The sequence below is a fragment of the Peromyscus californicus genome, unplaced genomic scaffold (genome assembly GCF_007827085.1).
Source record: "Peromyscus californicus insignis strain IS unplaced genomic scaffold, ASM782708v3 Scaffold_11__1_contigs__length_118956290, whole genome shotgun sequence".
In the NCBI taxonomy this organism is placed as follows: domain Eukaryota; kingdom Metazoa; phylum Chordata; class Mammalia; order Rodentia; family Cricetidae; genus Peromyscus; species Peromyscus californicus.
The window spans coordinates 115,488,523-116,065,238 of NW_026294402.1; the positions used below are offsets into that span (position 1 = coordinate 115,488,523).

The window sequence follows — 576,716 nt, forward strand, 5'->3', positions numbered from 1 at the left end:
TGCTGGAGGCCTGCGTTTCACTCCCTGCACCAGATACAGTGGTGCAGCCTGTGGTCCCAGCACTGGGAGCTAGAGGCTTCTAGCTCTTCCTAGATCAGAAGTTCAAGTCCTCCTTAGCTACACATCAGTGAGACTGTGCACTACACATCAAGTTCAAAGCCAGCCTGTGCTAAATGAGACTGTACCTCAAAAAGATCTGTAAGGATAGCGGAAGCCCACAGAAGCAAACTTCGCCCAGGTTCTGTTTGTGCTTTTTGACACCTGCACCTAGTCACAGGTAAAGCTTGCTGCCCCTTTGAGGTGCCTGTCATGAGGTTCATCATGGAGTGACTCAAGAGAAGAGGACTGTTAACAATAAATTAGAGGAAAAATCCTATAACAGTTTCATTGAGAGCCAAGTGTGGTGACACACACCTTTAACTCTAACACTTGGGAGGCAGAGGCAGGAGCATCTCTGTGAGTTCCAAGCCGGTCTGGTCTACATAAAATGTCCCAGGCCAGCTATAGCTATATATAGAGACCCTGTCTCAAAAATAAAAATAAATAAAAATAAATAAATACAAACAAAAAACACAACTTCACTGAGGCAGTTCATTTACTCCGTGAGTCTCCTTTTAGAGCCTGCAGCTCAGTGGATGTCTATTCACCACGTTGTTTTTAGTGTGGAACCTTCCTGTCCTGCCAAACAGAAATCCCTCATCAGCAGGCCTTCCTCATTTCCCCACAGAGTCTGGCTTCTAAACAACACTAGATAAGGATGGGAGCCTTCCTTCTTATTCCTCTTACAAGAGCCTTCCAGAAAGTCTTCTGGAAGGCCTGCTGGAAGGCCTGCTGTGATCCACCACACTGGGAGTATCTCTGCCTTTCTGACTGCAAGGCTTCAGTAATAACCACGTGATGCAGAAAGGGAAGGGAAAGGCTGATGATTCAGTCTTGGGTGCAGGCCTAGGGGAATTCCACAGTCACGTTAGCACCTGAGGCAAGACTGTGGCTTTATTTCCTCTCAGGATACCAGGGAATAATGCCAGGTGTCTTCCTGCTGAGGGCCACATCCCCACAGTCAAGGTGGAAAAATGGGGCATTCTTGACACAGGAGTTGACAGGGCGGTGGAGTCCTGAGTGAGCCGAGTTTACTTCTCCATCAGAGCTACTTCGGAAGGACTGAGCTGGGGAGGCACGTCTCTTGCCGATGTAAGGATGTGAGATCAATACCCTGAACTCAGGCCAAAGAGGGCCAGCATGGCAGCTTGTACTTGCAATCCTGGCTAGGGAAAGGTAGAGACAGACAGATTCCTGGGGCTCCATATCCAGAAAGCTTAGCCTACTTGGTGCTCCAGGCCGGTGAGAGACCCTGTCTCAATAAACAAGGTGGACAGTTCCTGAGGAACATCCCCTGAAGTTGACCTCTGATCTACACATGCATGTACATATACACATACATGCATGTTCCCTCTCTCCCTCTCTCTCTCTAGAAGATCCCTACCTCTTAGGAGAAGAGAGTACAAGAGGCACTCTGCATTCTGGAAATCCTTTAGCGATGAATTGACAATAGTTCTGGGAGATCTTTATTCTTTCAACTGAAGCAGAGAGGCCAGAAAACCTTATCCACGAAACTCAAGGCAATTAAGTCAATCAAGTGTAATCACCCTGTGCATAGCTCCATTGTGTAAGAGACTTGGCTAGCCTGTGGTCTTACCGAGTTGGATGCATTCAGTAAACAAGCATCCGAGCACCTATGTCTCCTGGAGCATAAGAACAAGGCATTTCCTGACCATGGCATTAGGAGCCACATTAGGAGCCTCTGTGATGGCGTTATCTCATGCCTCATCTTCAAATAGACTCCCATCTTTTTCACCCATAAGCAAGAAAAGCCCTCTGTGTGCTCATTAGCAGCCAGGCAAGCCCGGTCCCTCTGATGTGCCTCCCTCCCTCACTTTGCAGGCCCACTTCCTGGAGATCTGTCACTGCCACCTTTATTATAATGACTGACTTACGATCCCATCCCGAAGCCTGGGACACTGGGGAGAAGTATTCTGATGAGCGGGTGGGCGGTGACGATACAAGTTTCCCCAGAGACCAGAAACTTGTAGAGGGATTAGGGGCTGGGCATTTTGCCGCCGGGTTTTCCTTTCCTGGTTTCATAGAAGAAAAAGCCATGAAGGTTGCTAACTACCCAGGGAGGCAGAATCTGCAGCTATGTGGTCCTAACAGGCAGAAATGTTATTGTATCAGTCACTTTTCTTGTTGCAGTGACAAAACACTTGACAAAACCGGATTAAGGAAGGGAAGAGTGATTTTTGGCTCGTAGGCGCAGTCCGCTGTGATGGGGAGGCATGGCTGCAGGAACGCGAGGCAGCCAGTCACATGACACCCAGTCAGGAAGCAGATTGCTGCTCAGCTCACTTCCTCTTTCTTAGTCAGCACCCCAGTCCATGGAATAGTGTTGTCCACATTTCGGGGTGGGTCTTTGTACCTCAATTAACGCAATCTAGAAACTCCCTCACAGACCTGCTCAGAGGCTTGTCTCTTGGTTAGGTCTGGATCCCATCAAGTTGGTGGAATCAGCCATCACAATTTGCTCCCAGTTAAGGTGAGCAGAGATAGACGCACGGAGTGTCAGAGTGTCTGCGTACTGTTCAAGACAATGCAGATGGAGCTTCAAGCATCCGTGAGAGTGAGAACTTGGGTTGCCCCGCTTTGCTCACATTCAAGGGTAAGGCAGCTAACCAGATCCACAGAATGAGGAGGCTTTGCTCATTTGTTCTGAGAGAAGACTCTGCTTCTTTGGAGAAGGCCAAAGACCGTCAAGTGTCCTTTGCTAAAGAATGATTTTCTCAGGTGTGATCTGGATGAGATCAACAGCAGAGTGGGCTTGGGGTAGCATAAAAAAGTACAGAGTGCCTGAGAAACGTTCTTAGATGGTGTGGTGGTTTGAAAGAAAATGGCTCCCAAAGGGAGTGGCACTATTAGGAGATGTGGCCTTGATGGAGGAAGTGTGTCACTGTGAGAGTGGGCTTTGAGGTTTCCTATGCTCAAGCTACTACCAGTGAGACAGTTCACTTCCTGTTGCCTTCTAATCAAGATGTAGCTAACACCATGTCTGCTTGCACACTGCCATGCTCCACACCATGATGATAATGGTCTGAACTGTAAGGGAGCCACCCCAATTCAATGTTTTCCTTAAGAGTTGCCATGGTCATGGTGTGTCTTCACAGCAACAGAAATCCTACCTAAGACTGGTCACACAGATAGCTAGCAATCAATATTTAAAAGTTGGTTCATCTAGTTTGGTGAAAACAATTAAGTTTAATCAAGTTCAAGGGTATTTTACAACAGCTAAGAGGTAAGTGAAAGCCACGCCTTCCTTCCTCCCTCCCTCTTTCCCTCCCTCCCTCCTCTTCTCTGCCCTTCTCTTTTTCTGAGTGAACAATTATTAAGACAAAATAGATCTAAAATGTAAACAATAGTGTGATGAGCCATAGAAATCAGATTTTTGAGAACTATTAAATTAGGAGCCCTCTCAATGTGTTTTATTAGTTTTTAGCTTGAAATAAAAAAAGAACACCACTATATTAAGAGCGATAATGTCCAAAGACCCAGGGAAAGAGCACACAGCATTGCTCTGCTCAGAACAAAACAGAGAGAACTAGGGGCTATGTGAACCTGAGAAAGTCAAATGATTCCTAGAGGCTACTGTAGGTAGACATGCTGCGGAAATGTCTCTGCCACAGGGGAAGTAGAGGCTGAGTAAGGAGGAAAGCCAAAAGACTCACAGTCATTTGCAAGAAGAAACAGGAAGTAGGTTTAGGTGGCCAGTTGTAACATCAGACACAATTAATCCAAGGATAATTTCCTGGAAGAGATCATAGGCCAGACTCCTATAGTAAATGGGGGTTTGAGAACCTCTCATAAGCTAAATTCCTAATAAAGATAAAAAATTTTAAATACACATGGTATTCTAAAACACTGAATCCTTTTTATTACTTAAATTTTTGCTTGGTAGGTGGATGTGCACATGCCAAGGCATGTATGTAAAGGTCAGAGGGCATCCTGGAGGCATCCGTTCTCTTCTTCCACCACGTAGGTCCCAGGGATCCAATTCAGGTTGTCAGATTTGGCAGCAAGCACCTTCACCTGCTGAGCCAGCTTGCCAGCCCTGTAACATGCTTCTGATTATAATGTAAAATACAGAAGAGATGAAGAGAAAGGCTCATTAATTTGTATGCATAAAAATAAAATCTTGGACTAGGAATGTAGTTGCCTAGTATGTATGAGGCCCTGGGTTCAATAGTCAGAACCAACTAACTAAACAAATAATAAATAAATGAACAAATATAAAATCTCCCAAATGTCCAGAAAAGGGGGGAGGGGAAATAAGAAAAAGTAAAGAAAACAAAGCCAAATAAGTTACAAACAAACCCCCCAAACTGGAAAAAAAAATCATATTTATTACAGACATAGACCAAATATTACAGAATAAACCAAATATTACAGACATAGACCAAATATTTCTAATGTAGAGATTCTGTAGAAATTGAAGGGAACAAGGGGCAAAATATACAGCTAAGGAAGCACAGTGAAAAACATTCAGATGTGTGAAAAAATACTCAGCTTTATTCAAGAGAGGAGTGCAAATTCAAATTGCAAAATATCACTTATGAAACTGTAAAAGTTTGATGACATATTGTCCCATTGGTCCTCCCTGATTGAAGGAAACCAGTAGAGGAATAAAGAGCAAAGGAAAAGAAGTGAAGACAGGCTAAGTTACCCGCCAGCGCCCATCACGAGCTTGTAGAGCTCAGATATGGAACTGAGGGAGACAGTGTGGGGTGCATTTCAGAATTTTGCAAGTAAGAAAACAATGGCACTCACCCACCAAGTCCCTTCCCATCCCTGGTTGGTGGCACTTGTAGGGAATTAACTCTCAGGCACTTCTGTCTACCCATCTCCCCTCACCCATACACACAAGCCAAGCCTGCTTCTTGATGTTAGAAGAAAGCTCTGGGCAGTCACGCCCAGTTATAGTAGAGTGTGATTGTCTAGGGAGTGGATGGGACACAGCAGTGTCTTTCACATACCTTCCCTTGATGGAACTATCAGAAACTAGACACTCAGGTATTGCTAATGGAAATGGAAACTGTTACAACACCTGAGTTAACTGTGAGTACCTAGTATGCACTGACCATTTGACAGCCTCATTCGGAGTCTTCTCTACTGAGGTCTGTGGTTTCTGTTGCATGTAACTGAATCCGTGGCCTTGTACATGTTAAACATGTGTTCTGTCACAAAGCTGCATCCCCAGCCCTATATAGAAACTTTCGGAAAATTCTCCACATACTTGGATAGATAGATATGTAGGCAGGTAGGTGGGTAGGTAGAGAGATGATAGATGGGTAGAAGGATGGATAGATAGATGATAGACAGATAGGTCTTCTTTAGGAACATGACTTAGACCTCACTAACCAGGCTAGGCTGGTTGTGAGCCCCACAGATCTCCCCAGAGAGTTCCCTCTCTTCAATACTGGGGTTAGAAGTGTGTTTACCACGCCTGCCTATGTTATGTGGGTTCTAGAGATTGAACCCATGTCCTCATGCTTGTATGGCAAACACTTTACCAACTGAGTTATCTTTCCAACTACCAAAGGCAAACAGACTTCTTTTAAAAATGTGCATGCCTGTTGGTTTGTGCACGTAAGTGTTGTACCCACAGAGGCCAAAAGAGGGCACTGAATACCCTGGAGCTTGAGTTACAGGCACTTGTGAGCCCCCTGCCAGCCCCCTGCGACAGGTGTTAAGCACTAAACTCTAGACCTCAGAAAGAACTGCAAATGCTTTTAACCATTGTACCACCTCTCCAGCCCCCAAAGGCAACTATTCTTAAATGAGATATTTTAGAATCTTTTGTTGTTAAAAAACATCCTTTATCCTCATTGCTCACTTTCTTTAAAAACAGTAGTAAGGATGAAAAAGACACAGGATATTTACAGATACACACAAAGGAGTTAAATATATCAAGAAAAATTGGTGATGCAAGAGACTGTGTATATTGTTTACATTGGGTGTATAGTGTATATTCTGGTTACATTGGAAAGCATGAGTGGGACTCTATATCAATAGAGGTGCTTTTGAATCTGCCAGTAGAAAGGATAAGGTGGGAGTTTCTAAAAGACTCACAAAGTTCATCAATGACAATAAATCAAGCTACAAATTACACAGGTTGTGATGAGTAAAAAGTTGGTTTAACAGATTATGTAAATGACTTCAGAGTTCTAGAACAATGGGTGAGTGGAGCAAACAGAATCCAAAACATGCACACAAGTAGCTGGGAAATATGTCGATAAAATATAACACTTGTATTTATAGTTTTAATTTTTTTTTTGGGGGGGGGGGTTTCGAGACAGGGTTTCTCTGTGTAGCTTTGCGCCTTTCCTGGAACTCGCTTTGGAGACCAGGCTGGCCTCGAACTCACAGAGATCCGCCTGGCTCTGCCTCCCGAGTGCTGGGATTAAAGGCGTGCGCCACCACCGCCCAGCCTTATAGTTTTAATTTTAAATGAGGTAAGCTTCATTCATATTTAGTCTAAGTATTGACAGCAGTAAATTGAAGCAGTTTAAATAAATATATATCCAAGGGCTACATATATAAGATTACTAAGTACATTGTAAAATTAAAAATATTTAGATATTTTAATCACACTCAGGAGAAAGCTGCAGTGTGGTGTGACTGTCACAGTCAAGCCAACGCTTGAACCATCCTAGTAGCTCTGTTTGCTTTTCCCATGTAACAACCCACCCGGAAACAAATTGACTTAGAGTAGCCATCATTTTAGAAACATTGTTTCAAACCTGTGCAGAGTCACCTCGAGACTACAGTTCTGAAAAGGACTGCTGAAGAGGAAGGGGTGCTGGAGCTGGATTTGGACGGTTGTAAAGGAGAGAGTGAGTAGCAAGCACTGACCGCGTCCGCTTCATTTCTCAAGGAACTCAGAGGGGACGGAGAAATGTTTACTGTGGGCAATTCCTGTCCACAACAGAAATGAAAGCGCTTTTGTGTTTCCCCACATAGATTTCATAATCAGACCACTTCCATGGTTCCAGATTCTCATCCTGGATTGGCGTAGGCTAGAAATCCCAGGGAAATCCCAGCAGTTGTGGGCACTTTCATACCTGTCAACTTTTCTTTTATCTCCAAAGAATTGGCCATTTTCCTCTCCTTTAAAAAGAGAAAACCACCATGGTCTTTGTTGGGTTTTTTTTTTTGTTGTTGTTGTTTTCTCTCTCCCATTCTCTAATACAAATTATAGATTTGTAAATTCGAAATATTTGAGTAGTCTACTTCTGAGTAGACTGGAACAGAGATTGTGAAGAAAAAGGCTTGGATTAAAACAAAGGAAAGAATGGGGTGTGTGTCTGAGGACGGCACGGTAAACACTCAACACCCCTGTGTAGGAGGCAGGGCGGCTCAGATCGAGCATTAGAACCAAGACAGACTTTAAAGAAATAATGTACTAATGCAGTGCCCCTTATGTGTGTATGTGGAATAGTGTTTGAATAATTTTAAATCTTTTAGAGCTAACATTTCTGCAAAAGTGTACTAAAGTATTAAAATGTATGGATTCTATAAGAAACCAACTTATTCCACTGAAGGCTTATAGTTCATGGTAAAAGTCAGCCAGGAGTGTAAAACTTAATGAATAAAAACCTTCAAAATTTGACCTTGATTTTGTGTGTTGCTTTCTAACAAACAGAATTAAGATTGCCATGCGAACTGTAGCATTACTGGGAGAAAAATAAGAAATGACTATATCTTTAAGTAAATTTTTTTAGCCAAGTAGTTAAAAAAAAATCAATCACTATTACGCCCCTCTGTGTCTCCATGCCCAAACTTATTTTTTTGCTGAATGATATAAAACAGAAAGCAAACACTTGCTTGTGGCATCATGACCTTCTCTAGGTCCCTGCTGGTGCTACCCGGATATGAAGTGCTTCTGCAATATGCTCCTTGTCTAGCCAGCAAAAGCTTTCCCTGAAACACTCACCTTGATGGCAGGTGAGGTTCACATCAGTGGAGAGGGTCACCCTGTTACTATGTCTCCTCTATGGCAGGTGAGTGTCACAGTCTTTAAAAAGTGTTACTTCAGATAAAGAACTACTTAATGCTTATTTTCCTCTCAGCTACACATAATTTTTGTTGTTAAACTAATGGAGCTCTTAAATATGACAGTTTGTCTTTAATTAAAAAAAAAACATAAACTATGGCTGGTCCATATGTTTTCTAACCGAGACAGCATAAAACCTCCATATGTTTAAACATGCCATACTCTGGACTGTGGTACACACACACGTACACATAGATACACACACACACACACACACACACACACACACCCCCACAGAACACTATATTCACTGTAACTAAACCATTGGGTGGAGTTGGGGAGGATTTTTTTCTTTTCTTTTTTTTTTAAATAATAGCCACATTTGTCAAACAGGGTGTTTTTGCTCTGCATTTTGTTGTAGTGGTGGGGATGGCCGTTGTTTTTAGACTTTATATGGCCTGGGTTACCCAGCTCACAACAGAAACACCTGCACCAAATTAATTTGTTGTAGCACATTAATTATCTCATAGCTTCTATTTAGGCTGCAGCTGTTGCTATTATGTTAATAATAATTTTTATCACCACTGTATACAACAGGTTATGGAGAGAGTAGAAATCTCTCTTTTTGGGGGGGCTCACCCCTTTTCGTTTCCATTTTTCAATGTCAGAAGGGAAGCCTGAGAAGAAATCAGGCAAATTAAGCCCCCAAAGCGCACTGTAATTTTCTATTTCTGAACGGATTTGTAAGAGAATGGCTGGGTGAAGTTAGCAGAGCATCACCCCCACACAAAGATGGCGCGTGCAGAATTTGTGAAAGCGGAAGGGAAGAGGAAGGACAAGCCAGAGAGGGTCGGCACACTGCTGCTGGGTGGTGAGTGTTTGCAGGGGGGCGGGGAGATGCTGCAGTTTCATGAAATAATAAGGTGGGGGAAGAAAAGCAATACAAAGAGTGGGTTTCCCATTGTTTGTAAAATATAAACACAGATGAATTCTGTCTTTGGTTGGTTCATGCTTTTCATTCAGCACAGCAGGGATGTTCTTAAGAAGTTGCCCTCTGCGAAATTTCACTAAATGGGAACCGTGGACCCTGCATGATGGGATTATAATCACACCAGCCACTCCTTTTACATAATTTTTTGTTTAAGATCCAGTAAGACCCCCTGTTTTTAATATATATAAAGCAATAGACATGTATATGTCGATAAACTGAGGGTTCGCGTCACCCCCCCCATAGCCTGGTGCAAGCTGAACAAACACCAGTGTGCTAGCCCCTTCTGCAGATCTCAACGGATTCAAAAACAATATGAAATTTTTTAGCTGACAAGAACATGTCTGCTGCCTGCAGTCCCTGCAATAGCTCACCATGTTGCCTACTAACCGAAAGATCAAAAATTATCGATTTCATGGCGCTGCGAGCTCTGGAGAAGAAAAGCCACTTTAAAATTTGCATTGTTTAAGACATCTTTTAAAAGAAAAGACTCGCCCCCACCCCACCCCAAACACTTTGGGATGTGAAAATGGCTTGTTTTCATCTCCTTCATGATTTGCTATAATTCTATTATTTTTAGCAGCTGGAGTCCAGAAATGATTTTTTTCGACGAATTTAGGATTTTGCCGCAGTGTACATCTGCAGTCCCAGAATCCTCCGGTAAGTTAATCCCTCTTTCGATGGGAAACGCCTTTAACCTTCTTGTGAATGAAATACCTGCAACCATTTTGAAATTTTTAATAGAGGGACTGTGTGTGTGAGTGCATGTGTGTGTGTGTATTTTTGCACGCGTGTGGGCATTGGGGGGTAGGTGTGTCAAAGCATGCTTTCTTAGTATCGTAACGGTATCTGTTAGTTCTGAGAAATGCTAAGAAACATATACCTCCATATCCTTTGCCTGTCACGACGAGTCTCCATTGCTTCCTCATCACACTGTCTAAGGTAGCCGTGAAAACACTTCTTTAGAACGGTAAACCAAGGAAGGCCTGGAGAACACGCAACTTCAAGCGTGAAGGATGGTGCCAGCGTAACTAAAGGACCAGGCCACAGCCACCTCCATGGCCATCACCTCCTGCCACCTTCGCGATCCCTCCTCTGCCCTGCAGTTGTACGCACGCTGCGAGCTTTCCACCGTGGCTCTGTGCGGAATCTGCCCAGTGGGTTACTAGACGGCTTCTGTGTGGGAGAATAATCGACAGATAGACTGACAAGAGGTATTTACAACTGCTTAGCCTGTTCATCTGGAAATTAACAAAACGATGACACACCCCGACACGATGTTTTACAAATCAAAAGTCTGGGTCCATAAATAGTCCACTTGACAAATGTAGAAGGAAAAGCCGATTGTGAGGTTTTTGCCTGGTGTTTCCTCGGTATCATAAAGAAATTATTTTTTAACAGGTCTTCTTAGAGAATCAGTATTGGCTGTTTCTGAATGCATGGAATGTTGCTTGGTGCTACATTTCTGCTTGGAAAGGATCCTTCCTTCCCGGGGGGAATTGGGATGGAATCCAACATGGACCACACCCTGATTTCAGTTTGTTTTCCCATCATTTCTGCCTATTGTCAAGTAGAGTTGACTCACAATTACAGTTTTACTTTAAATGAAGGCACTAATCAAAAGAAGCAATCATCGGCTGTCCTCAAAGGGAGGCTCATTGTTTTAGGTGTGCAGTAAATGTTTAAATAATGGATTTGATAGAGCTAAGTATCCAAAAATGCAGAAGGACCAATGCTGGCTTATTAATATTTCTGCCCAAAGTGCAAATACAAACCGTGTGTGTGTGTGTGTGTGTGTGTGTGTGTGTGTGTGTGTGTGTGTGTGTTTTAGTGAGTATGCTCTAGGCTCATGGTCTATTTAGCCAAAGCTTGATCTGCCCGTGGCCGGTCGCAAGACAATCTATCCTGAGTCTCTGTTAAACCAGCCAGAGACAGGTATTTGTCTGCCCCCATTTCTTGAAATGAATTACTTGATGTGAAACCCATTGGGTTGACTCTTGGGAGAAAGGGTGTAAGAGAGAAACCAAGCATTTTTGTGAAATGTGTTATCTAGGGTCAACTGTTTTAGCAATTAATTTTATAAAACCACTTCACTTCTTAACTACTTATTTTATTTTCAAATTAGCTCACAGAGGAGCAGGTTTCCTTATTCACTAGGTATTTTGATGACATGTTTCTTTTTGGTGTAATGACAGTATTTGTCTTAATTTCACAGAAGTTATTCATCTTTTTTTGGTATAAAATATGGAGCAGTTTTGTTTTATGAGAGAAGTGAACAAAAATCCCGAGAAATTTTCAAACTCAGCTAACTGGTTTCAAGGTTAGTCAGCTGGTTGTTTCTCTACAGAATCACACTCGGAGAGAAAGGCAGCTCTGCATTGCCGTGCAGTCTACCTTGTCTCTGAAACACGCTTTCTGTGAATTATCAATGGGAACTGGGACTTTAAACTCTAAATTGGGACTGAAATACCCCCACTATATGCTTCATTTTAGCATCTGGCTAGAGAAATACAAATATAAGGGTGTCTTTATCTTTTAGGTCTTTCAATGGTGCAGACATTTCTTAACCGGTTTTAATAGTGTGCCTTTTTTTTTTTAATAGCAAAAATGGAACACAGAAAAAGCAAGTGTCTAAAAAGAAGAAAAGAGGAAAATCCTCTGACAGTGGTGAAGACAATTATCTAATTTTAAAAGCAGGATTTTAATAGAGTCGACCAAATGCCTTAGTTCTGCATCTGACGATTAAAATTGGGGGTTGGTAGTGGCAACCAGCACCGCTGCTCTGATGAGGTTACCTCTTCCTGTCCGTCTGTCTGAGTTCTGGCAGGCCAAGGCAGCCGAAGCCTGCAGCAGCCTTTATCCTCCGGAAATCCTAGCAGAGATGTGGAGGGGAAAGGTCTAGACAATGGTCCTCACAGAGCGGTTCCTTAGCGGTGGTGGTTCACAGGGCTTTGGCGATATATCTTTAAGATAGAAAAATGAGTCATTTAAAAAATAAGCTGGCCCTACAGCATCAGTCCTGGCTCAGAGGATGGGCAGGCTTCCTGCCAGTACCTGTACAGAAGGGCCTATTGTTTACTCGCGTTAATTACAGTGCTGGGATGAAAGAAGGCAGGGGGCAACTTTCACTGTTGCCATTGTTTGGGAAGACACGTAAGCACACAATAATAGACTGCAGACAGCCAACCCACCCCAACTGCTCCAGTTTTGACAAGTGCCAGTCCGGCAGGGCAACAATGGGGCCATTTCCAAGACCCAACTTCAGCCTATTGTAATGATTCAGAAAACATGCTCTTGAAGGATACAAAATTAGTTTCGAAAAATTTGAGGTTGCTCATAGGTCCTATCAGCAACACACTCGAGTTTCTCAAACAATAGAATAAAATTGCAGCCCCTGGAAAAAGTCCCCACGGTCCAGTGGGTCCAGGTAAGATGGGATTTCTAGGAATCATGCTGGTGAACAGTGCCTTGGCGCTGAACCACTTGTTCTAGTCAGATGCTGTCAACAGGCACTCATGGGGACTCCATGTCCTCCAGGGGTGGAGAGGGATGGTGGCTGGTCCCTGGGATCCCCTGTCGGGGTTCAGAGGCACAGCAGGAAAGGGGGGTCGGACACTCCTGCAGGCAATGGATTGTGGTGGGGTCGAGTTGCAGTTCGGGGACGTGGCGTCCGGAACACCGGGGGAGAGCTGGGCTCGGGTCTCGAACTCGCATCCTACATGGACGCGCTCCACCTGGCCCGCAACGGCGGCCCACACTCATCCCTTCGGCTTTCCCTGGCGCGGCGTCGGGACGCCACGCCCCGGCCCGGCCCCTCCCGGCGGCGCACGCGCAGAGCGGCTCGGGCCGGCGGGGACTACTTTCCGCGCCCCGCCCGCGCCCCGCCCCTCGTCCTCGCGCGGCGGAACGCTCCGCGCGGGGCGGCGGCGGCAGGATACACGGCGTGCGCCGCTTATAAGTCGCTCCTTGTGCGGCGCCATCTTAAGCCCTCGCTCGGTGGCGGCCGCGTCAGCTCGTGTCCTGCGCAGCCCGCGGCCCGGGGAGGCGGAGACGGAGCACGGTGGGCGCCGAGCCGTCAGCTCAGGAGGCCGAGGGCGAGCGAGCGGACGGCCGCAGGGGAGCAGCGCGCGGCCCTGAGGTGCGGCGCCGCGGCGGGCCGGCTCGCGCCGCGCCAGCGGGAAACTTCGCGGGCCGGGTGGCGGCGGGAGGCCGCGGGGGCGCGGGGGCGCGCGGGCTGGGGCCGGGGCCGGCCGGGCGGGCGCGCGCCGGGAGCCCGGATGGACGGCTGGCCGCCGTGGGGGTGGGGACCGCGGTTCGCGTCCCGGCTGGGGCTGCAGCGGGGGCGGGGTGGGCGGGGGCTCCGCCTCCGTGGCCCGCGGAGACGGGGGTGCGGGCGCCCCCGCGCACAGGGGACGCCGGACTGGCGCGCGTCGCCTCCTTCCGTCGTGGGGAACGTATAGATAATTTTTTTTTCCCCTTGCAACGACCTGACTGTGTGAGTTTGAATCCAAACAACTTTAAACCGTGGAGTCGCCAAACTCTTGGGTGCAGCGGGCGGGATGCGTCAGGAGCGTGTCCTCGCAGGGTGGCGTCTTGGACTCGCGTGGGGTCGGTGGCAGCGGGGCCGAGACCCTGGCGGGAATCTGGGATCGTGGGCGAGCGGCGGCCACTCCTGGGGGGGGGGTGCGCAGGATTCCGAAGCCTGGGCTAGGGGGAGGGGGCTCGTCCTTAGCCAGCCAGGCGAGCCACTTAGTGTGGGGTCCGCTTCAAGTGTGTTTTCCCTCAGCGCGTTTGCGCTCTGGGCGAGCTGGAGTGGCCGGAGCGCGGACCGCAGGCCGTGCGAGCGTGGCGCCCCGTTCCGAGTGTGGTGTTTGGGGACCGGACCTGGAACCGGCGCTCCCAAGTTGGGCGCCCCAGCCCCGCTCCGCTGCGCCGCCGGGCTGCGGGGCAGCTTTGTCTCGGGCTCGGGTCTCCAGACATCTGTGGGCTCCCCTCCCCCCGGCCTGAGCGCTGAATGGAGAGTGGCTGGGCTGCTGGTATGCGGAGGTCGGCGAGAGGAAACCGAGGAGTGGTTTTAGTGAAACGAGAGCTTTGTGCCGTGAATAATGGTGGCTTAGACCAGACAGCAAGCTCAAGAGACGGCAGCTTTGCCTTTGATAAAGTCTGCCTCATGTTTTTCACATGGCCAAGTTGTGAAGCGTTTTGTCTGGGATTTAGGAAGCCATTTCGCTATTTACTTGTGACTTGCAGACGTCTCTGTTCAGACTCTCCTCGTCCCAGCAAAGAGGGACTACAGCTTGCTCTGTTGGTTTCTCATTTAATGTTGCTTAAGCTTGTGGCTTTTGTATTTCGATGTGTCGGGCAAAAAACTTTATTTGAATTAAGGCCGCTGTTACATTTAGTTCACTTTACCTTTAAATATTCAGAAATTTCCGAATTAAAAAGAAGTGCCTCCAAGGTTTGAGAACGCCCTTTCGCAGCAGCAGTGTTGATGACCGGGCTGGCGGTAGTCGTTCTGTGACCTAACCTTTGTCCTGAAGACCAGTCTGGACAAGTGGTGGCGGGGGAAGTTGGAAACTTGCAGACCTCTTTCTCTACGAGTAGCTAGCGCCAGACCCTCCCAGGCAGAGTCCTTGAGGAAGCAGGATATCTGGACAGCTTGGCTTGCTTGAGACAGCGTCCTAGACCTCACAGTCGCAGGAAGACCAGCCTCAAATAGGGAAGCGTTTAATCGTGCGCAGGTGTCAAGAAATACGGTCTAGAGCAGTGGTTCTGAACCTTCCTAACGCTGCGGTACTTTCATACAGTTCCTCATGTCATGGTGACTCTCAACCATAAAATTATTTTCGTTGCTACTTCATAACTGTAATTTTGCTACTGTTATGAATCGTAATGTAAATAAATATCCGATTTTTTCCGATTGTCTTAGGCGATCCCTGTGAAAGGGTTGTTCGACCCCCCAGGTTGAGAACCACTGGTCTAGAGACTATATTGGATATTAAATGTCTGCAGCTTGAAGGGGGAGTATCTACTTCCGTAGTGATGATGGGAATAGAAATTGTTGTGAATGAAGCTTTAGCACTAGTTTCAGAATGCCACCGCCAAGGTGGGAGACAAGGAGACAAGTTTCTTGGAGTGTATTTTGAAATGTGTGCTCAGGAATACTGGTGGAGCCCTTTTACAAATGAATGCGGGGTAGAGACAAGAGCCTGTGCACCCTGAGGGTGGAAGTTTGGATCATCAGACTTCTAAGCAGTAAAGTGGACAGCGCAAGTAGATCAAAGTCAAATTAAATCTCAGTGTTTAAGTGAGGTAGTGGTCTGGGCCCATCACCTGGAGGTGTAGGTGGTAAATTTTCAGTGTGCTTTGGGCTTGGTCAGAAGCCTACCTGTGGGATAAACGCCTGATAAACTGTTCACAACTTGTTTGTAGAAAACGTTACAAATGTTAGCTTTTTTTGTGGCTCCTTTCTGTCAACTCATATTTACTATTTAAAACAATCTAACAGACAAGCAGCTGCTTGGGTGTAAGGCCTGTGGAGGCAGCCTCTGTCCTGAGAGGACACAGCTTGCGGACTAGACAGCCCTTGGGATGCTGCTGTTCAACAGCTGCAGAGCGTGTGACCCACAGGTCAGCTAGCAAGGTGAAATGAGTACCAGCTTGTGGTTTCACAAAACGAAAAATGATTTGTGTCGATTGAAAGTGAATCAGAAGTTTTTCACACTCCAGAGAAAGGTCTTTATTTTCTTGTTTACTTAAGAAAGTTTCCTTTGCATTTACGGTGAGCTTCACTTGACTCGGAACCTCGTATGTCTGCTGGTGTAGAACTCTGGAAGAATGCAGTCTTTCTTCCTTGGGGAGAAAAGCTTTTAAAAGAGGAGTAGACTTAGCCACCGCAGACACATTTCCCAGTTTGCAGTTGAGACAGCATTGCTGTGGTCGTGTTGAGCGCCCTCCAGTGGACAGAATACAGGTCACTTTTCCTCTTACTCCAGCAAGTTGAATGTATCCTGGATGATTCTGTGGTGAGGGCAGTTGTGCGGTACTCCCAGTTAAAAGGCTGGCGTGAGGTTAACTGCCCCTCTGCAAGCGAACAGGCAGTCAAATTAGGGGAGTGTTTAGGGCACTTCTGCTTACAGTGTGAGAAACCAAATGCTCAGGTGCCTCAAGAGAGGAAAGGCCGCATTGTGATTTAGAGGTGACTTAGTCTAAGAAGTCGCTAATGAGGATTTGTGTGCTGTAAAGTGAGTGTGGTTCCTGCCTGTGAACTGAGAACAGTATTGGTGGCAGGAAGGTGGTCTGCACTGCCAGGCTCACAGCACTTGGCCCTTTAGACAGACCTTCCTTTCCACTCAGTTCAGCCACTTCTCTTTGTAGCTTTATTTTCTGAAAATACTGTTTCAAATCAGTCTGGTTAATTACAAGAGTGAAGCCTATTCCAAATTAGTTTTTGAAGCGAAATGGTCAGTTTATGAAGGATTCTTGAGTTTAGATTTTGGTTTTGGATTCTGCTTCCCAGAACCTGGCTGAAATGAAATAGAACCAATTGGTGATCAAGTTAGCCTTCAGAGCTGTGTGTCTTGCTTTAAGGGAGCATTGTCACATTTGAGTGTGACCTTTTTTTAATTGCTTTTTATTTTTGAAGTAATTATATTATTTCCCCTTCCTTTTCCTTCCTCTATATCCCTCTCACTCTCATTGAAATTCATGTCCTATTTTTTCATTGATTGTTGTTAGACACCCCCACACACAAACTACAACCTGCTCAGTCTGTATGTCTTCAGTGCTGACCATTTGGTATTGGATAACTAACTAACTTGGTGTGCTCTTCTCTTCTCTAGGGAGACTTTCTCCCACTCTCAGCACTCCTAGGTTGCTTATAGTTCCTTGACTAGAGTCAAGGCTTCATGGTCTGCCGCCTCCCCCCACTTTAGCATGTTCATGCGCTATTAACTGTCTACCTAAAAAAAAAAAACAACTATAATACACATAAGTATAAGTATTCATACATAGTTTAAATGCAATTTTCTCATCTGGACTGTAGTGCTTTCAAAAACCAAAGACTTATCTAACAAAACCCCAATACCAGGCATGAGAAGCCTCTTTTGAGTTGTTGGCCAGATCTCTCCAGTAGACTCCCAAACATACACCTATTGCTATTACCCTTGGCTGCCCCCAAAAGGTGGAAGGTAAGTTCTTATTGCTAAGGGTGCCATGCACTTTAGACCAGAGCCCAGAGGCCCCTGAGCTGTAACTGACCTGGATGCCTTCTACCTGAGGACTAGCTTTCATGGAACCAGAAGATAAAGTACAAACTTACAAAGGAGGGAGGCAACCAGCAGTCCTACCTTGCTGTGATGCCTTCGAACAACAACAATGATCGGCATGGCTTGATAAAACCTAAGGGTGCAGTAGTGGAACTGCACACTTTGGGGTAACCAGCAGCTCTCTGCTCTCTAGTGGACTTAAGACCAGTTCAACAAAAAGAGAAACGCCTGGTACTGGAAACCTGACCAACTATCCAGGCTAATGAAGTCATGGATCTTAGAGAAGTAGTTTGGGTCCAGCTCTTTATGGTAGTCTTAAGTCTCCAAACTCAATGTGTTAGGCACCTAAATTCTGGGCAAACCCCACAGATGCTGTGTGCATAGTCTGTCAGCCCCATTCAACTTACTTAAATCTTTTTCTAGTTTAACTAGAAGCCTGAATCTCTAAGCTCAGTGTAGTATTAGGCTAATTTCAGACTTAGAAACAGTGTTGAGCTGGAGGTCAGCTGAGTGTGCTTTATTTTAGCAGTACATTACTCTTGGTCGGTTTGGTTTGGGTGGGCAAGTTAATTGCATTGGTTCAGTCTTTTACTGCTAGCCCTTTTTTCACTCCCAGTTAGTAAAGTGGTCTTTGTTTAAATGGTAGATTCTGGCTGGACTGAAAAAAATTGAGCTGATGTCCAAGAGCATCATCTATCTGAGCCTGGTGTGGCTCATCCAAAATCCAACACAAACAAAAGGCTGAGGCAGGAGGATTCTTGTGAGTCTTAAGACTAGCCTGCAGTACAGACTCAGACCATCTCAAAACAAATAGCAAAAGTGCCATCTGAATACAGTGCTGTAGCTGTGATTTTAATACATGGGTCTGTGCATCTTTCCTAGAACACGTAACTTGAGGCATCTAACCCATCCCATAGTCCCATGTTCTTCATGGAGCTGCTGGAAAGGGTTGCTTGCTTTCCTGGACAGGGTCCCTGTGTGGTTCAGGTTGGCCTGGAACAGGTTCTGGAGTGCTAGGATTGTGTGTACCACCACACCTGGCTAGTGTCATGTGGTATTCCAGAAGTTCTTCTAATTCTAGTGTATCAGCATTGGTTCGGAAGGCTGCTGTTCTGTTCCATGTCTTATCACAACAGTAATTTTGCTACGGTTGTGAATTGTAATGTAAATATCTGTTTTCCGATGGTCTTAAAAGCATCAGTCGACCCAAAGGGTTGTGACCCTCAGGTCAAGACACCTATCTGGATTCTGTGGGAAGCTGCCACAAGCACTTCCCATTTTTTTTCTTCTGATTTTTCTTGAGATTTAACTCAAATTTCTGGATTGATTTTCTTTTTTAAAGCAGATCTCTAACAGATATGTGTAACAGTTTTTAAAACCTGTGATTTATAACCAACCCTTGAGTAAGTACTTAAATCTTCCTATCATAGAGACCTTATCTGTGGTCAGCAGATTTGATTGCTCATTGGTGGACTGAAGGGGGAGGAAGAGCATGAAAGCTGGAGTGAGTATCATCCGGCTTGCTTTCCAGTAGCTGAAGGGGTGGGTGGTGTGTACCTGTAAGTGTATATATGCTTATGGGCACCAGCTGCATAAAATGTAAGGAACAGAATTCACTGCAGGATTTCTTGGGAGTGCAGTTTGAAGATCTTAAATTTGGGTTGGAGTAAGAATTGGTTAGGTTGCTGGGTGGTGACTGCAAACTGTTTCCTATATTTCCTTAATACAGAATAAGCAGGTGAAGAGCCATGCCCACTTTCAGAATAGACAAGGGCATAGGGATGAGTTTGCTTTCAGATTTTGAATGTGCTGTTGTAAACAAACAGCACATCACAGGGTTTCTTGAACTTTTTTTAATGCTGTGTGAAAAAAGCTTTCTTTTTATGCCAGTGAAAAGACTGCATAACATCAAATACCATATTAAATGCCGTACAATTCATTTAGATGGAGAAATAGAAACAAGTATTAGAGGACAGTGTGCTGACTTATCTTTTTAAATAGATTATAAGTTTAATGTCTTATTACTTTAATTTAGGATGTTAGCCCAGCCATTTTGTGATTCCATGTCTGATAATTATCTGCTAGAGACCTTTATTACCTACTTTTAACTGTGCTGTTATATTTCTTGGGTCCTACAGCAGAGCTCCAGACGTTGTTTGATACTGTTCTCATCCAGGAAGTTGCAATTGAAAGTCTAGGAATACCAGAAGAGCAGCAGACACTCTGGAGGGCAAATCATGACTGTTAAAATGGTGGTGGTGTTGCACAATAAAGCCCCGACATCCACTGCCAAAAGTTATATTTAAGAAAATGGTGGAAGCAGATTTTGCCTAGAGTGGTGGTTCACTTTTGTACTCCTAGCACTGTGGAGGCTGAGAGAGTAGGGATGCTGAAATCTCGTAGCAGAAGAAAGTTGGTCTTCTGAAGGGGAACTTGGAAAACGCTCTGCCTGTGTGCTGAAGGGCCTAAAGGGCCCCTCTACCCCAGCACACACTTCTCTAGGAAATGAAAAGACTGTTCGACCCCTGCTCTTTTTCTCCCCAACTAGAAGCGCAGCTGGAACCCATGACCTCTTCAGTTGCATCAAGGGTCCATTTTGACAGTGAGCGCCATAGAGTAGCAGCCACCTTACACCTTGCTTCACTCTGCTTGGGGCTGGGTAATCGGCTTCCTTTTGCAATTCCTGACTGGATTTGGTCACTAGTAAGCTTGTCACTGTGTTTATAGCAGTTTCCTCCTGGCTGCCCGGTGCTTGAGGCGTACTCTCTTTTTACATACTTTGTGCCACTGGACCCAAGGGTCTTATTCCTTGGGATCATTCTGTGTCAGACTCTAGACTTCCTCCCCCTCTTGGTAGTCTGTATTTCAGATGTCTTGGATTGCTTCCTTGTGTGGAGCACTTTATCAGCACCTGTCTCACTGTCTTCGTCTCCTTTAGGCCTGTCATAATTCCTGGTGATGCCAGGACCCATTTAGAACTGCCAACTCAAGTGTGGTCTGCCCTATGAATTGTTCCCTAGCAGTATGAATTCCGTTGGGTAACTTGAATGTACACAACTTTATGTCATTACTCTTTACTGTGTAGTTCAGCCACTCCTAACCCCAGGAAGACTTTGTGATATATTTTGGTTTGTGTTCTGACAAAAACTTCTTTATGGTGTTGTGTTTGAGCATTTTCAATCTCTCAGTTCTGTACTTGATATCTTCTAGTAAACTTGTTTTCTACCTCAGTTCAGCCACACATTCCCATTGTCACATACTCAACTTTGCCCTCCCCATCTCAAGCACTGCAGCCCCTCAATCCTCAGCTTAACAGCCTCATCTCTGGGCTCCACAGCCACCTCTGTGTGACTTGATGACCAACACTGCCTTCGTTCCTTTACCTTCCTTATCATGCTTTACTCTTCCATGCTGACCCAAGCTACTTCATCCTCACTCACCAGTGTTCTTGCTTTTTCCTTGCTAAGAATAATGAATAATTGGAAGAACCTTCCATGGACTCCCCTCCCTGTGGCTGTTCTTTCTCCTTCTTCTTTAGATGAACTCTGAAAATTGTTCTGGATGTGGCCAGAACAAGCACACAAGGCTCACTATTGTCCTGCACTTTAGTGCTTCCTGGAGGCCTGCCTGCTCTTACTGTCTACATACAGACATGCTGTGGTTTATACCATTAATGATTTTTCAAATGTCCCCTTCCTTTTTCATGTCCCGCCAGTGACCACCTTGTTGCACATGTATGGCCTCCTTCAGTTATTGTAGCATTAGCCCAGTTACTGCAGTTGCTTGGAGGTTTTTCATTTGACTTGTAGGTCACCACACCTGGGCAGGCTTTCTACATCCTTGACTGGCAGCTCCTTGGCTCTTGCCCTCACCTCTGACCTGTGTTGGAGTGGCTGAGCTGAAAGGTTAGTCCTTGAACCTCCCTATTTGGTTCATACTCACTATCCAGCTTTAAATAGATACTGTGTGCAAATGTATGCCTTAGTTTCTCTCCTCACTATAAATTCTTGGTTTCCCACCATGGTGCATTTATAAGAAGCAACCCAAGCAGTGTATTGGAAATTGACCCCAACTGTTCCCATTCCCAACTTACTGGGCTGTAACTGCGGCTCTTCACTCTTCTTTCGTAGTTGTGTCTAAATTCTCTGTAAGTCTCATCCACTTTTTTCTGAAGTATACCCAGCATTGAATCATTTCTTGCTGTAACCATGCCACCTTAGTCTTGGCTTTCACATTGCAAAGGCCTTTTAACTGCCCCTGCTGGTTATACCCTTGTTCCCCTTCGGTGCACTCAGCGCTGTAGCAAGAGGTAGTTTAACTCAGTTCACCAGTAGCATAAGCTCCTGTGTTGATCATGCTGTCTACCTAGAGTCTCCTTCAGACTGAAGCACTGTGTGCTTCATATTCCTTCCCATTGTTTACCCTGTTTTGAACATTACCATACCATCCTCCCTCCTTTGGTTTGATAATGGCCTGTAAGGCAGTACTTACTGCTGCCTTTCCCCCTTACAGGTCCTTCTGTTTGTGTGGGTTTGAAACGGACAAGTACTTGTGGATTTGTTTCCCCTCTGTTTGCTTTCAGCTAATGCATCGCTCACACCGTTCAGCCCCCTTTCAGTTCGTCCTGCCTCAGCTCTTGCTCAGACCAATCCATGGCCATGCTTTAGTTTTGGTCTTGTTGGTCACTCAGCATTTGGTGTATTTTGTTCTTTCTTGCTTCTAGGCTAACACTGTAGAATGTGGTCTGTGGTGCTGGGAACAGTGTGTGTGCTGTCGTATCAACTGCAGCTTTAGCTACCTGTGGCTAGTAGGCGCTTAGAGTGTGGCTGCATGACTGAAAAACTAAAATCTTAAATTTAAGCTTAAATGTCCATAGCCACAGGTAGCACAGCTTTAGGTGGGCACCATTTTCATGCCAGACCTCATTGCTCAAGCTCTGGTTCTCACCTTGCATTCCTCTTACACATTTCTCTTCCTGATAGCTTTGTTTGACTCCAAAGCACTGCCTGTCATGCTGCTGTAGTGTCTCTTGTTGCCTCCTGCCCTGGCCTGGAGTCACTGGTCTGCTGCTGTACCTGCTTGGCTGGTGTCCCTTTTTTCTTACAGTGTTTTTAGTCATATCAAGAATAAGCTATCCTGTCACCATGCTGAGGCAGGCCAGACCACATAAGCAAGCTCTAGGTTACACTAGAGACCCTGTCTAAAAGAAGAAAAACAAGAAACCATTTATTCAGCAAACAAATCCGCAATTTCCTACTGAAGGCTGGAGAACTTCCTATGTATGATTGGGCTATTTTCAGCCTCATTTTGTTGCATTCCACCCTCTTTTCAAATTAACCCACTGAGCTCAAAATGTGGTTCTTAAAGAATGATGGATCCCTGAATGTGTCAGGCCTTTGCACAAGTTACTGAGTTTTCCTGAGTCCTTCTGGTTTCAGCTTGAAGGCTACCCTTCAGAAAGCCTTTGGCAGCTCTTTGGTGGGACCAACCCCAGAACATTCTGGCATGTGGTGGATGCTGAAATGTTTAATGAACAAATGAAGGGAGTCTATATGCTAAATTTATGATGTTTGTGTCTTGAAACTGTTGTTCCTTTTATATAACAACTTGGCAAATTGAGAAAATAAAACACTAGTGGAGTATTCAGGTGTAGCTCCAGGTAATGACTCATTCATTTACTGATGTGTTTTGGGACTCATAATAGAACAGAGATGAGGGACTATTCCTTGAAGTTCTTTGTATTGAAATAACAAAATGCAGTTGCATTCTCAGTAAAATCTTGGCTCTCTGTAATACTCTGAATATCAGGGAACTTCAGAGCTGTAAGGCTTGCTGTTCTAGAAGCCTACCAAACAGTGAAATGTCAACTTGACTTGAGACTGCTGGGGCAGGGGAGCAGCTGCTGCCTGGGATCTACTGCTAGGATCCTTGTGTGTTCCTTTCTTGAGTTCTTTGTGTGCTTTTTAACCTCGTCTATTGCTACCTGATGTTATTATTGAAGTTTGGACTCCAGTGGTTTGTGTTTACTGCTCCTGAAGGCTTGTTATGTCAGTGTTCCGTGTGACACTTCACGCCAGTGCGCTGTGTCAGCTCCTCCAGGCTATGGCAGTTCTTGGGTTAGCAAGCATGAGAAGGATCCACTAGCGTGTGTGGGGACATCGGAACACACTTGCAGGTCCTTATGGTCTTTAAAGAGTTTAAAAATCTTACATATATTGAACCTCAATTCTGATTTATTATGTACTGGTGTTGGTGGCCTGAAATATTTTTTTTTCCCAAATAGAACTGTGGCTTTCATAGGTCATTTTGTTCCCTTGTTCATACAACCTATTGTGAAAGTTCACATGAAAACAACTAAGAGATGATGACCTTTTTAGTAACCTATTAACCAACTTAAAATTAAAAACCCTTTTGTTCATTTCTTCATGTTTTGGCTTAGTCTACTTAATCAAAAGATAATTCACTTGCTGTTGTCCTTGATTCTCGAGAGTGTGAAGCAGTGAAGGGTTGGCAAACTCCTGCTTTGTGAGGCAGGAGTTGAAGAACAGTTGACTGGAAGAGACCAGAGATAGTGTCTTGTGACATGGAAAGTGTGAAGGTGAGAAGTAAAGTGTTTTGAGTGCAGGGCCACCTCCTTAGTGTGGTGTTGTCTGTAGTGTCTTTCACAGAGTAGCAGGCTTGTGTAGTGAGAGTGCAACATTTTATTTTTTGGTAAGTCCATCAAATATTTGAGCTTAATATATGCTGAGCACTTTGCAGACTTAGGTTAGGAACTGATGGTGAGGTTTCAGTGCTCCCTGAGTTCATACCTTGAAGTTTTGAAAGCCAGAGTTCTGATTTGTTTGATGGGGAAGAGAGACTTGTAATGAGTACAGGTGAGGAAGATTTTTCTTAAGGGAGGGAAAGTAAACCATGAAATTACTTGTGGAGTGCTGCCGCTAACTCTGAGTGTGGAGGCCAACTTGAAGTACAGCATCCCCTTTCTTGGGCATGTTTAGAGCCTCATAGTAGAGTATAGAGTGATTCACCACTGAGAAACATTGGACCATAGATACTAGCTGGAGTTACTGTCAAGGAAACTGAGTGTTACTTAGGATTCTTTATCTGAAGTTCTGACCCTTATATTTATCTGCAGCATTGACTTAACCAGAGGTAACCCCGGAGAAGCAAAAAATAAGATTGAATTGACAAGGCTGAGCACTTGACTCAGGCTACAGACAGACCAGGATTTGAACAGACAGGAGTAGTTCATTAGTTGGGAAGCTCAGAGTTCAAGGCCATTCTTGGTTATATCAATAAGATGATCCCCCCCCCCCATCCCCAAGAGAGAATACAGTTTGTACTTCATTTTTAGCAGTTTTGCCTTTTGAAGCAAGATAGTAGAATTGTTTCCTCATCTGCATAGGGCCCATTTGATTAGTTTTTAGGCTTTTAATGCCGTATCTCAGTATTTGGCTAACAAGAATTTATTCTTAGACAAGTACCATTTTATTCTGTGTATCTGTGTGCACACATGTATGACACTGTCTTAAATTTGTCTATTGGTTCTGCAAGTTATATGCAAAACATTTGCATGCTTGATAATGTTGAAAAGATTGGGAGATAGTCTCTTACTCTTTAATGACTGTAAGTTGTATGAGAAATCCAGTCTTGACTGGCCACAATAACCACTTTCCTGGTCTACCTACTTTCTTTTCTATCTTACAGCCCCTCCCACTATGTGAACCCTGAGGTGGAGGGAGTGGCTGGCTTAGGCCTGAGACATGCTCTGCAAAGGCTTCCATACTCTCAGCCCCTAGGCACTTGGGAAGTTCTGCCTCACAACTCAACACTACTTGCTCAGAGGTTCCTGGTTCACTTTGAATTTTATTCTGCATCTTTATTGATCCCCGGGCTGCTCACGGTTTCCTGCCTGTGTTAAGTTGGTCACCATTTAGTACCTTTTTCATACCGAGTGTACTCCTCTTAAGAAGTGCCTGTTCTCTTCTGGAGTGCTCTGCCCTGCCTTGGAGAGCCTCCCTGACACCACACTGTAATGGCACTGCTCAGTTCTCCCTTCTCTTGTTGGGTGGGGAGGAAAGTTGGGGGAGGGGAGAAATATGGTCAAAATTGTTGTCTGAAAGCATCCCTTTAATAAAGAAATAGAGGCATTACTGGCTGTATGACTTTGACTTACTTCCAAGACTCTTTGATAATGTAACATCAGTAACAAAAGGTACTTAAAATTTGTTGGGTGGTTGAATATCTAGTCCATTTAACATATAGATTATTATTTATTCAGTTTAGTTAATGCAGTTTACAGCTTTTATGTTTCACTTCACAGGTGGAAGGCCTCTGATAAGTCCTTTAGCATTAACAAATGAGGTTTTAACTTACAAGGTGTTAAATGATAGTGTGAGCTATATGCTTCTAGTGAGTTTAATGAGCCCTCTCAGGTGTGGTTGTCATCCACCTTTCTGACTGGTCCTCTGAGACAGGCAAAAGGCTTTAGCTGTGGGGCTCACTGTTGTTACTGCTCACTCCACTTTTCCTGTTCTTTGTGTGCTGTGGATATTTGCCTTTAATCATGTTTTCAGTATGCTGTTTTAAAATTACCATGTAGGTAGTGGTACACTGCCTAGAATTTTAACTAGAATGCGTATATGTATGAGGGTGTGCATATATCCCTTGTGCTTTCTATTAGGACTTCAGTTTTAACAAATACTTTTATAACTGCTTTAGTTTGATTTTTACTTTTTAGTGGTGTTTGATGGAATGGTTTTCATGCTGTAAGGTGCAGGTGACAAGCCAGTTTTTCTAATATCTATCTTGTCGAGGTATCCAGCTCTTTTTGAGTGGTTGGAAGACCTGCTTTCCATTCCTGTCTAGGCATTGTTTGCTTTTGCTAGTCTTGTCCATAGGAAAATGAGAATAAATTGTTAGTGCTACAGAGATGTAAGCATGTAAAGCCTAAGGACGTCCCAGTTTCATGAACGACGGCCATGCCAGCTGCCCCACTGGGTGCTCAGTGAGGCTCATAGAGCAGGGCGGGGCAGGCGCTGAAGTGGCTTCCCTAAATCAGCTCAGGAGTTAGTGATTTTATTTAATAAAGAACTCAGACGAGGATTTGTTTTGAGTACATTGAATCAACCAGATTAGAGAGAGCTGGCATGCACTTTTTCTAATTCGGAAACAGACCTCTGTGTACTCATCAGCACTGTTTCTTTCTCTTGATGCTGTCGTGCATGGATTCACAATTGCATTTTTTTCTGTTCTGAAGCAAAATAATTTTTGCTTATAATTGTAATGTCCACTTTTTATTTCATTGCAGCTGAATTTTCTGTTCAGTCTTATTAGATTATAAAACCTATTTAATGGGCATAAAAGTGCCTCTGGAGTGTAGACAGGTGTTCTCAAGTTTAAACATGCAGTCAGTCACTCATGAAGTTGAGAGAATTGGATTTTTTTCATTTAGGTTGGCTTCATTTTAAGAATTCTAAAAGTTTAAAAGCACGGAGATTTTTTAAGTTTCAAAATAACATTGGGCTATAATTTTTATTTATTTAGTTCTATGTAAGGTATAGAGAATACTGTAACAAAACACACCCATATACTCACCACTCGGATTAATAAGCATTTTGTAGTTGACACAGTTTTACTGTACCTGATTTTTAAAATGAAACCTAAAACCTGCTGAAGAGTTGGTGCTGTCCTATCTCGCCGAGGCAGCTGTGTGCAGCGTTCACACATTCTGCACAAGCCCTGGAAGCATGACATGGAGTCATAACTGTGCACGTGTGGTGGGTGAAGCCTGCTTCGTTAGTCTGCGTGTGATGACTGCTTATGCTAGTAAGCACTGATGAGCTGGAGGGAAAGGATGCTTAACTTAGGTATGTCAGTTGAGAATTTTATCAATGTGTATAATGTACTTTGATCATATTTGCCCCACAGTTCTTCCTGTCATTCCTCCCAGGCCTACCCACCACCACTACCCCAGAGCCGTCCACACTTTATGTCCTTTCTTTTTGTTAATATCCCACAGGTTCCAGTTTATGCCGCCCTTAAGCTCATGGGTGTGGGGCCATCCACAGTTGACCTACTACTGGAGTCCCTGTCCTTCAAGAAAACGGACTTTCCTACCCTAGCGCTCACCAACTGCTCCTTAGCTCTGGGCTGGGGGCCTCATTTGCCCCCCATGCTAGAATGCTCACTGGCTTCATCTTGTGCTAGTGTCTGTTTTTGAAAGAATGCTTTTTTTTTTCTGCATTTTTTTCTTTCTTGTGTGTCTGTGTGTGCCTGCACACATATGGTGGGCCTCAGGGGACCGCTTAGGGAAGTTGGTGTTTTCCTTCACCGTGTGAGTCCTGGAGATGGGGCTTGGCAGCAAGTGTCTTTACCCACTGAGCCATCTTGCTAGCCCATACCTACTTTTTTATAATAACATGTTCTTGGTGATGTCTGTGAAAGACCATTTTAACATTTTTATGGTCTGAAGGGTTAGTACTATATTGTACTCATTGGTGAGACTGACAGTAAATGCAAAGTTATAATTGTAAAATTGAAGAATGTGAACAGTTGTCCAAAATTTGCATATTCAAAGTATTTCTTAGGTATAGTGCATATGTGTGTTCCATAAAAATAAAGTGCCACATTAAAAAACCTGACAACTCAGACTTGTAGCACAGACAAGACAGAACAAGAGTTTAGGTTCCAACCAAATAGACTACACTACACCCTGTAGCAGCACTACAGGTGGGGATGGGTAGGCAGGGATAACTGCTAAAAGCAGGCTGGGATCACAGTTGATCATAACAAGTCCTTGATAAGTGGACAGTTTGTATGGTGCCTTCTGTGAACTTGGTATTAACTCACATTCTGTCAGTTTTTGGAGCCATGTTGATTGATAATCAGTCAATCAATGGTATTAATCAAAGGCATAGATGTTCTTTTATCCTTTAAAACCCATGGTGTCTAGAGTTCTGTCATTAGAATTAGAGAATTTCTTCTATGCTAAGATGTTTATTGTGTCCTGGTATTACAAGCAAGCGAGGAAGGACTAAATATTCAAGAATTGGAGGCAGGATTCAGTTCTTCTATGATTAGTCACTGCAGTACAGGTGTTCATAGTTTTATAAGGGTTGACGTGTGGGATTTTTATTTGAAACATACTTAGCAGTAATTTTATATACTACCAAAATGTTATAGAACTGGCCAAAGATAAACGTACTCAGCACTGTGTAGAAAAACGTATGAGCCTGTGGCTTGGGGTGAGGGATGTACAGTCATTAGTGATAGTCTGATCTCCTTGCCGGGCTACTTTTTTGTTTCTCAGCCATCTGTGTGTCTGTAATTCAGGACGTTTCATTCCAGGTCAGAATATACAGCTGAAGAGGACAAGCGGAAAGGGAACTAGAATGGTGGCTGAAATGCAGGGACCTCTGCTTTCAGATGGACACAGTTTACTAAAGAATTCTTTAAAACCTGAAGATGAACCCCAAAGGTTATGACATTCTAGAATTAGAGCAGCATTTTCTTCAGTTAACTGGATTTGTTCTAGTACACAGTTTGTGAAAAGTGAATTGTTGGCATGAACTGTCAGTGTTAAAACTGGTTTTATAATGTATATGCTTTATGCAATGACATCCACAGTTACTAATAATTTATTACAAGGTAAATAATTAATTTTATCCTGATGGGAACTTGGAGAATAATTTTAGTGTAAATCTATACTATTTCTACAAGAGGCATTTATAGATAGATCAAATCATATCTTTGCACTCACAGATAATTAGAAAAGTAAAAGACACATTGAAAGAAAGAGCAAGAAGAAACAAATCCAAAGATAGATGTATATATACAGACTCCTTAGACTGGGTGAGGAGATGCAAGAGAGGCTGTGAGCCCTGTGCACCTTGTCAGAGGTCACAGACGTTGTGTGTAGCACCTTGATGGGTGCTTAGGCAGGTTCTCCTGACACTTCTTGTGATTCTTACTGAAATGCCTGGGTTCCTGGATCTATAACCCTTTTCTTTTTTTATGTTTGAGGTCTTTCCATGCAGTGTTTCAGGAGTGTTTTGCAACTTTGGTTAATATTTAACTTGCATTTTTTTTGTTTCAAGTTTCATGGGGATACTAGGTTAAAATATTTGTGGCATCAATTTACCCCATTTAAAAAACACTGTCTGTTTCTGCTGAGTTTGCTTTCTTGGGCTTTTCCTTTGATGTTAAAGAGTATCCCACTGTGGCAGATAGAAAGCATTGATTACCGGGAACTTGAGATTGGTCCCTTAATAATTGGCAGGGAGTGTTGGAAGAGAGCTAGCCCTTGGCCTGAAGTCTATGATGAGGAGAAGTTTCCTTTGGGACAAGACTCTGCTCCACTTTACTCCTTTCAGAGCAGGGTGGACTCATCAGTTTCTTTGGGTGGATAATGCTAAGAAGTCCTATATTTTTGTAGAAAATGCTTTGGCCTGCATGTTGCTACTTACCCTGACAGCTCCATTTCCTCCTGTTTTTGCTCTACTAGTTGGTTAACGTTTGTTCTCCTCTACCCCACAGGGTTGTTGTAAGGGGGAAGGGTGGTTTTCATGAATACTGCATGGTTTTTTAGGTGCTGGCACTATATGCTGAATGTATGTTGTGTTCAGGACGTCAACATGTGCAGATATTGTGAGTTTAGAACATGAACTTTTCCCCCATAAAATTATTATAAATCATGCTCCAAATCAGCAGGTCAGCTATCTACACAGGTTTTACCCAGGAAAAGGGTGTTTGGGCTGTATACCATAAGGAGGAAACAGGCAGGTGCACAGCCTGCAGGAGTGGCACTGCTGGTCTCCAGGCCTGTTGGTGTTAGCCAGATGAGGAGCTCAGTCATAGACGAGGGTCAGGTCTCCCTCTGAGAAGCTGCAGTGGGGCTGCACCTTCGTGAGGGCTGGGGTGCCAGCACTACCTAAGGTGAGCACAGCAAGGCCACAGCTGTCCCTCCATGAGGAGTGGACTTCTCTGTTGATTAGAGGGGGAACGTTGTGATGCCCCACCAGTGACTGTGCCTCTCATCTTAGGTACAAGATTCTTTTTTTATTCCCCTTTGGTTTTTCAAGACAGGGTTTCTCTGTGTAGCCCTGGCTATCCTGGAACTCACTGTGTAGACCAGGCTGGCCTCAAACTCAGATCCATCTGCCTCTGCCTCCTGAATGCTAGGATTAAAGGTGTGTGTTACCATTGTCTGGCAGGGTACAAGATTCTTGAGGGAGAGGTCCCTCTCAGTTGACACCTTTAAGTGTCAGTTTGTGTACTGTGGAGCCTTAAGCAAGGGTCCAACTTGAGTTTACTTGCTTTAGCCTCAGAGGAGTGAGTGATGAACTCCAGATGTGATCCCAACACTCAGGAGGCCAATGCAGAAGGAATGCCAGCCTGGGCTTCACAGTAAAACAGTTTCTCAGAAAACAAAGGAAAAAGTCAACATGGCTCCCTCTATCTACTTAGAGAAAAAAAATTGTCATTATTGTGAGGTTTCCAACTTCCTTAAACATTCAAAATCACCTTTGCATGAATTGAAAATGCAATCATACCTAAGGGTCCTTCCTGTGTCTTTATACACCCAGTGTTAATTTGTAAGTATTCTTATGTTAGCTGTAGTACAAGATGAACCTGCTTGGGACAGACATAAAAAATGGAAATCTGTTCATAGAGTACCTAGAGGCCATGAACCTTTAGCTTCCATTTTTGGTGATTTGGTATTTTCCTTGAATATTGTACAGCAAAACCAAAATGCAGACCTAATTTAGACTAAAATTTACCTGTGGGAAATGTTATACTCTTGATCACAGGGGCCTCTCCATACCAGTTGCCGTGGTGTGTACATCATTGCTTGAACTTAGACAAATCTTACTGATAAGTGTATTTCTATTTGTGCTTCAAACTTTGACTTGAAAATTAACTTTGTTTTTTAAATTGCATAAATCACCATTCTGATCAGTATGTTATCAGGAATAACAACTGATTTGTTTCATAAAAATTGGTGTTTTTTAAGACTCTACTGCCTCCATGCCCAGCCTGAGTATCTTTAGCTTTCAGGAATTCATAGAGCAGTTGGGTTTTGAATAGTGGTCCCTTTGCTGGCTTTCATCGGAGAGTGAACATTTCATTCTCCATCAGCACCTTCTGTGTCTGCAGTGTGTTTCTGCTGAGGTATATAACCTTCGCTCAGAAGGTCAGTGGTGGTGGAGCTATGGTTTTTAGGGTCTGTGTTTTCAGTGTGTCCCATAGTGAACTGGCTTTTGGTTTGTGCTGGTAGGGCATAGCCTAACACGTGTAGCAGGCATCTCAGTGATCTGAATTAAAATCAAGCTTAAATTTTAATGACTTGATTGATTTCCCCCCAGGGTATCTGAAGCTTAGTGTACAACTGCTGTGACACTCCTGTGTGGACAATGGCTACTCAAGGTTTGTGATGCGAATCAAGCTGAGGCTGCTGCACTGGGGAGCTGCTTTGTGGCTTCTGCACGGGTCTGCCTTAGAGTCCCTGTCCCTCTTCCTTTGCCAGCCCACCTTTTGCTCTTTCCACTTACTACTACTGGCTCGGTGAGATAATCAACAAGCCACCCTTGGGAATATAGTTTGATTGGATGATTCTGGAACCTGAGTGCCATTAGGTCGCCCCCTGTTCCATCATGGAACACATACTGGCTATCATTCTGCTCTCCTTGGCGGCCTTTCTAAAAGTGTTTCAATGATGGGTCATTGTCCCAGATGTTTTATTCAGATAGTGTTTTCAGTGCACTGACATGTTTTGTTTTTACAGCTGATCTGATGGAGTTGGACATGGCCATGGAGCCAGACAGAAAAGCTGCTGTCAGTCACTGGCAGCAGCAGTCTTACTTGGATTCTGGAATCCATTCTGGTGCCACCACCACAGCTCCTTCCCTGAGTGGCAAGGGCAATCCTGAGGAAGAAGATGTGGACACCTCCCAAGTCCTATATGAATGGGAGCAAGGCTTTTCCCAGTCCTTCACGCAGGAGCAAGTAGCTGGTAAAAAGCATTGTGTGTTTAAAAGCTATAATTAAATTTCTTAGCAAGGATGTGTGATGGCTTAGACACAGATCACAAGTGAGAAGTAGAGGAAAGGTGGAGTGTAGCGTCACTTTTCGCACTCAGGACAGTAAAGTCTCACATGGATTTACCTTTCCCAGATATTGATGGGCAGTATGCCATGACTCGGGCTCAGAGGGTACGAGCTGCCATGTTCCCTGAGACACTAGATGAAGGCATGCAGATCCCTTCTACACAGTTTGATGCTGCTCATCCCACTAATGTCCAGCGCTTGGCTGAACCATCACAGATGCTGAAGCATGCCGTTGTTAATTTGATTAACTATCAGGATGACGCGGAACTTGCCACACGTGCAATTCCTGAGCTGACAAAACTGCTAAATGATGAGGACCAGGTAAGCACTCAACACAGCTTTCTTTTTAGTCTACTTTGAAGGAAACTGTCAAGGGGATGACAATGGCTGCCCCACATCAGTATTTGGAAACTAATGGTGCTTCTTCATTCCCTGTACTCTAGGTGGTAGTTAATAAAGCTGCTGTTATGGTTCATCAGCTTTCCAAAAAGGAAGCTTCCAGACATGCCATCATGCGCTCTCCTCAGATGGTGTCTGCTATTGTACGCACCATGCAGAATACAAATGATGTAGAGACGGCTCGTTGTACTGCTGGCACTTTACACAACCTTTCTCACCACCGTGAGGGCTTGTTGGCCATCTTTAAATCTGGAGGCATTCCTGCTCTGGTGAAGATGCTTGGGTACGAAAGTGTGGTCATGGGACTAGAAGGGTAGGAAGTGGAAGGTGCCACTGTGGCTGACAGAGGTTCTCTTCTTTGTTCTCAGGTCACCAGTGGATTCCGTACTGTTCTACGCCATCACGACGCTGCACAACCTCCTGCTCCATCAGGAAGGAGCTAAAATGGCAGTGCGCCTCGCCGGCGGGCTGCAAAAAATGGTTGCTCTGCTCAACAAAACAAATGTGAAATTCTTGGCTATTACAACCGACTGCCTGCAGATCTTAGCTTATGGCAATCAAGAGAGCAAGGTAAAGTAATGAAAGCTGTTTCCCGGGGCCACTGGTCATCACAGGCTCTCAGACTTGTGTGCCTTACCATTTGTGTGCTTCCTAGAGCAGCTGCACACCCGTTTCTTTAAACATTCAATCTCTGTACAGTGCTGTGCTGTGTGCTGAAGGGGCAGCAAGCAGGCCTCCCGAGTCTGTACACTTGGGCAGAAGGTAGCCTTGAAATAATTACCAGTGTGAGAGGAGGAAGAGGGGCTGGGTGCATGGAAGAAACACTGTTTGAGGGCCTCGTGGAGATCTTTGCGAGGAAGTGAGGTGCCCCTAGGTGGAGGCAGATGAGAGGATGACATCTACGAAAGTCCTGAAGAGGAAGGTGTGGTGGGGGGTTAAGAAACACAGTGTTTGGTAACCTTTTGGGGGAAGGCTATATATAGATGGCTGGGTAGATCTTGTGAGGCTTTGTTGGGCATACCAAAGTCCAGGAGCTGTGACTTTTGAGTATAGGTATGAAATGAGATGTGCTTAAGGAGAGGTTCAAGGGACTTGAAGGATGAGGGAGTGGTCATCATGCAGTGTCAGAAGGTACACAACATGGAAGATCATGGTCAGAGGCTATGGGGTCTTAGTGCCCATTTTCAACTGGCTGTTCTGACAGAAAGAACTTTCACTGCTACTACAGCAAACATGGTTGCTTTTCATGGTCTTTTCCTTTATGTTCAGTGTGGGGAGGTGGCCAGAGTTGATGTATTTCTTTTTCTAATGATTTATTTCTTTTTATTCTATGTGCATTGGTGTTTTGCCTGCATGTATGGGGGTGGGGGGAGGCAGGTGTCAGATCCATTGGAACTGGACTTACAGATAGTTGTGGGTGCTGGGAATTGAACCCAGGTCCTCTGGAAGAGCATCCAGTGCTCTTAACTACTGAGCCATCTCTCTAGCCCGAGGTGATGTATTCTTGAAAGGGTTGGTGTGCTTGGACTTGAGCAGAACACTGTAGCATAGTAGTCACATAACTAGGACCCCAGTTTGAGGCCGTGGATCAGAGGGGTCCAGAGATGCCGTGATACAGTAACTTGGTATCATGATGGGGCTCCACTCCATCACTTTGGAGCTTTATGACTAACATTTTACATCTTTCTAGCTGATCATTCTGGCCAGTGGTGGACCCCAAGCCTTAGTAAATATAATGAGGACCTATACTTATGAGAAGCTTCTGTGGACCACTAGCAGAGTGCTGAAGGTGCTGTCTGTCTGCTCCAGCAATAAGCCAGCCATTGTGGAAGCTGGTGAGTACACATATGCTTGGATTGTTCCCTAGGGAACACCCGAGTCCATGCTTTACAGTATGCATTTGCTTATCCCTGGATTACTGGATTTTTTTGTGACTTGTTGTTCTCAGTGAGCAGAGGTTCTAAGATTAAAAAAAAAAAAGATCTTTGCTATTCCCTGCTTTTTTCCCCCTTAATGGGACAACTTGTATATGATAATTTATATTGTGTCCCTGGTAATAATAGAAAAGACAATATATGGTTTGTGCTTGAGCCTCTTATTTCAGCCCAAGAAAGTAGTTTGCACTCTCGGGCTTCCTTTCAGTAAGTGCCTAAGAGCATCTGCCCAGGCTGCTGAACAGCTTCAAACCCTGAGTGGAAGGGTGAATGATGGCAGCACTGTGCTGAGGATTCATCATACAGTGTTGCAGTGCCCGCCCACTTTCCTGCTTGTTGGGAATACTTCAGAATTTAGGGTGTGGCGGGGTTACTGAGGTAGTTGTAACAATGAGACCATGGGCCTGGGAAGACAAGTACGCCTGTGTTCCTGTGGAATAAGGGGATATCAGTTCTGCTGGGTTTTCTAGAAATACTCTAAGACTTGATTAAACATACGTTTTTAGATTGATAAAGTCTACAGTGGTTGGAAACGTGTATAGAAGCCTTAAAGACACCCCCCCCACACACACACCAGTCATCTGATGTGTTTATCTTGAGTATACCATGCATCTTGTAGAGCGGTAGAGAGCTGGCTCATGTGCTTAGTCTTGTGGAGATGAGAACAATATACGAAGGTAGACACTGAGCTTGGTGGCATAGGCCTGTAGTCCCAGCACTCAGCTGGAGGGTCAAGAGTTCTAGGACTGCCTGGGATATTTAGCAAGGCCTTGTCTCAGAATAGAACAGAGATGTGTGTTCTGACAGAAGTACATAGCAATGACAGTCACTGAGGAGGGGCTGGACCAACTCAGTGGGGAAGGAGGAGGCCTCCTTAAGAAAGGAATGCTACATGCACTGCAGGAGAAGCAGCAACCTTGTTCTTTTCCCTGTGAGACATGGGCGGGGTTAGATGCTCTCCAGGTAGGAAAAAGGAGTTTGTGTGGGCTGTGTCTCAGTTAGAGGGGAGAGCGTGTTGGTATAAATGCAGTGTGAGCAGGCAGCTCGAAGGATGGGTTACAATAACAGGGAAAGCCAGGCTGAGTTAGAAGTTGCTTGAGTTTATGACAGGAAGGGAGAGGGGTGTCTCAGAGTAGCCTGATGGGATTTTTACCACTCAGACCTGCTGAGTCAGAATGCTTGTGTCTCTTAAGTCTCCTAAGCTATTCTGATGAACATCTGGGGCAGGATGCACTTTCTGAGTTAATAGTTGTATAAATGGAAAGAGAGAAGTGGGAAGTCTTGGGGAAAGTGGCCAGCCATTTAACAAAGGCAGAGCCTCAGCCTCAACCAAGGTCAGTGCCTGCAGCTAGAGGTGAGCTGTGAGGAAGGAATCTTTGGGAGACCATCTTCATGATGACAGGAAGGTAGGCTAAGTGCAAGTGTAATTAGCCAGATTGGAGGAGACAAATAAGTGTAAAGGATGGACAAGGAGGTAAGAGCCTGTCTCTTATTGTTCAGTTGAAGATGGTGGGTGTGAAATGTTACTATGCAGGGTTGTCAGAATAAAGACCAAAACAGGAAATGTGGACCTTGGGTTGTGTTTCAAGTGCCTTTTTATATGGGCTGTCGCTGGTTGCCCAGGCTATCCTGGAACTCAGCCTTAAGCATACTAACTGACTGGAGCTACCGCTTGTCTGACTCCCAAGTCCCAGAGTGTCTTTACTCTTCAGTTTACATTTGTGCTTCAAGACTTGGTGGTCATCACATGACTTGATGACTGTTGAGGGCTGCACTGCTTTCCTCTGTAGCATACTGTTTGTGACTTCCAGCCATGGCCTCTGCACTGCTGTGTCTCCAGCTCAGAACAGAGCCTGGGGCTGACGGTGATTCTGGAAGTGGTAGAATGAATGAAAGGACTTGGTGGGAAGGTTCCCTCCAGGTGACAGAGATGGTGAAACTTTCCCTAAAAGATGGAAGGAAACAGCAGCTGTGTGACAGAAGTTGTCACTGGCAAGCTAGATTGGAAAAGCTGTGTGACATTCTAGAAAACAGAAGGAAATAAAGTCCTTAGGGAGGAGGGTTTACAGTCGGGACACTTTCTGTAAGGGCTGACAGGCACGTCTAGCTAAGAGCCATTTCCTTGTCTAACTTTGTAGGTGGGATGCAGGCACTAGGACTTCATCTGACAGATCCGAGTCAGCGACTTGTTCAGAACTGTCTTTGGACTCTTAGAAATCTCTCAGATGCTGCAACTAAACAGGTACTGTCTGCAGACGCTGCTGTCTTGGTGCTGGGGTCTCCGTGAGCCCTGAACTCAGCGTGTTTTTTTCTCCACAGGAAGGGATGGAAGGTCTCCTTGGGACTCTCGTGCAGCTTCTGGGTTCAGATGATATAAATGTGGTCACCTGTGCAGCCGGAATTCTTTCTAACCTCACTTGCAATAATTACAAGAACAAGATGATGGTGTGCCAAGTAGGTGGTATCGAGGCTCTCGTGCGCACTGTCCTTCGTGCTGGTGACAGGGAGGACATTACTGAGCCTGCCATCTGTGCTCTCCGCCATCTGACCAGCCGGCATCAAGAAGCTGAGATGGCACAGAATGCCGTTCGCCTTCACTATGGACTACCTGTTGTGGTTAAACTCCTGCACCCACCGTCCCACTGGCCTCTGATAAAGGTGAACTGTCAGAGCAGGGTGGGAAGCATGGGAAGTGAGTGGACTGCTGGGCATTTGTAACTTGGGATTGTCTGTTGGCACAGATGGCTAGGAGGAGGTGGCGGGATTCCCAAGTGTTTGTGTACTCAGTGCTGCCTGTGATTTGGTTGTGTTGTATACCAATTCTTCCTCTGTGTAGGCGACTGTTGGACTGATTCGAAACCTTGCCCTTTGCCCAGCAAATCATGCACCTTTGCGGGAGCAGGGTGCTATTCCACGACTAGTTCAGCTGCTTGTTCGAGCCCATCAGGACACCCAGCGGCGCACCTCCATGGGTGGAACACAGCAGCAGTTTGTGGTAGGTGAACCTTTGGTACTTGCCTATTTGGAGGTGTGTGAGAGTGAATGCATAATCTACATATGCTGTCTCCACCCCCACCCCCACCCCTTTCTGAAGGGCTACTAATGACTGAAAAAAACTGACCATTTCTGGTTTCCAGAGAAGAGGGGTGTGACATAAGCTCTGGTGGTGTTTCCCTGGTCAGCCTTAAAACGGAAACATGGAGTATAATGTGCTGCTGTGGGATTAGGCCTTGAATGCATGTGCTCACGGAGGAATAGCCATATTTGAATCCAACTCTGTCGCATTCTTCCCCCACATGAGAACACAGAGAGGACGAACCCTGCCACATTGCTGCTGGTAGTTGTGTGGGTTTGATTTCTCCAGTGCCTGTCACTGGCCCTTCTCCATAGGATGGCTTCATAGTTAAGGTGCCACCTACAGCCTAAGAAGGAAATTTATGTGTCTTCACAGAATCAAAGTAGCAGAGTCATAATGCTGTCCTAGATTAGAAAGTAAATAGTACTTAACACAGAGTCTCAGGAGAGACAAGCAGTGGGCACTCTCCTGGCAGCTCTTTGGGATTTTAGCAGTAGGAATAAAGCTGAGTAAAGTTTTCACCAGACACATGTAAAAAAATAGAGGGACATGTGGGAAGAGCCATCAGAATGACCTGTGTTCACTTGCGGCTTACCCAGAGTGGGTGGTGCTCTTCTGTGCAGTGAGAAAGCCGGCTTTGGGATTGGAAGCGTGGGAAAGCTGAACCCACACCATCCCTCAGTGTCCGTGGGTTTGTATCTGCAGAAACTCAAGTCTCTTACACAAAACTTTTCGGTATTTACATTGTACCTATGTTTGCCCTCGGGTCACACTAACCCTGTAGGGTGCAGGAATGAAGCGAGAATGAGTCGCTGAGGATTAATGGACCGGGCAGGTTGCTCTGGGCACAGTGTAGGCCTTTCTGCGGCTGCATTTGATCCATGGTTGATTGAACCTGCAGATACGGAAGCCATAGAGCACAGGAGGGCTGCTGGCTCTGTGCAGGGAAAAGGCCTGCTACCAGGAGCCCTCGTGATATTCAGAGTGTAGGAGCCCTCCATTCCTTCCTGAGCACTGGGCGAGCTGTGAGGACCTTTGGAGACAGTGGGAATAGTAGCACCTGCTGCTTAGAGCTCAGGAACTAGAGGAAGAGAGTACCAGCTTGTTAATTGCCTTTCTCCTTCCAGGAGGGTGTCCGCATGGAGGAGATAGTGGAAGGCTGTACCGGAGCTCTTCACATCCTCGCTCGGGATGTTCACAACCGGATTGTAATCCGAGGACTCAATACCATTCCACTGTTTGTGCAGGTGCGTTGACTTCAGATGGGGGCCTTCTAGACTTTAGGCCCCTAAAAACTGAGAGGATTACAGACCAGAAGTCCTTAGGAGCATTGGGCCTAGAGCCTCAGGAAGAGCCGGAGCATAGCCCTCCTCCCGCCCCCTGCCCCACCCCCAAAGAAAAGGTTCCTGGCTGAGAACAATCCTGGGAGTCCTTTACTGCAGAGTAGCCTTCTCCTGTGAACACAGACATGGAACACAGCTGAGTAGGTGCTGCTGACACTCCACATTGGGCGAGTTTGTACCACATTTGGGTCCATGCCTTGCTTTATTTCGGGTTTGAGTCTTGTTCCTGTGTTTTCTCTGTAGTTGCTTTATTCCCCCATTGAAAACATCCAAAGAGTAGCTGCGGGGGTCCTCTGTGAACTTGCTCAGGACAAGGAGGCTGCAGAGGCCATTGAAGCTGAGGGAGCCACAGCTCCCCTGACAGAATTACTCCACTCCAGGAATGAAGGCGTGGGTAAGTAGAGGAGCCACCCAGCTCTGTTACTGCCATGTGCACTGGTGCTGGACCTGTCCTGAAGGGCACTCTGTCTTCGTTTCCCAGCAACCTATGCAGCTGCTGTTTTATTCCGAATGTCTGAGGACAAGCCACAGGATTACAAGAAACGGCTTTCAGTTGAGCTGACCAGTTCCCTCTTCAGGACAGAGCCGATGGCTTGGAATGAGGTAAGCAATCAGTGCTTGTTCCTGTGCATTCATTTGGCTCTGCAGGGCTTGTAAACAAGTCCTGTCCTCACAACTCACAGGAACATAGGTGAGAAGGGCCTATAGAAGTCTTCAAGGGTGGGAGGAAAGTAGTCTGCTGAGCAGGTGGTTGGGAGTCGGTTTTAACAGTCTGCTTTCCATATACTTTCTCCTTGGTTTTGTTTTTAATCATCCTCTATAGAGTTATTCTTTGAATCATGGTTTCTGGTAAACTTCCCTAGAAGTACATTTTAGACACTCCGTAGTTCCTAACTAGGGTACATACATAGTCTCAATAAGTGGTGCTTGCTGAATGCAATCTCAGGTTCCAAACAGTAATGTGAGAGCTGGGTGTTGAGTAGGCATTTGTAAGCATCTTAACATGTTCTGACCTGAGCCCTTGACTTTCCCCACCCACCCCGTCCGAAACCTGCTCCCATTGATTCCTTTGTCTGGATAATGGCAGCTTTGCTGTGCTAGTCCAACCACTTCCCACTGTCCACTGTGTCGGAGCAGTCTGCCTGTTGGGTGTTTATTGCTGTACCCCTGCCTCTGGAACAGCATTGTAGGTGTCCTTTTAGAATCAATTAGTGGACATTTTAATGCTATGTGCAGTTTGAGCTCTTTTGTCTTTTGATGTTACTTTTATAAACACTCAAGTGTGGTTTTGAAAATTTATATTCTGTCCTGTACCCATGCAGACGGCTGATCTTGGACTGGACATTGGTGCCCAGGGAGAAGCACTTGGATATCGCCAGGATGGTATGTTGTAAAGCTTTTATCCACAGGGCTGGTCCCCTCATCTGGGAGGGAGCCTGGGTTGGAGGAAGTGGTAGCTGCACTTAGGTGGTCCCTGAATTCCAGAGTTAGCAGCAGTGTCTTTAGTAGAGCATGTGGAGCTTGGCTGTGGCATGCTGCCAGCCCTTGCTGTCCCCTGGCTTTTCTTCTTTGGTTACACAGCCCATCATCATACCTTTGTCTTGGAGAAGGGAGGGTCTAGGAAGGGTGATTCATAGCTGGTCCATCAGAGCCTTCTGGAAAGTGATCCAGATTGAGCAGGGTTAATTGAGCTACTGCCATCACCCCGTCCCAGAGGCTTTATCCAAGGAACTGCGGAGTTCTCTGGCTTCTCACCTGAACTGTGATAGGCAGTTTGCCTGCCAGGTAGGCCTCCTCAGTCTCCTGAGACTGCCACGCTCAGGAAGTGAAGCTCAGTTAACAACTGCCTCATGCTCTGTGAGGGTAAATATGTTGAAGGCAGACTGCTGTTGGTGTGTAGTAGTCTGGAGCTGCTGAGGCCCGGTGTTGTGTAATTGCTTGGAAGAGGAGACTAGAAAGCAGCGTTCTGGGCATCCTGACCGTGGTTAACTTGTCTCTCCTTTGCCTGTCTTGTGGACACCCTGACTCTTCCAGATCCCAGCTACCGCTCTTTTCACTCTGGTGGATATGGCCAGGATGCCTTGGGGATGGACCCTATGATGGAGCATGAGATGGGTGGCCACCACCCTGGTGCTGACTATCCAGTTGATGGGCTGCCAGATCTGGGACATGCCCAGGACCTCATGGATGGGCTGCCCCCAGGTGACAGCAATCAGCTGGCCTGGTTTGATACTGACCTGTAAATCGTCCTTTAGGTAAGCAGCTTATAAAGCCAGTGTGGGTGAAATCCTTTACTCTGCCTACAGAACTCCAGAAAGACTTGGTGGGGTGGGAATGGTTTTAGGCCTGTTTGTAAATCTGCCACAAAACAGATACATACCTTGGAAGGAGATGTTCATGTGTGAAAGTTTCTCACTTTGATGTTTTTGCCACGGCTTTTGCAGCGTTCTACTCAGACGAGTAACATTTGCTGTTTTCAACATTAATAGCAGCCTTTCTCTCTATACAGCTGTGTTGTCTGACCTTGCATTGGGATTGGCCTGTAGAGTTGCTGAGAGGGCTCGAGGGGTGGGCTGGTATCTCAGAAAGTGCCTGACACGCTAACCAAGCTCAGTTTCCTGTGGGAACAGTCGAAGTAAACTTTTTGTTCTGGTCCTTTTTGGTCGAGGAGTAACAATACAAATGGATTTGGGGAGTGACTCACGCAGTGAAGAATGCACAAGAATGGATCACAAGATGGCGTTATCAAACCCTAGCCTTGCTTGGTTTTTTGTTTTGTTTTTTTTTTTTTTTAAATATCTGTAATGGTACTGACTTTGCTTGCTTTGAAGTAGCTTTTATTTTTTGCAGTAACTGTTAGTTTTAAGTCTCGTAGTGTTATGTTCTAGTGAACCTGCTACAGCAATTTCTGATTTCTAAGAACTGAGTAATGGTGTAGAACACTAATTCATAATCACGCTAATCGTAATCTGGAGACGTGTAACATTGTGTAGCCTTTTGTATAAATAGACAGATAGAAATGGTCCGATTAGTTTCCTTTTTAATATGCTTAAAATAAGCAGGTGGATCTATTTCATGTTTTTGAACAAAAACTTTATTGGGGATACGTGCGGTAGGGTAAATCAGTAAGAGGTGTTATTTGAGCCTTGTTTTGGACAGTTTACCAGTTGCCTTTTATCCCAAAGTTGTTGTAACCTGCTGTGATACAATGCTTCAAGAGAAAATGGTTATAAAAATGGTTCAGAATTAAACTTTTAATTCATTCGCTTGTGTCACTTTGATTTGTTTGTCACGAGATGGTTGGTGAGGGTAATGAAGGCACCCAGCTTGCCCTGAGGAAGTGGTGTCATCGGGGTGCCCAGGTTGTCCGGGTAGAGAAGGCCTGAGTCTGCACGGGAGCATCCCTTGGCAGCGCCACACCCAAACCCGGCACACTAGAGGAAGGAAGTGCGTGTGTCAGCCTGGAAGGACTGCTGTGGAGCCTGTACTCCTTCAGCTCACCCTCTTGCCCAGATACCTAAGTGTGCTGCCCGCGATAGTCTCTGTGTTACACTGAGCAGTGACTAAAGCTGGAAGGCAAAGAAGCCCCTCCTTTGGACAGGGTCATCCCACTGAGCGGTAACGAAGCAATGCCTGGATTTGCGAGTGTGGCTCACTTGGACTTGGAGAGGGCAATCCTGCCACTCCTTTGAACCAGTAATTATGTTTAAATGCTAATGTTTATCTAAACATAATCAGAACTAGAATGGGCTGCCTTCCATGTAGCCTGCCAGATCTGTCCTGGTGGTGGGTCTGACAAGCAGGCTTTGTACGTTTCTTACACAGACCTGTTAAGACTCGTGTTTGAGTCCTCTACAAAGAATGTTTCGTGCCTGAGAGCTGTTTGGTTTCCTGGGTTTTAAGGTTGTGCCTGTTAGCCAGCATTCTAAGCCACAGGAGGTCCCTGTGAGGAAGTCCTTCTTCACAGAGATGCCAGTTGGGGTCTGTAGAGTCCATATGGGTTAAGGTAACAAGGTGGAAGGCAAGAACTGATTCCAGAAAGTAGTGGCCTGGTCTCCACGTGTGCACTGGGAAGGGCATGCGTGGTTTTTCAAAAGGAGAGGCACAGACAACTTAGGCTGGAACAGCACCGTTTGTATCCAAAGAGGAGATCTGCATGAGCAGTGGAAACCCTACCTGCCCCTGCCCTGTGTCTGTGTGGGGCAGGGCCCAGAGCCGGCAGAGCCCTGAACCACAGCAGCTAAGCAAGCCGTTGAGGAGAGAGTCCAGCATGGAGCAGAGGACAAGGCATTCATGGCTGGTGGCCTTGGGGTGTATGGGGTCTCGAACATGCGCACCTGCAGAAACAAATGACAGTAGGGACTGGGGAGTGTGGCCCTCGGGAGGCACTTGAGCTAGTCCTGTCTGCTGCACCCATGGCGGGTTAGCAGGGAGATTGATTGGCACACTGTGTTTCAGTGCCTGGGGAAGGTGGTAAAGGGCGTCTTGTGAGCTGTCCGGTGTCAGCAGCCACAGCCACCCGAGCCCCTCTTTTCTGGACTAGAGTATAGGAAAATGTTAGCCCAATATCCTGTGAGTTCATGCAGGAAACAAAGACGGACACCCATAGGCGGGCCACCACGGCTGTCTAGGTATCCTCCAGGCTGGCTGTGGCCATTTTTACCCACTAGCGTTTCCTGAGGGACAGTACAACCAGCACCTACTCTCTGGCTGTGTGTTAAGGCTTGAGCTGGGGGCTGTTGGTAGAGGGGGAGAAGGTTAGGCCTAGACAGCCACCTCCCTGTGACTGATGTGTGCCTAGTGGCTGCTGAAGTTAGGGTATGAGACTCCCTGGGAGGTGCAGGCAGAAACCTAGGTCTGGACCACTTGCCACCACCAGAATCCTAGTGCTCACGGGAAAGGCCAACTATGTCTGCTCTCTTGAAGGGGAGCTCATAGGAGCAGTTGTATTTGCTCTCTCCCCCAACCAGCCTGCTCATGGTCTCCAACATGAATTTGTAAGTGTGTGTGTGGTGGCGGAGGGGCAAGCCCTGGCAGGCCTAGCCTCTAGCAAGACAGCAGCCCTGCTTCGCACCACCAGGCCCCTTGCCTGTAAGCCAGCCACTCAACAGAATGTTCTGGAGTGTTAAAGCCTTCCTGTTTTAGATTGCTCTGTGTTCTGGTGAAAAGGGCAGAGGAGGAGGAATAACCCATCGCTTTGAAGCAGTTCCCTGCAAGATTCCAGAGCTCAGGCACCGAACAAAGGGACGGGGAGAGATGACCTGGGCCTACTCTCTCAGAGCGCCCAGCCACTTGAGTCCATAATGCAGCCAGGCCAGGACCGCTTGGCCCACAGCCTGGTGACACTACAGCCTGGCGACACACCACCTCTGGCTGTATGAAGTCCTTGGTGCTTCCGTGTCTGTCACCCCAGCCAAGGCCTGCTTGGGGATGCTCAGGACAGTGGAGTCAACCCTGAATCCAGCTATGCCATGGATCCTTGTAGGCAAGAGGAGGGTCTGGCTGAGGAAGCTGAGGCCTTTGCAGGTGGCTGTGGAGACTAAAGGTAATTGGCATGGCTGCCTTTGATGTGGTAGGGGACGGCTGGTGTTTTCATCACGAGGCTAGATGGAGCTGGCAGGCTACCCAGATCACGTCACAGCAGGGCTGCTGGCCACTGACTGTAGGACCCCTGGGCTAACTGCTGTTGGGGATGGTCCCGCTGTGTACACCTCCCCCAGAGAAGCAGCCTGGAGCAGCAAATGGGCCAGAAACCTGGTCCAAAGCTGTTCCAGAGGCCTCAGCCAGCTCATCTGCTTGGAACTGCCCAAGCCCCACCCTACCTTCCGGTGCTGACTCAGGCCCACCCCACACAGCAACCCCTCCTCCCTCAGCGTCCACCAGACTTGACTCTGAGCACTTGGCAGAAATGGTAAAGTCTGAGGTTAGGGGGTGGGGGTTGGGGGTGGGGACAGCAAATCTGCCTTGACACTGCCGTCCCCTCTAGCTGGGTGGACTCCCGTGTTCCGCACTCCGGCCTGCACACTGAACTGCTGCATGTGTCTCACCCAGGCCTCCCTAGAGTTCTTGGGATCGTGTCCCTGGAAAGGAAAGGAAGTGGCCATAGAGCACCAGGGGGTGGCGAGGCCTACAGAAGGCTGCTCAGGAGCTGCTGCAGAGGTCTGGCTCACCCGAGGGAAGACGAGGGTAGTCACCCAGTCAGAGAGGGCTGAGGCACCAGGTCCTGGCCCAACGATTTTATTGGCTCCACTTGAGGCTGGTGGGAAGGGATGTGTGGGATCTGACCTCTCAGTGCAACCAACGGGAGCCACTGGGTGGCCTTGTCAGTGCCCAGCAGCTTGGAGGAGCTCTAGGGCCAAGGAAGCCACGGCACTGTCAACAGGCGAGCTGTGGAAGAGCAGAGAGGTCATGTTTAACAGGCACATATGGGTCAAAGGCCCCTTTAACAGGGCGGGCCTCTTGAGCTCACCTACCTCAAAGACCAGCTGGTTCTCAGAAAAGCCCATATCGAGAGCCTCAGTGCCACAGTCCCAGCTGATCAGTGCCTCAGCTGTGCCTCCGCCTCAGGCCCTGGGCACCACCTGCCAGCCTGGACGGACAGAGCCAGCCTGCCTCCCAAGCCCAAGCCTCTCCACACCCACTCTGCCCCTTCCCGCTCTGCAGTGCTCGCTCTTGGCCGCTGTGGGCCTTGTCCACCAGGAACTGTGGGATACTGCTTAGGAATAGCAAGTGGACAATTAGGAGCTTAAAAGAGAAACCGTTGGGGTTGAGACCCATGTAAACCAGGCTGTGAGCAAAGAAAAGCGTCGGGGCAGCCCCTTGAGGGGGGGGCAGCCCCTTGAAGGGGGAGGTGAGGCTGTGGGTGGCTCTCCAAGGCAAGGAAACAGAGCTGTTAGCAAGTGAACGGTGGGTGGGGTGCCGCATGAAAGCTGCAGGCCAGTGGGACAGTGCCCTGCATTCCTGCTCTGCGCATCAAAGGCCCTGAGGGGGGTGGAATGTCTTTGAACTTGGCCTGCTTCTGGCAGAGTCCAGGCCAGTCCTGTGGGGCCACGCTGCCCACCAAAGCCCCAGAGGGGCTGGCATGGATGGAAGGCCAGCCTCCCAGGAGGGATAGATCTACACAAAGCAGTGCCACCCACCCACTTATCCAGCCCTTGCAGGTGGGGACATCTGAACTAACCCAGACAGACATGGCCACACTGCCTGCATCCGGGTGTGGGTGGAGAGGGCACAAGCCTTGAACACTAAGCCTCCTTTGGACTCATTTGATCCAAATTGAAGTCCAGCACAAAAATAAGCTACCTTTAGTCTCTTGGGCAAACAGCCTCAGCAGGTGTGGAGGCCCACATGGCTGGCAGGAAGGAGGAAGGACCTCCTGGTTTACTGGTCTGGCCACCCTGAGCACTGAGTGGTGTTCCTGGCCTGTACCTCACACAATGGGTCCCAGCAGATGAGGAGGGCCCTACCATCCAAGCCAGCTTCTCTAATCTTTCAGGACTGGAGTGTGAGCTGCTGTATGGCATCACCCTTGCAGGGCCTCAGCCAGTTTCCTTCAAGTGGATCCCAAATCCCAGACACACTATTTCTGAAACAAACCACGGGAAATGCCAGATACCATGAAGGTTGGTCTCCCCTTAGGAGGTGGTTCGTCCCCAGGGTAGGGAATGCAGGGACCAGAGCTATCTCCCTGGTCTGGGGCACTGGGCCTTATCCTGGCCAGGCTGCAGCACTGAACTGATGGGTGGAACTGTAAACCATAGCCCTGCTTTCTAAGTTGGGTTCCTGTCACTCTTGGCTATCAGTCCAGCAAGTGCCATCCTGTTGGGATACCATATCTGTCTTCAGTGTATGTGACATACTCCTTGGCTGATAGGCCAACCCTTAGTCAGTGGGCCTCACTCCCCAGATGTTCTCAACAAACTGCCCAGTGAGGCCTAGGAGGCAGGGCAGCCCCACACTGCCACTGCTGGGGGTAGTTCCCCCAAAGATGGGCTGAGGAAAGCAGCCTGGTGCTTCGGTCAGGGCCAAGACTCCTGCTGACTACCATGCTCTCCCGCCAGCAGGCTTGTGTTCTTACAGTGGAGAAGCTGGTGGCCCTTGATAACAGGAGGACATGGGGGACAAAAACGGTTGAGTGTTTGCCGACATGAGCAGTCACTTGACTCCGCATACCTGTGAGCTGGAGCCAGGTGCTCCAGGGCCCGCAGGAGGCTGCCAGTGTTCTTGAGGCTTTCCAGGTGCTTCTCATTGGAGGTGAGCTGCGAGGGGAGGAGAAGACAACAGTCAGCTGCTCCCTCCCTGACTGTGCCTGCTGGATGAATCACACATGCCCCATAGTCAGCGTGCAAGGTCGGCATACTGCCTGTGTTCCAACGTCATCGGGTTAGTGAACTCAAGACGGCCTTGCTCCCATCTCCATGGAGCTGATGCTGGCTGGCCTCAGGTCAGCCCCACTGCTCAAGAATTCATAGCGACTAAGGCAGGATTAGCATCCCTCATTCTCGGGAAGAAATCGAATGAACAGGTCACGGGGGCAGTTAGGTCTAAACATGGGTGTGCCAGAAACAAGCTGTCAGTTCAACTGCCATTAACTGGTTCCTGCAAAGACCTGAGACTTACAGGGACAGCACATAAAGACAGCTGTCTGAAAGTGGCAGCTGTGGCCCCCCGAGTGCTGGAGTAAGCACAAACTTACAGGCTGCATCAGATATATCTAGGGCCATTCCCTCCTCTCCCCAGCCCCTCAAAGGGGCATGCAGACATGGTGCACACAGGGATGCATGCAGAGGCAGTACTTCTGGGCAATCACCCCATAAACTGCAGCGAGATGACTGCTTAGGAGGCAAATGGGAACTTAACTACAGGGACAATTAAGTGGCCAAGGGAATGGGCCACGGTAACACCCATAGTCGCTCCATGAGCACAGGCATAAAGAAAGCTGAAGGTGGACTGGATCCGACCCAGACACGAGAAGTCACCTTGGTCAGAGGAACTGCTTTCCGATGTGTGCAGCCATCACTGAAGAGATAACTGATCCATGCACTGAGAACAAGAGCCTGGGTGCTCCAATCTAAATGTGACATCTTTATCGGTGCCCACTTTCATCTCCAAACACACACTGAAGGTTCAGGGAAGAGGAGGGCTGGGAAGTGCTGTCATCTGGACATAGGGCCTCTTGTGCTGGGGGGGCGAGGGGGGTTTGGGGGTCTCTCAGGGCTCCATCTCTTAATGAGCTGTTGGCAGGTGACAGCTGCTGGGGGAGGGAGAATCATTGTGTCCCCACTGGTCGGTTTCCCATGACCCAGTGGATGATCTTGCACATGGGCAGCACTAACTGGACCTAATGGGTTTTTTAAAAGGACAGAGTTGGGCAAGGAGACATGTTGGGGGATGTGGGAGAAGCTGGAGGGAAGTGGGAGAAATACCACAATTTTTAAAGCAAGCTAAAAGAACTCATTGAAAACAGATTTGAGGCACTCCTGAACTTTAATAGCAGTTGCTGTCTTATAAGGATGAGTACATTAAATGTTAGAGCTATGGAAAGTTCCAGAGCTGCTGGGTGAGATAGAGAACCAACATGCCACCCATTCTGTCTCCCTGAGCATAGTTGCCAAGCCCAAGCAGGATATGTGGCCAGCCCTCAAGCGGGCTGTCCAGTCAAGAACAGCAGGCCAGCATGGGAAGAAGGCCATACATGCCCGAGCTGAGGTGCACCTGCTTTTGCTGGGCATGGCCACTTTGAACTCCACAAGCCTCATCTCCAGAAGTCCACAGAGAAGTGGACAGAGAGCTCCAGGAGATTCTCAACCAGGGACATGGGAAGGAGAGCTTGCTCAAACTCCCAGGGTGTACGGGTTCCACTCCTTAGCTTCCGTTCTGGTGTGTCCTAAGCGGCAGGCGATCCTGTGGCCCCTCAGTGGCTGTAAGAGCAGCTGGTAACTGGAGTCTGCACCCGAAACCTTCCTCTGCTCTAACAACACTAGCTTCTGATGTGACACAGGCAGCTTCACAGCAGACAAAGTGAAAGACCCTGGGGTGATATCATCTGGGAGGGGCCCGGGAATGCAAGCCCACAGCACGGTGGACAAATGCCTAAGCTCCCTGTACCCCACCTGACTGTGCAGACATGGGATGATCCGACACAGCATACCAGACACCTCCACACCTTACATCCCAGCCTGAGCGCAGGGGCAGGGACACAAGATACAGTCACACAGCACTTGGAAACCTTTCGGCCCAGGTCTAAAGCAGGAGTCTCAACTTGTGGTTGAATCTACAGAGCAATTTCTGCTGCCAAGACAAAAACAGTATTGCCGGTGGGTTTCCAACCAGACAGAACTGCATAACATGACATTTTAAATGACCAGGATGCAATTTGAAATTAGCATGCAAGCATCTAGGAAAATCTAAACTTGCTTTGGAGTAAATAATCATGGCTGGGCATGGTGGATACACCTTTTATGCCAGCACTTGGAAGGCAGAAGCAGGTGAAACTCAGGCCAGCCTGGGCGGTGTAGCAAGTTCCAAGGCTAGCCAGAGCTCTGTGGTGAGACACTGTCTCAAACAAGAAGACACAGTGGTGAAACACAGGGTTACAGTGACACAAGCCTTCAGCTCATCTAAGTCTGAACTGGCAACCACTTAACACTTTAGAAACAGGTAAGATATAAGAAGGAGCCAAATGGTAGCAGAAAACAGGTTCCCACCACCACCACACACACACACACACACACACACACACACACACACACACACACACACATTTTTTAGCACTAAAGGAAAGAGCCAACCAACATGCCCGCACAGGACTGGCTCAGGAGTAAAATGGGATGTCAGTGATGACGTGAGCAGAGACCCATCAGTTCTTCAAACAGAAAAGAGATGTTCATGTGAGCAGTCTTGGAGATGGAGCAGTGAAGAGTCTGTGCTGCTGGAGCTGCAGAACAGGAGGATGGAGAAAGAATGTGTGAAAACAGCTGCAGATGTTCCAGCTGTGGCAAAAACAGAGGTGATGCCCACCTCGACAATCCCGCACTTCACACCCAGGTATCCCATAACCCAGCCAGGCATGTGACACAGGCCTGTAGCACACCACTTATGAGGTACAGAGTTCAAGGTTAGCCTAGGCTACCTGAGGCCCTTTCTCAAAACAAGCAGGTTTGTGTTCATGGGTGCTGGTGCCTGCAGAGATGGCCCTTGGTCTCCTGGAACTGGCATTTCAGGTGGCTGTTCAGCCGTCCACCATAGGTGCTGTGAACTGGATGCCAGTCCTCTGGAAGAGTATGGAGAGCTCTTAACTCCTCAGCCATCTCTCCAACCTCCTGTGAAAGTATTTTATGATCCCGGTACTACCACTGAAGCTGGCAGAGACATAGGAAAGGGCAGAAGACATTCAGAGATACAACGTAACACATGTTTGAGTAGACTAAAGAAAGCTGGACAGGAGACCAGCACCGCGAGTCACCAAATCAAATAAGAAGGACCCCACAGAGTAGACAACTTACACACAGCAAGAGAGTTTCTAAATGAGGTTTAAAATGGCCCAGCAACATACCACACCACCAGCCTCCAAACTGTTTAACCAAATTATGATGGGAATCCCGGGAAGAATTTCTTCAGATAGAAATAACTAACTGGAAAGGAACCTTGGGGGAACAGAATAGTTTGAAGAGCCATGCTGCCCAGTTTAAGATCCCCTCAGGAGCTGGAGTGACCTTGCAATACCGTAAGGAGGGGGTGGGTGAAGAAGTCAAGGACACTTAGGTGTGAGTTGTGGCTCCTTGGTCCCCTGGAATGGAAATGAGCCTGAGGACAAACCTTTTGGAGAAGAAAAGGTTTGTTCTCTTTTGACTGTCTGCTTTCTCAATACTTCAGTTTCACCAAAACCCAAACTGGGTCTCTTCACAGTCACTCATTTTTGGAGCTGGGTCTGTTCTGTGCAAACAGACCTGGAAAAACATGCTGCCCTTCTGGATGGGGAGGTGAGCTGACACTTGTTCACTGGGAGGCTGACAAAGACTTTGGGAAGAGCCCTTCAGAGGGAGCTGGTGGAGATGCCCGGCAGTAAGCACTCCACCTGCAGTCGCCAAGTCTCACATACCCAGAGGCATTCAGTATTCACAACGTCACATGGCAGGAGCCCATTTCTCAGGTTTATTTTCATCTTGATCCATCAGCCAGGTCCAGCGTGCCAGTCAGGACTTCATGCTGGCAAGGTGACTGGTAGTATTTGGTACCATCACATCAAAACAGAAACAGAAATTCCACTGAATACACGAAGCTCACCCATTCATTAGAGTTGGGGAATTTGAGCTCAGTATTAGACCAGTTTTATCCAGTTTCATTTCTGTGGCTGTGATAAAACTGACAAAAAGCAGTTCTGGGGAGAAGCGGGGATATTTCAGCTTACAATTCAAGGCTACGGTCCATCACTGTGTGAAGGCAAAGCAGGAACTTCAAACATCAAGTCATATCACATCCATGGTCAAGAGCAGAAAAAAAAGATGCATAATTGCTTGCTTGACAGCTAGTGCCTAGCTCAAGGTACCTGTTCCTAAACAGTGGAGAATGCCCTGCTTAGGAAATGGTACTGCCACAGTGGGTGGGGTTTTCCGTATCAGCTGACTTAATTAAGACAATTCCCACAGACAAGCTCACAAGTCAAGCAAATGTAGACAGTCCCTCACTGAGACTCTCCGAGGTGACTCTAGGTGGTGTCAAGTTGACAACTAAAATTAACCAAGAGTTCAGAAGTAATTCTGGGGCTATGGTTTAGTGTGTGTGTGTGTGTGTGTGTGTGTGTGTGTGTGTGTGTGTGTGTGTACACATGCATATAAATATATGTTTATGTGTATGTACATACACACATATACATAGGTATACATACACAGTCTATATAAACACATAAGACCTGGAAACATGCTTTGGGTAACACCCAGCCTGACTCCTCAGCCTTCCACTATGGCTCCCTGAGTCAGCATCCATCAAACCAGCATGCACAAACCACTTGAAATAACCCAATGTTGGTGAGAGACATCGCTGTCCTATAGAGTAGCCCTCAGGTCCCAGTCTCACAACTGCCAGCTAGTGTGTCTGTACAGACTACCCTTCAGGAGATTCTGCTTCTCTGATCTAGACTCCAACTTCCCACCATAGCAGCCCAGCATGAGAAGCCATCCTAGGCATCCAGTAATGGCAGGACCTTGAAGATGGCCAGCCTTTTCAGCATGCAGCCAAGGCTGTGAGAGCGGAGGACTGGTTTGCTGATCAGAGACAGATCCAAGCCTGCATATCACAATGGACTATGCTGTAACAGTCTCGCGTGGACAGGCCCTGGCCCTAGTGTTTGTTTATGATTGCTAATATCTTTGGGGATCTTGTGTGACAAAAACAAAGCCAAGGTACTTGAGCCTCTCTAACAGGCCCGGGCAGCGCTGACAGGCAGGACGCACCGGGCCGCCCAGGTGCTCCACAGCACTTATTCCAGATGCATGCATCACGCGAGGAGGATTATTTTTAATTCTGTGGCTTCAGATCCCACAGGTACAAGCAAAAACAAGCAGGTAACTATGACAACTCTACTTCACAGAGTTAAATTTCAAAAACAAATCTCTCCATTCAGCCCTCACACCGGCCTCTTTACGTATCCTTTGCCTTCTCTGCTGCATTTTCGTATTTCTTCAAAGCCATTTCTCTAGACTGCTTCTCAAGACACATTCGTCTTCCTTCTGCCATCTGATGCCAGGCCAGATCTGAGGAGAGCCAGCTGGTGTGATGGCATGGACCAGTCCCGCTCCTGCCCATCATGTGTCATGGGGTACATGGACCAGTTCCTCTCCTGCCCCCCATCATGTGTTGTGGGGTACATTCTGGGTCTTTCCAGAAGCTTCTCTCTCTGGCAGCTGCTAAGGTCTCACCCTGTGTTCACCCACACTGCTGGGTGAAGGCTCTTGAGTTCTCCTGAATCACTGGGTGCTGACTGAGCGCATCCCAGATGGATGGATGGAGAATTTTCACAGTCTTCAGCAGCTAACCTGCATCAGAGGTAGTAGTGGGGGTTCTCCAGTGTCCCTGTAGAGTTTTATCTTTCTCACAAAAGCATGTTGGGTTCCTAAACAGGGGGATATGCTGAAAGAAGTCCAGAGATGTCTCAAAAGGCAAATCGACTGTCTTAGTCAGTGTTCTGTTGCTGTGAAGAGACCCCAGGACCACAGTGACTCTTAGAAAGGAAAACATGGAATTGAGGCTGGCTTACAGTTTCAGAGGTTCAGTCCAGTATCATCATGGCAGGAAGCATGGCTGCACACAGGCAGACATGGTGCTGGAGAAGTAGCTGAGAGTTCTTCATCCAGATCCACAGGTAGCAGGAAGAGAGAGAGCCACTGGGCCTGGCTTGAGCATTTGAAAGAAACCTCAAAGCCCACCCCTAGTGACACATTTCCTCCAACAAGGCCACACCTCCTAGTGTCACTCCCTAAGCATTCAAGTACAGGAGCCTGTGGGGCCATTCTTATTCAACCCCCACAACCTGATCAGTAAGTAGACAGAAGAATGAACAGGCAGTTCTCAAAAGGAGAAATATAAACAGCCAGTACGATTGGGGACAGTCTGCACGCCTCAGCCAGCAGAGATAAGAAAGTCAGACTGCACTGGAATTCCATCTTCCCCCAATCAGAATGTCGAGCATCAAGAAAACAAGCAACGGTTCTGTAATCAAGAGCGCTGGCTGCCTTTCCAGAGGACCCAGGTTCAATTCTCAGCCCACACAGCAGTTCAAAACCACCTGTAACTCTAGTTCCAGGGGATCTGGTGCCCACTTCTGGCCTTTATGGGGACTGCACGTAGAAGGTCCACATATATACATACAGGCAAAAAACCCATATACATAAATTAAAATAAAAAAAAGAAAACAAAAAGGTGTGGAAAGAGGAAACTTCAGCTCTGTTAGTGGGAATGTAAACTGGGACAGCCATTGTGGGAATTAGTGCAGAGTTCCTCATGAACCTGAAATGAAAATCACCACATGACCCACAAACCACCCCAGGTGCAGCACCCACCGGAGTCCTAGTCAGCACACCACAAGAACTGCATGGCCATGTTTACTGCTGCTGTTCACAACAGCCAGGAAATGGACCAGCGCAGATGGCTGAGAGGAAGAGGGATGATGTCCTCTGCAGAGAATGGATGGGGAGCTCATCATGTCGAGTGAAGTAACTTGGCCTCAGAAAGACAGCTGTGGTGTTTTTTTCTCCCATGTGTGAGATCTGACTTGAAGGCAGAAGTGGGGTCATAGAGAGGGGGAGGGTTAAGGGGTCTGTGGAGTTCAAGACAGTAGCTGCTGGCACTGGGGTCAAAAGGGACACAGCGCACAGCCCATCCCCGCACATCCTTCCAGTTGTGGGAAGGTATCCAGATGTGGGAAGGGATCATGCAGAGGGGTGCAGGTGGAGAGCCTGCACCTAGGAGAGCCGGCCTCAGCTAGGCACTGATGCTGGTGGCCTTCACTCCTTCTCTTCAACCTGCCCTTCCTCCTCCTGGCTTGTCCACGCCTCGGCCTAACTGGTCACCTGCTCTTCCCTCACACCTACACTGAACCTGCCCAGCCAGAGGCCATGGTGGCAAGATGAGGGTTTCAGTGTTTTTCTTTCTCACCCCATAAGACACAATTATTTTCTAGATGAAATTTATCCATAGTTGCTTCCTCTCTCACTTGAGTCCTGCCAGTTCTCTCAGCTCCCCACAGGGCAGGTAAAAATGCCCTCATTGCTTAGAAACTCTTCATAATTACATCCATTTCCAGCCATTGAATCCAATATGTTTAAAGTGTTGAATGTAAGAGAGCTGGTTGGGGAAACCTTTTAGGCCTGATTGAACTACCTACCTACACCAGCCAGCCCAAACATAAGTGAGAGGAAGAAACAGGTTTAATTGGCAAGAAATGAATGCGAGATGTGAACCTCTTGTGGGATTAGGCATGAACTAGAGCCTACCCAGACACAGTTCTAGTGAAGTGTACAGTCAGGGTGCACATTTGCCAAGAGACCTAAAGTAAGCACTTAGAAACAAAAGCGGGCGTCTCCAAGGCAACAGCAGGTGGCAGGGGATGTGGCTGGAGTGATTCCTCACTAGAGAGAACATTCCAGGTAGTAGCCATCATGTGACTTGGCAAGTGTGAGGGCCTGGGTCAGAAGAAGCGAGGTGCCACTGAGTAGACACTGTATGCTCGAGTCGTAGCATCATAGCAAGCTGGCCCTACGACAGTGAAGGTACTGACTTTGTGCTCGGAGTCAGGGGGATATGTGTGAAAGTATGTATGTATATGTCTGTCTACTTGTCTGTGCATGTGTGCATGTGTGTAATGTGTGTATGCATATGTATGTATATGTATGTGTGTGTATGTATATGTGGGGAGGGCAAGAGGGAGAAGACTTGGAGGGGGAAAGTAAAATGACTACCATCTTCTGGCATTTCTCTGGACTTACCTGTGGAGGGAGGAAAGCTAAGTGGAGCTATGTCAGGTTGACAGACTAAGTTAATGTCATAGCCTCCTTCACCTCTTTACAAAGGGAACATGTGGTGATATATGTGTACTCTGATAAAATTTGCCTGAAGATCAGAGAGACAAAGGAACAAGCCCTGCCATGTCTTACCTCTAGGACTCCTCAGCCTGAAAAGCTTTCCTCAGCTGAAAGACTTCTAGTTCCTGTCTCACGCCTTATGTACCTTTCTCCGACCAGCCAATAAAGGCGTGTGTGCTTCCCAAGTGCTGGGATTAAAGGTGTGTGCCACCACTGCCTGGCTCTGTTTCTCTCCTAGACTGAGTCAATCTCATGTAGTTCAGGGTGGCTTTGAACCCACAGAGATCCAGATGGATCTCTGCCTCCCGAGTGATAGGATTAAGGGTGTGTGCCACCACTGCCTGACCTCTACGTCTAATCTAGTGGCTGGCTCTGTCCTCTGATCCTCAGGCAAGCTTTATTAGAGTACACAATATATTACCACATTTCTCCTTTTTTGTCTAAAATAACAAAAGAAGGTTATAACTAACATTTACAATAAGTATATACAATATATACAGTCAAGAATCACATTAACAATGCCCAGTCTATTAACATTTGACATATTTAGAGAAAATACTACATTATTTATCCTATTTTGGTGAGTCCAAAATGTTGTACCTAATTCACGTTCTATCCTAACTTGTATTATCAACCCAAAACTGTCTTTTGATATCTTACAAACTTATACACTTTACACCTCTTTAGTGAGTTTCTTTTCTGAATTTCTTAACAAGGAAAACTATAACTATAACTATCTAATCTTCAACTCCCTCAAAGACCTGAGAAGGAAATACTATTTACTGAGTAACCAGGAAGTGTGAACAAGTGACTTCCAAAAAAATGTGAGAAATGACAGAAACAGCTGGCTGCCTGGACAGTCACTCAAGGTTCCTCCGAAACATTGGGGCATCCATCTTCAGCCTACGGGCTTAGCATATCTGACAGACTTTTCTGTGAAGCAGGATTTTCTGAAGGGCTGTCCTACTTTGTCTTGGCAAAGTTCAGCAGTCCTTTTGTGTCCTGCTTGTCCATTTTGGGCAGTATACTGTCAACAGTTGAGGCAAGGGCGTTTCTTGCCCAGTGGCTAACTTGCCACAAAGAAAGTAAACTGCTCATGGAGTTTCTTCAATGCCCATCATCTTCTCTGAAATAGATTGGTGCTGCCAGGAACAGACATGTCTCATTGTCAAAAAAAAAATCTGTTATTAAAACATCTTAAATGCCATATTCTATAGATTTCTGAAGTGTTTGAAGATGACCTGTCAGCTAAAATATATCTCTGACCTTGAAAACATACCTAACATGACTACAAGTTTGATTGTAACAACTAACTGCTAACTTTCATTTCTTTATATCCTAATTGGTTGGTAATAATAACATTCAAGTACTAGAAAATTGCATTACATTGTTAAATGAGTTGTATAGGTACAATACCTTGAACAAGATTAAAATATATGTACAGTATTTTCTAACAAAATTAATCTCAAATTTGTATCAATATACACAATTTGTATACAAATGAGATTGACTCAGTCTAGGAGAGAAACAGAGCCAGGCAGTGGTGGCACACACCTTTAATCCCAGCACTTGGGAAGCACACACGCCTTTAATGGCTGGGCAGAGAAAGGTACATAAGGCGTGAGGAGACAGGAACTAAAGTCTTCTGGCTGAGGAAAGCTTTTCAGTCCTAGAGGTAAGAGGTGGCTTGTTCCTTTGTCTCTCTGATCTTCAGGCAAATTTTTTTTAAGGTTTTTTAAAAATTTATTTATTTATTATGTGTACAGCATATATGACTGCAGGCCAGAAGGGGGCATCAGATCTCATTACAGATGGCTGTGAGCCACCATGTGGTTGCTGGGAATTGAACTCAGGACCTTTGGAAGAACAGTCCATGCTCTTAATCTCTGAGTTTCAAGCAAATTTTATTGGAGTACACAATATATCACCACAGAAGACATTAAGAAATGTTGGCCACTTAGCGGTTCTGTGCTGTTCAGCCACTGCTCACAAGGGCCAGGAGAAAATCTGTACGAAGTCGTGTGTGTGTGTGTGTGTGTGTGTGTGTGTGTGTGTGTGTGTGTCCCCGGTCACAATGTGAGTCCCCACGAGCATTTGCAGCAAGTATGGAGACTCCAAGCTCAGGCCCTCAGTGTATCAGAAATGGGCACATAGCATGTGAGCTGAGCACATGTGAACAGCTCTTCAGGTGATCTTTAAGGGTCCTGCAGATGTCAACAGGACTGAGATCAGAGTGCCTCTGTGCAGATATGGGATGTGGCCTGGTTGGGTGAAGTCACCAAACATCTTACAGCTCTTTCTCTTGTGGGGTTAAACATCTAAACAGTCCTTGGGTAGGGGAAAGAAACCTGACTCCTTTGCAGTCTATAAGCCAGAACACTCCATTTCCATGAGAACTGAAGTAGCTCTGTACTCTCCAGATGAGGCCAGGGTGGGCCATGGAGCATGCACTTGAAGATTGGAAGTGTGGAGTGAAGGGTTCACAACACGTCCCCACGGTCGGGGTGTTTGTATATGCCCAGCGGACACTTCCACCAATCCAGGTCCAGGTCAGGATAGCCATTTCTGGGTCAGGGCATCTCGCGTGACCAGGATGCCCAGTGGACCTGGACACTTCCGCCAAGCCAGTTCCAGGTCAAGATAGCCATTTGGGTCAAGGCGTCTCACGTGACCAGGATCTGTGACGTTGCATGGCTACGTAAGAGCGCACAACGTAACCATGTGATCTACGCGCTTTCGTGGAGTAGTGCCTTTAAAATCCGGCGCCATGTTCCTAGGTTCTCCTTTTCTACACACGTGTTTCCTACAGGCCTGTGCACTCTCTGTCCCTTTATCTTTAATAAAACTCTTACTAGCGGATTCTGTCGTGTTTCATGACATTTCCTTGCAGGGTAAGGGCACAACACCGCCAACTAACTAACATGGAGCATAGGGGACATCAGCTAACTGACAATTTTCATAATATTCTCAATAGACTTACTACATGGACATTTTGGTAGGTGATCACTTCTTAATACGTCACAAAATTGTTACATCAGTGAGTTATGAACCTTCCGAACCACATTACAATGGGTGACAGGATAGACGATATGACCAGCTGTGGGGTTTGCTCCTAATTTGAGCAGAAACACCTTTGCTACAGGAATGCATGACACCCACAGGTAAGGAAGGAGGACAGAGACGGACATTACAGGGTGGCCTGGTCCCCAAACTTCTTTGAGGAGTCTACGCGCACAAAACTCTGAACATAGTTGGGATTTTAATGTAAAACAGGAGGTCTTGGGGTCAGAGGAATAGGAGAGGAGGCCACAGTGGCCAAGCTGGTGGCTGAGGCCATGTCCTGCCCTTCTCAGTGTGGGCCAGGCCTGAGTCTCTACTCAGGGAGGCCAGTGAGGTGCTGCTCCAGGCCAGTGGGCAGGTACACAGCCAAGGAAGCCGGAGGCAGAGATGCATGGGCCCAGGGAGTGGCCTGCCTGCTTCCTGGGTGCAGTGGCAGGCAGGCAGGCACCTCCTTGAGGCCCGCCCTCATCTCAGGGACCTGCTCAGAAACCAGCTGGAGCCTGGGCAGCCACCCAAGCCCACAGCGACTCAGGCCCTCTTGGGCCTTCCTCTGTCCTCCAGACTTCACCTGAACGTCTTTCTCTAAGGGGCACTGAGATTCTTTCCCATTAGCAAAACTGGCAGGAAAAGAAAACAACAAGGAAAACTGGAATCAAAGTATATTTTGGCTTCATGATTAAAGTCGTCAGGCATCGATTAGTTAGAATTTAAGCCTGGCCCTGAGTGCTGGATCGCAGGAATTCCCACACTCCTGTGATTTTGGTCACGGGTCTTGATCAAATGCTGACGGCCTCTTTAGAAAGATTACCCCAGTGAGCAGCCCCTGTGGCTCACCCTCCCTCCCTCCACCAGGGTCACACTCTGAGGACTTTCTTTGGTGGTGCCTTGACGGAGGTTGTTTGCAAGAGAGCAGACACATGGCTGAGGGAGATAAGGAACTATGGTGGGTGGGGGTGGGGTGGGGCTTGGGAAACCCCAAGCTGACCCATGGGAAAGGACTTCCTGGCCAAGGGTTAAATTGGCCTCCACATATACATTATTAACTAAAGCAAGGCCCAGAGCCTCTGGGCCTCTCAGCCTCCTCAGTGATAGGCAGAAGCTGAGCTGACCTTTGGCCTTTGGCTGCTGGGTCCTCCAGGGGACCTAGCTGAAGGGAAGTGTTGGGGAGAGGTGAGAGCACTGATGTCCCTGTCATGACAGGGTTTAGGATCTGCACTCAGGGGACCTGTGAACACCGGGTGGTCTGCCACTCACATGTCCTCCTGGAAAGCACAGGACACTTTAGCAGAAACACACAAGCTGCCCTGGGCTGAGTCTCCTCCAGTGGGTGGAGTCACGAGGATGTGACAGAGACCAGTCCCGCCTGGAGTTCTGAGAGGAAGAAGGGCTCTGTCTTGATCTCCCTGGGACACCTGTGGAGGTGACTGCAGCGCGATGTGGGGAATCCCAGGGACAGGCTGACTGTCCTGTCCGTGGTTCCTACACATTTCTCACTAGCCTAAGGTTAAAGGTCAGCCTTCTTGAGAGCCTCAGAATGGAATCCAAAAGAAAAGCCTTCAGGTTCTGTCCACAGCCCCCATCCCCAGTCCAAATGCAAAAGCTTTCTGAGGAGCTCCCTCCAAAGGAGGCAGGGAAGAAGTAGAAGAGGGGAGGAGAGAAGAGGACACACTCCTTTTCCCCCTCCCGCTGCTCCCCCTCCCCACAGCCTTTCACCCCAGTTGCTGCACACTGTGCACACACCAAAATCACACTGTACCCAATAACACCTACAGTCATCATGCACAAACCAAAAATAAGGCCACTCTGGTGCCCACCCACAGAGAACCACCAAGGCCATGCCCACAGATGGGCGTGGCTGCTCTTCTAATCTCACTCCATTTTGTGGGGCCAGGAGAGAGACTTTGCACATGCACTGGGTACTAACTTATCCGCCCATTTTGAAGGATGAGTCGGCTCTGGATTGGTTTTCCTCTTCTCCACACCTCTAACAATGACTTGTATTATGTGTTTGCAGTGCAGCTGTGATTCTCTGAGGTCTTGCTTCTCCGCATTGCTCGGGCTCTGTCCAGGGCTAACATTTCCCCTCCAGAGGCAAGAAGTGCTGTATGTTCTACTTGACACCCAGTATGTTTTCCAGGTACTACAATACCGACCTGGCCCTGGGTGAGCACTCTGACACAGTTCCCTGGGAATCCTTCCCACACAGGTGCTCATGAGTTCTACTCAATACCCAGTGGGGTACATAGGATCCCAGGCTTCCTGTCCAGAGCTGTGTCCTGGGAATACAGCTGCCTTGGCCTCCCTCTACCCTCTGCTCTGTGCGTTCTGCTCAGGGACTCTGCTGCAGTCCGTGCCAGTTTTCTACAAGCTGTGGCTACAGATGCTCCCGGTATTCAGCTGGGTCCTTTGCCTGCTTGCATGCCACCTCTTAGGGACCACTAACTGTCACTGCCAGTGTATAGTGTCATATTAATTCCTCTTCCACCCACCCATTCCTCCTTTTAACTACTTTTAACAGGAGGGTAAATCTGATCTGTATAACTCCATGTTGACCAGAAGCAGAAATCCTAATATTAATTTATAACAGTCTACCTCCCCAAGCCCACCTAATGTCTCCCCTGTTTCTGGCCACAGGAGTTTCCAGTTCTTTGGTTTGTGAGCACTTCTCAGCTTAGGGTATATTTTAATGTTACCCAGAAACACAGGCAGACAACAGCCCACAACTCCGTGACGGTGGTTGTGTTCTTCTTCCAGAGATAAAGATTAATTAACTTCCCTAAAACCCTAAGGACTGACTCTTGAAAACTGGTGGCATCCTCAGAATCCCAATTTAAATTATTCATGAGATCTTTGCCACTGACAAATCCAAATTAATGTCAAGTCTTGGCCTAGAACCCACGGCTATAACAACAGTGGCCCAGAATAAAAATGTCCATGGATCCAAGTGACTAGTTTTCATGGATTGCCAGGATTTCTAATGAGCAGTGTGGTCCTTTCCACCCTAGGAAGCTGGGTTCCAGTTTGGTACCGCTCCGGTTCTCTGGGTCTCACGTGTATTGGATGTAGGAGCCTAGAGCTTCTAATTGTGTGATGGCAAAGATGAGAAAGGTTTATATGACAAGCTGCTGCCGCCACAGCTACACAACTTAGATACCCTGGACTCAGGGTTTTGCCTGCTAGGAATTCTGGGTAAGATTACATGAATTTTTAGTAGGCTATGGTTGCTCCCTGGGCTGCCCTTCAACCTGGCTCAGAGGTCTGCATTCCAGGGGAGCCAGAGCAGAGAAGTGGGTTACCTAGCAGAGAGAGTACAGAGGGAGAGGGAGAGAGAGGTAGGAGGGAGGGAGACAGAATGAATGAATGAATGAATGAATGAATGAATGAGTGAGTGAGTGAGTTCCTTGTAGCCCACAGCGGGTGGCACATACCCTGGAAAGGCTCCTTATTATTCTCTATAAAGACCAAGAGGACAGTGATGGAGCAGGGTGAGTGGTGAGGGGTCACCTGGACTCTGGGGGCATCTGGGTCATGATCACAATCAGAGGAGAGCAGATGTCCTGCACTCAAACCCCCCACCAGTTTTCAAGGGTGACTTATGGCACCTGGTTAGGGACTCTGTGGCAACGTTTGCACATGGATTTTGCTTTAGAAAGTGTTTGTCTTACCTGACATGCCACTCAGGCAATTCCGAGGCAAGCCATTAAGAACAGAGAAACAAAACCTTAGATCAAAAGATCAAACTTTAAAGAACGCCCACAGGATCAAAGTCCCTGCTCATCCCTGGCTGCAGGAGTGTCTGGCAGAGCAGAAAGTTTGTCTTTTGAGAAATACCCTTTTCAAAGAAAGATGAGAACCCACCCTGAAGGGTGGCTGAAGGCTGGGGAGAAAGCTTCTGGAAACTTGTCCTGACAAGTGGAGGCATGGGTCAGATGTTAGGGAACATGGTCAGACTCTTCCCACACACTTCAAGGGGCCAAGGTGACAACAAAAACATGCTGCCATGCCCCTCAACTAAGACTGGCCCAGCTCCCACTTCCAGGAGGAGCAGGTGACTCATCCAGGGTCCCGACTGGACCTGGACATCACACGAGACTGAATGGGGCATCAACACAAAGGAAGGGGGTCAGCGCCCTCACCAGGGTCAGGTTCTAGACAGTGAACTGTATGACAGGGAGACACCTGCTGATCCGCATGGGCCTGACTTGGTAGTACCTCAGAAGAGAGAATGTGCTGGAAATGCCCTGAACACAGGCCCTGCCACACGGCTGGCCCCGGGCAGTGGTTTCTCCGGCCAGGTTTTCTTGCTTTCATAGTTGCCTGGTAGTTCTAGTGTACACTAGCCTTGTAACCCACACCCAGCTTAACCAACGACTCCTTTCCCGGAGCATCAGGAGTTCAGACTTAGTTCCCTTTGGAGGAAGCTCTTCACTTCAAACTGGCCTACGGCTGCTGTTGCTTCCGTGGTCATCTCTTGCTGTTGTGTCTTTCATTTGGCTCAGGGTTATGTGAGTCAGAGGATGACAGTGGGTGGTCACAAGTGACCGAAGTGGGAAAGGTCAAGACGAGCTGGTCTGAGGGTGACCTCAGAGCTCAGCCGCTCTTCTTCAAAATCAGACAGAAACCCAACACCATAAAATCAAATTCTACACAGAAACAGTCAGTGTGAACAGAACCAAAGGCTGGCAGGACAGCTACAATGACTGTCACAAAGGTCTCCTTCCTGCACAAAGGGATGACAGAAATCTGTGAGCATGAGGTCAGCTCAACAAAACGGAAACATCCAGAGGACAGGACAGGATGGAGGCTGTTCATGTCTTAGTCTCACTATTGACAGAAACTTGAGAAGTTGACTTAAAGCTAGAATCCTGTCAGAATCCTGAGAGAATATCCTTGCTGGGGCCTTGCTTTGACGGACGTGTTGACAGGCCTGACTGAATGAGGGACTCTTTCCATCGTCAGAGATAAATTCCTATGATGTCCTATAGGTTGATGAGGGTACATTATGGCCTGTGAAGGTCCTCCGGACATTATTGCCTTGTATCCCTGTGAGACCCGTGTGAGGTTGGTGTTCTTGGGTCTTTGCTTTTCAGAAGTGGGGTGAGTAAGGTCACAAAGTGAAATCCCACGAATGAGTAGCTGAGTGTGAGCAAGGCTCGATTTTTAGATCTACCAAGACTGGGACTCCGAGGCTACAAACCTGCTGTCAGCTTAAGTAGGGCCCCCCAAGTCCACCTGGGAGCAGACAGGGAGGAGGAAGCAGGGAACACCAAGGGTCAAGATAGGGAGGATGCTTCTCTAGGGCCCAGGAGCACCCAAGGGTGCAGCCATAGCCACGGCGTTGGAGAAGGGAAGGCTGGGGCAAGTGACCAAAGGTGGAGTGGGGCTCAGGAAGGAAATTGGGGACATGGCTTCCTGTTGAAAACACAGGTTATCTTCCTTCTATTCCATGCTCCTGTATTCCTACATGAAGCCTCCTCACCCTGCTTCTTGCTTTCTCTCTGCAAGACTTCCCCGTAACAGTGACAGGTATTTAGGAGTCAGATGTCTGCCATTTCCCCACAACTGGTCTTTAAGGGTCACAAGCCACACCCTCCTGGTGGTGGGATGCTGCACTGTGCATGCAAACTTCTCACTGAGCGTGGCAGAGGAAATGGTGCAGAAGGCTTTCAAAGATGCCCCAGCAATCCTGAACCTCAGAGAGCCTGGCAGCAACCGATAGAGCTGAGAGTTGAAACACACACACACACACACACACACACACACACACACACACACACACACACACACACACACAGATAGGGACTGTTACCCAGCAGGCAAGACCTGGGTTGTGTGAAGGCTGAACAAGCACAAGATTTAGGGACTTTTTTTTTTTCTTCTAACAAGCAGGAAGAAATAATTTCTGTTGAATTTGGTAGAAGGAAGAAAAACAGGACTCAGGGCAGACAGAGGGATACGGTTTCCTGCTGGCTAGAGAACTGAGGTGATGTGAGGGTGCAAACTTCCCCTGTTACACCCCTGGGGTATGGACTTCAGCTGTGAATGGAACAGGATGCTTATCTTTATATTGATTTTTCTTGGTCCAAAATCCAGAAATAAAATCAGATCAAACAGAACCTCCAAGGGGTGAAATTTGGTTGTGACTTTGATCTACAGAGAGCCAGGGCCAATGAGGGTAGCCTCGGTTCTCCTTTTGCCCCAGGGCACAGACACTCTAGGGCACCTTAGCTCATTTGATGTTGCTAAAACAGAACACAGGACAGAGGTGAGTTACAGAGAACCAAGATTTATGTCTCTCTGGAATCGGAAGCTCCAAGGCCGAGGTCCTGCCACAATGCAACAGCCTTTCTGCTGTCACTGAGGGTGAAAGATGGAAGGAAAGAGGAAAACTGAGAGAAGGAGGAAGGAGAGAGGGAGGGGGAGAGGGAAGGAGGAGGGAGGGGGAGAGGGAAGGAGGGCAAAAAGAAGGGAGGGAGGGCAAGGGAGGGGAAGGGGGAGGGAGGGCGAGAAGGAGGGAGGGAGGCAGGAACACTTCACCATGCATCAGGAGCCCACTCCGTGGTTACTTCTCAAGGACAGAGTCTTCATGAACAAACCACCACTCAAAGGTACCAGCCCCTAACATCGTTGCACTGAGGATTAAATATCTTCTGATTTCTGGGAACAAGGTCCAAGCCTCGCCTCCTCCTAAGATGACGGTCTCACTTTCCAGAGTCCTTGGTACAGGTGAGCAAGTGAGGCACTCAAGGGGAAGTCACATTGAGTCACCAGTGTTTACTCCTGTGAGTCTTATTTACCAAGGTTACACACAGGGACGTGTGAGGACAGGGTACACATGTCTGTTTTCTTAAGCTTGGCCAAAAAGCCTTTTGGACCTTGATCCCGTGAGCCTGTGTAAATACAGTCAGAGGATTAAATGTCTTTGGAGTTAACTTTCAAGCTGCCAGTGTCTATGAGGTGGGTGAGAATTGAGTTATGGGGAACACAGTGACTTCTTTGATGAGAACTGTTAAATTTCAGTATGAGTCTGGTGTCTGCCCAGCAGGCAGTGAACAGCACATGATTGTAAAATCCAGCTCCTGCCTCCTTTCCTTCCAAACACAATTTTGTCCAAGTATTCCTCTCCACACAGCTTGTCCCAGAGGAAAGGAGCCCCAAAGTAGTACCTGGGCAGCCTGAGCTAACCCTGACAAATTGATTTCTAGAATAGCACCTCAGCCTGAGGTCAGTAGGGCCTCAGCAGGAGTGGGTGGAGGCCTCAGGAGAAGGTTTCCTTCTTTAAGGTTTTCTTGTGTCTCAGAAAACCCTCAAAAAGCAGGTACAAGCCGGGCGGTGGTGGCGCACGCCTTTAATCCCAGCACTCGGGAGGCAGAGCCAGGCGGATCTCTGTGAGTTCGAGACCAGCCTGGGCTACCAAGTGAGTTCCAGGAGAGGCGCAAAGCTACACAGAGAAACCCTGTCTCGAAAAACCAAAAAAAAAAAAAAAAAAAAAAAGCAGGTACATACCCTCTGGTGGGGCTCTCTGTGCTGGGGTATATGCTCGATCTATCTCCACCAATCTGACATGGAAGATCTAGTTCCTGCTGATAATGTAAGTAATTCCTAATACAGGGCCCTTGGAATACTGTGAGGAGCCTCAGTTCCCAGAGCCCTGATGGGCCCAACACTTGGTACTTAGGGAAAAAGTGTATCTAGTGTACTTCTGGAGCAATTGGGGCTGTATTCCAGAGAAGAACACCTCTTTGAATGGCCAGGGTACCCGGCTAGCACAGATTGGTCAAAGACAGTGAGCCACAGGGTCCCACCGTGTTCTGGTTCCCAGGAGAATAGGTACCTCCACACAGAGCTCTCCATCTGTTTGTGCCACAGTGCTGGGGGTGGGCAGCAGAAGCGGGTGTCCACTCCCGGACATCTCATTTATTTTTCTGTTTAAAACCTTTTAGATAACCTCTTGGTTTGGTCGGGACAATCCTGGGGCATCATAAACTGCATACCTAGTGTGTCCCTAATTTGGTAATAACATGTCATTGTCTGAGCGCTCTGAACTCCTCAGTTATGGCCAGCGCTTGCCAGGCTCACTGCGTCAGATGTTAGTTGAGGGGCCACAGGACAGCAACAGGACTAGAGTAACCTCCAAGGGCAATTCCACACGCTCCAAGTTTTCTCTTAGATGTTACAATCATGACTTCTCCATAGTCATCATAAACACAGCTCTGAGTTCACCATGCTAGAGTCGCCTGAACATATGTTATGCTGAGAAGGTGGAGGTTAAGGCGGTTCTTACAGTGAGAGCCTTGAGTTCCTCCCCTCAGGCATCTGTCCAGTCTCAGATGCCACACAGAGGGGGTCTCCGAGGTATTTCCACCTAACTTCTCCTCAGTACAAGAAACTCAGCTCAGGGCTCAAAGGGGCAGAGGAAGCCATAGGAGGCGTGAGCCAGCCTGGGGCCTGCCTCCCATTACACCAGAAGACGTGACAGTGTGAGATGATGGAGCTGGCTCTGGAAGGCCTGCTGTGTATGGGGTTTTACATCTACACCCACAAGCCTGGAGCAGGCAGGTTCAGAAAGCACTACCATTTACACAGAGGCAAACAATACAGAGGTGAGTCACTTCAATCCAGCTGTAAAGTCAAGGATCTGGGAAGCCAGGACTCCCAGGCTGCTTCCAAAGCCCAGGCCAGTGCTAGGCTGGGTCTATTGCCTGTCCATATGTTTATAATGAGTCTGTTGGCATCTGCAAAATAACTTGCCGAGACCTTTACTAGATTGCTTTGAATCTGAAGAGCTGCTGACTGGAACAGTGGTGGCTCTAAGGGGCTGATGCCATCAAGCAATAACAAGGGTGTGGGCGTCGGGAACTTGGTTCCTTGCTGCTGGAAATGCAAAAATGAGCAGCTGCTTTGGAAGATTCTTCGAGCGTTTCTTATGAACTGCGTCAATGCTTCCGATGTGCTCCTGGGACCACACTCTGGGTACCCAGAGGAGTGGAAACAGATTCACACAGAAACCTGCTCACAGAAGCTTACAGCAAATTGATAAAATCTGGAAGCAACCAAACCCAGCACCTTCCAGAAGGCAAAAGGATGAGTAATGTGTGGTGTATCCAGATGAGGAATATTGGTCCATTTTGACAGAAATGAGCTGCCGAGCAGTGACAAGACATGGAGGAAATGTCAACGCAATGTTATGAGGGACAGGAGTCAATCCGAAAGGGGTCTGTGACACTGTAGAGAAAGAACTAACTACTGGGCAGTAAAAATGACCACAGGATGGCAAGGTCTGGGGACAAGAAAGGAACAACACGGTAGGGCAGGACAGATGTCCGGGGCAGTGTGAGGCTCTGCATTATACCAACTGACGTGTGCCATTGCACATTTGTCCAAACCCACAGGATGTCCAAACCCCACACTAAGTGTGAACCCTAGTGAGAATTGTGGACTACACAGAGTCAGGGAGGTTCATCAGCTATAAACAACCTCCAGGCCAAGGGTTACAGGCCCAAGTAAGCCGCCAAGATGTTCAGAGCTGGAATCAAGAGGTCGCGGAGAGGGCCATGTTCTCCCCCAGACTGGGAAGCCACACGTGGACGGGTGTTGAAAAATCTCTGCACCTTCCTTTGAATGTTGCCATGAATATAAAATGGATCTAAAAATGGTCTCTTGTAAAAATGGAAGAGGAGCCACATAACTCAGTGTGGAAGAAAAGGCCCCAGGAGGGTGCAACGGCAGTCGGAACTGAACCTTCCGGCTCTCCACCATCCAGCTACAAGGGTGGGTGAGACTGTGTGTGTGTGACTGTGTGCGTGTGACTCTGTGTGTGTGTGTGTGTGTGTGTGTGTGTGTGTGTGTGTGTGTGTGTGAGAGAGAGACTGTGTGTGTGTGACTCTGTGTGTGTGTGTGTGTGTGTGTGTGTGTGTGTGAGAGAGAGAGAGAGAGAGAGAGAGAGAGAGAGAGAGAGACTCTGTGTGTGTGTGACTCTGTGTGTGTGTGTGATTCCTGAGACACCAGAGGTCTTTGGAAGGGGCTCTCTGATGACTAAGGGCCAGAGGAAGCAGCTAAGGCTCCCTGGGAGTGGTAAGGAGACAAGGGGACTGCACAGGCCTTGGGGTGAGGGAATACGAGACTAAGAATAAACAGAATGGATAAATGAAGTGGGGGTGGGGTGAGAAAACAGAGAGGACGGGTGGGAGGGAGTGAATACAGAAGCCGAGAGAGGACAAGAGGGTGGGGGTGCCGGGAAGAACCACGTGAGCAAACATGCGAGGCCATGGCGCCTTGGCCTTCAGGAGGGTGGCCTGAGCCAGCGAGGACTGTACTGCTACACCCCCTCCCCAGCAGGGGGTCATCCTCTCCTGCCTCATCCATCTCCAGACTTTGCTCTACGTCCTGCCAGCTCCACAGATGCTGGCTGAGCCTCAGCACAATGGGGTCAGCTCATGGAGAGCTTCATGACTTTGGACTCCTTCAGGAGCCCGGGTGGCCACTGAGGTGGGATTGGGTGTGGCTTCTTCCTGCTGTGAACTCTGAAGGCAGAATAGAGGGTGAGCCTTAGCTACTTGAGTTTGAGGTGGATCCCACCACATGAGCATCCCAAGAAGGTTCTAGCACATTGTCCTGGCAGAGCAGGAGTGGAGGGATACTGTCCTCAGCCCCTCTGCACAGTGGGAAACCCTCGGACACTGGCAGCTTTTCAGAGTTCTAGACCCAGCAGGTCAGAGTCAGGGATAGGGCCTGAGCTTCCCTCAGCTTCTCTCTACAGGACAGAAGCTCCCTGAGATCTCTGCCTTGTGTCTCCTTAACCTGAGGAGTTTCCTGCTGCCTTTCTACTGATGTCTGCACAACTGAGCTCTGCACCGGAGGCTGAGGCCATCACAAGTCCCCCATGCTAATGCATGTTCGCATGGCAGAGGAACACAGGCACACAGAGCATCCTAGAGATGTGAGTGAATACTGCTTTGACCTTCTAGAACATTCACATATCTCTAAGTTGGCGAAGTTCGAGGTTTTTTGTTTTTCTGGTGAGCTTTGTAAGGAGGGGCTCTCAGCGCCAGAGACATTCTTAATACCTGTGTGCATGTAACTTACAGCTTAATGTATGTCTAGACCAAGGACCTAGCTAACCACCCAAAGGAGAGCAAACCCTGTTCCCAGGACACTACAGTAAGCCCTCACTAGTGTTGGTGTGCAATGACCACACGTGGGTGACCCTTCATCACTGCACATGCTGGTGAGGCCTGGAACCCTCTGAAGCACAACAGCTCATTATGCAAAAGCAGGGAATCAGGGCTGGGAGCATGGCTCAGTAGCTAAGTACTTCTCGCACAAGATGGGGACCTCAGTTTTAACCCCCCAGAACCCATGTAAAAGCCAGATGTGGTGAGGCGGGAGGTACAGACAGGAGGAGCCCCTGAAGCTTCCGGCCAGCTAGCCTGTGGCAAACGAGGTGGAAGGTGAGAAGCCAAGGTTTTCCTCTGACCTCACATGCTCACACTTGCTACCACACACTCCCACACTCACAGGTGCATGTATGTGAACACACTGATGGGTCTAGCAAGGAGAGCACCATGGACAAAATTTGTGGCTGAGGCCAGTTCAAGCCTTTAAGTTGATAAGGGACCCTTATCTTTTATTTATTATAACTAAAGCTTGACCATGTCACGTGTTTCTGGCTCAGTCAGATCTACAATAGCCGGGACCTGAAGCCACGGGGGCGAAGTAGTTAAACCCAGAAGGCAAAGAGCTCAAGTATGGTCATCTGGTTCAGCTGAATCCCTCAGACTTGGATTTACCCAAGACTGTGCAGCCCGTATGGACGGAGCAGGACCAGGCTCAAGGGGTTTCAGGAGACTGCTGCATTTCATGACACCAGAAAAGACACGATTCGGGGTCATTACTGCCTGTGGGCCATGCAGGCTGCCCGCTGCCTCTATTAGCAAGAACAGAGCCCCGCAGATGGAGAGCAACCAACACACTGAGGTGGGTGTGCCTGGGGGAGAACACTAGACTAGCTTAACCAGCCAGCATTTATTTCAATTTTAAGTGAAATACTGTTCCGTCTTTTAAGATCAGGGAAGATGTGCATTTCAGTGCAATGACAGACCAGAAGTGACCAGAATGCTACTGGGCTCAAGGTCCCCCTAATTAGCTCTAGGCCGCACACCAGGAGTGGATGTGACAGGTCAGCACTGACTTACTTCAAGTGTGTAGGTGGCTGAAAAGAGTTCACACCATCCTGATTTATTTAAATTTCAACCAGACGGCAGGATGGCATCCACACCGTGGAGTGAGTGACTGACTCATCAATGCTTCCCACAGAAACGGTTCTGGTGAGACGTGAGTACATGCATTTACTTTAAGTGAGGCAATCAAAGCGTCTTTACTTAAAATCCAGTCAATACAAACGAAGAAGCAGGAGAAAGCATCAACATGAACATAAGTCAGGGAGGGACGGTCATTCCTTGCACCCCGCCAGATGTGCCCCCACTGCAGAACTCCGAGGTGCAGATGCTAACAGCGACAAGATCTGCCCAGGAAAAAGACGTCAGATTGAATCCATCACGTCTGCGGCACTGAGTTCTACAGTACTGACCATGGTCACTGCAGGAAAACTTAGTTTAAGGTTCTCAAATAGGATTGGGCATCTTGACTCCCAAATATTTCTGTGATTTGTTTGACACTTTCTGGCAACAGAGAAGCTGAGCACAGCTTTTCTCCCCACCCCCGAAAAAGTCAGTAAAATGAATGAGAAAAACAATGGAATGGAAATTTAGCAAGGAAACAGATTCCTGAATATCAAATACCAAGGTTGGAAATGAAAAATTCAGTGAACCAAATAAAAGTCCAAGGATGGCACTGCCAGTGATCCAGCCAAGCAGAAGCACATGAGAGACAGAGGTCAAGGTGAAAAAACGTGCATTTGAACACCAACAAGGACATCAATGGACATGGCCACAATGCCCCCAAACTCTGGGATACAGTCCAGAGACCAAACTGCAGAATCCATGGGACAGGAGGGCTTGGGGACACTCAGGGTGCAGAGTCCATGGGACAGGAGGGCTTAGGGACACTCAGGGTGCAGAGTCCATGGGACAGGAGGGCTTGGGGACACTCAGGGTGCAGAGTCCATGGGACAGGAGGGACTTGGGGACACTCAGGGTGCAGAGTCCATGGGACAGGAGGGCTTGGGGACACTCAGGATGCAGAGTCCATGGGACAGGAGGGCTTGGGGACACTCAGGGTGCAGAGTCCATGGGGTAGGAGGGACTTGGGGGACACTCAGGGTGCAGAGACTTTATTTAGTGAAACCATGGGCACAGAATTTCCCAGGTTGAGAACACAAGTGTATTCAGAACACAAGTGGTATTCAGAACCTCAATAGACATTGACCTAGAGGCCCTGCTCACAACACAGAGCCAAGAGACAATATGAAACACCGTGGGGGGACCTCAAGTCACCTACAAAGTCAGAAATATCAGAACAGCAGCAGATCCCTAAAAGCATTTAGAATGATGTATTTCAAGCCCTGAAAATAAATGTTAACCAAGAGTCCTTAAAAAATTGATGGAGGGGTAAGGACATTTCAAGACAAGCACAGACCAAGGCAGGTCATGACCACTGACCCAGCCATGCAGAAGACATCTGTTTGAGTTTCATTCTGTTGCTGTGATAAAAACAAGACAAAACACCCACTCTGACCAAAATCAGCTTAGGGGATAAAAGGATTTATCTGGCTCACAATTCCCGGTCAGAGTCCATCATGGAGGGAAGTCAGGGCAGGAACTCAAGCAGGAGCTTGAAGCAGAGACCATGGAGGAACCTAGCTTGCTGGTTTCCTCTCAGGCTCATGCTGACCACCTGCCTAGAGGACAGTGTTGCCCGCAGTGAGCTGGGCCCTCCTGCATAAATTAAGATTCACAAGAAACACCACAGAGAAGCCCCCAGGCCATCGGATCTGGGCAATCCCTCAGTGGGACCCTTTTCAGGGGACTCTAGGCTGAATCACGTTGACAGAGCTAACTAGGGCAGAAAACAGCTGCTTTGTGGATTTTTTTAAGGTCAGCATGTAGCTAGAGTTTTCCTGCCTTGCTCAGTCAGGACAAATCTCTGTTACTCGCCAGTCCCACAGTGGCTCAGACCCAACCAAGTAAACACAGAGACTTATATTGGTTACAAACTGTATGGCTGTGGCAGGCTTCTTGCTAACTGTTCTTACAGCTTAAATTAATCCATTTCCATAAATCTATACCTTGCCATGTGGCTAGTGGCTTACCAGCATCTTCACATGCTGCTTGTCGTGGTGGCAGCTGGCAGTGACTCCCTCCGCCTTCCTGTTTTCTCTGTTCTCCTCTCTGTTAGTCCCGCCTATACTTCCTGCCTGGCCACTGGCCAATCAGTGTTTTATTTATTGACCAATCAGAGCAATTTGACATACAGCCCATCCCACAGCATCAGCATGTTGTAATGAACCACTGAAGTAGCTATTTGCAAAGTACTTGAATATTTAGAACAGTGTCCGGTTTCAGCACACATTTATTCTCTTCTCAATCATTCTCCCAAAAGTTCAGATTCCAAGTTGCAAACAGCACTGATCAAAGCAAAGGGACAATCTTTAAATGAAGGCAACAAAAAGTTTTAATTCCACTAAAAAGTTTATACTGAGCATCTGCTGGGGGATTAGGGAAAATTAAGGTCCATGTTAGCAAGCATCTGCCCATGGATCTGTGTATGTCAAATTTTAGGTAAACAAACTTAAAAATTCAAAAATCTTAATAATCTAAGCCTAACTAATTCAATGCAGGCAAAGGGGAATGTTTTAATATTTAAAGAATGAGTGAACTTTTTATAAAGATGGAATATGCTGAAAGAGTCGACAGCTAGAGACCAGAAGATACAACTGTGCATTTATGTCAGAACATAATCAGCATCATATTCAAACACAATGAGATGCCAAACACCCAACTACAAATGAGCAGGCAGTATTTTTAAGGCAAGTCACAGCTTTGCTTCTATTAGCAAGCTGGCTCTTAAATGATTTTGACATACTTCTCAGAGTTCAAAAGTCTGCCTTATTTTTAATAACATTTAGAGCTTCCAGCTCATGAGCTGATCAGGGATAGTGTATTCTGCCTAAATTAAGATTAAATCATTAGAAGAGTCAGTGCGAGAAGAGAGGCTCTGGGAGGCAGGGGGCCGCCAACTACTTAGCATTTCCAGCCTGTGCTTGAGTGCTAATTCCACTTTCCAGAGAACACAGGAGAAGTGGTGCTCATTCAAATTAAGATCTTGTGGCCACATGACATGTACATGCAGGCATGCCAGGAATAACACACAAATGTCCCCAGGGACCCAGTCAGGTTATTGAGGCCTCAGCTTGGTTCCTCTGTCTGTCTCCATACAGTAAAATACAGACAGCGAACTGTCAATCATGCACAATGGAAGTGGGCTTCTGCATGCTTGGCTGCAAGGTCCTGAGATAAGGGGCTTCCTGGGCCAGGACAAGCAGGGCTTGAGGGTCACGGCTACACATCCCCTTCTGCACAGAGCTTCCTTCTGACCTCCATAACTCAGGCTCCTCTGGGAGCAAGTCTTGGGAGTACACCTGTGCATGGACTGAGCTGTGTGGGAAGATGGGAGCCTAAAAGAATGACTGGGGTTGAAACTGAGAACAGCAAGCTACAGAGTGAGAGGTGACAACCAGGAGGGACTCCAGGCCCCCACAGGCTCCTCACGTGATGACCAGACAAGTGGCAGGAGTCTCCTCCCTCCACCCAGCCCCTGCTCAGGGAGTGGGGGCTCGGATGGCCCTCATCTCAGCTTATTCTCAAAGCATGGCTGCATTATGGATGAGGCACACTAGCAAGGCCAGAGGTTCCTACTCTACCTCACTCTTGAGGCAGGAATGTCACTCTCAAGGGACCACGATGTCTTCCCACAGTTTCTGAGTCGAAGCACACAGATTTTGTGCAGGGGAAGGGGAAGCCCCAGAGAATAAGAACTGCAAAGCAGGTAAGGTAGTCCATGCCTATAATCCTGAGGCAGAAGAGTCACCTATGTATTCAGGGACAGCCAGTCTGGGCTACAGAGTGAGACCTTATTTTTTTTTTTTTTTTTTTTGGTTTTTCGAGACAGGGTTTCTCTGTGTAGCTTTGCGCCTTTCCTGGGACTCACTTGGTAGCCCAGGCTGGCCTCGAACTCACAGAGATCCGCCTGGCTCTGCCTCCCGAGTGCTGGGATTAAAGGCGTGCGCCACCACCGCCCGGCGAGACCTTATTTTAAAGGAAGAATCAGAACCCCATAGGCCCTGCCCTCCCTCAAACAGGCTTAAGAGCTTCAAGACTAAGGATGCTCTACAGACAGAAGTTTGGTACCAGCAAAACCGTAGCCCAGTTTCTTTGCCAGCAAGAACTAAAGAGACGGCTCAGAGGGGTCTTTCTTACCCCAGGAAACCCGTCAGGTTAGCAGGGCCGGGGACAGCTGGCTCGGAGGCAGGACGCTCACCTCGCTATTGCCAGGTTACGCTCCAACCCATCCAGCAGCCACACACTGGTTTATGCCCAGGAAAATGAAACATGCACAGATATTCCCAGAGCTTATTCACGGCAGCACAAATGATGGGCATGTGTGCTGGGATCCTGGGCTAGTACAGCTACAGCTAGTGCCACCGACCCCTGCTGCTGCCAGTGGCGTTGTATTGACCCTGTAGCTAATGGGTCCAGCCAACACTTCTGCACCAGGAGGAAGGTGAATTATTAATGAGGTAAAAGGCAGACGTGGCTCTTAACTTTTTAATACTATCTCTCGAGAAAACCCAAGGGGGTAAATGTGGGGAGAAAAGGCACGCACAGAGAAAATGTCTTTTTAAGTGCTTCCTTTCCCACGGTGTGTGTGACAGACAGTAACAGGTGGGGCCTTTTCAGGGACAGAAATGGCATTTACATCGCTGTTTTCAAGCCAGCCTCACACTCCAGTATCCTTCTGCTTTGAACCAAGCTGTCAAATTAGCTTTTAAAAATTGTGTATTTTAATAAAAACAGGATTTGCTTTGAATTCAGTGGATTGGCAGTCATATCTGGGGTTTTGCTCTACACTTTAATTTTCTTAAACTGTAATGATAGCACCAAGATAAAGATCTGGAAGAAATGTCACAGTCAAGTTTTATGTTTGGGATTCTGGCTGCTACTATCCTAAAACGGACACAGAACATTTTCTCTGGAGTTAGAATACCATGTGGGACTGTGTGTATGTGTATGTGTGTGAGAGAGAGAAAGAGAGAGAGAGCTGGGGCCTATGGCCAAGGGAAATACTGAGGGCAGGGGCCAGCCCCAGGGATCACTCCTGAAGAAGAGACAATCATTAATATATTTCCTGAGGTCAACGCCAGTGAACAGCCAGGGCATTGTGCAGCCCACTATGGCTAGGCAAGCAAATGGGCTGTCCTCTCAGTGCTGAGGTCTGAACAGTAATGCTCTCACACACACCCTGTAGAAGATGGCAGATGCATCTGCAAACTCATAGTGCTCAAGGAATGCTAATCCAGATTTAAAAGGACACTGCCGTAGTGATGGCTGTACCATGAGTTATGTCAGGATGGATTATGGTGGTATTTTATTTGTACTGAAATGTGATTTTAATTGTATGTTAATAAATAAAGTTGCCTGGGGGTCAGAGCTATTAGAGCCATAGCAAGAGTGTGGCAGTGGTGGCACATGCCTTTAATCCCAGCACTTGGTAGACAGAGCTAGGTAGATCTCTGTGTGTTCAAGTATATAGCCAGCATTTGGAGACACACGCCTTTAATCTCAATCCCAACCATAGAAGACCTGGAAGTCTCTACAGACAGGCAGTGAGGAGGCAGTCATGTGTTTGGGTTTACAACCAATGAGAAGGCAGAACAGCTAGACTATATAAAGACATATACACAGGAAGTAGGCCCTTTTCGGAGAGCTCTCTTGGCTGAAGCAGGAAGGGTAAGGCTCTTAGTTCTGACCTCTTGGCTTTCTTCTCTGAATCGGCTCTGTGTTTCTTATTTAATAAGACCGTTGGTTACGTCTACATTTGGTGCCCAACGTGACAAGAATCCATTAAAAACCACTTAACTTGACTTGGCAGCAGGTCCGGCTTCCCGCCTGGGTGGCCGGCTCCCTAGCCCAGGCGGCCAGCTCCCTAGCCCGGGCCCAGATCGGCTTGGCCTCAGGTCGGACTGACTGTAGCCCCAAATGGTTAGCTTAAAGCCGGTGCTACAAACAACTCAGGCCTGCCCTGCCGAACAGGGCCCCTGTCTGTAAAGCCAACACACGTGGTTGGAGCTTAAGGAAGCTAGAGCCAAGCCTTGACTAGGCTCAAGTGGGAACACATGGCTGGATTCAAGCTCTTAGGCAGAACTTGTGGCTACACTTATTTTCTCTCTCTCTCTCTCTCTCTCTCTCTCTCTCTCTCTCTCTCTCTCTCTCTCTCTGGATTCACACCTCGGACACTAAGTGGCTGTTTTGAAATTACCTCGGATTTCTACTGTTCTACACAGACTTGGTAAGTCACTTAACATATCAGATATTTTAAAGGAAACTAGTTAAAAGAGAAATTTTTTCCACTTTTAAAAAAAATGTTTTTTTTAAAACAGTGGAAGAAAATTGGGCTTTGTTTGCAATTTTAGGCAGTCTGACAATGAAACAACTATATGAGAAGATTAATGTTGATCAAATTATGCAGTTTATTACTATGCTTATCCTCATTTTACTATTTAAAAAGATAGTCAATTTAAGTGCCAGGATGACAGCTTTAGAAAAACTTGTTAAACCTGTAAAAATTCAGACAGAAGAAATTAACAGTGAAGTTGCTTCAAGATTGGATCATAAGGTTACAGAAAGAAAGCCTGTTTTCACACAGTCACCCTTAATTTGTCCAGTAATCATACAGCAGTTGCCTAATCAAATGACTACACAAAATATTTGGGTTCCAATTGAAATGTTAGATTTACGAAGGTTTAAGGAGGCAATAGTATCTTATGGCATGCATTACCCATATGTAAAGCAAATGTTAAACTCTTGGTCAACATATAATAGGATTGTACCACAGGACTGGCAGGAGCTGGCACAAGCTGTTCTGGAACCCAGTCAAAGGCTTCAGTGGCTAACTTGGTTCAAGGATGAAGTTAAAAACATAGAAAAACAATGGAGGGATAGCGGAATACAAGTCTGCCAGGATCAGCTTATTGGAGAAGGTCAATATGCTTCAGCACAAACACAATGTTTATATGATGTCCAAACCCTAATTTTATGTCGAACAGCAGCCTTGAATGCATGGGACAGAGTTGAGGAACCAGGACAAAAAACTGAGTCATTTACAAAGGTTATACAAGGCCCAAAAGAATCTTTCACAGATTTTTTACAAAGACTGGCTTCAGCAGTAAAGAGAATGGTCCCGTATTCAGAAGCTAGTCAGATAATAATTGAATCTTTGGCCTTTGAGAATGCGAATGCAGCATGCAAAAGAATAATCAGGCCGTTAAAGGCAAGATCTGCACCTTTGGAAGACTGGATTAGAGACACGGTTAATGTTGAAGCTCATGAGCATGATGATATGTGGGTAGGAGAAGCAATTTCAAAAGGTTTGAGGAATGTTAGATGTTTTGGATGTGGAAAGCAAGGACATTTGAAAAGGGACTGTAAACAGGTCATTCCTAGAAACAATGTTTCTTCAAGGAAAAATGGCAACAGAATGCCCCTTCCTTCTGGAGTATGCAGAAGGTGTGGTAAGGGAAAACACTGGACCAACGAATGTAGATCAACAAGGGACAGACAGGGTAATCCTTTGCCTCAGTCTTTGGGAAACTCCTAGAGGGGCCTCATGCAGGCCCCAATAGCAAATCCAGTTCAAACCTTTCCTGTAGTCGTAGAGGAGACTCCTACTCAGAGCAATTAAATAACCAAATGCCTATTGGAATACATCATGTTGCTCAGGATGATGAAACAGAGAGAATAGAAAATTCAGAAGAAAACATAAAGAAAATTTTTTGGCAAACTTCTATTAATGAACAAAGACCAAAATTAACGATAAAAATAAATGGTGTTTTGTTGTCTGGTCTGGTAGACACAGGTGCAGACGTTACCATAATTGCACCAGAATTTTGGCATCCAACTTGGCTTCTTCAGGAGGTAAATGTTCAACTGTTAGAAATTGGGACATTATCTCAGGTGAAACAGAGTGCAAGATGGCTCGAATGTATAGGTCCAGAAGGACAGAGAGGAAAATTAAAACCATATGTGGCTAACATAGCTATGAACCTGTGGGGTCGAGACTTGTTGCAACAATGGAATACTCAGATTAACATCCCTCCAATCTCAGAAACAAATCATAAACTAGCACGTTTCTAAGAGAAATATTAGAAGGCATTATTCTGAGTGGTCACCAGCCATCCATATTATACAAGAACAGGGCACAACAACTGATGATCTCCCAAAGACACCAACAGCTCTACCTTTAAAATGGTTAACAGACAAGCCTGTACGGGTCCAGCAATGGCCTTTAACAACAGAGAAACTACAGGCTTTAGAAGAGCTGGTAGAAGAACAGTTAAATGGTCAGCATATTGAAGAATCAACCAGCCCTTGGAATTCTCCTGTATTTGTTATTAAAAAGAAATCTGGTAAATGGAGAATGGTAACAGACCGTAGAGCAATGAACAAAGTAATTCAGCCAATGGGCTCTCTACAATCTGGAATTCCTTTGCCTACTCTGTTACCAAAAGGATGGCCTCTCATAGTTATTGATTTAAAAGACTGTTTCTTTTCAATACCCTTAAAGAAAAAGACAAAGAAAGATTTGCTTTCACAATGCCTACTTATAATAATTCTCAAACGGTTAAAAGATTTCAATGGAGGGTCCTCTCACAAGGAATGTTGAATAGCCCAACTCTGTGCCAATATTTTGTACAACAGCCATTGGAAGTGATATGTAAAAAATTTCCTAAATCTATAATTTATCATTATATGGATGATATTTTACTAGCCGACTCAAATGCAGATACTTTAGAAAGAATGTTGGAAGAAGTAAAGAAAATTTTGCCTTGCTCCTGAAAAGATACAAAGAGGAGATTCTATTAATTATTTAGGATATAAAATAGAGCTACAAAAAATTAGACCCCAAAAGGTGCAAATTGGGAGAGATAGACTACAGACTCTTAATGACTTTCAAAGATTATTTGGAGATATTTCTCATCTATGAACTATTGTTGGGGTAAAAAATGATGAACTGCATAATTTGTTCAAAACCTTAGAAGGTGACAAGGACTTAAATAGTCCAAAAGAATTATCACCTGAAGCTGAGAAAGAATTGGCCTTGGTAGAAAAGAAAGTACATGAAGGGCACGTGGATCGTATTGATCCAAAGCTGGATTGCATTTTGGTTATTTTACCTTCTAGGCATTCTCCTACAGGAATATTAATGCAAAGGGAAGATATTATATTGGAATGGATATTTTTACCAAATAAACCAAATAAAAAATTAAAAACTTATGTGGAAAAAAATCTCTGACTTGATTTGGAAAGGAAAATTGAGACTTCGTCAATTAGCAGGAATAGACCCAGCAGAAATTGTCATACCTTTAACTAAGGAGGACATTGAAAAATTATGGACAGAAAGTGAACCTTGGCAAAGAGCTTGCAGTAACTATTTGGGAGAAATTAACAGCAAATATCCCAAAAGTGATAGAATTGATCTTATAAAGAGAGCTGATTGGATCTTGCCTTAAATTGTACAGGAAAAACCCATATCTGGAGTTCGTACATTTTATACAGATGCCAACAAACAAGGAAAGGCAGGTTACAAATCAGAAAATTTAAGTAAAGTGGTTCAAAGTCCTTATAATTCAGTTCAAAAATCAGAATTGTATGCTATTCTGTTGGTATTAATGGATTTTTCAGAAACTCTCAACATAGTTACTGACTCTCAGTATGCTGAAAGAGTAGTATTACATATTGAGACTGCAGAATTTATCCCTGATGCTTCAGAATTAACTTCACTATTTATTCAATTACAAGATACAATCAGGAAAAGGAGTCATCCTTTATATATAACTCACAGCCGATCCCATACTGGTCTGCCAGGCCCTCTAGTACAAGGCAATGATGAGATTGATAAATTATTGATAGGAAATGTGCCGGAGGCCTCAGAATTTCATAAAAAACATCATGTCAATAGTAAAGGTTTAAAAAAGGATTTTTCTATAACCTGGCAACAAGCCAAAGAAATAGTAAAGAAATGTCCTACTTGTTCCTTCTACAATCAAACACCATTACTAGCAGGATGTAACCCAAAGGGTACTCAAAGGAATGAAATCTGGCAGATGGACGTGTTTCACTTTGCAGAATTTGGAAAATTGAAATATGTACACCATACCATTGATACTTATTCAGGATTTCAATGGGCAACTGCTTTGAGTTCTGAAAAAGCTGATTCTGTAATCACTCATTTGCCAGAAGTTATGGCCATCATGGGTATACCTACACAAGTCAAAACTGACAATGCTCCATCATATGTCTCTGTTAAAATGAAACAGATTTTGCTTATTACAATATAAAGCATATTACAAGCATACCACATAATTCTACAGGTCAAGCAGTTATAGAAAGATCAAACAGAACTCTAAAGGATATGCTAAATAAACAAAAAGGGGTAACAAAAACCCCCAGAAGTAGACTGCATAATGCTCTATTAACTTTGAAATTTCTTAATGTCAATGAGAAAGGAACAAGAGCTGCAGAGAGACATTGGATAATAGAAAAAACTACAGAATTAAATCAGCCTATATACTTTAAGGATATGCTGACCTCAGAATGGAAACCAGGGTATGTGTTACATTGGGGACGAGGTTTTGCTTTTGTTTCTACAGGAGAAGATAAGTTGTGGGTACCATCAAAATTGATAAAGGTTCGATTTGAACAAGAGAAACCTCTTAATTAGAGGAGTTGAAAGTTCATCAACCAGCATGAACATCCAATTTAAACTAACTTATACCAGTAACACATGCCTTTTCATTTAATCAGATAATAACTTGCCAAAAAGGAACATCCCCAAAATTAGTCTTGGGGAAAGGTTTTTGTTTTTGTCTTTTAGGAGAATGAAGGTTAAGGAATCTGAAGAACACTGGACAAATGAGACAACTGAAGAAAAGGGACAAATCATCTACCCCAGGAAACAGAGTGAAACGGCGTATGGGTATATATTATCTAAAAAATTTTATGTCTTCCTAAATGTTTGTTTCTGCTTTTCTCTAAAGATTTAACACTATTGGTCTTCTAATAGTCCCAGCTCAATTAAAATTTAAAGCTGACTTTGGAGTTGGAGAATGGCTCTCTCCTTCTTTAAACTCAAGCATGTTGTTAAAAGGAAAATGCAAACTCCCTGTATCATGCCAGAATAAAAGAGCCATCTTCTGCTATGGGACAGGAGAAAAGCCAAATTAATTAAGGGACTATTCTATTACTAATCTCAACTCTTTGATTCTATTCTGATTCTTTAAATTTTTCTTAAAGTATACATTTTATATCAAATTTTACAAGATTAATATATATATAGATATATGTACATTTTAAACTTTGTTAAGATATGAATGGTCATATAGAGTATTAACTAATTCTAGAAAAAAGGTTTCAATTAGCTGCATATATATGTCTTTGTGTTCGAGTCTCTTATCAGTTTTCTGCAGGAAATCACAGCCAGGCGTAACATCAACTGAAGTCTCCAGGAAGAAGATGGGGCCCCACAACAACAACAATTCCACGTGGACAATAATAATATCACTAAGCTGACAAACATCATCTACAGATCAGCTTTGAACTACAAGGTGCTCAGAGCAATTTTGAGATGACTAGCTGAGATGATCCAGTCTCAAAGACTACTTGAATAAGGACTTGAGATAAACCCTGAACTTTGGCTTTATACACAGACTGGATAATGAAGGATATAGTTACCTTTCCTAGAATTTGACAATTAACCTAAATTTTTTCTTTCAGGATAAAGATAACTTCGCCCATACCCATCAGGAAGCAATTTTAAGAATACGACGCCCACATTCTCAAAGAGGTGGTGTGGGGCGAGTGGTTTTTTGGTCTTTTTAATGGGTTTTGGGTCTGGGATAATTTTCATTGTTTAGGGGCATTGGTTACAAGTTGTTGTCAAGGATTAGGAAAAAGGCTAAGCAGAGATTAGGTTTAAGGTTCTTGTTTAAAAAAAAGAGAGAGAAAAAAAAGAGAAAGAAAGAAAAGAAAAGAAAAGAAAAGAAAAAGACAATTACTAGTTTTAAATACTTTACATTGGATTGGATTGTTTTATATTGTATACAAATTATATATATTGAAATTGATATTGTTAAAAAATGCTATATGTATATTTCTAATTGTACTTATACCGTTCATTTAACAATGCAATTTTCTGATCCTTGAATGCTATTATTACCAACTATTAGGATATAAAGAAATGAAAGTTAGTAGTCAGACATTATAATAGAACTTGTAGTTATATTAGATATGTTTTAAAAATTGAGCAGATATATTTTAGACAGGTCATCTTCAAACCCTTCAGAGATCTACAGAATATGGCATTTAAAATGTTTTAATAACTTAGAAAATTTTTCTTTTTTGAGACATGTCGGCTCCTGGCAGTACCAATCTACTTCAGAGAAAATATGGGCATTGAAGAAACTGCGTATGGAGTTAACTTTCATTGTGGCAAAAGTTAGCCACTGGACAACAAAATATCCTCGAATCAACTGCTGACAAAATGGACAGACAGGACATGAAACAAAGGACTACTGATTCTTGCCAAAACAAGTGTGGTTATGGCTTTATCAAAAGGCATCTTCTGAGGCCAGGACAATATGGCACCATCCCTGAAGTGGCCTTCGCAATTCGGAAAAGGTACAGTGCCCTATTCTTCGAAGGCAGCTGAACAGGCAGTAGGCCGATGGCTTCTGATGTGCTATGGAACAGTAGCTGAAACAGTTATTCTTGAAGAGTAACTAAGCTCATGCTTCTCAATAGTAGACTGGCATTTGATAGAGGGATGTGGAAAAGAACGGGATGTTGAGATAAAGCCATATATACACAGCCAAGAAGAATGGACAGCTGAATTAAAAAACCATCAACAATTTCCAGAATTTAAAATCCTGAATCATGCCGGGCGGTGGTGGCGCACGCCTTTAATCCCAGCACTCGGGAGGCAGAGGCAGGCGGATCTCTGTGAGTTCGAGGCCAGCCTGGTCTACAGAGCGAGATCCAGGAAAGGTGCAAAGCTACACAGAGAAACCCTGTCTCGAAAAACCAAATAAATAAATAAATAAATAAAATAAAATCCTGAATTATGACATGACACTAGTGGATTTCAGGTGTTTCTGGTACATGGACTGCTCTCACCCAATGTGAGGTTGAACTGTTGACCTTGTGTACATCCTACTTCACAAATGAGTCTGTCAGATACGCTAAGCCTATAGGCTGAAGATGATGCCCCAGCACTGCGGAGAAACCTCAGGTGACTGTCCAGGCAGCTGGCTGTTTCTGTCAACTCACAAATTTTTTGGAAATTGCTTGCATGCACTTCCTGTTTTTATTTTTGTTAGCTAATATTATTTCCTTCTTGGGTCTCTGAGGGAGTTGAAGATTAGTTAGTTATAATTGAAGGTTAGTTAGTTTTAGTTGAAGACTAGTTAGGATAGAAAGTGAATTAGGTACATTTTTGACTTACCAAAATAGGTTAGATAATGGAATTATTTTCTCTGAATTTGTCAAATACAAATGGACTAGACATTGTTTAGGTATTTATTACTTGTATATATTGTATATAGTTATTGTACTTTTGTATATAGTTTTTCTTTTGTTAGTTACAATCTTTTTCTTTTTATTAAAATAGAAAAGGGGAAATATGGTGGTATTTTATTTGTACTGAAATGTGATTTTAATTGTATGTTAATAAATAAAGTTGCCTGGGGGTCAGAGCTATTAGAGCCATAGCAAGAGCGTGGCGGCGGTGGTGCACACCTTTAATCCCAGCACTTGGTAGACAGAGCTAGGTAGATCTCTGTGTGTTCAAGTATATAGCCAGCATTTGGAGACACACGCCTTTAATCTCAATCCCAACCATAGAAGACCTGGAAGTCTCTACAGAAAGGCAGTGAGGAGGCAGTCATGTGTTTGGGTTTACAACCAATGAGAAGGCAGAACAGCTAGACTATATAAAGACATACACACAGGAAGTAGGCCCTTTTCGGAGAGCTCTCTTGGCTGAAGCAGGAAGGGTAAGGCTCTTAGTTCTGACCTCTTGGCTTTCTTCTCTGAATCGGCTCTGTGTTTCTTATTTATTAAGATGGTTGGTTACATCTACAGTGGATTCTGAGCGTGGAAATCTCAAAGGTTCCGAGTTATTGCAATAGGTCCATGAAAATGAAGGATGGAGCTGAGATCAGCATGGAATCACAGGCAGCAACTGTGGATGCAGGCCGAGTTATTCTCCCAGGTTACCTGTGCACCACCTCTGGGAGTAGGCCTCCGCAGCTGAGTGTAGGACAGGCTTGGGACTGCAGTTCCTACTGGTTTTAGGTGCACGGTCAAAGCAAGACATCACTGTCTCCAACTGGCTAGGGTGAAGGCCACTATGCCACCATATTTGTTTACTAACACCTGACCTCTGTTCATGTCTGCTGCCTTCCTAAACACTGTGTATCATGTCAGGTAACACAAAAACCATATTGTCATTAGAACAGGCTCTCAGACTGGCTCCAGATTCATATTTCACGGCATAGATGTAAGAAATTCTGAAAAATAAAAATTAATAACAACTAAAACCAACCCACCTGAGGGCAGCCACACACATGTGACCCAGCAATGTTGGGGATGGGGACATGAGCATCATGGGGGCTTGCTGGCCACCAGTCTAGCTCAAGGGAATAAGATCGAGAATGATAGAGTAGGCTCTGGCCTCTAGGTACATACACACACACACACACACACACACACACACACACACACACACACACACGAGGGTGGGGTCAGATTTCTTAGGAAGATTAAGGGAATGTACTTGAAGCACGTACTTGCTCCTGGGTACTGACTGAAGGAGCCATCATTATGACATCATCTGGAGAGCCCTGTGATTCCCTACAGAAATCCTAAAGACACCATTGTGAGCATGGTCACTCATGGTTGTCAGATCACAACACTTTTCATTCTTCCCGGAGATGGAGTCTCACTGTGTAGGCAGGCTAGTCTTAGACTCATTGTTCTCGATTTTACCTCCCAAGTGCTGGGGTTACGGGCTGGGTCCCTGTGACCCCAGATGTAACATCTTCTCCAGTGGCAGAGACGATGGCAGGATCCCTGGAGTCTGGCCAACTTGCATCACCTCCTCCAGAGTCTGTGGAACCGAGAAGCCATGGCCCTGCCTGGTCCAGAACCTAGGCTGGGCACTGTGAACAAGTCTGGCTGCTTCACTGATCCTGGACAAGAATCCTCAGCTGGGAACATCCTCCTGAAATGACCCTGGAGACACCATCCTTGAAGTAAAGTCCAGGCCGCCCTGGGACAAGTCTTAAAATTCATCAAATTAATGCACTTATGTCTTACTGCCACCTTTGAAGCCTGGAAACTAACTGCCAGGTCTCTCTGGCTCTTACTTCTCTTTATAATACAACAAACCCCGGGAAGATGCTTTCTTCCCAGATCACACATGTCCAATACCACACTTCATGGTGTTCCTATAAAAGAGGAATATTAATTAGGGTGCAATGCCCCAGAAACCATAGCTAGTTCTCAGAAGATTCGGTGCTTCTGGAAGCTGAATGTGAATGTGAGAAGACCCAGGGGGTTAAAATATCCAACCAGTGTTGTGGAGTATTCCTTTTACTGTGTGAAGATGTCCCTGTGATTGGTTTAATGAAAAGCTAAGCTGGGCAATGGTAACACACACCTTTAATCCCAGTACTCAGGAGGCAAAGGCAGGCCGATCTCTGTGAGTTCAAGGCCAGCCTGGTCTAGAGAGTGACTTCCAGTATAGCCAGGGTTGTTACACAGAAAAACCAAAAACCAAATCCGCCCCTCCCCCAAAAAACTAAATGGCCAATAGCCAGGCAGGATTTTCAAGGCAGAGAGGATGCTGGGAAGAAGGCAACAGAGTCCCTGGCTGGTGAAGAGGAAGCAGGAAAGCAGCATGGGTAGTACAGTAATGGTTATAAAGCCACAAGGCAGAAAGTGAATTAATAGAAATGAGTTAATAAAGAGCTAGTTAGAAACAAGCCTAAGCTATTGGCTGAGCTTTCATAAGTAATACTAAGTCTCCATGTCGTTATTTGGGAGTAGCAGGTGGGACAGAAAAATCTGCCTACAAACCAGATCTACCACAGTACTCAGGACTGAACTTGAATTGCAGGTCAGTCTTCCATGACACTTCCTTTGTGAAAGGGCTGGCTACCGAGACCTGCACCAGAGGAAAACAGTCCCCAGCTCCGTGTTAGAGCCAAGGAGCCAGAACTCCACATGAGACCAAGAATCTGCACTTTTACAGAGCTCCCCATGGTCTCTGTGGACCCATAAGGCTCCCTGTGGACCCATAAGGCTCCTTGTAGTCCCTGTGGACTCATAAGGCTCCTTGTGGACCCATAAGGCTCCCCATGGTCCCTGTGGACTTATAAGGCTCCCTGTGGTCCCCGTGGACTCATAAGGCTCCCTGTGGACCCATAAGGCTCCTTGTAGTCCCTGTGGACTCATAAGGCTCCTTGTGGACCCATAAGGCTCCCCATGGTCCCTGTGGACTTATAAGGCTCCCTGTGGACCCATAAGGCTCCCTGTGGACCCATAAGGCTCCCTGTGGTCCCCGTGGACTCATAAGGCTCCCTGTGGACCCATAAGGCTCCCTGTGGACCCATAAGGCTCCCTGTGGTCCCCGTGGACTCATAAGGCTCCCTGTGGACCCATAAGGCTCCCTGTGGACTCAGAAGGCTCCCTGTGGGCCCCATGAACACCAGAGCTACAGAGCCACTGGCACAGAAGTGATGCCTGGTCAAGTGGCCAATCACTCAGAGTGCACTGTTTATCAAATAGTCTCAGACATATTAAAAATGTATTGGAAGCGACTGCTTCCCTCAAATTAGACAAAACCAGAACTAGTTGGAAGTCAAGGGTCTGCAATGCCAAACCTGAGGCGAAAACAACAACATGGCCGGAGGTTGTCCTTGTGATCAGGGGTCAGGGAGACTGCTCAGCCAGGTTCTAAAGTAGAAGTGAGAAACCCAGAGTTGAGATTTTTCTTGTGAATGAAGGACAATGTGGGTAAAGCGAACACACACATTCATCATCAAAGTGATGCCTGCCATTTTGGATCGGCATAAATATCTATAAAACAGAAGCGATGCCTGTCCATCAAGCAGGAGCAGACAGAACGCCAACGGAAAGATCAGAGGAGACGCAGAGAAAACTCCAGAGTTTTCTCTGTTATTTGCATTCATTACAATGGATACAAATGCCTGGGCGTGATGGGCCCACCGTGGAGACTTTAAGCTGGTGGAAGTCCTCAGTGAAACAGTCCCAGGGGAACAGAGGAAGCACGCCCCTGCCCTGAGGCCCAGCAAGCCCGCACAGCATGGATTTCTGCTCTAGAGGCAGAGGTAGCTGAGGTACAGCAACAGGGCAGAGTGCTGAAGTGCAGCGTCTGGTTAGAACAGAGTCAAAAAGAGGAGGCTATCGACAAGACAGGTTACAAACACAAACATTTAAAGAGGTGTGTTTCCTCTCGGGATTCCACAAGGGCACACGCGCGAGAGCTGTGTACACATCCCTTTAAACTCCACTCAAGTTGCAATATGTACAGACACACACATTCACACACTTGAACCTGTGCACACTGAGAATGAGTAGCCCACATACATTAACTACATTCGCTTGGGAGGAGACACTGAAAAGAAATTTAAAACCTCATCTCTGGCTGAGCGGTAGAACAGAAAACCACGAGAGCAAGGTGGGTCTATCTAGAGAAAGGAATTTAAATGCAGCTCAAGGACAAAGGAGAATTTTCTAAGTAAATGCGTATTCCTGACTACGTATCAGTGGCCCCACCACTCCGAGACCGTCCTGTATGTACACTGCCATATTATATAATACCATGATACTATATATATCGTAGCATATGGCCAGAGCTGACAACCAGGCATGCTGCAGCCATATACATGGCCTTACTAGTGTTCAGCAGTTAGTGCTGGCTGTAAACACACCTAAAAGTTCACTGATTACCCACCAGCCCTTCCACATCCCACTCCCTCCCACGAGCACCTGTACGTGGGATCAGGGGCAAACGAGGTAGAAGAAGGCTACATCAGGGTGTCTCTACTGAGTCAACAGCAGGTGACTTCACAAAACCTGCAATTTGTAGGACCATGGAACTGAGAGACTTCAGGATAGGGAAACACAAAAATAGAAGACATGGGTTTGAAATATCTCCTGTGTGAGCTATACAGTAAAATCAGTTTCCTGGGTTCACATGACAGGGAGCTGGCAAAGCTTGCCCCTGGCACCTTGAGCTGTTCTTGGATCCGGCAGCATTACCATGGTTTTGTTCTGAGGGATGGCTGTCATTGTAGTGTGAGCCCCGGCCCAGGATTCCCACCTCAGAGCTACTTCGGCTGGGACCTTAGCTTAAGCAGGCAGCCCTTCCTCTTTCTTCAATTCAACAGGAAGGTTCTGGGACTCTCTGGTGAACTCAAAGTATACAGAGACCACAAAGACACAGGCCTTGGCCTCAGAGAGAACACCCGGCTGTGTAGACCACACTTGCTCCTCGGTGGCCATTAGTCAGCTGTCTGTAGAGTAAGGATACTGAATCCGCTGAGAGGGGATGCTGGACACTCGCTTCCTTGAATTTGGTCTTTTCCAAATTCAGTGCATTTATGGAGTATCTGCTCTGTGCACAGAGACTCACACCTCAGAGCTATAGAAAGACATCCTAAAGAAAGGACCTGAGCCTTGTTTTGGCAGAGAGGGAAAAGTTCAGCAAAAAGGCAACTATCCAAACACAAGGCATAGAGAACCTCCAGCAGGCAAAGGGTCCAATCAGGGAGCAGCCGCACAGCACACACAGCAGAGCAGGGCTGACTCAGCACGCCAGGAGGTGGCTGCTGTCTGTGCATTTCCCTCCACTGCTTTCCTCCACCGTGGTCTCCGGAAAAATCTCATTTGGCTTTTTCTTGTTTCCACCCATCATCTGACGACACACTGTTGGGGGTGGAAGGGGAGTGAGACACTCAAATATCTCCTCAGAAAACCATTGAGATTTGAGACCTCAGGTACATGGCAGTGTCTCCAAGACAGATGTCCACCCAGCCCCACATCTGCAGCAGCAGAGCACTGAGTGAGGGACAATGTGGGTTTGTTCTGGCTGCGAGAACACCCTGGGGTCCTCAAGTATCACCTACAATGACCTGATGATTGAAAAGACCTGTTTTTCATTAAGTCCAGCTTGACCTCATACATTCAGGGTCTAGAGATAAGATGAGAATGAGGAGAACATCCTCTGGGAATTTCCAAGGCAAAGCTGTCCTCTCAACAAATGGTGATACCAATTTGGTCACTCAGAAAAGTGAGGCCACTGAGAGCAGCCCTGAAGGTGGGGTTGATGTAGGATGTCCTATATGTAAATAAATAAAACACTGATTGGCCAGTAGCCAGGCAGGAAGTATAGGCGGGACTAGCAGAGAGGAGAATTGGGGGAATAGGAAGGCAGAGAGGTGAAGACACCAGCTTGCCCAGGGAGCAACATGTAAAGACAACAGGTAAAGCCACAAAACATGTGGCGACATATAGATTAACAGAAATGGGCTGAGTATAAGTGTAAGAGCTAGACAAGGGTAGGCCTGAGCTAATGGTTGAGCAATTTAAATAATATAAGCGTCTGTGTATTTATTTTATAAGTGGGCTAAGGAACTGCCAGGGATGGGCAGGACCTGGAGAGAAAACTCTCCAGCTACAAATGGCGCCCGACGTAGGGCAAGAGTTTCCACCTAAAACCTGAGAAAAAAGATCCTAAAACGGAGCTAAAAACAGTTCCTAGTTGTCTCTCTCAAGTTAGCGGCAGCCTGTGGGTTTGAGCTACTATGGTGGGTTCCTGGTGTGAGCGTTTGACCAGCAGTATGGTGGGAATGAGGCCTCTACAAGGGCACATTAAACTGCGTGGTGGATTTAGCCTTTGCTAGTACAAAAAAAAAAGAGGTTTCTGGGCTACACGCTGCTTTGATAGAAGCATAGACTCACTATTTCTGAGAGTTGATGGCTCCCAGAGCTGCCAGAAAACATACCACCACCATGTTGGGAAGCTGAGGTGGGCAGAGCCACCAGCCAAAGCTGCTATTTTAGCCCTAGTAATGCTGCAGTTTAAAACAACAGATTCACAATAAGACAGATTCAGATGGAACAAGACTTTAAATGCTTTACAATGTGTGTAAAAATGTATGTAGGCTTGGAAGAGAGAGAAAAAGGAATATATAGTTATATAAAGAAATAGTTTTTAAAAATAAAGTCTTTAAAGAGACAGTAAAGTTAGTATAAAAATAAGCCATGTAAAGATGGATATTACACAAAGAATCTGGATTGTGTTGTCTTTGGGATTCTTAACTGCAGAAAAACATTTGATTGTAAAAGCTGTTGAGTTAAGCCAATATGTATATTTTAAAGATACCTTGACTTCAAAATTTGGATGTTAAGGATATGTTGCTCTGGAAAGGAGGCTCTGCTTTTGTTTCCACAGAAAGCAAGAGGCTATGGATTTGTTCCAGATTAAGATACATCAGGTTTGACCAGCCAAGACCCCCTGAAAGGTCTCTGATGACACCATGGCCCAGATGATCCAACATCCAGAACGGTTTCAAGGCAACTGGCTCAGACGATACACCCTCACGGACTATTCCATGATCCTAAAATTTTCTTTGTGTCCCCATAAGATACAGTGCCCCCCTCCAGCAGGAAGTAGTAAGAGAAGCTATGCCCAAATTTGCAAATATACCAAGCTGGTTTTGGAGATGGAATTGGCTCACTTCTTCTCTAAACCCAACCATATTGCTAAAAAAAAAAAAAAAAAAAAAAAGGTTGAGAGATTCTTTTGTCCCATATCAGAAGATCCTTCTGGACAGAAAAAAACAATATTTTTATTTAAATCAGGCTGATTATAAATGCGATCTCTTTCTAAAGAAAAGAAGGGGATATGATACAGATATGATAGGATGAAAGGGTAGATTAATGAACCTACTTTTAAAGAGCAACAACTTGTTTGAAATGTTTTACATTGGTATAGATTTTAGTTTATTGATACAAATTTAAAGTTAATTTTGTTATACTGTGTGTATATTTCTACTCTTGTTTAAGGTATTATGTTTGTACAGCTCATTTAAAATTGTAATGGATAATTAAGAAATAGATTAATAATTAGTCATCTATGATAGTCAAACTTGTAGCCATGCTAGTTAAGTCTTCTAGGTATACATAGACATATCTCAGGTAGATAGGTAATCTTCAAACACTTCAAAGACCTACAGAATATGGCATTTAAAATGTTTTAAAAATTTAGACTTTCTGGACAGTGAGACGTGTCTGCTCCTGGCAGCACCGATTTACTTCAGAGAGGAGGATGGGCATTGAAGACACTCCACATGGAGTTTATCTTCACCTTGACAAAAATAGCCATTTGGGCAAGAAACTGTTCTTGCCTGGACTGCTTGATCGACTGCACATGCAGAACCCATAGGAAGGTGACCACTGAACTTTGCTTGACAAAGTGGTCCTTCAGGTTCCTGCTTTGAAGAGGAAACTACCAGACATTCTACAGGACACAGAGAAAAGTGACTGAGAGACTCTAGGCCTGTGGACTGAAGACAGATGCCCCAACTTTACAGAGGAACTCTGGATGACTGTCCAGGCTGCCAGCTGTCTACTCTTGCAAGACTCCCGAAAGTTGCTTGCATCCATCTTCTATTTCTCAGGTATTATATTGACATATTATATATATTATATCCTTCTGAGGTCTTTGATGTAGTTGAAGACTAGATAGTTATAATTTCCTTAGTTATGATAAGAGATAAGTTAGATATGAAACCTTAGACTCACAAATATAAGATAGATACGATACCTTCTTTAATTTTGCCAAATACAAATAGACCAGATATTGTAACTGTAATTCTTGCTAGATAACTGTTTTGTTATATGTAATTTTACTATGTTAAAGTTAAAATCTTCCTTTAAAAAAAAAACAGAAAAGGGGAAGTGCTGTGGGATGTCCTGTATGTTGTAAATAAATAAGACACTGATTGGCCAGTAGCCAGGCAGGAAGTATAGGTGGGACTAACAGAGAGGAGAATTGGGGGAACAGGAAGGCGAAGAGGAGGAGACACCAGCCTGCCGTCCAGGGAGCAACATGTAAAGACAACAGGTAAAGCCACAAAACATGTGGCAACATATAGATTAACAGAAATGGGCTGAGTATAAGAGTAAGAGCTAGACAATGGTAGGCCTGAGCTAATGGCCGAGCAGTTTAAATAGTATAAGCATCTGTGTGTTTATTTTATAAGTGGGCTACGGGACTGCCGGGGCTTGGCGGAACCTGGAGAGAAAAACTCTAGCTACAGTGGGGTGTCACGGGAAGCTGAGGCACCAATGTGAGCCATGGGTAGGCTTATAGGAGGAGCAACAGAAATTCTTTACTGTTCTCTTCAATGAAAGACAAGTTAAACTCTAAACTGGAAAGGCGGGCTGGTGAGCTGGGTCAGCGGGTAAAGGTGCATCTTGTGCAAGTCTGATAACATGCTTACCTCCCTAGGTCCCATAGTGGGAGGAAGAAAACCAACTCCCCAAAGCTGTCCTGTGACATCCATGTGTGTGCCATAACACATGCACACCCACGCACATATGTGTGCAGACACAGAAATAAAGACAAGGAGGAATGCTTTTAAAAAGTGAAAATGAAAGAGGATTTCATGTTGTTCTGTAAGGAACAGTTTTAATACAGATGCTTACCCATTTAGTAAATTCTAGAACAGGTGTCACTGTCCTGGTTGGAGCTGGGGTTGTAGTGCAGAGTTTGCCTAGCTCGCACCAAGCCCTGCCTTGATCCCCAGTACTGCATAAAAGAACATGCCTGAAATCCCAGAACTCGGGAGCTAGAGGCAGGAGGATCAGGAGTTCAAGGCCACCCTAGGCTACAAAGGGAGCTTGAAGCTAGTCTCTACATGAACCTCTGCCTCCAACAAACAAATCTAGATGCTGCAATTGCAGGTGGGATGTTCTTAGTTCTGAAGAAGGCATTTTCAAGTAAAAGAGGGGTTTTTATTCTTATATACAAATGCTTACACTATGAATGAATTATATGCACAGATTCATGCATGTATACTTATGAATTAACTACACATTTGCATGATGCATGTACACGGATGTGACAGAACGAAAAAGGTCTTTGGGATCTGGGAAGAGCCACTGCTCTGGGAGCAATGGTGCCACTGCTCCCACCAGCTGGCACTCCAGCCTCGGCACGTGTGTGCCGGGAGTGTGGGGGTGTCTGCAGCTGGGGCTCTCCAACAGAGATGCTCTGTGCAATTCTTTCTTCTCTGCAGGCAGTGAATACAGCACTCCAGTTTTGAGGAGCAGCATCACACCTCACAAATCAATATGGACAACTCTTCACATCTGACTCCCAAATACACATTTGCAGTTAATTCCTGTAAGAGTTTCATTATCAACTAAAGTGCAATTTAGCAGCACTGATGGAGCTACTGAGTGACAATTCCCAGCTCTCTGCTGCAACTCCATCACCCTATATCGGGTTGGCCAAGGACTGACCCTGAGAAAGACGTTTACCGTGCTACCCTCTCTGTTAAGAGTCAAAGGAAACACACTGGGTGGACGCTTGTCTCAAGGCAAAGGCAGCTGACAGGACACAACATAGATGCTTCCAAGGCAAAGGAAAACCACCCTGGTGGGTGGACAGTTTGTTTCAAGGCTATTTGGAAAGGCCTCTGGGGGAGCAAATGATGCTTTGAGTTGACGTGGACACAGCAAAAGGCCCAGAAGACAAGGATACCATAGGCAGACAGCACTCAGTGAGAGCAGGCACAGTTCCTTTCTGCCTCCTGAGGGAGGGTGGCAGGGCACTGGTAGGTTCTGTAGGTAAGAGGAGCTCTAACATCTAACAGAAGGGCTGGAGGTCAACAATGTAAAATAGATCTGCTCTGCTAACACTGTAGGTACCAGGGTGTCTGCCTGCCATTTCCAAGTTTTCACGAGGTAGACTGGCACAGAATTTTAGCTTTAAGGGTGATTTGGTTTATTTCCTTTGGGGAAATGAACAGAAAATGAAGGAGGAGGAGGAAGAGGAAGAGGAGGAGGAAGGGGAGGAGGGGAATGGGGAGGAGGAGGAAGGGGAGGAGGGGAATGGGGAGGAGGAAGAGGGGGAGGAGGAGGAGCAGCAGCAGCAGCTGGGAAGAAAGTAAGAGCTTGGCTTCTGAGAGGGGAAGACAAGGACATCTTGGCAGCCTCCATTTACCTTCATGCTCTGTGGCATCCTAGGAAACGTGTCCTGCTGGAGAAAGCCCCCAGGGCACTTTGTTCAAGAGCAAATTACAGCAAATCCCCAACCTGTTGAGTTTACCTCATTATACCAAATGCATTTCAGTCACAGCAGACTGCCCCATGACCACTTTGGATGCCGTTTCCCCACTTTCCTTGGCAGAGTCTCCACATCCTCTGCATCCTCCTCCCCACGATGGTCCCCTCACTGGTCCCTGCCTTCTCTGTGGTCTCCTGAAGCCACACACCCCCACCATGGACAGCAGCAGCCTAGGATCCCTGTTAGTGTAATTAACACCTTCGCCTTCTAGACCAGGCCCCACTGACACCACCTTTCAAGTACAGACATTATGGAAATCAGAATCCAGATGTGCGGTGGTTGCATCATAACTACACACCCATTCTGTGCCGGAGGCAGCCCCGGGTTTCCAGCCTGTGTAAATACGTGGCGGTGCTAATTACCATGATAACTTGTGTTTATGTGGCGCCATCCTGCCCCAGCCACCTACATGAGCACCAAGGCGGCATGCAATTAACCACGGAGTCTAAAGAGCTACAGCTCAGAGTGCAGAGTAGTTCTCAGAAAGGAATCAGAGCAGAGCTCAGCGCAGGCGGCCCTTCCTCCCTTGGGGAACAGGCTGGTCCAGTGAGTCAGAGGTGAGGGGAAACTGAGATCTGAGCACCTCCTTTCCTCAAGTCTTCTGTAAAGACAGAGCACACTGCCAACTTGAGTAAAGACTCAGCACGTCTGAGCTTGAGCTGGAAGAGCAAGGCATGCCCGATGTCAGAACCCTGAAGTTGTTGGGGCATCTGGACAGCCTGGGCTGGCCAACCCTAGGAAGACATAAGGAACAAGGATGGAGCACTCCATGATGAAAAGGAAGAACTCCCCTCCCATGAGCACGGGGAAGATGAGATGCTACAGGGCATACGTGACCACACTATCTGCATGCCTGGCATCCGGAGGATGTGGTTCTTAGGGGTGGCGTGTTATCCTCAACAGAAAGCCTGTGTCAGGGCCACAGAAGAGCAGCCCTGTGCCCTGGAGCAGAACTTCACAGAGAATCAGGCACATCTGGACAGTGCACTTTCAGAGGGATGCTGACAAAGAGGCAGGGGCAAGAGCAGAGCAGGGGAAGGTGTGGACCAGGATGGACTAGGATGAGAAGAGAGAGGCAGGGATGGAGGGCGTGTCAGCAAGCGTCCCACCACTGCAGCCCAGGCCTGAGACAATCAACTGTGGGAGAGAAGGAGTTTACTTTGTCTCTCGATTTCAGAGTTCTCACAGTCCATGGCTGGCAGCCCGCATTGCTCTTAGGGCTGGGGTAGGACAAGAGGCGGAACAGAACAGTCTAATCATAGTGGGGAGTGAAAAGACAGAGGAAGGAAGGCACACCCCCGGTGGACCTAAGGCCTCCCACCAGTGTCTAAAGAACTATGTCACATCTCAGCCGGGCGATGGTGGCGCACGCCTTTAATCCCAGCACACGGGAGGCAGAGGCAGGCGGATCTCTGTGAGTTCGAGGCCAGCCTGGTCTACAGAGCGAGATCCAGGTAAAAGGCGCAAAGCTACACAGAGAAACCCTGTCTCGAAAAACCAAAAAAAAAAGAACTATGTCACATCTCAATAGCAGCACATGGGCCTTTAGGGGCCATTTCAGATCAAGTGATAGAGCTGTGACAGAAGAGGGGTTGATGCTATGTGATGTCACTGAGCAAAATGAGATCCCTTGGGTGGAAGCTGAGCCTCCATAAAAGGCATGCATGTAAATCCAACATCAAATTTTAAAACTTGCAGGGTTTCCTGATTCAGGTTTTGTTTGCAACTGTTAATTTCACCTGTCCACTCAATTGGATAGAGAGACATCTTGGGCATTAATGAGATGCACCGTTGATGTGTCTGTGCTGACTTTTGCACACTGGTCTAATGAGAGAAGACCCACCCTGAATGTGGGAGGACCATTCCATGGTTGGGAGCTGAGGACTGAGTGAAAAGTGGAAAGGGAGGGAGCTAGGGGAACAAGAACATCCCTGTAGCAGGAATCTTAAAAGTTCTTGCCAGTTCCTCAGCTGGTCCTGTTTCCTCAGACTGGAAGCCTCTGAGTCCTCATATCCAAATGGCTCTCAGCTGAACTGCTGCTCCAAAGCCCGAAAGCTTAACCAGCCAAATGCTTCTAGTTTCTGGTCCTCATGCCTTATATACCTTTCTGCTTTCTGCCATCACTCCCTGGGATTAAAGGCTCACTTCTTGGGATTAAAGGTGTGAGTCACCATGCCTGGCTGTATCCTTAAACACATGGATTTCTGCCTCTGGAATGCTAGGATTAAAGGTGTGTGCTACCACTGCCTATCCTCTATGTTTAATATTGTGGCTGTTCTGTCTCCGACCCCAGATAAGTTTACTAGGGTGCACAATATTTTGGGGAACACAATACCACCACACATCCCCTTTTCTCTTGGCCCACTGAGACACACAGAATCTTAGTCACACCTTCCTGCCATCATACACTGTGCCGTGTCTTCCTCACCAAGATGGACTGTACACTTCAAACCATGAGTGTGTGTCCTTAAATGGTTCCCAGCAGGTACTGGTCACAGCACCAAGAAAGGTCGTGAACACCTAGAGAAACTGGACAATGACGTACAGTTCTCCAGGGAGGAAATAAGGCACTGGACAGGTGAGGCTGAGGTGGTTCCTGGGACTCAGCATGGGGTGGACATCTGCTCCTGGAAAACCACAGCCTTGTTCAGACATGTGACTTCAGATAGGTGATCTTCCTTGGCTCGTTGTGTCTTCCATTGTTTTTTCTTTTTAAAAGTTGTTACTGTTTTAAATTAGCTTGCAATGAGCTGACCTTTCCTGTGTACAAATCATGATTTTAATACGGTGATCTCTTTCACCACCAGTCAGGGCTCAGGTCTTCATCACCGAGACCTTGTGCAGCTCCCCATGGACGTGTGGGTTTAAGAATGTCAGATACAGGGAACCATGTCCTAGGCCACCTTTGGCATACTCTTTGGCATACCTTCCATACTCTGAAATCCCCTGTCCCAGTGGCTCAATCTGAGAGTTCAGGATCTAATTTCAGGGAGTTAGGGAATCTATTGTCTTCTCTGTCTTTCGTCTGGTATTTAATTTTAATTCTAGAAAAAAAAAATCCATGGCTACTGAAAACCCAGATGTTTAAGGACACAGACTCAGGGTTGAGGGGGATACAGTCTTTCATGGTGGAAGGTGGAGACTCGGGCAAATGGGTACAAACCAGGCAGTGTGATTGCTAAACTGCTCCAACGTTTGAGGATCACAAAGTGCAGCTGCAGAATAAAATATCACTGAGACTAATTCGTGTATGTGGGTCTCAGGGGGAAATGAAACTTCACTCCCATCACACCTGTGACCTGAGAAGGCCAGGCAAGTACCATGACAGGCTCCTGATAACTCAGTTAAGAACTAGGCCTCAATTCCTGCACATACTAGGCCTGGGTCAAACCCCTCCCCCATCACAGGTAATAACCAAAGGACAAAGCCTGGGACTTGTCCAGACTTGCCCAAGAATGGAAAGCTGTAGCCTTAGCCCGCCCCTGCTGTTCTAACCAATAAGAAATGTACTAATATGATTGCCACTTGGGTAAGCCAATCCAAGGTAGGATGGTCACACTGCTTTTAGAATTCCTTTAGTTGTCTATAAAAGAGCCTGCGAGCTTCTCTTGGGGTTGCCATTCTGCCACTTTGCTGGAGGGTTAGACCCCAACATGTTGGTCATAAACGCTCTTGTTGATTGCATCATGACTGGTCTTTTATGGGACTTCTCTCAGACACTAACATGACCAAAGTGTCACAGTGTCATGAGGCCACCTGAGGTCCTCAGGTGTTTACTTTTTCTGTTTGTTTATACATTTTTCTTGAATCCTGCACAGGCTCAGGATAGATAAGGAACTTCCTCTCTCTGCACTCTACCTCTCTGCCACACCCTCAACAGTGCACACCAGAGCTGTTCACAGCAGCTGGAGTGGGGCCACATGTGTAACCTCAGCATCTGGGAGGCTAAGATAGGTAGGGAGATTGGTTCAAATTCAAGGTGGCCAGCCTGGGCTATGGTATGAGATGCTCTCTTGGATTTCTTACCATACTGACTTACACCATCCACCCATCAGAAACTGTCAGGCATCTTTGTCCAGCAAACCATATCTAAAGCTGTTTTAAGGTAACTTCTCAGCTGTTTTATCCCTTTGAGTGATTCAACTGATCTCTTGTCTGGCTGTCAAGAACATGTATTCTATCTTGGTGCCTTTTAGAAGACAATTATCAATGTATGTTAACAGGGAATGAGTAGACAGAGAATTAGAAGAAAATGGCCAGGTGTGGTGGTCCACGCCTATAGACCAAGCATTCAGGAGGCAGAAGCAGGTGCATCTCTATGAGTCCAAGGCCAGATCTATCTACATAAGGAGACCCTGGCTCAAGGCAACAGCAAGGAAATATGCCACAATTGTAACTGATATGTCACCTGGATTTCTGGGTAATTTTTCTTCCTAACCAATTCTTTCCAAGCTAAGAAATAACTGCTAAAAATAAAATGTGCAAGACTTGGGCTGGAGAGATGGCTCAGATGTTAAGAGCACCGACTACTCTTCCAGAGGTCCTGAGTTCAATTCCCAGCAACCACATGGTGGCTCACAACCATCTGTAATGAGATCTGGCACTCTCTTCTGTATACATAATAAATAAATAAATCTTTTAAAAAAATGTGCAAGACTTAACACTATGCCAACACAAAATCACTGTTACATGGAGATCTTGGGATGTAGGATCATAAAAGTTCCCAAGTCTTTTTTTTAGAACCCATCGGACTATTTAAATTGTTTATCTGGTCTTGATTTAACTTTGGTATGTGGTGCCTATCTAGAAAATTGTCCATTTCTTTTACATTTTCCAATTTTGTGGACTGTAGGTGTTTGAAGTATGACCTGATGATTCTCTGGATTTCCTCATTGTCTATTGTTACGTCTCCCTTTTCATTTCTGATTTTGTTAATTTGGATGCTCCCTCTCTGCCTTTTGGTTAGTTTGGATAAGGGCTTGTCTATCTTGTTGATTTTCTCAAAGAACCAACTCTTTGTTTCATTGATTCTTTGTATTGTTCTCTTTGTTTCTATTTTATTGATTTCAGCTCTCAACTTGAAACTAAGAAGCTTCTATAAGGCAAAGGACACAGTAAATAAGACAAAATGACAGCCTACAGAATGGGAAAGGATTTTCACCAACCCCATATCTGACAGAGGGCTGATCTCCAAAATATATAAAGAACTCAAGAAACTAGACATCAAAATAATGAACAATCCAATCAAAAAATAGGCTATAGAGCTAAACAGAGAATTCTCGAAGAATTTCGAATGGCTGAAAGACATTTAAGGAACTGCTCAGCATCCTTAGTCATCAGGGAGATGCAAATCAAAATGACTCTGAGATGCCATCTTACACCTGTCAGAGTGGCTAAGATCAAAAGCACTGCAGATAGTTTATGTTGGAGAGGATGTGGAGCAAGGGGAACACTCCTCCACTGTTGGTGGGAGTGCAAACTTGTACAGCTACTTTCAAAATTAGTATGGCGGTTTCTCAGAAAATTGGGAATCAATCTTTCTAAAGACCCAGCTATACCACTCTTGGGCATATACCCAAGGAATGCTCAATCATACCACAGGGACATATGCTCAACTATGTTCATAGCAGCATTATTCATAATAGCCAGAAACTGGAAACAACCTAGATGCTCATCAACTGAAGAATGGATTAAGAAAATGTGGTACATATATACAATGGAGTACAACTAAGCACAGAAAAACAATGACATCATGAAATTTGAAGGCAAATAGATGAAACTAGAAAATATCATCCTGAGTGAGGTAACCCAGACTCAGAAGGACAAACATGGTATGTACCCACTCATAAGTGGATACTAGATGTAAAGCAAAGGATAACCAGACAATAACCCACAACTCCAGAGAAGCTAACTAACAAGGAGGACCCGAAGAGGGACACATGGATTGCTCTGGGAGGGGGAAATAGATGAGATCTCCATGAGTAAACTGGGGATGAGAGGTGGGCAATGGAGGGTAGGGAATGGGGGATGAGAACATAAGGGAATAGGATGGTCGAGCTGGAACAGGAATGGAGTGGGAAAGCAATGAAAGAGATACCATGATAGAGGGAGACATCATGGAGGAGAGAGAGAAATCCAGTGCTAGAGAAGTTGCCAGGAATCCCCAAGGATGATTCCAGCTTGGACTACTAGAAATAGTGGAGAGGGTGCCTGAACTGAACTGGCTTACCCCAGTGATCAGACCAGTGAATACCCTAACTGTCATCACAGAGCTTTCTCCAATGACTGATGGAAACAGATGCAGAGATCCACAGCCAATCACTAGACAGAGCTCCAGGAGTCCAGTCAAAGAGAGAGAAGAGGGATTCTATGAGCAAGTGCATCAGGATCATGATGGGGAAATATGCAGGGATGACCAAACCAAACTAGTGGGAACTCATGAAAGTTGGATCGATGGCTGTGGAGTCTGCATGGAACTGGACTAGGCCCTCTGCATGGTGAGACAATTGTGTAGCTTTATCTGCTTGGGGGTCCCCCGGTGGTAGAATCAGAATCCATCCCTGGTACATGATGGGGCTTTTTGGAGCCCACTACCTATGATGGGACACCTCGTGCAGCCTTGAGGCAGGGGGAAGGGCTTGGACTTGCCTCTACTGGATGTGCCTTCCCATGGGAGGCCTAGCTTTCTTGTGGGAGGAAGTAGGGGATGGGTTGTGAGGGGGAGGCTGGGTGGGGCGGGAGGAGGGAAGAGGAGGATCTTTGATTGGTATGTAAATGAATGAAAAAATTTTCTAAAAAAAAAAAAAGCAGGACCTTGTGGCTTAATAGTAGTGTATCTGACTCCAGAACCCACTGGAAAGTTCATGGCACTGTGTGGTCCACGGGGTGGGGCAAGTTCCTCCAATAAGCAGAGATTTTTCCAGAAGGAAAATCAGAAATCAACATACCTATATCTCCAAAGCTTATATGCTCCCAAACCAGTATTTAGGAAGCAGATCTGCGGCCACTTCACCTCTGCTCTAGGAATTCCATCAAGTCATCAGCTGTGCTGATTCCATCACGGTTCCTACTGAAGGACACAACCCCCACCTCCCCACCTGTCCTGGAGCAGATGAGGTGGGAGACAGAGATCCAGTGGCACAGTAGGCAAGGTCTGTATAGACTGCACTGCCTGCGAACTGATCATGCAGCTGATGGTGCAGCTGACAGACAGAAAAGTGCCTCAAGATGCTTTCCTCAAAGGCTGCGGTGGTGCACGACTTTAATCCCAGCACTCAGGAGGTGGAGGCAGGCGGATCTCTGTGAGTTTGAGGCCAGCCTGGTCTACAGAGTGAGTTCCAGGACAGCCAGAGCTACATAGAAAGAAAAGAGAAGAGAAGAGAAAAGAAAAATCCTTTCTTTAGGAGCTAGTACCATCCTTTAGTATCTATGACAACCTTAGCCAGATTTTTAAAAATGCTTTCCAGTTTCTCATCTGGAATCCCTGACACATTCTCCCAAAGCACAGCATGATAGACTGGGAGTCAGATGGGGCAGGTGACAGCTACTTCACATCATGAGAAGAGACCTTTCCCAAAATCTTTTCTGGTGCTATCAGAGGCAGAATTAACCACGGAGACATCCTGAATTAGTTACTCTACATGGGGTCACTGGACTGAACCTGAACAGCACATGCTGCCAACTGTGAGGTCACTGCTGTGAGAACAAAATCTGTCCAGGGACCGGGCTCTGTGGGCCCCACTTGTTTCTGTTTGTGACGGGGACCCGTTGTGCCTTCCTTTCTGGGAAGATGCATGGAGAGCTGTGGACTCCGTGCTGAGAACCGGACTGAGAACCAGAAGCAGAGGCCCACTGCTGGACAGCCATGCCCTCGGCGGGAACTAGAGCTCATGGTGTCCCCAGCCCACACTGGCCCCCGGGGCGCCTCAACCTTGATGTCTAGAACTGCATTCTGAAGCTCCAAGTCTCTGTGAGGGTGACCAAGTGTGGTGCCACCTTCAGGAGGTCTTCCACTTTCTCGTGTGGATGTTTTCCTGAGGTTTTCCTCTGGGGACATAGGTGAGTTATTTTGCTGTCTGCGTTTGTGCAGGGTGGTGAGGCGGGTGGCTGTTTGGGAAGGGAGCAGAAAATAAGCCCTGACCGTCCAAACCTGCAGTGACAGGCAGTGTCAGGACTAGGCATGGTCGTTCAGCCTGGCCACAGGTGGGTGCCACACAGTTGACACCCACCTACTTAATGGTCAGGTGTCATGTGCTGCATCAAGATCTGGAGAGGAAGACAATGTTCCCATGACAGCATGACCAAGAAAAGCATGTGGTGACAGATCTAGGGGCAGGCGGAGGTCCTCTACAACTTCCTCCTCAATTGTTTATCATGAAATCTGTGTTGCTATAGTGACAGGAAGAGGACAGGAGCCAGGGAGTTTGGAAAAGGGGGTTGCAAGCTGAAGAGGGCTTAGCCCACAGAAAGCATTGTTAGGATTTCCACAAATTAGGTGAAGAGGCTGCCTCTCTGCCAGTGGGAGGACTCAATTCTGTCCCCATCAGAGGGCGGCCTCAACTCTGTCCCTATCAGTGGGAGGATTTAATTCTGTCCCCGTCAATGGAATGACTCAGTCTATCTTCAGCTGTGGGGGCCTATTGAGTCATTTGTGGTTCTAGTAGCCGCTCAGGTTTTTGCCAATTGCTATGCTTGGGGGACTCCAGCACTGGCTGCAGAAAGGCCACCCCACCCTGATGTCCTACATTCTTTCCAGTTTGAAATTTGCGGCCTTCCAGGATGATTTTAGTAATTTTAGATTGCTGTTGGGCTGTTTTCTCTGTAGATCACAAAGGAAAAAAAAACAAACAAAAAAACAAAGCTTACTGCACTAACTTTCAAGAGAACACACACACAGAGTGAGGAACAGAAAAGAACTGTTAAGCTTTTCACCTACTAACTCCAGGGTCCTCCAAATGTGAGCTCACACAGCATTGAAACAAAGAACACTGGTCTCTGAAACACCTCACCCCAAGCAGGAAATGTGAATTATACATGGGAAAGCCGGACTGTGGTAGGAGGAGCTAACTGTAAGTTCTCTTTAAAGTTCCTGCTTAACTCACTCAAGTTGAACTCGGTCTGTGAAGGAGCAGGAATGGAGGTGACAGTGAGAAGGAGGAGGACGTGAAGAGAGCAGCCGTGTGGGGTTGTCTGAAGTGAGGGCTGGGTGGATGGAAGGCTACAGCCCAGGTTCCCACCTAAGCTTTCTGCATCCTGGTTTGCTGATACGGAATGAGCTGTGTGGCCAGCTCCTGCTGTCATGGATACAGCCACATACACCCCCTGAAACTTGTGATCCTTCTGCCTCAGTACCCCTTGATTACAGGTTTTAGGGAAGAGGGTAGCCTTGAGTTGGAGGCCAGCCTGGAACTACACAGACTTTACCTCTAAACCAAACAAATCTAAGTTTTTAAAAGAAAATGTCCCATCTACACTTCTCTGGCTCAGTGGGAATGCTAAAGAATGAGGAATTTCTCAGTGGTCCCCAGGGCTTCTTGGAAATATAATTAAAAGAGAAGAAATGCTGAGATCAAATTTGACTTCTTTAAATCCCTCCCACTAATGGCACAGGCTAGGGATGTGGCCTGTCGTCACGAGCAAGCACACGCTATTCTGCTGAAGAACTCAGTGCCACCATGCTGACGTACACACTGAAACCCACAGTCACCAAACAAGTGTCTGGGCTGCAAAGACGTGAAGGGGGCTGGACGCCAGAGGCAGGAGGGCAGGAAGAACAGAAGAACACTTGGTCTTTGAATGTCACCCAAAGTCTTACCTTGAGCTATTTCTTATTTTAGATAAGAAAAAAAGTTCCAGCCCAAGCCTCTAAGAGGATTCTAAAAATGGAATTCCTCAGTAGGAGACAACCCAGATAGAAGGCCAGCCATGCTCTTTTAAAGAAAGACAACAGAGAACAAGGAGAGCTGTGTCACTGGCATTGTAAGCCTGCCCTGGAGCAGGCTTTCCCACAGCTGTGGGACTAGATGTGGTGGGAGCTAGGCGGCAGGATGCTCGGGCAGCCAACAAGTGTGGTGCTAGCCACATCCTCCTTCATCAGAAGGGCACATGGGGCTTCCTACCAAGCTTCCCAAGAAGCAAACACCTCACTGAATGCACTCGAGTCAAGCACTGGACAAGCATCCCCGAGACACACCGCTGGCCACTCTCCATCCATCCCTGTTCTCAGAGCTTCTCCAGAACTCTGCCTTGCACCTTTCTTAGGTATCACACACTCAGGCCTGGTCGTATGTGTACAGAATGGGTACAGGATTTTTATTCTTGTTACTAGTCACAGAACAATGTGGTATAATAAGTACTTAAGCTGCACTGAGTATCATAAACCAGAGATGATTTAAGGTCCACAGGGAGATGGGATGGGTTAGGCACCAACTACATGTCACTATATGCAAGGGACCTGAGCACCCAAGGACTGTGACCTGCAAGGGAGGGTTGTTTACCCTGGCAGCAGACCTCCACAGATGCCAAAGGGACTGCTGTGTGCATTTACTTCACATGTATGGAAACAGGAAGTTTGGACTATTTGGATAAATTAAAGTCAACATTGTTATGACAGGTCCCTTGGGTGGGGCGAAGGTAGAGTTCAAGAGTAACTGTCATTGTCACAAAGGAAGTGAAATCCTACCTGTTTGAGGGGCCAGGGGAGGGAAGGGGAAGGCTGGCACCAGAAGGCAGAAGTTACGTGCGCACACGGGCACACTCATACACATATGCACAGACACACATGTACACACAGACACATGCACACAGATATAGACATACATAAACACATGCACAGGCACACACACATGTGCATAATCACACATAGACACACACAGACATACACACATATATACACAGGTACACACACACACACACACACACACACACACACACCAGGTCCTGGGGCCTTGATCTCATTACCAATTATAACCTTGAAAGATCTTGTGATTTAATGTACCTTCATACAGCGTTGATCATTCTGCTCTCCACTTACTGGCAAACCTTTCAGCCCTATAGCAGGAGAACCAGCCTCAGCAACAGGCTTGTGTGCTTTGCTTCCTTTCTTCCTCATGGACCGCCAGGCCAGCCCTCTGGGCTTCCCATCCTAATTGAAGTCCTAGAATGTCAGGCAACTATGGATGTGGTGACCCTTGAAGTCCCGCTATACGGGATGGGCTGGTGTCCCTGGAACAGAGGGACATGGAACACCTTTCTGTCTGGCCTCATCTGAAACCAGAGAGATGATGAGAGCTTATCAGGTTCTCTTCTCTCAAAGGCAGAGAGAGCCTCCAGATGGAACAAAGCAATTTCTTTACTAAGAAAGCTTTTATGTCACCTTGAAAATGGCACCTGTGCTGCACACAGAGCCTGGGGGACCCGCTTCAAAGGCAGGAAGTAAATAAGGAGACAGAGAGAAGGATCTGCAGCCAGTTTTTCTTCACTCGGATCAGAGCACCTCAAAAAACACCTGGGATTCCAGCGTCCCTGCCCCTGACTGTAACAGAGGTGCAGGCATGGCAGGAGGGACCAGGGAAAACACCTCAGATGATGTCCTGACTGTGAGAAGACAGGCATCAACACAACACTGTGGATTTTGAGAATTCTAAGGTGCTGCAGAGGAAGTCATAGACTCAGTTTGCACATCTGGTGTCTTCCAATTAGCCTCCTCCAGTGTGGATCCGGTTTCCCACTGGCTTTGCCACAGTTCCTTCTAGTCATCATTCACCCCTTTCCTTTCAAACTCTCCAGGTCCAAATGTGATCTAATAGAATAAAAACTGTTTTGAAAAAAAAAAATTCATGCCTGGACCTAATTTACCAGGAAGTCTCCAGGGAAGGGACAGGTGTCCTGCATAGGATAGACGGGGTGTCAGTCAGGGCTGTTCAGGAAAGACTGGGAGGACAGTGTGTGTGCATGCACACATGTGTGTATCTACACATTCAGTGCATGTTTCTATACAGGAAGAGTTTTTTGTGATGGACAGGCTCAGGCAACTGTGGAGATGCCACTGATCTGCTGCTCTGTTTTGGACCTGGGAATGCTGGCAGGGAGCTTGAAGACCAGAGAGCCGACAGCACAGGTTCTAATCCAGCTGTGAATGTCTAAGGAGCAAGGCAGCTGGTCCACATGCACAGACCCGCTTAAGCCATCAGCCAGAGAGAATAAGGCCTCCTCCTGCCTCTACAGGCTCTCAGCAGCTTGGTGATACCCACTCACCAGTCTATTGGTTCAACAGAAGCACCCCCCAAACATACCCAAAAGTGTCAACCACAAGCAATATGGGGACATGGCCAGAGTCCTTACAGGCCTTCTCAGGGACTTTAGTCAGAGACCGCCCTTGGCTCGCCAACCATGTCTGCTCTCCCAGAGAGCCTCAAGTACACAGGATTACAGGCCTACAAGGTAGCCTTTGCCAAACCTGACGCCCAGCTCCCTGGTTTCAAACGGAGACACATTTTGAGGCCTAATGTCTGTTTGCCTCTGGGATCTGAGTGGGGTCACTCTCCGAGACATGAAGGTCACACACTTGGCTGTCTTCCTTCCTCTCCTGGTCAGCCCTGGTTTACTCTGGTTTCCCCTAAACACCTCCTCAGTGTGTGTGTGCCTTGCATCCAAGCCTCGCTCATGGGATCCACACTGGAAAGGCCATTCCTAGAGCTCCAACTACCAAGGTCTGGGAGGAGCAGGGCCTCCGATCTAGAGGAGGCATGACAAACCCTAGCTATGGAAATCTTCAGGCTTTTGCTTTGGACTCCCTCTAGCAGAAGTGGGAACGAGATGTCAAGCTTCTGCATGCAGCTAGAGTGGATACATACAGCTTTGCTTACTAGTGCTCTTAAGAGGGTCACATTGCAAGATCCATCGGATCCTGTTGCCCAGTGTGTGGGCAGCAGGAGGTATTGTGATATTTTCTACAGTAATTTTTAACATTCACATACAGTTGCAGGGGCCAGGATCAGAAAGAAATATGGCATCCACCTACACAGTGCATGGAAATCAGAGCAGTTTAACGCAAAGACGATATGAACATGGAAAATGTCACCAGAAACATGAGCCTATCAACCCTCATTCTGCCCTTTAACCCTGCTTCTCTGCTGCCTGGGTCACATTTGCATAATTAAATTGCTGGGTCACATTTGCATAATTAAATTGCTGGGAGCACATGTTTTCATTTGGGTGGCAAAATATATATTATTTCTACTTGCGAAAATTATTTGATGTTTGATTGGGGTTTTTAGTGCTCAGTCTTCAAATTACAAATGACAAAAAAACAGTTTTGTTTTTCTGTTCTTTTTTTTTCTCCCTCAAGGGATTCAGTGACAAGATTAAGGCCACACTAGTGCAAAGGCCACCTTTGGGGGTGGAAAAGCCAGGCAGGAAGTTTTTGGGCCAGCCTGTGCATGGCCCCAGGGTCACGAGGGTCATATGAATTTGGGTAGGGTCATTTTCTCCACATTCATTCATTCATTCATTCATTCATTCACTCTGGAAGTACCTACTGAGTGGGAGGAGGGGTGGCTCAGTGGTAGAGAGCTTAGCTAGCACACACAAATCCCTGGGCTCTATTACTAGCAATAAATAGACAGGGAATACATTTGATGAATGCTCTTGGCTGCAAAGGGATTAACTAGATGGCAGGGTCTAATGTAATAGTTGCTAGCCACATGTGGCATGGAAATTTAAGTTTAATTAAAACTAAATAAGGCTGAACTCCCATGCCTCAGCAGCACTGGCCGTGTCTAGAGTATTCAATAGCCAACATGGCCCATGGCTACTGCAGGGGCAGGTACAGAGAGAACTTGTCCATCAGTATAGACCACTCAGGATGGTGTTGAACTACATGGCAGAAATTGCTGGACATTTTGTTCCAATCTCAAGGCAAAGGCCATTTTTTTTTTCTTCATGAAACTCAAGTCAGCAATCCAAGCAGTAATTTCTAAAAAGCAAACAGCCTTCAACAGTACATTCCAAAGCTATCCTGATTTGATACTTCTGTACTAGGGAAGGCCAGCAGGAAAATGGGTACTCTGTTTTCTAAAACTGAGCCCATGTGTCTGTATTGAAAAACCAGCCTGCCTCCATCTTAGGAAAAGCCATCCTATAGCAAAGACAAACTAGGTCTATTCCTGTTTATGATTAAATCTCTGTCTCTCGAGGATTGGGTTTTGCCCCACCTGTAGTCTTAACTACAAATGGTTCTGTTCTCTATTCCAGAAAACGGCCATGGTTTTGCTTCAGAAACTTAACAACCATCTTGCAAGCCTAATTTTGTTTTGGAGGGTTATCTGGCTACCTTGTTATGACCACCTGTTGCTACAATCACCTTGCAACCCCGTCTTTGGTTCAGGGGCCGTTATGACTAACTTGTTATGCTATGTTCTGCTCCTGTAACCCCGCCTATTTTGCCCACCAACCGCCCCCCCACAAACAACCTCCTACCCCTGAGCTATAAAAACCTTGTCTTCTTCACATCCACAGCTGCTCTCAAAAATCCCAATATATTTAGAGTGAGAGAGCCAGCTGACTAGTCCTGGGTGCACCTCTAAAATAAAGCTTGCTTTAATTAGACAATCGTGGATTTGGTCTTTCTCCTCATAACTTTTAGGTTTAACAGTGTAGGAAACCTTGTGTCTCTTGTCTCTAGAAAAGCATGCAGGTCATAGTGCAGAGCAGTTGCCAGGCAGAGGGGAGGCATTCCAGGAGCATGCCCTGGTGGTGTGTGTTGTGTTGTAAGCGTGTATTGGTGAGCATGCTCCTGTGTGTGTGTGTGTGTGTGTGTGTGTGTGTGTAGTCAAAGTCAAGGCTGCAGTGAAGTCATACAATGCAACACACATGAACACTTCCAGGAGCACTGATAATTCCCAAGGCACTAGATTTTGAATTAATTGTTGTCTTAGAAAACTTGTACTGTCAGCAAATTTTCGTGACCCCTCCCCATATTCAGTTACGCAAACTGAGCCCCATTTACGAAGCTGTGGTTAGATCAGCTGGAACTGCTAGACGCACATTCTCCCGATGAGGAATGGTGTACCAATAGCTGGTCGCTATAGGTTCTGTGACAAAGGAATCAGTGAGCAGTGTGGGCTTGAGGGTGACATGGGAGGCAGATACAGTCAAGCGTCTCCAGAGACCCCAGTCCACATTCTGTGTTCTTATGTGGATGGTATTACCTTTCAGAGAAGAAACACAAATCACTAAAAGCACCTCGAGAATGCACTCTAGGGTCTGTGGAGGCGGCTCAGCTGCTAAAGTGCTCCCCTGGCAAGCACAGGGAGGACTTGGAAGCCTCCACGTCCTCTTGAGGGTAGGGGACACTGATGGGCTACTTTCTGGGGCTATGAGGTGAACTCCGGCTGCCTCATCTTGGTGGCCAAGCTCCTGGCTCCCTGGGACTATATGTTCCTTTCTCACTTTTCCTACAACTCACTGCTCACATCTGGATACAAGCTAGGACATGGGGGTTAAACTTTATGTCCATTCACTCACTATTCATTCATTCACCTTTGTCTTCTCACATTTCTGTTGCAGGTAACAGTGGATTTCTTCTCTGATAATATTAGCCATATCCTTTAGGAGCGTGGAAACTTTTATTCTTCATTCTCTGCAAAAATTAGGAGAGTAAACCCTGGCTCAGCCCTCCTACCAAGGTGCACACTGGGCTTCCTGGAGGCCAGAGTTGAGTCAGGACAAGTGTGATGTGGAGGCAGAGACCGGGGAGTGGGGCAAGGCCAGAGTTGGGGGAAGATTCCTGCTACTTGGGGGATTGGTTTGCTATTCGAAAATTTCTGGATTATGTTACTTTTGCCATGAACTACTGTTTATAATAACTACACAAGGAGGGAAGGGTTATTGTTTTTGTGCTGCCAGAAGCAAATGTAAAATAATATAATTGACAAAAGATGATGATAAAAAGATTTAGTTGGTTTTGTAAAAAAAGAAAGAAAAAAGAAAAAAGAAGTAACAAAATTAAATAAATTTAAAATTCATTTGAGGAATCATTTCCCAGGTATTCTAGGGACACTGAACCTAGCGTGAGAAGAGGGTACCTCACTCTCTTGGACCGGAGGTGGGGGGTGGGAGGGCACAGGAGCTCTGCTTCTTCTGAGGAGTCTCAAACTTCTCTAATGATTTAAAAATAACACATGAGTTATTACCCAGGATTTATCTTCAAAGAATGCCAATTACAGAACGTGGTAACTGGAATACCCCACTTCAGACAGAGGAAAGGAGTTTAGAGAGAAGAAAAAAAAAATGATTCACAAGATTTATACCTTTTTCTAAATAGAACAGGCACCAAAGAAAAGCAACATCATCGTGGCCCCAGCTGAGTTCAAAGGCTCTGGCCCATAGCTTCAAAGTTTACCCCCTAATCAACTCAGTCTCGGCCATGCCTGTGTGAGCTAGACTGCACATGCATGTACTGCTTTAGTATGCAAAATGCCTTTTCATTTTTGGAAAAACTATAAAATAAGGAATTCCTGTTTTGAATGTTTCTGGTTTAGAGCCCTTGCAGAACCACGCAGCCCACACCCAGGCAAACACGTCAAGACAGGCCCTTTGTCCCCAGCTTTCAACACTTGCGATGTGACCGGGCCTCCTAGGGCAGGCTCTGCTCGACCCTGTCCACTTCATTCCTTCCTCCCATTCTACCTACATGCCACACTATGTCCATGTGTGCATGTCCTGCCTCAGTGCTGCAGCTGATGGTGGTCCCAGGTCCCTTTACCCCTGCACACTTCATCTCAGCATGACTTTCTCTAAGATGCTCGTTTCTTTATCTCCAGAGCTAAGGGTCAGTTTTCACCTTGCACTGTGCCATCCACTTCGGGGTCCTGAAGGGCAGGTACTCCCAGGGAACCCTTCCTGCACTCTTCTCCTTAAGAGAGACATCAGTGCCAGCGGCTTGCATGATGTGATTGTTAACTGTCAACTTGATGAGATCTAGAATCACCCCTAGGTGGAGGGTAACACTGACTAGGCTAGTTGAGGTGGGAGACAGGCCCGTCGTGAGCGGCACCATTCCCTAGACAGAGATCCTGGCCTAGGTAAGAGGGAGAAAGCCAGCTGGTACAGTCACTCGTCACTCTCTGCTTCCAGTCTGCAGATGCTTTGTGCCCGGCTGTGCCTGGCTGGCTTCCCTGCTGTCAGGAACTGTAGCCTTGAACTGCAAGCTGAAATAACAATTTCTTCCTTAAGTGGTTCCTGTCAGTATTTTATGCAGCAGCAGGAGGAAGAACTTTGATGCACGAGTATAAGGTACTAAAATGTTATGACATCGTGTGAAAAGCAAATGGACCATGAGATGTCAGAAGACAAGTGTCCAATGTGACAGGGTGGTGCTGTCACACAGACAGAGTCACCTGGGTCCCTGCATGAGGGGACACAGACAACAGGCTAATGGCTGCCAGTTTCAGCACCTACGCAGCACCAGAGCTTGGACAAGGGCTTTACTATTATTTCTCAAAGAGATTCCAGAACGCTCATATGGTGATCTTGCTTTACAAAGCAGAGTCAGCATGAGTAAATTAGAGAGGACCCAACAACTAAGTCCTTCTGCCACCAAAGTGTGTCTCTCCCTTTTGGATGCCAGGAGCTGTTTAAGGGAACACACACACACTAGGCTTCACTCAGGCAGAGGCAGGAGCTAAGACTCCTTTGAGCAGCCAGGCTGTGGTGGCTCACGCCCTTGATCCCAGCACTCTGGGAGGCAAAGGCAGGTAGATCTCTGTGAGTTTAAAGCCAGCCTGGTCTACATCGTGAGTTCCAGGACAGCTAGGTCTACACAGAGAAACCCTGTCTTGAAAAACAAAACAAAACAAACAAGAAAGACTCCTGTGAGCCTTGTTAGTTTTCTACAACCTGGAGGCCCTACATGTGAGTCTGTGTGTCTGTTGGATTCAGCACCATCTGAACCAGGGAGGAACCAAGAATCAGGGTCCAGCTAAACCTCACTACAGAGAGTCAGAGTCCCCCAGTTCTCAGCTTCCAGGAGATGTAGAAAGCTCAGAGACTCCAGGCAAGCCGAGATCGTCTCTGCTCGCATGGAACCAGATCTCTCCAAGATGTCCAAGGTGCCAAAGTGCCTCGTGGGACTGAGGTCTGAGTGGCATCGAGTCTAACACACAGGCCAACAGATGACAGGAATGTCAGGTCGGTCTGTCTTTGAGCACATCTGGAACACCACAGCACCACACAGGCCACACTCAGTGTCACTGGAAACCCAGCCATCCCCCGACTCATACCAATACAACTCCCACAGGCCAGTCCCACATTCAGTACTGGCCCAGGGAGGGGCACAGGAACCTGCTGGAGGGCATATGTCCCCTAACCCTGCTCTGGGGACATTCTTAAAGAGACCTGACTATCTAGGTTGGCTCTGAAAGTTGATATCCAGGTCCCTTTTAGTTGGGACAACTTGAACTCACGTTCCCTTCAGCCCGTCCTTGGCAGCATGGAATGTATCTCTTTGCCACCATCTGCTCACATGGGCCCACATGGAAAGCAACCAGTGGCACCAGTTTTGACTCCCAAAGCATGAAGTCAGCACATGGCAACCTGTGGGCACCTCTGCCTCCTGTAAAACTGAGCTCTAGGAAAGGCAAAGTCAGCCCAAGAGATGCAAAAGCAGACTTTCTCACCCACAGGCTGTTGAGCAGGTGCACACAGAACCTCATTTCCTCTTGGAGATCAGGGAACACGTATAAAACACACAGGTTTCTCTCTGGAGGAGTCTCTCTGTGGAATTCAGGGCCCAAGGCACCACATTCCAGCTTTGAATGAAATGGCATAATTTTTCTTTATGTATTTCTTTTTCCTATAAAAGAAAAGGAAATATCCCCACAGCACCACTCCCAAGGCTGCACAACCTTTCTGAAAAATCAGATGTAGATCAGTTTGTCCATCTTGCCATTATTGATATGGACATAAATTCTCCAGGCTATATCATGGGTATATTTTCCATGCTTGTGGTATATATTTCATCATTTAATACTACATTATGATAAATGAGGTCTGTGAAAGCCATTTCTTCACAAACACAACTCATGCCCATATTTTATGCACACTCACTATTCATCAAGTTTAGCATCCTCATACTCAACACCGACTGATGGTAAAGGAAGCTGAAGGAAGAGCCTCGCAGGATCCTAGCTTTTCTGACTTTCTCCATCATGAAGGGCAGCACATTATTCTATGCCTGTTATGTCTGATCTTGTTTTTCTTGGCTTTCTGGGTCACTGGCCCTTTTAAGAATGAGATAAAAAGATAAAAAGGGACTGGAAAGGGCAGAGCCTAGGACACTGGCCCTGGCTGTCCCTGTCCTCTGACTTGCTTCGTGGTGACCACCTGGTCTCAGGAACTATTGATTGCCCTCCTCCCAAAATGGTACAACCCTCACTATAGTTACAAAACTCCTATGCTGCCTGCCAAGGACACATGCAATGCCCATCCTTCATCCCAGGGTTCCAATGACCAGCACTGGCATTTACTGTTCATATGAGAAGAGAAAAGCCTCAAACTCCCTGTCAAGTTTGGGCGGTCCTACAGAAATTGTAGCCACACTGTTGCTAGAGGCCCCTTCCATGTTAGAAAGGCTCCCCGCCCTTCTTCCATGTCACTGCAGGGTGGTGCCGTGACAGTGGACCTGAGGAGAGACACACAGTCCCAGGAACTAAGTGAACCCCTCTTTCTGGATACATTCTTAATAGAGATTTTAAGGTAGGAAGTCTTCAGGGCAGCCTTCCTAGTCACCTTCCTTCCATAAGAGAGCTGTCAAGATGATTGTTTGGAAAGCATTTCAGAAGGTCTCAAACCCAAACGCATAATCAGCTGAGTGTTTCATGCAAATGAGAAGGCAGCAGCATCTCCCAGGGCATCATGGGATCTAATCACCTCAGAACCACGACTCTGAGAGCAGCTGCTGCCCGAATCCAGAACAGTCAGCCACGGGCCACAGGACGGCACCTCACCAACCATCAGACTGCTTATCAATTTATAATGATTTTGTGTAAGAACATTACATTTTAATAGTTTCAAGGAATGACAGGGTAGACTGTATAAATGTTTAACTAGCATCGTCCCGTAGTCTGCACTTTGTTTATCTCATTATTGGCTGTGTGGAAATGAAAAAGCCTAAAAATGTCATCAAAATCAGAACAGAAAACTCGGGGAGCAAATGCCCTGTGCAAGCCCGTTCCAGCCCTGAGGCGACCCAGCAGCTTCTTACAGACAAACACCTGGATCGCATTTAACTTCAGGTACTTTTCCCCCGTACATGTAATTTAAATTGCTTATCATTTTGACCTTGGTAAGATGAAAAATGCAGGCTTTAAAATTCAGTGTGTTTCCATATTTAAGGCCACCCCGGGGACAAGCCTGTCCCCTTGGGCTCCATGCCTAACTGCTGGTGATGTTACATGATTTCCTATAAGGAACGAGGATCATCTAAGACCCATCAAGTCTCATTAGGAGAGGCTGAGGCGTGGCAATCACTGGGATGTTTCAGACACACAGATGAGGCCCGAAGCCTCCTGCATGGAATACATTTGATTTGCTGTTGTCAACTGTGCCGTCTACCGCCTAGCTCTCCTTCAGAACCTCTCCCAGCTCCCAATTTTCAGTGATCATGGTGCTTCTTTTTAGATACATTTGCTCACAGAGGTCCCAAACTACAGCACCCCAAAATACAGGCTTATTTTTTTATTGTTAGAATAGGCAGGCATAAACCCTATGCCATTCAAACTGGAGCAAAGAGGCAGCTGTCTATGTAGGGGGGCAGTGTGAATAGTGAGAGTCCTGTGGGGGGGCAGTGTGAATAGTGAGAGTCCTGTGGGGGGGCAGTGTGACTAGTGAGAGTCCTGTGGGGGGGCAGTGTGAATAGTGAGAGTCCTGTGGGGGGGCAGTGTGACTAGTGAGAGTCCTGTGGGGGGCAGTGTGAATAGTGAGAGTCCTGTGGGGGGGCAGTGTGACTAGTGAGAGTCCTGTGGGGGCAGTGTGACTAGTGAGAGTCCTGTGGGGGGCAGTGTGAATAGTGAGAGTCCTGTGGGGGGGGCAGTGTGAATAGTGAGAGTCCTGTGGGGGGGCAGGGTGAATAGTGAGAGTCCTGGGGGGGCAGTGTGAATAGTGAGAGTCCTGTGGGGGGGCAGTGTGAATAGTGAGAGTCCTGGGGGGCAGTGTGAATAGTGAATCCTGTTTGTTTTCAGGTGTTTGTGAGAACCCCTTTCATTTTTCAGTCATTTCTGTGATGCTCAATTTGTGCACCTCAAAAGTCACATGCTGGCTATTCAGTCAGCAAATGAAAATAAAGATTCAACTTTGCTAAGACAGCAAATGTTCCTCAGGTCCAAGTGGGCCACACCCGACAGGACTGGGAGGAAACGGAAGGTTAACCAGGCAGCTCATGGGACCAGGAGTCCTGGGAGCCTGGAGGTGAAGGGAAGGGCAGATGACACCCTCCCAACGCAGTGAGGGGGACTCTGAGGGTGAGGGACCGGGGCCCAGGCTCGGGCCGCAGGGGCAGAGGGGACAACAGCAGCTGCGAGTGTGACTGTGAACAGTAAGTAAGAATCTAGGGTACACATGGCAAAGACAGTTTATGCTCCTTCCATGCATCAGGTGTGGTGATCCCTGTGCCCACCCAACCCTGTCACATCTATGCTGGCTAGTTCTGTGTCCTGACACAGCTAGAGTCTTGGGAGGAGGGACATCAGTTATGAAAACACCTCCACCAGGTTGGCCTGCGGGCCAGCCTGTGGTGCGGTCTTAATAAGTGGTCGATGGGGGAGGGCCCAGACCACTTTGGGCAGTACCACCCCAAGGCAGGTGGTCCCGGGGTGTGTAAGAATGCAGGATGAGCAAAAACAAGCCAGGAAGCAGCATTCCTCCATGGTCTCCACTTCAGTTCCTGCCCTGACTTCTCTTCATGGTGAACTACACAAACACTTTCCTCTGAAGTTGTTTTGGTCACGGTGTTTATCACAGCAATAGAAACTCTGACCAAGACAGCTCCCCACAAAACAAGGGCCAGCAGCTTGGAGGGTGTGAGGGCATCAGGGTGAGCCTCTAACTTCTATGGAACCTGTGGGCAAATGCTGGGATCTGTGCCTCACTGACGAAGGGCCATTAAGGAGGTAGAAGTGACTTGTCCAGGCCTTCCCGGCCTAGAGCTGAGACTCAGGCCTAGGGCCAGGCCGAGCATTGCACTGTCATAAAGATCTCAGGAAGAAGCATGGCCATCACAGGGCTGTGCCAAGTGTGAGGACACCTCATAGACCGTGGGCATGACACACCTCTGTGGGTATTAGCACTAAGCAGGACTGGCAGGAAGGGGCAGGAACTGTAAGTCACTTCAGTCTACAGGAAGTCTGCTTCCTGAACTGCCAGCACCTCAGAGAGGGTACCAGGAGCCTGACACCAAGAAGGGCGCTGTTGGCCTCCTCCAAGCCCTGAGACTGTCACCTCAGCTTGCTCACTTTCCCAATGCCCAGTGGAGCCCAGCACATAGTAGAACTCACACCCAATGCTGGCATTTGTGACTGGAAATGACCCCAGGAGAAGTCTGCTGTCCACCAACCCAACACCAACCTTCCGGGAGACATGGGCCTGCCTAGCAGTGATGAAAACAGCCGGAAATTCGCGCCTGCCAGGTACCGGGTGCTGCCCCAGCTGTTCCCCAGCTGTGCCCCAGTTGTGCTATCTGGCTTTGTGCATCACAGAAACAACGTAAGGAAGGGCTTATTTGGGCTCACAGTTTGAAGGTGCAGTCCATCCCTGGGTGCGCAGGGCAGGGGCATGAGGCAGCTGGTCACATGCATCCGCACGTGAAGGAAGAAAAGAGATGAACGCTGGTGCTCAGTTTGTATTTTCCACTTCACTTGGGCTGGGCCCCTGACTCAGGATGGCCACCCACATTAAGGCTGGGTCTTCCCTCTAGTTAACCCTTCATGTTGCAGGCATGTCCAGAGGTTCTAGATCCTGTAAAGTTGATGACGGGGCTCAACCCTCACATGTTGTCAACAGCCCTACCTAAGGAGAGGCCTGCGGAGCCCTGGTTCACTTTACCAGGGAGAAGACTGGAAGTGAACACAGGTTTAGTAACCTGTCCGCACACGAGAGCCAGGTGCACACCAGGAGTGTGGCTGGGCAAGCCGTCTGCACACGGGAGCCAGGTGCACACCAGGAGTGTGGCTGGGCAAGCTGTCATTCCCAAATGCACAGCGCCCCTTCCCAATCTCTACACAAGCCATTTGGGAAGAACACACTGAGAGGGGTGGGCTTTGAAGAAAGTTTAGGCTTGAGTCCATCCAGGGAGGGGCAGGTGTAATTGTACAAAGACCATCCATTGTTTTAAACAATCAATATGCCCTGTACAAGTCAGGTGCTAGAGGGACAGAGAGGAGACACATGGTCAGATATCTAATCTTCACAGTGACGACAATCCCAGGGGGGAAAAAAGCAAACAGCAGGGCTACAATACAGTAAGTGCAATGAATAAAGAGAGTGGAACCGAGGGGGACACAGAGCGGGGAGCTGCGGAGGCGGGGCAAGGGGCAGCTCTGTCCTGTAGGCTGCTCTGCAAGGAAACTCCCAAAGAAATTAAAGAAAGGCCATAGGTGGGGGTGTGGAATCTTCCAGAAACAGGGCACACCACATACCAATGCCCCAGGCACACATTTGTGTAGACTGGGATGAGCAAAGGAAATAGCCACAGAGGTGAGCCGAATAGATGGTGGCCTTGTGGGACAGGGTGCACTTGGATTCCATAGACAAGAGTCAATGGAAGATTTGAGCAGCAAAATCTTATGTAGGACTTACAGGGTCCCCCGAGACAGGAGAGACAGGAGAGCAGGGAGACAGAAGGCGGCAGGAGATTCCTTGGTGATTTTGACGGAACCCGTGAGAAGTGAGACTCAGGAAGCCAACAGAAGAGGTGGGAAGAATCAGGTTCTCAGTATGTTGAAGGAAGGGCTGTCGTAATTTCTAGGTGAGCAGATGTATGAGGGAAGGGTTAAGGAGGGCCTCGCTCGTTCACACCCTCCCCCAGGTCTCTATTCGGGTGTTCCCTCCTGGAGCAGCATCCAAACTGACTTAAGAACCCTAAGGTCATCATGAGGTGGGCACGCATGAGGAAGCATCAGACCGGGAAAGGCTGGGAGGCTGTGGTGACCAGTCAGCAGGTAGATGGAGCACCCCATGACTTTCAGTCCGGAGGGCCACAGCCAGAACGGCCCAAGAGAACAAAAATCAGTCCTAGTTTGAAGGTGACTTGGAAGCAGGCAGCTGCTGCAGCCCCTGAGGGGCAGACAAGGCCAGAGAGGCAGGGTCTCTGGATGGAGCTTCAAGAACGCATTTAGAGACAGCAGAGCAGACTGAGGAGCCGGGGGTGGAGTTCAGAGGAGACACAGGCCGCGGGCTCAGCCACCCTGAGAGAGATAGAGGACTGTCTGAGAGAAGTTGACAGGACACTTGGACACATTTGTAAAGATTAGAAAACTGCAAACTTACATTTGACTGAGAGCAAGCCTATGCGGTAAGACAAAACTCAGGAAAAGATAGGTACAGGAAGTTACCCAAAGTGCCGATCTTCACGCCATTGTTGGAGGGTCTCTCAGACACGAACTCTTGATTTTCTGAGTGGACTGTTCTCTGGGGAAGCAGGAAATGGGATCCAGATCAAGCTGCAGAAAGGTTCAAAGCTACATGGCTCAAAGTACACTATCCCTGGGAGATAGTTTTAAGCCACAATATAACTGTGGGATAAGTTTATATCCTCATACAATTAATGAGAACATATATTTAAAGACATTTTATTGGGTAGCAGATTATATGTATTTATTATTTTGCTCTAGCCAGAACTTTTTTCTTTTCTTTTTTTGAGATAGGCTAGCCTTGAAATCACAAGTCACTATATAGGGAGGGATAATCTGGCTCCACCTCCTGTGGGGTTACAGGTGTGTGCTTGTACAATGGTTCACTGGGATACTGTTTGAAACAGCATTTTATTTGGCAGTGGGCTTACCAATGTTAACCATCTCTCACTCTTTTGAGTGTGAAATATTCATAGATGGTAAAGCTCCTGGCTCATCATGACATAATGGATTTGCATTAATACAGGTTCCTGCCATGAAATATTTATGAGGACCAACTCTTTCGATGTTTTCAGGAAAGTGGCTATTTTTGTATTTACATCAATATAATGTAAGGGCTTCAGCCTGCGTGTAAAGCACAGTAATTGAACAAGCCTGCACTTGAGGATCCTGTTCGTCATAGTGTCCCTGAGTCGATGTCACCTCAGAGAGCTCAAGCAGCCACGCCAAGACAAGCCTTGTCCAGAGGAGTTTTGCAGATGGGCACACCATTCTGCAGGGCAGCTCCTGTGAGGCCCACAGGTCTGAGGCCTCAATTAACAGAAAAGCCCGTTCTCCTGGCCTGTCAGACAGTGGGACGTGAGGTTCGAAAGCCACAGGCCTGGACCACAAGCCTGAAGAAGGGCAGTCTCGAGGGCAGAGCAAACCACAGCACATGAATCTGCCAGCTGTGTGTGACAGTACAGAGCTATTGGGGGGCTTCTTCTTCTTGCCCGCCCCCTGAGGAAACCCCACTTGAACAGGAAAGGTAGAATCCCACGCTGTGACCGACTGGAGGTGACAGTCCAGCCTGGATAAAGCACATTCACTGGGACTGCTCCTGAGAATATCCAAGAGGGTTCTGCCAGCTCTTCCTTTTCTTTTCTTTTTTTTTTTTTGATTTTTCGAGACAGGGTTCTGTGTGTAGCTTTGCGCCTTTGCTGGATCTCGCTCTGTAGACCAGGCTGACCTTGAACTCACAGAGATCTGCCTGCCTCTGCCTCCCAAGTGCTGGGATTAAAGGTGTGCGCCACCACCACCCAGCTCCAGCTTTTCCTTTTCATGGGTAAACATCACATTATGCACGATGAGTGATGACTAAATGTTAAGTATTTGATCAGGACAGAGGCAGGAGGATCACAGAAGTTAGAGGCCAGCCTAGGCTATGTAGTGCGTCTGAAGCCAGCTGGGCTACGGAGTGAATTCAAGAGCAGCTGGGCTACAAACACACATACATCTTGTTTCATCACACACACACACACACACACACACACACACACACAATCCAGGTTCAAATCCTGGCTTTACCACATGCCCCTCTGGCCTCCTGCATGCCTCTCTGGAACTGTAAGATGGAGCTGCCCCCATCCTTCCACTTGGAGATTCTCCTGCGCCATCACATCAACTCAGCTCAATGGTGGGGTCGTGGGCAGGGCTAGCTCTATACACTATGCCTCATACAATATCACCACACAGTAACCAAGAATGAAACCACTTCCTGTAGTCCGTGCTGATGACCTCATCAGCCTGGGAGACGGGCTTGGCAGTGAACACTCGCACTTGACTCCAGCTCAGAGCTTCCCAGCAAGCTTTGTGGACGGTCGGTCCAGTGTCACGCCTGCAGCTGGGGCCCTTCTCCAGCCTTTGTAGTGGTAATGGACTCAGTCAGCCTGTGCTCCGCTAACCAGTGGACTCCCCCACACCAAGCTGCCCATCCTCAGGATGCCCCAGGGCCACGGATGAAACACTGTCAGAGGCTCCAGCTCTCCATGGCCATGCAATTAAGCCTAACAAGGCACAAGGTACTCTCTGGGGGGCACACAGAGATGCCCACGGTAATTGGTAAGAGGCTTCTGGCTCCTCGGTTGCTGGGGATTATGTACTGGCAGCAAGGAAAGGCTGGGGAAGGGTCAGAACCTTGAGGGAGGCCAGATGGGGTCATCTGTGCTCATGCATAAGTCATAAGCTCTGACGGCGCTGAGCTCTCCTGAGCAAGGCACGGTGAGGCCGATCCCGTCTCTGGTTTGGAGATGGTGACAGAGCCTCCTCTAGGCTGTGAAGCACCTTCTGGCCCACACTTCTTCCCCACATCTATGGCTGCAATCACAATCACATGCACAGTAGACAGCAATGACGTGCATCATGGTATGTTTAGCTCCCCTGTCACTGAACCCTGGGCAGAGGGAGTACATGCAAGCAGAATCATTGGCCCTCCACTGAGAGAACCAAGGGATGAAGCATATGCTCTGCTTGGATGTGACTCCCTTTTCCACAGTGCGTTGTTTTCTGCATACATGTTTGTGAGTCCATGTTCTCATGAATGCCTTCTCTATTCCAAGCTCGGTGACAGATACTTTTATCATTCTGTCCTGTAGCTCTCCAAGGGGTCCACATGGCAAAGCATTTAGCCTTGAGATGGTCAGTGGTACTCCCAAGGATGCACACGGGGTGAGGGACAGGATTCGACCTGGGTCTCCTCTCTCTGTCTGGAAGGACTTGCTTGGGCTCAGTGAAGGCTCTCCTCCTGCCCCCATCTCCTGACTTCACCCCTGCACTGACCAATGGCAATGGCAGCTCTCTCGGTGATGCTTCGGGAGGCACACGGCATCACCAGAACATGTGAGGAAATGGGACCAGTGTGTACCCTGGGTTTATTAATTCACTTCTTCTTGAGACTGGTGCTGCTCCAAGGCTCCCTATGTGTAGATTCTCTGCTGGATCAAGTAGGCTCTAGAGACACAAGACCCTAACAGAAATGCCCATTTGAAATGGCCTGACCATCTCCAGCAAGCAGGGGGTGGTGGTGTTTAAAGGCAGATGTGAGTGGGCCTTCTAGAAATCAGTGGGTAGACACCAACCCGCGCAGTGCCCTCCTCCCAGCAAGCCATGGGTTCTGTGTGAGCGACTGGACAGCTCAGGGTGTCTCTTAGGCTTGTCTCCCATGCACCCATGCCAGATTGACGGAAGCACCTTCTCCACAGTGCTGATGGCGGGCACAGAAAGCACCAGGGGCCTCGTGAACCCTGCCACAAGGCCTGAGGACCTGGTGGCTGTGCAGCCACAGGCCAGGAGCAGTTCTTAGAAAGGGCTGGAGTCCCGTCACTCCGTTACACCAAGAACTGTGCCAGAAGCAGAGCCGCCAGCATCTGCTCCACTCTGCTCCGGATCCCTGCGCTCTTTGTGCTGAGTCATCAATAGTCAAGGTGGGAGGTCTGCACCTCCTATCAGAGCCTGTGAGGGGCATTTCTCCAAGTCATGGCTCATGATAACACCTCATTAAAGAGAAAGAAGAAAATAAAGTTTGAAAAGATGTGGCAGCCGTCACAGCCCAGAACTTTGATAAAAAACTCAATGACGCATATTCAAAATCTTGTTCCTAGATTTGAGATGCACTTCACATGCTAATGTGTCCTACAATGAGACGGTAGAAAGTCCTGCATATTTGAAAAATAACTAAAGTTTCTCCTACAAAGTTTATGTACAGGGATAGGGGCTGAGGGGATGGCTCAGGAGTAACAAGCCTGCTGTGGACAGCATTACCCAGTACCCAAGTAGAGCTGGGCGTGGGGTGTGTGCCTGCAAGCACAGTGTTGGTACTGGGGTGGAGACAGGAGGATCCCAGGAAAACAGCAAGCTCCAGGCTCAGCGAGAGGTCATCTAGAGAAAGCAATAGAGAAAGACACCCAGCATCGACTTCCAGCCTCACACAGGCACACACACCTCCTCCCTGTACACAAACAAAAGAGTTTAATTTTCACCTACACCAATGGAGAGGTGACTGAATCATACGATCATGTCAAATAAACTAAAAATGTCAATTAAATTAGGGCTGAACTTCCTAGTGAAAGATGTAAATCACCTCCCACCCCAATAATCCTACTGCAAGGTGGGTTTCTCAGGAGCTACCTGGTAATGTCAACAAAAGTGCACTATCCACTCCGCACTTCTCAGGTTTAGCCTTCAACTCAAAGAAAATCAGAGCGTTGGACGCAGAACTACCCACTCCACAGTCCCGGACACAGAACTAACCACTCCATAGTCCCAGAGGCTGGAAACAGGAAGCAGATTCTTCACATTTGGTCTCAGAGTGACACATGTGTCCTCAGGGGCACATGCCACAAGTCTTTACACTTCTCACCCTATACTCAAGTTTTTTACTATTTATTGTGCATGTGTGTGCTTAAAGGTCACGGCACATGTGTGGGGGTCTGGGGGTTGAACTCAGGCTGCTCTGCTCGGTGGCCAGCACCTTCAGCACCTGAGCCCTCTCATCAGGGTTTCTTAGGTCATCTTGTGCTCTTCTGTGGCCATCGACTACTCAGTGACCTCTCTCCATGTCTGCACAGTCCTCAAGTCCGGTGATTGGTCCTCTGGGTCATCGCTGTAATGAGGATGTGAGTGAGCACTGACCACCTGGTCACCAGTCAGTGGCTTGGGAGGCCTGGCTTTGCTTCCCTAAGGACCTCCTCCTTCTGTGAGCCTGCTGAAAGCCAGGGCAGCCTTGTCCTGCAGTGAGCTAGCAAAGCACTAATAACATCTTTCACCCCAAGGAACAGGGTGGAGGCTAAGCTTGCCCTCTCGTGGGTATGTGGATTCTGGGAACCTGGAAGTCAGCCCCAGACCTCAGGGACTCTTGTGCTCACCTGCAGGGAAGCATGGGGATGGCAGCACTTGGGGAGTAAGCAGCTCTTATGCGGGGCTGGGCCCATGCTCTGTCCTGCCTCTGAGCCCTGCTGTCCTGGGGCTGCGGTTCTTTTTAAAACTACTATTATTGCATGCATGTATAATGTATGTGTGTGAGTGCATGTACTAGGGCACACATGTGGAGGTCAGAGGACGTCTTTGTGGAGTAGGCTCTCTCCATCTTTCCATGGGTCCAGGGACAAAACTCAGACTGCCAGACAGACATGGTGGGCTGTTAGCTGCAGCTCTCAGTGGTCCGAGGCTGGGGTTCCTCACAGTGTACCTGTTTCCTGCCTGTGGTGGGTTGAGGACTCCTCAATCATAAATGCACTCTCTCAAGCCAATGCTATCTTCTAGAAACTTCTTGACCTGGGCTTCTATAACTGATGTTTTCCTGTTATCAGTGACATCCATTCTGACTCATTTTTATAGCTATTTTGACCATTTTGTAAAGTGTGTTTATGTGTATGTGAATATGCACACTCAGCTCTACATGTGTGTGTGTGTGTGTGTGTGTGTGTGTGTGTGTGAGAGAGAGAGAGAGAGAGAGAGAGAGAGAGAGAGAGAGAGAGAGAGAGAGAGAGAGAAGATATAGAAGGCCTTGAGTCTGCAAGACATACCCCTGGAAACACCTTCATCCCCTTTCCTTCCTAGGCTTCTCAAGCTAGCTGAGTTCTTTTCTCTTTTTCCTTTTGGTGTTTCAATTTGCTAAAAAAAAATCCACATATCATAAAACTGACCATCTTACAGTATACAACTTAGTGTTCAGAAAACCCATGAAGTCATCACTGTCTCCACAGTCAATTCCAGAAGACTCCATCATTTCAGGAAGAAACACACACCCGTTACATACTGCACTGCCCACACTCTGTACCTCCTAGCCATGCCAATCATTTTCTGTAGCTTTGGAGATTCATTTAGTCACTATCCATCCCAGATCTTTCAGGTGACAGAATCATATGGCCAGTACTCTGCGTTTTCCTGTAATCACTTACTGCTTCCAAGTATATATATCTATAAAAATTTTGCCATGAGCCAGGCGGTGGTGGTGCACACCTTTAATCCCAGCACTTGGGAGGAAGAGGCAGGCGGATCTCTGTGAGTTCGAGGCCAGCCTGGGCTACAGAGTGAGTTCCAGGAAAGGCGCAAAGCTGCAGAGAGAAACCCTGTCTCAAAAAAAAAAAAAGTTTTACCACGTCACAACTTCATTTCTTTTGATGGTTAATATTCTATTACATGGACATATCACATTGTATTTACCCATTCATCAACTAATTTTTGTTGTTTCTCCTTTTGGTTCTTGTGAACAATGCTTTTTAGAATTTAATAAACAGAACGTCTGTTTATTACATAATGAAAGACATTTCTAGAAAACCTTTGAGAATGTATGTTTTGCAAGTCCCCTTCTCAGTAATTCAGATTATTACTACTCTTACACCCCTAAAGTGTACACTATCGGTACATTCTTCAAGCCCACCTAAGATCTTCAAATGTCTAGGTAGAATGAGCTAAGGCGACTCTGTGTGTTAACCAGCAGGCATCGGTAAATCCAGCTGTCTCCCCAACGTGCTGAGGCCACAGTGACACTGGGGAGCAGTTCCTCCGGATCACAACAGGAGGCCTTGCTTCTAAGAACATCATCCGAGAACAGGCTTCTCTCAGTTACACACGGCAGTCAGGACTCAATACTTCTACAGTGGATTAAAAACTGCCCAGGCTGTAAAGAGAATTAAAAAACCCATTTGCTGCCTTCTCATAGAGTGGAGCCCTTAGAAAGGGACTGTCTCCATTACATTTTCATCAGAGACCAGCAAAGAGAAGTGCGGCCTGTTGTTACAGTGCCTGGGAGGTAATGACTTCCAGGTTGCTAAGCAACGCCACAATGTTAAAGGCCCAAGTATCTGTGATCTCTAGAGACACTCAAATTTCATTAAACCCTGCTCATACCCATTGCACAAAAGGCCGTCGGGAGTTCATAACCAGGCTTGGGTTCTGGACATAATAATGATTTTTTTTAAGTGGCATCAAAACTTCTATGGTACTTAAAAAGCAAATATTCTAGAGCTGCGAATAATACAATCTATAATGTTTCTAGCACCCATTCCTAGAAAGATGGCAAGTGTAATTGGTTTATGGTAAGTAAACGTGGTTAGTGTCCTGAAAAAGACCTATGCTGGGTGTGAATTCGAGAGCCTCTCTGAAGCAGAGATAAATACACCCCATGTATAAACCAGAGCGAGAGGCACAGGTGACATGAAGTGAGAGGCCGTCACTGCTTCAAGAAGGAGCTGACAGCAGCACCGTTTCAGCTGAAATGGAAGCCACGACACCAAGGGGAATGATCCCTGGAATACTCTGGAAATGGACCCTTTAGGGAGACATTTGAAGGAGCTAGTCCCAAGGCAGGAAAGCTTTGATGGGGCCCTGGTGTCATCCCTGGGACGCTGGGCCTCGATGTCTGACTTGATCTGTGTCTTGCCCAAGTTCTTTAGCTGTGGGTCATGACCCCACATGGGTCTGTGGAATTGAAGGTGAGGGTCAGGGGAACGCTGCTGAGTGTGCATCATGCCAAACGATTCAGATCCAGTGCATAGCTGAGTCAAGCTGGGTACAAGGACATCATACGGATCCAACAGGTTATACTTAGGAATATAAATATATGTACATACAAATACATATATACATGTAGTAACAATTAGTGAAAAAGGCCAAGAATTTGAAGGAGAGTGAGAGGGGCATATGGGCGGGTTTGGAGGTGGGGGGAGAAGGGAGAACTATCATAATTAAATGGAGGTGTTTGCAGCATCGGCCCATGTCGCACCGCTCAGTGCTACTGAAGCCTCGCTGTGAATGCACCAGCCCTGTGCAGTGTCCATCACACAGCACCGAGTGATGCTTGGAGCACCTGGGTTCAGCCACAGCAAACGCAGACTCAGCATGTAAGGATCAAATTGGTCTATCTCTGGATTGTATTACATTAGAATATTTGGTTTTAAAAATTACTGTTTGAGTTTCATACACAATTGTTTAATGAATTCTAGCTTGAGATTAGAACAGAATTTCTGAAATGACCCTAAACACACATCTGCCACATTGTAATGTAATACAAAGAGGTGTGCTTGGATTGACAATAACAAAACCAAAGTGCAGCTGGAGCCCAACAAATGTGAAGAATGCTCCTGGTCCAGCAGTCACATTCAGCTGAGATTAAATATTCACGCAGAAATAAAGGCATCCATCCATCTCAGCGGTATGCAAATACACTGCTATTAATAAATGATAAGCGTATATGAATGCCAAATAATTGTTTTAAAATAAATTTCTTTGTGACTTATTATCAGTAAATATTTTATTTGTGTTCCTGTTTTATATACCTATATACCCAGGGCTGCATGGAAATTTCTCACGTGTAAAGGAGTAGTCACATGCAGGAAAAGTTTACAACTCCTTGCACATGAACACACACACACACACACACACACACACACACACACACACACACACACACACACAGTCTCCGGAACATGTCTTCCTCTGGTAATTAAGAATTCTAGGCAAGATATTTCCTTTCTTTTGTTTGTTGAAAAGATAGATACAGGGAACTCACTCGGGGAGTTCCCAAGGTAACTGGCAGCCTCTGGCAGTCATTGGCAGGAAGATCTGCCCAGCACATCCATGACCAGCATACATGGAGCCCAGGGAGGGGTGGGGGAGGGGGGCTGCCCAGGAGACTCTCCAGAGCCTCCCACCAGAACTGCAGAAGCCTCACGACTCCACGACACTCACATTGACTATATACTAACTTGGGTAAATGGTACTGGCTCTTGACAGTTTCTCTGGACTCACACTGACCCATCCTGGACCATCCTGACCCATCCTTGGTGGTACATATCTTTAATCCCAGCACTCAAGAGGCAGAGAAGGTGGATCTCTGTGAGTTCAAGGCCAGCCTAGTTTACATAGCGAGTTCCAGAATAGCTTGAGACACTTAAGTGAGGAGGGAAAGACCTCATTTTATCTTGCTATACCTCTAACAATATTTCTTTACTTTTGTGGTGAAATTAGGTCCATTGTGAGTGTGAGTTCTGCAACTCCCCCTAGTTATAAAACAGAAAAACAAGAACATGCAGTAGATCCCAAGCCTGCCGTCACAGAACCCTACACGCCGTCTGCTCCACAAAGCTGCCCACATGAAGCTGCCATCTGAAATGCCTGGACCATGTTCATGGCATCCTGGGAGGCCAAGGGCCTGCAAGCTGGACACACCCGAGAGGGTGTGGCCATGTGACACTGATGCTCACACTTGTCCTTGTGTTGGTGGAAGGCACCTGGTGACCAACGTCAGAACTCAGACAGGAAGTGACAGGTGGTCACTTGCCACGTTCTACACTGCTCAGGGACTTGACCTGACTCAGACGAAGAGGGAATAAAGAAAGACAAAAAAATCTGTGATAGGTGGGCAGTGTTTGACGGAACGGCACCAACTATGCAGCAATCCAGAACCTCAGCACGTTATTATGTACACTGTACCGGGGGCGTGTTAGCAGTCTCAGGCTGTGTTCATCTAGAAGCAAAAACCTGGGATTGCTAGTTTTTGTGCGCACTAGTCAATCATTCCTAAACACTTGTACTTGGACCAGAGGAAGGTGTCATGGCACCTCTAAGCCTCACCTGGAGGCTCAAGGCATTAGTGTCCTTGACATGCCCATGCCCATGCCAACAACACCCAGGGCTTCCCGGGTCCCCACAGGCACAAGGCACAGGACAGAGATGTTTCGAGGAATGGACGCTTGTGAGACATCTTAATGTCATCACCTTCAGTCACCTCACTACTCCACACCTGACACCTTCACTGCCCCAGACACATGGGCCTGAGGATGACAGGAGTCATCGTCTTGTTAGCAGCCTTATTTCAGCCAGTCTTAACCCCAGAAAGTCAGCGGTACCTCACAGGCAGTCATCATGCTGAGTTTTGGAGTGCGCTAGCTTTAGTTAACTGACGTGGAGGCTAATCTGCAGGCCTCCTAGAGTTGAGCGACACGTAGGCTTGGGAGGGACTGGAAGAATGCCCACCACAGCTTTAAAGCAAAAGCACAAAGTATAATTAAAAACCTCCAGTTTCCTGGTACACAGAGACAGGTAACTAGGTCTTCAGGTTCCACAGGTTCCATGTTGTTTTCTGAGTACACTAAACATGACGGAGTAAGGGAGAGGACCTGGGGGCACATTCACACCTATCAGCAGAAATTGAACAGCCTGCTTCTCTGTTAGTGAAAACTATGATTTCAGAAAGATACTGTCCCAAGACGTGACCCTACGCAGACATGCCAGGGTACTTCTTCTAATGACCACACATCCCCCAAACCCACCAGTGACAGCCACAGTATTCCAGTCACGACGTGCTCCTTCTAGGGCCATTTGTACTTCAGGGTTGCCTTCTCTGAATCCACAGGGCAAACCTACCTCAGGACGTTAAAAGATATGGAGCCATGTCCATGTGCTCCTGGCCAGCATGTGCATCCAATGACCTTGTTTCAGACAGACCCTTGAGGGAAGGTTGTCCCTCTGTAACTTCTTACAACTCAAATACTCCTAAGTGTGTCCTCCATAACTCCATCATGGACACCAGGCAGTCCCTCTGTGGAACCCGACCGCTATGGTCCAGGGAGCTGATGGGCAGGTTACAGGGACACAGGAGATCCTGCTGAGTTCCTGACTCCAACCCTGTACAGGGCCTGTCCAATCTTACCTCAGACCTGGGCTGGGGCACAGTGGGGAAGGAGTACAAACTGGGGACTAACTACACGCTCACTAGAGCTGGCCTCAGGCTGATTGACATCTAGGAGGCAGGAAGAGGAGGATCCTGAAGGATTGAAGAGAAACAAACAACCGTTGATGACAAAGCTTTTGCGTTTTCTGCTTGTCCTGACTGAGCCCACTCTGAATGCCCATTAGAGGCCAGGTCTAACAAGCAAGCTTCACCTCACAGTCAAGACTAGTGGATTCAACAGAGACGCTGCCACCGCCCTCAGAGAGCAGGATCTTCAGTTCCAACATTCACTTCCAAGCCTCAAATGCCATGAAAACTTGGGTCTGGTGGCTCTACCCTCTGAGTCCATTTCTGTCTCCCAGTTGAGCTCCAGGGATCTCTGGGTTTCACATGGGACATATTTTCTCTTCTCTCTGTGTGTGATGCCAACATATCCTCCCATTCATAATTTAAACATCACATGCTATGCTTGCCATTGTCTTCACTGGGAGTGCCCTGTGACCTTGGCTGACCTTTTCAGTTCAGCACCCCAATGCCCTGCTTCACATGCAGCGATAGAGCGACTCTCCCAGGGTGTTTTAGATCAGTGGTTCTCAACTTGTGGGTAGCGACCCCCACAGGGCTTACACATTAGATATCCTGTATATTTAATATTTACATTACAATTCATAACAGTAGCAAAATTACAGTTACGAAGTAGCAACAAAATAATTTTTATGGTTGATGGTCACCACAGCATGAGGAACTGTATGAAAGAGTCACAGCATTCGGGAGGTTGAGAACCGCTGCTCTAGATCAACGTTCTGTCCATCTGCTTGGATGGAAGCCCACAGGATGCAAATGCGGATGAGAAGAGCAGCTGCTGGGATGTGCTAGGAGCCTCTCATGCTGCTCTGCCACCTCCCAGCTTAGAAGAGTCCACAAGCTCACTGAGCCTTACTTTTCAGCCTGTAAAACCCGAACAGTCCTGGGTGCCGCTCTCTGAGACCACGTAAGACACAAATGAGACAATGTTGAAAGGCCATTCACGGAACCCAGGGCAGTGGTAACCTCTGACAACCATGTCAGACCCTATAACTCACTCCAGCCACAGCAAGAACAAGTCCACACCAGCCTGTGACGGCCACAGACCTCAGGGTAGGGAAGGGCCGCAGGAGAGATGTGCTGAACAGGCCCCCAGGATGTGCTGCTGCCCGTGTTCCTCAGTGTCTGCCTTCGCAGCAGAGAAGGCAAGCAAGCTTTTCTTCAAGAGTGCTTTAAAGAGTACTGACGTGGGACCCCCGTGAATGGGTCCCTGTGAATGACCCTTTCACAGGGGTCACATCTCAGACACCCTGTATATCAGGTATTTACATTATGATTCATAACAGTAGCCAAATCACAGTTAGGAAGTAGCGATGAAAATAACTTTATGGTTGGGGGTCACCACGACATGAGGAACTGTATGAAAGGGTCGCAGCGTTAGGAAGGTTGAGAATCAATGCTCTAAAGAGACACAAGCTGAATATTTTTTTAAAAAATAAGGAAAGAGAAATGAAAGAAAATTAGACAGAAGGCGATATTTCCCCTTAGAATATAGTGCTGGGCAACAGAATTTACATTTTCCAATTGCCACAAAACTAAAATATACAATAACACCACACGTAAGCAAAGCAAGCAAAATTAACATGCCAGTAATGGGTAGATGTTCGTACTGAGCCCTAGAGTGTGGTGAGCTGGCAAGGGCCATCATTGCTTCTGGGGACTCAGGGACATGGGAAGGAAATATCACGCAGACCAAACGTGGTGAAAGACAGAGAGTGTGCAAGTCCATTCCAGATTAAACTATAACACACCGGATGGTATCTTAGACTAGGGAAAAAAGTCACTGAAGTTACAAACCAGGGCAGTCAGCAGAAGTAGAACACGTACAGCAGGCGTGGAAGAATGGAACCAACGTTAATTCCTAACCAGGGCTACTACAGCCAGAGACGTCTGTCCTCCTCCTCCTCCCTCCCTCCCTCCCTCCCTCCCTCCCTCCCTCCCTCCCTCTCTCTCTCCTCCTTCCTTCCTTCCTTCCTTCCTTCAAGAATGATGCCTCTTACATTTCTCAAATAGTTCAGAAAAACGTAACACATATAGACTATGACCAATGTCAGTCACAGATGACAACATCTGTGTACAACAGGCAGCTGGGAGGCCAAGGCACTTGTGAAACATTTCTGGAGATGAGAAATGAGGTCCCTGCCAAGTGTGGGTGCCATGGGCCGACTCACCATCCTCCTGAGTATCCGCAGCAGAAGCTTCTGGTCCTTTGGGTCTTCCTTGGTCACCAGGAGGTCAGCAAAGGTCTCCAGGTTTTCCGGGGACAGGCTGTCCGGGTTCTCCCCTCCATACAGCTGCACCAGGATGGACAGGCACTTGGATGAAACCTCAGAGATCTCAGGGTCCTCACTGGGAAGCTGGAAGTGGGCAGAGAGAGCTGAGTAAGTTCTACCTGGTACGATGTGCCACTCAAGACCAGCTCCACCAGCTTCACCACGGGAGGCTCAAGACCAGCCCGAACCAGCTTCACCATGGGAGGCTCAAGACCAGCCCGAACCGGCTTCACCATGGGAGCTCAGGTGTGAGGAGAAGGTGAGGAACATTCAAGGGACTGCACCATTTAAACACTACAATGCGTTAAAGAAGCTATTCCACACCAAGTCCAGCACTTGGTACACTTTCCACCATCCACTGAGGCTGAGGAATGGCCAGCAGCTAGCGGTGATCGGGATGGATCTCAGACATGTAGCCAACACACACTTTCTCTTGTATTCACAGTGGGGTGCACCAACTGCATCGACAGCCTTGGATTTGGACGCTTCTCTCCCCATGCCCTTTGTTTTCTTTCTTGAGGCAGGGTCTCACTGTGTAGCCCAGGCTAGCCTCAGCCCCTCACCATGCTGGAGTCACAGATGTGTCCCTGAATACCTAATTAGACACAAATTTACTAGTAACTTGTTTAGGAAACCTCTACTACATAAAAGACACCAAAGCTTACTATTCCTAAGACATTTTAAAAAGCTTTTATCAACAGGGTGTTTTTCCTTATTTCCTTCTTAGCTCACTATGGTACAGATAAGCTACTGGCTTTGGGGGAGCTTCTGTGTCCTGCCACTTAGCGGATTATCACTTTCTACTGCTAAGTAACATTCCACTCACTAGATATCCCACTCTTTATGCACACATTGAAGAAAAGGTGCCTCGTTTCAGATCTGAAGCTATAAAACTCCCGTGCATATCTGTACAGGTCCTAAAATAAAGCATTCACATTCATTCTCCAGGAAGCCCAGGGTAGCTGCCAGACTGTGCCTGGGGGACTCAACATTAGTCATGTATCTTCCCATCGCACAGTCCAGCTGATGCAGAGGCACGGTCCAGCCTCGCATGCGTCGCACTTAGCTTCATGTCGTTCATGCCCTCTCCTCTCGGGCACCTGGCGCCCTCCCTGTACCCATCCACTCTTTGCCCATTAGTAATGAATATTCACTGTTGACATTTCAAAGTTCCTTAAACATTCCTGGTGCAGCTCCCCCTGGCTGGCTTACATTTCCCAAGCATTCCCTCTGGTCTGGGAACAGGTTCTTCTTGTCAACTTCACAAAGACTTTGGCAGAAAAAATAGTTTTGATGAATTCCAGTTAACGGATTTTCTATTCCTAGGAATGTCTTGGGTAAACATTCAGGCTTGAAGATTTTGACTTATATTTTTCTCTAAATTTCTTAGTTTTATATTTTACACTCAGGTTTCACTTAATTTGAGGTTAACTTGCATATATGATGCTGGACCTCAGGAAGAGGACTCTGTTTCTTGTGAGTCACCCCCGCCCCCGACACACACACTCCCCACACTGAACATCCTGTTGCTCCTGAACACACATTAGTTAAAAATCATCCGGGAGGGCTCGCTAAGAGCACTTGCTGCTCCGGCAGAGGACCCAGTTTGGCTTCCAGACTCACAACCACCTGTAACTCCAGGGGACCCAATGCCCCCCACACACGTGTGCATACCTACACACAGATACACACACATGAATACACAATTAAAAAAGCAAATCTTTGGAAAATCACCTGGACATGTTTACATTGTCTTGCTGCATTCTTTATTCTGATTGGTCCATCCAGATATCTATCCCACCACTGGTCACACTGTCCTCACACACCACAGAGAGCTCCCCTCCCATGGCTTTCTTCTCTTTCAAAAATTACTTCAGCTGATTTAGGGTGTCTGCTTTTCTTTATAAATTTTAGAACCAGCTGCCTGTTTCTGGAAATCTGCTGGTGAGGCCTCAGTGCAGGAGTGAGTGTCTCTCTCCATCCATTTCCGTCATCCTTGATTTCTTCCCCGAGTTCTGCAGTGTTCTGGACATGCCCGCTACCTGAGGGCTGAGGTGCACTTCACTCTCTTTGCAACAATTTTACACAGTATTGTTTTTTTAATTTGAGTTTCTATACACTCGTTGTTAGTTTACACATCCATCCAGGATTTTTAAAAAGTGAATTTTCAGGTGTAATGCCAAAATCACAGATCCGTGATCATATGTGGTCGTACATTTTGATGAGCTTGACTGTCGGCTCTTCACCGTGTCTGGACTTTGCAGCCTGGATGGAATGACTCAACTCTGAGTGTGGTCTACACAGTCAGGCAGGGCTGGCTTCCTTCGAGAACGCTGCCTTTCTTCTCATTCCCCTGTCCTACTCAGAACTTTAGTGCCACGCCACCTAAGAAGGGCGGCCACGGCATCACGACTCCCCTAATCCTGGGAAGTGGGATGGAGTCGCTCGCTATTAAATATGATGTTGGCTGTAGGTTTTTCATAGGCGTTTTATCAGCTTGAGAAGGCTTTCCATCTAATCCTAGTTTGATGAGAGTTCTTATCAGAAACTAGTGCAAGACTTTGTCAACTACTTTTTCTGTACAGATTCATGTTATATCCAATTTCTTCATAATACTGTGTATCTGGCAGGATATATTAACTGACATTTGCTGAACAAACCTCATACATCTGGAGGGAATCCTTCTGGGCCACTGTGTTCTGCTATACACAGGTGTGCTCAATTCATGAACACTGCATGAAGGACTGCTGAATCTTAGGTCATGAGAGACACCAGCCTGTGGTTGTTTTGATTAGTGGTGTTTTGTGTGTGCAAGGCACATGTGCGTGTGTGTGCGTGTGTGTGTGCATGTGTGTGCGTGTGTGTGTGTGCACGCGTGTGTGCATGTGTGTGTGCACGCGCGCGCGTGTGTGTGTGTGTGGTGTGTGTGTGTGTGTGTGTGTGTGTGTGTGTGTGTGTGTGTGTGTGTGTGTGTGTATGTGTGTGTGTATTGGGTTTTTCTTTTGCTTTTCTGGTCATTTTTTTCAAGTCAACATCAGCCTGACCCCAGCCTCAGTACATGGATTGGGAAATACTTTCCTCTCTTTTATTTTCTCTAAAAAATTAAAGTTGTTGCCCAATCCTCTGTCTGGTAGAATATTCTGGTGAAATTATCTGGGTTTGGAGAGATTAGAAATTCAATTTCTTTAATGATTCTAGAGCGACTCAGTATCCATCTTGGTTGAAGTTTTTTGTTATAAGAGAACGATTAATTTCTTCATGAGCACAGAGTTGTTCAGAACATTCCCAAGGCTCCTCTCAGAGGCTGTGCCCATGTCCTCCATTCCAACCCACACCATTTATTTCTGTTTCTCTAATCTTTGCCAGTTTCTTGTAAGCTTTTAATTTTGCTTTTGTTTTCCAAAGAGTTATTTTTTTATTTAATTTGTTTTCCTCTTTTTATTTGCTTTGAGTTGATTTTATATTTACTTCTTTCATTCCCTAAGGTCTCCCCCATCCCATAAGGTCTCCCCGCAGCATTTTTATACACACGTTCCTGTACTTTGCTCTTACTCATTACCCTCCCCTCCTGCACTCCCCCACTCTGCTTGCTGATCCCCTTCCTACCCCCCACCCTCTCTCCTTCCTTATTAATTTTGTTTGCTGTGCAGCACTGGGGATTGAGCCCTGGGCCTCAGGAATGCCTGGCAACCGCTTCGCTGCTAAATGCCAGCTCCAGGCCCTGTTCATCCTCTGAAGCATCCTCACTACAGAACCCAGGCTGGCCTCAGGCTCCCAAGTGCCGGTCACACACAGTGCCACCACCCCAGGCTCAGCTTTCCTTTCTCGAGTTTAAGTTTCTGGTATTACAGATTCTTCTCTAACCGATACTTTCAGCTATAGCCTACAAATTTTGATGTATTTTCATTTTAGTTCAAGTCTACGTATGAAAATTTCCTTTGAGAATTCAAGCGTGTTTTCATTTCAGATGTTAAAGACTCTCCTGTTGTCTGACTGACTCCTAGCTTGGCTCCACCAGTGTCAGGGAAGTAACTCTAGGGGAAAGGCCAGCTCTGGCTCACAGCTCAAGGGTGCAGTCCATCATGGCAGGGGTCAAAGAGAGGGACAGGTGCCGCTGCTCCGCTGCCTTCTCCACTACATGGGCTCAGTCACGGATCCCAGCCAGGGAATAGCCCCAACCTCTACCAAAGTTATCATAATCATCCCCACGGGCGTGTGCAGGGCCCACCTCCCAAGTGCTTCTAGGCTCCGTCACCTTGACAACTAACACTATTGCAAATGGCTTATTCTATGTAGAAACTTCACTAGTTTTATCTTCAATGTTTATTATACTCCTAATTTTATTTATAGACTCAACCACATCCAATTAAATTTGAACTAAAATAAACATATCATCGTTATACTTTAAGTACACCCATTTGGCACCTTGTTTTTCTCTGTCAGTCTAGCTTCTCGGAAGCATTCTTCCTGGCCACCTTGAGTACTCTGTGGGACGATGAGACATAAGCAGATAAACACATGCAGCCTGGACATGATTCTAAGGAAACACACACTTGAATTTTAAGAACTGTTTTAAAGTAATTTAAAATCACAGTTGTGGTGTGTTTGTTTCTCTTTGATCAATGTATCCAACACAATGGATTTCAGACATCTTTCTATTCTATTCTAAAAATATTACCTACCACAGTGCTTTGTCAAAAGTTGTATCGGGAAACTCAGTTCCAGAGAAGAAAATACAAAGAACAAAAACAACCACTTCACAGCAACGTTTCCTGTCCCTTTGATGTTGCTGACGCGCCAGGAGATGGATCTCTGCACTGTTAGGACATCTTTTACAGGATTCCACCCAAGGCCATCCATCGCGCCTGCCCACCTGGCTGCAGTGAGAGTATCACTTAGGGCTGGAAATCCCAGTGTCCACGATGCTGCCCCTCTCCCCTCTCACTGGAGTGAGGGATGCTGATAGGTCTCCACCCCCAACACATCATACTCTGAAATGTGGGGATTTAGAAAGACAAAGACCTGTCACTCCTTTCATTGATTTGATTCCAAATCTACACATCACAGATTTAGAAACCACCCCAAAGACAAACCGAAAGGCACAGGGAGCAGAGATGGGTCCTGACTTGTCCTGAGCGGCGTCCACAACGCTCTGCGGGGTTTGCTGCCGAATGGTAGGAACACAACTCCTTTGAAAGGTCCTCACCTTAACACAGAACGGCTGAAGCTTCAGAGAACGAGTGTGTCAACAGTCATTTGAGAAATCAAATACTGAGTTATAACCTTTAATAATAGCAAGCTTTCACATAAAAATTTGGATTTAGTGGTTTTTGGTGTTTTTATTTTTTCCTACTATTGGAAGTATTTGCCACAAATCCTTATCCCCACAGTGAACCTGGCTCCACGAACTCTCTGGAGTCCCAGGTTCCACTGTCCTGACCTCTGGGTGACACACCCATCTTATAAGCTGATTTGTCAACTGCTTTTCTCTCCGAAATGCACAATTCCTGGCTTCTAGTCAGTCCTTTAAACACTTTACAGAGTGCTCACTGGTTCCACCTGGTTTATAACAGCACAGATGGGAAAGAGGTGTAGACAGAGCTCAGGAGCACAGTGAAGCACGCTGGGAGGAGCAGGAAGGACAGATTCCAAACAGGCAAGTAGAAAAGGAACAGAATTTGCTTTCAGCCCTGAAACGCATCACCAGAAGGTAAGATGGAAAGAGTGAGGAAGGATCTGTTGCCCAGCTGTGACAGCCTTCAGGCCTTGCGGAGACAGCCAGGACTGGACAGCCAGGGTCTTCTGACCGTGCGACCATGCACTGAGGTCCCACGTGATGGGGACACTGTCAGAAGGAGCCACAGCACTAGAGCGCGGGCACCTCTGTGCAAGAGGGCGAAGGGGTGATGGTTTGTCTGGGAGGGCACTCCCAGGGGGCTTCATCGGTGCAGGAAGGTGCACCCTGCAGGTGGACAGTGCAAGCCCCTGGGCCGGGGTCCTGGGCTGAACAAAAGGAGGTGGGTGGGTGGACGAAAAGGTATCTACTGCATCCATTGCTCTCTGCCTCCTGACTGTGGACACAAGTGACCAGCTGCCTTATATGATGAACTAGACCTCAGACTGTGAACCAAAATAAACCTGTCTTTGCTGTCATACTGTCACAATTATTGTCAGGAAGGTCCCAAGGCCGAGAGTACAGGAGGTATGAGGTGAGAGGCAGTTAGAGCGGGCACATGATATCACACCAGGCCGCATCATCATCAGCCTGGGCTCCTTTGAGGAAAGTCCTCTGGCCAGAGAGCAAGGGCAGGAGCCATGCGGATGCTGGAGGAAAGACTTTCAAGGTTTCCACACCAACATCAAAGCCCATGACATCACTTTGGAATGCATCCAAAACTAGGAAGGACGAAGACGAAACGGCAAAATCTGGAAATTCCTTCATTCCAGAATCTGGGTGGTAACATGTGTTGGGGTGCAAACTTTTCAACTTCTCGGTTGGGAACTTTAATAAAAGTGCTATAGGAAAAGAAAAAACAAACCAAAAAAAGAGAGATGGCAGTGTGCTTGGTGTGAGGACTTGAGAGGAGGCATCAGGGCTGGGCTGAATGTGCAGTGAGGCCAGGCCAGAGGATCTGGGCAAGAGCAGGGGAAGGGAGCATGGCCTGCAGACACGGAGGTCAGCTAGCCACACCGCTGCCACTCACAGCTGGCTCAGCTGTTACCATGGGGAATCACTTAGGCAAGGGGTACAGAGTTATGCAATTCATGGGGTCACAGCAAAATTCCCAACCTGGAAACTCTCAACATGCAGGACTGTGGTGCATAGCAACACATGACCAGTTAGAGCTTCAACGCCACCCATGATGGGTGTGAAGTAGGAAACCTGTCCTTAGTGAGTCCCCACCAGCTTGTCCACCACACATGGCAGAAATCAGGAACACTTTGCTCTGCAGTACCTTCTGGCCAAGTCTCAGCTCCAGATTCTCAGGGAACAATGTGGCACTGTGTAGGTGTCCCCGAGGGGGACAATGACATCAAATGACACGCCAACACACATACACAACCCAGGCAGTGGGTTCCTTACTGTGGAGAATCTGGAGGAGAGCCTAGGAGGCCTCAGGTGTTGGGAAGCTCGTGAGAATCCATTAGAAAACATTCCTAGCCTCACACACAGGCTGCAGGAGCTGCAGAGAAAGGCCACCTACAAGCCCTCCAGGCTTCTCCAGGCACCAGACACACGAGTGGTGCACAGACATAAAACTTCCTCTAATACATATGTACAGATATATATTTATGTGTAATATATAATAATACAAATGAAGACTGGCTAGCTGGGCTTTCAGCATCAACTATGGTCTTGTTCCTACTCTCCCCATTCCCACAAACTAGCTCATGCTCCTAGAGCTTGAGCCATTCTTGAGTTGAACCTTCCTTCCATGTTGACACTGGCCCTCCAATTTTCTGTCAGGTTAGATTTTCTTTTAAAAAAATTCTCATCTGGGGCTGGAGAGATGGCTCAGCAGTTAAGGGCACTAGCTGCTCTTCCAGAGGACCTGGGTTCAATTCCCAGCACCTACACGGCAGCTCACAACTGTCTGTAACTCCTGTTCCAGGGGATCAACACCCTCACACTGACACACATGCAGGAAAAAACGCCAGTATACATGAAATACAAATAAATAAATTTAAAATAATTCTCATCTGCCTCCTAAGTGAAAACGATTGTCAGTTGTGAGCCGTTTTCAAATATTATGAAACTCACTATCACTTTATGAATGAACTGGGAGCCTTTCCACTGGCTTTATGCTCTGGATCATCAGAGTAACATGGGTCGGGTTGTTTGTTTCTTTAGGAACTAGGATTCACTTGTAAACCACAGGGCAGCATTCCAACACCAGCAATGAAGATGCCAGATGCCCCATTACCGTTGAGTCGAGCACTTAGTTCCCAGAAGGTGGCGCTTTTCTGAGGGTTTGTAGTTTGTAGGAGACCAAGTAGGTGTGGGGGGCGGTTCTTAGGGGTACACTGCCCATGGTCTCCTCCCGTCTTGCTCTCTGCTTCCTCCCTGCCATAAAGACTCTTCTCAGAGGTGTGTCTCAGGAATCTGAGTACAAGAGACATCCCTGACACACCACGTTCACACGTTTGTTTTTCCTGAGTTTTCTGTGTTTGCTGGTGACTAAGGGAGTTCGAGTGTGCTCTTCAAAACTGCAGCTGCTCTAACTGCTTGTGAGAGACCCCTGGCAGGATAACAAAGAGAAGCGTGCCTTTCTATTCCTCAGCCATGGGAAGTCAGATCCTACTTTCTATCATGAGACAGTCAATCCTTGGAGAGGTGACTTCTAAGAAAAAAGTCACGTCAGATATTGAGAAGGCAGACAGGGTGACTGTGTCCTGAGAAACCAACATTTAAAACAGACACTGTTCTAACTGGGGCCATGAGCTGGCCCTGTGGGTAAAGACACTTGCTTTACAGGCCAGATGGCCTGCACTCAGTCCTAGGACCGTGGAGAAGAACACCAGCCCTGCAGAGCTGCCCTCTGGCTTCCACATGTGCATTTTTGGAGTTTGACATTTACTCACATTGATGCCAAGTTTGGTAATTTATAGTTTTCTATTAAAATCATCTATTTTTCCACTTGTCAAATTTAATGCCTTAGAGTTATATGTATTTTGAGATTGTGTGGCTCCTTTCTAATGCTACAACTAAAAAAATCCAAACTGAACCCTCATGAGCTGAATTTCCATCCATACATAGCAAAGCTAAGAAGACTCGTTCCAAAATGTAGGAAGGGAGCACAGTGAGGAAATACTGGGCCAAAGCAAGGCTAAAAACCAGCTGGGCAAATTCCAAACTCGGCATCTTCATGTCTGACGTCAAAATGCTCTTCAGATCTCCAATTCCTTTCAGTTTTGTTGACTGCAACACACTTCTTTCTCTTGGGCTGGTTCCACTCCCTGTTAGCAGCTCTCCTTGGCAGGTATCCCATGGCTCTGTCATCTCTAACATCTTGGGGTCTCCAAGGCAATCCAAGCTTCAACTTCACAGCTTCACGCAATGGCACCTCTACTGGCCTCTGTTCAGGGACACCCCTGACACCTGCCTGGCCTCAGCAGCTTTCCACGGTCTCGGGGACAATTCCATAGCCTGTTTCTTCTATGCTTATCTCTAAAGCCAGAACCACGTGCCTGAAGCTGCCAAGTTCTGCTGCTTGCTGGGGCTGGAACATGGTCTCCTTGTTCAATTACACCTTCATCAGCTCTCTGGTTTTGATAGTTTCCTTCACTGCCTAAGCTTGGCTGTTCTGGAACTCACTCTGTAGACCAGGCTGGCCTCAAATTTAGAGACTAGCCTGCCTCTGTCTCCTGAGTGCTGGAATTAAAGGCATGCACCACCACAACTGGCTGTAAGCTTTTTAAAAATTCCTTTTCACAAGTTAGAAACTTAACTGGGTGGGATCTTGTCCTGAGGTCACCACTCCCTTTATTGTATTTCTTGATCTGTTTCTCTCCTTGAACACAGGATTTAGCTCTATTCTTACTTCCTGGTGCCCCTTTTCTCAATCTGCACACTTTATTTTTATTTGCTCAGCTTGCTCCTTTTCATTATAAATCTTCATTAGAGTTACCACTAATAACCACACAACAGAGTCTATACTAGGCTGTTTTGAGATTTCCTCTGCCAATGGAATTAAACCAAAACTCTTCACTTTAGCCTCAGGCAGACTCTTTGGACATGCGCAAAAAATAGCCAAGGTCTTCACCAAAATATCACAAGAATGATCCCTAGGCCATATATTAATATTCTCCTCTGAAACCTCTTGAGCCAGGCCCCACAGTTCATCAAATCACATTCAGCACCACTGTCTTCCATGCTCCTACTAGTATGGCCCATTAAGCAGTGCTTAAAGCTTTCACCTGCTTTTCTAATCCACAGTCCCGAAGTCCATATTTCTTAAAACAAATGTATAATCAGGCCTAGCACAGCAATACCCCACTCCTGGTACCAACTTCTGTCTTAGTTAGGGTTTCTATTGCTGTGAAGAGACACCATGAGCATGGCAACTCTTATAAGGAAAATATTTAATTGGTGCTGGCTTACAGTTTCAAAGGTTTAGTTCATTATCATTCTTGAGGGGAGCATGGCAGCATGCAGGCAGACATGGTACTGGAGAAGTAGCTGAGAGTCCTACATCTTGCAGGCAACAGGAAGTTGACTGAGGCACTGGGCATGGCTTGGGCATACAAGACCTCAAAGCCCACCCCCACAGTGACATACTTTCTCCAACAAAGCCACACCTCCTAATAGTGCCACTGCCTGTGAGCTGACTGGCACCAATTACATTCACATCACCACACCTAGCCACCTCACTTTGGGGAGCTGACAGAAATGAGGAGAGCGCAGAAGCATGGACGCCACATCAGGATGTTACTTGGGGCATCTAGGACAGCATCTAACTGCAGTCAACCTAAACAGTCACTGGCAAGAACGTCTGAAGTTCACACTAATGACATTCAGGCTGAAAAGAACAAAACCAGTAGCCAGATACAGACAATGAAAGAGTCCATAATTACTGAGCAATACAAAACCAGTGGCTGGATACAGACAACAAAAGAGTTCGTAATACTGAAGCAAATACAGAGAAGAATATATCCATGATGTAGGCACTTGTGACTGCAAGGAAAAGAACAGAGACAGACCATCGCCATAAGCCAGATGCACAAGTGGGGGCTTTGGTTTTACTAATCACCTCTAGCTTGTTTGGATTCCTGTGATGGCTCATCATACCTTTTGCAATTAAAATGTCAGAAAGAAATCTGCCATTTCTATCCCTAAAATTAAAAGAGAAAGGAAAGTTTCCCAGGCACACAAGGGAAATGGCCTCCATGTGACACGAGCCACACACTAACCTGCCAGTGATGTTGGAGTCTTGGGATACTGCTGATGGCTTCCAGAAGACTCAGTGTATTAGGACCATAGAAAAGGAAAATCATGTTAGGACTTGTTGTTACAAAGCTGGAAAGTGTGCTGCAGGACTGGAGTCCAGAAGCCAAGATGATGGGATCTGCATATGGCTCCGTGGTCCAAGTGTTTGGACATGAGTGGAGGTTAGGAGTTCAGATCCCAGGCCCCAGGTAAAAGCCAGCAGACATGGTGACCTGCCTGTAATCCCGGCACATGGGGACAGGGAAGAGGGTTGTTGGAGTGTTGAGCAGGACTAGCCCTGCTGGCAAGCAATCTGGATTCAACCGAGAGACCCTGCCTCAGAGAATGAGGTAGAGAGCAATGGAGAGAGACATCTGATGCTGACCCTTGGGCTTCCACATGCTCACACATGTACACCTACATCTACACCTGACACATGTGACCACGCACATTTGAGCATGCACACATACATGCACAAAAGCACACATGAATGGAAAAAAGTGACTGTTGACTGACTCCAATGTTGCTATGATTGATTGATAAACAAAACGCTGATTGGCCAGTAGCCAGGCAGGAAGTATAGGTGGGACAAAGAGAGAGGAGAATTCTGGGAAGTGGAAGGCTAAGTCAAGAGACGCTGCCAGCCACCGCTGCCTTGAGAAGTAAGATGTAAAGTTACTGGTAAGCCATGAGCCATGTGGCAAGGTATAGATTTATAGAAATGGGTTAATTTAAGATGTAAGATCTAGCTAGCAAGAAGCCTGAGCCATTAGGCCAAACAGTTTAAATAATATAAAGCCTCTGTGTGTTTATTTGGGTCTGAGTGGCTGCAGGCCCAGGCAGGACTGGAGATAACTCCAGCTACACTCCAAGATTGTGAAAATTCTCTCTTGCATTAAAGTAATTCCTTTCTGAAGAGTTCAGATCTAACAAATCCAGGAATGAGGCAGAAGATATGCCCTCAAAGAAAGTAAGAGATAATACAGTTTTTCTTTAAAAATGTGATTTCCAAGGAGACAATGGCTGTCCTTTAATAAAAGTGCAAGGCCCATACGACAAATGCTGCCCTCTAACACTGAAACAATATCCAACCAGGTGATTTACAATAGAACGAAGTCTGTGCAATGCTGTTGAAGCTTAGTTAAGCCTTTATTGTCTGGATGTTTAGTATGAATTCTGTAAGGCAAAGTCGTATCTTTGAAAGCAGGGAGTTCACTTATCCAAGAAATGCATCCAGACAGAGTGAAACAAGACTGTCCATCTCCATCCTGGGGCGGAAGGACTCTGTGGGCCCAGCGGCACTTCTGCAGTATGGTTGGTATGCTCTGAGGACCCTCGTGACTGCAGTATGGTGGGAACTCAATCAACTCTCTGTCTAGCTGTGAGGCCAGCTAATTGTAGAGTTACAGTCTTTGGCAATGCCCTTGGGTCCATTACTTTAGCGCATTAACGAGGCTGTGTGCAAAGAGGGCTTATTACAATATGAGCTGACTGTTTATTAGACGGGGGTAATATGATTACAGAACATGCAGCATGGGAAAGCCCCTGGGAGTCATCGGCAGAGCAATGCTGCAGGCACAAAGCCAGAACAAAAAGCCAACCACAGTTATCAAAACAGCTAGCCCCTTGCATCACAGTTACAGGTGAATAGCCAATGCTATTATATGCTATTCAGTGGCTTCAAACTTGACACAGAGCTGGCCTTTTAGAGAGCATCTACAATCAAATGGCTTGGGGCAGGGACAAAAATAAAACGGAGCACATCCAGCTTCTAGACTCTTGGGAATGCTGTCATCACCATGGTGGGTTTTACTACACAGTGTTATACTACGGTAAAGGTAATGCAGGAGCCACGCAACACACAGACAAAACAAGCACAGTGGGGCACACACTCTGCACCAAGCCCTTGCCAAGACCCTGCGTGCCTAACCCTTCTGTCTCTCAACAGCTCTAGAGGGCATTAACTATCCTGTCCCTTTTTAAAGCCACATTTATTAGTGTGTGGAGATTAGATGACAGCTTGTGGGTTCTACCACATAGGTCCCAGGATAAAACCCAGGTTGTCTGCTTTGGCAGCAAGCCCCTTCGCCTGCTGAGCCATCTTGCCAGCCCTGCATCCTTCTTTCGAGGTGGAAAGCTTGTACTAATTTGCCCACCGCTGTCACTCACCTGTCACCAGACAAGTCCATGCAACCACAGCTGAATGCATGCATGATGTTCAGAGTGGACCAAGCTGACTCTGGCAACGCCATGCTCTCCTGCCCAAAGGCCTGACCCTCATGTGGAATGTTTGATGACAAGGACGATGGCCCTTCCCAGTGATCTGGCTCTGTGGCTGCACTGTCAGCCCTGCTGATGGCAAGGGAAGGGTTAATCCCAGTTTAAGAGACTGAGCTACTAATTAGCATCAGTGAGGTAAAATGCAGTCAGTGTGACCTCAATAGACAAATTTCAACAAATTAGCCACACACCATCAGCACTTCAGCTTTGAATGGTCTTCCTCATCATCACAAGTACACGATGGAACCTATCTGGGGAAAGGTGCATTTCCATAGGGGAATCCCAGAATAAAAGGCTTTCAGCGTGACCCTTGGAGAATGTACTAGAATAGCTCTTTCACACAAAGCATGCTCCCATTTTCCCTCAGTGTCTGTGGAGATCGGTCCAAGATCCTCAAAGGTTACTAAAACCTGCAGATGCTAACTTAGGTGGGAAGGAAGGCCCAGTATCTGCACATAACCTCGACACACCCTTGAATGGACTTTGGGTCATCTCTGGACACCTATAGGATCGAGCACCACATAAACAGGATGCAAATCATTGCTGTGCTATACTGACTGGAAAATGATGAGAAGAATTGTAGCTAGAGTTTTCCTGCCTGGCCCACAGTCAGGACAAATCTCTCTCACCTGCCAGTCCCAAGCCGCTCAAACCCGATCAAGTAAACACAGAGACTTATATTGGTTACAAACTGTATGGCCGTGGCAGGCTTCTTGCTAACTGTTCTTACAGCTTAAATTAATCCATTTCTATAAATCTATACCTTGCCACATGGCTCGTGGCTTACCAGCATCTTCACATGGTGTTTGTCATCGTGGCGGCTGGCAGTGTCTCTGACTCAGCCTTCCACTTCCCAGTTTTATTCTTCTCCTTGTCCCGCCTATACTTCCTGCCTGGCCACTGGCCAATCAGTGATTTATTGACCAATCAGCAACACATTTGCCATACAGAACATTCCACAGCAAAGAATAATCTGTACACATTTGTTACAGGCATGATTTTCTTCACAAGTGATTTCAACTCACAGTTGGCTGAATCCAGGGCTACAGAATGGGTGGAGCTTCAGGCTGACTGTGCTCAACCTCCATTTCTGTGTTATAATGGAATCCCTGACACCCAGCCCTGTGTTTACCTCAATCAGACCTGAACTCAAGCCAAGGAACAAAGGTTTCCTGGACAAAGCTTGGCTGTCATCTCCCTAGCTGTATGCTATTCTCAACTGTGGTCTAAACAGTAAATAATACCAACTGCATCCTGTGAAATGAGGACTCCGCACAGCACACAATCTACTCAGCACCTGATAACTGAAACCTTCCGCCAACATGTGATGTCCATCTCACCCATCATAGTAAAACAGCAGTGGGTAAACCCAACGGTTATACACAGGGACACTAGAAAACACAGGTGACCGTCTGGTTACATCTGTCTTCTAAGTTGGGAGAACCAGTAAAAACCAGACATGAAGCCTCAAAGGGTAAAGGACACTGACATGTTTATCCATAAGATAGACACTATCTTTGTAATGAAAATGTAATAAAAATAAAAAAAAATGTATCAAGGAGAAAAAGAAAGAGTACATTTGTTGCAACAAAAATATGCCCTTCCTAATATTCAAAGATGCCTAATATTCAAAACAGATGAAGCAGGAAAAGAGGGCAGAAGTCACACCAAGCAATCAGAGAGACAGAAATTAAGATAATTAACCATCGCACACAACTTTAATCCCAGCATTGGAGAGGCAGAGGCAGCAAAAGCTCTGTGAGTTCCAGGCCAACCTGGGCCAGCCAGGGATACACAGAGAGTCCCCTACCCCATCACAAAACAGCAAAACAAAACAAGACAACCTACAAAAGATTCTTTCCTTCATTTACAGAGAAAGAAATGCAAGATTTTCAGACTCAAGATTCAACATGTTGGAACAGCAAAAGTGATTCAACTTCACGAAACCTGGGATTGGTACAAATTCTAAGAGAGTGAAAACCGCCCTGCACCCCATGGGGAGGCAGATGAAAGGAAACATTCCCGCAGGCACATGGTCACAGGAGGGCTCTTGATCACTCAGCTCTCGAGTGTTCATGAAGGCCATCAATAAAATTGTGTTTATAAGGGAGAGAAAAGTAGGCTGAAGATTCCACCATGACCTCCTGTGGAAAACGTAGGCACGTGTTTCCATTACAGACCCAAAGACACACAACTCACAGAGCACTGTGTCCTAAGTATTTTGAATTATTTTTACTGGGTGCATAATACCTACATATGAAACATACACATATATGTAAGTTTTATTTTATGGAGAATAGCACATAAGCCACACATGGCTGTATACTGAAGTTTTCCGGTATCCTGCAGCCACTTGGTTTCAAATAAACACAGAGGTTTATTATTAATTACAAACTGTTTGGTCTATGGCTCAGGCTTATTGCTAGCTAGCTCTGACATCTTAAATTAACCCATTTCTATTAATCTATATTTTGCCACGTGGCTGTGGTGTTACCAGTTCCTTGGGTGGTGGGGCTGGCATTTGCCCTGACTCTGCCTTTCTTCTCCCTGTAACTTTGCTTGGATTTCCTGCCTGGCTATAACCTGTGTTTCCATAGGCCAAAGAAGTTTCTTTATTAACCAATAGTAGCAACACATATTCACAGCACACAGAAAGACCATCCCACAGCACATGACAGCTGGGTGTGGCAGTTCATGCCTGTAATTCTAGGACTTGGGCCCTGAGTCAGGGGGATCACTCTAAGTTCTGGGCCAGCCTGGGCTACAGAGTAAGGCTCTGTCTCAAAAAGCTAACAAGTAGGGATGGAGAGATTACCCAGTGGTTAAAAGCATTTGCTGCTCTTGCGGAGGACCACATGGAGGCTTCAGGGAATGTTTGCATGGACACCCACTAACACACACATACACATAAAAAAGAAAAAGAACTCTTTAACAGCAACAACCCAAACACATTTTAAATACTCCAGACACCTGGAGACAAGTGGCACATGTGGTGACTCACCAGTAGTAGAAAGGGCATCGATCTGCAAGTGCACATGCAGGCCACGCGCTGTCCTAGCACGGCCTGCACAGCCCCGTCACCCTGCTTTAGGTCAAAGTGTCCCAGTATGAACTGACTTTAAAACAGGAGCCTACAGGACGAAGGGCGCTCAGCCCTTCAACAGCCCATTCCTCCCCTCCTGCTGAGAAGTGAGGGAAACCCATGACCCAGTTAAACACTGAATTTCCTGTATTTGCAATGTTTCTGTGAGGAGGATTCTGTAATGACCATGGCCTCCGCACATCAAACAGCTGTGAGACTTCATTTACATGAAATATGAGTTTCCTATTTTTGCCTCAAGAGAATCTTTAGTTATGAGCTAGCCACAATTACAGAAATAGTTCCGAGTTGAAAAACATTTCCCCTCCAAACTATATGTACACAAAGAAACATCGGTAGGAACAGTGTGTGAAGGTATCTATAGTTGAGTGTCTCAGAAGACGGGCCTCTGCCTGTTGTGCGTGAACGTGTGCCACCCCACAGGCCAGCTGTGAGAAGGATCAGGAAAGGGTGGCACACCTCAGGACTTCTGTTCCTGAGCCCAGCTCCCTCCCAAGGACAGAGTGAGGCTCTGGGAATTTACCAACCGATGATAGCTTAGCCAACCAAACTGAAAATAAAAAGCCCACTCCAAGTTGCTCACAGGCTAAGCATCCAAATGGCCAGGTGGCTTTTCCTAGAAACCTGTGCTTGTGATGGTCAGTGCTGACTTTAACCTGGACAGGTCTGGAGACAGCTTGGAGAAAGGCCTCCAGGCACACTCATGAGGCATTATCTTGATTAGATTAGTATATGGTCATGTCTGTCAGGGATTGTCCTATTAGGTTAGTCTATGGCCATGCCTTTGAGGAGTACCTTGATTAAGTTAGTCTATGCCTATGTCTGTGAGGGATTATGTTGTTTAAGCTAGTCTACAGCAGTGTTGCTCAACCTGTGGGTCATGACCCCTTTGGGGGTTGAACAACCCTTTCTCATGGGTCACATATCAGATATTCTGCATATGAGATACTTACATTACGATTCATAGCTGTAGCAAAATTACAGCTATGAAATAGCAAAGAAAAAAATTTCATGGTTGGGGGGTCAGCACAACATGAGGAACTGTATTAAAGGGCCGCAGCATTAGGAAGGTTGAGAAGCCCTAGGCTATGGCCGTATCTGTGAAGGATTATTGTGATTAGGTTAACTGATGCAGGAAGACCCACTCTAATCTAATGCTGAAGGGAGGCACCATTCCATGGACTTGGGTCCTGGAAGGGGGAAGTGAGCCAAGCACAAGGGTTCATCGCTTTCTGCTTCCTGACTGCAGATGCAGTGTGACCAGCACCTCAAGCTCCTGCTGCCGGGACTTCCAGGATGGACTGCGCCCTTCATCTGTGAGCTAAGCGGACCCTCTCCGATCTGCTGCTTCTGCTGGGTACTGTTGTCTCACCACAGCAGAAAAGTAACTCCAACCACAAAGCCAAAGAGGCCAAAGAGGCCGAAGCAATCCGAGTTCTAACACGCTCAAATGCACCGAGTTCTAACATGCTCAAACACGCTGTATAATGACCTATGTAAAAATAAATAGCAAGCTTAGCTGAGCAAGTGCTCAGCTACTCCTGACCTGTGAGAACTCAAGCAGAAGTGGAGGAAAACGGTCTGTAAGCATGTCTTTAGGAGTATCTCTAGTGAACACTTTTCAACTGCTATTCCATGGACTATTGCTGAGTTCCATTTCAAACTCACGCTGACTATTTTTCATTATCTTTAGCCTACTGTCTCATGATAGATTTTACGATGATGCAACCTGAAGTGATGAGTAGGGCTTAGCCCAGATGAAGCAAAGAAACAGAGCCTTCATGTGGGTGTCAATCTGCAGCACAGAGTTAGGAACCCCCTGCCCCAGTGTCCTTCTGGGGAGGAGGCAGGAGCTGTATTCTCTAGTAGTGAAGAAAGAGTGGCCCCTGGAGCTGTGCTCTTGTTAGAATCCAAAGCTTCTGTGTCCGCGGCAGAAGAGAGGCCCAGCAGGTCCTCAGGACAGCAGAACAGAGGGCACACGCAAACATTCCTCTCCCTCCCTCCCTCTCCCTTTCTCTCTCTCAAAAGAAATTGCTATTTTTATTTCACAGATAGAACACCAGGTGACAAGACATGGAATTTACTCTGTCTAAAAGTAGAAAAGTATTATTTTCAAATTCAGCACAAGGTTTCATGTTCTCAGTCATGTTGAATGGGGTATTATAGTACCATGAGACATTTCTGTGGCCACAGAAAGCCAACCCAACCATTTTCAGCTTGCATACAGTGGACCAGCACACTGTCCTTAGCTAGAAGAATCAGGGTCACAGCACTGATATCTCTCACTACACAGGTCACTGTCTGGAAGATGGAAAAGGTGCATACCCCTAAGTCTAGGCACGCGCATGCTGAGGTGCCTGTGTCAGAGATCAACTCGTGAGAGTCAGTTCTCTCCTTCCACCATGTGGGCTTGGGGGTCGGGGGAATCGAACTCAAGTCCTAGCATTCTGGAGGCAGAGTTAGGCAAATCCCTGAGTTCCAGCTCAGCCAGTACTTCATAGTGAGATACTGTCTCTCTCTCTCTGTATTTTTAAAAACTGGGAAAATTGCCCTCACTTGCTGAGTCTCCATTCCTGTTCTGTGATTTTCTAAATGCTTGATTGATTAATCAAAGAACTTGGAGTCCTTCTGCCTTCCTTCTGTTTTCAGTGGGTTTGGCCACAATCTTAACTGCTGCTTCTGCTGACTCTGGGTGAGCTTGCTTTCCGCGCCCCCCCCCCCCCCCCCCCCCCCCCCCCCCCGGTCTCCAGGCAGCAGTGAGTTCACTGGTGGGAGCTTCCTGCAGATTCTGCTGCAGTATGCTTTTGCATCTGTCTCCACCTGACCCTTATCTCCCAGGGTGGTGGCACCCTGCTGCCTGACCACAGTGTACAGTGCAGAAACAGCAAATGGGCAAACCTCCAGAAAACAACGGCTGCTTTTGGGGGGCCTTGCAGAACAGACTGGGTGACAGACATCAGCCATGCGTCATCAGGCACACTGCTGTGAGCAGGCTCCTGCCAGCCTGTGATGGACCACCATCTGGACATACAAACTACTTCTGAGTCAGTGTCCCCACAGGATGCAATGTGGCCAGAGGCATCCAGCTTCCAGACCTGCCAGCTCCTAACATCACGACCTTGCCAAACACGGTATCAGGAAAGCAGCTGAACTTGGATCTGGTAACACTGTTAGCCAGGAGGACAGCTGCTCAGGACAAGTTGCCTGATGACAAGCACCCTTACGCTCATCCCTGGCAGGTGCTGGGCCCCTTTTACCCAGGGGACTCCCCTGTGCCTTCCTCAGATGTGGCACCAGCTGCCCTGATGACACCAGCAGCCGGTGTCTGGGCAAGCTGATAGGTGCCTGCAGCAGCTAAGGTGTTTCTAGTGTTTCTAGGTAGGAGCTCAGAACACCATTTCTCCATGTTCAAGGCTTAACACACTTGCTTCTGGTAGCAGAGGGAGCCTTTGTGGGGTAAGGACTGCAGTACCCTGTGTGCGTGCATGCGCTAATCCTAGAGGATGCTGGGTATACGCCCATTACTAGAAGATGCTGATTTTAAGGGCTGGTGAGATGGCTCAGCAGGAAAAGGAGCTTGCCACCAAACTGATGACCTGAGTTTGATCCCCAGGACCCACAAAGGAGAAGGAGGGCTGACTTCTGCAAGTTGTCCTCTGACCTCCCACCTGTATTCTGACATGTGTTCATACACACAAGATAATTAAATAAATGTAAACAATACTTATTCTAAATATAGGTTAAATTACATGCACAAGATCTTCCAATTATATATACATTATAAAAATATACATTGAATTAGCATCTGATAACATCCTAGTATTTTGTCTAATGCCATGTTATATTTCACCACATTATTAAATATGCTTTGAAAATCATATTCAGTGGCATTAGAATTCTACCTTAAAACTAGAATTTTGGGACAGAGAGATTGCTTACTGGGGAAAAGCACTCACCACACAGACTGGCAACATGATCTAGAGCCCTCAGAGTCTACATAAAAAGCCCGAAGCAGTGGCCTCACATCTGCAAGGCCTCTGGTGAGATGGGAGAAAAGACAGAACTGCCAGGAAGTTCAGGGGTGAGCAGCCTAGAGTTCCAAGCACAGGTGAGCTAGCCTAGAGTACCAAGCACAGGTGAGCTAGCCTAGAGTACCAAGCACAGGTGAGCTAGCCTAGAGTACCAAGCACAGGTGAACAGCCTAGAGTACCAAGCACAGGTGAGCTAGCCTAGAGTACCAAGCACAGGTGAGCTAGCCTAGAGTACCAAGCACAGGTGAGCTAGCCTAGAGTACCAAGCACAGGTGAGCTAGCCTAGAGCACCAAGCACAGGTGAGCAGCCTAGAGCACCAAGCACAGGTGAGCTAGCCTAGAGTACCAAGCACAGGTGAGCAGCCTAGAGTACCAAGCACAGGTGAACAGCCTAGAGTACCAAGCACAGGTGAGCAGCCTAGAGCACCAAGCACAGGTGAGCTAGCCTAGAGTACCAAGCACAGGTGAGCAGCCTAGAGTACCAAGCACAGGTGAGCTAGCCTAGAGTACCAAGCACAGGTGAGCAGCCTAGAGTACCAAGCACAGGTGAGCTAGCCTAGAGTACCAAGCACAGGTAAGCAGCCTAGAGCACCAAGCACAGGTGAGCTAGCCTAGAGTACCAAGCAGAGGTGAGCAGCCTAGAGCACCAAGCACAGGTGAGCTAGCCTAGAGTACCAAGCACAGGTGAGCAGCCTAGAGTACCAAGCACAGGTGAGCAGCCTAGAGCACCAAGCACAGGTGAGCAGCCTAGAGCACCAAGCACAGGTGAGCAGCCTAGAGCACCAAGCACAGGTGAGCAGCCTAGAGCACCAAGCACAGGTGAGCAGCCTAGAGCACCAAGCACAGGTGAGCAGCCTAGAGCACCAAGCACAGGTGAGCAGCCTAGAGCACCAAGCACAGGTGAGCTAGCCTGGAGCACCAAGCACAGGTGAGCAGCCTAGAGTACCAAGCACAGGTGAGCAGCCTAGAGCACCAAGCACAGGTGAGCAGCCTAGAGTACCAAGCACAGGTGAGCAGCCTAGAGTACCAAGCACAGGTGAGCTAGCCTAGAGTACCAAGCACAGGTGAGCAGCCTAGAGTACCAAGCACAGGTGAGCTAGCCTAGAGTACCAAGCACAGGTAAGCAGCCTAGAGCACCAAGCACAGGTGAGCTAGCCTAGAGTACCAAGCACAGGTGAGCAGCCTAGAGTACCAAGCACAGGTGAGCAGCCTAGAGTACCAAGCACAGGTGAGCTAGCCTAGAGTACCAAGCACAGGTGAGCTAGCCTAGAGTACCAAGCACAGGTAAGCAGCCTAGAGCACCAAGCACAGGTGAGCTAGCCTAGAGTACCAAGCACAGGTGAGCAGCCTAGAGTACCAAGCACAGGTGAGCTAGCCTAGAGTACCAAGCACAGGTGAGCAGCCTAGAGTACCAAGCACAGGTGAGCTAGCCTAGAGTACCAAGCACAGGTGAGCAGCCTAGAGCACCAAGCACAGGTGAGCAGCCTAGAGTACCAAGCACAGGTGAGCAGCCTAGAGTACCAAGCACAGGTGAGCTAGCCTAGAGTACCAAGCACAGGTGAGCAGCCTAGAGTACCAAGCACAGGTGAGCTAGCCTAGAGTACCAAGCACAGGTGAGCAGCCTAGAGTACCAAGCACAGGTGAGCAGCCTAGAGTACCAAGCACAGGTGAGCAGCCTGGAGCACCAAGCACAGGTGAGCAGCCTGGAGCACCAAGCACAGGTGAGCAGCCTAGAGCACCAAGCACAGGTGAGCTAGCCTAGAGTACCAAGCACAGGTGAGCTAGCCTAGAGTACCAAGCACAGGTGAGCAGCCTAGAGCACCAAGCACAGGTGAGCAGCCTAGAGTACCAAGCACAGGTGAGCAGCCTAGAGTACCAAGCACAGGTGAGCAGCCTAGAGTACCAAGCACAGGTGAGCAGCCTAGAGCACCAAGCACAGGTGAGCAGCCTAGAGCACCAAGCACAGGTGAGCAGCCTAGAGTACCAAGCACAGGTGAGCAGCCTAGAGTACCAAGCACAGGTGAGCAGCCTAGAGTACCAAGCACAGGTGAGCAGCCTAGAGTACCAAGCACAGGTGAGCAGCCTAGAGTACCAAGCACAGGTGAGCAGCCTAGAGTACCAAGCACAGGTGAGCAGCCTAGAGCACCAAGCACAGGTGAGCAGCCTAGAGCACCAAGCACAGGTGAGCAGCCTAGAGTACCAAGCACAGGTGAGCAGCCTAGAGTACCAAGCACAGGTGAGCAGCCTAGAGTACCAAGCACAGGTGAGCTAGCCTAGAGTACCAAGCACAGGTGAGCAGCCTAGAGCACCAAGCACAGGTGAGCAGCCTAGAGCACCAAGCACAGGTGAGCAGCCTAGAGCACCAAGCACAGGTGAGCAGCCTAGAGCACCAAGCACAGGTGAGCAGCCTAGAGCACCAAGCACAGGTGAGCAGCCTAGAGCACCAAGCACAGGTGAGCAGCCTAGAGCACCAAGCACAGGTGAGCAGCCTAGAGCACCAAGCACAGGTGAGCAGCCTAGAGCACCAAGCACAGGTGAGCAGCCTAGAGCACCAAGCACAGGTGAGCAGCCTAGAGTACCAAGCACAGGTGAGCAGCCTAGAGTACCAAGCACAGGTGAGCAGCCTAGAGCACCAAGCACAGGTGAGCAGCCTAGAGCACCAAGCACAGGTGAGCTAGCCTAGAGCACCAAGCACAGGTGAGCAGCCTAGAGCACCAAGCACAGGTGAGCAGCCTAGAGCACCAAGCACAGGTGAGCAGCCTAGAGCACCAAGCACAGGTGAGCAGCCTAGAGCACCAAGCACAGGTGAGCAGCCTAGAGCACCAAGCACAGGTGAGCAGCCTAGAGCACCAAGCACAGGTGAGCAGCCTAGAGTACCAAGCACAGGTGAGCTAGCCTAGAGTACCAAGCACAGGTGAGCAGCCTAGAGCACCAAGCACAGGTGAGCTAGCCTAGAGCACCAAGCACAGGTGAGCAGCCTAGAGCACCAAGCACAGGTGAGCAGCCTAGAGCACCAAGCACAGGTGAGCAGCCTAGAGCACCAAGCACAGGCGAGCAGCCTAGAGCACCAAGCACAGGTGAGCAGCCTAGAGCACCAAGCACAGGTGAGCTAGCCTAGAGTACCAAGCACAGGTGAGCTAGCCTAGAGTACCAAGCACAGGCGAGCAGCCTAGAGCACCAAGCACAGGTGAGCAGCCTAGAGTACCAAGCACAGGTGAGCAGCCTAGAGTACCAAGCACAGGTGAGCTAGCCTAGAGTACCAAGCACAGGCGAGCAGCCTAGAGCACCAAGCACAGGTGAGCAGCCTAGAGTACCAAGCACAGGCGAGCAGCCTAGAGCACCAAGCACAGGTGAGCTAGCCTAGAGCACCCAAGCACAGGTGAGCAGCCTAGAGCACCAAGCACAGGTGAGCTAGCCTAGAGCGCCAAGCACAGGTGAGCAGCCTAGAGCACCAAGCACAGGTGAGCAGCCTAGAGCACCAAGCACAGGTGAGCTAGCCTAGAGTACCAAGCACAGGTGAGCAGCCTAGAGTACCAAGCACAGGTGAGCTAGCCTAGAGTACCAAGCACAGGTGAGCAGCCTAGAGTACCAAGCACAGGTGAGCAGCCTAGAGTACCAAGCACAGGTGAGCTAGCCTAGAGTACCAAGCACAGGTGAGCTAGCCTAGAGTACCAAGCACAGGTAAGCAGCCTAGAGCACCAAGCACAGGGTGAGCTAGCCTAGAGTACCAAGCACAGGTGAGCAGCCTAGAGTACCAAGCACAGGTGAGCTAGCCTAGAGTACCAAGCACAGGTGAGCAGCCTAGAGTACCAAGCACAGGTGAGCTAGCCTAGAGTACCAAGCACAGGTGAGCAGCCTAGAGCACCAAGCACAGGTGAGCTAGCCTAGAGCACCAAGCACAGGTGAGCTAGCCTAGAGCACCAAGCACAGGTGAGCAGCCTAGAGCACCAAGCACAGGTGAGCAGCCTAGAGCACCAAGCACAGGTGAGCAGCCTAGAGCACCAAGCACAGGTGAGCAGCCTAGAGCACCAAGCACAGGTGAGCAGCCTAGAGTACCAAGCACAGGTGAGCTAGCCTAGAGCACCAAGCACAGGTGAGCAGCCTAGAGTACCAAGCACAGGTGAGCAGCCTAGAGTACCAAGCACAGGTGAGCAGCCTAGAGCACCAAGCACAGGTGAGCAGCCTAGAGCACCAAGCACAGGTGAGCAGCCTAGAGCACCAAGCACAGGTGAGCTAGCCTAGAGTACCAAGCACAGGTGAGCAGCCTAGAGCGCCAAGCACAGGTGAGCAGCCTGGAGCACCAAGCACAGGTGAGCAGCCTAGAGCACCAAGCACAGGTGAGCAGCCTGGAGCACCAAGCACAGGTGAGCAGCCTAGAGCACCAAGCACAGGTGAGCAGCCTGGAGCACCAAGCACAGGTGAGCAGCCTGGAGCACCAAGCACAGGTGAGCAGCCTGGAGCACCAAGCACAGGTGAGCAGCCTGGAGCACCAAGCACAGGTGAGCAGCCTAGAGTACCAAGCACAGGTGAGCAGCCTGGAGCACCAAGCACAGGTGAGCAGCCTGGAGCACCAAGCACAGGTGAGCAGCCTGGAGCACCAAGCACAGGTGAGCAGCCTGGAGCGCCAAGCACGGCAGCAGAAGGGAGAGGCCCGCCTCGGCAAAGCTCAGACATTCCCGAAAGTCGTCCTCTGACCCCTCCTCACACACACAAATAGAAACTTTAAAAACCAGAATTTGATTTCTAATTGAGCAATCTGTAAGTTATTAAGTTTTTTGATGTTAAAAATAAAGTCACGAGTTTATGTATTTGCACAAATACCCACACTTCAAATTACTTCCTATGCGATCTTGTTTTTGGAAGTGGGATTAAAGACAGGGATAATTTGAAAGCTTTTGACACGTACCTATTTACATTTTAATTTACCAATTAAGAGCTCCAAAGTGAAAAGTAAAAAACCCATGTTTATTGGGTTTTATTTAATTTAATTTCCTTTGTTATTTAAATGAGCTTGACACACTCAGTGAAGTTAACTGGAGTAGGGTGGGGGTGGAGTGGGGGTGGGGTGGGATGGGGGGATGGAGTGGGGGGTGAGGATGGAGTGGGGGGATGGAGTGGGGGTAGGGGTGGAGTGGGGGGGATGGAGTGGGGGGTAGGGGTGGAGTGGGGGTGGGGATGGAGTGGGGGGATGGAGTGGGGGGTAGGGGTGGAGTGGGGGGGTAGGGGTGGAGTGGGGGTGGGGATGGAGTGGGGGGTGGGGTGGGGATGGAGTGGGGATGGAGTGGGGGGATGGAGTGGGAGTGGGGATGGAGTGGGGGGTGGGGGGTGTTGTTTTGCTTTTTCCTGTGCAGGAGCCAAGGCCAGGGCTCTCTGCTGACAGAGCCACAACCCAGTGCAAACCTTGCACCTGACTCCTCTGACCAGCTCTCTTGAGTCTGCTCCTACTGGTTTGGACCACTTTCTGATCTCACTAAAGTGAAAGTTAGTTCTGCATCTCCCAAACCCACAGCTCATCATCATCCCTGATATCAATATGTAGATATGTTAATAGAAAAATCACAGTCAATTCTGACTATGGGACCTGGCTCTGAGAGTCAACCTTTCCAACCATGCTATGAGCTGGACTATTAAGACTCTGTCCTCATGGACACCACACAAACCCAACCATAATTACGTGTACAGGGGAACACAGAATACAGAGCTTAAAAACCTTTCTATCAACTGGAATTCTTGGGCACGACCCACATCTCAGATTTTCTGTCCCTCCAACTGTCACTCCCCAATTTCCTCTGTATGCCCGCTGCCCAGTCACCTCAGTGTCTAAAGACCTCCCCTAGGCAGAAAAGAAAGACTTATGTAGACACTTGTCCTTGCAGACTCACAAGGCCCCTCCGAAAGGTTTTATAACTAGCAAGTTTCTGGGAAAGAGGAGAGTTCCTTCAGTGGAGTTGTCCACATGTTGGGCAGAGCTATAGGAATCCAGCTCTCTTGGGCTGTCACCCATGCTGGCCTGGGATGTCTGGAGATGCATCTGTGTAGCTGGAGTTTTCCTGCCTGGCCCACAGTCAGGACAAATTTCTGTTACCCGCCAGTCCCGCAGCCTCTTAGACCCAACCAACTAAACACAGAGACTTATATTGGTTACAAACTATATGGCCGTGGCAGGCTTCTTGCTAACTGTTCTTACAGCTTAAATTAATCCATTTCCATAAATCTATACCTTGCCACATGGCTCGTGGCTTACCGGCATCTTCACATGCTGTTTATCATCATGGCCGCTGGCAGTGTCTCTGACTCAGCCTTCCACTTCCCAGCTTTATTCTTCTCCTTGTCCCACCTACACTTCCTGCCTAGCCAATGGCCAATCAGTGTTTTATTTATTGACCAATCAGCAACACATTTGACATACAGACCATCCCACAGCACATCTGCCTTTGAGTCATTGGTGCTACAGTAAGAAACTCACTCACTGGTTCCCTGAGCTAGATTCGAGGGGAGTCACCTCTTTGGTCTGTCCTCGGTGTCCTATCTGGGGTGAACAGACACTTGTTCATGTCTCCCCAGGAAGTCACAAAACACAAAGCATTACTACTTGGAAGTGGGCTTGAGGGATTGATGAGGCTGCTGCCCTGAGGGTCATCCATGGCCGAGCAGCATTCTCTGGGGGAACTGCTGTTGGGATCCTTTGTGTCCCATCAGTAAATTTTTTTTCTTTGTGTGTGTGTGTGTGTGTGTGTGTGTGTGTGTGTGTGTGTGTGTATGTGTGTGTGTGTGGTTGGTTGGTTGTTTTTCAAGCTTAGATCAGGGCACCCCAACCAAGAACAAACTGCTGTTAAAAACCTACATTGCAATAGCATCAAGAAAAATGTCCAAAGAGTAATGGGAGGGAGCACACCTGCAGTTCTGGAAACTTCCTTCCTAAAGCTACCCAAGTCTACACACCAACCGCCACCTTCTGGGTCTCTCCTTGTAGAAGAGGGTGGCAGTGTGTGGCATCTACTTTGACGGGACTGAGCACATTGAGGATGGTATGGCCACAGACAAAGGCATCCATATCCAACACCCAGGGCCTCTGTTCTCACCAGAGCTGCTGGGATGTGAGGGTCGTGTTTTGTTTGTTTCTACAGACTGCAGGTACAGTAATCTTCTAGAAGTGTCCAAGTCCCTGGTCACAGCTGTTGTGTGCTTTCTGTTCAGTCAGATGTAGGGTACAGGCAGTTTCAGAAATATAAAGCCAGTGGAGACCTCACGCCAAGGAGGTGCTTTTGTGCTGGTGAGGGGAGTGGCTGTGTGAGTCCCCACTGCCTACCTTCTGAGGAGACACTCAACAGGGACAGCGGGAGGGTGGATACAACTAGGTGAGCAGACTTGGTCCCTTCGCAGTCTCAGTGTGAAGATTTATTGTATTATCCTTCCTTTCCTAGGCAATTTGTATTGAATCTCCATCCCAGGCCCCGAGACGGAGAGAGAGATACGGCCTCTGGCAGAAGAGGGCTAGCCATCCAGCAAAAGAGGCAGAGGAACCAGTGTTCTCACACTACGGACACCACGTGAGAATTGGGAAAACCTTTGATGGTGTGAATTATGTGCAGAGTGCTGCACACTACTAATGAGAACAGGCATGTTCATGCAAAGAGAACATGGAGTCGTGAAGCTGTCAGAGCAGACCAAGGATTGGTGCCTTATATGGACCTTTCACTGGGACTCTCCTACACTGTGTCCATGAGCAACCACAGGCTGAGACTTCCCAGAAAGCAACGGTGCATGCATTTTAAGTTGCAGTTCCCAGGGTTGCCTGGGTAGAAGCACTGGAATAGCACAGCTGATCTGGTAACTGAGAAGATGATAGTGAGCAGGAGGGCAGAATATACAGGGTGGATGCACTGGACAAGTACCGACTCTGAACCCAGATGGAGCCAGAGAGTGGGCAATTCAACCACACCATTCAGAATAATTTCTCAGGGGCCCCCAGAGAAGGGCAACGGCAGCCGGTGACATTCAGTTGTTACAGCTCAGCATGTAGTGCTGTGTCACCCGGATCTCCCAGGACAGATGTGAACAGCACAGTGTTTGGGGTGTTGACAGCCAGGTAACTTACTGTGATGTACTGCTCTCACTGCTCTAGTGTTAACCTGTTCCATCACCCTAAATCATGCCTAATTTACATATTAAACTTTATCACAGGAATGTACATACAGAAAAAACCCCATAATGTAGAAGCTTCTTGACTTACAACAGAATTGTGTCTAGAGCAGTGGTTCTCAGCCTTCCTGATATTGCCACCCTTTAATACAGTTCATCATGCTGTGGTGACCCCCCAAATGTAAAATTATTTTCACTGTACTTCATAACTGTAATTTTGCTACTGTTATGAATTGTAATGTAAATATCTATGTTTTCCGATGGTCCTAAGTGACCCACAGGTTGAGAACTGCTATTCTAGCTAAACCCATAGTATATTGAAAATGGAAGTTAAAATGCATTTAACACGCTTCATCCACCAAACATCATAGCTCACAATGCAATGCACTGTGTGGGTTGTTTCATCCAGTGATGGGAGGGTGAAAGCAGCTGGGCTCGCTGCCATGGCAACACAAAAGGAAACTACCCTACTGTCTATCATGTCCCCAGGGAGAGACCCATCTAAAATCCACACACCATTGTACAGCTGATGAGTCATGGCTGGAGCCAGTCAGGAGGAAACCAGTGAGCTTTTGAGTAGTTCATGCAGGGTTTCAAGCATCCCCAAGGGTCCTAGACACACACCAAAAACAAGAACGCATCGCTTTGTTCCTGACTCTGGGTTGACTGATTTCAGTCTCTTTAGGGTGCACTTCCTTTCCCTGGGCCACATTTGCAGAAAGCCCCAAAACTACCAAGTTCACCCTCCTGTCTCTAGGCCAATGGTCCAGAAGCCATCCAAGTTGAACTAAAACCCCAAGTCCATTTATTCTCCCCGGTGCAATCCCGGTGCCTTCTCCTGGAGGCTATTACATTTTTAAACAGCCATTGTGAAATTTATCTTACTCGGTACTGCTCTAGTGAGGTGCTCGGTAGCTTTATTACTATTTTTCTTCCCTTTATGCAAAGCTATAAATGTGTGTTAATCTTTCCCGAGAAGATGCAGGACAACACTCTTGTCACCGGCCACTGCTGAAGCTGAAGGCTCCAGTGAGAACCTGTGTGTACACACGGCAGGTCACGTGCGTTAGGCAAATGCCCACCAATCCACTAGAGCCTTGGGCTGGCAGCTGGCATCCCAGAGAGCTGGGACCCCTCTGGGGACAGTCCCAGCACAGGCCCAGGCACCAGGAGGCATCAGCCGCTACAGCAGTCAATGAGAGGAGGTGTTTGGGGAGCTGCATGTGAACACAGGAGACTCGTCAGCGGGTGACAAGAGCTAAGACCGACTGCAGTGTCCATCCAGAAGAAAATCTGTGAAAGCAGAGGTGACAAGGGAGGGCTTTGGGAAGAACTATAACCCAGACTATAAAGGAGACACTGCCCGTGACTCTCTGGTCGGAGCAAAGCACAGCGTCTCAGGTAGGCTGGGGCTGCGGGGCTGACAAGAGGAGCGTTCAGTGGGGGAGGGGGAGACAGTCCAACAAAACAAATAAGCGGAAGATGAGCAAAATTCAGACGCACACGTGACAACGTGAGCCAGTGACACAGTTGGGATGGAAGTCAAGTTGTTTCTGACGCAGCGTCACTGAGCTGGGTACCATCACCTGCTCCTCCTGTCCGTCCTCCAAGGCCTCAGAGACAGTCCCTCCCCCAGATCACAGGCTGGGTGGCCCTACCTCTTGCCATTTCCAGCCTTGAGCCACACATACTCCAACCAGTAAGGAACCCTGAGTCACGTTAGCCAGTGACTTGTCCTCTCTTCCTTGTATAAGTTCAATGGAAATGAAATGCCCGGCCGTTGGCCAACCTGGGCAGATAGTAGCTGTGTTAAGTGGTTCAATGTAACATATAAAGGAACCTGAGACAAAAGGGTGCTTCTGTGGGAGCTCTCCGGAGGCCTGGGGCGGTAGAGGGTGGAGATGCAGGAGATGAGAGCTGACAGGTGAGGCTGTAGGCAGTGCAGGTGTGCTGGGCAGGGCGGCCACATCTGCCTACTTCAAAGATCCACCTGCCGACTAACTTACAGGAGGGATCAGCTCGGCACATGAAACATGGGGTGGTCTTCTGCATCATGCTCAAGGCCTTTCAAGTCTGGGTCTGCTCTGCTCCAGAGCGAGATGTTTCATGGCAGCCTGTTTATGTTTTAGACTTGATCACTCCGGAGGGGGTGGGACTGACTGCCCTCCTACCCTGAGAATGCCAGCAATGTCGGGAGGTCCTAGCAGCTCTGGAAAACAGCCACGGTGTGAGGCCGCAGCCCACATTTTGAAGGCATCTCTTAATCATTTATATTCCCTACTTATCTCTGCTAAGGAATCAGATATGACTCCATAGCAGGAATGTAAAACAACCTTTCACTATTCCTAAACAAAAATGCTTTGTGAGGTTGGCACGCACCTTTTCCATGGATGTGTTTGTCACTGTCCTTGGGACAGAATGTGCACAGCCTCCCCTCCACACTTCTGAGGCCGAGAACCTCAGCTGTGGAGGCTGTGCTTGCAGTCAGACCTGTCCTCTTCTCGTGGAAACCCTCACACTTAAAACAATGTCAGAAAACATTCTAACCTGCCATACTCCTTGCCAGTCTATTTCTGAACGTGACGAGTTTAGGGTTTCATGGGTTCAAAGCAAATCCAGAGGACAAGGAGGACTTTGATGAAGAGCATGTGGGTGTTGAGAACAGACATTTAAGCTCTGAAGTTTTGTTTCTAGATTTGACAGCTCCAGGGGGTCTTCTCTGTCAAGTAAAGGAGGGCCCCACATCACAGAAAAGGGGGGATTAAGTAAGATCTGTGCTAAAGCAGAGAGAAACCTCGCTGTTGTCAGCACTGGCCAGACCTCATGGTGCTCACAGAGCCAAGTCCAGCTGACTGAGTGCCCACGGGCCTCCTCATGAACTAATTACCACTGGTGGAATCAACCAATAAGGTCACATACTGCTAAGTGCGTCCCCCTCCCCCTGCTGGTAAGTGCAGAGCAAGGTTAAGTCCAGGCCCATGGACACAGTGCCTGCCATACACAGTGTCCTTCCTTATTACTGTAGCAACTTAACCAACTCACGTGCGCCTACTTCACACGCCCTATATTCCTTCTGCCATTTGTAATTTATGACATAAACCCACTGGCGACTGTTCCTTCTTCCCCGGCTGAACCTTTAGAGTTGTTTTTGGCTGTCCATTTATTTGGGTGTGTTTGAGTGATAAAACAAGATCTCATTTTGTGACACAGGCTGGAGTGTAAGTTCATGCCAATCTTCCTACCTCAGCCTCCTGAGTCCTGGGATTACTGGCAGCCACACCTTTACTTCCTGGATACAATCAAACCTATACAATTATTTGCCCCAAAACTGCATTTTTGATCCTGAAGCCACAGGGCAGTAAACACCAAACATCAGCTATCCTAACCTGACCAGTGAGCGGCCAGCCTCAGTCCCAACCTGACCAGTGAGCGGCCAGCCTCAGTCCCGACCTGACCAATGGGCTGCCAGCCTCAGTCCCCACCTGACCAATGAGCTGCCAGTCTCAGTCCCGACCCGACCAGTGAGCGGCCAGCCTCAGTCCTGACCTGACCAATGGGCTGCCAGCCTCAGTCCCGACCCGACCAATGGGCTGCCAGCCTCAGTCCTGACCCAACCAATGAGCTGCCAGCCTCAGTCCCGACCCGACCAGTGAGCGGCCAGCCTCAGTCCCGACCCGACCAATGAGCTGCCAGCCTCAGTCCCGACCCGACCAATGGGCTGCCAGCCTCAGTCCCGACCCGACCAATGGGCTGCCAGCCTCAGTCCCGACCCGACCAATGAGCTGCCAGCCTCAGTCCCGACCCGACCAGTGAGCGGCCAGCCTAACATAGGCCGGGGTCTGTTCATCTGGTTCTGGAGGCACAAACAGGCCTTGATTTCATGGGCCTTCCTGAGGCTTTTTGCTTTTTTTGAGGTTTATAGAATTTCACCAATGCACCTCCAGCTATCTAAGGGGGAGTCACCTGTCTCCATGTTTGGGTTCTCCTTCCATTTGGTTGAAACCATTGAGCTATTCAAAGCTCAAGGTTTGCATTGGTCTCACCTAGAAATCTAGTGGCCTTGTGTAATCCTGCTTGTTTTCATCCCTGCTCTTCATGGTTGGGGGAGGGGTGCTGTACCTGCACCTCTCTAACTCTGTGGTGTCCTGCACAACTCAGCAATCTCTCCTGGGAGGGACTGGGTGCTCAAGAGACTTGTCCTTCCTTACAGGAATTCATTGCATTTTCATCACACTTTCATTAAGAAAGTAACTAAATTTGATTCTGCCTTATTTAGTTTGTCTATGTATGTACGTGTGTGTATGTATGTATGTATGTATGTATGTATGTATGCATCTATCTACCTACCTACCTACCTACCTTTCTATCTATCTATCTATCTATCTATCTATCTATGTATCCATCTATCCTTTTTCAGACAGGGTCTCACTGTGTACTTCTGGCTGACCTCACACACACTGTGATACATCTCCTTCTCAGGAGTTCATTTAACATGTGTGTGCCATCTAGCCTGGACATTAAATATTATCTTAATGAATGAAATGCCACCTGGTTTTAAAAGTCAAGTATAAAATTAGTATTTTTAAAGAATAAATGGCCTTCTGGAAGCTCCTTTGGTTTTAGGGTTTTGTTGTTATTGTTGTTGGGGTTTTTTGAGACAAGGTTTCTCTGTAGTTTGGTGCCTGTCCTGGATCTCACTCTGTAGACCAGGCTGGCCTGGAACTCACAGAGATCCACCTCGGTCTGCCTCCCGCACCACCACCGCCTGGCCACTGGTTTTAGTTTTAAAGGGAATTAAAGTGACAGGAACTCAGGCATTCTTGAAATTCAGATAAAATCACTTTAGTCTCAGCATTTCTGAAAAAGCACACAGTTGAGCCCTCACACAGGCGAGCCCTGGCACAGGCATCCTCACACAGGCGCACCAACGCACAGACAAGCCCTTACCAGTGGGATAAGCAGGCTAATGAGGTCTGTGAGCGGTTTGCTGAGCAGCAGCAGGTTCTCTGCAGCCTGTGTGTCCCCTCTCGAGCCTGACTTCTGGGCCTGGAACGAAAGGAAAAGAAATGCAAGTGGTCTGGAGATCAGTCAGCCTGGCAGCAAGAGGCAGGTACCCGTGGACGGCCGATAAGAGGGGCTGAGGAGTGCTGCTATCTCTCCAAGTGCTGGAAGGATTTCATGACAAGGTGACAAGAGGGCAGACCCTTCCTGCAACATCTGTCCCATCTGGATGGTGGCCAGGTTAGAGAGCTTGTTATGTAAAGACACAAGGGGCCTAAGTTTAGATCCCAGCACCCACATGAAAAGCCAGACGTGGCTGTGGGGGAGGAGGCAGGAGGCTCCCTGAGGCTTGCTGGCCTCCATCTTGGCTTCAGGTTTACTCAAAGGAAGGAAGCAGACAGTAAAGGAGCAGGACACCTGGCCTTCACCTCTGGCCTGTGAGTGCACCTGAATGCATGCATGCCCCATACCAGACACATATACATGGTACTTGTAAATGCGCGCGCGCGCGCACGCACACACACACACACACACACACACACGCACGCACGCACGCACGCACGCACATCCCAAAACATTGGGGGTGGGAGCAAAGGAGACTTTAATCTGCTTTTCTAAAGTCATATAATAAATAACAAGGCCAAAGGTCAAACCAAGACCATCCAATGCCAAGTTGCACTACTCATCTCTGGGTGTTTCTATGCACACCTATGACACGTGTGTCTACCCAACCTACATGAACAGGCTTCCAGGATGGCTCTCCACTCCTTGGGACACTGTCTTAGTTAATTTCCTGTTGCTGGGATAAAAATACCCTGACAGAAGCACCTTAAGGGGAAAGGTTTTATTCTGGCTCAGTGTTCAAGGGTCCCATCTCCGGAGGCAGGGAAGCTGAGATGCCAGGGATGTGAAGCAGCTGCAACATTGTATCCACAATCAGGAAGCAGAGAGTCATGAATGCATGTGTGCTCAGCTAGCTTCCTTCACTTCCACAGTCTAGGATTCCTGCCCAGGGAATGGTCCTGCCCACAGTCAAGTTTTCTCTGATCCTGCCCAGCCCCACAGACTCCGTAGTCGTTTATAAAATAATCACTCAGAAGCTTATATTAATTAGAGCTCCTCGGCCATTAGCTCAGGCCTACCACTGAGCTCTTACTCAGCCCATTTCTGTTAATCTATATGTCACCACATGTTCCGTGGCTTTACCTGTGTGCCATTACATGCTGTTCCCTGGATGGCAGGCTGGCGTCTGCTCTGACTCAGCCTTCCTGTTCCCAGAATTCTCCTTGTCTGTTTACCCCACCTATACTTCCGGCCTGGCTACTGGCCAATCAGCTTTTTATTTATCAACCAATCAGAGCAACACATATTCACAGCATACAGAACATCCACATCACAGCATTCCCACATCAGTTAACACAGCTAATTCCTCCCAGCTATGCCGAGAGGCTTGTTTTCCAGGTGAGTCCAGATCCCAGGAAGCTGACACCACCAACCATTACACATAGGCTTGAACTACACTGGAATAAGAGATGAGTCCTTCTGATCTGAGATCCATCTTCTCCCGTGGGCCTCCACAGAACTAATAGCAAGCATCTTACCACAGAGATGGATCACTTCACATTCAGAACAGATTCTTCTGGCACCTTAGCTTTAGGATGTGCACATTTTTCTCAGGCTGCTTTTAGAACATGACCTTAGCCTGATCTTGCAGTGCAGGCCTCTCTGCCCCAGATCATGAACCTCGGTTCCAAGGTCCTTCCCCAGAAAGCCAAGATTCCCCCACACTTCAGGCCTGCAAATAGAATTTCACCTGCCTGATTGCTTGATTGCTATTACTGGTGCAGAAGGTCTTTGCTGAGGACCCAACACCCTCCCAACAGCTTGCACCTTTCCTGGCTGAGGGGAGGAACCAGCAACTGTTGGCTTGCTCTTCTCTGCCCCTCCCTGCCTACCTTTCTCAGAAAGGCAGTTTTCTCCTGGAGACCTGGACTTCTCAGCATCATGGCTGTTGATCCCTCACCCTCCGAGGCACAGGCTGGAGCAGAGTACAGCCTTTGCCCATTAAACATTAACACATCATCCTGGAGCTGACACTGATGTCTACTGGTAAGGATAAGACAGGCTCACAAATGAGGATGTGGCTGCAGCAGGGCTGTGGGGCCAGCACTCCATTTCTAAGCTTTCTAAGCTGGTGGATGAGGCCACAGAACAAGCCCATATTTGGACACTTGCCCACAAGACACCCAGTGGTCCTTCAGACCCTCCAGTGCCTTAAGGATCATCAGTAATGCCTAGACCCTGTCTGCAGCAGTCATGTGACTCTCTACAGTGGACAGGGATTCCAGAAAGAGACCTCAACTTCGCATAACTTGGCAGTTTTGTAAGAAGAACACATTAAAAACTTAGCGACACCCTTCACAAAGGACTCACGCAGTCTGTGATGGAATCCCTGTACAGTGAGAGGCCTTTGAATGGATAAGGCAGCCCCCAAAGAGGCCCAGACAAGGTACAGAGGTCCAGGCCTGCCTCACTTCACATCTCAGCATCTCACTCTTTAGGCAGGCCCCCTGACTCCCAGCTCTCGGGCCCCCTGGGCACTCTGGGGCTCCTGTCCCTCCATGACACAACCACTAACCTCGCCATCCAGGTCCTCCACCTCTACCTCCGACCCCACTGACTCTTTTCTAAAGACACTGTCCCTTGCCACTCAGTGTCTTTGACCTGCCCAGGTGTTGTAGTCAAGGCCAGAGAAGACAGAAGCCTGACTGAGGTTTGCAGAGAAGCAAGTACATTTGTTAGACACCTGAGGTAGAGTTCTGCATTACTCAATGGCAGGCTGGGTGTGGACAACGAAAAAGAGGAAAGTTAAGAGTGACTCCTGGGTCCCTGGTTTGTGCAGCAGAAAAGGTTGCTGAGGGGGGGGGTAGGGAGTGGCATGGGTTGCTGCAGGGGGGGGCATGGGTTGCTGCAGGGGGGCATGGGTTGCTGCAGGGGGGCATGGGTTGCTGCAGGGGGGCATGGGTTGCTGCAGGGGGGAATGGGTTGCTGCAGGGGGAGGCCTGCGTGGCTTGCAGTGGGGGAATGGTCTTGGGGTACATATGGTAAGCTCAACATTAGGCCCCAAGGCATCTGACCGTCACACCAAGCAAACTGCTAGATATATATGAGCACGGATCTCAGAGAACTCTTGGAGAAATACATACATGATATTTTCTCAACATGGCTCAACTTATGGGCCATATTTAACTGTAAATGGCCATGTGACATGATCTCAGTATAAAACATCCTAGCACTAACTACAATCCTGTCACTCCAGCGTCACCACTTGAATCTAGTGATGGCATCAGGCACTACACACAGGTCTGCTGATGAGCAGAGGCCAGACAATCTGTGCAGACGGAGGGATATGATGATTCCATCAGTTCTGATGAGGTCTACCCAGGACCCATTACTTGACTGAGTGTGTGAGGCCCCAGATTGTAGCTAGAGTTTTCCTGCCTGGCCCAAAGTCAGGACAAATCTCTCTCACCCGCCAGTCCCACAGTCTCTCAGACCCGACCAAGTAAACACAGAGACTTATATTGCTTACAAACTGTATGGCCGTGGCAGGCTTCTTGCTAACTGTTCTTACAGCTTAAATTAATCCATTTCTATAAATCTATACCTTACCACATGGCTCGTGGCTTACCGGCATCTTCACATGCTGTTTCTCATCATGGCGGCTGGCAGTATCTCTCTGACTCAGCCTTCCACTTCCCAGCTTTATTCTCCTCCTTGTCCCGCCTATACTTCCTGCCTAGCCAATGGCCAATCAGTGTTTTATTTATTGACCAATTAGCAACACACTTGACATACAGACCATCCCACAGCACTTCCCCCTCTTTTTTTTTTCAAAAAGGAAGGTTTTAACCTTAACAAAGAAAATTTCATATAATTTGGGAAATTGGGCGTAGCTTCTCTTACTACTTCCTGCTGGAGGGTGGCGCTGTATCTTATGGGGACACAAAGAAAATTTTAGGATCATGGAATAGTCCGTGAGGGTGTATCGTCTGAGCCAGTTGCCTTCAAACCATTCTGGATGTTGGATCATCTGGGCTATGGTGTCATCGGAGACCTTTCAGGGGGTCTTGGCTGGTCAAACCTGATGTATCTTAATATGGAACAAATCCATAGCCTCTGGCTTTCTGTGGGAACAAAAGCAGAGTCTCCTTTCCAAAGCAACATATCCTTATATCCAAATTTTGAAGTCAAGGCATCTTTAAAATATCCATATTGGCATAACTCAACAGCTTTTACAATCAAATGTTTTTCTGCAGTTAAAAATTCCAAAGACAACACAATCCAGATTGTCTGTGTAATATTCATCTTCATGTGGCTTATTTTTTATATTAATTTTACTGTCTCTTTAAAGACTTTATTTTTTAAAACTATGTATTTGTTTATATAACTGTATATATCACCTTTTTTGTCTCTTTCAAGCCTACGTATATTTTACACACATTTAAACTATTACATCTGAATCTGTCTTATTGTGAATCTATTGCTTTAAACTGCAGCAGCTGTGGCTGCTGGCTCCACCCACCTCAGCTTCCCAACATGGCGGTAGTAAGTTTTCCGCCAGCTCTGGGAGCTATCGTGGGTCTATGCTTTTATCCAAGCAGCGTGTAGCCCAGAAACCTTTTTTTTTTTTTTTTTTTAATACTAGCAAAGGCTATATCCACCACACAGCTTAATGTGCCACTTGCAGAGGCCTAATTCCCGCCATACGGCAGGTTGAGCACGCATGCTAGGAACCCACCAGTAGTTCAAACCGGCAGCTGCCGCTCATTTGAGAGAGACAATTAGGAACTGTTTTTAGCTCCGTTTTAGAATCTTTTTTCTCAGTTTTTAGGTGGAAACTCTTGCCAACACGTTGGGCGCCATTTGTAGATGTAACCAACCGTCTTATTAAATAAGAAACACAGAGCCGATTCAGAGAAGAAAGCCAAGAGGTCAGAACTAAGAGCCTCACCCTTCCTGCTTCAGCCAAGAGAGCTCTCCGAAAAGGGAGCTACTTCCTGTGTGTTTGTCTTTATAGTCTTTCTGTTCTGCCTTCTCATTGGTTGTAAACCCAAACACATGACTGCCTCCTCACTGCCTGTCTGTAGAGACTTCCAGGTCTTCTATGGTTGGGATTGAGATTAAAGGCATGTGTCTCCAATGCTGGCTGTATCCTTGAACACACAGAGATCTACCTAGCTCTGTCTACTAAGTGCTGGGATTAAAGGCGTGCACCACCACCGCCACGCTCTTGCTATGGCTCTAATAGCTCTGACCCCTGGGCAACTTTATTTATTAACATACAATTAAAATCACATTTCAGTACAAATAAAATACCACCATACCGGGTTTAAATCCCAGCACCACAAAAAGGTTCTGCCAATAGTGATGGGACAGTCATGCTAAAACCATTGTGACCAGATACATTTTAGGGCCCTAAAATTTATTTAGAGGATAAAGCCCTGTGGTGGGGCCCTTGCTTCAGATGCTCAGGCCCTAGGGTCATTTCAGCTCTGGGGAGGGGAGGAGGGGAGGAGGGGAGGAAACCATGATGGAAGTGCTCGGTTTAGGGCTGGGTAGGCAGAGAGGAGGCAGGGGAGGCTACAGAGGTACCCTGGAGCAGGGGAGGGGGGTTCAAGGCCCAGATTATCTCCTCTTAAGTCAGAGAGTCACACCATAGGGAACGATGGACCATTGCTGTTTTTAAAAGAAAGGCAAGATTTAACCATAATGATGGCGAAAACGTCACATATATTGGTTCGTGGGGCAGAGTCACAAGGGAAGACCATGGAGATGCAAAGTGGGGAGTCCCACAATGCACCACAGACACAGGAGAGCCCAGCTGCCTGCAGGCTTTGTCAGAGACCACGCACAGCTCAGTGTGTGGACAATACTGTCACCAGACAACACGGCCTGACTGTCCCACCGTAGGACCCCACGGCGGCAAGCTTTCTATGCCACCTCAGCACTGAGAGACAGAGCCCCGGCTGGATTCAGGAGCCCCCATTATCCACCAGAGAGTACCCTGACCTTCAGATCATCGAATTTCCACACGTATCAGCATTCGTATATTGACAAGCTTCCCTAACTTAACAACTGGATATTCCCTAAAAACTAACATTCCTTTTAAAACAAACAAACCATTTTTATCAATTCTTTCAGAATTTTATACAGTGTATTTTGATCATATTCGTCCTTCCCCCAACTACTCCCAGATCCACTTCCACAACTCCCTAACCACCCAACTTCATGTTCTTGCTCCCTATTTTTTTTTTTAATCCACCCAATTTATGCTGATAATATACTCTTGGGAGCGGGGCCTGTCCTGAGTAGCGGTTGACTTACCAGGGGCCACTCCTTGAGGAAAACAGACTTTCTCCAAGCAACTATCACCTGCCAATAGCTCCTCAGCAAGGGGTGGGGCTCACGTCCACCAGCCCTTTCCATGCTGGGACTCTGTCTGGCTTGGTTGCATAGGCCTTGTGTGCTGTCTCAGTCACCGAGAGTTCATATGAGCATCTGCCCTTTGTGTCTGGACGGCAGTCTTCTTGTATCCATCCACTGCCTCTGGTTCTTAGACCCCAGTATCCCTGAGCCTCGGGGGTGGGTACGAAGAACCTACTACTGATATTAGTATAAAACGACTCCCAGTGACTCTTCTACCCGCAGGTGACTGCATCTCTCAACCTTCATTAAAGATGCTGTTTCTTAGAGTAATGGCAAAGAACACGTAGATGCACAGCTGACCAGCTACAGCGACTGCGAGACTGTGGATGCTCGGTCCAAATGGACATCTCTATCATACCTCATTCTCTCTGATCTGAGATTACAAGTGCCTGGTTCTGTCCTGGGATCCTAAGGGCAAAACAGAATAGCACCCTAGCACATCAGCTTCCCAGGGGTTGGTTTTGTCAGCAAAGGAAGCCTCCTGCCAACAGGGTGGGTAAGTGTTTTTCTTCTCCCTGATGCTCATGATACAAGCTCATGGTTACTGCTAACCTCCCAGGACGTGGACGATGCTTACACACAACGATGGAGTATGCTCTAGTCTCTCTTCTAGGTTTCATAGCAATCCTTCACAGAAGTTACAGTATCTGCTTCATGGATGAGAAACCAGTGTGCAGACAGCTGGCACATGGCTCAGAGCTGCTCAGGTAAAGGTGGTATGTCTGGGATTGGAACAGATGGCTCTCACCATACCCCTGAGTTCTCTGTGCCTTCCTGCCCCTCATCCCCCTCACCTGGGGAGATGAACTAGGACTGATTCTGAATCGTGGGACCATTGGGGTAGGAACTGGTGAGGATTCTGACTCCTGCTGTCACTGCTCTCCCGGCTCTCCCTCACCCATTCACCCCTACTCCCTCACCCACTCACCCCTACTCTTGCTGAGTCTCTCTTCCCCAGGAAGCAAAGCTGCTCACATACCTGACTGAGACTCACACCTTACACTGATACCCTTCCACTGCCCCCTGTAAAGAAGCTCCTGCCAGACGCAGACAGGGGCTTGACGGGCACAGCCCCAGTGTGGAGGGTTTTTAAAGTGCCAGAACAAACTCTCAGGTGTGCAAAGCGTCCAAGGCCGGGATGGATGGACTTGTCTTTGATGAGGACTTTGCTTCTTTCCCCAGCTCCTTCCTTTAACTCAGTCTTGAGGCCACACTTCCTGCAGACAGACACCAGGTACTGGAGATCAAAGTCAGCCGCCACCTCAGAAAGCAATCCGGCCCACAGTGTGAGGAGGACTGAGAAAGCCGCAGTCAGAGTGCAGGGGGTCAAGGGCTATGGAAAGCACACAACAGCCAGTGAGGCTGGGGTGAGAGGGGCAGCCTGAAGAGACCAGGAAACGTTTTGTGTCAAGGAGCTTTAGTTCTTAAAATCCTGAGTGTCTTATCTACCTAATCACCTGGAATTCAAAAGAGCAACAATACCGTCCCAGAGTCTGTCGACTTCTGATCCTTCAATTTACAGCCTTTGTGGCCTGATATCACCTCCACAGAGGGTGATCATCAAGGCACTCAGAGCTCTTCACAAACCACCACTGTGGGAGCAGCAGTGAGAACGCCAAGCTGTTGGCTGAAGAGAGACTCATGGGGGTGGGGCAGGAAAAGGGGCGAGACACGTAGGTAGCATTTCAGCCTCAACCACAGCATCTGCTTCTCTCCGAGCCGAGAGGGACCATCTGATACACGGCTCAGTCATTTCACCAAGATTTTAAACAGGCCAATGATCTGACCTTGCAGCATGCCATTCTCCTGCTCTAAGAGTCACATGACTCAGTTGGTCAGTGAGCATCAAATGAAGCGGGCCTGGGAGGCACCGGCACACAGCGGCATCAGTAACACCACACCTCTCCCTTTCACAGAGCACAGTGCAGAACAGGGGTCACATTCGTGGTTGACTTATGCTGTCTATGGCTGTGGAACACATTCCAGATCCTCAGACTCATCTCACAGTTCCGGATATTTATCAGTTATAAAGGAAAGCAAGTGAGGGAATTTATGTGGACTATGTGTGGAGACAGATGCCTGAGATAGTTAACCTTCACTGGAGAAAGCAGGATGGGCCCTGGTGTTAACGTCTGTCTGCTATCTCACCGCTACTTAATGGGACAGTAACCTCACATTCCTGCCCCGTGCCTTCCCACCATGATAGACTATGCCCCTTCTAACTGTGAGCCAAATAAAACCCTCCTTAAACTGCTTTTTAATCAGGTATTTTGTGATAAGAATGAATAACTACTACAGATTCAGGCACATATGTAACATATGTATAACCATCCAGTCTGTTGGCATGCTCAGCTTCCTGCTGAGGGTGGGCAAAGAGATCTGTCCACTACTGGCCAACCCCTGATGCACTCAAGGCAAAAGCTGTCTTCACACAGGAGTGGCTTCCCAGATGATGCCCACTAAGGCTCTCCTGCCTTCCCTTAAGATTCTATGACCCTCTCTGCCTTCCTTGGTCATGTCCCCACCTCACATGGCCTGAGTAGGCTGCATCTATAACAGACATTCTTTGAGAAAGCAAAGCCAAGCTAGAGGAAGACACACAGAGGAGACCACAGAGGCAGAACAAGCAGGCCCAGGAGGACTTACCTGCAGAGCCTGCCGCACGATGCTGGAGGTGTGCGTCAGCATGCCCAGCAGGATATCAAGCAGCGACGTCAGCAGCATGGCCGCCGGCTCTGTGCTGTTCTTATTGTCACTGTCCAAGCACAGTGTGGCAGTTTCTGTGAACATGTTACAGACGTGACCAACAAGTCCTGACGGTAGAAAAAAAGGAAAAGTTCTGTCGTAAGATGATAAAAATAACACGCCATGTGACCCGGCAGAGGCACTGTGGCTCAATGTGGTATGGACTGGGCACTAACACTGTTTACTTGGGAAAGCTGCTTAAAATGAAGGTTTCTAAGCCTCAAATCCCCAGTGTCTGCTCAGGAGTCTAGAATGGGCCAAGGGATCTTTTCTTTTTTTAAGTTCGTTGAGAATTTCATGTAACATGTTTCGGTCACCCCTTCTCCCAGCTCCTCTCTGATCCACTCCCCTTTCCTACTCACCCAACTTTGTGTCCTTTTGTTTTAACTGATCAAGTCCAATCTATGCTGCTGCCCATATATCCCTGGACACGTGGCCTTCCCCTGGAATGTGGTCAACTTAGCAGGAACAACCTTCTTGAAACTCACTCCCCTAAGAGCCATCAGTTGCCAATAGCCCCCTAGCTGGGGAGGGGGAGGGCAGGCGATGGGACAGAATGGGGACCTTGTGCCCATCTCCCCTCTCCATGCAGAGATGCGGTCTGGCTTGAGCTAGCTGTGCACGATGTCATCGGAGAAGCTTCCTCCTGCAGTGGATGCCGGGTCACACAGAGACCCACAAATGGTCCAAGTGCAGAGGATAAGAGCCTGTGGACTGCTCAGCCCGGAGTGGGACATCTGTACCTCACCCCTCCTCCTAAGGCTCAGGGGTCATTGTGGAAGGGGTTGGGTAGAAAGGCTGCAAGAGCCTGAGGTAGTGGCTGAGTACAAGGCCAGAGTGTCCTCAGGACGGAGTAGGGCAGCTGCACACATGAACTCACACCAAGGGGCAGAGAGCCCCAAACCATACTCAGAAACACATCCACACCAGCAGGCTTGACCAAAACAGAACATGTTACACACAAGCACCAGAAGTCAGAGTCTCCAGGCCAACCAGTCAGGGACCGGGGTAGACCCAGTAGTCTCAAGAGGACATGGACAATTGGCTGATTTCCAGGAGAAAATACAAGCATTTTTTTCTCATACATTTAAACAATGCGATTAATTACAGTTTAGAGAAACATCTCATTCATGAACTGGTGGGTTTGTACCACTGTGATCTCTGAGCCTCACATTACCAACCCTCAGCGTGGTGCAGTGATGCTGTGAACATTTATGTTGTTACTGTTACTGTATTTAGCATTATCCTCTAGTTTACAGGACTGAGTCCAAAGTAACAAGAGGAAATGATGTTGCAAACATAAAGGACAAACAGGGCTGTGGAAAACAATGCAAAGCAGACCCACGTGTTCTCCATGGCGAAAATCTCACACATGTGGGAGCATCAGGTAAAGAGCTAGGACGTGCCTTTAGCACCAGTTCCACTGGACCGACAGTGCACTTGGCCTGAGCCCCAGACCACCAGCCGGATGGGACCTGGTCAAGTTCAGCCCTTGAAGGTTCCAGTCTTCCACAGAGTGTGAAGTGTGGCTTCCAGCAAACACATCAAATTTTCCCAACAAATGAAAAAGTAACATTTTATCACTAAAAGTGATAAAAATTTGGGTAAATTATATCTAAACCATACTGGTTTCAGAGTTGTAGCTTTGTGGTAAAACCAGGTACAAATGGCACAACTGCCAAGAAGCTTCACCACACACACACACACACACACACACACACACACACACACACACACACACCCTGTAAAGGCACGTGGAAAGCATTCTAGCACTCCCCAGCCATTAGGTTATTATTTTCTATTTTCATTTTTAAATTTTTATGTGTGGGGTATTTTGCCTTTATGTGTGTATGCACATCATGTGCTTGCAGTGCCCACTGGGGCCAGAAGAGGGCATCATATCCCATGGAACTGCAGTGGTTGTGAGCCACCTGCCAGGTCCTCTGCAAGAGCAGCCAGTGCTCTTAACCACTGAGCCATGTCTCCAGCCCCAATCGTAACAGTTTACCGCTCTAACCCAACATCTCTAAAGGAAACCAAACTTCATTAAGTCAGAGAACCCTGGAATTATTCTGCATTCATTATAACCAACTCATCAAAAAACTCTGAGAATGATTTTGTATTAATTATGAGCAAACCCTCAAGGAGCCCCCCTCACAGCCCATTTCCATGCATTCAGTGTTCTGGGAATACTAATGTGCACGAGCTGCCCCAGCTCCGGTCACAGCGTCCTTATTATATCGTGACTTTGTTGTGATCTACTGGAGTGGAAAGCAGATTCTGGAGCACTGTGGGGACATCTAAGCCTGTGGAAGACACTTCGCCTTTAAGGTCAGAACAGCTCTAAAGTCTAATGTGACCCTGCCTAAACACAGGCTTCCTTCTGGGAGACGTCACATTTGCATCTTGCAAACCTGTGGTCACCTCTCCTGGGGTTCATTAACACCGGCCTCTGTAGGAAGAGGCGGTCAGGAGTGTGGAAGTCATTCTTCCCACAGTCAATCAAAGCTTTACCACTGAAGCTAGTCCATCGGCTAAGGCAACTCCACCCCCTTTCCTCTTCCCTCCTTCCTTCCGTCCATCCTCCCTCCCCATTCCTTCTTTTCTCTTTTTCTTCCTTTTTTCCCCTCCCTCTTTCCTCTCCCTCCTCGATTCCCTCTGCCCCGTCCTTCTATGTGGTTTTGGTTTTTGTTCTTTTTGGAGAAAAAAATCTTGTTACATAACCCTGAGTAGCATGGAACTCACCAAATGGACACTGGTGGCCTCAAACTGTGGCTGTGATTCTCCTGCCTCTGCCTCCCAAGAGCTAGGATTCCGGCATGTACCACCACACCCAGCCTAAAACTGCTTCAACAGAATGTGCAGGGTGAACTCAGAGGAGCCTGTCTTGGACCCTGTGGCCGGGTATGAATGGAAACACTGGTGAAATGTGGGTTTCTAAGTCACAGAGCATTCTACTGCTCAGCCTCCCTTCCCTGAGGATAGCAAGTACCAGCCACAGCAGCCATGGTGCCACGTAAACACAAGTCCACATTTCACTGAGGTTAAAAGCTTCGGAGCCATCTTGGTCTATCTTCATTCCACACATGTCCTGACCAGAGATGCCCTCATCCTAATCTCTGAAACCTGTGAACTGACTTCATATGGCAACAGGATTCTGCAAACATGATTGAATGAAAGAACAAAGCTTGAGGCAGTAACCTGGATGACCCAGGTGGACTCAGTGAGTCCTAAGGTCTCCTGAGACACTGAAGTCATGGGGACTGTGACCTCAGAAGCAAAATGCTGGAATTTGGCAAGAAGGGATCATGGTTAAGAGGGACAGGACTGTCAGAAGCTTTCCAGCTTTCTTTCTCGAGGCATAAAACTAAGTCTCTGGAAGGAATCAAGCCTGCCCAACACTTTGGACTTCTGACCCCCTGCAGCACACAAGAACAATCACCTGTGTTGTTTTGGACACTCCATTTATCATCACAGTTGCTACAACAACTGCAAACAAATATGAGGTGGTGTGTACGGAGAGCCTTTCCAGACTCAAGTGCACAAGGCTTGTCCTGCATGCAGCGGTGTTCAGAGCTGGGCCCTGAGAGCTGACTGAGTCCTGAGGGCTGTGACTATACCAGCCAATCACAGGTGGATTCATAGCTAAATGGCTGCACCTTCTAAAGGTCCGACAGCTTCTCTATAGTGCCAGGGCTGGGGCAAAGCCTTCAACACGAGGGTGGGAGGGGCAACCCAGACCCAAACAACAGCACTATGTACTTAGAAGAGGGAAGCAGCGCCTTCTGAATGGTTATCTAGGAACCTGGCAGTACGCTACACAAAATATCATTTTCACACAAGCTCAATAACAATGTACATTAAACTCTGATTGTTGTTTATAAACCAATGTCTGCCCACACCTAAAGTCAGTCATCGTGATATCCCAGCTCGAGGGAACTGAATCACCCAGTGCCTCTAGGATTCTCACAATGTGCCCATTGCTACTCCCACAGCTCAGCCACAGCTGACATCCCCAGAGAGGGCCATGTGCCCCGGCCCGGGGCAGCTGCTTTCCTGTAACCAACACAACTGGGATTGCATAAAGAGGGACACATGGGTATCCCATAAGTCCAAAGTCTGAACACATACGTAGTGTTTAAAGTCTAATCAGGAAAGTGTGGGGAGGGCCTTCACGTGGGCTGTCAAGTCTCTTCGGTCACTCTGCTTTAGGCTAACTTTTAAAATAAACTTGGGCCCAGCAGTTCAAAGCACACGTGGCTCTTCTAGAAGACCCAAATTCCGCTCTCAGCACCCACATGGTGCCTCGTAACCACATGTCACTCTAGCTCCAGGCCCTCTTCTGGCCTCCAAGTGAACTGCACCTCCCCCCAGATATGTTAATTAAAAAAACAAACTTTAAAAACAAGCCTGCTTTGTTGAAGTTGTGTATCTTCACCCCTGTAGACAGCAGCCTGTAATCCCACAGCAATTGTCACTTCAATGACATCGTCAGCAACAGTTAATTAACAGGTGCCACTCCAGCTGCTGCAGCTGCTGCAGAGCAATGTCAGACCCTCGAAGTGAGACACCCAGCGGGGAGTGCACACAGCATCTCCAAGGACTTTTGTGTGGTGGGGTTGTTGCTGTTTTGTGGAGAAAATAAATATTATTTAGGAAAAAACTGACAGCCTTAACTTGTCAAATTTCTGGAGACTTTGAAGCTACAATGAAAATCAACTCAGGTCCTGAGGGGACCACAGCGTGTTCACTTACATCTAAATGGAGCCCATGAAGACACAGCAGTGAGCACGGGGCTCGGAAATGAGGACACACTGCTGAAAACAGACGAGCCGGCATGGTGCTCGCTCTCCTCCACGCCCTGGGCCTCTGATGGCTCCTGATACCTCTAGAACCTACCTCTCCACTGCCTGCAGGACACCAGGCTCTGGAATACCCTCCCCCACTCCTCAATGTCTTGGACCCCCATCCCCCACCTCAACATAGAAGCAAGCTGCTCACTTGCCTGAGAAATATCTGTCTTCCTTCTGCATGGGCACCCACTGCTTGTGCAGCCCTGGCTCCTAGCAGGTACTTCAGGAACAGGTGCCCAGTCACTGACACTCCAGTGTGGCCAGAGGCCTGAGCAGTCCAGAAACTCATTGCTGTTCACTAACAAGCCCATTACTCACCATGGCAATTAGCGGCTGTGTTAGAACAAACCAAAGTTACCTGAAGGGGAACTTTCAAAGGCAGCTCTAGAACTTGCTGAAGTGAGGGAGCCAAATCTCAGGGCAGCCAGAGGCTGGAGGGCCGTAAGATAGAGACAGAGAGGCCTGGGGTGCCTCACTGAAGGTGGGAGCGCCAGGAAGCTAGAGGACACAGGGCACCTTCTTTCTGGCTAGGGACACACACATTTGGTTTCTTGTAGTTGTAGCTGGCCCTGAGGTTGAACTTGAGGCCTTGAGGTTGAACACATAAGTCAGAAACAAGAAAAAGAGGCGTCTCCTGGCTGCCATTCTGGATTCTCTCGGGATGACCAGAACAGGCAGGCAGCAAGTAAGCTGAAAATCTCCAAACAATGACAGAAACTTGTCACTGTTTACATAACATGAATCTCGGCGAAATGTCCATCACCAGTCAGAGCGTAAGGCTTCCCACACAACCGGAAAACCCTTCATGGCCTAGTGACATCGAATCCGAAACAGTGGCTCAGGGATGCATTTGAGGAGAAACAGAACAATGTAAGGAATTATGAGATACACAACAAAAAAGACAGACGAGGCTTGAATAGATGGAAAGGCAGGTGAGCTCCCGTGGAAAGTGTGGATAAAACCAAACCCGAATGCCCATGGAATCACCACAGGGGTTCAGAATCTTACTGGAGGTTTAGAGACTTTAGCAAACAAGCTTCAAGGTTTGTTTGAAACATAAGTAGAAAATGATAGCCAGGCGGGTTTTCTTAAGAGGTTGAGTCACTACCCAGGAAACATTTCCACAGACACAAACTCAAATGCTGGGATTCCAACACAGCAATGAAAAGGTCCGGCAGGGGACAGAGTCCAGACAGACGTCAGGGGAACCTGTTAGTACATAAGGAAGTGAACAGATGGCATTAAGCCCTAGTAGGAATAAACTTCATCATAAAAAAAAAAAAAAAAAAAAAAATCTCACTTTAGGGGTAAGTCTACAGTTCACGTGACTCACAGAAACAATCCAACCTGACAGAAGCCTTAGACAGAGGAGACCAAGCCCTCATCTGGGGGGTGGGGTCATCAGCAAGAGCAAGAAAACAGGATGGATTTGACAATGAAGGTCAGCCAACTACAGTTCAAGAGGTGCGGAGAGTAATTCAAGTGTATGCAAAGTGTGTTCGTGTCCCCAAAGCACCAGAGCCCTTACAAAGCATCAAGGAGAGCGTGAACAGTCGGAACACTCATAAGTAAAGGACAGAAACACAAATGACGGTTCCGTGGAAAGTGCTCAGGGAACAAGTAGAGAAGCTGGAAAACAAAGCCAGGCAGCGGTGGCGCACGCCTTTGATCCCAGCACTCGGGAGGCAGAGGCAGGCAGATCGATGTGAGTTTGAGACCAGCCTGGTCTACAGAGCGAGATCCAGGACAGTCAGAGCTACACAGAGAAACCCTGTCTCAGAAAAAAAAAAAATGAAAACAACAAAAACTCAGACTAAGAAAGAGACACATCTCTGGCACCCAATACGGGGAAAAAACAGCAGAAGACAATGTACCAAGAACTGTCCCCCTGCCTTTTCAGTGACCACCTGTTAGGCGCAGCGTGTGACTTTTACAACAAGTCATGTCAAGGGCCCCTGGGCCACGCATGGCATCCCTGTACAGACGTGATCTGCTCCGGCCAGACAGTCCTTATTTCCACCAAGCTGAGAGCGCCAACTTCTGAGAAAGCTGAAGAAAGCTGGCTCAGTCCTAGATTCTTCCTCACACCTCAGGCTGCTGGGTAAGTAAGCTCTCCACAGGTGGATACATAGTGTGGGTCACCTCTGTGGGAGGGGGGCTCATTTTTACCTTCATGTACTTCTGCATTATTTAAATTTTTATAATGAATATGCATTGCTTGGGTGATCAGAAAAAATACAGATATTTTACATCTTTCAAAAAAATCAAAAGGAATGATTGACAGGACTTGAAGCATTTTTTATAACTGGGGCTGGAAGCTTAATTAGCTCACTGTAAGGCTTTGGTTTGAACTCTCAAAAGCAAGAGAAATTCTCCCTTCCTGCTCACACTCTCCCCTGGCTTGTCCCAGTTTTAAAGAAAGTTTCAGAGTTGCACTGAAATTCAGATCCTGAAAGGCAGATGCAGGGTAAGTGCTGCCTGGCTGTCTGAAAGACACCACAGTGCCACCAATCCTTCCTGGGCCCTCTGAGTGGGAGGGGCCCATCCCCTCCCCCCACAGCTCATGCCATCTCAGTCCGCTCTGCCTCCTGCAACCTCTCCCCTCCCGTGGGATCCCGCTGCCATGAGTCAGCTTTACCCCCATCTCTTCTGTCTTCTGCTAAACACACTCTTGGTACTTAGAGCACCATGCTGGGCCGGGTGTGTGAGTCAGTGGTGGGATTTTCCAGTGTGAAAAAGGCTCTGGGTTTGATGCTTAGCAGCCCATCTCAGAGAAGAAAAAACCCACCATCCTCTCCACTTCCGACCCAGTGCACAGGCTGTTCCCCTTTACACTTCACCCTCCAGCCTAGGCTGCATTTTCCCAAAGATGCTTTGCTGGTGGGCCCTCTATGAGCATCCTCCCCACTTGCCTATTCCCCGCCACCTGGCTGGGCTTTCTGCTGCTCAGTACTAGTCGGCTGGGAACCATCCTCGATTGGAAGCAAAGAGATAACAATGGGGACTTCTGAAGACAGAGTGCATTTAGGGGCAGTGATGACCTTTGTTATGACTTGACACACTGGTCCTGGTGCAGCATGGTCATTGAAGAGGAGCTCCTCTGATCATAGAACCAAGTCCTGCAAACAGCTCAGTAGGTCAAAGGACCATGTGACCCCCACTCCTGGTACAATGTTGCATTCACCACCCCAGCACAACACCCTCTACTGCTGCCGTAGCCTGGGCATAGTGCCAACCATTACTTGGCTGAGATTGAGTCCAGCCCCACATTCACCTCTCCACACTCCAGCCTCAGTGCACAACCACTGCCTTCCACAGTCATCCTTCACACCAAGGTACCCTGTTCCCACTGCCCTGTGCAGGGGTACTGCCCTACACCATCACAGCCTTGGCTCCCCTCAACCCACCCCTCTGCACTCAACACTCTCCCCTTTAAGAGTGTCTGTGTACATTTTCCAAGTCTGCAACACCATCCATCCTCTCAGACAAGGCGTCTCTTCCCAGCTGGACTGCAAGCTCCTCACAGAAAGGATAACTAACGAAGGAACACACCTTTAAAATGGAGAGCATGTATTTAAACTGAGTAAGGTCCTTTCTGAGCTCTACAATGAGGACCATGACATTGGAACACAGAAAGTATTCAGTCGGTAGGTTTTTGGATTAACCAATCATCAAGGAAGTTGAGGCACAGTGACTGTGCTTTAGGGTATGGGTGAGGACTTCTTCCTTTGGCCCAGAGCCTCTCAATAGCCAACACCATATCAAGTAAATGTCTGTGAATTCGGCAGCAGGAAAAACAGACAAAGGACAGGAATGATAGTTAGGGGGAAAGTTATGACTCTCACAAATGGGAGTGTTTTCATATACACAAAAAAGAAAGTTAGTGAAAAAACATGACTGCACACACCAAACCTCCTAATTAATTCTAGATGATAGCACAACTAGTAGACACCAGTCCTACAAGGCATGATGATACTTTTATATGATGATGTAACTGGTACACACCAGTCCTAACCCATGACGTTAACGCCAGATTAAATACAGGAGATGACTGTTCCTCAAATGTTAGACAGGACATGTGAGGGCGATGTATTGAGTGTAAATGACTGTGCGTAAGAGATCTATAAAACAAAAGTGTCTCTGACCTGTAAGCCCCACTTGCCCAAGGACAGATTACTTCCTGGAATGCTGGGGGCTGTTCATGAAAGGTAATAAGCCACATGTTTCCACTGCTATAAACAAGGTCAGTTGCCCCAGTGGCATAGGACGTGTTTGATAACACATAGGAGGGAGGTACATAGGCAGGAAGTACCTCAGGATGTATGCTTGCCCCCATCAGACAAAGGCAGGAAGTACGTAGCCTTACGGAGCTTGCCTTTATAATCACCTGACTAACATACTTTGGTAGCATTCTCTGGGGATCCCAGGTGTGGACCTGGTCAGTGTCCATCTTCCTGGTCAGTATTTAATGAAGCTTCCTTCAAATTTGGCTCTAAAACTGTGATAATGGTCTTATTCTCACCCAGTGGGATTTACAGAAACTGGCAAGGCTCCAGCTCTAGAGAGAGAAACCTGAATCCAGTTCCCTTACTCCTGCAGTGTGGGGCTAGTGGGACTTTCCCAGGAGCAGGCGGCAGGCCTGAGCAGAGCAGGCCCTCTTTCTCAGTGAGGAGAAGCTGGCACTGGAGTTAGTGTCAGACGGGAAAGCCAAAGGTTACGGGCAGAGAAATGAAGACCCACTCAGAGACCTGCACATTGCTCCCCAAACTTAGCTCAAGGTAAGTTCTAAGGTGTTCCTTGTATGAAACAGAGGGAAGTGTGCTGAAGATCATCCCTGCAAGCCTGAGCCCTGTGGAAGCTGCCGATCTCACACAGCTGGAAACAAGTTCTGAAAGCCCAGAGGGGAGGCCTTGCTAAAGATTCTTGAGTATTTAACTAAGACCCACAGTGCCATTCCTTATTAACACAGCTGAGGCAACAGGAATTTCAAATAAGCCTTGAAAGACTCAAGCTGAACCACCTATAAATTAAGTGACAGCCAGAGGAGACTTGGCATTCTGTTTACAGACAGGACTCGGATGTGCAGCACAGGCCCCAGAATAACCACCTGCAAAACAAAACAAGCAGAATTCACCAGAAGCCAGGAAGTGCAATCTACAACCCAGGAGAGACAGAGGGCAGGAGAGACACCAAGGTGATGCAGCAGCGTTTTAAAGTAGCCAAGGATAATATACAATGACATAGAAAACACAGGCATAACAAATTAACAGTGGACCCCGAGACATAAAACTTATGAATCTGAAACAAAAAGTGCATGATGCATCCCTGGTGGGAAGAAGCGGGGAGGGGACTCAGCACACCTGAAGACAGAGCTGTAGAAATGACTCCATCTAAGAAAAGTAGAAAGATTAAATTGGGAAACAGAGATGAGATTCAAGTACATATATAAGTACATAGAAGACATTTGTTTCATATGAATCACAACTGGAGATTAAGAGGAAAGGGGAAGCATGGGGAGAAAAATATTCTAATTGTGTGTGTGTGTGTGTGTGTGTGTGGTCTGTCTGTGTATGCACCAAGTGCAGTATGGATGGAGCTGGAGTTTTAAGTGGCTGTAAGCTGCCCACATGGGTACTGGAAACCAAACTCAGTTTATCTACTAGAGCAGAGGCATCTAACCACCGAGCCATCTCTCCAGCCCCTTCCAAAGTTGTTTTCTTTTTTTATAACAAAACAAAATATAAGCACAAGGAGTTTGGAAAACACATATAGAAAAACTGTAGGATCTCAGTTAGTCATCCTCACATGGACAGCTTCCTAAAAGGAAAGTGGGGGACCTAGTCACTATTATCTGACATTTCAACATCGTGACATAACACAGAGATGCTGTGGAGCAATCCTTTTCTACACTGTGAATATGTATTATTCTCATTGGTTAATAAAAAGCCGACAGGCCGATAGCTGGGCAGGAAGTTAGGTGAGAAAGCCAAACAGAATGATGAGGAGGAGAAGGGCGGAGTCAGGAGGAGGAGAAGGGCGGAGTCAGGAGGAGGAGAAGGGTGGAGTCAGGAGGAGGAGAAGGGCGGAGTCAGGAGGAGGAGAAGGGCGGAGTCAGGAGGAGGAGAAGGGTGGAGTCAGGAGGAGGAGAAGGGCGGAGTCAGGAGGAGGAGAAGGGTAGAGTCAGGAGGAGGAGAAGGGCGGAGTCAGGAGTCACCAGCCAGACACAGAGGAAGTAAGATGAGAATGTTGTACTAAGAAAAGATACCAAGTCACATGGCTAAACATAGATAAGAATTATGGGTTAATTTACAGGTAAGAGCTAGTTAGTAATTGTTGCATGAATCCTAAGTGGTCTTATAACAAAAACCCAGAGCCAGATAGTGGGGTAAATGCTGAAAGATCAGAGAGACAAAGGAACAAGCCACTAGAGAAACTTCTCACCGATACCGAATGCTCAGGCGGAAAGGGAGGTGAGATCCCATCTCCATGAATCCTCAGACTGCAAGCCTCTGAGTCCTCACCTGAAAGGGAGCTGAACTGCTGTCTCCTCACGCCTTATACGCCTTTCTCCACCCAGCCATTTCACTTCCTGTCTCAACCTTCCTAGTGCTGGGATTAATGGCTTGTGTGCTTCCCAAATACTGGGGTTAAAGGTGTGTGCCACCACTGCCTGGCTCTGTTTCTCTCCTAGACTGGATCAATTTCATGTAGCCCAGTGTGGCCTTGAACTCACAGAGATCGAGACGAATCTCTGCCTCCCTAGTGCTAAGATTAAAGGTGTGTGCCACCACTGCCTGACCTTGGTATTTAACTCTGGCTGGCTCTATCTTCTGATCTTCAGGCAAATTTTATTAGAATACAACAAAATATCACCACAGTAATAAGCCTGATCTATTGGCTGAACATTTAGAAGTAATATTAAGCTTCTGAGTGGTTATTTTGGAAGTGGTGGGCGGGAGAGAAATGTCCAACTACATAGAGAAGCACTGTGTGTCTGTTTGGGGTCTGAATTTTACTTAGAAATAAAAATGAATTTGTATTAGAAATGTCTAATTCTAGACCTTAAAGTCCTAGAAATACTAATAGAATCAGTGTTTTTATTGTTGTTGGGTTTTGCTTGTTTGTTTGGTTTTTTTTTTTCAGCAATAGGAAAAAACACTTATGGCTGAGTCCATGAAAACAAAAATCTCAATCTTCATAGAAATAGAGAAGTATTAACTGTTCTATTTATTTTGAATTAAGACAGGAATACTGAGATGGTCAGAGAATGCCTGTCACCTACATGGCATGGCTGGTCCTCCCCCTCACCTCCCTTCATCCCTTCTCCAACCTCCATGTTTATGCTCAAATGTGCTCATAAGAAGAGAGGCCTTGCCATTGGCCCTGTACACAAGAGCTGCATCTCAGGATGCCGCCCTCCTGCTCACCCCACTGCTGCCTGACAATCCACCACACACCACGGCACAGCTGTTTGGAAGGGGCCTTTGATTTATCCAGTTGTGACCAGTCTGTAGCAGTGGCTACAATTGGTCCATCCTCAACAAACACAAATGATGAGCAACTGGAAATAAAGCCAGCTCTGTGTTTCTGGTCTGTGAGATGCTCAGGCCTTCAGACTGACACAGATATTCTGAATTCATTTCCCATCAGTGTCTGATCAGCTGCTAATTAAACCTGACAGCTGAAAAGAAAGAAGCTGTAGACACCCCCTCCCTCAGTGACCTGAAAGGAAATAGTCATGCCTCCTATACATGACGGCTCTCAGAGGGGAAATACATGGCCATCATCTCCCCGTAGAAATTATCTGTTTAACTTTGCCCCATACCTGAATACATCACATTGATTCAGTTATACTTAAATCTAGAAATGCAAACCATAAACATAAATTTAGAGATAACATTTTATGTCTTGGTAATTTTCAGTCTAATCAAAAGTTGTAATTTAAAATGAACTAGCATTGAGCTGGGGAGACAGATAGTTGTTAAAAGCACTGGCTGCTCTTGTGGAAGACACTGGTTCAGTTCCCAACACTCACATGGTGACTCACAACCACCTGTAACTCCAGTTCAGGGGATCTTTTGGTTTCCACTGGCACCAGCACAGGTGTCACACACACACACACACACACACACACACACACACGTACACTAAATAAATAATTCTTAAAGAAAAAGAGTAACATTGCTCTTAATCACAGACACCCGGAATACATGTGTCATTGCATGCATATACACAGAAAGATCCAGATGCAAACACAGCTATGCACCCACTGCAAATGGGCTTTATAATAACTACATTTGTGGCCATTGGCCCTGAAGCCAGGGAAAGGCACATATTAACAAGGCTGTCTGGGTGCCAACATTAATTATCAATATAAACAAACAAGGAAAGGAACATTGTCCTCCCCAAACTACCCAGGGAGACAGTGCCCTTCCCTAAGCACCTTATGAGACAATCATTACTCTACCAAAACCTGACAAGGACACAATGGAAACACAAAGACTAGACTCATATCCAGACAAACACAGATGCACACCCACTCTATAGATTGTTCGCAAGTCAAATCAACACTGAACAAACCTCACACAGGGCTGGAGAGATGGCCCAAGTGTCAGGAGAGCTTGCTTCTCTGGCAGAGAACAGTTCCCAACATCCATGCCAGGAAACCCTTAGAATCACAACCAAAATACCAACGGCTTTCCTTACAGAGTTAGAATTAAATCCTGAAGTTCACAGAAGCACAAAGACCCTGAAAAGCCAAAGCAACCCCAAGAAAAGCAAAGCTAGGACCTTTACATTCCTGACTTCAGGTCATACTACCCAGCGGCCGGAACCAAAGTGCACGGCACTGACGTCTTCGTCTGTGATCCCTCACGGCAGGAATCTGTCTGGACCAGGGCTTAGCAGGGAGTCACTGACCCTGTATCACTACACAACAATTTTATGGCTACCTCTGTCTTCACTGCAAAAGTGGATGATGACTCCACACAATACCTGCTGGGATTGAGAGTGGGAAGGAACAGGGAAGAAGCCCATAGCTAGCAATACAGTAGCATGGGGTCCCACTCAGAGTGCAGACCCCAATTCAACCAGCACAGCACAGTGGCAGAACCAGAGCCACACTTCCACGGAGGGCCTGATATCAGTATAGGCCCCCCTTGCCTCTGTAGCTTCCTCAAGGAGCATTGCTTTGCTGCTCTGCTGAAGCTGGATGCTGAGGTGCCTCCACCTCTCTTCCCTCAGCCTCTGCAGAAGCACCTCCAGGCAGGAAGAGCTAATTGTATTGATATTCCCGCAGGAGGTTCTTGCTCCAACATCACCATTTATTATGGCTTCTGCTCCTGACCAGTTTTTATTGAGCAGCAATGGCATGCCAGGGCTCATACTAGAAAGCATATCCCTTTATGCAAGGACAAATATCTGATCAAGTCGGCTGGAGAGGGTCCACTCAGTGACCATAAAGGTCAAGATGGGACGAGGACTGCACTGCTGTGCTGGCAGTGCTGACCCGCTCACTGTGTCAATCCACGAGGGCCCCGCCTCCAGTGACTTTCTTTCAAACATAACAAATCCTCTCTTTCAGAGTTATTTCTGAAATCTGCCTTGGGTGTTCCACGGTGCTTCAGGCCAGGGCACCAGAGTGAGTCTCCAGCTGAGGGTGCAGATGATGGGAGGGTAGATGGGAGGGCATCCCCAGGAGGGGTGCCAACTTTCAACCCCAAACGCTGCTGCTTCAAAGGGAATGAGTGTGGATTACCCTGAACTAACGATGAGTGACCATGGATTTGGGTTGCCTTGACATGCTCTGCTGTGGAAGAGGTGATAAAAACTTGTACAGTCAGATGACAAAAAGATGAAAGTCACAAATCAAGCCACCTACCTAAATATATTGCTGGGTCATCAGTACGCAGGTTACAGCACAGCAGGGAATCTCTGCCTTGAGTTTTGGAGTCTAATAAAATCTTACATCTGAGTTGGTGAACGAACACCAGAGGTCTCTTATGATGATACCAAAGGCTTTTACCAACAGTTTCAACCAAATGGCTCTGTGGTGGTTACACTTGGAATGTCAGTTCCCATGATTTGGCACATCCATGAGGGATTCTTTAGACCAGCAGTTCTCAACCTGTGGGTTGCCACCCCTTGGAGGTTGAACGAACCTTTCACAGGGGTCGCATATCAGATACCCCACATATCAGATATTTACATTACGATTCATATCAGTAGAAAATCACAGTTATGCAGTAGCAACAAAAATAATTTTATGGTTGGGGGTCACCACAACATGAGGAACTGTATTAAAGGGTCTCAGCATTAGGAAGGTTGAGAACCGCTGCTCTAGACTAATTTAACGAAGGTGGAATGACCCACGCCCTAAGTATTGGGAGCACCATCCCATGGGCCAGGTCCACAGTGAATGAGAGACCAAGCGAGCTGAGCCCTGCATTCTCTGCTTCCTGACTGCTGTTTTTGTCAGAAAATGCCCTAAAGGCGACTTAGCAGAGAAAAGGGTTCATCTTGTGTAGTGGTGAGTTTCTCCAGTTCCTCCCGCAACCCCCTACCCCACCCAGTCCCCACAGTTCTGCCACCGCTAATAAAATAATCACTCAGAGGCTTAATATTATTTACAAACTGTATGGCCTATGGCAGGCTTCTTGCTAGCTAGCTCTTTTATCTTAAATTAACCTACTTCTATTAATCTATGTTTTGCCACATGGCCATAGCATTACCGGTCTGCTGGCATCTTGCTGCTCCTTGGGTGGCAGCTAGACATCTCTCCCTACTCTCTTTTTTTTTCTCTCCATGTATCTGCTTGGATTTCCCACCTGCCTCTACGCTGCCTTGCCAAAACAGCTTTATTTATTAGCCAATGGAAGCAACACATATTCACAGCATATAGAAAGACATCCCACAGAAATCTGGGCTTACAGTTTCATGGGGACATAGTATCTCATGGCAGGGAAGGCTTGCCTGCATGAGTGTGAGGCTGGCCTCAAAGTCAGAAAGCAGAAAGATCACATTTCATCTGCACACAGGAAGTAGAGAGTGAAAACAGGAAGTAGGACCAGGCTACAAAGCCTCAAAACCCAGCCCTAATGACATGTATCCACCAACAAGGCTCCACCTCCTAAAGGCTCCACAACCTTCCCAAACAGAGCCACCAGCTGGGGACTAACTACGTGTTCAAACACATGAACCTATGGGGAATGATTCATATCCAAACCACAACCATCAGCAACATTCCAACTCAACTCCCAGCAATCATGAGGCTCTCATCAGCCAGTCTGTAGCTACTGTGGGCCTTCAAAAGAAGGCACTGTTCCATCCACTTCACAAAAACTAAAGAAAAGCCGGGGCCAGATTGGAGGTGAGACAGAATGGCCAGTGGTACCTCTGCTAAGCACTGGCCTTGGAGAGACGAACATATGGAGAGAAGGGGCCTGGGCCACACATCTCTGATCATCTCAGGCCCTTCCTAGCAAGAACTTGGGGTCCTGAGCAAGCATCTGGGCCTCCATTATTCTACCTTTTGTCATTTGAACAATGAAGAGCTGTGGTGATATATTGTGTACCCTAATAAACTTGTCTGAGGATCAGAGGACAGAGCCAGTCACTAGATTAGATATAGAGGCCAGACAGTGGTGGCACAGACCCTTAATCCTATCACTTGGGAGGCAGAGATCCGTCTGGATCTCTATGAGTTCAAAGCCACACTGGAAACAGAGCCAGGCAGTGGTGGCACACACCTTTAATCCCAGTACTGGGAAGCATACGCCTTTAATCCCAGGAAGTGATGCAGGGCGTGAGGAAACAGGACCTCACTCCCTTGAGGCTGAGGATTTCGTAGAGGTAAGCTGGTGGCTGGCTGCTCTGCTTCTCTGATCTTTCAGCTTTCACCTGGCTCTGGGTTTTGTGTTTTTTTTTTTTTTTTGTTTTTTTTTGTTTTTTTTTTTTTTAAGACCTTTTAAGATTCGTGCTACGAAGAGCTTCCAAACCTATTGTGGCTCTAAATTCTCTGTGATTCAAAGACAACTTGTTCACAACTGAGGACAAGACTTGGTGAATAAGACACCTGCCACACAGGGCAAAGACCCACATAAAAGCCAGGACAGTGACACATGCCTGTAATCCCAGCACTCTGTTGGGAAGCTGAGGTGGGAGAATCCCCAAAAGCTCACGGGACCAGCTAGCCCGGCATTTGCAGTGGTGGGATCTATAAAGAGAGGTGGGAAGTGGGGTGCAACACCTGAGATTGTTGTCCAACCTCCATGTATGCATCCACACACTCATGAATGCACACAGATTTAAATACACACAGACTTAAAAAAAAAAACCCAAATGGTCTGTTCAATAAAAGTGAAGGAAACAAAACCAGGTGTGAACAACCTTTGCAACAGGAAGGGACTCTTCCAGACAAGGTACAGAGAAAACAGGGAGCTGCTGGAGGGAGGAGCCACACCTATATCCAGAAATAGCCAGTTATGGAAGTGTTCATGAAGCGGAGAACAGCAGCCTGTGTGCACTCGACTATTTGTGGGTAACTGAGCCCGGGTAAGAGAGGAAACTAGATTTAGCTCACGCTTCAGTGCTCGCATAGACAAGTGCTCCCATTGCCTGCCAGCCCCCAGTTTACGTATCTGCAAGTGAAAGGGGCCTATGGCCTACTCTTTATCAAAAATGTTCCCCTAGATCACTGCTCTCTGGGGGGTCTCACCTCTTAAGTGTTTGGGATCCTGAGGGTTTTAACAATAAAATGCACATGAAGAAATCTCATCTAAGTTACCTCTTGACATTCAGCTAAGTCAGAGCAGTGGGCCCCAAGATAGACAGCACACTTCACCCGTGAAGGGTGAGGTTTAGCCTTGTTTCATGGTATGTGGAGGAGTTATTAAATGCCTCCATAAAGTTTTATTACTGTTTTAATCCCATTAATAACCATCTTCGCTTTAATGTCCCGCATGCTGAATCCTGAAGTGATGGGCTGCAGTAACTGCCGCCTGCATGAGATTTGTTTTCCTCCAAGGACATAAAAGAGGAGGCACCAGAACGCTGACTCCATCACAGGCAAGACGCAGATGTTGGTCGCTTTTTTTTTGCATGAGTCTAACCTGCTCGCTTCCACATTTCCATCTTCAGTTCCCAAATGTGGCAGCCTCGACAGAAGGGAATAAAAAGTGAATGTGTGCCTGCACATCAAGAAAGCTCTTACACACAAAACAATTTACATCTTAATAGCCCGCTTTCCTCACATTAACTTCTCCCCTGCATTTCATCTTGGAGATGGCAGGGCTCTTCAGTAAACTCGGTGCAAGCAGGAATCAGCATCTCACAGCTGAAGCTCCGAGGCCAAAGGCCAGCCTCTCACCCTGGTCACAGTGCAGTGTGTACCCAGGTCCAGAGCTGACCTCCATGTCCCCCAGTCTCCAGTCTGTTAAACATAAAGTGGCTGCCTGGGGACTTCCAATAGAACTCGGGGTCCTCACTTCCGTGACATTGCTCTTGTGTCAGGAACCCAGAGGATATGAAATGTCCAGAAGATGCACCTAAGCTACATGTAGACTGCATGCCATCGTATCTGAGAAGCTGTGAACTTCAGTATTCACCAGGGGGGCTGAAACTGATGCTCTGCATATACCAAAGGAAAAACTAAAAAAAATGCCAACGAATAATGAAACCACCACGAAACACCTCAGGGCCCAGCCTTCTGGAGCCATTCAAGTCTGGCCTACCCCCTACCCCGCAGGGCAGGCAGATGCGAGTCTGTAGACACCCACCGTGTCTACTCAAATCTTCTACTCGACTGTAAACTAGGCTGTATGCTTCCCCATCATTGAGTTGTAGATGTTCTTTATATATATTACAGATATTAGTTTCTCTTCAAATGCATGGTTTGCAGACATTTATTCCTCTGCTGAAATAGAAGGATACCTTCCTTCTCCACTCTTCCACTGACAAGTGCAAGGGATTCTAAGACCCTGGGGGGTGATGGGCCATGAAAGAAGGCGCCAGATACAGTGAAGCAGAAAGTCAACCCCAGATCAGGAGTGCTAGCTAAACTACTGTTAAATGAACACTAATGCAACGTCTGTTGTGCTAATCCACCGGAAGTGTGGCTCCTCTTCTCCACAAGCTGTGATCAAGCCAGAGTTCTCTGCATAGAAGTTCAGTCTGGTAGTGAGAAAGAAGCCCCATGGTTCTGCCTCCTGGACCTCACCTCCATCAGTGCTTTTACACAGACCTCCCTGATGAAGCCTTCCTCCTCATCTCCTGACAGAACTGTCCTTTGTTCAGAATCCTGCAGTCACTCCTTTTCCACTTATCAACAACAGGGACTCTGGTGCATTGGCTACTTTTTGAGGGTTGGTAAAGGCTATCTCAATTAGAACCAGAGACGACACTGTTTCCTCTTTGAGGGTTGGTAAAGGCTATCTCAATTAGAACCAGAGACGACACTGTCTCCTCTAACTACTCAGCTGCAGCTTCCCTTCCCTCCTCCTCACGATCTCCACATGGTCAGATGCCAAGCTCACAGGCTCACTGGCTTTTACTACTTACCTTTAAATAGTTATGCTAATTCCAGTGATTATGCATGGAAAATTTACATATATTATCATTTGACTTTCAAAACAAACATTTGGAAGTGGCACATTTATCTCTAGAGAGATAAGTCTCGGAGCGTCTCAGGGAGTAAAGCTGCAGACAGCAGATTCAAACCTACTCTACCCGCCAGGCCATGCTGCCTTCTCTGATGAGCATGTGAGCATCTCAAATGTTTCCTAATTCATGGATACACACCCTTTGGTAGCTCCTGAGACCCACTGAAGGCCCATCTGCCAGAGTCTTCCTCCAGTGTCTCACACTCACTTTCTATTGAGTATTTCCCTTGCCAGCTTTCATGTTTCAAAATCTATTCCAGGCCAGGTACAGCGGCACACAGCTTTAATCTCAGTACTCAGGAGGCAGAGGCAAGTGGATTTCTATGAGTTCAAAGCCAGCCTGATCCACACAGTGAGTTCCAGGACAGCCAGAGCTACACAGTGAGGCCTTGTCTCAAATTAAAAATAAAACAATAACAACAACAACAACAACAAAAACCAGAAGAGGGAGGAGGAAGCTTGTTAGATTTCCTTGAGAAGCTTTTGGGTGGCTGGTAAGATGATTTTGCTGTGTGTTAAAACACTGGAGACCTGAAGAACCTGGCTAAGCACTGAGGAAGGGGCTCCAGCAGGAAGCCACACAAATGTCATGAAACAATAAAGAAGGAAACACATGTTTGTTGATTGACAGGTTGCTGTTGCTACTTCGAAATAGACAAAATGAGATGAGGCCACTGCATGAAATGTTTTCAGCTCCCAGACATGGATGGGGAACACCCCAGCCAGCTGGGTGATAACTGGCAAAGCTGGGTGAGAAGGGTCAAGAGAGGAGCATGGCAGCCGTTACAAATCCTGATGGTCTTCCAATGCATCATATCTTACACACAGTAGGTTCTCAATAACGGTACCCGGGGGGGGGGGGGGGGGGGGGGGGGGGGGAGGGACAGGGGGAGGGAGTGCTTCACTGTTGAGGAAGGGAGTGCAGGGTCGGCACACCTGCACATGCCAAGTGGGTGAACTACACAGAATATGAACACATCCCACCGGTGTTACCTTAGAGGGAAGGTTCACCACTGTCCAAATGCCACCTCCCCTTCCCAACTGTCCCTTTCCCCAACAACCCTCTTTCCATTGAACAGATTTTCACAGTGATATCTGGGACAGACCCTGGAAGCAAGCCAACAGCCAAACAAGCAGCTCAGAGAACAGCAGAGGTGACCAGTGGGTGCCACAGCTCCCAGATGGTCCCTTACGGCCATCCAGTCTCCCTTGAACTGCAGAGTACTCGGGACCAGAGCTGAGCACAAAATGGAGGCCAAGTGGGAAGTCCTTCATCCTGAAACGAGACCACACCTGAGGATGAAGAGCTAAGACCACACTGAAAAGTGCCAGCAAAATAGGTGAGAGGCAGGGACACAGGGTTGGGACGGACCTTTGGGGAGTGGCGGGTACCACAGCTGCTCTTGAGCAGCTGTATCTCTCACGCACTTCACGTGTCATCTTACCGTATCTCGCTAACCCTGTCCGTGTGCACAGCCTCGCATGCAGTGCGTGGCACATGCCCACACCACAGCTCTTCATCCTATTCCCATGCCAACAGGGTGTCAGGAAGACTGAGTCCAGGAAATGTCTAAGTTCTCCAGGTGTGAAGTGTCAGGGAGAAGAAGGAGAGTATAAATTCTCCTCGGGGAACCTGACCAGTTTGTGGAAAAGTGATTGATTGCTTCGATTGGGTTTTCTACGTGCCGGCCCCTTCCCAGTGGTTCACACCCATCTAACAGCTTAACCCTCCAGGTGGGTGTGTGTGCTGTCATCATCCCCATCACAGAGGTGAGAAAACAGAGGCAGAGACATGAAGTAGACATTTCAGGTTTACAAGTGATGACGGCAGGGCTGAGATGTGAATGCCAGCAGTTTTCATGCCAGCCCTTGCTGTTCCGCCAGTTCACAGCCAGGGAGCCTGGACACAGTATCTATGCTGTGTACATGGCTGTGGAGATGCGGCCTCTTAGCCAGACTCACTGCTCCCTTCAGATACTGCCTCTGCACAGGTCTAAGGAGAACTGTCCCAGTCTGGGTTATGGTGATATTTTGTACTGAAATGTGATTTTATTTGTATGTTAATAAATAAAGTTGCCTGGGGGTCAGAGCTAATAGCAAGCCATAGCAGAAGTCTGGCAGTGGTAGCACACGCCCTTAATCCCAATCACATGACAGGCAGATCTCTGTGTGTTCAAGGATACCACCAGCATGGAGTCACACGCCTTTAATCTCAATACCAACCATAGAAGACCTGGAGGTCTGTATAGATGGGCAGTGACAAGGAGGTCATGTGGTTGAGTTTACAACCAATGAGAAGGCAGAATAGAAGGTCAATAAAAAGGACAAACACAGAATGTAGGTCTCTTGCTGAGGAAGACAGCAGTGGCAGTGAAGGGTAAGGTTTTTAGCTCTTAGTTATTGCTCTGACCTCTTGGGCTTTCTTCTCTACATTGGTTCTGTGTTTCTTATTTAACAAGACGGTTACATCTACACTGGGTGATTAAACTTTTAACACATCTGTGTAGCTAAGGCATCTAGAAGCTTCCAGAGAACACATTTTAGAACACTAAAGGATTTTCTCAGGTTTTGCTAAACACCAAGGAAAGACAATGCCTGGCCCTGGAGACCAGCCAGAAAACAACTTCAGCTTCCTACTGTAGCGCCACCACCAGGTTAAACACGTGCACGGCAGTTATCACTACAGAATGAGTAGGGGCTGGAGGCAGCTCAGTGGCTCGAGCTAGTGCACATTCTGCTCTTTCAGAGAACCTGAGTTCAGTTCCCAGCACCTGCACCAGGCAGCTCACATCAGCTTTAACTCCAGCTCCAGGGCAGCAAGTGCCTCTGACATCAGAAGGCACCTGCACTCATGTGCACACACTGACACAGACAGACAGATGGACACTTACATAATTAAAAATAAAACAATTTTAAAAAATTACACTAAACCAGGCCTGGTGGACAATCTGAAATCCCAGACCTAAAGAGGCTGAGGCAGGAGGATTGCTGCAGGCTAGAGGCTAGCCAAAGCCACCTGGCAAAGGTTGTTTGTGTCCCCCAAGTGCCACTTACTGTATTTCCTGGGAACAGGTCTGCCAATCTGTCTAGTGTGTGTGTTTTTTGAAACAGGGTTTCATGTAGTCCAGGCTAGCCTGGAACTCACTATGCAGCTGAGGCTGGCCTGGACCTCCTAAGTGCAGGGGTGACAGCCATGTGCCACCCAGCTTTGAATGCTATTCATTTTTTTTTTAAGATTTATTTATTTATTATGTATACAGTGTTCTGTTTGTATGTATGTCTGCACACCAGAAGAGGGCACCAGATCTCATTATAGATGGTTGTGAGCCACCATGTGGTTGCTGGGAATTGAACTCTGGACCCCTGGAAGAGCAGTCAGTGCTCTTAACCTCTGAGCCATCTCTCCAGCCCTTGAATGCTATTCTTAAAGGCGGCTAAGAAGGCTGTCATGTGTGTGGTCTCTTTATTTTCACAGCACAAACAACTTACGCCGTGATTTTCTGGCCTCTTGAGTAAACACTGATTTAGGCAGATTAATATAAACCTGACTGAAAAAAAAAAATCAGTGTTTTGATTTCTGACACTCCATGAACCATTGAAGACAAAGAATTTCTTTAAATGATTCTTCGGCGGTACTCTGTTTCATTTTTGTTTTGTTTTCTGCTTTGGTGGCATTGTGCTGTGTTGTGTAAATCCATTACCCTCGGAGCGCTGCTGGGAAAGGCAAGCTGGTGTTCAGATCCATTATAGAAATGCCACGGCGCAGGGATGAGCCCAAAGTCAGCTCCAAAATGTTTACAACGCTGATATTTTTCAAATATAAGCTAACAGTCCTACTTTGTTTTATAATAATTCTCCCCCTAAATATTTCATTTAAAATGAAAATGTTTAAGGGAAAAAAACCCACAGCAAAACCACTGAGTCACACATCAACATTCAAATCCAGTGGCAACTGTACACCTGAAATCCCAGCCCTTCAGTGTGGAGGGGTCAGGAGTTCAAGTTTGTCCTTAGCTATAAGAGTACTGCTCAGGTCTTTGGGGTCAGACGGTTCCTCAAGTTCCAGACCTCTGTGCCCGAACACCCAGGCCCTGGCCCCATGACACCGTCAGCCTGCGCACCCCCCACTCCGCCCCTGGAGAGCATCCAGACTCCTCATACCCTTGCCTCTACTCTTGCTGTAGCAGGAATTGCAGGGTCTGGGTCACCTTCACCACCTGCAGACGGGACAGTAAGAAGAGTGAAAGTCCAGGTCGGAGGCCACCGCTCTGATTTATGAGCCTTTCCTTGTGTGACCTGAAGCTCAGATCCTCTCTCCTCTGTCAGTTCCTTTGGCTGCTGTTTCATCTGCAGCTGCCTCACTCTGGAGATAGCCTACACTAAACAGACGAAGCTATGTCCACAGACAGGGTAAGGTGCTGCCATGGTGAGGAACTAACATGGCTACGTACCCAAGCCCCACAACTTTTGCTGATATTTCTTATTAGAGGGTGATGCATATTTTCCTTAGGACAGGAAAAAATACTAGAAACACTTGAGCACAGAAGCCACGTAGAAGCAGAGCTCTGACATCTGGAGTGAAATATCACAACTGGGATTGATAATCTGAGTCCATGGCTTACCTTTGAGACCAAGCCTAATAACCATCCATTAGGGGCTAGCCTAACAACTCCAGCTGGTTAGAGCACTGGCTGCTCTTCCAGGGGCCCAGGTTCAATTCCCAGCTTACCTTGCTCATAAAGCAGCTGCATGTTTGAGTCTTTGTAAGCAACCAGATTGTTGAGTAACGCGATCACACTCTGCATGGTATTACCCAGAATGCTTTCCTGATGCTCCTACAATAGACCAGACAGAAATACCATTACATCATCCTTGAGACAACCACCTCTCTCTATCATTCTCCAAATAAGGCTGAAGGATTCCCTGTCTGGACGGTCATGGAGCAGGTCCAGAGGTTAGGTCCCTCCCCCTAGAATCCCAGGAGGCACTGGGAGAGAGAGAGCACCAAGCCTCTGTGCTGAGAGCTGAGAGAGAGAGAGCACCAAGCCTCTGTGCTGAGAGCTGAGAGAGAGAGAGCACCAAGCCTCTGTGCTTCAGGTAGGTGGCACTGGAGGCACTAGACATCAAGTGTGGGCTCTATGTAGGACAGCAATTCTGTTACCTGCCACCCAAGCCATATCGGATGTGATGGTCCCACCCCTGCTGGAACCTGCAATGTGTGAGCTCTCGGGGGACTTGACTTCCTCAGCATGCAACATCACAGAGCAGGATAACCCAGGTCCCAGGACTGTGTGGATGTAAGGCCATCATTTTATATATATTTATATATATAGAGAGAGACAGGGTTTCTCTGTGTAGCCTTGGCTGTCCTGGAACTCTTCTCTGTAGACCAGGCTGGCCTCGAACTAAGAGATCCAACTGCCTCTGCCTCCTGAGTACTGGGATTCAAGGCATGCACCACCACTGCCCAGTTTCATGAAAGGCTGCTTCTAAGGGCCAAAGTATCACAAACATAACAGCTTTTCTCGTGCCACTTTGTCATTTCTTTCTTAAAAACTAAAGCCATCAATGATAGCTAGTTATTACATCTCACAGAATTCAACAGAAGAGACAATGTTTAATTCCGGGACTGGTGTGAAGTGGGGTGACAGACACCCTGGGGTGGATTCATACACATACTCATTGAACACAAATGCTTCTAGAATTCTTGTCCCTTACTACAGTCCCAGCTCCAGGCACATGCTAGAAGCAGGAGCGTGCCAGCTGAGCAGGCACCAGGTAGACCTGCCCCGCCCCACCCCCACGTCCCTTCCCACCCACAGTTAGCTCTATTTTCAAGCATGAATCATATTTGGGAACTAATGAAAGTCTATTTTGTGCCAGATGGTGCTCTAGGAACTAGAGGGAGACTGGAGAACAGGACCCCTCATCCTCACAGACACGGACCTGAGGCAACAGCATGGTCAGTAAATTAGAAAGAAAGGGGAAACTGAGGCAAGTGCTGGGAGGGCAGCCCTGGGGCTGTGCCTGCTTTAAATAGGGGACCTCTGTGAAGGTAAAACTGGATGGAAGTGTATTCCTTTCTAAAAGCTGAAGCATCTTTGAATTCCCAGGGCTAATCATTCGAAACAAACTTCCTGCCTGGACCAAGAACTGAACCTCCAGTCTCCTGCAAGCAAGCCACACCAGTCGCATCTCCGCCCCATGTCAGCACCTTACCCGAGCACACCAACACTATCAAAACAGATAATAACTAAGTGAAGGCCTTGTTAAAACTTTACCAGGTGCCAATAATGTCTTTTCCAGCTCCAGGATCCCATATGTGTTGCATTTAGAATGATTTTAGTTTTTGCAACAAATATTCAGGACACCCGAAGTGTCCTTGGCTGGTATCAGGAAATAAAGACAGGCGGGAAAGCCAACCCAAATCCTGCCACGATGGAGTCTACCTCGCAGAGGAGGGAGAAGGCCATGAGCGTAGTAAAGACTGGCATGAAGTGCAGAAAGTGGCAACTCACTGACAGCAAAACCAGTAAAGAGTGGTCGGGGATAGGTGGGCAAGAGCTGCAGGCCTGAGTGTGCTGTAAGCCACGACCTGCAGAACAGCAGGCGTCTATGTCAGGAAGGGACAGCGACCATCGTCAGACCTCCCAGGGTCACCTACTCTATCCCACAAATGCTTTTGTGCTTTGGTGTCTGTCTCCAGGAGGCCTGGAGGGCAGCTACAGGCTTGGCAAGATTTTGCCAACAGAACTTTATACTCTGTTTCTCTCAAACTCCTCCACTTGGGCATCTGCACCTTGGCCCAACTTTGTGACTTTGAGTTCTCCTAGGAAATCATCTACAAGCCCAAGTTTTGAAGCCCACTGCTTTTAAGTCACACAGAGCACTCTCTGCAGCCTTCTGGAGTCTTCTCTCAACCCTGCTTACCTGTCCCTTTATACTGCCCACACTCAGGGTGGCTAGACTCAGAAAACCTTTGAGACACAAGACTTGTCTGGAAGCCACCTTCCCATTGCTCTGAGTTCTGAGTCATGTGACCATACTGTCTCCCAGGTCCACAGTACACTGGCATTGCCCTGCTCACTCCTGACTGGGCCCCTGGCTAATTAACTAACTGCACTTGGTCAAAGCTTTAGGGTCGGTGAGATGCCGTCAGTCTTCCTCACTGTCTGTGACTTCTAACTGCCTGGGATCAGAGAAATAAACCTGGGCCGAGAGGCCAGGAGCTTCGGGAGAGGCACGTGGCTTCCTGAGCTTACAGAGTAAGTGTGTGCCTGTGACTGGAACCTTCCTCTGGGCCGATCCATCCCACTGCACAGAGGCTCCTGACTCCATGTAGGTTGGGTGGTACCATCTCTGTCTCAGACACAAAACAAGGTGTGGGCTTTCCAAGGACCAATGTCTAGCACTGATTTCAGAAGCACAGAGCACGCTCCTGGGGTGGAGGTCCACAACCCAGTGTTTCCCTGACACCAGCTTAGGATGAATGTGGAGGTGGCTGCATGCCACCAACTCCATCCACTGATGCTCACAATGCTTCCGATGGTAGAAGAAGAGGGTGATTAATAAGAGCCAAGATGACACAACACACTGTTCTTGATACAGTAACTAACGACACACAGCAAAGCTGTTCTTGTGGAAGAAAACAGGGCCAATCTGGAAAACGACACAGCCACTTCTTGTTCACAGGCCAATCCCGATGGAGATAAATCTAGTGATAATGTAAGTGCTCATGATGGAATGTACTCTTTTAATCTTGTTTTTATTATTTTTAAAGCCATTGTCTCATTATTAGACCAGGAAATCAGTTTTGGCCTGGAAGCCACAGCAGCACTCAGTCTCTGCTGTCCACGCTGGGATTCCACAAAGGAGGGAGCCGCCACATGGAGTTGAAATAACACCATCTCTCTTAAAACCTGAGCCTCCAGAGACCAGAAATGGAGGCTGTCCTGAGCTGTGGGCCACTGCTGCTCCTTGCCAAAGGCCTCCATTAACATGGTGGCCCCTCAGAGTGAAGGCCTCTATCAGCCACATTACTCCATCTACAGGCTTGGAGAAAACACCCTGGTATCACACGTTCTCACCAACATTTCAGGGTTTGGGGGAGGTACTGTGCATCAAATATGAAACAGCATTTGGTACACAGTATAAAAGATGAGTCCACAGGCACTCTGGAGACAGTTCCCTTTCTTTCTCAACTTTGCTCAAAGCACTGTTCTCACCTTCTTTACTTCCAAGCCATCATAGACCCTGAACCTCATATATCATAAAGTGAGGACTCCATAAAAACAATGTTCTAGAATTATCTTTGCTTGCTTTTCTAGCTATAGGTAACGGGCTTCTACATGGTGCAGGTGAGCAGAGTCTGCAGACTGTCCCTCTGTGACTCTGTGCTCACAGTGAGGAGATCGAGAGCAGCTGAGGACCAGGCCATGGGGAAACACGAATGTGAGTTAAGCCCACACCCGCTACCATATATCGAGCTGAGTTACCTCAGTTCTTAGACCTAATGAGGTTTTTATCTCTTGAAGTCAGTGCAGATTATCTTGGGAAGGAAACGTGGCAGTGGGTGGGCACCTCTGCTGGGTGGGTACCTCTGCTGCGTGGGCACCTCTGCAGCGTGGGCACCTCTGCAGCGTGGGCACCTCTGCAGCGTGGGCACCTCTGCAGCGTGGGCACCTCTGCAGCGTGGGCACCTCTGCAGCGTGGGCACCTCTGCAGCGTGGGCACCTCTGCAGCGTGGGCACATCTGCAGAGGTGCTGCCAGGACACAAGGCCCCAGGAGCTGGTGCAGACTAGGCAGAGCTGCAGGAGGGGGTGGTTCTGGTCAGAGGCCAAGTCACCAAGTCACCAAGGGTTGCTCCTCTGGGTTAGCCCTTGCCCTCCCCCGAATATATGCCTAAGTTCTGGGGTGAGCAGAGAGTAACAGGAAGCAGGGTAAATCATCTCTCCCTCCCCCACCCCAGTTCCTATGGCTCCTTAGACAAGGAGGGAGCCAGCAGCACTGTGCTCTCCTGACACCATGCAAGCAGGGGAGGAAGAGACAGGCAAGCGCCCAGGGCCTTGCGGTCAGACCTTAGAGCATGGCGGGGAGTCTAGACGCCACAATCAGCAGAGTCCACCTCACAGGTGGTCTTAGGATGGACAACACAGCAACACAGGAGAGCATCTCGTCTGGGCATCTCTGTCACCCTTACAAAGGCAGATGAGGGCAGAGGTGACCAAATGGTAGAAGTGACCAGACCAAGCACAACCTGCCACACTCCACAGTGGCAAAATTGGAGCTCAATCTAGGCTGGTGGTGGCCATGGCCTGTGCATGCGACACTGAGACAGGTAGAGAAATGGGGAGTCAGGCCAGTCAGCACTTGGGTGGGCCGTGTGCCCACACCTGCAGACCTGTCAGGTGACCTGAGAGGAGCTGAGAGGAGTGGAGACTGACTCACACCTGTAATCCAAACTCTTGGAAGGCAGAAGGATCGCCCAGAGTTCAAGGTCAGCCTGGGCTACAGAACGAAACTCTTGTCTCAAACAAAGAAACCTAAAGCAGTCTGGAGCTGAGGCACAGGAGGGAAGGGACCAGAAATACTGACGGGGGCCACAACGGGGCCACACGCCCTCTCTCCTTTTGTGCTACAATGTACCTAGCCTCCACTGCTACCACTGGGATCTTCTGGTTTCCAAAGAGCCCTTAGCATCGATCCCTAAACTCGAAGGACACTTGTAGTTCTTAGCAGCTACAGTACAGAAAGAATAAACACACCACCCAAGATAATACCGTGCAGACTGCAGCTGCTAAGAGTCATGTTTCCAGACACTGGTGTTATCATGGGCTAACGGATGTATCGGGAAGCCGGGCTCAAGAGGGAAGGCATTGCAACAGCCCACAGAAGGCAGGCCCAGAGCAGCTGAGGGAAAACACCGCCTCCTCTCTCCACAGCCCATCAGTAAGCACGCACGGCATCATTTGTGTGCCTCATGCCACGGTGGGGACATTTAATAAACAGAACACTGAGGGTGCTAACAGAACACAGCACTCTCCAGTCGAGATAATTAGAACCTAAGCAGCAAAACTCAGTGTTTGGCATCACAGAGGGCACTCCATTAAAACACGCAGCCTCTGCTAAGGAAAGGGGTGGGCACTCAACCTGAAGCCGCGGTCTTCTCCGCTAACAGCTTCAGTGCTCGGTGGAAGGCTCTCGAGTACCAAGGGCACAGCAAGGAAACACTAGAACAGACTACCAGCCTTGCTCCAGGGCTTCACTGCAGGCCTGCATCACACCTCATCGTGGTGGCTGAGGCACTGAAGGACTCAGGTGTCTCCATTAAGAAGTCTGGTAAGTTCATGGCTGCATGTCCACAATTAGGAAAACACAGAAGCAAGTTAAGTGTCTGCTTGGGAAACAGGGAGAGAGGGGAATCGCAACATAATAGTACTCAGTCTTCACGAAGGAGGGTGTCATCTGACACAGCACGGCAGACCCAGAAGACACTCTGTTAAGTGCAGCGGCCCCGACAGGAAGAGCAGTGCCACACGTGGGATGCTCGTCTCCTGTCAACCTGACGAGGCTGACATGCCCTGGCGGGGTGTTTCCAGAGAGCACTAACGAGGAGGGAAGACCCAGCTGAGAACTACATTCCTCTCCGCTTCCTGACCACAAGAGCAACACGACCAGCCACCTCACACTCCTGTCCCCACGCCTTCCCGCCCTGATGGACTGTACCCTCAAAACTGTGAGCAAAGCAAACCCTTCCCCTCCGGAGCTGCTTCTGTCAGGCACCTACCTGGCAGCAAGAACAGAAACTAACACATAGTGTGGGCCAGAATAACGGAATGTAGGCACAGTGAGGAGAACCAGCCCCAGACACACAGCTCGCCTCAGACAGACACAGCACGTCCTGCTCAATGCATCTCCAAACGACATCAGGTCCCGGTGTACCACCCACCCACATCTACAGCAGGTCCAAAGTGAGGCTCCAGAATGTCACAGCACCCATTCACTTCCCTTTGCAACATTCTTGCTTCTGGTCCGACGGAGGTCTGGAGATGGCGTTTACAGCACTCTGATACACTCAGCCCAATGTCCCTCTCTCCATCCTTACAACATCACCTCCTGCCACAGGACTCCTAAAACAACAGAGGCTTAGCCTCCATTCCCGCAGCTTCTATTGTGAAGGTCCAAGCCGGGGTGAAGCATTAGTGTTCACAGCCCACAGTCCTGTAGGCCTGTTTGTGTCCAGAGCCCTGGTGGAGCTTAAACCCTGAGAACATGGAAGACTGGAGTGTCAGGGGGTGGGAGAAGAACTTTCTTCTGAGGAATTTGGAAGTCTTCTGTGACTCACTGAGTCACACACCGACCCCCTGGCAAGCCCAATGAGATTCAAAGGTCAGCCTGTTTAAAATCATAGAGAGAGGCAAAGGACTCCTGGGAAGAGAGGGCAGGATCTGGGGCTCACCGTGAGGCTGTCTGGGGTGTGATGGCAGAAGCCTGAGAACCTGCCCTGGCACCTGCTGTGCCGGTGATGAAGCAGCTGAACAGCTCCTCTGCTAACGAGGCCAGAACTTGGGGGTGCTGGGTGGTTCAGACACGGGCTGGACAAGGGTTAAGGAGTACCTAGGCCCGGGGTTTTCCCTCATCTGGAACCAAGGTGTAAGGTGCCAGCACCCTAAGAGTGTGGGTGTAAGACAGAGTGGGCATCATCCCCACTTCTGATTCCAGAGAAGAGGAAGGAAGTGAACATTGTTGTTAAATCTGACTGACAGACACCACAGAGGCCCTCGAGCACCAGCAAGTACCAATTACCATGAGTGAACTGCTCTGCCTGGCAGAGCTGGAAGGTCGGAATCAACGGGTACTGCTGCCAAGCCACGGCTGGGCTCGTCCTTAGAATTCCAGTCCTGGTTCCACGGTGGTGGCAGTGCTGAGCAGGCCTTTCCGGCAGGTTAATTGTGTCACTTGGCTCCTAGCCTGGCACATTCATGTCATTTAGAGTTCTAGCAGCAAGCTCCCATGGCCCTGGCTCCTGATGGGGTGTGCCGCAAGGCAGCATGATGGACCATGGCCAAGACTGCTCAGGCCGAGAACTCTGGCAACAGAGCCTAAGGGAAGCTGCCAGGGCCAGTGCTGCTGGTGAAGGAAGGTGCCTTGTTTATGTATCTTCCTGGAGTGTTGACAGACCAACCTGGCCTGAATGTGCTGAGCTAAAGACCAGCCTGCAGCAGGGAGGAAAACCAGAAAAATGCAAGCATGCACACGGGCTCCTCTGCCTTCTCCTCTCACCCCTTAACTACCTGAAATAAGAGTGATGAGGGGCTGAGAGAGGGCTCCCTGGGTAAGGTGACTGCACAACAGAGGGGGCAGAATTTAATGCCCCAAACCCACACAGAAAAGCAGGGTGTGGTGGCCCCCACTTGTAAACCCAGCGATGGGAAGGCAGAAGTGGGAGGTTCCCTGGGGCTCACTGGCTGGCTCACTGAGAAACCATGTCTGAGAAAAAGTGCATGGTACCCAAGGGACAACGCTCAATGTCGACCTGCAGCCTTCACAAGGACACACATGTACCCTGATGGGTACAAACACGCACATGTGTGCATATACACTCACAATTATAATAAAATCATGATAAAGTCTTCACAAACTAATGTCAAAGTTCTTAAATTAACTTCTTAGGTCAAGCCAGGTTGGGAGCCAGGGGCTTTGAGACATCAGTAGGAACCACCCAGGCTCTTCACCATCTATTCTGGGATGAGCTCCCATTATGGGCGGGACCACATGCTGGGCATCCACAACCTATTTGTGCCCATCTTGTCCCAGCCCCGCTTCTGCATCAAAGCGCTGGTCCAGCCTTGAGGAGCTCTTTGGACTCAGGAGTCGGGAGCACAGGAAAGGATGGCTTTGGTGATTTTGCATTTTCAACCACTAAGTCTGAAAACCTGAGGCTTGGCTTTAACATAGCAAGATCCCGATTAAAATTCTTCCATCCAGGTCACAGAGAAAACCAGAAATCAAAACGAAAGTCTAGAAGAATGTGAGAAAGGGGGAGCAGGAAGCAGAAAGGCCATGGAGGGGAGAAGGGAGCTAGGGCAGGTGGGACAGAAATGGATCCAGGGAGGAAGCCCAAATAGACAAGACAGCTGCCTACCTCCTCTGGAAACAACTTCCCTCTGTCTGGCCACTGGGTGACCCTCGTGGCAGGAGACCGATGGGGAAATGTCTCTTGTCCCTAAGTCTCAGCCGTGCTTAGCATCTGCCTAACGTAGCCTGTACAACTCCAGAGAGCGAGGGAGCAGAAAAAGGCCTGACCCCCTCACCTGCAGACACTGCTTGACTGGAATTTTCATCTCTCATGTTCTTTCAATTGAAGTATTTGTAATGTCTGGGTAATTCTGTTATTGCAGGGCCGAGGTGTAATTCCCCCACTGGACTGGGGGATGCCATAGCTAAGTAGCCATGAACACGGCCTCATGCTGGCACCAGGCCAGATGCCCAGCACCCCTCAGAGGGCAGAGACTAACAACTGGCCCCAACACCACTAGTGGATAAGACTTCTACGGAAACAGTAACTTCAGTTAAAACAGTCACTCGGGCAGCCTGGCAGCACATGTTTGTAACTCCAGCCCTGGAGAGGTGGAGACAGGGGGATTGCTGTAAGTTTGGGGCCAGCCTCTGTTCTGTGATGTTAGCCTGTTTCAAAAAAAAAAAAATTAAATTTAAGAAATCTTCTTAAAGAAAAGCATTTTCTTAAAGAAAATGTCTTGATGACTTCTCTTGAGTGGTGGACCACATGTAACCACATGTACCAAAACTATTTTCCTACTACCACACCACTGCCATGAGGGGAGTGCCATGCTAGGTGTGGGTGTGGACTCCCCACGGAGGACTGACTCATGCAGGAGACAGAAGGTGCCTGTGAACACTGCCATGAGATCGTGTCCATGAGGTGAGCAGAGAGGGGGCACTAGTCTCTAGGAGATGGCCCTAACTTTAAAGGCACACCTGTACCACACTGTCACCAGGCTCCTGCTTTGGTCGCTAGACTGTCTTGTTAAAGAGCATTTGACTCTGTCCACTCAGGCACAAGCAGCGAGATAACAAACAGGCAGATTCAACACAGTCTTGGAGAAATTAGATTCACATTCCTGCCCTGCCCCTGCTCTTCCCTCCCTCCTTTTCTTTTTATTTTTCAGACAGAGCTGAAGTGTCATAGGGTGATCTTCAACTCTGTCCTTCCAAGTGCTGGGAGACATGAATATGGTTTCAGGGCTGATCCATTTCATTTTGCCATGCCCTGAGCTCAGCATGATGCAGGCTCTGCTATCCCAGGGCTGAGAAGGCCACCAGAGAGGAAGACACAGCAAGAGCTCAGTCAGCATGCTGGGCCCACTAGGGCGGGTGGGGAGGGCACCCTCGGGGAGCTAGAAATGAACGCTTCAAACTCTGGAGACTAAGAGCCATTCCCCTGCAATGGTTATGAGCATCCAGCTACCTCAGTGTGCCAGCAGCGGCATCCAGGCGTGCAGCCGGAAGTGCAAGCCAGACTGCAGGAGCAAGGAAGGAGCACTGAGTTCACTTCGGGACCTCTGGCTAGACTCCATGCTCCTCTTCTGCCATCCACCCTTTGATGCCAGGCCCAAGTCCGGGTCTTCCCAAATTATTCCCAAGGGAAGCCACTGCGCCAAGCTAACTACCATTAGACTCTAACCACTGAGGAGCTCTGTGACAATGGCCAAGTCAATTTCTCTGCCTTAATGATTTACGTGTGGACCATGGCAAGGATCATCCACATACAAGTTTTAATTAGTGTATACTTGTGTACCACCTCACCCTTCTGTGGATGCACATGGACCAACCTAAGAGCAATGTGAAGGTGTGATATTGCAAGACAAAGTCCTCAGAAGGTAGCTGAGTACCCGGCAACTGTCATCATGGCCACAGCCCGGGCAGACTTGAACAGTCGATGTCACCATGCCTTTCCCAGGAACCCCAATCTTGACATCCAAGCAGTCCAACAGGAAAATCAGCCCAGGTGAGCTCCCTCCCATGCAGCCCACCAGAGGGAGCAGAAGCTTCACATACACACCCATGTGTACACAAATGCACACTTGTACACATGCACACATGCATAGTTATTGCACACACATACACACGCACACACGCACATCCTGCCTCCGAGTTTCTCCTACTTCACAACAAAAGACTTCTTTACAAGATCTAGCCCCATTCTGTCACTTTCCAGGCCTCAGAACTAGGCTCAGGGGATGCACCATGGCCTTCAGACCTGAAGAGTTCCTGCCTGCTGCCCACCCACTCCAGTCTGACCCACCAGTGGCCCCTCATCTAAGAATCCTAATGTCCACTTCCTCACACGAACATGGTGGGGCTAGAGGGAGAGAGAGCGGTGTGGCCGAGTCACTGTGCATCATCACAGGGTTTTGTGATACAGAAAAGAGAAGCTGAGCGTGGGCAGAGGCTAAGCCCCACGCAAAACCGTGCTTTAGTACCTAACAATGCACACTTAGAACACACCCATCATCCAAACCATTTGCAGAGGGAAATGTGGATACTTCTTTATGGTGATATTTTATTTGTATTAAAATGTTATTTGTATGTTAATAAATAAAGTTGCCCGGGGGTCAGAGCTATTAGCAAGCCATAGGAAAGCAGGGCAGTGGTAGTGTACGCTTGTAATTCCAGCACTTGGTAGGCAGAGCTGGGTAAGTCTCTGTGTGTTCAGGGATACAGCCATTATTGGATACACATGCCTTTAATCTTAATACCAATCATGGAAAACCTGGAGGCCTATACAGACAGGCTGTGAGGAGGCGGTCATGTGGTTGGGTTTACAACCAATGAGAAGGCAGGACAGGAACTCTATATAAAGACTTTAACACAGGGGTAGCTCTGGTTCGGAGAGGTAGGACCACCGCAGGAGGAAGGGTAAGGTTTTAGCTCTTAGCTCTGACCTCTTGGCTTTCTTCTTTGCATTGGTTCTGTGTTTCTTATTTAATAAGAAGGTTGGATACATCTACATTTGGCGCCCAACGTGACAAGAATTCATTAAAAACCGCTTGGCTTGGCTTGGCGGCAGGTCCGGTTTCCAGCCTGGGCGGCCCGGCTGCCTAGCTTGGGCCCAGGCCTGACTGACCCGCAGCTGGAGCTACTTGCAACTGCTACAAACAACTCAGACCTGCCCTGTGGAACAGGGCCCCTGCCTGTAAAGCCAAGGCTTGACTCGGCTCAAGCGGCTACACTTTCTCTCTCTCTCTCTCTCTCTCTCTCTCTCTCTCTCTCGCTGGATTCACACCTCGAACACCAGGTGGCTGTGAAATTCCCTGGGATTCTACTGTTCTACCCAGACTTGGTAAGTCAATTAATATATCTATTTAAAAGAGATTTTTTTTCTACATTAAAAAAAAATGGGCTTTATGTGTACATTGGAAGAAAATTGGGCTTTGTTTGAAATTTTAGGCACTCTGACAATGGAACAACTATATGAAAAGATTAATATTGATCGAATTATTCAGTTTATTACTTTTCTTATCCTCATTTTACTATTTAAAAAGATCGTCAACTTAAGTGCCAGGATAACAGTCTTAGAAAAACTTGTTAAACCGGTAAAAATGAATTATAGAGAAATTCAAATTCAGACAGAAAAAATAAATAGTGAAGTTGTTTCAAAATTGGATCATAAGGTTACAGAAAGAAAGCCAGTTTTCACACAATCACCCTTAATTTATCCAGTAGCCGTACAGCAGCTACCTGATGAAGAGAATGAACAAAATACTTGGGTTCCAGTTGAAATGTTAGACTTACGAAGATTTAAGGAGGCAATAGCATCTTATGGCATGCACTCCCCATATGTAAAGCAAATGTGAAACACCTGGTCAACTTGTAATAGGATTCTACCAAAGGACTGGCGGGAATTGGCACAGGCTGTTCTTGAACCCGGACAAAATCTCCAGTGGAAAATGTGGTTCAGTAATGAGGCTAAAAATATAGAAAGACAATGGAAGGATAGCGGAATACAAGTCTGCCAGGATCAGCTTATTGGCGAAGGCCAATATGCTTCAGTACAAACACAATGTTCATATGATGTCCAAACCCTAGTTCTATGTAAAACGGCAGCTTTGAATGCATGGGACAGAGTTGAAGAACCAGGAAAAAAAACTGAGTCATTTACAAAGGTTATACAGGGCCCCAAAGAATCTTTCACAGATTTCTTACAAAGATTGACTTCAGCAGTACAAAAAATGGTCCCGAATTCAGAGGCTAGTCAGATAATAATTGACTCTTTAGCCTTTGAGAATGCAAATGCAGCGTGCAAAAGAATAATCAGGCCGTTAAAGGCAAGATCTGCACCTTTGGAAGATTGGATTAGAGATACAGTTAATGTAGAGGCTTATGACCATGATGATATGTGGGTAGGAAAAGCAATTTCAAAAGGTTTGAGCAATGTTAGATGTTTTGGATGTGGAAAGCAAGGACATTTGAAAAGGGATTGTAAACAGGTCATTCCTAGAAATAATGTTTCTTCAAGGAACACTGGCAACAGAATGCCCCTTCCTTCTGGAGTATGCAGAAGGTGTGGTAAGGGAAAACACTGGACCAACGAATGTAGATCAACAAGGGACAGACAGGGTAATCCTCTGCCTCGAGCTTCGGGAAACTCCCAGAGGGGCCTCAGGCAGGCTCCCACAGTAAATCCAGTTCAAACCTTTCCTGCAGTTGTAGAGGAAACCCCTACTCAAAGCAACTAAATAACCAAATGTCTATTGGAATAAATCATGTTAGTCGAGATGATGAAACAGAGAAAATAGGAAATACAGGAAAAAACAAAGAAAATTTTTTGGCAAACTTCTATTAATGAACAAAGACCAAAACTAACAATAAAAATAAATGGTGTTTTGTTGTCTGGTCTGGTAGACACAGGTGCTGACATTACCATAATTGCACCAGAATTTTGGCATCCAATTTGGCCTCTTCAGGAGGTAAACATTCAACTCTTAGGAATTGGGACATTATCTAGAGTGAAACAAAGTGTAAGATGGCTTGAATGTATAGGTCCAGAAGGACAGAAAGGAAAATTAAAACCATATATGGCTAACATAGCTATGAACCTGTGGGGTCGAGACTTGTTACAACAATGGAATACTCAGATTAATATCCCTCCAATCTCAGAAACAAATCATAAATTAGTACATGTTTCTGAGAGAAATATTAAAAGATATTATTCTAATGAGTGCTCACCAGCCATCCATGTCATACAAGAACAGGGCACAACAACTGATAATCTTCCAAAAACATTAGCAGCTCTACCTTTAAAATGGTCAACAGACAAGCCTGTATGGGTTCAGCAATGGCCTTTAACAACAGAGAAACTCCAGGCTTTACAAGAGCTGGTGGAAGAACAGTTAAATGCTCATCATATTGAAGAATCAACCAGCCCTTGGAATTCTCCTGTATTTGTTATAAAAAAAAAATCTGGTAAATGGAGAATGGTAACAGACCTTAGAGCAATTAACAAAGTAATTCAGCCAATGGGCTCTTTACAATCTGGAATTCCTTTACCTACTCTGTTACCAAAAGGCTGGCCTCTCATAGTTATTGATTTAAAAGACTGTTTCTTTTCAATACCCTTACAAGAAAAAGACAGAGAAAGATTTGCTTTCACAGTGCCTACTTATAATAATTCTCAACCGGTTAAAAGATTTCAATGGAGGGTTCTCCCACAGGGAATGTTGAATAGCCCAACTTTGTGCCAATATTTTGTAAAACAGCCATTAGAAGTGGTACGTAAAAAATTTCCTAAATCTATAATTTATCATTATATGAATGACATTTTATTAGCTGATTCAAATGCAGATACTTTAGAAAGAATGTTTGAAAAAGTAAAGAAAATTTTGCCTTGCTGGGGATTACAAATTGCTTTAGAAAACGTACAAAGAGGAGATTCTATTAATTATTTAGGATATAAAATAGAACTTCAAAAAATTAGACCTCAAAAAGTGCAAATTAGGAGAGATCGACTACAGACTCTTAATGACTTTCAAAGATTATTTGGAGACATTTCTCATCTGAGAACTATTGTTGGGGTAAAAAATGATGAACTGAATAATTTGTTTAAAACCTTAGAAGGTGATAAGGACTTAAATAGTCCAAGAGAATTATCACCTGAAGCTGAGAAAGAATTGGCCTTGGTAGAAAAGAAAGTACATGAAGGGCACGTAGATCGTATTGATCCAAAGCTGGATTGCATTTTGGTTATTTTACCTTCTAGGCATTCCCCAACAGGAATATTAATGCAAAGGGAAGATATTATATTAGAATGGATATTTTTACCAAATAAACCAAATAAAAAATTAAAAACTTATGTGGAAAAAATCTCTGACTTGATTTGGAAAGGAAAATTGAGACTTTGTCAATTAGCAGGAATAGAACCAGCAGAAATTGTCGTACCTTTAACTAAGGAGGACATTGAAAAATTATGGATAGAAAATGAAGCTTGGCAAAAAGCTTGTAGTAATTTTTTGGGAGAAATTAACAGCAAATATCCCAAAAGCAATAGAATTGATCTTATAAAGAGAGCTGATTGGATCTTGCCTCGAATTGTGAGGAAAAAACCCATATCTGGAGTTCGTACATTTTATACAGATGCCAACAAACAAGGAAAGGCAGGTTACAAATCAGAAAATTTAAGTAAAGTGGTTCAAAGTCCTTATAATTCAGTTCAAAAATCAGAATTGTATGCTATTCTGTTGGTATTAATGGATTTTTCAGAACCTCTCAATATAGTAACTGACTCTCAGTATGCTGAAAGAGTAGTATTACATATTGAGACTGCAGAATTTATCCACGATGCTTCAGAATTAACTTCATTATTTATTCAATTACAAGATACAATCAGAAAAAGGAGTCATCCTTTATATTAACTCACATCCGATCCCATACTGGTCTGCCAGGCCCTCTAGCACAAGGCAATGATGAGATTGATAAATTATTGATAGGAAATGTGCTGGAGGCCTCAGAATTTCATAAAAAACATCATGTCAATAGTAAAGGTTTAAAAAAGGATTTTTCCATAACCTGGCAACAAGCCAAAGAAATAGTAAAGAAATGTCCTACTTGTTCCTTCTACAATCAAACACCATTACCAGCAGGATGTAACCCAAAGGGTACTCAGAGGAATGAAATCTGGCAGATGGACGTGTTTCACTTTGCAGAATTTGGAAAACTGAAATATGTACACCACACTATCGATACTTATTCAGGATTTCAATGGGCAACTGCTTTGAGTTCTGAAAAAGCTGATTCTGTAATCACTCATTTGCTAGAAGTTATGGCCATTATGGGTATACCTGCACAAATCAAAACTGATAATGCTCCATCATATGTCTCTGTTAAAATGAAACAGTTTTTTGCTTATTATAATATAAACCATGTTACAGGTATACCACATAATCCTACAGGTCAAGCAGTTATAGAAAGATCAAACAGAACTCTAAAGGATATGCTAAATAAACAAAAAGGAGTAACAAAAACCCCCCAGAATAGACTACATAATGCTCTATTAACTTTGAATTTTCTCAATGCCAATGAGAAAGGAACAACAGCTGCAGAGAGACATTGGATAATAGAAAAAACTACAGAATTAAATCAACCTATATACTTTAAGGATGTGCTGACCTCAGAATGGAAACCAGGATATGTGTTACATTGGGGACGAGGTTTTGCTTTTATTTCTACAGAGAAGATAAGCTGTGGGTACCATCAAAATTGATAAAGGTTCGATTTGAACAAGAGAGACCTCTTAATTAGAGGAGGTGATAGTTCATCAACTATCGTAAACATCCAATTTAAACTAACTTACACCAGTAACACATGCCTTTTCATTTAATCAGATAACTTGTCAAAAAGGAACATCCCCAAAAAACCTTGGGGAAAGGTTTTTGTTTTTGTCTTTTAGGAGAATGAAGGTTAACGAATTTGAAGAACACTGGACAAATGAGACAACTGAAGAAAAGGAACAAATCATCTATCCTAAGAAACAGAGTGAAATGGCGTATGGGTATGTTATCTAAAAAAATTTTATGTCTTCCTAAATGTTTGTTTCTGCTTTTCTTTAAAGATTTAACACTATTTAACTTCTAATAGTCCCAGTTCAATTAAAATTTAAAGCTGACTTTGGAGTTGGAGAATGGCTCTCTCCTTCTTTAAACTCAAGCATGTTGTTAAAAGGAAAATGCAAACTCCCTGTATCATGCCAGAGGAAAAGAGCCATCTTCTGCTATGGGACAGGAGAAAAGCCAAATTAATTAAGGGACTATTCTATTACGAATCTCAACTCCTTGATTCTATTCTGATTCTTTAAACTTTTCTTAAAGTATGAATTTTATATCAAAATTTACAAGATCAATATATAGATATATATATATACATTTTAAACTTTGTAAAGATATAAATGGTCATATAGAGTACTAACTAATTCTAAAAAGTCGCATATATAGTCTTTGTGTTCGAGTCTCTTATCAGTTTTTTGCAGGAAATCACGGTCAGGCCTAACATCAACTGAAGTCTCCAGGAAGAAGATGGGGCCCCACAACAACAACAATTCCACGTGGACAATAATAACATCACTAAGCTGACAAACATCATCTACAGATCAGCTTTGAACTACAAAGTGCTCAGAGCAATTTTGAGAAGAGCTAGCTGAGATGATCCAGTCTCAAAGACTACTTGAATAAGGATTTGAGATAAACCCTGAATTTTGGCATTATACACAGACTGGATAACGAAGGATATATTTACCTTTCCTAGAATTTGACAATTAACCTAAAATTTTTCTTTCAGGATAAAGATACCTTCGCCCATACCCAGCAGGAAGCAATTTCAAGAATACGACGCCCACATTCCCAAAGAGGTGGTGTGGGGCGGTTGGTTTTTTTGGTCTTTTAATGGGTTTTGGGTCTGGGATAATTTTCATTGATTAGGGGGGTTGGTTACAAGTTGTTGTCAAGGGTTAGGAAAAAGGCTAAGCAAAGGAGATTAGATTTAAAGTTCTTATTAAAAAAAAAAAGAAAGAAAGAAAGAAAAGAAAAATGTAAATACTTTACATTGGATTGGATTGTTTTATATTGTATACAAATTATATATATTGAAATTGATATTGTTAGAAAATGTTATATATATTTTTCTAATTGTACTGTTCATCTAACAATGTAATGCAATTTTCTGATCCTTGAATGTTATTACCAACTATTAGGATATAAAGAAATGAAAGTTAGTAGTTAGATATTATAATAGAACTTGTAGTTATATTAGGTATGTTTTCAAGATTGAGTAGATATATTTTAGATAGACAGGTTATCTTCAGACCCTTCAGAGATCTACAGAATATGGCATTTAAAATGTTTTAATAACTTAGAAAATTTTTCTTTTTTGTTATGACTATGAGACATGTCGGCTCCTGGCAGTACCAATCTACTTCAGAGAAAATATGGGCATTGAAGAAACTGCATATGGAGTTAACTTTCATTGTGGCAAAAGTTAGCCACTGGACAACAAAGTATCCTCGAATCAACTGCTGACAAAATGAACAGACAGGACATAAAACAAAGGATTACTGATTCTTGCCAAAACAAGTGTGGTTATGGCTTTATCAAAAGGCATCTTCAGAGGCCAGGACAATATGGCACCATCCCTGAAGTGGCCTTCGCAATTCGAAAAAGGTACAGTGCCCTTTTCTTCGAAGGCAGCTGAACAGGCAGTGGGCCGATGGCCTCTGATGTGCAATGGAACAGCAGCTGAAACAGTTATTCTTGAAGAGTAACTAAGCTCACGCCTCTCAATAGTAGACTGGCATTTGATGGAGGGATATGGAGAAGAATGGGATGCTGAGATGAAGCCATATATACACAGCCAAGAAGAATGGACAGCTGAATTAAAAAACCATCAACAATTTCCAGAATTTAAAATCCTGAATCATGACATGACACTAGTGGAATTCAGGTGTTTCTGGTACATGGACTACTCTCACTCAATGTGAGGTTGAACTGTTGACCTTGTGTACATCCTACTTCACAAATGAGTCTGTCAGATATGCTAAGCCTATAGGCCGAAGATGATGCCCCAGCACTTTGGAGAAACCTCAGGTGACTGTCCAGACAGCTGTCTGTTTCTGTCAATTCACAAATTTTTTGGAAGTTGCTTATGTGCACTTCCTGTTTTTATTTTTGTTAGCTAATATTATTTCCTTCTTGGGTCTCTGAGGGAGTTGAAGATTAGTTAGTTATAGTTGAAGGTTAGTTAGTTGAAGATTAATTAGGATACATTTTGGACTTACCAAAATAGGATAGATAATGAAATTATTTTCTCTGAATTTGTCAAATACAAATGGACTAGACATTGTTTAGGTATTTATTACTTGTATATATTGTATATAGTTATTGTCCTTTTGTATATAGTTTTTCTTATATTAGTTATAAGCTTTTTCATTTTTTTTCCTTTTTATTAAAATAGAAAAGGGGAAATATGGTGATATTTTATTTGTATTAAAATGTTATTTGTATGTTAATAAATAAAGTTGCCCGGGGGTCAGAGCTATTAGCAAGCCATAGGAAAGCAGGGCAGTGGTAGCGTACGCTTGTAATTCCAGCACTTGGTAGGCAGAGCTGGGTAAGTCTCTGTGTGTTCAGGGATACAGCCATTATTGGATACACATGCCTTTAATCTTAATACCAATCATGGAAAACCTGGAGGCCTATACAGACAGGCTGTGAGGAGGCGGTCATGTGGTTGGGTTTACAACCAATGAGAAGGCAGGACAGGAACTCTATATAAAGACTTTAACACAGGGGTAGCTCTGGTTCGGAGAGGTAGGACCACCACAGGAGGAAGGGTAAGGTTTTAGCTCTTAGCTCTGACCTCTTGGCTTTCTTCTTTGCATTGGTTCTGTGTTTCTTTTTTTTTTTTTGGTTTTTCGAGACAGGGTTTCTCTGTGTAGCTTTGCGCCTTTCCTGGAACTCGCTTTGGAGACCAGGCTGGCCTCGAACTCACAGAGATCCGCCTGGCTCTGCCTCCCGAGTGCTGGGCGGTGGTGGCGCACGCCTTTAATCCCAGCACTGTGTTTCTTATTTAATAAGAAGGTTGGATACATCTACACTTCTTGGCTGTTTATCTTTTTTTTAAAGATTTATTTTTAATACTTGTGTCTGTGTGTGGGTATGTACACATAGGCACAGTGCTTGAAGAGTCCAGAAAAGGGCATCAGATCCCCTGGAACTGGGTTTACAGGTGATCTGAAGCTGCCCAGCATAGGAGCTTGGAAGTGGACTCAAGTCCTTTCCAAAAGCAGGTCATTCTCCAACTGCTCAGACATCTTTCCATCCTGTTCATCATCCTGAGTCACCTGAACCACCACTGTTACCTCACTTTACAGGAAACTGAGTGTGCTATCATGGGACAAAACCCAATCTCTCCGTGTGCAGAGACCACCATGCCTTCTACAGTCTGTATAACAAGCAGTGCATGCCAGACCCTCAAGACACCACACAAGAGCCCCAAACCTGCACCCAGATGCAGAAACACTTTGGTCTTACAGTCCACAGATCACAGTCTATCCAGGACCCTGGCTGCAGATCCAAGTTGACACTGTCTGCCATCTTCCACAGCTTGGGCTGCTTTGCAGCTGGGATCATCCCCAACCTCTACTGAAAAACCAGCCACCATGACTGACCTAGCTAGGAAATGTCAGGAGAAGCAACACTCTACCCAGCTTCTGCCTGCCTTGCCCTGGGTGTGGGGCCCAGCAAGGTTCCTCAGGGAGCTTTCCCACCCCTGCAGGGTAATGGGGTACAGAGTGCTGCAGATTTGGCTAGGTGAGGCCAGTGTGAGCTGGAAGTTCTCAGGAGGGAGCGGGCAGTACTGCAGGGCAGGGAGAGACAGCAGACCCAGAAATGGAAGAAGTTGTGGGGAACAGCGCTGGCCGTGGCTCTGCAGTCAGAAGCACACCGATCTTTGCCACAGAGACACCCAACCTTACAGAGTCGCACCAAGGCCAGATACTCAGACCCCCACACTGGGCAAAAGATTTTGGAATCCACACCAAACTTTGGGTAAAAATAATGCCTAGAGCTTGGGAGATGGCTCAGTGGGTAAAAACACTTGCAGTGAAAGCAAAGAACCCTAGATTCAAACCCCTCCCCCCCACTTAAGAGCTGGGAACGGCAGGCATGCCTGTAACTCTAGGAGGGACTGGGCAGAGACAGGTGGATCTTGGGAGCTGGCTAGCCAGGAAGCCAGCCAGAAGAAATCCTCAGGTTCAGTGAGAGACTCTCTCAAGAAACCAAGTGGAAAGCAATAGAACTTATCCAATGTCAACTTCTGGCTTTTGCATGCACACAGGTGCATCACACACACACACACTAGTACCTAGGGTACCAATTACTTTAAGAGTCAGTGGAGTTCAAGACAATGAGAAACACACTACCACCATATCAGAAAGCAATCATAGTATTCTTGCACCTTCCTTCTGCTTTAAAAAGTCCCACTGGTCTCTGGGCATTGGCATAAGAAGGAACTCATACACACCAGGCCCTTCCCTCTAGTTGAGCAGGTTAGTGCTTCCACACTTTTCTGGAATTTTCCTTAAAGGTTCCAGTTCTTAACTACTCTGCTCTATCAAGTACTATGAAATGGGAAGGACCGCTATGGTTGCTGATGGCTGCATGTGTGGTCTCACGGCCAAGTCTAACCAGGTTGTGGTGTGCTTGCAACCGGACTCCAGGTGGATCTGCAGAGCCCTAGGAGCCTCCACACCTTGGACTCACTCAACAGTAAGACTTGCTTCTGTTCCAAACTCGAGAGCTGTACTTTCCTCCTCTGAAAGCTCCTAGATGAAGACACACAACGGCTTTCAGGAGATGAGGTGAGAAGGAGCAGGTGGGAAACTCGGACGCGAGGCACAGCCATCAAAGAGCAGAAATGAAAGGGACAGACCAGCATTAGTGACTTCTGTGCTGATGGCACCCCAGCTTCCCGTGTGCCCAGAAACACCTCAGAGACGCGCTGTGACAGGACACCTAAATGAGGTCTCGGGAAAGATAATGGAGCTTTAATGATGGAGATAGTAAGAAAATTAAACCCCATCATGTTCCATTAAGCGCACTCTCAGCTCCCGTTTCCACTAAATTATTTTATTATGATTTCGCTTCTGCCTCTTGAAATAACCTTTCATGGTGATTTGATTTGCAAGCACAAATAAGGCCCATTTATATTCCAATATGAGCCCCTGTGAGATTAATAAGAAGAGATGGATGCCCAGGATCTCACTGTTCTGCAGCTGGGGAGGGGTATCTTGTCTTATATTTGTATCTGTAAGAAGAGCATTGTACCACAGTTACAAGCTCAGCTTGCAGTCATGCCAAACCTGCTGGAGGGACCACCTTCAACCAGGCAGCACCTTCCACCCCGCTGGTGTCCTGGTGTCCCGTGTTAACCCCTGACCTCACCTCCTCAGCCCTTAGCCTTAGCCCTGTTGCTCTCTGGTGGGCGTCAGTCACGTGTTTAGTGCTCACACCCAGTAGGATGCTGCAGCATCGCCATCTAGGTATGCGTCCCCAGGGACAGCAAGGTGGCCTGCCAGCAGGCAGATCCTGTGTCAGGGGCAGACAGACAGACAGAGGCAGCTGTGGAGGACAGGAGTGTGCTTCACTCTTTGCTCCACAGCAAGCACAAGCATCTCCAAGCACCTGCCAAGTAGATGGGGGTCTAAAGCTTCATCACCCAGCACAGTGCTCCCAGAAAAGCTTCTCAATGAGAGAACTCTGAAGTCTAACAGGACCCACAATTCCCTAGGTAAACGGCTCTCCGGACAAACTTTGATAGAAGCTTTCAAAAGACCAGAGGACTTAATGAAGAAAATCCCTCCCTGGAAAAGAGTGCCTATGGAGGGAGAAGGGGCGGAGGAAGTGAGATTGAGTAGACACAAATCCACGTTTCCCTTTATAATGCCACAACTGAGGGAGAGAATGAGAACGAGACAAAAAGAATCAGCCAGATGAAGCTCAGTTATTGACAGAAACAGCAGAGAAATAAGAATTACTAATAGGCATTACAAAGCCAACAGCGTTCAGAACCCAAGAGTCCCTTTATTCACCTCCGTTAACCTCAGATGAATGAAGAAAACCCAGTAACATGAGGCATGAACAAGAGACTCGTGAAGACACAGCTTCTAGATTCTGAATCCTACGAGGAGGAAGGAAGTCCAAGTTTATGGACTTCCATAAACCACGGTTTATGACACTCCCACAGCACAAACAGTAACTAAAACAGCATGTGCAGCACAAACCTGGACATCTCTGGGGAATGCCTCCTAAGACTGGCCTGTAGGCAAGTCTGCAGGGTACTCTCCTAATCAGTGATTGATGTGGGAGGGACCTGTCCACTGTGGATGGGGCTGCTGGTCCAGGGCTATATAAGAAGCCAGTAAGCAGTGTTCCTCCATGGCTTCTGCTTCAGTTCCTGCCTTGAGATCCTGCCCCAACTTCCTTCAGAGATGGAGTGTAACCTGAGAGTTATAAGAAGAAATAAAAACCCTTTCCTCCCCAAGTTGTTTTATCACAGCAACAGGATCCAAACTAAGACAAACCAGTTTAAGGAGAGTTAAGAACACAATCCCACAGTTCTCAGTAATATAAAAAGGCAACATGTACAGAATGAAACCTGAGGAAGTAAAGACTTACACATCAAAGTTTCAAAATAGGGATGGAAAGACGTTCAGTGGCTGAAGCCTGAGGACCAGTGCTTGGATCCACGGAACTAACTCAAATGCTGGGTGGTCACGGTGGCCTGCCTGTAATTTCAGCATTTGCTAGGAAGGCAGAGTCAGGCAGTCCTTGCGACAAGATGAACTACACAGGCGTGGATCAGCAAGCTCTGGGTTCAACTGAGAGAACCCTGTCTCAACAACTAAGGTGAATGTATGGCTCCTGAAATTAACCACGTCCTCTACACACATACGTCTGTGAACACACACACATGCACACATAGGAGAAATGAGAAATCAGAGATGATACAAAGAAAGGGATAGCATATGTTCATTATTTAGAAGACCTGAAATTGTCAAATGTCCACACAACCCCCAAGTAATTAAGACTCAATACAATTCCTACCAGAATCCCAGGACTCTAATCTCTAAAAGAGCATGAACATGGAGAGGGGAGAAAGGGAAGAGGGAAAGAGAAGAGGGGAGGGGAGGAGGGGGAGCCTTATTTAGACAAGAACAGGGGCCAGCATGAGCCCAGGCTTGCCCTCAGCACCCGTGAAACCTGGGACACTGAACAGTGGGTTTGCTCTAGTAAAAGAAAAAGAGGAACAAGGTATAGAGTCTGAAGATACCCTTGAAGGCAGGCAAGCAGATGGGGAGCCGCTGCAGGCCTGTAATCCCAGCACTCAGGTGAGGAAGGCACACCACAAATTAACACAGCAAGGCTAGCTGGTCTCCAAAAACAAAAAGACGCAGATGACTTTAGCCAGATCCCGTCTCAAAATAAGAAGAGAACACTCTGCTGGAGACATGGCTCAGCAGTAGAGGGCTTGCCTATCATGTATGACCCCTGCCCTAGGTTTAATCCTGACACAGGAGAGAGGGGGACAGGAAGAAAGAGAGCAAGGGAGGAAGTAAAATGCAAGAGATGGGAAAAAATCTGAAGGAATTTCTCACTAGTACACATGCACTTTGAAAAGACCATATATCAAGTTTTCTAGCACTGGGGGGGGGGGGGCAAGAAAGGGGAGGGGATGAGGGGCAGGGGGAGGATTAATGAGATGGCCAGAAGCTAGGCAGGACAGCCTGGTGTACATAGTGAGGTCCTGGATAAAGCAAAACTAAGAATGCGTGATGGGTATATGTGGATATGCATGGTATGTGGAAGTATGCATGTGTGGTATATATGGAAGTAAAATGGATACATGCAAATATCCAACCACAGAATGCAGAGGACAGGATTACAGGGCTGGCCATAAGCTGAACCCAGGCAAAGACCTTAGAACCCACAGGGGAACTCATCATTACATGGTCTTTAAAATTTGTTGCCAAAAACCTTCACCTTCAGTAAATCTTTCTGAGGCATGTTAATGAATAACTTTTTGTTGTTGTTTTTTGAGACAGAGTTTCTCTGTGTAGCCCTGGCTGTCCTGGAACTTACTTTGCATACCAGGCTGGCCTTGAACTCACAGAGATCCACCTGCCTCTGGCATGTGCCACCACCTCTTGGTAATTAATAACTTTTTTATTACAAAAATAAACCTTATTCCTACACACCATTCACTACAGTCAGTTGTCTTTCTGGGGAACATAAGTCTTAGACCTCTGAGGGACACGCAGATACAGGAAACACACTAAGAACCCCAGACGCAGAATGACTGACAAAAGCTGAGACACTCTGGCCCTCCCTGAGCAGCCACCAAGACCCAACCCTGCTTCAGCCGCAGCGGCGTCCTGACATTTCTCTAGACAGGTGACAACATGTCTATAAAGGAGCTGGATTGGAGCTATGGAAATGCTATTGAACGTCTGACAGTAAAATAAAATTAAAACCCAGAATTTCAGCAAACATTGGGTATCTCAGGAGACAGAACAGACAAACAGACATGTGTAAGCAGTCTCCCCTCCTGTGCACACAAGTGATGGATTTCAAAAGAAAGTCTATCATCACAAGCCAATGAATCACTTTTTACAACGTACAGCAGAAATTCCTGCTGTGGGATGTTCTGTATGGCAAATGTTTTGCTCTGATTGGTCGGTAAATAAAACACTAATTGGCCAGTAGTCAGGCAGGAGGAAGTATAGGCGGGACAAGGAGGAGAATAAAGCTGGGAAGTGGAAGGCTGAGTCAGAGAGACACTGCCAGCCACCACCATGACAAGCAGCATGTGAAGATGCCAGTAAGCCATGAGCCACGTGGCAAGGTATATATTTATGGAAATGGATTAATTTAAGCTATAAGAACAGTTAGCAAGAAGCCTGCCACGGCCATACAGTTTGTAAGCAATATAAGTCTCTGTTTTCTTGGTTGGGTCTGAGCGGCTGTGGGACTGGCGGGTGAGAGAGATTTGTCCTGACTGTGGGCCAGGCAGGAAAACTCTAGCTACAAATTCCTGACTCATGAATTGTGGGAACAACACAAAAAGACACATCAGTTCTGCTCTGTTGATTACAGTGTTGATTTCAATTTAAGAAATATCGCCAAATGTGTGTGGCATTTTCATTTCCCACACAGAATGAGCCAGAAAAGTTTCGTATTTAACCTCAGCTGAGGCTCATGAGACAGTTTTCTCTTTCCTCTCACAGTCCCCTGTGGTTCCTTACTATGTGTGTGTGTGTGTCTGTGTGTGTGTACATATGTGTATATATGCATACATATGCATATACATGCATACATATACATACACACACAAAAGTATATATATACACATATGTATATACACACACAGACAGACACACACACAGATATATACACAAAGACACACAGATACACGAGGCTGGAGAGATGGTTTATCATTAAGAGCACAGGCTGCTCTTCCAGAGAACCCAGGTTTAGCTCCCAGCACCTACATACCGCTTCAAAAATGCCTGTACATCCAATTCCAGAGGATCCGATGCCCACTTCTGATCTCTGCAGGCACCAGGCACATGTGGTACATAGACATGTATGGTAACAAAATACCCATGCACACAAAATAATGAAGTTTTTAAAAAGAGAGGGAGTGATAGAATTCTCATCACTACTGCTGACATCATCACTATTGCTGACATCAAGAATAGACAGAAGCCTCGCAGCTTGAACAACACAATCCATTCTCACAGTTTACAGGGTCAGAGGTGAGACATGGAGCACCTGGAGACACCTACTTTCTCACCACTTCCAGCTTCTAGAGGTGGCTGTATTCTTATGCCTGTGGCGTTCTGAATGGGGACTATCTGCACAGGTCCATGGGTTTGAACCTCTAGAGAGTGGGGCCCCACTGGAGGAAGTAGTCACTGAGGAGGGTTTGGAGGCTTATCTTCCAGCCCCACTTCCTGTCCTCTCTCAACTTCATGATCCACATGGTGAACCCACACCACAGCTGGGCACATCCCACCACCAAGCCTCCCCTGCCTTGATAGACTGTGTCCTCTCAAATCAGCAGACAAAGAAAGTCCTTCATCCCCCAAGCTGTCTCTCGATGTTTTATCACAGCAACAAGAAAAGGCATGAGTTTGTACACTGAAGTTTGCACTGGCCAGTTCGATCTCTCGTGTAAAACTCAGATACCCGCTCCATGTTTCAGGACCTTCCTGGTTATTGAGGACTCACAGGATTGTCCAGGGCAACCCCCTTATCTCAAGGTCAGCTGACTTACAACCCTGATCCCATGTCCACCCTTGCTCCAATGTCAGAGCCTAAGCTCCTGCAACAGTCACAGGAACCAGGGCATGGACCTGCTGGAAAAGGAGAACAATATTCTTCCTTCCACAGCTACAAACTGTGAAATCCATTCCTTCCTACCACAAGGGAGAGTCTATCCACACACATTAACAAAACAGAACTTCCAGGAAAGGGGACACATGACGGGAAGGTGGCTGGTTAATGACCAGCGGTTAACTCACATGCCCCAAAATTGCTTTCCCCACATAAAAGACTCTCAGGTAGAACTTTCCAAATGGCAATTCTCTGCCTACTAGTCTTGCACAGCACTTGAGAGGTCATGAGGTTAAGTCCAGACTCTACAGCTCATCACAGCCTGGACCCACTCCCATTCCCATTATGCATGCACTTGCTCACACAGGTATTTATTTGCTGAGCACCTGCTATCAACACTTGGTGATCTAAGTGCAGTGACACAGTAGAAGGCAACAAGTGACAGTTCCTGCTACTGCAGGAAGTCGGTAATCAGGAGGGACTTTACTCAACCAATTCTACAAATGAAAAGCTGCCAATTGGCCTGTCGTTTAAGATGCACAGGGTGCCCTGAGCACCAACTACAGAGGCATGTGGCTGAGTCAGGAGAGGCAAGGTGAAGGTAAGGAGGAGAGCCTGAGAGCCAAGAAGAGGAGTCAATAGCGGAGAACAGAAAGCATGGTCCATGCACAGAGAAAACATGTACCTTCATGTGCGTGGGAGGGAATAGAGTGCATGCGTACACACACACACACACACACACACACACACACACACACACACCCCCACTTACAAGTCCTTGTGAAAAAAACTACTATATATAAACCAAAATGAAATTCTAAACAAATGGTAAAGTAACCCACAGAAAACCAGGAGGAGGAGAACAGAAATGAACAAAAAGAGTGATAACTAAAACAATGGGCACACCTAAGCATACCAATCACCATGCTAAGTATAAAAGATCTAAACTGACTGCTGAAAAGACGATTTCACACATAGATTAAGGATGAGAAGGACCCAACTGCATGCTGTCTGCAAGAAACTCATTTCACTCTACAATGCTACAGGTAGGTTTAACGGCCACAACAAGCAGACAGAAGAAAACACTAATCAAAAGAAAGAAAGTGCAGCATACTGGCATCAGTAGTAGTAGGCAGCACGGGAAAGAAAACTTCAGGAACAGAGACACTGGGTAAAGATGACATGAAGCTGGCAAAATAACATAAAGACTGAATTTACCAGGAAGACATGAATCCTGGTTACCTTCCTTTGGCTATGAGGAAACACTCTGACCAAAGAGACCTGAAGGAGGGAAGGGTTTACTTCATCTTGTACTTCCAGGCCACAGTCCATCACTGAGGGAAGTCAGGGTTCACTTTATATTGTACTTCCAGGTCACAGTCCATCCTTGAGGGAAGTCAGGGCAGGAACCTGACACAGAAGTCATGTAGGAATGCTGCTTGCTGACTGGCCGCTATCGTACTCAATGCTCATACTCAGCGAGCTTTCTTGCATAACCCAGGACTGCCTTCCCAGGGAATAGTCCTTCCCACAGTGGGATGGGTCCTCTTTAATGATTAATAACTAAGACAACTGCCCACAGACATATCCATAGGCCAATCTGATCTGGGCAGTCCTCCTCAGGGGACTCTAGACTGCCAAGTTGACAGTTGAAGCGACTGGAGCACCACAGAAGGCCCAAGATGTATGACCCAATCAGCAGCGCTGATGGAGAGGTAGTCTGGAACCACAGATGACATCTCCATTCTTCTCTCCTTAGTTAGCAGAATGACTAGACAATCAAGAATGCAGAATAACTCAACATCTGCTCTCATCATTCATTCAAGGTTCCAAAAACAAAGAAACTACATTTTCCTCAGGCACCACATAATACAAAAGTAGACCATATATTGGACTATGACCTAAACCTAAAAGTCAAATGATGAAGTTGGATCATGCATATACATTGTAACGAGGTGATTTTTCTGGTTTTGAAATGATGCTGTGTCATATAAGCGATGACCACAAGCTGGATGGGGAGATGCAGGAGGCTGGCTCCATGTACTACACTCTCTTCAGCTGCTTGTGAAACTATAAATATTTCAAAACACAGAATGTAACAGGTAGTAAATGACATAAGAACTATAGGCCAGTTTCATTTACAAATGTTTATTTTTAAATCCTAGCGAAATCACATATAAAATTCACCAAAACATTAAAAAGTAAGTGCACCACTCTGTAGTAATCCATCGGATATGCAGTAAAAGGCTGTTTAAATGTGAGGTGCACATGCTCCTAGTGCAGGGCTAGGTTTTTGTTTTTTTCCAAGACAGGGTTTCTGTGTAGTTTTGGTGCCTGTCCTGGATCTCGTTCTGTAGACCAGGCTGGCTTCGAACTCACAGAGATTCACCTGCCTCTACCTCCCGAGTGCTGGGATTAAAGGCATGTGCCGCCACCACCACCTGGCTTCAAAGTACTTTTCTATATGACTTAAAGATTTCTTTTGCCCTGGGTCTGTACCTTCTAGGCAAACAACTGACCACCAAGTCACACTCCAACCATGCATTTCAGTATTTAAGAGAATTTAATTATGACACAGAAAAAAATATTGGGATGTATGATGCTTTGGGGATGCACCACACATGAGGAAAACATGTGCGCAATAAACAGAAATAGAACAATAGTCAAATGTACAAAGTTATTAAGCATAAAAGGCACACAGAGCATTCATGACACACTAAAAGTACATAGGAAGTACCAGATATCCAGGCACATGTTGGCAACATGTGTGCAGTTTTCTGTTGCTGTAAATACCTATATTAAGATTAAAAAAATCAAATAAATCAACCCATCTTTACATCCCAAGGAATATAGTGACAACAAAACCACAAACTTGGGGCTGGAGAGATGGCTCAGAGGATAAGAGCACTGATTGCTCTTCCAGAGGTCCTGAGTTCAAGTCCCAGCAACCACATGGTGGCTCACAACCATCTGTAATGAGATCTGGTGCCCTTTTCTGGTCTGCAGTCATACATGCTGTATACATAATAAATAAGTAAATCTAAAAGAAAATAAACCCCACAAACTTAAGCTCAAAGTGAGGCTACAGAGAAATACCAGAGCAGAAATACCCGATGTGGGAACTGGAAAAACAAGAGGCAGATGAGTGAGGCCAGCGCTAACTTCTGACGGGAGGCACTGACAGGTCTCGGTTGGGGCAGTCAAGTGATCAGCCAGGCAGGGCCCTCATCAGCCCCCATCACTTCAAAAACAAACACATTTAGCTAGGTTCTTTTAATGGGAACACTCACATAAGATGATTAATAAAATTACATATGTGATAAATTGATATTGATAAATATGTGATATTTAATATCACAGAAATACAAAATATCCCTAAATATGGTGACACACGCCTTTAATCCCAGCACTCAGGAGGCAGAGGCAGGTAGATCTCTGTGGGGTCGAGGCCAGCTTGGTCTACATATTGAGTTCCAGGTCAGCCAGGGGTATACAAAGACCCCATATCAGATAAATAAATAAATAGAGAGAGAGAAAGAGAGAGAGAGAGAGAGAGAGAGAGAGAGAGAGAGAGAGAGAGAGAGAGAGAAATCCAAAATATAGTTAAGAACTATAAGAACAATTCTAGCCGGGTGGCGGTGGTGCACGCCTTTAATCCCAGAACTCGGGAGGCAGAGCCAGGCAGATCTCTGTGAGTTTGAGGTCAGTCTGGTCTACAGAGTGAGATCCAGGAAAGGCTCCAAAACTACACAGAGAAACCCTGTCTCAAAAAAAACAAAAAAGAAGAAAAAAAAAAAAAGAACAATTCTATGCCAAGAATTCAGTAATCCACAAAAAGCAGATAAATTCCCAGAAACTTATTACCTGCCAAGAGTAAACCATAGAGAGATAAAGACGCTAAGCCTGGCAATAGTGATTAAGGAGACTAAGAAACTTCCCAGCAGCAAAAAACCCAGAATCGGATTGTGTCACCAGTGACTTCTACCAAACATTTAACTCTTCCAATGTGTGACTATCATAGGATACTTCTAACTCATCTGATGAGGCCATCACTACCATCCTACCAAAGCCAGACCAGGAACTAGAAAGAAAGAAATTATGGACCAATGTCCCTGAAGAGCAAGCAGGTAAATGACATCCTCAGCAAAGTCCTGGTAAACACAAGAGAACAGCACAGTGGAAGATGACCCTCCACGATCGAATGGCACTGACCCTGGAATGCAAGGATGGTTCAACCTCCGCAGAGATACAAATACAACAGACTGTAGCAACAGAATAAAGGGCAAAAATAATGACACCTTCTCAATAGGTACAGGAAAAACATTTGATAAAATTCAACATTCTTTCATGACAGAAACTTTCATCAACTTTAAAAAAGTTACCTCAATGTAATTAAGCCCATGTATGGCAAGTCTGTGGTTAACATCATACTGAACAATGAAAAACTAAAGCTTTTCTGCTAGGATCAGAACAAGGTGGTGACATCACGGGGGGGGGGGGGGGGGGGGGGGGGCTAGCCAGAGCAACTAGGCAAGAAAATAAAGTTTCATAAATTGCACAGGAAGACACCTCACTGCATTGTGAAGACTCTTAGTCAAAACTGATGGAACTCTGGATTTAGTAAAACTACAAGATACAGAATATTAAAAACCTCTTACATTTCTAATCATGAATTACCTGAGAAACCTATAAGAGGAGCTGGAGATCTGGCTAGCAGTTAGCAGTAAGTTCTATACATGAGGACCACAGTCGGATTCTAACACGCAGGTAACAAGATGGCATCCCTGTAAACACCTGCAACCCAAGTTCCAAGGGGTCAGACAGGGGTCACTGGGTCTGGCTGGCTTCCAGCCAAGCCAAGGAAACACCCGTCCCACCCCAGGGAGAATGAAGAATGACAAGGCAGCAGCGCCCTCTTCTGACCACTGCATGTATGCACAGGCACCTCCACCTACTCTCACACAGCGTATACACTTACGGGGACACACACATCAATAAATGAAAATACTTTTAAACTAAGAAAATTCCATTAATAATAAAATGAAGCAGCAAAAATAAAAGCAAAGTATAAGTATAAACTTAACCAAGGAGAAGCAAGAGCTGTTTTGACTCCATTGGGGGATGGACATGAAAATCAAACCTCCCACACAGGTAATGAAAAAACAACAGACACAAAATGTCCCCTGATGAGGTTAACCTAACGATCCTGACACAATGACGGGATAATGAACACACATAGGCATTCATATACGCACACTCACTTCAACCAATATTGCTACCGACACTGTAAAAGAAGAAATCAAAGCCTACACAGTTCCATTTTTGAACAAACGTACTACACATGTACATGTGCAAAATGCTAAGAACGTGCTTCAATCTGTAGGCCATGAAATTAGACACCTCCCCAGGACTTGTCAGACTTTCTGTATTGTTTTAAATTATGAGCATGTGTGATTTATGTCACCAAAATCCAAACCCAGAAATCCTCTGTTGTAGCTGCCTTGAGCAGCTTTGTGTCGCACCCTGGCTCCACTCTGGTGCCTCTAACAGATCCCAAATGCAATTCCACTGGTTGGAGCCATTTAAGAATCTCTACCTGGGAGCTGGAGAGATGGCTCAGTGGTTAAGGGCACTGGCTGCTCTTCCAGAGGACCCAGGTTCAATTCCCAGCACCCACATGGCAGCTCACAACTGTCTGTAACTACAGTTCCAAGGGATCCAATACCATCACACAGACATAGATGCAGGCAAAATACCAATGTATATAAAATAAAAAAAAAATTTTAAAAAAGAGTCTCCACCTTTCCATAAGTCTACACTGCTTTAAAGCCTCAGATTTCTGAGGATCCTTGCAGTTCCTGCAAGTGCATCAGTTCTGCCTTTGCTGCTCAGCAGGTAAACAAGGGCAGAGGTCGTCAAAAGACAGCACCAGGAATGGCAGCTTTCATTAACCAAGGTGGCTTAAGAGGCAGGTGCACTGGTTCCCATGCTCTCTGGGATCTGGTGTGCTGAGGAATTCTGGGAAGCAGCTACATTTGGTGGTCACATCTGAAGAACTTACTTCCTTCCAGAAGTCTGAACCAGCTACCTGAGTCAGCTAACTTGTTCCATGTCTCACAGGGCTGCAGACGCTCATAGTTCCGTAGGGTACTTAGTGTGGCAGTGCCTCATGTGTCTGAAACCAACCCGGCCAATGGCCAATCCCTGGCTGTTCAGGGCAGAAGCCGTCAGTAACACATGCCAGGCAAGGCTTGATGGGAGCTGCAGCTGACCCCAGCTGTGAGGATGCCCGGCTGAAGAACAACTTCCTAGATATCATCTCCCAATCCCTCAAGAGAAAACACCACAGACGGCAGTTGACAGTCCTGAGAAGCACGTGACATCACTGACCTATTGGCTTTTCAACCAGTCTTTAGAGAATGAAAAGTGAATATTGTATTTTAACTCAGAGTCAAGCCTAAGACTCAGGACCAGAATGATGGATGATTACTGGCTAGCTTTCCATTGCTATTAGCAAATATTCAAATTGAGACAAATCAATTTAATGGGGGGAAATGTTGACTTGGGCTCATGGCTCAGACCATGGTTACTTAGCTTCACTGTCTTCAGGCTGTGGTGAGGCAGGTCTTGGTGGAATGATGATGGGGAGGGGGTAGGAGAGGGAAGGAAGACAGATCAATATCCGCTTCAAGGACTTGATCCCCAGCACCTACCTTCCTGAAATTAAGCCTCACATCTCAAAGGCTCTACACCTCTCAGTGCCACCAGTGAGGACAAAGACTTTGGAGATGTTCCAGATCCAAACCACAGCAATGGAACAAGTTTTGTTTTTTTTAAACTGGAGATGGGAAAAGTCGCATGACACCATTCATGGGTTCTCTGTGAATGGCAAAAGGCATACAAAACTCACTGCATTTTAAAATTCTATGTGATCCAAGAGTTTTATCTTTTTAAGGATGTCTTCTCTTAAAGCAATTGGTCTGATCATGGGAAAATCAGTTTCCTGATCCTAGTCACTTTGGTCCATTTATTCTCATGTGGCACTACTCAGCCACATGCGCAGTTGCTATATGACCAACTTCCAGTCCTCACCAGTACCTGTAGATTGCACCCTAGTCTTAGAAAAGCATTTTTCAAACACACATTTATAGCCTATGGAGCCAGGATCGGTACAAACCCACCTTCAAAGTTCATTTTAAAATTTATTACTGTTGTATGAGATGCATGTAATATGGCACACATAACACAGACCCTGGACCTGTGCAAATCCACCTTCAAACTTGATTTTAAAATTCATTACTGTTGTTGTGTGTGTGATGTGTATGATATGGGCACACATGCCACACCTGTCCAGGTCAGAGGACAACTCAGTTTCCTCCGTCCACTCTGTTTTGAGGCAGGGTCTCTCCTATTTCTGACACTATGTGCGAGCTCCGGGCTCAGGATTTTTCACACAGGCTCCAGGGACCAAGCTCAAATAGACTAGCATACCAAGTGCCTTCACCTGCTGAGCCATCTTTCCAGCCATTTTCACATGTCAGTAAACAGTACGTTAGCAATGGGTGGAGGCCTGTGTGTAGCCAATAGCGATGGAATGTACACAGCCCCATTTGGTGAGCCACAGAGGCCCTGAGCAGCACAAACGTAGAATTTAGAATGAGATGAACCTGCTGTGTCCCCAGGTATTTTTGACATCCATTTGGAAGTACCCTCCAAAGGCAGCTTCCTAAGACTTCAGAAATGTTAACACAAGCTTGCTTCCTGTGCTGGGAAACTTCTGTCCATCTGTGTAGGGGATGTTGTCAAGAGGACACCACACAAGCATCTGGATTCCTAATGTTCTAAGGAGCCTTTTAAATCCCAAGAAGCAATTCACTTGAACTGGGACCACTGGAGCTGGGAGATGCAGAGGTAAAAGCCTGAGGAGTGAGTGGGACTCAAAATATTCCTTAAACATGGTGGGGCTGTGGCCAGGCCACCTTAACGTCTCAGAGATGAAATCCTTTAGGTACCAGGGGTCCATAAAGAAATGCCTTTCTGAAGACAGGGCTGACTCAAGAGATTTACTATGGCTCACTCCCACTGCAGTGCTGGGGAACGGCTGGAACAACATGACCGCCGGGCTCGTGAACTGCTAATCACATTTTTATTGTTCACATTCGCCACTGAAATTGCTTTGCAACTGTTTATTTTGAAACAGGCGCATAAAATATCACGACAGCAGTATTTTGGCACATATTGGAAAATCTGCCATGAATAAAGATTTTTCTTCCAATAAAATAGAGTTTGCCTATATCGCTTGGCATTAAAATGATTTATTGAAGTAGCCACAACATAAACCATAGAAATAAAATGAGAGATTAGAGTTACAGCAACGTTCAAAGGCTGCTACACCCAAATTCACATTTAAAACACATTTTAATGCAACTTGTAATGCATTGCAAAGAGGCAAAATGGAAAAAGAATATCCTCCATCCTGTTCTTCCAACAATTCTACACTCAAAAGCCAGGTAAGTGCTGGCTCATATCCTTCAGGAAGCCATGTTTACCAGTCACATCCAGGAGCCTTAGAGATGTGGGCCCAGAAAACAGGGTCAATGGAAAATAGCCCAGCCTCATGTAATGACGCAGGCTGGTCCTCTGCCATTGCCCAACATGGCTGCCTGGTGCTGACAGTGAAAATGCAGGGCTGCCCAAGCATGAGGACCCGAGTTCAAATCCTCAGAACCACATAAAAAGCGAAGTGTGGCTATGCACACCTGTTGTTGTTTTTTGGCTTTTTTGGGGTGGGGGCACAACCCAGCTCCCAAATAAATTCACACATGGAGGCTTATTCTTACTTATGAATGCCCGGCCTTAGCTTGGCTTAGTTTCTTGCCAGCTTTCCTTAACTTATCCCATCTACCATTTGCCTCTGGGCTTTTCCCATTTTCTTCTGTAAATCTTACTCTGTTGCTGGTTGTGTAGCTGGGTGGCTGGCCCCTGAAGTGCTCCTCCTTTTCTGGCTCCTCCTCAATCTCCCCTTTCAGATTTCTCCCTCTATAGATTCTCTCTGCCTGCCAGCCTCGCCTACCCTTTCTCCTGCCTTGCTATTGGCCAGTTCTTTATTAGACCATCAGGTGTTTTACACAGGCACAGTCACACAGCTTCACAGAGTTAAACAAATGCAGCATAAACAAAAGTAACACAGCTTAAATATTCTACTACACACACCAAGACAGGAGGGGACTATGTCTCGTTGGTTACTAGCCCAGCTCCAGATCAGTGAGAGACCCTGTCTTGAGGGAGTAAGGCACACAGTGAAAAAGCAAGGACACCCAATGCCCTCCTCTGGTACTCAGGTACACAGGCGTGTTGGGGGGGGGGGGGGTGGTGCATAGGTGGGCCTGCCTGGGCAGGAATGCCCACCAGCAGGAGGCAACCTTTGGTAAGCAGCTCCCTAGCCCACCTGCTGTGTACACAGCCTGCAGCTAAAGCTCAGACTGAGACACCTGCTTTCTCTGTTGCTCTAGTCCTGGGACCGTCGAAACAGACCTCTGGGACCAGCTGTCCACTGTGCTCCCTTCCTACAGTCCCTGTAACTGACCCCATTAGCTCCACTAATGGACACCTAGGGCTGGCACTGTCTGCATCCTTCAGTGACAGCGGACCATGGTGATTCCTTTCCAGCAGAGACCAATGGCCTGAAGCTGCCCTAAGAGTCGCAAACCTAAGCAAGTGATCATCCTCTTTGTTGAACATTTCTCCTGCAGCACAGTCAGTTCTACCCAAGCAGAGGCTGCTGGAGCAGGAGTCTTAGAAGTTCTTATTAATAAAACAAAACCTGAGCCAGGTATTGGGGTGAACACTGGATGGTCAGAGAGACAGAACAAGCCACAGCTATCTCACCTTGCCAATTCCTCAGTTGGTCCTGTTTCCTCAGACTGGAAGCTTCTGTGTCCTCACCCCAATGGCTCTCAGCTGAACTGCTGCTGGAAAGCCTGAAGCTTAACCAGCCAAATGCTTAACCAGCCAAATCTTAACCAGGCAAATGCTTCTTGTTTCTGGTCCTCACGCCTTATAAACCTTTCTGCTTTCTACCACCACTCCCTGGGATTAAAGGCTGGCTTTCTGGGATTAAAGGCGTGAGTCACCATGTCTGGCTGTTTCCAATGTGGCCTTGAACTCACAGAGATCCAGAGTGATTTCTACCTCTGGAGTGCTAGGATTAAAGGTGTGAGTGCCACCATTTTCTGGCCTCTGTATCTAGTGGCTGTTCTGTCTCTGACCCCAGATAAGTTTATTAAGGTACACACTATTTGGGGGAACACAATACCACCACAGGCTGCGTGTGAGTTTGAAGGGAGTCTCCCCAAAACAGGTGTGAAGCAAACACAGCAGAAAGGCCTGCCCTGCAGCTGCCACTTCACGCACCCCTGTGGCTGGCACCCCTGTGGCTGGCACCCCCCACACTTGCTACTCAGCTGAGCCTCTAATCTCCACCCAGAACCCTCTCCTTTCTCGGGTCAACTCTTCCTTCACCCTCGAGTCCCTGTTCCAAGGTCAGTTTGGGAGACCACCCCGCCCCTGCCCCTCGCCTCACTTAGCAGAGCACCAGCCCCTGCTCTGGGCTGGAAGCGTCTCTCTCACCCTCTGTTGGCTTCTCTTCCTGCTGGTGTGGTGAAATACCTTGACATAAGAACCTAGAAAAAGAAGGGGCTGATTGCAGCCCACAGTGCACAGCAGCTGGGCCAGGATGCAGCTGGTCACATGATACCCAAAGGGACCATGCATGCATGCCAGTGCTCAGCACGCTTTCTTCATCTTACCCAGACTAGGAACCCTGCTCGGGGTCTAGTCCTGGACCCACAATTAGGATGAGTCTTCCCACACTGGTAACATAAGCAAGATCATCCCCCACAAGCATGTCCACAGAGCCACTTCCCCAGTAGTTTGAGATTCCACCAAGCTGGTGGGTAACTAAGCAGTCCAGCCTCAACAGCTCCTACCCAGTGAAGCACTCACAGAGGGTGATCCTTCCCTCCTTCCCTCCCTCCCTCCCTCCCTCCCTCCCTCTCTCCCTCCCTCCCTCCCTCTGTCCCTCCTCCCTTCTCCCCTCCTTCTCTGATAGGTTGATTCAGGACTTACACACCAGCCCTGCAGAGGAAGGAGGACTGTGCCTCCTGATTAAGCAGTAGCAACTAGAGGTAGCTTTGATGTTTTCCCCAAAATAAGATTCTCTTAACTGGTTATGAACTGCAATCTACCACTGAAGACCCTGTTCTCTCACACAACTCCAGACATTCCTACTTTCCTCAAGGCTTTCCACCAGGGCCAGTCCATACAAAACAGCAATTCAAAATCCTGTTCCCTTCACCAGCAATGGCTGCCAATGCCGCAGAGAAGCAGCCAGCAACTCCTGCCCTCCAGAAGAGGGGGAGTGTAGGGTAACGGGCCAGGGGAGATCACCCTGCCCCTGGCTGTCCCCACCTCATGACTCAGGGTGAGTGGACAAGCAATACTTCAGCCATGCTGTACTTTTCTACTAGCTCACCGCCCATACTCCAAAGACTACAAAATCCCGCCCCTCTTCCCAACCCCTGCTGTCTCTGTTCCTGCTCATAGGCAGCCATCACTCTGTGTTTCTCCCCAAAGAAATCTCTTGTGTGAGGTTTGTTGTGCAGTGTGACTTTGTGGTATCCCTTGGCTCCCGACTGCCAAGAGACCCTTGTGCAGGGAGACCCTTGTGCAGGAAAACCCTTTCCGGGGAGTGCCTACTGAAGGACATTAGGAAAACATGCACTGTGAGTGCAAGGAACCCTGGGAAAGAAAACCAAAGTTACAGGGAGCCACGCCCATAAGGAGGCTCTAACTACGGTTATCACAACAGCTGTGGGCAGAGGAAAGCGGTCACCCGGGGTCATCGTAGCTGCCATGCTGTGAATCAAGGGCCTACTGCTGTCTTGCAGATGGTAACAGCACTTGCACAGGGCCCCTCACCATCTTCTCCTGGGCCTCATTTGGATCCCACCACTGACGGAGGCTGTTCCACACATGCCATACTCCACACAGGCCCTCAGACTCGGATGCCAAACCACACTGAGCTATGTGCTGTTTCCTTGACTCCAGGGACCGGTCAGTTTTAAAGTGCAGAGGCATTTTATCAGACACTCAGAGAAATATCACAATTCAACTTAGAATTCTTACTTCTTACTGAGTTCTCTTCAGACTTGTGTAGACAGAGACATCTATAATACATCACTCTTGGGCATTTATGTAAAGGGAGATAAAAGTGAAATAAATTGGTTACAGCCGTGACACCGGTTCACACCGGTTCACCCAGGTCACTTGGCTGAAAACAACCCTGAAGGGCCACAAGTTTGGAAAGTGCCTCAGTTCAGGAACGTGAAGAGAAGACTGAACAGGGAGAGAGGCGAGTGAAATCCCCGGGGAACGGGGTGTGTCCACGGGGTGACTGCTACAGACAGGGCACGGACTGAAATGTTCGCTTATGAGAATGACACAGTGTTTGACTACGGACAGAAGCAGAGCAGGAACTGAACGTCCTTCAAGGACGTCAGTCCGACCTCATAAAGCATGATTTCAGAATTCCCTATAACATATCCTGGGCCAGCAAGATGGCTCAGTGGGTGAAGGGGCTTGCTACCAAGCCCAAAGGTTGTAGTTTAAGCCCCGGAACCAACACCATGATGGCAACGCCTGAAAGTGTGCGCTGACCTCCAGGCACGTGCTGTGGCGTGTAGGTGCCCATACACATGCAACAAATATATAAAGTGCAATAATATCCAACAAGAAAGCTAAACACAGAACGTCCTCTCAGATTCAGAACACCTCGCTGGCAATGGTGCAGGCACAGGACTGAAGAGGGGCGCCACCTTCATCCCCTGTGACGAAGAGACTGGGACAGCAAGGTTTAAAGAGGGGTATGACATTGATCAAAAGCTCCCTGCTGCTGATCATGAGGGTGCATCACATCACCTGTCAGAAGGCATTTCCTGTTGGGATTTTAGACATGGAGATGGCAGTGAATGGGCGGAGTAACATCACCTATTACTCTGAGAACTGGACACAGTAGTGAAGTGCCCTTTAGAGTTCTCTCTCTCTACCTACGGGTTAGTGACACTCTCAGACCTCAGCAGAGATGCTCCTCTGTGCAGTGGACGGTGGTTAGGCAGAAGCCCTGCACTGGTCCAAGTGCAGAGAGTTCGAATCTGTGGAGCGCTCAGCCACAAGTGGGAATTTTCTATAATGCCCCTGCCCCCAAGGCTCAGAGACCATCATGGAGGAGGGGCTTAAAAGACTGAACGAGCCAGAGATGGGGCTGGGGGTGAGGGGTGTTTTCAGCACATGACAAAATCGTCCTGCTCATGAACTCACAGCCCACAGCAGCTGTGGTTGCCTACACAAGATCAAAGCAGTCAGCATCCCAGCATGAACAGAAGGAGTTATCGGCAGCTGACGGCTGCTAGAAGAGCAAGAACGATTCTTAAGAATGTAGGCTGACCATGCCCCAGTGGATGGCCATACACCCAGGAGCACATGGGCGATATAAATTGGACCCAGTGGATTCTAAAAAACAAAAAAGACTCAAAGTTGGGAGAGAGTGAGGGTTGGGAGGTGATTATAGGGCAGTTAGGGGTGAACAGGATCAAAGTAAGTTATATACATGTATGAAATTCTCAAGGAAAAAATAGTCTATATTTTTAAAGTAATGGACATTTTGCTTTTCACGGCCCCCAGCTTAGCCCCAGAACTCATCTTGCACGTACGTCAGCTGAGACTCACACACCTCTTCTGATCAAGGCTCCCTTGCAGTTGAGAGTAGAGCTGAGGTGCTGAGAGACACCCCACCCAGTCAGTGGCCACGTGATCCCTCCACCCTGTCTGCTGTTGAGGCCGACTCTTGGGGGGACATTTACATCCTTTCAGGTGTTGAGCAAGTGAGGCTTTCCCACACGGCATAAGGTTTCTCTCTGTGGTATTTCATGTAGAATGAGGACTTCCCTCAGTCACCAAGGGAACTGAACTGCACACAGCAGGCAGAACCACCTCGTCAGCGTCTGCCCAGGTCTGTCTAGTTCTGGAGCTTCTGTGTCACTCCTCTCTCCACACGCCAAATGTGGCTCTGGAACAGCTTTGCTTCTCACAGTGTGCCCAGCTTTACGGCCCGACTCAGCAGTTTTCTGTACCCACTGTCCTCCAAAACAAGGAATTCAAGCCTGTAACAAACACAAGAGCTGCCTCTGCCTCTAAGGAGGGAACAGTGCCAACAGGCGACCTTGGAAACAAACTCAAAAGACTGAAAATGCTCACAGTTTCAGAGGTTTTTGTCTTTAGAAGCCCCCACCATGGTTGGCAGGACACAGGCTAAGGGACAGGATGCAATAAAAATCCCCACAGTTCCACCACCTACCAATAGTCTTTCCAAGTTTTTAATCCATCAATGGATTAAGCTGCCCATTGTGTCATGGGCCCTGTGACCTAATTGTCTCTGGAAACACCCCTCACAGACACACTCAGGCTGGCTTCACTGACCTCAACCCAACCAAGCTAATCACCAAGATCAGCCATCGAAGGAGAAATGCACAGGTCATACAGTCCATAAATATCCCACTCGGCTGCTCTAGAAGGCACATGTTCCTCTCCCTTTTCCCTCTTCCTCCTGACACTGCCTCTGGACCCTCTTCTAGCACTCGGAACAATCCCTCTAACCTTTCACGTGGCTCTTGACATCTGGCCCCATTTGTGCTGGACAATACGCCTGCCTCTCCCCACACACACACACCCAGTGCAAATGCAAGTGATCTGAGGACAGTATCAGGAGGTTGAGCCTCTAAGAGCAGACTGGGAGCATCCCCAGCCCTCCCTCCCACTGAGGGGCGCCACAAAGCCTGCTCCTTGCCTTCCCACCCTCTGCCCTGTGAGGTCACAGCAAGGCCCTCCACAGGCCTTCAGAAACCTGGGAAGTGCCCATCAATTCTTCAAACACAACCTGGTGTGTGGTATTTTGCTTGAGCACCACAGACACCATCAAGAAAACACCAGTCCCCTGACCAGACCGTGGGTCTGAGGCTCAGAAAGGGGGGTCGTTGGGCTTGCCTCTGCTTCTTCCGCATAGGCACACGGTTTGCAGGCATAACTAAATGAATGAGGGAAGCTCACTCCCTTACCATGTCTTCTGCCGTCACTGACTGTGCAGGGTAGGGTACTGGTAAAAAGGGACACTTTCCTTGGCTGTCAACGTTCCTGTATGCTTCCCAGCCCAGTTCTCAGATCAGCAGGGTCTGAGCAGGGGTTCTTCATGGGCAAAGAAAGACAACATTGGGTTCCATTTCATTCTCCTCACACAGGAACCACAGAGAAAAGATTTGAGCTGATGGGTGGTGGTCTTTTGAGGCACACGTCCTTTGTTGGGGAAAGGAAGCTAAGCTATTCTGAGCTTTGAGGAAGACAACCGTATGATGGTGGAGCCCAGTGACATTCATGCTGAAGGATTACACACAAGTGCAGCATGTGTTGTGTCTCCCTCCACAAGCCAACCTCAGACCAGGCTGTGTTCTATGCTAGAAAGCAGCTATTAGCTGGGCAGCATGAAACATGCCTATAACCCAGCACTCAGGAGGCTGAGGCAGGGGGAATCACAAGAGCAGAGCCACACAGGCTACAGAATGAGCCGAGGGAGGGAGAGAGGGAGGGAAGAATAAAAACCACACATTGCTTAATTCACCAGAAATAAAAATGCAAACTGCTTTCGAAGGACAAATCTAGAGACTCTGGCTGTTCTCACTTCCAGAGTGTGAGTCTGTGCGGGTCTGAGAGCAGAGGTCTCATGAGGTTAGGAATAAGACAAAGGACATACAGTCTGTGGGGACAGAGTCTGGGTGAGAGAGACAACCATACAATTCACCCCAAAACTTTCAAACTTGAAATGTTCACTTGAATTCCAGAAGACATACTTGCATTCTTACCAGAATCACTTCAAAAATGAGCGGGACCAGTTTGCTTTCTTCCACAAGCCTGTTAGAGAAGGAAAAAAAGGAGGTGAGGACATGTGAGATAATATGCATTTACACTGCTACCCTAATAGGGTGGAATGAAGCCCCAATGCCTAACTGTTCAAACTCTGATGCAGATACAGACTAAATAAACGATGACGTTAACACACAGAACTCCAGCAATTACACACAAACACGAGGCACCTTCACGACGATCAGCTCAGCCTTACTGATATTTTAATGTGAAAATTAATTAAAATACACAATTATTATAACGACAACCAACCAAGGTAATGCAGGTGAAATAATGTAACGGTCCACAGTGCACACAGAGCCACTGGCGTGTGACGCTGTCATGTTTTATGTCTGCCTCGTTAGCTGTCTTCTCAGCATAAATAAATTAATGCACAATGAATTTTAATGGTCTTTAATTTTTAAAAAATTGGACACCAATCATCCAATCTACTCTAGGCACATTCTCTCATCAAATCTGGTTATAAATTATCATCAGTTATAACAGAATAATTATTTCATGAGATTTCAGAGAAAGTCGCCGGATGAAACCAGAATCATCCAAGTCAGTCAGTGTTTATTAAGCTTGATAAATTGGGGCTGTGGACACAGCTCAGCAGTGGAAACTTCACCCAAGTGCTACAAAAGGTAGTTTTAAGAAAAACCAAAAAGTATTTCCACTTCTAAACATCCCTTTGGTCCAAGGCAGAGCATGTGATCCCCAGTGACAGGCCAGACAGTAAAACTGGACACTGTAGCCTCTCAGTCTCTATAGCAACCATAGCCCAGTCAAAGTAACATGAGAGCAACTGTGAGTGATGCTGAAATAGACAGGCTGCATACCAATAAAACTTTATTCTCCAAATGGGCTGCTCTGGGGCCACAAGCTATAGCTCTAGATCATATTCAGCTGCTGGAGAGATGGCTCAGTGCTTAAGAGCACATACTGCTCTTGCAGAGGACAAAAGTTCAGTTCCCAGCATCCACACTGGGCAGCTCACAATGACCTTTAATTCTAACTTCAAGGTATCAAATGGCCTCTACAGGCATCCACACACACGCGCACACACTATTTTTTAAGATATTAAAAATAAATCTCAAAACATGTTCTTTTTAAGTATCTTGTTAGAATCAATTCTGTGAGATAAGACAAGCATATCGCCTCTTTTTAGAAATATACCATTTTGTCTGTATCACAATGACTGGCAGATAGAAACAGGGCTGTAACATCTGGCTGTGGTGATATATTGTGTACCCTAATAAACTTGCCTGAGGATCAGAGGACAGAGCCAGTCACTAGATTAGACATAGAGGTCAGGCAGTGGTGGCACACACCTTTAATCCCAGCACTTGAGGTTTCCTGCCTTTGCTTGGGAAGCACACACACCTTTAATCCCAGGAAGTAATATGGCAGAGCAGAGAAAGGTATATAAGGTGTGAGGAAACAGGAACTCACTCTCTTTAGACTGTGAATTTCTTAGAGGTAAGAACTAGTGGCTGGCTGCTCTGTTTCTCTGATCTTTCAGCTTTTACCCTGATATCTGGCTCTGGGTTTTCTATTAATAAGACCATCTAAGATTTGAACAACATCTGGCCTCCCAGGAGCTGGTCTGCCTGTGATAATACACAGATACAAGAAGTGTCTGTGAAACTAACAAGAAGGCATTACAGAGAGTGTGATGTGAAAGCAGCTGTGACTGATGCTGAAATAGGCTGTGTACCAATAAAACTTTATTCTCCAATTGGGCCACAGATACATGTTAAGTGCACAAGAGACATGGACTTTCCATGCTGAAATGGACAAAGGCAACCTTTGTGTTTGCAAAAGTGAGTATGATCATCACTCCTCATGGAGCATCTGTGACCCTGAGGCACAGCAACAGCCTGAGTGCCCTTCAGAAAACAGGAGCACAGAGGTGTGGTCTAGGCATGTGGGCAGAATGCCAGTCAGCAAAGGAAAGGACAGAAGGGCCATCAGTGATGATGGTCCACTGGTTGTGATTTCAAATTAAACAGGCACAGAAACACACTGCAGGAGGCTGGACATGGCACACACACAAAATCCCAGCTCTGGGGAGGCTGAAGCAGGAAGACCAAGAATTCCAGCCTGTGCTAAAGAGAAAGATGCCATATTCAATAAAGAAAAAAAAACGCACTACAAGGTCTCACTTATATATGGAATCTAACAAGTCAAACTCAGAGATGTAGAGAGCGGCCCAGGCTAACCAATCACCTCTGGTTGGATGTGAAGCCAATTTCACTCGAGGAAATTCTTGCCTGGTACTGTAAACCTGGCCAAACACACATGGCTGGGCTGCTTGTGGCTCGAGAAGGGGCCAGGCAGGCAGCACAATTGGACTCATGTGTTATACAAAACAAGGAGAGGATGGAAGGGGAGGGGGAGGGTTTGGGGGGGGGATCCAAGAACAGGAGGGGGAGCTGGGGTGGACGTGATCAAGATACATTACATCCATGCCAATTACCACACAAAAAGAAAACCTTCATAATGACAAAGTTTCTAAAATTAATCATTCCACCCTTAGGTCGCTTCTGCCGGGCACTATGTCAGGATGAGAAGAGACGCAGGATGCACGGAGCAAAGGCCTGGCGCCATGACCCAGCTCCATCCAGCAGGGACATGTCTTCCCCAAGGGCCTCGCCCATCCAAGTCTCTATCTCAGACACCTGCACTGTCACCTGGCCAGTCCTCTTCCCTTGAATCAGGACAGGGTAGTGATTGCTTTGATCCCCGAGGTGGCACGGGACTGATAATCTGCAATTTCTGCTTCTGTTCATGTATTTTTCAGGATTTCTTTATAACCATGTCACTGTTATGGTATTTTAGGGAAACATTTAACTACTTCAAATGTGGTTGCATAAAACAATCATTTTCCAAAGTCCATAGGCTCTGTGGGCCAGAAATCTGGACCAAGGGCACAAAGGAAGCCTTGCCTTTAGTCCCAGTGATTGAGGCCACAGCTGGGAAGACAGAGGACAGGCACCTAGAAGAGCTGAGGGTGTGGGAAGGAACCCCACTCACAAGTCTTGCACCTAGTTAAAAAATCTTGCTTAATTCCATTTGCTGTGGCATCTACCATCACCCCTCTAGAGGGCCTAGGCATAGCATGGCAGCTGGGAACCGAGAGCCAATGTCCAAGCAGTGAGCCTGGGTGAAAGGCATCCCAAGAAAAGAGATGGATATTAGACTAAATCATCACAGGCTGAGTGGGGGGAGCCAGAGCAGACCCCGTGCTGGTGGAGTGACAGTCTTGTTACAGTGGGCCCAGGTGGGAACTGTCTGTGTTCACAGAACCAGAGAGACGAGTGACCTGTGAGGAACGATGATCACATAACAGCTTGTCACCAACTAAGAGCTTAAGGATGCCGAGCCATGGGCTCCCTGCTCTCTGGATCATGAAGCCAGAATCAAGGTTCTCTGGTCTAGAGGCTGGGTGCAGGGGAGACCCATTTCTAACTCTCTCTGTTGGCAGAGGTCAACTTGCTGCAGGAGGACTCAGGTCCCCATGTGCTTGCTGGTTACCAGCTAAAGACCCCTGTAAGTTTAATTTAGAGTCAGAGCCTGGGCCCAAACAGTTCCAATAAGCTAGGTTCAGCCCCCATCCCCCTCTATGCCAATCAAAGAGACAACAGTGAAAGGCAGAAAGGGGGATTTATTCAATGTGGCCACCTTGGAAAGAGGAACAAATAAAGGGGCCCAGGGACCCCCAAGTCCATCTCCAGGGTCTGACACAGGCCTGGGTTTAAACAGATGGAAGCAGTGTGCAGAGCTCCGCAGTCCTGGGCAGGGTGTGGTCCCGCCCACCGTCACTGTCTGGGCTCTGTCTCTCTGCAAGGTGGTCTGGCAAGTTGCAAAACCGTGTGCCATCTCTTGCTGGAGGCAAGTTCAAGTCTCTCCTCTGGCTGGCATTGGGCTTCAGTCTTTCCCTTCCTCCAGCACAGGATCCCTGGGAAGTGTTACACCTGGGCTCCACTGTCTCCAAAGTCTGGCAGCACAAAGATCTCTCAGCCTTGCCATGTGGTCCTCTCCATCACCAAAGCCAGTAAGGGATGCATTCCTGTGTGTCCAGTCCTTTGCAAGCTTCAAATCTCACTGACCTGACCCTGACCCTCAACTCTAGACCAGATTTGAAGGGCCTGTGACCTTCTCTATATTTTAAGGTCATTTAATTGGGGGTCTTAATTACAACTGCAATAACCCTGTACAACAGCATTAAATTACTGTGTAAATGAAAAACTGTACAAGGGGCATCTTACAGAGACTGGGAAGCTCCAGGCCTGTCCTGGAGAGCTGTGGATCTCACACCCAACCTTGTCCCACCTCAGCCCCACCACACCTCTGCCTTCTTTTAAAAGAACACTTCTAAGTTCCTCCTCTGGAGAAGCTGCTTCTAAGCCCATCTGTGAGCACCCCGAGCTGGAGGCTCATACCGAGCTGGAGGCTCACCCCGAGCTGGAGGCACCCTTTGCTTAACATTCCAACAACATCAGTTAGGAGTATTAGATTTTATATTTATTCTGACTGGAGGAGTAGTAGACTATAAACAAAGCTTTTTTGTTTACATAATTTACCAGTCTAGTGGGCCAGTGACAGTCATTTTAAATTAAAATCTCCAACATCAAGCTGCATCTCAAATTACTTGTTCAGTGAGTCAGCTTCAAAAAGAAATGGCTTCTTAATGTTTAGTTACAGGATGAGATGGCATCTACCCTGAAAGCAATATTATTTGTGGCTTTTCTCCTTCAAACATCTGACCTTCCTTGACATGCTTGTTAATTCACTTGCAGAGGATTGCAGGATTCTCGTGTGTGTGTGTGTGTGTGTGTGTGTGTGTGTGTGTGTGTGTGTGTGTGTGTGTAAAATACTTTTCACATACATACACAAATGTCAGGATTGAGGTCTCCACAGTTTTAACACACATGTTCATCTTGCAAAGACCCAAAGAACTCTGACCAAGCAGGCCAGTTCTTCCCTGAGGAAGTTCACACCCCAGTAGACAAACACACAGTCATCACTTAATCCGGCTACAGGCTAATAGCTCTCCCTCTGAGAAAGCCTTAGAACTCAGCTACAGTATCAACCTACACTGGAACACAGAAATCTGTATTCCACAGAGATCTCCCACTGCCAAGATGGTGGAAAATAACAATTTTCACAGAGAAAGTTTGGTCAGGTTGAAAGTAAGCCCCTCCCCATAGGAAGGACAGTTGAGGGGAAACAGGAATTCTATTATGTTAACGACCCCATAATACGGCTGCTGGCACCTAACACAGCTCTGGGATGACCCACGTCTGCTGAGTGCACTGAGGCCACAGGCTGGTTCTCTCATAGTATGGTGAAGGGAAAAGGAAAGCTGTAGTGAAGACGGCCTCCACACAGTGTGCAGGATCCCATACAGGCACCCAGTAGCCCCTAGACACCAGACGCCAGTGCACCTTTGGGCTCTTCATGAGCTGTCCCCACACAGGTCCTTAGCTGAGGACCCTGGCTCACCAGTCACATCATATCCGGGTGTACTGTGCTCTGTCTGGGTCCAAAGTCACTCTTTATGAGCTCCGTGCTCATCCTCTATCTGGACCTGAGCTATGCAGCAGGCAACCTTCTCTGCTGACTTGTGACTCCATTACAGTCTCTGCAACAGGGACTATTGCTCCCAGGAAACATGGGCATGGTCATGTCCCATATCCCAGGGTAAGAAGGCACTGAACAGAAACACAGTATCAGCAAGACTAAGGATCAGCAGGGCAAAGACCAGGGGCAAATCCCCAAGCTGTACGCACTGCAGGCATTTCTCTCATCTCTAGATACAAACCCAACAATAAGAAGTGAGTAACTGTAACTGAGATAATGAACACTTTCCAACATATTTTCAGTTTAACAAGCTGTTCATTTCCTTTTTTAGTTCCATTTACTTCATGAAATTTTTGGAGTTTGGGGTTTGGAATCCACTTGCACTTGTGGTCAGGCTAAATTTCTGCCTTTTCTCAACAAGCATGAAAATAGTGCCTCCCATGTGCTGTGCACAGGACGCATGAGGGATGCACTAACTGTCACAAATGCTAAGGCAGATCGATACAGTAAGCCTACAAAAGGGACCACAGGGAGACTCTGCTATTCCAAGGATGGAGTGAGGACCCTGGAGAACAGCCAACAGCAATGACATCAGTGGAAGGCTCTGAGTCCTCTGCTCTGCAGAGAAGAAATTGAGGCACAAACAAGAATGATAGACAAGTGGATGGACTGAGGTCTGAACCCCAGCAGTGTAGGACAGCACCCCCATCCCGGCGACAGGAATTGCAGGAGGACCAGAGGGGGACAGGCCACTCACGGGTACAGACATCAGGAAAGGAAGGCAGATCATCACATCAGTGGGACAAAAGCAAAAGGCAGCTCAGAGAGAGAGGTGGAAAGACGCAGAGGGACTGGAGGTCCCTGTGCTCACACATGAGCACCAGGGGAACCTGGAAGGCTCGACACACAGTTGTTCCTTCAAAAGGAGGGAGTTAAAATACACACCCACGGACCCGGAGAGGCGGCTCAGTGGTTAAGAGTCTGAACTGCTCTCGCAGAGGACCCAGGTTTGGTTCTCGGCATCCACGTCAGTTGGCTCCCAACTGCCTGTAACTCCAGCTCCCGAGGATCCAGCATCCTCCTCTGTGGGTGCTGTACTCACACTGTGAATGTAAACTCACGAAGCACATGCACCCACCCACCCCTGACACACACACATTTTTAAAATTTTAAATTTTTTGTTTAAAACACAAGTTCACTAGATGAGATGAAGGGGAGGAAAGATGGCACAACCAAAGGCTGAGGGGTGAGCCAGGAGGGCCCCAAGACAGCCCACTAGCCAGCCTGACATGCCTGACCTTCACTACCGAGATTTCCTCAGCCCCCCCCCCCCGAAGACGGCAGCGGGGCAGGGATCTAAGTACACTGTGCTCTTCCGTCCGTCTACGTTATTCCTCTGAGATTCTATCTACACAGCTTCAATTCTGTTCTTTTTTTTTAAGATTTATTTATTTATTATGTATACAGTGAGTGTTCTGTCTGCAGGCCAGAAGAGGGCGCCAGATCTCATTACAGATGGTTGTGAGCCACCATGTGGTTGCTGGGAATTGAACTCAGGTCCTCTGGAAGAACAGCCAGTGCTCTTAACCTCTGAGCCATCTCTCCAGCTCTCAATTCTGTTCTTATGCTTAGCTCCTCCCCGTCCCTTCTCCCCCTGTCCTCTCACAGCTCTAACTCTTTTCCATCCCGTCCTCATCTTCATCCACTTTCTTCTCCATCTTGGTTCCTTCCCCTTCCTCCTCCAGAACTGGTCTTGGCCTATCAGCAGCCTGACTCTTACCAATCCCAAGCAAAGCTTCCAAGGTCCCTACAAGAGCCGCGATAGCCAGCTTCATTTGCAACCCAAAAGGGGAGTGAATAGAGGAGGTGGGGTCAGATAAGGCCTGGAATAAGTCAGAAAGGAAATTTATGTGCTCAAAATATATTCTTATAAGTGGTTAGGTGAAACGTTATGAGTCTGCCATAAATGTGCTCAATCTACAATCTTACAAGTGGTTAGGTAAAGAGTCTATAAGTCACTAAAATAAAACTTCCTCTATTGTCCTATGCCACCATACACTGGCAGGGCGGGGTAACTCTGCTCAGAGCTAGGAAAACTGCCTCATAGTTACATTGCACCTGGTATGCAAAAAACCTCTTCTGTTCTGAGTAAATTGTTCTGGAATGCCTCTTGGGCTGTGAGACAAAGGAGGGTCTGAGCTCCGTTTGCACAAGAAGCAAAGGTATGTCTAGGAGACAGGTGGTGTCTCCGTAAGGGTGTTTACCTTAATTCAGGAGACAGCAGTTGGTCTGTTTGCCATTTTGGCCTAGGATGCTTGAGAAGAATTTCAGGTAAAATACACTGTTAAAAGTTCTTGGGAAGTTATGAGTGCACATGAAATTCACAGCAGAAGACAGCTGATATATTAAAAGTTGAATAACACCAAATATTCCTTGATATTTGGCTTCTCATCCAGAAGAATTCCTTGATCCTTCTAGGTATAGCTTATTCATATACAGCTGAATCTCTATTTCATATTCCTGCAGCCCCTATTTCTATGGCTCAGGGGCTGAAAACTGTGGTTAGCTTTTTAAAGGGCTGAAGGTAATCAAAAGGTGACTACTTTTAATACATGAAGTTCAATTTTCAGTTTCCATACATAAACACTGCAGTGGACCCAGCCTGCTGCACAGGGAGCATGGTACTGTGGATCTGAGGGGGTGGGGACAGAGAACACAGACAAAGCCTGAGACTGTCACCAGCTGCTGAGGCCTATGAGGTGGGAAGATTAGGAAAACTGCGTTAGTCATAACTTCCCACTTTTACATTGATGATTTGGGCTCTCGTGAGAACAGTAGAAAAAGAAAACAGGTTTGGGATCCAGTTGTTCCATCAGCAAACTATGACTGTTCTCAGGAATGGGGCACAGCTCAGGGGGAGCACTTGCCTAGCATGCACAGGGTCCAGGGTTTAATCACAGTACCTGTGATTAAAGGAAGAAGAAGAAAAAAAAGTGCTAAACTCAAAGCAAGGGTCCACAGGAAGAGGCAAATGGAGACGCATTAACGATGTCCCGTCAGCAGAACTTGAAACCCAATCAGCTGAGGAGAGAGTAGAGGAAGGAGACTGGGCACACACAGGGTTCTCAGTTTGTCCGAACACTGGGCCCCTTACTGACCATTCCAGAGCAGTGAGCTGCTCACTCGCCAGAGCTCCTGTGGGTGGAGGCCTCTCCCTCAGTCCTCACAGAGACTCAGGAGCAGTTAACCCCTCCCTTCCACAGAGGAAACACCAACACTGAGCTGTGACAGCTGAACTTCAGCGTTCACAGATACTGACACTGAACACTAGGTAAATGAGGAGGAGAGGGAGTCTGAGCAATGAGTCAGTTTGGAGAGGACTGAGGATAGAGCTCAGGGCACATCCGTGCTTCCTTGGGGAGCTGATTGACAGCAGAAGAAACAGCAACAGTGGGGGCAGACCAGCAAGATCGTGGAGAATCCCACATCCAGTCACCTTCAAGTTCCCATCAGCCCCCATCCTATCAAAGATGCTGCCTTACCCTGGACAGTTTCATACCTGGAGACTCACTGTCAGTAACTGTCTACAACAAACTCCTCTTAAAGCATCGACGATTGAACCTACAGCTAGGCAAGCACTCTACCCACTCAGCTACAGCTGCAGCCTCATCCACAAACAACTCTTAGGTGGTTTCCTTGTAAATCACACACCAAATATGTCATCAGCTTCTGGCCTGGAGTAACTGCTCAGTGTTCATGTGACCTTGACCTCCTGTCTCTGCTGAAAGAGAACAGTGAGAAAGGATCCCACAGTGAAATTGCACTGCTGGCCAGGCCAGTTCCTGGTATAGGGAATCTGCAGCCAGCATAGCACAGGCCCGTTATAAACGTGCTCGCAGCCTCCCAGGGCTGCCGTGCAGGACCAAAGCTCAGATGGGGGGACCCTGCCACCAACCTACTCATGCAGTTCTTGCTTCTGCTCCAAGTCTCTCTCCACTGGTACCCCAAAGGCACACGTGGGGCCACACACCCCTGTATCTGTTCCTCTTCCCATCACTGATTACATCTCCTCTCTCTGCTTGTCACCATCACACTGTGTGTGTGTGTGTGTGTGTGTGTGTGTGTGTGTGTGTGTGTGTGTGTGTGTGTTTGTGTGTACATGCACAGCTACCACGTGTGCATGAGGTCAGATGACAACATCCAGGAGACAGTTCTCTCCCTCCATCCTTTTCCCCACCCGTGTCTGACATGATCATCTAATGGAATCTCAGGTGAAGCTCATTTCACTTCTAACCTGGGTCCGTTCCTGGCTTTGGGAGTAGATGTGAAAAAAATGCTTCATAAGCCTGCAAGGTACCTTTCTCTATGAAGTGGGCTGAAATCAGATGTGACAACGAGTTAACAAAAATAAAATATCTTCGTGCTTCTCCATATGTTTTTTTGTAAATAATTACAAAATCATTGCTTCTGATACTCAAGGCAGAACTAAGTTTGCTGAGCACACACAGGCTGGCAGTTTTTAGGAAACATCAGAAGAACAGTCCATGACCTAGTCATGGTCACAAGGCAGCCTGTGAACCATCTGCCAACATAACACACCAAAACAGCACAAAGCCCAATCTTATAAACACACAACTGTCTGACCTAACATCCTGCAACCCTGAGGTAAATCCTTAAGAATGCACAAACAGACCGCTAGCTCCACCACCAAAGGCTCCTACCGCCTGGAACGGAGATGTCCCACTCCCTTCCCCCGATGTATTTGACTTGCCTTGACTTATGACTCCCCTTGTTCTGTCACTGTGAAAACTTGCTGACACAGTTACCAAGTTGGAACTCGGTCTTCAGGATTACCTAACTCTGGGTTCTGGCCATGGTCACTCAGATTCAGTTCCAGGATAAACAATTTCTTACCATCCATGAGCAGGAAGCTCAGAGGCTACCAAGCTCCGAGCAGGAGGATCTCCACCCAGGTAGAGGCCAGCCTCGGCTACGTAGGGAGACCCCCCATCTCAAAGGACCTATTGAAAGTCTGCCCCCTGCACCCTTGGGAGCTTTCCTGGGCCACTGTCATCATTTTCCATCACTGGCAGCTGCTGACTAGTGTGGTGGTACTGTGTTCCCCAAAATATTGTGCATGCTAATAAACTTATCTGGGGTCACAGAACAGAACAGTCACAATATTAAACAGAGGATAGGCAGTGGTAGCACACACCTTTAATCCTAGCATTCCAGAGGCAGAGATCTACTGGGATCTCTGTGTGTTCAAGGATACAGCCAAGCATGGTGACTCACGCCTTTAATCCCAGGGAGTGATGGCAGAAAGCAGAAAGGTATATAAGGCGTGAAGACCAAAAAACTAGAAGCTTTTGGCTGGTTAAGCTTTCAGGCTTTCGAGAAGCAGTTCAGCTGAGATTCATTTGGATAAGGACTCAGAGGTTTCCAGTCTGAGAAAACAGGATCAGTTGAGGAAATGGCAAGGTGAGGTGACTGTGCCTTGTTCTGCTTCTCTGATCTTCCAGCGTTCACCCCAATACCTGGCTCTCAGGTTTGTTTTTATTAATAAGAACTTTGAAGATTCCTGCTACAGACTAGATGTGAGACAATGAGTCAAAGACTGAACCAACCACAGAAAGTGGTCAGCTGGAGTCTGGCAGCCATCACAGCCCACCCTGCTGCCTCATCCCCACCCCATTCCACCCTTGAGACTACAGGAACACGTCACTGAGTGCAGCAGGGAGCAGGGCTGAGTGTTTTCCTGAAGGGCACACCACTGATTCCCGAGGGCTTCATTTATAAGATCCTCAAGTTTCATTTTTCTAAAAAGCATTTTTATGAATCTTGCCATAAAACAAAGAGCCATTAACATTTTGAACAAAATGAAATGATATTTCCTCTTAGATATAGAACATAAATGACCTCGCCATGATTCTGGAAAAAGTTCAATTCTGCTGCCAAAGGACTCAGATTAAAATGCACCATCTCTGCCCAGGACGGCAGCTGAGAGCTAATCAGCTCACAAGGCAAACAGACTACAGGAGCATTGCTCTTTCAGAGGGACAGCTTGCTGCAACCTCCTGTAAATTTAGGAAGCAAAAGGACAGGGCCCTGGGGAGTCTGCTCCTGCCTTCCAACAGCAGAAAGAGCTACTGTGGAAAACAGTTTACCTTTCTATTAGGAACTCAAAAGGGAGACTTGCCAGGGTAACAGTGCCAAACAAATAAAACAACCCCCACTCACGTCCCAGTCCACCTTACGTTGCCGTGACAGAACACCCATGTGGTGGTATTTTACTTGTACTGAAATGTGATTTTAATTGTATGTTAATAAATAAAGTTGCCTGGGGGTCAGAGCTATTACAGCCATAGCAAGTGCGTGGCAGTGGTGGCGCACGCCTTTAAGGACCTGGAGGAAATGTGCTGGAGGCCTCAGAATTTCATAAAAAACATCATGTCAATAGTAAAGGTTTAAAAAAGGATTTTTCCATAACCTGGCAACAAGCCAAAGAAATAGTAAAGAAATGTCCTACTTGTTCCTTCTACAATCAAACACCATTACCAGCAGGATATAACCCAAAGGGTACTCAAAGGAATGAAATCTGGCAGATGGATGTGTTTCACTTTGCAGAATTTGGAAAACTGAAATATGTACACCACACTATCGATACTTATTCAGGATTTCAGTGGGCAACTGCTTTGAGTTCTGAAAAAGCTGATTCTGTAATCACTCATTTGCTAGAAGTTATGGCCATCATGGGTATACCTACACAAATCAAAACTGACAATGCTCCATCATATGTCTCTGTTAAAATGAAACAGTTTTTTGCTTATTACAATATAAAGCATATTACAGGCATACCACATAATCCTACAGGTCAAGCAGTTATAGAAAGATCAAACAGAACTCTAAAGGATATGCTAAATAAACAAAAAGGGGTAACAAAACCCCCCAGAAGTAGACTGCATAATGCTCTATTAACTTTGAATTTTCTCAATGCCAATGAGAAAGGAACAACAGCTGCAGAGAGACATTGGATAATAGAAAAAACTACAGAATTAAATCAGCCTATATACTTTAAGGATGTGCTGACCTCAGAATGGAAACCAGGGTATGTGTTACATTGGGGACGAGGTTTTGCTTTTGTTTCTACAGGAGAAGATAAGTTGTGGGTACCATCAAAATTGATAAAGGTTCGATTTGAACAAGAGAAACCTCTTAATTAGAGGAGTTGAAAGTTCATCAACCAGCATGAACATCCAATTTAAACTAACTTATACCAGTAACACATGCCTTTTCATTTAATCAGATAATAACTTGCCAAAAAGGAACATCCCCAAAATTAGTCTTGGGGAAAGGTTTTTGTTTTTGTCTTTTAGGAGAATGAAGGTTAAGGAATCTGAAGAACACTGGACAAATGAGACAACTGAAGAAAAGGGACAAATCATCTATCCCAGGAAACAGAGTGAAACGGCATATGGGTATATATTATCTAAAAAATTTTATGTCTTCCTAAATGCTTGTTTCTGCTTTTTTCTAAAGATTTAACACTATTGGTCTTCTAATAGTCCCAGTTTAATTAAAATTTAAAGCTGACTTTGGAGTTGGAGAATGGCTCTCTCCTTCTTTAAAATCAAGCATGTTGTTAAAAGGAAAATGCAAACTCCCTGTATCATGCCAGAAGAAAAGAGCCATCTTCTGCTATGGGACAGGAGAAAAGCCAAATTAAGTAAGGGACTATTCTATTACTAATCTCAACTCTTTGATTCTATTCTGATTCTTTAAAACTTTTCTTAAAGTATAAATTTTATATCAAAATTTACAAAATTAATATATAGATATATAGATATATATACATTTTAAACTTTGTTAAGATATGAATGGTCATATAGAGTACTAACTAATTCTAGAAAAAAAGGCTTCAATTAGCTGCATATATATGTCTTTGTGTTCGAGTCTCTTATCAGTTTTCTGCAGGAAATCACGGCCAGGCCTAACATCAACTGAAGTCTCCAGGAAGAAGATGGGGCCCCACAACAACAACAATTCCACGTGGACAATAATAACATCACTAAGCTGACAAACATCATCTACAGATCAGCTTTGAACTACAAGGTGCTCAGAGCAATTTTGAGATGACTAGCTGAGATGATCCAGTCTCAAAGACTACTTGAATAAGGACTTGAGATAAATCTGAACTTTGGCATTATACACAGACTGGATAATAAAGGATATAGTTACCTTTCCTAGAATTTGACAATTAACCTAAAATTTTTCTTTCAGGATAAAGGTAACTTTGCCCATACCCAGCAGGAAGCAATTTTAAGAATACGACACCCACATTCCCAAAGAGGTGGTGTGGGGCGGGTGGTTTTTTGGTCTTTTTAATGGGTTTTGGGTCTGGGATAATTTTCATTGTTTAGGGGAGTTGGTTACAAGTTGTTGTCAAGGGTTAGGAAAAAGGCTAAGCAAAGGAGATTAGATTTAAGGTTCTTGTTTAAAAAAAAAAAAGAGAGCAAAAGAAAGAAAGAAGAAGAAAAAGACAATTACTAGTTTTAAATATTTTACATTGGATTGGGTTGTTTTATATTGTATACAAATTATATATATTGAAATTGATATTGTTAGAAAATGCTATATGTATATTTCTAATTGTACTTATACCATTCATTTAACAATGCAATTTTCTGATCCTTGAATGTTATTATTACCAACTATTAGGATATAAAGAAATGAAAGTTAGTAGTTAGACATTATAATAGAATTTGTAGTTATATTAGAAATGTTTTAAAAATTGAGCAGATATATTTTAGACAGGTCATCTTCAAACCCTTCAGAGATCTACAGAATATGGCATTTAAAATGTTTTAATAACTTAGAAAATTTTTCTTTTTTGAGACATGTCGGCTCCTGGCAGTACCAATCTACTTCAGAGAAAATATGGGCATTGAAGAAACTGCGTATGGAGTTAACTTTCATTGTGGCAAAAGTTAGCCACTGGACAACAAAGTGTCCTCGAATTAACTGCTGACAAAATGAACAGACAGGACATGAAACAAAGGACTACTGATTCTTGCCAAAACAAGTGTGGTTATGGCTTTATCAAAAGGCATCTTCTGAGGCCAGGACAATATGGCACCATCCCTGAAGTGGCCTTCGCAATTCGGAAAAGGTACAGTGCCCTTTTCTTCGAAGGCAGCTGAACAGGCAGTGGGCCGATGGCCTCTGATGTGCAATGGAACAGCAGCTGAAACAGTTATTCTTTTTTTTTTTTTTGGTTTTTCGAGACAGGGTTTCTCTGTGTAGCTTTGCGCCTGTCCTGGAACTCTCTTGGTAGCCCAGGCTGGCCTCGAACTCACAGAGATCCGCCTGGCTCTGCCTCCCGAGTGCTGGGATTAAAGGCGTGCGCCACCACCGCCCGGCGAAACAGTTATTCTTGAAGAGTAACTAAGCTCACGCCTCTCAATAGTAGACTGGTATTTGATAGAGGGATGTGGAGAAGAATGGGATGCTGAGATGAAGCCATATATACACAGCCAAGAAGAATGGACAGCTGAATTAAAACACCGTCAACAGCCGGGCGGTGGTGGCGCACGCCTTTAATCCCAGCACTCGGGAGGCAGAGCCAGGTGGATCTCTGTGAGTTCAAGGCCAGCCTGGACTACCAAGTGAGTTCCAGGAAAGGCGCAAAGCTACACAGAGAAACCCTGTCTCGAAAAACCAAAAAAAAAAAAAAAAAAAAAACCGTCAACAATTTCCAGAATTTAAAATCCTGAATCATAACATGACACTAGTGGAATTCAGGTGTTTCTGGTACATGGACTGCTCTCACCCAATGTGAGGTTGAACTGTTGACCTTGTGTACATCCTACTTCACAAATGAGTCTGTCAGATACGCTAAGCCTATAGGCTGAAGATGATGCCCCAGCACTGCGGAGAAACCTCAGGTGACTGTCCAGGCAGCTGGCTGTTTCTGTCAACTGACAAATCTTTTGGAAGTTGCTTGCATGCACTTTCTGTTTTTATTTTTGTTAGCTAATATTATTTCCTTCTTGGGTCTCTGAGGGAGTTGAAGATTAGTTAGTTATAGTTGAAGGTCAGTTAGTTATAGTTGAAGATTAATTAGGATAGAAAGTGAATTAGATACATTTTGGACTTAACAAAATAGGATAGATAATGAAATTATTTTCTCTGAATTAGTCAAATACAAATGGACTAGACATTGTTTAGACATTTATTACTTGTATATATTGTATATAGTCATTGTACTTTTGTATATAGTTTTTTTTGTTAGTTATAACCTTTTTCTTTTTTTTTCTTTTTATTAAAATAGAAAAGGGGAAATGTGGTGGTATTTTACTTGTACTGAAATGTGATTTTAATTGTATGTTAATAAAGTTGCCTGGGGGTCAGAGCTATTAGAGCCATAGCAAGTGCGTGGCGGCAGTGGAGCACGCCTTTAAGGACCTGGAGGGCGGTACATACAGGCAGTGACGAGGCAGTCACGTGTTTGGGTTTACAACCAATGATAAGGCAGAACAGCTAGACTATATAAAGACAGACACATAGGAAGTAGGTCCTTTTCAGAGAGCTCTCTTGACTGAAGAGGATCACTGAAGCAGGAAGGGTGAGGCTCTTAGCTCTGACCTCTTGGCTTTCTTCTCTGAATCGGCTCTGTGTTTCTTATTTAATAAGATGGTTGGTTACATCTACACACCCATGTGGGTGACTAACAAAGGAAAGAGGTTTATCTGGGCTTACAGTCTGAGAGCCAGCACGGGGGGGGGGGGGGGGGGGGGGGGGGGGGGGTCACAGCTAGCGAGGGCCTAGATTCTAGGCCCAGAGTGTGGTACAAGGCAGAATGGAAGAGGGTGTACACAGACGACAGAATAGGGGCCGATGTCCCACAACAACTAACTCATCCCACAAAGAGAAGGCACTCAGACCCACCTAGTGACTCAAGCATCTCCCAGAGGTCCCGCCTCCCACAGCTGCACTGGGCAGTCCCAGTACATGGGCTTTGAGAACACTCAAACCACAGCACATTAGAATGTGGATTTGATCATTTCCTAGTTACTGTTCTATTGCTGTGAAGAGACACCATGACCAAGGAAACTCTTATAAAAGAAAGCATTTAATCGGGGGACTGCTTACAGTTTTAGAGGTCAGTCCATTATCATCACAGTGCTGGAGCAGTAGCTGAGAGCTTTACATCCTTTTGAAATCTCAGAACCCACTCCCAGGGATACACCACCTAGTCCTTTCCAAACAGTTCCACTGACTGTGGACCAAGCATTCAAACATATGAACCTGGGGGGAGGGGGACATTCTCATTCAAGCCACCATAATCATGTACTTATTTCTCTTTAGAAGTGGGTAAAATAAATCCTCAACGGTACTAATACCAAGCTTTTAAGGGATGCTTTACCCACTAAAAATTCTATAAAGTAAAATTTTAAAAATAATGTGTGGGGATCAACAAGACAGTTTAGCAGGCAATGGATGGTGCTTGCAGACAAGCCTGAGGATATGAGTTCAATCCCTGGGACCCACAGAGTGGAAGGAGAGAGTCAGTCTCCCCATGTTGTCCTCTCATGTCCACATGTGTGCACACATATGTACATATGGAAATTAAAATATAATAAAAATGTTTAAGATAATGCTTCATGTGACACAGGGTACTTTAAAACCCCAACAATTATTTGGTTCTCAATGCAGACACGATATATGATCCTCTGACAACTGACAGTAATGGTCCAATGTTGATTACAAATGACTCCTGGTTATGCTTTGACAAGAAACATGTCTGCACAGAACAGAATGCTTCTTGTGACATGCATCTACACAAACCCATGGCCACCAAGTCACTCGAAGCAGAATGAGACCACAGACACTTGCCAGAATTAGGGGTGACAGTCCTTGGCACAAGGTCCAAACAGAAACAGAAGATTTGTTAAACGCCATTCGGACGCAAAGGAGACAATGGAGCAAGACACGACCAGCCACCACACTGCAGTAAAACGGGCAAGCAACGCCACTCACTTCCACGTGTCAGAGTGACAAACTCATACAAGTCCCCCAGTGCTCACTGGTGCACAGCTGCTGCAGAGCAGGCAGCCAGCTGGCCTAGGCTGGTTCACAGAGCTCCTCGGAAGCAGCAATTACTGCAGCGGAGCCAGCCTGGGTGTGGCTGAGGATCTGACTATCAACAGAGTTCCTAGAGACACACCAGGGAACCACTGGCTCAGACCCTTTGGTGACAGGATTCTGTCTGCCCCCGTGTGACAAACAGCCCATGTTAACCATATCTTCAAGTCTAAAAGATAAACATTTTCTCCAGAAAGGGATCTGTGAAATGCAGATGGAATATTCAGAGCTGTACTGTTCACTCTGTCCAAGAAGTGCACACAGGAGGATCAGAAGTTTAAGGTTTGCCACAGCTACATACCAAGTTCAAGAACGGCCTTGACTATATGAGTCTCAAAAAACAAAATAAAACAAAAAAACAGAAATATAATCGCGAAACTTTCAACTCAAAGTGTATTTAAGAAAAAAAAAAGTTCTGGGAATAAAGTCAAAGCCCAGAGTCTAGCCGCACACACAACGCCTCTCCTTCCTTCCCTCAGAGCCGCCGAACGAACGCACATTCATAAGCTGTACACGGGATCTCAGTAAAGGGAGATAGGAAGACATGGTGTTCAGCACTTTGCTCTTGACCCCCAGAGTCTCAGAATGTTGTCAAGGTCTGAGCACTTTCCTGGTGGGGGTGAGGGTGCTGGGCATGCACACCTGCAGTCTCAGAGACTGAGGCAGGAATGTTACAAATCTAAGGCCAGTCTGGGCTACATAGTGCCATCATCTCTCAAAAGAATGAATCAATCAATCAATCCGTAAATCAATGAACGAGGGGGGGGGGGTAAATAACTTACTTCATTTAATAAAAAGACTCAGCTATTTTTGTGTATTAGTATTTAAAATGTGCCTTGCCCCTTTAGGCTATTTTATACTATCCTATATTATGGCTATGTCACAATTTAATTTTATATTTATATAAAGTCCTGTAAATTATAGAAAATATTCCCATTTTAAAAATCTCTTGACTCGGGAGAAACCTGTGAACTTTCCTGAGGAACATTAGAAGGTGAAGACTGAAGGGGATGTGGCTCTTTTTCTTTTCTTTCTTTCTTTTTTTTTTTAATATGGGTGTTTGCCTGCATGTATGTCTGTGTACCATGAGCATGCAGTTCCCACAGACGCCAGAAGAGGGCATCATATCCCCTGGAACTGAAATTACAATCAGTTGTGAGCTGTCATGTGGGTGCTGGGAATTGAGCTTAGCTCCTCTGGAAAAGCAGTCAGAGCTCTTAATCACTGTGCCATCTCTCTAGCCCACAAGTGCTTGTGCTGGCTGGTTTTCTGTCAACTTGACACAGGCTAGAGTCATCAGAGAGGAAGGGGCCTCAGTTGAGGAAATGCCTCCATGAGATCTGGCCATAAGGCGTTTTCTTAATTAGTGATTCATGTGGCAGGGCCCAGCCCACGGTGGGTGGTGTCAATCCTGGGCTGACGGTCCTGGGTTCTATAAGGAGGCAGGCTGAGCAAGCTATGAGGAGCAAGCCAGTAAGCAGCACCCCTCCATGGCCTCTGCCTCAGCTCCTGCCTCCAGGTTCCTGCCCTGTGTGAGTTCCTGTCCTGACTTCCTCCAGTGAACAGTGATGTGCAAGTGTAGATAAAACCTTCCCTCCCCAACTTGCTGTTGGTTCTGAAATGCTCAACTTTTTTTCTTCTTCTTTTGGAATTCACTATATAGACTAGGCTGCCCTGGAACTCACAAAGGTCCACTGTTTCTGCCTCCAGAATGCTGGGGTTAATGATGTGTATCACCATACACAGCCTGCAACGTAGCTCTTTTATTTTAATTAGACATAGAAAACAAAAATGGAAAAGATTCAATATTATGAGTAGTTGGGTGAATGCCGAATAAAATGAAATCGAATTTTTACATATTAGTTTAGCAAAGACATCACCAAGAGTACAAATTCACACTGGTGTGCAAAGAGCACCAAGGTGTTTTGATAAATAAAAAAATCAATTTTCAAGAAAACAGGGAAAGATAGTCTAAATTTTTAAAAATCGACCACCACAATGCAGAGTTACAACACTTCAGGACATACACACATCTCCCTGAGGATATGTGTGTGTGTAACTGATGCAGTCACAGCTGCCCTGGACAGTCACACACCAAAATTCCAACTCCTGCACTGGGGAGGGGCATATTCAGACAGTGAGGGGATGCGGTAGGAAGAGAACCTCGTGGCTTTACTGTTAGAATTTAAGACAGAGATAATACATTCTAATATTTACTTGTCCAGATCAAAACAAAATGCTTCTAAAAATCAGTTCACTGACTCCTCTTCTTAAAATGCTTGTGGGGGGGGGGGAGGACAGTGAGTTAACTTCTAAGCCTAGATGATTAATCATTTTCAAAATAGATAGTTCTGTGGCGGCTCATTATGTTCCTTCTTCTCTAGGGCATGGAGATGAACAGAAGAAAAGGAGTCCAGAACACCCGCAATAGGAACAATTGTTAATAAAGAACCAGATACAGCAGCAGCAGGTGTCTGTCTGGGAAAGTTGTGAGTCTGAGGTCAGCCTGTAGTACAGGAAGACTCTACTTCACAAGAATAAAGGGTTAAGTTCATCTGAGGGTTAAGTTCATCTCACAGGTCACCGTCCATCAAGGAGAGAGGCCAGGGCAGGAACTCAAGCAGGAGTTTGAAGCAGACCCACAGTGAAATGCTGCACACTGGCTTCCCTCTACTGCCCAGGCTACCTGCTGGGGACGGCACTGCTCACAGTGGGCTGAGACCTCCTACCTCAATTAGCAATCAAGAAATGCAACACAGATATACCCCCAGGCTAATAGGATGGAGGCAAGTGCTCAGTTGAGGGTCCCCCTTCCCATGTTGACAGATGAAGCTGACTTTGAAAGTTCTCAATGTGAATGTCTAAGAACACCAGTCTTGAATCTCCACTCCATTCCACGGCTGTTGGGAGAAACTTTAGAATTCAACTGCTTTAGGAAGAGAGGATGGAGTGCTCAGTCTGAAGGGTCTAAAAACTGTGGGAATGTAGCTTCAAAACGGACAAAGAAAGGGGGGTTCAGGCTTGGTACACTCGGAGCTGTCATGACTGGGTACAGTGAATAACACACTGTGCCCTGTCTGCAGAGCTCTTAACAGGCCAAAGTTCTCCCCTGCTCCAAGTCACACCAGCTCAATCAGATGGTAGGAAAGCCACCAACAATCCAAGCAAGACTTAATGGTCCCTTCACTACAGAGCAGGGCACCCTGACATTTTAAAATCATATAATCTGGACACAGTGGCACATGTCTGCAGGCAAGATTGGTCTCAGCTTGACACCAGTCTGGGGAACACAGTGAGTTAGAGGCCAGAGGCCAGCCTCCACTACAGAGTGAGACCTTGTCTCAAAAAAAAAAAAAAAAGACCACCATGCACACACAAAAAAAATGCTGCTGTGTATTGAGTTTTTGAGTTTGTCATTTGGGTTGTATGTGTAAAGATGTGCATGTGTTTACTTGTGTGTGCCAGTGTGCTCATACCACATATGCCACACACGTACCACACCACAAGTGTCATTCAGAAGACAACCTCAGCTTGTCCTGGCCTCTGCTGCCTTGCTTTCAAGCAGGGTCTCTTTGCTATTTTTCCATGTCTACACTGAGCTAGCTGGCCTGCCAGCTTCCAGGGATTCTCTTGGCCCTGGGAGTGCCGGGACTATACCCATACTATGAATCTGAGTTTTACATGACTTCCAGGATTCTAACTCAGGTCCTCCAAGCCATCTCCCTGCGTCCAAGCTTCATCGTTTTGAGGCAGCATCCATTCCATGGGGTACAAACTCAAGTGAGGGATTAAAACATGTGACTTTGGGCCAAAACCGCACCAATGACGACAGCACAGAGCAGGGATTTGGACAGGGGCCCCCTTGGCAACTGCAATACTGGCCTCCTAGTACCTGGTGAAAGCCGGGTTGTGTTCCGTCATGGCGACAAGCAGCTTCAGAGCATAGGCTGGAACTGGGTCAGGCTCCATGAGGATGTGCTCATACCTGAGGAATAAAACCACCAGAAATGACTCAGTTTTCCTCCCTCATATGCACTGAATATCAGAAAATGGCCGACTGTAACATGCCAACATCTGAGAAAAGCACATATAATTACGAGACAAGGCTTGCACAAGTTAGACCAGGGAGGCTGTGTGACGGTGACCCCCACTCCGTAAGACAGTAACAAGGGAAAGTCAACAGTGAGCTGAGCAGGCAGCAAGGGCCCAGTGAGCAGGAGGCATCCCCCACATTTGGGTTCCCTGGTGGACCCGAGGCCCAGTGTCGAACCCATGGCTGTACCCAGAGTTATATCCATGGATGATGAGTTCTATCCACAGCATGATGACAGTGAAGACTCTCAGCCCAATAGCAAGGGGAAAGATGAAGGTGATCAATGAACTCCACATTTAAGTCCCTCAAACAGTCAAGCCGATGCGAGAGCTTGCTGCTCACTCTAACACTGCACTTCTCCTGCCTGACCCACTCCACTGCTCTCTCTCCTCCTGCACTTGTGGGCAAGTGCTCCCCCATGGAGCTACGCACTGGCCCAGAATCCTTGTGCCTCAGGGAAACAAAGAAACTTCTTTGCAGAGTCTTCTGAGCCACAGGAATAGGAATTAGAAAGTGCAAGTCATGGTCATTGCTGGACAGCAGGCCTACAACAGCTCAGCGAACCGACAGTGGGGCCAGGGGTGGGATCCATCTCAAATCCTCAAAGGAAATGTCTTCTGACCTGTGAGGAGGAATATGCTCCTCCCCTGGACTCTAAAGAATGGCGCCCTGATGATGTATGAAGTCATTATGGCCCTGAAGATTTTACAGGTCACAAGAGAATTATTTTTTAAAAATGAAAAAGGAAGAAAGGCTGTGCTTATGTTCCCCAGGAGAGGGACGCCGGGTGCCATTCTGTTATAATGACATTGCAGACACATTTTATCAGTATGATCCCTCCAATGCTGAACACTGCTTAAAAATAAATACATAAACTACAAAGCTCAAATTGTTGCAGGTGACCAAAGTCAGGCCAAGCAACAGACCTTCCCTAGGACTGCTCAGTCCCTTGAACGCCTATCCTGACTGCGGGGTCAAGGACAGAAATGCTTTAACTGTCGTGTTCTACGCCTTCCCGCGACATCAGGTGGCGTCCTCTCGACAGTCTCATAAACAGCTGAAGTTGCAGCAGGCAGGACGCGCACTCCTCCCTCGGAGGAGACAGCCAGGCCCCTGCCTCCATCACAGCCTTTGATTCTGCTGAAGGTTCAGGGAACAGGCATGCCCTGCTCCTTTCCTTGGTGCCATCTTTGAGACAATAAAACCCTGCAGGACACCCTACCCCTGAGGGGCTGCTTATCCATGAGAATGACAAGGTAGTACCAGAACCATCTCAAGGAAGACAGAAGTCTGGCCTCTCTGGGCACCCACACTCACATATGCACATATCCACACATAATCAGGAAAAAAATCAAAACTTTTTAAAATTCCTAGAAAAATCTCCAGCCATTCTAAAAAAACGACATGAACACGGCCCCCCCACTTTATTAGCCTGTTCCAAGCCCTGGGCTTCTATCCTGTATCTACAATCTCCTCCCTGGATCTATCCTGCATCTACAACCTCCTCCCTGGATCTATCCTGCATCTACAATCTCCTCCCTGGTCTACCCTCTATCTACAATCTCTTCCCTGGATCTACCCTCTATCTACAACCTCCTCCCTGGATCTATCCTCTATCTACAACCTCCTCCCTGGATCTATCCTGTATCTACAATCTCCTCCCTGGATCTATCCTGCATCTACAACCTCCTCCCTGGATTTCTACCCTCTATCTACAACCTCCTCCCTGGAACTATCCTGCATCTACAATCTCCTCACTGGATCTATCCCGATTCTACAACCTCCTCCCTGGATCTACTCTCTATCTACAACCTCCTCCCCGGATCTATCCTGCATCTACAACCTCCTCCCTGGATCTATCTTGTATCTACAACCTCCTCCCTGGTCTACCCTCTATCTACAATCTCTTCCCTGGATCTATCCTGCATCTACAACCTCCTCCCTGGATCTACCCTCTATCTACAACCTCCTCCCCGGATCTATCCTGTATCTACAACCTCCTCCCTGTATTTCTACCCTGTATCTACAATTCACCCCCAAACAGGAGAAGCTGACCTGAACACCTCTACCTCCCACCTGGTGAAGGACAAAGTCTACTCTAATTGGTCAGCAACTGCTCCATCTTGTTATCAGTTCCACAATTCCAAGTGGGTAAAAAGGACCCAGTTTGGTGATAAAAACTGGGAATCATTAGTTATCCCAAGGTTAAAATCCTATCAAGATAGTAAATTGAGACAATGTAATCTATGTTTACCTGTCTGTGAATAGTGAATTCTTGCTCCCAAAGAATAACACTGATAAGTTAGTTCCCCAAATGACAGTTCCAGACCGGTCCCCACAGAGACTCAACTTCACCTTCTGCGGTCAGCTCTCAAAGAGCATAAGACTATTTTCATTTCTCAGTCTTCATTGATAGTGGTTTGAGCACTAAACTCCTGAGAGATCCTGTTGTTAATTAACAAGGATTTGGGCTTAAGAGCCATTAAATATGGTCTCTTATCTTCAGCATGACCCTCTAAAATCCAACCTTGTCTGCCCACTGAATAAAAACCAGGATGATTTTCTAGGAAGATGTGAGATCTGTCTCCCCTAAAAGGAAAAACCTCCTCTCACTTTGTCGCCCAAATCCCAACCATGAAGAAAAGGGTAGCTGAGGGGGGCAGAAACAAGTAAGGGCAGGCACACACACACGAGGGGATGGACCAACAGACACACACTTGAGCCAGAAGAGAGGGGCTACCAGTGGCCAGCCTGAGTTCCCTGAACATGGTGACAGAGTCATCACAGAGACTCTGAGCACAGTGGGATCTGACAGTCGTTGGCTTAAAGTGTGCATGAGAAGTGCCCCCCGCATCAGGGGCAGCTACAGGAGCGATGGTCCTACAGGAGTGGGGTGAGTGGGCACCCTCTACAGTTACCATCCCATCCCAGCACAGAGCATGGTCCTGCCATGGAGAACATCTTTGCAAACCTTCTTAGGGATCTCGGGCTGTTGCCACCTAATCTCAGATGGACCCTAAACCAATAAGACCTTCTTATGAGAGAAAGACAGAATGTGAGCTGTGGAGATGAGGGGGAGGGGACTAGGGTGTGAAAACCACAACAGGCAGAGTCTGGCAGTTACCAGAGCCCAGCAGGAAGTCATGGAATAGACATGGCTTGAGGAGCTTCACCACAGAAGCTAGAGGAAGCCTCTGCACTAAGGGAGAGCACACGTCTGCCATCCCACGCCAGCTGGTCTGTGGTGACGTGCTACAGAAGCCATGTGGAGCTGACAAGCCAGGAGGCATAGCTCTGCACGGCTGGAAGCAGGATTCCCAGAGTCCTCAGATGGGAGCCATCCTCAGATGGGAGCCATCCTCAGATGGGAGCCATCGGCAAAACGAGACGTCCGCAGTGTTTGAAGCTGAGCAGTAGGTTCAGCAAGAAGGCTCAGTAGGTAAAGGTGCTTGCTGCCAAGCCCCATGGATCACTCAAGATCCAGCCCTGAAACTCACATGGTGGAAGGAGAGAATCAATTCCTGAAAGTTGTCCTCTGACGTCTGTACACACAGGTGCTCACCCACACACACAAGTTCTCACCAACACAAACACACATGTACACACACAGGTGCTCATCTACATACTCAGGTGCTCACTCACACAAACACACATATATGCACACACACAGGCACTCACCCACACACATATACATACATATACATATACACACACACACACACAGAGGGGCGCACACACACACAGGTACTCACCCCACACACACAGGCGCTCACCCACACACAGGTACTCACCCCCCACACACAGGCGCTCACCCCCCCCCCACAGGCACCCCCCCACACACACATATACTCATCCACACATACAGGCGCTCACCTCCCCCCCCCCACACACACACAGGTGCTCACCTCCCCCACACACATAGGTACTAACTCACACACAGGTGCTCACCCCCCCACCCCACACACACACACTCACCCACCCACACATCCAGGTACTCACCCACACACAGGTGCTCACCCACACACACACAAATACAAATGAGCAACTTCTTCAGCTAAATGATCTGAAATTGTAACACAAAAAGCTGCAGGAAGTGAAGGATGACAAAGAGGCTGGCCTGTCACTGCCCTGCAGAAGGAGATCAGCCCCTTCCCATCATGCATTTTGCTCAGCCAGTCAGGCAGGGACTTAAGCCACTTGAAATGTTAGATTTTGATTTTATGTTTTCAAGTGGATCTAACTCTCTATAAGGCATTTCAAACTCTCACCACTGGCAAAGTCACATGATTCACCTGTCTCCTCTTCTGTGACAATTGTCTTCCATGCCACAGACAGGGAACTTTCAAACAGACGGGGGGATGCCTCGGGCAAGGCTGCCTTTCTGGAATGCCTGCTCATCTGACTGAGACCAAGCCCAGGCCTGAGGGAAGCCATAACCAGGCATGCACAGTGATGAAATACACAGTCTTACATCTATCTAACCCTGTAATGATCTCCTTTTAACACCGTGAGCAGGCGTGGTCTGCACGCCTATAGCGTCAGCACAGTGACCAAGTGTCAACCCCAGGCCTGCCTGGGCTGCATAGCACAGTGACCAAGTATCAACCCCTGGCCCGCCTGGGCTGCATAGCACAGTGACCGAGTGTCAACCCCAGGCCTGCCTGGGCTGCATAGCACAGTGACCAATTGTCAACCCCAGGCCTGCCTGGGCTGCATAGCACAGTGACCAAGTGTCAACCCCAGGCCTGCCTGGGCTGTATAGCAAGTCCCAGGAAAACTTGGGTTACAGAGGGAGACCCTCTCGAAAGAAACAAAAATCATTGTTTGATCAAACTGAGGGTTCCCCATCCCCACTGGGAGTTCCTGGGAATCCGCTGCTGTGGCCTTGCTGTGTGAGGCATGCAGGAACAGGAAGGAAGAACAGGCCCCTCCATGTCCATGTTCATACTCTTCACCTAGGCTACTGAGCCCTCCGGAAAGAGTCTGGGGAAAGGGAAGACTGGCCTCCATTACTCTCATTTCTGAGATGTGCCAGAAGTCTCAAGTCCATGTTCTTGAATCATAACCACCACTCCACCGGGCCCCAGCTAGGAACATCCTTCAGTTTGTGTCAGGGTACTGTACCAAGCAAACAACGCCCAACAGAGGCTGTGAAGTGGGGCTGAGACTCTTCTGGCTCCTCCACAGTGGGACAGCCACTGCTCGTGTCTAGACCTCCCCAGCACGAGACCAGGAAAGTATGTGCAAAGACACGGGGACATCAAGCGCTGACCCCGTTGTCGGGCCAGCTGGACAGAAGCGTCCCCTTGTGAGTGGACGGCACAGCGCTTACTGGGGGAGCAGCTCGTCCCTGATGAGCACCAGAAGGCTATTGTTGGAGTCACAGCTGGCCTCTTCGTCCCCATCCTCCAGCTCCTGGCTCACCAGCAGGGTTGTAGTCTCGGAGAGCAAACGCAAGCTGAAGAGTCTCCACTCCACTGGAATGAAGAATGGCAAGAACGTGAGTCTACAGAGAGGAAGAACAGGGTACGTGCTCATCCTGACCGTACGCTTGCAAGGCAGGAGGGTGGTGAGGACCGGGTCACCCCAGTTATCTCCAAAAACCAAAACCAAGAAAGGTGTACCGGATTCTCAGTACCATAGTCTCACTCACCGTTCTGACTTTGAACCAAGGAGACCAAGGGTGGCAGAATGTAATCGATGACCTGGAAGAAAGGAAAGGAACCTGTAGCTCAGAGCTTCCTGCAGAAAATGGCTACTGGGCACCAATCTGTCCACAGCAGAGTCACTATCAAAGGAGGGAGAGGAAGGCCAAAGGTGACTTGGGATGGGAGAGGTCATCTGGGCCAACAGTGTGAGGTGCAGTCCCTCATAGTGAGCCTGGACTGGAGGCTGCTGGTCACATGACCCACAGTCAGGAAGTAGAGCTCAATTTCTCTTTTTTACTCAGCCCAGGATGCTGCCTGAGGAATGTGCTGCCCATGTGTGGGTCTTCCTACCTCAGCCGACCTCATCTAGATAACCCCTCCTGGATACCCAGAGGCCCGTCTGCATTGATTCCGGATCCTGTCAAGTTGTCTGTTAAGCACCACACTCCCCTAAACTAAGTGAGAAGCAAGGGCCCTGACTGGAAACTGTCTGCAGTCCTGGGAACTGAGGGTGGATCACCATGTAAAATATATCCAAACAAAGCCCTGTGAAGGAGGAAGGCCAAGAACTAGACAGCAGATAGGAAGAGTGCAATCTCCAAAGTGAAGAAGCCTCCACAGCCCAGACACACAGAATGACTCAGCCCCAGTGACGTCAGATACACGGGATTTAAAAGAGATAAAACACGCCGGGCGGTGGTGGCGTACGCCTTTAATCCCAGCACTCGGGAGGCAGAGCCAGGCGGATCTCTGTGAGTTCGAGGCCAGCCTGGTCTCCAAAGCGAGTTCCAGGAAAGGCGCAAAGCTACACAGAGAAACCCTGTCTCGAAAAACCAAAAAAAAAAAAAAAAAAAAAAAAAAAGAGATAAAACACTTTATGCCTGGTTAGTCTAAACCCAAACAGAACAGCAGGGTCGGCAGGTCTGTGCACAGATGGGACGCAGATAGTACAACCAATGAATGAGAACTTCACATAGAAAGTTGGAAAGCCAGTCCCACACCACCACCCACATCCTGAAGACCCAACAATCCCACTCCTCTGTGACCTGACTACAAGAGTGAAAACAGAATGGGAAATCTCACAGTCGTACTTAGTGAGGAAACCAAGTCACAGAACAATGCAGATGGCACAGCAGTCTGCATTATGAAGGACGGCAGCCTGTGACCCCGCACTCATGGTCAGAGCCTTTCAGAAGCTAATCTACTATCATTTTGTTTTAATTAACGTGGCTGTTCTTCACTATCTCAAGGCAATTTGCAGCAGTGTCCCAGTTACAAACTCCATCTTCAGAAGTGAGAAACTGCCTGTGCAGAAGTAACCTGCAGAGGAGGAGAATTTAAATATGTAAATGAGAGGCTGCTCCCTTTTAATCTACTGCACTGATTTCTTTATCAGATGGCTGCTCAGTAAATGCATGCGTGAAGAGGCGCGTCAGCAGTTATGAGCACACACCGCTCAGAGGACTAGAGCTCGGTTCCCAGCACCATGTTGAATGACTCACAACTACCTGTAATCCAGCTGTGAGGAATCTAACACCCTCTTCTGGCCTCCGTGGGCACTGCACTCATGTGTGCATAACCCTGCAAAGATGTGCACACATACACACATATGCTGTGGGATATCTTTCTGTACACTGAGGAGAGAGACAGGAAAGAGAAAGATGGAGTCTGGAGAGACACCAGCTGCCTCCGAAGGAACAAGATGTCAGCAGACCGGTAAAGACACGGAATGTGGCAAAACATAGATTAATAGAAATGGGTAATTTAAGATATAAGAGCTAGCTAGCAAGAGGCCTGCCATAGGCCATACAGTTTGTAAGTAACATTAAGCCTCTGAGTGATTATTTTATAAGCAGGTACAGGACCACAGGGCTGGGCAGGACTGGAGAAAACTTTCGACTATACACATAAATAAAATAAGGAAATAAAAAAAAATTACATGAGCATGGGTGCCCACTCAGCAATTCACACTAAAGGACAAAAAAGTAAAAAGCAATCTGATCAATTTTGTTAATATCTTATTTCATAACTTGTGGTTTTCAAAGCAGGTCACTGTCTTTCAGATCCTAACAAGGAAGAGGAGACCATCTCTCTTTAGGCAGAATGTGCCCCCTAATACATATTGACCCTCGCAAAAAGGAAAACACAAAAATATAATTTGAAATATAGAGTAATTGTAGTCTTAGTCTTCAGGGCACAGGGCCAAGAAATGTTTTTGGTTCCTAGAGCTGTTATGAGCAATACATATATGGAGAATGTCCAACAAGCAGTCTTGCAGGTATTTCTCAAGGATCATTGGCTGAGGGATGTGTGCAGCTGACACATCCTAACATGAACACGTGACTCCTGTGCTGACACCATTAGTTAGCTACATTGTGTTTACACGGACACAAAGTAAAGTATATAGATGAGCCGACAGTCTCATCACCACTACTGTCAAAACACAATAGTTACTTAGTACTAAACTGATCATTTATAGTGTGTGCACACACAGACAGAGGCAATGAAGGGTCAGTTAGCTAGGGTTTTGGGGAAGGGCAGGCATGTGTGACTCCATGGCTTGGCTCTGATCTTCAGAAATAAAAAGCCACTAGGTATCAGACTTAGGTTCTTAGAGCCTGCGATGCCCTGGCCACTTGAGGTTTCTTCTGTTACTGTTTTCCAATGTCACAGATCTGCAATCTCAGGCCCAAGTGCTCTCATCTTAAAATGTCCAAGATGGAATTAAAGGTCATCTAGAGATACCAGATATTTAGAAGATACCAGACAAGATGGAAATCTAAATGCAGAAGGCAGGCTCGCCTCTCCAGTCTGTCCCCATGACCCCAAGCTTCTGCTTTCACCCTGCCCCGACCCCCAGTGGCTGGAGGAATATAAAGAGAAACACAGCAGTACAAGGGTGCCGAGGCCAGAGCAGGTCACTCGGACACAAAGGAGCTCAGTGTGCATGACAGCACAGACCCAGCACCAGGGCAAACGTGTCCTTTCCAACTGTGTTATCAACTGATCCTTCAGTGGGACTGGCCTTCCATAAAACGGCATGCATTTTAGCTTGTATGTTTAAAGCAACACTCTGAAAATGAAGTCTACAGGCTTCGCAGCTGACCCAAGGTTCCCACAGCATGAGGTTAATTACATTCCCTTAAATGCAGGCAGAATTCTCTCTGAAATTACACAGGAAAAGTATCAATGTCCAGTGCCAGGAAAACCACTCTGCGGGGTTGGCCGGACTCTGGCCCTGTCCCACATAAGGACACGAGGGGGGGGCACCAAATAGTACTTCTAATCCAGCCACATATTTTGGGAAAGGACTGATTTCACCAGCATGGAGATCTAACAAAAGATCATTGAGATAAAGATGTCTCCAAAAGATGACCTTCGGACCTGAGAGTTCAAATGCTAATCCACCACCCACCTCTGAGGTGTTTCTCCGACTACAGCATTGCCTCATCTGTAACTTGTCTTTCCTAGAGCAGAGAATAAAAGCAGCTCATGTACATAATTCTACACCTCCATGATAACATACTAGAAACAGCCACCTCAAGTACCTTAAAAAGCCCACAACATCATCCCTCACTGCTCTGCTCTCCTCCCGATCCTCTCAACACTGACAGTCAATTCCCTGGCAAGGTCACCCTGGCCAGGGGAACCTGACCTAGGACAATCTGTTCAGGCTTCCTTTCTTAAACATCTCTCCCAAGGAGATGATGCCTGCTCAACTCTAAGCCAGGCCAAGCAGAGCCATACTCACCCTCTGCCTCTAGCAGACACTTCCTATTTTTTCTTAGTAGCGTACGCACTGATACTGTTTTGGGGTAGCTCACACCCACTTTACTGATACTGTTTTGGGCTAGCTCACACCCACTTTACTGATACTGTTTTGGGCTAGCTCACACCCACTTTACTGATACTGTTTTGGGCTAGCTCACACTCACTTTACTGATACTGTTTTGGGCTAGCTCACACCCACTTTACTGATACTGTTTTGGGCTAGCTCACACCCACTTTACTGATACTGTTTTGGGCTAGCTCACGCCCACTTTACTGATACTGTTTTGGGCTAGCTCACACTCACTTTACTGATACTGTTTTGGGCTAGCTCACACTCACTTTTTCTTCTTTTATACAGTCCAGGACACAAACCCAGAGAATGGTGCCATCCACAGTGGGTTGGCTTCCCCCCCACAACAGTTACCACAATCAAGACAATTCCTACAGACATGCCCACGGGACAACCTGATCTAGACAGTTCCCCGTGGAGACTCCTTCCCTTCCAAGGTGTCACGTTGGCAGTCAAGGTGGATCTGGAGTTGTCTTGTTCTAAGCGATGCCTGCTTGGTCAGGCCCCCACTCAGTATAACGTGACTCACAAGATACCTGTCCTGGCTGGAGCTGACGTCAGTGATCCCACTGAAACAAAATGGCTTAGCCACCCCACAGAAGCACCTGGGCTGGCTCCAGGCTCAGTAACAGTTAAATACAGTCATCTGCTTCCGTATGAGCAGGTATCGATCAGGAGCCTTGAACACGGCATGTGCTGAAATCTAAAACAATCAGAGGCTCCCTGGGGTATAGGGTTTTTTCTTCATGCATTCCAGTCATGCCCAAAAAGAGATAATTAGAAGATTTCCCATGAGCTGCGGCATTAGAGAGCATTTTTTATAAAGTGGTAAGTTGTGACTATGCCTTTTCTATCATAATTGAGGCTGTAGTGGCAATAATTAGCACACTTGTGTTTCATGATTAGAAAACACACTAATTAAATTTCTATTTAAATGCAATACAGATATTTATAAACAGTGGATCTGAACAAATCAGTCATGAGGTTATTGTTCATTAAGCAACAGGATCCATAAGTGACATCTCAATCAAAGACCTGGAACTCACTGGGAAAGCTCCGTGACTGGTCTTTCCTGTTATGTTAGGTGTGAGCGGAATGTGAACCAACTCTCATTGAAAACTGTGATGAGATACAAAAAACCCAAATCCTAACATTATTAAAGCCTTTGAGACCTATTTCTGGATGGAAGTCTGCAGCAGAAAGTGATGGACCATGACAGGAAGCGTTCACCCACAAACCACCACAGGATTCCTGGGATCCCTGGCTCCTGCCAGCACAGCATTTAGTGAGCCACCTGGCACATGGGTCTGTGCCGAGGAGGGGATCTCAGGGTAGGGAACACCAGCTCTTCCACCAAGCCTTGGCCACACATCGCTCCCAGAACACAGAAGCATGTCCTCAGAGAAGGCTGTGGCTTGACAGGGTCTCAACTGGAGGAGAGCAGGCTCCTGGCAGAGGCCAACATGAGGCATCTGAGGAGGGAGGCAGGCACACAGAAGGCTCTGGGAGGAAGGACAAGCAGGGTGCCAACAAGGCAGTCTCACAGACACTGGACGACTGTGCCAGGAGCACAAAGTGACCGACACCAGAGATGTTGGTATTAGCAGTTGAATGAAACAAACCCATCACCAAGTGGAGCCGTCTACAGCGATCAGGAAACTACAGAGGCAAAGTAGATGTGGACAGGAAAAAAACAAGCAAAATGTCTACAAGAAGAAAACAACCCAAATCAGTGGCTACTTGGGCAGAAGCACAGTAGGGGCCAGGAGAGCCCAGAATCCCAGCTCTACAGAAGCAGGGCACATCCTCAGTGTCTACAAAGCCTCTCCCACAGGTGTGTGCTTCTGAGAAGGGGGAGGGAAGTCAAGGGAATAGTCAGAAAACTTACCCCTCCCCAGCCAACAAAATTGGAACCAGCTTCCCAGGGCTCTCCCTGCTTTTTTGAACGGTTTCCTCCCCGGGATGGACACCTGTCAGCCTGGCACACATGTACACAGGATTATCAAGTAAATGACTGAGGGTTTTCCTAGAAACTGACCGTTGAGCGGTAGTCAGCCAGAAGAACGGGGTACTGTATCACTGCTTCGAATGCCGACAAGGTGATCTTGATGAATTCCTCCGAAGCCACCATCCCTAGGATCACAGAGGTCGTTACTGCAGGCGTCCACCCGTGCCCCTCATGACTCAGATGCATCAAATGTGTCTGCTCACCTATGGCTCCATCTATGTTTGTTTCTCCCAAGTCAACTGACTTAATGTGACTCTGAAAAAGGAGAAGTGTTCAATAAATGGGAGTTTCGAAATAACTCTGAAATAAAACGTGAGGAGTTAATGTTCTGCCTGAAACCACACATCACCAACACTGCAATCAGTTTAAAATGTGCTTATGTAAACGCTATACAGAGTATATACATATAATATACTATTCAGATATATGGAAAGTTGGCACAAAGGTTAAGAGTTCAATTCCCAGCACCCAAGGATGGCTCACAACTGTAACTCCAGCTCCAGGAGATCTGACACCTGCCTCTGGACTCCTCAGGTACCTGCACTCACATGTGCACACCCCGCACACATAGATACATACATACACTTAATTTAAAGGAATGTTTTAATTTTTTAAGGCTTATGTACATGAGTGATTTGCTCATAAATATGTGGACTATGTGCATGCAGTGCCCAAGGACTCAGGGCATTGGATCCCCTAGAACTAGAGTTAAAGAGAGTTGGAAGCCACCACAGGGTGCTAGAAACTAAACCCAGATTTTCTGCAAGAGCAACAAGTGCCCTTAACTGCTGAGCAATCTCTCTCCAGCCCCCTAAAAATAATTCATCAAAATTTTACTATACATATATTAAAACCATGATTTTTAAATATACAAATGAGATTTAATGTTGTAATAATTCAGTGACAATAAAAAACTTACAAAAGTGAGAATGGCCACCGGTGACAGTGGCTTATGCTGTCATCCCACCACTTAGGAGGCTGGGCCAGAAGGGTAGCCTTGAGCTTTAGGCTACCCAGTGACACAGTGAATTCAAGGCCAGCCTTACCTATGGTGTGAAGAGACCTTGTCTCTCTCTCTCTCTCTCTAGCTGATAACCATTCCCAGTGCCATGCCACTGTCCCCCTCACTTCCTGAGGGTGTCACGAATGGCTGACACCTCACATGGTGACAGTGAAGTTCCTGGTGCGCAGGGTGTCAAGGCCTCTAGGGTTTCAACACTACCCAGTGCCCAACTTAGAATCACCACTGTGTTGAGTTACTCCAAACCCTATCCACTCTCGCATACACCACAGTACCGTGTGAGAGGAAAGACTCAGCAGTTGGGCCATGGGCCCCTGATGGTTTCCCTCCTCAGTCCCTGGCTGGAAGATCTGAACAGGACAGCTATTCCCTGACTGTGAGCTCAGGGAGATGGTCTCTGTCACCCTGCAAAACCCGTGTCCTTTGTACACAGTCACACACCACTGTTCATGCCTTTAGCTCACAAACACCATCAAATATAATGCTTTGTATATACCCAGCACTAGGGCTGGGGCTATAGCTTGGTGGCAGAGGGTTGTCGAGCATACACAGGGCCCTGGGTTCAATCCATCCAAAAGTATGGTAAATAGCAAATAAAATATAAGATGACCATAGAACTGAAAAGTAACTAGCTATTAGCTATTAACCCAGAGAAGAAATTGGTCTACTGTGATATGATTTAACCAAATGTGGTAGCCCAAGCCTGTGCTCCCTGCAATCAAGAGGTTGAGGCAGGAGGATCAATATAAGTCCAAGGCCTGCCTGAACTGTTTAGTGAATTCAAGGCTAACCTGGGCTACATAGCAAGACTATGTCTCCAAATGAGCAAAGAAAAAAAATCGATAAACAAAAAAGGTAATATATACATGTGCACTACACAGTAGACTGTGTGTACTGTGCTGTGGAGAATAAGGGACCTCTCCAACTACTAGTGGAGTTGACAGACCGAGAACATTCAGTTCCTCACGTGAACTACCCACCCCAGCAAGGAAGCCACTGCCCTGGAACTACCATTTCCTGGATATTTTAAAATATTCCAACACATGCATCTCTGAGCATTTTAATGAAGTCTTTAAACAATATCTTTTAAATTTTATTTTTATGTGGAAGGTGTTTTGCCTGCATGTATTTCTGTGTACCACATGTGCACCTGAGACCCACAGAGGCGAGAAGACGGCACCAGATCCAGAGGCTGGAGTTACAGGTTGCTGTAAGCTGCATGTGGATGCTGGGACCTTGAACCGCAGGACCTCTAAAAAAGCAGCCAGTGCTCCGAATCACTGAGCCATCTCTTCAGCACCCACGATGTATCTTTTACTAAAATTATATCAAACTATACATTCCATACAAATGAAACAATAGTTAGTCATAAAAATGCCCAGGAAAAAATCCCGGTCACAGGTGGCTGGGCTCCCCAGCGGAGCTGCTCCTTCTCCTTCTCTTTCTTTTGCCTCAGTGGGAAGGAGCACAAATGGAAATGTGAAGGGGTTTGTCATAAACAAAGCCCAAGAATTCAGGAAATCAAAGTTCTCCAAAAAGCAAAAATTCAAAACCTCAATTCTCTTCAGATCAGCAAGCAAAGATGTTTAAAGTTCACTGTAAAAGAGCGCTACAGAAGCTTTTTATAACAACTTGGATGAAAGAGTTTCACAAATTTCCAAAATTGAGACACAATTTTTAAATTAATATTAATTTGATGCCAAACTAAACATTCAGAAAGAAATGTCTTTTTTTAAAGGGGACAGGCGGAGGCGAGCTGGCTCAGCAGGTAAAGGAGCTTGCACCAAGGCAGACATCCTGAGTTCACTCCCAGGGACAGAAGTAGGGAATGGACTCCTGCAAGCGATCTGCACAGGCACTGTGGTGTATGCACACAAATCCCCAATAAACAAAAATTATTTCACAAGAAAGACAATGGGCAAAGATATGCAGTGTGACCTCACCTTGGGATGTGGTCCACTTGAATGACAAACCAAAATAAGCTTCTTTCCATCAGAATATTTTTTAACATCTTTGACTTTAAAAAAGGTAATTTAGGTCGGGCAGTGGTGGTGGTGGTGGTGGTGCACGCCTTTAATCCCAGCACTCAGGAGGCAGAGGCAGGCAGATCTCTGAGTTTGAGGCCAGCCTGGTCTACAAAGTGAGTTCCAGGAAAGGTGCCAAAGCTACACAGAGAAACCCTGTCTTGAAAAACAAAAGAAAAAAAAAACAAAAAATCAACTTAGCTATCTGTGGTGACCACGGCAAGCACAGGGCTGTGTGTACACTCTCTGTGGTGACCACATTGAGCAGAGGGTTGTGTGTGCTCTCTGTGGTGACCACAGTGAGCACAGGGCTGTGCACATCGATCCTTTCGGTGCAATTATTCTGAAGACTCTACAGGAAGGCTGACTACTTGACAGCAGCTTTCACAACAGACACCCAGAAAAGACAGGACCCTGGGTCCTGAGGAGACAGACTGCAGCCACCACCCACTATCTCATACATCCTTGGGATTTAAAGTTAATTTTTCTTTTTTCTTTTTTTTTCATGTCAATAGCAGTTATCCAGATGGTAAAATAACCCTTTAACTTTGAGTCAAAATAAATTCTTCCTTAAGCTGTGTGGTCAGTGGCACAGCACCAGGAAAGCAAGCAGCAGTGTCACCTGAAGCTGCAGGTGACCCCAGGACACAGAGCATCTGCAGATGGCCACCGAGAGCGTGGGCAGCAGAGCAGTCCCCACACAGAACCCAGGGCCAGGCCATCGGCTGCAAGACTGAGGGCAGAGAAGAGCCCTGTCGGGCTGCAGAGACAGTGCAGTGGGTAAAGGGCTTGCTGCGGCCAAGAGCAGGCCTGCCCAGCTCAGTGTTTCAGGCCTCCTTCCAGGAGGCAAACAAATCCCCCACCCCACCCCACCCCCGGCAACAAGCTGGGGACGGGAGTCTGCAGTCAGTGCAGACAGAAAAACTCCTCACAAGAACATCATTAGAGCATTTGGCGGTTTGTTTTAAAGCATGGCGGGCACCATCTCCACAACACAAACCAAGTGCCATCAACAAATCAGCATTCACTTGTCAGAAAGCTGTGCACAGAGGCAGGACTGTCCTGCCTGTCAATCACTGCACTTCCACAGTCCAGAGAGAGCAGGACTTGAGAACCCAGCATGCACAGACAAGTCCCTGTCCTGGGCTCATCAACCAAGAACCTTGGGGAAGGACCCAGGAAACACAGTGCACAGTAGGTCAACATCCATCAGGACCCACCACTGGTTTCCCTGCCAACACTTCCTGTTTTCTGGCCCAGTTCAATGGGGGCCTCAAAACATGAGAATCCATAGCAGTGTCCCCACAGCCTCCCCAGCTCTGGCTGCAAGCCTTGAAGAGGCAGCTGGTGTGGGGACAGGCTGCCTCCCCAGCAGGGTGGAAAGCAGCAATTAGCAGCTAGCTAATCCTCCTTCTATGGAGCCTGTGAAAGCCCAAGATGGTTTAAAAGCACCCGCCATTGCAGTAAAATAGCAGTCGCCTTAAGACTCAAATTTCACTTATTTGGGGGAAATGTTTATGTAGAGCTAATTTCTACACTCATGTCCCATATGTAATCATCTAGAATGTTCTACCATAAAGGAGCACCAACGACAGACCAAAGCAGCCACTCCATCAGTGTCCGGCTTAGCCAGCCACTGGGTTTATTGGGTTTCCTCACCGAGCAGGGCTGAGGGTGACAGGCAGTGCACCACCGGCATGGATGACATGTTCCCACAGCTGCACAGACCGAGTCTCCCCATCTCCCTTCAGCCACCTTCCACCCTCTACACACTCCAGAGCAGCGGTTCTCACTCTCCCTAACGCTGCGACCCTTTAATACAGATCCTCATGGTGTGGTGACTCCAACCATAAAATTATTTTCGTTGCTACTTCATAATGCTACTGTTATGAATCATAATGTAAATATCTGATATGTGACCCCTGTGAAAGGGTCATTACAACCCCCAGGTTGAGAACCACTGCTCTAGAGCCTCCTCAGACCACACGATCATGTGCAACTGAGGTAGAACAGGATACAGCTGGGAGGGGTCTAGTGCCCTCCCTCCTGTGAGGGAAATGCCAAGTTGTCACAGCTGCTCTGATGAGGATGGCGATGTCCCTTCCACACCACAGCAAACCGTGGCCTGGTGCCATTGTGAGATGCACAGGGCCATACCCTCCAGGTCCCCCTTAAGAACCCTTGCGGTGAGTGAAGACACGGCAGCTCGGGGCCTCTCTCCAGCCCACTTTACCCACAGGCAGGAAGTTCCGGCATAGGCTGTTCCTGGCTGGAACGGAGTACCTCAGATCCAGGCAGTTTTTTAAAGCTAACTGATAAGCCTGCTGCGATGGAGACTACTCGGACGTACTTGGAAAATACTGAAAAGAATGTTGATCTCCAGATGGACTTCGCAAAGCTTTCATCCGCTGTGCTGGGTTAGAAAGACGGCTCAGGGGGCGAGGGCTTGCTGAGCAAGCGTGAGGACTTGAGTCCAATGCCCAGTCCGATGCCCAGACCCACGCTGCAGCAGGGCGGCGCCGCTGCAGGGCACACCCGAACCCACAGCAATGGTGTCCCAGGTGGCTGTGATAAACACCACAACCAGAAACAGTTTGGGAGGAAAAGGTCTGTTTTAGCTTACAGGGCACAGTCCATCACTGAGAGAACTCAGGGCAGGAGCCTGAGGCAGACACCATGGAGGAGTATCACTTACTGGCTTGTTCAGTAGCTCACTTATGCAACAGGCCCACCTGCCCAGGGATGGCACCGCCCACAGTGGGCTGGGCCCACCTACATCACTAGCAATTAAGAAAATGCCTCACAGCAAGCCCACAGGCCAATCTGTTCTGGGCAATTTGTCAATTGAGATCCGCCCCCCCAGCTGGGTCATGTCAAGTGATGCCTGGAGCTGACTATGTAAGATGGGAAGGCAGAGGCAGGACAGAAGCTCACTGATAACCAGCAAATTCTGGGTTCCACAACATACCCTGTCTCAAAGAATAAAGAGCAAAAGAGATGGAGAAAGACACCCACGGTCAACTTCCAGCTTCCACACTGCTCTGTGTATGACCGTGTGTGACACTCTTCTGAATGAGCTCTGTAGACTCCAGGGATGTTTAGGAAACCTTTGCTAACCAAAACGAAAACAAATGTTTTCAAAGCTTTTGTATGCCAGCCTACACTTCTCACTTGCAGGGGCTGGAAGATGTGAGGTAGGCTGGTTCTCTCGGCTGACATCAGAAGGATACAGGAACTGGAATAATATTTTTGATAATTCTGGAAGATTAACCCATAAGAGCAACATCTGATGACAGCTTTCCTGTCACAACAACAGCTCATGACAAATGGACGCAAACTGCACAGGTAGCTGAACCAGGCTGTGGATTAGACAGTGACCCACTGCTCTCCAGTGTCACATCAGTGCCATCAACACTGAGTTCAAGAAGGTACAAACAGGTACAGTGAGAAAAGTCATGGAGATACCCTAGGACCAGCAGACTAGGAAAGTGGCTTCACTGGGAAAATAGCCCAAATAGCATCTCATGCCTGTGTGTGTGTGTGTGCCCACACCTGCATGCACACGCATGTGCACTTAGATAACTTTCAGGAGTCAGACCTCTGCTGTGGGATGTTCTATATGTCAAATGTGTTGCTAATTAGTCAATAAATAAAACACTGATTGGCCATTGGCTAGGCAGGAAGTGTAGGCGGGACAAGGAGGAGAATAAAGCTGGGAAGTGGAAGGCTGAGTCAGAGAGACACTGCCAGCCGCCACGATGAGAAACAGCATGTGAAGATGCCGGTAAGCCACGAGCCACGTGGCAAGGTATAGATTAATGGAAATGGATTAATTTAAGCTGTAAGAACAGTTAGCAAGAAGCCTGCCACAGCCATACAGTTTGTAACCAATATAAGTCTCTGTGTTTACTTGGTCGGGTCTGAGCTGCTGTGGGACTGGCGGGTGAGAGAGATTTGTCCTGACTGTGGGCCAGGTAGGAAAACTCTAGCTACAGGCCTCTCCTTCCCTTGTATGGATCTGGGGCTCCAACTCAGGTCGTTGAGCTTGTCTACAAGCACCTTTAACCACGGAGCCATCTCGCCAGCCTTAAAATACAATGTTTGCCATTTTATTTGTTTAAACTCCCTCCTGAGAACCAAAGACAAAGAAATGTGAAGGTTTTTTTCACATCATAACGAACCAGGCAAGTTGTTTTCAGTTCTCCACAGACACCTGCGTGGAGGCAACCCTACAGAAGACCAGGAAAGAGAAGAGAGGAGGCCCTTCCCCAGTGGGGCCTCCATTCTTGTCTCTGAGCCCATGTGGTGCTCCCTCCCTGAAGCAGGCGCTGAAGGTCCGTGGAGGCTCCCCAACGGGACACTTGCAAGGTTGTGAAAACATAAAGTGTGCTCACTGCAGGCAGAGAAGAGAGGTGGGGGAGGGAGGGAGTGGGAAGGAGCTGGGGGAGAGTGTGGTGGTATTTTACTTGTACTGAAATGTGATTTTAATTGTATGTTAATAAATAAAGTTGCCCGGGGGTCAGAGCTATTACAGCCATAGCAAGAGCGTGGCGGTGGTGGTGCACGCCTTTAATCCCAGCACTTGGTAGACAGAGCTAGGTAGATCTCTGTGTGTTCAAGGATACAGCCAGCATTGGAGACACACGCCTTTAATCTCAATACCATAGAGGACCTGGAGGGCTGTACATACAGGCAGTGACGAGGCAGTCACGTGTTTGGGTTTACAACCAATGAGAAGGCAGAACAGCTAGACTATATAAAGACATACACACAGGAAGTAGGTCCCTTTTCGGAGAGCTCTCTTGGCTGAAGCAGGAAGGGTAAGGCTCTTAGTTCTGACCTCTTGGCTTTCTTCTCTGAATCGGCTCTGTGTTCCTTATTTAATAAGACGGTTGGTTACATCTACAGGAGAGCACACACAAACACAGGCCACGTCTATCTACTCAACACTCCACAACAGGCCACAGGGCCCAAGCCTGTTCTAGACCTCGACATGTATGTCGTGTCGTTAAAGAATATGGTCTTGCCAAGAGACAGAGTGCACATTACAGACAGTGAGAGATGATCAGTGCAAGCGTTACAAATACAGAAAAATGCACAGCCCACCGCAGGAATTTTCTAGACTTCGGGACTCATAGCATGAGAATAAAGTCGAAACTCAACACCAAAGAGTCCCTCATGACTGCCCAGACATCTCCATTCTCTGTGTTTTAGAAACATCACCTTTCTCCTAGAATGAACCTTCTAGAAAACCACCCTCTCGCTCCTGAGCAGCAGCACTCTGTTCCTGCAGAACTACACTGACACTGAGACGCCACTGTGCTGTGTGCATGGCTCCAGGACACCTTCTAACCTCCCGGGCTTCGTGAAGCTGTCAAGGTCAGGCTCCAGGTGGTGAGTGACGTCACTAAGCTTCCCTCCGCACACCCACCGCACACACTGACTTCCTGGGCTACAGAATCCTCAGAAAGACGTGTGCAGAACCAGAGTGAAAAGTAGCACAATCACTTGGCTTTCCCGTCTTCTCACATTGTCAAAGTCAAGTAAAAGAAGGAACAAAACTGAGTTTAACTTCGTAAAGTGTCATCCTAGAGAGACATGCACAGGCTGGACAGAGAGCGCCGAACCAAGTCAGCAACCACAGTATTCTCAGCCCCCACTCTCACCCATGTCCTTTCAAATCCTTAACTTGATGTCTATCGAGTGTTTATGTGAGCTTTTTTTTTTTTTACCCTATTAGGGGCTGTCTCTGAACAAAATACATTATCAGGAGAGAATGTATTTTCCCCAAATGTCAAATTTTATTACAGTGAACAGATAAAAATATAAAAAGGTCACTTCCCTACAAACAAATGCCATTTAGACTTTTAATTCCTTCCTTGTCACAGCCCATCCCGCAGCCAGCAACAGTGGCAGCGTGCTACTCACAAGAACAGTCCCATAGCTGAACAGGAACTCCTCTGTCACCACTTGAGGCCGGAACACCTGTGGGGCGAGAGTTCCCTGGATTACATCCCGACAAACAGATGGAAGAGTCATCTCAGTAGAGATGGCTCCACTCCAGGGGACAAGGCTGGGGTCCACACGTGTTACAGCTTCCCCAGACAGGGGTACCTGAGACATGACCAGGTGGAGCACCACAGACATCATGGGGAGACACATCTTCAGCTGCTTCCCCTGGACCGTGGATGGGTGCTTTCGGCCAGACACATTTGCCAGGGCATTGAGAATGTCACCTGTGAAGCACATCAGGGAGGTATGAAGGTAAGAAACCACAGAGGGACAGGAGCCTCTGGCCACAGCTCCGTCACAACCCAGCGGGTTGTTCACACCTTTTCTTGTTTGTTTGTTTTTTGAGACAGGGTCTCACCAGCTCAGGCTAGCCTCCAACTCAACACATAGATGAAGATTATCCTCCTGCCTCCTCCACCAGGTGCTGGAGCTACAGGCAAGTGCTGGGTTTTAGGTGTGTGCCCTCATATCTTATTCTATGAAGAGCTGGGAATCAAACCCAGGGCTTTGTGCATCCTAGGCAAGAACTCTACCAATTGAGCCACATCCCAGCAACACACACGCTGGTAATATAAATACACTTGTAGCCTCTGGACAGAGTGTGGCAATCTGTAGAGCCACTATCAACTGACCTCTAACCTAGAAATTAAAAAGAGAATTTATAAACAGTTATGATACAGTAGTGGTCTTAGAAATGTATTTATTTGTATTATTCAAATTGACTATTATTGCTTATTGCTTTAGAAAACTAATTTAAAATTACAAGTAAACAGATTATAAAATACAACCTGAAAAAGAAAAAGAAAGAAAGAAAAACAGGATAGAGAAAAGAGGAAGCATTATTATTTTTTTTTTCAAGATAGGGTTTCTCTGTAGTCTTAGCTGTCCTGGAATTTTCTCTGTAGACCAGACTGGACATGAACTCACAGGAATCCACCTGCCTCTGACTCCCAAGTGCTGGGATTAAAGGCGTGAGAGGCTACTGCCAGGGATGGGGGAAAAGAGATCAATGTTCAAAACTTTTAAGATTTATTTTTATTTGTGTGTGTGTGTGTGTGTGTGTGTGTGTGTGTGTGTGTGTGTGTTTCTATTGCTGTGAAGAGACACCATGACCACAGCACCTCTTATAAAGAAACATTTCATTGGGGTGGCTTACATTTTCAGAGGTTTAGTCCACTATCATCATGGTGCAACATGGTGGTGTGCAGGCAGACTTGGTGCTGGAGCAAGAGCTGATAGTCCTACATCTTGACTCAATAGTCACAGGAAGTGGTCTGAGACACTGGGCAGCATCTTGAGCATATATGAGACCTCATAGCCTGCCTCCACAGTGACACACTTCCTCCAACAAGGCCACACCTCCTAACAGTGCCACTCCCTTTGGGGCATTTTCTTTCAAACCACGTGTGTGTGTGTGTGTGTGTGTGTGTGTGTGTGTGTGTGTGTGTGTGTGTATGTGTGTGTGTGTGTGTGTGCATGCACGCGTGCAGGTCCCCAGAAGAGGGCATCGGATCCCCTGGAACTAGAGTACAAATGGTTATAAGTCCACTGTGTGGGTGCTGGGAATTGAGCCCAGGTCCTCTGGAAGAGCAACCAGTGCTCTTAACTGCTGAGCCATCTCTCCAGCCCCGGTTTCCATCATTTTTGCTGGCTAAATTGTGAGGTGCTCTCTTTCCGGTCATTAGATGGAAAATGTTCCCTAATTGATTAGTAAGAGTTATTGGCAGTTACAATGACATCGTCATCTTCACTAAGACGGCTTGAGTCAAACTTAATGTGCTGAACACTTCCGGGTTAGAGCTCCACCTGCTGGAAACGCAAAAGAAAGGAGCCAGAGCAGCCCTGAGCCCTCCTCCTGTCACTTTAACTCCCGAAAACAACAAGCAAGGCATTTCCTCAGGGCAGTCAGCACCCTCTGCAGGCTGTCCCTACATGTTCTCATGTTAGAGGTACCTCTTCAAACAACCACCACCACCAAAACCTGTGACATCGACCTCCAACGTTTCAAATTAGAAACTAAAACCTGTGTTTCTGGATGTGGTGTTATACATCTCAAATCTCAGCACTTGGGGGATAGAGGCCGGAGGATCAGGAGTTCAAAGCCAGCCTCTGCTACACAGTGAGTTCAATTCCACCCCAAACTTTGTCTCAAAAAAATGAAACAAACAACAATAAAAAACAAAAACAGGTGTGATGGTGTACACCTTTAGTCTCAACACTCAAGAGGCAAAGGCAGACAGAGCTCTGAGTCTCAGGCCAGCCTGGGCTACATAAAGAGACCATGTCTCAAACAACAATAATGACAACAAAACCAACCAACAAAACAAAATATACATTTTTAAAATTCTTTTAATAATAAATATATTTATGGCTCTAATTTCAAGGGAAATTTACTTCTTAAGTATGGGCAGGTCACTTCTCAGCCTTTTAGTTAGGATCAAGTACCTATATGGGCAGAGAGAAATCTTGAGAAAATTAACTCAAACTGACCATGTAAAATCCAATATAAATATTGTTGTTGGGGATGATTTTTGTTTTGGGAGTTTTGTTTTTTTCTATTTGAGACCTAGGAGGGTCTCAAACCCACTATGTAGCTAAGGATGACCTTGATCTTCTGAGCTCCTGCCTTTACCTCCTGAATACTGGGTTATAAGAAGGCACCCCCACACTTCCTTATGTAGTGCTGGTGATGGAACCCACAGCTTCATGCATGTGAGCCGAGCTGACTGAACCACATCCTGGTTTCCAGCTCATTTATTTTCTTAAATGGCCATAAGCTCATAGGGAATGGCACTCTTAGGAGATGTGGCCTTGCTGGAGTGGGTGTAGCTTTGTTGGAGGAAGTGTGTCACTGGGAGACAGCTTTGAGGGCTCAGATGCTCAAGCCAGGCCCAGTGTGGCTGTCTCTTCCTGCTGCCTGCTGATCCGGAGGTAGAACTCTCTGCTGCCTCTCCAGCACCATGTCTGCCTGCACCTGGCAATGTTTCCTGTCATGATAATGGTGCCAATTAAATACTTTCTGTATAAGAGTTGCTATGATCACCAGGTGGTGGTGGCACATGTCTTTAATCCCAGCACTCTGGAGGCAGAGGCAGGCAGAGCTCTGTGAGTTTGAGACCAGCCTGGTTTACAGAGCAAGTTCCAGGACAGGCTCCAAAGCTACACTGTGAAATCCTGTCTAAAAAAAAGAAAGGAAAAAAAAAAGTGTTGCTATAACACAGAAATGTAACACATCTCAATCCTATAAAACAGACAAGGCAATGTAAGTCTTAAAGCCACACATTCCAGAGGAACGTCTCCACACTGCCCTGCAACAACAGAGACTGAGAGACTCAGAGATTGTGAAGGAATGCATGAGTCCTGTGCAAGCTCCAGCCAGACAAAATCCCAGCCTGGAGATGAGGAAACAGATGTGTTGCCACCATTGATGGCTGCTGGGAGCAGGAGTCAGTTAGTGGGTTGCTTTCTTTTATTTTACTGATACACCGTAGTGGACTGATCACACCTCAGAGCCCCAATCCCAAGACAAACTGGACAACACAGACTGGGCTTGACTGGGGGAGGAGGAGGAGGAGTAAACGAAGATGAAGGAGACTGACGAAGATAACAATGACGAGGAGGAGGAGGAGGAAGTCAAAGTGGGGCGGGAAGGGGAGGAGTTGAGGGGGTGAGTATGTTCAAACAACATATAAAATTCCCAAGTAATTAGTTTTTAAAATAGAAGAAAAGCAAGACTGAGTAAGAGGCTATGCAGAACACACTGCAGAAAGGTAACAGCTAAGGGCCTGGATAAGGTGGCTGTCATTTACCTAGGATCCGTGGTGGCTCCTGTACCATGTGCTGGATGAGGAGATCCAGGCACCTGGCCAGGTACTCGCTCCCACCCTGCATCTCCTTGCCCGGGGAGGTCTTTCTGCTGTCTCTCTCGATGTACATCACCAGCCTGCAAAGAGCACCAGGCAAAGATTACTGCTCATGATAAGGTAGATAGTGTCTGTTTTAAACGCCACTGAGGCAAGTGTTTCCAGAGGTGCAGTCCCAGCCATGCTGACTGGCCAGGCATAGTCAGCTGCACTTTACAAGCTTGGGCATTTATGCAGAAGCAAGGCTGCATTAAACATCTCTGCCCATGCTGTAAACAACATCCTGATTTCATTTGCCTTTGCCCAATGGAAAGATACATTCTCCAAGTGACAGATGGCGACCAACCAAGATATTTGCACACAAAGGGCTCTTGGTGTCCCAAGATCAAAGAAGAACCATGGGTACCAGCCTTTTGTTGGTCATTAATATTAAACTCGCTTGGAAGCCCCGACCATTCAAATGAACTCTAGTTCTTTTGGGAAACTGTGGACACAGACCCAAAAAAAGGTGAACAGAAACAGTTTCATTAGCAAATCTCTGTCCGTTAGTTTAAGATGTCTGCTGTACGTGTGTGTGCATGCATGCATGTATGTATATGTGTGTATGTGTATGTATACGCACATGAAACAGATATGCTATGAGCTGTCCCGATCCTCATGAAGCTCAGCATCTTCTCATGTGTTAACTGAACATCTAGGGATAGACACATGTGTGAAGGGCCCATTAAGTCTTCTTTGTTTTTCTCCTGGATTCTCTGGTCCTTTGGGTTAGAAGCTCGATGGGGGATTATTCATGTGACACGTGCCTTCTCCTGGTCTGTGGCTTGATTTGGGTTGTTTTGTTGGTTTTTAACTTTGAATATAACAGAAGTTCTTAACTTTAAGTTAATATATATCAGTATTTCCTTTATGATGCAGCTTGTGGGTCCTGTCAGCAGAACCGTGAACTGAGCCCACGGTTGTCAAGAGTCTGTTTTTCTGTCACCTTTTCAGAAGCAAATGTACTACACACCTACCTGGTCTTGCATGGTGAACTTAGGGAGAGGTTTCTTTGTCCTCCACTGACATTTACATAAGGCAACGCCGACCTTTTCCCATGGCCCCCACCCCAGGCTCCTAGGTCCCATCTTTTCTATCCCTCGGACTCCGAATCCTGGTCCCAGAGGACTCCAGTCTCCACTGAGGACACCCTCTACACATGCACTTAGAGTAGCACTGTGCGGCCTGCAGTCAGCCTTCTCCAGACAACACTGACATTTGCCTCTGGAACGCAGGAGAACACCTCGGCCACTTCACCCAAACTAGAATAACTCCAAAGTGAGTTTTTCTCGATGCCCTGGGAACTCCCCTAAATCAATAGCTATCCTAGATGTAGAGAGCAGCCAAAAGGGGGGTGCTTAGCTTCTGGTAGTCAGAGAATCAAAAGAAAAAACTGTCCCCCAAATCTGCAGAGTATACAAAAGCACATTCCTACATGTCTTTAAGGATTCAAATATTCTCTAAAATCTAAATTATTCACAACAAAATTTAATGATGTGTTATTTAATTTCCAAAGTCTAAAATATCTTTCCTTAAGGTAAAGTCACATTGTGAAACCCTGCTGCAGAGTGAGCCCATAAGAAAACCTCCGTCTGTTTGCTGAGAACCAGCACTGCCGCACCAGCGAGCACACCATGAGGCTGCCCAACAACTGCCCTCACCAGGGGTGCTCACAGGCAGCTGACAAGACCACCCTGCACACACAGAGACATCCCACACTCTATGAACTCACTTTGGATAAGGAGGATAAAATGGGGTCCTTTGCATGCGGTGACCATGAACATTTTAGACTGTTCTACCCCTATACAGCAAATTGTATTCCTTAGAGAATGGAGCCATGGCGCTTCCCCTCAGTTCCTTCTAGTTCCTTCCATGCTGAACCCATTATCTGTCCACTGCACATGCTGTTACTATAGCATGGTTTCTTCCCATTCAGGAATAATTTGCTTTAAATATTTATGGAATGTGCCTTTCCTCTCTCCCCCATCCCTGCCAGGGTCCTTGGCAAACTCCTCCCCGAATCCAACACATTCATGTCTGATCAGTTTTGACTCAGCTATGGTGGCCAGGTGATAAATGGACTTTTGACCCAAATTCAAGTTACAGCAGCCCCAACATTTCTACAGGCCCACTCTAGTTGGTTCTTTACTTCCTTAATCTGTAACTGGAAGAGTCGTACTTAGTAACTATCAGAATCCATATGCTGACTGGCATGAAATGTAAGAATTAGTATGACCAGAAAGGAAAAATGGGAGTCTAGAATGTTCCCTGGGGCCTTCTGCTGGAGCACGACCAGTCACTCTGGAGTGCCTGCAGTATAGGGGGCCCAGAACACGCCAGCACAGTGAGTTGCAGCACGGATCTTTGGGCTTTTAGAGCAAAGCCATGCTCTCGTTGGTAAATTAGGAGCTTCTCACAGAGACCAAACATGAGTGCTGGCACAGTGCATCATGGGATCCAAGTTGCCTGTTGTTATCCAGCAGTCCGAGCACACAGCAGCGGGCACACAGCAGCAGGCCATCAACAACAGGGCCGAGATGACCCTGACTGAGTCAGAGCCCCCCGCCATGTGGGAGGGGGCTCCGCTCTCCCACTGTGCAAGGCCAGTCCGAACCCTGACTGGCTGGCAGAGAGAAACAGAGTCAAGTGCTGAAAGGGGGGACACAGCACACTACAGACCTAACCAGTGTGACCCTCAGGGGACCCTCGGGGGACACCATCAAACCACAGAGGCTGCATCCTGCCTTCCAGCTGAGCAGGGCTAAGGTGCAGCTGCAGGCTGCCAGGTTAACCGTCAGCAGCCGCTTAGAAACTCAGGCTCTAGGGAAGAGAATTGAGGAGGGGCTCAGTGGGCAGAGCACACACTGTGGAAGCAAGAAGACCAGATTCCGATCTCACAGAGAGACCAAGCGGGCGTAGTGACTCATCTGTAATTCCAGCCTCAGAAGTCCAAGACAGGATCCCCACAGCAAGCTAGATCCAAAGACTAGCCCTATCAATTGAGCTCTGGATTTGATTGAGACAGCCTAGCTCAAAGAATAAGGTGGAAGAGAGATTGAGATAATTCCCAACATCAGCCTTGGGCCTATACACACACACACACACACACACACACACACACACACACACACACACACACACACACACACTGCACTGCATGCACACACATGTGCACACATGCAAGTACACACACATGCACACACACGTGCCCAAATGCAAACATGCACCTATACATGCACATCACACATGTACATGCATGTGTGGTGATTTGAGAAATGTCCCCACAGGCTCATGCATTTGGGCTTCGTCTTCACTGGGTGGTGCTGTTCAGGAGATTATGGAATGCTTAGGACATGAAGGCTGGCTGGAGCAAAGTCTGTCACAGGGCAACTTCTGAGAGTTCACAGCCTTGTGTTCCTTCAGCCTGTTTCGCACACGGTTGAAGATGCAGTCTCTCAGCGTCCTGCTCCAGCAACCTGCTACCACGCCTCCCCAACATTATGGCCTTCCCTTCTGGAATCATAGCCCAAAATGCACTCTTCCATACGCTGTTCTATCACAGTAACAGAGAACAGCTGATATAATATGAAAAAGAAAGGGAAGTTCTAGAAAAAAGAGAGATAGCATGCAATTGTTTCCACAAGATGGGCACGTCCACTGACAGACTCCAACCTAGAGGATGGTGTCAGCAATCACGCAGATAAAATGACACACTCTGCAAATGTGACAGAATCCTTGAGACACCTCTGTGCATCCACAATGAGCCCACGTATGACAAGGCCACAGTGTCAAAGGTGGAGGCTACTCAGGAGCCCAGCAAAAGCAGAGTTGGCAAAGATTCACAGGGTGTTGGTCTGTCAGCTGCTTAGGCTCACTAGAGAAGCACACACCTGTGCAGGTTTGCTCACGGTGCTGGGAACAATCAGGTTCCAAAGACACATCCCAAACTGCCCATTCAAAGGCAGCCTCAACGGGGCAACAAGTGCCCCCGCCCATAGCCTCAACGGGGCAACAAGTGCCCCCCACCCATAGCCTCAACGGGTAACAAGTGCCCCCACCCATAGCCTCAACGGGGCAACAAGTGCCCCCACCCATAGCCTCAACGGGGCAACAAGTGCCCCCACCCACAGCTTCAACGGGTAACAACCCCCCACCTTCTGCGTTTCAGATGTATGACGGCAACACTGCTTTTACCCCTAAGTGTCACCTTAATTTGCATCTTCAATGACTGTCTTAATTTTTATCATTATTTTTATCCTGTGTAGACACACGTGTCATGGCATGCACGTGGAGGCAGAGACAACCTCCAGGAGCTGATCTCTTCACACACACCTACAAGGTTTCCAGGAGTTAAACTCAGCTCTCCAGACCCACAGAGCAAGCACCACACACTGGATCTCTCTGGCCATTTCTGCAATTATTTATGATGCAAATTATCTATCCCTGTCATTAGAAACCCCTTTAAAGCAGAGAGATTATTATGTGTGAAACACAATCTTTGAAGTTTTGTGGGCATATAAGGTTTATCTATGGTTTTATTTACGTGCATAGGTGTTGTGCCTTCATGGATGTGTCCCATGTGTGCGCAACACTGATGGAAGTCTGAGGACATCACAACCCCTGGAGCTGGAGTTACAGGTGCTGTGTACTGGGAACCGAACTGGGTCCTCTGCAGGAGCACCCAGTGCTTGTGGGTACTGGGAACTGAACTGGGTCCTCTGCAGGTGAACTGGGTCCTCTGCAGGAGCACCCAGTGCTTGTGGGTACTGGGAACTGAACTGGGTCCTCTGCAGGCATACCCAGTGCTTTACCTATGGTTTTTAAGGGAAGGAGAAGTTTCCAGATCATACAAAGGCAAACCAAGTATTTGCCTCCGTGCTTCTTTTTCTCTCTCAGATTTAAACATACTCTCTTCCAGCTGTTTATGGTTTCTTTGGGGTATATAATTCTTTAATCCATCTGGAATTAACTTTTGTATAAGCATAGAAAATAAATTTTCCCACACGGTTAACCAATTATCCAGAGTAAATATTTCTTTAAGAAAATCTTTCTTTTAAGATCAAAGCAGGTATTTTTTTTATTCCACTGATTTCCATATTAACAGAGATGCATGGGGGAGGGGAAAGAAAGCCTCTAGAAAGTCTGATCCCTCAGGAGGCGCTCACACCCAGCTCACACACACCTCCTCATGAACTGATAGAACCATCCATCCCCTGAAGCTCCAGTCACACCCAGAGATGCTGAAGGCCCCATTTCATCACTTGTCACACTCAATCTGAGTGCAGAGCCATCTGAAGAAAGGGGTGGACGTTTGGGAGCTGTCACATCCTTTCTATCTGATGCTGACGGCTCAGTTTCACAGCAGAGGGATGGGAGAGCTGACATCGCAGAAAATGTGCTGAAATATAGACCATCAAGAGACAGCGGTGATGACAAGAAGCAGGAAAAACATCCACCAAGTACCATAAAGGTCATCACAGGCTGAGGGTGGGAAGCGCCGTCAGTGGCAGACAGGCAACAAGATGGCATGTGGGACTCAGCTGCTAGAGGAGCAGCAGGGACCAGGAAAGGGAGGAGCCGCTCCAGACAAACTCACCACACAGTTCAGCTGTGTGCTCTCCTATTCAACTCTTACAGACACAGCAACTTAGCCCCTGGGCCGCAAAGGAAACAGAAGCCAGCCACCCTCCACCTCGACACTGTCTTCCTGAGAACAACTGACATCACCAAGTCAAATTCCCAAGTCTAGAAAAAAAAAATCGATTTTACTGTCTTGAGGATCCCATAACCCTTTTGGTATTTTTGTTGTTGTTTTTTATCACATTTGTTTGTTTGTCTGGTTTGTCTGATTTGTCTGTGTGTGGAGTACAGATACACACACGCCACAGCACGCATGTAGAAGTCAGAGGACACAGTGCAGAAATCTATTCTCTCCTTCCACCATGTGGGCTCCAGGGATTGGACTCTGGTCATCAGCCTTCGGTGGTGCCTTTACCTGCTGAGTCCCCTCAAAAGCCTTCCCTCCGTTCTTTATGACTGCCTGACAGCAGGTGCTAACATTGCTAATGTTCCCCTATCCGCTCGGATTTGTTTTTTAATTACAGGAGTGAACCTCACCTTAAGGTCTTAGCAACTCTGCTCGTCTCAGAGAGTGCAGTGAGTCCGCCACAGGAGAGAAGGATGGCAGAGTTCATGGCCACAGGAGCCGAAGCCAGCTCTCCACCCCTCATAGGAGACAGGGAGCTGGACCAGAACCAGGAGAAGGACTGGACTTCAAGGGCCACCTGTGGAGGCCCACAGAGGTTTCCCAGTGAGAGCTGAGCTTGCTTTACCCAGCAGGGCTGCACAAGGGGATGGATTGACGACGCGCGCGCGCGCGCATGGTTACCAGGTGTTTGGAAGGGTCTGAACGTGGCTGTGCTGGGGGGAGGTCTTTTACTCCACCCCTTGGCATTCCTATAAAAAGCCTTTAGAAGAGACAGAAGGGGCCGGGCAGGTGGTGGTGCACATCTTTAATCCCAGCACTCAGGAGGCAGAGGCAGGTGCGGGCAGGTGGTGGTGCACATCTTTAATCCCAGCACTCAGGAGGCAGAGGCAGGTGGATCTTTGTGAGTTCGAGGCCAACCTGGTCTACAGAGCAAGATCCAGGAAAGGCGCAAAGCTACACAGAGGAACCCTGTCTCGAAAAACCAAAAAAAAGACAGAAGGGGCTGGTGGATAAGGATCTAGGGCCTCCTGAGGGTAGTCTGTGTTTCTGTCTCTCTCTCCCCTCTATATTTCTATCTAAATCTCTTATCCCTCACTCCTCAAGAGTAACCTGGGAAAAAAGTGGGAGCAGGCCCCCCACAGCCATCCCTAGTGGGTTCCACCTGTCACGACCTTCAAACTAGCCCCACCAACTGGGGAGCAAATATTTAGAGCTGTGAGCCACTGGGGTCCCTTCACACTGTTAGTGTAACAACCTAAAACAAGTGAGTGGAGGCAAGTAACCCCTCTGCCCCACCTGCCTCAGATAATCAATTTGATAACTTTCTTCGGTTCCTATTTTTGAAGGGTGTTATGCAGATACATGAAAATAGGTGTGTCCTGCTACTGAGAGTTCTTTTACCAAAATATGTTCAATTTTAACATAGAACCGGTCCTTCCCTTCCTCCCTTATCGGCACCCAGTGAGCACCCCCAGGTCAATCAATGACTACTCACAGGATCCCATGCCATCAGTGCTGGCTGTAACAACACCCACTGGATACCCTGGGGCATGGAACCTCAACGACTCACGTTCATAGTGGCCAAATGCCAAGTGTAAAACTGCCGAAACCAAAGTGACGGTGCATTTACTGTCAAAGACACTCCCCAGCTCGTTCCTGAAGGCTGCAGCAACTAGAATTTCTATGTGCAATATTCAAAAGTGATTTGTAATTCCCTCTTCTGCTGATATGGAGCGGCCTCACTTTTCTAAGTTCTCTATCACAACCAATAACCACTGGACATAATAGTAATATAAATTTTAAAACATTAAAACAAGCTTAATTAGACTCCAGAGAGTAAACAGGAGGTGGGCTGCCTAGAGAGCAGGGGTGGGGGAGATGGGGGACACGTAAGAAACAGTGCAGCCATGAGTCTCCTTCATTTCCTCCGTTCCTCAGCTATTACCGGAGTACTTCCAAAGCCTGCGTCCCAGAACGGTTCCAACGAGTCTTTCCTGAGCCCCATGTAAAAAGAGAGCTAACAGATCAAAGGGACGCCACACAAGACCTCTCCCTCCCCTCCATGGTTCTAGTGGGCCGTAGGAGTCGGCCTTCCACTGTAGTGCCTGCTCCAGGTCCCCAGCTGGGAGGTGCGGGCAGGGCCTCTTCCCCCTGCAAGGATGAAGCCCACACCAGTGGCCCAGTTCTCCTGGGAAGAAGGAAGTCGAGAGTCATGGGCTGACCTTCCATTTCCCACCCAGCAAAGCTGGGCCCCTTTCAGGGTCCCCAGGAGCAGCAGGATCAGTGTCTGACTGGCAACGGCCTTCCATTCACAAGGCAATGACCTAATTCCCACAGAAGAGAAGTGTCAGAGGTCCAGAGACCAGCAACCCCTCCTCCACACCCCAGACCTACCAATGCAGCCTGAGGAGAGACTCGGACCTCCTGGGAAGCAGAACATCCAGAACACCTTCAAATACGACCCATCAAGGTAAAGCCCTGGGACTCACAACACTACCCAACATCAGGCTGGACAGGCGAACAGCAGCGTGAGTCCCGTGCTGGGAAGAGTAATGGACAGACACCACAAAAACGCTTTGATGATGGGAGCAGCAAGGAAAGGTGACTGCCGCCGCACTAGGGCCGCGTTCCACCCCAGGACTCCTAACGGGGAGGAGGGCAAAAACTCCCAAAGAGTGCCCTCCAAACTCCATGTGTGTGTCAGGGGCATGCGCGGCCCCAACACTAGAAAAAATGTCATCAAAAATTAAAATTTCCAAAAAGCACTGAAAATTCTCTTAAATCCAATGAAAGAATTTAAAGTCTTAAATTTTTAAAAAGTTCATAAAAATGAACCAAATGAAAAATGCAAAAAACTTCACCAGATGAACTCAATTCAACAGCATAGAAAATTGAAAGTTGAACCGGGAATGTGAGACGAGATCATTTGAGATTATAAAGCCGAAAACCCAGAGGGGACAAAAAGCGGAGGCTCTGGCAGTAACAGGACAATTAACTAAGACCTTACACATGCCTTACCGGTCTCCAAGGGGAGTCCAGGGCAAGAGGGATGGAAACGTATTTTAAAAAGTCATGGCTGAAAATCAAATTGACTCAAAAGATATAAATCCAAAGATTCAAGAAATATTCCCCAAAGATTTTATATAAAATTCTGAACTTGAATGGGAAGAAAGTATCTTTAAACCAAAGAGAGAAAGGACACACTGTGTAGAGAGAAATATCAGCCACCAAGACAGACCTGAGGCCATGAGACATGAAGGCAGCGGCCAGGGGAAGAGGTGTGTCCATCACAACCTCGGGTGACATCAGCCTCCGGTGACATCACCCTCCGGTGACATCACCCTCCGGTGACAAGGGGACAGAAGTGGCTCCAGGGAGGAGACCCCTCCCACAGCACCTCAGAGGTCGAGACCTCTGTCCTGTGTGTGTACACGTGTGTATATGCCTGTGTCTGTTTGTACCTGTGTGTTTGTATGCATGTGTCCCCATGCCCACGGAAGCCACAGATCCACCGTGGGTACTATTCCTCTGAAACTGTCCACCTCAGTTCTAGAGACAAGGAGCCTCTGGGGGCTCTCTATAGGGGACAGCAGCTGGAGTGCCTGGTACCCCAATTCCAGCCTTCCCAGAATTCTGTCTCAAGTCTGTCTCTTCCCTTGTAGACAGTGCAGCCCCTCAGCTGCTTCCTTCCTGCTGAGTGAGCTGTTGGTCAGCTTCCCAGGATTCAAAGCACAGCTGTGAGGTAACAAGTCCACCTGGCCACCGTCTCCCACTCTGCCTCAGTCTCCTTGTCACTGGTCTTTCTAACACTGTCCAAGGTCAAGCAAGCACCAAAAGAGAATGCGTGCATCTGGAAGAAGCCTGCTCCAACTTTCTGAGTTAAAAATCATCTGTCCCAGCCCCTCCTCGCCCCCAGAATCCCTGGCACTTTGTGTGTGAGGTCTCTAGGACCTGCTCTGTGTCTTCTGGTGGCTGTGACCTGCATTCCTGAGTCTTTGCCATTGGTTCAATGGTTTATACAGCCTTCCGAAGCCCCAGGGCCGTCCCTGCAGAGGCCATCTCTTTTCAGTTCTGCTGATGTTCATAAAACCTCTCACAGAGTCACAATGACAGCTGGAATTGTCTTCTCCATTAGCTGCTTTGCCGAGAGCTGCATGGTCATTCTGTTCGTTCTCCTTCAAGGCTTCCGACATGCACAGGAATGCTCTCAGCCTGCTGATGTCCCCACGGCTCAGTGACTGACCAAATGCAACACACACAGGTGAGGGAGAATCTTCTCTCCTTAAAGACAAGGTGAGGTACCATCCCTCACAGGCTGGCCCAGCAGCCACGTGAGTCTTGCTCTGGATCACACAGCATACACACAGGAGGAGCCACACTTCAGAGCTGCATGGCCTCAAGGACTAGTGTCACACTCAGGCCATCAACTGCACAATCTGCACACCTGCCCAGGCCACCAGGCTCACTGCATTGCACTGCAGTGTGTAGAGACTACTCCTCCAGGCCACACTCGGTACACAACTGGGAGCTTACACCCGGCTCACTGCATTGTGCCATCGTGTGTAGAGACTACTCCTCCAGGCCACACTCGGTACACAGCTAGAAGCTTAGGCACCACAGCTGAGACTCCCAGCCCCAGCGCTGTCCTGGGAGGGTTTACAGAGCAGGATCCTCCACATGAAACTGCCACCACCATCCTGAGGTCACTGCAGCTGCTCTGAGCAGAACCACCTCCCACGGGAGGGTGTGGAGGGTCCCGGCCTAACTGAACATGCCCCAGGGTTTCCAGGAGGTCTGTAATCCCACCTCTTGGGGAGGTTGAGACATGAAGATCACAACTTCAAGGTCAGCCTGGGTTGTACAGTGAGCTCCAGGCTCCAGATGAAAAGATATCAATTAGATTTTCAGGACTCTCTGGACCCCAGTGGAGCAGGGTTGAGGAACTGAAGCAATGTTGGTGAGAAGGAGCCAAGCACAAACAGAACTCCGGGGCACCCGGGACAGCTCTTCCTTTGACAGGAAGGGTGAAACGGAGAGAAAGCCAGGGTGGTGGACTGGGAAGGCTAAGGCAGGAGGACCAAGAGCTCATGGCTAGCCTGGGCTACATAACCATCCCTTTCTAAAAAGAACAAACAAAATAAAAAGTCTCAAAGTGACAGACAGACACTAGCCCAGGACTGCTCTTGAACCACCCCCACATGGGGGCCTTGAGCTTCTCAGCCTAGAGGCTTCCAGGCAAACCACCGTCCCCGGAAGGCACAAAGCCCACCAGATTGAGACCTCACTGCCTTGTGCTCAGGGTCCTCTCTGGGCTTAGAAGCTGAGGATACTAGAGATAGATTAAACTCTTGGTAAACTTCAGAAAAGGTTTTCAATATCAGATACATAATGGCCAACAGTAAGTAGTCTACAGGACACACACAAACCACTGGTCAACGGCCCCCGACAGACCCTCTGAGAGGCAGTGTACCTCGCTTGGCAGCTCAGCAGCAGCATGTCCCGGTTGTGAATCAGGACGTGAAGCAGCACCAGGAAGGCTTTGGCTCTGATGGCAGCGGATGGACTGTCAAGTAGACGGATGACCGTGGACACGAAGTCCTGGGGAGACACGGTGGAAAGGTCAACCTAACAGCTCGTAGAATACGGTGACCCAACAGGAGGAGGGAGAAACCTCATCAGCTATGTCTGCGTTCTTAGTTTGGTCCAAACCCACATGTACTATTATCTCACTTAACCTGAAATTAGCCAGTGTGTGTTCACTAAAGTAGTAGTTCACACAAGGTCTCACGGGTCGGTTGCTGGCCTTAATTCCTGGGCACATGGAATCCTATTTCCTATACCTATCTTGTAAGGGGTTATGAGAGGGATCAGAGGGAGGGGACATGGGAAGGGCTAGAGGGAGGAGAAGGGAAGAGAAAAGTGATATATATTAATTAAAAATATATTCAGAATTTTAAATGAAAGGGTAAATCTTCAAATGATGAATGATTTGCTGAAATTCTGAGCTGAGTTCAAATCCAGCACAGTTGAAAACCAAAGCCTCAAGTACATAACAGGAAGTGTGGCAGAAAGTCGATGGACCAGCTGAAGGACAGAGGAGCATGCAGATCTGAGTCTGGCAGGGGCACACACGTCCACACAGACACAGTTCCTACCTTGAGCTGACAGAGCTTACTAAACAGAGCATAGGAGTCACACCTGGTGACCCACACAATTGGAACACCATCCTAACATTATTTAGAGGCCTCACCACACCAAGCAACAACCAGTGACACGCACACGCACACGCACACGCACACACACACACACACACACACACACACACACACACACGCACAATCAAGCTCCCACTAGCTCTCGGCTAGAACAATGGCTGCACAGTGCAGGGGCATCAAGAGTGATCCAGAAGTTTGCTTCCCATAGGGAACGTCATGGGGGTGAACAGCAGATCCAAATTCAGTCTGAAGAGAAAGTACTGATATTGAATCCATGCATGTGTCTCCTTCCTAAGTTCTTGGTTTATTTTTAAGGGATAATCAGTCAAGGAATTAGAATTAAAGAGGCATACTGCTCACATTTCAGGCAGGTGAGAAAACTTACAGATATGGTTAGGAACAGACCCAGAAGCCAAGAAGCGGTATCTGCCATTACCTCAGGTGTAGGCACAGGCAGCCTTCTACACCAAGCACCAGACACATGCTCACCCTGTTCTGACAATCCTCACCATATTACCCAGACTCACAATTTTCCTGACTTTTCTTCCTCCCTTCCCCCACATACAACTACAGGCTCTGGATCCCTCCTGACCCTGCACTCTCTGGATCACACTTGAGTCCTGTACTCTCTGGATCCCTCCTGATCCTGCACTCTCTGGATCCCTCCTGACCCTGCACTCTCTGGATCACACTTGAGTCCTGTACTCTCTGGATCACACCTGAGTCCTGTACTCTCTGGATCACACTTGAGTCCTGTACTCTCTGGATCACACTTGAGTCCTGTACTCTCTGGATCACACTTGAGTCCTGTACTCTCTGGATCACACCTGAGTCTTGCACTCTCTGGATCACACCTGAGTGCCTGCACTCTACAGATTCAATGCACTCCCCATTAAAATCCCACCACAATTCTTTACAGACTTTAAAGAACAATACTCAACTTCATATAGAAAAACAAAAATCCCAGGATGGCTAAAACAATCCTGTACAACAGGAGGACTTCCAGAGGTTTCACCATCCCTGATTTCAAGCTCTACTACAGGGCTACAGTAATAAGAAAACACATGGTATTGGCATAAAAACAGACAGGTGAATCAATGGAATCGAATCAAAAACCCAAGTGTAAATCCACACACCTATGTTCACCTGATTTTTGACACAGAAGCCAAAATTATACAGTGAGAAAAGGAAAGCATCTTCAACAAATGGTGCTGGCATAACTGGATGTCAGCATGAAGAAGAATGTAACTAGATCTATATCTGTTTCCTTCCACAAAACTCAAGTCCAAGTGAATCAAAGACCTCGACATAAATCCAGTTACACTGAAGCTGATAGAAGAGAAAGTGGGAAGTAGCCTTGAATGCACTGGCACAGGAGACAACTTCCTGAATAGAACACCAATAGCACAGACACTGAGATCGACAATTAATAAATGGGACCTCCTGAAACTGAAAAGCTCTGTAAGGCAAAGGACACTGTCAACAGGACAAAATGTCAGTCTACAGAATTGGAAAAGATCTTCACCAACCCCACATCTGACAGACGGCTGGTTTCCAAAATATATAAAGATTTCAAGAAACTAGACATCAAAAAACCAAATAATCCAATTAAAAAATGGGGTACAGATCTAAACAGAGAATTCTCAACAAAGGAATCTCAAATGGCTAAGAAACACTGAAAGAAATGTTAAACATCCTTAGCTATCAGGGAAATGCAAATCAAAATAACTTTGAGATTCCATCTTATACTTGTCTGACTGGCTAAGATCAAAACCACAAGTAACAGCTCATGCTGGAGAGGATGTGGTAAGGGGAACACTCCTCCACTGCTGATGGGGGTGCAAACTTGTACAGCCATCTTGAAAATCAATATAGCGGTTCTCAGAAAACTGGCAATTGATCTACCCCAAGACCCAGCTATACCACTCCTGGGCATATACCCAAAGGATGCTCAATCATACACTTGCTCGACTATATTCATAGCAGCTCGTGGTGATATTTTATTTGTGCTGAAAAGTGGTGATATTTTATTTGTACTTTAATAAATAAAGCTTGCCTGGAGATCAGAGGAAAAGGCAAGCCATTATAAGTAAACAAAGAAGTCAGGCAAAGGTAGCACACGCCTTTAATCCTATCACTTTGCAGGCAGGGATCTGTCTGGATCTCTGTGAGTTCAAGGCCACACTGGGAACAGAGCCAGGCATGGTGGCACATACGTTAAATTCCAACACTAGTTAACCATGGAGGTCTGGAGGTCTGTACAGACAGACAGGAAGTGACAGAACTGGGCAGGAAGAGGAAGTGATGTAGCTAGACAGAGAGAGCAAATCAGATGGCAGAACAGCAAGGCACATAGGCGTGGGTAGACAGGAAGTCGCTTACATTTGGAAGCTGAGGTATCGGTGAGGTGAGGTTAGCTTGTGGCTGTATCTATTCCTCTGATCTCTCTCAGGCTTTAACCTCTATATCTGGCTCCATGTTTTTTATTTAATAAGACTGTTTAGAAATTCATCTACAGCAGTTTTATGCATAATAGTCAGAAACTGGAAACAACCTAGATGTCCCTCAACCGAAGAACAGATAAAGAAAATGTAGTACATTTACACAATGGAGTATTAGTCAGCTGTTAAAAACAATGACATCAGGAAATGTGTGGGAGTCCACAAGTGACTCAGTTTCCCAGTTTGAATCTGAAGTCTATTCGGAGTCAATAGAGTTCAAGCTTGCTTGCTCCAGGGCTGTGAGAAAGTCCTGATTAGACCATGAACACACTATCTAGCTAAACACAGGCTATTGACGCCAGCTGGAGGTACATCAAGATAGAAAATGAAACTGCCTGCTCCTTGACCCAAGGACAGGGCAGATAGTGGTTGAATGTCTGTGCTGTGCATTGTTCTATTCTGTTCTTCAAGACTGTATATAAGCTGGCAGGGAAATAAACTCAGGCACTGTCCGGCATTGACTGGCAGACCTCTCGACTCTGTTCGGTCTTCTTCATTGTCTCTATTAGCCGCACACCTCCACCCAGCTACCCAGTAGACTCGTCAGCAGGTTCCAACAGAAATGTACAGGCAAATGGATGGAACTAGAAAAAAATCATCCTGAATGAGGTAACCCAGACCCAGAAAGACAAACTGGTATGTACTCACTCATGAGTGGATATTAGCTGTAAAGTAAAGGATAAAGTACTCACTCATGAGTGGATATTAGCTGTAAAGTAAAGGCTGCAACTGATGGAAACAGGTGCAGAGACCCACAGCCAGACATTAGGCTGAGCTTATGGAATCCTCCAGAAGAGAGGGAGGAAGTATTGTAGGTATCAGAGAGGTCAAGGACATCACAAGAAAACCCACAGAATCAACTAACCTGGGCTCACAGGGGCTCACAGAGACTGAACTGACAACCAGGGAGCCTGCACTGGACAGACCTAGGCCCTCTGCATGTATGTGACAGTTGTGTAGCTTGGTCCTCCTGTGGGACTCTTAACAGTGAGAGCAGGAGCTGTCTCCAACTCTTTTACTGGCTTTTGGACCCTACTCCTCATAAAATAAAATTTAAAAAAATGTATGAACTCTCAATCTGTATGTTTTTCTATTAATAATATTAGTGGTAAATTTAGTAAACTTTTAGTAAAAATAGGGTATTTTGAATGAGACTCTTTCTCACCCCATACCCCACCAAAACCCATAGAAATGGATGCCTGTGAGGCGGCCTGTCACCTTTTATCTCGGGAGGGGAGAACATCATAGCCCCTACCAACGATCTCAGCTGCAGCTGAACACAGATCCAAAACACAAGCCTTGTTGCCTTTTCTACCAGTTAGTCCAGGACTCAGGGCTTGTGGGAAGTCCACAGCAGCTGATCTTCACCACAGAGTCCTGGGGGACACAGTGGGTGTGGGCCCACTGGGCACCCAAGGCATAGATGCCACACAGTTATGAAGAGTTTCCAGAAACAAGGGTCTGCACTACACAAGGCTGCGTCTTCCCACATAGATTACTGTTCCTCCAGCCCAGTGGAATTTACCAACTAGGGGACCTTTTCCCTAAGTAGTCCTGCTTGGTGACAGAGGGCAGCTTGGCTCTGCTGGGTGCTTGAATTTATTCCCAGTCAGAAGTGGGGAGAGTAACATTAACATCTTCCTCACACAGATGTAGATGGCAGAGAGAAGTAGTGTGGTGATATATTGTATACCCCAGTAAAATTTGCCTGCAGATCAGAGAGACAAAGGAACAAACCATCTCTCACCTCACCAATTTCATGAATCCTCTGACTGAAATCCTCGGAGTCCTTACTGGAAAGGCTCCAGCTTGAAAAAGCCTTTAGTTCCTGTCTTCTCACACCTTATATACCTTTCTCTGCCCAGACATCACTTCCTGGGATTAAAGGCGTGTGTGCTTCCCAAGCAAAGGCATGAGATCTCAAGTGCTGGGATTAAAGGTGTGTGCCACCACTGCCTGGCTCTGTTTCTCTCCTAGACTGAGTAAATCTCATGTAATCCAGGGTGACTTTGAACTCACAGAGATCCAGATGGATCTCTGCCTCCCAAGTGCTAGGATTAAAGGTGTGTGCCACCACTGCCTGACCTCCACATCTAATCTAGTGGCTTGTTCTGTTCTCTGATCTTCAGGCAAATTTTATTAGGGTACACAATATATCACCACAAGTAGAGTTATAGATGGAGGGAGAGGCTGAGAGAAGAAAGTAGTTATATGAATACACAGAGGACAGGAAGACGACAGGGAGGCAGAAAGACAGACAGGTAGGTAGGCACATTTGCTTATATTCTTATTGGAAGATTAAAGCAGGTTATCCAACAGAAAATGTTATGCTTGAGAAAGGAAACAAGTGTCTTAGTTATGGTTTCTATTGCTGTGCTAAAAACCACAACCAAAGCAACTTGGGGATGAGGGGGTTTATTTCATCTTACAACCTATAGTCCCATCATTAAGGGAAGTCAGGGCAGGAACCCAAGGCTGGAACCTGGAGGCAGGAACTGATGCAGAGGCCATGGAGGAGTGCTGCTTACTGACTTGCTCCCCATGGCTCAATCAGCCCACTTTCTTACAGAACCCAGGACCATCTGCCCAGAGGTGGCATTGCCCACCATGAGCTGGGCCCTCCCACATCAATCATCAATTAAGAAAATATCCCACAGACTTGCCTACAGGCCAATCTGATGGAGGCATTTTTTCAATTAAGATTCCCTTTTCTCAGACATGTCTAGTTGACAAAAACCAAGCAGTGTGTATGTGTGTGTGTGTGTGTGTGTGTGTGTGTGTGTGTGTGTGTGTGTCTGTGTGTCTGTGTGTGTTGGCACAGCACATGTGTACAAGTCAGAGAATAACTTTTGCAACCTGGTTCTCTCCTTCCTCTATGTGAATTCTAGAAATCAAACTCAGGTCGTCAGGTTTGGCAAAAAGTGTCTTTAACCACTGAGCCATCTCAAAGGCTGCAGGAGGCTCTTTGTTGAACTGACCCATCAATCAAGCTGGGGGAGGTGTGCATGCCCAAGCATACACGTGGCAGCTAGAGGAAGATTTCAGATGCTCGGCTTTATCTCTGCCTTTGAGAAAATGTCTCTCAATGGAGCCTATAGCCACCAAGCCCCTCATAACAATGGAGGAGCCAAACTAGGCTTTTTAAGTGAGTGCTGGCAATTGAAACCCAGGTCCTCACAGGTGCATATCAAGTGCTCCTACCCACTGAGCCATTTCCCCAGCTGCCAGGTTAATATTTTAAATGATTATAAGACAAATTAAGGGCTAGACAGTTAGCTCAGTGTTATAGAGTGCTTACCCAGCATGCACTGGGTCAGCCCTAGGTCCCATCCCCAGCACCACATAACCTGACTTGATGGTGTACAATTGAAATCGCAGCATTTGGGAGCAGGAGAGTCAGTTTAAGGTCATTTTGAGTTACAGAGGGAGTTCAAGACCAGCCTGGGATACTAGAAACCCTGCCTCAAAAGAAAAATCAAATTAAACTATTTTTTAATATACTCCAAATTAAAAGAAATCAAGTAAATACCTAAGTACATATGGAATTAGCAGCTTCACAGAGTAGAGCATTAGCGAATGTGAAGCATATTGATTAACCTGATTGCACATCCCTACGTGTGAGACTGTCCCAAGCAAAAAACACACACAAAAAAATAAGAATTATATTTGAAATTATATTAGTGTTACCATCCTGACCAAACATTACAAAACAGTAAAATTATATCATATCACATTAGGAATCAAGATTTTCAGCTTAAATTAAAAAACAAAACGAACAAAAAAACACTAACATAAAAATGTAGTTAGAAATGCCACCACAAGCAGGTGACATATTTTTAAATAGATGTTCACTGGCTTTGTCAATCAAAAAGACTAGAGACAATAGCCAGCCCCAGCCCAAGGAGAGCCCCTGACAGACTCCTCAGAGAGAGAGACTGCTTCAGATCCAGAGACAAGACATCCAAGCCGGAAACTACTGTCATATCACACAGCAAGATGCAGAGACCACAGGAGTCAAGACGAAAAGACCCAGGAGGCAACTCACAGCCTTTAGAAAAGAAGCTGTTCTGTAGCACACTGACACAGCCAAATCATAAAATCTGTGTGAGCAAAGAATACTCAAAGAGGCAGCCTTTGGAGACCGCTAAGCAACCAACTCATTATTCTGCAAACCAGTAAACACATGAACAAAGTGTTTACCCTGCCTTTGCTCCAGAAAAAACACACCAGATTGTTCCTCAGACGTCTTTCCCATGGAGGAATCCTAAGTGACAAAGATAAATGACAGGGCTCGGATCCAGTAGAGCCCAACATAAGCAAACATCACTGATGGCTGCTGAAGCCTCCATGAAACCGGATGCAGATGGTGCAGGAAGTGCCCCATGCCACTCCACATATCAGCAAACAGGCAGGTAAGTGATGGTGTCTCTTCTTCTGGGAGGAATCCACTCCCCTGGTGGAGTTTACCCTCCCTCAGGAATCCAAACTGGGATCTAATCAAACCTGTAAACACAAACCTGTAGGCACAACTCTACCAAAGCCACACTTGGAGAAGCAATGAGTTTATTGGAGTTTCCTACAGGGTGCCAGTGTCCATCTACTCAGCTGCAGTCTTCCGGACCCTTCTCCTCTATGTTCTGAAGAGCAACATTCTGCCTGGGTGTTAGTGTCAGAGGACAAAGTGGATGTTGCAACCTGTGTGGTTTCTGGGCAAAGCTTCCAACCAGAGCCACAGCTGTTGACATTCTATAACTTTGTGGCTCACTGAAGTCATAGAGATGGAGAGTTGGAAGAGAAGAACACTGAAACTCACCACGGGACCACTATGTGTCTGGGCTGAGACAGAAAAATAGATTGAAGGGAAGAAAGGGGCTTTGACTATGAACTTTGCACAGCTCTGAGGCACTTCTCCCACATGCCACCAGTGGGTCTTTCACTAACATTGCAGCTATTTCCAACATAATAAACCACACCACGAAAAATAGACTACTTAGGAAAAGGGCCTTTTAAAAATGAGAGTAACCTGGCAAGTTTACTTAAGAGTTTATCATAAGAAAATGATGCGGGAGCTGGGGAGATGGCTCTGTGGGTAAAGCGCTTGCTGAGCGAGCATGAAGGTCAGCGCCCCAGAACCCATGCAAAAGCCACACCTGCTAGCCCACACCTAAAAACCCTGGTGCGTGCGGTCAGAAAACAGACAGGAGGATTCTGGGAACATGCTGGCCAGTCAGCTGACCAAGCCAAAACTGCAAACACTACGTTCAGTAAGAGACTGCCTCAAAACTTAATAAGGTGGAAAGCAGTACAGGCCATCCTGTCTTTTCACAAACAACTGCCCACCCCAAACAGGGCAATGAGGACAGATGGAAAATCGTGGAATACTCCTCTGCACTGTGGGAATCACAGTGGCTGGGTTAATAAGGAAGCTGACTGGCCAATAGCTGGACAGGTAGAGGTCAGGCAGGACTGACAGACAAAAAGAGAGCTTGAAGAAGAAGAAAGGAATCTGGGGAGTCATGAGGAGATGGAGGTGAAGCAGGAGATGAACTTGCCATATTGAGAAAAGGTACCAAGCCACGTGGCAAAGCATTTATAATTAATAATAAATCTCTGTGTAGTTATTTGGAGACTGGCTGGCGGACAGAAAAGTCCACCTACAGAGAAGCAATGAGTTTACTGGGGTTCCTTACAGGAGCATGAATGAAGAATTACTCACAGGCAACTGTATCACCAAAAAGCCCACCAAGCCTAGATGTGGACTTAGAAAACCTGTCATCTTTGCATGAGGTGAAGGCTGCTCAACAGACTGGAGGGTCTCCTCTCCTCAGCCATTCTTACTGCTTATACAACTTTGGGGATGGAGGAGCCTGGTGAGTCTGGTCAGTTTCAGGGACTTCCTGAGACTTGTGAGTTGTTCAGTTTCTGAATCTTAACCAGCCTGTCTCTAGGATGGAAGCTTCAAATCCCAAGAAATTGCTACAAAATATCTCCACCTGTGCATGCACAAGCGAGCACACCAAACATGATTGTACATACAATACATGCACCCATACACAAGAAAGTAGCCAAGCATGTCCAGGCAAAGCCAAAGGAACAAGGGTTATCCTGCAACACAGAAAACTACTAGACATCTGCTACTGTTTCAGCCAAATATCATGAAAAACACATCCCCAGTTCCATTAGCAAAGGAACTGTGGGGCCCTAGACCTCATCTGATCATGACAGAGCACCCCAACACTATCCCATGACAAAGCAGTGCCAATGAAGACCTGTGAAAAACTGGGGCTTTTATCTCAACACTACCATAACCAGGAACCCTTCTCCAGCTGGGTCCCCACTTCTCCAGCTGGGTCCCCCTTCTCCAACCTTGCTGTCAGAACACACTAGATGGGGATCTGCAGCATGCTCACATGCAGCAGTAGCACCTTCCTCCCTTTCCCTGTGGCTGTTACCAAGAGAGGCAGAGTAGGAAGCCCACATCTGCATCCCCTTCCATCAGTAATAAAGTCTCATTCCCAGACACCAGCATTTGTGCAGGCCATCTCCAGGAACCAGTTCCCTACCAACCAGAGAGGTGCCCATCATAGAAGACAAAGTGAAAAGCCAGAACCCCCTTGGCCAGTGCCATAAGGGGTTCGCTTGTCCCCCAAATCAGGTATCAATGAACTCAACAGGGAACCTAAATGGCTGCCCAACCCAGCAGTAAGGAGACAACACCTCCTTCCCCCATGCCAGTGTGGTGTCAGATGCCCTACAAAAGTAGGAATTTAACTGCAATCAGAGTCTTACGACATGCCACCTAAGATGTTGTCTACATATTGGGTTTCAATGTTCAAGATAAAAGCACCCTGCTGTAAGCCAGCAACAACATGGGTAAGTGTGACTCCACCCAGCTGTGCACTTAGGGATGGATGCCTTTCTGCTCTGATGAGACACTTCTTGCAAAATGCCAATACTGGTCCCATGAGATGGCTCAGTGGGTAAGCACTTGCCAGGGAACTTAAGACCTGCAGTTCAGTCACTAGAACCTGCATGAAGGAAAGGACCAGATCCACACAGCTGCCTCTGACCTCCACACACACGCCATGGCATACGTGCACACGCAATCACATACACACAGAAATAAAGTTTCAAGAAAAGAAAAGGATGGGCCCTGCCTTAGCCACAATACTTTGAACTCATCTGGTCTCACAAGCCAGGCAGAGTATGACCTGGTTGGTACTAGGGTGGGAGAAAGGGCCAATACAAATTAAAAGTGAACAATCACCCTTCTATTATCCATTCATTCATTTCTTCAAGAGACATGGAAACATAGCTACATGGCATGAAACAATGTATCTCATTTTCCTGACTTTGTAAAATATTATATAATTGTGCATTGAAAGTTTAAAAATAATTTTGTTAAAACTCTCAGTCTCTCTGATCACAACTTACAAAATGAAGTTACCCAAGGGTGACTATTTCTACGCAGTGACTGTAGCATTTAATAACTTGGAAAACTGAACAGCAAATCTAGACACACAGACTGCTGAACAACACTTGCTTGCAGCCACAGCTGTGGGGTCCACAGAGGTTTCCTAGTGAGACCCCACTCAGGGTCAGAGAATCTGAGCTCGCTTTACCCAGCAGGGATGCATAAGGAGATGATTTGGTCACAGGCATGGTTACCATGTGTTTGGAAGGGTCTGCATTTGGCTGTATGGTGTGCTTTGATCTTGCAGCGGGGAGATCTTTTGCCTCTTCCCTTGACATGTTATAAAAAGCCCTTTTCAATAAAGGAGGAGGCTGGTGGGTATTGACCCAGGCCCTCCTGAAGCTATCCTGTTTCTGTCTTTCTTCTCGTCTCCATCTTTCTTTCTGCTATTTCCTCATTCCTGTCTCCTCTACCTAAGAACCCTTTAAAAGGTGGGAGCTGGACTCCCACACACAGCCATCTGAGTGACATCAAACTGCCATGAAGGGGAAGTGTGTGTTGCTCTGTATTTAGACTTTCACACATCAAGCTGTTGGTGCCACCCTGACAGCCTGGAATTGCCTGGGAGGCCCCGCCCACTGTGGGTGGAGCCGACCCCTGGCCTGGACCCTGGTCTGTACAGATGGAGGAGGAAGCTGAGCAGCCTACAGTCACAGCTCTGCTTCCTGGCTGTGGATGATATGAGCAGCGGCTTCGAGCCCCCGCAGCCTTGACTTTCCCACCATGCTGTCCTGTACCCTTGACTGTGCGCTAAAATCAACCCTTGTCCTTGAGTGTGTTTGTCAGAGTATTCTATCACAGCAACAGAAACTAAGGTACCATGCACATATGGTGTTAATGTAACGAAATCTAACTCTAAATATAAAAAATACAACAGCTAGCATTTACTACAGTGGGACCATGGCCAAGAGCGGGTTTCAAGTCCGTGATCCTCCACGGAGATTCACAAAACTCTGATTTGAGAGTGGGGGTGTTGCTCAGTGGCAAAAGGCGTGCCTAATATGTAAGAGCACCTGGTTCCATCCCCAGCACAGAGTGAGTGAGTGAATGAATGAATGAATGAATGAATGAGTGAATGGATGGATAGATAACTCGGATTTTAATGTGTGCTTCCCCATGCCTGGCCCAGGTGTGTTGAACACTACATGGAGCATCTTTTTAAGAACTTGGGAAACACTAAACAACCAAGAACATGTCAAGCCTTGACCCCCTGCCTCAGAAACTTGTGTACAAACATGGTCTTCTTTAACTGTTGGACCTCGTGCACACACAGTCGCAGGCTTCTGAAAACGGGTGCGATCACTCAGCAGACACAGCATTCACCTATGGGCTCTGAGGCGGCAGCGGGGCAGCAGGCCTAAGGGTCTGCATTCCCAACGTAAGACAGTCGCAGAGGTGACGGTAGCCTGCATCACTTCAGCCGGAACAGAGACCCAGTCACAGCCACCGTGCAAACGGGGAGCCAGTAAAGTCAAGACTCAACGGTGACACGGGTCAGAGGAAAGAGGGACAGCGGAGACCCTCCCCCCGAAGGAGGACAAGACATGAGGGAAAGAGCTGGCTGCAAAGACACCGTGTGAGGAGAGCAGCATGAGGAAGCCTTGTGAGCGCTGCTATTTCTCACTGAAACAAGGCGGCAGAAGCCACCAAAAGCATCTGCTTGCATCTTTGACCGAATGTTCTGTGGTACATGCAGGGGTCTGGCAAAGGTCAAAGGCCTCCTACAGGGATGACACTTCATGTCGAATGCACCACTGTAGGGGGAAGACTGACTTTTCCAGCAAAGTTGAGCGCAGAGTCAGACCTTTTCTTGGATCAGCCGCTGGAGATGAATCCCACAGGACAGCATGGCTGTGAACAGCGTCAGCATGTACTGCTGCACTTTGCAGATGGCAGAGGCCAGGGAGCTAATGACAGCATTGAGGCCCACCTTCTCGATGACATTCTGGAAGGCCGCAGGAGACTGGCGTGTGATTCTGCACAGGGCCTGAGGAACAGTAGCATAGATCCGTCACAGACTCTGCGGGTACTGGGCACCCCACCCTACAGACACCACACACCCCTGCTCAACAGAGAGAGCACAAACCATGCTGCTTTGTCACTCATTTTAGAGCCATAAAGTCAGACATGTGAGTGCACAGGACTGGGACCCACTGGCTGTCAAGGACTTCCATGCTCAGCTCCAGATAGTTTTAACCAGTAATGAATGTTACATCCCACGAAGTCCCAAACCCTTCCAGGCCCATTTTCAGAATTCTGCTTTAGTATACCTGTTGAGCTATTCCTCAACATTTCTACCTTTTCCAGTACATTCACCTCATTCAGGCACATTTCTTCAAACATGGCGCTGCATCCCTGGGAATATCCTCAGAGGTGCTTCACCTACCGATATTGCGGTTATCCTCAGGGAGTCCACGGTGGAGTGTCTGAACAGGTGCCACAGGACAGGCCCGACTTCTCCGGTGATGAAGCCCTGCGCCTGGGCAGAAAGTGTTGTGCAAACATTCTCAATGATCTTCGCAGCCATGTGATTGACAACACGTTCTTCCTGGGGAATGAACAAAGAGCAGAAAGATTCAAAAAGCGCCGCTTCACCCACCAAAGGGTCTTCTTCAGTGTGAGAAATGCATGCTTGTAGTTTCCTCGGAACAACTGGGGATAATGTTCTCACTTTTGTAAAGCTGCTACAGAGCTACAGGTTCACCAGCAAGCCCTGAGAGCACGACCCTCCGTGGACTAAACGGGAAGAAGGGCGTGACTCTTCACCTGTTTTAAATAAAATCAAAATGGGAAAATGACCCAGAAAATAAGTAACACAGCACAGTGTAAAAACCAGACTACAACTGTTAAACTGTAAGGAGTTATAAGAATAATCCCCTGAGCACAGCTAGCAAGGATCTGGGAGACAAGCAGCCAGAGCACAAAACCACTCAAACACAGGATCGGAGTGTTCTACAAAAGCCATGCCCACAAGGGTAACAAAACCATGCACAGACTGAAATGAACATCACCACATCACACTGTTTTGAGGAAGCATAAACATGCTTACAGAGGGCTCAGCAGGTAAGGTGCTTCTGCCAATCCTGAGTTTGATCTCTAGAACCCACATAGTGGAAAAAGAGAACCAATTCCCATAAGTTGTCCTCTGACCGCTGAATGCACATCATAGCATATGTGTATACAAATGTGTGCACATACACCCAGTGGATGAAGGAATTAATCAATGAAAAACTTCTTTAAGTGCTTAAATGAATACAAAAACTTCAGCACTCAATGACAGAAAGTTCACTGGCTCTGATATCTCCTTAAATATTCCTGAGCAGACAGGACAGTATAGCTCCGCAAAAGAGAACTCAAGGCTGGGGAGAGGAACCAGTTGGTGAACTTGGTGTCTTGTAAGAGGCCTTTGGTTCTCAGAACCCATATAAACAGACCCAGGCATGGTGGCAGGATTGTAATCCCACTGCTAGGGAGGTGGAGACAGGTGGGTCCCTGAGGCCAGCTCTCCAGCACACGAGGCAAATTCCAAGCTCAAAATAAATAAATAAATAAAATGGATGATGCCTGAGGAAAGACTGCTAAGGTTGTCCTCTGGCCTCTACACACACACACACACACACACACACACACACACACACACACACAAAATCCAATTAATAAAAACTCTAATAGATTTAGTGGAAGGATCTGCAGTGATTGCTATAGTACAGCCTATACATTCAAGTCGGAAGAGGAAAGACTAAGGAAAGAAATAGTAGGCATAAAAATGATTCCAGCAAAAAATCTAAAGATAATATGATATCTCATAAACTCTGGAGAGCGCTGAAGAGATGGCTCAGTGGTTAACAACAGGTACTGCTCTTGCAGAGAAACCAAGTTCTGTTCCTAACATCCACACTGAGCAACTCATAACGGCCTGTAACTCCAAATCCAGGGAATACAATGCTCTCTTCTGCTCTCCTTGGGCACTGCACTCAAACACACACAAACACACACATACACTTAAAAATAATTTTTAAAAATTTAAAAACAATATGGCTACAAAGGGTATGAGACTATGCTATTCTAGTCATCCTTGATGGAACATCACAAATCAATACTACTGAAAAAAAATAAATAATACAATAGTGGGGAAAGATCTTTGTGAGTGACGAATTTCATATTGAACAGACAAGCATAATACTGCAGAAAAGCCCTGTAGATCCAACGTATGTGGAGGACCTTTCATTGAGAATTTTCATCCCACTGAACTTAAGAAAACTCATGTAGCAGAGATACCCTGTGAAAGTGATAAAGCAGAGATACCTGTAGGAATTATTCAGCCTTTACTTAAAACATGAACAGACTCACAGTGGAATAAAACCCTCCAGATGTAACAAATTTGGGAAAGTCTCCAGTGGAATTCACCACAGATAATTCATACAAGAAAAGATGGGCAGGCAGCAAATGGAAGTGTTTCAACTGGAGCTCTCCCCTTATAGGACTTCAGAGAACTCATACTGGAAAAAAATTTTGAAATGCACTGAATCTGAAAAATGCTGTGGCTGGGACTCCCATGTTAGGGACCACATGGGAAAGCATGCTGTAGAAAAACCCATTAACGATAACAAATGTGAAAAGGTTTCTAGGGTAGTTTTCACTGTTAATTTAACTGGGTTTAGAATCACCTAGGAGACACACCCTTGAACAAATCTGTGACATTTCCAGAGATGATTACTAAGGAGAGAAGTCCCACTGCTCATACTGGTGATACCATCCCATGATCTGAGATCTTTCTTAGGTTGAATAAAAAAGTTTTAAAAAAAAATGGAAAGAAAAGAAAGTTGGCATTCTTCTTTCTCTGCTTCCTGATCCACTGAAACGTGAAGAACTGAGAAGTCCCAGCCACACGCTCCCACTGTGGACCTGCCTGCTACCATCATGCCTTCCTGGCTTTGGCAGACTGTGTACCCTCAAACCACGAGCCAAACAAACCCTCTTCCCTCAGGCTGCAGTAGCCAGGGATCTTATCACAGATCAAAGGTGAGTAACATGGCAAAGCACAGAGGAACTTAGTTTGGAATAAACCAATATGCTAAACGTGGGAAACCCTTCGGCAGGCTCTCCTCCTTACTGCATTTCTGAGAACTCACATAGAAGAGAGATCTTTCAAAAGCTGGAGTGTGGTAGACTATTCACAGAATGCTCAGCCCTCACAAAGCATGAAACCATTCTGAAATTAATATAAATTAACGTAATAAATATGGAAAACTCCATAGCCAGATGGCTCAGTTTTTCAGGAAACAAAGAATTTTTTTTAGAAAATAATGAACTTAATAAATGTGGGGAATCCTTGTAGATTCTGATTCTGACTGAAATAGGTACAACTATTTCATTTAAGACATTTTCAGACATTCAAGGACAAAGAATTACCACATGTCTAATTATTTACTTGTAACCTTTAGATAGGCAGGGTAAAAATGTACCCTGGCTTCACCTTGCCTGCAGATAAGAGAAACATTATCCTGCATTAACTTCACCAACCTTAAATTCTTTTTTTTAATTTGAGACAGGGTTTCTCTGTGTAGTTTTGGTGACTGTCCTGGATCTCGCTCTGTAGACCAGACTGGCCTTGAACTCACAGAGATCCGCCTGCCTCTGCTTCCCGAGTGCTGCCTATCTAAAGGTTACAAGTAAATAATTAGACATGTGGTAATTCTTTGTCCTTGAATGTCTGAAAATGTCTCAAATGAAATAGTTGTACCTGGAAACTAACACTGGTCAAATGCCTGCCAATAAAGATAATTGCAGGAAGACAGACTCTGAGTTTATGTTGATAAAAAGGAACAAAGACATGATTGTGGGAAGGTGGTTTTGACTGTGTAACTGTTTTCACACATAGCCAGGGCTAGTTATTAATATACCCCAATGCATAGGGGAAATTGTGCCAAATAAATGATCAATCATATTGCTAGAAACTTTTGGGAAATGAAGCCCAAGGTTGTAACAGATGGGAAGGCTACAATCTCACATAAGAAATGCAGTGCAGGAAACAGCCAATGTATTCAAAAGGCAATAACACCCAAACGCCTTGCCTTTTAGTTTAACTCCTCCACCAGAACCCTTGGTTCTAATGCGTTGGCCCTGTCAATGGCGGCTGGCAGCAGTAAGCACTGTGGGAAAGCTTTCTGTAAGAATCTGTCCCCAATTATTCATCAGAGGCCGCACAGTGGAAGACTGCAAATGCATTGAGTATGGGTGGGCCTTGTAGGCACTTGGCCCCATCTTCCACACCAGGAAATCATAACGAGAAAAAAACATAACTGGATTTGTTTAGGGATTTTTGTTTTACTGAACATTTGACAAAACACAAAAGAAAGCTATAAAGATATCAGTAAAAGTTTTCCTTGTTATTTAAAATGAAATCTTCCTTCAGGAGAAATCTTAGGAATAAAAAACAAGGGAAGTTTCCAGAAAGCAGGTAGCCCTCACTCAACAGCAACACAATAGAGAACATAGCTCTGAACTACTACAGCCCAGCTCCTCAGCTGAAGTGTCTGTGGGGAGTGAAGCCGTGACATGTGCCTGTGCTGGGGTGCAAAGGAAGCCTCTGCCAACAATGCCAATCTAACCAGAAATACAATACACGTGTTTATCTAGACGGAGCATTGGACAGACGTCAGAACACAGCCGTGTGAGGAGAATTCTGAGTGCTTGTGAGAAAACTCCAAGAAAACAAGAGTCTTGTGACCTCAGCCTCTTCAAAAACATGGAATTGTTTTTGCATTATGCTTCCATGACCCTCCCAGGTATAGCAAATAGGAGTAAGTTTACTTTAGATTATTCATTACAATTGGCTGTTATTTATTTATATGCCTCTATGGAAAAACATGTTATTGCCATGGACAGCTTGTCCTTGTGATTGTACACTTTACTCATGTGACTCTTCTTCGCCTTCAGAGTACAAATTGTCTGATGCTCTTAATAAAGTTGGCTATTACATGAGACTTTAGTCCACCTCATTTTTAGGCTCTGCTTTCCCAGGTCCTCTAGAACTAGTAAACTGTTCTAGAAGGCTTTGGCTTTGCAATAGCACTTTCTGCATAATTATACAAAGACGGGTTGATTTTACAATTATAAGGTATCTTAGTTAGGGTTTCTATTGCTGTGAAGAAACAGCAATTCTTACAAAGGAAAACATTTAATTGAGGTGTTGGCTTACAGTTTCAGAGGTTTACTCCATTGTCATCATGGTGGGACATGGCAGCATGTAGGCAGACATGGTTCTGGACAAAGAGCTGAGAGTTCTACATCTTGATCCACAGGCAACAAGAAGTAAACTGTCTACCACTTTGGGTATAGCTTGAGCATATGAGACCTCAAAGCCCGCCCCCACAGTGACACACTTCCTCCAACAAGGACACATCTTTTGATAGTACCACTCCCTATAGGTCAAGCATTCAAACATGAGTCCATGTGGGCCAATCCTATTCAAACCCACCACATAAAGGGAAGACCAAGATGCCTTTAAGGCACAGAATATGGACTACTAGGTCTGAATTGAAGAAAGAAAACACTATAGAATTGAAAGTGGCGTTAGCTGATGATGGAGATTAGTCAAAGACTAAATGATGCTGGGGGGCGGGAGTGCCCCGGGAGCCCAGGCTTCTGTCAGTACCAACGACTCCTGAGTTACCCAGTGAAGTGGGATCGGTTCCCTCATGTTTTCTCACTTTCGTTCAGGGTTTCAAAGTAGAGATTTGATAGGAAAATTTCAGAAAAATCTATAAAAAAACAAACTTGGGATAATTTAACTGAAGAAATGAAACTGTAAAATAATAATGGAAGAAACTGAAGATGGCATGGATAAATAGAAAGATGTTGCACATTCATCACCTGGAGGGATTAACATTGCCAAAGGATATCAAAAGATACAATGGCTTCCTGATTTAAGTTCTAAAACCATTATTAAAAGAAATAGAAAAAAAGTCTAAAATTTACATGGAATCACAAAGGGCCCCAAACAGCCATATCAGGAGCCAAGTGTGTTGCACACACTAGTGAAACCAGCACTTGGAAAATAGAGACAGGGCTGGGAGTTAAAAGCCAGCCTTGGCTATACAGGAAGTTTGAGGCCAACCAAGGTCACACACTACATGAAACCATCTCTAAAACAAAAACAACAGAAGGCATATAAATATCAACAGAGAAAAGGAGAAAGTCTTCATAATGAATAGATGAATGTATCTACATTAACTATAAGGACTTAATTTTTTTTACATTTGTTTATTTATTTCAGGGAATGGTGTATATGTGCCACAGTACATGTGCAGAGGTCAGAGGACAACTTGCAGGAATCAAATGCAGAAATCAGGCTCGGTGGCCAGTGCTTTGGCCTCTAAGACACCTCATCCGCCCTTAAGACCTTCTGCTGTCAACAGATACTGTAAAGAAAGTAAAAGAGCCGACCACAAGTTAAAAGTACCCACACCATGGGACTGGAAAGTTGGTTCAGCTATTAAGAGCATTTGTGTTCCCAGCACCCACGTAGGACAGCTGACAATGGCCTGCATCTCCAGCTCCAAGGGATCTGACACCTTCTTCTGGCCACAGTGGGCACCTGCACCTATGTGCACAAAACCACACACAGATATATATATACACACACACACAGATACATACACACACACACACACACACACAGATGCATGCATACACACACACAGATACATACACACACACACACATATACACAGATACACACACACACACCGATACATACACAGATACACACACACAGAGATACACACACACACACACCGATACACACACACAGATACACACACACACATACACTGATACACACACAGATACACACACACATACATGCGCGCGCACACACACACACGCACATACACACACACACACACAAAAATAAATCTGTTTAAGCACCTGCAACACATAATCACAGACGACAAACAAGAACACACATGGGTTCCTCTGGGCAGAGTGAAATGGTGTATGCAGTTTTTTCCAGCATTTCAGAAAACAAAGGCACAAATGAATGCATTTTAAATGTGCCACCATAAAGTAGGTGGGACAAAAGGTAACAGTGTGGGTGAGGGAAATAGGGTTCTCACGGCTAAGGACACACTGAATTGCTTCTCCAACACAGAGAATCTTCATAAATTACAAAAAATTTTGAACCTTCCCCCTTTATGAAAGCATAAGACTCAACATGTACATGTGTGTACACACATGTACACACAACATATATAATTCAAGATACTAAAAAGCAAGCATGTTGTTGGGCGTTGGTGGCGCACGCCTTTAACCCCAGCACTTGGGAGGAAGAGCTGGGTGGATCTCTGTGAGTTCGAGGCCAGCCTGGTCTACAGAGTGAGTTCCAGGACAGGCACCAAAACTACACAGAGAAACCCTGTCTCAAAAAACAAAAAACAAAACAAAAAAAAAAAAACAAACAAAAAAAAAGCAAGCATGTTACTAAAACGCAAAACTTTATTTCTGTTTTAAAATTGTTAGTAATAATTTGGTGAACAAATATCATTCTCCATGTTGTGTCATCTGCAAAACTTGTACACAGAGACCGGAAGGCAAAAGTACGAAGCAGCACGCCCACTCTCTCAGACACAGAGCCCAACCCAGCGACATGTGATGCCTCCAGGAGTCCCCACCCCAAAGGAGAACAGTGGCCACATACAGTTTACCCACTAAAGACAGTGAGTGCCACCTCTTATCTGTCCAGACAGGGCTCTACACACCCAGGACATGCTGTCACAGAAAATCCCTATTTCCCCCGGGACAGGTAATTCATTACCTCCCTCCCTCTCTCTCCCTCTCTCCCTCTCTCTCCCTCTCTCCCTCTCTCCCTCTCTCCCTCTCTCCCTCTCTCCCTCTCTCTCCTCTCTCTCTCTCTCTCTCTCTCTCTCTCTCTCTCTCCCCCCCCCCTCCCTCCCTCTCTCCACCCACCGTGTTTCTGCCTACAGTACCTACTGTTCATTAGAACTACTTTTATATCTTGTCTGCTCTGTAAACACTACATACTTAACACTCTCACCTTGGACACATTGTTCCCACCTCAGCAATAAGACAGTGAGAAAAGTCTGGAGAAAAGACACTTCCAGAGGTTCTACCAGGAGGCAACAATGTCAACTTTAAAAATAACGATGGGACGTTCCAGACCTGCCTGCTCACCACTGGCAGAAGACCCTGCGGTTGAGGTCTTATACCAGCTTCTTTGGCCCTTACATCCTTGACATATTGATTCTCTCATGTTTCATCTTGTCTCCCCAAGAGGTGGGACTAGTGTGTCAACAGGACGGTCCCCTTCTCCACCTGTGTTCCACAAGGGCCCTAGCTTAAGGCCATGAGTGATAAGTCAGAGCATGGTCCTGGCCGCAGCTGAGGACCCTATTCTCACGTTACTGATAAAGGATGATGCATTAAACCCCATGGTGCATGCACCATCATGACAAAGGACCTACAGACTAAGAGCCCGTAGGCTCATGGATTTGAATGCCTGGACACCAGGGAGTAGCACTATTAGGAGGTGTGGCCTTGTTGGATGAAGTATGTCACTAGGGTGGGCTTTGAGGTTTCAGGTGCTCAAGCCAGGCCCAGCGCTTCTTCCTGCTGCCTGAGGATCGAGATGGAGAACTCTCAGCTCCTTTTCCAGCACCATGTCTGCCTACATGCTGCTATGCTTCCCAAACCTCTGAAACTGTAAGCCAGCACCAATTAAATGCTTTCCTTTATAAGAGCTGCCATGGTCATGGTATCACTTCATAGCAATGGAACACTGACCAAGACACTGACCACTAAGGAGTGCCTCAGCCTGCACACCCACTGCTAGAACTCTCCTCCACTGTCATGTGACATCCACTGCTGGAACCCTCCTCCACTGTCATGTGACATCCACTGCTGGAACCCTCCTCCACTGTCATGTGACATCCACTGCTAGAACCCTCCTCCACTGTCATGTGACACCCACTGCTGGAACCCTCCTCCACTGCCGCATGACACCCACTGCTGGAACCCTCCTCCACTGCCACATGACATCCACTGCTGGAACCCTCCTCCACTGCCACATGACATCCACTGCTGGAACCCTCCTCCACTGCCACGTGACACTGGAAGGAAAATGTTCATCCTGATGTATCTTTTTCATTCTTGTAGTAATTAATGTCTTTAGCCTGTGGCTTTTCCTTGGGTGGAACCATGTCAAACAGCATAAAGCAGATAGAGGCCACCAACCTGCTAGGCCAGTTTGGGTTTTTTTTGGGGGGTGGGGTGGGGATTGAGACAGGGTTTCTCTGTAGCTTTGGAGCCTTTCCTGGAACTCACTCTGTAGACCAGGCTGGCCTTGAACTCACAGAGATCCATCTGCCTCGGCCTCCCGAGTGCTGAGATTAAAGGTGTGCACCACCACCACCTGGCACTAGACCAGTTTTTAAGCACTATGTGTGGTAACGAGAGGCTACATGACAATGGGCCATAGGGTGGCCATCTGTGTGGAGCTCAGGAGGGCAGTGACAAGCTCATCATGGGTCAGGTGGGCTCACAGAGGGCTCTGCACACATCTTGCCTGCTGGGCTGCCCTAGAAAAATCTTGGATGGAGGCAGGGTAATTAACAGAATCTTATAGAGTAGTGGTTCTCAACCTTCCTAATGCTTTGACCCTTTAATATAGTTCCTCATGTTGTGGTGACCCCAACCATAAAATTATTCTGTTGCTACTTCCTAACTGTAGTTTTGCTGCTGTTATAAATCTTAATGTAAATATATGATATGCAGGATATCTGCTATGCAACCCACAGGCTGAGACTCACTGCTACAGAAGATGGTCAGGCCACACTGTCTGTGTTTCCCATCATCTTTTTTTCCTGAGACAGGGTTTCTCTGTGTAGCCCTGGCTGTCCTGGAACTCACTCTACAGACCAAGGTGGCCTTAACTCAGAGTTCCATCTGCCTCTGCCTCCTGAGTGCTGGGATTAAAGGTGTGTGCCACCATACCTGGCTATCCCCCCATCTTTTACGCAGGACACTTAGGCAAGGATGCAGCCTGTCAGATTACTTAAATTCAGGAGCAATAGCTCGTTGACAGGCAAGTGTGCACTGCTGGGGGCTGTGCTCCGGCTCCTTGCTCCTCGCCTGGAGGGCGGCTGCAGTGGCCAGGTCTACAGAGGACAACAAAGGCTCCTTACCCCTTCCCGGAGGCACCTCATAAGCACAGTGTACGCAGCCAAGGGGACAGCCCAGCAGTCCCTGGAGTGCTGTTTTTTTTCTTCCTAAAAAAATGAAGGTGAGGAAAGACCGTGAAAGTAGTGCCACAAGAGATCTCCAACATTCAAGAAAAGCTGCCAAGCACACAGCTGAAGCTTCCAGGTCCGGTGAAATCACCACTTGCTCCCGACATTTGGACTTGGCCTGGGGTCTCTTACTGCATGTGCACACACAGTATTTCTGCTTCTTGTCTTGCACAGGGTGCTGAGCAGGCCCTCGCACAGCCAGCTGTGCCCGCATCCCACAGCACAGCACCCATTATCTGGAGCGAGGCGAAGATGCAGAATGCTCACCTCCCACTGGAGTGACTACGGCAAAAGCCCAGGGTCCGACAGCCTCAACAGACAAGGCCGGGCCACTCAGCTTGTACAACCCTTAAACAGACAAGGAGCAGCAAAAAGCAGAGGAAGGGGAAAATGTGCTGGGAAGGTGAACACAGAGGGGCAAGTGACCCCATCCATCTGCCCCCTGCCCTGGCCCCTCCCCCAGCCACTTGGATCACTTGGCTACAATTCCCCACTCCCACCAAAAGCCTGAAATGCCCTCCACTCTCTGGGTTTTCTGCTTCTCTGACCAACTGTATTTCTATATCTAACCGGTGACCTTCCTGCCACTTAGTGCAGTCTCCCCTCCTCAGAGAATCTGTGAGAAAGAAATAACCATGTCCACTATGCACCCACCACACACACTGGGAAGTTCCTCTCTACCCCATGCCCGGTGTCCTGACGGGACAGCCCTCCCTCCATCATTCCTAGATACAATATGTCTTCTCTCCACTGACTCCCCTCTCCACCTCAGTAGGTTCACTGTCTCCCTCTCCAGACGATCAGAAGTTTAAGGACATCCTCAGCTACACAGTATGTTCCAATCCTGCCTGGGCTCCTTCCACCTTATCACTTCATACAACCCCTTTCCACTTGCTCCTCAGTCTCCTCAGCCCGCTCACCTGACTCTGTATCCCCACTCCAAGTAAAAATGCATAACCAGCTGGGCGGTGGTGGCACACACCTTTAACCCCTGCACTCGGGAGGCAGAGCCAGGAGGATCTCTGTGAGTTCGAGGCCAGCCTGGTCTACAGAGCGAGATCCAGGACAGGCACCAAGACTACACAGAGAAACCCTGTCTTGGAAAAAAAAATGCATAAACAGATGGCGTTGAGTCACCAACCAGTTCTGTGGTGTGCACAGTGTGTGGTGTGTGTTTGTGTTCACATATATATAGGTGTGACAGCCAGAGTCTGCACCTTCTACATCGAGGCAGAGTCTCTCACTTGAACCCAGAGCTCACTGATCCAGCTTGCTCTGGGAACCCTATCTCTCACACTAGTGTTCTAGGTGGCCACCACACCCAGGTGGCATTTATGTGGCTTCTGAGGAGTTAAATTCTGGTCTTCACATTTTCATGGCAAGTCCTTTACCTGCTGAGCCATTTCTCCATGTCCCCAGACCCAAGTTCCCAGCGACTTCCATGTCACTACCCAGTAGATTCTTTAGTCCTTTCTCTTGGACCTTCAATGCCCTCGGCCCCAGCGATGCTCCCTCTGCGCAGAGATCCACTACTGCTCCTTCCTGGCTTGTCCTCGTAGAACCTGGGAATCGCATTCTCCATCTAATCCCTTCATTTAAACCAGATCAGACCTAAAGCCCATCTTAACACCTTAGGAGGTCTCCTTGCTCTTACGGAGAGGTATCTGTCTGCACCAAGGGGGTCTCCCCACATCTCCCCAGCCTCCTCACTCCTTCCCTGCCCACCCCAGGGCCTGCATACAATATATGCACTTCTTTATTTATTCATGCATTCATTTATTGATTCATTTGTGGTCCTGGAGACTGATCCCACTGTCCCACACATGCTAGGCTGTACCCCCAACCCTAACAAGGCATTTAACTAACATGTACTTAGAGGAGAAACTTCTAAACAGCCATACAGCCATGATGAGGCAGTGCTGAATAAAGATCAGAGACAGAAACGCATACTAAAAAAAATAAATAAATCAAGATAGAGATGGGTGTTACAAAGAAAGTCCAGGAGGAGAAGAGGCTGGAGAGGGTGCAGGCCAATCAGGAGCCAGGGAAGGCTATCTATGTCCTCTCGAGGTGTCATGGGAGAAATACAGGTATCATGGGAGATAATGGCACAAGCAGGAAAAACTGTATACACAGGTGCAGGGCACAGGTGCAGGGCACAGGAGGGCAAGGCAGGCTAGAGACAGGAAAGTTGAGGAAACAAAACTTCAAAAATACAGTGAGAGAAACCTGTCAGAATATCTAAAGCTCACACGTGAGAGATGACAGCCCATAATCTGTCAATGTTCACTCAGTAACAGTCTTTATAACACACTGGTTAACAGCGAGTAGCCCCTGCGGACTTCAGAAATTGCAATTCTTCATCCTACCATCAAAAGTTCCCACAGTCACACTAATGTCTGCACAAAGTAGTGTCTCATTTAAACAGGGGTGGAGCTCTTACAGTGGGAAAGCAACATCTTCTCCTGCCTGAAGGACTTAAAAACACCAACAACCTCCTGAGGGCTTTGAGCACTTCAGTCCTTTCATTTTAAAATATGGTTGAGAATCTCCTAAGCTAAAGGAGCTTGGGCAGTGTGGGAGGGAGGCGGGGCAGAGAGAGATACAAGGATCGCAAAAGATCTCCTCCCTAGAAGTGGACAGTATCCTAAGGCCCTGAATTATGCTCTAAGGGGAGAAGTGAGGAGGTGTCTGCAGGAGGTGAGCAGGGTCAGAGTTCACCGGCCAGTCTCACCTGGGTGGCTACGAGGTAGATGAGCTGCCCAAGGCTGGGCAGGAGGCACTGCTTCAGTTTGCTGCTCCTGAAGTTCTCCCGGATTAATTCCGTTAAGAGTGTGATCGCCTGCAATGGGAAAGGTGTGTCAATTAGGGGCGCCTCACAGCGCTGCATCTGTATTGTGAGGACACTGGCTAACAAGACACCTTCAAACACCAAAGTGTGACTGATACGCAATAAACTGTGTGTTCTTAATGTTTTCACTAGTGTGGGTGCACGTGCAGACATGCACCTGCCACAGCACATGAGGAAGAGGACAGTTTTCGGGACCTGGTTCTCTCCCTCCACTGTGGGCTCTGGGATCTAACTCAGGTTCACTTGGTGGCAAGCTCCTCTACCCACTGGGCCCTCTCGCCGGGCCCTATAAAGTCTGCAGTGAAATACATTTGGAAAGTGTCTGCGACTGAGAAATCCTCAGTTCCCAGTGCTCTTTGAAGGTCCTTTGGTAATCCCAGACAATGGTCTTCTCTTTGCCACTCGTTTGTAGTTCATAGTCTCTAAAGTTTATGTACATGTGGCCATATTCTGTGCATCTTTTTTCTGGCCTTTGTATTCCCACACTTGAGATTTTCCTGTGGTGTTGTACATATTGATAGTTCACTTTTTTCTGCTCTCACATAATATTCCATTACACAGATGTGTCACAATGTGAGTTCCATATCTGAAGTGCTTGTGGAGGGAATCAGGTGGTTGTGGTGTCTGCCCCAGTGTGACATCATTCTTCTGTCATCTTTTCATCCTCATGGACTGTCATTAGGTACCACCCTCAATCTTCTGAAACTGCCAGTGCTCAGAAATTTGTTATCTACAAAGTTAGCAAATTGGGCACTAACAAATTACCCTAAATGATGATGGAAGTACATATTTCTAAAGAGAAAGCAAAGGATGAAATAAGGAAAGTTGGAGTGTAGAGAGGAAAGCAGAAGAAAGTAGGAAATGCAGAGGTCAAGTGAACAGGCTTCCCTTCTCATACATTCTAAATTATGTTTGATGGCTAAGGCAAAAATCATAGAACTACATTTAGACAATTAGACAAAAAACAGTTTAAAGGGAGGAATTTTCTATACCCCACTTGAAGTAGTAAAATGACGACACTAACGGACTTTGATATGTTGGTATAAAAACCTAGGAGCAACTACTGAAACAAAATCTACACAACAGAAGGATTCAGTATCGCCACAGGGAAAAGGTCAAAACGAAGCTGCAAGGTCAGCAAACTCCAAGAAGGTAGTAAAAAGGAATCTAAGGAATTTAAGACAGACAGAAAACAAAAGTCAATTGTCACACATATGATCAAATATTTCAGTAATTACATTAAATGTAAATGACATAAATACAGCAATTAAGAGACAGACTAGAAAAGTAGAATAAAAACAAAAAAGATGTAACAGCAGCAGCGAATGGGATGCGGCAAGGGCTGTATTGAGAGCACAGACTTCAGAACAAACGAACCTGTTAGAGACTAAGAAACTTTATATGATAGTAAAGAAGCCAATTCAACAAAAACCACATATAGACATATACAGATATACAATCATCCCATACACAGACAGATATACACATACTGCTTACACATACAGATACACATATACATAAATATATCATATATATCCATATATTACATACATGCATACATATATCCTATGCACAGACATACATACACATATATGTGCATATATATCATAAACAGAGGTATGTATACACACATATTCACACATACACATACATACATGTACATATATACATGCATACATCATGCACCAGACATGTATACACATAAATGTTCACACATATACACATATGTATATATACATGCATATATCATATACAAACATGCATATATACATTTTCACATATACACATATACACATGTACATCATATGCAAAGACATATATACATGTTCACACACATACATATACATGCATCATAAACACAGGCATATATACACATATACGTTCAAATATATGCATGTATGTATCTACATGAATGTATCATACACACAGACATGTATACATCTACAAGACTACTGAGATACAGACTAGAGTGAGGATTCACAGAGGCTAGGACTGTGTGTGAAACTACACAACAATGCTTCAAGAAACACAAGGTGATCTCACTATGGGGAGAGTTGATGTTCATGGTGAACAGGAAGGCAGCCACAAACAGCCCCACAAGACGGGGTCCAGCCAACGTGACAAACCCACAGGGCGACTCAGTCCAACCTATGTACAAACAGTTAACTCAAACCAACCACCGGCATAAGCTTAAACTACAAACTGTCTGGAGAACGATCACGGGGACAGTAACGGCCGATCTACCATCAAAGGCATGGAGAAACTGCACCGAAGAGGCAGATGTCTTCCAAATGCAGCACCACAGATATTAGGGAAATGCAAACTAACCCCCACATGAGACAATGTTGCACGCCTATCAGAACAGCTAAAATACAACCCAGAGGGAGCATCAGAGCCAACTGGGGTAGTGAGAAGCCACATCACCCACACCTTGACAGCGGGGAATCTTCAGGGAAGACATGCTGTGAACCAGCTTGGCTTCTTTAAAAATCAAGTGTGTACTGCAGCACACATGTACAGGCAGAAACAGGACTGTAATGAGTTCAAGGCCAGTCTGTGCTGTATGTACAAGCACATCAGAGGTCAAAGGCTGAGGGTGTAGCACAATGGTGGACCCTTTGCCTGGCATGCAAAGGTGGTGAGTGCCATCCCCAGCACTGCAAATAAATAATAAACAACTGAAAAGAAAATTTAAAACTTGGCCATTGTTTTCCCTGAACATTTACCTTAGAAAAAGAGTTTATAAAGAAGCCTGTTTCTAGGAATTTTATTTGTAATTCTCAAAACAGGAAAGGACCGAGATGTCTGTCAAAGGGCTAACAGTTAAATACAATGCGGCACGATTGCTCCGTGGAAGCTGCTTCAGAAAACAAACCGGGAGCCCCCTACTGATGCACAGCCATGCAGACAGAGCACAAGAACACTCAGCTGCAGGAAGCCAAAGGCCACAGGCGGTGTGCTCTCTGCACAGTGCTCTCAAAGGGGCAAACACGGAGACACGGGGCGGCCTCGCGGCTCCGGGACATGAGTGCACGAGCAACAGAGCAGACAGACGTGGTCCTGAGGGTCTGGAGGACCCCTGAAACACTGAAACCACTTTCCTTAGTGGTCTCTAGGTCAACACCCCAGTGTTGCCACTGGGGGTACACCCAGAGTCTGCAGAATTTCTGCAGCTGCATGAAAATCAGCAATAACCTTGAATTAAAAGGTTAATTTTTCACAAAATCGAACACATCCTACACTCTAATCTCAGGTTGGGCTTTCTGTTCCCAAGCTAGCTGCTGGGATTTACAGCATCTCTCCATTTTATAATCCACTGGTGTTTGCAGAGGTAAGTGCCCCTGGAAATTGAGACCATTTTCATGCTGTACGCCCTTAAAGCCACAAACCTGAGGGACTGTAGCCAGCATCTTGTGAACACAGTGTCTACACAGATGGTGAGTTACTCCAGTGACCACATTCCACCTATAGAAGGTCAGTGTGGGTAACCTTTAACATACCCCTGCAATATCATGTTATTGGTTTCCCATTTATCTTTAACTCGGTAGTTAAAAGCACTGGCAGCTCTTCCAGAGGATGGGATTTCAATTCCCAGCATCCACATGGTGGTTCACAACTGTTCTAAGTCCAGATCCAGGGGGATTTGGCTCCCTCTTCTGGCCTCCTCAGGCACTGCACACACATGGTACACATGCATATATACAGGCAAACATCCATACATATAAAATAGTTCTTTTTAAAAAGGAAAAAAAAAAAACGAACAAATGGTACACATGAAAGGGCAATAAGAAGAGGAAAACATTTTTTGTTGACAGAGGTACAATTGCATTTGAAAAAGGCTATCAAAAAGTAGAGTGAAAAGGAAAAATGAGTTAGTTCTTCTTACACCTGCCTACCTGAGTGTGCTGTGCTCTATGAAGTGGTCCTCTGAGCTCATGCCACATGACCTCACACTCATATAAGAGAGAACGCAATGTCAGAACCCAGATGCCACCCAGGCCACAGCCCCTGCAGCCAGCGGCCCTTCCTCTCACAGGTGACACGGGCTCCCACTCTAGTGAGCAGGGTGTCAGGACCTCTCACCTGGGGAGTGAGTTTACCTCAGAGTGGTTATTGATGGTCACACATTCTGCCTCCAACCCCCTTCCCTGCCTTCTGCCTGGAAAACAGAGACCTGGCTGCAGACTTGTGCTGTTAAACCTCCCCCATCCTCAGGAAGGGATAAGAAGAGACAGTCACTTCTGTCGTGTGGGTCCTAAATCCTCTCCTCAGAGCACCCCATACTGTTTGTTGGCTGTATGTCTGCCCACGGCATTGATAGCCCTTCATATTCCCCAACAATCCATTTCAGTGCCTCTCTTGAACACACATCTGAGACCTTTCAATACATACACACAATAAAATAAATATAAAAACACTTTGTAAACACTGTGTAGCACTGAACCTTGCCATGCAGATGAGGAGATCGGCTATGACAAAATCCCTTTGCCCACTTCTGGCAGGTGGCAGGCAAAATATTCTAAATGTCCTCCTACTGGGATTATTTTATGTTAGATAAACATGATAGACTCACAGCTGAGCTGGCAGAGAGAGAGAGAGAGAGAGAGAGAGAGAGAGAGAGAGAGAGAGAGAGAGAGAGAGAGAGAAGAGAAGATAAAAACAAGAAACTTCAAAGACAAAAATGAGACAGAAAAAACAGAGAGAGGGAATAGGAAACCCGGAAGCTTGGCCAGCAAACAGGCAGCTTTCGCTCAGGAGCACAGATAGTGAATCTTGATGACTTTGAAATGACTTTTGAAAAGGAACAAGAGACAAACCCCAGGGCTTGTCCTTAGTGTGTTATCACACAGACCATGGACATCAAGATGGGACCCCAAGGCTGTATGAATAAGAAATGGGCCAGTCTGCAAGAGAGAGCCAAGAAACAGGACTCTGATGTTAATGGAAGCAGCGAGGGAACATTTCCCCGAGACCCCAGCAAGCAGGCATCGATGGCAAAAGCCCCACACACTTAGAACCTCCCTCTGCCCCAGGGACTAAGCCACAAGGGTGGGCTAGGCTGGCCACCATGATTTGGGCTCCTGAGGTCAGAGAGCTTGGATCTCCAGGACCTCTTACAGCCCAGAGTGTGTGCTGCAGCCAGCGGTCAGGTGACACCAGGCCAGGGTCACTGAGCCAGGGCTCATTTGGCCCACACAGTGGGGTTATGAGCTTTCAAATCCGCAGCTGCCTGCATCTACCTCCAGGGAGCCCTAAGAGGTCTGGGATAATCCTTGACAGAATTGTTCTGAGTACCCAGAACACTAATGTGCCACTAAGGTGGAGCAACCCTGGCCTGAAAGCTGAGGTAGCTGGGAATGCAGGTGTGCTCCAGAGTGTGGCCTTCCCGGTCACCCTCTGAACCACCCTGCAGAAGTGGGCCTGGAGGACATGCCTTGGTGCGGAGGGCACCAGCCTGAAGGGCTCCGAGGGGTCCAGCCTTCAGGCCAGAGATAAAGAAGACACTGACAGTGAACTTCACGGTTGCCCCTGGGTCAGGTCTCCCGCTGTGCCACCCAGAAGGACCCTGATCATTGACCACCAAACCATCTCATCATGTTAACTTGACCTGGTGAGCAGGATCCTGCATCACCGGACAGTCAGTAAGAGACAGACCTTGGAAAGGCTCGTGGTGTGCGGCACTGCCAGTGACCTTAGAGACCCACATGGAGCACAAAAGACTCCTCCTTCCAAAGAGAGGGAAGGGCCTGGAGAGACGCTTTGGTGGTTACAAACACTTGCTGCTCTTACAGAGGACCTAGGTTTGGTGCTCAGCACCCATGTCGGGTGGCTCACAGCTACCTGTAATTCCAGTCCCATAGGATCTGATGCCCTCGTTGACCTATGCAAGCAGCCACATACAGGCAGTACACATATAAACAGGGAGGCACACACACAAATGAAAATACAAAATAATAAATAAAGGCTGGGTAGTGGTGGCACATGCCTTTAATCCCAGCACTTGGGAAACGCAGAGGCAGGTGGATCTCCATGAATTCGAGGAGTTCCAGGAAAGGCACCAAAGCTACACAGAGAAACCCTGTCTCGAAAAACCAAAACAAACAAACAAAACAATAAATACAAATAATACAAAATAAATAATACAAAAAAATTCAGCTGGGTGGCGGTGGCACACACCTTTAATCCCAGCACTCAGGAGGCAGAGGCAGGTGGATCAATGCCTGTCTGGCCATAAAGTGAGTTCCAGGACAGCCAAGGTTACACAGAGAAACTCTGCCTTGAAAAACCAAATAGATAATACATAAATAAATATTAAAAGACAAGTTATCGAGCCATGTGCTGCCCTCCACAATAAGAAGGTCCAACACTGGGCGAGTCCCTTTGGGTTTTGGAGTCCCCACGCTCTTGCTGATCGTTGGTGAGCCTGCCAGTTTTGAGAGAGCATGGCAGCAGCCTCAATGCACACACCATGCTACTGGAACCAACTTCTGACAACAGAGACCCTGCATATGACCCAGGGAAATCTCTAGTGGCCCAAGCCAGCCTGGGCCTTGTCAATCTTCCTTCCTCAGCCCTTCTCCATTTGGAAATCAGCAGCCAGCTGCATGACTCTGGAATAAGATGGAACACAGCCACCACTATGCACTGGTGTTACTGTAACAAGGGGCAGGGCACAGCCACCCGTCAGTGCAGTGGAGATCACAGGCCACGTCTCTGCAATCCACCCCCCAAAAAGGGAGGCCCAGAAAGACAGTGGGAAAGGAAGCCCTGAGAACCACAACCTTGGGATTAACACATCTGTATCAGACAGAAATGGACTACAGAACAGAGCTGTGCCAGTTCTGGGGGCTTGCAGCCAGTGGATCAGAAGCTTTGAGCAAATCTGCGTTTGAATATATTTAAATAGACAAACAAGAAACTGAAACAGTATGGAGGAAGATTTTCCATGAGAGCACATTGCAGAGACTTTGGTGCTTCACATGAGTGACCACCAGAGGGCAGACATGGTCAGCTGGACCTGGCCAGCATCCTTCATCAGGAGCCCGGGGCTTCCTCTGTCAGCTGGAAAACAAGGCCTGTGCTCAGCAGCATGGCCTCTGCTCACTCCAGCTGACCTGATTACTGCCCCTGTTGAGTGCCTAACCCACGGAGAATAGAGGCCAGCCTGAGCCTCTGAGGCTCCATTAGACCACCAGGTAGCAGAGTCCTCTGGTGCTGGAGGGGAGAGAAAGGGTCAGCCATCCCTGCTGACTGAGCTTAGGCTAGATCTACCATCCAGATGGCCACCTCCACCAAGCAGCTCACCCTGGGTTCCAACCCCACCACGACCACCACGGACCACACAGTAATGACAATTCCACCCTCACTCACCCGCAGCGGCCCACAGCGGGTCACTGCCCTGGCAGATGAGTCCTGTGTATTGACCCTGGCTAAACAGTCTCACCTCACCATGGGTGGGAGGCTCTGACTGGGACGGTCCCTTCAGGAATGTGTGCTTTCTGGCTTTTCACTTTCAAACTCCTGAGACCCCCAGAAAGGGAGGGGTAGTATCTGCCTGCATCTATATCCATCCCTTCCTGCTAGCCACACAAGGAACACATGTGTGGCTAGCTGATAACAAAGCTTCCTTGTTTGAGTCACTTAGCTCTTTCATGACTTCCCAAACCATTAGTTTTATCTCTTTTTTTGTTTGTTTTTTGTTTTTGTTTTTCGAGACAGGGTTTCTCTGTGTAGCTTTGCACCTTCCCTGGAACTCACTCTGTAGTCCAGGCTGGCCTCGAACTCACGGAGATCCACCTGCCTCTGCCTCCTGAGTGCTGGGATTAAAGGCGTGTGCCACCACAGCCCAGCATTAGTTTTATCATTTTTAATTTCAGTTAGTTCTACTCAAGTCAAAGAGGTCTGAAAAGATGACTCAGTGACCTCAAGTCCGACAAACTGACTTTGATCTCCAAGACTCAAGCAGGAAGGAGAGAACCAACTTTTCCCTCGACTTCCACACCTGTGAGCCCACACAGACACACACATGCACCAATAATTTCTTTTTAATTTAAGAAATTAGCCGGGCGGTGGTGGCGCACGCCTTTAATCCCAGCACTCGGGAGGCAGAGCCAGGCGGATCTCTGTGAGTTCGAGGCCAGCCTGGTCTCCAAAGCGAGTTCCAGGAAAGGCGCAAAGCTACACAGAGAAACCCTGTCTCGAAAAACCAAAAAAAAAAAAAAAAAAAAGAAATTGCTGGAATTCCCAAAGATAACGTATCCAAGTGCCAGTCCACATAGGAGAACTGGCCTCTGATACCCCCTTCCTGACCACACTCTTTCAGGGCAACTTTCAGGAATCAGTTCTCTCCTTCCACCACACAGATCCTGAGGGTTGAACTCAGGTCATCAGTCTTGACAGCAAACACCTTTGCCCTGCTGAGCTGTCTCGCCTGCCCCAGTGACACGTGTGGGAACAGCACACACCTACTCACCACAGAAACATTTTCTGATGAAGGCAGGTTAACTCTGTCATGTTATTAAAACTGGGTCTCCTGAATGATGATCTAAAAGCTACAGTACAAAGACCCTCACACCAATACTACAATTGTGAGTCTGCGGGGTGGAGAGCAAGACAGCCTGTGCTACCCACTCATCATCATATTCTTAAAGGCTGGACCTTCAACTCTCCCTCAAATAGTGGGAACTGAAAGGAGTCTCAATTTAAATTGCAATTGTTTTCTGCTTTGGGGATATGTTCTCATGATGTCCGAGCGATTCCTTCAGCTGCTGGGTCCCTCTCCATGTTCCTTCCATCCACTGCAGCACCAAATGCAAATGGATGGCTGGCTAGGCTTCGGGAACAGCTAGTTACACTGTGTGCAGACTCTCATGCCTCCCGATGCTGCTCTGAGGACACAACAGAGGGGCCCTCCCACCCAGGCGACAGGGACAGAAGAGTCAGCCAGAGCCACAAACACAGAAGTCAAACTCATTCTACAAGATGCCAGAGAAGAAATTAAGGCACACTGTCCATACGAGAAACCAGGAAGTGTGCCTTGTAAGAATTATTTGCTGTGAGACACTTGATACAAAAGTGACCCCTGATGTGGCAGTGGCCAATGACAGGAACATTAGGGCTCAGCACAGACACGGACCAAGAATGTTTTACAATATATATGTTTTACAAATATATATGTGATGATTCAACTCCTGCTTTATCATTTTCCAGAAAACCCAGAAAGAAATGGAAAAAGATCAGAATGGGTACTGATGGGTACTGAAATTAACATAGGTGCATAAACGAGAAGAAACTGATTGTGTCCACGTTACTGGAGCTTTTCAGCTGATGGAGTGTCTGTTTCTCAGGACAGGCTGCCACCACTGCTCTTGGTTGCCCACCAGAACTTGATGGTAAGACCCTGGGACTGAAGACACCTCACACACGTCACAGGACATGAAGAAATCTAACTGGTGCTGACCAGGAGGCTTCCTCCCTGCCATCTCACCCTCACAGTACCAAGAAGTGCTATGCAGGCTGCTGGGGGAGCCGTGAACACCGCCAACAGCAGTAGTGACTGACACGGTGAGAGAGGCCACGGGCGCAATAGCGGCATGAATGTCTCGGGGATAACCAACGCTTTCTGATTGGCTTTAAGGCCTGATCTACACTCAGGAGGAAACACATACCTGTTTCTGCACATCTGAGCAAGAACCCATGGCTGGGGAGCCCACAGGTCCCAGGAGTTAACCTACTACCATTGGTCTCCTAACTGGACATTGCTGCGGATATCGCTCCGTGTGCTGTGACTGTGTTGCTCTGATTTGGTTGATAAATAGAACTTTGATTGGCCAGTAGCCAGGCAGGAAATATAGTATAGGTGGGACAAGCAGAGAAGAGAATTCTAGGAACAGGAAGGCTGAGTCAGGAGATGCCAGCCAGACACAGAGAAAGCAAGATGTAAAGATATCAGTAAGCCACGAGCCATGTGGCAAGGCATAGATTCATAGAAATGGGTAAATTTAAGATGTAAGATCTAGCTAGCAAGAAGCCTGAGCCATTAGGCCACACAGTTTTAATTAATATAAGCCTCTGTGTGTTTATTTGGGTCTGAGTGGCTGCAGACCCAGGCAGGACTGGAGAAAACTCCAGCTACAGGACATAGTATCAAAATGCCTTCTAAATACTTACCTTTATACCAACACATTAGTGCAGCAATTGCCTTCCTCAGAGAAGCTTCTATTGCAGTGGACATCAGTAATGCAGAGAATCACAACTCGTCAAAGTGGAGAAAACAAGTGACCACCCCAACACGCTAAGGCTCACTAGGCATGGTGGAAGATGTCCAGAGAGCTGGGCAAAGCAGTGTGTTGTAGACAGGGCAGGACTGCGCTCGCTCATCAACTCACCACGGCTGTCGTCATCTGCACAGCTCAGTCAGCATGCTGGCATGGAGTGGGCCGGGGTTCAGGAGCCCCCACCCCGTAACGGAGGCCATGGACAAATGACGGCTTTGGGGGCAAGGAGAGTCAGTTTTCTTTACAGATGCAGGCCCTATAGGCCAACCACACGCCCTTTAGTCCACAGACAGCACACACTGGATTTCATGGGAGAGGGGGAGAGGGAGGGAGGGAGAGAGAGGGAGGGAGGGAGGGGGAGGGGGGAGAGAGAGAGAGAGGCGGGGGGGGGACAAAGCTGAGGTAGGAAGCTAGGAATGGGGATGAATATGATCAAAACACATTGCATGACATTCTCAAAGAATTAATGAAATATATTAGTGTCTGTTTGCTCCATGCTTTTTTTGGTTTTCAATAACTTCGTGTCCTGCCCCCACCAGCTCACTGAAGTATAATTAACTAATTGAACACATTTTCAACAGAAAGTAAACAAAAGCTTGTTTACCAGAAAACTCCAAGGGCAAGTTCACTGGAATTAGCCACACCAGGGGCTGTAAATGATCACACGCAACTCCAGCCACAAGTCAGGCCCATCCCAAGCACCTTCAGGTCACATTTTATCCTGCACTTCCAAATGTCATTTCTTGGTTTGCTATAGGGGGGTGTTTGGAAGATTTATATAGCCATATTGTCATAAATAGAAAAAATACTTTTATAATCAGAATATTTACAATAATAAATGCTTCAAAGAAAAACGGTAGAGGACACTGGGTTCAATTGTGTACATGAAATGCAGGTTTCCCCAAAAGTGTGGCACACACCACTCAAGCCCCAAAGGGGTTTCAGGCAGAGAATTATGTGAGGCTGTGCAAAGTGACAGCCAGGGACCCAAGCATGGCCTAGGAAAACAGCTCAGCGCTTAAGCACACCCACTGCTCTTGCGGAGCCTCAGGTTTGATTCCCGGAACCCACACCAAGCGGCTCACAACCACCTGGAGCAATCCCAGCTCCAGGAGATCCAAAACCCTCTTCTAGCCTCCAGGACATCTGTACTCACACACAGACACACAAATATGCTTAAATAAAAATAAAATCATATAAATCGCAACTATAAATAAGCTGATGTTTTCTTTAAAATGTCCCAGCAAGAAAGAGGGATACGAATGAAAAGGGAGGGGGAAGAAGCAGGAGACAGAGGAAAAAGCACGGCCAGGTGTCAACAGCTACCGAGTGAGCTGCCTCAGTCTACCCACGCCACTTTTGTTTTGAAATTTTCCAGAGTAAGAAACCATCCATGAAAGGGTTAACCTGCGCCATCAGTTCCAGGGCTCACAGTCACGTGTTCAGCACCTTAATGCATCCACTGCCTTGCTGAGACTAAACACATGGACCACACACCAGGGCTCATCCTTTTCACAAGAACCACAAGGGAGGGCTCCAGACTGGTCAGCACGGTAAACAGCTGTATTCTTCCGAGGGAATTCGATAAAAGAGCCAAAGAAGAATGCCTAGACTTGGCCAGCACCCTCCTGCAGACACAATGAGGTAGGAGGAAGCCGAGCAGGTCAGAGAGAGTTTCACAGAGACTGGATCAGAGCTCTGAACCAGAGGCCCACCATTGGCACCCCTGGAAATCACACATAGGCAGCCAAGTCTGCCTTCTTCTAGAAAGGCTGCCAAGGATTACATTGATCTTGGTAACTTTCAAACAGAAACTGACCGACGCAACTGCCAGATACTGAGCAGAAACTTCTAAACACTGTAAGATGTAACCAGTACCTGTACCTGCTAACCCTCCAGAGCCAGAGACTTCCAGATTAAAGACAAACTGCCACATCTTCCTCAGTGCTTGACTGCCCCCTAGCGGCTGCTGAAATTGACACAGCCAACTACTTAGAACAAAAGTATTTTAAAGTGCATAAAAGAAAAAATTTAAAATGTAGATACAGTGGGGTGTGGTGGCGCACACCTTTAATCCCAGCACTCAGGAGGCAGAGGCAGGCGGATCTCTGTGAGCTTGAGGCCAGCCTGGTCTACAGAGTAAGTTCTAGGTCGGCCAGGGCTGTTACACAGAGAAACCCTGTCTGGGGGAAAGAAATAACACACACACACACACACACACACACACACACACACACACACACACACACACAAATATGGTACCAGAAAGGTCTACCTAGAGCTATTTCAACATACTGTGTGTAAAGTCCCCATTATTCAACAAAATTTAGTTCATTATATGTGTGTTTACTTCAAAATAGTCTACCTAACAGCTAAACATACACTACTTCTTTCTGTGGAGTTCAGGGGTATAGCCAGATGGCCAAAATCTGTCTCCCCCTAGGGATGGATGATTTGCAGAACACAGATTTTCATCTTGCAGTACACACACCAGGTCAGGGACCCTGAGTTTGCTGACTGGCTGGCGGCTGGCACCTGACCTTTCCAGGGTGTGGGGTTGTCTCTGACAACTGGGAACAGCTGTGTCACAGTGACCAGAGAGTGCTTACCTTAACCGATAACACATTTGGAACTGAATATAATATTTTATTCAAATAGAATATTCTATTAAAGTTGTGAATATGGGAGCTGGTGAGAAGACTCAGTATGTGGACCTGAGTTCAGACCTGCAGCACCGACATAAAAGTTAAACATATCATGCATATCTGTGGCCCTAGTACTGGGGTACAAAGACAGGCTTGTACAAGTACAAATCCCCAGGCTACTGGCCAGCTGGTCCAGACAGTTGGTGAGAGACCCTGCCTGAAAGACAAGGTGGAGAGTGTGACAGTGGAAGACCCCTGACATCAACCCCTGGCCTTCACGGGTACATGTGTACCTAAATGGATACGAACAAATTCACACACTACACACAAAAGTAAAATAAAACCATGGGGAAAATTGTATAACACGAAGTGAGAAAAAAAAAAAAACAAGAACAGTGTTTCCCATGCCCCTACATCTCAACCTAATAAAACAAGAGCAGCAGCCAGGAAGGGAAACTGCAGGGGAAGGAAAATGAACCTCGGGGAGGTGACCTGAGGCAGCCTGGCCACAGCCTGACCCAGGAACTGATGGCCACGTGCTCTCCACGGACAACGGCAAGAGCAAGCACCAGGACCAGCCATAGGTATGGAGGCAGGAGAGAGGCAAGCCCATCACCTGGGGTGACTGCAGGTCCCAGGTAACTGAGGATATCCTCTACACAGACCCCAGGGAATTCCTTCAGCCAATGACACAGGTCCTTAGCACGAGACTCCATGGGAACAGAGGAAGCCTCTCAGCTTCAGGGCTGACCTCTGGCCTAGCTTCCCTCATCACGCCATAAGGCAGCCCTCGTCTTCAGATTCCTTCGGTGACATCTACCTGCAGACATCTAAAGGGATCCAGGGATGTGAGAGACCTGGCTGTGGTATCTGTCACCTCACTGATGGCCAGGGTTGATTAGCTGACCTGGCTGGAGAGGTGGGTGTCTCCTTCCTCCCTTGTGGCCTGTGTGTGTCCCTCCTGAAGCCATGTTCTCTGTCAAAGAGGAGGGCCTTCCCCATAGAAGAGCGCCAGGATTCACGCAAGCATGTGAACAGCTGAGCTCCCTGATGGAACCCAGGGGAGCCGGCCCTGTGGACACAAGCAGCCACAGTCCCTGGACGTTTCCCAATTCCCAGATGGGTCATTTCACGGTATGTCCCACTCATATCCATGATGAGCGTCAACCATGAGCTTCACTCCAGCCCAGGGCTGCAGTTCGTTATTGCCAGTGCTGATGGTGCCTTGTGGGGTGGCCATGTGGAGTGGCCATGCCACACTCTGTCCGTTCTGCTAGATGTGGGGCTGGTACAGAGACCACCACAGAACACGTCCCTCCACGTGCCATGCAGGACACAGAGCCACGGGATAACAAGACACTGGACAGCAGGGAAAGATGTCTTTGGCTCTGGAGACACAGCGGGTTTTCCAGGATGGCCGTGCCCATCTACATTCCCACCAGCAGCCTGTCAAAGTCATTGTTCCCCAACCCCTTCCAACATTTATGACTGTATGGAGTTTGGACATGGTGACTACCTGACATGTCGTTCTGGCTTTCATTTGCAGGTCTATGACGATGATGCAGCATTATGAATATTAGACACAGAATTGATACTGTGGCTTCTTCTGCTTTCAGATGTTATCATAGTGATTAGCAAATCTGTCAACAGCCATCAAAGAATAACCGAGAAATAAGCCTATGTATGTGCGTCTAGGTAGGTGTGATGGCTGTCAACTTAACTGGAGCTGGAATCAACTGAGACAAGCCTCTGGGCAGACCTGTAAGGGCTTTCTCAGTTAGGTTAACTGTAGGAAGACACACCCTAAGCACACCACCTCCCCCAGACAGCCCAGACATGAGGAGGTCCTCAGAAAAGCCTTTGCTTTTTGCCTGCCTGCCTCCACATCGTACTGATTCATCTACCCTACCGCTGCTGTCGCCGTCCCGGGCTGACATCAGACTCCAGTTTCTTTGGCTTCCATCTCTCCAGGAATCTTCCAGGCCTTCAGCACCAGACGAAGACTGCTGAGGCCTTCAGTCTAGTGCACAAGAAACTGCCAGGTTCTTAGCTTCTCCAGAGTGCAGCCAGCCACTCTGAGGAGGCCTGACACACAGAGTGTGCACAGCCACTCTGAGGTGGCCCAGCCAGTTACATGCAAGCCAGTCTAACACCTTCTTCTCAGCGTTTACGCATTCTACCCAACCTGGACCACCAGCTTCACCAATGCTAACATGATGCAGCTCACCAACGTCCCTACCCTCTGACAGAGGCGTCACCATCATTTTAACAGAGGGATTACATCGACAGAAGCCACGCCCAGGAATTCATGCACCCCCTAGGATCCCCCCCTCTCACTCTGAATCAAATCCTGAGCCCGTCAGACCCCACAAGTCTCTACCGTGTGGCCTTGGACACTCACTGGCTTTGCCTCCCACCAGTCCCCACAGCCAGTTTTACCTACGCTCAAATCCTGGTTCTTGAGGCATGGTGACAGCTTCACCTCTGGTTCACCCTGTGAGGAACGTTCCTTCCCTCATGTCCCTCAGCCTCTCACCAGGTAAGCCATCACTGCAGGAAGTCCTCTTGACTAAATGATCCTCCTACAGCTCCAACACCACATCCCAGCTCCAGCCCTACAAATGTTCCACCATCCCCAAGTTCCCGTTTTTAGCCCTGAAGACCATGGTGATGTTCAGCTACTTGACTCTTAAGGATAAAGACCTTTGTCAGTTAGCAGGAGAGACGGAAGGGAGCTGTCAGCTCTCCCAGAGCTGGCGCAGATACACAGTGGTCACACTCTCCGTGCAGGCCTGCAGTCTCTGGGGAACTACGTAAAACCCTTTCTTTTTTCCTTACTCAGTTGTTTGAGACAGGGTCTGACTGTGCAGCCTTGGCTGAGCTGGGACACCTATGTAGACCAGGTGTGCCTCTACTAGGGTTAAGGGCGTTCACCACCTCACCTGCCAAACCCCTTTCTAACCCAGCGCTTGTCCAGCAAGTGTGGGCCCTCAGTGAGATCCCCAGCACTAAGGAAGGCGGGGGTGAGCAACACTGGTTCCAGAAAATGTTTCAGTACATGAAGGACCTTCAAACACTGGGCCCACCTGTCAGAGGACAGCTGTCCTGGGACAAGGGGGAAAATATTAAATTCATGGTGAAAACCCAGAAGAAACTGACTTAAATGTGAGCTGTGATCTAAACCAGCCCATGCCTCTGCAGCCTCCAATGAGAGGCCAAATTCTATATAAGCCTGAACTGTGAGTTAGAGCCCAGGGCTGGGAGGGCCCCAAGGTCTGTGTCTTACAACAACCACAATGCCTCAAATTAAAATTAAATGAAGGACAACAAGCCAGGTGGTGGTGGCACACGCCTTTAATCCCAGCACTTGGGAGGCAGAGCCAGGCGAATCTCTGAGTTCGAGGACAGCCTGGGCTACAGAGTGAGATTCAGGGCAGGTACTAAAGCTACACGAGAAACCCTGTCTTGAAAAATTTTAAAAAAAAAGAAAGAAAGAAAGGACAATGAAAGCTGTGTGCTCTAACCTACAAAACCAAAAGCAATCTGTTCTGCCACACAAAACATGTCAGTAATGAAAAACATCACCTCGATAACGGGCACATTTTCCTGAAGTTCTGTTGTGTGTGAGGCCAGCAAGCCGATGACGCGAGCAACCTTGGACCGTCTGGGGAGAGAGAACACAGGCTCTGAGGTGCAGCCAAGCATCCAACACCACCGCTAGCCACCAAGTCTGACAACCTGAGTGCAGTCTGGAACCCACGTGGCAGAAGGGAGAACCAACTCCTGAGGGCTATCCTCTGGCCTCCACATGTGCACTGGAGTAGGCACACCCCGCTCAAAGACACACATTAGACAGTGCAGGCCCACGTTCCAGGGACACTCCTTACCACACGCACAGGGAACATGAATCAGTGTCCAAGTTTAGACAGTTTGTGGCTTATAAAACGTATAGATAGAAAACCTTACCATTAGAAGTCTATGAATGCTCTTCTATTTTGCTTAACTTTCCCCTTTATTTTTATTTTATATGTATTTGTGTTTCGCCTGCATGTACATGTGTACCATGTGCATACAGTGCCCATGGTGGCCAGCAGGGGGCGTCCGATCCCCTGGACCTGGAGCTGCAGAGAGTTCCATCCCCTAGTCCCCCACCAGCTTCTATTCTTTACTTTAATAAACACTGGTTTTCATGAGCGGGCTTCTGGTATCCCGCAGAAAAGGACATTGATAAAGTACTAAGCAATGCTTCAGAGTGACCTGAAAAAAGCAATGTAGAAAAGTCATGTTGATTAAAAATTTTTTTTTCACTGGGGGGAAAAACGTCCCGGAAGAAGAATGGGGAAAGAGGTTTGGTGGGAAGCAGGGGTTGAGGAAGGATGGTGGCGGGAATATGGTCAAAGTGCACTGCATATGGATGAAATTGGGAGAGATTCAAACGTTTAAAACCTTTTTCTTATTGAAAACTAACATGGTGAAGAGTTAAAATCCACGCTCTCACACTTTCTTGGTTTCTTAGAAAAAGCTCTGCAAGACTCACTTCAGGAAACAAGTTAGACTCAGAAGGGTGGCCAGGGCGACATGTGATCACCTCCCGCAGCAGACCTGCCCCGACAAGCCTCAACTCTTGCTGGTTCTTTGAGATGGGGATCTCATTACATGGCTCTCAGGATGGCCTTGAACTCCTGATTCTCCTACCTCAGCTTCCTGAGGATTGCAGGCGAGTGCCACCATGCCTGGCTGCTTCTGTGTGTCTCATACAACAAATACCAAAATCTTTAAACCACAACCAAGTAAGTCCCATACATGAAAAAAACGTACAAGAAATCCCCTCTCCTTGATGAAAGCTGACTAAACACAGGCCCCTCAGGAGTCTGCTGAGATGAAAGAAAGATTCATTTACCTGTGTGATAACCGTAAATCAAAAGAAAGGCTGGAAGTGGAGCAGAACCCTATGTGACTCAGAGAGATGGAGCGGACAGAGCATGATGAGAAAAAAAAAAACAAAAAACAAAACAAAACAAAAAAAACCCTCCTAGGAGCCACTGGGAAGAGCAGGCCTTCAGGGAAGACAGGAGACATCCCCACAGCAAGTGATCCGTGCTGCGGAGGACACAGGGGCAGATGTGTGGAGCCATGTCTGCCATTCCCTATACTGGGGCTGGGAAGGGGCCTGCAGTGATTTGAATGAGAACGGCCCCCACAGGCTTTTGTTAGAATACTTGGTCCCTAGTTGGTGGAACTGTTCAGGAAGGATTAGGTGGTGTGGCCTTACTGGAGGAGCTGTGTGTCACTGGGGGTGAGCTTTGAGGTTTCAAAAGTCCAGGCCACTCCCAGTGAGTATTCTCTGCCTCCAAACTGCAGATCAAGATGTGAGCTCTCAGCTGTTCCTGCTGCCACACCTGCCTGTTTGGTGCCATGATCCTTGCCACGATGGTCATAGACTCTCACCCCTGTGACATAAACTCCCTCTTCGGTAAGTCGCCTTGGTCACAGTGTCGTCACACAGCAACAGAAAACTGACAAAGGAGAGAGCCAGCTCCAGAGGAAACCCCAACCAAGCCACTGGAGGGCCTTGGCTTGCTGCCTTCAGCCAAGTGGACTTTCAGTGAGCCTGTGAGAGACAGCAAACCCCACCCGGGCACCCACCTCCCACCCCTACAAAGGAGAGCCTGTGGAATGAGGGCCAGACTCAGATAAGAGGAAGAGACAAGTGAATCACTAACCTCATCATTTACGCATGACATAAACTAGGAACCAAATATCACCAGGTATTTGAGAAGCAAGCAGCCTTTAAACACAGGATCGGGACTGGGGAGGACAGCTCAGTGGGTCAGGGCACATGCTGCGCAAGCTTGAGGACCTGAGTTCAAATCCCCAGCACCCATGTAAAAAGCCAGACTCGGTGATATGTACACCTGTACCCCAGTGCTGTGGCGGGGCAGAAGCAAGAAGATGGGAAATGGTCTCAAGTCGTCAATAATATTCAAAACACGTGTGTTGTGGGGAGAACAGACAGATAAAATCACAACACGCCTTACTAAACTTGTGTTCCTGTATGTAGGACAAACTTGGGAAAATGAGGGAAATGGGAAAGTTGAAAGCAGCATGTGAAAGAAAGTAAGAGGGCCGTAGAGAGCCCTCTGTCCATCCACCGCTTCATCCAAAGCCTCCCCTGACGGTCACAGTGGCACACACCTCTAACCCCAGCACTCAGAAGGCATCAAGCTAAGAGTTCAAGGTCAGCCTGGGCTACACAGTAAGACCCTTCCTCATAAAAAATTTTTTTTTTTAAAAAATTGAAACACACTTTTTTTTTTAACAAATTAAGTTCAATTTAAATAGTGAAAAGGTTTTTAAACAGTGCTTGAAAAGAATAGAACCACTTTCAAGTCAGCAGGGGGAGCTCCAGACCAGAAAAAAAAAACATCTGCAAAAAAAAAAACGCTCAGCTGTTACCCAGCATCCCAGAGAACAGCAGCTGAGATGCCAGAAACATTTCCCTCCAAAGCTTTTTGCAAACTCCCGTGCTTGCCCTCGTATTTCATCAGCATGGAGGAGTAACTATTGTCACACCTCTGCCAGCCACAGCAACCATGCATTCCTTTATGAGAGTCTCCAAGGTGACAGTGACCAGATAACATGGAGCAGACTCAGAACCAGGCCTTACTCCAGTGACCTACTGAGTAGGTAACACAACCCCCACTTGCGGATGAGGACACTGTGGCTCAGCAGGGAATGTGACCTGCACAGGGGGCAGATCTGGGGTCTCAACCCTACACTTCTGTATTCCACGTAAACTCCCCCGAAAGTGAAGACTCAGGAAATGGTTCCATCATGTAATCAAGTCCCAACCAGCAAGGAGAGCCGGAGTCTGCAGCATCCCTAGACAGTGAGCACCCTACGACAGCCCCGTTGATTTCCATGACACCATGGGGAAGCTCCTGCCCCGGGGAAGGAAAGGCACAGGGGACAGAGGCAGCATAGCCCGGAAGGTCACTCAGGAAAGTGACGGCCTACAGAGCAGAGTGCGCCACTCGGGACTGGGAAAACAAGGCAGGAACCACTTTCACATCTCTCTATGCTCTGTGAGGGACGTGTGGCCGCCTCAAGTTCCCATAGGATGACTGAGGACTGTGCTCATGCTGGGGTGTCTGGCAATAGCTATAAGACCACCAAGAATGTCTTTTAAAATACGAATGTTACTTACATATCCCAGTTTGGAGCTATTCGCAAATGCTGGATTAGCAACTGGAACTAGAATTTAAAAAAGAAAAACATCAAAATGTAAGTTTTATTCATCAGGGCATCCATCCAAAGCAACGTCTGAATTAACAGGGAGTTTATATGGCTGAGATGAGATCTGACAGATGACAGACGTGCAAACAAGACAAACAAAAATAAATAGCAGGGCACTGGAGAGATGGCTCAGCAGTTAAGAGCATGTGCGCTTACAGAGAAGCCAGGTTCAATTCCCAGCACCCACAGTGTCTTACAAGCACCTGTAACTTCAGCTCCAGGGAATCTGACAACTTCTTCTGGCCTCCAAGAGCATCTGGCGCGCGCGCGCGCAAGCGCGCGCACACACGCACACGCACACATGCACATGCACACGCACACAAACATAATTAAAAAAAAAAACCAATCTTAAAAAAAAATAAGAACAAGATGTTTGATTTGTCCTACTACTCCCTAATATTTGACTCCCCACCCCCAAGAGACACCCACATACGGACTTAGGAGCAAAATAAACTGAAACTTCCTCAGCCAACTTGGGAGCCCAGTAGAAAACACCACCCAGTCACTGTCATTCCTCCCAGAGGATGGTTTGAGGAACTCTGCAAATCCCCAGGGGTTACCAATGAGGCCCACCAAAGAATAAATCTCCCAGGAAAACAGGAAGTGAAGACTCTGAGGTTTTATGTCCTTTCATACATCAGAAACTCTGTTGTCTGTCCAGGTGACCCACAGCAGCATGAAGGTCTGTCTCTTGGTTACAGACAGGTGCAATGGCTCCCAATCAACAAGGAACAAAAATGGCAGGTGGAATATTACAAAGCCACAGTTCGAAATCACCATCTACACAACTGCTTCAAGGAAGGAGTTGAGGGTAATTTTCATGAATCTACGATATCAATAAATCACCTTTTTTTGTAATTAAATCAAATTATAATTGTAACCAACTGGACCTTGTGACACAGGCCGATAATCCCAGCTACTTGGGAAGTTGAGGCAGGAGGAACATACGTTTGAGACCTGACTAGGCTACAGAATGAATTCAATGCAAGCATGGGAAACTTAAACAGTAGCTCAAAATAGAAACGAGGCTAGGGTGTGGCTCAGTGGTAGAGCACTTGCCTAGCCTGTGTAAGGCCCTAGGTTCAATCCCTAGTAACACTACAAAAATATAGATAGATAGACAGACAGACAAATAGACAGATAGATAGATAGATATGATAGATAGACAGACAAATAGATAGAGAGACAAACAGATGAATGAATAAATAAATAAACTGTTTAGTCCATGGTTTACTGTTTTCATTGTCTCAGTGCCAGAAGGCAGTACCCCATGCTGTGGTCAGGCGAAGGAACCACTCTACTACTGAGCTGAACCTCAGGCCCCAAGCTCTTGTACTAGTGTCTTCAAAATACAAAAGCCGGTTGGGCAGTGGTGGCACACACCTTTAACCCCAGCACTTGGGAGGCAGATCTCTATGAGTTCGAGGCCAGCCTGGTCTACAGAGCAAGATCCAGGACAGGTACCAAAACTACACAGAGAAACCCTGTCTCGAAAAAAAAAAAAAAATACAGAAGTCACCAGCAGGAGGCAGGTGGCGGGTCCCTGGGAGGCACTTTACCCTGCAGTACCTACCAGTGGGGAGTGGAGCAGCCTGGTGGCCACCTCCTTGTGAGTAGCCACCACACACAGATAGCACAGGAGGTTCAGCTTGGCCCGCGACACCCCTGTGCTCTTCTCACTGGAGTCGATCTGGGAGCACACTTGCTGCAGGAAATCATTCCAGTCTTGGTCCTTCAAAATCAGCAACTTATCCACTGTGGAAGGAAGGAGCAGAGGGAGCGTGAGTAACATAGAAAGGGCTGAGCAGACACTGTGTGAGAAGCAGAAGAACACAGAACTTCAGAGCTGGGACAGGGATCAAACACATGACAGTGTCAACCGAAAAGACACCAAACCCCAGCCCCACTCTGAGGAGACATCCCAGAGAGACTTCTTAACTAAGTCAGTGAACTGCCAAAACAATAATAGTGATAATAATAACAGTAATAGTAGTAACATCTTTAGCTGTAGAGAGCTAGGGAGACAGCAGGCCTTGCAAGCATGAGGACGTGAGCATGATGCCAGAGTCCACCTAAAAATGCCGTGCACGTGACCCTGGCACTCAGGAGGTTGTGACCCTGGCACTCAGGAAGTGGAGATCCTGGCACTCAGGAGGTTGTGACCCTGGCACTCAGGAGGTTGTGACCCTGGCACTCAGGAGGTTGTGACCCTGGCACTCAGGAGGTGGAGACAGGAGGCTCCCTGGGGCTCCCTGGGGCCAGTCTAGCTTGACTGGAGGTCTCCAGACCAAATGAGGACCCTGTCCCAAAAGAGGAGGACGGCATGTCTAAGGACAGCACTGGAAGCCATCCTCAGGCATATGTGTTCACGCTTGCACATGTGCAACCACACACACACACACACACACACACACACACACACACACACGTATGTCCACACGCATCTACACACATTTTTAGAAGTCTAATAAAATTACTGTTAAACATACCCAGGTCAGCAGGGTGGCTGGCAAAACCTGGGACTCCAGCCTCCAGGTTTGCACACAAACCAAAGACCAACCAGGAACGGCATCTAAATGCACCGATTCTGGCTGGTCTCCATTTATAAAATTACAAATGTGGGGCTGGAGGGATGGCTCAGCGTTTAAGAGCACTGGCTGCTCTTCCAGAGGTCCTGAGTTCAGTTCCCAGTAACCACGTGGTGGCTCACAGCCATCTGTAATGAGATCTGGCAGCCCTCTTCTGACAAGCAGGCAGAATACTGTATACATAATAAATCTTTTTCAAAAACATTACAAATGTTCTCTAACTCTCAGGGGAAGGACTGAGTGATACCCTGGGTTTTCATGCAAAGGTCCTTGGTTCTGGCCACACTTGGTGCTGCTTCACTTTGGTCCCTCAAAACATCCCTCCTTGGGGCTCACTCTTGGTTTGCATCCACGAGCTTGACCTGTACAGACTTTTAAGTTGGTTTCTTTAAGTCTGCATCTATTCTGTTCATTGTGAATTTGGTTCCAATCACAGAGTGCCCGAGTCAAGGTGGAGAATTAGTCCACTAAAAAGATAAAACCAAAGTACACCTAAATTTCTGAGGTTCCCTCCAGGTAAGACATTCATAGGCTGAAGGGAAACAAACCACAGCTTTTAAGGGTCTCTACTCAGACACCATCCCCACTGGCTGTGGTGAGCCACGCCCCCACAGGGGTCAGCCACCCAGTCCTGCTCCCTACTGTCCTGATCCCTTAAACACAGCCCCAAACTTCTGACTGTTGGCACTCACACAGCACCATGCAAGACAGACATTTCACGGGGCAGAAGACTCTCCCCCAGCACCCCAGGAGCTTTCCCACCCGCAAGAGGGCGTTGGCCCAGAAGAAAGTCAACAGCTGACAAAGACACATTTGCAGGTGACTTCCACTGTACAGGGTGCAGCCCAAAAGCATTGACAAGAAAATAGGCAATTAGTTATTCTTTACACAAATATTCTGTTTGCAAGTAAATAAAGTTCATATTTACATCTGTTTACAAAGGTTTGATGAGCCGCACAACCTTACCAGAATATGCCGGTAGGTGCAAGATTTTTGGATCAAACTTGACTGCAGGTTGTTTCATTATCTACGGTAGGAAAAACGCTGTTGAGAAACTTCTTCAACTCAACAGTTGCCCTGCACCACAGACCAACAAGGCCAAAAATGTACAATATTAATCTTAACTGTCATCAAAGGGATCCAGGCCAGGTGTGGGACACCCTCAATGTCCCCAGCCCCAGGAGGTACAGGCAGGGGGGCTGAGAGTAAGCTGTAGAGCGAGTCCCTATCTCAAAGCACCGGCAAGGAAAATAATTCAACAGCGCCAGTGGAGATTAAAAGACATAAAGATAGATTGCTTCTTTCCATTTCAACCAATATCTTAAGACAAAGCCTCACAGGAGCTCTGCCCGCCAACTGGCTAATCTGCCTCTCATTAGAAATCAGGGCATCTGAAAAGTATCTACTGGGTCCTGCCCTAAGGAGTGCAAAGTCATTAAACATGTGACCCTGCAGTCAGAGATCTGAGACTCTGAATGGGAAACAAGGCAAACAGATATTAAACAATAAAATTCTTAATATTCAGCCGGGCGGTGGTGGCGCACGCCTTTAATCCCAGCACTCGGGAGACAGAGCCAGGCGGATCTCTGTGAGTTCGAGGCCAGCCTGGTCTATAATAGAGCGAGATCCAGGAAAGGCGCAAAGCTACATGGAGAAACCTTGTCTCAAAAAAAAAAAAAAAAAAAAAAATTCTTAATATTCAACAATTCAAAACAGGCAGGACAAAATTATAGACAAACTTCATAGACAAAAATTTCTTAAAAACAACAAAGAAGCAAGTAGTTAGGCTGATGTGACATGGACATGGTCAGTGGGAGGGTGGAAGGTGGGCTGAGGTCTTGATGTGACGTGGACAGGGTCAGCGGGAGGGTGGAAGGTGGGCTGAGGTCTTGATGTGGCGTGGACAGGTTCAGTGGAAGAAAATCAGACTGAGGTGTAAAAGGACAGTCAGGACTTGGCGGTATTTGAGAAGGGAAGAGTCATTCCAGAAGATAGTAACATGTAAATAGTCTATCACACACTTCATTTGAGAAATGGAAGTTTAGATCAGTGGGCCCTACACCTTGAGAGCTGAACACGCCTTCTGCAGAACTCTGTGTGTGCCTTAACACTCACGACCAACAGTGTTCTTGACAAAAATGATAAAATGACAGTCTCTCTCCAATCTGATGCTGTAATTCATGTTATTCCAATGACGAGAAAAGCTCAGAGAAATTTTAACGAAAAACACTCCACAAAATACCTGACCATCACTCAGCAGAGTGTGTCCCCGGCTGTGACAGACAGGGACAGACTACAAGATATGGAGGAGGCTCAAGGGTGACAAAGGACATCAGAGGTACAGTGTGTGGAATCAGTGGGAGCACTGAGGCCATTAACTTGGGCCTGCTAACCCAAGGGCCTCAGGAGACTCAGGCTGGGCAAAGTAATAGCAAGCAAGGCCTCCTCGAACCCGAACCTTCTCCCTGAGTCTAAAACTAACTTTTAAAATATAGTTTTAAAATGTTTAGATAAAAATAGTTTAAGGCCAGGCAGTGGTGGTGCACGCCTTTAATTCTAGCACTTGGGAGGCAGAGGCAGGCAGATCTCTGAGTTTGAGGCCAGCCTGGGCTACAGAGAGAAACCCTACCTGCGGGGGGGGGGGGGGGGGGGGGGGGGGGGGGGGGGCAGGGCTAAAAACCAAACATTTCTCAGAAACCTTGAGTAAGGAAATAAAGGAAGAGACTCACAGCCAATGGAATCCCAGGCTGCTCTGAAAAGCCCACTGGAGAACACTCCACTACACATCAGGCCTAGTGAATCCAGACTCTGCCAGACTCTGACTCATGGGAGACTCCATTCTGGGAGATGGTTATGTAAGGCAAAGGCTGTCTACCTAGGAAATCAACATGCTCCACAAGAGCAATTTGGAAATTCCACAAATTAATTAGCAGGAAGGACAAAACAGAGCGGGAGGCAGAAGGTGAGCGTAGGGGGCTGGAATTCAAAGTGACGGACAGAGACGATGCTTTACAGAGTCCTGGTCACCCTCAGCAACACACTGTTGTTACAGAAGCAGAGAGCACACCAGGAGCTGAGACCCCAGGCCACACTGTCTCCCCCATCAGTCTGGACACCATGTAAGAGACCGGGTCTGTGTGACCTGCCGGCTCTTCCCCAGGTAGTGAGCCCTGCTCAGCCACACCCTAGTGACCTGAGCATCTAGTGGGACTGAGAGCTGAGGTCTGGGGTCTGGAGGTTGGTGGCCCTCCTCAGCAAGTGACAAGTGTGATTAAGCAGGATGAGAAATCCCCACTGCAGAGGTGTGCGAGCTGAGGGAGAGCTGCAGAGTGCCCACTGCAGGGGTGTGTGAGCTGAGGGAGAGCTGCAGAGTGCCCACTGCAGGGGTGTGTGAGCTGAGAGCAGAGGGCTGCAGAGTGCCCGCTGCAGGGGTGTGTGAGCTGAGAGAGAGCTGCAGAGTGCCCACTGCAGGGGTGTGTGAGCTGAGAGCAGAGGGCTGCAGAGTACCCACTGCAGGGGTGTGTGAGCTGAGAGCAGAGGGCTGCAGAGTGCCCGCTGCAGGGGTGTGTGAGCTGAGAGCAGAGGGCTGCAGAGTACCCACTGCAGGGGTGTGTGAGCTGAGAGCAGAGGGCTGCAGAGTGCCTGCTGCAGGGGTGTGTGAGCTGAGAGCAGAGGGCTGCAGAGTGCCTGCTGCAGAGGTGTGTGAGCTGAGAGCAGAGGGCTGCAGAGTACCCACTGCAGGGGTGTGTGAGCTGAGAGCAGAGGGCTGCAGAGTGCCTGCTGCAGGGGTGTGTGAGCTGAGAGCAGAGGGCTGCAGAGTGCCTGCTGCAGAGGTGTGTGAGCTGAGGGAGAGCTGCAGAGTGCCTGCTGCAGAGGTGTGTGAGCTGAGGGAGAGCTGCAGAGTGCCTGCTGCAGAGGTGTGTGAGCTGAGGGAGAGCTGCAGAGTGCCTGCTGCAGAGGTGTGTGAGCTGAGAGCAGAGGGCTGCAGAGTACCCACTGCAGGGGTGTGTGAGCTGAGAGCAGAGGGCTGCAGAGTACCCACTGCAGGGGTGTGTGAGCTGAGAGCAGAGGGCTGCAGAGTACCCACTGCAGGGGTGTGTGAGCTGAGAGCAGAGGGCTGCAGAGTACCCACTGCAGGGGTGTGCGAGCTGAGAGCAGAGGGCTGCAGAGTGCCCACTGCAGGGGTGTGCGAGCTGAGAGCAGAGGGCTGCAGAGTACCCACTGCAGGGGTGTGCGAGCTGAGAGAGAGCTGCAGAGTGCCTGCTGCAGAGGTGTGTGAGCTGAGGGAGAGCTGCAGAGTGCCTGCTGCAGAGGTGTGTGAGCTGAGAGAGAGCTGCAGAGTGCCCACTGCAGGGGTGTGCGAGCTGAGGGAGAGCTGCAGAGTGCCTGCTGCAGAGGTGTGTGAGCTGAGAGAGAGCTGCAGAGTGCCCACTGCAGGGGTGTGTGAGCTGAGAGCAGAGGGCTGCAGAGTGCCCACTGCAGGGGTGTGTGAGCTGAGGGAGGGCAGGGCTGCAGAGTACCCACTGCAGGGGTGTGTGAGCTGAGGGAGGGCAGGGCTGCAGAGTGCCCGCTGCAGGGGTGTGCGAGCTGAGGGAGGGCAGGGCTGCAGAGTGCCCACTGCAGGGGTGTGTGAGCTGAGGGAGAGCTGCAGAGTGCCCGCTGCAGAGGTGTGTGAGCTGAGGGAGGGCAGGGCTGCAACTGTGGCCATGTGGCACACAGGACAGGAAATAGTCAGTGAGGCAAGAATGTTCTGACATGCCCTCCCCCACCCTCCCCCAAATCCTCGAGTCTCTCTGCACCTTGGGGTTGTCGATAATTGGGGTAATCACAAGATCCGAGTCCGTGTAGATCAGCTCTCTCATCTGTGACTCCAGGGCACCCTGGCTCAGATGCCCACATGTCATCTGGAACAAGGACAAAAGTCACACTTCAATTTATAATGCAGAGTGACAGGCCAGCTGCTGAGGAGGGCGGGCTGTGTCGATGAACTTCAAGTGCCATGGAGACACTATCAGCCTGGCTGATCATCACACAAATCCTGAACTGTGCGTGCTGTTCCCATTTCATACATGAAAACGTCTCAGAAAGCCACTGGCCAGTCACACCAACAGCCCTCACCACTGACTGGCCAGTCACACCAACAGCCCTCACTGCTGACTGGCCAGTCACACCAACAGCCCTCACCGCTGACTGGCCAGTCACACCAACAGCCCTCATCACTGGGCTGGTCAGGGCTGCACTGCCAACCTCCCACACTGTGAGGTAAAGGCAACTTCACACTGGGTGGGGTTTAGCTTAGTTTTGTTCCTTATGATGGGTCCTGCTCCATTCTTCATCCACAAAACACGTAACTACTTCTGTCTTACTGAATATTGAAGAAATTAAATTCTAGTATTTTAAAAGGTCTGGCTGAAGTACTTTGCTCCTAAAGAATTAAACACTAGTATGTATATATTCTGCATTGTCTGTGGGGACATGCACAGGCACACAAATGCACATGCATACACACACACACACACACACAATAATAAAACAATTAATGACTATATGCTCTATAATTCCATTTACAAGAAATGTCCAGAACAGGCAGACTTAGAAGACCCATGGAGCAGGGGTGAGGAGAAGTGGAGGAGACTAAGGCTGACAGCCAACAGTTACAGGGCTTCTTTGCAGGATAATGAAAAAAGTTCTCAAATTGATTGTGATGACCTCACACAACCTATGAATCCAGTAAAAGCCCAGCAAACGTCCACTTTAAATGGTGAACTGCATTTCACGTCAATTATACCTCAATATATTCACTGCTGAAAAAAAAACCTCGAGGCAGCTACCAGGGACTTGGCCATGGTCAGTGCCACCATCACGGCAGGGTTCACAGGTCAACTTACAATTGTTTGATGAGCTTCTGTAATGTGTCCTAAATCCCACGGCTGCTCACCTTGGATAAAGGAGAGGTCTGTGGCCAGCTGGTGTCCTCACCCTCTCCGGGACTTAATCCCACCATGGCACTAGTCCTTGGAGTGGGTCGTGAACTGGAAAACAGGACAGCTTTCCATCAACGGTTACAGAAGCGATGCCCTCCCTCCGCCCCCTCTCCCAGCAGGAAGAGCGGCATGAGGCCTCCACGCCTCTTGCACAGGCACACAGCACAAAAAAGCTTGAAGCCTAATTTGTGTCTAATGACTCCATTGTTTTTGTAGCTGCTTCTTTTGAAAAGTGTTATTGCGTGTGGGTACACGTGCCTCACTCTCGTGGAGGTCGGAGGACAGTTCTGCACAGTTGGATCTCCCCCAACTCTGGTCTCTCCTCCCCAGCTCAGGTCTCCAGCTGTGTGGCCAACACCTTCACCTGCTGAGCATCTCATCAGCCTGGTAACTGCTCTGAGGGTCATGTTCTGGATAACCAACTACTTATTTCTAGATTGCATGCTACATACAGTCTTTTCTTTTTGTAATATTTGCTACATGTTTAATGTTTCATCAGCATCTGTTAATCATACTTAATAATGATATTTACAATGACACTTGTGTGCCTGTGACACACATCTGTTAGCCCCTGACTGGCCTCCCACTCTCCCCTTTATCGGAGTCCACTTATAAACCTAAAATATGCTAGAGGTTGTACAGTTCTAAGAGTCAATTTAAAGTGCCTAAAATAGATATAAATAAATTTAACATACTTTACACTCAAATACGCACAAAACAGATGAATAAATTTTAATATATTATTATAGTTTCAAATGAAATAAAAATCCTCCTATAAAGGCTTTCTTTTTCTTTTACGACACTGAGGATTGAACCTCAGACTTTGTGTGTTCCAAGCAAGCGCTCTACCAGCAAGACAGAGACCTACACATCCAGAAAAATCTTAAATCTATTGAATGTTAGTGTTTTCCATACATTGGCCCCTAATCACTTAAAGATAAACTGGGCTGTTGTTGTTCTTGTTTAATTATTTCAATGGTTATAAATATTGCTTGTGCCTCACATAAAATATATTTCAAGAAAAACACAACACACAGGCTGCAGCGTCACTCACTAGGAGTGCTCTTGCTTAGCATGTGTGGTAGCCGGCATGCCTGGCATGTGTGGTAGCCGGCATGCCTGGCATGTGTGGTAGCCGGCATGCCTGGCATGTGTGGTAGCCGGCATGCCTGGCATGTGTGGTAGCCGGCATGCCTGGCATGTGTGGTAGCCGGCATGCCTGGCATGTGTGGTAGCCGGCATGCCTGGCATGTGTGGTAGCCGGCATGCCTGGCATGTGTGGTAGCCGGCATGCCTGGCATGTGTGGTAGCCGGCATGCCTGGCATGTGTGGTAGCCGGCATGCCTGGCATGTGTGGTAGCCGGCATGCCTGGCATGTGTGGTAGCCGGCATGCCTGGCATGTGTGGTAGCCGGCATGCCTGGCATGTGTGGTACCCGGCATGCCTGGCATGTGTGGTACCCGGCATGCCTGGCATGTGTGACAGCCGGCATGCCTGGCATGTGTGACAGCCGGCATGCCTGGCATGTGTGGTAGCCGGCATGCCTGGCATGTGTGGTAGCCGGCATGCCTGGCATGTGTGGTAGCCGGCATGCCTGGCATGTGTGATAGCCGGCATGCCTGGCATGTGTGGTACCTGGCATGCCTGGCATGTGTGGTACCTGGCATGCCTGGCATGTGTGATAGCCGGCATGCCTGGCATGTGTGATAGCCGGCATGCCTGGCATGTGTGATAGCCGGCATGCCTGGCATGTGTGATAGCCGGCATGCCTGGCATGTGTGATAGCCGGCATGCCTGGCATGTGTGATAGCCGGCATGCCTGGCATGTGTGATAGCCGGCATGCCTGGCATGTGTGATAGCCGGCATGCCTGGCATGTGTGATAGCCGGCATGCCTGGCATGTGTGATAGCCGGCATGCCTGGCATGTGTGATAGCCGGCATGCCTGGCATGTGTGATAGCCGGCATGCTTGGCATGTGTGGTACCCGGCATGGATGGAAGAAAGGCAGTGGGAAGAAAGGAAGGAAGGAAGGAAGGAAGGAAGGAAGGAAGGAAGGAGGGGACTCCAACAAAAGAGGAGAATACAGCCCGTCCTTTCTATAAAACCTTTTCCAAATAAGGGGGCTGGACTTCTGAAATTTTAAATTCATTTTTATCAGAACATAAAGTTCCGAAAGAAAAGATTTTAATATTTACAAATACAAAAAGAATAAGCAGCTTTTTAAAATTATATGTATATGTGTGTCTATGCACATGAGTACAGTGCCCAAGGACGCCAGAAGAGGGCGTCTCATCCCATGGAGCTGGAGTTACAGATGGTTGTGAGCTGCCCAATGTGAGTCCTGGGAACTGAACTTGGATCCTCTAGGAGAGCAGCAAGTACTCTTAACCACTGATCCATTTCTCCAGACCCCAAATAGACAATTTTTAAAATATATACAAAACCTAGACTCCCCCGGGCAGCAGTTCCCTGTGGAGTGAAGGTGGCGGGTGGCACAAACACCATCCTCTATCTCTAGCAGTCTGCCCCCAGGACGGCACCCGTCCTCACTCTTCTCACAGCTGGGTTTCACATACCTGAGGAGAAATATGGATTCATTCAGCTGGCCCCCTGTGGCACTCTTGGGCCTCAGCTCAGTCGGGTTGTCTGCAGTAGAAGAGTAATATGTTATCCAGAAGGGACAGAAATCACCAAGAGAAGAACACAACACACAGACACGTGAACCAAGCCTTACCCAGCCTGAAAGACGGGCTGAGCCGAGGAGCCGCCTTCTGCCCTTTCCCCTGTCCATTCTGAGGGCTTTGCGAAAGCCCCCTGGAATCCTGTGGTCCAGAACATTCCATGACATTTCTGCTGCTGGACAGGAAAAATCAGTACAAGCTCACTTCAGACTCCCTTTGGTTTTGTAAACAGCACAGAAGGTATCCAACATGACTGCACGACGTCTTAGCCTACCAAGTCACGGAACTGGGCAAGCACAATTTCCCAGTGGGCAGCTACAGTCAGCCCTTTCTAGACGTGAGGCATCTAGACCTACGGGTCTAAAAACCTTTCTCTGACAAACAGTCAGTAGCAGACAGACAGACACCAGACCATGGAGTACATCAAAAACCAGCATTAGGTTTCCCTTCCTGTCACTTGGCCTGGGGTCAAAGTTGACAAGCCATGGAAACTAGCTGTAAGAGAAGCTGGTCTGTTGATGCCCCAAAGAACAGAAGTGAGGGGTCGCTGAGGCGGAAGAGGGCAGAGAAATCCCCTGTTTGCTCTAGTTTCTTTTATCCCTGTTCATCTGCTGCTAGGAAACCCTGAAACTGCCCCCTGGGGACAGCAGTAGCTGCTGGCCACTGCCTGATTCTCTGAGAGGAATCCTCTCTCTGGCAGAAAGCTAGGATGCCAGGAACATGAGCCACATCCCCCACCCCACCCCATTCCTTCCTGCCCTTCCACCATCCCAAAGGCATCCAGCAAGACATACTTCCCGAGGGGTCAGAATATCAGGTTGGCTCCATGTTTAAAGGCCAACCACCCTAATCTCTCACAGTAACTGCAGGACTGGGGAGTGAGACGATCTCGTCCTACCTAGCGTTCGCTCAGACTGAAAGATGGCTGCTCCAAAGCCTCCAGCCCACATCATCAAACCAAACAAAGACAGTGCTTTCAGCCCGAAACCCAAGGAAGGAGGCTGGCTTCCGTCACTGCCAACACAAGTGTGCTACTCGAAGTCCTCACAAGAACAGTACATCAGAAAAACAAACAAGACACAGACTGAAGAGGAAGAATCGCATCATGCAGCAGCAAATGGAAACACTTTGATTTCTAATTTAGAATATAGGGAATTATCATCAATAGAGGGGTCTTTTTCAGCTTTCTAAATGTCTGTGTGTGTGTTGTCCAGTATTTATTCCCTACAGCTGTGATGGGACAGCATAGCAGGGGTATTCTCTCCTTCCTGCCCCATAAATCCTCCCTTTCCCCCTTTTTCTCTCCTCCCCCCACCACACACACACACACACACACACAGAGCACACTTTGGAGATGAGGAACTAAAGGTCAGAGGTATCCTGGCTTGCTGACACCAACAGTCAAGGCCTGGAGCCCAATCTGCTGACACCACCTCAGCTTCTCTAAGTGATGCTGGCCCGGAAGGTGGCACTCTGGCCCAGCTCTGAAGCTCCACAGAGCAGAGGACAATGGTGAGAACGTGGCGGCTGCACCCTGCGTCACACACACTCATGATCAACAAACTCCTGCTTCTCTACACAACACACTGAATTTGGCAAGATTAAAAACAATTAGCAGTCACTTACCACTGAGCCAACCGGGCGGGGGGGGGGGGGCACGGCTTGGCCAACACTGGTGAGCAATGGGGGAGTCGGCCAACACCACCCCTGTGCCTACCGTCTGACACAGAGATTTCATAACAACAATGCAAAGCCTGGGCAGGGCACACTAGATGACTGTGTCACACATGACTACCACATCCTTAGTGCTTTGAACTAACTTTGGGTCACTTGGGTACGCAGCCACAGAAGGCTGGCAGGAAAGCCCTCTACACTCAGGCTGACAACTCCATTTTGACATTTCCAGAAAATGAACAAAACGGAGAACTGATACATCATGACTAAACCTGTCTTGAGGAGTCCTAATTAAGCAGATGTTAGGTACCACCGACCAGTTGGCAGAGCGGCACCAGGCAGGGCACTACCTGAAGATGCAGTCCTCAGAGGCCGAGGCCGAGGCCGAGGCTGAGTCTTCTCTCCGCAGGGCGTCCTTCCAGAAGGAGTGCTGCAGGACTCCCTCCCACGATAATCTTTAGGAAACACAGGGGCACAGCTCATGAAGGGAGCCCAGACCTGACGACGCAGTGTGCCATCAGACCTGACCCACAGTGTGCCATCAGACCTGACCCACAGTGTGCCATCAGACCTGACCCACAGTGTGCCATCAGACCTGACCCACAGTGTGCCATCAGACCCCACCATTCACCAACATCACCCTCTCAAGTTGCTTTATGTCACTCTTTCGGTGTGAAATTAATATTCCTTAGCAAAAGGAAAAAGTCAGAAACCTTAACGGCTATAGAACAAAACTAAGGATTTGGAGTTTCAAGTTCACAACCCTCACAATCCACTAAGCCTAATAAAAAAGTTCTTAGGTTTTCCAACCAATGTAGGAAGGGACGCTATCGTCAATTTGAAATTTTAAGATAAATCACTAAATATCAAATTACAGTCTGTCCCCCTTTATCTTACTAACTGATCAAGATTGTTTTAGTTGGCTGTGTGGCTGGAATGTGAGCTGTCCCCCTGAGATCTGTGTGCACACTCATTCCCTGCTGGTGGTTGTTCAGAGAGGCTGTGGAGCCTGCAGGAGGAGGGGCCTAGCTGGGAGGAAGTGGGTCGTGGGGGCTGATGGACAGGCCTGGACATGTCCTAACCTGGTCCCACTCCTTGTCTGCTCTCTGCTTCCTGACTGGAGACACAATGTGACCAGCTGCCTCATGCTCTGGCTGCTGCCTCGCCCCACCATGAAAACCTCGGTCCTGCCTCAACTGTGAGCCCGAATCAGCCCTTCTCCTTCACTTGATTTGAAGCTTGTCACTGCGGCAAGAAGCATCCCTATGGAGCTGAGCCCCTAACTGTCCAAGTGTGCAAGTGTGCACACTGCACCGAAGAGAACTGAGCCCCTAACTGTCCAAGTGTGCAAGTGTGCACACTGCACCGAAGGGAGCTGAGCCCCTTACTGTCCAAGTGTGCAAGTGTGCACACTGCACCGAAGGGAACTGAGCCCCTAACTGTCCAAGTGTGCAAGTGTGCACACTGCACCGAAGGGAGCTGAGCCCCTTACTGTCCGAGTGTGCAAGTGTGCACACTGCACCGAAGGGAGCTGAGCGCCTAACTGTCCAAGTGTGCAAGTGTGCACACTGCACCAATGGAAACTGAGCCCCTTACTGTCCAAGTGTGTAAGTGTGCACACTGGGCTGAAGGCAGCAGAGCTCAGTGGAAGGACACTCCTCCAACATCCAAAGAATACAGGGAGGAACAAGAGGATTCTGAGGAAGAGGAAGAGGAGGTGGAGGGAAAGAGAGGAAGGAGGCGCAGGTGGTGTTGATCTGTGATCACAGTGCAGGAGGCTGGGGAGGGACCAATCTGAGCCATACATGGAAACCCTCATCTCAAAAAAAAGAGAGTGAGAGGGGAGGGAAGGGAAAAACTTTATATCCGTGTAAGGGAAAGCGGGTCTCCACTCCTCACCCACACAACGCTGTCCGTACCTTTTCTGAGGATCCTTCTGTAGTAATCCATCCAGCAAATTAATGAAATCTGAGGATGCTTTGGGGAATGAAGAATCTGCAAACAAAAGGTTTTTCTAAAATGAAGACGGTGGTGAGAGGAACCTACAAACGTGGACTGTGTTACTGTCCATCAGCAACATCTAAAGCAGCAGCATCTAAGCCTTCAGACTTGAACAGACAGACTGAACCCATGAACCACAGTACAGCGTGTGAGTCACAGAGGACCAGTGTGCAGAGCAGAGACACAAACCTCTAACCCAGATCTCACATGTGCATCTTCACGACTCGGTTTTAACTGCCCCAGAACATCCCATCCCTGAAATAACGGCACTGAGGGTTGCCAGCCAGAGCCTCACACCGGGTCTTCGGTGGTTAGCCGGACCTTATTCTCTGAAACATTCCGAATTTTGCCAGCTTTGCTCTGTAATTCACTGTAACTCTGATCCTGGCAAGCCCTCCTTTCTTTGGAAAAATGTCAACAAGGAACTAACAACAGTGAGCACTGGGACATGACGGAACTGTCCCCACTCTGTGGGTCCCACAGATGGGTATGCACTGTGACCATCTCCAGTTGTGGGTGGAAGAAGTAGCCAGGACAATATGACCTAAGAAACAGCTGGGTACCCTTTCATGGAGCATCAATACACACAGAACGCTGGCTGCTGTGGCTACAGTCTGAGGACAAGCTCTGTGCAATGAGCCACAGCTGTACGGAAGTATTTGGACTCACCAATAGGAAAACTGAGAAACGCTTCACCTCTTCCTACTGAGAAGCAACCCTGAAATAATCATATGTGGCAGGAACACACACACCCTTTAAAATCTTTCAACAGACTTCTTGTGCTAATTCGTGTTTTTAAATGAGGGAAGCTGTTAGTATGACTTGGTTTTCACTTTCAGTATCGAAAACAAGAAATGTACTGATTTGAAGCTGCTATCACATGTAGCTTTGAGGGCTGTGATTGGTGAAAACAGCCTGGGTGAAGGTGGGCTTCCAGTCGGGTAAGATGATTGGCTGTGCTCACCTACCCTTTGGGACCGGCGGCAGTGGGTCTTCATACAGAATCTTCTCAATTAACTCTGACACGGTTTCTGAGAAGAATGGAGGCTTGCCTGAAATCACATGAACTTGCAGATCAGTTTGCCATCCACACTAATCCCAAGCTTAACTACAGGTATCCCAGGGGAATGTACACTATCGTAAATACAAGATTTACATGATTTGTGGGGAAAGGCAATACCTGACAAGCACACCAGGCTATGAACTTCCATCCTTCTCAAATGCAAAAGTAGTTTTCCAAGTCAATACTCAAGTTCACACAGGGTAAGCACCATGAGCAAGGGCCTCATCAGCCCTCAATACGTTGGAGTCACTGGCTCACAAGCCACAATCTGACTTTCTACTAATACTCTCCAATGGTCAGGCACACTTCAACACTGCAGATAAGTATGAAGAGTCACTGCCAGTCAGAATGCTCACGAGCCTTCCTAAGTCTAACATTAAGCAATTAAGTTGAAACTGTTTACACAAAAATTGTCTAAAACCAGTTTTGAGATACCTGGTAGGTCAGGCACTTGAAAACAACACACAAAACTCAGTTTGCTCTTGGTTTTAGTATAGTTTTGATTTTATAATGAACCAAACACCATCACCTGAGAACATTTCATAAAGCAGACAGCCCAAAGACCAGAGGTCACTGGCGACAGAAAAGTCTGTTCCCTTCATGATTTCCGGTGCCGCATATATTGGGGAGCCTGGAAACCAAAGACAAGAACAGCTCGGTTAGGCATCTGAGTTATCTCCAGCACAAAGAGCCACAGAGATGGAAAGACACAGGGAAATGTAGCATGTACCATAAGGATAGAATTTCTGGGAGCCAGTGAGATGGCTCAGTGGCCAGAGGTACTTGACACCAAGACTGATGACCTGAGTTCAATCCTCCGGACCGGCACAACAGAAGAGAACTGACTCCTTCAAGCTGCCCTCCGACCTCCACTCACGGTGGCACAGACATGCCCACATATCCACTCCTCTGTGTGTGTTTGTATGTGTGTATGTGTGTGGTGTGTGTGTGTGTGTATGTGGGTGCATGTGCATCAAATTTAGGTAGAAGCTAGATGTTGACTTGACATTTGGTGACTTCCTCAGTCACTCTCCTCGTTTTTTTGAGACAGGGTCCCTCACTGAACCTGGAAGTTACTGGTTTGACTAGAATGTCTGCGCAGCAAGCCCCAGGGATCCTCCCGTCTCTGCTCCCCTGGACTGGGATTACAGATGTGTGCAGCCACACCTGACTCTTCTTACATGGGTTTTAGGAGACCAGACTCAGGTCCTCCTGATCATTCACAAGCACTTCACTCCTTGAGTACCCCAGCCATAGGCACAGTAACCCTGATGCCGCTGGCACCATCTCCCTGTCAAATCCCTCTGCTAAGAATACACCTGGAGGATCTGCCTGGACTGCGAAGATCAGCCCCTCGACAGGGTTGAGCACACTTCAGGAGCCACTGGTGTGTGCCAGGTACATTCTGAGAGCTGACTGAGTCGGCCCTGCTCTGGGGAGTGGTGACAAGACATTATGTAAGACCTCTCCTGCTGACATACCGTTAGAGACGCAGGGAGACTGTAAGCCAAAGACGAAGCTACTCTTCGTCCAGAATCCCGTCTTGCTTCTCATGCAGTGTGTGAGTAGCGAAGCACGTGGCTTGGATTATGGCATGTGAGCTGCCCGGCCCACCTACCTCTGACCCGATTTTTTATGCCCTTCTTCAGCGTGTTTTCTCCATTGTCACCACCTCCTTCTTCTGCGGCCACCAAAGCAAAGAACTCCTCCAGACTCTCTCCTTCCACCCTCGCCAGGCAGAAATTGCTGAACTTCAGTGTGCCAGGCCCTTCCAAGAGTATCTAGGAAGGTGGGAAATCGTCAGTGTCTTCATAGACAGGTTTGGAGGGAACCTCTCCTAACTGTGCCCAGGGCTAACTGCAGCCTTCTTGCCGTGTGATGGCTCAGAAATATGCTGACACACTATGCTTTGAAAAAGAAGCCAATGAACTATAGAAATGATCCTGAGAGTTGTGGTTTAAATAAAACTGGGAGCTGCTTCCTAAAAAACCAGCCAACATGACATCTTGGTAACAGCAGAATCAAAGTTGACACTGTCCTCTCTCGAATATCCATTCTCAGACACCGTGGAGCCACCAAGGAGCCTTGGGCTCTGAGAAAGATACGAACAGACAGGCTGCATTATGAGATAAAGAATAAAGGTAAAGGTGGCCGGCACTCTGTATCCTCAAACCCACAAAGTCAAACAACTGTGCATCAAGAAAATTGGGGGAAGATTTTCTGATGTGCACAAGTTATGTAAGGCAAACACAGCATCTGATGTATAGACCTAGAGCATTGCAGGATGTGGGTGTTTGACAGGGCTCAAGGCCAATCCCCACGAACACACAGAGTGAGAGGGAGTCTAAAGATCCACCTGCTGTGTGGGTCAAGAAAGGACATGTAGTGAGGGGTTTTAAACTGAGGGACCACAGCTAGTGCAGGCCTGTAGACTTGGCCCAGGTGACCTCCTACCCACTGCCTGACCCTAGGGGTATGGCAGCCCCTGGAATCCTGCTTCTCATGCTACAATAGGGAAGGAAGGGCCCCGCTTTTTCGGCTCTGTGGGCACTCATGGGAGTCTCACAGATAAAGGGCTGGGACTTACTCAAGTTGGCCAACGCCCTGTGTGATCAGAAGTTGGCTGTGGATTGTCGAACCAGCCCAGGAAACAGCATCATTTCCAGCCATATCATTGAAAATGCCGCTGGACAGTGATGGGCCTGGTGACCTTCTGGTGAGAGCAGTTTAAAGTTGGCCTTAACTCCTAGACACTAACGCTCACTAAAGGAGCCAGCCAACCTACCACAGTGGCCTCTGACTCCACCATCAGCGTCCCCTGGAGACCTGTTCAAACACAGACTGCCATCCAGCATGTCCTAACCCCACAGCTCCGAAGTTGTTCAAAACAGCAGCCACTGGTAACACACAGGCCAAGGGTGGGGCAGTGTCTCAATAAAACTTTATCAGCAGAAACAGAACGCTGCCCAACTCTCTCCAAACCCTGGTTTTCTAGAGCAGTTTACATTACAGACCCTCCTGCAAAGTTTTGCAATAACTCCATTAAATGTCCCACAGAGGGCTAAGCAAACTGTGGCCTTGGCCCAAAGCCCACATCCCCACTTGTTTTCACACAGCTGTGAACAAAGAGCTTTTTAAATGTTTCTTAAAAGTAAGTAAAAATTGTATGGTTTTTTTGGTGGTGAGAGGTTGTTTTAGGTTTTGTTTTCGGTTTGTTTGGGTTTTTTTTGTTTTGGTTTTTGCCCAGGCCTTTCTGAATCTCACTATGTATATCATACTAGCCTTGAACTTACAGCAATCCTGCTGCCTCAACCCTCAAGTGCTAGGATTGCAGGTATGAGCCATCATGCCCAGCTCTGAATGGTATTTCTTTTTTTGTTGTTGTTCTTGTTTTTTCGTTTTGTTTTATTTTATTTTTCAAGACAAGGTTTCTCTGTGTAGCCCTGGCTGAACTAGAACTCATTCTATAGACCAGGCTGGCCTCGAATTCACAGAGATCCACCTGCCTCTGCTTCCTGGGTGCTGGGATTAAAGGTGTGCACTGCTACTGCCCGGCAAGAAGAGAGGCAGTATTTCTTAATATGCGGAAATTCTGTAAAATTCAAATTTCAAAGTCTATAATGACACCCACACATTTGAATATTGTCCTAGCTGCTTCTGCACAATGACAGCTGAGTGGCTGCTGACCTGGTTTAGGTTTCTGAATATTCCAAGCAAAAGTTACCAAATGTTTCACAAGATCACCACTGAGTTTTCCTTTCAGTTTTGTTGTTTGGCTCCCACCCCTTCCTTTTTAGTTCCTTCTTCATATACAGACGGGACAAAGCAAAGCCACAAACCAAACACTTAGCTTCCACTTTGCTATATAAAGGACAAGAAAATTCAGGCCAGTGACGCGTGCAACCCCTAAGCATGTGGCTTATGCAACAGTGCAGGATGCCACTTGAACACACTGCAAATACCACAGAGAAGAAAGCTACACAGTGAGGTCGTGACTCAAGCAGGATCACACCAGCTTCCAGAGTCTGCCTGGGGCCAACCAGGCTCACTACGCTTGAATACAAACACAGAGGCATCTACTCATGGAAAACAAAACATTGTCTGTGCAGTCAGGAACAGTACACAGTCAAGAATGCTACTGTCAAACCAAAGGCATGGCCATAACTGAGTACTGGGTTTAAGTGCTAGGAGAATACTGTATGGGGCTCATCACTCACAGCACACAAAGCAAGTGAAAAATCAGAGACCTCTGCAGCGAAGAACTCTGTCCCAAAAGCTACTTAAATAGGCAGCTATACACCTTATATAGGTGCTATAGGTTTCCTTTTATTTTATTGAGAAGGCCCTTGGAATTGAGACATGAGGCATGAGGAAGTCAGAACTCAGGAATTACCTTCCCAGGAGTAAGGTCACAAAAGATGATGCCAAGCCTGTGCAGATGGTGCAGCCCTGTGACCAAATCCACCCCAAACTCTCTCACGACATCTTCTGGGAGGTTCTCGTCCTGAGCAATCACAGTTTCTAAAGAACCACCTAAGGGAAATGAGCTTAGATCAGCCACATCCACATCCATCATGGCTCCCCCAGCCAGCACTGTGTCTGGCTCAGCCTCTCCTGCTCCTACCTGTGCACAGCTCCACCACCATCCAGAGATGATTGCTGGTCTCGTACCATTCATGGAACGTCACGATGTTCTTGTGTTTGATTTCGTGGGTGAGACGGACCTACAAAACACACAGTGCTCACTCGGCATCTCACTGCAACTGGAAAGGCAGACAAACTGTGGGGTTTATCTACTGTGGGAGACCATTCTCGGGTTCCTCGTGGCTTTACCCAGCAGGTCCGCATAGAGGATGATTAGGACCACGGGCCTGAGTGCAGGTGTCTGAGATGGTCTGCACTTGGCTGTGCTGGGGGAGGAGGTCTTTTGCTCCACCCCTTGGTGTCTCTATAAAAACCCTGGGGCAGAGACAGTCCGGGCGGTTGGAATAGGTTCCAGGCCCTCTCGAGGCTATCCTTTATTTTCTATCTGTCTATCTCCGCAAGATTCTCCGCAATAAATCCTTCTATCTAATATTTCCTGCTGCTCGCACTCAAGAAAACTCTGGGGAACTGTGGGGGTGGTTGGGTAAATGCCCCACAATCTACAGCCATCAGAAGTGTTGGTTCCCAAGGGCGGCCTCTGGGAAAGGCAAGGGACCTTAAGGAACAAAACAAGCGTGCCAGCGCTAACTGCAAAGGACTATTTATGGTAAATGGGTGAAAGTAACATCAATACAGCCACTGCTGAGGGAGGAACCATGGTGTTCTGTGATTCTGCGATGGTGCTAAGTCCCAATACATCCAATGGAGGTTGAAAACATCATAATCTGAAGACAAATTTAGTGTTTTCCTCACCCACAGACCCAGCTCAGCCTCACCAGCCGTAAGCACACTCAGCCGTAGGCACAACATTTACTTTACAATAAACTATATCATAGCTCACACACACACCCAGGTGCTTTGTGGACATGGCGGAATAAGAAAAGAAACAAAGTCTAAAATGTGCCCTGGGATTCCCCTCCTATCCATGACTACATGGCAGACAGAGCTGTGGATCTCACCTCTGCCTGGCCACACAGGACAGACTACCCCAGATCCAGCTGCCTCAGCCACCTGCTCTCCCCACCCATCTACACAGTCTGTCCCTCCTGTGCTGTCTATGAGTCCCTGCCAAAGGCTGCTGGGGGCTGACCTGACATCTGTTTCACCTGTGTTCATAGAAGAGCAGCCTTGGAAGGCCCAAGGCAAGCTCATGCCTATCTGGAAAACATTTCCTGACCTCCTGCAGACAGCAGCAATATGTTACTAAAAGTCACTGGCCCAGCCGGGCTGTGATGGCACATGCCTTTAATCCCAACACTCAGGAGGCAGAGACAGATGGATCACTGTGAAATTCAAGGCCAGCCTGGTCTACAGAGCAAGTTCCAGGACAGCCAGGGCTGTTACACAGAGAAGCCCTGTCTGGGGGGGGATGGGGGGTGGGAGGGTGTCACTGGCTGAGATTTTCCAAGAAACTTCCAAAGGGGTTTATTCAAGATGCCAATCCTGAGCAGACCTCCTCCTCCTCCTCCATTCCCAGCAAACTGCTAGGGCATGTGAGGCTGAAGAGAACTCAGGACTGGAGTGCAGAGCCAGGCAATGAGGGCAAGCTGATGGTGGCAGATACACGGGCTGGACCTCCCTTACACGGAAGAAAACAAACACTTGGTGCTGAGGGCTGTGGGAGTATACAGCAGGTGACAACTGGTGTTTGACAAGTAGACCCACCAGATGTGTAACTCCCTGATGGGGAGTCCCACCTGGCGAGGCTGTGGGGTCACTGGCTGTGGAAACCAGTTGTTCCTGGCTGTAACTTTCTCAGGTGCCACCATTATTACACCTCCCTGTAAGAACAGCTGTGGGTGCTTTCCACGGCCCTCTGTTAGTGTATTTTACACCTCTGGGCACTCAGTTAGCTGTGGATTTCTGTTTAAGCTGTATAATTCTGATGAACAGAAATATTGCCTGAATATTCTTCTTTACTGACACAGGAAAGTATTCTCAGTCTCAAAGACAGCCTTTTACATATTTTGCAAAAATCTTAGAACAAGTCCAATATAAACTAGCTGCCCCTACAGAATAGATACAAAGACTAGGATGGAAACTTGAAATCACATGGCCTGAGGCAAAGTTATCAATGACTGTGAGAGACCAGCTCCCACGATCCGCGCAGGGTAATGAAAGGAATGCCTCAGAGTAGCGAGGGGTAGGAAACTTTCTTATCTGAGGGTAATTAGGAACAAATTTTCGAGTTGTTTATTGCTAAATCAAGGCCAGGCTGTTTACATCAAGACCTAGTCCTTGCGGTAGGCCCCTTTTCTGCAGGTAACCTGACCACTCAAGGTTCCACCAACTGTTTCCTGGCTGTGTGGAGCTATGTGAGAGCTTGTGGCTGCATTCCTGCTGAGCTACTCCTGGCCTGGCTCCAGAGAGTAGCACCTAGCCCTAATCCATCTTTTGTTTAACTGACACCTTTTGTTTGTCTTCTGTGAATCTTGTCGCAGAGTCTCCCCAGGATACAAAGGCCTATGCAAAACTTGGTTCAGGAAACCCACAAACCATGGTACCGGAGAAATCGAGGAATTTGCACTTGGCATTGTATCTTTGGGAGCTCCTTTTAGGTGGTTTTGAGCATTTGGAAATTAACTGGCTAAACCGGAATAGAGAGAAATAAAAATGCCTGGGGCAAAGGGAAAGGGGTCAGTCCCGAGAGTCCAGAGAGGCTGGATCCCCCGTAGCCTAGAAGGCTAAATGTATTCTTAAGGTGCCTGTGATCTTCTTTCCAGGGATCCATGTAAACTCACACACCCGTGCTGTGACACTTCACTGCAAGAGCTGCTGCAGAATGTGGGGTGTGTGTGTGTGTGTGTGTGTGTGTGTGTGTGTGTGTGTGTGTGTGTGTGTGTGCTGGGTGAGAGATGAAGAAGTATGAGAGAAGTGTGAGAAAGTGAATGTGTGAAAGAATGAATGAATAAAGTGTGATAGACTAAAATTTGTTCCTAATTACCCTCAGATAAGAAAGTTTCTTACCCCTCGCTACTCTGAGGCATTCCTTTCATTACCCTGAGCACTTTGCCTCAGGCCATGTTATTTCAAGTTTCTATCCTAGCCTCAAATGCGCACCCAGACAACATCCTACACTCAGAAGAACGCAAGAGCAGTATCTACCTTCTCCTCACATCTTGAACACCCCAGCTCCAGGGTTTGTCTCCACTGAAGCCTGGCCTTGAAGGCCATTGGTCTGCCACCTCTCCACCCCCAAGTCCTCAGCCTTCACCTCATCAGCTGCACAGTACAGCTGAGTTCTCTGTTCACCCTGCATCTCTGACACTCCAGGCCCTGCCTGTCACAGTTGCCAGCTCTAAATTGCTGTCTCCACCTCCACTAGGAAGGTACTTCATGCCTCAGTTGTATCAAGGTGCACAGAGAATCTCCTCCCAGCAAATCAGTTAACAGACGCAGGGTGGAGCCTAGAATACCAGCTCCAAAGAACCCAGGGGCGGTAGTCATCAGAAGGAGGGGAGAAGCCAGTCAAAGTGTGGCTACCCTCTCCATTCTCCTCCTGCTGGGTGCTGTCTTCTGCTCTTCCCTGCTGGATCTCCATCCATTTCTTCATATGTTCTTCACGTTGTAATGGAGGAACCCAGACCCCTGCCACCTTTCCTCCCCTGACCCAACATGGATAAGTACAATGATGCTCAAATTTGCATCTCTGTTCCAAATGTGCTTCTAACTGGACTAAAACACCCACAGTCTTCCTTACAACCCACTGTAGACAACGGCTCCTTGAAATCAAATCAACCCTGTCCTTCTCTTAGGCGTTCTGCCCCTCTCGTGACTGGCATCTGGCCAAACGCCCAACATAACCGTTGCTTCTCTTCCAATTCTTATGTCCTGTTAATGTCCAAAACCAGCTCCACTCCACAAAGGGAGCCAGGCTCTCTGCACAACACTAAAACCCACAAGACTAATCTGTACTGTGAGAAGGGAGTGTCTTGCAGGCAGGGAAGAGAAAGGCCTGGAAGGCTGAAGGCAGGCTGCTAGAATAAAACTATCTGTGTTACCCGAGTGGACACCATCGAGCAAAACTAACCTACATGGACAAAACTCAGAGCAGTGAGGTGTGAGCAGCCCGCCCTGCCACCATGGGCACAGAACCAGGAGCTGTGAGAGTAATCTGTGCTTTACTCAGACAGTCAGCAATATGGGAGGCCACAGCAGGCATTCCCAAGCTTTTTCTTGTCCTTCTGGTCAGGTGGTCTCATCCTCTGTCATCATCCCCCACCCCGTGTGCGTAGCAAAAGACAAACAGTACAGCCAGCAGGTCTGCATTCCTCCTCAGCCTCCATTTTGGACGGTGTCCAGCTTTATAGTTAACTCAGAACAACCTGTTGGCAGCATGAGCAGATTCCTTCCCACAGAATGAAGTGTAAATGTGCTCCTCTAGGGCTGGAGAGATGGCTCAGAGGTTAAGAGCACTGCTTGCTCTTCCAAAGGTCCTGAGTTCAATTCCCAGCAACCACATGGTGGCTCACAACCATCTGTAATGAGATCTGGCGCCCTCTTCTGGCCTGCAGGGATATGTGCAGACAGAACACTGTATACATAATAAATAAATCTTAAAAAAAAATGTGCTCCTCTAATGTGGAATACACACTGGGCCAGCAAAATGGCTCAGTGGGCGAAGGTGTTTACCACCAAGCCTGATGATAGGAGTTCAATCTCGGGACCCACAACCCAAAAGCTGGTCTCTGACCTCTGCAAGAATGTTATACGTGCACAGAGGCTGCATGCTGGAGCATGTGTATGGAGGTCAGAGGACAACTTTTAGGAGCTGGGCACTTCTTTCCACCATGCTGGTCCCAGGGATGGAGCTCAGGTGCATCAAGCTTGGCGGCAGGAGCTTCTCCACTAGCCATCTCGTCAACCCTTACACACCAACTCTTAACATAAATGTCTATCATAGATCCCTTTGCACCAGAACCAAAAGAGCTGGCAACTACCTGGACAAGCTCATTACTCGTTATCAAGACTGACAGCACCGGACAGAGAGATGGGGCCCTCATTCCAGGGTGAGAACACTGAATTTGGACACAGCATACCTAATAGCTTCTGTTATCTATCTATCTATCTATCTATCTATCTATCTATCTATCTATCTACCTACCTACCTACCTACCTATCTATCTACCTACTTATCTATCTATCTACTTGAGTGCTAGGGACAGAATCTAGGGCCTTTCACATGGTAGAGAAGCATTCTACACCATCCCTTGTTTCTCTGAGACTACGTAGCCCAGGCTGGCTTTGAACTCTGTCCTCCTCTGCCTCCAGACAATAGAGATTGCATGCTCGCATCACCTGGCATTCTGCTGCCGCCAGGTAGGTGGAGACAACCAGGACTTACCCAGTTGGTCATTTCAGGCCGTTTGCACTTTTCAGTACAAAGAATGGCCACAAAATTGATGGTGCCCTTCCGACGCCCCTTATACACGATGGTCTTGTTTCCTCTGCCAATCTCCTCATACAGGATAAAGTTTTCCATATCTGGGTCGATTTCTCATATGTGGAAAAACAGCATCTCTAGCTCCTGGAAGGTGAACAGAAATGACAGTGACAAATGCAAGCTAGCTGCACCAGAGTTGGCCTAGGAACGTGGAAACGTTGTCACCAAGTCGATGCCACCACCAGTGCTGGAGGAGAGTGGCTGTGATTTGGGTTGTTTGTGTGTTTGCTTGTTTTGTTTCTAAAAAAGGAAAAAGAAAAGGAACTGAGATGCATTTATTATTTTGTGTGTGGGTGTTCTGCCTGCACTTATGTCTGGGCATCTCATGCATGCCTGGTGCCAACGAGGTCCATGGAGGGCAGCAGATCCCCTGTGACTGGAGTTACATTTTGTTGTGAGCCACTGTGTGGGTGCTGGGAATCAAACCTGGGTCCTCTGGAAGAGCAGCAGTGCTCCTGACCGCTGAGCCATGTCTCTAGTCTCTCTCCCACCCTTTTATAATTTCTGAGACAGGGTCTCACTATGTAGCCCCACGTCTTAGGGTTACTATTGCTACGATGAAACACCATTGTTGCAGAATATTTGTTTACCTATGTAAAAATGTGCTGCATTTGTTTATGCTGAAGAATATTTTTTAAAAACAATTTATTCATCTTTATTTTATGTGCATTGGTGTATGCATGTATGTCTGTGTGAGGGTGTCAGATCTTAGAGTTTCAGATAGTTGTTAGCTGCCATGTGGGTGCTGGGAATTGAACTTGGGTCCTTTGGTAGAGCAGTTGGTGCTCTTAACCACTGAGCCATCACTTCAGCCCGAAAAATATTTGTTTAACTATGCAAAGATGTGTTGCATTTGCTTAACTATGTAAAAATGTGTCGCTGTTTTACCCTGCCTGCCTAAGGCACCTGATTGGTCTAATAGAAAGCTGAACAGCCAAAAGCAAGGGAGGAGGTGTAGGCAGGTCTTCTGGGTAGGGAGAGTAAGTAGGAATAGGAATTTAGGCGGGGGGAAGAAAGAAAAAGAAACACCAGGGGCCAGCCAGACATGGAGGAAGAGGGAAAGGAGGACATACAGAATGAAAGAAAGGTAAAAAGCCCCAAGGCAAATCATAGGTGAATAGGAACAGGTCAAATTAGGTTAAAAGAGCTAGTGGGACAAGCCTAAGCTAAGGCTGAGCATTCATAATTAATGGTAAGTCTCCATGTCTTTATTAGCAGCCCAAAGAAAAAATGCAGACTACCATGACCAAAGCAAATTGTGGAGGAATGGGTTTGTCTACACTTCCACATCACTGTTCATCATTGAAGGAAGTCAGGACAGGAACTTATGCACAGTAGGAACCTGGAGGCAGGAGCTGAGGCAGAGGCCAGGGAGGGGTGGCTTCCTACCCATGGCTTGTTCACCAACCCAAGGATAGCCCCACCCACAATGGGCTGGGCCCTCTCCCCATTAATCACTAAGAAAATGCCCTGCAGCCTGCAGCCTGATCTTATGGAGGCATTTTCTCAATTGAGGTTCTGTTGTTGTTTGTTTTTTATTCATTTTTGGGGGGCCCGTCACCCAGCTCCCAAATAAATAACACACAGAGGCTTATTATTACTTACGAATGCCTTGCCTTAGCTTGGCTTAGTTTCTAGCCAGCTTTCTTTATCTTAAATTATCCCGTCTATCTGTTGCCTCTGGGCTTTTTCCATTCTCTTACTTCTGTAAATCTTACTCTTACTCCGAGACTTGCTGTGCAGCTGGGTGGCTGGTCCCTGGAGTTCTCCTTCTCTGGTCTCTGCTTCTCCTCCCAGATTTCTCCCATATTCTCTGCCTGCCAGCCCCACCTACCCTTTCTCCTGCCTTGCTATTGGCCAGTTCTTTATTTGACCATCAGGTGTTTTACACAGGCACAGTAACACAGCTTCACTGAGTTAAACAAATGCAATATAAACAAAATTTCTTCTCCCATGACTCTAGCTTGTGTTAATTTGACATAAAACTAGCCAGCACACATACAGATCTTTATTTTTCATCCTTTGCAAAGCAAACCCTAGAACAGATCAAAGACATAATCTGATCTGAAGCAGCAAGTGCTGGGAGAGCCAGGGGAGCATTCTGTGGCACAGGCAGAGGCAAAGACTTCTGGAAAGAAGTCAATGGCTCGGGATAGAACCAGGTGAACTAACAAATAGCATCAGCTTCCTCACAGCAAAGAAACCAGTCAGAGCAAAGGCCCCTTACTGAACAGCATGGTCTTTGCTATCAATATATCTCACAGAAGATTAACATCTGGAATCTACAAAAGGAACTCAATAAAAGCACAAAGAATATAAACCACCAGCGAACAAATGAAAAAATGAAAGGAACAGACAGTTCACAAAAGAAGAAAGACAGATGGCGGTAAATACATGAAAATGTTCACCACCATCAGCCCTCAGGGAAATGCAAATTCAAAGAACGCTGAGTTTCATCCCAGTCTGAACAGCTGACATCAAGGGAGCACGAGTGAGAACGCGTGCAGAGAGGGAGTCTGCAGCAGAGGATGTAACGTAAGAAGAGACATTCTGGCCAGGCGGTGGTGGCCCACACCTTTAACCAGCACTCAAGAGGTGGAGGCAGATGGATCTCTGCAATCCAGGCCAGCCTGGTCTACAGAATGAGTTCCAGGACAGCCAGGGCTACACAGAGAAATCCTGTCTCAAAAAAACAAATAGAAGAAGAAGCAGAAGGGGAGGAGGCGGAAAAAGAGAGAGAAGGGAGAAATGAAGGAGGGGGAGAGGAGGAGGAAAAAAGGAGAAACAAAGAAGTTAGTAAGTTAGTTGGTAAGTTAGTTGGTTGGTTGGTTAGTTAGTTCTGGTATATGAAGTGCACTTAGAGCTGGGCAGAGAGTCACAGATAGGCAGACATGGGTCAGGCTCTTGTTTTTCACAGTAAACCAGTGTGGGCCATAGGACATCAATATGAAGGATTCTCAAAAAACAGACAGACACACATACAGCCATTTTACTCCTACGTGAACATATGCACATGTACATGCATGCACACTCACACAAAGGAAGCTCAGGCAGCACACACAGGGTACCCTGCATCTTCATTTACCACAGCCCTGCCCTCAATAACCAAAATGCAGAATCAACCTAGACGCCCCTGCACAGATGAATAGATGAAGAAAATGTGTTCTACACAAACAACAGAGTGCCACTCAGCTGTCAGGAAGAGTGAAATGACATCATTTTCAGGAAGATGAATAGGATTTGGAGTCACTGTGGTGCCTGTATGAGGTAAGGCAGAGCCAGGAAGACAAATGCTGCCTGTTTTCACTCTCAGGTGGAATCTAGATGTGAACATATACAATATGCAGTATAGTACGTAACCTAGATTTAAACATATACTACATACAGGGCATGGGAGTAGACGGGGACTGTAAGGAAGAAAAAGCCTAAGGATGGAGAGCTCGGAACAAAGGGTAGTGAGAGGCAGGGAAGACATGATACCGCTGTGTTTTCTCTCATACGCAGAATCCAGATGTAAACGTAAATGCTGTGAAGGTACAAGGGGACCACGTGAGGAAGAGGAAGAGGATAAGCAGGAGGGACAACAGAAGCAGGAGAGGGCAGCGAGGGGCAAATATAAACAAAACACACGGGTATATGTACAGAAAAATGTCATAATGAAGCCCATCATAATCTACTACAGCTTAAAATATAACTTTTTTAAAAGAAGAACACAGGGGGCTGAGAGGACGGCTCAGCTGGTAAGTGCTTACCCTGCAAGCTTGAGGACTTCAAATCCTCAACACACACACAGAACCCAGAGTGAATGTCCGTGCCAGCAATCTCAGCTTTGCAGGGCAGAGACAGGAGGAGCCCGAGAGCTTCCTGGCAGGCTAGTCTAGTCTCAACAGCCAGCTCCTGGTTAGGGAGAGACCTTGTCTCAAGGCAAAATGACAGACAGTGACAGAAGACACCTGACACCCTGCTCTGCCTGCACACACAGGCACATGCACCAGTACACTCACATGCATGCCACACACGTGCGCATGCGAGTACACACACACACACACACACACACACACACACACACACACACACACACGAGTAGCCATGTCAAAACCGTATCAATGGATTGGAGAGATGGCTCAGCTGTTAAGAGTAACTGCTCTTGCAGAGGACCTGGGTTCTGTTTCCCAACACCCACATTAGGTGGCTCACAACTACCTGTAACTCGAGATCCAAGGAATCCAACACCATTTTCTGGCTTCCAAAAACACTCAACATATACATGTGCACACGCACGTAAGTAAATAAGTATAAATAAACAAAATAAACCTGATTTTTTTTTTAATTAGGACTTTAAACAGGTTACTACAAGCCTCTGAGTTTGGAGCTCTTTAAACTCGCTCTGCAGGCAGGCCCAACCAACCCCTCCCGCGGATTGAGAGCTCAGCCGGTGCCCCTCCTCACACCACTTGAGACTGATCCTGCAGGCTGGAATTCCCTTTCTCCCATCATCGGAAAAGGCATTTTCCGACGCAACCAGCTTCAACCAGCAAGGAAATGTACATCGACCAGGCTCGGGTTCGTGGCCAGCATAACCAACGTGGGCCATGGACATCAGGCTGGGAGCTCAAGATCACCACCACCAGAGTACCCCGTGGACATCAACCAAGCTGAAGTCTCACGACCATCACAACCAGCTTGGATCGCCGGCATCAGCCAAGAGGAAGCTGAGATCCCCGGTCATGAAGATGCACACTCGGTTGAAGGAGGTGGCGACCGAACGTCCCATCTCAGGACCCTACTCCCCCACCCCTGTCCTGGAGAAAGTGGCCAAGAGTGTGACGAGGATGAGGTGGATCAAGGGTAAGATGGAGCCTCAGCTACCCACCCACCTGTGCGATGGTGGGGACCCGCGTCCCACGCCCTCTGCCTCGCCACGGCGCGGCAGCAGCCTGGACAGGGGGAACAGAGGAACCCAGCGACCTGACCAGCTTTCCCTGGACGCGTGGATACGGCCTCTGCGTCACCATGGCAACCCCCGAGACGCGGGAAAAAGTGCGGGGCCTTGATTGGCTGATCGCTAACTACGCAAAACCCGGAAATGAGCGGCTTTACGTGCCCATCCAGCTACACTGAGGACCTCACGTTGCTTATGGAATGATCTCGCTGGTCTGAGAGGAGATTGGCAGCTGTAAAAAGACGAGACTCGTGAGCAGTTCCCAGGTCTGAGCGCCGAGCATCCCTCGGTGTTTGGATACTGCCAATCCCATCTCCATGACAACACGCAGAAGACCGGAAGAGAACCGGATACTGAGTGGCTCGGAGCTTCCGGTCCTATGGGCGGGGCCGGAAGTGAGAATCCTCGGGCACACCTTCCCCCAACCCTAAGGCCGGCGCATCCTTTCTAGAAAGATCCCAGGGCTAAGCTGGAAGGAAATGCGAGGCCCACAGAGCACCACGGCGGGCCCCGCTCGGCGTTTGCACGCCCTCCCGTCTCCATGCCATCACGCAGGACGCCGGCAGGGACGCAGAGCGCTGATTGGCTGAGCTTACTCATTGGCCGGAGATTGGCATACGTATAGCCGGTCCCCTCCACGCATGCTTGTGGTATCCCCAGGAGCACGGTTCCCTCAGCTTCTTCGGGAAACTTCTCAGCCTGGAGCCCACTGGTCGCTGGAGGCTCTGCGGACCCAGGATACGACGGATCGGACTCCCAAGTCAGGGCGCGCAATGGTGACTCAGATCCCACCCGAGTCCGCAGATCTGGGTGGGACTTTCTTTTCTGCCTGATTCCAGTGCATCACGTGTTTATTTTGCTGCGTTTCCTCCTTAAACAGGATTTCACTGTGTAGCCCAGGCTGGCCTTCAACTGGAGTCCTCCTTCAACCTCCCCAGAGTTAATAATAACCTGGAGGCGCCACCACACCTCAAACTTCCGTTCCGACGTGAGAGCAACTTCAATGGAAGTAACAAGGCCCATTCCAGTTGATCCAGAATTCTACTTCCAGGTTGGGGGTGGAGGGGAGATGGGATCGATGTCTACACCTTCCTCCCAAATTTCTAAGGATAAACCAAAGTATAATTCCAGTTCAGCCCATTCTAGGGGACGAATGAGTTTGTTGAGCTTATTTACAGAGCCCAGATGAGGGGTTACAGACAGGAGCATAGGCAAAGCAGTCTCACTGCGTGGAAGACGGCTTCCCAGTGGCCACACAGGTGGAGCGCCTCTCCCTCATCTTTGACCCCTGTATCTCTAGGTCCTCTCCAATACACCCTGCCCCACTTGTAATTAGGCCAAAAATGCATGTAAGTGGGTGGGAGGAGGGTCTGGAAGCTCAGGTGAAGGTGCAGTGACCCGGACGTCCCCTCCTATGAAGGAATGTCAGTAGTCACTTGACCTGCCGTGATAATGGTTGGCAAGCAGACATACCTGGGCTTACGAAGGTGGCAGTTGTCTGGCTTGCAAGATGGTTGTGTGTGTGAGAGGGTGCATGGAGGGCAGAGGTCAGCCCTAGGTGTTATTCCTCAGGAACCGTCCACCGTGGTTTTATGTTTGAGACAGAGTCTCTCACTGGCACCTGGGGCTGGCTGGCCCTCAAGCCTTAGGGATCCACCTGAAAGGCTAAAAAAAAAGGTCTTGAGGGCCCTGCCAAGGTGTGCCATTAAGCACACACGCCATTTGCAACCGAGTTAGTGCAAGAGGTTTATTGGGGGAGAGGGAGAGTAAAAGAGCAAAGGGCCATGTCGGAGTGGGGACATGAGAGGCAGACAGACAGACAGACAGACAAGAGAAGCAAGAGAGGTAAGAGAGCGAGCTGGCCCGGTGGGCACATTTAAGGGGTGCGCACGTCCCATAACTGACGATGGGAAGGCACCTGGCAACAGGTGACGATGTGACTGCCGACTACAGACGCAGGCTGCTGTAGCATCGAGAATAAACCACCTTCCCACCTCCACAGCCCTGGAAGTACAAGCACGCTCCATCACACTTAGCTGTTTATGTGGTTGCTAGAGATTGAACTCAGATCCTCGTGTGTGTGTGTGTGTGTGTGTGTGTGTGTGTGTGTGTGTGTGTGTGTGACAAGCGCTTTACCAACTGAGCTATTTCACCAGTCCCAAAAGGAACATTTCTTACACATCAGACTTGACAAGCATTTCTGTTTCTGTTTTTTGTTTTTGCATCTAAGGATAAATATCTTTGTGATAGGTGACATCAAAGTTTTACTACATTTCTGTGTTGAGGAGTAGAATACCAAGGGTTCCACAGACTCCTGTTGAAGGCTTTCTCTCCAGCCGGTGTTGCTGTTTTGAGAAGTAGTGAAAATGTTAAGTGGGGCCTGGTTGGAGGAAGTGGGTCTTTGGAGGCACGCCTTTGAGATGTCCTGTGCTGTGTGTCTTCCTCTCAGACTCCCTCTCTGAGCTTTCTGGCCACCATGAGGTAAACAGCCCTGCACCACCAGCCCCTCCTGCCATGTTCTGCCTGGCTGGGAGCCAGGAGCAAACTGTGCATTATGATGAACTCCTTTTAAATTATTTCTCTCATGAATCTGTCACAGTGGCAATTAAAACTAACACCTTGTTTTTAAAATTCTTTTCAAGCTTAGGCATTTCCCCTTAAAGAGATTTTTTTTCTTGTTTCCACTTAAATTACTTAATCCACCTGGAACTTAGTTTGGCAAACATAGGAAATTAGAATATAACTTTATTACTCCTAAGAATAATTAGGCAATTAAGCTAGCAGTAAGATTGTCCCTCTCTTTGGGAATTTTTGATATCTCCCTCATTATAGCTCTAAATTTTAATGTATGCATTGAAGTCTATTTCCAGGCTATTACTTTTTCTCCATTGAGCTATTTTTGTATTGTAGGAGAAAGTTCTTAATTTGTTTTAAATATTTATAATAAAAAAGGAAGAAAAATTATCTGCAATGGTACCTTATATTTGGGAGGCTAAGAGTGAAATATCGATTGAGCCCATGAAGTTAAGGAGCCAGCCAAAGCAGCATAAGACCTTATCTCAAATTATTTAAATTATCTGCAGAGAAAGAGGGGCCTGGGATGACCAGACATGAAGGGGAAGGAAATGGCTAAGAGTCTAAGCTGAGTCATTGCAGTGCTAAGCTGTGCTAACAGCCAGGCTGAGGGTAGAGCAGAGCCTGTTGTGAAACAGCAGTGACCAGCAACCTTTGCCTCTGAGAGCATCACGTTTTGGGGAGAGACAGAGTCTGGTATGGAGACTATGGGGGTCATTTTATTCAAACCACCATATCATGTAGATGTTGAGTGAATGTCCCAGCCTGCCTGTAATTCCAGTCTTGAAATGTAGACAGGGGATTCCCAGAGCAAGCTGGCTACCATGACTAACCATATCCAAGAGTTACAGGTTTGACTGAGAGACCTTACCTCGATAAATAAGGTGGAAGAGCTACAGAAAATGGTTCCCCACATCAGCCTTGGGATTTCATATACATGTGCACACACATGCATGCTCACCTGCACATACCTGAGTACCCACACACAAAGGAAATATGCACAAAAACTGCACTTGAAAATGGAAAGAAAACCCACATATATGAAAAAAAAGAAACAAATATTAAAATCTAGCCTTTCTGAAGTAAGACCACACTGAGGCTATCTACAGCCCCATCTTTGTGCAACAGTGTGTCAGTTCTCACTTACCTATCCCCCCATGACAGCACCTGCTATCAGCCCTTACCCATCCCTGCCTTTCCCTCAATCCTCCAGCCTCTGTCAATATAGTCTCCTGTCGACTTCTGTCAAGATAAACTTCTTCAGATTCCACATACAGGTAAAATCATGCAGCCTTGGAATACAAGGATACTGACCAACTTATCATCACACAAGATGTCCACTGGACCTGGGGCCACTGAAGTGCTGCCAGGGAAGTGCTCCTATGGTTTGATGCATCTGCTCTTCTGGTGACTCCTTTTGAGGAGCAGTTCTTGTCAGAGGCTGTGGTAGACACTATTAGCTATGAGACATGAGCTGTCAATCATCAAGTGTATTGTATCATCCGCTAGCCATAAAGACGTGTGTGCACAGTGCCACCATGCCATCTCTCCTAGCGGTCTTGAAGGCACTAATAAGTGGCCTAGACAGGCTGTTCACCTTTGGTATTCCTTCCCTCTGTGCATGTCCATCCTTTTCTGCCCTGCAGCTTTTCTCCATGGGACTCATTCTCTTTCATCAGTTGGCTGGCAAGCATTCATGGATAAATTACTGTTTGCCCTGCATGATGGTTTGTTGAAGGCAATCAGGAGTGCTGGATTCTGAGAACAGGAGAAACAGAGAGATGGGGGTTGAAGACTAAAGAAAGAAAAACCTCTCCAGAGGGGGAATAGAAAGGAGGAAGGGAGAGAAGGAAGGAAGGAAAAGAAACCCTTAGGGCCATTACTTTTTCTTTTTTTTTTAACTATTTTATATGTATACATGTGTGTGCCTGCTTGTCTGGTAAGCACCCCTGTGTGTGCAGTCTCTGTGGAGCCATCAGAGGGCATTAGATCCCCTTGAGCTGGAGTTACCAGACAATTACGAGCCACCATGTGAGTGCTGGCACCAAAACTCAGGTCTTCTGCAAGAATGTTGGGAGCACCAAGGTCCTTGAAACCTAGGAGACCCCCACACAAGGGCAGCAAGTGCTCTTAATAACTGTGAGCCATCTCTCCCAGTCCCCAGAGGGACATTTTTTTTTTTCTCCAAGACAAGGTTTCTCTGTGTAACAGTCCTGGCTATCCTGGAACTCACTTTGTAGACTAGGCTGACCTCGAACTCGCAGAGATCCACCTGCCTCTGCCTCCCAAGTGCCTGGATTAAAGATATGCACCACCACTGCCTGGCTCAGAGGGACATTTTTGAAGAGCAAATCCACCCTGCTGGATGGAGAAAAGCCTGAAGTAAATGCAACAAGATTATCATGCAGAGACAATGGATTCAAGAAGGGGCAGCCACCACCCACACCTCACAGAGCCTTGTTCCCAGCCTTCTCCACCCTGGAGACCCCCAGGCTGCTGCTGGCTGCACCTTGGCCATCTGCTGCACAGACTCCTTCTCCTACACCTACACTCTCTCTCATATCCCAAATGTTTTCATTCTTGCTCATCATACCCTTCCTTCTTTCATTTTCCCACTCACAATTAACTGTCTTGTTCCTGTTTCTTTCATAAGTTTATTTATTTAAAAAATGGAGAGATGGCTCAGTGGTTAAGAGCACTGACTCCTCTTCCAGACGGGGAGAGAAGCCATGGTGGGTGTGGCCTAGTCTGTGAGGCAGAGGTTCCTCCTGCTCTAAGGCCACAGGCTTGCTGTGTTTGTTGAGACGGGTCACTGTGTATTATATTAATGCCCATTCTAGGCTGGGCTTGAACTCACTGTACAGCACAGATGGCCTCTAACTCACGGAAGTCTTCCTGTGTGAGCCTCTCAGCTGCTTGTATTACAGACAGCACCACTACACCCGGCATTTTTATTTGTTTGTTTGTTTGGTGGGGGAGAGGGGTTGCTCATGTGTTCATTAGTTTTTTTTCACGACACGGTCTAATGTATCCCAGGCTGGCTTCAGACTTGCTGTGTATGAAGTCTAGGCTGGTGTTTAACTTCCCATCCTCCTCTGAAGTTCAGGGACTGTAAGTATGCACTCTCATGCATGTTTTGTTTGGTGCTGGAATTGAACCCAGGGCTCTGTGCACGGTGGGCAGACACTCTACCAACTGAGCCACATCTCCGGCCCTTCGTTTTGTTTTGTGTTTCTTGTTTGTCTGTTTGTTTGTTTGTTTTGAAACAGAGCCTTACCCTGTAGCTCAGATGGGCCCGGAACTTACTGTATGACCAAGGCTCGCCTCAAAATTGTGGCAATCGGGCTGGAGAGATGGCTCAGTGGTTAAGAGCACCAACTGCTCTTCCAGACGTCCGGAGTTCAATTCCCAGGCTCACAACCACCTGTAATGAGATCTGGTGTCCTCTTCTGACCTGCAGGGACACATGCAGGCAGAATACTGTGTGCATAATAAATGAATAAATAAATCTTAAAAAAAAATTGTGGCAATCCTCCTGCCTCACATCCCAGGAGGCTGGGATTACGTTCTGAGCCATTGAGCCCTGGTAACTTGCTATATTGGGTGTTTTTCCTGCTAAATGCCATTTCCCAAAAATAAATGAGAAAATCTGATAAAAGTTACGTATTCTTAGCCAAATGCAAACTAACTACATAGCCTCGAAAAAGAGATTGGGAAATCAAAAGATAAAAACAACAACCAAAGAAGAAATGGAACCTTTGTGAACACTTGCCAGGTCCTCTGAGTCGTACACTGGTGATTCTTCTCACCCAGGTCCATAAAGGACTTACTACAGTCTAGAGACAATGCAATGTTTATGCATGAAACTGATGTATGGGGTTAGAGTTTGCTGGAAAATAACTGCACAGGGTTGGGAGTGAACTATCGAGACAGCCCACATCAAACGGACATTCTAAGCCTGTGATAGAAGTCTTGATTTTTTTTAATGCTTGAAATCTGTCTAGTATGCGTTAGGCAATGGAAACCCACACACTGCAAACCCAGCCAAAAAACGAAACAAAAACAAAAAACAACTTGTTAAATGTGGTAATGTTAATCTCAGGACACTGAAGGGTGAGCACGTTCCCAGACAGACAGTACTGGGTTTATCTCATTCACCACAGGAAGAGCTGGGAAGGTGTTAGGGAGTAATGGAGAGAAGGAATTCCTTTTGAAACATCCTTTCCGTGAGTTGGATCCTAACCCTCCTGTTCCCATGGACACCCTGAGATTCATGAAATTTCTTGTACTAAAACAGTTACTCAAAGCTCCACAGAACCTGGCTACTAAAAAGGAGGGTGGCTAGCCTCCCGCTAGCCACAAATCCACATTCTCACGGTTATTTCTCAGCCCTCTAGTTCTGCAATGTTGAGAGACCTATCCATTCCTATGACAGAAATGCCTCTGATTTATATGACTATATGTTATATTTTGCTTTCTGGTCAAGACCTATTTTTTTAAGTGTCTTGACTATTGTCTCATTTACAAGTTCTGCAAATTTACATCTGTAATTTGTCATCAAGTTTTTATTAACTTAATTTTTTGGATTATTTTAAATTTCTGTCTATGGCTATTTTGCCTGCATGTATGTCTGTGTGCCATGTGTAATGGTGTCCACAGAGGCCAGAAAGCTGTGAGCTGCTATGTGGGGGCTGTGAATTGAACACAGTGGGTCTTCTGCAAGGGCAGCCAGGTTGTCAACTGCTGAGCCAACTCTCCAGCTCTCTTACTCATTTTTTAATGATCCTGTGAAGTCACGGCCTTCATTCTGGCATTTCCACACACATTTGTCTTGAATATTTTCACTCCCTCTGGATTATAGGATGTACTACCATTGACTTAAAATTCCTTTGGCATCTGAGTGGAACTGCCTGAGACCCACTGCACCGGGGAGAAGCAGCACCAAGTCTTTCCATCTGGCTGACCTGGCTAGCATCCCATTACTGTCCTGAGTCTTAATCAGCTCTAATTAGCCATGACAGCCTCCTATCAGCTGAGCTGGGTGGACAGAGAGAGGCCCCGAGTGGCAGAGAAGACCTGAATGGCGCAGAGGCCCAGGGAAGGGTAGCAAGACCAATGGGAAGGATTTCTGGAAGATGTTGGTGTTTCCCAAAATTCTCAGTCTTACTGTGGAAAGGGAAGAGCAGAACACATGCTGAGGGTCACTGCTGCTTAGGAATGATGTCACTTAATTCTTTTCCTGTGTGTGTGTGTGTGTGTGTACGTGTGAGTGTGAGCGACTGAGTGTGTGTATGTGTGTGTGGCTTTACTGCATATGCTTTCCTAGTTTTTAGTTGTTATTTATTTTATTTTACATTTATTTATTTATTTATTTTTGGTTTTTCGAGACAGGGTTTCTCTGTGTAGTGTTGGTGCCTGTCCAGGATCTCGCTCTGTAGACCAGGCTGGTCTCGAACTCACAGAGATCCACCTAGCTCTGCCTCCCAAGTGCTGGGATTAAAGGTGTGTGCCACCTCGCCCAGCTTAGTTGTTATTTATTTTATGTGTATGGATATTTTTGCCTACATGTATGTCCATGCACAACATATGTGCCTGGTGCCCAAAGAGGCCAGAGGGGGTGTTAGATCCCTTGAAATTGGAGTCACAGATGGTTGTGAGCCACTATGTGGATTCTGGAAATAGAAAGAACCCAGGTCCTCTGCAAGGGCAGCCTGTGCTCCTATCCACAGAGCTGCCTCTCCAGCATCTTCTTTTATTGTATTTTTATCCTTCCCATGATTCCCATCTTTAAATACAATAGTCTTTTTGATACATCTGTGTAAACACCGTACATCTGGATTTCCATTTTCACCCACATTGAGAGTCTTATTCATTGATTGACTGGTTAACTGGTTGATTAAGATGGCGCCTCATGTAGGTCAGGCTGGCCTCGAGTTCACTATGTAGCCAAGGACGATCTAGAACCCTTGACCCACTGCCTACACCTCTCCATGGTGAGACTGCAGACATGGCCACCACAAGCACCCTGAACAATCTTAATTTCTCTCTCTCTCTCTCTCTCTCTCTCTCTCTCTCTCTCTGTGTGTGTGTGTGTGTGTGTGTGTGTGTGTGTGTGTGTGTGTGTACCCACATGTGAATGCAGTGCCTGTGGAGGCCCAAAGGGGACATCAGGTCCATTGAAGCTGGAGTTAAGGGCAGTTGTCAGCTGCCAGATGTGTAGCTCAGGCTGGCCTTGAACTCGTGACCCTTCTGCCTCAGCCTTCCAAGATGAAGCTGCTTAGATGGAAACCCACCCAAGCTTGACTCGGGGCTACGAAAAAGATCCATCTGTTAGCAGCCACCCAGAACACTTGGACAGACAGCCTGCCCTTGGCTGTTCTTGGCTTCATGCTCCTGTCATCAACAGTGTCCTCTTCTGTGAGGCAGATGTGCCTTGCTGTCTTACCACCTTCTGAGGCATGGACAGTCATCTCCACAGCTGTCAGGTCTTGTCCTTCCCTTTCTACTGTGGTGTCGTCAGGCCCTGGGTCAGGATGATTCGGGATAAAGTAAACCGTTCTCTAGTCACATTCCCCTAATGAAGTCCCCTCCATCACTGTACAGGGCTATCTGTGCAGGCTGCTGCTCATTGGCTGATACATTCCTGGATCTCAGAAAGAGAAATGGGAAGCTATCCATCTTGGGTCACTGCTTCCTTGGCTGAAAGTGAAACTCGGGAGGAAGACTTTCTCCTTGCTGGTGCTGAGCCCACAGGGGGTGGGGGGTGGGGAGGGCGCTGGAGTTTTGTTTTCTCTCCACATTCCTCAAAGCTCAAAGACAGCTGCTGGCCTCACAGCTGGCCCCGCCCCTCCTCACCTCCCTTGGGTGTGACATAATCACCTCTCAGAGGTTCCTTCATAGTCTCTGTTCTGAGGGTCTCAAGTATGGACTAGCACAAGGCTAAACACTGGCCAGTATGCTGCCTTGGAACACAGGCTTTCTCCCAAATCAGCCCCAGAGATATTCAGAGGAAAACGCTTTTTGGGTGGAGACAAGGTCTCAGATAGCCCTGTTGGCATCAAACTCGCCACGTAGTCAAGCATGTCTGAGTGCTTTGCCTGCAGACAGGTGTGTGCACATGCGTGCAGTGCCCACAGAGGCTAGAAGAGGGCATGGGATTCCCAGGACTGGAGTCACAGATGGCTGTGGGCGTGTGTGGGTCCAGGGAATAAACCTACGTCTTCTGAAAGAACAGCAAGTACTCTTAACCACCCAGCCATTTCTCCAGCTGTGGTGGTTTGAAAGGAAATTGCTCCCAAAGGAGAGGCACTATTAGGAGGTGTGGCCTTGTTGGAAGAAGTGTGTCACTGTGAGAGTGGGTTCTGAGTTCTGCTGTGCTCAAATTGCTCCCAGTGCCACAGTCCACTTCCTGTTGCCTTCTGATCAAGATGTAGCCAGCACCGTGTCTGCCTGCATGCCACCATGCTCTCCACCGTGATGATAATGGACTGAACCACTGAAACTATAAGCCACCACCTCAATTAAATATTTTCCTTTATAAGAGTTTCCATGGTCATGATGTCTCTTCACAGCAATAGAAAAAATAACTAAGACACCAGCTCATTTTTAGTTTTTAAAAACATTTATTTATTTATTGTATTTGTGTATGTCTGTATGTGTATATATGTGTGTGCATGTTTGTGTGTATGTTTTGTGTGTATATATTTGTGTGTCCGTGTGTATATGTGTGTGTGTCTGTGTCTCTGTGTAGGGGTGTGTGTTTGGTGTTCAGAGGACAACTTTCCGCAATTGATTCTCATTCTACTGATTCTACAGTTCCTGGGAAATGAACTCACACTGTCAGCCTTGGCAGCAAGTGCCCTTACTAACCGAGCAATCTTGTCACCCTAACTCTGTGAGCTTCCTGAGTCCTCTGAGCTTCCTTCCTTACTCCACAAGGGAATTTCCACTTAGGAAGACACAGCTACACACTAGCCTGACCTAATATGTACCACAAGCAGGCACACATATGCCATGCAGAAGAGTATGTGATGGAATCTCATCATAGTGCCCAGGCGGGTCTCTGCTGTGGGATGTCTTTCTGTATGCTGTGAATATGTGCGGCTCTTGTTGGATAATAAATAAAACTGTTTTGGCCTCTGGCAAGAAAGCTTACAGCCAGATGGAAAATCCAAGCAGAGAGGCCGGGCGGTGGTGGCGCACGCCTTTAATCCCAGCACTCGGGAGGCAGAGCCAGGCGGATCTCTGTGAGTTCGAGGCCAGCCTGGGCTACCAAGTGAGTTCCAGGAGAGGCGCAAAGCTACACAGAGAAACCCTGTCTCGAAAAATCAAAAAAAAAAAAAAAAAAAAAAAAAAAAAATCCAAGCAGAGATACAGAGAAAAGGGCTATGGTGATATTTTATTTGTATTAAAATGTTATTTGTGCCGGGCGGTGGTGGCGCACGCCTTTAATCCCAGCACTTGGGAGGCAGAGGCAGGCGGATTTCTGTGAGTTCGAGGCCAGCCTGGGCTACCAAGTGAGTTCCAGGAAAGGCGCAAAGCTACACAGAGAAACCCTGTCTCGAAAAACCAAAAAAAAAAAAAAAAAAAAAAAAAAAAAAAAAAAAAAATGTTATTTGTATGTTAATAAAGTTGCCCGGGGGTCAGAGCTATTAGCAAGCCATAGGAAAGCAGGGCAGTGGTGGTGTACGCCTGTAATCCCAGCACTTGGTAGGCAGAGCTGGGTAAGTCTCTGTGTGTTCAGGGATACAGCCATTATTGGATACACATGCCTTTAATCTCAATACCAAGCATGGAAAACCTGGAGGTCTATACAGACAGGCCGTGAGGAGGCGGTCATGTGGTTGGGTTTACAACCAATGAGAAGGCAGGACAGGAACTCTATATAAAGACTTTAACACAGGGGTAGCTCTGGTTCGGAGAGGTAGGACCACTGCAGGAGGAAGGGTAAGGTTTTAGCTCTTAGCTCTGACCTCTTGGCTTTCTTCTTTGCATTGGTTCTGTGTTTCTTATTTAATAAGAAGGTTGGTTACATCTACAAAGGGCAGAGTGGGGAGAGACTCCAGTCGCCACCCAAGGAGCAACAAGATGCCAGCAGACTGGTAACACAATGGCCATGTGGCAACATATAGATTAAAAGGAATGGGTTAATTTAAGATGAAAGAGTTAGCTAGCCAGAAGCTGGAGCCATAGGCCATATGGTTCGTAATTAATATAAGCCTCTGCGTAATTATTTTATAAGCAGCTGCAGGACCTCCAGTGGGAGAGATTTGTCCAGACCTTGGGGCTGGGCTGACCGAAGAAACTTCCGGTTACAGGTCTCTAACTCCTGATACCAAGTAGCCCTTATGCCCGGCTCTCTCTGGTGCTGAAACCACAGCCCTGATAGTTCCAAGCCCAGTTGCCCATGTCTTTTCATCTCTTCAGCTGTCAATTCGAGCTGCGCTTTTTTCATTAGCTATGAGTCAGGCACTGTTTCGGGTGCTGGGAATGAACCATGAATAAACAAACAGGAATCTTGGTGGGTTTTTTGTTTTCCTCTGCCCTGTATTTCATCTTGTTTACTCATTTCTCTAGGCATCCCTTTGAGTCCTGGGAGATGGGAGCTGAGGGATTAAACTCCATGTTCCATCTTGTGCCTTGCTCAGTTTCTCAAGGTGTTCAGTAGAACAGAGCCCTGGGTACTCAGAGGGACTCAGTACCCTGCAGTGCCTTTCACATCTCTGCCTCATTCTTTCTATTCCTAATTCCTCTCCCTCCCCTCCTATGGGTTCACTTTCCTGAAGAAACTACCTATGTGTTAGCCCTTCTCCAGTGCTGCTTTTGGGGCCCAGGCTAACACCGTGAAGACATCGAGTCATTGTCTGCATTGACCTTGGGTCCCAGGCTGTACTGCAGGTTTCTAACCAGCATAGAGGAAAATACTCTTTTGTGTGTGTGTGTGTTTTCCCATAGTTACCACCTCAGAACCTGGAAAATATCAATACATGTGTTGGCTTTTTTTGAAATAGGGTCTTACTATGTAGCCCTGGTTGGCCTGGAACTATGTAGAGCAGGGTGGTCTCCACCTCACAAAGATCTCCTGCCTCTGCCTCCTGAGTGCTGGGATTAAAAGCGAGGGCCACAACTAACTCAAACAGGTTGGTTTTTATTTGATTCAACAAAAAGGAAGAGTATGGTGGAGTGTGGAAGTCAGAGACCTCTGCCTGGTGTCCTGTAAAGATGAGACCTTCCAGGGCACTTACCATTTCTCCCCAGTCCCTGTGCCCTTGCCTTGTGCCAGCAGAGCAGTGGCTTGGGCACTGCCTGCCACCTGCTTCCTCCATGCTGGGAGAAGGAAGCCAGCTCCTTGTCCTCAGGGGCAGGACCCATGAGTCTGCACTCTGGCACCAAGAATCAGATGTCAGGGCCCTGCCCATAGACCAAGGCCACAGACAGGAACTGGGACGGAGTGACCGACCTCACAGTTCTGTCCCAGCTTGGCGTCTCATGGCTGTAGGAATCGAGTCTCAGACAGCTGGTAAGAATGCAGCAACACAGGACAGTTGCAGTTAAGGGCTGACCACTAATTTGATGCTTCTGTGGTTCTGGGCCACTTTTCTGCCCGCGGTTTCCTGCAAATGAGAGGTGTCCAGACTTGTGACATGATGTTGTCATATACAAAGTTTGTACTCTAGCACAGTCAACTTACAAAAAATTAAATTGGAAAAAATCATAAAGATGCCTAGGTTTTAAGTAAGGTTAGCTTTGTGTCGGCAATGTTCAAGGTTTTCCTCAGTCACACATGGCCGTTGGCAGGAGGCGTGTATACACCAGGAGGGGCTCAAAGAACACCACTCCCCATCCAGTCCTAGGGGGTTTTATTTTTTAATTTAAATCTTTTTTATATATTTTGGTCATATTCCCCTTCAACTCCCTCAAGATTCCCCCTCCTCACCCAATTCATGTTCTTTCTCTGTCTTAAAAAAAAGCATGTGTGTGAGCGCGCGCGTGCGCGCACACACACACACACACACACACACACACAAAGAGCCAGCTTTGTCTTTGCTCACTACTCCTGAACAAGTTACTCCTTGGAGTGTGGTTGATACACCCAGTGACCCTCCATTGGAGAAAACTGATTTTCCCTTTACCAGCAGGTACCAATCACAGACAGCTTCTTGGTTAGAGGTGGGAGCCTGTGTTCACTTCTCCCACTCAGTGCTGAGACTGTCTGTCTGGAACCTGTGCAGGCCCTGTGCATGCTGCCACAGTCTCTGTGAGTTCATACGTCCCATTGTGCCTGGAAGACACTGTTTTCATGGAGTCATCCGTCACCTCTGGCTCTTACGCTCTCTCCACCTCCTCTTTCACATAGGTCCTCGAGCCTTGAGGGGAAGGGTGTGACACAGAAACTCCACTTAGGACTAGTGCTCCCAGGTCTCTCCCACTGTCCATTGTGGTCTCTGTTAGTTCCTATCCACTGTGAGCAGCAGTCTCTCTCTCTCGCAGGAGCTGAGCAAGGCACTGCTCTGGATCCCAGTCAAGTGTGGTAGCTGTGGGGTTCCTGGAGTGAGAGTCGGGAACGGTTGAGGAGGGCAGTGAGGAAAAACTAGGGGGACCCTGGGTCTGCACCTCCAATGGGGGCCAAGTCCCAAGGAAATGGAGATAGGCTGGGCCAGATCTTAGTTCTTAAATTCCAGAACTGGAAGGCACTGGACCTGTGAGTTTTTCTTCAGGTAATCCTACTGTACCCCTTTAAGACCCTCACTGCTGGATGCAGCACCTTTTCTACTGAAAACTGGGTTCTGAGGCAGTTCAGTTTCAGAGTCTTAAAGGTTCCTGGACCCTGGTAGCCAGCCACAGTCCCTTGGCTGATGAGTTTGTGTGTGTGATTGAAATGTTTATTGAGACAATTATGCATTTACATTCTATCATAAAAAATAATGCTTTGCCACCTACCATAGTGGTGTACACCTGTAATTCCAGCACCTGAGAAGTAGAGGCAGGATGGTTAGTTCAAGGTCAGCTTCAGCTACATTGTGAGTTCAAGGCCAGCTTGGGCTATACAAGATGGTCTCAAAAAAACCAAAACCAACCAACCACCCTCGAACCCAAAACGGGGCTGGGGAGATGACTCTCAGTGGTCAAGTGTAAACGTAAGAACCCAGCTCTCACATAAAAAGCCAGGCACGGTGGCATGTGACTGTCACTGCTGGGGAGGGGGACAGAGACAGGCTGATCCCGAAGGCTGGCTGGCCAGTCTAGCCTCATCAGTGAGCCCCGGGTTCAGGGAGAGACCCCGTCTCAAAGACTAAGATGGATATCAGCCCCTGCCCGAGGCTCAGGGACACCACAGAAGAGGGACCCGGGGGATGGGGAGGAGGACTGTGAAGTGCTGTCCCCTAGACATGGCCTGGCTGTCACACACATGAGTTCACAGCCGCTGTGGTGGCCTACACAAGATCAAGCTGGACAGAAGTGGGCAAGATGGGATTGTTTCCAGGCCCCACCCCTTACTGCGGGGCTGTCGGGCATTGACAGCTGCCGGAGAAAGGCGAGTCATTCTTTTCTGAGGATGTAGTCACATCCTTTTCTTGAGTCTCATGCTCCACACCCTTGTACATATGGGCAGCACCAAGTAGACTGGGTTACTGAAAGGAAAAAAAAAAAAGACATGAAGTTGTGAGGGGAATGTGTTGAGGTGGCCATGGAAGGAGTTGGAAGTGGGACATGGGGACATATCTGACCATATTTCATTGTTTACATGCATGAAATTCTCAAGAAGAGGAGTAAGGTGGGGCGCAATGGAAGACATCTGATGTCAGCCTCTGGCCTCCCCGTGGGTGCGTGAGCACACCCCACACGTGTGTACACATGTACACACATACACATGCATACTTTATATGCACATATACATACACACACTGTTCACCTGAACTCAGCTCTTTTTTTTCTTTTTTCTTTTCGGAGACAGGGTTTCTCTGTGTAGCCTTGGCTGTCCTGGAACTCACTCTGTAGACCAGGCTGGCCTTGAACTCACAGAGATCTGCCTGCCTCTGCCTCCTGGGTACTGGGATTAAAGGTGTACACTACCACCCTCTATGGCTTCAGTTCTTAATTTATGTTTCTGAAAAGCCTTTTTATTTAAAGAGAACTTCAAACCTATAAAAAAAAATACCCTAGGACTCCTGAGACCCAGACTCACTGTTAATCTTTGGCCCAATCAGTTTACCACACCGCTCATCAAGATGTCTTTTCCTTCCTGAATCACTTGAAGGTACTTTTGCCTCTTAAGTCCTAAGAATAAAGATAGTCTTGTCTGTGCACATAGTAAATTTAACATTGGCCCAGTATTTTAAGATCTACAGCACAGATTCCAGTTCTGCCAGCTGGAATGTTCTGTACATCACCCAGCGCTACAGAGGCATATCATTTAGCCACAGTCATTCAGCCCTCCTGTTCCAGACAGGTCTCAAATCTTTAGATTTTTGCCTGAACAATTTCCCTACTCAGTTCCTATCCAGCCCTGAAATTTGGAGGGTCTGGAGGAGTTTATTTCCTCCACATCTTTGGTTCAGGTTGGAGTCCGCTCCAAGTCTGTTCAGTGTCCCCGGGACCGGTTGGAGAGACCATTGGAAAGGAGCTCGCGTGGGTCGCGTTAACACGTCTGCGTGTTATTTGCGTGAAAGCTTCCCGGAGGGTTTCATTGTCCCCTCTGTCACCCCCACCAGCTCCTTCACCCTTTGGTGGTGTTGCCCATACTGCGGGTCCAAGGCCCCCTCCTGCGGTCCTAACTCCGTGCTTGACTCCGGGGCGGGTTCCGCAGGACAGCAGCGCCGGCAGTGGGGTCCCCAAGCAGCCCTCGCGCGCGGGTCGGGACGCACGCGCCGGGATGCCGAGTGGGCCAGCGCTTGGTGTCGGAGCCTCTCACGGCGGGGAGCGGGAGCGTCGCACGCGCGCGGGGACCGTCGCGCAGGTGGCGGCGGGGCCGAGCGGGGCGGGGGCGGGGCCGGGCGGGGAGGGCCGGGCGCGCGTCGGGCGGTGACGGCAGCGCGAGGGGAGGCGCGAGGCCCGGCCGCGCGGAGCCATGGCGAGAGGCCGCGCTGCGGCGCCCGCGACACGGTCCCCGGCCCCGGCCCAGTCCCCGGCCGCGCCCCCGCCCGCCGCTCCGGGGCCCACTCGGCCCCCGCCCCCGCGCGCCCCCGGCCCGTGACACGCGCCTGAAGAGCCCCGGAGCGTCCCCGATCGCTCGGGCACCCGCCCACGCCGAACCCCGCAGCCCCGGGAACGCTAGCCACGGGCGGCCGGGGCCGGGCCGAGCACAACGCGGAGCAGCGACACCGGCCCCGGGACCGCGCCCGCCGCCCCCGCGCCTCCTGCGGGTAAGTCGCCAGTGCTCCAGGCCTGCGGCTGGGGAGGGGCCGCGGCCCGACCGCTCCCCTGTGGCACCTGCAGGGCTGGGGACACCCGGGAAGGTGCCCTAAGGCCATCGTGTCCCGCTGTGCCGCGTGTACTCGGATTCCGGGCCCCGGCAGCCTAGGTGACAGTCGGGCGACCTTCAGAGAGCCCCGGGCTGGAGCGCGCGCAGCACCCACTTTTCCACTCGCCGCCTGAACTTCGTGTGCATGACATCGTGCGCCTAGGGACCCCCCTTTCCATCCTGAGAGTGAAGGAGTTCACTTTGGGTCACTTTTTGGACTTTTGTTTTACAATTCTCTGTCGTCTCCAAGGTCAGCCTCTTGCGGGTAAAAAGCAAATGTCATGAAATGTCTCATTGTTATTGAGGGAAGATTTTAAAAGTTCTGGGTGCTGGGTGCTGGGTGCTAGGTGCTCCCACCCCCCCCCCCGCCCCCAGCCCCTTAAAGCTCAGTTTTAGAACCGGTTGCCGCGCTTGCTCAGACAGACTTTACTGCCCACTTTGAGCAGGAAGAATGAGTGCCGAGGCCTTTGGGGTTTTTGTTGTTTGTTTCCTGATTTGTTTCGCCAAACTTTGAAATGGTGTGTGAGCGTTGACAGTACTGTGTGCAGCCAGAACCCATGCTCTTTCCTGCCTGGTCTTTCTGGTCTGGGGCAGGTGGGAGGAAGCCAGAAGGAAACAGGCTAGTTACAGGGTCTTTTCCATTTTCTGACCTACCAGAGCGGCCTAGAGGGAGGGGGCAGCTTGAGCTCTGACCAGCGACCCTGCGGGCGTGTGTGTGTGTGTGTGTGTGTGTGTGTGTGTGTGTGTGTGTGTGTGTGTGTGTTCGCGCGTGCGCAGGTGCAGTGGGGCGGTCTCCCCGTTGGGGTGGAGATGACAGGTGGAGGTGGACCTGCGTGGCCGACAGCTGCCTTCCCCTTTGGTCACACTCGAAAGGCTGTGTAGCTCTGTGTTCTCTGACCCCCACTTGCTCACAGAGAAGCCCAGGCAAGTGGAGAAGTAGCTGAGGATCAGAACTGTGCCCGGGGGTGGCTGAACTGACTTTTAGTCCACTCGAGGCACAGTAGGTTTGCCAAGGGCTGGGTTGCTGTTGACCACTTGGCAAGGCACCAGGCCCATTTCCTGTGTGATGCCCCAGGGACGGTTGGGGTCTGGTTTCCTGCGCAGAGGCCAGCTCTCCCCTTGGACCGTGTCTCCACCCTGGTAAGGTAAGGACGCTGGTCTTGGAGTAGGGAAGCTTCATAGCCTTGCTTCTCCTCTGCAGTCCCTGTGACCTTGCCCAGCAACCTTTCTTACCTGGCTGTCCCCTGGGCCAATGGAAGGAATAGAGTTGGTGTTACTTTATGGAAGTTTGACTGCACGTCATTGTGTGTTCTCAGGTCTGACTGTGCTTGTACCTTGGTAACTTTTTAAAAGTCCTAATACGAATAATTAAGAGATATTATAGCAGTTATAACTTTTACAGGTTTACGGTGTGGGTCAAGTCAGACACTGTAAATGGGCTTTGAGAATGATATGGCTCACGATTCACACTGAAAGAGTTTCAGACTTTCAGTTTCCAAATGGCAGTATCTCACAGTGATCCATCAAATGAAGACGTCTTTCTTGCCATTCCGAGGCCGCCCCTGGTCTTGCCCACCTGTCAGCCTCTGCATTGCTAGATGGTTCTGGCGTGAGCCGCCCGGGCTCCTGACCTGGACCTCCTGCGCCCGAGGTACAGGGTAGGCCTCTGGCTTCTGTACTCCTCGGCTCTGGGCTTTATAAAGGCCTGATTGTTCAGTTACTCCAAGCATCTGATAAGAGAGTGGGTGAGCAGACAGGTGGCCACCTTTCCTACCAGGGGAGGTCCTTTTCTCTCCTTCAGGGTTCGAGTGAGCAAGGCTTGAAGGGTGAAGCACCCACTTAAACTCACTGCAGGCTGTGCACACACAATCAGGCCTTTTGCATTTCATTTCACTTATTTCTGTGTATATGACATTGTATGGAGGTCAGAGGTCAACTTCTTCTACCTCCTGAGGGCTCCCCAGATTGAGCCCAGGTAATCAGACTCCGAAGCCAGGCTTTTTAAGCTTACTTTCATCTCTCTGCCCCAGGAACTTGATAAACTGAGAGTACATTACAGTGACCAACCTCTCCAGATTGAGTGTGTGCCCCACGTTGAAAATGGACCCCATCTGTTCATGCCTCTGTGGTTTGGGGGAGGGGCAAAGGATGCTCTTTTTCAGAGATGCTAGAAGACTGGTCTCCACAGGAAGGGCCACATGGGCCACATGGGTCTGACTTTACTTTGCAGTCTGGGGCTAGTGTCTGCTGGGTGGGAGGTGCTCTGATGAATGCGGGTTCTGGCTCCGCCCCTTTTTTCTTTCTTTCTGAACAATGTTCCTTGATCCAGCTTGCCCTCTTAGTAGGGGTACAAGTGAGGGTCACTCTCAGCCTTGAAAAGGTCCCTTTAAGTATGTGATGTACGTGAGAGCCTGCACGTCTGTCTGAAGGTGGACGAGACTTGGTGGTGCTGAGCTGCCTCCGGACGGGCTTTGTGTTTTCCGAGCGGCCGTGTGGCACAACTCGGAAGCTTGCTTAATTACGGAGCTGCTACTAAGGCAAATGAGGTGAGACTGGGTGAGATGGTGGATGGGCGGATCTCAAAATCCTTGTCTAGGCTTTGGGGCAGCCAGCCAGCTCCCGGGCCACCTGTTCAGGAGCCTTACCTTTCTAAGAAGCACAGTGCAGCCCTCTGGCTAACATGTTTCAGTGACTTCTCAGGTGACCACTTACAGCCAGCAGCCTTGACATGTCAGACTGTAAAGTGTGCTATCTTGTTGCTTGTAATTTAGTCCTGCGGCCATCAGGGCTCTGGAAGCTGGCAGAGGGGCTAGGGCTGAGCCCCAGCCTCTGAAGCCTTTCTGAGTTAATGATTACTGTGATGATGGCCAGGATGGTCTCATGCAGTCCAGGCTGACGGCAAACTTGCTATGGAGCCAGGACTAATCTTGAACTCCTTATCCCTCTGCCTCTACCTCCCATGGCTGGGATACAGGCACACACCACCACACCATGTGGATTCATTCCGTTTTGTTTTCAGAATGTCTTTATGTTGTTCTCAGCTAGTTGTCAACTCCGAGGCTGCGGGGGTGGTGGTGGTGGTGGTGGTGGTGGTGTTCCCAGCCTCAGGCTCCCCACTGAAGGGACCGCAGGCCTCAGCCACTGCACCCAACTAGGACTTGTATTGCTGTAGGGCAAAGGTCCTTCAACTCACTGTCTGAACTGAGACGTGCTTACGGAAAACGCATCCTGCCTTCCCTGACGTCCCGAAAGCTGTCTGGTTAGTGAGTCTCCTGTGTGTTTTGAGAGATGTCCTCTATAGGTTTGAGAGATGTCCTCTATAGGCGAGGCATTTGAACACTCGGTTCCCAGTTGGTGGTGCTGTTTGGGGAAGTTTAGGATGAGCAGCGGGGCTGGAGGAAGTGGGTCACTAGGGGTGGGTTTTCTGTTCCACTTCCGGTTCTTCCTGCTTTGTGCTTGTGGTTGAAAATGTGATTTCTGCGCTCCCCCACCTCCCTCTGTCATGCCTGCCGCTTGCCAGCCTCCCTGCCGTGATGGACTCAACCTCTTGAACATGAGCCCAGACATACTCTTTCTTCCTTAAGATGCTCTGACTGTGGTGCTCTAGCACAGCAGTAGAATGTCATGCGTGTGCATTCCCAGCCAGAGCGGTCTGGAGGTGGCTTCTTTCTAGGCTGTCCTTTAGCTCTAGACTGCACGACATAACGGGACATTCAAGAGCAGAAGAGAATTCACCCGACGGAGTGTTGTGCCCACATCAGAAGAGGATACTGTGAATAACCAGGGCAGATAGTATGTGAAAGTAGCCACCATGATACAAACAGCCTGGATTGCAGTGTTAGACTTTGCTGTGTGTATTCAGGGGTCTTTGAGAGTAACCTCTCTCCAGCTCAGTCTCGGACTCTGTCTGTCTCTCTGTTTCCTCTCATCTCTCATCTCTTTTTCTCTTCCTCTCATCTCATCTCTCTTAAGAATTAGGAATGGAGCCGGTGGTGGTGGCGCACACCTTTAATCCCAGCACTCTGGAGGCAGAGGCAGGCAGATCTCTAAGTTCAAGGCCAGCCTGGTCTACAAAGTGAGTGAATTCCCAGACAGCCAGAGCTGTTACACAGAGAAACCCTATCTCGAAAAATAAACAAGCAAGCAAACAAACAAACAAAAAAGAATTAGGGATGGATAAACGAGCCAATCAGTCCATCCAGAACCCAGGCAGAAATGCCGTGTGTGGCCTAGGCTGGTAAATTCTAGCACTGAGGAATTAGAGACAAGTGGATCCTGGGGACTCTCTGGCCGATCAGTCCAGCTTGGTAGTTGAGCTCCAGGCTGGTGAGAGACCCTGTGTCAAAACATGAGGCAGACAATTCCTACAGAACGACACCTGGGGTTGTCCTCTGGCCTCCATATGCACAAGTGTTTACCCACATGCACGTGAACACACACACACACACACACACACACACACACACACACACGAAAAAGAGTTAGTTGGAGAAAACCCTGAATGTGTGATTTGCATGATGTGACATTTTCTGAAAACTGTGTCCTTAGCTCACCCTTCCAGCACCTCATCCTACTGCACTCCACCTTAATACCTGGACTTTGGTACTTGATCATATGATCATGTTGATTGAAATAAGCCACCATCTACTGACAGGTTCACAGAAACAAGCTGATGGGAAATTTCACGCTGAACTGTGTTGCTCCAAACTGATTTCCATTCCCTCATATCACTATTAATTAGACCAGAGACACGAGATTCCAGTTTTTCTTTCATTTTCTCTGGATTTGGAGAGCCTATCTACACAGACGGAGCTGTTGAGTTAAAGGTTATAGGTTCCCTGGTTGGCTGATAGAGTGAGTCCTTATTAAAAAAAAAAAAAATCTAGGCAGTTCTTTCTTACCAACAAAATATGCTGTGGGACTCGGTGATTTGCACTGGTGAACATTCTGGGAGCTGTCAAGGTTTTATTCAATTTAAAAAGTGATGTGTTTATGTGTGTCTCTCTGTGAACTTGCACTTGAGTGCAGGTGCCTGTGGAGGCCAGAAGAGGGCACCAGATTCCCTAGAGCTGGAGTTATAGGTAGTTGTGGCCACTTGATGTGGGTTCTGGGATCTGAGTTCCAGTCTTCTGTAAGAGCAACACTTGTTCTTAACTGCTGAGCCATTTCTGCATCCCGAGCATTGGATTTTAGAATTTGGCCCAGTGCAGGCTTATGGATCCATAAGAAAATATTTCTAGTTTGGGATATGGCCAAAGAGAGGATTCTCCCTAATGCTGGAAGTGACTTGGCCTCACCTCCGTGAGGAGGTTCTGCAGGTGCAGAAGCTTGCCCAGGCTTGCTTGTCTGAAGGTCGCTGGGAGACTTCTTCCGGAGGAGGGAGCAGGGGTGTCAGGTGTCCTCAGTGGGAGGAGAAGCAGAGATGAGTGACCGCAGAGGGCTGGTCTGTTTGTGCCAAGATCAGGAGCTCAGATTGTGGTGGACGGAGGAGCTGAAGAGGGCAGTGTTTATGAGAGAGTCGTCTCCGCTGTTTCTGGGTGAACTTTGGTCCCTGTTGGAGTGGCACAGACAGACGACAGGAACACAGAGGGCTCATTGCTCAGAACAGGGCCAGAGGGCATCCAAGTCATCTTCAACACCATCACCACCACCAACACCATCACCATCATCACCACCACCACCACCATCACCATCACCACCACCAACACCATCACCATCATCACCACCACCACCATCACCACCACCACCACCACCATCACCATCATCATCATCACCACCACCACCATCACCATCATCACCACCACCACTACCACCATCATCACCACCACCACCATCACCATCATCACCACCACCACCATCACCACCACCACCACCACCACCACCATCACCATCACCACCACCACCACCATCACCATCATCACCACCACCACTACCACCATCATCACCACCACCACCACCACCATCACCACCACCACCACCATCATCACCACCACCACCACCATCACCATCATCATCATCACCACCACCACCACCACCATCACCATCACCACCACCACCACCACCATCACCATCATCACCACCACCACCACCACCACCATCACCACCACCACCATCACCATCATCACCACCACCACCACCATCATCACCACCACCACCACCACCATCACCACCACCACCACCACCACCATCATCACCACCACCACCATCACCATCACCACCACCACCATCACCATCACCACCACCACCATCATCACCACCACCACCACCATCACCATCATCACCACCACCACCACCACCATCATCACCATCACCACCACCACCACCACCATCATCACCACCACCACCACCACCATCACCACCACCACCACCACCATCATCACCACCACCACCATCACCATCACCACCACCACCACCACCATCACCATCATCACCACCACCACCACCACCATCATCACCACCACCACCACCATCACCATCATCACCATCACCACCACCACCACCACCATCACCATCACCACCACCACCACCACCATCACCATCACCACCACCACCACCACCATCACCATCATCACCACCACCACCATCACCATCATCACCATCACCACCACCACCACCACCATCACCATCACCACCACCACCACCACCATCACCATCATCACCATCACCACCACCACCACCACCATCACCATCACCACCACCACCACCACCACCACCATCACCACCACCACCACCATCACCGTCACCACCATCACCACCATCTTCATCACCGACACCAACATCACCATCACCACCACCACCATCTTCATCACCACCACCATCACCACCACCACCATCACCACCACCACCATCATCACTATCATCACCACTGTCCTGCCAATCTGGAAGCTTCTTCACCTGCAGAATATCAGCCCTGCTCAATCTAGCCCTCATTTTAAACACTCTCCAGGCGGTGTGTGTGCAGAGTCGTCTCTGTTTACACAGACAGGTTCTCCTCTGAGCCGGCCAGATCTTGTGGTTGTTGGGAAGAACAAGTTGGGAGCATGGGCCCCCTTCCCTGCCTGGCAGAGCTGCGGCTCAGTGTCCCTTCACCCCGCCAGGCAGTGGAGGGAAGGGCTGCATGTTTCTTAGCAGAGGTTGCTGAGCGCACTCCTTCCCCACCCCCACCTTCCTTTAGTCCTGAGCAGCGAACTGTAAAGTGGGAGGAGCTGAGGAGAAAGGAGCAACTGCCATCTGCAGCAGCCAGGAACACTCCCCACCTGCCTCCACAGGGATCTGCAACACCAGCAAGATGTGTGATGTTTATGTATACATACTCATATACAGACACACATGCATATACATTTGCACACACATATATATACATGCCTATACATACATGCACATGCATATATACATGTACATACATGTGTGTATACATATACACACATGCATAGATATATATATATATACATAACATATATGTTTTATGATAGGGTCTCATGTAGCCCAGGCTAGCTTCAAACTTGTCATGTAGCTAAGGATGACTGAACTTCTGATCCTCCTGCTTCCTCCTCCCAAGCACTGAGATTGTAGGGTGCTCCCCTGTGTCAGGTTTTGTGTGCTGCTGGGGATCAAATCCAGGACTTTGTGCATGCTGGAGAAGCATTCTACCCACCCAACCCTGGCCTCGGCCCCGGCCCCGACCCAGGCCTCTTGTTCTGAAGGATCCACCAGTTCTACCCCGTTGTTAGTGGTCACTGACACACCCACCCACCCACCCACCGGTGTTTCTGTTGTGTGAATCTAAAGTTCTGGGTCAGCCACGCTGAACAGAGGTGGCACAGGGCACAGAGTGGCAGCTGTTTGGGAAGATGAGAAGACCCAGCGGCACCTCCTCTTGCCCGCTGCCATCCCTCTTGCCTTTTGAGCAGGCACAGACCCCTCAGGCCCTAGGTGCCCCCATAGCCTTATGTACAGATGAGAGCAGGCAGGCAGTCTTTGCCAAATTCTTTGTGTCTTTCCCCAGAGCTGCCCAACTCCCTTAGTGTGAGATAACTGAAAATCTACAGTTCTTTAGATTAGCCTCTTATTTCATTTAAAAAATACTGATGAAATATATATTACATAAATATATCATTTTAACCACTTTCAGTGTGTAGTGCTTAAGTACTTCTGTGTTGTGTGGAGACCATCACCTACATTTCCAGAACCTTCTTCATTGTCCCCAACTGGATGGAACACAACCATCTGTCCTTCTTTCCTGCCCAATGACCACCCTCCCCCACCATCTCTCTGAACTTGACCACACTAGAAACTCCACACAACTAGAATCATTGTCTTTGGCTTATTTTGCCCAGTATAAGAGTTTTGTTGGTTTGTTTTGTTGTTTTTTATGTTGAAACATGTTAAATTTCCTTTGTAAGGCTGAAGAATATTTCATCCAGTAATGGACACCTGGGTTTTCCTGTCATTTGGCCTTTGGTGTACAGATAATCCACTGGGTGCCTGCATTCATTTTTGGGAGATATGTACCCAGAATTCTAGTTGGTGGATCTAGGAGAGGAAAAAAAGACAGTTCTGTAAACTAGTTTGTTATGATGTATGCTGTGGTGATATATTGTGTACCCCAATAAAACTTATCTAGGGATCAGAGGACAGAGCCAGCCACTAGATTAGACATAGAGGCCAGACAGTGGTGGCACACACCCTTAATCCTATCACTCGGGAGGCAGAGAAGCTTTTTTTTTTTTTTTTTTTTTTTTTTTGGTTTTTTGAGACAGGGTTTCTCTGTGTAGCTTTGCGCCTTTCCTGGATCTCGCTCTGTAGACCATGCTGGCCTCGAACTCACAAAGATCCGCCTGCCTCTGCCTCCCGAGTGCTGGGATTAAAGGTGTGCGCCACCACCGCCCGGCGCGGCAGAGAAGCTTTTGCTTGGGAAGTGCACACACTTAATCCCAGGAAGTGATGGCAGGACAGAGAAAGGTACATAAGGCGAGAGGAAACAGGAACTCTCTCTTGAGGCTGAGGATTTCGTAGAGGTGAGAACTTGTGGCTGGCTTGTTCTACTTCTCTGATCTTTAGATAAGTTTTATTGGAGTACACAATATATCACCACAGTATGCCTTCTCCCTTTCCAGTGCTGGGGATGGAGCCTACTGCTTCCCACAGGCTGAACCTGAGCCATACCCCAGCTCTGTGTTCTGATTCCGAATACAGGGCTCTCCTGGCAGAGACTTTTTTTAGGTTGTGACTTTGAGTTGGGGCCTTGGGGGATGCGATCATGGAATCAAAGGTCATTCTCAACGGTCCACATATGGGGGCCTTTCTTTACTGCTAAAACCAGGGGAGAAATTGAGGATCTGCTTTAACTACGGGGATGGGCAGATGCATGTCATGTTATGAGGATGGAATTGGCGAACTTTGTGCCCAAGGATTAAAAAGGCAAGCAAACAGAAAAGCAAGCCCATGGCCTGTGATTCAGGGTACCCTTTAGTGGTTTTAGAGCAAAGGTGGGAAGGAGGAGCAGGAGGGGACTGTTCCGTGTGACTCACGGGCTGTGTCTATGAGTATGGTAGGTGGGGGCATATGTCCCAGGACAAGCAGAGAGAAAAGGAGCTTGCCAGGGCGTTTTCATTCTGACCTGGAATATGTTTTATCAGACAGAGTCTGGCTATGTATTCTAAGCTGGCCCTGCACTCATGATCCAACCCCCCATCTCCCAGCTTCCTGAGGGCTGGTGTCACAGATGTGCTGGCACTGCAGCTGTACGCCACCATGACTGTTTAACAGCTTCGGACCTAATGGTCTGGATAAAGTGTAGTGTGCTGGTGAGGCACCCCCACCCCCCCAGAGGTGCTTAGAGGGATTGAACTCTGCAACAAAACCCTCTCTTCCTTTTTCTGTTTGCTACGCTGGGGTCAAACCCAGGGCTTCATTCATGTTGTGCTAGTTTGACCATCGTACCCCCACACCCCCTCTCCCACCTTCCTCCCCTCACACACACAGTTTCCTCAGAGGTTAAAACATTCCACCCTGCAGGAAGGTCCTTAAGCAGGAAGGTAAATAATTCAAAACAGCTTCAGGCAGTCCCTGAAACAGATCAGACTCACTAGGCCCCTCCTTCCAAAAGTAAACAATAAAAGCTAAGAGACCACCTCCAGCAGAAGTAAGCTGAAGCCACAAAGAAGACCCAGAGGCCAGACTTGCTGCTTGGAAGAAGCAGAAACCGCCGAACTGTCTGGGAGAGGTTTAGACCAACTGAGGCAGCTGGAAAGGATGCTCTCCAACCTGTCGAGCGGCCTGCAGGCTGTGCTGTGTGTGCTCCAGGTTCCTACCTTTGTGAACTGTCACCCATGCCGGGTGGGCTTTGGAGATACAACTGTCTGAGTCATTTCTGCTCTCGTAAGTGACCCTTCACCGTATCCTCTACGTAACCCCAATAATAATAAACTCATGTTTCACCAAGTTGGACTTTGGTGGTTGTGGGCTCCCGATTTGGGGTGAGTAGATGTGTATGCTGCATCTCCCCAGGAAAAGTTTTGCCACACAACACCTGGCACTCTGACAGTTCCTGAGTCTTTACCTGCTGTGCTAACCTGAGACAGTGATTAGGGATGGCATGAGTTGGTACCTACACCTGGCCCCACAGTGCTCTGCTGCGCCCTGGCCAGACTGCTGTCTTCCCTGGACAGCAACAACACCAAAGGGCCTTGGCACCATCAGGCGCTGGTGTGGACTTTGACTTTGAGGAGAAAGAGTTAGCTTTGCCATGGTCCCAAGACATTAGGAGAATCCCTTTGGACATGACGCTTGGATACAAACGATGACATTCCAAAGATCTCTTGTGGGAAACATGCTGCTTGTCGTTATGTATTTAAGGAAACAATTTGCTATTTGAGAAAACAAGCACGATGTTTTTATTATTGTGACAGCAGATGAAGGTCCCAAAGACATCACTGGGAGAATAGAACAAAATACATGCCGTAGATGTGTCTGTCCTATAGATGAGAGATAGGAGAGGCATTTGTTATAAAGACTATTAATATTAAGCTGGGCATAACAGCCGTGCTGGTTAGTTTTGTCAACCTGACCCACATTAGAGCCCCATCAGACTGGCCTGTGGGAAATCTGCGATTGATGTGGGTGGGCCCCACTGACGTTACCAGCTGTAGGTCCTGGGTGTTCTAAGAAAGTGTACTGAACAAGCCATGGAGAGCAAGCCAGCAGGCACTGTTCCTCCATGGCCTCTGCTTCAGCTCCTGCCTCCTCCAGGTTCCTGCCCCTGCTTCCCGCGGTGATGGGCTATGCCCTGGAAGTATAAGGTAAATAAACCTCCCTACGTCGATTTTGTTCATGGTGTCTATCACAGTGGCAGAGAAGCAGGAGGATTGACTCAAGTTTGAGGCTAGCCTGGGCTATATAGCAAGACCTGGTCTTTAAAAAACTCAAAATGAATAAATATATAAATCAACTGAATGAGATAAAAATGATCAATACCAGCCGGGCGGTGGTGGTGCACACCTTTAGTCCCAGCACTTAGGAGGCAGAGCCAGGCAGATCTCTGTGAGTTCAAGGCCAGCCTGGTCTACAGAGTGAGACCCAGGACAGACACCAAAACTACACAGAGAAACCCTGTCTCAAAAAACCAAAAAAAATAAAATAAAAAAAAAAATCAATACCATAGTGATTAATACTGTAGGAAAGTTTTTGTTACAGAATGGAACCTGGAGATACTTTTAGGTGTGATGTGCATGGAGGTCAGATGACAACCGTGGGCATCGGTCCTCACCTATCTTTGAGACTGGGTCTCTTTTGTTGTTCATTGCTGTGTACCCCAGGCTAGCTGGTCTGTGAGCTCCTGGGGATTCATCTGTCTCTACCTATCACCTCACTAAACGGTCACCGGGGTTACAGATGCACTACAGTGCTCAGTGTCACGTGGGTCTTGGGATTTGAACTCAGGTCTTCAGGCTTGTATGGCAAGTGTTTTACCCCCAGTCCAGCTGTTAGACAGAAAGCAATGATGCTTGTATAAAGGGGGCGTGACTGTGATAAGGGCAGTATTTGTGGCTCAGGGCTGGGGATGCATGCAACTTAGGGGTAGAACTCTTACCTAGCTTGCATAAGGCCCTGGGTTCAAGTCCCAGTACCACAAAAAAGTAAAAAGAAATTTATAAATATTCCTTAGAGGTTGGTTATTTTTATACATGCCAAATTCTGCTTGGTGGAGGACAGCAGACAGCATGGCAGACAGCGCCCTCCGGAGCAGACGTGAAGATTACCTGCCACCCTCAGGAACCAGATCCCTACTTTGTCATCGTCCCTGGTGCAGAAAATGGTTGAATCTGCAGATCAAAAAAAAAAAAGCCCCATGGTGGAATGGGGTGTCTGACTTCAGACATGTACACACATCCATGCACACATACATACATACACACAGTCACTCACATGCACACGCACGCGCGCACAGACACACACACACACACACACTTTGACAGATGGTCCCTAAGGCAGTTGGTATCTAATCTTTGGGGTGGGTAATGAAGCTTGAGTGTTTATTCTTTCTTCCCTGTTTCCCCAGGGTATTTTGTTCTTGTGATTCAGGGCGTTTGCCCGGGGTCCAGAATTTAAAGGACAATGACAAAAATCTCAGGAATTAAGATTGGGCTTTTTTTTTTTGGTCAGGAATTGAACTCAGGGCTTCATACCTGCTAAGCACACAGTCTACCATTGAGCCACATCTTCAGCCCAGGATTAATGGTGATTTTAGTACAATACTTTAAACACTAAATGACAAAAACCCAAACTCATGAGAAGCAAAATAAAAAAGCTTAATTCAAGGCAGGATCGGCACTGTTGGCTTTAATTTTGGCTCAGTTTCCAGTAGAGCTCAGTAGGAACTGAAGATGGAGCCAGGAAGAGTCTGCAGACTTGAGAAAGAGCAGCTTGGCCTGGAAATGGGGCCTAAAAAGGACAAAGGACAAGATTGGAAGGACAGAGACAGAATGCGATGCTCGATGGCCAGGCTGGCAGCGCCCTGTGAAGGGAGTCAGCTGTGCGGGTCTCACAGCAGGTTCTGTTCAGTGTGTTAGATACTCCACAAAAGGAGACTAAAGTGTACCGAGCATTTGTGATGTTCCTTAAAGTAATGAGAATAGTTGTTTGTAGTATAAAGGCCGGGCAAGAGCTCCTCTGCCCAGCTGTTACTGCCTTGTGTGTGTGTGTGTGTGTGTCTCTTTAGTTTGTTTCTTTTTCAGTGTTAACTTGTGAGCTGTCATGATGTTAGAAATCAGAACATAAGCTTGTCAGGGCTTGTGCATCTCGTGCGGCGTAAACGAAGAGGACGACACTACCAGCTTTTAGTGTGAAGCACACTGTTTGGCGGTTAATTGTTGCCCACCTTTTATGTAGCTGTGTGGTTGCTGTGTGTGTAATTACCTGGTAGGCAGTGGAATCTGGTAATTTGTTAACTTTGAGATTGCATGTGTGCTATTGTGTGTTACAGAGTGTGGTTTTGCAGAGGGCTCCTCTTTGTCTTTCTCTGGTGAGTAAGTGATGTGTGCTGGATGCCCATCTGCCAGTCAGGATGTGTTGCCCCAGAGTCAGCGCCTCTTCTGGTTGCCATGGAGACAGCCTCAGCACCACTAAGCATCCCCTCCTGTGGATTCCAGCCAGGAGTCCCCATCCTGTGCCTAGGTGCAGTTTCTGAAAATACTGGAAGGTCTTTCAAAGTGCAGTTAGTTTCCAGAGCAGACACCAGACAGGGTTAAACTTCCCAGCCTGTCACCACGCTGCTCTGTTTACCTCCCCTCCCGGTTCCCTGGTCTGTGGGAGCCCTGGGCTGCTCCTGGAGGGACTGCTTCATCACCAGCAGGCCCTGGGGCCTTCCGGCCTTTCCTAGTTAGGAATTGCCTCCTCCTGCATCCTTTCTTTGTCTTTTCATTCCTTTGCACGTGTGTGTCAGGTAGGCGGGGCAGTCCTGGGCTGAGGTCTGGTGTAGTGTTGACATAGTCTAGGCAGATTTTTCCTGTCTTTTAACCTTTAACTGGCAGCAAAAACAAATCTGAGCAAGACCCCTAGGCTGTCTCCATATCTTCCTCAGTCCCTCTACCTTATTTTATGAATAACATGTTTTTGGCATTTATTTATGTATTTGAGTGTGTGTGTGTGTGTCAGGAGCACTCCTGTGGGGTCACATGGGCTCTTGTCTTCTGTCATGTGGGCTCCAGTGATCAAGCTCATTAGGCCTGGGGAATACCTTTACCTGCTGAGCCATCTCAAGGACCGTGTGTGTGTGTGTGTGTGTGTGTGTGTGTGTGTGTGTGTTTTTCCAGACAGGATTTCTCTGTGTAACAGTCCTGGCTGTCCTGGAACTCACTCTGTAGACCAGGCTGGCCTTGAACTCACAGAGATCCGCCTGCCTCTGCCACCACCACTCTGTCTTATGTTTTAAGGTCTCTCACTAACCCTCAGATATCTCTTTCTCTGTGGGTGCTGGGATTCAGGCTCTGGGTCCTCATGCTTGTGGAGCACACACAGTACCCTCGGGCCATCCCCCGGTCTCAGAACTTCATTTCTTCACTTGGGGATGTGTAACACAGTTACTTGAAGTCATCTTGCAACAATCACTTTGAGAAGTTGGTTGTGTTAAGGGATTAGTCCACTCACCAGCGTAGCGCCACCCTCCTAATGGCGGTGAGCCCCGAAGCGATGGCCCCCTCTTTCCTGTGCCTGCCTTTCACGCTAAGGCAGCATCTATTCAGAAGAATTGTTGGGTCTGAGCAGTGCAGCGCAGGAAGGTGGTGGGCGTGGCTTCTGGAAGGGAATAAAGACGGGGCGGGGGGTGGGGTGGGGTGTTGGACTTTCCCTCTCCGGAGGATCTGCAGAGGAAGGAGGCAAATGCAGTCACGTGGGGGTGAGCTCATTAGTCCTGGGACACCAGCTGCACTATTCTTAGGGCGTTTGAAGTCCTGGACAGATGTTCTTAGGCGAGGTTCCAGCCATGCTCTCTTCCCTCATATGGTATAATACACTCTGGAAAAGAGGGTTCACACAAGTAGACAGCTTTCCCAGGAAACAGCGGCAGTTTTTCACCAGACTTTTTCCTTTTCAGTCCTTCTGTCTGTTTTTCCTGTCTGTCTTTCTCTCACTTCTTCCCTCTCTGTTTTCTGTCTTTTCCTCTGTCCTCCACTTTATTTTCCAAGTTCTATTTCTGCCCGCCCCTCCCCTCTTCCCACGCCGCCCCCCATACCTTACCCCCCCCCCCCCGCCCCGCAGCCTCTCTTCTCCTTTGAGGCTCTTTTTATTTAACCCTGTGTGGAACTTGGATGCTGTGAGACACAAACAAAGTCCGTTCATCCTGGGTCTACTGTGAACCCTTGCATAGGAAGTGTCAGGTGTGCCGTGCTGAGAGGTCTGGGGTCCCCTGGGCTGGAGCTGTTATTAGCAGGACCCTGGTTTGAATTGCAGACTATCCTCCTGTCCTCATACTGCCACAGTGGCAGGCTGAGAAGTGAGCCTGGGGCCTGTGTGACACTAGCCAGCTGGTCACCTCTCCTGCTGCTATTGTCCTGGGTCCCAGGGTCAGCTTCCTCGGAAGCTTCCAGGTGGTCCCTCTCTCTCCCCTCACAGCCTCTGATCACAGGACAGAGTCACTGTCACACTGTCTTCTGATTCTGGGACCTGTGATGTGATGTGTCCTGGGCACAGCCTCTTCCAAGCACAGAGTGGTGCCAGCTTCTCCGCAGGCACCAGCTTCTCCGCAGGCACCAGCTTCTCCGTAGGCGCTCCCTGATGTTTATTTCAAGGTTCAGGAATTTTGATCAGTTTAAATTTGTAACTATGGCAGAACTTCCTGATCATACATAACATAAGGAAGTGGTCGGTGCACAAACGAGTGGTGTTTATGACTAATTGTGGTCACAGCCGTCTGGAGACGCTGCAAGGATGGTTGTGAAGAAAAGTCAGTATATCTGACTTAGAAAAATACTTACGGATTTAAAAATGTGTTGAATTAAAAAAAAATCAAAGACTGTGGGGGAAGCCCCAAACCTGACTATGTGGTGAGATGAACCAGTACTGAACCCAGAAACTGAGTATAGCAGTTCATTTCTTTTTAATTGGAGAACAAGTGTTTGCCTTTTCTAACGTTTCCTGCGTCTGCATCATAGAATCCGAGGTCTCTGCTTGCAGTTGCTGCCCCGTTTTCATGAGTTGGACTAGAGAGATTGTTTAACAGTAAAGAGCACTGGCTGTTCTTCCACAAGACCCACAGTTGGTTCCCAGCACACATGGCATGGGGTAGCTTACACCTACCTGTAACCCCAGTTTCAGGGACTCTTACACACTCTTCTGGCCTCCAAGGACACGCGCGCACACACACACACACACACACACACACACACACACACACACACACACACACACACATGCTGGCCTGCCTGTCCCCCAGAGTGGGGAACTGATAAACTGGGCCTTTGTATATTTGCCTTGTGGTTTGTGCTTATGTCAGAAACGCATGTTTTCCCTATTTCATCTCTCTGCAGTAGGTATGAATCACCCATGACTGGAGCCAGGGGATTCCTGGAAGAGTCAGGAGAAGCTACAAGATGGTGTGAAGTATGTGTGAGTGCCGAGGATGGAGCCAGACAGCAGCCAGGGGAGAAGACAGAGTGGCAGACAGGCAGGCACAGGTGTCTCTGGGGAGGTTAGGGGTGAGTAGAGACTGAATAATGGGAGTGAGTCATGGGAAATGTGCAGGGTTCCCAGGCCCGCAAACAGCAAGTGCAGGGACTGGATGGGGACACTGGGGCGGAGGGACCCGGTGGTGGTCAGGGCAAATAGACACCCCATATCCCGTCTATGACCTGCCTGGTCAGGAGATGAAGAACTTAGATTGTGATTGGAATATGTAAAGAGCTGCTCAGGGGAGCAACATGGTCCCTATAGCTATGGAGGGCCGCAAGAGTGAGGCAGGAACAGGCCCTCGGAAGGCGAGTTCAGAGGGAGGGTGGTGTTGGAGGTTGTGGGGTTGGAGGCACCTGGCTGTGGGCAGAGAGTCTAGCAGGAGACCCAGATCCACGTACCTTCCTGGTGGAGTTCGTGACGTCAGAGCATGCCAACCTTTGGTGCTGATGGTTTGACAGATATTCTGTGTGATTGCTGATCAGGCATTAGCAAAGATGGTGTGTGACAGATGCATCTAAGAAGCAAATGTCGTCTTCACTTCAGGGTAGAGCTGGAGAACTGAGAATTGAATGTCCTTGTGTAGCTGAGCGGTTGGGTGTGGTAGTCACACTGTTGGATCCCAGCAGTACTCTGGCGAGGATGAGGCAGAAGGACTGTGAAGGCAGCCTGGATCATAAAAAGAGTTCTAGGCTAGCTCATGTCACACAACAGCCACACTGTCCCGTTTTGCTTTAATTGTCAGCTTGAACAGTCATCTGGGAGGAAAGCCTCTGTGGAGGAATTACCTGGATCAGACTGGCCCATGTTGATCATTTCAGTTGATACAAGAGACTGAGCCCGCTCTGGGCGGCACCATTCCCTGGGCAGTAGTCCTGGGTTGTGTAAGAAGGCTAGCTGAGCATGAGCCAGAGAGTGAGCCAGCTAACAGTGTCCCTCCGTGGCCTCTGCTCGAATTCCGGCTGCGGCTTTCCTCAGTGATGGACTATGGCCTGGAAGTGTAAGCCACACAAGCTCTTTCCTCTTCCAGGTTGTTTTCGGTCAGGGTGTTTTATCACAGCAAGGGAGTGAAATTAAGGAACCAACATACAAAAAAGTTTTCTTGAAGGAAGAAGAGAAAATCTTGGACTTCCTCCTTCACTGAGGATCACGAGGCGACCGTTGAGCAGATCACCAACAGGGAAAGGACAGAGTGCTGCCTGCCAAGGGCTGCCGGGGGCTGCCAGGGGCTGCCGTAGCAATGACAGCTGGTGTCAGCTGACCTAAGTTGAAAGCTTTCCAGAGATTCTTAGTGGCTGGGTGATGGCTTTTCTCGTGTGCTGTGACTTTGCGCCTCACCCTGGGGGCTGGGAATGTGGCGCAGTCCACAGTGTACCTGTTTAGCTTACATGCCCCCCTGAGTTTGATCCCCAGCAACCTCATAAACTGGGCGTGGTGGTGCAAGCCTGCCATCCGGGCACTCAGGAAGTGGAGACAAGAGGATTTCAGTTCAAGGTCACCCTTGAGTACATTGAGCTTGAGACCAGCCTGAGATACATGGGAGCCTGCTTCAAAACAAAAAAAAACAAAGGCAAAACAAACAAAAAACCCAACAAACACATTAAAAAAAAACACAAAAATTACTACATTTAACCATTATTCTGTAAATTAGAACCTGGTTGCCTGGGGTGAGCCTCCACCTTCCTCATGGCACAGTGCCGTTTCCCTCGTTGGCACAGCAGTACTGCGTTCCCAGTGAGGCTCTGTGACCAGCTGGCTGTGGAAAACTCAGCTAGTTTTCATCACCTGCCTTACCTCAGCAAGCGGGATGCAGATTCATTCCTGGGCCCCAAGGCTCCTCCTTGGGAGGCCAGTGAGGAGACAGAATGCCCTGTTGCTTCCCAGACAGGGCCAGGGTGGAGGTAGGGTACTACCCTTTGCCCTGTGATGATTGTGTGGATTGCCAATTTTCTTTTAAAAATATATGCATGTGTATTGATTGATTGATTGATTGATTGATTGAGACAGGGTCTCAGTGTATCTCTGGCTGGCCTGGAACTCACTATGTAGGCCAGACTGGACTCAGGGTTAGGATTAGGGTGAACTCACAGAGATCTGTCTACTTCTGCCTCCTGAGTTCTGAGATTAAAAACATGTGCCGCCATGCCTGCCCCCTCCCCTCCCCTCCCCTCCCCTCCCCTCCCCTCCCCTCCCCCCTTTAATCCACATGTGCAGTGGTCAGGTGAGGACAGCTGGAGTAACTGTCATGCGTGGACAGCACATCTTTGAGTGGGCTCTGGTGTGTTTTTATTGTCAGCTGGCACAAACTAGAGTCACCTGGAAAGAGGGGATCTCAGTTGAAGAACTGCCTCTATTTGAGTGGCCTGTGGGCATGTTTCTGAGAGATCGTCTTGACTGATGTGCGAGGGGGCACAGCCCACGCTGGCAGCCCCATCCCTAGGCCGGTGGGCCTGGGCTGTATGTGCAGGTTAGCGTCCGCCGCGGCCGTTCCCGCCCTGACTTTGCTCAGTGCTGACCATTTCAGCTGAAGTAAACTCTCCTCTCTGTTAAGTTACTTTTTGTCGGACAGAAAGCACATGGGACAGCTGGGAGCATTCAGGATCTTCTCGACTAGCCCCTTCTAAACCTCCGTTATTGTCTGACAGGGTTGCCTGCTGTTGGGAGCACAGGAACCTCTCCTCATCCCTGTCCTGTTAACCTTCCTCTCTCCACCCTTCTGCCTCTACCTGGGCCTCACTAAGATTTTGCTCAAATAAACTTAGGAGTATGACACCCCAAAAAACATTCTTCCCAAACTCTAAAAGACTCCAGAACTTTTATTTTCCTGATAACCAAATAAACCCCAAATTTTCGAGAACTACGTAGGGCCTTCACCTTGTGTATTCACTGTTAGGTGTGGTCTGTTTCAGTTTTCATTTCTTCCTGGGGTGCTGTGGCTACAGCTTTGTAGGTTGAATGCCGGCCTAGGACACTAGAGGCCCTGGGTTTGATCCCCAGCACTGTGAAATAGGATGATGGGGACACAGGAGCCTCGGGGCTGGCCTCAGTGGGCTGGAGTCCCACCTGGGCTACATCAGACCCCTGTCTCGGAACAACAGAAGGAAGCTAGCCCTCTCCTTTTACTCTCTCCTGGGTTTTGTTGTTGTTCCCGAGACCATTCATTCAACATTTTATCTTGAACTAAATGTGACAGCCTCTGCCTTTCTCATAAGGAAGAGCCTGATGGCAGGGAGTGAGTGCAGGCCTCGCTGGAGGTGCAGGTTTTCCAGCATTTTCCTTAGAAGCTGACAGCGGGGTGTGCTTGTTCTGGAAATATTCGCTTTCCCAGCTCTGGGTGCCTGTGAACAGACTTGAGGTAATTAGTGCAGCCTCATTGGTCCATCTCAGCCAGTTACAGGAAGGCTTTCCACAGGGCTCATTACCCAGCCACCAGGGCCCGACCCTCCTCCTTGAGAGTGGTGTGAGCTGCAATTAGGGGCTTTGGAATGGGGATAAGTGATTGCTGGGCCATAAATAATGCAATCTACCCTGTCTCCCAGTGACTGTGGCCTCCACAGTCTCCACTTTGGAGTTGGGAAGCCGGGACCTCCAGTCCTAGGTGCAGCCAGGGTAGGCTGTGTGATCTTGTGGAGTTCTTAGCCAGTGAGCCTTGATATCTCCACGTGCAGAATAAGGCTGTGCAGGTGACGTACTCACAGCAGTTAGACAGGGAGAAGCGGGGCCAGCCTTGTTCGCGGTCGCTGGCAGCTCACAGCTCCCCTGCCGCTGCCGCCTACGTGCCGATTACCTGGGTTTGCTACTGTGCCCCATTTGTATCATGCGTGCTGGGGATGGAACCCAGGACCTTTCAAAATGAATAAAAAATTTCCAATTTATTTTATTATTAGTGTGTGTGCACAAGTGTGGTCACATGCATGGAACGGCACAAGTGTGGAAGTCAGAGGACAGTGATGGGGAGGGTTTTCATGAGACTTGTGTGGCAAGTACCTTTGCCTGCTTGACCGTGTAGCTGGCCCGTCCCCTCCCTCCCTCCCTCCCTCCCTCCCTCCAGCTTTGTTGTTCTTCTTGTTCTAATGCCTTACATTTCCATATGAGTGTGTGTGTGTGTGTGTGTGTGTGTGTGTGCGCGCGCGCGTGCGTGTGTACCAGGGATCAACCTCACATGTCACTTCCCAGGACTGGTGAAAACCAGTCAGGCTGTGGTCTCCTCAGGTGTTCTCTTGCTGTCTCTCCTGGTGATGACTGACTTGCCCTTGGTCTGGAAGAGTCGCTCAGGGTCACTCAGAGCCAGCCTCGTCCTGTACGATGTCCCCAAACCATAGCTGTCTCCTGTCATCCTGGCTCTCTGCCTCCTCTCTGACCCGGCCACCGGCAGACAGGGTTTGTGAGCAAACCCTGTTCCAAGTCCAGACCTCTGACCACATGTATACATGTCTGTGTACACATGTGTATGTGCATGTCTGTCTGTGTAAATGTGTGTGCCTGTGTGTACTAGTGTGTATGTGTGTGGGCAGGTGTGTGTGTGTAGATGCAAGTGTGTGTCTGTGTATGTAGATGTGTGTCTGTGTGCATTTGTGTGTTTGTGTCTGTGTATATGTTGTAGGTGTGTGTGTGCATGCTTGTGTACATGTTATAGGTTTGTATCCCTGTGTGTGCATGTGTGTACAATCTGCACATGGAGAGTAGAGGAGCCCTGGGCTGTCATTTAGACCCTATTCATCTTGTGTCTTTCTGGGACAGGGTCTCTCTGGCCCGGAACTCACCAGCAGGCTGGCTGGGCTGGCATGCAGCAAGCCTGGGAGACTGGTCAGGGCTTAAGTCTGCTCATCCTGCCTTCCTTCAGTGTCCCCCTCTTGAGATGTACTTCCCCTGGGCTGCCGGGACCCTCCCTCCTGTTCTCCTGTCTTTCTGCCCAGGCAGCCTTCAGAGGCTGGTGTCCCTGACTGTGTCACCCAGCACATGCCCCCCGGCTGTCTCCAGGCCTGGGTCTGTGTTGTTAGTACCTAGTTCTTTTTTTCCCCTTGGTTTTTCGAGACAGCGTTTCTCTGTGTAGTTTTGGTGCCTGTCCTCGATCTCGCTCTGTAGACCAGGCTGACCTCGAACACAGAGATCCATCCGCCTGGCTCTGCCTCCCGAGTGCTGGGATTAAAGGTGTGCACCACCAGCACCCGGTGTTAGTACCTAGTTCTTCTTCTTTTTTTTTCTTTTTTCTTTCTTTCTTTCTTTTTTAAAAAAGATTTATTATGTATACATAATATTTATTTTATTAATTTATTATAATGTATTCTGCAGGCCAGAAGAGGGCACCAGATCCCATTATAGATGGTTGTGAGCCACCATGTGGTTGCTGGGAATTGAACTCAGGACCTCTGGAAGAGCAGTCAGTGTTCTTAACCTCTGAGCCATCCCTCCAGCCCAGTACCTAGTTCTTAACTCAGTCCTGATCATGGAGTTAGCAGCAGTGTATCCACCTGTCACCAGCCTTCTGAGATATAGCAGAATTTCTGAAATAATCGACTTATTGAGAAGGAAGATTTATTCTGGCTCATAGTTAAGAGCCTCAGTTTGTGGTCATTTAGCCAGTGGCCACGCACCACGGTGGGAACTCGTGGTAGAGGAGAGCCCTGGTTCCACCATCCACTGATGTCACACTCCCGATGACCCAAGGCTTCCTATCCACCATCTCCCAGGGGTCCTGTGGTTTTTAACACTCATTTTGGGGGGCTTTCTGGATCCAAGTGAGAGCATTGCTCACTGTGCCCCTCAGCTGTAGGGTGGACGATGGGCTGCAGGTGGGGCCGGCCCTTCCCCTCACCTTCCCATTCTCCCACACCTGCCCCTCTGGTCAGGAGCCCCCATGTCCCCCGATTGCCCCCCTGGGATGGCTCTTTTGATGGGTGGAGAGAGGGTCTCTTTATATAGCTCAGGATGGTCTTGAGCTCCACCTGCCAGGTGCTAAGATAATATGACCTGAAGTGTGAATCGACCCCATCATTCCTATGCTTAAAACAAACTCAGAACCCCCCAAGGGGCTCAGAGGGCTGCCATCGCGCCCCACTTGCTGCAGCTGTTCAGGCCTTTTCAGTTTCCCACCGGGGCATGCTTTCTGTCCTCCAGGACTTCCCTTCTGCCTGTGCCCCCCGCCTATCCCCCCGCCTGCCCCCCGCCTGTCCCCCTGCCTGTGCCCCCGCCTGTGCCCCCCGCCTGTCCCGCCGCCTGTCCCCCTGCCTGTGCCCCCGCCTGTGCCCCCTGCCCTCCTTCTCAGCACACCCCATTCTGACAACCTAGCAGACTCGTGCTCACCTTTGAGGGTTGACCTGGAGTTGGCCGAGGAAGCTCTGTCTGACCCCAGGTGGCCTGTCTGCATCAGCATTTTGACAGTGGCTCAGCTGCTATTTTTGTCTGTGGCCACTTGAAGGTAAAGACCATGGTAAGAGATGACACTGGTCAGCAGGGGACACCCAGGTGGCTGACCCAGCATCTAGCACTTCACTGGAAGGGCCATTCCTGCCCTTGTCATACAGGGCAGAAGCGGATGAGATCGTTGCTCAAAAGCGTATACGTCCTGTGAGGGCTGGCTGTGGCCGGCTCACTGGCTCTGGGCTCTCAGCAGCCATGGCTCATGGTGGAGCGGGCACATGGGAGGCACTTTCCCATTCCTTTTGGTTTTCATGATGTTCCAAGTGTCTTCTCTTAGGTTTGAGTTATTCTTATTCTGCCCATTTCTGCCATAGGGAGTGGAAGCTGGCCCACCGAGCAGGCTTTCTCTGTGGATTTGCCATCTTGGTCCCCACACATTTGTGAATGTTCATTTGTTTATTATGTGTGCACCTGTGTGTTCTTGTGTGTGCAGACCAAGGGTCTCAACCCTGGGCGTCTTCTCAAGTTCTTCTCCACTTTGGAGTTTAAATTTTTTTTTAAACTGTTTTTTAAAATTTGTGTATATATGTGTGTGTGCCACAGTGCATGAGTGGAGGTCTGATGTAGTTGTTTTCTCCAGTCCCGCTTGGGCCCCCGCAGTTCTGCAGCCCACTTATAAAATAATCACTCAGAAGCTCATATTAATTAAAATTGCTCAGCCATTAGCTCAGGCTAACTATTGACCAGCTCTTACATCTTAAATTAACCCATTTCTATTAATCTATAAGTTGCCACGGGTCTTGTGGCTTACCGGTACTTTTACATCTCGCTTCCTCTATGTCTGGCTGGTGACTCCTGACTCAGCCTTCCTGTTCCCAGAATACTCTTCTCTGCTTGTCCCACCTATACTTCCTGCCTGGCTACTGGCCAATCAGCATTTATTTATCAGTCAATCAACAACACATTCACAGCATCCCCAGCAGTCTGAGAAGTCAGTTCTCTTCTTCCACCATGTGGATCCTGAGGATTGAACTCAGGTTGTCAGGTCTGGTGGCCCGCGCCTTTGTCTGTGTAGGCACCCCACTGCCATCACACCACCCTGCTTTTTGAGGCAGGGTCTCTCACTGAACCTGGAGCTTCCTGATTCACTAGACTGGCTCAGGCGACTGACTCTCCTGTCCACCTCTTCAGTAGTGGGATTACAGGTGTACACCCAGAATTTTTATATGTGCTCTGGGTGTTGAATTCAGGTCCTCATGTCTTGTGGCAGACATGTTTCTGACTGAGCTAGCTCCCCAGCCCACATTTGTGACATTTTAGAAATGGCTTTTGAGAAGTAGAGGCCTGCCAGGGCAGACTGTGTGCACTGCAGTGTCTCAGCCTTCTAGGGAGTTCCTACCACTCTGAGTATAACCCAGCCATTGCCAGATATCGCTGTGGAATTCCAGACATGTACTGTTAGTACACTGTGATACAAAACAAGCTGCTTTGGGAGTTTCAGGACGTGAGTGATGGATGGGCGAGGAATATGGGTGACTGCTGCACCCCCATTCTCCAGTGGCTGCACTCATCTCCATGGACTTGGGCTTCCCTCTTATTCCAGAAAGCAGTGGGAGGTCAGGGGCCTGTCTGTCCTGCTCTCTCAGTGCAGGGGGGGGGGGGGGCGGGGGGGCAGGGGGGCAGTCTGGGAGTGTTGAGCAGACACAGCTCCTGCTCTGTAGCGCTTACCATCCAGTTCTATAGACTCAAAATTAAACATTAATGCATATTCGTCTGTGACACAGCAGCACCACTTAGGGTCTGTGCACTTGGCTACTGTGGGGTCCCACATAGGCTGGCTCTAAACTCACTGTTTAGTCAGAATGACTCAGAACTTCTGCTCTTCCACCTACCTAAGTAGGCTTTGAAGTGTGCACACATGCCTGGTTTTACACACTTCTCATTGTCCTAGCACCTTTTGTTGAAAAGTCTTTTCCTTCCATGTTGATTGTCTTGCTGAAAAGCTAAGAATAAGGGGTTATTTTTAGTGGTCAGTGCAGTCCTGTTGATCTACACTACACGTTGAGGTAGCACTCTGCCTGGATACCTCAGCTCTGGAGCAGGCAGAGTTGGACAGTGTGAGTCCTCTAACTTTGTTCATGAGGATTGGTTTGTCTATTCTAATGCCTTACATTTCCAAATGAGTGTGTGTGTGTGTGTGTGTGTGTGTGTGTGTGTGTGCGCACGCGCACGTGCGTTTGTGCGTGCTCGAGTGTGCAGGTATGTATGTACTTGGGTTTCGAGGTCAGTCGCCTTCAGGCATTTTCCTGTTCAGATGTCACCAAGGATGAGGATCTCTCACTAGGCTAGATGCCTGGTGAGCCCCAGGTACCTCCTGTCTCCACCTGCCTAGCCGTGGGATTAAAAGCACAGCCCAGCCGGGTGGGGGTGGTGCACGCCTTTAATCCCAGCATTCAGGAGGCAGAGCCAGGCGGATGGATCTCTGTGAGTTCGAGGCCAGCCTGGTCTACAGAGTGCGATCCAGGACAGGCACCAAAACTACAAAGAGAAACTCTGTCTTGAAAAAACAAAAACAAAAACAAACAAACAAAAAAAAGCACACTCCACCACACTAGCTTTCTTAAAAGTGTGGGTTCGAGCCGGGCGGTGGTGGCGCACGCCTTTAATCCCAGCACTTGGGAGGCAGAGCCAGGTGGATCTCTGTGAGTTCGAGGCCAGCCTGGGCTACCAAGTAAGTCCCAGGAAAGGCGCAAAGCTACACAGAGAAACCCTGTCTCGAAAAACGAAAAAAAAAAAAAGTGTGGGTTCGGGGATTGAATGAACTCAGGTCCTTGTGTTTGCAAGGTGTGAATTTTGCTAACTAAGCCGTCCCCCAGCTCCCACTTCCACATGAATTTTAATGGCCTGTGGGTTTCCGTGGGAGTTGCATGCAGTGTGCAGACCCACTCTCCAAGCCCCTGGCATTGTCATCTCTCTGTCCCTCCCTCAAGCTTAAACGTGTTTTGATCTCTGTCTGCAATGTCTGTGGTCTTCAGGACACTGAGCACCATGCTTCGCTGTGTCTACACTAAGTCTTTTCTTCTTTTGAGGAAAATTATAAAGGGAACGGTTTTCTGAGTTTTGTTTTTGAAATGCTTGAAACAACTGACTTGTTTACTCCCGCTCTGGTGAACCCTGCTTTTGCTCTAATAACTATTTTGTGGGTTGCCCGAAATTTTCTCTCTTCCTCTTCCCTTTTTTTGTCTTTTCCTGCCCTATATGTGGAGAGAACAGAGCCTTACCCTTGTGTATATTCTGTGTTGACCCACATCCCCAGCCCTTGGACTTATTTATTTTATTTTATTTTTTAAAGATTTACTTTTGGGGGTGTTTTGAGACAGGGTTTCTCTGTGTAGTTTTGGTGCCTGTCTGGATCTCACTCTGTAGACCAGGCTGGCCTCAAACTCACAGAGATCCACCTTCCTCTGCCTCCCGAGTGCTGGGATTACAGGTGTGCACTGCCACCACCACTCGGCAGATTTACTGATATTTATGTGTGTTGGTGTTCTGCCTGCATGTATGTTTGTGCACCGTGTACACACAGTACCTGTGCAGGCCAGAAGAGGGCATCAGAGCCCCTGGAACTGGAGATGCCAGTGATTCTTAGTTGCCATGTGGATGCTGGGAATTGAATCCAGGTCCTCTGGAAAAGCATTCAGTGTTCTTAAGCACTGTATCATCTCTCTAGCTCCTAATTTTTTGAGACAGGGTCTCACTATGTATCTCTGGCTAGCCTGGAACTCACAGAGATCCACCTGCATCTGCTTCCCAAGCACTGGGATTAAAGGTCTGTGCTGCCATGCCCAGCACAGCGGTGGATTTTTGAGACAGGGTTTCCTAAGTAGCCCCTGCTGGTCTGGAGGTTGCTCTATAGCCAGGTTGGCCTGTACTTGCAGCCTTCCTGTCCCACCTCCTGAATGCTGGAACAGTCAGCATGCACCACGGGCTTTTCCATGTAGATTGTCACCTACCTTCTAGTATGAGTGACTTTTTTCCTTTTGTGTAACTGCTAGATTATGGCCGGAACCATGGTTGGATACTGAGTGAATTAGACAAGAGTGCACGGACAGCTTTGTCTTTTCCCTGATCTCAGGAGTAGATGCCCTGTTGGCTGTGAAGTCACAGATGCTCCAGTAAGGATGGAAAATGTGGCCTTCTACTTCACACGCTTTCTCTACTGACACAGTCATATGCTCTTTGATATTGTTTTAATTGTATTAGTGATTTTTAAAAATATTCATTCATTTATTTTATATGTATGAGTGTTCTGTCTTCATGCACCCCAGAAGAGGGAATCAGATCCCATTACAGATGGTTGTAAGGCACCATGGGGTTGCTGGGAATTGAACTCAGGACCTTTGGAAGAGCAGTCAAGTGCTCTTAGCCTCTGAGCCATCTCTCCAGCCCCCTAATGATGTTTTTGAATTTTCTTCATTGCTTGTTTTTGAAATAATATTTCTCAGGGCTTCCATGAATTGAAAATAATTTTCCATTAAACCCACTCTTCATTTTCTTTTGGACCCTGAACCTTTGAAAGTGAAGACAGACAGGCAGGCAGGCAGGCAGACAGACACACACGCACACACACACACACGCACACGCACACGCACACGCACACACACACACACACACACACAGCACCTTATTTTGCTGGGGATCAAGGCAGGCTACAGTTCTAACTGTCTGGGGTTGTGGCACTGTCTGGGGCTTGGCTCCCTGTGAGGACTTCAAGTCCACCGGGAAGGCCCCTTCTGTGTTGACTCTGAGAGCTAACCCCTGGCCCCCCTAGGGAAGCACTGGAATTGTGACCAGCTCCTGGAGAAAGTTTAGTTATTGTGGGCAGCCGGCTGCAGCTTAGCAACCCTGGCAGGCATGCAGCTGTCTGCCTCAGGCTGTCTGCCCTGCTTGTCACTCTCCCCTCCCCCACACCTGCTCCTTCCCCTGCCCTGTCTCCCCCACTTCTGTTTCTCTGGCCCTCCCTCTTGTGTTCCTCTCCCATTTCTCCTTTTCTCCCCTAGGCTCTCTCCTTCCCGGTCTTGGGAGCCCTTTGTCCTTACTATGACCCCTGCCCTGCACACACACACCCACACACCCTCACACACATGCAGGCATGCATGAACATACACATGTGCACATGTACACTGACATGTACTTGCACACACACACACACCACACACACACATACTACACACACACACATACTACACACACACCACACACACACCACACACACACACACACATACCACACACACACACACACACCACACACGCACCACACATGCACACCAGCACACCACACACACCACACACACACACACACATACTACACACACACCACACACACACCACACACACACACACACACACACACACACACACACACACACACACACACACGGCCCTGAGAGCAGACCTCACAGCTCCTGATGGATGCTGTGTCTGGCCTCCTGCCTGTACTTCTCTCTGAAGCCAGACTCCTGGTTTTGGTTTTTGTCTTGTGGTGGAAAGGAAGTACAAGGGACCCTTGTTTTCATGCTGGAAAGGTGGTCTGTAGGATTTAGCCTGTTAGGGTGACAGAGCCCCCCACGGTTTGAAAGAGGACAGCAGTTTGGCCTGTTAAGAACGGTTGGTATGTTGACAAAGAGTCGTCCCCCCACCCCGTCCCCTGCCCTTTCCAAATGCCTATTGGTTGGTGGGAATAAAAAAAAGCTTTTACTTTTAAAAATTATTATTGTTACTTTATTTTTGACAGCCTCCCTGTGTAGCTATGACTGGCCTGTTTACTACCTAGTCCAGGTTGGCCTCATACTACCAGCAATTCTCCTGCCTCAGCCTTTTGAGTTCAGGATTGCAGATGTGTAACGCTACACCTGGCTGAAATTATTATTATTTTTGGTTGTTGTTTTGAGACAAGGTCTCATTTAGCCCAGGCTGGCCTCAAACTATGCTGCGATGATGACCTTGAACTTAGCCTTGTGCCTGGGATTAAGCATGCATCAGCAGGCCCAATTAAAGATGCTTTTTAATGAATCAAAATAAAATACAGTAAGTGCTGCAGCCCAAGTTCTGAGGTTTGGCCTTCCGGTTATGGTCCTTGGTGCTGGTTCCAGGTTGCAGGTTTGGGATAAACAGGTGGTCCACAGACCAGCTGCTTGCCTTCCCTTGCTGCATCCAGATGTCCTTGGCCAGGAAAGAACCGCGCTTTCCAGGTGCCTAGCCGTGGGCTGGCTTAGAGCTGGAACTTTAAAACAGATAGAGGGATTTAGAACAGTTTTATTATCGGATGCGCGCACCACAGCGTGCCTGCGGAGGTCACAGGGCAACTTTGACCTCCACAGTTCTCCTTTCTTTCCCCTGCACAACTCTCTCTTCCACTGTGGGGCCTGGGGTTGAACTCAGGCCATGAGGGGATGGTTTGCCTGCTGAGCCACCGCGAGCTGATAGTGCCCAGTGCATTTCAGAGCCAGGTGTGTTCAACATTATCAGCCCCATACAGCTGCGTTCAGCTAAGGAATGCAAAATCTTTAACTTTCTTAAAAGACTATGAGGTTCATTTTTTCGGTTTTTTAAAAACTTGATTACTTGGTTCTTGAGTGACTGAGCCCGCCAGTGCTGTGATAGTGCTTTCTGAGCTTTTGTGATTTTTGAGAGACAGGGTCTAGTAAAGTCCTGGCTGGCCTCATACTTAGTAAGTAGCCAAGGATAGCTAGCCTTCCACTTCTGATCCTCCTGAGCTCACCTCCTGCATTCTGGGATTACAGGTGTGGGCAGCTACTCCTGGTTTATGCAGAGCTAAGGGTGGAACCCAGGGCTTCCTGCCTGCCAGGTGAGCATCAGCCAACTTAATTCAAGGAAATAAATCCTCTCTGTGTGTACGTGTGTTACAGGTGTGTGTTTATGTTCATGTGTTCACATATGTGTGCATGCATGTGGAGGCCAGAAGACAGCATCAGGTGTCCTCTCCTACTCTCCATCTTTATTTTATTTTATGTTTGAGACAGAGCCTTTCTTTATAGCCTCGGCTGTCCTAGAACTCATTCTGTAGACAAGGCTGGCCCTTAAATTCAGAGATCTGCTTGCCTCTCCCTCCAGAGTGCTGGGATTAAAGGTGTGCACTACCGTGCACCTCCACCTTATTTTTTGAGACAGAGCCTCTCACTGACTGCTAGGCTGCCTGGCCAGCGAGCTCCAGGAATCCTCAGCACTGGGTTGCAGGTGTGTGCTGCACATGCCTGACTTAGTACACAGGGCTGGGATCGGGACTCAGGTCCTCATGCCAGCAAGCAAGCATTTTACTGACGGAGACATCTTTTCAGTCCCAAGAAGATAAAATCTTTATCAGCCAACACCTGTGTGATTTTAGAAGATTTAAAAATTTTTTTCTATCAGGAGGTTGGAGCTGGCCATCTTAAATTGTGAGGCATTAAGTTTCTCAAAGCAGACATCTGTGTTTCCTACAGATTTCTACATTTGGGAGTTCACATCACAGAGCACGACATCTGTCTAAGTGTGCGTCTTTGCTCTTTCAGAAGGATCCCAGGACCAAGTCACCAGCTATGAGGATAAACAGCTAGAGTTTGCAGTGCCGTAGCCCAGTGCCCCGGCTCCTGGGAAGAGGGAGCTACAGGGTGCTGGCCATGCTCGGGACCATTTGATGGGAGGATGTGTTGGCTGTTTCCTAGTGAGGCTTGCAGTAGACTAGATGCAGCTGCTAGAATTTACAGCGTTTATCGGGGGTAGAAATGTCCATTTTCCCTTAAGACTCAAACAGCCCGTGTACACACCAGTGGGTCGTCTTTGTGCTAATTCTTTAGTTTCCTCTTGTTCAGTGAGTGTACGGTGTTTGATTCTTTTTTTTGTGTATGTTTGCCTGCATCATGGAGTGCCTGTGGAGGCCAGATGAGGGCATCAGAGCTGCGGAACTGGACTCACAGATAGTTGTGAGCCACCACTTGGGTGCCGGGAACTGAACACACGCCAGTGAGTGCCGTTAACCACTTGGCCATCTCTTCAGCCATGCTTTTTGGTTCTTGATCCCAAGTATCTTCAGCTTTGGTGTTTCTGTAGTGCCTAGAAATCTACACACACCCTCATGCCCTTTTTAGTAGGCTTGCCTTAGTTTACTTGTTTTTTTTTTAGGGGTGATAGAACATTGAAGATTTTGACTGAAATTCAATATCCCTATGCTCACCCCACATAACCCAGGATAACACTCAATAGAGTCAAATTCATTCATTAAATGCAGCCAAATATTAGATTATTATTTCTATAAAGCAAAGTGATTTGAGAAGCCTGTGTTTAGTTTATATCTGAATTGTCATCAGGTGCTTCAAAGAAGCATTACGAGTTTGTGTGCCCATAAAAGCCAACCGTGTAGTCCATCCCAGAAGGTGGAGAAGCGGACTCATTAGGTTTACTTTGGGGCTGGAGGTATAGACCAGTTGGCCGAGTGCTTGCCTAGCATGCGTGAGGCCCTGGGCTCCACACTCAGCACCACGTACAACTGAGTGTGTTGGTGCACACCTGTAGTCTCAGCACGCAGGAGAAAGATGTTCTTCTTGTCATTCATTGGCCTGTGACAGGGTCTAGAAGCTTTTGCAGTGTGATACTTAGAGCACACCTGGCTTTGGGTGATGATTGCTACAGACTCTGGAAGACACAAGGAGCATCGGTGCAGTCCAGGCACATGAGGAGTCAAGCTGAGTAAAAGTAACGGAACTGCCCCTCTGGGAAATGGGGTGCGATGAGGGGATGGTGTCTGACCTCTGTTGGAGTGTGGGATATGGGCTGACGGCTACTGCTGAGCAGTGGTCTCAGTGTCCCAGCATCACCTCAGAGGCCATCAGATTCTTGGGCTGGGAATATGGCTCAGTTGGTAGATTGCTTGCCTAGCATTCATGAAGCCCTGGGTCTCATCAGTGTCTTCATATAAACCAGATGTGGTGTCCCAGTCCCTGTAATCCTGGCACTTGGAAAGTAGAGACAGGAAGATCAGAAGTTGAAAGTTACCCTCAGCTACTCAGGGAGTTTGAGGCCAGCCTGATCTACATGAGAAACTGTCTCAAAAACAAACTAACACAAACCAAGTGTTTTGGCTTTACTCAGACTTCCTTGACCTGGGTAGGGCTCAGCATCTGTGTTTCACAAGGCTTCTGGGGTGTGTGTGCGTGCGTGCGTGCCTGTATGCATGTGCTTGTGAGTGTGTATGAATGTGTAAGCATGTGTGGTGTGTGTACATGTGCATGTGTGTCCATTGTCTACTTCTTGGGTTCAGTGGTCTTGCAGGTGGGTGAAGAGTGGAGCTTCCGGGGTGAGGGGGTTCCTCTGCCCAAGTCTGGAAGGAGGTGTGGAGAGCTCCTCTCAGGCCTCTCCAGGGCAGTCCCCTCCCAACGCTGGAAAATTCCTTGTGCCTTTGCTGGGAGTGTTCTCCCTCTGGTTTAGGACAGCAGTCCACTGGATTCACAATGTGGCTCCATCTTTTTCTCTCCCCCTTCTTTCTTGCCATCCTTCCCCCTCTCCCCGCTCCTTCTCTCCCCTCCTTCTCCTTCTCTTTCACTTCCTCCCTCCCCTCCTTCCTTTCTGTCACAGACTGACCTTGAAATCACTCTGTAGCCCAGAATAAACTTGAACTTCTGACTCTCGTTATTGTACTTCCTGAGCACTGGGAGGATAGACCTGCACCCTGCCTGGCACATGAGTCATTCTTGTCATTGAATGGAGAAGGAATAGGGTCCGCGTGGAGGTGCCCATGATGGCCAAGATTGCGTTCTGAGGTTCAGTCCAGGGATGAACACCGTGGAGCAGTCTGTCACAGGGGAGAACCCTCCACACCGCAGTGCTGAGGGCAAGGGGCTGTGTGACTTAAGGACCATTCATCCAGGGCCCTGGGTCCTGACCCTGCAGCAGTCGGCATCCCATGGTGTTTGGGGTATTGGTGCTGCTGGCGACCCCGTGGGTAGGGGAGCCTCTGGAGCCACTCCCCTGCCTGGATTCCCTGGCTCCACAGGGCTCAGGGCTGCTCTCTCACTGCTGGCACTGACCCTGCAGATTCTCCTCTAAACAATGTCTGCTTCTCAGCATTCTTGTTCCCCCAGGCTGTGCACAAACAATGAGGTCCTTTCTTCTCCGTTTGTGTCCGCCTGTGGGCCTTATGGGTGCTGTCTGCCTGATTTTATCTCATGTTGACTGTTAGCATACTGTGATAGCCTGGCTGGGCTTTTCATTGTGGGGATAAAGGAAAACAATCAGTCTACCATCCCTAAGATGCCATCTGAGAGAATGCCACAGCCAGAATGTGGGGTGGGGTTGTTGTGGGGAGGAGGGGTGCTGGGAGTGTGTTTGTGTCTGGGAGCACATGCTAAGGGGTGTGCTTCTGTAACAGTAACAACAGCTGGCATTCATGCTGTGCTTGCTGTGTGTCAAGTACTGAGCTAAGCACCTTGGCATAATCAGTTGGTACTTGTGGAGTGACTTAGTCCTTAGTACACCCTTTGGCTGGAGAGTTGGGTCTGGCCCAGCTTGCTCCCCACTGCCTTGTCTGGTGTCTCAGCTTGGTAAACTGGGGCAAGAAAGGGCAGGGGCAAACTGAGTAGCAGGAAGCTTCTACTTTATTCTAGAATCATGGATAAACACAGGTGGGTGAGGAGTAACCTGGACACTGTGGTTTGGACGTGGTTTAAGTGTGTCTCCACTCAGCGCTGGAGACTCGGTTCCCATTATGGTGGTAAGAGGAGTGGTAAGATGTTTAAGAGCTATGGCCTATGGAATGTGTAGAGACCCTCAAGCTCCTTTGAGACCCGCAACAAGGGGCTGCTCAATCTTGAACATGGAGCCTTGAGAACTGTGACCCACAGAAACCTCTTAATAAGCTGCCCAGCCTTGAGCGTTTCATTGTAGTAACCAAGTATGGACACCTCAGTCCACCGTCTGGGACTTCACACACCTCGCCTGCTTCCTGGTGGAAGAAATGTTCCATGGGAAACTTGGCTACTAATTTGTGTGTGCACCTGTCTGTAGAGACCCATCTCAGCCTCCGCTGCTGTTCCTTAGTCCCTCTCCACCTTGTTTTTGAGAAAAGATCTCTCATTGGTCAGGAGCTCATAAGTAGGCTGGACTGACTGGCCACTGAGCCAGGGGGACCCGCCATCCTGCTTTCCAGCTGCCACCGTGCCTGGCTTTTACACGGGCCCAGGGTAACCTCTCCCCAGCCTTCTCAGTTACTATTTTTAAAAATAAGTAAAATGACTTTCTGCTCTTTATTACCGCAGTGCTTCTTTTTGGTGCAGTTGAACATGTTGGGACCGTTTTATGTGTGACAGGAATTTTATGTATCATGGAAAGTGGAAATAGTGGGTCATTTTGTTCATTTGTACAGATACAGTCAGGTCAGCCAGAGGTGAATCGTCCCCAGGTTTGAGATGGATTCTCACCAGGAATATCTCTGGACATTTGTTAATAATACATCAGTGGGATGTGCCCAGAACTGGAGACAAAGAACTTTCTTCTTGTACAGAAGGATGGACTTCTCCTCTTCCCCCTCCCCGCTCCCTTTCCCCCTCCTTCTCCCCCTTCCCCCTCCCCCTCCTCCTCCTCCTCCTCCTCCTCCTCCTCCTCCTCCTCCTCCTCCTCCTCCACCTACTCCTCCTCTTCTTTTGGTGCCTGGTTCTATTTTGTAGACAAAGAGTCTTGTGACCTCCCCAAGCGCACAGGGAAACTGCCTAGAGTCCCAGAGATACTTCCTAGAGATGGAATCATGACAGAAGACCTTGTAAGCTGGCTTCTTTCTTAGCATGATGTTCCCAAGGTTTGTCCATGTTGCAGTGTGTCTGAGCCCTTTGTACCTTTTTATTACAGAGGAGCAGTCCATTGTGTGTATAGCACATCTTTTAACAGTTTCTCTTGTTGTCTACTCTGCTGCCATGACCATTCAGAGACAAGTTATGTGTGACACGTCTTCCTTCCCCTTGGAATGGAAGCATTTGAGGGTGACCTCTCTCTGACTAGCCTTCTGAAGAACTACCCTGGTGTTTCCCCAACGGCCGGCCATGCCACTCACACCTCTCTCATCCTCACCAGCAGTGTGAGAGAGCTTATTCTGCCTGTTTCCCTGCCAACACTTGTTATTATCTGTCTCACTGCTTAGGCCATCCTTCAGGGTAAAGTGGTGTTTTAGGATTTGATTTTGGTTTTCCTGAGGGGTAAAGAGGCTGGACGTCTATCCACCTACCTTTCTTTCTCTCTCTACATCTCCCTTTCCCTCTCTCTCTTCTTTCCTTTGCTTCTTCACCTGGATGCTCCTGAGCCAGCCTCTCCAGGGCTGGGATTGCAGGAGAGCACCCACCCTATGGGCTTTGAGCATCTTTCCTAAGACTTTGGAATTTGGATAAGTAGCTTTCAACATATTCTTTTCTTTAGATTCTTAAATGTGAACAAATTGCAATCTTTCCCCCCCTTACTGACTTTATATTGTATTGAATAAGAATTAGTTGATACCAGATTATATCACCTGGGAGATTATTAGAAATTACAACGTTTGCTTATTTTATTAATTTATTTTGTTTGTTTTTTTGAGACAGGATTTCTCTGTGTAGCACTGGCTGTCCTGGAACTCGCTCTGTAGACCAGGCTGGCCTCGAACTCACAGAGATCCGCCTGCCTCTGCCTCCTGAGTGCTGGGATTAAAGGCGTGCACCACCATTGCTCAGCTAGAAATTACAAAGTTTAAAACATTACTTTTTTATTCTCATCATTCAGAAATTACTAGGAAAAGAGTAAAAATTCCTACATTTTAACGTTGTCCCAAATGCAACATTAATGTACAATCATAAAAAAACTGTGTGTGTTTTTGTGTGTGGGTGCATGTGTGCGTGAGTTAGCATGTGAAGTGTAAAGGTCAGAGGGCAACCTTGGAGGTCATTCCTTAAGCACCCTCCAACTCTCTCTCTCTCTCTCTCTCTCTCTCTCTCTCTCTCTCTCTCTCTCTCTCTCTCTGAGGCAGGGTTTCTCACTGGCCTAGAACTCACCAAGTGGACCAGGCTGGCTGACCACTGAGCCTCAGGAATCCTCCCATCTCCACTTCTGCCCCTCAGGACTGCCAAGTATATGCCACCACCACACCCTATTTTTTTTTTTAACATGGGTATTCTCCATCCCCAGAATATGGTTTGACTTTTTAAAAATCTATCTATTTATTTATTTATTTATTTATTTATTTATTTATTTATTTATTATATCTTAAGCTTTAAGTGTATGCTGTGTTAGGGTTCCATATTGAATAGTTGAAATTCACATTTGTGGTTTTTTGTTTGTTTGTTTTGTTTTGGTTTTTTTTTTGAGGTATTAGGGATAGAACCCAGGGCCTCTCACGTGTTAGGCAGGCACTCAATCCTTAAGTCACATTTCTAGCCCTTAGATTCACAGCCCTAGTCAGGCAGTGATGGTGTACGCCTTTAGTCCCAGCAGACACAGTCGGATCTATGTGAGTTTGAGACCAGCCTGGTCTACAGAGCGAGTTCTAGGACAGCCAGGGCTACACAGAGAAACCCTGTCTCAAAAAAAAAAAAAAAATCACAGCCCTTGCTCCACACCCCCACACACCTACACCCCCACACACCCTGCACCCCTGCACCCCCACACCCCTGCCCAGTTGCCATCCTGGCTGGAGCTATATCCCTTTTAATCCTTTTAACCACAGCCTTTCCATTTATAATACCAGCATTTTAAAAATAAAAATCATGTATGAGGCCACAGTTAGGTACTGAAATTGCCTCTGTTGTAGGAGCCAGTTTCGTATGGATTTGAACCAATCCGTAACCCGAGTCCCACACAGCTGCTATTAATAGAGCTCTGGGTCTGCTGAAGGGCACCTTCTGTCCACTGGGCCCCGCCAGGTCCGCAGCACCCAGCAAGCCACACTCCTGTGGATGGAAATAGGACAGCGAGGCGTGCAGTCGCGTAGTAATCAAGAGCACACCAACTGCCCCTGACGGTGAGAACACTGGGGTTCCCAGTGCTACCTGGGATCTCAAGAGAAATCGGATATTCTTTTGTAAATGTAACTGGACGTATTTGTCACAGAGGTGACGGTAGACAGTGGTGCTTCCTGAGTGAATGCGTGAGTGGCAGTGTCCCAGACTGTCTGCTGGCATCTGTCTTCTGCCACGCGCTTCCCTTCCCTTGTGGAAGGCAGACTTTGTTGCACCCTTTGGCTTCCTTTGCAGCCTGCTAGAGTGCAGGTCGAAGAACACGCTCAGCCCAGGCCAGCCACACCTGTGCCATGCTTTTGGCTTCGGCCATGGTGATGAGGCCAGGTGTGCTGAGGAAGCCCCTCACCCCAGGTGGGAAGGAGATGTGTGGAGATTCTCTCACAGGACTGTGGGTGATGTTGTATCTGCTCCCTTCCCACTGTGACCTGAGAAGAACCTGCTGCAAGGTGAACACTGACTGCTGTTTGCAGCCCAGTGGGAAGGGCGGGGTGAACCTGGACTCAGGCTGGCTCCATCTTGGGCAGACCATGTGTCTTCACTCCATAAAGTAACCTGTAACCTTGACGCTTCACTGAGTGACAAGCCACCTCGCCCACAGATAGGTGGTTTGTGCTCTTAAGTATGCAGATAAACCCAGAATAAAACCAGCCGAAAGAAAAGTTCATTGTACAGGCCAATAAAACAGAACATGGTGTTCTGTGAATTTCCTTTTAAGGCTGAGGTCCAGCTTCACCTACCCCCCGCCCCCCAGCCTCCCTGGAGCCTCCCTTTGCCCCATTTTGGTGGTGAGGCCACCTTTGCTCTCTCTGGCTCGGCTTGTGTCTACCACAGTGGGCATTTGGTTGGAGAATTGGGCCAGTGTCCAGCTTTTGGGTCTCTGTCTTCATCTTGAAAGTGTAGGCCATGCGCTTGTCCCCTGGCTCTGTGAGAGGGAGTGGGGGTGTAGCTCATCATACCATGCTTGTCTTTTGTTTTTAAATATGTGTGTGTGTGTGTGTGTGTGTGCGCGCACACATGAGAGTGCACAGCATGTGCATGTAGTGCCCATAGAGGTCAGAAGAGGGCAGATCCTCTGAAACTGGAGTTAAAGGCAGTTGTGAGCAGCCATGTGGGTTCTGAGAATCAAATTTAGGTCCTCTGTAAGAGCAGCAAGTGCTCTTAACCCCTGAGCCATCTCTCAGAGTCCCCAAGTTTGTCTTTATTATGGTGCCTGAGAACAGGGCAGATGCTGAGGCAGGAGACTCCTGGGTATGGCCTTGCGTATTTAAAAAAAAAAATTTACATGTATTTATATATTTGTATGTACATGAATATATGTGATTGCATGTGTGCTGCAGTGCAAGTGTGGCATCAGAGGGAACTTGTGGAGTTACTCTTCTTCCACCGTGTGGCCTCCGCGAGACTGAATCCCTGGAGATGACTCGGTGGCAAATGACTTGACTGACATCTGGCTGGTCCCTCCCTGTTGGGTCTTTTGTAGTGTTCACCCTTCTGCGTGTCTGGGGAAGAGTCTGCCTTTCTGTGTGTCTGATGGTTGTGGTTCCCTTCCCACCTGATAAGGATGAGTCAACTGTTCCAAAAAGACACAATTCGTCTTTACAATTTCTGGTGGGCGGTCTTCATAGATTCGAGTAAAATCATGGAGCAGCAGCCTGTTCCTGCCTGTTTGCATCAGTAGGACCTCAGGTTTCCTGAAAACCGTCTGGGTGGGATGGGGACGTGACACCTCACTGGCAGTCACCCACCTCAGAAAGCTTGGTGTTCTCTTGGAAAGGGTTGTGAGTGATTTCAGAGTTTCCCTCTCTATGATGGTAGGAACCTGGTGGGCAGGGTGCTGAGTGACGGGTTCTTACTCCAGTGTCAACATGGACTGCCACCTCCCTCCTCTGTGGAACTAGAGTGGTGATGGCCCCCTACACCCATGCCACGGATTTGGGAGGAGAGCTAATATGGACAACACACACACACACACACACACACACACACTTTTATAAGGAGTATCTTTCTTGAAAGTACTCTGTTCTAGGTGGTGTGGTGTGCAGGCCTGCAGTCCCAGCACTCGGGAGGTGGAGGCTACACAGTGAGTTGACAGCCAGCCTGTCCCTGTCCCCTGATGAACCAACAGGATTCTGTTCTTAACCATCCCAAGAAACCAAGTCAATAGGAAGATGCCCATAGAGGCATTTGAAGAAACCCATTGGCAGAGACAGAACCGGCCCCCCACCCCCACCCCTGCAGGGTGTTGTGTTTGCTGAGTGAATGGTGTGTGCTGGAGGGATTAACTGAGAGAGGCAAAGAAGGGAAGTGGATGCCATCGTGGGGAAGGGTGTGCTGGTTAAACAGTGTTAGTCCAGGTTCAAGATGTGCCTGTTGAGATCTGAGAAGACCTAGAGTTGCTTTTTTTTTTCTTTTTTTCCTGGTTTTTCAGGACAGGGTTCTCTGTGTTACAGCTCTGGCTGTCCTGAAACTCACTCTGTAGCCCAGGCTGGCCTCAAATTCACAGAGATCCACCTGCCTCTGCCTCCTGAGTGCTGGGATTAAAGGTGTACGCCACCACTGCCAGGCTGACCAGGAGATCTTTAAGATTTAATTTTTATTTTTATGTATGTCTGTGCACACATATGCAGAGTGCAGTGCCCCAGAGGAGGGCATCAAATTCACTAGAGCTGGAATTACAGGCAGGTGTGAGCTGTCTAATGTGGGTACTGGGATCTGAACTCAGGTCTTTGGTAAAAGTAGTGAACTCTCGTAAGCTTGGGGCCGCTTCTCCAGCCCCTGGAAACTCATCACAAGTGAATATGGCCATATCAGTGTCACATCTGCTTTGAGGATGATCTCATCAGCTTCATTTCAGGGCTAAATACTCTGATCTCAGTGGATTTCCGGACTTAGTGGGTGGGCCCTGTGAAAACTGGAATGGTCACTTCAGGCTTGGAGGCTGACCTGGGGTTTATTAGATTCGTTAAACTCTTTATTATGGTATAATTTCAGTTTAATAGAAAATTCTCTGAGAAAGTACAGGCAGTTCCCGTGGACCCTTGACCCAGCCTCTCCTAATGTTAACATCTAGTGTGACCATTGATCTCATTTGTGAGAGTGATCAGCATTCGGCCCGCATGTGCACACTGGCCTCCGGCAGCCCTTTTGAAGGCATCGTGCTCACCTGGGTGCAGCGTGAACTGGAGCTGGGGAGGAATCAGGCAGTAAGCTGCTTGGGAGCCAGCAGTCCTAGCAGGAGACTCAAGGACAGTCAGCTGTCTGGAGAGCTCAGGGTCATGTGAACCCAGCGCCACTTGAACTTTATTTACTGGACGATTGGCCTGAGATGCTTAATATAGACCTCCGCTATCGCGTAAGAATTCCACTCTGCCCCAGCGTGAGGACAAGGGAAGTTAGGAATGTGTGCCTTTGCTGGTTTGTGCTAAGTCACCTCACTTGTTTTCCATCTACTTTGTGAACCAGAAGATCAACAAAAATTCCAGTTTGTTAATTTTTGAATCAGGTGCAACCAGATGATCTATCTGTTCTGCTATCCCCTACCCCATCCCCACCCATTCATCCATCTCATTACCCATTCACTTACCCACTGTGCTGGATAGTTTTATGTCAGCTTGACACAAGCTAGAGTCCTCTGAGAGGAGGGAACCTCAACTGAGAAAATGCCTCCATAAGATCAGCTATAGGCAAGACTGTAGGACATTTTCTAGATTAGTGACTGATGGGGAAAGGGCCAGCCCACTGTGGGTGAAACCACCCCTGGACTGGTGGTCCTGGGTTCTGTAAGAAAGCAGGCTGAGCAAGCCATGGGGAGCAAGCCAGTAAGCAGTGTTCCTCTATGCCGTATAGTCTGTGGACTCTGCATCAGCTCCTGCCTCCAGGTTCCTTCTAGGCATGAGTTTCTGTCCTGATTCCCTTCAGTGATGAACAGTGATGTGGAAGTGTAAGCCAAATAAGCCCTTTCCTCCTCAAGTTGCTTTGGTCATGGTGTTTCATTACAGCAACAATAACCCTAACTAAGATACCTACCCCATCCACCCACCCACTCATCCATTCATCTGTCTACCAATCCATCCACCCATCCACCCATCCATCCATCCATCCATCCATTCATTCATCCATCTACCAATCCATCCATCCATCTATCCATCCATCCATCCATCTATCCATCCACCCACCCATCCATCCATCCACCCACCCACCCACCCACTCACCTACCCATCCATTCATCCATCCATCCATCCATCCATCCATCCATCCATCCATCCATCCATCCATCCATCCAACACTTTACCCCATCCACCCTCCCATCCTCAGCTCCCAGTTTCTGTCTCCCTGCCGGTTTGTTGATTTCCCCAGTAATGTTTTCTCTTGGAAATGGTTCAATCACTCTGGAAAGGGCTTATTTTCATCCAGTTGATGGAGGGAACTCCCACCCTTGCAGGACTCTGTGACTCCATCCTTCCCGAGTGCAGCTCTCTGTGTTAACCTGTGAGACAGCTGCTCCTGGCTGGGCCTGTTCAGCGGAGAGAGAGTGAAGCTGTCCAAGTCAGGAGAGGGCCCTTGCTCGTGGGTGTGGCAGGCACCCTGCGGCACTCAACTGTTAGGATGTCTGTCTACCTGGTAGAAATAGACTTTCTGGAGTCAGGAGAAGATGCTGTCGTTCATTTTTATGAAAGTCTCCTAGTCTCTTGTTCACTACTGGCGTGACAGAGAGACACCAGCGCTATGCTCCGGGCTTTGGACTCCATTGGCTGAGGATAGATTGACTTAATATTTGAGGTAAGGTGGCTCAGTCTATAAAGTGCTTGCTGCTCAAATATGAGCACTTGGGTCCTTTCCCACACCATAGAAAAGGCCAGGCACAGTGATGCACACTCATAACCCCAGCACCAGGGGGTGGAGACCAGTAGATCACTGGAGTTGCTGGCCAGCCAGCCAGTAAGCCCAGATCCCAGTGAGAGAGACCTTGTCTCAAAAAACAAGGTGGGGAGCATGGAAAAAGGCATCTGATGTCGACCTCTGGCCTCCACATGTACACCCACACCATGCATTCACAGGAACATACATCCATGTGCACACACACACACACACACACACAAACGCGCGCAGAGCACGATTTTTTTTTTCTACCAGAGCCAACTTGAGGGAAAGTAAAGTTTCTGCTCGCCCGTTAGAACAACAACAAAAGTCTAGTTGTATATTTGGCATGGTTCTTTGTTCACATATATTGTGTGACACTGCTGTACCTCGGAGGACACTTGACCTTTGAGGAATGGCCCTCTCAGGCTTGTTTATGATAGTGTCACCAACCATATACCCTAGTTAGTTGTGAAACATGGGTTGTGTCCGTGTTGTCCATGTGTTAGCATTTAGGCATCTGTGCTGGCTGCCCTTAGGGTCCTGACAGGATATACCTCAGCTGCAGCCGCTAAGAGCACTTCCTGTACTTATTTGCTACGTTTCCTTATAAAAGACGTCCTTACCCACCTCCCATCTCCTTTCTCTTTCCCTTTCTCGTTCCCAGGGACCAGTCCCTGACCCCTTCTCTCCCCCTTTCCCCTCAATAAACCTCCTACATGGGCCCTGTTGTATGGTGTGACTCCTTCCTGCCATTTTTAAAATACAGCACCATGCAGCTTTAAATAAGGTGTTTTGCAGTTGAGAAAGCACAGTCCAATTCCAGGTCTTTAACAAATACTGCCCAGTCTGCTGCAAAATACAATTTTTCTTAATGAAGGGTTTGCTTTACGGGAAAGCAGTGCCTGGAAGTCCCTTGTCCCTCGCCCCTTGTCCTGGACATGTGTCCTTCAAACTCTGCAGCTGGAGATAGGGGTGTGCTACAAGGGGGTGTGCAATGGACTTTCACCTCTGGACTCGCAACACTTGTAACCACCTTGGGAGATGGCTGACGTTGTTCCTTGATTGACAGAGTGAGTGTGTCAGCCAGGCTGGCTTCAAACTCAGAGCCTCCTGCCTCAGCACCCCAGGTGCTGAGACTCCAGGTGTGCACCACTGTGCCCAACTTCCCTGGTTTTTAGAGCTGGAAGATACATTTTATAATTAAGAAACTCATCCAATCAACCAAGGCCACACTGGTGGTGAGTAGTGAAGTCATACTTGAGGCAGGGTTCTCCAGTGACCAGGGCTCAGCAAATTGACCCTTGGCCCAGATCCGTCCCACCCTCTGTTGTACCTGAAGCTTACAGGGACACACTCATGCCCACTGCTATGCCTGTCAGTGGCTGACCAGAGCTGAGCGTCTACCTTCCAAAGGGCTTTGGGGAGCAGCAAGCCACTGTTTCTAGCAGCCAGGTTTTGGGGTCCCAGGGCCTCAGGAAGGTCCAGTGTGCCCTCTGGAGGGGCAGGGAGTGTTAGGTGGCAAAAATGTGGATCTTCTCACAGACGAGCTCATGAAGCAGATGTTTGGACTTGCTGGGTTGCCCAGGTGAGGGCTCTAGAATGTTCCTAACTGGAGTCTGAAGAGCTGAGTTCTGATTCCAGATGCACAGGCACAGAGGAGCCTTGCCTGATGATGAGCTCATCCCGGGAAACAGGACCTGGCAAACGCTCCGGCAGCTTGGGGAACACTTCCTAAAAAAGCAAGGCTGCAGTGTTCGCACTAGACTTCCTGGAAATGAAAGGCTTTTCTGAAAATGGTCTAAGATGCATTAGGATAACACTAAGGTGTGTCTCAAGGGTTAAGTGCCTGTGTGTTTCTGTATTTGATTCTGGTTGGAGATGTGGAGGTGACAGAGGAGAACTTAAAGGCTGCGTCTTCCCACAGCCCTGTTTGCTCTGAGCATTTCTGACCCCTGGGCTTTCTCATGTCAGAGCCCAAGCTTTCCTGTAACTCACTGAGCATCTCTCTGTGGGTTTTGTCTCTGGGCATTTCCAGCATTTCCATGGTGGGTTATTTGCCTACCTGGTAAAGGCCAAGGTCTTTTTAACAGTGGATTAGAGGCCCTGACACCTTGGGGTGGATTATAAAGTAGGAATTGTGCCTTTAAGAGGTGACCAGCCTCCTGGGATCAACCCTGCTGCCCCTTCCTGGTGTCAGAATTTTTTATTATGCATTTTTAATTTTTTAAAAATTTTATTTATTTATTTTTGTTTTGTTTTTCGAGACAGGGTTTCTCTGTGTAACAGCCCAGACTGTTCTGGAACTCGATTTGTGGGCCAGGCTGGCCTTGAATTCACAGAGATCCGCCTGCCTCTGCCTCCCGAGTGCTGGGATTAAAGGTGTGCGCCACCACACCCGGCTTCTTCATTTTTTAGGTATTTGCTTACTCCTGCCTACAACACATCTCCTGCCCCTCCCTCCAACTAATGCCCCCTGCTGAAAAAAGTAGAAAAAAGAAAAATCCGACTGTTTATAAAGAATATATTTACATTGTATATACACACCCAGCTTGTAAATGTATGTGTAATATGTACATTTAGGTAGTGTGCATATGTGTGTGCTGTCTAAACAGTAAGTATATTCACAGAGTTTGCCCATGAGTTCAACATTGGCTCCTTGCCTCTACCAAGCTCAGGATTATTCTTTGAAGCTTATTTCCTGTAAAAACCCTCCTAGTGAGGATTCTCATGATATCAGGTATACGAGAGTCTGGGCTAGTAATCATCACTACTTGATGATTAAGTTGGTCTCCTGCTGTTTGTGGTTTCAGGGTGACATTTTAATTTTGAGGTTATATAAAACATTAATGTGGTCCAAAGTCCAAAGTGTAGCAAAAGGTCCCCAGAGGTGACTTCACCTCCTCTCGGTTCCTCGGCCCCGACGCCACCCAGTTGTTAGTTCTTTGTTGCTTACATGTTAGCGGTTTTATTTTTCTTGTACAGAGGACAATTTGCAGGAGTCAGTTCTCTCCTTCCGCCATGTGGCTCCCGGGGATCAACTCAGGTCCTCAGGCTTGGCAGCGAGCACTTTTGCATGCTGAACCCTCTCTCTGGCCCCAGCAGCCATCTTTTCATACCTTCATTATGAACTTAGCAACAGATCCCAGGGACTTTTGCATAATCAGTTGAAATGATCAGAGGGAAAAATAGGACAAAGTCCCCAGCAAGTGATTTTTAGATTTATTTATTTTATGTGTGGGAATGTTTTGGCTGCTATATGTGGGTATACCATAGTGTGCAGTACCCACAGAGGCCAGAAGAGGGCCTCAGATCTCCTGGAACTGGAATTACAGGTGTATATGAATTGCCCTGTGGGTGCTGGGAATTGAACCTGGGCCCTCTGCTAGAGCAGTAAGTGCTCTTAACCTCTGGGCCATCTCTTCAGCCCTTAAACAGGTTCTTCGAAAAGGATCTTCAGTGGTTTTTAGCATTGTGCTCTTTTAATCTATGACATAGCGAATAGTGTGGTCTGAGGTTAAGAATATTTTATTTTATCATATCTCATTCTGCTTCTGAGGGTCTTGCTTGGCAGTAATGTGTGGAATTTTATTTTCTTTCCTATCTTCTACCTGGCTATTGTTTATGAATGCAAGGATGCGGGTTTAGGGACTTGCAGTAACGGGGTCTTTGCCACAGATCTAGCTGTCCAGTTCTCTTTCCGTGACTCCAGGCCTGCGATTGTGTCTGTGGGCAGTTACTTTTGCTGCTTCTCCTTCTTTGCTTTTTATTTATTTGTTTAGTTTTTAGTTTTTGAGACATGGTCTCATGTGGCCCAGGTGCTCACTCTTTAGCTGAGGATGACCTTGAACTCCTGATCTTCCTGCCCCCACCTCCCTAGAGCTCGTGTGAGCCACTGAGTGCAGTTTTTCCAGTGCTGGGCATGTTCGCTGTGCGGTCCCCGCAGTTTCCACCTCTTCCCTGTGTGCAGCTGCTTTTTTCAGTGGGAAGGGCCGGCTGGGGACAGAGGCTGAGCCTGAGCGCGAGCCTGAGCGCGCTGTTCCTCCTTAGCTCCTGGAAGCTCTGGCCATGACCTCTGCTTCCTGGGTGTTTCTGTGCAGAGGCTCTGGGCTTCTGCTGAGCATTCCCTGGTATCCACCACTTCAGAGTCGTCCCAAGGTCTGCTTTAGATTATTTGCTGAAAGTAGCTTTAAACCCTAAGCCGCTGGCTCACATTCCTCCCAGACACCTTTGATGGGAGTCCTCGAGAACCTTCCTCCTTTGCCATCAGATTGGATCAAGTCCAGAATCCATTCCTTTGGTTCTTGGAAGATCCGCTGGCTCCCCTGGGGTCCATTTAGAGCCAATAGATCAGGAGGATGACTCCCCCTCCCCGCAGGGTACCCATGCAGGAAGCACTCACAGGGAATCTTTGTGCGGGGCTTTGCCTATAAAATCAGTGAGGTAAGGGGTCTGTGTGCTGAATGGTGAGGCATATTTTACTGGAAGTATATGCTCTCTGTGGGTAGGTGGTGTAGCCACACTGGGTTGCTCCCTCTCACCGTATCTGACACTGAAGTCATAACGGAGGGCAACTTGTGTTTCCATGGCTGCGAAGTCTGTTTTGGAAAACACCAGGCTGGGATTTCACTGTAGTTTGGGCACGTTGAGGACCAACGTGCAAATGGAATATGAGTTTTAAAACAAACTCACAGTCCTTTTGGGTACCTGTGTGGGAAGCCCTCCCTCCCTCCCTCCCCTGTTTTTAAGCCCTAAGTTGTGTGGATTTATGTCAGGAGTTGACTGACGGCTCTTGCCTGATGTCATTCAAGCCTGTCACTCAGGAAGCCCCTCAGACATTTCCTGCTGTGACCGATGACATAGTGACAGTGTGTGCACCATTGATTGCTGGGATTATAATTGACTTGTCACACCGTGGAAAGGACGGGGAGGCTGGGTGGCATTTCTTCAGTAGGGGCAGGCATAAAGGGTGAATCACTGAATGTCCCAGCACATTGAGTTTTACTGTGTTCCAGGCACGGAGGGCCCAATGGTGACCTAAACAGACAGAAGTGAGTCTTTTAAAACCCACTCTTAGCCATCTAGTGCAGAGCTCTGAAGTCTATATATTCCCTGATTGTAGGAAAATACCTTTGAAATACCATGATCTGTTTTTCCCTCAGGCTAGCCTCTCCTTTGTGGGGGTAACCACAGAGCTGTCATTTATGGAACACCTACTGTATACTTACCTCATTTATTCCTTGGAGCATCCCCTACTGTTTTGTACCATTATTGCCCTTCACTCTTTGGGGAGGAGCTAAGGTTGCAGGGTCCCTAGGTTTTCCTGGGGCATCATAGTGCTCAGCAGTGAGTGGAGGCGCCTTGGGAAATGCATGTGTGGTCTTGTGCGTGTGGTGAGGAGCCTCGCTCACATCCAGGCTGTTGGAAAGGTGTGGGTGGGGTAGATGTGTAAGGTGACTCAGCCATGAGAGGTGAGGGCCAGATTGTGGTGTTGGAAGCTGACCAAGGACCTAATAAGGAGGGGTCACAGAGGGCTGCTGGGTGGGGCTCTGTGGGTGGGGATGGCGGTGATGCAATTCTGCTGGGCAGATACATGAGCTGTGCCGTTCTAGGTCTTACTTATTAAAAGTTCTTTGAAAATGTCATGCAACCTCTATGATCTTATTCACCCCTCCCCCACCTCTTCCCAGATCCATTGCCCCTTCCTAGCCCACCCCACCAACTTTGTGTTCTTTTTAAACCTTCAGGATTACTTTCTCCTGCCCAACCAACCGAGACGTGTGGTCTTCCACTGCATGTACCAGGGCCTACTCAAGAGAGAACTGTCTCTCCTCCTCCCAGCAGCTGACAGTTGCCAATAGCTCCATGGCTAGGGGTGGGATTCTGTGCCCAGCTCCCCTCTCCATGTTGGGGTGTTGTCTGGCTTGACATGAACACGTTTTGTGCATGCTGTTGCAGCTGCTGTGAGTTCATGCACACCTGCCTGCTGTAACCAGGTATTCACTTGCAGTCATCACTGCCTTTGACCATTGCACTCTTCCAGCCCCTCTGCTGCAGTGATCCCTGAACCTCAGGGGAGGGGGGCGTGCACTCTGTGTGTTCTCTTTGGGCTGAGCACACCGAGATCTCTTATTCTCTGGGTAGCTGTGTCTCGCCAGGTTAACCACTGTCTGCTGCAAATAGAAACTTCTCGGATGAGGTTGAGAGCCACACTGATGTGACAGGTCCCCGTGGAGAAGCTTGTCATCTCCTTCTAACTTAGACACAGGGTGTCCTGTGCTGGGGCGCCCTGTGCTGGGGCGCCCGTCCTGTGCTGGGGCGCCCGTCCTGTGCTGGGGCGTCCGTCCTGTGCTGGGGCGCCCGTCCTGTGCTGGGGCGTCCGCCCTGTGCTGGGGCGTCCATGCTGGGGCGCCCGTCCTGGGGCGCCCGTCCTGTGCTGGGGCGTCCGTGAGCTGCGTTTTCATACCCAGCCATGCTCTGCATCTTTGCTTGGTGACCTAAGTGGCACATGGATGAGAGGGACAAGTTGAGTCATGCACTGTGCCTTATTTCATTGAAATCTGCAGCAGATACTGTGTTTTTCTGTCTTAAATGCGCATACATGCCAAGAGAAAGTTAGGTCTTGGCACAGGGTTCTGTCTTTCTTAGAAAACAACTAGCTGTGGAATTACTTTTCAAATTTGTGAGATTTATTTATTTTATGTATGTGAGTGTTTTGTTTACATGTATGTCTGCGTATCATGTGTGCATCTGGTGACCTTGGAGACCAGAGTGGGACATCAGACCCCCTGGGACTGGAGTTACAGACGGTTGTGGGCCACCATGTGGGTGCTGGGAATGGAACTCGGGTCCTCTGGAAGAGCAGCCGGTGCTCTTAACTGCTGAGCCACCGGGCTTGGCAGCCTGCACCTGTGCTGGCTGAGCGATCTTGCCAGCCTGTATATTTTTCTATCATGAATTTGCCTTAACAAAGTTTTATATTGTGTACTAAAGTGGTAACTCCACAGGAGTCTGTTTAAGAAGTATTAGGGAAATTTATTAAGGTAAATTGAGGAAATACACTCATGAATACAGAAAGGAGTAGACAGCTGAAGTTGCCCTCTGATCTGACTGGGAACGAATTCCCCTTGAAGGCAGGAGCAGGGAGAAGGGGCATGTGACCCTTCTCCCTCTCCTTTTAGGAGGTCACTACAAGTGCCTCCTCCGGGCCCTTTAGCCCAAGGTCATGGGCCGAGCAAATACCACTACAGTGTACTTTTAACTTTTTTTTTTTTTTTGGTGTGACAAGATCATAATTCCTTTGAATGCACTTGTCTTGAGTCACTGCACGAACTTGAGAAAGCTGTTTTCAATGCATGGTTGTTCTTTATGTTGTCCCAGCATGTTCTAAAAAAATTCAAATCTGTACATAGTAAGCAGGGGATGGGGAACTTTGTCAATGTGTGCGTGAGTTTGCGTGTGCGTGTGTGTGTGCATAGCACTCGTATGGAACACTCAGGACAACTTGGAAGAATCTGTTCTATCCTTCCACTGTGTAGGTTCAAGAGACTAAACTCGGGTCTTCGCTTCCCAGCAAGCCCCAAGCTGAGCCCTCCTGCCGTCCCTGGGCTTCTGCCATCTAGTTTCTTAGGACTGTGGGCAAATGACTTCCGGTCTGTTCCCCAGCAGTCACTGGGAAAAGAATGGGCATGCCATCCTCCAGCTGCTATGATTTTAGGGTTGGCAGTGCCCCCACCTGGCAGAACCCAGTCATGACATGATGCATGCTCCAGTATGCCCTCTTTGTTGGTGGGCCCTCGTGAGGTGAGTTGTGAGTACATTAAAGGCTGCGTCGTGGACAGAGCTTCTCCAGTCCTCTCCCCGCTTCATCTCATGTCCCTGTGGAGTTCCTGTAATCCTTTCGTCCTGGGATTTGAGGCTCAGCAGCCATTGTTCCTGGTTGGGTGAGGTTGATGACTGATTCAGGCCTGTGCTAGGAGGGCAGGTGTGACCCCTCCCCAGATGCCAACCTTTCATAGATCTTGGCCTGAATCCTCTCCGGGGATTCTCTGTCCATTCCAAGCAATGATACCTACAAGGTGGGTTGCAGTACTCCCTGCCGATGTCCTTGGGCCCTTCTCAGGCAAAACTTTTCAAGGCAAGAGCTTTCCAGTCTGGTGTCTCAGGTCCTCACTCCCACCATCTTCCTCCCAGCTCTGGCCAGCCTTCGAGATTCCTCCTCTGATCCTGGGATGTGAAGGGTTTAGGTTGTGGCTTTCTGTGCCTGGCTTGCAGTAGGCCCTGACACATTATCACGGTGCTGGGCCTTTTACAGCTTCCCTCCTGCTGCCTGCCAGGCTGGCCTTGTGCCCCTTGATTGGCAGGATCAGATATCCAGGGGCCACTGCTGACCCTTCAGAGCCACCCTATTGGCGGGTGTGCAGGAGAAGCCCCTCCGCGGGGCCCTCGGGGTTGTTCCGCTGCCTGTGCCAGCCTGGGAGTGCTGGCTCTTGAAGTCAATAGCCAAGGTTTGAATCTCCTGCCCAGCTTGTAGGGGTCTGTCAGTGACGCGTCTGTCCTGGGCCAGGTGAGCTTGCCTTACTCTGTGCTGGAAGGCTTGTGAAGGTTCCACTGCAGAAGAAAGAGGAGAGGCAGGCTGCCCCAGGCCCTGGGGCTGGACGGCCTCCTGCAGGAGAGGGAGCTATTTATGGTGCTTTAAAAAATCTGCTGCTGCAGCTAAAAGAGAGATGGGGCTGTTACGTAAGGCTGAGCTGTTCTGGGTCTGTTCTCATTTTCTCCCTTATTCTAGGAGACAGACATAAAGCTGGGCTTCTCTGTCCTCTCAGCGGCAACAGAATTATTTTTGGACATGGGGGTTTGGTCACATGACAGCAGCTCTCATTCATGAAACCTTGATGGATCAATGGAACTGTCCGTCCGTACTTAGCAGGCCTGCGTGTGTGCATGTTGAGGAAATTGCTTCTGTGCTCCAGGAGGGTTAGAAAGGAGAGCTGGGGCCGGGGGTCAAACCAGGCCACAGTCATTTCCTTCATTGTGCTTGAGTTATGGGAACTTTCGTTAAGTGATGCTGATTGCTTTATTATCAGGGGCGGTAGACTCTCCAGAGCTAGAGGAAGGCAAGGCTTTCAATGGCACTGAGGGTGGGGGAGGTGACTCAGTTAGCAAAGTGCAAGCCGTGCAGACATGAGTTGGATCACCAGAAACCATGTGGAAATGCTGGCTGTGGTGGCATGGGATACAATCCCACCCCTGGAGGACGAGACAGGGAGGTCCCAGGGCTGGGGGCTGGCCTAGTGGATGAGATACATGTCAAGGAGGTGCCTGGTGTTTCTCAGGGTGACCTCCACGTGTATGCACACATGTGTACCCACGCACATACACTCAAATGCTCGTGCACACACACATGCATAATTTCCAAATAATTGCAGCCAGGAGGTGGCGGTGCACACCTTTAATCCCAGTACTCTGAGGCAGAGGCAGGTGGATCTCTGTGAGTTTGAGGCCAGCCTGGTCTACAGAGCAGGTTCCAGGACAGTCAGAACTACAGAGTGAAACCCTGTCTCAATAAAAAATAAAGGAAATACATAGCAATAACTGCACTGAGGTGCTGGGGAGGCCAGTAGGTCAAGTGTTCACTGGCTGTCCTAAGGCCCTGAGTCAGGTCCCCAGAGCTCATGTGAGAGCCAGCCCTGGTGGCAGGTGCTGTAGTGCCAGTGCACGGGTGTGCAGACAGTTGGATCCCTGCAGGCCAGCCAGTCTGGCAGCAATGGCAAGCTCCAGGTACTGCGAGAGACACACATACACAAAATAGCCCGGTGTGGTGGTGCAGGCCTATCCTCTCAGCACTTGGGAGGCTGAGGCAGGGGGATTATGAATTCCAGGCCAGCCTGAGCTATGGATTAAGACTGTATCTCAAAGAACCAAAAAGTGACATTGATTTCATGTGTGTACATCTGTGGGGGAGGGGAGCAGGCACTCAAGACAACTGCTATATATGGCTGTCTGTCCAAGTGCAAGGCTGTCCTGAAGTCCTCCTGGCAGAACTTGTAACGGTATTCACTTGACCTCAGCTGTCTTACTGTGTACTTTGGAGGGGCTCAGGGACTCTCACCACAGTCCTAAAAACCCCAGGAACTGTCATTGACACCGTCTGTCATCTGTTTCTGTGCCTTGGTGCCCACAGTGAGGCTTCAACCTTCTCTTCTCCTCTTTTCTCTCTTCCTCTGTCTCTCCCCTCCCTGCCTTTGTGTGTGTGTGTGTGTGTGTGTGTGTGTGTGTGTGTGTGTGTGTGTGTGTGTGGTGGGGGGATGGATGGATGGACATGACCAGTAGTAGGCAAGTCCTCCCCCCACTAAGCTAGATCACTGGCTCCCTCTTTAGATAGACTTTTGCTTTGTGTGTGACACAAGCTAGACCCAGCTCATCCTCCTGTCTCAGCTTCTCAAGGCTGGGGTTCCAGGCCTGCGCCATGGCACCTGCCAGCTGCTTTGGCTTTCAGAGGGAGTTGTCTGATGTGGGTTCCTCACATCTTTGTCATTTGTGGGTGGTCACAAATGCAAGGTGAACTGTGAACAGACCCCTGACTTGACCAAGCCCTTCCACACACCCTCTCATATGAGGATGCTTCTACCAAAAGCTAACTTAAAATCACTTTATGAAGAGGACAATTAGCACCCTGCCTGTAGCTTGGCTGTGGCTCAGTAGTGGGTCCTCAGTAGTGTGAGTGTCCTGTCAGTTGGTGCCTTCTTGGCCATCATGCTCTTTACCCCACCTGGCTGCAAACCTGTGACTCAGCTGTGGCGTCTGTTCTGCCATTCAGTGTTGAGGTGCCAGCACCACTAGCCACTTGTCCAGCTATTTAAGGAGCCAGACTGGACTCACAGGAGTGCCAGGAAGGTCACAGAAGGTAAGAGAGTGATAACATGGGCAATTATGGGAGGCCCCAGCTCCCGAATGGCTGCCCACCAGCTGTCCACCAATTATGTGCTGGAGCCCCACCTCCCAGCTGACTGGACAGGTGTGGTCCCATGGGTCTTCATGGAGCTCCTTTGATTCTGCTCTGGCAGGAGTGTCGTTTCATAGATCCAGGGCAGAGGAAGCAGAATGGTTGGTTGTTAGGGGCCACATGGTGTGCCTGACTCTCCTTGAAGAACAGCACCACTCGGTCAGAGCAGTATCATACTTGGATCCATTCAAAGCAAGGCTCAACTTCTTGGCAGGTTATTTGGCCTCCTGAGCCCAGATTCTCCTGTAGAAGGCAGATGCTAATGCCACTTGGTAGGTCAGGAGCATTAAACACGACCACACATTCCAGGCAGTAGCTCATCTTCCAATTCCAGGCGTGCCGGGGCTGCCTACACTTTAGAATAGTCAGCCTTGCTACCGTCTGAAACAGGTGAGACAGCAGCAGTCACTGTACAGTGGCAAGAGGAAGGATTGCCCTGGGCAGGGAAGGAGGCAGTCCCCTAGTTAGCTGCCACAGGGAGACACAGCCAGTGTTGCTGCTGGTGGCCTGAAGAGTCCCCTTCCTCAGGGGCCTCTGCTGAGGTAAACCAGGGCCCTGGCTCTTAGCAGAAGGGAGCTTTAGGATGAGTGAGAGTGAAGCAAGTGAGTGAGTAGAGATTTATTTTTTTAAGTTTATTAAGTAGACAAAAGGGAGAGCATGTGTTTCAGGGGGAAACGGGAACAAGATGGATGAGATGGAAGAGAGAGAGGTGCACTTAGGAAAAAGATTTTATAGATATAAATGATTATATTTGACATACATACATATATATGAATGACGTAGGTGTGGGCTTCCCGAGAAAGCCATACCTAGGTATCTTTACAGTGGTTATGTGTGTGTGCATGTGTGTGTGCATGTGTGTGTGTGTGTGTGTGTGTGTGTGTGTGTGTGTGTGTGTGTGTGTGTGTTTGTATGTGTATATGTGTGTGTAGTGTTTAGGTGGAAGCCCTGCTGGCACCGTATACCCAAGGAGCCTGGGATGATTAAGTGGGAGCCTCACCTCTCTCCCCAGACACTGCCCCTAAGAAAGCCCTCCAAGAGTCAGCACTGCCCTGGGGCGGCTCAAGACCACGCCTACAGGCTACTTAAGACCTGGCCGCCATACCTGCTGTGTGCTCTCCTGCTCTCTTCCCTGCCTTCCCGAAAACCACCTGGGAGGTGCTTTGCTCTGCTCAGATTAAACCTGGATTTATTAATTTGACCCGATCTGACTTATTTCATAGGTGGCGTTACTCACTCCCGGGGGTATTGAAGCTTTTCATGTATGTTTATATGTATATGTTTCTGGGTGTGTTTGTGTGTGTGTTTATATTGCTCAAAGGATTCAATTTACAATGAGATTTAAAGATGAAGCCATTTGAGAGTTAAAACCTCCACGAGCTGCTCACTTCCTTCTCTTAAAGAATCTCTGGCTGTCAATCAAACTGGAAGGCAGTTTGGGGGAGCACACTGTTTAGATTTGAGGGTGACAGAGGAATGCAAGCACAGTTAAGCTCCAGGTCACAAACAAGCCATGGCCCAAGTCAGCACAGCTTCTTCTTTTTTTGTTGTTGTTGTTTTTGGTTTTTCAAGACAGGGTTTCTCTGTGTAGTTTTGGTGCCTGTCCTGGATCTCACTCTGTAGACCAGGCTGGACTCGAATTTATAGAGATCCACTTGGCTCTGCTTCCTGAGTGCTGGGATTAAAGGCGTGCGCCACCACCGCCCGGCCTCAGCTTGTTCTTTTTAATATCCCTGTCTGAGGTGTCTTTAGGGGGGACATCTGCTATTTCTGGAAATTTTGGCCTTATCCATAGGCTGTGCTGAAGTTTCCTGCCCCGGGCAGCAGGAAGGACGACCTAAATTCCCAGGGTGAGGGGCTTTCCCCCTTCCTGTGTCCCCTTTTTATCCCCTGTCTCAATTCTGCCTCATCTTCATGGGTGAGCTGGCCCTGGTGGTGAGCAGGTCTTCGAATGCCTGCCCTCCAGCGTAGCCTGCAGACTGGCTGGCCTTCCTGGGAGCTGGTTCCTAATATAGAAACAGGTGTTGAAAACATGCTCAGTGTGTGCTGGGCTGCTTCCAGTTGCCTGAAGGCATTCTCCAGGACTGCCCCCTGTTTCTGCCTGCTGCTTGACAAGTAAGGTGATGCCCCCCACACTGTAGAAGAGACCTCTCAGACACCCAGGGCTGCAGGGGAGACTTGACCCCAGTGAAAGTTAAGAGGGTAATGCACTTAAAACCACAAAACACAGGAAATAGATGATGGCTAGGTCTTAGGGCTTCTATTGCTGTGAAGAGACACCATGACCACGGCAACTCTTCTAAGGGAAAGCATCTAATGGAGGCTGGATTACAGTTTTAGGGTTCAGTCCATTATCATCATGGCAGCATAGTGACATGCGGGCAGACATGGTGCTGGAGAAGGAGCTGAGAGGTCTACATCTTGATCCACAGGCATCAGGAAGTCAACTGGGCCACACTGGGTGCAGCTTGAGCATATGAGACCTCAAAGCCTGCCCCCACAGAGGCACACTTCCTCTAACAAGGCCACACCTCCTGATAGTGCCACTCCCTGTGGGCCAAGCATTCAAACACATGAGTCTATGGAGGCACACCTATTCAAACCTCCACAACCAGTCACCAGAAGAGGTTTCTCAGAGCTCAAGCTTCATGTAACATTCTGGAAAAGGCAGGGGCATTTATTCTGTTGCACCCTCAGTCCCCTGGGGTACACTCCTCCCCCTAGGGTACACTCCTCCCCTGGGGTACACTCCTCCCCTGGGGTACACTCCTCCCCCTGGGGTACACTCCGCCTCCTGGGGTACACTCCTCCCCTTGGGTACACGCCTTCCCCTGGGGTACAGTCCTCCCCCTAGGGTACACTCCTCCCCCTAGGGTACACTCCTCCCCCTGGGGTACACTCCTCCCCTGGGGTACACTCCTCCCCTGGGGTACACTCCTCCCCTGGGGTACACTCCTCCCCTGGGGTACACTTCTCCCCCTAGGGTACACTCCTCCCCCTAGGGTACACTCCTCCCCCTGGGGTACACTCCTCCCCCTGGGGTACACTCCTCCCCTGGGGTACACTCCTCCCCTGGGGTACACTCCTCCCCTGGGGTACACTTCTCCCCCTGGGGTACACTCCTCCCCTGGGGTACACTCCTCCCCTGGGGTACACTCCTCCCCCTGGGGTACACTCCTCCCCTGGGGTACACTCCTCCCCCTAGGGTACACTCCTCCCCCTGGGGTACACTCCTCCCCTGGGGTACACTCCTCTCCCTGGGGTACAGTCCTCCCCCTGGGGTACACTCCTCCCCTGGGGTACACTTCTCCCCCTGGGGTACACTCCTCCCCTGGGGTACAGTCCTCCCCCTGGGGTACACTCCTCCCCCTAGGGTACACTCCTCCCCCTGGGGTACACTCCTCCCCTGGGGTACACTTCTCCCCCTGGGGTACACTCCTCCCCTGGGGTACACTCCTCTCCCTGGGGTACAGTCCTCCCCTGGGGTACACTCCTTCCCCTGGGGTACACTCCTCCCCTGGGGTACACTTCTCCCCCTGGGGTACACTCCTCCCCTGGGGTACACTCCTCTCCCTGGGGTACACTCCTCCCCTGGGGTACACTCCTCTCCCTGGGGTACACTCCTCCCCTGGGGTACACTTCTCCCCCTGGGGTACACTCCTCCCCTGGGGTACACTCCTCTCCCTGGGGTACACTCCTCCCCTGGGGTACACTCCTCCCCCTAGGGTACACTCCTCCCCTGGGGTGCACTCCTCTCCCTGGGGTACACTCCTCCCCTGGGGTACACTCCTCCCCCTGGGGTACACTCCTCCCCTGGGGTACACTCCTCCCCTGGGGTACACTCCTCCCCTAGGGTACAGTCCTCCCCCTGGGGTACACTTCTCCCCCTGGGGTACACTCCTCCCCTGGGGTACACTCCTCCCCTGGGGTACACTCCTCCCCTGAGGTACACTCCTCCCCTGGGGTACACTCCTCCCCTGGGGTACACTCCTCCCCCTAGGGTACACTCCTCCCCCTAGGGTATACTTCTCCCCCTGGGGTACACTCCTCCCCTGGGGTACACTCCTCCCCTGGGGTACACTCCTCCCCTAGGGTACAGTCCTCCCCCTGGGGTACACTCCTCCCCCTGGGGTACACTCCTCCCCTGGGGTACACTTCTCCCCCTGGGGTACACTCCTCCCCTGGGGTACACTCCTCCCCTGGGGTACACTCCTTCCCTGGGGTACACTCCTTCCCTGGGGTACACTCCTCCCCTGGGGTACACTCCTCCCCTGGGGTACACTCCTCCCCCTAGGGTACACTCCTTCCCTGGGGTACACTCCTTCCCCTGGGGTACACTCTTCCCCTGGGGTACACTTCTCCCCCTGGGGTACACTCCTCCCCCGGGGGTACACTTCTCCTCCTGCTGTGTACCCTTGGCCCGCCCCCACCCCCATTCTTATCTTTCTGGCACCCTTTGCTGACAAAATGGCCAGGTCGAAGAACTTCTCACTCCTGCTGACAGGGGTCCCACCTTCCCCACCTTCCCTGGACTCCCCAGGCTGCTGAGTCAACCACACAGCCCACACTGTGCTGTCTTCACCCCCGGGCAGACCTCTCTAAAGCCCTGCTTGTTTCCTCTCTCTGGAAGAAAGCCCTGGCTCTGTATGTGCCAGGCTTTGCTGGGGCCAGAGCCATCAGGAGCTCTGTCTGATGAGGGGAAGACGGAAGACCCAGCGCTCAGCTGAGGGCCACGAACCAGCTTCACACTGGTCCCCTCTGCTGGCTCCACGGCCTAAGAAAGTTATTGAATCTCTGAGTGGGGTTGGTAACTACATCCAGCTGAGAAGAGCTGGTCACACAGGGAAGTAGTGGTGGTGGGCAGTTAGAGCTTCCGGAGGGGCCAGCACTCCGATGCCCCCTGGTAGTGACACAGTTGTATGGCTGTGTGCTGTCACAGAGAGCTGTTTGAAATGTAATTTTAGGGACATCAAGGCTCACTTCTCTTAGGCAGTCTGAGTAATTTGGAGGATGGTGACTGACGTGTGAGCTTGCTATATTCCGAGCGCAGGGTTGATGCGCCTTGGGCACAGCTGTGCCATCTGCTTCACAGTCTCAGGTGTGGGAAAGGTGCTAGGCTCAGCAATCGCCGAGATTCAGCCTGGAAGCTTAGCTCCTTCCTCTGCTGGTCTCCACAGACGGTGCCAGAGGCTTCCTGTGCGCATGTGTGAACATGTTCCATATGTGTACGTGTGGAAGCCAGAAGGTGATGTCAGATGCCAGCTAGTTTCTTTCCACCTTTTTTTTTTTTTTTTTTTTTTTTGGAGACAGGTTTCTCATTGAACCTGGAACTTGACAATTCTGCGCCGCCGCCCCCCCCCCCCCCCCCCCCAGAAGGTTTCTCTGTAGCTTTGGAGCCTCTCTTGGAACTCACTCTGTAGACCAGGCTGGACTTGAACTCACAGAGATCCGCCTGGCTCTGCCTCCCGAGTGCTGGGATTAAAGGCGTGCGCCACCACCGCCCGGCTGAGCTTGACTGTTCTAAGTGAGGTTCCCCACCATCCCTGGGTCTCCTTAGGGATCCTCCTGCTGGGACTTCATTTAAGCCAGAAACTGGATGGGGGATCACGTAGGTCACTGAGTGAATGAGGGAAGCTCATTAAGAACACTGGCTGCTCTTCCAGAGGACCCAGGTTTGATTCTCAGCACTCACATGGCCATTCCAGAGGATCTGATGCCTTCCTCTGGCCTCCTCAGGCACAAATGTGGTGCAGAGAGACGTGCAGCCGGAACACTTGAAAATAAATAACTCTTAAAAAATTGTGAAATGCCAGTGTGCTTTTCTGTATTTTGTTCCTTTTAGTATCTGCCTTCATGTTTTTTGGATTTTTTTTTTTTTTGCTTTGTTTGTTTTTGGTTTGGTTTGTTTTTTTCTGGAACTCATCAGTGTGCCTTTTAACCTGTTTGTGGATCACTTCAAGTTAACAAAGTTTCCAAGTCTGGTGCTCAGCCTTTTTCCCACTTGTGTGAAAACATACACAGACGTGTGCCACTTGTTAGATGGCCTCTGACTACGCTCCGTGTTCCGACCCAGAGTCAGGACACAGCTGGCCCAGGGGAAGCCACCTCCTGCTCAGGACAGCCAGGGCGGCACCCACACTAGCCTCCCCCAGAGAATTCCATCCTAACACTGAGCATGGCTGACCAGGTGTGATGGTCCAGTTGGGGCTCACGTGTCATCCTGCAGAAGCACCCGAGTTCCAGGCTTCTCCCTCCTGCTGCTGTCTCCTCACTGTGTGTAGAAGTGTCTCTTCCCAGTTTGTACTGTTTGTCCATTTAAATCCTACCTACGTGTGTGCACCTGTGTGAGTTCATGTGCACCGTGTGCGTGCGGTACCTGTGGAAGCCATGCCAGACCCCCTGGAGCTGGAGTTACAGGAGGTTGCGACCTGCCCAGCATCGGTGTTGGGAAGAGCAGTACACACTCTTAAGCTGCATATATATCCCTTTTGAACTTTTGTGTATATGTATGCTTGTGCAGGTGTGTGTGCCACGCACAGGGGTGGAGGTTAAAGGGCAGCCTTGGATGTCCATCTCCGCCTCCCGCCTTGCTCGTTGCTCTCTGCTCTGCACACTAGGCTGCTTGGCATGTGAGCCTCTTCCCCCTACCATCTCACTGAAAATGCTGGGATTACACACATGGACTACTGTGCCAGGCCTTTACATGAGTTCTGGGGATTTGAGCTCAGGTCCTTGAAGGGCAAGCAGGCACTTGATCCCCTGAGCCATCTCTCCAGACACTAAAGTAGGTTTTGTCGACCTCATTCATCACACTCCCATTTTTGCCATGTGTGTATTTGAGCATGTATGTACACCTGTAACATGTGTGGAGGTGGGTGGGGAGGTGAGGGACCCTTACCAAATGGAAGGCTAACTTCTCGGGGCCAGCACGTCCTGAGAGGTGCCCATGCAGGGTTGCTCTTGAAACAGAGAGGAACCGTGGGCAGCTGCGTCCTACGCTGGCCCTTTTCCTGCACTTGGCTTTGACTCTAGTCAGATTCCAGTGGCAGTCTGAATTGCCGAATGAGGCTGATGTTGCTGCAGTGGACCCTGGAGACCTGGCCCGGCGTCATCTTTCCAAGGGCCTTAACCCATTGTTCTTGGTCAGGAGCCTGTGAATGGGCCCCATGCATTTTTTTTTTTTTTTCTAAAAAAGGTCTGGACTTACCAGGTTCTCAAAGGAGTCCACTCATTTCTCACTGTAGCTTAAGGTGACTGCCAGACTTAGAGTTCTTCGTGCAGTTGTGTTTAGAAGTTTAAAGAATCATCATGTCATATGTAGTGGATGTAAGATAACCGTATCACATGGCGTGTCACAGCAGTGTGCATCTTTCTCAGAATGTACACTCAGTGCTCTTCCCGCCATGACTTGGTACCTGGCCTGGCATCTCCCTTTCAGGACAGCCATCGTCCTGCTAGCTGAGGTCGGTTTGTTTGTTTAATACCACCCACAGCTGAATTCAGGGTTGAATCCATGCTGGTCTGGACTGAGGCCTGGTTAGCTGGTGAACCATTTCTGCAGTGCTAATCACATTTGCCTTGATTTTAAAGATCTTGTCTGGATGTATTCACAGACCTCATGTAATGGTACCCTTCTCTCTGGATTGTTCCGCAGATTCCCTGTGAGCTAACCATACCGGTACACTGAACCACCCGGGGGCCATCTGCCTGACTGCCCCTGACTACGGCAGCGGGGGCTCCCCCGGATGGCAGTGGGCACCTCCCCTTGAAACCTGCCAAGCTGGACGCCACAGCCCTGCACGACGACACCTCGGCCAGCTCTGCATCCATCTCTGAGGCTTGCAGCCATGCAGTCCTAGCCTGCAGCCCGGGCATCCCTGAAGAGTACTATGTAAGCGAGGCTGTGGAAGATGCTCCCAGCTACAGAGGGTACCGGGATGCCTGCACCATCACTGGTATGCTGGCCTTTTTTTCTGCTGGGGAGGGAGAGGGGGCTTCAGTCATCATGCCTGAAAAGGGATGCAGCCCCAGGAGCGGGTCTGGGATGTATTAGCGAGTCCTTGTTGCTATAACAGAATAACTGCCAAAAGCCCCTGGGGAAGGAAGGGCTTGTTCTGGCTCACAGATTTGAGGGAGCAGTCCACAACGGCAGGGAAAGCTTAGCTCAGAACTGGTCATTTTGCGTCCGCAGTTGGTAAGGAGAGAGATGAACACTGGCACTCAGTCCATCACTTTCTCCTTTTTATTCAGTCCAGGGCCCCAGCCCATGGGATAACAGCCCTTGTTTAGCATTGGTTTCCCACCTGAGGTAACCCTGTGGAGAAATCCACCCCATGGCAGACACATCCAGAGCTGTCAAGGTGACAGTATGAACATCACAGGGAGGTTGCAGTTACCACAGTGCACAAGAACCTGAGGTCAAGGACCTTCCATTCAGAAGCTGCTTGGCCAGAATGTCATTCTGTGGCTTGGGTTGCCATGTCCCAGAATTGTCACAGAGGCTGAGGACAGTAGCTTGGGCCCCAAACAGCACACCCAGCCCATCATGGGTGCTCGGTGTAGTCCAGTCCCTTGCTTTTCTCTCTCAGGTTCTGTTTCTCCAGACTTGCACGGGTGTAATGGAAGCCACGTGTAGTGCCATTGCTGGATACAGGAAGAACTCCACCACTGTGTGTGCCTTGGTACTCACTCATTTTCAGCAATGGTTCTCACTATGGCATTTTCCAGGGTCCCAGGAGTAGGGAGAAGTAGCCACAAGCCCACTGAGGGCGTCTGTAGTGTGGGCACTTTATACTCAAGCTCTATCCCCAGGGAATCGTGAGACAAGTCTTGGCGCTAGCACCAGGACACGGCTGTGAGTGGACGTGGTGTGGGGTGCTGTGCACACAGCAGCACGTGACACTGTCCCCTGAGAAATCTGCCCTGGTTCTCATTTGTCTTGTTTTGCTTTTTGCTCCCCTCCCCCATTTTCAAATAATGTCCCAGGACACTTGGCTTGTGCACACTGGCTTCCAGTAGATTCTCTTTGTTCTAGGTTATCAGTTGTGTGTTAGGAGTTGCCTGGCTCCTGAGGGCATAGAGACAGCTGTGGTTCCTAGGTGTGCCCATGTGCTTCACCCTGTCCTGGGCCTGCACTCCTCTCCCTGCTCCTTCTGGTGTGGCACCAATGCTGTCCTCCCCTGTGCCCCTAATTCCTTTCTCACTCGCCAGAAACACCCCACGTGACATGATCTGTCTTTCTCCTCAGTGCAGGAGCATGTTGGGAACTCCTTGGGAGAATCCCAGTGGGACCCGCAGGCCCATATTCTTGTCTCTACAGGGCAGCCAGCTGGCTTACTCCAGTTGCTGTGAGAGCTAACCCTTGAGAGAGAAGGGGGGTGTGTTTAAAGCCATCAAGTTTTTGGAGGTTCCTTACCTTGTCTCTAAAGGCCTCAAATAGGATTCCCCTTGGCCTCTTTGGTCCATCTCCTTTATATGTTCTCCACTCTGGGGCATGGACTTCCTTGTGGGGCCTCCTGTCGTGAGCATAATGGGGAATGTTGTCTAGCTCTGAGCCCTGAGTTGGGGATGGTTGTCTGGGTCTCAGGCCTAAGTGAGAGGAAATTGTGAATGGTGTCATTCAGGTGAGCCCTGAATGAGTCCTGAGTGGGGAAGTGGCATCTGGAAGTGCTCTGGAGTCCATGTTCTCTAATACCCAGGGAAGTAAGCTGACTGGGGAGACAGGAGCAGGAATGACTTGGCTGCACAGTTGGTACAGGGCACATGGGAGGGCATCGAGGACCACCCGCTCCGTGCTTTGGAGGAGAAAAGATGGAGATCAGGACACTCCCAACCACCAGAGCTGGGATTCCAGCGCCGCCTCCACCAGGGAAATCCTGGGAACTTCAGCCTGTCCAACCAGTTTCACTTTCTCAAAGCGTGACAGCTGAGGGCAAAGAAATGGTAGAGAGATTCGGGAGCTTCCCGCCCGTAGGGTGTGGAAACCCGAGGTCTTTTGTTGGGATGCCTATAGCAAGTCCCAGGGGACCCCTGAGAGCCACAGTTCATGCCCATGATACCCGACAGTGGCCCCATACACAGCAGTGCCAATTCAGGCACTGGTACATTTGAGGAGCCGGGCATTCAGCCTCTGCCGTCCCTCCCTGCCAAATGAAAGTCCTATCAAGTGGTCAGTGCAACAAAGACATAAAATGCAAACGCATTCTCTGGAAGACCTTGAATATGCCTGAGAGCACTTTGCAGATTCTGAGGGCTTTGCCAAGCACAGCCCTGGGACACTGCCTGGCATGGTGCCCCCACCCTCACTTCCCAGGGAGTCCCGAGAAGAACAGTGGCTTTCTGTTCTACTCTACATTTTAGGCAAAACTAGCCGCCTATCACAAAGCTTTCTCTCCCTGCTCCCCCATTCACCCCACCCTAGAGAGGTGTCGTGTTGTGGGTGCGCCTTTTTCTGTTTGGGGTGGTTTTATAAGATGAGGTGATAGGGTTCCTGGCTGCTGGAGTTACGTAACCCACTGTGCGTCCTGGGCAGTGCAGACTCTCCGGCTCTGCCCCAACAAGCAAACTCAGAAAACTGCTGAGGAAGGCGCAGAGCTGTGGCCAGGCTTGCATGGAGGACCGCTCTTTCTCCAAGTCCCCTCTGGAGTTTGAGTCTGCCCATGGCATTGGCCTTTCAGCTCAGGCAGCCCTCCAGGGCCCAGCCTCTGCCAGGACTCTGCCACGAACTGGCTGGGACAGACTCATGTGGTAAGTGTGTTTATGGGAGCGTCCACTATAAATTTGCTTTGTGGTGTGGCCAGAGGGAGGAAAGAGCAGAGGGACTTGGTGTCACCTTTCTCTGAGCTGTTGGTCAGTTGCTGGTGGCTTGAGGAATCACCAGGTTAAATGGTGGTCAGGTGGCGTGGAGGGGTGCCGGAAGCTGCTTATTTCCACACCCCCTTTACTGAGCCAGGTGCAAGATGCCGGCCTGTTCTTTGCTGGCCGGGGTAAGGTCCGTCTCTAAAGCGCCTGTTCCCAGATCTGTGCCGTATCTGCTGCCCTTCCTCTTCCTTTTCCTCCTCCTCCACTCCCTCCTTCTCTTCCTCTTTTTTTTTTTTTTTTTTTTCCTTTTGAGTCAGGGTTTCTCTGTGTAGCCCTGGCTGTCCTGGAACTCTCTCTGTAGACCAGGCTGGCCTCGAACTCAATGGAGATCCACCTGCCTCCTGAATACCAGGATTAAAGGTGTGCACCACCACCCTGGCTTCTTCCTCTTTTTTTCAGTCCTGAGGATCGTGCATTCTAGAAAGTGCCCCACCACGGAGCTCCATCCCTAGCCCACCCTTCCATTTTTAATCATTTTTATTTTCTGACTGAGTCTCACTAACACTCTCAGGCTGACCTTGAACTCACTCTGTAGCTCAAGCAGGCCTTGAATTGACGTTACCCTGCCTCAGCCTCTGCATCTAAACGGTCTGTATCCTAGTTTCTTAGAGCCCAGGCTGGTGTCCTAGGACAGCAAGGGATTTTTCGAATGTGAAGAACAGAACTACTCAGCATTCCTCCCTCCTGCCCCCACATTCTCCTGTCTTCTCTACCCAAAGCTGGGCCCTGTGATTGTGGTCCCCACACCCTGACAGAGCTTTATGCTGGCCTGCTCTGGCTTGTTGCTTGCTGTGGGCTTCTCACTTCCTCTGAGTGGATAGACTCAAGTCTGACAGTGGGATGACCCATCTAGTTCCTGTCTGCACTCCAAACCCCACTGAGGTTCAGGGAAGTGTGACCTCTTCTTGTCCCTTACCAACAATTTCAGGTTTGTAGATGTTTGAATCATATTCAGCCTGGTGAACTTTTAAACCTACAGCCTTGCTGATGATGCTAGTACACTTGGCCATAAATGCTCAGGACCAGCTTCTTGCTGGAGTTTCTATTAATTTCTGGGGTTTCTCAGTGAGAAATGGTTCTGCTCAAAGCCCAGAGGTGAGCATGGGTGTGTGTGAGCGGCTGTAAACCTCTGAAAACAAGCAAGAACTTCTCAGGGACAGGAAGCTGCTGGCATTTGTCCTGCCTGTCCCACGCTTGGACTGGGAGATGACTTAGTCAGGAGAGTGCTCATCATACGAGCACGAGGGCATGAGTTCGATCCCTAAACCCACATATAAAGGCCAGGTGTGGTGGTGACACTTACTTCTCAGCACTGGGGAGGCAGAGACAGGAGCATCCCTGGGGCTTGCTGGCCACTCGTCTTAAATGAATCCATGACCTCCAGGCCAATGAGAAGCCCTGTCTCAAAAGCCAGGATGGAGACCAATTGAGAATGACCCAGGCTGATGACTTCTGGCCATCGTGGGAACATGTGTATACATGCATGTATACACATGAATTCATTAAAACAAACCAGCCAAAAATCCAGCCCTCCTACCTCGAAGCAGATGCAGGAGCGTGTCCCTTACCACTAACTTAACCCACCAAACATGGCATCTTACCCCCCTCAGACCCGCTCAAATAAAATATTGTGCCTTCCTGCACAGTTCATTGATTTAGCTTAGGTATTATTTAGTAATTCCTGAAGTTTAATTTTAATGCTTCCCTTTGAAAAATCACATCTAAGAGATACTTGACTGTGAATGAATGAGGAAGGAATGGACAATGGGATGTCTCTCGTGAATGCAATGAGAAGCCACAGTGTAGAATCTGGGGGAATGCCTAGGATTTCCTGAAGTTGTAAATTTGGAACCATTACTGTCCTTTCCCTCCATGATCGCCTGACCTAACAGTGGTCAGGTTCTACATTCAGACCGAACAGATGACAGAGATCCTTCTGTGAGTCTTGTGCTGATTCTGGAGCACAAGCCTGGTCTTTGCAAAGACAGAACACTCCTGTTCAGGGCCACTGCTTCTTGTTCTGTCCCTGGGATGATGGACAAGACACTTACTACAGGGTTTTTAATATAAAAGAGATTTTAAAAAATTACATTTTTATATTTCTGTATGTATGGGTATGAGCACATGCGTTGTCAGAGGTCAGCTGTGGGAATCAGTTCTCGTCTGCCCCGTGTGGGTCCCAGGGATTGAACTCAGGCTGTCAGGCTTGCAGCAGACCCCTTTGTGCTCTGAGCCCTCTAGGTGACCTAAAAATCAGATTCTTGACCTGTAACTTGGGCTGTAATTCTCAAGGACTTGTTATATTTTTATCTTCCTCCCAACTGGTGTCCTACCTAGAAACAGGCTTTTTTTTTTTTTTTTTTTTTTTTTTTTTTTTTTTTTTTTGGTTTTTCGAGACAGGGTTTCTCTGTGTAGCTTTGCGCCTTTCCTGGAACTCACTTGGTAGTCCAGGCTGGCCTCGAACTCACAGAGATCCGCCTGGCTCTGCCTCCCGAGTGCTGGGATTAAAGGCGTGCGCCACCACCGCCCGGCTAGAAACAGGCTTTTAATGTAGTCAGTGGCTCTCATTAGCACGCCATCTGTTACAACCTTCACCCACCTCAAGCCCTGTGGGGAGGCAAGCAAGCAGTAAGTTATAACAGAGGAAAATTAACCTGAGATCAGGCCTGGACTTGAGCCCTGGCACCTGCTTCTTCCTACTCCGCAGGGGTGTGCTGTTGGGGGCCTGTGCCTGGGGTAGAGGGAGGGGAGGTCCTATACCATGTCGCAGGAGTGAGGAGTCCAGAACAAGACCAGGGAGACACTCTGTTTCTGTGTTGGAGCCTCAGAAGACACGGCGGGGTCACCTTCCTATCCCAGTGACTCATGGGCCAGCAGTGGTGCCGTGTAGCTGGTGATAGAATCACACAGGCAGGCCAGGGTGACCAGGGCCCTTCTCAGAAGCCTGCCGCCGTCAGCCACGCAGCATGACAACCTTTGAAAGTATGTCTTACATCCTCTTCACATACAGATGAGGGAACCGAAGTACAGAGAGCATAATTGAAGCCGCACAGATCCCTGGTGAAGCCAGGCTTTAATGTGGGTCTTCTGCCTCGAGCTCTGCTGTCTTATCTGCTGTCCAAGCTTTCTGCACTGAGACTAGCGGGAAGAAAGTCATGATACATGGTGACTCATGTGCAGACGGAGCCCCAGAGCATCCCAGGATACCCTTCCCTGGTCACTGAAAGCCCCTGGGATGTTCTCTGTCCTGGATGACAAGAAGGAGGACGGTGGTTCACCAGGCTGTAGTCCCGCCTGCTTGGAGTTAGGAGCACCTTGCAGCGTACTCTCCTCCTGTCTTTGCAAAGACGTAGACCCACTGTTTCCACGGTAGCCAGTCCCACGTTCCGCAGCTCACCCTGAGGTGCCTCACATAAACAGTGATGGGATATCAGGAAAAGAATACACCTGGGAATGAGTTCCACCACAGCACAGATGTGACCCTCCACCCGAGAGGGTCTCAACCTTGTCACAGCCCCTTTGGCAAACCTCTGTTTCCAAAAATGTTTACATTATGATTCATAACAGTAGCAAAATTATGAAGTAGCAACAAAAACAATTTTATGGTTGGGGGTCACCACAGCATGAGGAACTGCATTGAAGTCTCAGGATTAGGAGGGTTGGGAACCCCTGCTGGAGCCCCTCTCCTCAGGAAACTGTCGCACACACCTTGTTGCCTTTTCTACTCACCGCCATCTGTGTTGGAGACCTTTCCCCACGAGCAAGCTGGCTTCACAGCCAACACTAGTTCCCTCCAGAGGCCTGTGGGTACTCCCAGCTTCGTAGATCCGGTCTCTAGGGCTGGGGAGACCTTGCTTCCACCCAGCAGATGTCCCTGATGTCCGAGTGGGGTTGCTTGGAGTCAGACTTGAGTTTGATGGACTTTGACAGAGATGTGTTTTCTGTATTGTTTGTGTTATCAGTTCTGACTGTAGCTCACACAGTGGGCTCCTTCAGTTTGGTGAGGAAATCCCTTTAAAATCCCTTCCTTTCTTTCTTTCTTTCTTTCTTTCTTTCTTTCTTTCTTTCTTTCTTTCTTTCCTTCCTTCCTTCCTTCCTTCCTTCCTTCCTTCCTTCCTTCCTTCCTTCCTTCTTTCTTTCTTTCTTTCTTTCTTTCTTTCCCATTTATTTGTTGTACTGCTGAAGGGACCAAGTAAGCTCACACTTAAGGTACAGAGCAGGAAGGCTTAGTATGCAGTCAGTGCTCACTTAATATGCTTCTCTATTACAGCTCCATGTTTAGCCAGCTCACTCTGTCACTGTCTGTCTGTCTGCCTGCCAGTTTGTCTATTTATCCATGGGTCTGTTGGGCATGGAGGAAAACCCTGGTGGCTGCCGCTGGGCTGTGGGGAAGCCGGGGGCAGTAGAGGGGAGGCTGGCAGAGCTGTTTCAGACAGGACCCTGCAGCTAGACCCCCTTTGCGGGCCCCTTCCCAGTTCCTGTTCCCCATGGGGGCACTAGCCTGGATCCCAAAACCAACTGCTTTGGATTCTAAGTTGCAGATGTGGCCTTCATCAGCACACCTGTGACACTTAGAGAATGTCCCTAACTCCCACCCAATAACAACTGTCCCCCGTCCTCAGTTCCTTTCACTTGCTGTGAGAAGTTGTCCTTCCAGCCCCCCCCCCTCCACTCCCCCCCAGCGTCTTTCAGGGCCGGACTGAGAGCAGCAGCGCAGGGTGCCGATCGGGGGAGGGGTGGGGAGGAGACACGACTCCACACTGGGCGGGGCTTGGGGCGGGCTGGGGCGGGGCTGGACACAAGGAAGCAGGATTTCCCGTCTGGAGTCCCCTCCCTTCCGTCTCCCTTCAGTTCTCTTTTGTGCAACCCTGCCTTTTTAGTGAGTGTACAGACTGATGTTGTTTCGTGTTGATTTTAAGGGTTCTGTGAGATCTACATCCAGTGTATGGGGAGCATTGGCTGACTGACTGCCCTCAGGGAGCCGTCATGCATCTTCTCCCGAGAAGCTGCATGACCTCCTGTGGGCACGAGCTCGGACTGAAAGCTTAGGGCTCTGGGGCAGACTGGACTGTTTACAGTGGTGGCTGTGGCCCTTGCTGTCCACCCCAGGCCGGTCATCTATTACCAACCTGTTCCCCTCTCTAAAGCAGCCTGGTAGTGGCGCCCTTGGGGTTCCCATGGCACCTGTTAAGAGCCTGGCACTGTGCTGATGTGTAGATGTGCGGGCGACATTAGTGAAGGTTTTATTTTGGCCACTGTAGCTGCAGCATGGGGCCCCAGGGTGCTGTTTACAGTGGGGCCCCAGACAGCCCTTGTTTCCACCCCCCCACTTCTCCTCCTTCCCACCCTCCTCTGCCCTCCTTCCTGTTTCCCTTCATCTCCCTCTTGCTCCCTCCTCCCATCCACCTTCCCCAGCTCCCTGGCCTCTCTGGGAAAATGAGGGCCGGCCGCAGCAGCCCAGGGCTCTTATTAGGCCCACTTTCAAGGAGAATCTGGGGACATGAGTTCACTGTTCTGCTTGTTGTTATTCCTGTTATCACTGTCAATTTGACACAAGCTAAGAGTCGTCTGGGAAGAAGGGACCTTTGTTGAGAAATGCCTGTGTCAGATTGGCCTGTGGACAAGTCTGTGGGGGCATTTTCATGATTAATGATTGGTGTGGGAGGGCCCAGCCCTCTTGAGACAGTGTAACCCCTGGGCGTATGATTCTGGATTGTATAAGAAAGCAAACTGCACAGACCCCGGCCAGAAGCCAGGAAGCAGCGCTCCTCCATGGTCTCTGCTTCAGCTCCCACCTCCAGCTTCCTGCCCTCACGTCCCTTCATGATGGACTAAAACATGGACGTGTAAGGCATGTACATCCTTTCCTCCTGCAAGTCACCTTTGGTCAGAGTGTTATCACAGCAACAGGGAAGCAAATTAAAATGGGTTTCTCCAGACTCTTGGTTTTTGCCCACTGGGAGCTCTGCAAATACCCTGGTGTGAGGGCCATCATCAGCCTGAGACCCACTGCGAACTGGGGCTGAGCAGACTGTCCAGCCATTGGTCTGGATGAGGAATCTTGGGAGAAACTGTTGTGTTATTGTGCGAGAGGACCCCTGAGGGTATCCCACACATGCAAGGAAACATGCTGGGCAGATGCAGCAGTGGGCTGGGCAGATGCACAACATGGGGGCATGATGGCTGCGGCCAGTAATTCACAGCCCAGATGCTGCATCCATGTGGAGAGTTTATTCTAATAGAGAGATGAAGAGAAAGATAGGAAAGAGAAAAAGAGAGAAGAAGAAGAGAGAGAGAGAGAGGTCAAGGGTGCATACCTTGTGGGAGGAAGGGAGGAAAGGAGAGAGGGGGGGAGGGAGGGAGAGAGAAAGAGGCAGAGTTTTTCCTTAAAAAGAGGCTTTTCCATCAGGACGGATCAGAATATTAACAGAAACAGGTGGCATTGGGGACACAGGCTATGGTCAGACAAGGCTATGGAGGTTCAGAATTCAGAACCGGTCAGTGTGTGGCTGGCAGAGGCCAGATGTGACCCTGTTGTTGCTGAGGAGGCCCAGGAGCTGAGAGGCAGGGATTCTGTGGTGTGAGAGGGTGTCTGCAGCCCGGATGACTGGCTGAACTTGGTAGAAAACACCACTGAGGAGGATGAGTAGACACCAGGGAGCCCGGATCTGGATCTATAGGATGATGTGAGTCTCTAATAAGTAAGGCTTTCTATAGGCCAATGAGAGAGAGCCCTGGATGCTGGGGAGAGTGCAGATCCCCAGGAACTCAGGACCACACCCTGACTCTCAGGGCTCAGTCCCAGCTTGACTGACCCAGGTGCTTCCATATAAACCTGGGCAGACTAAGCTCCCGAGAGAGAGGGAGGGAAGGCAGGAAAGCCTTGTTTCTAGTGCTTTTTGGAGTGCTGGGGATGGATCCCAGGGCATTGTGCTCCATGAGCGAGCCACACACCCCAGCCCAGGGTCCATGAGGACAGGTCCCTCCTGCAACCCCTCCCACAAGCCCGAGCGAGCCTGTGGAAAGACAGCTTTGCCAAGGCTGCCCCACCTTGCAGACTTCTGTTCTGGTTTGGGTTCCTTGGCGCAACACTAACAGCTGTCGGTGTATAAGAGGACATGACCGCTCCAGGCGTGGTGGAAAGGAAGGTTTTTATTATAAACAGGAGGGAGAGCACAGCCAGAGTCATCTGAAGAGTCCAGAACAGGGAGAGAAAGTAGTAGGCTGGACTTGGCTGGGGGTGGGGGAGGAGGAGAAAGAGGGGACCGAGAGAGAGGGACAAGACAGAAGAGGCCAAGAGAGGAAGACAAGCAGGAGAACTCTGGCCTGAGTGGTTTTATAGGGACGAGAAGCTGGGGGAAGGGAGGCCCATGAGCTGGAGAAGTTTAGGGCACGGGTCAGGAAGAGAAGAGCTGAGAGGAGCTAGGATGCCAGCATGGACTCTAACAGGTATTTGCAGCGTGGAGGCCAGTGTTTGCTTTGGTATGCTAACAGGCACCACAAACAGCCATTGTCCCGAGTTTCTTTTTAACTTGACAGTTAGGCAGGCTTTCTTTTCTTTTCAGTGTTTGTGCGCAGAGGAGACATGAGCAGAGTCAAGTACGCCTTGTAGCTGGCCTGGAAGTTTTGTGTTCTCACTTCCTTCCCAGGCCTATGATTGGCAGTTAGGCTGCAGGATGGGAGGGCCCTGTGGGGCCGTGAGGGTGATGCTGCAGCGCCACCTAGTGGGTCTGTAAAGCACTACAGCAGCATTCTGATTACCCACACTGCATCTCCGAGAAGGGGTCTGTTGTGGGGCAGTGACCTATTTGCTCAGGACACACTGAGCCATAAAAGCATGCTTACATGGGCCATGTCATGTGTAGTGTGGTGTTCCACAGAAAATCAGCAAAGCACAGAGGGGTAGGGAACAGAAGGAGGTTCTGTTCCAGCAGGTTGTGAGGTAACAGCCTACAATGACAGGTAAACAGGTGACCTTTCCCAGGGTCAGACTCCTCCAAGCCCTTTACTTCACTCAGCTCTGCTGGGCCAGAGAAGCTGGGAGAGATGAAGAGGGCACAGGTCCGATGGCCTTGAGCAGGGGTTGTAAACCTCAAGGGCCAGAGGGCAAACATTTCAGGTGTGCTGGCCAGGTGTGCCGTACACCTGCAGCTCAGAAGCAGGACTGGCTGTCAGAACCCATCCTTATGAGAACAGGTGGATTCCCGAGGGGCTGTGGCTTGTAGACCTCCAGCCTAGCCTGTGAAGGGCAGATGGGTAGCTGGCATTCACGCCTTTTCTTGTGACCAAATGCCGGACAGCGGCACCTTAAGGGGGGAAGGGTTGGCTCTGGTTTACGGTTTGAGAGGTGCAGTCTGTTGTGGTGGAGTGGGAGGCTGCTTGTTCACATCTCAGTGGATCAGGCGCTCAGCTGGCTTTCTCCTGGTCCTTTCTATCGAATATAGGACCCTTTCTGGTGGGATAGTGCTGCCTACATTCAGGATGGATCATCCCTCCTAGTCGATCCTTTCTGGAAGCATCCTCACTGATGCCCCAGACTCTGCTAACCCAGTCAACCTGACCAAACAAACCGCCCCAGACCCCAGCCTCAGCAAGAGAGATCTGTGTTGAAGCCAGATGAGGTCCTAGCCTCACCCACTCAGCTCTGAAGCTGCATAGTCATGTGACCAAAGCCTGTGGTACTCAGGTGTGCATCACCTGGCTCACGGCACCCTCTGCAGAACCATGACACAGGCACTTAGAAAAGCTGCCTGGCATTGCATGCCGCTGGCACTGCTGGCAGCTGGCACTGGTGGCATCTTGACCTTCAGGACGAGTCACCCTGATCTCTGTGGTCAGCACAGCCCTATCCCGGGGATCTGCCCACCTGCTCCAGGGCTGGAGTGCACCAAGTAGCCCTTGCATGCTTTTTTTCTGGCTGTTTGTGTTGGAATTCTCACACAGGTACAATTTATATCCAGACATTCCATCCATTGGATGTATAGTATTGAGTAGCTTTCAGTGTGCTTTGGGAGTAGGCAGTCACTTTTACAGTGTTAGGGCATTTTTAACACCCCCACAAAGCAACTGCATAGCCTTTAGCCATCCCCAAATCTGCCCTGCAGGATGGCTGCATATTGACTGTGTTCTCAGGGCCCTCTGAGTTCCTCTGTATTGTTCTTTGTCTGTTTTTTCTTTTTTTTTTTGTTTTTTTTGTTTTTTGTTTTTTTTTTTTTTGTTTTTTTGGTTTTTCAAGACAGGGTTTCTCTGTGTAGCTTTGCGCCTGTCCTGGAACTCACTGTTTGTTTTTGTTTTTTGAGACAGGGTTTCTCTGTGTAACCCTAGCTGTCTGTAGCCCTAGCTGTCCTGGAATTAGCTCTGTAGACCAGGCTGGCCTCGAACTCACAGAGATCCACCTGCCTCTGCCTCCTGAGTGCTGAGATTAAAGGCGTGCACCACCACCGCTCGGCTCTCTGTATTGTTCCTAATGCCGATGGGCTCACTGTCTGGGTTGGCAGAGCTGAGTGGGGGCTGTGGAGTGCGTACTTCATAGCTTTCTGGTCTGTACCTGAACCTCCTACAGAGTGATGATGGCACTGAGGAGTGACTTTAAGATTTGCCCTTAGGTTGGGAACATGGGCTTAGTCACTGACAAAGTGTTGCAACAAGGACCTGAGTTTGATCTCCAGAACCCAAAAGCTGGACACAATAGTGCACACTTGTCTTAGTGCTGGGGAAGCAGAGATGGGCAGTTTCCTGGGGTTCTCTGGACGGCCAGCCCAGCCTGCTCTGCGCGTTCCAGGTCAGTGAGAGGCCCTATATCACAAAAGGTAGATGACTCCTGAGGAACAACAGCTGAGACTGTCCCCTGGCCTCCACAAACACGCCCACATAGGAAACCAAGGTCCTCCCTTCGTGTCCTGCTTGGTAGCAGGCCTTCCTCTGCCGTGCTCTACGTTCTGAGGTTGGTTTGAAGCCTGGTTTGAGTACCGTGGACTCGGGTCACGGGAGTTGTTCTCACTCTGTGGGTCTTCTGTGTTTAGCTGCACAGTGTCAGGTGAGAACGTTCTGCTGTGCAGGTGACCTCACTTTGCTGTTTTGAGAATACCACGGTTGTTCATTTAGCAGAGTGTAGGAAATAATGTAGACAAGCAGTAGCAGGTGAGAACCCTGAATGGTGGAGCCACCCCGGGGCTGTGGTTTCTCAGTGTTGTGTTCTACTAATAAGATAAATGTCTCCAGATTTGGCATTCAACTGACTCCCATTGTCCCCCAGGCAAGCTCACACTGAGAGGAGAGACTGGGAAAGGGTGTGGGCCTGAACTCTGCCTGATGCTCAGGAAGTCTTTGTTTTTGTTTGTGTGTGTGTGTGTGTGTGTGTGTGTGTGTGTGTGTGTGTGTGTGTGTGTGTGAGAGACAGGGTCTTACGTAGCGCAGGTTGGCCTCCAACTCTCCATGTAGTGGAGAATGAACTGGGCCTCCTGATTGTCCTTCCTGCACCTCCCAAGTGCTGGGATTACAGGCATGTGCCACCACGCCCAGTGCATGTGGCACTGGGGTCTGACTCTGGGTCTTCATGCGTGTTGGGCAGCTGTACCTATTGAGCTATGTGTCAGCCCTGCTCAAGCTCTCTTACAAGCTTGGAGTCATGCCACAGATACCAACGATTCTGTATAGAGCTTCAGTGATTTGAGAACAGTAAACTTGGTCCAAAGCCCACATTATCACTGTAAAGCCCAAGAGGAGAGCTGGGGACGGTGAAGTGACTCACAGATACTTGTCCTGTTTTGTTCTGTAGTGCTAGGGAAGCATGGTTCACAGCTAGTCATTCAATGACTATTAGCAAAAGGTGAAGTTAGAATGTTTTCGACAGCAGCTTCCCCTGATACTGCTTATTTCTCTCTGAAGTAGAAGAACTTGAGCTGGAGATGGGCTGTGTAAGTATCAAGACCTGAGTTCGGTCCCTAGAACCCACATATAAAATATCCAGGGGTGCTAGTCTCTGCCTGTAAGCCTAGCTTTGAGGACAGAGTCAAGCAGACCCTTGGGGATTTCTGGCCAGTCAGTTTAGCTTAGCCTGTGGGGGACCAGGGAAAGAGAAAAACTGTCTCAAAAAACCGGGAGAGAGAATGAGGAAGACACCCAAGGCTGACCACTGGCCTCCATAAGCACGTGCACTCATATGCACACACACACACACAGTTCAGAAAGAGGCTCACAGAGCTGGTGTGGCCCTGCTGTCCTTCGGCCCCAGCCTCCTCTTCACTGTTGGTTTTACTGTCTTAACCATGGCCTCCGTCTTTAAGGTTACCCATGTGTAATGAAGCTTCGAAAGTTCCAGCCATCCCTGGCAAGTCACAGACTGTAGCTGCAGGCCCTAGCTTCTGCCACATTGGCTGAATGGAAGCCTCATGGTCATGGTTTGCTGTGGAGGTGGAGTGGGTGGCTAAGAAGTCCTTCTGTGAGGCTCTGGGGCTTTGATGGCAAAGAGTATAGATCATGTTGTCTACCAGGCCACCGCAATTAGGATTCAAAGCATGACATAAACTTTCTACATCAGTGTTTCGTGTTTCTTCATCTTTCACATCATGACCTGTTCAAGAAAATAATAATGGTGCTTGCACATTGTGATGGGTGAGTGGTGGAGGTCCTTCACAGCTGGAGGCCACTTTGGACCCTGGCTGGCATCTTGTATTCTGGGCATAGTGTGGGAGAGTTCTGGAATCTGGAAGCACATATTTTATGAGCGAAAGACAGCCAAGGGATGTAGCCTCCGAAGACTGAGGTGCCAGAAGGGATGTGCTGTCACAAACCAAGGGTCACAGCCACCACAATCTTGGGCACCAGGAAACATGACAAGGCCCACCATGTCTGAGGTGACTATGGGGCTCCTGGATGGAGAGTCTCAAATAGCTTAGAGGGACTTTAACTGTGTGTATTGTGTAAGGGATGCTCAAAGACCCAGAGACCCTGGAAATTTGGAAAAAGTTAAAGCATTGAGGAGGTCAAGGCTTCACAGCAAGAGGGGCAGCATGGGTGATGGTTAGGAAGGCCTCTGGGGCCAGCCTCTGTGGGGAAGCTAGGGTCTGCTGCCTCCCAGCTGTGTGACCTGGCTCCTTTTGTGTAACCTCTTTGTGCTGGTGTACTCTGCTGTGTCACAGGGGACAGTAAGAATCTTGACTCTTACAGCTGGAGACATGGCTCTGTAGTTAAGAGCACTGGCTGCTCTTCAGAAGGACCTGGGTTCAGTTTCCAGCACCCACATGGCAGCTCACCACCATCTGTTCCAGATGATCTGACTCCCTTTTCTGGCCTCCGTGACACCAGGGATGCACATCACATACACACAGTCAAAACACCCATACACATAAAATAAATAATTTAAGAATTAAAGAACTTTGACTCAGAGCTGTTGGGATCCAGTGAGGTGATAGTGTAAGCGCATACAGTGGCGTTCCATAAATGCTTGGCACTGTTGTCATTGACCTTATTCTGGAAAGTGTAGTTGATTCTCTACCAAATTCCTTCAGGCCCAGTGATGGTGTAAACACAGAATAGATATGGTAATGAAGCCATCATAGTTCTGGAAGAAAATATTCCTGAATATTTTAATACTCTTGAGATCGGGAAGGCATGAGCAGAACCATGAAGAAAGTAAGTGGGGACTGGGGGTGCTGACATGCAGAGACCCCAAATTCCATCCTCAGTAACACAGACAGGAAAAGTGATTAATATGAGCATGCAGAATTAAGCTTCACTACAATGATGCTTATTTGTTCCTGAAAAATATGTGCACTCTACAACTGGACACTCAGATTCACAGAGTTATATGACACTGTGACTAGAACACACAGACTGGGCAGGCCGCCATCCTGCTGGAGCACAGCAGCACCAGAAGCACAGAGAGCAGGAACACGGGAGCTGGTTCCCCCGAAGCCAGTGGCCAGGCCAAGCCAGGCGCCTCTCTTCAGGTGGATCCCTGAGGGATAGATAGGGCTTCCTGTACATTTTTTTTAAGATAGCAGATGTGTGACACACGCCAGCCATCTCAGCAGGTGGAGACAGGAATCTGGAGAGTTCAAGGCTGCCTGGTATATGTGATGCCCATGTAAAAACAGAACCGTGCAGCTGGGCGTGATGGCTCCTGTTGATCATCTCGGCTCTGTCAAAGGCTGAGGTGGGGCTATCGAGAACTCATGCACCCTTGAGTATGTAGCCGGTCCCAGGCCAGCCTGGGGGGGTCACAGCTGGTTTGTCACATCGGTCTCGTGGGCCCAGTGCTGCATCTGGTTCCCTCCTCGGTGGGAGGGAAGCTGGGACAAGTCTCTGAAGGGTCTAGAACTAGAGGGAAGGACTTGGGGTCCTTTGCTTAATGATTTTCTGTCTCATGAAAGAGAATGAGGATGTGGAAGAGAATGGATGGGCACAAATGCAGAGATCAAGAGGCAGGACCGGAACTGTCAACAAAGCCCTTATTCTGCATTACTAGTATTAAAATATGGATAGATGATTGATAGGTAGATGACAAGTAGATAGATGATAGGTGTAGATGTATCCAACCTTCTTATTAAATAATAAACACAGAACCAATGCAAAGAAGAAAGCCAAGAGGTCAGAGCTAAGAGCTAAAACCTTACCCTTCCTCCTGCGGTGGTCCTACCTCTCCGAACCAGAGCGACCCCTGTGTTAAAGTCTTTATATAGAGTTCCTGTCCTGCCTTCTCATTGGTTGTAAACCCAACCACATGACTGCCTCCTCACAGCCTGTCTGTATAGGCCTCCAGGTTTTCCATGATTGGTATTAAGATTAAAAGCATGTGTATCCAATAATGGCTGTATCCCTGAACACACAGAGACTTACCCAGCTCTGCCTACCAAGTGCTGGAATTACAAGCGTACGCTACCACTGCCCTGCTTTCCTATGGCTTGCTAATAGCTCTGACCCCCGGGCAACTTTATTTATTAACATACAAATAATATTTTAATACAAATAAAATATCACCATAGATAGGTATGTTAGATTGATTGATTAATGATGATAAGTGGATAGCCCCAGAAGGATCAAGACTGCAGAAGAACCTTAGCTTCTTGGGCCAACACATCTGCTAACTCTACTGCCTTATCTGCCTCATCCTCTCTCTCCTGAGTTAGTGACCTTATCACCCCAAGTATGAGTCACTCACAATGTAATGTAATGAAATAACCTTTGTTGATGCTGTGGACTGAACTGTGTCAATAGATGGATGGATGGATGGATGGATGGATGGATGGATGGATGGATGGATAGACAGACAGATATAAATAGATGGATAAATAGGCAGTGGATAGATAGACTGGCAAGCAGGCAGATTAAAAACCTTGGCAACTCAAGCATGGTAGTACACACCTTTAATTCCAGCACTTAGGAGATAGAAGCAGGAGGATATCTGTGAGTTCAAGGAGTCTACATATTGAGTTCTAAGCCAGCCAGGGCTACATAGGAAGACCCTGTCTCAAAACAGACAGACAGACTGGCAGCTTAGTTGGGAAATGTGCTCTATCCTGGACTGCCCTGGGAAATCCTGCTGCAGGCTGTTGACAAACTTGTCTGGGCAGCAGCAGCCTGAGACTCCCCTCTCCCTGGGGCGTCACCCCTGAGGACTGTGGACTCTGCATGGTCTTGACCCTGACCCCGTGGTGTGCTTTCTCGGCAGGTGATCATGATGCAACCCAGTCCAGAGAGTAAAGCAGGAGGATGGGATGCATTCCTACAGCCTGAGGTGTGCTTTTCCAAGCCACTTAGCAAAGGGCTTCATACTTCTGAGTCCATCTTTGTTTCATGACACTTGACTCAAGTGCCCCTGGCCGTCAAGGCGCCTTCCCATACCTCAGGAGTCATCAGTGAGCGTCCTTCGCAGTGAGACGGCGACACTTACTGTGTGGCCCAGCTGGTGCAGAACTTAGCAGCCTTCTGCCTCAATTTCCCAAGTCCTAGAACTCCAGATGTACACCAGCACACCCAGCTAGCAATGCCACTAAAAATTATAATGCTTCCCAGGGCCACTCTTAGCCTTGCATAATTGAATCAAAAAATGTTAGAGAAATGTCCTCAAGTTTTTACAGAATTCTTCAGCACCTTGGTATAGAGTAATTTTTATCAGTTGATGTAATTGGGTTTAATATGAAAGCCTACTTCCAAAAAAAAAAAAAAAATGCAATCCATGGGGCTGGCGTGCGGCTGACTGAGTGCTTGCCTAGCATACAGGAGTCATTTTCTAGCATAAACCAGACCTGATGGCCACACCTATTACCCCAGCATGTGCAAGGTAGAGGCAGGAGTTTATGATCATCCTTGGCCACATTGGGAGTTCAAGGCTAGCCTGGGCTACATGAGATGCGCATGCACACACACACAGTCCCTTTGTTTATAATAAGCATTATCAGCTCTGGAGTCTCAGACTTCTCCCCCCGTCCTGAGCCTTCTGATGGTCTGCCTTCATGGGTCTCCCGAGTCATCGCCTCGGCCTGCTCACTCTCACTTCTTTGAAAATGAATTTATCATACATACATACACTGATGTATTTATTGTGTGTGTATGTGTGTGCATGTGCACATGTGTGCCATGCCTGTGGTGGAGGTCAGAGGACAGTTGGAAGGAGCCAGGGTTCTGTTTCCACAGTGTGGGATTGGATTCAGGTACAGGCTTGGCAGCAAGCGCCCTTACCTTCTCCGGGTTCCCCCAACCCCCACATCTTGCCTGGCCTGTGAGCAAAGCCTCTCCATCCTGTACCTGTTGGACAGTAGAAGGGACACCCTGTTTCATAAGGGACTGCCCTCACCCTCAGAGAGGAAAGGCTGAGGAATCCTAGCAGACCGGTGTGGCCGGTCTTCACTGATCTACTGTCCTGTCCACGTTTCCACACGGCTGGCCATGCTTTTTTGATGTTTTCCTCACTTCCTGGTAGCTGAGGATCTGAGGTTCCAGGATGGTGGCACCGAAGAAGGGGGCTTGAGCCCACCACTGAGATGGCTCTGTACCAGTCTCATCTGTCTGTCATAAGCTGAGGTGCGTTCCTGTGAGGTCTGTGAGCCATTCAGGCAGAGTTAATTGAACCCACACAGTGGACTGTGGGAACCCAGACTCACTGGCCCTCGGCTAGAAGCACGGGTATGACTCTGGGCTTGCGGCGGGTATCTGAAGTTGAGGGGTGCATTGTGGGGATCAAACCTGTGGTATGTGGGATCTAATGTTGTCTCTAGGCAATGGAAGCCTGAACTAAATCCAGGGACCCGGGCTGAGATTGGCTGTGGCTTGCTTGTAGCATTGGGAGCGACCCTGCATGCCTGGGTCGGAAGGGGCCCCGTGAGCCAGTGGGAGAGTGCCAGGGAGCAGGGCTTCATTCCGTGTCAGTGGAATCACCTTTAGTTTTGATTTCAGATTGTCTCATAATTGGACAGAGCTAGGCTCACTGGACAAAGTCAGACCCACACAGCTTAACTGAGGTCTGTTTGTCATGAGCCACCGATCTGGAGTGTAGACTTCAGTGAAGGTTTAAGTCGATTATCGACATGCTGCTGTCAAAGCCATCGTTATCTCCCCCTTCTATTGCCGTGTGTAACTTCTTCACGTCCTTTCCAACTCCTGGTATTATTTGCCTCCTGTTTTCATGTGTGTATGAGAGAGAGAGAGAGAGAGAGAGAGAGAGAGAGAATTTTAATGCATATTTGTGTATGTGTGCTGTAGTGTATTTGTGTGTACATGCATGCTTGTATGTATGGGCACACGTGTGTATGGGTGCACTTACATGTGTGTACATTCATGTGGAGGCCCAAGGTTGATGTAAGGAATCAACTTCTATTGATCTTCCACCTTTATTGAGGCAGGTCTCTCAATCAAACCCAGAGCTCACTGATGCAGCTAGTCTCACTTGTCTGGGATCCCCTGTCTTCTTTTTGCCCCTGAGCCTGAGGTCTCCCCACCAGTATTTGCTGTTGGATTCTAGCCATCCTATTTGTATGTATTAGTGTTTCATTGTCATCTTTGAACAAGGATACTTTTTTTACAAATTGTGTCAAAATACATGTTTGTGAATGAACACTTTTAAAGCATATCATTCTGTACCCTTCCCACTCCACCCCCTTAAACTGGCAGTTCTGGGGTTTGAACCAAAGGCCTCATGCATGCTAGGCAAGCACTCTACCATTGAGCTATAGCCTCGGTCCTTAATTCTGTGCCATTCGTGCGTTTAAACTACTGCATAGCCACCACTGCCTGGTGGTTGTACATTTTCACCACCTATAAACAGCCGTACACCATCCATCACCTAGCAGCAGGATTGCATCCAGGGAAATGTGTCAATAGCCGATTGCATTGATGTGTGGGCCTTCCAGGGCATGCTTGCCCACAGTAAGCCACGACGTCACCAGCAAGAGACCATCTGTTTTGCTTTGGGCATTTTGGAGGCAGCTTCTCAGCAGGTCCCTCCTCCTTCCCTTTGCTCTGCTCTTCCTGCCTGCTCTGTTGCACAACAAACCAGCATGCTCACGTGGACCACGCCACATCAGTTGCCCAAGGTCGACCTTTAGCCTCACACTGGAAACCCTGTTTCTAAATGTGACTGAGTGGGTGGACTGTCTCAGCTCAGCTGCTCGACAAGGGTACGTATCTTAGGCCTGTGTGAGGGCCTGTGTGTGTGTGTGTGTGTGTGTGTGTGTGTGTGTGTGTGTGTGTGTGTGTGTGTGGGAATGGTGGGCAGATCCATGCACCTGAACTAAGGCCGCTGTTGGTTTTTTGGATACTGAGTTCTTCAGGTGTTTAGGCTGCAACCATTCTAGAGAATTCTCCAGTGTCATTAGTTTCTCTGCAGCTCAGCTTTGTTGGCCTTAGCTTTTGGTTTCCTACATGTTTGTCTGCCCTGTGCTCTGGAGACCCTCCTGGCTGCTGAGAGCATGGAGCGCCTCAGACACTGAGTCCTGCCTTCTGTCTGGTAGCTGCTCAGCCCGCAGCTCACCCAGCACCCTGGGGCTCTGAGGCCTTGCTCTCCCCTCTGTCCACTCTTGTTTCCTGGCCTGTAACACGTGCTTCCAGGTCTCCTGCACTCTGGGTTCATTAGAGCCAGTGCTTTGTGCCCTGGCTACAAGTGCAGCAGAGCCTTGCAGATGTTCTGGATTAGCAGGTTCTGGAAGCTGCGGAGACAGCTCGGGAGCCGGTGTCTAGAAGGCTGTGCTCAAGGCCCATGTTTGGCTACTGTTTTGCTGTGTGGTATCACAGCCTCTCTGGGCTGTTTGGTGTCACTGGCTGAAGTAGTTGAGACAGTAGATGACTCTGATGGTCCCCTGTAATCTGTGGAGTCACAGCGTCTGTGCTATAGAAGGTAAGTGCCAGTGGCCTCAGCGTGTGGTCCCACGACTCCAGAGCCGGGGACGGGGGGGTGTTCCAGGCTACCCTGCAGTATGCTGCATAGAGGAGGTCTGTCTTCAAAACAGGCAGAAATAAGTGAGACAGTTCTCCAGAGACGCTTAGGCAAGTTTGCAGAGGATCCTGAGATGAGAATGCTCTAGGTCATCAGATACTGATTGCAGTCATATGCAGTTCCTGCACTGTGTGGTGGGTGCGTGTCTTTGGGTCTATGTCCTTTCATCCTTTTAGTGCCAAGAAAGTCCAGTGGTTTCCAGGCCTGTGCGGAGACGAGTGGCAGAGTAGATGAGGGGCCTGTGAAGCTTTGGCACAGTGGGGTCGGTAACAGTCGCTGCCAAGGGTGACAGGCCACAGAGAGGGCAGCTGTTTCCAGCCAGCTCCTCCTGGGAGTGGACCTGGGGCCAGGCTGGCCCATTCCTCACCATTATGGGCGCAGGCAGATTTGATGGGTAAGCAGTGGAGTGGGGAGGGATGGGAGGGAAGGTCAGAGACAGGTGGGAGCTTGCAGTTTGGTCCTGTCTGATGAGTGGCCCTTGCTTGTCACTGTTAACGTGCATAACACACCCCTGAGGCCTGCAGTGATGTGCAGGGTAGGAAATCCCTGCACACAGACTTGTTTAATTTGGCCCTTGAGTGCTTAAAACTTCTAAATTAGTCTAGAGTTAGAAATCAAGGGACCTGAGGGCCGGTGAGATGGCTCAGTGGATCCGCCAGCTGAGTAAGCTTGAAGACCGGAGTTTGGTCACCATAACCCATGTGGTAGAGGGGAGGACTGATTTCCACACATGTGCACTCTGGCATGTATGTCCGCCAATAAATAAATGTGAGTTTAAAGAAGTCAGAGAATTTTGTGTGAAAAATTCAGATCCGGAGTCTCAGAAAGCAGCCTTGGAGGACAGAGAAGTGCTGTGGGTGGTGGGTACCCCAGAGGAGGCTCTGTGACCCCTATGGCCTTTCTGTAGCTGTTCAGAATCATTTCTGGTGGACAGAGAGTGACTTCCTCATGCTATAGTTCTACAGATAGAGAGACTGAGTCCAGATGATGAAGATGGAGTTTGGATGGGGTTACAAGGTACGGTGTGGGCAGAACAGCACTGGAACCCCTTTCTCCAGACTGTGTACCCACCGGTACAGGGTTACACAAGGCTGTTTCAGAGTGTTCTTTGAGCATGTTCACCCTGTACCCCCTCTACCCACCCTTTCTCAGCCTCTCCCCACCTCCATCCACCAGCTTTGTTCCTTACAGTCTAGGGTCTGGACAGTTCTATTTTAGCTTTTCTGTTACCTGTACCTCTCCAATATTATGGATCTGTATAAAATCTAGGAGCTAAAAATGGGAGAAAATGCAGGGCATTTGCCTCTCTGAGACTCCCTTAATTTGTTCAGTGTGATACTCTCCAGTTGCATCCATTTTCCTTCAGATGGCAGGACTTCATCCTTCCTTATGGCTGAAAAGTGGTCCATTGTGCATAGAAAGCACACTTTCTGTATCCAGTCCTCTGATGCTGGGCACCTAGGCTGGTCCCACAACTCAGCTATTGTGAATGGTGCTGCAGTCAACACTGACGTGCAAATATCTCTGGGGTGTGCTGACTTGGAGTCTTTTGAGTGAACACATAGAAGTGGTTGAAGCTGGTCATATATTCGGTTTTGGTTTTTGTTGTTTTGTTTTTAAATTTATTTATTTATTATGTATATAGTGTTCTGCCTGCATGTATGTCTGGAGGCCAGAAGAGGGCACCAGATCTCATTATAGATGGTTGTGAGCCACCATGTGGTTGCTGGGAATTGAACTCAGGACCTCTGGAAGAGCAGCCAGTGCTCTTAACCTCTGAGCTATCTCTCCAGCCCGTTTTGTTTTGTTTTTTTGTGAAGCTTCCAGACTGTATTCTTGAAGCCTTGCTATAGGCTGGCTGTCCAGCAGGTGGCAGTGTGGTACTGCTTCTTCCCCTTTGTCCTCGAGGACTTCTTCCTGCCCCTCTGTTCCTGTTTTCTGCCTTCCGGGTTTGCCCTCTTTTATCCCTTCCTTCCCTGATGTTTACCCTCGCCTTCGGATCTGCAAGTGCTCGGGAGTGTTTGTGTGCTTTGCCCCCAACAGCTGTTCTCAGGGCCCAGAACCCCTCAGTTCCTGCTTGGCACAGAAGCAGCAGCCCCAGAAACCAGGGGATGCATGCCTTCTCCCTCTGTGGGTGGCCACCTCAGAGTAGTTATGTGCTCTGCAGAAAAGGAGCTCCCCCTCCCAGAGAACCTGACTTTTGTTTTGTTTTGGTTTTTCGAGACGGGGTTTCTATGTGTAACAGCTCTGGCTGTCCTCGAACTCATAGAGATCCACCTGCCTCTGCCTCCTGAGTGCTGGGATTAAATGTGTGAGCACTACACCCAGCTGTGAGAACCTGACTTCTAAGTTTCTCTGAGTTTTAAACCTGAACGCTAATTTAGAGCTGTTGTCTCTGCGTAAGAAAGAGGCACCCAGCCGGGTGGTGGTGGCGCACGCCTTTAATCCCAGCACTCGGGAGGCAGAGCCAGGCGGATCTCTGTGAGTTCGAGGCCAGCCTGGTCTACAGCGCGAGATCCAGGAAAGGCGCAAAGCTACACAGAGAAACCCTGTCTCAAAAAAAACAAAAAAAAACAAAAAAAAACAAAAAAAAAAAAAAGAAAGAGGCACCTGGTGGGTCACCTCAGCACAGAGCAAATCCTCGGGTGGAGGGCCTCCTTGAAGCCCCCTCTGAGGGTGTGGATTCTGTCTGAGTCTCTGGGAATGGAGAGAGCCACCTCTGTAGACTGAGATTCCTGGAGTGCCCTGCACCCTTTCCTTCCTCCCAGGAAGCTCTGAGGGGTTCCCTTGTCTTAGAAGGCGGGTCATTCCAGACCTTAGGGCTTGGGGCATCCTGAGGGATCATGGGAGTAGACTTCCATGGCAGGCCTAATGTCGGCATTTCCCCAGGACCTGGTGCTTCCACCGCCCTGCAACACTCTTTCCTACTAGACAGAGAGCTGGGGACATGAGATGACCTCCTCAGCGACTGCTGCAGCTCCTACATGCTGGAGCTGGCACTTCATCCTGGTGGACGGGGTGAATGATGAGGCATGCCACCCCGGCTGCACTGGCTTCCCTTTGTTTATCTGAACACTTCCAAGCACTTTGAGTTTTGAAGCGACGTCCTCAGGGCTTGGTTTGAGGTTGGGCTGTGATTGGAGTCCTTTCTCCTGAGTAGCCTTGGCTGGGGGGAGGAGATGTGGATAAAGTTCTGCCTGGTATTTTGTGTAATTGTGTATGTGCTGAGCACTGTGGGAGCCTGGGGGAGCTGGTCAGGCGAGACTTCACAGACACAAGCTGGCATTTGAGTGACATTTTAGGGTATAGTGGTATGGGCAGTGAACATTCTAGAGGTGTCTAAAATAGCTGGTTAAAAAAAGGGTGTGTGTGTGTGTGTGTGTGTGTGTGTGTGTGTGTGTGTGTGTGTGTTGGGGTGGGGAGCCCTGAAGAATGGCAAGAGGTTGGCGTGTCTTACCTGAAGAGAAGGTAGGAAAAGCAGCAGTGGCTGACTGGGAAGAGTGGGTCGGGTGTGGGATTGGGTGCTTCGTCAGAGGCAGAGCCATCATGGACTGGGACCCTTAAGGCAGGCCTATGGTGATATTTTGTTTGCGATCTAACAAATGAAGCTTGCCTGAAGATCAGAGTGCGGGGCTAAGCCACTAATTAGCCATAGAGGTCAGGCAGTGGTGGCACACACCTTTAATCCCAGCACTTGGGAGGCAGAGATCCATCTGGATCTCTGTGAGTTCAAGGCCAGCCTGGTCTACATGAGATTAATCCAGTCTCAAAGGGAAACAGAGGATGGTGGTGGCTCACACCTTTAATCCCAGCACTAGGGAGGTGGAGACAGGAAGGGATATGGCTGGGCAGAGAGAGGAATATAAGGCAGCAGGAGGAGACAGGAACTCATTGCATTCAGTCTGATTCAGGGTTCTGGAGACAGGATCTGGCCCCCTTTCAGCCTGAAGTCTCTCTGGTGGCTGTGGCTGCTCTGCTTCTCTGATCTTTCAGCTTTCACCCTCAATATCTGACTCCAGGGTTTTATTGTTAAGATTAATTAGGATTCATGCTACACAGGCCTTCATGTGCTTCTCTCTCAAGTCTACATGGAAGGTGCCGTGTGTGCTCGCCTCACCTTGTCCAGGCACTCAGGGTTGCTGTGACCATGCTCTGGCATTGCCTGTGTGGCTAAAGATGGCTAGCGCCTGCACCTAGGCAGATGGCAGGGACACAGCTCGAGAGTCTGGTCCGTGGCCCACGTGGGGAGCCTCCTCTACCCATCTCCTGGTGTGATGTCATGGGAAATCCCAAGTTTCACATGCATGCTTCCAGAGATGGGCCGCAGTGGCAGAAGGATCTCGTGTTAGCTGCTGCGGCTTCTCAGACAGGGTCTGCCGCCACCTGCTTAGTCACATGACTGTGACTAACAAGGTCCTCTGTGCTCCTGGGAATCTCAGCTTCTTCACCTATGAAGCTGAGCAAATAGAACCTTGTCATCACTTTCCAGGTGGGACAGGCTGCAAATACCTGGCCGTGGGTTTCGAGTGTTGGCAACATTCCTGTGGATTCTGTGTCCCTTCCTGCATGTGTAGTGTGTGTGTGTGTGTGTGTGTGTGTGTGTGTGTGTGTGTGTGTGTGTGTGAAATGTGTATGGAGGCCGGAGAACAGCCCTGGGTGTCATTCTTTGGACACCTTGTTTGTTGAGGCAGAGTCTCTCACTGGCCTAGAGATCACCAAGCAGGCTGGGCTGCTGGGCTGCAAGCCCCAGGGACCCACCTGTCCCTGCCTCCCCAGAGCTGGGATGACAAGTGTGCACCACGACACCCCAACTTTTGTATGTGGTTCCGTCGATTGACCTAGCGTTTCCTCGTGCATGTATGGCAAGCAGTTTGCTGACTGAGCCATCCCCCGAGCCTCAATCCTGGGATTCTTGGTAGTTCCTTATGCCACATTTCCCCACCCTCAGGCCTTGGTGTGTCTTCTCCAGCCAGCCAGCACACTCATGCCCATTCTCATAGAAATTCTGCAGAGCCTGAGGCCAAGGAGAGCTCCTGGCTGCCTACACATGACCTTCCTGTTTAATTTTCTGTGTTTTGAAGGCAACTGAAACCTTGTTTATGTCTAGATGGTTGGCCACATTACAAAAAGATCAAATACCCTGATGTTTGAGAATGCATTTTGGCCCAGTCCTGGAAGGACAGGTCAAGTCCCGGTGGCTGAGCTGCTGACAGCTCACAAGTGACATGCTATTCTCAGAAGGGATCTCCACTCTCCACCCACCCCTGGCTCTGTTCTCCTCCCCACTGTCAAACAACACGGAGACACCAGAGGATGGCAGCCTGTCATGTGGGTGTTCCTGGGGGAATGTGTCGGTCCCCTGCCCACTCTCCCGCAGACAGATAGGCTGCCCACTCTCCCGCAGACAGGTTTTTTTTGGAGCAGCTGTGCAGGGCTGGTTTGGTCAGAGCTGGCTTAGCCAAAAGATGCCACTGACTGGCAGCAGCTGTCTTGATCCCAGGTCCCCTTCTCATATGGTGGCCATGCAGTAGCTGGGAGGAGTCTCCCCGAGTGGCAGTGGACTTCTCACCTCCTGGTGAGGAGAGGGAGTCACTCACCGTGGGCCTGTGTGGACAGTGTTTCCCTGGGAGCTGAGCAGGAAGGGGAGGTCCCCATCTTGGGGATGTTGGGCTGTTACTTTCTGAGGGCGGTCATGGCTTCTGTTCTCCAGACCTTTCTTTGGGACACAGCAGGTCTGGTCTAGGCTTTGCTAGTTGAGATGCCGAATTTGCTGGGCATGCCCCTTCTCATGTTAGGCAGAGAAGCCCCTGCACCCAGATGCAGACATTCCCCCTCTGCAGGGCTGAAACATAGCCCTAAAGCACCATCAAATCCCCATTGCCTTACCTTCCAATCATTAATTCTTCTCTGAGCACTTTGAGAAACCATGCTGGCTTCCTGCATGGGAGTGTTCTGCAGCGAGATTTACAGACTGAACTGAGCGAGGCCGTGCAGGCTGTGGGGAATCTCGGGGTGGGCGTGGACAGCCAGGCCCACCCCGAGAGGGACAGTTCACAGATGTGTCTTCCTAAGTGATTTAATGCACTTTGAGGGTGCTGTAGGGCCACCTCATCAGGAACAGAGGAGCAGGATTTGGCTTGGCCTGACCTGTACAGGACCTGCCTCCCCACCATGTCACTGCCTTCTTTTTGTTTTTTTTTCGAGACAGGGTTTCTCTGTGTAGCTTTGTGCCTTTCCTGGAACTCACTTGGTAGCCCAGGCTGGGCTCGAACTCACAGAGATCCGCCTGGCTCTGCCTCCCGAGTGCTGGGATTAAAGGCGTGCGCCACCACCGCCCGGCGTCACTGCCTTCTTCCATCTTGCCTTGGCTGCTCCAGGGGGAGGAGGGGAGGCCCAGCCTAGCTGGTGTTCTCATGTGGCCTCCCCTCGTAGTCACTGGTGCCAATCAATCATTTCTTCTGAGCGTGTGGTCAGGGCTTGGCTGTTCCCCTTTAATTGGGCTCCCCTGTTTTAGCAGCACCCCCCTCAGCATCTTCACTTCCCCATGTGGCAGGTGGTTTCATATTCCAGAGTGTCCCCTCCCCTGCCCTTTCCACCTAGAGCACATCAGAAGGTGACCGGGCCTCGTCTTCACCTTTATCCAGGTTCCCACATTCCTTTAGTGTCCACTCAGAGTGTTTGCTAACCTTCTGATTGGTTTTTCCCAGCTGAAGACTGATTCTTAGTGCAAAACCCAGAGTTCATTGCCCTCCCTGTCCACATGGAGAACAGCTGGTTCCGGGTTGACAAGACCCCTGCTGCTCCCAGGGCAGTTTACTGGTGTGGCCCCGCTGACAGGGCTGAGCTCATGGCTGATGCCAGAATTCCATCATGTTGATCCGTCATTATCTGTCCTTGTGAGTAAGCGCGGGGTAGAAGAGTCTGCAGGGTACTATGGTCTGTGTTCTCGTTCCATGTGTCACACAGCTGAACTACCGTTTAATTAAAAAGACTGCTTGGGTGGAATGTGGTTGTATTTTGTTGGTGCTCTAACAAATGGAGCTAGCCACTAGAGGCTAGGCAGTGGTAGCACACACCTTTGATCCCAGCACTTGGGATCTCATGCCTTTTATCCCAACAATTGGGAGGAGGAAATACAAAGTGATATGGCTGGGCTGAGAGAGAAGTGATAAGGCAGAGTGGATACAGGAGCTCGGGCCCCTTTCAGTCTGAGGATTCCTAGAGGTAGGAGGTCTTTCTAGTGGCTGGCTGTTGTCTTTTTAAGAAATTGTTGATGCCTTTTAAACCACTGTTGTCCGGACCAGCAACTGCAGCTCTGCTGCTGTGACCAGCAGCATTTGGCTGGCCGTAGCTGGAGAGAAATCTGTTCCCTCAGGCACCGACTCTTTCAAAGCTACGAAGGGAACTTAACTAAACCTCTGTCCCTCTAAAGAACTCAAGATTCAAAGGTTAAGGTGGAATTCTGCTCTTTAGAGGCTGAATAGCAAGTAGCTCACTTCTTCTCCTTGCTCTCGTCCTCCAAAAAGCCCTCCTGGGTCTCCTCGCCCTCCTTATAAACCCTTCTCCACCTGGCTCCTCCTTACCACTTCCTGTCAGCCAGTTGCTGACTCAGCCTCCTGGCCTCAGGTGAATTTTATTTAATCAAGCACATCTTTGCATCATTAAACATATATTCCAGAGCATAAATAAAAGTAACATTTCTTAAAATAATATTCTACAACAGCTAGCTACTCTGCTTCTCTGATCTTTCAGCTTTCACGCCGATATCTGACTCTGGGTTTTTATTATTAAGACCAATTAGCATTTGTGCTACAGGTGGGCTGTGTGTGGGAGGTTCACCGTCAGTTGACTGTATTTAGAATCACCGTGGAAACACACCTCCAGGTATGTCTGTGAGGTTGTTTCCAGAGAGGTCTCACTGAAGTGGGAAGACCAGCCCGGGATGTGGGCGGCACCAATCCATCCACTGGACTCCTGCGCTGAGAGGAAAGCAGAACGCCAGCCTCACTCCAGTGCTCTTCCATCTCTGCTTCCTGACAGGGCTGCAGTGCCACCAGCCACTTTGTGCTCTTGTCACTGGGCCCTGCCTGCCACAGTGGACTGTGTCCCCTCAAACTGTGAGCCAAAGTCAGCCCTTCCTCCTTAGTTTGGCTCTTATCAGGGGTTTGGTCAGAGCAGCAGGAAAACTACCCACCATACCATTCCAGGCTTTGCTACACTCCCACCTGAGCACAGTGGACCTGGAGCTGTGGGGTCCATGGGCAAATCGAGGACCTGTGTGTGAAAGATTGCCATCGCACAGCCAGATGAGTTGTGTGCCACAGTACTCGGAAGACAGAACCTACTCACAGAGTAGTAGTTCTGACAAGGCACTGTGAATATAGGGAGGAGTTATGCTCCAGCTGTGCCTGGGAGGATGGTGGACACAGGAGGGAGCTGAGGTGAGGCCAGCACTGATGGTTGTGCTCTCCTGTGTCCCCTGTGCCTCTGGTATTCAAAACATGGCTGGCTGGCTGGCTGGGTGGATGGATCGATGGAAGGAATAATGGATGGGTGGACAGATGGAAGGATGAATTGATGGATAGAATGAAGGAATAATAGATGGAGAGATAGATGTATGTATAGATGGATGGGTGGAAGAATGGAAGGAAGGAAGGATAGATGGGTGGAATGAAGGATAGAGGGAAGAAAGAATGAATGGATGGATGATGAATAGAAGGAAAAAGGATGGATGGAAGAGTAGAAGGAAGAGAGAATGAATGGAAGAATGGAAGGAAGGATGGATGGATGGATGGATGACTAGATGGAGTGGATAGATGGATCAGTAAGTTAAATATAGGCTAGATTCTAGGTGAGGGGAGGGCACATATGGTAAGTGCAGCAGGAAGCGATTGGGTACTTTGGTTAAATGGTGACTGGGTTGGCTCCAGAGCAAATGCTTGAGAGAAGACAGCAAAAACAACAACAACAACAACAATGGATGTAAGACTTGGAAGGTGAAAGCTTGAAAATGGTGGTTCCCTTCTCAGACAGTAGGCACTCGACAGGAGGTGCTACTATGGAAAGTAGTCAACACACAGAGTTCTAAGGTTAAAATACTAGTCTCTGCTAGGTGGGGTGGTGCATGCCTTTAATCCCAGCACTCAGGAGGCAGAGGCAGGCAGATCTCTGGGAATTTGAGGCCAGCCTGGTCTACAGAGCAAGTTCCAGGACAACCACAGCTACCCTGTTTTAAAAAAAAGAAAGCAAACAAAACAAAATTATAAGTCTTTGTTGACTCATAATAATTATGCATGTTTATGGGTACAGTGCTGCAGTTTAGTACATACATATAGTTTATAGTATCCAGTCACACTATTGATTTATCTGTTACTTTAAACATGCATCTTTTATTTCATGGTGTTGGGATCCTTCAAAATCCTCTCTACTTGTTATTTTGAAATCTACACTTAGTGGCTGTCAATCACAGTCACTATATGTACTGGCTAGTTTTATGTCAACTTGACACAAACTGAAGTCATCTGAGAGGAAGGAACCTCAATTAAGAAAATGCCTCTATAAGATTGGGTTGTAGACAGGTCTGCAGAGCATTTTCTTTAGTGATTGGTGGGTGGGGGTCATCCCTGGGCTGCTGGTCCTGGGTTCTACAAGAAAGCAGGCTGAGAAAGCCATGGGAGGCAAGACAGTAAGCAGCTCCCCTCCATGGCCTCTGAATCAGCTCCTGACTCCAGGTTCCTGCCCTGACTGCTTTTGATAATGAACTGTTATATGGAACTGTGAGAGATAGAAACCCTTCTCCCCAAGCTGTGTCTGATCATGGTGTTTGATCACAGCAACAGTAACCCTGACTAAGACACCATACTGGGATGTGCAGTGTTCTAAGCTATGCTCAGTGTCTACCTGCACCCTTTGCCCTTAGACATCTCCACCTCAGCAATTCTAGGTCTGGAGAGTAGATTTCAGATCAGAAGGGATCCCTGGTATGTCCTTGCCTGGGTTTTGCCTGTTGCAGGTGGGTGACAAGACACGAGTGGTTGTGTCTTAGCTCCCTAAGGCCACACTTACGCCTCCATCTTCTTCTCTCTAGACGTGTGCAACAGCACCAACCTTCCAGAAGTTGAGATCATTAGCCTGCTGGAGGAGCAGCTGCCCCATTACAAGCTAAGAGCTGACACCATCTACGGCTATGACCACGATGACTGGCTGCATACACCTCTCATTTCCCCAGATGCCAACATCGACCTCACAACCGAGCAGATTGAAGAGACGCTGAAATACTTCCGTAAGTAGCTGGCCCCTTCTATGGGCGCAGCAGTGTGGTGACCAGTCCTTCCTTGCTAGGGCCCCAGTCAGGCCTGCCATGAGTCACCGTGGCATCTGTAGAAGGGTGGCCAAGGGGGATGTGGCCTCAGGAGTGGGTTAGCCACGTTAGGAGGGGTCTTCTTGATCTGGATGAGTAGAGGGGAACCACGCAGAATAACTTAAAACTATTCTCATCTCCCTTCTTTTCTGTTTTTTTTTAATTATTTGTTATATTTATTGTGCATTATTTTATGTGTGTGTGTTTCTGCCTGTCAGCATGTGCATCATGTTGCATGCAGTGCCTGAGAAGGCCAGAAGAGGGCGTTGGATGCTCTAGTACTGGAGTTACAGATGGTTGTGAACCACTGTGTGGGTGCTGGGAATTGAACCTGCATCCTCTGTAAGAGCAGCTAATGCTCTTAACAGCTGAGTCATCTCTCCAGCCCCATCATTTCCCTTTTTTAACTCCATGGGGAGTGAGTCTGTCCGTATTTAAAAGCAAAAGTCACAGGAAATCTAGGCAGCTTCCTCCCATATAGACATAGCAAGACACGGACCAAGGTTGACTGACTAAGCTGGAATTCCGGGAGTCAAACCATTGCCGCATAAAGTTATGCCACTGGGTGACAGAGCTGCTATTTAAGGAGGACTCAGAGATGTAGGAAGGAGGGAGGGAGGGAGGGAGGGGGAGAGAGAGAGAGAGAGCTCGAGAACGCAGTGTGATGACCTGGTGCTGCTGACAGAGGATCGTGATTTTAAAAGTTAATATTTAATGTTACTAATGCTTATTCAAGTGACAGCTGCTTTTCATTCCTTCTTCCTCTCCCCTTTTCTCTTCTTTTTTATTCTTTTAATGCTGGCATTTGAACCAAGGGTCTTGTACATGCTTGCTTTTCATTCCTTCTTCCTCTCCCCTTCTCTCTTCCTTTTTATTCTTTTTTTTTAAAGATTTATTTATTTCTTTATTTTGTATACAATGTTCTGCCCACACACATCCCTGCAGGCCAGAAGAGGGCGCCAGATCTCATTACAGAGGGTTGTGAGCCACCATGTGGTTGCTGGGAATTGAACTCAGAACCTCTGGAAGAGCAGCCAGTGCTCTTAATCTCTGAGCCATCTCTCCAGCCCTCTTTTTTATTCTTTTAATGCTGGCATTTGAACCAAGGGTCTTGTACATGCTAGGCACTAAGCAAGTACTCTACCAGTTCTCAATGCATCCAGACTTTAAAGGGATGCCTTTTTATAATAATTCTTTTTTTGTTGTTTTTTTTTGGACAGAGTCTCACTAGGTAGCCCAAGATGGCCTATGTAGTCTAGGCTGGCCTCAAATGTGGTGATCCTCCTGCCTCAGCCTCCAAATGCTGAGAGTATAGGAGGGCACTACCACACCAAGCAATAAATGCTGCTTTATTTTCTCCCACAGAAAGATAAATCCAGAGCCTCCAACACGTGGGGCAAGTGCTCTGCCATCGAGCTAGCCTCTGTCCCTGTATTTCTGTTCTTTAGAAAGTCACATGGTCTGGGTCTGGAGAGATGGCTGAGCAGTTAGGAGAGAGGGCTGCTCTTCTGGGAGACCAAAGCTCAGTTCCTAGCACCCGTGTTGGGCAGCTCACATCCATCTGTAATTCCAGCTTCAGGAAACCTGATGCTCTCTTCCGGCGTATGTGAGCACTGCACTCATCCATATGCCTACACACAGATATACACATATACACATAATTTAAAAAATCTGAAGACGAAATTAATATCTCCTTTGTCATTTGCATATCTGTTTATTTCTCATTATTTTATCTGTATGTCATCATGCTACCTACCCTCTTTTTTTTTTTTGGTTTTTTCGAGACAGGGTTTCTCTGTGTAGCTTTGCGCCTTTCCTGGAACTCGCTTTGGAGACCAGGCGGGCCTCGAACTCACAGAGATCCGCGTGGCTCTGCCTCCCGAGTGCTGGGATTAAAGGCGTGCGCCACCACCGCCCGGCTACCTACCCTCTTTTAAAGACAATCCCGCTTCTCTGGTGGTAATGTCACTGAGAACCAGCTTGTGGTACATCATTGAGCTTTCTGCAGTTTTCACTAGCCTAGACCAGTCGCTCCAATTTCCAAGATCATTTATAATAAACACATTAGCACTGAAGGCCTCTGCTTTAGGGTGTGTTCAGGACTGTTCTCAGGTTCTCTGTATTAAATACCAATAAGAAAGGAATTTTGTTTGGATTGACCTGTGAGTTTATCCTTGATGCAATCCACACAGTATCTTTTGAGCACTACTGATAGCCAGTGTCAATAACAACAAAAAATAGAATAATCCCATGCCTAGAGTGTCTCATGTGCCTCACAGTGGGTCAGAGTTCTTTGTGAGTCAGTTTTGTTTAGCCAGGGCATCCACACCAGCAAGGGATGTGGGATTGTGTGTGGGAAGCCAAGTCACTTCTCTTGTAGGTTTTGTATGTTTTTTTCTACTGTGCAAGTCCACAGTAGAATTATTTTTGAGAAAGTCTGTTGTGTCCCTTGCTCTTCTGTCAGAGCCTCACTGTTGTCTCTGCCATGGGAGACTCCTGTTCCTCTTCACACAGCGATTGGCCATGGACACGTGCAGTGTAATTAGAGCATCATTCATGGATGCACACGACCATTTTACAGGACTGTCACAGAACTGACCCGTTGCAGGCAGGTGAGGCTGCACAGCCCACAGCTCCTAGGGTCTTTTTTATCAGGAGACGCACACAGGGATGTCTCTCTTGTTTATTTTCAGTTATATGTGTAAGAAACCCTGTTAGGATCACCAGTGGGTCTGCAGCATATAACACAACTGGAGAGGCCGGAATGAGCACGGAGCAGGTCTTACGGCTGGGTGTGGCAAAGTCTCGTTGATTTGTTCTTCCTGTGGATTCTGTGCTCAGAGCCAAGTGGCTGGTTAGCTGTCTTGATCTATCTGGAGAGATGGCTTAGCAGTTAAGAGCATTTACTTCTCTTGCAGAGGACCTGAGTGCAGTCCAGCACCCACATCAGGCAACTCACAGCTGCTCCACAGGATTGGGTGCCCTCTTCTGGACTCTGCAGGCATTGCACTCACAAGTGCACACACCCACAAATACACAAACACATATAATTATTTAATTATATAATTAAAAATAAAATAAATCCTTTTTTTGTATTGACTTTGAAATGCAGGACTTAAACTGAAGTCCTAGGACCCCCAAATGTCTGTAAAGAGAATTTAGAGTTTTGTGAATTTAGTTATTTCAGACTGAAATATAACATTATCCTCCATAGTCAGACTGGCAGACAAAGCTGGGTGTGAGCAGCGGAATATGCAACTTTGTTACCAGTGGAGGTCAGAGCCGCTTGTTTGCTGAGCTGCAGACACTGAAATGTGCCTCTCTGCCCATCACTGGGTTGAAGATGCGGGGGTTGCTTCCAGTGCAGTAGACCTCCTTATTTAATGTGTTTATTAGGTAGCTCTTATGTTATGGCTTTGACTCTCCTTGGGATTTAATAACTACGCAGACACAGCTGTTTCTGTTCGCACAGACATACGTGCAGGTGGTGTGTAGAAGGCACAAGTTAGGGGCCCTACTCTGTCTGGTGTCCTGGTTTTTTATTTGTTTGTTTGTTTATTCTCAAGAAGGAGTTTTACTATGTAGCACTGGCTGGCCCAGAACTCAGAGGTCAACTTGTCTCTGCCTCCTGAGTCCTGGGGTTAAAGGCATGTACCACCATGCCTGGCCTTACTTTTTTTTCTTTTTTTGTGGTATCCGTATGTTCATGTGCATAGATGCATACATGTATGTGCATGTAGAGGCCAGAGGTTGTCGTTATCTTCGTCTATTCATCTCTCACATATGTTTGTTTGGGTCTCACTATGTGTGGTGGTTTGAATGAAAATGGCCCCCATAGGCCCATAGGGAGTGGCACCATTAGGATGAGTGGCCATGTTGGTGTAACTGTGGCTTTGTTAGAGGAAGTGTGTCACTGGGGGTGGGCTTTGAGGTCTCAGAAGCTTCCAGCTGTGATGATAATGGACTAAACCTCTGAACTGTAAGCCGGCCCCAATGAAATGTTTTCCTTTATAAGAGTTGTGGTCATGGTGTCTCTTCACAGCAACAGAACCCTAAGTCAGACACTATGTGTCCCTTGCTGGCCTGGAACTCACAGAGATTACCTGCCTTTGCCTCCAAAGTGCTAGGATTAAAGGTGTGCGCCACCATGCCCAGCTCACCTTGTTTTGAGACAGGCTCTCTCACTGCACTTGGAGATCACTAACTCAGCTTGACTCTCTGGTCAGGGGGCCCCAGGGGTCCTCCTCGCTCCTCCTTCACAGAGCTGGGGTTGCAGGTGTGTTCCAACATGCCTGGCTTTTTACGTGGGTCTCAGGGATTGCACAGTTGTAGACTATTAGTTAAAGATGTTTTACAGTTGTTTATGCTGTGGAACATTTGTTTAATGAAGCAAAGATGTGTTGCATTCTTTTATGTTGCATTTGTTTAACTCTGTGAAGCTGTGTTACTTTGTCTGTCTAAAATACCTGATTGGTCTAACAAAGAGCCAATAGTTAGGCAGGAGAAAGGATTGGTGGGGCTGCCAGGTAGAGAGAATAAATAAGAGGAGAAATCTGAGGAGAGAAGGATGGAGGAACAAGAAAAGAAGGGGTCAGCTACCCACCCACACAGCCAGACATAGAACAAGAAGGAAAGAAAAGATATACAGAAATAGAGAAAGGTTAAAGCCCAGAGGCAAAAGGTAGACAGGATAGTTTAGGTCAAGAAAAGCTGGCTAGAAACAAGCTGAGTTAAGGCCGGGCATTCATAAGTAGGAATAAGCCTCCATGTGTGATTTATTTGGAACCTGGGTGGCGGGCCCCCCAAAGAGCAAAGAGTAAAAAAACAACCAACGATAAGGTACTTTATTGACTGAGCTATTGTCCCGGCCCTGTGTGGGTTTGTGTGTCTGTTTATACATCTGTAACCCAGGTGATACATGACTCAGCACAGTGAATCACGGGTGTCAGGCCACTGTGAGTGTCCTCCTGTTCCCTCCTAGGTCCACTATCGACATTGCGTAGGGCGGTGTCCTCTGTTGCCGGTGGAGTTGGGGGTACAGGACTCCCTAAGGTGAGAAACCAGAAGTGGGTAGTTACATCTTACTGTGCAACCAGAGTAGACTCTTCCTGGCTGTCGTGTTTGGGCTAAGACTTGGTGCCCCTTTGGCTGATGAGAAGGAAAGTTTCCACATCTTCCTTTCAGAGTGACTTTCCTCCACATCGACCTTTTCAGAGTCCTCCAGCACTTCCCCGGCTAACTTATGCTGAATCTGAGAAATGCGGAGAGTAAGACTTCCAAAGTACGTGCACATAAGTACGGGGTGTTTGAGGTCAGAGGGCCAAACAGGAAATAAGAACGGTTCATGCTTAGCACTTCCTGTGTGCAGGGCCTTCTCATCCTCACTCTTGCCATCTCTGTTTCATAGCTGAGAATCCTAGGAACCAGAGAAGTTAGGAAGCTTCCCCAAAGAGACACAGCAAAAAGGGTGCTGATATTCAAACATGGGTCACCTTGTCATGTCCTGCCCACTCTGAGAGCAGCTGAAAGGGGAGAGAAACCCAAGGCTAACACTCACCTGATAAAACACAAAAGACAGAGCTCAGTTCCTCGAGACCTTGGTGTTAGGATATGTTCAAAACTTATTTATTTATAAACTATGTATTCAACAGAATTCATTTTCCATAACATGTGATACATAGCCAGACACATGTCATTGCTCTGTGATGTCCAGCTGCCTCGTGTGGTCTGATGGTGTCCCGTGTGCGGTAGACCAGTCAGCAGGCACAAGGGGAAAGGTCATCATGTGTGTTGTTAGGTGGACATGCTCCTGTGGGTCGCTCTTCCCTGGCCTCTTATGGTTAACACGCATTGATCCAAGAAGGAATTCTCTGTGTCACACCTGGGGTCTGCTGACCGCCCTGCCTCTGAGGTGACGGGAAGAACAGGTCCCCAAGCAAATAGGTTTCAGAGCACTGGCCCAGTGTGTTCAGGGTGGGCAGGCACAGCGGGCCTTCTAGTGCTTGAGAGTCTGCCGAGGTTTTCTGACTAAGGAGGTGAGCACATCTCTGCTGTTTCGATCTCCATGTCTTCGCCCGGTACTGTGGCGTGTGCTGGTTTGTGGTGGGGGTGGTAAGGACAATGGTCTCCTCTCTGGGACTTTCTGTCCTCTGTGTGGGTTGATGCTCTAACACCCTGACTGAACTGCCCTGCTCTTCCTGCCAGGTTGGGGGCAGCATCCAGCCAGCCCTGTGCTGGCCGGATGTGGGAACACACTTCTGCCCTGCTTCAAGGACTCTTTTCCTGGTTGATCTCACCTACCGAGGGGCCTCTCCTCAAGAGAGCTCCTACTGGTAGGGTACCAGGGTGCTGATTAAATATGAAGAGCCTTATTCAAAGTGTTCCCACTGGAGTTTAATCTATTATGCAGTTAAATCATTTGCAGCAGTGGCCTCCCCCTCCCCCACCTCCTGTTTTCATCCCCTCCCCCTTCCTCTCCCCCTTGCCTCCTCCCCTCCTCATCTTCCCTTTCCTCTTCCTCCCCTCGCTCCTCCACATCTCCTCCCACACATACTCTGTGTGCCTCCTCAGAACCTTTCTGCTCCTTGAACCCACTGTAGCCCAGGCTGGCCATGAACCTCAGCCTCCCCCGAGCTGGGATTCCAGGCCTGTGCCACCATGCCTGGCACAAATGTGCATTTCATACTTAGATTTTTCAGTTCCCCTGACAGCTTTTTTGTTTGTTTGTTTGTTTGTTTGTTTGTTTTTGGTTTTTCGAGACAGGGTTTCTCTGTGTAGCTTTGCGCCTTTTCCTGGAACTCACTTGGTAGACCAGGCTGGCCTCAAACTCAGAGATCCGCCTGGCTCTGCCTCCCGAGTGCTGGGATTAAAGGCGTGCGCCACCACCGCCCGGCCCCTGACAGCTTTTTTAAAGGCTGAATGTGAGTTATTTATTTGTTAAGTTAGCACATTGCTTAATAAAGTCCAGGGTTTTCTCCTCCTCCTCCTCCTCTCCTCCTGCTCTCCAGCCCTGCCATAGATACTCTTGCTTCCAGATGTCAGGGCCAGCAGTACAGTGTATATGAGCAGTTTGTCCCCGACCATCAGACTCAGATTTTTCAGAAGTCTGAGCATACCCTAAGATTTCTTATGAGGTGTCTGAGGAAGGAAATCTTTGCTTTACTGTTGTTTGCACAGGTAACCAATATCCAGGAAGGGATGCTCAGAGAGGGTAAAGACAGTTTGGGAGTGTGACTGGTCATTTCAGGATGTGTGTGTGTGTACAGCTAACCAAGAATGCATGTACACACAAGTGTGTACTCACACATGCATGTACATACACATCTGGGGAGTGTCAGTGAAGAGGCTGATCTTACCCAGGTCGAGCTGGACAGGATGGAAGGAAGGACAGACAAGAAGGTGGGTGAGAGTCTGTGGAGGATCGAAAGGGGATCGAGTTGCCAGAGGGATTTGCCAAAATGCACCCATGACAGTACCTTCCTTAGTATAGCCCTGAGTTTCCACGATGCGAGCAGAGAGCCCTTCCTGCCATTTTGCTCATGGGTAAAGACTGGGGGTGGGGGTGGGGGTGTCCAGGACCTGTGCCCCCGCCTTATAAACTCCTCCCATCAGCAAGGCCTCGGCCCTGGTCCCACATTCCTCCATATTAGCTGGTTCAGATGGGGGCAGCTGTGGGAATGAAGGGGGCAGTGTGGCCCTGCCACCACCACATTCCACACGTGAGCTGCTCCACCTAGCTGTGGGCCTGGGCACTGGTGTTGGAGGAATGGAATTGTCTATCGGGAGGTGATTGAAAGCTGCTACGTGTGAGAATGCCTGGCTGCCCTCGGCCTCCTGGACAGTTTCTGGAGAGCAGCCCACACTCGTGGTCCCACATCTGCCATCTGGAGCCTTTCATCTTTTTTGATCAAATCAGATTCCAACAATATCTTTTTCTGCTCAAGAACAACATGGTTGGCAGGCTGTTTTGTGCAGATTGTTTTCTTCTCGTGTTAATTCTGCGAGTTTGAGACAGAGCTGGACCCAGCTTGGGCGGGAAACCAACAAGACAGCTCAGCTGTCACTTCCTCTCTCCCAGGCTGCCATTGCTGAGCAGGGTTTGGGCAGGAGCGGGGTCTGGGCAGGAGCGGGGTCTGGGCAGGAGCGGGAGCTGGGGTCTTTTGAGGCTGTGGTTTATGTGTGTTTTGAGGTGATGGCATCAGCTGTGAGCCATGCTGGTCATGGGCATGAGATTTCTCCCCCAGACCTTCTGTGCTGACAGGTGGGGGATTCAGCCAGCTCAGGCTTCTTCCTGATGCCAAGATACACTCTCTCCCCCTGCGCTTCCAGCGAGGAGGCTGGTGTTGATGACAGCTGCCCAGAGCCCTATGCACTGGGCTTTGTCCTCTCTCTGCTTGGGGGCGAATGGCGGCTTCCACCCCTGCCTTCCCGGGTGGTGGTGGTGGTGGCGGGGTGGCCTGTGCCTGGATTAAAAGGAGTAGTTGACAGCAAGCTGTTCCTTGCAGCCTGCCTTCTGCCGTGAGGTCTCACGGGCTGGCAGTGACATTTTCAGCACTGAAGACTGGAATGAGAAAGCTGGACTGTTATGCTGAGTGAGTCCTCTCTGGTCAGGCTCTCCCTGTCTTCTGCCTCAGGCCTCCTGGCTCCATCTGGGTATGGGCAAAGGTGGTAGTGCTGTTTAAGGGATGGGAGGTCTAGAGCCTGGGAACGTGTTTCAGACGGGGCTTGGCAGCCTGCGAGTATCTACAACAGGCTCCTGGTACTTAGGGTTAAGCACGGCATTCCGAGTGTCCTTCCTTATTTGGTGATGCATGTTTTCTCTCTTTTCCAGTAATTGTGTGTGTGTGTGTGTGTGTGTGTGTGTGTGTGTGTGTGTGTGTGTGTGTGTGTGTTTACATGTGTGCTGCTGCACCTGTGGAGTGTCAGGGAGGCTGAGAAGACAACTTCAGTCATCGTTCCTCATTCACATTTTTGAGACAGGGTCTCTCATTGGCCTGGAACTCACCAAATTATACTAGGCTAGCTGGCCAGTGAGCCTCAGGGATCTGCCTATGTCCATCTCCCCAGGACTAGGGTTACAAGTGCAAGCCACAGCACCTGGCTTAAAAACATTGTTTTATGTATTTGGGTGCTGTATATCTGAGCACCATGTGAGTACTTGGTACCCTTAGAGGCCAGAAGAGGTCATCAGATCCCCTGGAACTGGAGTCACAGACTATTGTGAGTCACCATGTGATTGCAGGGAATTGAACCCAGATCCTCTGGGAGCCTCTCTCCAGCCCACACACCCTGCTCTGTAAGCACAGATTTGGGGGATCAATCCAGGTCCTCACATTACAAACTGAGTTATCACCCAGCCCAGCCCATTTTTCCCTCAGGAGTCTCTACAGCTGATAAAGAAGTTTCTTTCTCCCAGTAGTTACGTTAGCTCTCCAGTGCTCAGGACAGATGTCACACAGCTGGTGCCCTGGAGCAGTAGACATTCGGTCACTTCCGGTTCTGAAAGTCAGGAGCCCAGGGTCCAGGGTGCTCTGAGGAAGACCTCATACCATTCCACTGCCCCTGTCACCCTGGGCTCCAGTCTGTCCTGTGACTTTGAAGGACACCAACCATTGGATTTGGTTCCCTTTAATTTAGGACGATGTCATCTTAACTTAGACCCATAGCTTCCAATGGTAATTTTTTCCTTTTAAATTACATTTTCTCTCTCTGGGGGGTAGGGTGGGAGTACATGCGTGCTACAGCACACATGTGGAGGTCAGAGGACACCAGTGAGAATCGGTCCTGTCCCTCCACCATGTGTGTCCCACGGATTGAACCCGGACTGTCAGGCTTGGTGGCAGGTGCTTTTACCCACCGGACTGTCTTGATGGCCCGGGGGGATCTTTACACAGGTCTTCAGCCCTCAATCTGCTGTCCTCTGAAGGGACACAGGACACACCTGAATGCTGTGACATAACCCATTATCCCAACTTCCAGGTCCACCGTCCTGGGATCCACATATAGATCTGTTGGTGTCTTGTTGTAGCTGTTGACTGGGTCCTTTACACTTTGACCTCAAGAATTTACCCCACTCAACCCCTTGTGGGGCAGTCTGCTCTCCTCCGGAGCCTTCTGGGTAATCCATCGTCTTGCTGCCCTGGGTCTGACCCTCCTCCTGTCTAGGTGTCGTTTACGCCCACAATGCCAGGCTTTTCTGTTCCTGGTACCTTGTCCTCATCCACATCCGGCTGGTATATTCATAGCCACCCCGCGCAGAGATGCATTGAGCAGTCTTCCAGAAGGTGGGGTGGCAGGGATAGAGCAGTGAGGTACACCTACCCGACTTCCTAAGATGGATTAAAATAGCTCCCTGTTAGTCTTCTATCCTGTGTGGATCAGTTGGCGTGCTCCCTGCTTGCCTTTTTATGGATATTCACTGTGGTGTCACGGCTTACACTGACGCCACCTGTTCCCTTTAAAAACAATTAGCTGTATTTCCCCTACAGTATTTAAATTGTCACAATGTGTCCAGCTCTTCTAAGCCGGCTTTGTCCATTCTCTTCCTGAGACCTTTGGGAGTGGCCTTTGCTTCTTCAGAACGTGCGCTTACAGACCCATCATGATCCTTCCCTGCTCCTCCAGGCTGTGGAGTCAACAGCTCTGCAGGGAACCTGAGTGTTCCCTGACCCAGAGGGTCCTGGAGTGCCCGTGCACTGTTGCAGGGGTGGGGTGTCCTGTGCGCTGTTGCAGGGGTGAGGTGTCCCGTGTGCTGCTGCAGGGGAGGGGTGTCCCGTGTGCTGCTGCAGGGGAGGGGTGTCCTTACCAGGCCACACTATGGCAAAGCTGGAAGCAGTGTTTCTTTTTAATATCAAGAAGTCACAGTAAGGATGTGGGAGGTGGCTGGGGTGCCATGCTTCCTGCTCACCCATGAGGACCTAAATCAGGACTCTCAGAACCCAAATACAATGCCAGGCAGCTGTGCAGGCCCCAGTTCTCAGCAGGTGGAAACCGGGGGTCCCTGGAGCAAGCTGGCTGGCTAGGCTAGCAGAATCACCAGTTCTGGTTTTAATGAGGACCCCTGTCAATATATATGAGATGGAGAGTGACCGAGTAAGACACCTGATATAGCTTCTGGCCTCCACATGCACTTGCACACATATGTACATGTACCCACGCACACCTGTGAACATGCACACACAGTATATATACATGCACATGCAATAAAGAAGTCACACTGACCCAGGGTTGGTGGGACAGACCTGTAACCCAATCAACTTGTGAGGCTGAGACAAGAGGATCAGAATTTGAGACCAGCCTGGTCTACATAGTAAGTTCAAGGCCAGCCTTGGCAACTTAGTGAGACTTTGTCTCAAAATAAAAATAGAAAAGGGCTGCAGATGTCACTCACTAATAGAGCACAGATTCCTGTCTACCCCTACCAACAGGGTTTCTCTGTGTAGCCCTGGGTGGAGCATTCTTTTCACTATGTAGACCAGGCTGGCCTGGAGGTTGCAGTGATCCCCCTGCCTCTGTGGTGTGAGTACTGGGGTTACAAATGTCCCCAACAACACCTGCTTCTGTTTGTTTTCCGTGAGCTGCTAACTTGAGCTTTTCATCTTTTTTCACACAGCTTTTTTTTCTTTCAAATTGCATTTGCAGTCACACCCCACCCCCACTCCGGTGTTCTCTGTGTCACTGACGAGGGAGCGGGCAGGCTTGTTCATAATGGCCGCTCTGAGTGTTTGCTGTGGATCCTGGGCAGGTGTGCTTGTCATCTGAGCCCCTTGTCCTTGTGCGCACAGTGGGAGAGCAGACGACCTTCGGGGTCTGAGGATGATGTGCGGTAGAAAGCCCCACTTCCAGATTTTATTTTAGATTTATCTATTAGGAAGCCCCACTTCCAGATTTTATTTTAGATTTATCTGTTATAGTGAGTGTCTTGTTTTGTCTGTGCACCTTGTGTGTGTCCGGTGCCTGGGGAGGTCAGAGGGGGTGTGGGGGTCTCTGGAACTAGAATTACAGATGGTTTTGAACCATTGTGTGGGTACTGGGGACTGATCTGGGTCCTCTACAAGATCAACAAGTGCTCTTGAGCCCTGGGCCATCCCTCCAGCCCCTGTGCTGTGCATTAATCTTTTAATCATCCTTGCAGAGATATGGATGGATCATTTTCTCCTTCAGAGCCCATTGGGGGCCCTTTGCTTGTGCTCACTGATGCATTCTGGTTTGTTCATACACACACACACACACACACACACACACACACACACACACACACACACCTCCGTGTGTGTGCATGCATGTGTGTGCGTGTGCGTGTGTGTTCTTGTTCTCTGTGGTATGGTATGTGTATAGGTGCACATGCATATGTGTGTGCACACATGTGGAGGCCAGAGGTTGACACTGGTTGTCCTCCTTAATCTTCACTTTGTTATTGAATCAGGGTCTGTGGCAGTTTGAATGTGATTGCCCCCCCCCCCCCAGCTCATAAGGAGTGGTACTATTAGGAGATATAGCTTTGTTGGAGTAGGTGTGGTCTTGTTGAAGGAAGTGTGCCACTGTGTGTGTGCATGCATGCTTTGAGGTCTCCTTTGCTCAAGCTACTCCCAGTGACACAGACCACTTCCTGTTGCCTGTGGATCAAGATGTAGAACTCTGAGCTCCTTCTCCAGCACCATGTCTGCCTGCATGCCGCCATGTCACACCATGATGATAATGGACTAAACCTCTGAACTGTAAGCCACCAATGAAATATTTTCCTTATAAGAGTTGCTGTGGTCATGGTGACTCTTTGTAGCAATAGAAACCCTAACTAAGACAGGGTCTTTCACTGAACCTGGAGTTGGTCTGTTCGGCTCGTCTAGACATCCAGCTTGCTCTGAGGGTCCCCTTTCTCCACCTTCAGAGTTCTGGGGTTACAGGTGGGTCACTCCACCTGCCTGACTCTCATCTGGTGCTGGGAACCCAAGCTCTGTCCTCGTATCTGCACAGCAGGTGCCTTAACCACAGGGCCATCTCCCCAGCACCGCTTTCCCGGTCTTTAAACATTGAAATGCGTGTGTGCAGTCTTTGTGGCCAAAACCACCTTGCTTTGCTGCTTAGTGTTCACTGCTCCCAGGCAGCTCATGACTTCAGCTCTGCTGCTGCAGTGTGTGTGTGTGTGTGTGTGCACGCGCGCGCGCGTGTGTGCACATGTGTGCGCATGTGTGCATGCTGCAGATGCACGTGAATGGTACTTCTACCTCCTCTCCCTAATTATAGCTGGGGATCTGTACTCTTAATTGCTCATGCTGGGTCATTTCCTTTTTATAAAGAGTTAGTGATGAGGATGCTCACAACCAGCATTTCTTGCTAGCTTGCCTTGTCCTAAACCCATGCTGATATCCATCAGCTCAAGCCCTGCCCCATCCCTGTAGCACCTCCACTTAGCAGACATCTCTGGTGTTTCTAGCAAGGTCAGAGACATTGATCAAGATGCCTAAACCAAACCTCCTCCTGACTCCATACGCCCAGGCTCCTGTCTGTGCAGTAACACTGCCATCCACCCACCTGTTAGCTTTTGCTTGTGCATGTGGTGGGGCATAGATAAATATTAATGAAGTTCATAGCACTGTAAGGCCATGTGCCCAGCTATAACTGAAAGGGTTTGTAGCTTCATTGAAGATTTCTACAGTGCCCTAAGGAGCTTCGTTTCCTTGTTTCTCATTTTCTGTTTATTTGTACACACGTGCATGTGGGTGCACACGTGTGCAACTGTGTCAGCCTTTGCATTCCTGTGAGTCCGGAGATCCACACTGGACATCTTCTCCTCTTGCTTTCCATTTCATTTTTGGGGACAGGGTCTCTCTTTGACCCTGGAACTTGCCATCTGAGACAGACTAGAGACTAGCTCTTTAGTGAGCACCCAGTGACCTCCCCATCTCCACTCCTCAGTACTGCTGTTCTAGGCTTAGGGGCCATTTCTAGCTTTAAAAACAAAACAAACTTTGGGCGCTGTGGGGATCTGAACTCAGGTCCTCACGCTTATGCAGGAAATGCTTTTCTCCTCGCTGAGTTGTCTCCCCACACCCTCTTTTTTTTCTTGGTTTTTTGAGACAGGGTTTCTCTGTGTAGCTCTGGCTGGCCTGGATCTCACTGTAGACCAGGCTGGCCTTGAATTCAGAGATCTGCCTGCCTCTGCCTCCAAGTGCTGAGATCAAAGGTGTGTACCACCACTGTCTGGCACCCCTTAATCCTTTACCAAACCACCCGCTTTTCAGTTTCTATCGAAGCTTCCCAAGCTGACAGAATGAGGCGATTTTGTCAATTTTTCGTGAGTCTGTTAATGGTTCATTTAATTATGAGGCCTGTCATCTTTTGTAAGAAGTTTTTTATTTATTTGAGGGAAGGGTGAGGGTGTGCCACATATGTACTGCTGTAGTGTTTAACTGGAACATGGCGGAGGTTGGCATCCATGGGGTCTGGAACCAAGCATGATGCCAAGAACAGATAGTATAAGTATGCCATGGTGATTTCCCAGTTCTACCCATTTTTGTTCTTACTGTCCATATTAAAATTATTTTTATTTATGTGTATGTGCCTGTGTGAGTTTATGTACATCACATGTGTGCAAGTGCCCATGGAGGCCAGAAGATGGCATCAGACAGATACCCTGGGGCTGGAGTTGTAGGTGGTTGTGAGCTGCTTGATGTGGGAACTGGAACCAAACCCAGGTCTTCTGCAAGAGCAGCAAACACTCTTATTTATTAAGCCACCTGTCCAGTCTCTCTAGAGATTTAAAAATAAAAATTATTGAACGTATTCACAGAATCTCTCAGAGTTGAGTATTAAACATTTACAATTTCAGAATTTCCATGCAGAAGCATTTGCTGTTGTTGTGGGAAAAGAAGTGGATACATTTTTGATAGTCAGATCTGGAGATCAGAGCATGGAGCTATGACGTCTAGTAGGTCAGGGTCAGGGTGCTGCAGAACGTTCTGGAATGCCAAGGACAGTCTTCCGTAAAGAATTCTCTGAGTGCTAAGAAAAAATATGCTTCTGGGGTGGAGTTAACCTGTAGTAAGCCTAAAAAGATCTGTCCCATTATCCAGTGTTTTATTTTTATAATGAAACATTTTAAGCATGCCACGTACTTAGAACTAAGCCCATTCACTGTTTCTTTTTATTTTATTTCATTTTTATTTTTATGGATGCAAACCATTCCATGTGCCCCTAAGGAGTCTCTAAACCCCACTGCCTCACCCCTTCCACAGGGCATCTGCCCCCTGGTTGGCTGTTCTTGATCACACACCTAAGCAGCAGGTCCTTTGTAATAGCGGCCCCTCCATTTCCATGTTGCTACTTGGCTAGAAGTTTGGGTAAAGACACAAGCATAAATAATACTGAATGTGAGTGAAAATGTTTTCATTTTATGGGTCATTCAAATCTTCTTGGACTGGTGTTTGTAAGTTTTAAAATAAAGAAAAAAATTAGGACGGGCTGTTAAATGTTAATATTAAGTTGAGGAAAGAAAACCAAAAGCAATCCTTTGCAAATTAAAAGGTGGCTGTTTTCAGATGCAGAAAAACAACTTTCTGGAGTGACCCAGGTTTAGGTACTGGAGCTGGGCCTCCCTCCTGAAAGAGGGCGGGGGTGGCTCTAAGCCCCGCCTAGATTCTTCTTTTCTCCCTGCGCGGCACCTCTGCTGCCAGGATCCTTGGAAGACATTTCCTTCATTTCTGTATCATTTTTCAAAGCTAGCCAGTTTCTATGGCAACAGTTAGATTGAAAGCTGAGCAGCGAGCAGGAGGCGAGGCTTGAGGGAGCCAGCGGGTGGTGGTGTGTGTCTCTGACGTCACCCTCCGGGAGTCTGGATAGGATGATTATAGCTACTCCCTTTCAGGGCCGCTGTCCAGTGTGCTTCATCAGCCGGGCTTGCGGGGTCTCTCCACTGCCCTGCCAACAGCCTTCCTTTCCTCGACTCCCCCACCCCCGCCCCTGTAGAGTCTTTCTTGCCCTTGCCCCTGCCCCCTCGCCCATCCTGGCTCCAGACTATCATTAAGAATGCACAGCCAAATTCTGCGGTGTTTGGGGATGCTCTTCTGCCGGGTGTTCTGGAAGGGCTGGGAGGCATGGCAGCGTTTGACTTGACAATTCATGGCGCCGTGAAGTCCGTGCCTTCCTCTGCAAGAATACTGACTATGCAGAAATTCACTGACACGGATTATTATGAACTGGATTGGTATTATGAAGAATGCTCAGACGGTAATTAAGGCCCCTGAGGGAGAGTGGGGATGAGCAGCGGCATTGTACCTCGGGGGAGGGGGGGGGTACTAAATCTTTCCCGGGGAGATGGGGGCACAGGAACTGGCATCCCCAGACGGCACAGCAAGCATGACAGAGGGGATGGCAGGTGGGCAGGATGGCAGGTGGGCAGGGTTCGCTCTTGGTGGTGGGTGTTTCTTGCCATGCACAGTCATTTGCTTGGAATGGGGAGATAAATGGCTTCTGGTGTGCTGGGTTCTGGGTTTGCATGCATGGGACTTCTTGAATTTTTGCGTGTCTGTGTATATATGGAAAGTGTGTCCCCTGTGCTCTGGTGGCAGGCTCGGGACGCTAGAGGCTGGAAGTATGTGTTCAGCCGGTCAGTAGTAGGTAGTAGGCCTGGCAGAATCTGCCCTTTCCTAAGCTCAGACCTTGGGGCTGGGGGTGTGGGGAGGCTGGGGGAAGGCAGAAACATCTTCCCCAGCAGCGGGTGATTCAAATGAATTTTGCTGGCTGCATTCAGCACAGATGGGGCCCAGGAGCCGATGGAAGGGGCAAAGAGAGAAATGGCCCTTCTGGGGCCATCTGGGTTTGTGTGGAGGGCGTGGCCCTTTTGAGGAAGCTGCTTGGTAGCTGAGGTGTGTGGCTGGACGGGTGTCAGCAGGTTTCGAGTACAGGGGACACCGTGTTGAAAGGTATTCTGGGAGGGATTGGGAAGGAAGGGCCTCACTGGGAGGCAGCGTTGTGGACTGCAAGAGCTTCTTGTCTTCAGTCTCTCTTTGCAAATGACCCTTAAATCACAAGCCTTTACCCAAAGAGACAGTTCATGTGTTCACTTTGGAAGTCTGTTTTTTGTAGTGAAAGCCTCTTAGCTCCCTCAAGCCCATTAGGAGGTAAGGTTGAGTGCTTATTAATTGACTCAGAAGTTTCCGACTGCTCGAGGCACAACTGGGCTTGAAGACCCTGTGTGATGTAACAGGCCAAGAGCTGGCCTAGTTAGTAAGCTAAAGAGCTGTGTGATTATTGGCCATCTCCTAACGCCTGGCTGTGGGCTGCAACAGAGAGGCTGGGAGGCTTTCTTGGGCCATGCTCTTAAAAAATAGAGAGAAACTTTACCCTGTCCCCTGGCAGTGGGTGGAGTTGGCACATGGGTCTGTCTGATCTGCAAGCATTCTGGGTAATGCGGAGAGTGAAGTGTGCCTGTAGCCTGGGGTAAGGGTAGATGCATTCTTTTCTTGAATATGTATATATTTTAAATCAAGTTCCTATCCTGTCACTGCCCTGCAAGAGGCAGTGTGGGCTTTCTGCTTTTTGGAAGCCGCCACTGACCTCTTCTGGTTTCCTTGGTGATTTGTGGGTCACTGGGTGCTCGTAAGAGAGCCATGCACTTCATCCCCAGCGTCTCGTTGGTTTAGAGAGATCCGGTTCCCTTGGGTGAGTTGGGTGTGTCCCTGGACCATCCTCAGGGGAGGAGGACTTAGTGTCTGGACCATGGCTATGCTGTCCAGTTCTCAGGGAAGCCAGCTGCTCAGTGCCCATCTGGAGAGGCATGGGAGACCCGTTCTTACCTGCTGTCCACCAGGACTTTCTTACTTCAGGTTCTCAGGAGTCTTTTGGCTGAAGACATCATGATGGGTCCTTTCCGAGAGTGAGGGAAATGGAAGAGGGGATGGCTCATGACCCCAGGGTCAATAAATATTGATTGTCAATTGATTGCCATTGCCATCTGAGTATGTGGAGAGCAAGGTCTTTGACCTTTTAACTTTGACCCTGTTGTCAGGTGAGGGGGAGAGAAGGTGCTGGGACTGGAACAAGTAGAATGCCCTTAATCCCATTTAAATATGGCAGGATAGGGTGAAAGGGTCTGGGGCCTGGAGATCACCTGCTTCGGAACCCCACAAAGGCTGATCTGGGGTTGTTGAACCATTTTTTCTTCCTTTCCCTTCTTGTATGTGTATGGGGGTGTATGTGCCAAGTGCCCTTGTGGAGGTCAGAGGGCAGTTTTATGGGGCTGGCTCTCTCCTTCCACCATGGTGTAGCTCCTAGGGATTGGATTCAGGTTGTCATACTTGCACAGTGAATGCTGGTGTTCACTAGCCATCTCCTGGCCTGGTCTACCGTTTCTAACTAGTTGGGTTCTTCCTGGCTTCAGGCAGCTTAGCCTGGAAATAATACTTTCCTTCTTTATGTGGCTCTCTCACACAGCAAATTACTAGACGCTTGCTATATCTGTCTTTATCAGTTGGCCTTTGAATCAATACTGAGGGAAGCTTCAAGGAACGTTCCATGATATTAGCAAAAGGTGAGTCAGTGCTGAGAAGGATGTGAAGTCATCATTTATGGTGGAGGTCCTGACTCACACGTGACGGACAGAGTCGCACTGAGGGTGGGAATTGGCAAGTCAGGGCATCGAGGACCCTCCTCTGTGAGTTGGAACTAGGCGCCAGCTGTGTTCCCTCCTGGACTCTGAGGTCCCAGAGAGTTTCTCCTGGTGTTGAGTTACTGCACCCATCTCCGTGCTCAGTTCCAGATGTGTTGGTCTTGCTCATACCCACACAGTCAGGTGTTGAAGGGTCTGCCAAGGCTCTGGGCGGCAGCTTATCCTAAGGATTGGAAGACGTTCATTGCTCAGTGCCTTAGAGTGATTTGTCTCTATCCAGCAACACAGCATATGTAGCATTGTTAGCCATTGTAGAATCCATCCACATGTACTCAGAATTTAGTCTAAACTCTGAGCCAAACAGTGTTAGTGACTTACATCAGGTAAAGTCTCATTAGTAGCATTTTTTTTCCCAGACAGGTTCTCTTGTAGCTCAGGCTAGCCTTAAACTTGCTTTACAGTCAAGGAAGACCTTGAACTTCTGACCCTCCTGCCTTCGCCTACAGAGTGCTGGGATTAGTGTTTAAATTGGCATAAGCAAGACCCTTGGGGGAAACGACCCTCATAGGGGCAGCCATGGTCTGTGGGGACAAGTGATCCAGGCTAAGGAGACATCAGTCCTGTCCGTCCACGCAGCGTCTTGGTCTCTTCCAGTGCTAGAAGGACGCCACTGTGACAACTAGGGAGACCCCAAGAAGGCATAGGTGACAGCGCCTCTGTTGGGAGGCACAGACAGGTGTGATCAAGTTTTAACTTCTGGGGAATCTAGATGAAAAATATGTTTTCTGTAAATCCCAGCTTTGTCCAGAGAGTACGAAGCAGCCACTGTTTAGTTCTGTGGCGGTGTTCTGTGCCTTCAAGGGCCTTTACAATTCAAAGTAAAGGAGCTTTTTTTTTTTTTTTTAGGTAGGGTCTTGCTAGAGCCCACTTGAAGTAATCCTCCTGCTTCACCCCTCCGGGTGACCCTGCAAAGTGTGGTGTTTACTGACATGAACCACCACACCCAGCTTGGGGGGAAGATTTTTAAACTTTGATATCCTAAGTATTTATTATGTGTGTGTGTGTAGATAGGTAGATAGATGGGTGACCTGGACAGCATTTTAAACATCAATTTAGACTAAAAGATGGATGTGAACAACTCAATGATTGGTGAAATCACTTGCGTTTTTTCCGAATGTGTGAATGAACCTTTGTTGTCGCTATCTTCTGGGCACAGCATCCTACGCATCCAGTAGTCAAGAGATGAGTCATGCTCCAGGTGGGGGGGAGGGGGGGTTCCCCCGCCCCGTCCTCCTTCCCACACTTTGGAGTAACCGACCAGTTTTCTCGGCTGGAAAAGCCCTGATATCCGCCTGTGCTCACTATCTTTAGAACTTAGTCAGTAATTTGATAATGCTTATTGAGATTGAACTATTTTTTTTACCAAGTGTGCGTATTTGAGATATAGTCTTGCTGTGTAACCCATGCTGGCCTTGAACTCATGGTGATCTTCCTGCCTTAGAGAGGATTCCAGGCATGTGCTGCCATGCCTGACTCTTGGTATGTTTTAAAAAGCATTATCTTTAAAGCTTGTACACATAATTTTTCAAAAAATTTGAAATTCTAATTTTGAAATCTGCCCATGATTTCTGCAACATTGTCTTTCCCAAACAACACAATTTTAATGTGTTACAAAGGAGCAATCATTTTGAAGTTCTAAAAATTTAACCGAGGTGTAACCTACCCCTAGTTGGAATTTTTAAATGAAATCTTTCTCTTCTCGTGGCTTCCTGCCTGAGCACTCATATGTGATTTTATGCTGGTCTTTATGAAGGCAGAAATTCAGTGTGGCAGGCAGTCTCAGCAACCACGCAGACTCCTCAGTCCCTCAGCCTCCAGGCTGGATGAAACCCAGACCTCAGCCTTGCACAGAGCCCCTTTATGCCCTTGCTGCTCAGATCTCCCTTCCTGGTCACTTGGCAGAGGGCAACAGCCAGAGTGCTCTGGACCGCAGGAATGTAAGAACTCAGCTGGTTATGGCAAAGCCACTACCTGAAGGGATCAATTCCTTCAGAGGAAGCCAAATTCTAGGGAGCATTTGGTGTTATTTAGCTTGTTATATATCAGCTGTCTTCTGTTATGAAAATCATGTGTGCCTTCATCGTTTTCCCAATTGATTTTTCCCTAAGAAGTGCTAACAGTGTGGACTGATCTCTCTCTGGACATACACATTCCAGGTGTTTGGAGAACAGCCTCAGGAAAGGCTTCCTTCCCCCCAGTCCATCCACTTCTCCCCTTTCAGCACTGGAATCAGATATCTCCCTTAGCCACGTTCAAGGACTAACAGAAATAACATCCAGACCACCACATGCTAGTCTCCTGATTTAAGGTAAATTCCACAAGGAGACACCGCCTAGGTCAGGTGGACCCTAAGTAATAGCTTTATACAATTTAGCTCGGACCCTCCTTTCTTACAGCCTTACTAACTTGATAGACCCTAACTTCTTACCTAACCACTCCTAGGAATATAGATTGAGCACACAAATTCCCTTTTTGATATAATGATATTAGCTCTCAGCTGACTCCTCCCTTAACCACTCCATTTTCAGGTCGTAAAAGAAAGCCTGACACTCACTGCCTGAGGAAACTCCTACCTGCCTTTATGACCTTGCAGGAATTCAGGCCTGGTGACCTGGCTGGAGGGGAAGATTGTGATTGTTTGGGTATATAACTGTAAAGTTAGAGATTGAATGGCGAATTAAAGCTAATGGACTAAAGAGCTCGGTGTGCTGAGATTCTGTTTCCCGACAAAGTTCTCTCTCCTGAGCCCCTGGGGTGTGTAATATCATACAAGAGCAGAGAGATGGAAGAGGTCAGTGGGCATAGACTTGTGGGGCCGGGGGACCAGTCACAGCGCAGCTGGGGGAGGCTGAAGCCCGAGTTACTGGGTTGGGGCTGCCTCACAGAGAATCCGACGGGAGAGCCTGTGTTAGTGACTGTGACAGGCAAAATCAAGCAATACAGAGGAATCTCTGTCAAGGTACACCTTAAACTGTGCATTCTTCCTTAGGGCACCACGGCAAGCTATTAGGCTTTTGATTTTTCTCTGTCTTGTTCTAGCAGTGAGAGAAATCTTTTTGGATTTGTGGGCATAGCTTGAAAAGGAATGTGGGGTTTATAAAACACAGGGTAATGAGGAGAATATGTGCTACTTGATATGCCAAAGAGAGCTGGGTGGTTACATTTAGCTTGGGCGAGGGATGGTTCCCACACATCCTGCTCCCTTTGTTAGGAGTCAGGGTCCCTGCCTTCCTTGGTTCCCACAGTCCGTGGCCCAGCACATTCTCTTCAGATTCCTTAGCACACCCACAGGAAGTCTCTCAGCTCAGAGGTGTTGGGCAATGCTTCACCCGGGCAACTCCACCAGGCCAGACCAGCGCCTTCTTACAGACAGGTGTGCCTGCTTGAGGCGTGGCTGGTGTTTTCTCAGTTGCTATGAAACTTTCAGGAAGCTACCATTCCTGTTCTTGTCCAGGGGGTGAAAGCCAAGAGCTTGACTCACAATGCATACTTTCCTGCCTGGCTCCCCTCTGTGTCAAGGGCATTTGGCAGGGTGCTGCCATTCCGACAGGTGCTCTGCCTGCCCCTCCTCCAGGGTCCTGTGAGCCTCCCTGTCCTTAGTTCTCTGAGTGATGCTGGGCGGGTGGCCCTGTGCACACCCGTCCACTCCTGCTGAGCCAGGGCATGTCTGCGACCCTGTCTGGAACCCAGCATGTGCCCCTTGGGCACAGGCTCCGATGGCTCCTCTGGACAGGTGGCCAAAAGCTCTCCCAAGGACAGTCCTTTAGGACAATGTTTCAAATTCGGGGTGACTTCAGCAATGTCCCTGAGAGATGTGGGAGGGGAAGAGGAATGTTTTGAATACGACTGCCAGGATGAAGAGAAGGCAGCCACGGTTGAGCAGCATGATACCCTGGACATCTTGGAGGAGGGTAAAGTCTACATTTTACTCCTGATTGAGCCTTTTCCTATTAGTATCCAGACAGGCCAGATTGATCACTGATGTCACCACGTTCTTTTACTTTTTAAATAAGTTCTTAAAGGAGCAGGTGTGCAAATGGCTTGATGTCCAGGTAGGGCACCAGGTGAAGCAGCACCTGGGCTCCCTGGGCTCCCTGGGACGTCTTCCCAGCCTCCCCAGAAATCGCTAGGGTCTGCCTCAGCCCTTCCTGATCCTTGTAAGCACACCCATCATTGGGCACTGTGTGTGGTTCTGCTTCCCACCTCTGGCTTACGCTTTTGGTTTTGAAATCCCTCCAGACTCACAGGGTCTGGGTTGCTTGCCTTTGTGATAGTCCAGCATTGGCTTAGGAGTTTCAGTTGTTTGGTGACTAAGTGGTCTCTAGTAAGTTGATAGGCTCAAGAGAACTAGTCAACCTTCCTACCAAGCAGAGTGTATTAAACACTAATCACTCATTTGAAATGGAGATTTTTACTTTCTTTTGGGGTGACAGGGTCTTGCCTATGTGGCCCAGACTATTCTAGGATTGTCCACCATCCTGCTTCCGCCTCTGAGTGCTGGCATTGCCAGAGTGTGCTATTGCACCCAGATGGGAAATACACACACACACACACACACACACACACACACACACACACAAGTTTAGAAGTACTTCAGAGATATCATAGGCTAACCTGACCCTGAGCTTTCTTGGGTGGGGAAGGCAGGTTCAGTGAAGTATGCCCAAATATTGGTGCATCTTAACGCCAATCAGGCTTCTGGTTTTTACCTGCAAACCTAAGAAAAATAATTTTGGAAGTGAAACAGGTTTTTAAGCAGCGACTGCACCTTTGAGCTTCTTGAGTGACGGCTGTCATCAGGCTGCCTTAGAATGCTCCGTTTTCATATCTCAGGCTAACTTTTCAGAATTATCCAAACCACTCTAATAGTTAAAGTTCTTTTCTTTTGAAGTTAGTGTCCTGAAAGTGCCGTTATCCCATTACCCCGGAGAGCTACACATACTTGATTGCGGAAAGGGAAATGGGGCAAGCCAGAGAGAGTGGGAACTCGGTTTTGAGAGTTGGAGCTTATCTGGTGTCTCACCAGACTTCGAGACAGTGGGTAGGGAAGGAGTGATGGGTGACAGGGTTAGTGTTGGGACAGGGGTGATGGGATGACAGGTAAGGGGGGATGGGGAGGAATGCCGGGCTGACAGAGGTGGTGGGTTGGGGAAGGAGTGACAGGCTGGTGTCTGGATTCTGATAGAGTGAGCAGTTGTTGAGTCCCTTGGAATGGTCAGAAGAAAGGCATGGTCTATGCTTGTGGAACCAGGTCCAGCCCAGACACCACCAGCTCTTTTTACTGTCCTGTAAGTCCATTGCTCCAGTGTGGTCTATGCCAGCATTACCAGGAGCTGATGCAGAAGCCCAGGCACTGGCCAAGAACCAGTGACCCTGAATCTGCATTTTAACAAGATTTGAAGAGGTGTGCAAGCATCAAAGTGTCGATTTCAAGCACAAAAAGGTGGTTTTTAAACCATTCATGAGCCATGTGGTTCTAAATCAAAGGGCGTGGAGGACTCTGGAATGGTTTCATATGTCCTCAGAGTGGAGGACAGATTCATGGAACACCTTACAAACACACAGTTCACACACATGCATACACACATACAAACATGCATACAACTATAAATACATGTGCACACACAGAGACAGATACACACACATGTATGTGAGCACACATGCACAACCACACACAGTGTGTTTTTGTTTTTTGAGGCAAGGTGTCACTGTGTAACCCTGGCTGTCTTGGAACTCGCTCTGTAGGCCAGGCTGGGCTTGAACTCACAGAGATCCCCCTGCCTCTGCCTCCCATATGGTGGAATTAAAGGCGTGCGACACCAGATCCAATTTAAAAGATTTATTTTTATTTTGGGGTTTCTTTCTCATTTTGGTTTTTGGGTGTGTGTTGCTCACAGAAGTCAGAAAAGGATGTTAGATGCCCTGCAGTTGGAGTTACAGACAGGTGTGAGCCACTGTGTAGGTCCTGGGAACTCAGGCCCTTGCGAGACTGGAAGCTCTCCTAATGCTAGAGTGTCCCTCCAGCCCTGTATGGATTCTTACAACAACGCTGTGGGGTTAAGTGTGCTATAGTTTACGGGTTCATAGGAGGGAAGACACCAGCCTGCCCTAGGCACAGATGTCCTAAGCAGAACAGCCCTCTGTTCCCACCTATGTTGCTGCTAACACTCTCCAGCTCCAGGCATCTCCCAGGAGCTCCTAAGGCATGAACGATCTTGACCCTACCCAGACCTCAGCTAGGTTGGCCCTGTCCTGGGGGTCCCCAACTGTAAACCTAGGGTGAGGGTCCTGTTCTGTGTTCACAGCTAAGGGACCCTGAGGGGTATGATACGACTTCTGCCCCTTCTTTGTAAGGTCCCAATGACAAACCAAAGTTCAGTTCCCCAGAGTTCAGCCTGGGGCACCAGTGAGTTGTACTGAGGGCGTGGATGAGGGCTTATTGACAAAACATGGTGCTCCCAAAGCAGCTGCATGAGAATGTCTGCACATAGCATGGATGATGGCTTCCCATGGCTGCATAGAAGGATCCCCGTTCCCCTTGTCCTCCTCAGCCAGTATACTCTAACCCCACCCCACCCCCAGACCCCAAGGCTATGTGCAATTAGGACAGAATTCCATACAACTGATTAGAAGGAGGCCAGATAGTCAGGTGAGGGTCCCATCACCCGCTCCACCTCCTTCTGTGAGGGAGCATCAAGTCAGCAAGCCCATCTGTGATTAGTCTTCCTAATGGGCACAGCTGAACTCCTGAAGGTGGGGTCTGTCTGGGAGGATAGTGCTGTACCACAAACCCCAGAGAGGCCAACCTAGCAGGCCCTGTGAGCCCTGCTATACACCCAGGATCTTTCTCGTGTGGTTCCAGGCCCTTCTAGACCCTCTCCTCTACTGTCTCCGTGACTCCTAACCCATCTAGTAGAGAGAGGGTCACTGTTGCTGCACCCCTGCAGTCTTTCTAGTGGGAAGGAGAACCGGGACAGCGCAGCTCGGGCCCCTGGAAGCTGCAGCAGACACAGTTGGTGTCCAGTGCTGTGTGACCTGCTCGAAGGGGCTCTGTTGGTTCTACCAACACCCCACCTCTCACCCATCCCATTCTCTCCTGGGATGACATCAGGCAGGGCTGAACAGTGTGAGGGAAGTGTTCACACCCTCTCTATGCCTGAGAATCACACTGGCGTGAGGAAGACAGGAGAGCAGAGACCGTGGTGTATTGCTTGGCAGGTCCCCATGGCTTCTCAAGAAACGCCTGCGGAAACCTGGTGTCTTCCCCGCTTCTCGCCTGGCTGCTTCTCCAGGCCCGTCCCCAGTTGCAAAATGAGTTGTGAAAGTTTAGGCAGGTGCCTTCCAGGATTGCTCAGAGGTCGGGATTTTCAAAGAGCACATGGAGTGGGCCAGAGTATACTGAGAACTCAGAGGAACATGTACCCATCCTGAAAAGCAGGAAGACATTCTAAAGAGATGCTGCGGTCCTTCTTATGGGTATAGACTGTGGGCCCCAAGAAGTGGAGATTTCCCCAGGAGTCTTGTATGGGGAGAAGGAAAGGGCGGGAGCTTGGCGCCAGCCAGAAGGAGGAGGTTGATAGTGTGTTGGACCACCAGGGAGAGCGGTGCTGACAGCGATGATGGCTGGTACCACACCTTGACCCTGGGTGAGCAGCTGTTTAAATCTCAACCTCATGGCAGATCCTGAAGATGGATTCAGAGGCCACTGCACCCCACTGGCCACATTGAACAATGCTCCTTCCTGTTCTTTGCTATTCCTTGTTTGTTTGCCTGACCTATTGAGGACATATAGATAAACTTGGTGTAAAAGGTCTGCTAGGGTCCAGGCTCTGACTAACACCTCTGGTAACAGTCAGGTCCAGGGTCCCTGAAGCCACAGCATATGCATCCCGCTGTCCTCACAGTGGCCACTGAGTCAAAAGGTGGTACCAGTCGCCTGCATGAAATTTTCAGCTTGAGAGCACTAGCCAGAGGTCAGAATCAGGACAGAGAACTGGGAAGACATGGTAGCTACCATGGAAACCCAGAGCCCAGTGGAGTACCTTGAGCCAGCCCCCATGCCAGCATCCAGGGTGGTATCCACTGGCTAGCCAAGGTCCCCAGTTGGTGCCCAGGTGAAGCTTGGGAAGTATAAACCGAGCATTTTCTTCCAGTTCAGAGAGCCTCCTGGGCTGCAGGGGATGATGACTCAGCCACACAGAGAACCAATGGGTCTGTGTGCAGAGCGCGGAGCCTTGGGTCCTGCTGCCTGTGGAATGTAACATTGTGTGAACAGCAGGACTCAGGTGTTCCTGGGACACCTCTGTAGAGCCGCAAATGAAAAACAGACTAACTGGTTTATCAGAACCATTGTGGGGTGCCAGCACCACCCCAGGCGAGTCCTGTGTGGAGGTCACCCCGTCTCTGTATTGGGGTCCTTTGGCAGATCCACCTACCTCTGGGTTCCTGGTCCCTCCAAACCCCCAGGAGCAGCTTTGCCTGGCACTGCCTGTCTGCTGGCCGCTCTGTGTTGTACTCATGTATGTGTGTCTTACCTTCTCAACTAGGTCAAGAATTCCTTAAGGGGCCCATTTATTTGCTCAAAAGATAGTGGTCTCTGGCAGCTTGTCGGGGAAACAAGTCAACCTCCACCACCCCATAATAGCTGTGGGGTGGGCTCTTCTTCTGGGATGGGTATCAGCTACAAAGAAGAGGGTATGCATGCACACTTGGCCAAGTGCCAGGACCATGGTGCCTTCCCAGGAATGAGCAATTTGGTTATCTCCTTGCTAAATGTCTCGGTGATAAGTGGCCACCATAGGTCAACATTAAGAGTTCCAGTCTGGGGTGAGGTCTGTGATTACTGCATTAAGTCCATAGTTACAGGTGCTAGAGACTGAACCAAAGTCTCATTAATGTTATGCTAGTGCCTCACCTGTCCTTGAACTAGAAACTTGGCTTCAGTCTCTGTTTGATTTGCTATATGGGGCTCATGTTTGCATTGTAGGTTTGTTCTGGTTAAAAGTGGAAGTGTTTATAAAGTGCTCAGGTCACTGACGTCATGTTGTCAATCTCAGTAATGGCTAGCTCTCATTTTTCTTCTCTGGCGTGCGCGCGCGCATGCGCGCGCGCGTGTGTGTGTGTGTGTGTGTGTGTGTGTGTGTGTGTGTGTGTGTGTGTGCTTGTATACTTCTGTATGTAGAGGCCAGAAATTAACATCAAGTGTCTTTATCAATCAGTTTCTACCTTATTTTTTGAGATGAAGTCTCTCACTAAACCTGGAATTCACTGATTTGCCTGGACTGTCTGCCCAGACACTCAGACCCTCCCCAGCATGCCGATTACCCGGCTTTTTTCCTGGTTTCTGGGAGATCAAATCAGGTCCTCATGCTGCATGACAAGCACTTGACTGAGCGAGTCATCTCCCCAGCCCCTCTTCCCTGACTTTAATTACTTGCTTGGTCCCCTCAGCCTCCTGGCTACCAAGATGAGGGGTCATGCCACTTCAGTAACTGATGACACTTGGGAGCTGCTCTTGACACCTCACACCCAGACATGGGTCAGGGCTCTGTGGACCACTGTTGGGGTGGACCTGGCTCTAGGCTAGCCTCTGTCCATGCTGCTGTCCCCAGTGTGCCTTTGTCTGGAAGCCAGCAGGCCTGAAGCTCCTGTGGTACGGGGTGTCCACCACTGCCTGCTTGCTAAGGTCACAGCTGCTCTGGGAAACCCTCTTGAGGATACATCTTCCCCGAAACCTACACTCTTCATTTTTTGTCTCCTCTAACTTGAGCTTGTTTGTCGGAAGCTTCAAGGCCAGGTGAGGGGACTCAGCTGCATGTGTGTTCATTTGAGGGATAAGATGTTCCACCCCTCTCTGGAGCACTGTGTAGGAATGGACTGTTATTTGCAAACAAAAAGATCTTTCCAGTTTTTTTCTGGGTATCGGCCAGCCTGGTTCAGGGCAAGACCTCTTCCTGGTTCCTGCTGGTTCCATTGCTGTTGTCTCTGGATGGTTCCCTGCCTGGCAACAGCATTTAACCCCAGCAAGGCTTAGTCAGGGCTGAGGGAACAAAAGAACGCTTTTATATTACTACCTTGCTATAGGGAAGTGGTAGGGATACGGTGCAGTTTAGGGGCCCTTGTTTGCATGTATTTGGTTACTGAAAATACTAAGATGGAATTTACATCCTATAAAATTCACCCATTGTTACTGGGCAGTTTCATGGTTTTTTATAAATGCTCTGTATTGTGCAACCTTTATTCTAATTCACACTTGGATTTTGCACCCTTTCCTCCCTAGTAAGAACCCTCGTGCTGTTTATACTTCGTCTCAGTCCTGAGCAAATGTTAATGTACTTCCTATATGAATAGAATCCTAGAAGAAAGCAAAATTTTATGTCTTCTTTTGGATTTTGAGGTTTAATTATGTTGTGGCATGTACTCATTCCACATTCCTTTTTATGGCTAAGCAATATTCCATTGTATGGAACACCATACTTTGTTCATTCACCAGTTAATGTATATTATTTCTACTTTTTGCTTATAGTGATTATTGTTGCCATGGACACTCATGTTCAAGTTTAGGTAGAGGCATGTCTTCGTTTCCTACTGGTAGGTACTTAGGATGCGTGAACGACTCTGTGACCTTAGGTAATCTAACTCTTATAGCCTTGGTTTCCCTGGCTTGCAGTACGTTCAGTTCACTCAGCCCTGTGTCTCTGTGGGGTTGCCACTCTTTGCCCATTCACGATACCCACGATACCCACACAAAGATGCCCTTGTGGCTAATGGGTGTTTGTCAGACCTTTCTACTCCATTTCATAGATGTGAGCATGAGAGGTAGGGGTGTCATCAGACAGCCAGAGGGACTTCCTTCTTGCTGGGCTGTGGAAAGAAGAGGAAATAAATTCTCCGATGGAGACATGAGAGAAAGACAGTCTTCCCAGAAGGAAATAACAGGTGTGGAGGCCAGGGCAGACCAAGAGTGACATCACCAGGTGTGCATGAGCGGGTGGAGAGTGGGCATGAGCACCTGGCAAGGAGGTGGAGAGAGCTGATTGCACAGAGGAGGTCGGCCCTGGGTGTTCTGTGCATGGAGGCTGCTGGTTGCAGGAAGTGGCAGAGCTGGGGACATTTTAAAGCAGGACATGGGCCTGTTAAATCAAAGGCATGTCAGCAAGCTTTGCAGGACGCTTGTTTTGTGAGGCCTGGAAACTTGATGTGTGTGGTGACTCAACCAGGATTTGATGGGAGCCTTTTGGATATGGATCATAGGTTCTGGGCCTCCACCCACCGCCCGTGTGAAGAGGGCAGACTGTAGGCTTTATTATGCTTGCTTCCTGGTGGATCAAGGGCCACACTGTAGTGATACTTTTCATCATGACACCTGCTGCTGAGCAGAGAGGGGCAAAGCCACCCACTTACGGATGGCTCTTGTTTCACACATCAGTTACCTGCTCTGCCTCCCTGGGGCATATTGGAATTTCTAGGGTACATGTCTGCTTTAAATGCATGTTCAGTATGTCTCAGTTTAAAAATATTTTCTTACACTTATATATTTGTATGTGTGCACACGTGTGCCTCGGCATGTGTGTGCAGATCAGGGACTACTTCCTGGAATCGATTCTTCTCCCACGTGTCACAGGGTTTGAACTCAAGCCAGCAGGCTTGGCATCAAGCGCCTTTCCCCACTGAGCCATCTTGCCAGCTGGCCGGCACTGCTTATAATAAAAGTTATGAAAGATAAAACTTATTTTTGTAAGAAGTGGCTGATAAGGTGTAAGTGACGGGAGGAAATTCCCGGGGGATGAAACCTGCTTTTAGAGCACACTTTGTTGAAAACCTGCTTTAATTAAGTGACCTAAGCATAAGGCAAAGCGCAGGAAGCCCACATGCAGATTGGATGGGCGGGCCTGAGTAGCCTTCATTCGTGGATGTTGGCTGCATGGTCTTTGAGTTATGAGGAAATGGCATTTTCTTGAGGGTTAGGAGTATCTTTGTTGATATACACACGCCCACAATTGCACACATACATATACACACATATGTGCATATGTGTAAAATTCTCATTCATGTGTTAATGCCAAAAATACACGAAGACCTAGGATGTTGATGCTGACAAGAGGGATGTTTTCAGAGCCAGGTTAAGAAGTGGCAGCAGCTACGTGTTCACTCCACCAAAATGGAGGAAGAGTGAGGTCTCCCAACTCTGAGACAACCGATCAGGCCACCGTGTCAGGAGCTTCTCAAGCTTGTGGATGTGACGTGTGGCGTGGTGACAAAGGTGCCTTGGGCAGAGCAGGTGGCAGTGCTGATGGATCCGAGTCCTTACAGCCGTCCCCCCCCCCCCCGCACCTCCTCTCTGCTCGAGTCCTTACAGCCTGTCCTCCCGCCCCCCCTGCACCTCCTCTCTGCTCTTGCTGTCTGGCACCCCAACTTTCTGCTGCCTGCTCTAGCCTTGTAGTCAGCATCTCGTTCCCCCTCTTCGTTCACCCCACTCCTGCCCTCTGACCCAGTGACCCCAACCACCATTGCTTCCTTCCCCAGGAGAGTCTGTGTCTGGGCCTCAGCCGAGGTCATCAAGTCGCGCCCACACAGATGCTTGGGTTTGGCAGGGACTGGGATCTGCCAGCATGTATTCGTAAAATCATTTGGGGTGTGGTTTAATTTACATAAATATTACACATTGGTTTTTGGATCCAAGCACTGCTCAGAACTCCAATCTAGTCCAAGATGCCCCTTGCTCTGGCCAGCCAGCCCAGGGCTAGTCCCCAAGAGGAAAGCCTTGCTCTCTTCCAGCCCTTCAGAGTGGAATCTCTCCAACGCAACACAGCCCGGCCAGCTCCTTGGAGGGCATTTCTACCACTGGACCTCCTCCTCCTCCAGTAGTGGTCAGTACTCTGCTCAGAACCTCACTCTATGGTGCTGTGACCGGCCCAAGGCATCGGTTTCATTGGCAGCCTGTCTTGCTACTGATCTGGGGGATGGGTTGCTCTTGCTGGCTGTGTCCCAGCCGGAAGGAAGAGTCCGCATTGTCCTACCTCCCAGTCAGGCTTACCTCAGTCTCCCTGTGAAGGAGTTCACTTCCTGTCACCCAGGAAGGAGCCCTCTGGAAGAATCTAGCAGGGTTAACACAGGTCACTAGGCCAAAATGTTTTCTGAGATGCAACCACACACTGATGCTCTCCTATGAAGATCCTCTAGTGGTTTTCTGTTGGCCTGTGATAACAGTCCGGGATCCTTTTATAGGGTCTCACTATGTAGGCCTGGCTAACCTGCATGCTGGGATCACAGTGCATGCTTCTATGGTAGCTGACAGTCCCAGCTCTTTGAAGGGGCTTGCACCCTTGGACCCTTCCAACGGCTTATCTCCAATATCTCTCCTAAGTTGGCCTATTTCCGGTGTACCCCAAGCGGTTCATAAGGCTAGTGCAGGACAACATCACTCAGAATTGGTGATAGTACAGAAGACTGAGGATGTGTACCGTATGTCTACCTGGCTGTCTGGTGCAGGATACAGTACATGTCTTCCTTAGTATTTGGACCATAGTTTTCCATTGTATTCAGTGGAAATTGAATTTGCATTTCCATGTACAGTACATGGAAATATTTTTGTGTACAGTACATGGAAACACATGTGTTCATTGTTAGAGATTTGTAGCTGCCCCTTTCTCTTTAGACACACTTTGGGGTGGAAATGCATTTATCTAGGTCCCTGTGGAGAGAGAACTTGGCCGAAATTTATGGTATTTCATGTGTGGAAAGTGAAACTTGAAAAAGCAGAGCCTTTGTTTAGCCTCCTCACAGTTTAAAGGCAGGTTTGTTCTTTACTCAACTTCTCACTCTTGCTACACCCCCTCTTTTTTTTTTTTTGGAAGAGGGAACCTAAGACCCAGCAATTAAGGAGCCTGCCTGGGACCTGGGGTTCCCTGCCCCCCCTCTGTGAAGAGCTCCTCCCAGGTCAGGGTGCTCTCTGCTCTGCTGCACAGGCTCCAAACACTGATGTGTCCTGGCCCCGGCCTTGCTGTGTCCTTTATGGTGTCCCTGCTTGAGTTCAGGAACACACTGGTCAGGGTTCAGCTCCTACACCACAGCCTCATTCTCTTTGACCTGTGACGGACATTATGTAGACAAATTATTGCGTGTTGTTTGAGCTCACAGAGAAGCTGGAAGCCAGGTTGCCCCAGCCCACTTCAGACCTAAGCATGTTTGTGTCAAGTGTCCTCCAAGGCCCCTTGTCTGGACGTGAGTTGACCACCCCCACCCCCAGCTCTGTGACGGGGAGGGAGAGAAAAACTAAATATCCCAAGAGTGAATTGTGTCCTTGCGGACAGTTGAAGGCAAGCCATTTCCAACAGAAGTTGCTGACCTTTGTCCTGTGAAGTAAAAATGCCTACAGTGGAATGGAAGCAGAAGGTTCAGCCATGGTCAGACCATCTGGAGAGAAAGCTCACCAGGAACTCCAGCTGATGGCCTCGTGCTCCCTGGTTGCTGTCTGCCGGGTGCTGTAAGCGCCAATTTGACGATGCTATCTGCTGCTCATGCTCTTACTTTGGCTAGGTGTACACTTCATAAACTCACCCGAGCAAAACCAGTATGACCGTTGTAGATCATTCTCCAGGCTGCACAACAGACCTCCGTGGTGGCCTTGGTGTCCCATTCTCTATGTAGAAGTGCCACCTGCAGGGTTGCTGGGAAGGGCCCTTGGGACAGGGTCCAACTTCACAGACACAGAGGTGAGCTGCTGCTCTCCTGGATCCACCTTGTATTGAACTCAGCAGCCCCCAGCTGTGTGATTCTGGGGAAGTTACTTAGTGATTCTCTGAGCCTAATCTTCTGATTTGTGAAATGGTGTGAGTAACCACTTCTGTAGACGGATTTTTCTTTGGGCTGACAGCTCACAAAAAACAACATGAAGACTTATTACTAATCATGAAAGTTCGGCCTTAACTTAGGCTTGTTCCTAACTAGTTCTTGTAACTTAAATTAACCCGTATTTTTTAATTTGTGTTCTTTTACATGGCTCTGTTACCTTAACTCTGTGCTGCCCATCCTGCTTCCTCTCCACCTGGCCGGTGACTTCACCTTTCTTCTTCCCAGAACTCTCTCTGTCCAGAATTTCTAGCTCTTTATTAAACCAATCACAGTGACACATCTTCACACAGTGTAAAAGAATATTCCATAACACACCTCTCTGCCTGCTGTGAGGGCTGCATGATCTGTAGAGCCAGATGTGGTCAGTGCCTGACCTCAGTGAGCATGCTCAGAAAGGGCTGCAGAGCAGCCTGGATCCATCCGTGCACAATGTTCAAATGTGGTCAGCATCTCACTGCACTCCGTAAAGATGAATTTTTATTATCTATTAATTAAGAAAATGCTTGCTGCTGTTATTGTCTTAAATGTCAACTCAGGTCCCATGTTCTTGTATTAGCCAACTGTCTATTTCCTGAAAAATACTTAATGCCCCTCACTAGCATTACTATAGTTATTTTTAGAATCATTTTTAAAGCACAAACAAGAAAATTAAAACCTGCGATCTATCCAAATGCTGGTGTTTTTGTGGTTGCTCTGTTTTTTTCCTTTCTGTGTACTATTATATATATATATATACATATATATATATAAAAGCATAAATACTGAAATGTTTCATACAATCCTTGCTTAGAGCAAGCAGTGGTTTTTACTTAGATAGGGTAGTTGGCTCAGTCAGTGGTCCTGAGTCTTGTGGAATGTCCTGGTGCCCCTAGTGCAGGCATGGGATTGCCACGCACTGGCCTTTCCTCTGTGTGGAACCTCCCAGCTGCTCAGAAGACAGACGTGCTGTTAGGGGCACAGCAGTCGTCACACAGAGACTACTTGTTGACTTGAACTACTGAACCATCCCAGGCAGTTTGAGCTGGAGTCCATGGACATCAAATTAGAGTGGGTTTAAACTCTCTTACATATCTCCCTGCTGTCCCCTTGCTGGCCAATGTGAAGGCGAGGGGTTCTAGAGCCAGGCAGTGTCTGCTCCCCAGAAGGCAGAGGGGCCTGGGGAGTGCCGGCTGTGCGGAGGGAGGATGTGGACGGCCTGGCTCTTGCTTCCAGGGTGCTGATGCCGCAGATTGAAAACCAGATTTCAGGCTCTACTGAGCTAGGAAATCATTCCAGCAGATCAGGTTTCTCTGAGCTCATCTCTAGGATCAGCTCTGCTTGCGTTGCTGAATTATTTAGAGACGACTGAACTCCAGCAGCAGCTCTCTAGCAAGGCTTCGGGTGTGACTTGGTGAGAGGCTTTGCGTCCCAGGTGCCTCTCACGAGCTATTGTTGGATGTGGGTCATCATGAAAGCTTTCACTTAATAGAATTATTCTCCAGGGTCTGTGTTACATGGCATCACATAGCATCACTATGAAGTTGTGTGTGTGTGTGTGTGTGTGTGTGTGTGTGTGTGTAGGGGGCGTGCTTGTGGAGGTCAAAGGTCAACTTCCAGTGTCCTCCATCTCTTCAGCACAGGGATTACAAACTGATCCCACTATGCCTGATTTCTTTTTTTTAACATGAGTTCTGGGGGTCAAACCTGGGGCCTTGTGTTTACTACTTTACCAACTGAAAAGCTTCCACTCTTAGGATACTTTTATTTAACCCGAAGTGACAGGTTCAACATTTTTTCGTTGGCCCTAAATCCAAATACAATCACTTTCCCCCGTAGAGGAAAAGTCGTGGGGCTCTTGGTGTGCCCTGAACCATCATCAGTCCCTTGCCGTCAATCACTTTAGCAGACTAAAGCCTTCCTCCACTGGGAGAAGGGGATGAGAAGACACAGTCCTAAAGTGGTTCATGAGCAGCCTCTCATGATGCCATGATGCAGTGAGCTGTATGTGTAATGAAATTGTGCTCGGTGTGCATGCGTGTGTGTGTGTGTGTGTGTGCGCGCGCGCGCGCACGTGTGCACGAGTGTGCAGCAGCCATGGTGGTAGAGCTTGTGGAGTGGATTTTCAAAGGCTAGTACGCTATGGATACGGAAGCTGCAGAACTTTGGAATCTAGGCCAGTCAAGAAGGGTGTGTGTGTCCCTGTGAACTTGTCAGCTTGAGAATGTTGTTTAATAATGATACGGACGTCTGCCTTCTGCGAGCTGGGCCTGTGTGGTCAGTGGGTCCTCAGGCCTTCTAGTGATTCACGATTCAGTGACACTGGTGTCGGACTCTCTGGTGACTAACACTCAGACACAGTTGAGGACCAGCTGCTGCCGGCTCTCCGACATTAGCGATCTCACTGCCTTGTCTGTGTTTTACAGTTCTATGTGCTGAAAGAGTTGGCCAGATGACTAAGACATACAATGACATAGACGCTGTCACGAGGCTTCTTGAGGAGGTGAGTGTCCGGGGGAGGGGAGGGCTTCTGTGGGGATGGTTCCCATGGGCTCCCTGCCTGTTCAGGAAGGAGCCTCACACTGGGCCCTTGCAGGATACATACAATCCAGCGGTTTCATTTTGGTATTTATCCATTTTGAGGCAGGATCTCACTATGTAGCCCTGGCTGGCCTGGAACTTGCTGTGTAGACCAGGCTGACCTAGAACTCATAGAGATATACCTGCCTTTGCCTCCCAAATGCCAAGATTAAAGATAATCATCATCACACCCAGTAACTCTGTCTTTTAACTAGTAACTATGTGCCGAGGTCTTTGCAGCTGTTGATTTTGTGGGCATGTATTTGATTTGTTTTTATTGTTTGAAAGAGAATCTTGTGAGGCCTTGGCCTCACACTTGCATTGTTTCTGAGGCTGGCTTTGAACTCCTTGCGCTCTGAGTGTACCATCATGCCCAGCTGATATTTTAGATTGGGGTTGCCCAACCTTCTGGCATTGTAGTATGACTTTGCCATATACAAGTGTGTTGACCCACATTTATAACTGCCCTGAGATATATACAGTCAGTCGGCAGGGTGCAGGTCAGACAAACCTTTTTAGATTTTTGATATTATGAATTTACAACACAAAAATACAATGTCATTTAAGTACTTGTTGGAACACCCTGTTTCTGACCAGAGAAACCCAAACTGTCTCCGGGAGAAGAACATGTCCTTACCTGTGGCCTCCTGAATGTAGTGTATGCCCTTGCTTAGTGTGGCCAGTGGAGCGGGACACAGTGTCAACACAGAAGCACAAAGCGACGGGACGGTCACTCTGATCAGGGTGGCTACACGCCCTTGAGAGACTGTGACGACTGTGGCGTTCTCAGTTGTTTGTTTTCATTTGGGAACAGGGTCTGTGCAGTTCCATAAGGACACATGGGTGTACCCTGTGTATCTGCAGGCCAGGGTGGGCATGGCTTGGGGAGAAGTATTGGTAATTTTTTCCCCACTGTGACCAAATCTGACAGAAACAGCTTGAGGGAAAGGGCTTTAGTTTGTGCTCATGGTTTCGAGGAATCTCAGCACAACACATCAGGGAAGATGTGGCAGAGAGGCTTCTCCTGTGGAAGAGAGCATGAGGTGCTGGTTGTTCATGGGGTGGCTAGGGGCGAGGACCAGGTTACAACCTTCAAAAGCCAGCCCTTAGTGACCTACTGCTTCCGGCCAGGCCCCGCCTCCTTAACTTGCCAAAGCCTCCCAACACAGCACCACCGGCTGGGGGCTTTGTGTTCAAAACACCAGGGCTGTGGAGGGATCCCTTGATCAGGTCAGACCCTAACAGTGCCTGCCTTTCAACCCTGGCCCTCACCACAGACCTGACCTTCAGTGGACAGGTGGCTTAGGGCCTTGTTTCTGGAATCTCAGTGTCTCTGGGTTCGGTGACTTCTTTAGCACCTCCCCAGGAAGAGGGCAGGGTGACTGTTGCAGCAGTGGTGGATGATGCTGGAGCGGGCCCTGCAGTGCGGCAGCAGTCAGGGCTTCTGCAGCCCTGCACCGTTCATCCCTCGTGCCTTTGTCTCAGTGTACATGACATTTCCACTCACCCTGGAACACATCTGTCCTGTTCTGAAGGAGGAGTCAAGAGCTCCACATAGGTGATGTCAGGGTATGAGACTGTGACAGTCCCCTGGGGATGGCATTTTGAGATGCTGGCCTCCTGCCTTCTGGTGACATTACAGCTGCTGTCATCGTCTGCCTGGTGTGGCCATGGTAGGTCCACCTGGCTGCGCATTGGATTTGGAAATGGCCTTGCTGACCTTTCCCTGTGGGATCCGTTTCTCCAGCAGTGTCACTGTGGGAAAAGTGTTTCTGGCATCCTCCCCTAACCCCAGGTCCATGCAGCCGCCAAGTCTTTTGGGGGATTCTCCATCTATATCCTCATTTTTATTCTGGGCTCCTGAGCCTGGTGGTGGGGTTTGCCTTCACCTGTTGTAAGTTCTTGGCCTCTGCCATCACCCCACACTCTCCACAATGACCTCACACCCTTCCTGGCCTGCAGAGCTTCTGAGGTTGCATTCAGAGTGACCCACAGTTCACATTCTTCAGTCTGCAATGACATGCTGTCGTTGGAGACATACCTTCCACCTTGAGACCCTGTGACTTCATGATGCTTCTCATGCTCTCTCACTCTCAGCTACAGGCCACAGGCCCTGTGAAGCTGCTCCAGAACCTGGTAGTCTGTGTGTGGGTTAAAAACTGCCAGGGCAGAGCTCCTGCTGTGTGATCTCACAGACCTTGAATGGGATGTCTGTCTCCTGGTGCACTTTTAGGAGTGAAGTTTGACAAGCAGCTAAGTGCTAATCATCCATTGTTGCATGAATTCTATGGATACTCTTGACGGTAGATGCTGGTATAGTGGAGGGACCTGAATCTGAGGGACCAGTGCCAAGATCCCAAGGGTTTTCCACCCCTGGCTCATAACGGCTCCTCTCCGATGGACTCAGCTTCTTTGCCACTGCATTTGCTATTCTTCAGGCTCTGGTCGTATTGCTTGTTGGTTGTCAGGAGGATATTTCTACTTTTGGAATATGACCTGGGCTCCGCTGCCCTGCTACCCTGCTGCCCTGGGCATCTATAGCCCATAGTCCTTGACTGTGATACATCTGAGGCCTCACTGTGGGGTGATGTTCCATGGGGTACCATCCTTCTCTCTGCTGTCACATCCAAAGGCCACTTCCAGAGGACCCGAGGTATCTAGCCCTTTATGCAGAGGCCCCGTGTGAAGAACTTTTTCTGGCCAGACTTGGTAGTACATGCCTATAATCTCAGCGCTTGAAGATCCAGGTGGAGGATAAGGAGTTCAAGGTCATCCTCAGCTATCTGGTGAGTTTGAGGCTAGCCTGAGCTACATGAGACTGCCCCAGAAGAATTATTTTTAAAGAATTTACTTTTCCCTGGTTAATTTTCTAACTAAGCATGGCTGTATGAAATATGAACTCTCCTTTAAACAAATTTGAGTTGGTGGAAAGAATGTCACATCTCGTTAGGACAGTCTCTTCCCTTGGCTCTTCGTAGTGCCTTCCTGTTTAGTTTTTGATGGGCAGTCATGTCTGCACCTCTGTGTTTTATAAATAGCAACTGTTCCCTTTGTCCTTGGCCCTGATAAGGCGATCACAGGGAGTCCCTGCCTTTCTCTGTAACTGGGCGTCTTAGAGTCTGACTGCCACAGCCCGTCATGTGACAGTCACCCCAGGCTGCTCCTGCTTGGGCTCTGGGCCTCTGTTCAGGAATGCTGGCTTGCACACCTGGTCTGCCACATTCCGGGGTGCTGCAGGATTTGCCCAGGATGTACAAGTGCAGCTACGAGCTGTGTATGTGTGTGTGTCTGTCTGCCTGTGCTGTGCTTTGTGTGTGCCTGTGTGTGTGTGTGTCTTTGTGTGTCTGTATGTCTATGTGTGTCTGTGTTTTATGTGTGTATGTGTGTGTGTGTTTCTGTCTGTCTCTCTGTGTGTGTGTCTGTATGTCTGTGCGTGTACGTGTATGTCTGTCTGTGTGTGTGTGTGTCTGTATGTCTGTGTCTGTGCCTGTGCGTGTGTGCATGTGCGTGTGCGTGTGTGTATGTGTGTGATGGGGAGGGTCCTGACTAGAAGGAGATCCTGAAGCTCATCTTTCATCCTGATTGGCTGAACTGAGACTGCACCCAGAGTTCACCTCTCTGCCCCAGAGAAAGCATGCTTTCCATTGGTCCATAGTTAATCTTTTTATCCTAAAATTGGTGAATGAGATGAGTCATTGCTAAGTGTGGGAGGTAGGCTAAGCCTCTGCAGGGAGAATGCCAGCCGCCTGGTGTGTTGGTAACAAGGGCCAATACCAGGTTGTAGGCTTTCAAGCCACCTCGATTCATTTCTCAGAGAATAAAGAACTAGAGTTTGACTGGCTTGTTCCAGGGCCTGAGTTTGTTACTTATGGTCTCTGATTGTCTCTGAGGTGAAAGCCAAGCTCATTTCCTGGCTGTTTTCTTGATTTTAGAACTATATGTTTAGGAGGACTCCTTACCCCTTACGCACACACACACACACACACACACACACACACACACACACACACACCCCTACACACACTCACATACACTCACCTCCTGCACACACGTGCACATACTCAGCCCACACACATGCACACAAACACCTTGCCCCATACCTGTGATTCTCAAAAGAAACCTAAGTACCCTGTTACTAGATAAACCTAGACAGAGCCAGACATGGCCATGCAGGGGGATCGAGGTCAACCTGGGCTGCATACCCAGACCCTGTCTCAAAACAACAATACCAACACCCAAAAGCAAAAACAAGCTAGACAAGAAAGACTGGAGATGGTACAGCAGCTTCAGGTTTCCTGTCACCATAAGTAGTTCTCTGCCCTCCTTGCTTCTCATCCTGCAGACATGCGCTGGGTAATTACAGTAAAGATTAGATTTACAGTGTAGGCCTGAGATCCCTGCTCTCAGCAGGACGAGAGCAAGAGGACAGAGGCCTTCAGGTGTGAGGCGTGGTCAGTGGGGCAAAGGACTTCCTGTTGGAGCTCACTGCCCTCTTGTTTTTGTTCCTGGACTGTTCTCTGTCCTCACCCCTCCCAGGCGCCTGCCCTCTCTGTCCCTTGGGCAGCCTTGTCCTTCATGTCCTCCAGTAGCACCTTGCTTCTCTGCCTGCAGTGCTCCTGCATTTCTGCCTGCAGTGCTCCTGCATTTCTGCCTGCAGTGCTCCTGCATTTCTGCCTGCAGTGCTCCTGCATTTCTGCCTGCAGTGCTCCTGCATTTCTGCCTGCAGTGCTCCTTGCTTCTCTGCCTGCCGTGCTCCTGCTTCTCTGCCTGCCGTGCTCCTTGCTTCTCTGCCTGCCGTGCTCCTGCATTTCTGCCTGCAGTGCTCCTTGCTTCTCTGCCTGCTGTGCTCCTGCATTTCTGCCTGCAGTGCTCCTTGCTTCTCTGCCTGCTGTGCTCCTGCATTTCTGCCTGCAGTGCTCCTTGCTTCTCTGCCTGCAGTGCTCCTGCATTTCTGCCTGCAGTGCTCCTTACTTCTCTGCCTGCAGTGCTCCCTGCTTCTCTGCCTGCAGTGTTCCTTGCTTCTCTGCCTGCCGTGCTCCTGCATTTCTGCCTGCCGTGCTCCTTGCTTCTCTGCCTGCCGTGCTCCTTACTTCTCTGCCTGCAGTGCTCCTGCATTTCTGCCTGCAGTGCTCCTTGCTTCTCTGCCTGCAGTGTTCCTTGCTTCTCTGCCTGCAGTGCTCCTGCTTCTCTGCCTGCAGTGCTCCTTGCTTCTCTGCCTGCAGTGCTCCTTACTTCTCTGCCTGCAGTGCTCCTGCTTCTCTGCCTGCAGTGCTCCTGCTTCTCTGCCTGCAGTGCTCCTGCTTCTCTGCCTGCTGTGCTCCTGCATTTCTGCCTGCAGTGCTCCTTGTTTCTCTGCCTGCTGTGCTCCTGCATTTCTGCCTGCCGTGCTCCTTGCATTGAGGACTCACATCTGTGCTTGTGGGAAATTAGCAGTGTCGTGGGGTGAAAGCAATGGGGAGTGGGGTCAGGAAGTGAGTGGCGAGTTTTAAGCACCTGCTGACCATCCTGTCTGGGCGGGGCGCTTGTCCTGGCAGGGCATCTAACAGGCCTGAGTTGGACTTCTGCAGAGAAGTGGACACTGTGACTGCTGTTTAGCTGCAGTAAGAGGGCTGACACCACTCTGACCTGTGCTGCTCTGGAGTCCACCTCTGGGTACTCACTCCTGGGCAGCCTCAGTTACACTGTTCTTCAAGTCCTTCCTCAACTGAGCACAGCCACTGAGTCTGAGAAATGACCGAGGGCCACCGGTGGGGAATCTTCTTGTCTCCCCATGGCCCTTGTGACAAATGCAGGGTTGAGCCCCTCGGATTGCCTGGGCTATTCCTGTGGCCCTTGACACGTGTGCTTCTGAGTGATTAGGAATGATGGGAAATAAGCAAGGTAGGGGTGTGTAGGGTATTTATGCCTCACTTCTATAAACACCTGACCAAAGCTTGAGCTCTAAATGACACTTGAACCATGTGGGAGGCATTTTGATATTTTCATTTTTGAGCTGTTGTTTTCCATTTAAAACAATGTAAGGAGTAGAGCATTTGATGTGAGGTATGCTTAGAGTTCATCAGCCTCACAGATGAGCAGGCGGCACTAGACCCCTCTCTCCTGTAACTGGCGGCTGATGCCTGCTTGTCTCAAAACAGAAAGTTACAAATAATCACATTTGTGATGAGCATTTTTGATTTTCTCTAATTTTTTTTTTAAAAAGGCTTATTTTATGTGTATGACTGTTTTGCCTGTCTGTGTACTGGGTGCCTAGTGCCCAGAGACCAGAGAGGGCATCGAATCCCTGGGACAGGAGTTAGAGAAGGTGGTGAGGAGCATGTAAGTGCGGGGACCTGAACCTGGACCCTCTGGAAGAGTAGTCAGTGCTCTTATTGTATTATTCTGCTACATGACTGAGCCCACGGTCAGAAAAGGGGGCCATCTCAAACTCCAAATCATTACATAAGGCTGGGTGTCCCAGACCAATGAAATGGGGAGTTTAGAGGGTCAAAACCCAGCTTATGGGAGAAGAGGAAGGGAATTTCTCATGATCTGAGAACTTTAAAAATGACTGTTTTGCACCAAATCAGCACACCACCCACACTTGCCTGTCTTCATGCTGGTATCCCTTTCTGTACAGTGGTACGTGAGAAACTGATTCCTCTTCACTTATCTCTTAAACTTCTTATTATCTTATTTTCCAACGAACGAGCCATCAGTTGCAATTTCTTTAGTGATTTCTCAGCTCCCCTGTAGTTACATAGTCTGTGGCTTGAACAAAACTATGGTTTCCTGATTCTGGAGAAAACAAATGTTCAGGCCATGAGGTGGTGCCTCATGTGGAGTCAGAGCCCCGACTGTCGCTGCTACAGCCCGCCACTTCAGTGATTCCATTTCCTAGAGCAAGTGAACAGGGTACTTGACATAGACTGTGAAGTGGTGTGGTCTTCTAGAATGTCTTTTACCTTACCAGCCTCCCATCTAACACAAGCAGATGAATCTCGTGGAGATGGATTTGGAGTTGGCATCTGTCCCCTACCTGGGACATCTTTCTTCCCACAGAGGCAGTTATGTGTTTGTATGGTCCACTCTGTCTAACCGTTGTCATAGCTGAACTAGCAAAACATCCCGTCCCTAAACGCTGCTATAGTTTCTCTGCACTTTGAAAATTCTTTTCTTTTTAAATAAAGTTAAATAAAACCTGAATAAGAAAGTGAAACAAGCAAAACAGATGCAATTGCATCTGAGTTATTTTAAACCTTTTCATTTCATAGGTTAGAATGAAGAACTCAGCATATTCTAATACAGACCAGCCTGGTGTGAGCTAAAGAGGCCTGCCTGCCCATGCCAGCTCTTTGCTTTATTCAGGAGCATATTCAACCCATCCATCCATTCATTTATTGATTCACCTATCTACCATCTACCCATTCACCCATCCATCCATCCATCCATCCATCCATCCATCCATCCATCCATCCATCCAGATCAGTCGATGATCTACCCACACATCTATTCACTTGCCCATCCACCATCTCTCCATCGACCCACCCACCCATCCATTCATCCATCTGAGTCAGTGGTGTTCCCATGTGCTGGCTTTCAAGTGGGGAAAAGTGTTATCAATGACTAAACAAATCATTTTTCCTCCATGTACCTGGTTTTCATCAACTCTTCCTGCATAGCCCCTGCACATGTGTGGCCAAGGTTATTGCTCTTGAACAGGCTTCAAGTCCCTGGATGGAGGATTGTTAATTCTCCCACTGTTTTTGAGTACACCCGTCTGATGCAGCCCTGTTGGCTCCTCCAGAATGCATAGGATTAAGTCCCCATGCTCCCTCTTGTCTATCATAGAAAGAGCGGGATTTGGAGCTGGCTGCGCGGATTGGCCAGTCATTGTTGAAGAAGAACAAGACCCTAACTGAGAGGAATGAACTGCTGGAAGAGCAGGTGGAACACATCCGAGAGGAGGTGAGGACCCCTAGCCTGGGAGCTGTCAGGGAGGTGGGTGGGAGCATATGTGCAGGTATGGCCATGACCTTGTCCTCAGACAGCCCAGATTCTGCATAGAGACCCACCATGCTGGGAAGCAGCACACACAGGCCCACACAGCAAGCAGGCAACTCATTCCTTACACCACTAATACCACTGCGTAAGTGCAGAAAACAAGGCAACACCAGAGCCTGCAGTTTTCATGGTATAAACTCATTGTTTTCATGATACACGTCTTAACTCATGGCTGTCAGAGGAGAGCGGACAGACTATCTCAGCATCTCCAAAGGGAACCTGCAGTCCGGAGGAAGGATGCTGATTTCCTGGAGGTGAGGAATAGGCTGCATGGAGACCATTAGAGTCAGATGCAGTTGATGGAACAGGGATTCAGGGCTTAGAGCCCAGCTTCTCTCCCCTTGACCTGTTTTCCTAGCAGTAAGTTTTAGCCCTGAGGACTCTTCCTTCCCACCTCTTCCTCACTGTCTGTCAGGAACTTCCTTAGTGGGAAAGGCACCCTTCTCCATGACCCTACGGTACGGTCAGTCTTTCTCATTAAAGCTCTTCTGGGGCTGAGTTTATTGTTTCAAGTCAACCTGTAAGAAAGGGTTTTATCCTCAACTTGCTTTCTGAGATGGTAAGCTGGAGTGTTGTAGTGTTGTTGGAGAAATGAAGTTGTTCTGGCCTTCTCTGGCCCAAGGAAATGGCCTCAGTTAGGTGAGAAAGTACATGGGCCAGCATGTCTTTCTGAGCAGAGGGACACACCACCTGGGAGCCGGTGAGTGCGTGGCCGCCCACTGGCCTCCTTCCATGGCGATCTGTGTGAGACCTCCTCAGCCTGCATGAAGAACAGCCTACTCCACAGGATGCAGATGCCTGCTTCCCAGGAGAGGCTTTGAATGGGAAAACTCTGAGGCCATACTTCTCTTGGCGAATCATTGAGTAGTCCCTCTGAGTAGGAGAACCCTTACACAGCATATGATACAAGTGGATCCTCCAAGGAAGATGGAGTCCACTCCCTGTGTGGTGTGGGAAAGTTGGAACAAACCCCAAGGCACATCAGAAAACAGACTTCCCATCCTCCTTTACGGCCCTGGTCCCGTGCTTATCAGTACTGAGTGCTGGAAGGGCAGATGAGAAGTTTGACAGTATCCATGCTTCTCTGAAAGCCTTGAGCCCAAATCGGCAACATTTCGGTCAGCAGCCTGTCTTTCCTCACAGCTCATCTCTTCCTCACACACTCCACGTTTCTGCCCAGTAACCATTGTGTGCAGAATAAGGCCTGACCGCCTTGGTCAGGGACAGTGTGAGGTGTGCTGATCCCATGGGCAGTCGGGGTGGGGGCCTGTGGTTTTCTAAGTGGAGTCTGTGAACTGCTCCTGGCAGCCCATCTGGCGTTAGCACGCTCCCAGATCTGCTCCGAGATGGCATTGAGTTCTGACAAAGCGAGTGCTGCTCCTTTCAGTTAGTGTGCGGCCCATTGTTCTGGCCGCTTGCCCAGCTGGTCATCTGGCTGCTTCCAGAGCCAATGAACAGTCTCACTCCCACCCCTGTGATCATTCCAGAGCCTTCTGCTCCCCTACCTGCCCTTCTAACTAAACATCGTGAACATAGAGTTTCCCACCTAGACGTCATTGATTGGTTTTTTTCTTAAATGGCATCAAACTCAATGCCTTGAAAGTTTGAGTAGTGAATCAATCCTCATTTGGGGCATCATCCCTCTCCAGCAAGCGTTTGAGCACAGAATGGACATTGCTACCTTCCAGAAGCCTTCAACCTGCTCTTTCCTATCTATGTAGGTGTCTCAGCTCCGACATGAGCTGTCCATGAAGGATGAGCTGCTTCAGTTCTACACCAGCGCTGCCGAGGAGAGCGAGCCCGAGTCTGTCTGTTCAACCCCGTAAGTCGCCAGCGCAGGTCCCTGGAGCCCGAGGGCAGGAGGGCTGTGGGGACATCCCTGGAGCCCGAGGGCAGGAGGGCTGTGGGGACGTCCCTGGAGGCCTCTAGGCAGGGTCACTAGCAGCTTGGGTTCTGTCTACATGCCTCAGATGAAGCCATCTCACTGCTCCCATGGGAGCTGCAGGGCGGCAGCGGCGGTGGCGGGGTGGGGGTTATTTCCCTCTTACGGGGTTTCATTGCTGGCTTGTCAGAGCGGCCATTTGCCCTGGCATGTCGTGGGAACAGGGTGGGCTCAGTTGTGGGAGGAAGCACAGACCCTGGGGCCTCAGGCCCTTGGGACAGAAGGCCTGGGTGCTTCTCTGAGAGTCAGCAGGCCCTCACGTTGGGAGTCCAGTGACCGATTTAGGGTCCCAGCTCTGTTGTGACTTAGAAACCGTGTTCCTGCAGCCCAGGCTACTTTCCACACTGTAGATGGAACTGTAAAGAACACTTAGGTCATAGGGTCATGAGCACTGAGTTCACACATACAGCATACACAGAGTACTTACTTTAGAATTTAATTTATTTATTAGTATACATTGGGGAGGGCACAAGTCATGACTTACAGCTTGCATGTGGAGGTCAGAGGATAGCTCTCAGGAGTCAGTTTTCTTGTTGGTCCTAGGCATTGAACTCTGACTGTCGGGGGGTCAGCAAGAGCTTTTTACTCCCTGAGCTGCCTCCCCGGCCCATGAAACATTTCTTGTGGATAGGTGTGCGTGAACTGAATTGGTTCAATAAAGCTGACCACACCCCACCCCCAGTTCTGAGCTAATGTGGCTCCTACACCTTTGGGGTAACCCTTCCTGGTCTCCACATGGGACGGGGTGGGAAGGAAACAAAGCCTCCCTGACTGGGTGTGCTTTTCTCTCAGACTGAAGAGGAATGAGTCATCCTCCTCTGTCCAGAACTACTTCCACCTGGATTCCCTTCAGAAGAAACTGAAGGACCTCGAAGAAGAGAATGTTGTACTTCGATCTGAGGTGACGCACACACCCTGCTCTTGCTCCCTTCGAAGGGGGGGGGGGGGTCCCTCTGGCAGCAAAGTTTCGGTGACAGCGCCATCTGCGTAGCGTTCATCTGCAGAAGTCTTGCCCGAGCGTGCCCTCCCTGGCCAGGGTGCCCAGATGCAGGCTCGGCCACGGGTGGCATTGCTTCTGAGCTGGCCATCACAGGGGTGAAGACTGAAGGGGTGTAGGCCTTCCCCTTCACCCCGTGCCTTCCCTGGGGTTCCCCAGCCATGGCCTGAAGGCTGGGGTGACACCAGCTGTCACGTTATTGAGGATCAGATTTGCTCCAAGGAGACCATATATCAGAACATGGAGACAGAGTGACACAGTGAGCTTGCAAAGGCTGAGCAGAGGCAGCCTGGGAGCTTGGGCTTCTGAGTGTTTCCTGTATGGAAAGGAAGGTGCGGTGCCAGGCACCGTCCTGTGTTGTCACTGTTGTTGTTGTTGTAGCTGTTGTTGGTCTTCACAGCAAGGCCAGGAGCCGAGCCTCTTCTGCACCAGGCTGCGGTGTTGGAAGATGTCAGGGTTGATCGATGACAGAGGCCGGGTTTGCCCCTCTGGCCCCAAGCAATTTTTTCTCCTCACCACCACGGCTCTCTGAAACAAGTAACCACACTACTAAACAGATTCAGTGCTCTTTGTCCCAATTAACATTGAGCTTGTCTGTAGGCAAGAGATGGCACCACCCTGTCCACCAGGCCTTTGTCTGTCAGGTTTGGGCCGTGAGCCTACCTAAGCTGGCTCCAGACTCGCAGGGCCCTTCCTGGGGGACAGGCCATCTGTCACTTTGGACTTGCCATGCACTGCAAAGAGCCTCCCATCTGGACCTTACGAGGCACCTGACCTGCCCTTGCAGACCCCATACCTACCAACCTTTTATTTCTTACAAATGGGAACCACAGGCAGGACAAACAAGGTCGCCCAGGTTTGGTCTGCTAGCCGTGGCTCAGATGCTGAGCCCATGCCTCTCATCTGCAGTCTCCGGGCATCTGGCCCAGGTGACTGCCTCAGTCCCAGGCACCCAGCCCCTCTTTCCCCAGAGCTAGCTGAAGGACTCTGATTCAGGTGTGGATTCCTGATGGCCCATGTCTGCCTGTGGCCAGGACCCAAGTCCTTAGAGCCACCTTAACTGAGCATTCACGTAGCCCTCTAGACTGTTTTCTTTCCTTCCTTTCAGCCAGAGCAAACTGTCTAAAGTCCTATGGATAGCTGTGCTCCGTGTGTGTGAGTGTGTGTGTGTGTGTGTGTGTGTGTGTGTGTGTGTGTGTGTGTGTGTGTGTGACTTTTGTTTTGAGACAAGGTCTCCCTATATAGCTCTGACTGTCCTGAAACTCACTCTGCAGACCAGGCTGGCCTTGAACTCGCAGAGATTTGCCCACCTCTGTCTCCCAAGTGCTGGAATCAAAGGTGTGCACCATCACTTCCAGTCCATTTTGTTTTTTTAAGACAGGCCCTCAGACTGACTTGTAGCTCACTATGTAGCCCAGGCTGGCCCCAAACTCATGGCAGCTCTCTTGCTCTAGTTTCCCAAGTGCTAGGGTTATAGAGGTGACACTCCATACCCCCTATTTTGGGAAAGCTCTGGAGACTGTGTTTTAATGCTTTCATGTGAGTTTGTTCTTAGGGAGCTGAGCCAGAGAGTTAATGAAACTTTAGAACCTGGTAGCCTTGTCTGACGTGGTAATGGTTCTGTTCCTGTGTTGCTGTTCATAGAACACATGCTTTAGGCAGGGCAGTGTCTTATAGGCACTGTAAGGGCCATAGAGGCGCCATATCTACAAGAGCTGAACACACACAAGCAAGTAGCAAACAGACCAACATGGCTTGGCCTTTCAGTGCAGTACTTGTGCTCACGTCTCTGTGTGGCGCCCCCTGGTGGTCCGTAGCCTTCAGGTCTCTGCTTTAGGAATGTGCCCATTACCCAGGCAGGGATTGTAGATGAGGTGTCTGTCCTGGACATGCAATGGTCGCAGGTGCAGAGATGTTGAAGGGGTTTGCCCAGCTCTGTGCCTGGACCCTGGTCCACCTGCCAGTCCTGATTGTGTGAGCGCTGTTCCCTGACTAAGTCCCATCCACAGGCCTGTCAGCTGAAGACCGAGACCATCACCTATGAGGAGAAGGAACAGCAGCTGGTGAATGACTGTGTGAAGGAGCTGAGTATGTCTGCCCCTGCCCCCGCTCTCCTCTTCTCAGACACTCCCATCACCGACCCCACCACCCAGTAGCTCAGTGGCATTTTTCTGAAAGCAGGAGGCCTATGCCAGACTGTGTGGCAACTTTTGCCCCTTTGTGAATCGAGAGCCATGCTCTCAATGAGGTGGATATTTAATTTTAATGGGATTTTCCCCATGCCCTCTGTTGTAAGTTTCCAGGTAAGATAAGAGAAAGGGCATTTCGGTGAAGTGAAACAGAGCTCATGTTCACATCTAGTAAAATGGGCTTCTGCTCCAAATGCAATGGAAAGCTACAGGGAATCGCACTGTGTGCAGAGCTCCTGTCATGATGTGGATCTGAACGTGGTGGAACATGGGAGTTCAGCTGGTGCGGTGTGTGCCACTTCCAGCTCCCTTCCTGGAGCCTGCCTGACCTGCCTTGGGGACAGCCTTCGTCAGTAGTTAGCCCTTCTAGGAGGGACAGCCCATGAGAAGCCTGGGTTCCTTCTCTTTGCAGCCCAAAGGAGCCACATTATCACTTTGAAGGATGTCCACTGTGACTCCCTTCATGTCCCATCTCCATTCCCCCCATTAAGACACTGTTCTTAAGACACTGTCCCTGGCTTGTGTGTGCTTTTCCAACTCAGCCACCTGCTTGTCATTACTTTGTCACAGGGGATGCCAACGTCCAGATTGCGAGCATCTCGGAGGAGCTGGCCAAGAAGACAGAAGATGCTGCTCGTCAGCAGGAGGAGATCACGCATCTGCTGTCGCAGATTGTGGACTTACAGAAGAAGGCAAAGGCTGTAAGGCTCCTGCAACTCTGGCTGCCGCAACAGTGGCCATGCTGAGATGGGGACTGTGGTTACTGGAGAGGATGGCTCCCTACCTGAGCCACGCATACGGTTCTTCTGGCTCAGTGAGCTCAGGAACCGACCCACTGCCCCGAGTCAGCAGAGGCTTTATGATCTTAGGATATTGTGTAAATGCGTGGCACACATAAAGCTGTGCTGTAGATATGGAATCTTGGCCTTTAACTTACAAATCATGGGGCTGCTCTTTGTTTTCACTCTGCCAGTCAGATACATTCCATGGTAGAATGGTGTGCTGCCTGATTAGTTTCCCGTGTGGGGCTTGACTGGAAGGGGGAGATGAGATGCCTCCAGGAACAGAAAGAAAAAACGACAGAAAGCCATTCTCTGGAGGTGGGGGTTGGGCTATGGAGAACAAACAGGCATAGAGGAAAGGCTGTACCTTCAGAGTCACATGAAAGGGGCTGGTGAGGTAACTCAGTGGGTAAAGAGACCTGCTGCCAAGACTGATGACCTGAGTTCCATCTCCAGAGAGAACCAACCCACACTGTGGGCAGAGACACACACGCACGCAAACACACATGCATGCACGCATATACGCACATATGCATGCACGCACACACACACGCACACACACACACATGCATGCGCACACACGAATGAAAACAGTTTTAAAAAGAACGTGTTTTTTTTTTTTCAATTATATGAAAGACAATGTTCAGCTCCAGCGTCAGGTCATGGTCCTGAGGTGCTGAGTTCCTCAGCGACAGGCTGTTGACAGGTAACTAGAGGGAAAGGTCGTCTCTTCTCGGTGTCTTAACAGAGGACTTGTCTTTACCATGTTTAGTGTGCAGTGGAAAATGAAGAGCTCGTCCAGCACCTGGGCGCTGCCAAGGATGCCCAGCGGCAACTCACAGCAGAGGTGGGTGTCTCTGCCTCAGTTCTCTAGGGCCTCGGGTTCGAGGGAAGGCACATCCACCCGACTACACACACACACACACACACACACACACACACACACACACACACACACCAGGCCTATCCACCCAACTCCACACACACACACACACATACACACACTACAGGCCTATCCACCTGACTACACACACACACACACACACACACACACACACACACACACACACACCAGGCCTATCCACCCAACTCCACACACACACACACACACACACACACACACATACACACACTACAGGCCTATCCACCCGACTACACACACACACACACACACACACATACACACACAACAGGCATATCCACCCAACTCCACACACACACACACAACAGGCCTAGGTCATTCCCCTCATAACAAACATTTTAATATCCAGTTAGCATAATACTGTTTTACCTGGGTCCTGTGCCTACTGCCTCTGGTGGGTGTTGTAACACAAGGAGGTGGATTCAGTACCAGCTCAGGACTTGGAATATTCTAGTTCCTGACAGATGCCAACTGTCAGGATGTTCAACTAGGTGAACAAAATATACCACAGGCATGTGTAAAGAACTATTCAAAGATATGGCTTGAATCTGGGCATTTTGGTACATGCCTGCAATCCCAGTCCATGAGTGGCTGAGACAGGAGGATTGCTATGAGTTTAGGCAATGGAGCTGGAAACAAGGGTTACGATTTGCCTCTTAGCAGTTAGTGTCTGTCCGACTTTACCACTGTGAACATTTAGCAGCTTTCCCGTCTAGAAGCGTTCCCCAAGTGAAAGGAAAAGCCAGCCTTGTGGATCCAGCCGGCTTTGCTGTGTGCCTACAAGACAGCTGGTTCCATGAAGACTGTTGTGTCATTCTGCCTCTCGGGTGGGAGGGCGGGCTTGTGGGTGTGTCAGCGCCTGGGCGCTCACTGGGCGCAGTGCAGGCCTGACCCTCTGCCTTTCCCTGAAGCTGCGTGAGCTGGAGGACAAGTATGCAGAGTGCATGGAAATGCTTCACGAGGCACAGGAAGAACTGAAGAACCTGCGGAACAAGACGATGCCCAACACCACATCCCGGCGCTACCACTCACTGGGCCTGTTCCCCATGGTAAGTGGGTTCTCCTGTGCCCCCCTGTCCCCTAGATCATTGCCAGGGGCTTCGTGTCCCTTTCTGAGCACTGGGCCTGCATCTTTCCTGTTTGGACCTGGACCTGCCCAGCTGGGGCTTCCTAATTCCCTGGACAGACTGGCCCATTGTCTGTTCTTTCTACTCCTGCTGTTAAGAGATAACTTCACGGGAACGTGGTTTAGTTAGATGTTACTTATGGCTGCCATTGCTGTGTGGGCTATTTTGCCCTGAAGCACCTTCCCCATGCATTAAAGAGCCCGTTCTTCTCCTGGTTCTTTATGTGTTTATTAACCCTTCTCTTGGTATCATTTAGTGTCTTAGATCTGAATCATTTTTTTAAAAATAGTATTTCTCCATGATCTTATTTCTTTAGTCCTGGCCTGACTTGTTCAATATTGGGGCTTTGAAGGAACATGAAGGACAAAGGGGGTTTCAGGTTTAGTCTCCCCGTGGACACTGGCTGTACTGGGCAGAGTCTTTAGTCACTTGTTCCCCTGTGACATCTGCTTGGAAGGACCTGAGCTTGCTCATTCTATCTTCTAGCACACCATAGTGTCTTGAGGGAGGGGCCATGCGTTAGCTGTGTTCAACAGCACTGTGCAAGTTAGTACATGACTTCATAGCCGCTCCACATGGACTGCATGGTGGATGACAGACAGACAGATGGCTCGAGAACAGGCCTCCGAGAGCTCCTGTGCATTCAGACTTTGCTCCAGACATTATTCTGGCAGAATAACGAATCCTCTCTGAAGTGAGAAGAGGTTTTTGTTTTTTAAATTTTTAAAATGTTTATTTATTATTATTGTATTTGTATGTGATGATGGGAGAGGGTGCATTGTATATGGTACATGTGCAGAGGCCAGAAGATAACTCTGTGGAGTAGTTCTCTCCTTCCACCTTGACATGGGCTCCAGGAATTAACCTTCTTTGAGCCATCTCAGCTGAGAAGGGATTTATGGAGGGAGCTCTTGATGAGCTACTTTCCTGGGAAGTCTGTTTTCTATCCACCTCAGATAGAGAGGGCAGTCACAGCCCAGAGGAACAGTTCCACCAAGTCCAGCTCAGTGAGCCAAGGAGTTTACTGGGTGACTTAGTGGGCATGGCTGAGGGCTTAAAACTGTCTTGCAAAACCAGGGCTCAGCACATAAAAACACCAGCTGTGCAAGCCTGCTCCACTGAGTGTGATCCCCAGAAACCACATGAAAACCGAATCTGGTGGTGTGCATCTGTTATTCTGAATTCGTATTATGAGATGGGAGGTGGAGACAGGGTAATTGCCCAGAAGTTTACAGGCCAGCTAGCCTGGCATACACTGAAAAGTGGTAGAAATAAGAACAACACCCATCTCAACAAGGCAGAAGGAAAGAACTAACTCCCAAAAGTTGTTCTTTGACCTCAGTGGGTACACCCTGGTACACAAGCACCCGCATGTGTCCCTGTGTGTGTGCATACTCACACAAAATAAATAAAAAATACAATTTAAAAAGAAGAGAAAATCAAACCATCGCACAAGGAGAGATGGATAGCACACACCTTTCTCCGTGTCTTCTGGAAGGATTCTCAGCTGTCATGTTTGCTGAAAAGCTTTTGTTTGCCTTTTTGAGGCTCTTGGCAAGCCCAGGTTTTGAGGATGGTTGTTTTGAAAGGGTGTCGTGTGTTAAAGGCAGTTAAAGCAGTAAAGGCTGCAGCATGCCTGCGTTCCTGGAGCTGAGCGCCCAGATCTGCCTCTTGCTCTCTGCCGTTCCAACTGCCAGTAGCAGGTTTTACTCAGCAATGTTCCAATTCTTTCGCTTTGTGGTGGCAGTTTTTAATCTGTAATTCATAGATAGAATCTGGGGACCCATGAACATTGAGGGAACTATGTCTTCTATTTTCATAAATATTCCTCAAATCAGAGGGCTAGGTGGGGCGCATGTGGGTCAGCCTTCTCAGTACACCTAGGTGTGTGTTCAAGAACCAGCCTTCCTGCAACCCTGAAGCTCATGCCACCCTCTCCCACCCCCAAAAGGGTGGCAGTGTACTCCAAGAAAACTAGTAGGAATTAAGGGGTTGAGAGATACACATGTGCAAAGGATGGGATGCAGTAGTGTCAGGAGTGACGGATGGGCAGGGAGTGTTTACAAAGAAGAAATACGGCGTTCTTCCCGGGAGAAGCAGTCCTGTTTCCTGAGCACATGGTGAAGGTGGGTGTTGCGGCTGGCTGGTGGGGGTGAGGAGCTTCCAGAGAAAGCACCGAGGTGGCAGTGTGCATGACTCAGTCCATGCAGGCAGGGACTCCTCCCCTGCAGAGCCAGAGAGCCCTTGGCAGGTGGGTGCCTGCCTGGGAGTCAGAGGTACAGCCTTGGCCTCCTGGGTGTCATAGTCCTAAGGAGCTGGGACTGCAGACCTGGGGCCTAGGAGGACAGTAGCTTAGTGTGACCTGTCGGGGCTGGGAGGCCATGGAGGACCTTTCAGAAGGCTTAGAGATATTTGGAGCTACGTTTGTTCCTGCTGTTCTGAACACACTTTCCTGTGTCCCCTTGAGTTCCCTGTCCTGTACTGTAGCCACAATTTTATCTCTGTAGTTTGTCCAAGGGAGCCTTGAATGGACTAGCTTTCAGACACAGCTATATTAGTGTTAGGGGCTGTTCACTCTCACCCAAAGATGCTGTGTGCTCAAAACCTGCCTTGGCCTTGGGTCAGCAGATTCTGTCTGTGGAGAATGCTTTTAGCCTTGTGTTGTGTGGCAAGAAGTCTGGAGACGGCTAGACCCCCTGTTTCTTCTCCTGTGGCTCTTCTGGCCTCAGACCTGATGTAGAAATGGATGTCCTTGCTCACTCAACATGGCTTCTGTCTTTTCCCAGGACTCCTTGGCTGCTGAAATTGAGGGAACTATGCGTAAGGAGCTGCAGCTGGAAGAGCCAGAGTCTCCAGACATCACGTATGGCTGCATGGTTTTTGTATTTCAAGTTCCCACAATCTGACTCAGGACTGGTTCTGTTTAGAACCTAACATGTGTGGACCTCAGCCACCACCAGCCACAACTGTGGTCCTTCCTGTCGGGTTAAGGGAGACACAACCTCATGTCTGACCTTTTCCTGCTCTTTTCTCATGATAATGGCTTGGACTCAGCTAGTAGAGGCCTTTCCTAGCACGCGTGAAGCCCTGAGTTCTGTCCTAGGACCTCCTAGCACCTGGTGCAGTGGAGGGTCAGAAGTTCAAGGCTGTCTTTAACTACAGCCTGTGTGAGTGAGTCCCTGTCTCAAAAGACACACCAAAGCAACAAAATGGGAAATGGGAAGGAGACTGTGTCTCCCTGCCAACTTCCACTTCCCCTAATGGAAAGCATTACTCTAAACAAAGAAAACCATCAGCAGTAATGAGACACAGGCTCCTCGATGGTGTGAGCCAGGATTGTTTTCTTCTGGGGACTCCTGGGGTCTGCAGCTCCCCTCCTAACTCCAGATTCAGGCTTCACCTCCCTGGAGCATTTAGAAGGAGTCTGGGGACCATGTTTTCTCTCTCCCCAAACTCCCTAGACAGAATTTATACGAGACTGAGTGGCTAGTGTCCTGGTGACTTCAGTGTGTGTGCAGAGCTGACACCCCAGGGAAGCAGCCAGTCCAGAAATGTACCCACCCTTTTCTCCTTAAAAGAAGACACATTCAAATCAAACTATGGGTTCTGCACTTAGAAATGGTAGTTTCTACAAATAGCCTTGGGGTATTTATCATCTCAAGGTAGAAACTTCAGATTAGTTTGAAGTTTTACTTTTTCTTTTATATGAATGGTTACACATAATCATTCTGCAAATGTCTGCGGTTAGCACTGCCCTTGTGGAGCTCACATTCTGGTGTAGATCTGAAAGAAGCAAGCATACTAAAGACAAAAGCAATACTTCAGGACTATTATTTCTAGGTCAGGCTTTGGATCTGTGATAATCAGTGTCACTTGGGGTGGCTGAACCTAGTGCTGAGCTGTGCCAGAACCTTTGGGCACTGCATCTCCTCAGTCCATACTGTGATGGAGGTGCCCACACTCTCAGGAACACGTGAAGCCCTCAGTCAGCAGACCACTCGGGCTCCCTGAAGTGTTTCTTTGGAGGTGGAGGTGCTAGCTCCAGGTTCTTCCTGATGCGTTTGCTCATGGCTGCCATGTTCTCCCCAGCCACCAGAAGCGTGTCTTCGAGACCGTGAGAAACATCAATCAGGTGGTCAAGCAGAGATCATTGGCCCCTTCCCCCATGAACATCCCCGGCTCCAACCAGTCCTCAGCCATGAACTCCCTCCTGTCCAGCTGCGTCAGCACCCCCCGCTCCAGCTTCTATGGCAGTGATGTTGGCAACGTGGTCCTTGACAACAAGACCAACAGCATCCTCCTGGAAACTGAGGCAGCTGACCTGGGGTGAGCAATGGGCTTTTCTCCTGTTGTGGGGAGGGGAGAAGTGAGCCCCATTGCATGGGGACTCAGCCATCATCCAAGAGACTTCTCCACATCCCAGTTACCCACCTTTTCCACGGCACTGGTATTTTCGAAAGGAATAGCTCAAGTTGATATCCAAAGCATGCTTTTCCATCACATGCTGAAGGAGGAAACTAACAAATCCTCCCCATGAATCATCTCTGTGGCCCCTTGGGGGCTTGGATGCTGGAACGGGTGAGGAGGACCCAGCCTCTCTGGTTTGCTTCAGAAGCTGGGGTGAAGAGGGTTGTCAGTTGTGGGGTCTCCTTAGTGATAGTCAGTTCCTCTCTGCCCTAGTGCCCTGTAGAACCCCAACCATCCTGTCACCCCTGTGCACCCCAGCCCTCGGACTTCTGAAACAGGTACTTTGGATCAGTTGAGCCATACAGAGGGCTACCCAAGATCAGAGCTGGTTTCACTCAGACCTGAGAGCCCAAGCCCTTTCATCTAAGAGGCAAAAAGGGGGTTCCCTTGAATCAGCTCCCCTCTGTTACCCAGCAATAGCAGCCTACAAACGGTCTTCCAAAATCACCAGGAGGGAGATTGTTATGAAAACACATATTTGCTTATGTGCAATTTTTCAGTTCATCCTGATGCAGCCATCTGTCTCTAAGAAAAGTCACCTCAGGCCCACAGAAGTAACTCCTTCAGGTGTCTGCTCCCATCCTGGCTGGCCTGGTCTCCTTAGCCCATCTCCTGTCCAAGCAGTGGCCTTGCCCTGAGGGGTCCTCAGTGCCCTTTAGGTACTTACCCCTGTCTTCCCCAGGAATGAGGAGCGCAATAAGAAGCCAGGCACCCCAGGCACCCCAGGCTCCCACGACCTGGAGACAGCACTTAGGCGGCTGTCCCTGCGCCGGGAGAACTACCTGTCTGAGCGGAGGTTCTTCGAGGAGGAGCAGGAGAGGAAGCTGCGTGAGCTGGCTGAGAAGGACGAGCTGCACAGTGGCTCACTCACGCCCACCGAGAGCATCATGTCCCTGGGCACACACTCCCGCTTCTCGGAGTTCACGGGCTTCTCCGGCATGTCCTTCAGCAGCCGCTCCTACCTGCCCGAGAAGCTGCAGATCGTGAAGCCGCTCGAAGGTGACCCCCAGGGGCCACGGCCCCTCTCTGTCCTCCTCTGTGACTCACTGTGGGCCCTGATCCACCACAGGAAAGCCAGCCACCTCTGTCACACCTATTCGTTTTTCTTTCGAGATAGCCACCCACGCTGCTGGTTTGAGTTCCTCTGAGGTGGCCTCTGTTAGCAGTGCACTGCTAGTGTGAACCGGCCTAGGGAACCACCACAGGTGGCCCACAGGTCTCTTCTTTTGTCCTTAGTGCCTTAGGAGCCAAGCCTAGTGGCAGGTATGCAGCTTCAGATCCTTCCCGGATGGCTGCTGTGGCCATTTGTCCTCACTACAACAAACTAGTTCTAGATCAACCCAAAGGTCTGAGAAGGGTAGAGAAGGAATGCTCTGGCTTCTCAGAATTTTCACTGTCAAATAGCACAAACCAAGCATTGTAAGTACCACCCCCACCCACGTGGAAGTGTTGTGTGTGTTCGTATGTTCGTATTTGTGGCTCTCTGGAGGTGATCCAGGCCCTGCAACCTGCAGTGTGGAGGCAGGAGGAGGTAGAGCTGGAGGCCAGCCCTAGAGCCCAGCAAGCCCCCTGTGCAGGGGCTTCACCTAGAAAACCTCACCGTTCTCTTTCTCCTTTTGACCTGCGTGTCACCTGTTTCCCCGGAGCCTGTGGCCTGGTCAGGGGCCACCAAGTATGCACTGCTCTTGCTTTTCCCACTTGAGTTTGAAGCCTGTGTGAGTTGAAAGACCTGCTTTAGAACCACACATCGCATTTTTATGTGAAGCCAGATGTCTGCACATCTGTGTTTTCTCAGCTTTTATCACTGTCCCTTCTAAGGAGCGCCTCTGGATGCTTCAGTCTAATTACGCTCCACACTCATCATGACATTTCAATGCCACAGGTTGTTTCTGTCACACAGGTACAGACTTGTACCTGAGAGGACAACAATTATTTTCATCTCAAAAGCCTCTGTCTTTGCTGCCTCAGGGATGGTGTCAGCCTTGCAGAACAGGCAGCCTGCAAACTGAGGCCATGATTAGTAAAGACGTGCGATGTGCCACAGTCCCTGTATTTCCAAAGAAAGAAGAAGGGCTATTTTTGGTTTTTCCTTTTAATAATGATGAGTTAATTGTGTAATAGGTCCTTCCTAGCTTCCAGGGAGGGGCAGCTCACTCTTTTTTAATTGTTTATTCAGTTGTGAGCCTCTGTTTTCTGACCTTCAATTATGTCCGGTTTTCTTTCAATAAAACCTTCCATTTCTGCAATTTTATTTCTGCCTTTCTTTTCTTTTCTTCTTTTGTCGTTCATTAGACACTGACCATCTCTCTGCTTCCCATACTTAACTGTGTTTCACTGGGTGACCTATGGTATGTTTTGGGTTCATTTTTCAGGTACATTGCAGGATGAGATTTTTGAAAACTTAATTTTGACCAATTCATCTTTGTTTCTTCTAACTTTGTGCCTTTATTTTTATGACAAGAGTAAGAAGAAACTCCACTCATGTGTAAGATGAGTTTCACCTGTGGCATCCCGCACTGCCCCCCCCCCCCCCCAGAAGTTGAATTACTACCATTAAAAAGTCATGTCTTATCACTGTGGCCTGTAACACACCCTGTGATATGGATCCTTTTGGCTTCATTTTGTATTTCTCAGACTTCTTTCTTAGCTGTTTAGAGGACAGCTGATATGTTCTCTCCTCCTTTCCCTCCACAATCAATATTTGCATCACTATTGGCTCTGAGATGGGATGTTAGTGTAGTTGTGTCCCTGATTACAGTTTCTGTCATTGTGTTGGGTGAGTTAGCCCTCCTCTTGAACCATCTCCCTTATTTGTAACATGGGCATAGCTATCCAACAAGAATGTCAGACTTGTCCCTGATTCGGCCACCTGGGTCTGAAGGGCCCAGTTATGGCTGTTGACCCCTGAACCGTCATTATGCTGGGGTTATGTTCTCACACGTGTTTCCATTGGCCTAGTGAGACACCGATAGAATATCCTTGATCTCTAGCAGTCCAGGTAAAGGCACCTGGGGTGAGGTCCCTGGAGACGGTTGTCTGGGAACATCACTGAAGCAATCAGTGTCCTCCATCTACTTCTCCTTTTCCCATTTCAACCATCTTGCCAGTAAAGAACAGGATATTCAAGATAAAAAAAGAGATGTCTGTCTTAAAAAGACTGAGCTGGGCAATAGTCCTTCTCCTGGATTCTGCCTGTCCCAGCCTGTTCTCAAGTGGGTGGGAGGAGTGTGGCAGTCTTGGATGGAGTAAGTGATGAGAAGTGGTCAGTAGCACAGTGCTTTTCCCACTTCCTGTCGGACAGGAAGAGAAGCCAGGTTGAAGGGTGAGACTGAGATAAAGGCGAGGGCAGAGGCGGCCTGTGCTCACCTTGGGTAAGGTCTGCTTCAGTCACCGTTAACTGTGCTCCCTGTATCAGGACAAGATTGCAGGGAGGGGTGGTGGAGCCGGGAGGTGGGTGGAATTCTACAGAATGGCTTGGGGCATGGAAGTGGCAGGGTGGGGAAGTCAGTGTTCCTCTGCTCAGGTGCTGGGTTCCTTGAATACCTGGAGCCTCAGACCCAGCCAGGAAGAGGAAGTGCTCTTGAGGCCCACTGTTGACATAACTGAAATCACAGCTAAGGCTGAAACAGTGCTTAGGTCTGTGGGATTGAAAGCACCTGTCCCACAATCCGCAGCTGCCATCTGGGCTTGCTTTTGGCTGGATTCATGAGGTTCATGGGGCGGGGGGATGTCTCTCTTCTCAGAGCTTCAGGGAGTAGATGCCAGAGGCCTTCATTTTAATCCCAGATGGGCTGCTTGCTACTTAATACAACCTCTGGCCAGTGCCTTTCCCCATACTCGCTGTCCTTATCTGTGAAATGGAGAGCAGCCGACACTCAGCAAGTGCCTGATGAATGGGAAGCTGACACAGGGGATGTCTGAGTTGGCCATGATGATGGCTTCTTCCTGTGACCTGTGAGAAAGCACGTGGACAGTGTGAAAGGGACTGTCAGAGGTGGCATGGGTGTGTGGCCTTCCTGCTGGGCCTTGGACACTGACCTGGAAGTTCTGCTCTGGGTCACTGATACCGTCTGTACAGCTGATGGCCAGCCCCTGCTGCCCACTGAGCTCACGTTCCTGGCCCTCACACTCATGTTCTGACTCATACACCACTAGTTCAGTCACTTAGCTTCAGGAACTTTCCATTCTCCCATTTGTACAGTGAGCGAGAATCCCTCCCGGGGAGTTTGAGGCGTGCATTGCTGTGCTTGCGTGTAGAGTCCAGGGAGTTTCTATTGGAATGCGGAGCTCATGTGCCATCATTTCAAATGCCAGTAAGCAGAGGCAGGAACGGAGTCTTCAAGCTGTCTTTATTCAGTGAGCTGACAGTGGAGAAGATGATAGGTTACCCTGCCAGAGACCTGTCTTCCCTCTCATCTCCAGCCAGCAAATTATACAGGGAGGGGAAACTGAGGCAGCCAATCCTTCCATAGTTTAGCCTTGTCTCTGAGTTGCACAATGCTGGTGTGTTTCCCTATCCCTTCTGATATTTTTCCTGCGTCATCTCTGTGTAGTGGAGGTCTTGCACACATGAAGGCTACCACGTCTTGAGTTCCTCCCAAGTCCCATTTGGATTGCAGCTAGGTCAAAGAAACCCTTACAGTGTGTGTATGAAACTACTTACAACGTGCTTTGCAGATAATGCTACAATATAAAGTGGCTTACACCAGCATTGGGAGACAGAGGCAGGCGGATCTCTGAGTTAGAGGTCAGCTTGGTCTACAGAGTGAGTTCCAGGACAGCCAGGACTACACAGAGAAACCTTGTCTTGAGAAGTCTACAGTATAGACGGTCTACAGTATAGTGCTTCTTCAGCCTGCCATCCTCCATCAACACCGTGCATCTAAATCACGCAGGCATACCACACTGTCATGTCCAATCTGAGCCAGATTTACGAAACAGTGGCCCTTTTGGAGTTCTTGGCACACGCATTTCCCTTTTGGTCAGCGATTTCCTTCAGATTCTCAACAGATATGGACCTTAAGGATGGTTTTGGGGTCTCAGCACCAGGTGCTATTTGAAGCTGAGTCTTCTGCCTGTGGGGACTCTGGGGATCACTGGAATGCTTAGCTCCACCCCTGATTTCTGCCACTAGATGGCATTAGCATCCTTGTTTCTCCCAAAGTTGTGGTCACCAAAAATAACTTGTATTTTGTTCCAAGTTAAGGACTTCTGGAGTCCATACAGACATGAATATGTTGTTTTGTTTTGTTTTTTAAACCTCTTTGTTGTTTTTTTTTTTTTTTTTTTTGTTTTTGTTTTTTCGAGACAGGGTTTCTCTGTGTAGCTTTGCGCCTTTCCTGGATCTCGCGCTGTAGACCAGGCTGGCCTCGAATTCACAGAGATCTGCCTGGCTCTGCCTCCCGAGTGCTGGGATTAAAGGCGTGCGCCACCACCGTTTTGTTTTTTCCTTTTGCTCACAGAGGGTGTTTTTTATTTTTTGTTTTGTTTTAAACTCTGTCCAGTAGGCCCAAGTCTGTTAAGGAGGAGGAAATGTGTATCCTTAAAACTGGTGAACTGGTGTGGACCTGGAAGGGGTGTTGAGGGTGTTAGGGCTCAAAGTGTGCTCTTTGCTTTTTCATTTTAAGTGGGATTGAAATTGTCCATTTTCAGAATCCTTCTCAGACCTCCATGGCAAGTTGGAGGACCCAGGTGTCTGGAAGCACTGAAGGCCTAAGCTGCCCCTCACCCACCCCAGCCACCTTTCTATCTGAGATATCACTTAGCTCCTCAGCACCAGGATTTCCAGACACTCCTGGCCCTGTGCACCTTCTTGGTAGAACGCCTGGGACACCTGAGGTCATCAGGGACACTCTGTTACTACAAACCCCACAGGCTGTCACCTGAGTCCCAGGGTCCAGTGTCACCTTGGAGATGGCTCCACTGCTTTAGGCCTCTGTGACGTCTTACCTTGTTCTTGAACCCCTGTCCTCACCTACCTTCCTTCATGGCTACTCTTTTTTTATAACTTCTGTTTGCAGGTGAGTCTGCCGTGGGAGTCTGCAGGCTTGTACCTGAGTGTCCTGTGGCTTCCTGGTCCCTGTGTGTTCTCATGCATTGTTACAAGCTTCCTGTGGTTCTTGTCTGGCCATTTTCACCCTCTTCTGTCAGAGAAATGATAGTGTGTTAAGTGTGGCATGGAGTGCTCTAAAACACTTGTAACCAAACATTGGCACCCAGTATATAGCATGTATTTTCCTTTAGAAGTCGTTGGTTCTTTACAGTGGTGCCCCCTCCTGTATGGCAGGGGATAGCGCCATTGTCCAGTTGAAAGGGTCAAGGGAGCTCTGTCCCGGTCCCCCTCCCATAGTCCCATGCAAGTGCGGGTGTGAGGGTGGGAATCAGTTGCTCTAGCTGGCTGGCATCCTAACCCCCTTCTCTCCTTCTCCTCCCTCTCTCTTTTCTCCCACAAGGCTCAGCCACGCTTCACCACTGGCAGCAATTGGCCCAGCCTCATCTTGGGGGCATCCTGGACCCCCGCCCTGGTGTGGTCACCAAGGGCTTCCGGACGCTGGACGTTGACCTGGATGAAGTGTACTGCCTTAACGACTTTGAGGAAGATGACACAGGTGACCACATTTCCCTCACGGGCCTAGCTACCTCCACGCCAGTTCAGCACCCGGAGACCTCAGGTGAGAGGTCCCGAGCACGTGTGACTGTCTCAGGCAGCAGAAGTTACTCCAGCCAGCCTCAGGCTTCCCCAGAGGAGATGCACAAGCCGCCAGCGCCAGCGGGCCTGGAGGAGGAGGAGGAGGGGTCTGGTGAGGGCGCCTCAATTAGTCCTGTAAACCTGCCCCCTTTGCCGGAGACAGAGCTCTGGGCCTTGCTCACCTCTGTTCCTGGCACCATCCGTAGTGACTCTGTGTCTATAGCTTCCGCTCGTCTGTGTGGGTGACAGGGAAAAGCTTTCCCATCATCAGGTTCTGCTTTTAAAATAGAGCAAATCCTCCACTTTGTGACAAGTAGGCACCTCTGCCCATCTTGGATTGGAGGTGTGTGGCCCAGCAGGGCCCTGCAAGTGGGAGCAGGAGAGGCTGCTAAAAAGTGGGATGTGGTGCCCCGAGAACAGGTGCTCCTGGATTCTGTAGCGGCCATCCTGCCCTGACTCTGATATGCCGTTTCCCATATCATCTTGGGATTTCCAAAGTGAGCAAGCTGAGCAATTTTAGGGGAGTGATGAAGAGTGAGAGGCAGTAGGATGTGTGAAAATCAGACAGAAGTCCAGGCGATAGTTAGATGGTGCCTGGTTGGCCATGCCAGCTCTGTGAAGGAGCATGTGATACTTTCATGTATTCAAAATGGATTTTTTATAAGTGTTCAGTGATACTCTTTAACCAGATACACTGTAAGAGATGTCATTCATCTCTGAACAAAGAGGATGCTAGGTGCTCTGGCTAGCCCATCCCACCACCAGGGACCAGCAGTGTGACCATGGGTGTACGGGTGACCCACAAACGTCTTGCACTGGGGTGGGAAGTTTGTGCTCAGGGCTCCTGGGACCTCTGGGGCATTATGTAGTTACTGCTAATCCACATGCTCCCTTTGCTTTGTTCTTGGACCTCCTAGCTCATTGTCCTGGGAAGACAAAGAACTCGGGGTGAGAGAAAAGATGAGTGACCCCAATACTGTCATCCTCATGACATCCCCAAGTCACTAGATGCAAAGGAAGGATATTCACCTTTCTGATTCATAATTTTAAGTTGTAGAGGCCACAACATTGCCATGCAGTCCAAGGCAGGACGAAGCCAGGGTTTTGTGGTGTCGCCTATCCCCAGGTTAATTGCAGACAGCTGTGGTCAAGGGGCTTGACTTGGACCAACTGTTTCTTTAAATGTCAACTTTAGAGGCGTATCACAACCATTTATGTTTTGAGTTTTTAAAGTAAGTTACCAAGTGAAGGGTATAGAGGGAATGAGCATTCATCCTGGGAGATCTACACACTCAATTAGGCCTGGTGGTGTATACTTACAATCCAAGCACTTACAGTTCCCAGGAAGCTGAGGCAGGAGGCTACATAGTGAGATTCTGTTTCAACAAACAAAAGGACAGGACAGCCAACTGCAGCCTTGAGTCTTGATTTGTTATCAACACTGGGTTCCATCTGAAGGCAGACAGCATCTGGCTAACTGCCATGGAGACAGGATAGCAGTCAGAGGTCACATGGATCCTTCCTGTAGCTGGAATGCCCATCCTGGAAGATGAAAGATGCACCCCTCAGGTGCTTTGGGGGGAAGTTGTTCAGAAAGAATAAAATCAGTGCACCCAGAGCTGTGTGGGAGGTCAGAGGGTGGAGCCCTGGTTATGAGGACTAGAGGCCCAGCCTCTGCCCTTCCTGTGACAGTGGACTTTCTGGCCTAATGCCCCACCCCTCGTGGAACCTTATAGTATATTCAGCCAGCCACTTGAGTTGAGGGCAGTCAAACACATGTAGAGCAGAAACTGTAGAAAGACCAGGCTCACGGTGTGTGCTCCCCGCATAGCTAATCAGTTGTTCAGGGTCGTTCAGGAAAGGTGCCCCGTTTAGCAGTGAGTTCTCTAGAGCTTGTTTTCTTCACGGGAAGCTCTTCTTTGGAAGCACTGTGCAGAGGGCAGGTGTGCAGAGCCATGTGACTCCTTTTCTCCACTGAAATGACCGATCTGTTCTGCTGTCAGGAGTGGGAGCACGAGACTGCCACCCCAAGACAAGCCGGATACCCCAAATGCTCCTTATGCACAGTCAGGGAGTGTGGGTAAAGGCTGATGGGTCTTCATGGGAAGGCCTGGAGCTCCACAGTCTTGGGATTTATGTCCCACTGGCCTGGTCTCTGCTGGCCCAGCGCTGACACCTGAGCTCCCAGAGCTGCTGTGTGCTTGGGAGCATCTCAGAGGGCAGAAGTCTGAATCAGAAGGCAGTTGACAGTCTTCCTTACAGTTGGTACCAGCATGGGTGAAGAGTAGGAAGACTCACCTAGTAAACATTTTCATTAGTGTATTTTAATGTATCTTTTGAAGCATCCTGTGATTTTTTTCCCCTTAATCCCATGTTTTGAGAAGACTGGTTCTATGCTGTTGTGTTGTGAATGATCTAGAAGATTAAAATGGACCATTGAAAACAACCTTTAGGTCATAGTTTTATTTATTTTGATGATTGTTTGATGTCCTGAGCTGACACAGGAAGCACATTTTTATCAGGATAGTCATCGCCAGGTCCCCGGCACTCTGCTTTAGTTCATGGTTGGGGATGGTCTGCATGAGGAAAAGGGTTAATTAGTCCACTCTGTAGCTGGCTGGTGGGAGAGGCTCAGGCTTGAGCTCAGCTGAATCTCCTGAAGACCCACAGGGGAAGAAAAGATTAAACCAACACCAGAGATGAAGTCAAAAGTCAGTTTGTCTGTCTGTCACTGCCATACATGGAGATAATACCCTGAGACTGGCTCATACTTTATCCACCTGTGACCCCCGAAGTGCACATGACTCACAATTGGGCCCCAAGATCCTGGCATCAGTGTAGACCATTAAAATCACACTCATTCAAAACAGACCTCAGAAGTTCTGTTCTCAGAGGCAGAGGTCAGGAAACAGCCTTTGTTCCACTTCCTTACCCAAACACAGATCCAAGCTGTGCTCAGGAGCTTTTGTGGAGTGAAGGAATGAAGAGAATAGCCCGCCATGGGAAGAAGTCTGGCCAGTGAGGCATTCCTTCAGTTCAGTCACAGAGCGGGTGCCCCGTGAGAGCAAGCCCTCCTCCCTGAATCTGTTACACTCAGTCCCACCGCTATCCACAGAGGAGAGTGCACATAGCTTGTATGAAGAAACTGGCCCAGTGGCCCAGCGAGTCTGGAAGGGAAGGTCGGTATAATTGACTCATAGACCTTCTGGTGTCTTTGGCAGAGGGAAGTGCCTTCCGTGTTCCCCATGGGATGGGGACATTTTCTCAGCCCTGACTCTGCATCCTTGAGTCCTTAAAGAGTGAGTGGTCTGCTCACACCCACTGGGTCAGAACATGCTAAGGAAGTCTAGAGCTGTTTCTAAGAGCACTTGGTGGACTGAGCGTAACAGGCCATCCGCAACCGGAAGTAGAGCAGTGACGGAAGGGAATGGGAGAGTGGACTCCTCAAAAAGGGACAGTGCAGGTGTGGCCCTGCCTAAACCTAGAGAGCAGAGCCAACTGGAGTGTCTCCTCTCCAGGACACTAGAGCTGCCATGTGGCTTGCTGAGGCCCCTGTGTGGCTCTGCTCATGTGGAGAGGACTTTATGAGCATACAGGGATGTTCAGACAGATGACAGCCACCCCCTTGAGAAGAACGGGAGACATACTCTCCAATCTGCCCAAGTAGGCGAGGATTCTTCCTGACCTCTGTGTCAGCCCCAGAAGGGAGGATGAGGAGCCAGCGGCGTGTGCTCTGGCCTTGTTAGTAGAAAAAGATCCAGAGAGAGTTTTGCATTTACTCCTTTGACAGTTTTACCATGTTCTAAAATGTTCTTTTCCTCCAGAGGATTCCTTAGAGGCACTCAAAAGTTGTTCCTGCCCTCTCTGCAGGATGTTATGAAGTGGTTCATCTCCTAATTCATACATATTTTTGTGATTAAACAGATAACAGGCAGTTTGCTATGGTGAGAATAGAGTTTTTAAGTTCACAAGAACTAAATGTCAGTTGTATAGAACCAGAAAAAGATCTTATGATTCTTTCCAGAAGATCTACCAGACTGGGGTGTAATGGGCTGGGAGCCAGGGGCTTTCACAGAGCTACAGGACAAGACTAGGGCTGTTAAAAGAAACACTCAAGAATCGAGAAAACTGGGAATGGAGGGAAGCCAGAAGCTAAGAGTTCAGAAAGTTTTGTCACTAAAGTACAACAATTCATAGTTTAAAACCACTTTCTGCCGGGCGTTGGTGGCGCATGCCTTTAATCCCAGCACTCGGGAGGCAGAGCCAGGCGGATCTCTGTGAGTTCGAGGCCAGCCTGGGCTACCAAGTGAGTTCCAGGAAAGGCGCAAAGCTACACAGAGAAACCCTGTCTCAAAAAACCAAAAAAAAAAAAAAAAAAAACCACTTTCTTGGTGAAGTAGGGTAGCTATCTGTCATCCCAGCTCTCAGGTAGCTGAGGCATGGGGATTATGAATTCAAGGGCTAGCCTGAGCTAACACAACTAGACTACATGTCAAAACAAGTTTTGCATAGTCTCATTTGAAACCAGTGTGACAATGTCCCCGTACGGAGGAAAGCGCAGGTCAGCTGTGCAACATCCTTCGCTCCGTGCTTGTACGAATGTGGCCATTGGACACATGGTTTTATACATGATCTTTCACAGGTGCTGTTACATTATGAAACATTTTTCCATGCCCTGATGTTTGTCTTTTTAGGAAGAACTCTAAAACATTGCTTTCGCCTCCTTTTTTGGCTCATGAAAAGGCAACCTTCCCATCCCAAGCAGGATAATGCCATTACCAGCTGGGTATTCTGTAAAAACAAAAACCGGTTCATGAGCTTAGGGCTCGACTCAAACCAGGCAGGCCGTTCAGTTTGGAGAGAGCAGCTTTTATTTTCAGCAATTTTGGGGGGGGTAGGAAAGACCCTTGGGTACCACTGTTGATGTGGTGGCCACTACTGGAAGTGTGTGTGTGTGTGTGTGTGTGTGTGTGTGTGTGTGTGTGTGTGTGTGTGCGTAGAGGGTGGGGAAGGAGAAAGAGTTCATAGAAAGTGTACAGCGGGTGCAAATCACATGATAGCAGCTTCACACCCACGTGGTCAAGTCAAGGAAGGGGAGGGCTTGCTTGCTTACTTCTCTCACCCCAGGCGCCTGCTTCCCACAGAGCAAGTACAGAGGGCACTCTGTGCACTGTAAAGATGGGGTCCCTTTTTCAAGATTTCCAGATACATTTGAAAAAAAAATGTTTTGATATTGTTAGAAGTTATTTATGCCATCTTTAACAAACATATCGTGGGGCTGAAGATGTGGTTCACTTGTTTAGTGTAGACAAAGCCCTGGGTTCTATCCTCAGAACTGTAAACCAGGGGTGGTGGTGCACACCTATAATCTCAACACTTGGGAGGTAGAGTCAGAAGGATCAGAAGTTCAAGGTCATCCTAGGCTATCTAGTGAGCTCTAGGCAGCCTGGTATACATGAGCCCCTATCTCAAAGCAAACAAGACGTAACTGAGTGTGTGGCATGGCCAGTGTCTCCCCATTCTCAAAGGTCTATGAAATAGCCTGGGTTTGTGTCACATCTCAAGACTCCAGTTGCAGCAACAGGCTTCAGTGCCCCTGTGTGTGCCCACTGGCTTCTAGGGTGTTGTTCTGAGAGGAAAGTAGTTAATCCAGTGTATTGTCAGCTTGCCCCTCCCCAGAGGATAGACGAAAGAAAGGGCTGAATGAAATCTATGTCCAAATGTGGCTGCCCAGATGGGCAGTCCCAGTCATCTTTAAGTCCCTGCAGGGCCCTTGAGCTCAGCAGAGCATCTGGCCATACTCCTCTGAGAGCTTTGGGCTATGGGGAAGCAACAACCCTGGGAGGCTTCAGCACTCTGCAGGGCAACAGCCCCCTGGTGTATGTAGCAGCCCCTCCCCGCCACCTGCCACCCAACTCTGTTGGAGCCGCAGGACTGTGTCAGGGGTGACCTACCATGGGTCCTAGCCGCCTCGCCGTAGGCAAGCAGGTAGTGTTACCTCTCAGGTACCTTCACTCCAAGCAGAAGCACACAGGCCACACCAACAAACAAGAACAAAGTGGGCCCCAACCTTCCCACGCCCTCCCACAGCTGGCCATAGCGGGTGTTAGTGTGTGGTACACCAGTCACCTTTATTTCTCCCCTGTGGGTCTCTGACAGTCAAGGCTTAGTTGATTTTAAACCTTTCCAGTTCTTATATCAGCATCAAAACCTAGAGCAAAAGACCAGCTAAACGTAGAGTTGTTAAATGAAAGAAAAATCCATTTCCATCTAAACTGTGGTCAGGTGCCCAGAGTGGGCTGTTGTCTTAGTGAGCACAAAGCCCAGGCCAGCGCAGGGATCCACCTCTGGAAGTGCCTGGCTTGCTTAGTTCCGAACAGTAACCTTGACCCTGCTTGTAACCTGCCACTCAGCCTTTGGCTGTGATCAAGTGTGTCATCTGTCCGTCCCCCATGATGCCCGAAGCCCTCCAGTCAGGCCGAGACAAGAATAAGGACTTCACCAGGAAGTTGGAGTAGTCATTCCAAGAAACCCTGCCCTTTGTGCCCTCAAAATGAAGCCTGTGAGGTAAACAAAATTTGAACTTGCAGTTGAGCGGAGCTTTGGGCTTTGGTGTGCAGTGTGGTCTTGGCAACTCCAGTTTTGAAACCAAGCCCCAACTGCTGAGCGTGTTTTCATATGTCTGGATTGTTCTTTTCCTAAAGCCAAGAATCAGGGCTCAATGTTTTGCTTCTCTGGTACAAACAAGAGGGGCTCTGGAGAGCCCTTCCTGGGGAAACTCACTGTCTCTGTATTGTGTCCCAAGGAAGGGAGGCGCAGCTGCGTCCCGGCAGTCCGTGGTGACACCGAGAGGCCGAGCTCCCAGACATCCCTGTGGTATTGTGGAGGGGCCGAATCCCCGGCTTTGGCTCTTCAGATAATCAGTCTTCTTGGTCTTCAAAGCTGTCCGTTGCTCCTGGGGAGTGGGGACATGAATTTTTAGCAGCCTTTTCTTATCTCCCAAACCCATTTGGATGTGATGGGTTTTACTTCTGTTGATTCAACTCCATCTCTAAAATGTTCTTCTTGGAGACTGTACACATAGTGGCCTGGGGAGGGACATTTGCACACTCTGGCCACACCTTCAGATGGGGCTGCACTTCTAAATTTAATCCCGCCTGACCTTGATTATTTTTTTTCATGTTTCCTCCCACTGCCATTTTGTCCTAATGATCTATTTGCCTCTTTCCCTGTCTGTCTTTCCTCAATAACCCTCCTCTCAGGCTTCCTGTTGTTTTTTTTCCTGGACTTTGTCGCTGTCCAAGACTTGTGATTGTTTGGTTGCCTTATCTTCATAGCTTGATCCATTTTCCGCAGCGTGTTCTCAGTTACCTGAGCTCAGGAGCCACTGCCTGCACCCAATACTAAAGTCATTGTTTCACGAAGGCCGTTTCTTTTATTCCTTTTTATTTATTTTTTTAAATTTATATGCATTGGTGTTTTGCCTGCATGAGAGTGTCAGATCCCCTGGAACTGGAGTTACAGACAGCTGTGAGCTGCCATGTGGTGCTGGGAATTGAACCCAGGTCCTCTGGAAGAGCAGCCAGTGCTCTTAACCGCTGAGCCGTCTCTCCAGCCCCACGAAGGCCATTTCTGTCTCATTTGCTGTGCTTCCTTCTGTGCCTCCCACTAAGGCTGTGCTGGAGGTCCTAGTGCTGGTTGCCACCCCAGGTGTCCCTGGGCCCTCCTGGACACAGCTGAGGCCACCCAGGTGTCCCTGGGCCCTCCTGGACACAGCTGAGGCCACCCAGGTGTCCCTGGGTCCTCCTGGACAGAGCTGGGGCCACCCCAGGTGTCCCTGGGCCCTCCTGGACAGAGCTGGGGCCACCCCAGGTGTCCCTGGGTCCTCCTGGACACAGAGCTGGGGCACGCTGCCAACACGCACTGCATTTGCCCTTCTCTTCCAGCCATCATCACTATTTCTGTGCTCTGGAATTGTCCCCCTGCCTCTGATCTGTGTCTCCAACCCATCCCACCTCTTATTATTATTATTATTATTATTATTATTATTATTATTATTATTTGCGTGTTTGCTTCATTTGGTTTCTGGTTTTCTTTTAAGGCACAGCCAGATTCTTTTTTTTTTCTTTCTTTCTTTTTTTTTTTCCTTTTCAATCCCAAGAGAAAACTTACCACAAGAAGATTCTAGTAGTTTGAATCTTCATAGCCTTTGCATTTCCAGGAGGTGTCTGGGGGCTGAGCTGCTGCAGGGCGAGGCGATGGGATGGGCGCCCCTCTCATGGCTTCATCATGCATATGTTTTGACGCACACCCCACACACACACACACACACACACTTGTTTTTTCTTTTCCCACCAATGCTCGAGTTATTGAGTAAGCACGACCTTGACAATCACGACATCTTGGAGACTGCCTCACTGATGCTTCGCTGGCTCCTGGTGCATGGTCCTTCCACTCCCATGATTTGCTTTGCTCCAGCCTTGGTCGTCAGCCGCCCTAACAACAACGTGCAGAGCGGTCACAGGAGAACACCTTGTTTCAGTTCTAGTAAAAATGGAAACCCTAGAGACCGTGTGAAAGAAAGCTACTGAGTGTGGGGCAGGGAGAGGCGGGTCAGACCAGACTGGGTTCTGGAACTCCTGGACGTTGTTGTCGGGCGGCCAAGGCCACCTCTTACCATGACCATCGCAGGCGGACAGTAGTGGAGCCAACGTCCCTGAGCCCCTTTTTGTGTGAACAGAAAAGGGAGCTTCGTGAGCCCTGTCCTGCTTCCAGGCACCAAGCACCTCTCCCTGCCCACTCCAGCCCGCCTCTGGGCAGAGCACTGGCACCTGCTTGTGAAAAAGAAAATGAAAAGAAACAGCAAATAGTGCTGGAAGAAGGCAGACCGAGCTCTGAGGTGGGAAACTAAATTTATCCATGAAGGCCCATTGGCCCTCCCCCATCCCCTGGGAACTGGATCCACTACTGGCCCAGAACTCTGATGAGGAACCCTGTCTGGATTGGGCCGGAAGCTGGGATTCGATGCTCTGCAGACCAGTGCTCAAAAACATGGTTATTTCTGAGGGGCCACCTTCAGTCTAGAACATCGGTGTCTTGACTTCCTCGCCCAGATCCAGTTCACAAGGTAGCCCCTCACCTCTCACGTCTGTGGAGGGTCATGCTGGATTTTAACTTTTATCGTGGTTTATTTGGATGCAAGGAATGTGTTTGTTCTCTTCCGTCCCAATCTAGCGCACTACCCGGGGAAATGCATGTCGCAGACCAACTCCACTTTCACCTTCACTACCTGCCGCATCCTGCACCCTTCAGACGAGCTCACGCGGGTCACGCCAAGGTAAGGGACTGTGGCTCTGGGGCGGATGGGAGCGGGACAAGTTGGGGGATGCCCTTTCTCACAAGGTGTGGTGGTGGAAGTCAAGAGCCAGGTGTGGTGGAGCACGCCTTTAGTCCCAGTACTCTGGAGGCAGAGGCAGGCAGATGAGAGTTTGAGGCCAGCCTGGTCTACAGAGTGAGTTCCAGGTCAGCCAGAGGTAAATAGTGAGACCCTGTCAAGGAAAAAAAAAAGAAGCCAATTACAACACGGGGACCTGAGTTTGATTTCCATCACCTACAGGCTTGTCATCCCAGGTGGATGGATCCCTGGGGTTCACTGGCCAGAGAGACCTACCCTGTCTCAAACATGAGGTACATGGTGCCGAAGGAACAATACCCAAGGTTGACCTCTGGCCTCTCTATGTGCTCCTGTACCCACACCCATACGTGCACACGTTTGCACCCACAGACAGAGCCCAGTCCAACAGACATAAGCACTTGTAGCCACCTCAGATACAGAGTGGGGGTCGGGGCCACTGGGAAAGCCACTGTCACCGTCCTCAGTGTGGATTTTTAGGACTTTTCTTTCCCGACTGAAGCCAGCATTTCCGCAAGCCCTGGGGATGAGTCTACATGGTTGTTATCCCAACGCTTGCCAGTGGAGCGTGGAGTTCTTTCACAGTAGAGTTACTGAGCTCTGTGGAAGCCCTCATGTCCCTGGAGCTGACTCCAGGAACTGTTCATCACAGCCAAACTATAATGGCCAGTGTGAAAAAACTACAGTGGAGTCACATGCCCACTCTGGCTTGTTTCCCTCTGGCACACTATCTGGAGAGATGTTGATCTGTCTGACTTGATTTCAGCCGTATGGCTCCCCTCCCTGCCTTACAGGGAGACAGGAGAATGGACCCCCACAACACAGGAGAGCGACCCTCACACACACCACTTTCTGTGTGATGCAGTCAAACAAGATCGCAGCATTAATGGATGGTGTCAGGGAGGGAGGTGAAAAGGGCCAGCTCAGAGAGCACCCCACGGAGCACCTTCAACTATGGACAATTCTCCACAGGTCTTGTGAGGATGACGGCGAAGCACCCATATGCCCTGTTGAGCTGAGAGGAGATGTAGGGCAGAGAGTCTGAGCCCACGGGCAGGGCAGGGGTGAGCACACGGCCAACGGAGCCTGCTCCTGCAGGGCCACGCCGAAAGAGCTGTGTGTGCAAGTGTGGCTGCCACTAACCTGGGGACAAAGGCTTTGACGTGTCTCTGTGGTTGTGCCTGGTTAACATGGCCTTGACCATCATTACTTCTAATCCAGCTAAACCCCAGACCAGCTGAGTGTCGACACTAATGAAGGCCTAACCAAAGGTCTCACCCGACGGGATCCCTCGATTTCTGCTTTGTGTCTGTCTCCATTGCTTTCCTGGGAGATGCTGGCTTCCAGGCCTGACTTCGTTTAGAAAAAATTATTTTTAAAGTCACAGGATGTCCCTTGTGAAACTGAGTGTATTTTTGGCTGAAGCTATAGGCCTCAGACTGCCTGAGTATGTCTTCCCCTGCAAGTCCCATGTGGCCACACTGGGGACCAGGAAAGCCTTGGAAGTGAGGAGTAAGAGGGGGCTGTCTTGCTTGAGTTGGGAAGAAATGCAGTGGAACCAAAACCCCTGAAAAACCTTTCTGGGGATGACTGCGTCAATAAGCCTTCTAGTCTAGAACATTCTTACCTTCTAGCAACAGTCAGCATTTGTAGAAACCTTCCTTGTGCCTTTTGCACCCCACCTCTTCAGTCCCAGAAGCTGCTGAGGTCTCTCCAAGTGCTCCAACTTTCCAGGGTCTCCCCTCCTGAACTAGTGTGAGATGAGCTGTTCCACAATTCCCACCACCTCTGGGGAGACCATCTGCAGGTGGGGCCTCATGGCACCCCCAGTGATACTTGCCTTTGAGTTGTCTCTCTCTAGAGAGGAGGGCCCCTTCTCCATAATGGGCTCTGTTCCTTCTCTTCTTCTAGCTGGTACCTGCCCAAGGTACCTGGGCCTCCTGGGGAGAGGTTGCTATGCCTAAGTCCTAGGGACCACTCAGCTGGCCTGTTGCTAGGGAAGCTGACCACTCCAGCTAAGGCCTAGAGCTGGCAACCACTGACATGGGTCCCACAGGGTGGTGATAGCAGATTCTCCTTGGCTTGCCTGCACTCGGAATCAGGGCAGGGCTCCCTGAAAGCCAGCTTTGTGAGCAGAGTGCTGCTTCTCCCTGATCCCCTGCATCGTGGTGGCTTTCCCAGCGGGACGACAGATGCTGTGACCTCAAAGCCCCCAATCAACAGGCCGTGGTGAATGGGCAGAGCTCCGAGTTGCAGTCATTCAGTGCCAAACACTCTGTGGGCTTTGAACATTGCAGAGCCTAGACAGACTGATCATGTGAGGTGCGGCTTTGTCCTCACACTAGCTGCCCCACTTATCCCAGGGAAGAGCGAGCTAGAACGGCAAGCGGTCGGGGGGAAGGCCGTGCGCGGCTGTTTGTGCTGTCCCCATAGCATAGCTCCGATTTGCATCTCAGGAAGATCGGGGTTTGAGAAAAAAACTATTTTGGGTAATTTGGTTGTTGAAGGGTCTGCTTCCTGCCCTGACAGCTGTGGGGGCCACTTCACGTGTGGAATCAGATCTGGATTGTCCACTTCCTGCCCAGTGTGACACTGAGCAGGCCAACAACTGACCATGGAGCTGCATCCTTTGCCAGAGGAGAGGGCTCTATGTGCCCCTGCCAGGAATGAGCAAAGGGGACCATGTGCAGCTTCCTGTTAATTGAAGCACAGTCTTATGTAACAGGGACCCCCCCTAAGAAATGAGGAGCAGATGCAGACAGAGCACCTGAGGGCACCGGGGTGCCTTCTCTTACCCCAAACTCCTTCTGTGCACTCTGCAGGAGGCAGGGCCACTGATCCTTACGAAGATGCCTGTGGTCTTTCTGATGAATAACCAGACCCCATTTTCTTTCAGCCTTAACTCAGCCCCAGCTCCGGCTTGTAGCAGCACTAGCCACTTGAAATCCACACCAGTGGCCACGCCATGCACCCCCCGGAGACTGAGCCTGGCGGAGTCCTTCACAAATATCCGCGAGTCCACAACCACCATGAGCACATCCCTGGGACTGGTATGGTTACTGAAGGAACGAGGCATCTCGGCGGCTGTGTATGACCCCCCAGAGTTGGGACAGAGCCGGCAGGGGCTCCCTCCTCCACTCCTATACCCCTAGGATGGCTGTGATCCCATCCACCCCACCAAACTCTCCTATGCAGACACCCGTGGCCTCCCCGCCCTCCTTCGAGTTCAAGTGCACGAGCCCTCCCTACAACAACTTCCTGGCCTCCAAGCCTGCCAGCTCCATCCTGAGGGAGGTGAGGGAAAAGAAACATGTGAGGAGCAGTGAGAGCCAGACAGACGTGTCTGTCTCCAACCTCAACCTTGTGGACAAAGTCAGGAGGTTTGGGGTGGCCAGAGTGGTGAACTCAGGACGTGCACATATCCCCACCTTGACTGAGGATCAGGGACCTCTCCTCTGTGGAGCCACAGGGCCAGCACAGGCTCTTGTTCCTGGGGGCCTGGTGCCCGAAGGCCTGCCTCTGGGGTGTCCCAGTGGCATCCGACGGAATCGCAGCTTCCCCACCATGGTTGGGTCCAGTGTGCAGATGAGAGCCCCCGTGATCCTCACCTCGGGCATCTTAATGGGTGCTAAGCTCCCCAAACAGACTAGCTTGCGGTGAGGCCAGGGATCGCTGCCCTCCAGGAGACCAGCGTTTTCCTCTATCTGCTCCTCGCCTCCTGTCCCCCACAGAGCACTCACACCCTTCCCCTCTGAGGTCTACTTCTCCTGAGCTAGACAAATCAAACTTGTGCCTCGTGGGGGGGAGTAGAACTCCACACGGTGTGTACACAGGCCTTGAGGACCTTGCGTCTGCTCTCTTCCACTGTGCAGGAAGGGATAGCCCTACAAGGTTACACTCTCGTGATGTCACCTGAGCTCACCCGGGGGAAGGTGGCATCCTTTCTTCTTTACTTTTAAGAAGCACTGAAATTCCCAAGGGTGTTCTTATCCCATGGATAGGAACCTGGTGAATCCTGCATAAGACTGTCGGGTTGCACACCATAGCCGCCGCATGGCGCAGGCCACAGTGCATCCCCCTCCTGGTGTCGCTGGCCTCCTTGCCCACCTTGACAGCCCACAGGGCTGCTCACCATCAGAGAGCTGTTCTTCTGTTGTAGGTGGTCCAACTTCATCCAGATCTGCTCTGATGGGTTGTCCGTTCTCGGGTGTGACCTGAAGTCACCCTGTGTCTGTCGTCAGCTGACAGGCTCAGAGCCTGACCTGAAAAGAATGTATTTACGCTCTGACGCACCATCAGACAGTCCCTCTATGTTCTGTGTGATGGATTTTTTTCATTTTTAAACATTTTATTAGCAGGGAAGTCTCAGTACTGATAATTTCTCCTGGTGGTCCTGACACCAAGACACAAACGGCGTACACACTAACTTGCTGATAACATGGCTTATTTCTGGGACCCAGTGTCACAGCCAGGTTGATGGATGACCAGTTTTCACTGTAACAGTAGGATCAAGGGGACAGGGAACAAGATTGTCAAATCTATACACTGTGGAGAAAAGGGGCGAGTCCCCAGCACCTCACTGCACCCTGGGTCAAGGTTGGTCAGCTTTGATGGCTGCTGGCACCTCTCCTCTGGAGGGAGCTCAGGCAGCATGGTTGAGCTCTGCAGCCATTTAGTGGCTATTTTTTTGTTTTGTTTTGTTTTGAGACAGGGTTTCTCTGTGTATCCTTCCCTGTCCTGGAACTTCCTTTATAGACCAGGCTGGCCTTGAACTCACAGAGATCCACCTGTCTCTGCCTCCTTAGTGCTGGGATTAAAGGCGTACTCCACATTTTTTTATCCTTGTTTCAAAACAGGAATGTTTCCTCCCCATCCCCCAAGCCCTTTGTCTCCTCATCCCATTTCTGCCCATAGGAAAAAAATCAGAGGTGCTTATGAATGGGAGAATGAGGAAGTGAAAGGCCGAGGCCTGTTGCTGTCACCCACTCAGTTACAGAGTTTTATTTATTATCTGTGTGTGCTGTATTTTAATCAGATGCCTCCCCTGCTTCCAGCTCCAGCCAGAGAGTGTGTGTGTGTGTGTGTGTGTGTGTGTGTGTGTGTGTGTGTGTGTGTGACAGAGAGAGAGAGAGAGAGAGAGAGAGAGAGAGAGAGAGAGAGAGAGATCCCACCCCAGGTATAATATTTATTTACTTTTGTCTGAATATGACTGTCCATCTGTGTGTCACATGATCACCTGCCCCAGACATCTCTGGAAAGGTAGCAGCCTGTGTACAAGAAATTGTCACATGGACCCTCCCCCCAGCAAAAGATGTGTCCTTGGATGGAGTGAGGGTCACCTTATATCCACTGAGGATGCTCTGAGAAGGTCCCCAAGCAGCAAGCTTCAGTCCCGCTATTTCAAACTATTTATTCTCCAAACACGAGAGTGCTGGTTCATCACGTTCTCCGCTCTCCTGCCTGTTGTGGGTGTGCGGTCACTCCCGGTAACTTACCTTTCTATTTGAATGTATTTGAAAGCAGTAGGTAGAATAGCAAAGGAGGGTGACAACCATGCCTTTGAATGGACCATCCATGTATTCAGAGGAGCCACCCATCTGCGCTGGGAACACCAGTGTGAAAACTGGCATGTTAGAGGTTGTGATACTTAGTGTAGTTAATAAACTGGTGAGCAACATCAAGCAACCACGACCAAAAAGTGTGTTGTAATGCATCAAGATCAACAACAAAATTTTATTCGCTAATGAATATCAATAAAACAAGCTCAAAGGCTGGAGACTTTGGTCTATCTCTTGGTGTGCCTGTGTGTGGATATGCGCACCTGAATGTAGTTGTCCTTAGAGGCCAGAAGAGGGCAGTGGGTCCCCTAGAGTTAGAGTCAAAGGTAGTTGTGAGCACCCTGACATGGGAGCTAGAAACTGAACTCAGGGCCTCTGCAAGAGCAGCAAGTGTTCTTCACCCAAGTCATCCCCACCTTGGTACATATCTTTTCACTCAGGAGATTAGCCTCTTCAAAGAGTTGGGGGTGTTTGGCTCTTTGGAGACAGTAAATGAAAGGCATATACTTCACATACTATCTTCCTCCCATCCTTTCCCAACACAATTTCCCAGCCAGATCCTGATACACTTTTCAGGACTGCATGCCGCTCCATTGTACACACATGGTGAACACACATCCTTCTGTCCCCACAGTTGGTCACAGAGTTGATTCTCGTCTTTCACAATCAAAGCACAGAATGAACAAAAACTTGCACGTGAGTGATTTCCCACACAGGTGTGCACATCACAGAGAGTCACCAGACAAGTAGTGTTGAGTTTCCTTGCATAGTTTTGCCAAAAGACTTAAGAACCAAGTGAGACAGAGGAAAGGATAAACTCACTAAGTTAAACACTGGGGGTCTGGTGTCATGAGTGTTAGGCACACAGGGGGCGTGGCTTCATGAGTGTTAGGGACAATGGGGGCGTGGCTTCATGAGTGTTGGGGCATTGGGGGCGTGGCTTCATGAGTGTTAGGGACACAGGGGGCGTGGCTTCATGAGTGTTAGGGACACAGGGGGCGTGGCTTCATGAGTGTTAGGGACACTGGGGGTGTGGCTTCATGAGTGTTAGGGACATTGGGGGCGTGGCTTCATGAGTGTTAGGGACAATGGGGGCGTGGCTTCATGAGTGTTGGGGCATTGGGGGCGTGGCTTCATGAATGTTAGGGACACTGGAGAACATCTGGGGGTATGACATCATGAATGCTAGTCAGAGACACTGTGGGGGCCTGGCTTCATGAACATCAGGTCCAATCATTTGGTAGTGTTGACCCTGGGGAAGCCACTTAACTGTTTGGGGGCCTTTACCTTTTCAGTCATGAGGAGGGATAATAAATGTACCCACAGAACAACAGGAGCTGAGCAGAGGGTTGATATGAGGGCTACTTCAGATTAGCAGTACCCAAAACCCTCTCCAGGGAGGGACATTGGCTTTACCATGTGAGATCTGAGGCAGGAACGTTTATTTGAGCAGAGGGAGCAGTGAGGGGCAGAGTGTGTTTGAATAGAGACAGGAAGCAGTTTAAGGTGGGGCGAGCTTATTGTAGCTTGCACCTCAAGAGAACACAACCTGTCCATCACAGCGGGGACGAATAGTGGCAGCGGCGTGGGGGACATCTGGCCACACTGCTGGCAGGCGAGGATCAAGGCTGGGCTAGCAAGCCGCAAGGCCAGTCCCCAGCGACGTACTTCCTCCAGCGAGGCATCACATGCCAAAGGCTCCTTCACAACTTGCCCAAACCGCCACAAGCTGGGGACCAAGTGTTCAAACACACAGACCGATGGGGTACAGCTCACATCTAAACCACACAGAGAGCAACCATGGGGAGGATGGCAGGGGTCCTGGTGCCACCCTCGTGCTGCCCTGGGCTCCTCTCTTCCCTCGTTAAACACTAAGCCATATTCTGATGCAAGGAAAGAGGGCTCATTATCAGAGCCTCCGAGTGCGGAACAGGAACCCCCTGCCAACCTGCAACCTGGAGGGAAAAGAAACGCTCATGTTAAGTCAGCATGCTTTTTGGATAGCACAGGGGACCCTCTGAGTTGGGCCCACATGTCTGTATCTTAAAAAACAAAACAACAACAAAAAAAAACCCCTCAGTCCTTTGAGAATTTCATACAATATATTTTTAATCATATTCACTAGCAACTCCATAACTTCTCCCATACCCACTTCCATCTCCCCATCTCTCCCAAATTCATGCCCTACCTGTAGCCTAGATTGTTTAACTTGAGGACAAATGACCCTGAAGAGGTCAATATGAGAACCAGGAAAGAAAGACATCAAGTTCTTGGTTTTCAGCTACGAGGAAAGAAAAGGCTAAGCACACAGTGTGCTGTGAGACCAGACCTGGAGGGGAAGCTTGCCGGGCCATTTCCTCTCTTTCATTTCTCTGCCAGTCCAGTACTTACCCCACCCAGTCCCCGCCCAGGCTCACTAGCCAATCACCCATGGCAGGAACTGAGCAGAGGTTCTTGTAGCAGACAAGGAAAGAAGGGGTAGGAGAGGTCCCAGTGTATTTCATGCACTGGATACTGACACACCCCATCTTTTCCAATGGTCTGAGTTCCAGGTTATGGGAAAAGCCTGGGATGACTCTTAGGATCCAAGGACAGATGGTCTAGTTTTACAGGGCTAGCAAGGAGGGTGTTACACAGCCCCACCCAGGACTCGCCTCCATCACAGGCGAGGACTCTACTGAGCAGTGGGGACGGAGAAATGACAGCAGATGGGTCTCAGCAGAGAAGTGTCTGGTCCCACGTAGATGTGAGGACTCACTACCACGTACTGCCTGGGAGCGGGAAGGCAGGTGTATCACAGGCCTTGTGGATGAGACCAAAGAAAATATTCATAGCCCTCCCCTACAGCTCTAACAGCATTGCTCTTAGAACCTAGATTTCATCTGGGGGAAAGCTGGCAGAGAGACGTATCAATATGAATTCCCAGAAGCCTATAAGAGGGATTAATTTAAGGTAAGGAAGGGGCTGGAGGAGAAAATGATGTGTCTATCCTATCACAAGAGGAGTTTGTTTCCCTTGCCAGTAGAGGGCACTCGGAGATAAAAGATGACCTGTGGGCACCAGCTCTGGAGATCAACCGCAAGATCAGAAGTTTGCTTTTCCCTGAAAAGCAATTAAGGGCGGGGCTCCTGTTCTCCCCCTTCAGGTCATCACCTGCAAACAGGCTTTGCCTGGGTTCAAGGTTGGGGAAAAGGCCCAGGGAGCAGGACAGCTCTCATCAGTGGGCTTTCTCCCTCCGGCTCTTTCAAGACATTCTGAGGCTCCATATACCTAGCTCTCAGCCTCAGGCTGCTCTGGGGATCCAGACGGCTTCCGGTGGAGGGTGGGAAGTGGCAGCAGAAGCAGTCATGAGTACAGCTGAAAGGGTCCCCGTGCTTGGGGCACCATGAAGCCAGTGGAAATTCTCCAAGTGAGCTTGAGAGAGGCACAGCAGCAGAAAATAGCACAGCAGCATCCAATGGGGAGGAAACACTTCACACACCCTCCCGCCACACCTGGACCATCCAGAAAGCATCTTAAAAATAGTTACAAAAATGGTATGTGTTATTAAGATGTCATCCCAACTTGGACATGAGCCTACCTAAAGTCAGTTTTAGTTGTCAACTTGACACCACCTGGAGACACCTGGGAAGACAAGCTCATTGAGGGATTGTCTACGTTTGGTTGGCCTATGGGTGTGTGTGTGTGTGTGTGTGTGTGTGTCTGTGTGTGAAGAGATGGTGTCTAATTAATCTACATGGAATGGTCCAAGCCACTGTGGGTGGCACCATTCCCTAAGCAGGGGTCCTGAACTGATTGAGAGTGGAGAAGACAATGCAGGTGTGCAGGCGCCCAATCTGTGATCTCCACCTCGGCTGGGCTGCGTGGAGGCCAGGTGGTCTCTTGTCTCGTCCACTGCTTGCTAGCGCTCTCTCCCTGTGCCAAGTCTTCCCCATTCCTCAGTTCTGTTCCACCTTCACTTCATTCTAAACAAACACCATTACCCTCCTTTACGGTGAAAACAGAGACACACACAGAATGGCTCCTGACTTTCTGTGACCAGACCCATAAGCTTGCTGTGCACTCTCCTTGACTGTTTTGTCTGTCTTTTATGAAGGAAACAGGTTCTCCATCCAGATTCTGACCCGCTTCTGCAGAATTCTGTGGATTTTTTCTTCTCCTCCTCTCCTAGGACCCAATTTCATCTATCGTGCCTTCACCTCCCTGCATTTAAAAAACATTCTCTATGAAGCATTTAAAGCTTGAGATAAGAATACAACAAACGGGATATTCTTGCCATCTGTATAAGCGAAGCCTCTTAGTTGCAGATGTAAGAGCTCGGATGGGTCAGAGATTTTTAAAAGAGTTTATATAATAAATATAATTATATAATGGGATAATAATTAGAGAGAAGAGTCTTCCTAAAGACTGAGAATCAGGCTTAGTGACCAGGGAGGAAGGAGCATGCCAAAAGATGCCACCACCAGGAGACCACTGGCCCTGTAGCCCACACTATTAATGGAGTCCAGTGTCATAAGCCTATGGCCCAAGAGAGGCTGGGGGTGGGGAGCAGCATTTAATAATTCTATAGCTCAGCTGCAAGAGAAGAGTAAGGGGAGAAGGGAAGTTCTACCTCCAACAAAATTGCATGTATGACCTCCAAAGGGAAGTTCAGGGCACATGGGAGATATCCAGCCAGTTTTCTGTCCTTCTCGATCCTGTCTGGGTACACAGCAGCCTGCAGGTGCTTTGGAATGTGACCCACAATAACACGCCCACTGTGGGAAATGTAGGGAATTCAGTTGCACTGATTTATGAATTTATTGTCTCTCAGCTACAAATTTATCTTTTCTGCTTTGCCTCAGCTGGGGTTCTGTGAACCACTTCCCTGGAGACTCTCCCCTCCCTGTGCATGTTCCTGTCCCATTAACATCATCCCAGCACCTTCCTACCTGGCTCCAGGGTGTAGTGTTCCCTGGTTCTCACCAGATGGTATCACTGTTGTGTAGCAGTTCCCTCAGATTAAAAGCTCCCACCTGAGAGAGAAACTTCTTAAGACAAATGTACAAAAGGGAAGTGAAGCAACAGCATATTTTAGCACCGGATGTTTATAAGGAGGTAAAACAATGGGGTGTTCTCAAAGAAGAAGTAAACAACTCACAATAGATTCAGGAAGTCCCTGAAACTGACCAGACTCTCTAGGCCTTGCCCTCCCTGCGTATGTAAGCAGGAAAGACCACTGAAAAGTCACTCTCAGATGAGCTTAGCTGCTTAGAAGAGGCTCAGGCCAACTGAGTCACTGGGAAAGGACACTCTCCAACCTCCTGAGCTGCCTGCAGCTCCAGGCTCCCAGCTTTTGTGAGCTGTCACCCATGCTGGGGTAGGTTTTGGTGACACAACTGTCATTGAGTCAGTTATACTCCTAATCCCAATAAAATTCATTGGTTCTCCAAGTTCAACTGTGGCAGTCTGTTGTTCCCTGTCTGCTGACTGAGGCGAGTGGACGGTTGTCCTTGTCTCTCCAGGAGCAGTGCCACACAACAGCTACCACAACCCTCAGTGCAGGAATAACATCCAGTCAGGGCACTCTCCTTGGAGCTTTAGGCTGCCCCTTTCTCAGGACAGCTCCATCAGCCATCTCAGTTTGTTCAGCTCCCTACCTGATCCCTTGGATCCCCGAGTCCTGCAGAAGTGGGGGTTCTGATTCCTGCCGTTATTTACACTATGCTACCCCAGTGTCTCCTTTTCCTTATCAGTCTTACAATACCCATGTTCTAGGGTGGGAGCTTCTCAGCACTAGCAAGCTGACAGAGCATGCATGAGGTCCTAGGTTCGATCCCCGGTAATAACCCACGATTCTGTATATTCCCTCCTTTGAAAACAGAGCTTTGTTACTGGTTAAGTTATGATTCCATTTCTCTGCCACCCAGGTCACACCCACCCACCACACACCACATCAGCTGACCTGACCTCTTTCCTTGTCGGGAGTAGAGCAGCTTTCATTTCAAGAAGACCCAAGCCATCTGCACTTCCTAGCATGATGCAGGTGCACAGTAAAGCGAGAAGTCAGGACTGTGGGCTCAAGTGCTGCTCAGACGTAAAGGCTCTGGCTCACTTCAGCATCCTAGTGTGTGCCTGGACCACTAGGATATATGTGATATACATATGTGTTACATGTTGGAGCATGAGTACTTGCCAGTGGAGGCCAGCAGTCAATCTCAGATGTCTTCTTTAATCTCCACATTACACGGTGGTGCATGGTCTCTTTACTGATCTTAAAACTCACTGGTTCTCTACACTGACCAGAGAGCTATGGGATCTGCCAGTCTCCATCCTCAGCTCACTGGGGTTTCAGACTCATGCCACCACACTCAGCTTTTATATGGGTGCTGGGGATTTGGACTCTGCTCCTCATGCCTGTGCATCAGGCACGGCACCCATGGGGCCATCTCCCAGGCCAGTAAGTAGCATTTGAATAAAAACATGGAAAAGTAAGCAGCAGCTTCAGAAGTCTCTAGTGCAGCCCAAAGATCATGTTGCCCAGCTTCCACATCCACATGTCTTTCCCAGACAGAGGCAAACAATAGCCATGTTGTCTGTCTGCTGTGGCCAGAGTGAACTGGAAAGCCAGCTTGTTCTTTTGTTAGCTGCAAATGAAATTGTTTTTTCCTGGAAATAGAGAAAATCCCCAGAGACTCAGAAGTCTTGAACCTTCCTGGACTTAGCTGCAGGCTTGTTCAGGGCTTTAACCAGCTCTGAGGTCCAGGAAGACTCCAGGGACAGGTGTGCATGTTCACTTGTGTGTGGACACCGTGTGCATGTTCGCTTGCCTGTGCGTGCGTGTGAATGCATGTGTGTGGTGTGCATGTGTGTGGTGTGCGTGTGTGTGTGTGTGTGTGTGTGTGTGTGTGTGTGTGTATGTGTGTGTGTGTGTTACCTCCATCCCTTAGGAAATCTAGATTAGACCCTGACAGTTTCTCTTGCAGGATTCCTCTTTGTTCAAGTCCCAATCCAGGTAATTAAGTTCCTGCTGGGTGCTTGTGACCAGTGTGACAGCCAGGTGTGCCCTCTTCCTTCTGTCCAGCACAGAACAGGGTGTGAGCGTTTTAGACCTTTGTCCTGTTCTAGTTTTCTTTCTGGTTGGAAGAGAGATACCATGACCAAAACAACTTGGGGAGGAAAGGGTCTGTTTCACTTTACCGTCCACCACTGAGGGAAGCTGAGGCAGGGGACTGGAGGCAAGAGCTAAAGCAGAGGCCATGGGGGAGACACCGCTTACTCAATCGCTCCCCATAACTTGCTTTGTTACCTTTTTTATATAGATCAGGACCATCTGCCCAGGGGTGGCACCAGCCACAGTGGGCTGGGCTTTCTCACATCAATCAAGAAAATGCCTCACAGACCAATATGGTCACTGAGGGTTCCTCTTCCCAAGCGACTCTAGGTTTATGGCAAGTTGACACCTGAAATTGGTCATAACACACCCCAATTTCACCAGTTGGAGTTCCGAAATCAGTCACTTGTCCTCCTGCACCCTGACCCCTGGTGTTACCTCTTCCAGGGAGACTTTCTAGATGCCCAGGTTGGGGTTCTGACTCCCTGTGAGGCAGGGAGAAGTCTAGACAGTGAAGGGGGGTAGGCGGGGAGCCATCTTGGGAGCAGCAAATTCTCCACCCTGTTTTTAAGCTTTAAACACAAAATTATATGAACTCAACAGAACTTAACATTTTCACTTTTTTGGAGTTGTTTTTTCTTTCACATTTTCTCCGCTCAGATCTGGAAGGCAGAAGATACTGGTTCGCTAATTAGAGGTAACCATGGTTACCAAGTTGCCTTCAAAATATCTTGAAGAGTTGTTTGGGTTTTTTTTTCCCCCCTCTTGGTTTTAACTCTACAAAAAGCATTTTATTTGACAGCCATTTTTGTTGTCTTTCCAGTGACTGGGTGATCTTCCCAAATCCAGGGGTCATTTAGCAATTGTGTTAAAAGCTCAGAAATAAAATGAAAAAAAAAAGACTCATTAAAAATATAAATCCATGTACTCAATTATCTTAAATTTTCAGTTGATTGGCTGACACAGGAGGGAGCCCTCCAGGTTTCAACAGGGCCTCAACAGCAAAACATAAGCAACCCAAGCAGTGCGGTAAGTGTCCGCTTGGGGCACTGCTTCCTTCTGCACGAGCGGAGGCAAACCCGTTTACCCGGTTCTCCGCATGGGTGAGTTACTGAGTCTGAAGCTTTCCTGTCAGGATTACGATTCATGGCAGCAGTTACTGGACATTGTGCTGGTTACTGTCTTAATCAGTGTTCTATTGCTGAGAAGAGACACTGTGACCACCGAGTCTTTCTTATAAAGGAAAACATTTAGTTGGGGGCTTGCTTACAGTTTCAGAGGTTTAGTTCACTGTCCTCCTGGTGAGGAGCATGGCGGCACACAGGCGTACACAGTAGCTGAGAGTTCTACAGCTGGATCTGCAGACAGCAAGGAGGAGCAAGACCCTGGGCCTGGCTTGAGCTTTTGAAACCCCAAAACCCACCCCAGTAACACACTTCCTCCAACAAGGCTGCACTCCCTGTGACTAAGGATTCAAATCTATGAGCCTGTGGGGGTCGTTCCTATTCAAACACCAGTTACTCTTCTCACAAGACGCTGTTTTCAGGAGGAAGGATGTATGTAGTGGTAGTCTACCACAGGGAACAAAGTGAGGTGGGAGGCAGTGAGGGGGAGGCTGCTGGCTCCCATCTTGGTGGATCAAGAAGCTGAGAAGGGAACGAAGTGTCTGGTGGCTTCCTCTTCTCCCTCTTTTATTCAGCCTGGAATCCCAGTCTGTGTGCTGATACCACAACATTCAGGGTGGGTCTCCCCGAGTTAATACGCTCTGGAAACACCCAGAAATGAGCTTCACCAAAGCCCCAGGCACCTCTTTTATTAATATCATTGACATTTAAGTTGTTTCTAGATAATTTTGCGTGCGTACACAACCTTTACCGACTCTCACTCCCCCACCAAAGACTTCGATGACTGTGGCCTTGGGTAAATCCTCCCTGTTCCCTGGCTGGTCACCGGGTCACATGCCAGGAAGGAGGCTAAGGAGCAGCCTGCATTCTTTGCAAACAGAATGATGTGTGCAAGGCCAAAAGAAGGTGGGTTAAAACGTGTGGAGGCTTTACCAGGCTGATAGCCTACTAAAGCAAAAATACCAACATGTTCTAAGATGTCAACAAGATTCAGGGCCTCATAATGTAATGTTCCTGTTGTTCAGGGTACACATCGTGTGCCCAGCATACAAAGTTGCGTGAAATGCTCATTTCTCCTTGGAAAAGACAATCAGTAGATGCTGTTGGTCAGATTCATAGATGCCAGAACTCTCAAGGCCTTTAAAGAACTTTAAAGTGATTGCATGAGCAAATACACATGCATGTATGTGTGTGAATATGTGTCTGTGTGTATGTGTATATGTCTGTGTGCGTATGTGTCTCTGTGTGTGTGTGTGTCTATATGAGCACATGTGTATGAATGTGTAGGGAGAGTATGTATCTGTGTGTGCATGTGTGTGTGTGAATGTATATGTATGTGTCTGTGTATATGTCTGTGTGTGCGTGTGTGTGTGCCAGCAGCTATTTAGGCAGTTTCCATACCTTTAATACACCAGGTAAGCCCACTGAAAAACCATCAATGCGTTCCCTTTCTTCCTTTGGTATTGTCAACACTTTGAGCTTTAAAATGTCAACTGAAAAATACTATGTTGGGGGTATACATGCGGTGCAGCGTGTATGTGGAGACCAAATCATGAGAGTCAGTTCTCTCTGTGCACCGTGTGGGCCCCAGATATGGACTTCATGTCATTGGGTTGGTTATAAGCAACCTTACTCCCTGAGCCATCTCACTGGCCTCCTTTCTGGGTTGTGACTGGAGCAAAAGAAAGGAGGCTGAATGTGTTGCGGGTGGAGTAGGGTATCCTTTGGAAGACTCTGTCACTCTGGGCATGTCCCTCATGCATAACATCAACCGTGTAAGTAGCCTGCCTTTCAGCATCCTATACCTGCTTGGAAGGACTTGATCATGTCTGTGGTGACATATTGTGTACCCTAATAAACTTACTGCAGTTTTCTAGTCCTTGAAAGTTATTACCAACTAATTAGGATCAGAGGACAGAGCCAGCCTCTAGATTAGACACAGAGCCAGGCAGTGGTGGCACACACCTTTAATCCCAGCACTTGAGATCTCATGCCTTTGCTTGGGAAACACACACACCTTTAATCCCAGGAAGTAATATGGCAGAGCAGAGAAAGTTATATAAGGTGTAAGGAAACAGGAACTCACTCTCTTTAGACTGAGGATTTCGTAGAGGTAAAAACTAGTGGCTGGCTCTGTCCTCTGATCCTCAGGAAAGTGTATTAGGATACACAATATATCACCACACATGTCCCTGTGTGTGTTTGACTTTGCTTGATGAAATTGCTTTTAAAGCTGATCTGTAACCTTAGTGGAAGGGATTCTGAGAACTTTTTCTTTGCTGACTAATCCATCATACAAATATTTGTTGAGTGCAGACACTATGGTAAGTGATGGAAATTAAATGAAACAGACAAAAATTCCTGCCTTTGTGGGACTGATGCCCTAGTAGACAAGATGAAACAAGCAATCGATTAATAGACAATGTAATTCTGAGAAGGAAGGAAGCAGAGAGTGTGGGAAGTCTTGTTTAGAGGATGATCAGCAGGTGAGGTAGGGCTGAAGGACCTGGAAGGTCCAGCCATGCTTTGGGGGGAAGATGAGCCAAAGATGAGCCCTGAGGAGGAGGCTAGAGTTTAATGAGGGGGGCAGGTAAGAGATGAGTGGAGTTGGAGGTGAGACTGCTGGGAGGGGGGCTCTGTCCAGGGGGATCAGGAAGTGATTGGGAATCTGGGGCAGATGCTGTAGCCCCGAGCAGAGGAAAGACACGGCAAATCTTTTTCACATTCAATAATAAAAATTCGCAGAACCTAGAGCCCAGGGGAAATTAGTGAGGCCACAGCTCTCTCTTTGCTTGGCTTCTGCTGTATTTACCTCCAGGATGAGCAATAATTTAAAGGTACCAGGAAAAAATATTGAATGTACCTAGAAATGAGGTTGAGAGATTAAGAGTCTTTCCTTTGGCACATACTACGTCTGGTCTTACCAGTTTGATGAGATTTAGAACCACCTAGAAGAGACAGCTCTGGGTATGTCTGTGAGGATGTTTTTAGAGATATTTAACTGAGGAGAGGAGATTTACCCTAACTGTGGGCGGTATCATCCTGCAGACCAGGCCCAAGAGAAGATTTACCCTAACTGGGGTGGCATCATCCTGCAGACCAGGCCCGAGAGAAGATTTACCCTAACTGTGGGCAGCATCATCCTGCAGACCAGGCCCCTGAACTGAATGGAAAGGGAAAGCCAGCTGCTTCCTGTCTGTAAATGCCATGGAACCAGC

General features: G+C 48.2%; 3 protein-coding genes and 1 long non-coding RNA gene across 19 annotated transcripts; 2 read left to right on the plus strand and 2 right to left on the minus strand.

Moving 5' to 3' along the window:
* Positions 1-9,666: 9,666 nt before the first annotated feature.
* Positions 9,667-42,476, plus strand: Ctnnb1 (catenin beta 1). 4 transcript variants are annotated; one of them, XM_052724692.1, is made up of 16 exons: positions 13,109-13,224; positions 31,720-31,780; positions 32,139-32,366; positions 32,528-32,781; positions 32,904-33,142; positions 33,228-33,429; positions 34,550-34,694; positions 36,932-37,035; positions 37,113-37,451; positions 37,630-37,788; positions 38,997-39,116; positions 39,456-39,606; positions 39,694-39,815; positions 40,535-40,595; positions 41,247-41,467; positions 41,881-42,476. In XM_052724692.1, exons 2-15 carry the CDS (start codon positions 31,768-31,770, stop codon positions 41,453-41,455), a joined length of 2,346 nt encoding a protein of 781 aa, XP_052580652.1. In that variant the 5' UTR covers positions 13,109-13,224; positions 31,720-31,767; the 3' UTR covers positions 41,456-41,467; positions 41,881-42,476. The 4 variants fall into 4 exon arrangements, with proteins under 4 accessions (XP_052580633.1, XP_052580652.1, XP_052580627.1 ...); XM_052724673.1 differs by lacking the exon at positions 13,109-13,224 and adding an exon at positions 9,667-9,746 and having other exon boundaries at positions 41,247-42,476; XM_052724667.1 differs by having other exon boundaries at positions 41,247-42,476.
* Positions 41,963-378,074, minus strand: Ulk4 (unc-51 like kinase 4). 9 transcript variants are annotated; one of them, XM_052724593.1, is made up of 38 exons: positions 377,422-378,074; positions 372,446-372,628; positions 367,082-367,181; positions 366,851-366,990; positions 364,076-364,238; positions 362,987-363,088; positions 362,363-362,446; positions 361,313-361,388; positions 359,744-359,848; positions 357,773-357,894; positions 357,615-357,684; positions 354,992-355,085; positions 353,853-353,957; positions 350,020-350,080; positions 348,039-348,220; positions 346,377-346,423; positions 342,755-342,833; positions 326,131-326,238; positions 323,292-323,375; positions 313,475-313,636; positions 312,893-313,075; positions 300,369-300,496; positions 294,374-294,589; positions 289,099-289,232; positions 285,392-285,513; positions 285,206-285,262; positions 276,436-276,487; positions 276,263-276,357; positions 270,389-270,440; positions 270,068-270,212; positions 264,535-264,627; positions 242,858-242,918; positions 200,170-200,275; positions 175,832-175,998; positions 166,643-166,741; positions 133,114-133,299; positions 47,385-47,470; positions 41,963-45,599 (listed from the first exon to the last, which is right to left on the minus strand). In XM_052724593.1, exons 2-38 carry the CDS (start codon positions 372,581-372,583, stop codon positions 45,536-45,538), a joined length of 4,068 nt encoding a protein of 1,355 aa, XP_052580553.1. In that variant the 5' UTR covers positions 372,584-372,628; positions 377,422-378,074; the 3' UTR covers positions 41,963-45,535. The 9 variants fall into 9 exon arrangements, 7 of the variants coding, with proteins under 7 accessions (XP_052580553.1, XP_052580602.1, XP_052580591.1 ...); XM_052724584.1 differs by lacking the exons at positions 41,963-45,599; positions 47,385-47,470 and adding exons at positions 119,289-119,982; positions 120,130-120,205 and having other exon boundaries at positions 242,870-242,918; XM_052724642.1 differs by lacking the exon at positions 294,374-294,589 and having other exon boundaries at positions 242,870-242,918; positions 357,773-357,891.
* Positions 378,075-390,191: 12,117 nt separating this feature from the next.
* Positions 390,192-394,018, minus strand: LOC128105094 (uncharacterized). Of its 5 annotated transcripts, none has more exons than XR_008216214.1 (4): positions 393,782-394,018; positions 392,552-392,692; positions 392,001-392,030; positions 390,192-390,673 (listed from the first exon to the last, which is right to left on the minus strand). It is a non-coding gene; the product is annotated as an uncharacterized LOC128105094 (long non-coding RNA). The 5 variants fall into 5 exon arrangements; XR_008216211.1 differs by having other exon boundaries at positions 392,974-394,018; XR_008216215.1 differs by adding an exon at positions 391,193-391,426 and having other exon boundaries at positions 392,552-394,018.
* Positions 394,019-455,150: 61,132 nt separating this feature from the next.
* Trak1 (trafficking kinesin protein 1) lies at positions 455,151-565,499 on the plus strand. The gene is given in 17 exon segments (XM_052724703.1): positions 455,151-455,386; positions 486,809-487,003; positions 523,001-523,077; positions 530,985-531,101; positions 532,919-533,019; positions 533,932-534,040; positions 536,146-536,224; positions 536,896-537,026; positions 537,880-537,954; positions 538,941-539,078; positions 541,943-542,019; positions 543,246-543,482; positions 544,306-544,622; positions 550,076-550,294; positions 559,546-559,648; positions 562,620-562,818; positions 562,820-565,499. Coding segments are annotated over 15 exon segments (2,517 nt in total). The 5' UTR covers positions 455,151-455,386; positions 486,809-487,003; positions 523,001-523,026; the 3' UTR covers positions 563,384-565,499.
* The last annotated feature ends 11,217 nt before the right edge of the window (positions 565,500-576,716 follow it).

Bases quoted from the DNA above. Each gene is read 5' to 3' on its own strand.
- Ctnnb1 (XM_052724673.1), top strand. The intron at 32,367-32,527 runs GTAAAAAGCATT...TACCTTTCCCAG, and splicing joins CACGCAGGAGCAAGTAGCTG to ATATTGATGGGCAGTATGCC. The intron at 37,452-37,629 runs GTGAACTGTCAG...TCCTCTGTGTAG, and splicing joins CCCACTGGCCTCTGATAAAG to GCGACTGTTGGACTGATTCG.
- Ulk4 (XM_052724584.1), bottom strand. From the start codon at position 372,583: ATGGAAAACTTTATCCTGTATGAGGAGATTGGCAGAGGAAACAAGACC. The intron at 355,086-357,614 runs GTATGTGAAACC...CCTGTTTTCCAG, and splicing joins GAATCCATATTTCTCCTCAG to TTCACGACCCACTCCAAGGA. The intron at 285,263-285,391 runs GTACCCCTGTCT...CTCGCCCCACAG, and splicing joins TCCACCTGGTCATGTCTCAG to GTGTTCCGGCCTCAAGTGGT.